General features: G+C 47.5%; 30 protein-coding genes and 6 long non-coding RNA genes across 83 annotated transcripts; 21 read left to right on the top strand and 15 right to left on the bottom strand.

The window, feature by feature from the left end:
• Positions 1-41025: 41025 nt before the first annotated feature.
• On the bottom strand, positions 41026-62718 carry mtnr1aa (melatonin receptor 1A a). Its single transcript, XM_057034531.1, has 2 exons — positions 62245-62718; positions 41026-42497 (listed from the first exon to the last, which is right to left on the bottom strand). Exons 1-2 carry the CDS (start codon positions 62426-62428, stop codon positions 41629-41631), a joined length of 1053 nt encoding a protein of 350 aa, XP_056890511.1. The 5' UTR covers positions 62429-62718; the 3' UTR covers positions 41026-41628.
• Positions 62719-66420: 3702 nt separating this feature from the next.
• On the bottom strand, positions 66421-116096 carry fat1a (FAT atypical cadherin 1a). 8 transcript variants are annotated; one of them, XR_008950838.1, is made up of 32 exons: positions 114497-114667; positions 110191-113486; positions 103214-103528; positions 96323-96384; positions 93143-93472; positions 92230-92446; positions 91651-91719; positions 91039-91178; positions 86555-86830; positions 86200-86410; positions 81743-85816; positions 81207-81403; positions 80971-81124; positions 79736-79969; positions 77150-77536; positions 76839-77053; positions 75827-75964; positions 75601-75744; positions 74436-74633; positions 73399-73995; positions 73030-73252; positions 72815-72946; positions 72581-72738; positions 71610-72078; positions 71092-71245; positions 70906-71016; positions 70189-70829; positions 69963-70100; positions 69743-69807; positions 68949-69008; positions 68579-68614; positions 67926-67973 (listed from the first exon to the last, which is right to left on the bottom strand). XR_008950838.1 is itself a non-coding variant. In XM_057034525.1 (30 exons), exons 2-30 carry the CDS (start codon positions 113456-113458, stop codon positions 67315-67317), a joined length of 13947 nt encoding a protein of 4648 aa, XP_056890505.1. In that variant the 5' UTR covers positions 113459-113486; positions 115874-116096; the 3' UTR covers positions 66421-67314. The 8 variants fall into 8 exon arrangements, 6 of the variants coding, with proteins under 6 accessions (XP_056890505.1, XP_056890504.1, XP_056890506.1 ...); XR_008950837.1 differs by lacking the exon at positions 68949-69008 and having other exon boundaries at positions 67734-67973; XM_057034525.1 differs by lacking the exons at positions 68949-69008; positions 69743-69807; positions 114497-114667 and adding an exon at positions 115874-116096 and having other exon boundaries at positions 66421-67973.
• LOC130526718 (uncharacterized) lies at positions 115886-117462 on the top strand. The gene is made up of 2 exons (XR_008950839.1): positions 115886-116122; positions 116511-117462. It is a non-coding gene; the product is annotated as an uncharacterized LOC130526718 (long non-coding RNA).
• A 93846-nt stretch (positions 117463-211308) lies between these two features.
• On the top strand, positions 211309-219263 carry LOC130527838 (uncharacterized). 2 transcript variants are annotated; one of them, XR_008951135.1, is made up of 5 exons: positions 211309-211929; positions 212931-213095; positions 213996-214164; positions 217935-218114; positions 218193-219263. It is a non-coding gene; the product is annotated as an uncharacterized LOC130527838 (long non-coding RNA). The 2 variants fall into 2 exon arrangements; XR_008951134.1 differs by lacking the exons at positions 217935-218114; positions 218193-219263 and adding an exon at positions 214244-214440 and having other exon boundaries at positions 211327-211929.
• Positions 219264-219384: 121 nt separating this feature from the next.
• LOC130527839 (uncharacterized) lies at positions 219385-222227 on the bottom strand. Its single transcript, XR_008951136.1, has 2 exons — positions 221585-222227; positions 219385-221455 (listed from the first exon to the last, which is right to left on the bottom strand). It is a non-coding gene; the product is annotated as an uncharacterized LOC130527839 (long non-coding RNA).
• Positions 222228-229007: 6780 nt separating this feature from the next.
• frg1 (FSHD region gene 1) lies at positions 229008-233280 on the top strand. Its single transcript, XM_057036854.1, has 9 exons — positions 229008-229164; positions 229520-229587; positions 229804-229926; positions 230365-230422; positions 230710-230824; positions 231426-231530; positions 231698-231789; positions 232812-232922; positions 233123-233280. Exons 1-9 carry the CDS (start codon positions 229106-229108, stop codon positions 233157-233159), a joined length of 768 nt encoding a protein of 255 aa, XP_056892834.1. The 5' UTR covers positions 229008-229105; the 3' UTR covers positions 233160-233280.
• A 927-nt stretch (positions 233281-234207) lies between these two features.
• Positions 234208-237603, top strand: asah1b (N-acylsphingosine amidohydrolase (acid ceramidase) 1b). Its single transcript, XM_057036852.1, has 14 exons — positions 234208-234364; positions 234487-234533; positions 235093-235183; positions 235248-235334; positions 235414-235492; positions 235588-235662; positions 235737-235782; positions 235863-236007; positions 236108-236162; positions 236231-236312; positions 236474-236605; positions 236925-237048; positions 237134-237190; positions 237266-237603. The coding sequence occupies exons 1-14, from the start codon at positions 234296-234298 to the stop codon at positions 237353-237355; spliced, it is 1179 nt and encodes a 392-aa protein (XP_056892832.1). The 5' UTR covers positions 234208-234295; the 3' UTR covers positions 237356-237603.
• Positions 237604-238116: 513 nt separating this feature from the next.
• pcm1 (pericentriolar material 1) lies at positions 238117-252780 on the bottom strand. The gene is given in 40 exon segments (XM_057036847.1): positions 238117-238552; positions 238656-238779; positions 238854-238946; positions 239014-239201; positions 239279-239339; positions 239420-239580; positions 239688-239898; positions 239985-240179; positions 240255-240389; positions 240506-240603; positions 240698-240859; positions 240983-241085; positions 241658-241789; positions 242367-242539; positions 242719-242775; positions 242994-243152; positions 243237-243544; positions 243634-243811; positions 244228-244430; positions 244525-244670; positions 244762-245014; positions 245099-245284; positions 245428-245600; positions 246521-246694; positions 246839-246968; positions 247054-247172; positions 247292-247438; positions 247440-247511; positions 247591-247759; positions 247873-248088; positions 248335-248482; positions 248555-248828; positions 249271-249380; positions 249498-249684; positions 249856-249966; positions 250194-250364; positions 250858-251178; positions 251315-251563; positions 251674-251793; positions 252572-252780. Coding segments are annotated over 39 exon segments (6219 nt in total). The 5' UTR covers positions 251770-251793; positions 252572-252780; the 3' UTR covers positions 238117-238526.
• A 765-nt stretch (positions 252781-253545) lies between these two features.
• sart1 (spliceosome associated factor 1, recruiter of U4/U6.U5 tri-snRNP) lies at positions 253546-256469 on the top strand. Of its 2 annotated transcripts, none has more exons than XM_057036848.1 (2): positions 253546-253815; positions 254004-256469. In XM_057036848.1, exon 2 carries the CDS (start codon positions 254010-254012, stop codon positions 256326-256328), a length of 2319 nt encoding a protein of 772 aa, XP_056892828.1. In that variant the 5' UTR covers positions 253546-253815; positions 254004-254009; the 3' UTR covers positions 256329-256469. The 2 variants fall into 2 exon arrangements, with proteins under 2 accessions (XP_056892828.1, XP_056892829.1); XM_057036849.1 differs by having other exon boundaries at positions 253633-253727.
• A 255-nt stretch (positions 256470-256724) lies between these two features.
• LOC130527985 (oxysterol-binding protein 1-like) lies at positions 256725-263979 on the top strand. 2 transcript variants are annotated; one of them, XM_057036850.1, is made up of 17 exons: positions 256725-256869; positions 257607-257772; positions 257913-258121; positions 258193-258355; positions 258464-258575; positions 258664-258847; positions 258919-259033; positions 259126-259183; positions 259275-259442; positions 259513-259758; positions 259868-259988; positions 260096-260199; positions 260505-260600; positions 260738-260922; positions 261004-261233; positions 261356-261385; positions 262267-263979. In XM_057036850.1, the coding sequence occupies exons 2-17, from the start codon at positions 257624-257626 to the stop codon at positions 262407-262409; spliced, it is 2313 nt and encodes a 770-aa protein (XP_056892830.1). In that variant the 5' UTR covers positions 256725-256869; positions 257607-257623; the 3' UTR covers positions 262410-263979. The 2 variants fall into 2 exon arrangements, with proteins under 2 accessions (XP_056892830.1, XP_056892831.1); XM_057036851.1 differs by lacking the exon at positions 261356-261385.
• A 127-nt stretch (positions 263980-264106) lies between these two features.
• casp3a (caspase 3, apoptosis-related cysteine peptidase a) lies at positions 264107-267119 on the top strand. The gene is given in 7 exon segments (XM_057036855.1): positions 264107-264347; positions 264515-264645; positions 265219-265347; positions 265434-265609; positions 265914-265988; positions 265990-266029; positions 266118-267119. Coding segments are annotated over 7 exon segments (843 nt in total). The 5' UTR covers positions 264107-264282; the 3' UTR covers positions 266345-267119.
• A 2627-nt stretch (positions 267120-269746) lies between these two features.
• On the top strand, positions 269747-284200 carry stox2a (storkhead box 2a). Of its 3 annotated transcripts, none has more exons than XM_057035230.1 (4): positions 269747-270359; positions 277370-277522; positions 279246-281781; positions 282862-284200. In XM_057035230.1, the coding sequence occupies exons 1-4, from the start codon at positions 270023-270025 to the stop codon at positions 283061-283063; spliced, it is 3228 nt and encodes a 1075-aa protein (XP_056891210.1). In that variant the 5' UTR covers positions 269747-270022; the 3' UTR covers positions 283064-284200. The 3 variants fall into 3 exon arrangements, with proteins under 3 accessions (XP_056891210.1, XP_056891211.1, XP_056891212.1); XM_057035231.1 differs by lacking the exon at positions 269747-270359 and adding an exon at positions 274385-276069; XM_057035232.1 differs by lacking the exon at positions 269747-270359 and adding an exon at positions 274386-275092.
• A 328-nt stretch (positions 284201-284528) lies between these two features.
• Positions 284529-311166, bottom strand: tll1 (tolloid-like 1). Its single transcript, XM_057035234.1, has 23 exons — positions 311023-311166; positions 310694-310912; positions 309469-309912; positions 301099-301215; positions 300829-300909; positions 299658-299831; positions 299477-299594; positions 298206-298384; positions 297739-297844; positions 297492-297616; positions 295825-295940; positions 295431-295533; positions 295120-295236; positions 294861-295006; positions 294412-294607; positions 294106-294231; positions 293445-293605; positions 293175-293355; positions 290710-290835; positions 288563-288690; positions 286872-287085; positions 286419-286669; positions 284529-286328 (listed from the first exon to the last, which is right to left on the bottom strand). The coding sequence occupies exons 3-23, from the start codon at positions 309647-309649 to the stop codon at positions 286194-286196; spliced, it is 3081 nt and encodes a 1026-aa protein (XP_056891214.1). The 5' UTR covers positions 309650-309912; positions 310694-310912; positions 311023-311166; the 3' UTR covers positions 284529-286193.
• Positions 311167-311288: 122 nt separating this feature from the next.
• LOC130527102 (trichohyalin-like) lies at positions 311289-319630 on the top strand. Of its 2 annotated transcripts, XM_057035235.1 has the most exons (3): positions 311289-314769; positions 314854-318244; positions 318329-319630. In XM_057035235.1, the coding sequence occupies exons 2-3, from the start codon at positions 316628-316630 to the stop codon at positions 318434-318436; spliced, it is 1725 nt and encodes a 574-aa protein (XP_056891215.1). In that variant the 5' UTR covers positions 311289-314769; positions 314854-316627; the 3' UTR covers positions 318437-319630. The 2 variants fall into 2 exon arrangements, with proteins under 2 accessions (XP_056891215.1, XP_056891216.1); XM_057035236.1 differs by lacking the exon at positions 311289-314769 and having other exon boundaries at positions 314786-318244.
• Positions 319631-321181: 1551 nt separating this feature from the next.
• Positions 321182-328970, bottom strand: cpe (carboxypeptidase E). 2 transcript variants are annotated; one of them, XM_057034496.1, is made up of 10 exons: positions 328560-328970; positions 323868-324064; positions 323624-323791; positions 323246-323363; positions 322948-323130; positions 322643-322782; positions 322405-322504; positions 322095-322213; positions 321894-322010; positions 321182-321753 (listed from the first exon to the last, which is right to left on the bottom strand). In XM_057034496.1, the coding sequence occupies exons 1-9, from the start codon at positions 328798-328800 to the stop codon at positions 321912-321914; spliced, it is 1365 nt and encodes a 454-aa protein (XP_056890476.1). In that variant the 5' UTR covers positions 328801-328970; the 3' UTR covers positions 321182-321753; positions 321894-321911. The 2 variants fall into 2 exon arrangements, with proteins under 2 accessions (XP_056890476.1, XP_056890475.1); XM_057034495.1 differs by having other exon boundaries at positions 321182-322010; positions 328560-328969.
• LOC130526704 (uncharacterized) lies at positions 327112-328049 on the top strand. The gene is made up of 2 exons (XR_008950831.1): positions 327112-327435; positions 327566-328049. It is a non-coding gene; the product is annotated as an uncharacterized LOC130526704 (long non-coding RNA).
• Positions 328971-329578: 608 nt separating the features above from the next.
• Positions 329579-332679, bottom strand: msmo1 (methylsterol monooxygenase 1). Its single transcript, XM_057034497.1, has 6 exons — positions 332574-332679; positions 331623-331913; positions 331362-331510; positions 330628-330754; positions 330399-330553; positions 329579-330097 (listed from the first exon to the last, which is right to left on the bottom strand). The coding sequence occupies exons 1-6, from the start codon at positions 332643-332645 to the stop codon at positions 329908-329910; spliced, it is 984 nt and encodes a 327-aa protein (XP_056890477.1). The 5' UTR covers positions 332646-332679; the 3' UTR covers positions 329579-329907.
• Positions 332680-333289: 610 nt separating this feature from the next.
• Positions 333290-340248, bottom strand: klhl2 (kelch-like family member 2). Its single transcript, XM_057034491.1, has 15 exons — positions 339869-340248; positions 338739-338858; positions 338553-338659; positions 338328-338449; positions 337607-337769; positions 337380-337489; positions 337175-337291; positions 336153-336302; positions 335964-336081; positions 335666-335863; positions 335491-335592; positions 335282-335410; positions 335013-335153; positions 334771-334914; positions 333290-334620 (listed from the first exon to the last, which is right to left on the bottom strand). The coding sequence occupies exons 1-15, from the start codon at positions 339934-339936 to the stop codon at positions 334592-334594; spliced, it is 1818 nt and encodes a 605-aa protein (XP_056890471.1). The 5' UTR covers positions 339937-340248; the 3' UTR covers positions 333290-334591.
• Positions 340249-341313: 1065 nt separating this feature from the next.
• med28 (mediator complex subunit 28) lies at positions 341314-342741 on the bottom strand. Its single transcript, XM_057034500.1, has 4 exons — positions 342545-342741; positions 342057-342123; positions 341872-341984; positions 341314-341667 (listed from the first exon to the last, which is right to left on the bottom strand). The coding sequence occupies exons 1-4, from the start codon at positions 342701-342703 to the stop codon at positions 341464-341466; spliced, it is 543 nt and encodes a 180-aa protein (XP_056890480.1). The 5' UTR covers positions 342704-342741; the 3' UTR covers positions 341314-341463.
• A 119-nt stretch (positions 342742-342860) lies between these two features.
• Positions 342861-346305, bottom strand: lap3 (leucine aminopeptidase 3). Its single transcript, XM_057034494.1, has 13 exons — positions 346065-346305; positions 345848-345963; positions 345674-345728; positions 345483-345588; positions 345241-345400; positions 344989-345153; positions 344667-344825; positions 344451-344575; positions 344258-344346; positions 344087-344189; positions 343841-343920; positions 343592-343704; positions 342861-343320 (listed from the first exon to the last, which is right to left on the bottom strand). Exons 1-13 carry the CDS (start codon positions 346155-346157, stop codon positions 343134-343136), a joined length of 1551 nt encoding a protein of 516 aa, XP_056890474.1. The 5' UTR covers positions 346158-346305; the 3' UTR covers positions 342861-343133.
• A 208-nt stretch (positions 346306-346513) lies between these two features.
• On the bottom strand, positions 346514-348180 carry clrn2 (clarin 2). 2 transcript variants are annotated; one of them, XM_057034498.1, is made up of 3 exons: positions 347928-348180; positions 347351-347530; positions 346514-347242 (listed from the first exon to the last, which is right to left on the bottom strand). In XM_057034498.1, exons 1-3 carry the CDS (start codon positions 348178-348180, stop codon positions 346974-346976), a joined length of 702 nt encoding a protein of 233 aa, XP_056890478.1. In that variant the 3' UTR covers positions 346514-346973. The 2 variants fall into 2 exon arrangements, with proteins under 2 accessions (XP_056890478.1, XP_056890479.1); XM_057034499.1 differs by having other exon boundaries at positions 346514-347203.
• Positions 348181-348980: 800 nt separating this feature from the next.
• tapt1b (transmembrane anterior posterior transformation 1b) lies at positions 348981-355211 on the top strand. Its single transcript, XM_057034492.1, has 14 exons — positions 348981-349181; positions 350332-350462; positions 350533-350651; positions 350961-351123; positions 351198-351333; positions 351469-351566; positions 351650-351719; positions 351862-351942; positions 352025-352134; positions 352457-352516; positions 352722-352790; positions 352878-352954; positions 353039-353211; positions 353305-355211. Exons 1-14 carry the CDS (start codon positions 349004-349006, stop codon positions 353544-353546), a joined length of 1707 nt encoding a protein of 568 aa, XP_056890472.1. The 5' UTR covers positions 348981-349003; the 3' UTR covers positions 353547-355211.
• Positions 355212-355588: 377 nt separating this feature from the next.
• prom1b (prominin 1 b) lies at positions 355589-366434 on the top strand. Of its 12 annotated transcripts, XM_057034479.1 has the most exons (28): positions 355589-356176; positions 359516-359577; positions 359692-359718; positions 359820-360025; positions 360190-360310; positions 360408-360471; positions 360581-360670; positions 360754-360777; positions 360973-361190; positions 361273-361347; positions 361424-361487; positions 361605-361613; positions 361714-361873; positions 361961-362113; positions 362200-362323; positions 362447-362550; positions 362627-362711; positions 362785-362931; positions 363055-363126; positions 363227-363319; positions 363499-363516; positions 363636-363689; positions 363770-363850; positions 363921-363989; positions 364076-364165; positions 364515-364630; positions 365149-365230; positions 365498-366434. In XM_057034479.1, the coding sequence occupies exons 1-27, from the start codon at positions 355906-355908 to the stop codon at positions 365210-365212; spliced, it is 2661 nt and encodes an 886-aa protein (XP_056890459.1). In that variant the 5' UTR covers positions 355589-355905; the 3' UTR covers positions 365213-365230; positions 365498-366434. The 12 variants fall into 12 exon arrangements, 11 of the variants coding, with proteins under 11 accessions (XP_056890459.1, XP_056890461.1, XP_056890462.1 ...); XM_057034481.1 differs by lacking the exon at positions 361605-361613; XM_057034482.1 differs by lacking the exon at positions 363499-363516.
• Positions 366435-366747: 313 nt separating this feature from the next.
• On the top strand, positions 366748-367780 carry fgfbp2b (fibroblast growth factor binding protein 2b). Its single transcript, XM_057036254.1, has 2 exons — positions 366748-367558; positions 367639-367780. Exon 1 carries the CDS (start codon positions 366900-366902, stop codon positions 367539-367541), a length of 642 nt encoding a protein of 213 aa, XP_056892234.1. The 5' UTR covers positions 366748-366899; the 3' UTR covers positions 367542-367558; positions 367639-367780.
• Positions 367781-369115: 1335 nt separating this feature from the next.
• LOC130528005 (fibroblast growth factor-binding protein 1-like) lies at positions 369116-370329 on the top strand. Its single transcript, XM_057036884.1, has 2 exons — positions 369116-369258; positions 369328-370329. Exon 2 carries the CDS (start codon positions 369341-369343, stop codon positions 369989-369991), a length of 651 nt encoding a protein of 216 aa, XP_056892864.1. The 5' UTR covers positions 369116-369258; positions 369328-369340; the 3' UTR covers positions 369992-370329.
• Positions 370330-372938: 2609 nt separating this feature from the next.
• On the bottom strand, positions 372939-378941 carry anxa5b (annexin A5b). The gene is made up of 13 exons (XM_057036891.1): positions 378789-378941; positions 378499-378542; positions 376188-376272; positions 375745-375839; positions 375515-375628; positions 375344-375434; positions 374717-374796; positions 374502-374552; positions 374071-374164; positions 373891-373986; positions 373741-373799; positions 373539-373661; positions 372939-373375 (listed from the first exon to the last, which is right to left on the bottom strand). Exons 2-13 carry the CDS (start codon positions 378499-378501, stop codon positions 373313-373315), a joined length of 954 nt encoding a protein of 317 aa, XP_056892871.1. The 5' UTR covers positions 378502-378542; positions 378789-378941; the 3' UTR covers positions 372939-373312.
• Positions 378942-382344: 3403 nt separating this feature from the next.
• On the top strand, positions 382345-385585 carry uchl1 (ubiquitin carboxyl-terminal esterase L1 (ubiquitin thiolesterase)). The gene is made up of 9 exons (XM_057036883.1): positions 382345-382476; positions 382555-382566; positions 382971-383099; positions 383407-383548; positions 383716-383801; positions 384226-384273; positions 384462-384531; positions 384607-384665; positions 384789-385585. The coding sequence occupies exons 1-9, from the start codon at positions 382444-382446 to the stop codon at positions 384870-384872; spliced, it is 663 nt and encodes a 220-aa protein (XP_056892863.1). The 5' UTR covers positions 382345-382443; the 3' UTR covers positions 384873-385585.
• A 538-nt stretch (positions 385586-386123) lies between these two features.
• LOC130527999 (LIM and calponin homology domains-containing protein 1-like) lies at positions 386124-403725 on the top strand. Of its 8 annotated transcripts, none has more exons than XM_057036871.1 (31): positions 386124-386561; positions 390738-390808; positions 390907-390976; positions 391062-391168; positions 391256-391286; positions 391379-391489; positions 391878-392002; positions 392138-392208; positions 392683-392884; positions 393022-393228; positions 393567-393875; positions 394048-394311; positions 395283-395540; positions 395775-396125; positions 396251-396577; positions 397178-397531; positions 397766-397804; positions 398694-398823; positions 398911-399068; positions 399157-399751; positions 399935-400288; positions 400393-400471; positions 400565-400590; positions 400773-400886; positions 401037-401129; positions 401209-401410; positions 401491-401590; positions 401708-401782; positions 401897-402005; positions 402085-402187; positions 402478-403725. In XM_057036871.1, exons 1-31 carry the CDS (start codon positions 386439-386441, stop codon positions 402501-402503), a joined length of 5184 nt encoding a protein of 1727 aa, XP_056892851.1. In that variant the 5' UTR covers positions 386124-386438; the 3' UTR covers positions 402504-403725. The 8 variants fall into 8 exon arrangements, with proteins under 8 accessions (XP_056892851.1, XP_056892850.1, XP_056892852.1 ...); XM_057036870.1 differs by having other exon boundaries at positions 391875-392002; XM_057036872.1 differs by having other exon boundaries at positions 391379-391502; positions 391891-392002.
• A 512-nt stretch (positions 403726-404237) lies between these two features.
• tmem192 (transmembrane protein 192) lies at positions 404238-410356 on the top strand. Its single transcript, XM_057036882.1, has 6 exons — positions 404238-404396; positions 404929-405084; positions 405291-405552; positions 405646-405768; positions 409360-409447; positions 409792-410356. The coding sequence occupies exons 1-6, from the start codon at positions 404367-404369 to the stop codon at positions 409904-409906; spliced, it is 774 nt and encodes a 257-aa protein (XP_056892862.1). The 5' UTR covers positions 404238-404366; the 3' UTR covers positions 409907-410356.
• Positions 410357-410711: 355 nt separating this feature from the next.
• apela (apelin receptor early endogenous ligand) lies at positions 410712-412952 on the bottom strand. Its single transcript, XM_057036892.1, has 3 exons — positions 412786-412952; positions 411339-411428; positions 410712-411140 (listed from the first exon to the last, which is right to left on the bottom strand). The coding sequence occupies exons 1-2, from the start codon at positions 412859-412861 to the stop codon at positions 411340-411342; spliced, it is 165 nt and encodes a 54-aa protein (XP_056892872.1). The 5' UTR covers positions 412862-412952; the 3' UTR covers positions 410712-411140; position 411339.
• A 3834-nt stretch (positions 412953-416786) lies between these two features.
• On the bottom strand, positions 416787-420794 carry LOC130528010 (uncharacterized). 4 transcript variants are annotated; one of them, XR_008951175.1, is made up of 4 exons: positions 420561-420794; positions 418618-418779; positions 417016-417964; positions 416787-416920 (listed from the first exon to the last, which is right to left on the bottom strand). It is a non-coding gene; the product is annotated as an uncharacterized LOC130528010 (long non-coding RNA). The 4 variants fall into 4 exon arrangements; XR_008951176.1 differs by lacking the exon at positions 420561-420794 and having other exon boundaries at positions 417016-417316; positions 417590-417964; positions 418618-419079; XR_008951174.1 differs by lacking the exon at positions 420561-420794 and having other exon boundaries at positions 417016-417043; positions 417590-417964; positions 418618-419079.
• On the top strand, positions 419312-426530 carry marchf1 (membrane-associated ring finger (C3HC4) 1). Of its 4 annotated transcripts, none has more exons than XM_057036879.1 (8): positions 419312-419458; positions 419594-419961; positions 422538-422588; positions 422774-422841; positions 423281-424072; positions 424182-424362; positions 424459-424603; positions 425315-426530. In XM_057036879.1, exons 2-8 carry the CDS (start codon positions 419875-419877, stop codon positions 425773-425775), a joined length of 1785 nt encoding a protein of 594 aa, XP_056892859.1. In that variant the 5' UTR covers positions 419312-419458; positions 419594-419874; the 3' UTR covers positions 425776-426530. The 4 variants fall into 4 exon arrangements, with proteins under 4 accessions (XP_056892859.1, XP_056892860.1, XP_056892861.1 ...); XM_057036880.1 differs by having other exon boundaries at positions 419330-419961; positions 425315-425359; positions 425453-426530; XM_057036881.1 differs by having other exon boundaries at positions 419330-419961; positions 425453-426530.
• Positions 426377-428236, bottom strand: tma16 (translation machinery associated 16 homolog). Its single transcript, XM_057036890.1, has 7 exons — positions 428123-428236; positions 427945-428048; positions 427493-427530; positions 427318-427402; positions 427062-427210; positions 426933-426979; positions 426377-426833 (listed from the first exon to the last, which is right to left on the bottom strand). Exons 1-7 carry the CDS (start codon positions 428123-428125, stop codon positions 426660-426662), a joined length of 600 nt encoding a protein of 199 aa, XP_056892870.1. The 5' UTR covers positions 428126-428236; the 3' UTR covers positions 426377-426659.
• Positions 428237-429310: 1074 nt separating this feature from the next.
• On the top strand, positions 429311-435562 carry tmem154 (transmembrane protein 154). Of its 5 annotated transcripts, XR_008951171.1 has the most exons (10): positions 429311-429700; positions 430255-430350; positions 431158-431226; positions 431330-431386; positions 431456-431611; positions 431747-431801; positions 432003-432079; positions 432677-432734; positions 434108-434200; positions 434811-435562. XR_008951171.1 is itself a non-coding variant. In XM_057036887.1 (9 exons), exons 1-8 carry the CDS (start codon positions 429595-429597, stop codon positions 432706-432708), a joined length of 633 nt encoding a protein of 210 aa, XP_056892867.1. In that variant the 5' UTR covers positions 429318-429594; the 3' UTR covers positions 432709-432734; positions 434811-435562. The 5 variants fall into 5 exon arrangements, 4 of the variants coding, with proteins under 4 accessions (XP_056892867.1, XP_056892869.1, XP_056892866.1 ...); XM_057036887.1 differs by lacking the exon at positions 434108-434200 and having other exon boundaries at positions 429318-429700; positions 431345-431386; XM_057036886.1 differs by lacking the exon at positions 434108-434200 and having other exon boundaries at positions 429319-429700.
• Positions 435563-437361: 1799 nt separating this feature from the next.
• fbxw7 (F-box and WD repeat domain containing 7) lies at positions 437362-495329 on the top strand. 5 transcript variants are annotated; one of them, XM_057035166.1, is made up of 14 exons: positions 437362-437869; positions 446723-446799; positions 453909-454157; positions 454284-454799; positions 480643-480725; positions 481095-481236; positions 483747-483881; positions 485437-485560; positions 485693-485829; positions 486323-486436; positions 489800-489981; positions 490965-491190; positions 491533-491743; positions 493008-495329. In XM_057035166.1, the coding sequence occupies exons 3-14, from the start codon at positions 453978-453980 to the stop codon at positions 493274-493276; spliced, it is 2319 nt and encodes a 772-aa protein (XP_056891146.1). In that variant the 5' UTR covers positions 437362-437869; positions 446723-446799; positions 453909-453977; the 3' UTR covers positions 493277-495329. The 5 variants fall into 5 exon arrangements, with proteins under 5 accessions (XP_056891146.1, XP_056891147.1, XP_056891145.1 ...); XM_057035167.1 differs by lacking the exon at positions 437362-437869 and adding an exon at positions 444192-444332; XM_057035165.1 differs by lacking the exons at positions 437362-437869; positions 446723-446799 and adding an exon at positions 450624-451005.
• A 6405-nt stretch (positions 495330-501734) lies between these two features.
• Positions 501735-503783, top strand: LOC130527717 (uncharacterized). Its single transcript, XR_008951110.1, has 2 exons — positions 501735-502895; positions 503228-503783. It is a non-coding gene; the product is annotated as an uncharacterized LOC130527717 (long non-coding RNA).
• The last annotated feature ends 14597 nt before the right edge of the window (positions 503784-518380 follow it).

The following is a 518380-nucleotide window of genomic DNA, read 5'->3' as shown; positions in this document are numbered from 1 at the left end:
GGGAATCTGGCTGGCGTGCGGGGACTACCAGGGGCACGACACGGGCGCTTTTTACATTCCGCAGTCCAGAAACATCTGAGACACACAGGGCGAAATAATTCTAATCACTCAGGATCAGCTGTGGCCACTGCCGACTCGCAGGTGCATGTGACTGAGAGGACAGCCTCTCATTGGTCCATTGGTCTCGTTGATCTTCTCAAAGATCTTTAGCAGCGACGTCTGTTGGGGCCTTGGGGTTCACCTGCGGCCGAGCGGCCCTCCAGATGTGAGAAAGCTGGACTCCTCATCGGTTTTCAGACGTCGTCTCCCCGGCGACCGCGACCTTGACGTCGGACTTCCCGCACGTACGACCGGCGACTTCGCTGTGGGGACGTTTGATTTGTGAAGTTAATTTGGCATTTGGCAAATGTGGCATTTATGTTCTGCCGAACTAATTTATGGCCCTTTTCCTCGAAATCTATCGCCCTTTTCCTCGAAATCTATCGCCCTTTTCCTCGAAATCTTCGGATTTTAATCTTCGGGTTATTCTTTTTGTTTACAGGCTTTTTTCCTTCCATTCATCCACCCAGGATTGTCCTGGGATGTTCCACCCCTCCGGTGTCTCCAGGGATCCAGGGATCTACCCCTCTAAGAAGTAAAGGCCACCCAAAGAAGCATTTACCTTTATTTGATTGCCTCCTTCTGCCTCTGCCATTTCACAAACTGCCTGTAATCGAGGCAATCAGCCTGAACAGCCTCTCAGCAAGTGCAAATGAATTCTCAGCGATGTTTGATGTTTGTTATGCGTCAGACAAGCTGAGCCCGCGACGGCGTCTTCAGCCAGCGAAAGTCCATCTGAAACCGCTCTTATCCTCCTCGGCAGCCGCAGCAGCGCACACGCTGACATTTCTATGGATCAGTCGGATGGTTTAGCATCAGCAGTTTGTCAGGATCTTCTGTTTTGGCCTCCCTTAACGCTGATTGAGATAGCATGATGCAGCATCCCTGTCGGGGAGAATGACAAAGAATTTGGAGACGTTCGTGCAGACTTCATCTGAAGAAGGAGCCTGTGAAGGTATCTGTGGACAGCTTCTGTGCTCTTGTTAGGGCCTCAGCTGTGCTCGGCTAAGAGGAGGACAGTTGAAATAAAGACTTGGCCCTGCCTCTGAGTGACAGTTTCCTGCTAAATTTGCCCACTTTCACCTCAAAATCAAACCTGTAAAAACCTTGAACTGGGAGCCAGGGGGTTGTTTAGCATGAGATCATCAGCTGCGTATTTTCACTCTTACTCTCTGAGTCTTTGACTGACCGACATGTTAAAGCTAGCTGCCACAGTTGTGCACGTGGCCAGAGAGATGCATCACTCCAACAGGCAGAGCAACACCAGTAGCCTGACCAGAGGGGGCGCATCAGCAGCGGGTTCTTCACCTGCTTCCAGACATCAATCCGGCACCTCGCAGCGGTTTGCAAATGTGCTCCATCTGTAGGACCAGCATATGTGGAGCGGCTGGTCCAGGACGGTGCTGTAGAGTCAGGTGAGGTTCGAACAGATATCTTCTCTAACCTTCTCTGCCCTGTCTTCAACCGTATGAAGACATCCACGACAGCCCCAAAGGTCCCTGAAGTGCCTGACGAGGCTGGTTCTCCGATACATCACGTCATGCACATCATGCACATCATGCACCAGTTGTCAAACACCAGCAGAAGAATCCATCTGCGCTGGCCTCCAAGGTTTCCCAGACCTCCTGGAGGCTAATGGAGATAAAGGCTGCACGGAGGTCGACAGAGAGAACAGTTCAAGAACCATTAGAGGAAGCGTTCTGGCCATCTGTCACAGCAGTGCCACATTCCTACCCGAACCCACCTCCCTGAACCCACCAACCTGAACCCACTTACCTGAACCTACCTACATGCACCTATCTACCTGAACCCACCTCCCTGAACCCACCTACCTGAACCTACCTACCTGAACCGACCTCCCTGAACCCACCTCCCTGAACCTACCTACCTGAACCTACCTACCTGAACCCACCTACCTGAACCCACCTACCTGAACCCACCTCCCTGAACCTACCTCCCTGAACCCACCTACCAGAACCCACCTACATGAACCTACCTACCTGAACCCACCTCCCTGAACCTACCTACCTGAACCCATCTCCCTGAACCTACCTACCTGAACCTACCTACCTGAACCCACCTACTTGAACCCACCTACCTGAACCCACCTACCTGACCCCACCTACCTGAACCCACCTACCTGAACCCACCTACCTGAACCCACCTACCTGAACCCACCTACCCGAACCCACCTATCTGCATGCGTCCTCCCTCTTTGGGACAGCAGAGACAGAAAGTCCTGACACAGAATTAGAAAAAGGGCGGACTGCTGCCCACACTGGACACCATCAACGCTGACCTCCTGGAAACGTCATAACACAAGATTTATGAACAGTTTTATCCCGAAGCATCACCGTCCTCAAGCACATCCTCATTTACCCACTATGCTAAACCCCCCTGAAACACTCTTTATTCAAAGGCACTTACAGCAACCGCTGGCTGCCTGTTTTATCCCTTAAATGTATGTATATTGTGGCGGGATGGTAAATGTGCATATATAAAGGATGGAAATGTTATTTATCTTCCTGGTTTAGTGTTTTTATTGAACCGAAATTGGAGTGCACTTAACCGAAATATACATTTTCAGTGCACAAAGTGCAGATTTCACACAGCCAGGTTCCACCTGAGGGACGCTGCTGTCTCTTCATTCAGGAGGCAGGAGGAGGCGCCGGGTCCTCCATTCCACCTCTCTGTAGGACGGTGTGGGCGTCGCGCCATTTACCGCTCTGCCAGGAGAAAATTGAGTTCCGCTTTCATTAACTCTCCAATTAAAGTCCAATAACTTGCAGTGTCGGTTGCATCCACGGTAGCAGCTTTCATTCAAGTCGTCCTGCGTTTTAATTTAAAGAAACCCACCACAAACTATTAACTGATAACACCAGATAAGCGCGGGCGCATCTGTGTTTCCCGTGTAGATCTGCGTGTGGTCATCTGCCCTCTGCCATCACAATTATGGCAGCCTGATGGAAATACCATTTAATAACACACACAAGACGTCTTAGTGCTTCATCTGCGGAATAATCTTATTACCCTCACTGTCCCAGGAGGCAGGAAACTCCAGATAAACTTTAGCTGCTGCCAGGGTTCATTAAACGGGCTTATTACAGGGTCCAGGATGAGTCAAATATGTTGAATTGTTGCTTTTTAAAAGTTAAAAAACAACCAATAATTGCTGATAATACCAGACAGATAGAATTGGACTTCATTCCTGTAAAAGATGCTTGCTTCCCATGATGACTCCAGCATGACACCCTGCCCCCAGAATTCCTTTTCTCTCAATCAGAGCAACATTCCAGGGAGAACGGCCCAAAACAACCAAAGCACGCGGGCAACTTGATGTTCCGCTGGTGTCAGTCAACTCTGTTTTTTGCTCTTGTTTTTATTTTGCTAACATGAGCCCTCGTTAGGACCATTTCCTGATTAAAAATACCCCCCCCCCCCCCCCCACACACACACACACGTACACACGCACAGTCCGTCCTTGTGTTGTTGGTTCAACATCAAAGGGTCCAATTTGCATAGCGGCGAGCACGGCGAGCCAGCCTTGTTTAACCGAACCCTGGTGTTTAATGGCGGTGAACAGATGAAAAGAAAACTCCAAACTCATAACTGCGGCCTCTTCTCTCCCACGCAGGAGAGAGTTCCCTCAATAAAAGTCAACGGCCTCACGATTGCGTACGACTCTCCATAATAACGCTAATGGTCTGACCTCAGATCAGCCATGTCGCTCATTTTTAATAATCGCCTGTTTTGTTCCCTTTCTTCTATAATAACAATTTACTACTTAGACCCAGAGCTTGATGACCAAACGTGGGTCGCCATGGCGTTAAGAGATTCCCGACGGCGCATTAATCACAGGCACGGGGTCAATGACAGACGCTTGTGTAAGCCTGTGTTTATGAGGTCATGTGCACGATTGCTCGCCATACGTCCGTGCTTTACGTTACCTGTAATGAGATTACACTGGGCCCACGTTCGTGGCAGCGCAAAGACTGGCAGCCGGCAACGCTCGGAAGTTGATGAGCGCCCGTAATCTGCACGTGAGGACTCGGGATGTTCTCTTATCTGAGCATAATCAGGACATCAAGGCGGTTTACCAGCGCGTCTTCTCAGAGCGGTAGGAGACAGAGGACGTGCTAACTAGAGCCGCTGCTTCTCCGTCTGCCTTTACGTGTATTAAATCAGAACCAAGCAGCAGCTCTGCGCTAATGAGCCACTTACTGTTAGCATTAGCATCACTGCAGCGTAAATTGTTGACTGAAAACACCTATGAGTTTGGGCGTTGTTACAGATACCAAATGCCCCCAAATTAGCCGTCAGTCACGATGATTCACCGTCGTTTCCAGCATCCACTGGGTAAACGGGAGCCGATCTATGATAAACAAACTCTGTGGGGTGACAGAGACCATCTGTCTCAGAAGTTTACAGTATTGGATGTCTGACGTTAAGTTCTTGGTCCCATCTGCTGAGACGGGCGGGGGAGAATTTATGACCTGTGCTGACGGATAAATCTGTTCTTTCGGGCGGATCATGCATATGTAAATACTGCTATCTGTCTTCTGGAACATCAGTTCCCACACGTGCTCTCTATAAAAAGCCTTTTTTTGTTCTCTGTGATATGTGTGTATGGCCATTTAATGCTCCCCATAAAAGACCATGTAATTAACTGCAGAGCGACCTCTGAGAAACTTCTAACCTCAGTTCCATCATTTCTATTATCTCCTTTCTCCTGATTCAGGCCTGATGATGGATTTAGAATCCACAAACTGGTTGGACGCTTCGTCTCAGTGCGGCGGATCCGCCCCCACCGCCCAACTTTGATGGTACCAAACCACTTAAGGTCTTTACTGCGTGACCTCCATCAAAATCCAGCCCCTCCTGTTAGACAGAAGGAAACCTCAGCGGGAGATGAGTTGTCACATTCTCAGCGAAAGGCGGCGCCTCCCGGGGCCGGTGTCAGGCCCTCACGACCGCCGGTGAGAGGATGGAGGCTGATATTACACCAGGGCACCTCGGAGTCGGAGTTCTAAACGGTATTGGAATGTCATCGTTGGCAGTTAACTGGGATTGTATCGGTTCTGTCCTGGGAGATTACGGGCAGGGCCATGGGGCTCCTGGGAGCCGCCTTGTAATGGAGAAATCAGGACGAGGGTGATGGAAACGGTGTTAGTGGCTCCTGTGTGTGTGTGTGTGTGTGTGGTGTGTGTGTGTGTGTGGTGTGTGTGTGTGTGTGTGTGTGTGTGTGTGTGTGTGCGTGAGAGAGAGAGTGACAGGTTTTCAGGTTGGTCTCTTTGCAAGGAGGCTTGTTTTATTCCCTAAATCTTCTGTGTGGATGAATTTGTGTTCCAAAACCACCCAGCAGAAAGGAAGTGGGGAAGTCATTGATTTCTCGGCTGCGCTCTTTTCTGGCAAATTTCCACCGGCGGCTTCAACAGAGAGAAAAGAAAAGAAAGAGGGAGAGAAGGAGGCGTTGTTCTTGTCCTGAAACGCGACAAATTGAACAATAACAGGCTGAGTAAGCTGCTGAAAACACAATTTAATCATTAAAAAGCAGAACCTGCCGAGGCTGCTGCCGGGAGTTCCCATGACTAAAATGGGATCGGGTGGCGAGAGAAGAGAAGGCAAGTTAGGAGACGGGGGGGGGGGGGGGCATCGTATGGAGGAGGTGGTTGGATGTTCTTGATTTCACGGAGGGAAATTTGTTGGCTTAATGGCCGCTGCCTTAAATAAACAAGTCATCGGACTCATCAGAGAAGCACTGACAACGAGGACAAACAGAGAAGATCCAAGAGGATTGTGGGTAAACTCACTGGAGGGAAGGGAGGTGCTGTGTGTGTGTGGGGGGGGGGGAGGCAACAGCCATAGAGGTGGATAAATCTCCCTTGTGCCCCTGGAGGAGCGATACCACACGTCTAAAAACACCCAGACGAGGGCTGGAGCTCACAACATGTGGATGACGGCGTACCTGACATGAGGGGGAGTTGCAGAGGTCACCAGAGGTCACCCACCCCCAGAGGGACAGCAGAAAAAAAAGTGGGAACAAAGGATCAAAGCCTCAAAGAAAGAAAGAGAAGTGGAAGGCCTTTTGAGGTTGTTTCAGACGTCTGTATTAAATCCCACTCAGACAGATCTGCCCTTCGCCCCAGCAGAACGTCCTTCCGATCATTTTCTAAAAGGTTTAAGGTCGCGTGATCGCTGCCGACACTCACGCCAAGAACAGCAGGTAAGATCTTCTCTTTAAAAAAGGCCCAGTCATGCATTTAATTACAACCACATGATGCAAAACTCAGACTAACAAAAAAAAGAACCATGTTGTTAAAAGACCCCAAAAGCTCCTTCTCAGAACTCCCTTTAATCCCCTCTGATGGATTTGGTTGGACCTGAAGCGCTTTGATTCGCGTTTGCTCTGTTGCTTTCACTTTGCTCTGTTTGTGAGGCTCCCTTGTCCTCGCTGTTCCTCCGCCACGAGTCTGAGCCGCGCTGCCTTGACGCAGGCCCGGATTTGTCTTTGTGGGGGTCCTCAGGCTGCTCACCTGAAGGGCTGATTGATTCCAGAACTTACACATAAACAGCTGAAAAAGTCCTGGAATTATCCTCCACCTGTTCTGAATGCCAGCAGAGGAAACCAGAGCTTCTGTTCACAGCAGATTTATGGACTCAAGCGTGAAGCGGAGTCGACTTCGGGTCAAACGGCTTCTGGATTTCAGCGTTCTAGCTCCCTAAAGACTCCGACGGGAACCCTTCAACCTAAACTGTAGCCTCACTTTTCCATCCTCTGCGCTGATTTTGACCCGTATATTCGCCTGATGACGGGTTGTACAGAAAAATGGCTTCAACAGCTAATCTGCTCGGCCTTTGGCGGCTCACACTTCACTGTGAGCCTGCATATATGAACCTACAGCAAATGGCTTCCTCGCCGCCTCCGGCTGGACACGATTGAGGCTCCCCAAAGCGTCTCACTGGGGATGGACCAGACGGGCATTGAATTTCTCCCAAGACATTGGCTGTGAAATCTAATCTGGGAAATGACGACGGCGGTGCGTTCACTGAGCCTGTGATGTGTTCTCCTGTGTACGTCTGCAAATTTTCTCCCTGCGTTTGACTGAAAGGCTGAAGGCAGCCGCTCCCGGCCAGCACAGGTGATCTGTCAGAACTGTTCAGAGAGAGTTTCTTACAGTCGGGTTCCAGCAGAGGAATCGTTCTCAGACATCCATGACCCAGGATGCATCTCTGTTTAGGCCACAACTTCCCTTAAATGAACATGTGCTTCCGACCGCTCCTCCCGAAGCCTTCGGTGGGTCTTCCTGGGGACATCCTGAGGTGAAACCAGGGCGTCTAGAGAGAGGATGAAGAGCGATAAAGAGCCCGGCCGCCTCTGACGGAGAGGACAGACGGGTGGATGCTGCCACGGAAGCTGCCTCATCGCGCCGCTGGAGGAGTCGGCCCGATGCACAGTTCAGCCAGGAGTTTATTTTTAGCGGATGAGATTATTTCCAGCGTTTGGCTCTTTGGCACAGATGTTTGCAAAACATGCAAAGCTGGTTTCTGCTCCCAGAGACGAGGAGTAACGGCCACTGTCTCTGCGCCGCTAATTCATGTTGTCACACTTCACTCATCTCCACCCCCCCCCCCCACACACACACACACACATGCTGATGATGACATCATCGTACAGGAAAAATATGCAGTGTTCAACATTGTTGAGGAAAACCAAACCTCATTTTTAACCAGGACAGTTGTTCAACTTTAAACACCAAGATCTCTTCATGCTAATTGAATAGAAAAAAACCTTCCTCATTCGCTCCTCATGTTTCCAAGTCATGGCCATTTATCACAGAAAACCGCGAATACATCTGGCAGGCTGCACGGTCATGCTACATCAAACAACTGGGGCACATCCAGCATTAAACTAATTTGCTCTCCGATAAAAACGGGGCGCAGCTACATCATCTTCGACTCACATTGTCCTCGGCGGGATGGCTGCAGTTCATCTGACGCGAATGAGCCGGACAAATAAACGGAGCGGCGGGCAACGGATCGACTAAAAGGGTCAGGATTTGAGGCTATCGCAGTGGCTTTAAGCAGACAGAGGATTAACCCTGGCGCCGGTGCAGGTCCGACTCCATCCCAGCGGTGTTTCCATTAAGCATCCTGTTAGAATTTTGCCGGAGCAGACCTCAAACAGGATCCTTCATCCACACCTCAGCACCGTTGTCATCAGCGCAATCAGAATTTCTATCACAGAATTAACCAGAACAGCCACCACAGCTGAAAACGTCACTGAAAAATGTCTTCAGAAATCAACGTTGGTTCTGTTTGATTAAGAAACTCACTTGGCCTGTTAGCTTACTGTTAAGCTAGCAGGCATGAGTTGGTCCCATAGAGACATTTTGGACAGTCGAACTTTGTTCGACTGTCCAAAATGAGGGTGTGAGGGTGTGAAACAATGAGGTGAAGGATGGAGGGAGGGCAAAGGGGTGTGATACTGGTCATAAACCTGAATGACTTTGAATTATTAAACTTTCATCAGGTTGAAAGGCCAAAGCTCTCAGATCTGATCTGATCATGAAGACGGCCCCCTCCCCTCCACAAAAGGCAGCAACAGGTGGATGACCAGAGAGAGAACGCGTGGACAGCTGAGGAGGGAACCACAGAGATGTTTGAAATAACCACAACACCCTGTGACCTCCCTCCTCATCGCTGGAACATTCACTTTATTTTACCTCCTTAGTTTTAATGGATTCGCTTATTTCTCTAATGCGCCGGAGGAATTCTCTCTTTTCACCGCCGCTGTTGTTACAACTGTCGTTCTGAAGAGTAATAACACCCCGCCTTGGTCTTCACTCCACACGTTGCCTCTCTCTCAGACACCCACACGTGCACGCACACATGCAGGAGGGGGCCGTGCCGCAAACGTCTCCTCGTATCTGTTATGATCTGCTGCATTCATGCAACTGCAGATTCAGTCTTGATGCTTTGAACGCAGCTTCACTCACCCAGGAAGATAAATCTCATCGTCCTGAATTCACAAATGAAAGCAGCCAAACCCGTCACGGCCGCCCCGATCCACAGAGGCTCAGAAAGAGAAGGATGTTCATCCGGATGAACCCGGTGACCACCTGAGGGGCGCGAGGCGGAAAAATGTCCGTGTGCTGTACAAGCCATCAACTCCCATTTTCTGTTCATGCAACCCAGTCGTTGGCGGCACATAATTTCTTCTCGTGGGCATCGGCTGAGCGAGGACACAGACTTTCCATTAGGTCCAAGCTGGCACTGGTGTCAGGTGACCTTGTTCCTACTTTGCTACTAGCGGCAGACAAGCCTTCACGCACTTACAGAACCTGCTTCGGCCTCGCGCGGTCGCCCCTTTAAAGCTTTTGCACCTGAAAAACAGGACAAAAATGGATCTGGGTTCAACGGTATCCAAGCAGGAAGGCACTTTGCCGTCACTTCTGACCAGAACCGACCTTATACCTGCCTCCAGGCGGCCGACACCCGCTCCGATCCGTCCATGTGCCCGCGCTTTATTTTATCGTTTCGGGGGGAACAGATGAAATCATTCAAACATTCAAACACCGCGACGACCACACAGATTCATCGAAGAGGGCTAAAATTGCATCTTGGTGTCGTCTGGGTGGAACACCCCCCCCACCCCCCCGCACAGTTTCTTGACGGATGAATCCAGCGTGCCAGTTTCCTCATTTCCAATGCATTTAAAGGATCAGCCAAATCCCAGGAAGTCCGAGTGAGCACGCATTCCCGTGCTTTTGTCGGCTTTGTGAGGGATCAGGTCTGTTTATGGCGGTCAGTTTTGAGCGGGGGAACCGCAGCAGCTGCAAATTTGCATGCATATCTTAAAGGAGAATATTTAATTAACCCAATGAACAGAGTCATTAAGAGCAGCCAAACAATGGTAAGATGTCACAAAAACCCCCGGCTTCGTTAAGAAGCTCCAGAGAGAAATATGACTTGTTAATAGCAGCCAGCAAAGACCAAAGCTGCCTTCTGTGGTCATTAAGTCTGAGGCTGGGCTCAACTCAGTAATGCACTGGGAATAATCTCTTCCCACTTGTTTTCGAATCCCTGACACCTCTCCTTAATGACTCTAATTACATTAGTTTAATATTATTTTATAGACACTCCTGGGTGTTAATAACAACCCTGTAATAGTACTTCGGATTTGGTCGTTTTATGGTGTGAACTTATTGCATAAAAGTTTCAGGAAATGAGAGAAAGATTATTAGAAGAGAGTCTCTGGGAATAGAAAATATATGAGTTCCAGCAGAAGCGGAAAGCAGAGGTTGGCTTCTCGACAACCCTCCTGACTGAGGTGGTGGAGCAGGTTTGGAAACCATTTTCTATTACAAGTGAGATTAATGACTGTTTTTGTTTTGGGGTTTTATCATATTCGGTGCTCAAATTCTGGATCAAATGCTCATAAGTAAATTTAATTGTCCATCCATCCATTTCCTGTTCACTCTGGGGTCTGTCCCAGGAGTCCCTGGGGGAGACCAGGAGCTAAATCCCACAACAATAGTCTCGGCATATATATGTACATATATTGGAATATTGAAAAAAAATTGAATAACTCTCTTGGCCCAAAAAATAGTCATGTGTCACGGTTCTTTCTTGCTCGTGGGAATTAAGTGAGCAGAGCCAACTCCAGCAGGGAATGAGTGAAATCAAATAAAATGATGCCCCTCCCACCCAAAAAATCACAAACGTGGTGACCAGAAAAGAGGGAGGGAAGTCAGCAGTTCATTGTGGAGCGAGGATTCCAAGTGTAGCGGCTCCACAAGCACCCATACTGTATTATGGTGCATTCAAATTCTCAGTAATTATGAGCGCTCGGCAAAGGTCAGTTACATTAGCATGATGTGTTCAAATGTAAATGTTTCTTTCTGTTGTTTTCGCAGTGATATGAATGAAAAGACATCATAATAGCTGACAATAACCAAGTAAAAATGTTGGAAATGTTTTCACTGTTGCTGTTGACGGAACCAGCAACAACCAATCGAAGTGTATGGAAGTGCTGGAGCCCCGATGCTCATAGTCATTCAGGGGAACAGGGAATTCTGAGCAAATGGCTCATCTAAATGGAGACCCAGAACCATCTCGCTTCACTTCGCTGCGAGCGAGGGTACTTAAGTCATACAGAAGAAACACAGGCAACAAAAAACGATGTTAGCTAACAAACCTGCTAAGAGAGATGACTTCCAAGATAAGAGAAAAGTTGTGTTTTAACAGGATTAATTAGAAGGACACGATTTTCAAGGTCTCATATCTTCAAAGTGTGTGAAACGCCTCCAGACTGATGGAATTCTCTTCCTCTTCCCACTCCCACTGCATGTTCCTGCTACCTGGAAGTAACGGTCTGCCTTTCATAAGCAACCTTTCTAATCAGCCAAGCACAGATAACAGCCCGGGATCTAATTCTGACTGCCGCTGTGATTGATGCGCCCCCCAGTGTGATTCTGAGATTTTGGGGAATTTATCATTTATTCATCATTAATTCGGCTCCGACTCCTGCGTTTTGAGTGCAATCCCGTGTAAAGCGCCGTTACGCAGCGCTAGACATGAACACAACACGGGATGATTAGCATGAAATAATAAAAACGCATCTTTGGAGCCGAAGTGCACCGGTGTGATCGGGGCTCGGCAGGACGGATGAAAATGTCACTGTTAATGAGCGTGCAGGCGGTGTTGAAAGATGGTGCCTCCAACAGACACTCAGTGTTATTGGTTCTCTTCCAGGTTCATGTTACCTGTGGGATTTTCATGCATTTTTCACTTGGACACATTGGTTACTGGTCCCCAGTATAAAGCTGCTCTGAGGAGGGGCTACTCATCTTCATATCTGACTATTTTAGCACATGGAGGGACACGGGGTCAGGAGGTCGGAGTATCATCAGAAGCAGCCTATCAGAAGGGATCCGTGAGGAAGTGTTCATGTAGCTGTAACTGGGTACGAGTGACTTCTGATCTTTAACTAGTTGGAAAAGGTGGGAGGAAACAATTAAAGCCAGCACTCTTAGCTCTCAGGGGGTAGAGATGAAACACGGCTTCCCACAGATGCTGTGCTTCCTTTGCCTCCATTTAGGAGCTGGAAATGGTAGAAAGGGAGTTTCTGAATGTGAGGTTTAAACAGAAAGTCCACCTCGCAAATAAGCAAAGCTCTCGCCGCTTCTGTTTGGGGGCCAAAGTCATTACGGCTCAAACAGAAACGGCTATTAAAGAGGAGGCAAATTGGATCGGTCTTATTTGTGTGCAGCTTGATAAGGAACGTGGCTCCGAGCCCACGTGGCGGCGGAACCCAAGCAGCCCGGTTAAATGGCGACAGAGAGGGAGAGAAAATCCGGATGAAAGAAGACTGCTACTGTGTGCACTGAGGAGAATCTGTGTGTGCGTGCGTGCGTGCGTGCGAGTGTGTGTGTGTGTGTGGCAGGGGGCATGGACGGGAAACACCTCTATTTTTATCACGTCTCCTCTGAGAGCAGAAGCATGAGCTGAATGATGCCAGGCGCGGAGTGTGCGTGCGCGTGTGTTTGTGTGCGTTTATTTTCGTTTTATTTTTAGCTGCGCTGCATTCATATATTTATGAATCGCACTGTTTGTTGCCTTCAGCGAATCCCATCTCTGCTCGGCTTATTTGTGAACAGTACACAGAACCGTGTTGGAACACTATCAGCTGTGGCAGGTTAGGGGCGCACGTGTGGATCGAAAGGCGCGCACGCGGCGGGCTGTGGCGCGTGTCTGCGCGCCCGCTCGTGTGCGCTCGCGTCCAGGAGAGTGACAGAGTTGGTGTGTGAAATATCCTGAAATGGCTCGCCTTCAGGGGGTTCTGAAAGTAGGAAGCAAAACGTGACCGAGGAGACAGTGCACGACTGAATGGGTGTGTGTGTGTGTGTGTGTGTGTGTGTGGGTGGGTGAATGAGAAGGTAGAGGAAGAATGGGAGGGGGGCGGGCAAGTCAGACAATTGAAGAGAGATTGGAAAACATGGGACAGAGTGGGGAAGGGGGGGGCTGTGAGATGTATGCACGGGAGCGGAGGCGGCGTGCACGAGCCGAGCCCGTCACGTGCAGCTGTGGCACCATTGTAGCTAAAAATAGAAGGCGTATAAATAGACCCCAGACTGACTTTTACTGTCTGAATGACAAAATGTCTGCGGCGTATTTATCACAGCGCTCACCCCGACGCTCCCACCCGCCTCAATCAGAGATTAAGAACGAGCCTCCGCCGACAGAACTTCGCTGATATTCTGGCTCTGCGAGCGTGAGCACGTGCGGCGGGGATCCATGCCACGTTGAGAGGGCGGCCATGACTGGATGTCTGCTGAGCTGTGACACACAGGAGCAAATAGAGGAGGTGTGGCGTGAAAAATATATGCTGCGTTCGGTCCTCGTCCACAATTCCCAAACAGGGATGCATGGCTATAGAAGTTAGCATCTATTTATAGGACACCTTTAGGGTCCATTGATAATTAGCCATGATAATGTGACCTCTGACCTCAGGTGTGGTCGGCACGTTGCCGAGTCATGGGCTGGGCGTGCTAAATACGTTAGCATTATCCTGCTCATTCAGGCTAATCTGCAGACTCCTGCGGCCGTGATGAACGCTCTCTGTGACGTGTCGGCCGGTGAAACGTGCGGCTCCAGATCGAGTCAAAGCTGCGTGACGGCTGTGGCCCCTCTGACACAAACCGCCACGCACACGTGAAGCCTGACCTCGGCGGCCTGGACGCGTCCCAGTTTGGAAATGTGCTGAGACTGGAAACAATCCCAGCGGTTGACTTGGCGAGGAAGAGCACTGACGGATGTGACGTCCACCTGACTCTTGTGGAAAAGCTGCGTGCTGCATTTTTTTTTTCTGTTTTGTGTGTGTGTGTATGTGTGTGCAGGAGGGAGGGAGGTGCTTTAGAACCATTTTATTTAATAAAACAACGTTTTTTTATAAAACACTCAGGAGGGAAGAAGGTGCTCGATGGTGATTTCGATGAATAAAAGCAGGAAACATGAGTGATGGTGAGAACTGGGAGGCGTGAGAGTGTCGGATTTAGGATCATTTATGCAAATACCAGCACCACACAGTTGAACATTAGATCTTCTACAAACATGGAGCCACGTGGGAGCAACAGAACCAATCATTCCTGCTCACATTCTTCCACCTCAACCTGTCAGGAATGCAGAAACTAATGTGACCACAGGCGCAACATTACGGACAGGAAATGAGCAGCTGATTGTGAAGCGGTTTTACACCAGGAATCCAAATTAACTCGATCGACTGTAATTACAATCACACAAATTAGTGTGATTGTTGGGTTTGTGTGCAGGAGCCATTGTGTCTCCTGCTTCCTTCTATGCCCTCTCTCTCTCTCTCTCTCTCCCCCAGGTATCCACCTGTGATTAGGATCTGGATCTGCACCAAGAGGAAACTGAAGATGAACATCTTAAAATCCTGGTCCTGGTGGAAGGGACTGTATGCATGTTTATAATAATGATGATGATGATGATGTTGTTGTCCATTAGATCTTCATCCATTGTTATGACCTTTTGATGTTTTTGTGCTTCCTGATCCAAGATTTACAAGAACATGTTGTGTCTCTTTATTAAGTGACCCAGAGGTCCTCACTCTATATTCCTCACCAGTACACTCCTGAGTGTTTTCATATGTTAGTGAGGACACTGAGGCTTTTCCAGAAACCATCACCTTGATCAGTCCAAGAAAAAGCTGCGGTCGACAGAATTAAAGTAAAGCTGGACAAAGGTCAAGAACAATGCAAAGTCACCCACGCGACCTCGGCGCTGGGGAGGGATTTGAAACGCAATGCATTATGGGACAGCAGCAATATCTGGAATGTGAAGAGGCATCTGAAAGCGGAATGTCCTCACAGCAGCTTTGGAATATTTTGGAACACAATCAGAGGACGGCGACACGATGGTCCGAGGTGTCGCGCCTACAGAGGAGCATCCAGCAGTAATCACGGTCACCGATCCACGCCGCCGGCGTGCCCACGTTACTTCAGATGGAGAGAATGGCACAGACTCGCCACTGGAGGCCTCAGCGATGGTTTGCCAACAGCAGCGGTCCAGTTGGGATGCGATCGGTCTCTGGCAACGTTGTAGCAGAAACATCAACCAGTGCAAAGTTGAACGCATCATCGTGCCAAGTGTGACGATATAAAACAGCATTAATCACGCAAAGTAAGGACAGATTTCATCTCAGTCCCCCTCCCCCCTGTCATGTGACCCACTTCTGATTCTCTCAACAGTGTAAACAGCAGATGACGAACCAAAACGGGTCTTTTCAAATCAGATTTGGGCCACTTTCGAACTGATCGGATTTCCAACCTCAGTCCCAACAACAATGGGTTCCCGTATCGGAATTCAATGTGACCTTGACGTCACTCTTGATTGACGTTCATCACAGTTATGTGCAGACGGGGTTTCCCTGGAGACGCTTCATGGAAAACAAACGCGGAGGAGCGACGGCGGGGGGGGGGGGACGAGGATCCGACGCCTCGATAATACCAGTAAAAATTCAGATCTGGAAAAGAATCTAATAAAGGTGTTTGTTGTTTGCGACACCCATGACTACTATAATGAGACTGTGACTGCAGCAGCTGTTGCTGTTGTTCAAAGAGCAAATTAATCTCCAGCAGAGCTGAGCCAAAGACACACGGCACCAACTGGGAGAAGCTTCGTCAGTCTAACGAGACCAGTTTTATGGTCGGGTCAAATAAACACCGACACACATCCTCGAATTTCTGTCTTTGAGCGTTTATTAACCTTGAACTAAACCTAGTTATCACCTCAACCTCATAACCATGTTTTGACCCTCAAACAGTCCTCTGAAGTTGTGAGGATCAGCCAACATATATTCCCTTACCAAAAATGTCACTGAATGTGGATTTCTATGCGCAATATATATAAAAAAACAGACAGAGAGCCACACAAATACTCACGAGTTATTTTGGTGCTTCTCTTCAGCAGGTCCCGAAAGCGTGATAAAGATATTAATAAAGTGTTAATACATGAATAAGGAATGCAGAGACCAAGTTTTTGGTTGGGGGTAATTTGTGTTTGGGCAAAAGAAGCAATAACGCTTGCACATCTACCTGCTCTAGGCCTTTTATCCACGCCAGCAGCAACAGATGCTCTTATTTAGTGATGCTGACCTTCGCGCTGCCACAGGCAAATATTTACACAACTATTCACTGAATGATCTGCGCACAGCGACGTGAGCAAAGAAGTTCGCGAAAAGTAAATAGCAGTCAGGGATTGCTCACATGTTTGAAGAGCAAACAGGACAATGGTGTTAACATTAGCTCCGGATGTGTTTTAACACACACGCACACACACACACACACACACACACCACACACACACACACATGCGTGTACCTCCAAGAGCAAACTGAATAATCAGTTCAAGGGTAAGAGTTAATTTAAGATAAGGCTGCAGTCCCAGAGCGCTTGAAATCAAAATTGTGACAGAAACGCATCACCAGCCCCCCCACCCCACGGATGAGGAAACCACCTTGCCAAGCAGTCTCAACATTCTCATCATTTGCATCATAGACACAATAACCTGCAGCACGACGCCAACGCAAACAAACTTTGCAGGACATTATCCCCATTAACCAGTGGATGTTGGTTGCTAAGCGACCACATCCATGTCTATTGTTTAAAACACTCAACTGGTTCTCGTTCTGGATGGGTCGCAGACAGCCGGTCAAAAAAAGGTTCAATATTTAATGTGCATCTGTTGTCGGACATTTTATTTTGAAAAAAAGAAGAACAACTTATTTTGAAAGGCACGCACCAGACACATGCACATGTATGTTGCTAGTAGGTTAGATGGCAAAGTGTGAATATGACCCGGGGTAATTAGCATGTGGATTTTCCTTCATTGGTGACACTGAGGGACAGTGTGTTCCATGTAGACAAGCATGAAACTTGAAAACTCATCCGCACAGTTTTTTTTCCCCTGAAAAAAGAGACGCCCTGGGGACTGTAAAGATATATTACATAGTTGCAAGGGGAACAAAACAGCTGATTCCACCTGTCCGTATGGTCGTTAAACCATTGAGAGCTAGCTGGAGGCACCGCGTGTCCACATTCTCAGGTTTGTCTTAATCAAAGGCAAAAACCTTTTTAAATTAAATCAGGCGCCAAACACTCAGGAGGGAAGTCAGTTTCACCTTACCGCAGGTACTGTGCTGAAGTGTTTAAATTGCACATACCGAGTGCGTTAAATTGGGTTTTGAACATCTGCCTGGGGAAACTTGAGCACCCATCAAGACACGGTTTCCCGTCTGTACACATTTAACGACTCGGCCTGTCACTCCCAACCTCTTTGTTCCGTTATCTGTGAATGGAGCTGCTACCTGTTGGGCCGCCGGTCACTTCATGCGCACAGAAGGAAAAAGTACATAAATGTTTCTGCAGCTGTTTCTGCAATAGACCTTTGCGGTTCCCTTGAAAAATTATAACACACAGATATCTGAGAATACACAACCCAGCTCTTTACCCTAACCACTGCAACTAACTCCCTAACTCCCTAACCCCCAACGCTAACACTAACCCCAACACTAACCCCAACACTAACCCCAACCACAACCCAAGACTAACCCCAACCACAACCCCAAGACTAACCCTAACCCTAACTCCAACCCCTACCCCAACGCCAACGCCAACCACAACCCTGACTTCAACCCAATTTTACCTTAAAGTTGTGGGGCCCAGTGACATGGACCTGTGTTGCTTGTATAATCAGATTTTGGTCCCTCAATATACCAGGACAGAAAATTTGAGAATACAAACTCAAATGAACTTGAACAAAATCAGAAAAGGACAAAGACGACGAGGTCAAGGAAAGACTTTCTGAGGAAATACAAACTATTTTTGCAAAATCATTTTGCAAAATCATCCCAGTCGATCACGTGCTGCCATGGAAACATCCTGACGTAGTCATAACACACTGCGTGAGGATTGAATCATTCGGCCTTCAAGCATCTTAAATCTCTCATTCTCATGTCCCTGCTGTCACAGGCGGCTCTGATTCTTGTGGGAGTTCTTGTATTGGACACCTCCTGGGGCATCCAGGGCCACAGGTGACCTTCCTTGAGGTCAGGGGAAGAACCAGGAGTGCAGGTTTGCTGTTGCCCCTAAGAGAAGAGCACTCTAAGCACTAAACGTGTTCCACCTGTTTCGTCGACTCAAGAAAGCCAGTCGAACTCTTCCACCCCCCCAGGCTGAAATGAGGGGTTTGCAGTGCCGAACTAAGTCACCTCCTCAGGCTTGCCTCGAGCCCCTTCCCTCTGAAATGCCTCAGAGGTGTGTGTGTGTTCACCTGTGTGTGAAAAGAGCTTCAGCTGGGTGTTGCTAAGTGATTTGCTAGAGCAACAATGACGGTGTGGCTGCCTGACATGGCGCATCATCATCAAGCGCATCATTTCCTTTAAAATCCAATTAAACAGCAGCGACTAAATGACACATTTATTATTTCCAGTCCATCATCCCTGGAGAATTAGCATTAGCCAGCCTGAGAAAACGGAAAAGGTGGGGGGGTGGGTGGGGGGGTTGTTTCCATAGAAAAATGTACGAGAAAGACCGCTGATTACACTTAATCAGTAATATATTGTGATTTATGAAGTGTCGCTTGGTGGTCACATGCAGGTGATTCCCAGAGTCGACCCGGAGAGAAGGGGGATTAAACTCTGCCTAATTACGTGACCAAGGCGCCGAAGCGTTTTAATTTTTAATGTTGAGATCCATAATGCATGTTGCCCTTTAACCCCCAGACGCTGTTTAGGTGGAGGGCGGAGCCAAAGCCCTGCATGTGTGAGCGCAGCGCAGGAGGATCATTACAGGTTATAAATCTCTCCTTTCAGAGAGAACCAACGATCTGCCCCTTAACTTTATCTCCATGTAATTTATTATAATTACGTCCAGCTACAGTTGCATGAAGTCATTGATATGGAGGATGGGTCGAGGTCAGCGACGTGAACCTGTGAGTAAAACGGGCTGCAGGGCGGGGGGGTTGTAGTCATTTTAGATTCTCGGTTCTGGGCTGAGAGGTCCTGCTTGAGGTTTCTTCCTGTTTTACATATTGACTCACTCTGCACTTGGTTTCCATTTGTTTCTGATTCATTTTTGCCATTAAACTTTATGGCTCTACTTATTTTAATAGCTCTCTCTAGCTTCGTCGTAAAGCTCGTGAGATGTTACCGATGAAACAGTCTGAAATTTCTTCTGACCAAACTGTTAATCAAATACATTCTGATCCTTTATTGCGCTGCATAAACGTGTGATGCTACAGCTAGCAGCTAAAAACGTGAACAGATGCTGCCTTCGCAGGATCCCGCAGGAACGTGGAGACTCCAACATCTTTGCAGCAGCAGGTCAGGCTGTAAACGCAAACAGTGAGCAACATCGGAGGAGCTGAAGCAGCAGATCCGGCTGGGACAACTCAGGCCTCCCAACGTTCGGCTGTTTGCCTTCAAACCAACGGCGACAGTCATCTGACGCCAAGAGGCGGGACCAAGGACGGAGGAACGTGGACGACGGTAGGTTATTGGCTCCAGGCTCAAGAACAGTGAAGGGCCTTGCTGGTACCGGGAACATCGCCTGGAGCACCACTGCTTTTGACTCCAGGATGCCATTTCATGGCAGGACATGGCCATCATACATCAGTTGAGGTGTGAGATGGCGGACAATGATGCCGGTCTCCATGGAGATGAAGAGTAGAGCGTTTCCGTGAGGAGGTCGTTCTATTACGATAGTTAAAATGAGTTGGGGTTTGTGAAGAGGCTTCTTGGATGGATGGATGGATGGATGGATGGATGGATGGATGGATGGATGGATGGATGGATGGATGGATGGACGGATGGATGGATGGATGGATGGATGATGGATGATGCATGGATGGATGGACGGATGATGGATGATGGATGATGATGGACGGATGATGATGAATGCATGGATGGATGGTCGGATGATGGATGATGGATGGATGCATGGATAGATGGATGGATGGATGGATGGATGGATGATGGATGGATGGATGGATGGACGGACAGATGGATGGATGATGGATGGATGGACGGATGATGGATGAATGCATGGATGGATGGATGGATGATGGATGGATGCATGGATAGATGGATGGATGATGATGGACGGATGGGCATATGATGGATGCATGGATGGATGGATGGAGGATGGATGGATGGAATGGATGGATGGATGGATGGATGGATGGACGGACAGACAGACAGATGGATGGACAGATGATGGATGGATGGATGGACGGATGCATGGATAGATGGATGGATGGAGGGATGGATGGATGCATGGATGGATGGATGGATGGATTGATGGATGGATGGATGATGGATGGATGGATGATGATGGATGGATGATGGATGGATGGATGGATGGAACTAATTCTTCATTTCCAGTAACTGTGGAACGCATCAAACATTTCATCAGTCCGAGCAGAGGGTTGTGCCAGATTCATTACATTTCCCGGGGTTCTTCCCGGGAACACGGCGTCTCCAGCTCCGCCCCCTCTGCCCCCTCCGCTCTCGGATGTAGAGGAAAGGCAATCAGCACCATTTGCATAAGCATAAGAAAAGTGTTGGAAACCTTTGTGGTAACCTTTAGCGAGCTCAGTTAATCTGCCTCCGCATCAGCATAACAAAGATTTCCTCACTGAGGAATGAAAACTGGAGCAGCTCTTCCAGCCCGAGCTCCCAGTCTATTCCCAGTTGAATTGGGGAGCAGCGAGGCAGCCTTGTACCTTGGGCTCTCTCCGAATTAACAACAAATGACTACTGACTCGGTCTCCAATGAGACCGGGTTCGGCAAACCCTTTCTTTTTGACAAACATTTTCATTAAAATAGAGCCCAACGGGATTATCCGATGGAAGGTGGAGCCCAGTCAGAGTTTCACCACAGTCCGGCTGTGAGTCCCGCAACATTAAATCTGCCCCCCCCCCCCCCCCCCCCCGCTGGTTCAATGGCCGCTCATCTCCTCTGCAGCAGCCGCCATTACCGCTGACACACTAAACCACCAAATAGAGCATGAAAACTTACACCAGACTCGGAATTCTGAAACATGCATGTGTGCTTCTACATGTTCGTTAATAATTCATTGTTTGCCGACATGAAGCTATTTTTAAAAAGTGTGCCAACGCTAAGCCGTGCGGAGTTCCTATTCTTTAAATATTTACTATTTATGTTAAGTTTATTCCATTTACTTGCACATTTTTCCGTAAAGATAAGATATCAGGGACATGACACCGGGGTTTCCTTCTAGGCCGTGTGGACTCCAATTCATAAATCTTAGCATTCCCAATGGGGGATAAGCTAAGGCGGAGCGACCGACTCATTTCGCGTTGCTTCCTTCTGCAAACATATTAGCTCACATTTGTTCTCGTTTGACGGCGCAGAAAGAGGATGAGGCCACAGGAACATCCACGCCGTCCTCGGCCGTCCCAAATCCAATGCAACAGCGATAGATGCGGAATTTAATTCCGGGAAACTTCCACAGGCCAGGAAGATTCCCTGTCTTCCGAGCGCTCGTGCCTGCCTGCGCCAAATGTGTCAGCGCTCGTTAGCTTAATGCCGAACAAAAGGTCATTGAGTTTTTTTGGGCCAACAGGTGAGAGGACCCGGGTCCAGCCTGTGATAAACGCTGACCGGGGGCTAAAACAGGAGGAGAGGAGAGCTCGGCGCCGGCGACCTCTGACCCCTGTGCATGTAAACCGATGGTACAATCGCACCCCACTGTTTGCACACACGGATACATCCGCCCGATCCCGTGCACACGGCCGAGGTGTAACGTGACAAACAAAGGAGGACAGGACAAATGAGATCATCAGCTTCCGCCCACGGCGCTCGACACCACTTTGTCTCCGAGTTCATGCTTCATTTTAGGGAAAGAAAGAAATAAATAACGTCAGCGTGCTGCGTAGCGGCTGCGGGAAAAATACCGCCGGTTCCACACGGGTGCCGACATTCACGATGATAAACAAGAGCAGTCAGAACAAAACACACAGTGAAAAAGAAGCAGAATCATGCAGCAGATTAGGAATGTTGACTCTGGTGGCTTTAATGTCCTGATGGTGGACGTCCTCCGTCTTTAGGTGTTCCAGAGGACACCAGTAACACCAGTAACACTACAGGACACCAGTACACCAGTAACACTACAGGACACCAGTAGCACCATAGGACACCAGTAACACCAGTAACACTACAGGACACAGTAACACCAGTAGCACCATAGGACACCAGTAACACCAGTAACACTACAGGACACCAGTAGCACCAGTAACACCAGTACACCAGTAACACTACAGGACACCAGTAACACCAGTAACACTACAGGACACCAGTAGCACCATAGGACACCAGTAACACCAGTAACACTACAGGACACCAGTACACCAGTAACACCAGTAACACTACAGACACCAGTAACACCAGCACACCAGTAACACCAGTAACACTACAGGACACCAGTAGCACCAGTAACACCAGTAGCACCAGTAACACCAGTAACACCAGTAACACTACAGGACACCAGTAACACCAGTAAAGCAGTAACACCAGTAACACTACAGGACACCAGTAACACCAGTAACACCAGTAACACTACAGGACACCAGTAACACCAGTAACACCAGTAACACTACAGGACACCAGTAACACCAGTAACACCAGTAACACCAGTAACAGCAGTAACACCAGTAACACCAGTAACACTACAGGACACCAGTAACACCAGTAACAGCAGTAACCAGTAACACTACAGGACACCAGTAACACCAGTAACACCAGTAACACTACAGGACACCAGTAACACCAGTAACACCAGTAACACAGTAACACTACAGGACACCAGTAACACCAGTAACAGCAGTAACACCAGTAGCACCAGTAACACTACAGGACACCAGTAACACCAGTAGCACCAGTAACACCAGTAACACCAGTAACACTACAGGACAGCAGTAACAGCAGTAAGACCAGTAACACCAGTAACACCAGTAACACCAGTAACACTACAGGACACCAGTAACACCAGTAACACCAGTAACACCAGTAACACCAGTAACACACTCTCTGAGGATCTAAATCTGGGGTTTCTGTGACCCTGCATCAACAGTAAACACAGATGTTGCCACGAGAACATTACAGATGGAGAAAAGGGGATTATGGATGAATAAAAGTCAAGAGAAGGCTGGAACGCACCCAAAACAAACCGTTCCCTGCCTGTGAACCGGAACGCTGCTCCGTCTCTCCACAACATCTCTCTGTTTTCCAGGACTAAAGTTCCCTTTCACCTGCTTTGCAGCGTCGGCGTTTCTGTTGGGGTTTACCACCAAAGATAAAAGCTCTGACCTTTCCTTTTTTTAAGCACTCGAGCAGTTCCATGATTAATTTTAAGGCGCCGTCTGGGATCCACATCCATCCCGGAGCACATGAGGACGGAAAATTTTTAAAAACACAACAAAACATTATCTATTGATGTCTGCCCCGTCGAAAGAGGATAAAATGATGCTGACTGAATGTGGAAAGAGTTGACTGTTGGTATTTGAGCCAGAGCTGCGGCTTCAGGCTGCTGTTAGCTTACACCCGCCGATATCAGATGTTTTTGCAACTCAACACATTAGCATCATTGGCGTCTTCACGTTTTGTTGTTAATATCCAATTAACCGCCTAAAAGCAACTCCGGGTGGATCCATTTCGCTGGAATGAAACTGGACTGGCCTTTGAATATAAATCCAGCAAGGGTGGGGGGGCAACTGGGGTCGGAGCCGCTTCAAGGACAGAGAGGTTAAAGACAGACACGCGGTAGCAATACAGATAAGAGCTATCCGACCTCCCTCCACCTCTGGCAAGGTGGGTTTGAGATGATGGACAAGCTCACAACCCATCTAGAACAATACTTTACGCTTTCTCATTATGATGAACGACGCGTAACACACGCCCCCGCTCACCCGGGTGCGCCCCTGCGGCACGCTAGCTGCGCCGCGCTTTACCAGAACTCTGATGAAATGTTTTCATCAGGGAAAATACGAGGCTCACTATGGGTTTTAATTACTGTGATGATCAAGTATTGTGATGAAGTGTTGGAACATAAAATGGCCGCTTTCACGTGGATCTCTGCCACTATGCGACAACGTCAGGCAATCTCAGGTCCCAGCCCCAGCAGGGCCGCAGCGTATAGACCAGAACACGCTAGCGAGCTATCGGAACGGGAGCTACGCTGCCTCCATCTTCACCCAGGCTCGTTTATTTTGGTAGAGACACACTGAAGCACTGCTGCTGTGAGCTGAATAGATTGGGAGGTGCTTGGTTCTCCTGCAGACTCCTCCAGGGCCTCCATTACTTCCCACAGCGTGCTTTCCTTCTTTTTCTAATAAATGTGCCGCGCTACAGAGATCTGGAATCTCCTCGCTGACCTCTGTTTGTTCTGATCATCTCGGTCCGTAACTCACAAAATCCTGGGATGATGATGAGGAAAAACAAATGCAGTTGGAGTTTCGGAGCGCCAAATCTAACCGTGACCCTGGTGCTGGCTGATATTCACGATAAAATGCTGCGGGTTTTAGTGCAGATTTACGGATGAACTAATCCGAATCCCTTTCCGTCAGGCACTGCATCAATGTCAGTAGTACGAGACAGATTATTATCTCATTTCTGGGGCCGGGAGCTCTCCCAAACCAGTCAGAGTTGCTGCGTCCCTCAAAAGGAACGAAGGGGGTTTAGTAATCGCTGATCAAAGCCGAGGTGGACCGGATTCCGAGCTTGACCGGACAAATAAACAGCGAGAAACTGGCGTGTGCTGCGGCGGAGCAGGAAGTGGTCGCCGGTGTGCGAAAGCCTCCGTGAAATTGATCTGAACCCCAGATCGAGAGGAAAAATCCAGTTAAGTCTTCAGTTTTAAATGGAACGTGGTCCAGTTGGTTTCCAGGGGCCCAGATTACAGGCCCCTCCCGTTGGTTAACGGCGTTCCGGCTGCAGCGTCACACCGTGCTCCACTGACGGAGCACACGGTGGAACACGTGGAACCGAGATTTGCTTCATCAAATTACCAGCAGACAGGTCCATTTGGAGTTCCAGCGGAGGGGGTTTATACGGATTGGACTTGTCTCCATCCGCTCCTCCGCGTCTGGGCGGGAGGGGGAATATTGATGAGCAGATTTGGGCTTCTGTTTGGGGCCAGATTAGCACCTAAAGCCCCGCTGAGGTTTAACATCCTCCTCAAACATCTTTTCGTTTGTCAGGTTTTCCCCCTCTTTCTCGTTTTCCTCAATTATTTTGCTCCCATCTTTCCCCACCCCACTGTTCCTCCCCTCCACCAGGTCCCCCCCCCCCCCCACCACCTCTTATCTCGCCGCCCTCGGCTTGCGTTCCTCCGGAGCGTTGACGGGCGCCGTGATGGAGGGATGAGTGACAGCCTGAGCTGATTTTCACACGCTAATCGTGACATCACCGCTCAGTCGATTTCACATCACATCAGATCAGGCTGATTGAAGAGAGGAACGACAGAAGATTCCCTCCGACTCCTGTACGCCGATATCAAGGTGGAGGAGGATAAATCGCAATCCTTTGAACGGAACTTTCGGATCTCTCTTGAGAGGCGGCTAATCTGGCTGCTTAGCACGCTGCTGCGACAGGTCGATCTATCACACAGCGGAAGTTTGTCCAGAAGGCCTCCGGAAAGCTATGACGTGACCATCGAAACCAAATCAAAAAAATCCAGATAAAGACAGGTTTTGGTAAAATCGGACTCTCTGGTGAAATTTGGAGACGATCGGAGCTTCAGGTGAACGAGGAAGACGGGATGAATAAGAGGAGGAGGTGCAATAAGGACCCCAAACAACAACCCAATGGGTGGACTGGGTAAATGCTAACACGTCCCATTCTGAGGGGACAGAATAGAGGACATTTTGGCTGGTGCACACAACCTTAAAGGACTGCAAGGACATGGTTTTAAGGTCGGGGTTAGAATTGGGTTTAGGTCAGGGTTAGGGTCAGGGTTAGGGGTTAGAAGGGATGGTTGGGGTTAGAGTAAAGGGAATGCATTATGTATATGAAGGTCCTCGCAAAGATAGAAGGACAACGATGCATGTGTGTTTGTGTGTGTGTGACCGTTGTTGTTCCTGTCAAGGTAAAGGAAATACCAGTGGATCAATGCGTGTAACAAGAACGAGGGGTGCGACATATTGATCCACAGAAACAGCAGCTGTTAGCAGGTAACTTTGAGGAGCCACATCAGGCACAAAACCGACGGAGAACAAGACTTCAGCCCCTTTTCAGCTCCTCCTGGAGTCCAGAGGGAGGCTGTCAGCAGTAGGCAGATTACCTCCGTGTCCCCACAATGTCAGCACTCAGGCAGGAATGTTGGAAAAGTTCGGCAAAGCCGAGTTAGAAGGTTGCTGAACTTTTGAAAGTGACGCGAAGGTGCAAAAGACGCCGCAACTTAGCAGAGATAAAGCCAAATGAGCATTCCCAATCAAGAACGTACCACTTTTATGGTTGTTTTTTACACCTTGGTGATGAAATGATCTCATTATTTCTACCTTTATGAATGCAATAAACTTTGAAGACCTCTAATGGCTCATTTATTCCGAGTTTGTCACATTTAGACGAAGCGAGTTCCACTTTTCCATCGTAAAAGCTGATACATGGGCGGACGGCATTGGCTCAATATACCAAGCAAGGCTGGCAAAGTGGCTAAAGCACTTACCCCCATGACGCTAACTCAGCGACTCTCCCTCATCTCCCACTCTGTCCACAAGGCCGGCTAAAAATAGCATCGGCACTCCCCCCAAATCATCCTCTGGTGACTGTAAAAAGAGTTTTAAAACTAATCGACCTCTTAGCCTGTCGCTAATCGAGGTGACGGTACATAAGCAGGAATACGCCCAGACTCTCGCAGTCATCACTGACATTTCTTATTCTCCTGCTTGCCATCCGCAGCCTTCTGTTGACATTCCCAAAGCCTCACGTGCAGCAGCAGAAACGGGTGATGGAGGATCTAAAAATAGCCGCGTGGCTGAGCGCACCAATATGAGTGCGCACATTTTTTAATATCCCTCCCCCATTAAATATACATGAGATTAGCTGGTTTCGACGGCGGTGTTTATGGTTTTCCCGCTCTTCGTCCCTCTGCGGCCGGACCTCTGGAAGCTGTTTTCCTGCTTACACCAATAATGCCTGACGGATTGGCATGTGATTCTAAAACAGATATGGCTGAAAGCGCCGCCGCTCACGCGCCTGCACTGTAATTACTGGCGCGTGGAGAACTGCTTGCCGCATCCACAACAATACAAAAATACATTAATCATTTCACTGAAAGTGCTAATTAAAGCATGTTTGTTTGCAGCGACTGCCTGTAATTTCTCCGATAGATGCTTAATCTCTGAGCTGCATGAGGAGACAGGCTTCTCCCGCTGCCACGGCCGTCAGACTCGTGCAATTAAATCTGTTAATGGCGGTCTGAGTGAGGGAACGTCAAAGGTTAGCCGCGGGGCCTGCGCTCGCTCATTTCCTCCCTGCAAAGCTCCTCTAAAGGGCGTCATTGGGAGGAAAACTCGACCGGCGCTAATGATCCAAGTAGACGCCGTTAATTTCGGATGGAGGTCATCGCCCGTGACTCCGGGAATCTCCGGGATGTGCAGCACGGGAGGCGACCGGGGTCGCGGCCAAACTACCCAGGTGTACTTCAGGACGCTCCCTCTGTCAGATTTCTCCCTGATTTGCCACAGAGGTGCCGTTTCCGTGGCACCAACAGCCACAGACATCACCGGGCGGTTAAAATCCCTTCACTCCAGAGACAGCCTCGGTAATCCGTAGGGACATGTGTTGCCATGACAACGGCTCGCCCTGAGCTGAGCTGGCAAAAGCTTACATGAGTGAAAAAGCCCGAGTCTCTGCCAAATACGCGGGCGCGAGTCCGAAGGTGGGCAGCGCACGTCGGGACGGGAAATGAACTTTGATCCATTAGGAGATATCCAAGAACCGTGAACGCGGCGCGGCCTCGTTGCGTTATTGGCCGAACCTGCAACTAATAATAGAGCGCGTGGATCTCACGTGGCTTTGAAACAGCAACACCAAAGGGCCGCTGGAGCACTCCGAGCTAACGGAATCCACGAGGAGCTAAATGTTTTCTGCCGATGAGTCACAGTTCCAGCCCTCAAATTCCCATCTTGTTATCACAAAGGAAGAGGATGGCGAGCAGCCGCCAGGACCGCAGCGGGGCGCCAAACGTAGGTCGCAGTTGCTCATTGAGGTCGTCGACTTTTATCCGGTTAGCTCGTCTCACCGCGGGCTATGGCTAGCGCAGGGCTTAATTAAGAGTCTTCCCTCATTCTTCTAAATCCCTGCTCGATTGTTTGCTCTTTAGTTGTTATCAACCGGAGGACTAATCTGAGAGGAGGATAAGAACAAACGCAGCGCTGGGATCCTGTCGGAGACTGTTTATCTGCCTTTTCGGGATTTGATTTAGGGGAACGATGGCGCGTTTGATTGTGAAAAATGAGCTCAACGTGGGAGAAAGTTCAGATTTTATTGTGTTCAATGGTAAATAACTTCTCCAAAATCCCCCCACAGAGCGTCCTCATTAATACATGAAATCACCTAAGGGACACGGGTCGACCCTTTGAGCTCTGCAAGGGCCCCATCATGCCTGCTCCTGTCTACAGCTGGAGCTTTCCTGCCCTGTTAGAACCTAAACACATCAATGCAGACAAGTTGCAGGAGCTAATTGTGCTGCTGCCTTTTGTTCTTCTGTCTCAGGATTGATTCTATTTTGAGGCGGAGCCGTCTGAGACCATCACGGGTGGATTGCAGGAGCAAGACCAGCATAATTCTTGAGAGCACATCATTACTACTGATGGATCCGGACGCAGCCTGAGGCCAGGCTGCAACTTGTGCATATGCATCTCTGTCGGGCTGATTCATCCCCTGTCGGCAGGATGCTAATGGTGCATTTATAGCCCAACATGGAGTCCATCAAGGGACAAGAACCTGCTCTTCTTCGAGGGTAACCAAGTGCCTTTTTGCTGTATTTACAAAAACTGTTCTGTGATGATCTATTGTTTTAAAGTTAAGGTTTAAAAAAATGATGAATAAATAAATTAGGCAGGAGGACGATTTAGGATTGAATTTGAGCCAATGATGACGCTAATTAGGAGGCTAATTTTCTTTGATCGGTCCATTAAGGACGTTTACTTAGACTCGATCAACAGAACGAACCGGCGTTTATCCTCACCAGTTCACTCAGATCTGGTTCTGTCATGAACTTTCTTGTTTGCACCCCACCCCCCACCCCCCCTCACCCCCTCAGACATTAAAATTTAAAGGACTTGATTCCTTGTCAAACTATTTTTGGAGGCCAGAACCCACAAAAGCTAGCATCTCACCGGGCAGTGCCCAGCGCCACTATAAGTCAGCATTCTAAAAGCCGCTCTCCTGTTTGCACTTCTGATGGAGAGCATTAAAGCATGCAGGCATTATAAGTCCTACTCTGTTGACTCCAGCTTATATTCTGGCAGAGCTGTCTCATCCAGGAACCCTTCAAATTAGCATCTCTGCCCACAAGGCAGCGCTGGGGAAAACATTGGACTGTCTGTAACGTGGGAGCCAGGAGCTGGCTGACAAAGCCCAGAGGGGCCGAGCAGCCCTCGCTGCCTTTGGTTCAAGGTTTTAGAGAGGAGAGATGGAAGGAGTAGGTGGACAGTTCCATCAATGGGGGAAAAGGGAGGTGTGGAGGGCGGCTGCAACAAACCAGGGGAGAGTTGAGTTGATTAGCTACTGTGAGAAAAAGTCCATTTAATTACCCTTTTAAACAGCCTCTCAAACCCACACGTTCATTCCCAGGCATGCATGCGGCGCCGGAGCGGATCGCGTCCATTGAACCGCACGTTCTGCGGCGGTTCTCCACACAATTAAGGAACAAGAGCTTCGTCCTTCCGCATATTTTGTGTCAATTTTGCAGCTGAACGATTCCTCGGAGGTGGCGCGCAAATCTGATGCGGCGGGGACCAATTTCCTTTCTGACCATTCCAGCACATTTTTTAAATCACAAAAGGCTGGAAACGCTCTGCTTGGGTTTCAATTAAGAGAACGCGGCGTTCCCTTCGCATCTGGGCGCACGTAAGGAATCGTTCTTGCCGCTGGGCATTATTATTCCAGAAAACTGAAGGCCTGAGCAGATTTGTTTTCAATAGCGGAGAAAGGAAAACTCATATCCCTGCGCACTCTGCTCTCTTGTTTCCAATCAAATACACAATTTGGTGCATGAAAAATCTGCTTTCGCATCTGTCTCGCAGAATCGTGCACGTGTTTGCGTACAGCAGAGGTGTGCATGTGCACTGTCTTGGTAAATATTCAATGGGAACGTTTGAAGTAAAACCAGTACGTTGGGGCTTTCCTGGTTTCCTCCAGGTGGCGCCAAAAAGCACCAAAGCCATCCATATACCACTCCGTTTGTCCTGACCACAGCGTTCCGGCTCGGAAGATCTCCCTGACTGGTCGAAAAAGGACTCTCTTGACACGTGACATCACTCAAGGGATGATGCGGTTTTTGCCCCTCAGCTAGGATGCACGCCGGGCAGGACCAGGTCCAAACGGGGCCAGATTAATAGCGGACGAGCTCACCAGACCCGGGCCGGGTCACCATTTACAGACTTTAAGGCATCAACGCCAACCAAAGTGTGATATTATTCTCATTTCTACGACTGTGGAAACCTTAGAAAGCCCATTTCCTCTACAGCTTTCACCCCCTCCACCCCCCCGTTTCTATTTTGGGATGTGCAGCGAGTCGTCCAGCAGAGCCTTCCCTTCCAGAGGCTTGTTACTGCGAGCTGGCGGGATCTGGGCACATGTGTCCCTGTTTGTTTCCCATGTATTTTCAGAGAGGTTAATACGTGCTGACATCACATAAATGTCCTCTCATCCAACTGAAAATATGCCAGGCATGCAGCACGGCAAGTCACAACACACACTCACAGGCGCGTGCACTGCACAGGCGCGCACACGCACGTGCACGTGCAACGTTGCATTATCTTTGTGGGGCCTTCACGGTGAATTTTCAAGTCCGACTCCGTAACCAATTTATTCCTAATCCTAAATTAATCTCATTTATCTTCCTACTTTATCATTCTTCATTTCAAGAGCCTGTTTTCTCTACCGCCCCCTGTTGATTATAACTGCTCATGTCATCGTCGGGGTATCAGTGAGAGCGTGGTAAACATGGATAAAGACAGCCTTCATTTGAAGATGGCTGACTTTTCTTTTTTTTAAATTCTCGGCTGCTGCCGCCGTTCAGCCGCATCGACGCTGCAGAGTCACAATTAAGCCTCCAAACCTTCATCTGCTGCGACAAAGCGGAGGGCCGTCTTCCTCACAGCTCTGCAGAGACGCTTTAAAGACTTCCTGTCGCCTACAGCGCGCATTGTGCGAGGACGAGCTCACCTTGGTGCACAAAAGGACGGCGGGAAGTGCAACAGCGGAAAGTTTCCTTTAAGCTGCCTCAGAAGAGGAGCGTGCCGCTGCAGCGGCGCCGTGGCTCTGGGAGGGCGTTGGGAAACAAAGCTACCGCGCGGTGATGAATCCGTCCTGATACGTTTGAAAGGTTACAGTGGATTTATTGAAACAACAGTGAGGCGCGCCCCGTTTTTACAGAAGAGATGTAAAATGATGACAGTTTGCAGGACAAATGATGCAACTCTGCCGCTTTTTCTTCACAGAAGCGACACCGAAGGGCCAGAAAAAAGCGGTTGCGGCAGAGTCACGTAGGAGCAGATAGGAGCGGGATGACTTTGGAGCGTCGCTCCTCACAGTGGGTGATTACAGCCCGGACATTCCCACCCGGAGAAAGAGGGGAACTGTTCCCTTCCAAACAGGAGAAGACATATGTCCCAAGCACACAGTTCATTAACCCCGTATGTTGCACACAGGGAGACGCGGCACACACCAGAAGCTCCTCATGGTCGCTCCAGAACAAACAGGCTGTTTCAGTGTGACATGTTGGATATGGACGGAACACACTTTAGGAACGTGTGAGGGGAAATGGGAATGTGTGTTTTTCATCTGTTGGAGTGTAACAACGCAAAGACACAAAGGCTGCTTCGGGTTTTACGAACACAGCCGTGGGTCCTGATGTTCTGGGCTTTGTAGTGCGTGTGTGTGTGTGTGTGTGTGTGTGTGGGGGGGGGGGGTGTTAGGGAGGCATTTAGGGAGACCACTCCAAATTCCACATCTCTAGCATATCCACATAGGAGCATTCAGCGTGTTTAGCCAGTGTTCATCAGATGCGGCTGTAATCACCCTCCAGGGGGGGTTACAGGTATCACAGGGTCCAGCGACGGTTGTTTGACATTTCAGGGTCTCATCGAGCATTAGTGTTTGATGAGATGAAGTTGGGGGGGCCAGAACCTTTCACATTTACAAAGGACAGTGAGCCCAGCCCAGACTGATCAATTTTGAGCTCTCCTGAAGCTCCTTGTGACGCCGTTATTGGTTGGTAGAGCTGTGAAGGCTGCGGCTGCTTAATTATAACTATTTAATAAAGGATTGCCCACTTAATTAATAAGGACTGAATTGTTATCAGACTGGAGGCCGCTGCTGTGGGTGATAGATGTCAGAGTAGCACCTGCACGTACAGCAGGACCCGACCAGGTTCCCCAGCAGAACATCCTCCCTCCCTCCTATAGAACAGTCTGCTGCCATCTGTTCCCCCAGGTTGATGCTGGAGATGCACCTGCCACCCAAACCATGTGATCGGACCACAGGCACCGTCCTCCCCGTCGCGCTGTGACTCTGAGGTTGGGGAGCGGCGGGGGGGTCGACCTGAGGCCGCACTGACGCATCAGGACCCAGAATCTGCTTCCTCTCCTCACGCCTTCCTCAGCAGAGCGATGAGGTCATAAGGTCACACGCGACTCAAGTTGCAGTTTTGTGTCAGTTATTTTGGTTATTCAACCGTCACAGATCCGTGTGACACACCTGTGTCGTCCTCCGTGCTCCTGCTACGAGGCTGCCTGCATGACTGAAGCGACGGTGGAACTAATAAAGTGGAAAATGACAACGCTGGTCACAGTTTCATTAACTAACTTCATGTTTCATCCAGTAGACATCTGATATAATCTTCACTATCAGCCGGCCACAGGCACACACGACTATATATGGAGACTTATATAAATAGTATGTACTTATTTATATGTAGCGAAAGTGCCGTTAGATCTAGTGCGTTCAGGATCCACCTGAACCATCGTCTAGGAGACAGATCGGTGTCGTTCTGAGGGGTGAAGCCCAGCGCCACGATTTCACTGCCCCCTCGGGATTAAGTGCCAGACGCTGGTGGAGGATTCAACCAGCCTGCCAAAGATCCTGGTGCACAGCTGTGCAGCTGGTGTGCAAGACGGATGCGAGATCCACGTGAAAGCACTGGGTAACCTGCATCAAGGCAGCTCATTCTGAATGCAGAGCCATCTGTGGCGCCCTGGACAGATCTGTGAGACCTTTAGGCTCCGTTCCTGAAGGACCACTCCTCGGGTGGAACAAACGTCACCCAGACGGGTCTGGTGGCCGAACCATCGTCATTCAAGGTCGGGAAGAGCGATGAAGAACCTCACCAGGTGAGTGAAATCCTGTGTTTTCTCTTTAAATCACTTCATGGCTGCGTAAAACAACCACAGGTCGCATTAAGTCCTTTATTGGTCTGAACTTGAGGTGTTTAACTTGCTTCATGCTAACTTCAGCTAACCCCAACTTTAAAGGAGCTCTAAATGTTATTAAGTTGCATTTAAACAGCTGGTTCTGTCCGAAACAACTGCTTCTCCTTGAGTTTGTCTTTTAATCGAGTCGCCGTGGCCACAGAGCGGTGTTGGCGGTTTTTGAGGAACCCGTCACAAACTCCTGGAAGACGGCAGCGGGCTAAGCTGGGAGAAGGTGACTTTGAATTTGGCAGCCCCAATCTGGATTCGGCCCCCTAGAGAGACGCGTGTTGGAGTCTGGCGGGGGTGCAGCGCCTGCATTCCCTCCCTTAACTTTTCAAACAGATGTGCAGCCATTTGTTGCCACCTGGCTCCAGGTGTCCTCTGACTTAACTGAACCCAGAACTAAGTGCTGACCCTGAATCACAGAGACTTCAAAGGATTTTCTCTGGTATTTAGGGATTTAAAGTTCTTGAAAATCCTTATTAGACCTGGGAGAAGGTGCTGGACGGTAGTCCCATTGCTGTCCTGGTCGTCTCTGATGCTCGTGTGTGAGGGCAGGGCGCTCTGACCGTGTGCAATTACCAGAAACCAACTCTTGAACTCAAGAGCTCGATTCAACTCCACTCACCTGCGGTCTCAAGCTGTGGGTGGAAAAGGTTCTGGGACTCCCTGCAGCCTCCGTGACCCAAACCTGTGAGCAGCAAGGATCCGCATTACTTTTCCACCTTTTCTTCTTCGGCTGGGACATTTTCAGGACTAAGCCAATCTTTAGACCGGTGCATGTGGACGGAGCCGGCTGTCAGACACCAACCACCACTCACAGCCCAGTTGGGCCCGTTGGGGTGCCGGAGCCAATCACCAGGGGATACTGGAGCGCCCCAGGAAACAAAGATCAAAAACACGTATAATAACGTATTTTTGACATGTCAGAATGGACCAACGCTGGATATGCAACCCCAGGCTGAGGTCCCCGTGGTCTGAAAGCTAAATCGTTAAATTGTCTGTCGTCTGTCTGCAGGAGGATGGGGGAAGAGGGGTGGGGGGAGGGGGCATACCGCATATATGTGTGTGAATATAGGGTAAATGTAGTGTATGCTTTGTCATGGAAGTTATATGCACCCCCAGCTAGCCCAGTTAACACTGTTTAATGACTTCTCAGCATGTCCATCAGGCATCTTGCTCCCTCATTAGGAGCCAGTGTCACTGGCTGGACCTTTGCTTAAAGGGACCCCCTGCTGTGGGCTGAAAGAGAGAGTACACCGCTCTCTACGGGGGCCGCCCTTGAGCAACTCCCTTTCTTTCTTTGTCTCCATACCAATCCATCACTGCTCTGCCTGTTTTATCCAGGACACGAGGAGGGCTTCTTAATTAGCGGCGTCATTAAAAGTAAAAAATCTTTCAAAGGCGCCGTGGAGGCAAGCGTTAATTCCACATTGAGACGCCATCAGCCCTCTGCCGGTGGGATAGATCGGACGGTCTGAATCTGCCGCTACGTGATGAAAATGGCTAAAAATAACTAATGTAGCGATTTATCCCTTTGAAAATCCATCAAGTCGTCTTTTATCCTCCTATTAATCCATTACACCGTGTCTGCAGGAACATACAATGAGATGATCACTTGCAACGGCGTGGACACGATAGCTAAAGCGAGAAAAACACACTGGCTCATTTTAATAAAGAACCACTTAATAATGGCCAGAAGTTCAGAGAGCTTCATTGATTGTCATCGATCTGTTTGGAGGAGGGCTGAAATGAATCTACAGGCACGGTGGAGATGTCAAAAGGTCACGAGTGGCTTGGATAAAACCGAAAAGCGGCACCACCGCTGACGCCGCACCTCCTGTAAAGTGTCAGACGTGTCATATTATGGATAGTCATGCGCTACGGGAAAACTGAGCCCGTCCCCAAAGCAGAGGTCGTGCTTTGCAGAGGCCTTCAAAACACCGGACTTTAGAGGAGAGGACAAATGTTCGTCCACGCTGGACAATCAGAAGAAGCCTCAAATCCAGACCATAATCACCTATAAGACCCACCACCTGTGTGCTCCCCGGGGTGTCACCCCTGACCTTAAACTACTCACACTTATCTGTCCTCATCCTCCCACCTAAATCCCATCCGCTGTCACTGGTTACCGTGGCAACAGCAGCCATTTTTACCATTTTTTCCCAAAAAAAGAGAAAAAAGATAGGGTTTTAGCCGTAACCTTTGGTCCTCCAGACCAGGACGGGATGAGATTCAGACGCGCTCGGCCGTGACGGGTGTTTTCCCGTCTAGTTATTTGTTTCTAAATAGCAGATTTGGTTCTGGCTCAGTGAAGCTCACACGATCTAATAGCTGCAATTATGTTTTTGGCTTCAGCCAAATTGTGACCTTTTCCGTTCGGCTGGTTCTCAAGTCTGCTCTCTGGCACGGCGGTGGAATATTTTGAAAATATCACTGCATCATCATCATCTCTGCCACAAAATGGCCCAGTTGACTGAAAACAGCCTAAAAAGCCCAGAAACAGTCCGACGGGACCGTCTGCCTGTTGTTTTTGACGGCAGGATCGGTGATGCGTGACTAAATTCTACATGCGAAAGACATACAATCACAGCCAAGATTAGCATTTAGCTCCCGGACAGTTTTAGACAGAGGTCATAATTATCCTTCCTTTGATGTTTTCCTTTGATTGACAACTCAAAATAGCCGACCTACTGGCGACTCAGCCGGAGCACATTAATAACTGCTTCATACCCAGCAGGTAACGACTACGGTCGCATCAATGGTTCCCAGGCTTCCCAGTTTGTGCTGACTAAGCATCATTTTGTTTTTCAGGTGTGTGTCTGAGAGTAAGGCAACACTTTAGAACGAGTGTCAGTGGACGACGCGTTAGATCGCAGCCGTGATCAACAGTGGATTCGCTGATAACTCAGAAACTCTTTGTGAACTCTGAATCCAAAGTGATACAAATCTTCCCCGCCACTGCTTTTTGTCACCAGTTTGCCGCCGCCGCCGCCGCCGCCGCCACCTCCTGACCTTGTCCACCACCTGCAGGTTAAGCTTTTCCATTAAGCCGGTGGAGCAGAAAGTGTCATTAAATTTTAGGGTGATGACTTAAGTCCAAGGTTAAGCTGTAAGTGGAGGCGGGCTGAGCGGGAAAGTTGAGGAATAATTTGACTGGGGTCAGAGGTCGGGGTCAGATTGTACAAGTGAATGGGAAATAATAGAAGTCAAAGGTGTGTGTGTGTAGATGTGTGTGTGCGCGCGCGTGTTTGCCTTCCACATGTGATCTGAAAAAGGTTTCACAAACACAAGAGTTCCCTTTTGTGATCTCAAACAGGCGCCTTTTTATTCCCTGTAAAAACGCTCTGCTGGGATCCACGTGACCGAGAAGAATCTCTGTCCATTTTCTAATCTCATGTCAACAAAGTTCAGAAAACACACGCTTCCGCCTGCACAGATTCCACCAGCCGCCCCCTCTAATCTGCTCCGCTGGCAAAAGTGTTCAATAATGTCCATGAGTGCTGGATTATTCCATCACAGGATATTGCCAGGAAAGGCGGCGACGTGACTCACATTTGAGGAACCGCGTTTCAGGAGATCACCCACCACCCACCCCTCCTTTTTATCACTGAGATTTTGAATATCCTGTGCAGAGCATGTGCACGGCCGCAGGATTGATGTCTGCTGCGTGTGTCCTCGCACTCAGCAGAGAGAGAGTGGAACCCACTGGGACCCACAAGTTCATCGGACGGTTTGAGGGATAATGGTTATAATGTGAGGAATATGAGAATGTGTGTGTGTGTGTGTGTGTGTGTGTGTGTGTGTGTGTGCACACGCACACATGCACACTCGAGAAGATGCTCAAGAACTGTCATGTGACCCACCAATCAAAGTCTTGGCTGAACTGGACACATCATGGACAGTGCTGGGTGGAGTTCCAACTGAGGAGAACTTATTTGAACTTTGACCTCTGTGTCTCTGAGCAGTGAGCAGCAGCCTGGTCTGTGATCCAAACCCAGGACTGTGCTGACCTCTGGATCGCCTGCTTGGTTCCTTCTCTCATATCGTGTTCCAGGAAGCAGAGACGCTCTTTAAATGAATCCATGCCGTATTTTCGGCATCTTTTATGCATGAGCAGCGGTCTCGTCCCCGCTGTCGTGTGAGGATGAAACCAAGTTTCTCCATCCTTCCTGAACAAAAGCCAGGAGCTGCGGCTTTATGCGTCGCTCCGTCAGGTGAAAGTACCACGCTGCCACTCATCTGAGGTGGGTATTTTCAGCTGTACTGCCCCCCCCCCCCGCGCGTTCGCCGGGCTCACCTCTCCCCCCTCTCTGAGCCCTGCACCGGGTCCACCTCATTCCTGTGTGGTCAAGCAGAAACTGGTGCTGACATGCTTCGCTGGGAAACGCCATAAACGGCACATGTGAAAACAAATTCCATTAGTAGATCAAAGCGAAAAGGCAAAGAGCGGTTTTGTCGCTCCTCAACGGCCGCGCGCTTCAGAAAGAGGCTCAATATTTCCCCCAGAAGGTGGAATTTGAGTCAAAATAAATGGATTGTTGTGTGGAACCGGAGTGTGACTGTCGCACTCACTGGGTAAAATGGAGCCGGGCTTCTGTGATGACAGTCTGAGGAGTCCTGGGGTCCAATAAATCCCCTCTGGATCCTGTGTGGGAGAGAACAAATGGACCAACGTGCAGCCAACTCGTGAAACCACCCGCCGAGCTTGAGTTCATCTGCGAATTTGGCGCCAGGACACACAGGAAAGGCACGAGCAGACGCTCATGTCAGTAAACTGTCGTTTCCCCGTGAGAGCAGAGGCTGGCAAATGTCCACATGTCCTGGTTCTGAACTGGGTTCTGACCGTTTGTCTGCTCTCTGCAGCATCCTCGTTGTTTTGAGCTTTTGCTTCTCTCCCTTCTGCAGTGAAACTAAACTGTCTTCATTTACTGCGTCCTCAGCTGTAACTAACGTCTGTTAGCGTCTGTTTAGCCCGACGTTAGCACGGTTACGTATGATCTGGTCACTGAGGGACTGATCGTGCGTCAGAATGTAACCTCTGGCGCGATGTCGCAACAAAGGGAGCGGCTTCGTTACTCTTAATCGCTATATGTGATTAATCAGAAATTTAGCTAATTCCTCCTGCCGCCTTTTCCCAGCCTCAATTTGAACGCCGAGTACGCTTTAATGTACTTCTAAAATGTAAACATTTACAGTTTAAGATTGATCCTACTTCATTTTGGAGCGGCTCTCGTGTCTCACGCAGCTTGTCAATCTGGGCCCGGTGGCCCGGCGCCGTGAGGGCGGGTTTAATTTGGAACAATTATAAGTGAAAGTGACAGCCTGAAAGCAAGGCACCAGGTTTGACCCAAAGTGGGAGAAAAAAAAAACAAGACAAAACTGTTGTCACTGCCTGCGCGCCTCCGAGGAAAAGAGGAAAATTGAAAATAAAAAAGCAAAATTGAAAAGTGGCTGTTTTGTTTTTTAACGAACATGCTGGAAGGAGGGTGAAATGAAGCCCAGAGTAACTGCAAGTGTATAATTGTGCTGTTCCAGTTGCTGCTTTCTGTGTTAATTTGCAGATCTGATTATCGCCTAATAAATTCAACAGAAATGAAAAGAAAAAGGTTTTTTTTCCTCCGACCCTGACGGCTGTAATAACACACCAGAGTGTAATGTCATTAAAGTCTTTCTCTACAAACACGATGAGTGCCATCGACCTCGCTGGAAACGCTCATTTACCCACCTAAAAAAGCCGTGCTGGTGACTAATTGAAGGCTGAGTTCAGCATCTGCACAAACGGGGGCGCTGCAGCCTGGAAACCAGCTCCGCCATTAAAACGACGGCGTTTGATGATGCTTTAGAAATGATGATGGGAGCCTTAAGGATCCTCTCCACTGCTGTGACGCAGAGGTGACTCACAAACGAGCTCTTCAGGAATGGCGACGTCAGGTTGCGACGATGAGTTCAGCCGTAAATTGAGGTTAGGACTAAATAGGACAAATGTGTGCTTTGTTCTTTTGGATTAAAGAGAATATCCTCTTTGATCCTGTCACAGGGAAGGACACCTTCACTTTCCTTTCTTCTCTTGGTTGTGCTGGAATGCCGACCTTTGGCCATGTGACCCGACTTTCCTCTTCCGTGTTGCCGCACACCCTCGGCTATGGAAATCTTTCTGGATTACAGCCTGTTTGGGGGCAGTGAAAATCCCCAGGATTTTTGCATTTGCTCATTCCCAACCCCATTCATTCCTCTCCTGCCACACACAGCTCTTGGGATTAAAGGAGAGAAGAGAGTGGGGGGGGGGGTGGGGGTTTTGGGGGGGCGGCCTACAGGGAGTAGGCTGCGAGCTGGCTCTTTGAGCTCTGGCTTTGAGGATGATGGTCAGAGGACATTATGTAAGCCAAGTGGATTTCAATTGCACAGTTGAGTATTCCACTTTGATGCATGATTCCTTTGTCCGTGTTCCACTTACCAGGTCGCCCAAGCGTGCTTCGCGTGCACATGCAGGCGCCGATGCACAGCTGACGGCGGTCCTTCGCGGCCCCGAGTCCTTCACGCCACGAGAGGCAGCTGTCCCCACCTACGCGTTATTTGCTCACCTTGAAATTTGTTTGCTGACAGAATCCGATAGCCCGCGTATGCACACGGGGCAGATGTATGGAAAAACGCCCCGCGCGGTATTTTCACGCTTATCGGTTCAGCCGCACGGCTCGGGCGCCTTCACAGCACGCCAGGCTCGATTGTCGGTTTGCTAGCTCTGGCCCGTCAACGGCTAGTTTATCTCATACCTCTTTGATAATGAAAGCGAGCCTGTCTTGCTTTAGTTCTAACAAAAGCTCCCACTTCCTGTCCAACCCTGATCCGCCCACCTGATGTCTGCTTGGCCGCGCAGCTTTAATGTGTAGTTTAAAGGCGCCGTTTTAGTCTCGTCGATCCATCGAGACGGCTTTAATGATGGATGGTCTTGGACCTTTTTCCAAGACGTTAATAAGGGGAATGAAGATTCCCATTCATAGATTTGTGACGTTGTTTTGCCTTTCTTGCTCGCGGCGTCATTCTCCAGATCACCTTGACGTTTAGGGCGTACTGTCCCTTTAACACAAGCTACTTCAGCAATTTTCAGGCCACTGGAAGATCTGCCGCTACTATCGTTTCTGCATGAATTCAAGTAATCTGCGGGTAAAATGGAGAGGAGGCAGATGCACAATTAATATCAGATTTTATTTTGCATATGAACAATTCCTGATATCCATGCATACAGTATAATGAGCTCATGAGGTGAGATTAAAATAGATTTATATATATTCCACCAAATGTATTGCAGGATATAATTAGACAGCAGCAACCCATATCGCTTGCACTTAATTACTGTAAGAGTCACATATGAGGTTATTAAAATCGGTTAACTTGGCATTTGTTAACGTCTTGTTCTGCTTTAACCCGGCCCGATAGAAATGGTCTCGTGGCCGAATAAAAAGGCGTCCTAATTCTTCTGGAACCTGATATATTTTACTATATACCTACATGACATTTTATACAAAATAAATACTCATGGTACATTTATATCATCACTGTAAACATGAAAACTAAACGGACGTCATATATTTACTGTACTACCAACACCAGGTCAAAAAAAGTGCTTGATAAAAGACAGATATGCACCCCTGCTCTTACTGTGATTGTTCAGGGGTCACGAAGCACCATGGTACAGTCCGCTCAGGTGGCGTAGGCTGCTCTATACTCATATTTGGTATTGTTTTGTTTGTTTTTTTACGTCCGTCCTCTGGGTCACTGGGAGTTCTGGCTCAGACCGAGTCCACTTTCACCTGGTTGTTGTTGGTCATGAGCGGCGATGGTTTGCTCTTGAGCCTCTCCCCCGCGTCGTTTGAGCTGTCCTGGAAGAAGATGCGCGCGGTGCACACCGACACCACGATGCGCTTGTACTCGCGCCGGAAGTTCTGGTTCAGCACGCCATACACGATGGCGTTAAGGCAGCTGTTGAAGTAGGCCATGAAGTAGCTGGCCACGAATAACCACTCGGGGATGAGGGGGACCACCACCTCGGGCTTGATGGCCACAGCCAGGCCGATGAAATTGAGCGGCGCCCAGCAGACGGCGAAGAGCACGAACACCACGAACATGGTCACAAAGTTCCTCACATCGTGCGGCGTGATCTTGGGCCGATTGTCCGGCTTGACCCGCCTCCTCACCTGTATGACCAGTATCCAAATCCGCAGGTAGCAGTAGGTGACGATCATGATGGGTAATATAAAATGAAAGAAAACCACCGCGATGGTGTAGGCTGAGCTGGCCGACTGCTCGAAGGTGCAGGAGTACACCCGCGGGTCGTACTGGAGCGACCCGACAAACAGGTTGGGCACTATGGCAACCACAGTCAGCAGCCAAATCAGCATCACATAGCACACAGAGTTCTTGTCGCTGTAGAGTTTATCGTACTTGAGGCTGTGGCAAATGTAACAGTATCGGTTGATTGCGATGCCTGTGATGTTGAAAATGGAGCCGATGACGCTGACGCCCATGAGGAAGCCGCTGATTTGGCAGTGGACCGAACCCAGGTTCCAGCCATTGTGGAAGATAGAGGTGAGAACCAGAGGGTACGGATAGATGGCCACCACGAGGTCCGCCACCGCCAGGCTCACCACAAAGATGTTCCCTGCGGACACAGGGAAGAGACACGTGAGCCACATGACCGCGGGAGCAGAGCGGAGGGGACTGCGTCTTTGACGGACGAGCCGACCCAAATCCCCAAAGTGGAAACAAGCAGAAACACGGTTGCCGCTTGTGGTTTCGTGCCAACTGTAAACGTGCTTTTCTTATATCAGGACCAACTTAACTGGGTAATGAGGTGTCATGGTCAGAGCAGGAGGGCAGAGCAGAGGGGGGAGTTCAGAGCGGGTGATGCTCCACTTCATTAAATGAAGTAGAGCATCACCTTATCTCGCGCTTCATCCCTCTTCAATTTGGCTCTGGCGCACCTCACCTCGGTTGTCTGTGAAGTAGAATGTGTGTGTGTGTGTGTGTGTGTGTGTGTGTGTGTGTGTGTGTGTGTGTGTGTGTGTGTGTCAGCCAAGGGAATCAAAGCACCTGATCCCATTTACTTTTTATCTAACATGCAAAACACCGTGTGGCAACAACGCCTTCCTGGACCCTGCAGGAACCCAGGTGACCACGCTGGGGGGGTTATCAGCAAAATAAAGCCGAACTGCCGCATTCCAACATTTCATTTGCGCAGCGCTGGCTGTTATTTGCGAGTGGGCGGGTTAAATTTGGCGTGGGGGGTGGGGGGTAGCAGCTGAGAGTTCAGAGCGCTCCGGACATTTAAACAATATCTTGCATCAGCCCGAGGAAAAAGCCTGGAACTATATTTTGTTTGTGTTTGCGCATAAACACTGGTGTGAACGCCATTGCGTGCAGTTTTCCGTGATTGTTCCGCATGTGCGCACTCCGCCGTTGCATTCTTTTGTGACAAATTGATGGTAAACAATGAAAAGAGGGGCCCCTCCTTCACAGCAATGCATAGTCTAATCCTGGCAAGGTCTGTTCATGGTGCATTCAAGGTAAACGTAATTTACAGGCTGGGTGGTAATCAAGGGCACAGAAGTGGATCCTTTGTCTCCGAACTGAAAATTAGACATGGCCCGTTGGAAAAACACTGGAGCATGAAGAGGGGAGATGGTTCTCCACCTCCGAGTCAAATACATGCCACGCACATGAGGGAGACAAAAGAAGAAAACGCTCCGAAAACACCCGCGCACACTCCTTATCGCTCCGCGTCGCGCTGTACTTTTATCGTCCCACGACTGGAGGATCGAGACACCGCCCCATCCCGCTTCTCCACGACTGTCACAGATCACACGCTGGCGGGACGTGTGCCACAGACGGCTGTGAAGGCCGCGCCGCGCCGCATAATGACAGGTCCATATCCCGCCTTTGCCTGTGACATCCCCTGTCACGGAGGATAGGATGCGCTCATATCAGATGGGAACTCGGCGCGTCATATATCTCCACAATCTCTGCAGGGCGAGAGGCAATTTCATTTCTGCGCTGACGTTTCGTCTGTCAGTATCAGACACACTCCCCCGACCTGCAGGCGGACCTGTCAGTCTTACCTGAGCATTAGAGGCACGCCACTGATCTGCCCGCTGGCCTGTTATTGCCCATAAAACATACCCACTATTCTCCTGCAAGCGCTCATATGTGGCCATTAATTTTGTCCTCTCCTATCTGCCATTCATCTGCCCTCTGAGGGGAATTAGGAACACCTGCTGTTGGACAGATCCCAGAGCAGCTGGAGAGCTTTACTGTAACAGTGTGTGTGCATAATAAACCTGTAATTTCTGATGTCTTAACCCTAATCGCCTACCCTATAAACGAATATGGTTCCTGGGCGTATCTGCTGAGGCAGCGGGGACGCGTTGGACCCACCTGGATGGGTGGTGACGATTCCATAATGATGCCGATTTAAATGCAAACGGCATTTTTAGGTAAGGATGAACAAATGGGACATATTACCTACATGCTGCCGTGAGTGTGTCGTGTTATTAAAGCGGGGGGGGGGGGGGGCGCGTTCAGCTGCAGGTCAAAGGTCATTTAGCATGTAGACACGGCCAAATGAGAGCGTCCCCTGTGTGTGAGACAGTATGGAAACATGGTCTTTAAAGGCTTCCCGTCCCTCCCCCGGTGCGTGTTTACTGTAAAAACCCTGTTACTGGGGTTTAAACTGCAGTCACTCAGCATTAACAGCCTTGACCTTGACAAGGTCGTGCTGTGAGAGGCCCACAGGCCACCGGCTGCACTCTGGCTCACTATCTCTGTCAGTGTGACCGGTGCCTCTGTTTGATGCATCGCTCCCAGATTCCATCCATCTCCACAGATACGGATGGCGTGAGCTGCCTCTTCCATTTCTGTAATCCCTCATTTTTTAAACCAATTTCTCTCCGGGATTTAGGAGCGAGCGCAGCGCCTCTGAGCGTTTTCCCGCCGTAGCCTGTAATGAATTTTGCCAACTCAAAGGACGTACAACGAATGAAGCCAGCCAGCTCGACTTGAAACTATTGTAATGAAGTCCATGGATCTTTTTTTTGGTGGGGGGGATTTTTATTTTTTTTTAATCAGCATTTATTGATCCAGTCCGCAGAAACGCTCCGCTCAAATCAGGTGTAAACAAGTCAATAACATGAGGATGACTATTTTAGTGAGGCCTCCGTTGGCGGCGGTCTGATGTTTACAAATTCCAAATCAGCGTGGAGGCCTGGGGGGGGGGAGTAACCAGCATTTCCACCACCACAGCTGTCCATCATCCATATTGTTTTTTCCCCCTAAAATTAGATTTGATTCCATGATTCGCTTTGATGTCCGTGTGAGTGGCAGGTGTGTGATAGGGCGGTCCGGCGTGTGTTTTCAGAGGATTAGAAAGTTAAAATCAGCTTAAACTCTCCTCATGTCGGCGCTCGCCCAGGTTTTCAAAACGTGGTTAGAGTGGAGCTGGACAACACGTCAATACAATCGTCATTTCAGCCAATATCTCCCGGCTTCTAGTCCGAGAAGATTTACAGTAAAGCCGTGCTTTCAAATGACTTTTCATTCTCAAAATGGCCCTCGCTGCTGTAGAAATGACCCTCTGTGCACTCACGTTCACGATCTCAGCACTGACGGCTTGATTTTGCAGGCGCTAATAGTCTCGGGACCCGCTGCAGCGTGAATCTGACTGGTAGTTAGGAAGACACGAGAGTATGGCCTGGAGTGCTTTGTAAATAAAGAAGGAGCGCAGCGCCCTTCTGTCATCCATCCTGTCGTAAACAACACTTCCTGCGAGGTAATCCCACTCCTCAGCGAGTGCGTCAGAGGCCGAGGAGTGAAGTTTGCTTTTCATCCCAGTAAAGGTCGACTGGACCGTTTCTGCCGGCACACCAAATGTCTCACAGCTGCGCTGTCATTAGCAGATAGGCTGTCCCAGATTAAAGTAGGCCTGGGTGAAAGGTCAAAGGGAAGACTCCTCTGTAACAGGAGGAAACCTTCAGCAGAACCACACCGATAATTATTACGTGCTTGACTATTACTTCTAAAACTTGCATGCTAATGTGTCTCCACCTTGGAAAAAGTCAAGCAAAATTAATTTCTGAACGTTCCACATAGTCGTTTCTGGCAAAATATCCTTTAATATTCCCCTAAGCGGTCCACCTACCGACAGTCTGTGCAGACAGCTGTCCACCAACTGTTGGAAACAGAACCGATTTAAAGGCCTCCTTCTTTGAAAGGGGGAAACTTATCTCCATGTGCTCGGGAGCAGCTGAGGGAACTGAGCGAACGTCAGCTGAGACGCTCGAAACGAACACGCTGCTGCCGCAGGCACCGCCCAGGAGTCCAGTCCAACTGGAGACCAGGTAGGCCAGGGGACGGGGCAGGTGCCGGGAAAAAGGCGGGAGTGCCGGGAAAATGAAAGCACGGAAGGCCTCCGGTCTCCTGCTCGGGGGCGGCAGAGCGCTCATTTGAATTTATGTTAATGTCTGAGAAGCTGTGGCAGGAAGGGAGTATTTCCATAGATTTCGTCCTCCCTCCATCCTCTGTAAACATCCGTTTCCACGACAACCGCTCTTTGCCTCCTATGTGGACAGAGAAGGTGAAGACTCGGTGATGCCCCGAGATAATTCCCAACTAATCCGCGGCGAAGAACACCGTTGTAATGTAATTTCTCATTAACGGGGCTTCTCCCTGAAGTCGGAGGCAACTGTGGAATCATCAAAAGGCAGCGGCGCGGATGCGCTCGCCGTCGACGCCGCAACATCCAATTTGGAGAGCGCCGCGGCGTCGAGCGTCACCCGCGCACGTTTGCATTTTCCCCAACTTCAAACAGCAACCTTCGCATTACAGCACGCATCAAAACGTGCGTTTCATTAACGCCCTACGCGGCGCGTGGTATCCCTGGAAACACGGGTCACGCTGGGAAAAGTCTTCAGATGAAACGCGGAATCTGGTACCGCGGGGTACGGAAAAATCCTGAAGGTATGTTTTCCAATCTCAAATATGAGCGTTCCTCTTTCTATTACTGAGATATGCAAATGCCGCTCCGAAGTGACGGCGCTCAGCACGTGCGGACACGGCGGCCATGTGATGAAATGTGCACCAACAGATAGTTTCCCCCACGACACCCGACGCAGATTTCATATGTAGAAAATGACCCCGCTAATGAGAAACTGACTGCAGCCCAGCTGCGATAGCTACCTGAAGAAAAGGCAAGAAAAAACCCCAAAACAGCGCTTTTCTTTTCTATAATGTGTGTTGGAGCCTGCTCGGCTGCGCGCAGCATGTGGCCGATACCTGCTGTGGGTTCGGATAAAACAGAACCCCTGACGGGAGCGTCCGGAATCTGCAATGTTGATGAGCCAAATGCCTTTATGCAGGAAGGCTCAGTTAACGTCTTAAACAAAACACGACATCTCCCTATAAAAACCCGAGGAGCAAATCTGTGCTACACCACTGTCAATGTAGATTTCTGGGTGGAAGGAAATAAAGATGCACGGTAGATTTTTGATATTTCCTCCGCTTTGATCATCAAAGGAGGAGACTTCCCCGCACAAATCCTTCAGCCCCGCGACTGACAGAACCTCAAATGTTCTGACTCAAAGAATGTGGCTGTGGTGCGTTAATGAGGTAACACACTCATCCGCCACGCCTTTATTTACATTCTTTCACGTTCCCTTTAAAAAAGAAACCCTTCCAAAACATCACTTTTCAAAGAAAGGGCTCCATTTGGGAATCCTTTTATGTCATGGGAGAGCTGATAATAATGAGTGACTGTGGCAGAGTTCCAAAAAAGATGAGCGCGGAGTGTGTGTGTGTGTGTGTGTGTGTGTGTGTGTGTGACTGCTCAGTTAGCAAGGTATTGTGGAATTCTCTCAAAATATCCCCCAGCTAATATACGACAAGAAAAACCTAATTACCATAAGACGAGGATGACAGCTCATGGCCGCATGGACAAAAACGTGCCAAAATCCAGGCAAGAATGCCTCCGGACTGTTGTAGTTAGCTGGACAACATCGGAGGGGAGAAGCAGGAAAAACAGGGGGGGATAGATGGAAGCAGCCGTATGAAGGAGGGAGTGATTACATCCCCGGGTCAATATTGGATTTACGGATATTGTGTTTATGAATAAAGCCGGTGACAAGCGTGGATGATGAGACTCTTCCTTTAATCTCTTCACTTCTTGCACAGAAGCTATTTTGGGAGTCCAGGATGAGTTGAAAATACTCACCAGAACGCGGAGCATTAACAAATGCTGGGAGACAAAATCCATCAATCGGCCTTTCTGTTGCTCCGCAGACACTTTGTTTCCAGCTGCTGAGAAGAGCGGAATATAAAAGCACTCCGGGATTTAGCTAATGTTGTTTTTTTTCCTACCCCGGTGAGGCAAAAGGAAAGAAGGGATTTACAAACTGACCCAAAGTGCCCTCTCTGCAACGGAAGCACCAACCTGACAGAGAGGACTGGAAAGCGGCATTATGCACTGTCAACCTGATTCCCGTTTCTGTCAGGCAGAACGGCTGTTGTGTAAAACAGCTTGCTGCCTGTAGCCCCGAGACTGTTGAAATGTCAGGATGAAATTTCAATTACGGCACTTAACAGCGAACACGCAAGCTGCCGCTCCCGTTTGCGGCGCGGCGGGGACCGGCGGGTCATTTTTACACCTCCGGAACGGCTCGGCCACGTCAAACCCCCGATACGCCGACTCTGTCGGGAAAAAAAAAGACGCCATCCTTCCCGCTGAACGGCCGCGGTTCCAGTTCTGAGGCTCATGTGTTGTGAAAACACCTGTCCGCCACGCTTACTTTCCCAGGGTAGGGAGCGGGGATGACAAAACACCACGGGTGGTGTCACACTGGATGTCAGCCAGGCCCCCACAGCTGGTGGCCTGACACGGCGTGACAGGTCCAGTCACGTCTTCCAGATAAAGCCCCCCAGACAAGTTGTCCAATGTCATGTTGTCAATCTGATTTCACAGCCCTCGCCAACGAGCAGCGAAACAGCAAGGAAAAATCTGACAGCGCGGGCTAGCTAACCAACGCCGGTCGCAACTTGGATGCGTTTGAAACAATCGCAATGTCTTTCTTCCCACAACCCCCCGCCCATCCGTCTTTCCATCCTACCGGCCGTGACGAGCATCGGGTCATCGTGTGGTGACTACAGTACTTTTAAATCCCCTGAGGAGCACTGGGTCGGGAGAACCATGTGGCTGTGGCTCGTGTAGCTGCTGGTGCTGCAAAGATTTAGAGCAGGCTCCAGCTGTTCCCCCAGCCAGAAACACTGTTTCAGCATCTGTTCTGGAGCACCATTTTACACGTGTCCCCTGGAACATATGATAAAAATCCACCGTTATGAAAGCGTTACATGCGCGGCTAAATGAAGCTGTCAATCAGCCCCGAGCGAGCCGCTTACTGATGCCACGAGCTCAGGAGAACATCTATTGGACCACGTTCTGCAACTAAGCTAGCAACCCAACAGAAACTCCCAAACTCCGGCCAAGTCTTCCATTCTCCGTGGTAAATTCGAGCGGTTATCCCAACCATGTCGCGCCCATTATGGCAGTTTATCCCGAAAGAATCGATCATCCGTGTGAAAGTCCCTGCAGACACACAAAGCCGACGCCTTACGGGACAAAAACAACTTTCTGAGACGGTTATTACCCTAAATGAGCTGTTTGCCAAAATTGCCCAGTCCATCCTCCCTGAGAGGAGTGTGGCGGGGGGGGCGTGGCGGGGGGGGGATGACCCAGATAGGGCCAGACCACAGTAGATACTGTTATTGTGACCATCGCTCACTGCGCATCCAAACCCCAAACCACTGCAACCGCCTGCTGACAGCTGAATCTGCCATTCAGTCGGAAACACATCCGAGCCTCTGCAGCCTCCTCGTGCGCGCTCCTACTCCTGCCCCCTGAAAGGAAGGACTGGTGAGAAAGCCGACCCAAGGCAAAAGTGTTCCCAGACAGAGCGCTGCTGTATTCATGAGCATAAAGGAGTGCATGTGTGAGCGCAGTCACATGGACTCATCCAACACAGGCTCAAACTCAGCTAAAGAGCCTCCGGGTATATCAGCTGAAGCGACGTGTGGCCGCAGCTTTGATGTTCAACGCAAATACAAACGTAAATACACACATCGATCAGACAGGTGATGACATATTCACACATGTAGGTGCTCAGAGGTGCACAATGCCAAGGAAATGGGGTATTCAATGGGCTGTTTCACTATCTGTTGTGCAGTTGTAGACCATCAGCCAGCACTGGACACACACACACACACACACACACACACACACACACACACACACACACACACACACACACACACACACACACACACATTTTTAGCAACCAATTACGGGTGGCTTGGAATCCCATTTGCAATTACCAGGCAGCTTGATCCTGTCAGAAGATTGGATTGATTCCATTTATGTCGTTTAGGTCCCTGAACAGCAAGTATTTAATGAGGAGTCACTGCCACTAATTATGAAATGAGCACAGTCACCGTGCATCAAGGTTATTTAAGATATTTTACCATGGAAACCCAGCCTGAGACACATTCGGGGGGAGGACACTTGAGCAAGGGAATCATTCCCGTGTCACATCTCAGGGACTCCTGGCTGAAAAATGACCAGCGCTGCAGCTAACAGCGAGGTTCGGCGGAACTTTGACCGGAGAAACACGCTGTTCTGACCCGTGGCCCGGCCACTTCCTTCAAAAACAATGGACTCATCAGTCCTAAGAACGGTCAAGACAGAAAAACCGCACGCAGCATTTATACAACCTGACTTCCAGACCTGCAAACAAAGTGAGGAACTATTGTATCAAAGTGAGAAAAGCCTGCGGGGGTGAAGCTAGCGCACGAGCTCACGTGCAAATGCGCAGGCATCGTGCGCGAGCCATAAATCTCAATTGTGCGTTCGGTGTAGAGAAAGTCGTGACTGCAGATGTTCGCTTTTCCCTCCGTGACCTGTCAGATAGGCGGATTTTGCTGCCACTTCACCCACAGAAAAAACCCGGAGTCAGATTTACGTCCAGGCATCTCGGACTGCCTTCGGAAGCAGTTTGGCGGCGCACATCGCCAGCCCTCTACAGATTTATGGTTCTTTAATGCACTCAACTTGGATTTGATTTCAGGTTTAAAGGACATCGCTGAGTGATTATTCCTCTAAATTTAGCAGGTAGCGTTTCTTTCACCTTGGACCTCAGATGGAAAAATGTAAGGCTCTATTTTTTCTCCGTCCATCACACGCTGTTCCCACTCACAGGAGCAACTTGGAGCCTCCAGCCTGCCTAACGAGCACGTTTGGGACTGTGGGTGGACCCTGGAGAACCAGGAATCTGCCCATAGAGAAGCCGCCAGTTGAAACGTGAGCTCAGAACCGGGGTCGCGTGCTGCTGAGGACTCCTCTCACCTTCTGTGGCCTTCCCCTTCGTCTTGTGTCCCCCACCCCTGGCCGGCTGCTCCACATCGCCGGTGGAGCTGCGGATGGTGGAGAAGCAAATATTGCATATGGGCCGAGTTACGTAATGTTACATAAGACATCACGTCAGTTCCGCAGACTCTTTACCCCGACCATGAAGTCCTTTTCCTTTCAAAATGGGCCGAGTGTTGACGCGAGACAAGAGCATTTCTTTGTCTTGAGAGCCGAAACGACCATGTGACAGGAGCTGTGCAGACCCAGCACTGCACCCGTGAGAGGGAGGGAGTTACTTATGGAACTTCTATGTTGATATCGTGTCGCTCCTCCAGTGGAAAATCGGGGTCAAACTGGAGTTCAAGCATCTGTTGGGCATCTTTGTAAGGGATTAAGTCATCGTCCTAACTGACCCTGTGTGACCTGGGATAGCTCAGAGCAATCTTCCTTCTCCATAGTTTGGATTCTTCTCTGAATGTCATCCTTTCTTAAGTGTTCGCAGACATATATATAATACATACGGGGGCTTTGGATGGATGAGCCGTGTTTTATTGGAATGGTTAATGGCTTATCTCGCCCCCCCCCCCCGAATGTCACTCCGAGCTTAAGCTTTGGACACAGTCTCTAATTTCCTCTCTTGCTCGGTGAAAACGGTTCTGCTTCAAAGTCACATACAGAGCAGGCAAAAATGTCATATCCTGCCTAATCCTCATATTAAAAAGCCTCCATCTTTCATTTTTTTCGCGGCCAGTGGTTTTCTCGCATTCGCGCCTTCCCCGATCTCCCGTCGCAGAAATTCCCGTCGTAATTATAATGACGGGATCAAAGGTTCGCTTAAACACACGGTCACGTGCGTTCGCAGGCACGACACACAATAAGCATCAGCGTAAACACTGAGCAGCAGCAGGGATGTAGGCATCAATCGGCCGCCCACGCCTGACACGGAAACCTCCTCACATCCACTCGACGTTCCGGAAAACACGTCACATTCCGCAGCCTCTCCAACGTGCTAACATCACGGCTAATGCAGGGCACGTGTCGGATGCACGTGTCGGATGAGTTTCATACTAAAACGTTTTGTTTTTCACTTCCCAGGCTGGGATGAAAGGGTGACTCTTTCCATTTTTCCCCCTGGGAATTCTTTTCCGGCAGCAGGGGAACTATTTATCGGAGCTCTGATCAACTCTGACAGCGTAGGGACAGGCCTCGCTGGCCACACCCCCTGCTCCCGGGGAGCCGATCGGACCTAAAATCAGGCTTAAACTTGTCAAGTGTGTATCAAGGCGAACAGAAAATGGATGGCTGGAGGCATTTTGTGGACTGTACTGCAGCCATCCACCAGAGGGAGCTGGAGTTCAATGCCCTGATACGCCTCCTCAGCAAACTCCAACACCACACATGGAAAGACAGAACTTTTTTAGGTTGTTGTTGCCTGCTGGGTTCTTAACAGTCATAAGACTCCTTTTCTCTGAAAGATATAGTGTATTTTGTGTCAGCTGCATTCCTTTAATATCTCCATTCATCCTGCTGATTATAATAATCTCCTTGAGTTGTAATTTAACTGTTGGAGCCACTTGTTTGTCCAGATTGGTTTTATCCTGAATGTCTTTCCTGTCTCCGTGGACCAAAAGTTGTTCGCATTTGCACAGTTTTAATCATTTTTTAGGTCATATTTATCTGTCTTGATGAAAATAATTGAATAAAAACAGACTTGATGGAGGAGCTGACAGCAGCAGGGCTGGAAGACTTTCAGGAATGGGGCTGTTGTGGGGGAAGCTCTAAATGGAAACAAATGCCTTCACGCCACCCCCATAATGGCCTTATCTGTAACATGGTCATTGGGAGCCGCTATCACAGAGACACTGTCCTTTCGATGGAGCTAACAAAGCCTGCAGTTCTGAGCCAACAGGAGGCGCAGGCGCTGAAGAATGGGTGCAGTTCCGGGAACGTTGGTTCGTTAAAGGGACGCATCTCCATCATCTTCTGCTCATGATGGCGTCAGCGGGGGAGTCGACCAAAGTTGCTGGAGAATCCAAACTTCTGACGCGGCCCGGCGAAATCTTTCCCATATTAGCTCCCCTAGTGGCAGCAACAGGAAGTTGCGTCACAGCTGACACGTTTCAGGCCGATTCTTATCCACCTTGCGTACTCAACGACTAATTTTGCGTGCTATTAAGCCACTTTGGCCATCCCACGTCCCAGTCGCACGGACACCGCCTCGTTTTGGTGGGTGGCTTGCATCCGCCGCCTCCTCCGTCAGCAAAACAGCGGTCCATAATCTGACACGGAATCACACCTAACGTTCCGAATACAATTTTCTGAGACGCCAGCTCACCTGCGGCAGCAGAGTCGGCAAACACAGTTTTAATAAATTTCTACGAGATCACGCGCATCGACCCACGTCTAGGGTTTTATAACAAGGCAACATTTTTCATAAAACCTATCAGGTTACTGCTTCATATTGCCGCCCGCCGCTTTTGTCTCTTCTAATATTCTCGGAGAACCGCGGGCTCAGTCTAATTCACAGTCTGCTGAGCGGCACCAACTTCCTACGGCATCATTTCCTCTTTTCTCCTGCTTTTGGACGGAGCCCAAAAAAGGCGGGCGCCAACCCAATGAGTGTTTCTGAACGCGTGACCGAACGCGCTCCTTTGGATGGCGTTGATATAGGAAGGCGCGCTGCGAGGAGGAAGACTAACGCTGAAGAGCGGCGCGCAGGAACCACCTAATTACTCTGTAAATGTGATAAGCAGCGAAGTAAGGTGTCATAATCTGCCTCCTGAGAGTCGGTGCACACCCCCACGCTGCTAAGTGTGGTGTGTATGGGGAGGAAACGTAAATACCAGGACAAACAAGGACAAGCGTGTTGAAATCGTCTTCCTGTCTGTGGTGGACGTCGGCTTTAACCGACTACCCGTATAATCCTCTGAGGGGACGCGCTGCTCCATTCAGTCGCAACGCCGGGCGCCTGACTGCGCCAGCGATTTCACCGGCGTCGAGATCAAATATGATTTTATAGGACAAACAAATGTGGAGGACATGTCGTCATGGGGGGGGTTTGGGAGTCCAGGGGCCCATGAATTTGGTGAAAATATTCGTTAACCCTGGGATGAGGGTTTTTTGGCTTCACACAGCCAGTTCAGCGTAACCCCGAGTTCAACCCAGGTTTGCTTCATCCAACCCCGAGTTTCTCCTGGTCCCAAGCGAAGCCGCAGCCTGATGACACTCGTGGGTATCCGTGGAGGAGAATATGATGAACTTTCACTTTCCCAGTAGCCTCCAGACAATCCCAGTTCATGAGCCGTGAACATGTGATTAAACCCAACTACACTTTCAGATTATTTCCCCCGCCACTGCCGGCCGATCGAGCTGATTTGGGTTTAATAAAATCAATATGCTTATTAAGCCTGCAGGATGTTTAACCTGGGTCATCCCTCCGTGACTAATGGAGACGTTTCCTCCGCAGATGTGCAGCTGCCGTTGGATGAGTTCTCTCTGCCGTCTTCCTGCCATTTCTAGTTATTTCCCTTCCTTTCTACACGCCTGCGATCCTGTTTTCTTTTGCGCCGCCTGTCTGTCTGGGTAGCGTCGTGGGCGTATCTTAGCAACAGCAACATGGCAGAGTAACGGTGTTCCACTGGTCAACGAGAAGCTCATTCCAGACAGGTGTCCTCAACCTAATCAGCTCAATTAGGGACGGATAGTTTAGCACCTCTTTTTTCTCTAATTACCACTCACGCGTCGACTCAGTCAGCAGTTTCCTGCCACAGGAGCTCTTTTGCTGCTGCTGCAGAACTGATTTTTTATATGCTCACTTTCTGCATATGCACTCATTAATATTTCCACTGGGGAGAAGTGGGGAGGGGGGGGTGTTTTCACCTGTTGCCATGGTGAATCATGTTACTTGCATTCCATTGATAAGGCTTTTTGGAGCCTCCTGCACACGCTTCACTCAGGGAAATGGTGACTTTGTTGGTGGAACACCTGTTCTGAGACCCAAAGGTGGACAGGTCAGAGTTGGATAACCTAGAGTTCAGGTTGTGAAGCAGAGTTTGCTAAAGCCGCTATCTGAAACGGGCCCCAGGTCAGAGCCATGAGGGGAGGGCTCCTGGGCGCGGGTGTGTTTCACTGACGCAGCCTTGAAATTATGCCACCAAGTTCACGTCACCAAAATCATCTCAGGAACTGCTGCAGCAGAAACAGGCCGCCATGACAACCTGTCATCAGAGGGGACCGAGAGAATGGCTTAAATACAGGAGGAAGGGGGCGGAGTCAACCAGACACAGGTGAGAGGCATCAAGGTGATCAGGTAATGTGGAGACCAGACCAGACCAAACAAATGTGAGCGTTCTGTTGCAGGCAGGGTACATGATTGGGTGGTTACACACACAAAGACCACAGATCACCTTTGACCTTTCAATAAAGGGTCAGCCTGGACAGGTCCAGGATCAGTCAGTGAAACCACGAAACCTACATATGGCCTAATTCTGGTTCTGGAAGCAGCGGTATCAGACGTGCGTTTGTGATTAAAGCCCATCTGATTCTTTGATGATGGCTTTGATTCCTCTGTACTCTCTGATCCACCGCAGATCTAACAGGGATCACTTCGCTCCCCCCTAAATAATGCAAAACTCCAGGTCTTTGTTTCTGACACAACTCAAACTTGACATCCACCAAAATTAGACGACGGCATCAAACAACCAAGATGCTTCTCTATTTTGGGCTTGTTGCTAATTTTGCCAGGAATTCAGGCGCCTGTCTGACCTCCGCGTTTAAAATTAGGACGTTTCGCCCTCGGACATCCACTCCGATGTTTCTCCGATCGGTAATTTCACCTCAGAGGTGAGCCGGTCTGAATTAAGCCGAGCTCCCGGGGTCACACCAAATGGCATTTGTGCGCCTGCCATGTTAATCATCATTATGTCACCCGGCCGGATCCCCTGTCAGCTGATGCGGAGTGACAGGGCCGTCTTGATTGAGGTGTGCTGGAGCCCAGGACAGGGAAAAGGAGGTTGTGTAATTCTGTCTGACCTGGTTGCTGTTTGTTAACCTCCGATCTGACGCATCCACAGCTGGAAGCTGCTGAGTCCAACTGCAGGAGAACCAGGGAGGGTTCAAGGGCACCTTCTGTCTCTTCCCCAATTCTTAACTGGGATTCAAACTGGCACCCCTCTCATCACCAGCCAGTGGCGTGCACTCCTGGGCCGCGGCCACCTCGGCGGCCCCTGTGCGTGCGTAATCAAATCACTTCCGCTCTACAGTGAGCGTTCTACAGTATGCATGTGTTGTGCGCGGTTCCCCTCGGATGAGCATTTGGTTTTACTTGATCTCACAGCCTTAAGCCTCGCATGTGCGTCATCCCCGTCTCCCATCAGGCAGAAATGAGTTTTCACTGTATAATATTGTAAATGATTAAAAATAGAATGGGGGGGGGTGGAAAGGGTAGGGGCGGAGCTTTATACGGCTGATCGTGTCTTTCTTTTGCAGCGAAAACACAAAGTGTGCGAGACAAAGAGACAGAATGGGAGCAAGGGAACAGAAAGATGCACGGGGGGTGAGGGGGGGGGTTGTCCACAGTCATGACCAGATGCCAGATGCCTCCTCTTGTTAAGTCTGACCCGGTCAGACCGGCTATTGTTTAACACTTCTCAAAATACGGGCCCGGTTCTTTCTGTCCACTTAGCCGTGATGTCATGTGGAATCCACGAGGCTCCTGTTGCCCCGCTAGCTTGACGCAAAGTGCTATTGGCAGAATCCCTCCACAGGTATGTGGCCGGACGGCACAGAGGACGGGGGGGTCGGATCAGAGCGATGCAGACTGACAGAGTGTCACGGAATATGGAGCCCTGAAGGTCAAATTCAGGGTTCTTCTTCCCCGCCCAAAGGTGCGTGTTAGTGAAGGCGCCTCGGGGGAGGAGGGATGAAAAGAGAGAGGTGAGGTGTAACAACATGGGAGAGGCGAGAAGGAAAACAATGAGAGGAAACAAGATAAAGAAACCAAACAGAGAGATGTTTTCTCAGAGGAGGAACCAGGAGAAATAAAGTGTGCATTCCTATCAGACACCAGATGCCAATCACATATACAGAAGGCATTCTGGCCGGCGAGCTTCCCGCACCAGCAATCCTGCAGAAGTAAAAACAAAACCCATGTAGGAGGCCAGGCACCTTGTAAAGGAAGGAGCGAACTGAGCTCTTCCCTGACACATGACCCCAAAAACCCAGCAGGACAAGGTGGCACCTGCCAGGACTGTGAAAGCGCGGTCAAACAGAGTTTAACCCAGCAATTTCCCCCTGATTTTGGCTATTAATGCGACAAAAACATGAACGCCTGCGGCGGCAAAAGAGTTCGGCTGATTAGACGATTAAAGTCGCAGAGGAAAAAGAAAATTCCAGCCCGTGTCCCTTTATCCCCACCTTCCTCTCTGACGGTAAAACACGGCAGCAGTCACGCCGGACCTGGTTAGCAACAAAAACAAGGATAACATCACGCACACGCTCCCAGAGGAGCGGCCAGAGCCGCACATGTATCTGCTCCCTAATTAGATCCGTGTTTGATTGCTAATTCTTGCCAGAGTCCAACCCCCCCCCCCACCCCGTCTTAAAGGAAATCTGTTGGATTAATCAAAAGGCAGAGAGTCCTTTACATGTTTCAGGACGCTGCAGGAACCCTGGGAGACGCCGTTACTGCTGACTGCAGCAGCCTTGGGGGACGTGAGCGCCGCTGCCTTTTTCCCCGTGTCCTGGCCAACAGCGGGGGCATCAACTAATCTATAGCAGCCAGTTAAATGCCCCGTGAGTAAAATAAGGAGCTCCTTATCCGTCCCCACTCCGCGTTCATTTATTCAGCCAAACTATAAATTAATTGCAGAGTCGTGACCCCGCTGGCTGTTCTGGGTCCCCAATTAGAGCCTGTTTTTCACCCAGCGAACCCTTTATTTCCCCCACTGGGTTCTGATGCCGTGAAGCTGCCCCGCCACACTGTGCCGCTCCGACGGTTATCGCGGCGATCGCCGCGGAAACTGACAAACCAAGAGAGCAGCTCGGGCTTGCGTGCCTCCGCACATCGCTCATAGAACAGCAGGAGCGTTGGGGCATGATCAGCCAGATACGGGCTTTTAATTAAAGTTGTCTTGTTTCATTAATGTTAGCGTTGGCTGGTGCTGTCGTTGCTCTCGGCCCGGCAGAACTCCGGGCCAAACGCGTCTGTCGGTGTATAAGAGACCAAATCCGAGACTGTGGGCTTGACTTGGATTTATTTTGCAGGACGATCTGATAATATTTGTCTCAGAAGTGGAGCGGATACAGAGGAGTACCTCCTCTATCAACTCCAGCGCCCTCTCTGACCCGCAGCCTTTCCAGATATCGGGGGCCCCTTTCCCAACCTGAGCGCTGAGGCCCGCTTGGACTCTTGGATCTTAGATCTGCTCCATGTGTGGAGATCTAAAGCAACTTGAAAGGTCTAAATTTTGCTTTAACATCAGGCTTTTCTAATATTTCTGCCTTTAAAGGCCTGAAGGATCTCGTATAGTCTGGTATAATGTTGACATTTATCGTCCCCCCCCCCCCAACCCTAACCCCCCCTTCCCCCGCAACAGCCGCTCGGTTTATATAATTTCTGTAATTACAGCCAGCATTCCCACGGTGGACCCGGAGTTCACATGATGCATGTGTGTAATCCAGCATTACGGCTCTGTTCCGCTGTACATCACACTCCGGGCTGGCTCACTGTCGGAGACGTTGCTGCTAATAGAAAAACACACGTGCGCGGGATCCCGGAAACGGAGGATCACTCAGACGCAGCACGAGGGAACGAGGCTTCCTCGGCCGTGGAGGAATGTGCCGAAGTCGTACAAGTCCAGGAGCTAAACAGGCCTTTGAGAAATGGACGCTGCTCCCATCAAACAGGTTACTGGGAAACAAAAGGATGAAAGGAACTGTATCCCAACTGTCAGTTTTTAGCGGGTTCGGCAGCTCGAGCGCGTTTCGGAGGTTCTCTGCTCCAGATGGGAATTAGCTTCTCCTCCAATCTGCTGCAGCTGGAACTGATCAAATAAACCCGCACGTTGGTGGACGTTCCCACTCCAATGTGCAAACGCGGCGTCTTCCCGGAACGCTGGTTTAACATCATTTGTCAGAGAAGAAAAACAACTTTCACGGTCGCAACGGGTTAGCCGGTCACGGCGCTCTGTTGGGGGACACCGCGGCGGTGCGGGCCGGAGGGGGCACAGCGGGGGGCCGCCTCTGTCATCAGAGGAGGGTACACATGATAGAGCAGCCTGATACTGATCCCACTGATGCGGGATGCCTTACCGAGCGCGGGGGTTATCCTGGGCCGCCCTATCAGGCCCGGGAATCCTCCAATTTTTCATCTGGACTTCGGCCGTGCAGGGAGGACAAATCCAGACGTGGGAGAAGAAATGAGCTCCTGCTCCGAAGATCCGACTCAAGATTTGAATAGGAGATAGAGGCTCGGGTACACGGCGTCCTCCAACTCCAAACGGACGAACTTTAATCACAATCATGCGTTCCGAGTGCGCACGTCCCCTAACGAGGCCTTCAAAGCGCTTCGCTCTGATGAAAATCAAACAGAATGTCGCCCAAATGGGTGCACAGAAGCGGATTTGTTTGCCTTTCACACTCGTCTCTTTAAGGAGCGCCGCGGCGTCGCGCCTATTCCCACTCACAGTCTCCCAACAAAGCCTGCGGATATTTAGGAATCCTAAAATGTTCCTTTTAATTGGAAACACGCACAAATGCTGGTTAATTCTGCATTAAAATCATTATAGCCGGAGCGGTAATGCTGGAACAGATACGGTGGGGAATGACGCTCCGCCGGCACCAGGCCAGGAGGGAAGGGGAAGGGGGGGTGGGGGGTAAACTGTGTGACACGCTGAAAGGCAGACAGCACCGCTCCGGTGTGGCGCCCTTCTGCTCCGCGGAACACGGCTGTCACTCCAGAGTCAGAGCTTAAACCTCCTCTGCTGCCCAAACTGTCAGGCTTCCTGCTCCAGAGCCGCCCCGACAGGAAGGAGGCGCCGGTCCTGACGCGCTGCGCTTCCGACTTGACAAGTCAGGCTAACACGTGTAGCCGGAAGAGGCTTCCGAATGCCGCTGAAGTCAGCACGTTTTGGGATGGTTTGTGGATTCGAGCGAGCCAGAAACGATCAGCAGATAACTATTCCTCGCGCTGCGGCGTCCACGTGGCTCTGCCTTTGGAGCCTCGCGCCGCTCCTTCAGCGGGAGGCGGGAAAAGGCTTATCTTCAAGAGAGCAGCCGCGTTCAAAATGACCCAAAATTCGGTGCTGAGCGGAGCTCCAGCCGCGCGGTCCAAGCTGCTCTGTGCTGTAGGAGGGTCTGGGGGTGCAGGGCCCGCCTGGAGCAGGAGGCCGCGCTGCCCGCCAGCGCCTCCACAGAGGGATTTATATTCCTCCTTATTTCATTTTCCTCCTTCAGGTCTGACTGGAACAGCATTTCAAGCGCAGCCCGGAACAACAGCCAGTTCCATGAAAGCTGTCGGGATGCACCAGACCTGCTGGGGGCCGGTCCAAGCCGGATTTGTGGCCGCCTGCCTTTCAAACAATTATCCGAGGCATCGGATTCCCACTGTTAGCTGAGTGTCCAGTCATCCAACCGAACTGGAAAAGTTTCTCCTCAATCGATAAAGTCTGACAATCTGCATTAGATCTGCCAAGGGGATGGGGGGGGGGATTGGAGCAGAGCTGCGTTAGACATGCACGCCCCATCCAGAGCTCTGGATCAAAGCAGCCAGCGCAGATCAAAGACACAGACGTCATCAGGAAGCATCTAGGCAGACGCAGTTCAGCCGGGAATCCGTGATGGAATCCAGGGAGTTCCGTGGCGACGGGAGTGAATGAAGGCGTTTAGGCGAGTCACCGAACGCAACATGAATGTTTCATGGGCAGCTAAGTCAACCAGAAGCTCAGTTTAGTTCTGTTCCCGCTTCATTTTGACCTCCTTACATGTGATTAGCCGTAATTAACAGGCAACAGCATCAAAGATGCCCCCCCATCCCTAAAAGTCTCCTTCCTCTTGTCTTTCCTTCCCATCTTCTCCAGGATGAGGATGCTCCTCCAGCCTTAAACGCTGATCACCAGAAAACAACAGGAGCCGCTCTGCATCCCGCTCGGCTCCGGATAATGTTGTTATTCCAGGCAGTGCCCCCCCCCCATGATGGAAACCCGTCCTGACCCCGCTTCCCCGCGCTCAGTGAAATGGGAACGTCAGGAGTGTGTTTAGCAAATCGGCCCACAAGAGCATTCAAATGATGACAGTAGTAATATGCGGAGCTGCCAGTTGGTGCGCGTGTACCTCAGCACGACAGCAGACTCCTGGGAGCCCCCCCCCCGGGAGTCCCCCCCCCCCCCCATCTCTCCGTCCTCTCCACTATTAAATTATTTTACCCCCGACAGGAGCGCTGCTGCAGCAAACGCGTCCGTACACTGAGGGGGCGCGCACTTCCACGCACAGCCCCGCGCCATCATTAAACTCAATCTTTACATTTAGACAAACAAACAAAACAACAACAACAACAACAAAACACGCCACCGTCCTTCTTGTGTGAGAGGAATGTGGCACCAGAGAAGAGCCGGGCTTTCCTCCGCGTCCTGTCAAATTACGCACGCTCCAAAAGTAGGTTATGGTAAACGCACGGCCACGCAAACCTTTCCGACGCGTGGAAGTGTCATTAAACCGGGGAAAGTGACGACTTTGCGGGTTGTTTTTATTTTTTTGTAATGAAATAGTCCCGCCATTCACAGCAACGCGGCGCGTGAATCGGTGCGTGACGCAATTTTAATTCATAAAAGTGTAAATGCGTCGACCTACTTTAGAGTTTTGCTGCTACCCGCCGCGTCGCCGGTTCGTTTCTGTTTGTTTCGCGCACACGCACGGACATGCACTTTATCCAACCCCCCCCCCCTCCAACAAAGCAGTCGGCCGCCCTCACCTGCGTTGCGGAGCTTCTTGTTGCGGTACACCGAGAAGATGACCAGCAGGTTGCCCAGGATGTCGACCACGATGGTGAAGATGAGGAAGCAGCCCAAAGTTGTGGTGACCCAGGGCGGGCGGTACAGGGCGGCGTCACTGGGGTCCGGCGCGGAGCTGTTCAGGTCAGACCCATTTATAACCATTGTCCACGCTCGCTGAACTTTCCTCAACGGACAGCGGATTGAACGCGCCTCGGCTCCCCCGCCGCGCCTCACCACACCGCGGTTCTGTCGGACGCCGGTGGTGGGGAACTGTCGCCTCCCGCGGGTTTCATCTTCATCTCCTCCTCATCGCCTGCGCCCCGTGGGTCTCCTCCGCGTTCCTCCTCTGAGTCTGGCCGCCTCGGTGCCGCCGACGCGCCGGTGTTCCATTCACTCCGCGGGTCTGAAGCCGCAACTTGAGAGCGTGTGATGAAAGCGTCCGGAGAGGAGCGGTTTTATCGGCGGGGGAAATACTGACACCTGGCGGCCGCGCGGCGCAAGCGCAGCCCCGCGGATCCCTGCGCGCCCTACTTCCTCTCGTTTAGCGGCTGCGCGCTCATTCATGCACTTTGCGTCCGCGTTATTTCAGCAGCCCCATTCATCGCGTTTTTGACGGATCATTCATGCTTTTTCCCCCAGGAGAAAGCGCCCCCCCCCCTTCGCAGAGCACCGGGATTCGAACTTTGATTTGAACGGCGCACATTCGTCTCTGAAGTGAAGCTGAATCTTCTCCACCGGAAAACGCCGCGAACGTCGTGTCATTTCCACGTCTGGACACTTTTCACCACAGCAATTAATCCGCCTTTAATGCAAACGGGTTTATAATTATTGAAGCAATAAAGTGGCTTAAATGGCGAAATGAGCGCGGATCCCGCACAAAGGACGGCCCTTATTGTCCCCTAACAGTAAATGGGTCATCCACCCCCACTATATACAGTATAGGCGCTCGGGCACACGCACACGCACTGGCACAGCTGTCGTGGGAAACGTCAGATGCGATCCTAAAACTTTACACATATTTCTCACGTATTTCTGGAGCCAATCACATCAGCCCGCCAGATGTGCGGCTCCGCTCTCGTGAGAAGAAAGTAAAGGAACAGATTACTGAGTATTTTTAGTCTTTATTTCACTAATGAGAGGCCACTTATCCTTTCTGTCTTTATTACCTTTTTACTGATTATTACGCAGATCACCAGCTCTTTACCCCCCCCCCCCCCCCCCCCCCCGGTGTTCCCACACCCCCGGCGGCCATGGGGGCTCACGGGCAGCTCTCGAGGCTGAGTAACACCTTCGCCCACTTCTCTGGATCACTGGCGGCTCTCTGGGCCCACGTGTGGTCTCGCAGGCTGAAGCGTGTGAACCCTGACGTGCGTGACCCCCCCCCCCCCCACGCCGCCACGTCCCCCACCACACCACTCTGGTGAGCCCCCTCCAGTCAGCCCAGCGCCATGGTGGCCATGTTTGGGTTCTCCCCGATCGGGTCAGTTACTGGAGCCTTTAGCTGCTCGGGTCCGATGAGCGGAAAGAATCCAGGACTCGCTGTCGGCTTGGAAACGGGCGGCTCGTTCCACTTCTGGAGGTTCTTGAGTGAACTGACCTGGAAGTGTTTGAGTGGTGGTCACAGGATCCACCGAACGGAGATGGAACCATGAATCATTGATGGTTCCTGTTATGTAGCAGATGAGCTCGTCCTCCCGGTCCTTGGCGCTGCCCTTTCAGCTAGCCGCTAGCTAGCATCCTGCACTTAGCATCTATTTGGGGTCACTCTTCAGATTAGATGAGCACCTCCAGGAGGGCCAGCTTGAATCATTTGTCGTGATAGCCCCGGTAGCAGCTTGGCACATGTGATGAAGCAGAACAAAGGAAAAAATGAAACAAATGACTCTTTAATCAGACAGACAATGGTGCGGTTTATGATATCATTGCAGATCGAGTCCTTAATTAAGCTGTTTGTTTGCTCGTTGGAGACAAATTTCCTCACCCTGCGCAGGCGGCGCCGCAGCCCCATGCTAGCTCATTAGTAATCCTTTACTGCCTTTGTAAAGTTACGCCCTTTTTGGAAGCGAAGGTCAGAGAAAGTTTTCCCCTTCAACTCCGACTAATTGGAATTCAAGCTCGGAACCTTCGCCGGATGTGTTGCCTTTTACAGAGTCCGTCCGGTTCAAAAACACAATAAGCGTCTGCTCTCGTAAGTCGGGCTGTGACCGAACCACCGATGAGTCAAAGGAGTTTATTTCCTGCATGGATGATTCATAAAGGCGTCAGATTTAGGCGTGTGCTACGTCGGCGTCGTTAGCCAAACTCGCTAAATGAGCAGCTCACGTTTGCACCACCCTCCCGCTTCCAGAGAGACATTTGCCCAACTGTTGCTGGACAATAAAAAGGAAGACGTGATGGAGACAAGAGGGAGACCTGGAGGGGTTTCATCACACCATCCAGGTCCAGGCAGGAGGGTTGGGGGGGGGGGGGGGGGGGCTAAACATGTGATGGAAGGAGAGGGCAAAGGTCAGACCTGAGGAGGACCAGAAGCCACCAAAGGAAAACAGAAAGTACCCCCCCCCCCCCCCCCACCTACCCATCCATCCACCCTCTCCCTCTCCATCCGCCTCTCTGGGGCCGTTGCTATGACAACAGCAGAGCTCCACCCAGGAAATAGATGAAGAAAGCGGATTACCGGGGTCAGCGGTCTCTGCGTGCGAGTCTCTCTGCCCGTCATCGCTCGCACGTGATCCTGCCAGCAAGCGTCAGAAGGTGGAAGCGCTTGTTGCTGCTGCCTTCAGGGCCCGATTCTTGTCTTTTGTGTGTTTTTGGCACATAAATTAGCCCCAATTCATATGGACCATATGTAGATGGATGGGTTGGGTGTTCTATCGCCCCCTGGTGGTGGTCGCAATAAGCCCCGCCTCTTTTTAACACTGGTTTTAAGCGCAAAGACGAGTTCTGTCACTGGAAGCTACAAACGGACTGGCTGTTGGTTCTGACTGTTGCCAGAACTCCTGTGAAACCACAGAAAAGAACCAGAGGGGATCCCCCCCCACACACACACCCCTTCACGTGAACACCCCAGTGAAGCCTTTTCTTCAGTCTCCCCCCCCAGACGTGAATCCGTCTGATCCTCCGTCCTTGGTTCCGTGTGTCGACCTGCTGTGGAGCCTCTGACGGACTCAGACTGTTCTGGGAGAAGAACTTCGATGAAGTCGGTGGAGAACGCACGATGAAAACATCCCTTTCATGTCTCCACATCAGCTGATCCATTAATCACATTTGAGCTGAGCCAGAAGGATTCCCGCAGCCAACAGCACCATTAGTCGGTTCTGCCGCTCTGGGCCTTCAGAACTTTACCAATGCCGCCATCTTGTGGTCGTTCTGGGGAATTACACCTCAGGTATTGTTGTCAGAACAGAAACGTTTAAATGTTTGAACGCATTAAAATGATTTGATCCTAAAAGGAACTGGAGGAACACGCTAAAACTGGAATTTGAAGCCAGAAGCTCCCAGTTATTTTATTTAAAGGGGAATAAAATCCACAGAGATGAGTTTGAAAGGTTGATACTTTCGCTGCATCAGAATTACCGGTTCAAACCTCGAAATATCCACTAAAAATGAACGTTTGGTTTCACTTTTCAGCGATACTCTGGGAATGAGAACGCCAAGGTCAAAGGTCAGCTGAACAGCAAACAGTTGATGATTTCTCATGTTTAAGGAAAACATTTAAAACTAAAGCTATTTCTGACTCGACATTTTGGACTTTAATTTTAGGCTCCTGTCAGTTTCTGACATGTTGACTTTACATCTGTTGTTTTAGTTCCCATGTAAGAACAATTTACCCCATTTTCTGTCCTATTTTAGATAGATAGATAGATAGATAGATAGATAGATAGATAGATAGATAGATAGATAGATAGATAGATAGATAGATAGATAGATAGATAGATAGATAGATAGATAGATAGATAGATAGATAGATAGATAGATAGATAGAACCTTAGGTCACAGGGAAGCCCCGCCCACTGAGCCCAGCAGGAGTCGTGGGCGGGGCCAATGGCCTCAAACCAGGAAGTCAAGCACCATGAGGTAGGAGAGGCAGCTCCACATACGGCCGAGGGGCACGTCCGGGCTGTAAACAGGAAGTAAGTGCAGTCAGACAGCAGGAGTATTTTTTAGGAATAATTTATTGCCGTAGGAAAGCGTGAGCTCGTGGCAGTATTCAATAAAAACCTTGACAAGACCGTAGCACTGCTCACAGACACGGACACTGGAAACCACGCATCCGTGGACGATCTGCACTATAAATATACTGGGTCCCATTTTTCTCCGGTGGAAAAATAAAGAGGTTCCAAAGTCAAAATTTACAAACATAAAAAAAAGAAAAGAAAACCCACACGAATATGCGACCGCTGATCCGAGACCCTTTTAAAATGAGCAGGAGACAGTTTTACAAGTGATCGGGAGGAGCCACGCTCGTCTTTTCTTTCAAATCTTTAGTGAATGAACGCACATTAAGGCCGATAACGTCACACCATTTAGCTCTGGTTGAAAATAAAAGCTCAGAATATCTACAAAACCTAGCAAAATCAAAACTGTACAGTTAAATTTACACTGAAACGAAGGAACTCGTATAAAAACAGTTTGCTCGTCTTTTTTTTTCCCCATAGAAACAAAGATTTTGCATCTCGGACAACATTTTTTTTTTTTTCCATCATTCTTTTTTTCTCTTGTACATTAAAATGTGGATCCTTCAGACATCTACTGCGTTATTTTTTTTTTGGTGGGGGGGGGGGGGGGGTGTATAGACACAGACAACCACACACACACACAATTTAGTGTTGCCGATTCACCTCAGTCTTCCAAATTCATGTTTGGACCGGGCAGAACCAGGCAGACACGGGGAGAACACAGGAAAGCCCCCGGGGGCTTTGAACCCAGGCCCTTCCTGCTGTGAGGCACCGCCCACTCCGTGATGTGTGTGTGTGTGTGTGTGTGTGGGTGCTGGGTGAGCTCTAACAGGTCGGGTTTGTACTTTCAGGCACTTTTGTTTGGATCCAGTGTCAGACTTCAGTGTGCTGTTGGGAGTCCAGCCCCGGGATGACCAGACGCTCAAATTGGCCCTCGTCGCCGCTCTCGTAGTCGCTTATCATCACTTCAGACTCCTCGCAGCACGCCGACATGTCTGAGCAGGACGCCGTAGACGTGTAGAGAGACATGGACATGCTGTCCAGAGCCGAGGAGTCAAAGTCCCGACTACAGCCCAGAGGGAAGGCCCCTCGGTAGCCGCCGGTGCCCAGGGCGGAGGCGGCGGAGGTGGCGGTGGCCTCCTGCCCCTCGGCGTCGCTGGCGTAGCTGTGCTGCGGCAGGTACTTGTTAAGGCTGTAGAGCTGGGGCAAAGCTGGGCGCTGGCGGATCCCAGGGGAGCCGCCCGGACTGCCGGCAGCTGGATCCAAATTCCTGCCCAGGGGCCGCAGCGTGTCGCAGCGGTCGCCGTACTCTGGCAACGGTGGCGGCGGCAGGTCCTCGTTGGCGGGGAAGTCCTCCGGCGGGGGAGGAAAGTCGCTCTCGATGTCGAAGCCACCGGGGTAGTAGTCCGTGTCGATGGCGTTTGGGTCGCTGTACAGTGGGGCGGGCGTCTCCACAACCTCATACTGCGGAAACTCCTGGATTCCAGGAAGCTGAACACTCGGCATCCAATCAGACGTGTCCCAGTGGTATCCTGCCGGCGGAGGAGAACCATCGTTAATGTCGGCGCCGGATCGGAGGGATCCACACAGAGAGTGAGCCCACACCATGCAGTGGTCGCACAACACACCGGCGCCATGAGTTGGTTAATGAACAACAATCAGGAAAACGTGTTTAACACTGGCGTCCTGTTATCATGCCAAATCGCTCGATCAGCATCATGCACACGGAATCCTGCAGAATTACTAATAAATCTGCTGTAAACGAGCCTTTTTAGCTTCTAGTAGAGTGAGGAGACGGTGATGTCAGTCGATAAGCCCCGCCCACCTCGTCTATCTGATACAACTACTTGATAACGTACAATAAAACAGAAAATAATAACGCCAGGAAAGAATTAACAGTATTTTAGGAAATTGTAGCAAAAAGGAACGACGGGAATTTCAACCACTTAACAAAAGATTCCACTTAGTCACCGTCAAAGCCATGCAGGGGGGAGCTTTTATGGGATTACGAGGAATCTAAGAGGACGCCGTGAGCGGCGGCGGCGGCCTTCAACCGCCGCCTCACGCAGCGCTAAGGTTAGCTGAGGTTAACGGGGTCGGTGCACACCACGCAAACACAGATGTAAAAAACAGTCACCTCTCGGGTTCTTCAGATCATGAGCCAAAAAAGACTCTTTAGGAGGAGGAGGAGGAGAAAGAGAGAAAACAGGTTTAGATCTGACAGGAAAGAACAAGTCGGCCATGAATCAAAGCAACCGTGAGGATGGATGGAGAGGACGCTGACTGATGGACACCGCTGCTCTTTTCCCAGACAGACTTCCTCAGGAATCAGCCGGCCGCCGCTCAAACTTGAACTCTGCCGGTTTCTGCTCTCGATTAAACCCAATTAAAGTCTGGCGGCTCGGCGTTTTCAAGATAAAGTCTGTGCGAGAAAACTCAAATTGTAGCCGCTAAACTCCCGACACCCAGGACGACAGTAGTGAGAGATGAGAGCAATAAAAGAGTACCTTCTCCTCCCACCGAGTCAACAACAGGGCTGACAAGGTGGATTACCGTCACTATGGAGGCTTGTGAGAGGCGGGGGGGGGGGGGGGAGAGTGGGCGGGAGAGAGCTAGCATTAGCACAAATGCTTTTAGAGTTGGAAAAGCAAAAATAAAAAAAGAAACCCAACAAACAGATGAGGAGGTCATAGAGGTGGGAGTGAGACACTTCCCACCCAGCTGAGAGGCACTTTTAGTTTGCATCAGTGTGTGTGTGTGTTGAAGGAGGAGGGGGGGGGGTGTTTATGGCACGACACACTGATGGAAGGCAACATGGAGTGCAGAGGGGGGGGGTCTGGCTGGGATTGTGTGAGATAACACCACAACAACAACAAGATACTGAGAGGCTACAGGGTGCCGCTGACCATACAGATGGAAGAACCGGCGGAATTCCCCGCGGGCAGGAGTGTGATCCGATTGGATAAGAAGGAAATACAAAGGTGAGAATACAAAGGCCCGTTTGGAGCTACAGAAACGGAGGGTTTGATGACTTCCGGAGGTTTCTCCGATAATGAGACAGGCAGAACGTAGAGAAGGTGTTTATACCCCTGTGATACCATCCTGGATGCTCGTGCTAAACATCCGTTTGAAGCTGACGGAGATGGAAACAGAGAACAAACATGCTCGTAAACAAAAGAAAAAAGAAAAAATCAAAACACGTGAACCACGACACAAGTCATCAAACTCTTGGGTTGGGATAACGCTAATCCCGGGAGAATCCCGCCGCTTCCATCCGTACCGACAGCGACTGAGGACTTACGGGCCGGTCCCCCCATATTTAAAACCTTGTTCTGGATCTGTGGACCGATTTGATCCAAATGGGAGCTGAAGCCCCGTAGCACAAGGGAAGAGAAAGAGAACAGGTGACCTCCTGAGTCTCCACGTCAGAGCCTCGAACTCAGCGTGCAGAGAAACAGTGTTAGCATAAAAGCTGGCAAAGGTTGAAGGTCGAGAGCGCCCGTGGCGGCGCTGCGGCTCACCGTTATCGTCGCAGGACTCCGACTGGAAGGAGCTGAGGGACTGGACCTCGGACATGCTGCCCCGGGTGTTGTAGGGGTGACAGGCGCTGTCCTCCAGGGGCTTTTTGGTCAGACACGGGTCCAGATCCACCACTTTAGCTGCGAGAGGAAGCGCGTTTTGGGATCATCAAAGAGATCAAAGCAGAACGGGGTGAATTCTCGACAGCAGGAGAACCTGCGGCTTTACCGTCGTAGTCGTAGTCCCAGTTTGGCTTCTGAATGGAATCGCTGTCGGAGACGGAGTTGGAGGGCGGGGGAGGGGGCAGATTGGGGGCGACGCTGCAGACGGCCACCGTCTTCCTGTGTCCGTGCACAGAGTCGGGGTTGAAGGTGCTGAACTCTGGATGCTCCGGGATGGCCGAGCCCTCGAAGGAGTTCCTGTCCAGGTTGTTCCTGGAGTCGCTGGGAATGCTGGGGGTGTAGGAGATGGGCCTCACGGGGACCTGCGGCGGGATGTCCGAGTAAATGTTCTTGTTGAGTTTGGAGTCAAAGTAGGGCCTCTGGAGGAAGGAGTGGGGCACGCTGGAGCCCCCTGGTGGCTTGTCGCCGCCGGCCGTTGACCTGCTGCGGCAGGCCCTCTTGCGGATGATGATGAAGAGGAGCACGAGGATGAAGATGCTGGAGACGAAGACCACGATGCCGATCACCTCTTCCAGGCCGATGTTCCAGGCGGTGGAGATCAATTCGTTGCGGACGTCTGTGAGGACTTCGCACGCCTGCCCCCCGAAACCCAGCGAGCAGTTGCACCTGTAGGAGCCGTAGGTGTTCTGGCACTGGCCGCCGTTGCCGCACGGGTCCTTCACGCACTCGTCCACGTCGCTCAGACACCTGAAAGGAACACGTGCGTCTCAAGGCTGTCGCGCGGGATCGGAAATCCGCCGCAGGCGGCGCCTCGCCGACTTACCTGTCTCCTTGGAAACCGGGTTCGCACTCGCACACGGGACCGTCCAGACTGTCGATGCACTTGCCGCTGTTCTTGCAGGGGTTGTCTCTGCAGTACGGCCCCAGCTGGCACCTGAACGCAACACAACGGGCGTCACCACCTCACACGCTAACTGAAAGGCTCGGGAGGCCGAGGGCGCCGCCGTACCGTTGTCCTGAGTACTGGCCCCTGCACTGGCAGTAGAAGTCCTCCGCACGGGGAACGCAGGTGCCCCCGTACAGGCACGGGTTGGAGGCACAGGGGCTGATGCCGACCTCGCAGTGGGTGCCCATGAAGGAGGCGGGACACTTGCAGAAGTAACCTGAATAATTCAGAAGAGGGCGACAAAGATTTCCAAAGGTTAACCTTGAGCCAGGGGAGGAAGCGGCGAAAACAGACGACTTCTACCTCGACGGCTCGTCTGGGAAACTGCATTATTGAAAAAGTGCAGATGTTAGAGCGGCTGCAAACATCCCGCAACAAAAAGCCCGCGGGGGAGAGGGAGCCAACCCCCTGCATGCGAAGCAGCTTTTAATGTTAAAGTCTGAGTGTGGAGAGAGTGAAGGACGGGAGCGCCGAGCCTGGGAGGTCGCTGTGTTCCAGTTGGAAAAGCAACATGATTTTTTAATACGGGAGAAAAAAGCAGCTTGAAGTTAACGAGGAGTGATCGCGGAATGATCCCGTACCTCCGTGTGGCAGCGAGGTGCAGCTCCCTCCGTTGCTGCAGGGGTTGCTGGAGCAGCTCTCGGAGGGTGCGAGCGCGCAGCCCGGAGACACGTCCACGATGTCCTCCAGCACGGCGTGGGCGCGCTGGGCTTTGGTGTTGAGAGGCAGCTCCTGGCCGTTCAGGCTGATGGCCTCCAGGCAGCCGCGCAGCCCGTTGGCGACGGGCAGGCTGCGTCCGTGCCGGACTGAGCCGTGCTGGCGCACGTGGCCGCCGAAGTAAATGCGGTTGTCCAGGTTGAGGGTCCTCAGGGTGCCCGGGGCGGTGCCCGACGCCGCGTGAACCCGGTCCAGCACCAGCTTGGCGTAGTTGCCGTCCACCTCCAGGGAGACCGTGTGCCACTCGCCGTCGTTGACCTGAGCGCTGTGCACGGACACCAGCCCGGGGCCGCTGCCGCAGTCGAACTTGTACTGCAGCCGGCCGTTCACGATCTGCCCCCAGACGATAAAAAGCAGACCGGTTTAAATCCCATCACGTCGTTTCGTTATCTTAATGAGAGGAGCGGGTTCAGGTTCCAAACGAGCGCATCCTTTTATCTCCACGCGCTCATCGTTATTATTATGTAATGATGCCATCTTTAACGATGACTGACCCCTTTATTAGCTTTAAATAACAGCCGCATCTGTCTGGATGGATCAAACAAAGAGTGCCTCTGAGCAGGGCAGCCTCGGCTCCGGCGTCGGGCACCAGACGGACTCTCAGAGGAATGTTTGGAAAACTACTTTCTGTTTGCCTCCCGCTATTAAAATAGCTGCTCTTCAAGCCGCCGCCACATTCCAGCCGCCTCTCATGCGAAACTGTTTGACCTTTTGAACCTGCCGCTGTCGTGGCCTAGAACAGATGGCTGCACGTGCTCGGGAGAGGCCGACGTGCACGTCCGACCCTCCTCTGAAAAGCCGGGGGATTCATTTCCCAGACTCCCCTCGGACCCACCTCCAGGATGCTGTAGTCGGTTCCTTTGGCGTACATGACGGTGGCGTGGCTGGAGAAGGTCCGGAGCCTGAGGGAGAGCTTCAGCAGCTCTTTGTTCTCGTTCTCTATCAGATGGTACTTCACGTAGCTGCTGCCGCTGAACGTCAGAGAGTGGCCGTCTGAAGGGAGGGGCGACAACTGGGCGTTCAGACAGAGCGGGTGATGCCAGAGGTAAATATATGCGGCTGCTCTTACCGGAGCATTTGCCCTTCTTGCCCTCTGGACACACACAACTGTAATTGTTCTCTCGGAGGTCCTCCACGCACTCCATGCCCTCAGGACAGGGGTTCTTCTCGCACGCGTTGTTCAGAACAGGACATTTGTCGCCTGAAAGGAAAGCAGGTGACACTCAGAACGGCGCTTCCCGACGGAGACGTTGTGGCCACCGGACGGCGGGCGGGCGGGCGTACCTTCGCACTGGCACGTTGCCGTCCTCGCGTGTCGTGGGGTCACAAAGCTGAGGCGGGCCGTGCTGTGAGTGGACATGGAGCTTTTGTCCAGTGTGATCAGCTCGTCGCAGAAACGCAGAGGACACTGCAGACCTGCGCAGAGCTTCTGGACCACCCGGACGATCCGGACCCCCGTCATCTCTTCAATCACCCCGGCGGAGGAATTTAGCTTACGGAAGACAACCTGAGGATGGACAGGACAGGCGGTTAACACCGGAGACAGGTCCGGAAAGAGTGCAGTTGGACGGTCAGGCTTCCAGCCTGTCCATGTTAATCAAGCTGGCCCATTTCCACATTCCATACCGCACAGATTCCATCCCATGCACTCACCTCCTGAGACTGGTACGGACTCCCAGATCTCTCCAGAGTCATCAGCACATCGAGGTCACCTTGTTCCGAAGACTGCAGACTCACTAACTGCACTTCGTTCCTCCGAACTCCGGCGATGTTCCTAAGCGCGCGCTGAAAGTTCCGCCAGTAGTCCCCGATGAACTCCTCCGGGGCGATTCTGGCGAATCGGACTGCGATGGAATTGTGCAAAGCCTGGCGGGACGCTTGCCTGACGTGGACGTTGACGTCAGCGGCCGCCACAAAATGGCCGTCGGTCACCGTCACATTGAGAGGGTAGTGGCCCACGTCCAGCGGCCACAGGGCGATGACTTTACCATCGGAGGCGGAGACGGAGAACAGGGCGGCGCTGTCCTCGGAAGGGGAGGAAGACGACGGCGCCAGGCTGTAGGTCAGGGTGTCATAGATGTCCTGGTCTGTGGCGTGGATCTTGCCCAGGACGCCGCCTGCGTATTCCTCACCAGTGGTGGTGACAAAGATGTCCAGCGGGAGGATGGCGGGAGGGTACACACTCTCCTCGATGATTCGCACGCTGATGAAGGCGGAAGAAAAGAGTTGTGGTCTGCCGCTGTCCGACACCTGCACAGAGAGGGGCGGGGACATAAGAAGGCAGACGAGCTCGTCACCGCTAAAACGCTGGGAGTTTATCAACACTCCTCATCAAAAGGGAGCAAAACGCCAGAAGCCGACTCGAATCGGAGTGTGCCTCTAGTGCGTAACAGGACATCGCGCCTTCATTTCACATCCCATCTGTCCACTTGCTCGTCCTCCTTCTAAAGTGACACACACTTGATCACAACGTTTTCTGGTTGTGCTCTGCTGTGAGGCGCTCACGGAGGGCACAATTATTCACAAGGTGAAAAGCTTTTTTCTCTTCTTTTTAGCGTGAACACATGCTACGAATGCTAACGCAGATGCGGGCTCTGAAACACAAATAAATCAGGTTACTCCGGCCTGACGTTAAATCGATGCGGCCTCTCGGTTGCTGTGAGAGTTTCTGCTCGGTTGCCGTGACTCACCTGCGCTTGAAGTAAGTAGTGTTCCACATTTTTCTTTTTCAGCGCCCCCGCGGCCACGAGAGCTCCCTGCTCGCTGATGTGGAAAGCGTCGCCCTCGTTCCCGTCCACGATGGCAAAGGTGAAAGGTGGGCCGTTGTGGGAAGCGTCCCGGTCCGTCACAGCGAGCTGAAGAACACTTGTGCCCTTCGGTCGGTTCTCCTGTGGGGAACCAGAGAGGACCGTTTAACAGTTCTCTCGCCGCTCTCCTGTTTGTTTTCCCATCTTAGGCCATCGTGGACAAACTGGATGTTCAGTTTGTCCACTAGGGGGAAGCAAAACCCCAGTCATGTGTCACAGGGCGACTCTAGTCAAAGGGTTCTTATTTACACATGCAGCCCTTGTGCTGCTGTATTATCACGTTGTTGCTTTGACCCGTTGTGTCTGAAGGAGTTGCCTTCTCCTCTTATATCCCGGTTCCATTTCCAGCCACCCTCTGAGAAAATCTCCCTTCGCCTCAGAGCCGTAACATAAATGCAGCACGTGAACTTTGAAAGCAGATGAAATATCAGCCCTGACAGATCTGAACCTCTGCTGAGATGAAAACATCATTTCGTGGGGACGCTCCTGCTTTTCCTGATTACACTTGTTTACAGTGCAGATATAAATCCAAGGTTCTTCAACCAGCACAACCCTGTCAGTTTTAGAGGGATGATTTTGTTTTATCTGTAATTGTGTGAGCTGTGAGCAAAGTGTGCAGAGGGAAATTAATCACTGTTTTGTTTGTGTTTCCTCATTTTTGATCTCCCGCACTCGAACACAAGGGCATCGTCTTCTGCTTCTCAAGTGTTGCCTTTATTTCCGGAGCCCATCTGTCCTCAGCTCATTATTGTTTGTATTCCTATCCTCAATTAATCCTACCTTTCCTTTGTTTTCCCTTTCCCTGCATTCCATACTTAAGATTCAGCCTCCGTCTCACATTCCCTCACTCCCACCTTGTCCTTACCTCTGTTCTTTCTCCCTCTTCCAACTTGCTTTTTGAAATTCCGGTCGCACAGTCTCCCATTATTTCTCCCTGTTAATCCTTCTCTACCCCCCCCCCCCCATCCCAATTCCCCCTGCACCTTCCCCCACTTTCTCCCACACCGTGCACTTGAGCTCAGCAGTCCACACGGACGCACACGCCTACCTGGATGATAAGGCTGTAGTTGGCCTGGGAGAAAAGCGGCGGGTTGTCGTTGACGTCGGAGATGTCGATGTTGATCATGGCGCTGCTGGAAAGAGGAGGCGTGCCGTTGTCTGATGCCACCACTGTCAGGGTGTAGCCCGAAGTCTGGCGAACAGAGACAGAACACTGTGGAAAAGGAATCCTGGAATTCTGTGGACAGTCATCACAGCGGTGGTGTTGTTCTCACTCGTTCTCTGTCGAGCTGACGAGCAACTTTCAGCTCCCCTCTGGCGGCGTCGATGGTGAAGGGGCTGCCTTGGTTACCAGCCACGATGGAGTAGCGCACCTGACTGTGTGAGGGCCCGTCCAAATCCTCAGCGTTCACCTGCCAGTCAACAACAAGCCTTGAACTCACGGAGGTGCAGTCTGGTTTTCTAAATGGTCTTTAACTTTAAAACTTTAGCGTCTGCTCTTAATTTTGTGAGAGGGAACGTTTCACTTTTCTGATTTAAGTAAATGGAGTTTATGACCAATGAAAAATTAAGGTAAATTCACCTTTGACACACAAACTTCGATTATTTAGACACGAACAGGTTTGGACCGAGGGAACAAAGAGCTGGATCTCAACTATTGCCGAGTAGATCCGTGTAACCTTTTCTATTTCTACTCGCTATTTCTTCTTGCTTCAAAAACACACACACACACACACACGCACAGATTTGTGCACGCAGAGGAACACCCACAGCCTTAAAACCCACCAACCACTGCATACTGAGTGGCTCCCCCAGGGAAATCAGCAGACAAAAGAGATTTACAAGCCTGAGACAATGGCAGGTATTAAAATCTAATTTTCTGATGGACAATTTATATTCAGGTACATTAGACACTGAGATAAACGGCCATAAGCAGAAGACTTTTATGAGGCATGAAGCCAGATGAGGGCACAGACGGGAATAGATGAGGGAAAAGGCAGTGTGCAGAAGGCAGGAAGAGCCTTATCGTGGGGAGAGGCTTAATGAATCAAAGGCCTTTCAATTAAACTGTGTGAGCATGTGTGACAGATAACGCATGAGGACGGGGCAGCAATATGGATGAAGAGCGCCGGTCCTAATTTAGCTGTGCCTCCAGATGGTGACTTCCCACAGGTGCAGATATGTGATAAGTGTAAGCAGTGAGTAATGTGCAGTAAATAATGACTGAGCGAAGGTGCTGGGCCGCGGGATAAAAGGGAGAAAGTTAAAGTGCGGATGTGGCCTCACCGTTGCAACCGTCCTCCCCAGCTCGGTGTCCTCGCTGACCACCGCTGTGTACACGTCCTGGCTGAAGACGGGCCGGTTGTCGTTGACATCGGTCAGGTTGATGTTGACGGTGGCCATGTCGCTCAGCGGCGGCGAGCCGCCGTCCGTAGCCTCGATGGTGATGTAGTATTCGTGAGAGGCCTCGTAGTCCAGCGGCTCGATCACAAAGACGTCGCCTGAGGACAGATGTGGGAGACATGTGAGGCAAGCCAAACTTTCCCACCACAAAAACAGGCGTTTGTTTACTTCCACGTCATCTAGAATTAACATACCGGTACGTGGGTCCACGCTGAAGAGGCCGTGTTCGTTCCCGCTGATGATGCCGTAGGAGATCTCTCCGTTAGCCTCGGTGTCCCGGCTGGCCGCCTGCACTCTGAGCAGCTGAGTGCCCGCGGTCACGTCCTCGGACACGGTCGCCGTGTATTCGCGGTGCTCGAACACCGGAGGGTTGTCGTTGATGTCCAGGACGGAGATCACGACCAGGCAGACTGAGGAGAAACGTGGCGAGCCCTGGTCACTGGCCAGGGCCCTGAGCTCATAGGTGGCCTGCAGCTCGCGGTCCAGGGGGCGTTCCAGGCTAATGACGCCAGTTTGCTCGTCAATAGAGAAAAAGCCATCGGCAGAATCCAGCAGAGAGTAGACGATGTCGCTGTTCAGACCTGAAATGTCAGGAAAAGCATGAATTAGGGTCTTCCAAACCATTAATCGCAACTCAAACTGCCACTCTGCAGTCCTGCAATCCACATCCCAGCAATAAAGCCGCCCCGTAAAATGTTACAGGCACCATTAAGCCTGATGGCCGCGTAAACAAAAAACAACTTTAAAGTACAGGTGTGAGCAAGCATATTGATCCTTCGATCGATGTGTTGATGCCTGAATTATTCAAGTCGAACCCTTCCTAAAGTTTTCCAGATCATCAATCATCTCCACAGCCTTGGATAAATACTTCCTGTAAACATCTCATGCCCGCCGTCCTCATAAGTCATGTGTTCCCACTTGGAAGGGGCTCCCAGCAACGAGACAGAGACGTATCACAATAATGATCCTAATGTCTTTCTGCAGGTGCCCCCGTTACAGACCCATTTATCAGGTAAGTGCCTCCATCCTCTGAGGATCTCGTTATCGTGCTGGAGAGGCTACCAGGGGGAACCCTCCTTATATGGATTCCCATCACATTTTCCTGCTCTGATCATCCTTGAAGCAGTTGCTTAAGGGGAAATGGTGCCGAATCCTGATGATGCCTCACGCATATATGGTGTGACTGTCTGTCTTCATCCGTCCGCTGGAAAGATGCAAATATGACAGCTAATAGCCATCATGCATCTGAAACCACTGAGAGAATAACTGCATCTACAACCATCTCTCTCTTTTTCTCAACATGTTAAACAGACAAGAGCCTTCAAAAGGCCAGAGATGGCTCTCCTCTCGGGGATTGTTTCTCTACAATATCTTAACCTACGGTATTGTGGAAAGAACTGATAACTCTTTCCACAAAGGAGCCCATAAAGACTTTTTTTTAAAAAAATCAACAATATAGTGGAATAAATATGATGCTCTGGTCAAAGTAACAAGAAAACAAACAGGATTTATGCAGAAGCAGAACAGGAATGTGTAGCGGTCCAGTGTGGAAGGCCTTGCACAGCAGTTTGGACGTGTCTCCCACGCCGAGGAGCGCTGCTTCCTACAGTAGCCTTCGCTGACGAGCGGCACCGTGGCTGCGTATTGAGACAAATGGGCCTGTCCGTGGCATCGAGGACGTGACACATCGCAGTCAGGGCCAAGAATGAGTCCTGGCAGTGGTATGCACTCCCAGATCTATGAGGATAAAGCCCCTCTTTAATCTTGGAGAGGGCTCCATTAGGCTTCACATACCGACGGCAACAATCAAGTCGACAGAAGCCTAATGAATTGAGGTCAAAGCCACAATAACTATTTTTTATCTAGATGGTACAAGATGTTTGGGACTTGCCAAATGTTCAATTAGTTTAAGATTTGCTTGAATAAAAAAACCCACAAAAGATATTCAACAAGTGAAACCTGGATGTGAGAGCAATGGAGGAGAAGAAAAAGGACCATCTGCTTTCACTCAGTTTAAATAATTATAGCATGCAGCCAGTTTCATTCTGCAGCTCACCTTCAAGTACCCTTACACATGATACTGGAGGTCTGAAATGCATTTTGAACCAGCCAAGCCTTGGGGAGGAAGTGTCTTTTTAGCATAATTCTGTGAAGGACCCAATTCTACAATCCTTTTCAGTCTGTCAAACTGTCAGTCGAGCTAAAACAAGAGGCTGAAATAATAACTGGAAGCTGAGGGCATCATTCCGCTGATGGTAAACAGCCTATCGTGGTTCTTAAGGCGGCAGTGTGTTGCCTCACCAGACTCAAAGTATAATATCGTATAATCTGGAATGGCAAGCCTGAAATAAAAGGAAACTCAAATAAGGTGGTGGTGGGGGGGCTACAGCGGTGGATGCCTCCGTTCTGGCACTCTCTAAAAAGAGAAAAGATTAACCTCAGAATAACGTGTGGCTCCGCACCAGTCGATCGGAACGTTGTGGTCAGCCTTCTCGAGGCTTGAAGGGAGGCCAGTTTAATTCAAGTGTTATGGGCCTCCGAATTATAAGGGCTGATCATTTGCGAAATTTCACATTTGTAATTCCGCCTTCTTCCCATTTAGCACCGGGAAAATTGCATAAAGATAATAAGCAATCCATTTACTGCGGTTTGTTTCAGTACAACAATCTAATGCCTTCATTAGTATGTCTGTATGGAGGGAAATAATAGGTGTAGGTTGGTGTTTTATGCCATCCTGCTGATTTCTCGCCTGTATTAAACAAACTGATGCTACAACTCACCAACATCGATGTCGCTTGCCAGCAGTTTGGCCACGTAGGTGCCGATCTCAGTGTTCTCGAAGACGGTGAAGGTGTACGGATCGGATGAGAACTGGGGCGGGTTGTCGTTGACGTCCTCCACGCTGACGTGGACGTCAGCCTCACAGTAGCGGCCTCCCCCGTCCACCGCTCGCATGGTGAACCGGTGCTCTTCCTGCTCCTCTCTGTCCAGAGGCTGCGATGTTTTCAGCTCTCCTGGAGGTGACAGACAGAAATCAGGAGTCACGACAACGAGGAGACGACGACTTCACAGCTAGAGAGGGGGAGTTAAGCTAGAAATGAAACCGAAAACTCAGCAGTTTTAAAGGGACAGAAGAGAGAAATAATTAAGCCATTAAAGCAGCACGATGGGCTGATCCATTGGAATTGGCAGCTAACAGCGATGAGAGGAAGCCAACAGGCCCACAAAGCCTCTGTAAAACTCCCTTGATAATCCTCATGTGCAATAATTCTACTGGTAACATTCCCTCCCCAGGATCGTAGCTCTGCTGCTGGAAACTCAATATTGGGGGTTGCCAGAAGACAGCTGGCTACTGTTGCTGCCTTATTGTCTGTCGGGTTTGGGTTAGTACATCTCTCAGCAGATTTCTGTCCTTATTTTCATTGTGAGGGCACATGTGCTGTATCGCGAGTAAATCTGTTTTAAGGCCTCACTAATGCTCAACTTTATATTTGAGTTTAAAATCAGCTTTTTTGTTGATTAGAGAGAGTTTCTTGGCTTGCTCTTGCTCTGTAAGCAGCCAGATGGAATGGAGAAAAAAAGGATTGATTTAAGATGACCTCCCAGGAGAAATCTGCAGGCACGCAGCATCGCAGTCAGAAAATTCAATTTAAGCACGCAATTCTATATTTTAGGCGTGCCGAGGGTCTTTCAGGAGCCCTGCAGGGAACTGTTCTTGGCTCCTTTTAAATTGAATAAATAAATAATAACTGGGCACCAGAAGACAATAAGATTGTGTCCTACATTACTGATGATTTAGTCAGACACACACCCAAGCACACAGACACACACTGCATGGAATACTCACACCTCCACATTCTCAAATTTGAAATAAAAAAGCAGAGAAATTGTGTGTCTGTGCAGAAAACAATGTTTTTAAAAAAAAACACCAGTTAACATTCCAATACCCTGCGAATTTAAAATATTTGCATACATATGAGGACACGTGAACATGCTGGCACACACCCACACACACCTGTGTCAGAGTCAATGATGAAGAGCTCAGATCCAGCTCCCTGCAGCTCGTACGTGATGTGTGCGTTTGAGCGGATGTCAGCATCTGAAGCGGAGACTTGCAGGATGAGTCTGCCAGCAGGGGAGTTCTCTGGGACGCTCTCGCTGTAGAGCGCCTGCGGAATGAGTCGGAAAAGGAGGCGTTATTGGGAATAACAGGGAAGGAGGGGGAGGGCTGGAATGCTAAAATGAAAGTACCTTTTCACATCTAGGGCTGTTGTCATTGGCATCCAGAACCTTGACCTCCACAGTGGCTTTGGCAGTGAAGATCCCGTCGCTGGCAGTGATGTTTAGAAGGTAATTGTCCTTCTCTTCACGGTCCAGGGGCTTTCTGACAAAGACCTTCCATTCGTTCTGAATGTGTTCGATGGCAAATTGGCCGAGCGGATCCCCACCTGATTGGTGTTGAAAGAGACACAGCACTTTAGCATGAGCAGGCAGAGAAACCCAGGAAGTATCCTGGTTCATCAAAACCCTGTCCTCAGAATATTGAACAGAATTTCACCGTCTAATTATTCAAACTCGCGTCTGTACATCTTGTTTAGCATCTGCCAAATTGTATTTTAGCTACCTAAATATTTGACTGGGATTTTTGCAGACTGTCAGGTTAAAGAGACTCCCAAACAGATAATATGGTTGTTTCAAATATAAGATATTAACATATAAATGGATACTGTCTATTAATCTAGAGCAGGAAGGATCTCCCTGAACTGTGGAGGCATACGAACGCCCACCTGTGATGAAGTAGTTGACTTGTTTGTTGATGTCCTCAGAATCGTCGTCAGTGGTGCTGAGGATGGCGATGACCCCGCTGGGAGCAGGATCGTCCTCGCTCACTGTGCCCTTATAGACCTCCGCCGTGAAGCGTGGTGGGTTGTCGTTCACATCCGCAACAGTGACTTCCACTCTGGTACCAGTCACATGTTGGACTCGGTCGCCTTGGTCGGTGGCTAGGACGCCGATCGTGTATTTTTCCATCTTTTCACGGTCCAGCTCTTTCAGAGTAGTCACCCATCCTGTTTCGCTGTTGACGGCGAACAGTTCTGAGATCTCCCGTGAGCTCTGCCTGGCATCCAGGCTGTAAACAACATGGCCGTTAGTTCCAGAGTCCTGGTCGCTGGCTCTCACTTGGATCACCTGAGTCCCGCTAGGAAGGTTTTCCACCACCACGGCCTCGTAAGGGTCCGACTCAAACACGGGTTTGTTGTCATTAACATCTTTTACTTGGACGTTTATGATCGCAGATGCCACGATGTCATAGTTCTCCTGCTTGGTTTGGGAATGCAACACGAACTGGTACCATTTGGTGGTCTCGTGGTCCAGACTCTTCTGCAGTTTCAGTGCCCCGCTGTCTCTGTCCACAACAAAGACTTCGTCTACGTTGCTCTCAGGAGTGCGGCCTCTTACCAAACTGTAAATGACCGGCTGCTCGCTCTCGGCCTGAATCACGTCGATCTCTGTGCCGATGGGAAGGTCTTCAGCAACGGTGTAGCGGTACTGTGCTTCACTGAATTTTGGAATTGGTGTCTCAGGAGCAACAATTCTAATGTAAACCTGAACAACGGAATGTTTGGGTGGGTTCCCCGTGTCCTTGGCTCTCACAAAGAACGCATAGAGTTCATTTTCCAATCCAATGAGACTTTCTTTGGTCACGATGACTCCCGAGGTCGGGTGGATTTCAAAGTTCTCCTCCACGTTTTCAACATCGGCCTCAATGGAAAACTCAATGTCAGCATTGCTGCCCTCATCCGTGTCTGAAGCTGCGATTCGGACCACCGAGGTTCCTCTCGGGGCATCTGATGCGATGGTGGATTTGTAGTCTGCTGCCCTGAACTGCGGAGCATTGTCATTGACGTCGGTGAGAATAACGCTGACTACGCAAAAGCCCACTTTCCCCCCGCCGTCTCTGGCGATGAGAGAAATAGGGACGACCTTTTCGATGTTATTCTCACGGTCAAGGCTCTCCAGAGTGAAAATCTCTCCATTTTCATTGACAGAGAACTTGTCCTTTGCAAAATCATTGACTATCTGGTACGTTATTTGCCCGTAAACTCCTTCGTCGCCATCTGTGGCCTTTGCCTCGGCGACCAAAGTACCGACGGGGGAGTTTTCAACAAGCTCCACCACGTACTCCGTCTGAGTGAAGGTGGGGTTGTGAAAGTTGGCGCCGATGACAGTGACCAGGACGGCAGCTGAACCTCTGAACACACCGTCGGACACCGACACGCTGAGGTTGTAAAAGGGCTGCAGGTTGGGCCTCCGGTGGTTGGAGACGATGATGGCTCCTGTGTGTTTGTCGATGGAGAAGTTCAGATCCTCGTTGCCGGATGTGAAAAAGAAGAGCAGCTTATCTTTGTCTGAGCTGTCGGCGTCGGAGGCCTGGACTTGGGTGATGAAGTGTCCGCGGGGGGCCAGCTCACTGATGGTGCTGTTGTATGTGTTCTGTGTGAATTCTGGGGCGTTGTCATTCAGGTCTGTAACATCTACGGTCACCAGGACCTCACTAGTGAGGGCCGGAACGCCTCCGTCCACGGCGCGGACCCTCAGCTTGTGCTGCTGCGTCTCCTCGTAATCGAGGACCTGAGCGGTGGAGATCACGCCGGTGTCACGGTCGATGGTGAAAAGGTCAGAACTCCGCCCCTTCTCCTCCACCAGCTGAAAGAAGACGTCCTGGTTGTTGCCAGTATCGGCGTCTTTGGCGTCGACTTGCAGGATGTGCGTTCCGATGACGGAGGCCTCCGAGACGTTGGCGCGGTAGGTCTTTGACAGGAACACCGGGGCGTTGTCGTTGACATCTTCCAATATGATGTCCACGAACACTTCGGAGTGAGCTCCGGTCAGAGAATCCGTGGCCCTCACACTCAACTTGTAGGCGGGATGCGTCTCAAAGTCCAAGGGCTGAACGACGTGAACGACACCTGTGTTGAAATCAATCGAAAACTGCTTGAAAGGATCTCCCTCAGAGATCGTGTACACAACACGGGGGCCTTCCGAGTCGTTGGCCTGTACGTGAAGGACAGGTGTGTGCAGCTGAATGTTTTCAGGAATCTCAATGGTATAAAAGGCCTTCTCGAACACAGGCATGGCTTTGTTCACCACAGTTACCGGCACCTCCGCCTCCGCCGAGAGTGCCGGCTCTCCGTTGTCCCGGGCCACGACGACAATGAAAAAGTCCGTGTTGAGCGACTCCTTCTCCAATTTCTTTTTCAGAGAGATTTCCCCAGATGGGCTTATTTGAAAGTGCTCCTGGTCTTCCTTCAGGAGATAATGGATTTCCGCATTCTGCCCGATGTCTCTGTCCACTGCTGTGACCTGTCGGATAACCTGGCCTTCCTCGGCATCCATCTGCACGAGGGCGTGATAGGGCAGGTCCACAAACATGGGCTTGTTGTCATTTGCGTCTTCCACCGTCACGGTTAAGAGCACGTGAGCGCCATCTTCAGGCTGACCCTCTCTGGTGACCTCAACGACCACTTCAAATGTGTCTTGTGTCTCACGATCAAACGGAATCCCGGTGGTTGAGACCACACCGGACGTGCGACTGATTTCAAATTTCTTGTCAGGGTTCAAAATTTTATAGAACAAAGGCTCGTTCACTTGATTGCCAACGGCAGCGATGACCTCTAGTGTTTTTCTCTCGGACGAGTTCTCTTGAACGAAGGCTCTGTAGGACTCCCTGGTGAACTTGAGCCTACTCTCTTTATTTTCTTTGACGTGTATTTTCACGCTGGCAACACTGGCAAACCTACCATCTGAAACCCTGACCTTCAGTTCATACCTGCTTCTGAGCTGTGTGACATTCTGAACAGAGATCATGCCCGTGGCGGGATCCATCCTGAACTTTTCCCCAATATTCCCTTCAGAGATTGAAAGGAGAAGTTTGGAGTTGGGCCTAGAGTCGGAGTCTGTAGCGTTGATCTGGATAACTTCCACTCCTTTGTACGTTGGCACGATGACAGTTGCCTCGTACATTTTCTGGCTAAAAACTGGAGGACAGTCGTTAACATCTATTACTTCGACGGTCACGTTGGCGGCGGCCTCTGCGAAGAGGCGGGGCATTCCCAGATCGTGGACTTGGACCGTGAAGTGGAACGCGTTTCTCTGTTCATAATCCAAAGCTGTTGTGATTCGGATGGCTCCGGTGTTTGAGTCGATAGCGAAATAGTTGTGCGCAAAAGGTTCGACGATTTGATAGACCAGCATGGCGTTTTGGTCGCCGTCGGCATCGGAGGCTCGGATGACTAAGGGAGTGTTTTCGCGGGTCAGAACGACGCTGTTAACTGGGGCCGATTCGCTGATGATGCCCGTGAACTCCTTCTGGGTGAAGATGGGAGCGTTGTCGTTTTCATCCTTCAGGTGAACCAAGAGCGTGGTGTTGGTGCCCAGTCCGGCCATGTTGGTGCCCTGGATGATGAGCGTGTACTGCGGCGTTGCCTCGTAGTCTAAAGGTCGCTGGGTCACCACCACTCCTGAGTTTGGATTGATGTCAAAAGCGCCGTTGATGTTGCCCCCTTTTATTTGATAGAAGACAGAGGACTGGCTGCTGGCCGTGACCAGGCTGACGAAGCTTCCGGGCTGAGCCGATTCGCTGACCTCTGCAGAGAAGTCCTTCTCAGTGAACCGGGGTGCGGCATTATCGGAGACCGTGACCTCGATGTGCACGGCGGCTGTTGTCGACAGCGGCGAAGCTCCATGATCAGATGCCTTCACTGTGAGCTCATACTGGGCTTTGCTGTTACGATCCAACTCTTTGGCCACTGTAATCGTCCCGAGGACGGGGTCGATAGCAAAGGCGTTTGCGAAATTTCCTGCAAGACAAAAAAAAAAGATGTCTTTATTAGCATTTTCTGATGCGATTTAAACAACGTCTGCAAAGCAAACCAGGCATACTGGAGCTATTACAAATAAATTAAGAGCAGTGGATTTCTTGTACTGATGTGAGAGCTTATTATAGAAGAATAGCATCATGGGAAACTCTGAGCCAGCTCCCACGTCCTTGGGAGATTCTCTCAGGACAAAGTCTTCAATAGTCTCCCACTCTTTGTAAAGTATTCCATTCATGGTCAAGATGCAGTGGGCAGAATAAGTCCAGATGACTCATCTTGATGATCTCATTTGATGTAATATTTGACAAAGGCAGCTTTCTGCTGAGGGAAATCAATAGTGGCGGAGCGAGTGTAAGTGTGTTTACCTGATTCCAGGCTGTACGCGATCTCTGCGTTGTGCCCTTTGTCTTTGTCACGAGCGGTGACCTGGAGCACGGCCGACCCGACGGCGGCGGACTCGAACACGCGGCCAGAGTACGGCGTGCCTACGAACCAGGGAGCGTTATCGTTGGTGTCGTCAACATTGACGATGACACGGACCAGGTTCCGCTTCACTGGAATGTCCTGGTCGCGGACCTGAGGAACGGGAGAGAAAGAAGCGTCGGAGATGAATGAGAGAGCCTGGAAGGCACAAGTGATTCCAATCATTTCAAAATGTAAAGCGTTCAGGTTTAGATGCGCGCTTCCTGTAAAGTGTAATTAGGAAGCGTTGGTTCGCACCATAACAGTGAGGATGTGGCGGTGCATGGTCTCGTGATCCAGCTTCTCTGCTGTGTACAGCGTGCCTGTCCCCGGGTCTAAGCGGAACTTCCTCAGGCTGAAGGGATCGGTGCTGCTCAGCAGCGTGAAGGTCAGCTTGTTCTTCTCGTCCCGGTCGCTGGCGCTGATCTGCAAGACCTCCGTCCCTGGAGGTTCGTCCTCAGCCACGTTGACTTCGTAAAACTCCTCGGAGAACTGCGGCCGGTGATTGTTGGTGTCGATGACGCGGATGAGCACCTGCAAAAGACAATAAACACACACTTTAGAGAGCGTCAGGTCGTTCAGAAGCTCAATGGAAATACAGAGACCAGATCAATACAAGCGACCGCAACTGCATGAGCCCATGAAGCCACCTAGAGTTTAATACATTACAGAATCAATAAAAAGTAACAGAGTATCTTAGATTGTTTTGATCAGATTTTGGGATGCGATCGTCTAAAATGAAACTGCGCTCGGTGCTTTGGATGTGCAGCCACCGAGCGCACCAAAGACAACATCCTCAAACTGTAAAATTCCACCCAGAGCATGTTTTATCAACACCAGCCACTTGTCTACTGGACTTCCGACAGAGGATTATGGAGAGCTGCTGGAATGCCATCTTTGCTTCCCAGAGCACCGAGGGGGCTTCTACTGTTGCCAAACATGGGGAACAAAGGAATCAGCTCAGATTAGACACCTGCATACCAAACACGGGGGAACGGGGGAGGGGGGGGGGGGCTCCCATAAGAAAAGGGCTGAGGCGAGCTGTTTGGTGCGGGAACGCTGAAGTCAGAAACAGTCAGACCGGCACACAGCCGGCTCGCTGACCAGGATTTGTCAGATCTCGGGTCAACACGAGTGTGGGTTAACATCATAATACTGTTTATCGAGCCCTGTGAGCTTATATCAGAGGCAAATATAGACTCAACCTGACAGCACTGATAACATTCCCAATCTGCTGTGTGCTGGGATGTTGGCAGCGATGCTCAGCCTCACACATGTCATCTTGCAGGGGTACTGGGCTGCGTGCTGCGAGATGGCTGCCTGCCACAGGTCATGTGTCCTAAACACACTGCTAATCATCACAAAATACAGAACTAAATAAATGCTATTTTCTCATTTCGATGGAAAAGACAGACTGTGGTTTGTGGCGAGCACGCAGCGTGTTGATGATCTCTCCCGTTCCGAGCAGGCCCCGACATGTCATGCCAGACATCATATTGCACCAGATCCCCCGTGTCTCCAAATCCACCTCTGACACATACGCATGTGCACATACTGGCGCGTGCACGGCTAGAATCACACAAAGAGGTAGTCCAACGTGTCTCAATCTGGCCAGTGTCAGATAACACCTCTTGTGAAAACTGAATAAGGTGCTGAGAGCTGATAGTCTTGTCAAGAAGCAGAAAGGAATGGAACTCGGTCAGACTCCGCATCTGCAATGTGCTATTACACGGGCCTTAGGGGGCAAACAAGGGGCTATTCACCCCCACAGCCCCCGTACGCTGACAAACATGCCTTTCCCTTTCCGCCGAGGCTCCGAGGAACTTCAAAGCAATTCTGCCCCCAAACATCACAAAACAGCAGGACGCCTCTTGATGCTAGCAGACGTGTTTGTAGAAGAAAAGTCGGCAGTCTTTCTATACGGCCTCCTCTGGGAGCCCAACAAGGACTCGGACCGAGAGACAGATGGAGACGCTAAAGAAAAAAGAGCGGTGATGGGAAGATGAAAGGGGAAGAGACCGAAGCGACAGCCAACAAACTGTCAACGGTCAAATTTAGGGTAAAAAGATAGTGGGTGGGAATGACAGAAACACACAAACAGCTGACAACAAGAGGCGAAACTGAGTTCACGTTTGACAAAATGAGTTTAGGGTGTTAAAGGCGATGGTGAAAGCGGCACATAAAGAGTGTCTCTGTAACACGGCGCGGAGAACACGTGACGTGGCAGACCAGGAACAGATTGCGAGCAGAACAGCTTGAGGTAGTTCTGCAAAGCCAAAGGAGGATGTCGTATAGCTGCTGGTGGGGGGAAGGGAAGGGAAGACGAGCGGCGTGCCGATCCCGCCTCGCTGGCGCAGTTCCTGGCTATAAGGTGCCTGAGTCGGAATACAGCAGCCGTTGTCTCCATCAGCTGATCCTTTTAAGAAGCTTACAAACAGCCGCTATGGTTAAACTGGAAGGGAAAAAAGGTTTTTTATTTATCTAGACACAAACAATAAGCTTCATGCTGATATTTCCTACTTTAATCACAAAGAGGACGCAGTTCAATCCCTTTTCAAACTCAAACAGCAGGAGGCCTCGTTTGGGAAAAACACTCAAAAATGCACTCAAGAGGTCACAAAAAGGAGCTTTTTAAAACCAAACACCTTTTTGCTCCATCCAGAACAAGACACGGGGGGCAGAAGTCTTGCTCATTGTCCTTCTGTGTGACGCGTAGAAAGGACATTCCCTGCCAGGTGGCAGGTTGTGGGCAAAGGCAGGGCACTGGCAACATGGTCCCCAAACAGGATTAACACAGCCCACCACCTATGGAGCTACAGCCCGGTTCTGCTTCATCCCCCCCATACCTGGCTAACAAAGCTTTAGAGGGGGGGGTGGGAGAAGCAAGAGGGTGAGAGAGTCGGGAAGAGGGAGAAAACTTTAGAAAGGGAAAATAGGCCAGCCTGTCTGGCAGCGCAGCTTCCACATGACTTTGATTTGAGGAACAGATAAGTCTCACTTTCAGCTGTCACAGGGCGCTCGCTGCACAGCTTCAACTCTTTGCCCTGGAAGGTAGCGACACACTCCACAATCACTGTTTGTTTTCTGCTTCAGTCTTTCCTAACATCTAAACCTTTAAAGCTGGAGTGGAATCAAATCCAAAAGTGTTGATATTGTCCATTAGAAAGCCTCTACAAACTACGATATGTCAAGGAATGCCTTTAAATGGAAGACTTGTTGTATGGTATATGGCAGACAGCTGTCCTAAATCACCAGTTTTAGTTTCCAGGGTGTCCAAACCTGAGTGATCCTTTAAAAAGCTACAAAAAGCTTACCTCATCCTCACGTTCAGGTTTTGCCTGTTAATAGACTGGAATAAAGAACTGAACCTGTTCAGAAGGTCACAGCACGTTTTATTGCAGAGATACTTCAGTTGAGTATCTGCTGGCGCTACTTTAAAAATCTGCTTCAGGAGACAAAACTCACAATAAGGGGCGAAAAATAGGCTATCTGTAAGGTTCTGCTCTGAAGGACATATGGCTTCTTTAGATGTGCTGCAAAAACGCCAGTGAAGGCAGCATTTTATCCAAGGCTCAGTCAAGCGCAGCAGCCAGATGATGAAAGGCTGCATTCATACAGACTGACAACAAATAGATTCTTTTCCAGTCTTCTGTCGCTCCTCTCGGAGACAAAGGACACAACATTTTAAATGCCACCGTGCCATAAGGCCCAACTATCATGTAAAAAATGCTCAAAATCTCAAGGACAAGGCATGACCGTCGAAACAAAAAGCAAGGACAACGTCCAAGATTAAACGCGTCTCTCATGGCCGTTTAACTGGGCTGTAAATCCAAATTAGCATAACAGATTAAAAATGCAAGAGTGCAGCAGAATTTTGACAAAATCTGAATTGTTGGATGGTTCATCAATAAGCCTCCGCATTTTTGGTGTATTCAAGGAACGTTTCTAGCTGAGTTGGCAGGGTTTTATGCAAAATACAGGAACATTAGACAGGAAAAAGGACAAATATCTGCTCGGATCTGAGCAAAAGTAGAGGAGCGTCCACTGGTTCAATGAGACACAGAGGAGAGGAGGAGTAGAGGGCGCTCAGGAATGCACACACACACACACACACACACACACACACACACGCATGCACACACAAATCTGGCTGGACCATCATCACACAGGCTCACATAAGGAATGAGACAATGGAAGATTCCGAGTGTTCAACAGTCAACTGAGAATGTGGAGAACAAAAGCAGGAGAACAATGACCGTCCACATCTTGGCCTGAAGACACATTTCACTGAGTCTTCTATAGTTTACCCCCCCCCCCCCCCCACCTTCCCCACCTCTCTTCATGAAGGATCAACGCTTTCAATCCCCCCGAAGCATTCGTTGACATATTTAAGACAAAAATGAACTGCCTGATTAGTTTATTGACTGTTTTAGATGGAAGTTTAGTTGTAAAACGGTAGAAAAAGAAAGGATCTTCAGTCAGAAAAGCTAAACTTCAGGCAGCCGAACAGCTGATGGGTGCAGTAATCGTGTGTCTTGTTTCAATCTGTTTTCCTGTGTGTTCCACACAGTTCCCATTCAAATGAACCTCAGAGCTACAACCTGTCATTTCCTGCCCGGTGACAGCAGGGATATCATCACCACGTCAACAGATCCCAACAAACAGGCCAATCCAGCCAGGCCGTCCCTCATTACCGCTGCTGTAGTCATCGACGCTGACCGTTTCAACGGCGTTTCATTTACCTGCGTGCTGACAGTCCGTGTCCCATCCGTGGCCTCCACCGTCAGGTTGTAATTTGATTTCTGCTCGGCGTCCAGGGGCCGCGCGACGATCAAGGTTCCGCTGGCCTTGCCCACGTCAAAGCGGCTGTCATAATTACCACCTGTGGAGTTCGAGACAAAGGATCAGCCACCAATCGTTGCCACGTTGTCTGCACCGAGCAACGTAGACAGAGAGACGTGGATGAAGCGCAAACATTGATTTTTTTACAGCGCTGACGTCAAAAACAATAATGAATAGATGGGTTGTTGTTGTCACTGTCAACTCAGCAAAGTAGCTACTTATCAAACCACAATAGCAATTTCATGCAATGGGTACAAAGTGATGAATGAAGACTGTTATATAGGCCGTGATAAAGTTAATAAAGTTGATCACAAATAAACACCTGTCAAGATAATTAAGGTTTAAATGACACAAGGTCAAAGGGGGGGGGGGGGGTCCTAATTGACACAGGTTTAAGGGGAAACACAACAGTGGTGCGATACAAATGAACCACAGCCAACAGGCAGCACCAACACACAGTGTGGGGTGATCTCTTAATACAGGAGAGCCTATTAGGAGATCCCAGCAGCTACCTTCTGCTGTACAGTTGTAGTCACAAGCCATCTGAAGGATGTAAAACATCTCAGAATCCTCTATGCCGCCTTGCAAAATCCAACCAAACAGAACATTCCAGAGAAAAGAGGGAAGCAGAAGCAAAGCACAGAGAAAGAGGGGAGAAATGTGTCAGTCAGACATTGATTAGAAGGAGGAAAGTCTGGGAGGAAGGATGAAGCGCCCAGATTTTTTTATCAGTCAAATTAGGTTCTCTCATGCATACAGAGTGCCTATAATATATTTAACACTTCAGAACAGAGCTTCCACTTAAGGCTGTAAAGGCATGGTTTCAAAGTTCGAAAAGTATCTGTTGAACAGTTAAAATTTTACTTCGTGCAGGTGCAAGTTGATTAAAAATGGACTTTCAGAGCCCAAAACACGAAAACCTACATGAATTATACAGACAAGTGAAAGAATATCTCGGTTTTTCTCTATCAAAATATGATTTTAACCTTATAGAACATTCATCCTGTTTCAAATGCAGCTCCCATAGAACCAGTAAACTCTGTTAGCTCTGATATATGGAGCATTTCACCGGGATGGGGGGGGGGTCGTACCTGTGATTTCAAACCACACGGGCACATCTGACACTTCGGTGGCGACCACGCCCACCATGTGTGCCACGGGGTCACTCTCCATGACGGAGAAGACGAAGGGGGACTCCTCGAACTGCAGAAGAGCTGCGTCGGACGGCAGCTTGGGTTTGGGGATCCACTCGATGTGCAGGCGACAGGAGGAGGATTTCTGGGGGCGCCCGTTGTCCACGGCTTTAATCTGAGAGAAGGGGGGTGGCGCATAATTAAAGGCGGTTATGCAAAGACCGTGTTATGCAATGTTCCGTTGAAAATGAGTGTACGCACGGGCCTGTGATTGATCCTGAGCCCGAGAGGCTCCGGAGAGTTTGGACATAAAGAACAGAAGCGTAAACAACGCCTTCGCCTACACGCTGAGCCAACGTGCGTGAGGAGGAGCACAGGTTAATGCTACATATACCGTATTTTCTGGACTATATGTCGCTCCGGAGTTTAAGTCGCACTGGCCAAAAAATGCATAATAAAGAAGAAAAATAGATATATAAGTTGCACTGGACTGGTAATAATAAAGCTTTTCAAGGCTCGGTCCTGTCCGAGTGCTCGGAGGTTCTCAAACCGCCAACAACAAACCAGCTTTTGTGAGCCATTCTTTTGTGCTTCAACCTTTTGGGATGGGGGGGTGGCTTCAATTACTGGAAACTGCGGTGCGCAGTGTACTGGTGTGACAAGAAAAGGCCACTTTGGCTGTGCCGGGACACGAAATAAAAATATACGGTTGAAGTACGGTTCCTCGTAAATGTCAGCGGATTTAAAGGCCCTAGTTGTGTCGCAGGCCGGCTTGAAGATGCTGACCATCAAATTTGACCCCACATTAATTAGACCGATAATAAAAAGTATGAACAGAGAACACAGGTGACGGAGTAGTCGTATCACTTACTGTCAGAATGTCATATTCTCCAGCGGAAGAGAACTTTTTGGACGACACCAACCCGGTCTTGGGCTCGATGAAGAACTTTCCGTTTTCGTCTCCCTCCTCGATGCTGTAGGAGATCTCGGCGTTGGGCCCGTCGTCGCGGTCGGACGCGATCACCCGGTACACCGGGTCTCTTTTGGTGGCTCTTTCCTTCTCGGGCCTTTCGCGCTCCGGAAGCTTGATCTTGTAGATCTTCTCCAGGAACAGCGGCCTGTTGTCGTTCTCATCGAGCACCTGGACGATGACGCGTACGGTGGTGGACTTGGCGGGAACGCCGTGGTCGGTGACCGTGATCTGAGGAGACGGAGGGGCGAGCGAGCACATTCATCGTAAGGAAATGAGTACTTCATGACACTCAAATAAGTCTTCCTCAACTTTCTTATTATCTTAGACAGCAAGGGTGCAAGACTGCCAATTAGGCTCCTTTGATTATGTCTTTGTTGATTGTACACAGTGAGCAGCTCGACAGGCTTTCATTACTATCCAATTTAATAATGATAATTAAACCATTTTAGGCCACTTTCACAGGCACCCAAATCAACCTCAATCTAAATTCTATTCACCATCCACTTGTGTGATGGGTGCGCGGGGGGAAAGGTTCATTTGTATGCGACTGTGTACTAAAAAAGTAACATTTGATTTGCTGCCTTGCGATCATGATAAAAGACGCTTGGGTGGCTGCTGCACTAACGACCCACCAGACCTAATTATTTTTAATCAAATGCACCTCTTCATTCTCGTCACTGCACCAGCTGTGCATCAAATGTGCAAAAAAAGTAAGGATTTTGCTGTATTAATAATCATGAACTCATGAATCACGGCACTGGCAGGAAAGACAAAACCGCACAACCTTATCTGAGCGGAGTGTGTGTGTGTGTGTGTGTGTGTGTGGGGGGGGGGGGGTTAGTCTGCATGCTTTTCTCCCACCGGCTGAAAGTGTCAGACCTGCTCTGACTCCACTCGAAGCCAAGCGTGTGTACGTTTAAGCAGAGCTGCTGCTGCGCTCTGAAACTCCACCTGAATGTTGTGGTCCTCGCCCGGAGTCTGGGGGCCCTTTCAGGAGCACTGCGCGATAAATACATAATCACACATCTGCAATCCAAACCCCGGGGCCACCTTTTGCCGTGTTTCTGTTTAATTCATAAACGTTGGCTTCGGAGTAATGGCCGCATTAGTTTTTCCCATCATGCTCTGGGAGCGTGGGCATGCATCTGATGTCCATTGCTAGATGGATCGCATCATAAAACATTAACATGTCATGTTCGCCGTTTCCCGGGAGTCCAAATGGTGTCTAATCCCCAACAAATCAAAAGAATAACTGTTAAATGGCCATCGGTGTTAAAGAAACACATCACTGGCTTCAGCTTTATCTCTCTATACGGGAGGATTTGCCCTGTTATTAAAGGTTTACGCTGAGGCTCGCTGCATGCTGGGAAATGTTGCAGACAACAGATGTGAACGGCTCATTCACCTCTGCTTTTTCATCACAATAATGCTCTCTGCAGTCCAGGCCCTGCATGCTAAGCATGTCCTGGCATGTCCCACTTTAGTTATTTACCCACCCCCTCCTCTTTCCTGGGCCGCCGGCCTCTCATCCTGCCGCTAAAGCCCACACTCAGACGATCGGGAGCGGGGCTGTCTGCTCCTCAAATTCCCCCGCCGCTTTTCCGCGTTTAGCTCTCCCACTCTCGCACACAGGCACACGACTGCCGCTCACCAACCCCCATCCGTCCCACCATAAAGAGGCCGGAGACCCCCCGTGCTCCCTCCACCTCCTCCTGGCATTTGGTGCAAACAATGCTGACACAGCCCCCACCCTAATTGCTCCACATGTTCCACATGGCCCCACATGTTTCATTTCTTCTCCTACAACAAGCTCAAACAAAAACTTTTGGGTGGATTTGCTCTGCCAGCGCCCAGTTCGCACACAAAGGCGCGTGTGTGTGTGTGTGTGTGTGTGTGCGTGCACGCTCTGTGAGTCACGGTAACTCTCGATTAGCTGCCCTGAGGACACGGCGAGGTGTGTGCGCGTGGGTGTGGGGAGGCTGAATTTTAAGGGTCTGTTCTACCCTGTGAATGTTTAGCCCATTAAAGAGCTTCCTGCTGGATTCCCACTGACCAGCAGACGGGTTTTTTTTTTAAATTTACCATGGTAACGCACTCCTCCTGAGGGTGTTCACTCAGTCACTCTTTGCTGATTTAGGTCAAATGTTACTTTTTCCTTGGCTCTTGCTCACATAAACGGGAACAGGCAGGAGAAACTTTTGCTTTCTCTTTACTTCTGAGTTGCAGATTTTTAAAGTTAAACCTCGGCAGGAAGAGAAAAGTGGTTTTTATTTCAAGAAGAATTTTAAGCCAATTAAACTTGTATTAAACTTGATTTCAAAGTCCCGCTTGGTCAATTGAGACGAGCAACATTGACGAAACGGTTTGTGCCTCTTTTAAACTGAATTTCCCGAGTATAAAAGTAGTTAATGGGTAGCTCGCTGCCACATTACGGGACTTCGGTAAATCAATAGCAGAGGGCTTTGCACGGGAGCCTGCACACCAACGTAAATTCCCCACGTTGCTTCATTTTATTCATCAGTTAAATGCTAAAGTTTTCTGCTACTCATCAATTTTAGTGCTGTAGGCTCAGTCCTGGAACACCATAAGGGCAGAGGATAAACTCCACTCATGCTCTGGTATGACCCGCTGATAAATGAACTGTGTGTATTCTAATAATGATTAAAAGGCATCTGATCCGCTCCCCGTCGGCCCCGGAAACGCAGTTGAAAGAGCTGTTATCAACCTCCGGTCTGTGGAGGGCAAACGCAGCCCGGCTCGATTTAAACCCACAAGTTTAGACTGTGGCTGGTTGGGGCCGACGACGCTTTCCTGTCCCGGCTTGCTGCGTCCGCGAGATGGAACGGTGGAGAAGAACAAAGGAATAGTGGCCGTGATCTCCCACACACCTCCCACTTCTCCACCGCCCCGTCCGGAAATCGGAACAAGGACAAGATTTAGCCAAATGGCCTTTCTTGTGAATTCCGGTCTTGTTTTTGTGCTGCCAGAGTGGGTGTGCAGGAAATGACATGAATATTTTGTAGAGAACGTGAGAAGGCACATCTCATCCGTCCAAAGCGGAAAAAAAGGAGCCCTCACCTCAAGAATATGCTCATCTTGTTGCTCCCTGTCCAGTTTTCTGGAGGTGGTTGTGATCAGACCTGAGGGAAACAGTGATAATATCAGTGATTAGACGGGAATATATCAAATATTTGGAAAGAGGCTTGAAAGCGGTGAACTCACTCAACTAAATTTGCAAATCAGATGGAACCGAAGACAAACCAAGACACGCAAAGAAAAGAAACAGCATTTAAATAATAAAGCCGAGGGAAAAAAACGGACCCACCCACTCACAGTTGGGTGACGCAGTCTGAACCCTGCTGCTTCTCATCAGCCCCCCCCAGGAGGACTCTCCCTCCAGGGCTTCCTCTTGTTGGTCACGTGTGGACCCACCACACAGCTACAGACACGTGAAATATCACCAAAGTGTGCAAACTGGCGGCCAAACGGCACGGCGGCCCAACACCTCGATTCTAGCTCCTCCACAAGCTGAATAAATAAGACGGAGGCGGCCGCCAGCATCTGCACTTTTAACCCAGGAACAGGAACCTTCAGAAAAAAGAACCCCGCTGCTGCTGGAAGTGCTTCATCTCACCTTCGGAGCCTCGTTCAGGATTGATGTTATGGGACAGTGGGGGCTTTGTTAAGGCAGGCCGGGAAGAAGTAAAAATAAAAGCAACCCCTTTGAGTTCCTCTTAAATCAAACTGGAAATCAAATTCACCAAAAAAAAAAAAAAAGATGTAGACTGGTTATGTTATAGGCAGCGTTCCCTTCTCACAACCAGTGTAATTGCAAGTTAGCAGAGAAGCTGAGTGTAGAGGAGACGTGCCAGCTCCGACCGCACCAGCGCTGTCTGCGCGCCAACTGGGACTGATTAGCATAAAGCAAAGGATTTCCGAAACCCAAACCCATCAATGGCGCAGGAGCCTGCAACGAGAATAGCAGGCCACAACTTACAGTTCCTGAAATATAACCTCCCTCCCTCGGCACAGCAATCGAGGCGCCTTTTCTGCCTGGATCTTTTTTCATCCTCTCCTCTCCTTCGCAGGCTTTATTTAATCTTCAGACTGAGGCGATGTGGAGCTACTGGAGAGATCTTTGATAGCTTCTCCGACGTGACGACACGTCTGCGCGTTTAAACGTCATGGGGGTTTTTTCCCCGTAAATGATGAGACAAATGAAAAGCAGCGCATTTACTTTTGGACATTAGCGCCTGTGCTAATGGTTCAGCCCCGCCACATCAAAACAGACCCCTCCGACTAATTATTCATGCGCTCCAGCCGGGCCGGGGGTTGATGGATGATAATGTTTTCAAGTTCCCCCGTGTGCTACGGCGGGCAGCTCTTTCTCTTCACGCACATTACAGAGCAGAATACAGATGACAGCATTAACCACACGAGGCTGCGTCGCCCCACAGTAATTCCCATGCAAATGAGACGCCCAATCAATGCAGGACTGCGCATCATAACAGGTACAGGGGCTTCAAACGCAATCTGTCCCACAACAGAACAACGGCAACCAACGCATCGGAAGCCGCGCATCAATAGTTGGAGTTAGCAAACCAAGTGTGGACCCAGAGTCTGCAGACCCAAGTAGGCTGTAAGTTAATGACACTGCATAACACAGTAATGAGGACATTTTTCTTTGGGGGGCCATACGGGCCGTGTAATCAATCTCATCCTTCCCATAGCTGTGGGATATTTACGGGGCTGCAGTAATGTGCACATGCTAATCCAGAGAGCGCGCTCAGATTTCATGATCGACTCCCATCAGAATTTCTCTTCTTCAGTAAGGTGTCGTAAATATGCGGCTGGTTGGATAAACAAGACGCTCCCTCAGTTGGGGTTGCGCCTCGGCAGCGGCGGGACGTGGAACGTCTGCTGTTCCGTCCCACAGAGCCGGCGTCTATCCGCCATTGTGCGGCTCTGTCGGTCGTCATTCCTCTCTGCATGTTTGTTTTGCACCCGGCACTTAAGATTTAATTTCGAAATTAAAATGATACATGAAAAAAGACCTTTTCCTCTTTTGCCATGAAACGCTCATAAATAGTAATCCGCCGGCTCTCTCGTCTCTGCAGCAGAATGCTAATTTTCTGCGCAACCTGTTGCTAAGCTGTGGTGTACTTTAAGTATTCATGAAAGATCTAATTACCAGCGGTTATTTCATCAAACCTGAATCATATAGAAGCTCACTGGCCCTTTCGGTCCACCCAGCAGAGGTGCATACCTCTCAAACTGCACCTAAATGTTAAGGAATGGTAAAATGATTGCTTGGCAAGCCAAACCTCACCAAAAAAAGAGTCTCGAATTCCAAACCGCGGTCTTTGTAACAACACACATACACACAAAGGCCTTCTCCAGGCGTGGGCCGAGCTGGGCCGACAGTAATTATAGCCGTGCTGTTTTGAAAAGGAGAGGAAAACAACAGCAGAGCAGCAGTGGCACTTTCAACCATATCCTTGAGTGCTGCAGCCGCTGCTCCAAAATGGAGGCCTGGGGAGCTGAGGCGTCCAGAGCATTGCTGGGGCAGTTCATGGCCTGGCATTGCTCCTGTGATTAGGAGCCTTGACAACAACACACACACACACACACACACACACGCAGCATTTATGTGCCACGTATTTAGCTCCAGACAATCTGGAATGTCTGTGTCGGTGCTTAAGAAATTTAGAAAGAGTAATTTTACAGGATTACCTAATTATTCATTTCCAATCCCTTGGCTTTGCTATTCGTGGAGAGAAAAACAAGACAAAAGCAGGCAGCAAAATTTCAGAAGGGCAACTTTCTTTCATCCATCACATGATGAACATCATATGAGAAAGAATCTGATTTTAATGCTAATGACGCCGATGTTCTGAGAGGAAACGTAAGAAGGAGTTGTTTAAAGCGTTCTTTAAAGCTAACGCGTAAAAATTAAGTCAGTGTTCAGCGTTGGGAGAAAAAGGCGTTAACACAGCAACAGAGGGAGCCATATATGTAGAATAATGGCAGCATCTGACCTTTGGTAAATGTGTGAAAGGCACGTAGCCGCAGAGCGTCGTTTATATTGGGATTGAGATATCTCAGCACCCCGCAGCTGCAAAGCTTATTTGTGATATGAAAACAAAACCACGTCGCGGAGGACCGGAGACGATGGGGAATTCAAGTACCCGAGCGCTGGTCCCGATCCAACACTTGGAAGTGCCGCAGCAGCCAAGGAAAAGCATTACAGACCACAGCAGCGGGAGGTTGTCTCCCTTTTTTTAAGCTTGTTGAGACAGCAGACAATTTTTGTTGCCCCCTCGTAGCCGTGATGTCAGGGCATCCCATTATAGATAGCAATAGGGGCTTATTAGCTCGGCCAAATCCATCGGCATGTTTAACTACAACAATTTGTCCGGCTTGGCTCGTGTGTTTAGCATTTAGATTGTCTATTAGAGCTGCTCTCAAAGCAGCGCAGCAACAGAAACACAACCTACAGGTCACGTATATAGTACAGCTACTACAGGATGAGCTCCACCACATGGATGCGTCGAGTCTCCGCACATTCGAGTCCTGTTTGCAGAAGAATTACATCACCGAAAAGAGCTTTTCAAATGTACGGCGAGTCCAGCAGGGACATGTGGACAATGCAGCATTTAATGATTGACTACAGCTAACATGGGTGTGGAAGGCTGTATAAAATGAAGCAAACAAAGCCCCGTTTGGTGTGCCAGGCGTAGCCGTTCAGCCGTATCGTGACCGGATCCGGTTTCTTCTTAATGCCTCGGGTTTATGCACGGCCACTGACGCTGCTGCAGCAGATGTGCTGAGCCTGTGGGCCACCAACGGGGCAGGCAGGCCTGCGAGAAGCGGTTTTCCTCCCCACGAAGAGGAAGTCACAGCTGAGAGGTGAATAAATGTTTACCTATCTGCAGCCTGACAGATAATCTCACTTTATCTGCATTTCCTCCAAAATCATTTCAAAGCTTTAATAAAAAAATGACAACGTGCCAGGGTAATATTGTCTGCCACAAAGAGCCAGGAACAGGAAGATAATGCCCCTGTGATCCCAGGTTGGATTACAAAGGCGCTGTCATTAAACTGAATCCCAGCCAGCAGAGGGCCGTGACCGCTCTCGGGGACGCCGCCATTTCTCATTTCCACGTTTTCCCCCTCGCTGTGGCGACCGACCGGGTGCCGAATCACCGGAAACATCAGGAAGTTGTTGGAAGTATCTGTTTCCTAGCTCACTTCCCCTGATAGTCGTTGGGGCTATTGGCCATTGTGTGTGGCGCGTGTGTGCGCACGCCGTGGTGTTTTCTCCCGCGAAATAAGAGGATGTCAGCGAGCGCAGATGATGACTGTTCTCCTCGCCGCTATTGATTAGAACCGGGCCTGACGACGGCACAAAAACTGGCTGAAGGCGTCCGAGCCTGCTGACGCGTCTCCTGGGGCTTCCTGTCCCGTCTGAGGATTGTTTAATGTCTCGGGCGAGTCTCCTTTTGGGCGTAACCGCCGAGATAACGGCTCAAGGGTTTACGGGAAAACCGGCGTGACGTAACGTTAAAAAAAAAAAGAATAGAACAGAATAATAAGGTGTGGCAAAAGGTAGTGGCTGACTTTAAGCAGTAGAACGAGGAGCGCTGAGCAGGAAGCATCGAATTTTATTTTCCTATTCTGCAGCCAAACAGCAGGAATGGAAGGATACCTGTGTCTGACCCCCCCGACAGGGGAGGAGTGTCCTCACTTGTCCCTGGGTGGCGAGGACGCCCGTGCTGGATGAGATTGTGAAATCCTGCATCCACACTCTGTTATTTTAAATCCACTCATTTACAGATTTCAGAGGTATAACTTATATCCAGCTCCCGGGTGTGTTTGTCTCCCTCTTTTTTCCCCCTCTGGAGGTCCCAAAAGCAAGGCTGCGTCAAACCGGAGCTCGCGGAGCCTCCACAGAAGCGCTGGCCTTGCACTTTAATGACAAGCTCGCCGGTCAAAAAACAGCATGACTTGTTTATTTGGCAGAAACAAAGGAATCCGGGCCTTTCATTCGAGACCTGACCGTGCCACTGGAGCTCTGCGGTGGAAAAAAAGGACAACCAACGCCACCCAACGCGTCAACTGGAGCCCTCGTACGCGTTTGATGTCGGGCAGGCGGCTCGCGGAGGCCCTAACCCAGAAGGCTAGCTATTTAGCTCGAAACACATGACTGCGAAGTTCCCAAAGCCACAAACAAAACACAGGCCTTAACGTCTTTTCCGTCCTCCCGCCCCTTGGTAACGCTTTGTAGATACGCCAAGGCTAGGCCTGCGCTGCCTGTGCAATTTTAGAAGGTGTAATTACAGAGACGTGCATGTTGTAAATTTAAACATTTTCAAAAACCTGTAATATGCGGTGGAGCTGCCATATTGAGCTGATCATGTGGACAGATATCAGGCCTGCGTTGCTCTCATTTACCACCGCAGACCAGAATAAATAAGCCTTAGCGATCATTCCCCGGCATTTTTAATACCTCTCTTGCCGGCGCTGCTGTCTTACAAGGCAAATAAAGAGACTTAAAGCAAGAGCAGAGAACGACGGAACTTTCTTTCCGTCCTGAACCCGTCGCCGGGGGGCTGCGACGCCCCAGTGATAAAAATTTCAACGTGCTTCTATATGCATGAAAGAGCCTTACCCTTATGCTTTGGACGCCCTCATTACCATGGACTTTTTTTTATGAAAGAGTACTAAAACTCCAACAGGCGGTGCTCCTGCACAGATGGTTCTGCTCAGAGGGGACGTGGCCGTCACCCGGTAACCACAGGTGTAAGAAATAGACCTTATTCCACCGCTGCGCGGCTTTATCACGCAGTCATGTGCGGAGGAAATACGCGCCAGAAAGCATCGGATGGAATTTAAGATTAGCGAGTAACCTTTTTAGGAGCAGGACGTGTGTTTCCCCCGGCATTATAACTGGGTCGGCGTCCATAAAAGAGGAAAAACCGGAATATATCTTGGGGGAAGTCGGATTGCAGAGATAGGTTTCTTCACAGCTCATCCTTCTGTGTTGTTAAAACGGCGTTATGTATCGCTGCTCTGTCTGGAGATAACTGTTCGATTCTGCGGGACTTTCATTTCTCAGACTTCTTATCAGCAAACACGAGCCGATTCTACATGCGCGTCTTTGACTCCAGCATCTATCTCGCCCGCCAGCGCCCGCTGAGCGGTGCCCGAGCCGAGACGGAGCGTGATCAATCCTTATTTGGTCAGAATTTCTGCGCGATGCCTCTTCCAACAAAAATAACCCCATTTTGTTGACAACCTCGGGAAACAGGACCACACACATCAGCCGAGGCCCAAACGGGACAACTGCGCATTCCTCGTTTGGCTTTAACAGGCACTCGCGTGCTTAAAAATGACAAATCTGCTCGTTCGGACCATCACAGTCAGCAGCGGAGCCGCTTTAATGGCCTTCCTTTAATACCTGCACCATGACCTGAACTCCAGGCTTTCACAAGCTAACTCAACTAAATAAACATTGACTGTACATGTGGCTCATAAATCCACCGTGACATAAAAAATAAATCTGTGCGTCTACAGTGCTACAAGTAGCCCCGCCTCCACTAAACATAGCCTGCTCCTGCAACTTTAAAAGAACCCACTAAAATATTAATAATCACACCATTTTCATGTCACCACATGAGAGCGCACTTTAGAGTGTTAGAGTGGGACAAACCCCTGTTGGCTGGGGTTAAAATATGTTCGCGCTCTCCGTGCGTCCTGTCAGCCGTGCACGACAGGACGCACTTTGCCGTAAAGCCAGTCAGGTAAGTCATGTGACGTGGTCAATCCAGCCGATTTCTAGCGGGATAAAGATTTTTAATGGGAGCTGTAAACCGTAAACGCTCGTGATCTGGGGCGAGCGTTGCTAGCTGAGGCGGCTAGCAATCGTGTCGACGCCACGTCAGCTTTCCGGTGAAGCGGAAGTCTTACCTGTCCTGCCGTTAATGGCAAAGAAGCCCTGGGGATTTCCGCTGGTGATCCTGTAGCTGAGCTTGTCGCTGGCCTTGGTGTCGGGATCAATGGCATTTATCTGGATGATTGACACGTCTTTGGGGGAGTTCTCCATGACGGAGGGGTAGTAGACGGGCTCGGAGGTCTGCGGCGCGTTGTCGTTGACGTCCTGCACTTCCACGTAGACCTCGACGAAGGTGGAGAGCGGCACCACGCCGCGGTCCATGGCGTAGACCGTGAGCCAGTAGTGAGGCGTCGTCTCATGATCCAGCAGCTCTTGCGTGCGGATGACGCCTGGGGGGCAAGAAAGAAGCGAGGGTGAGGGAACGTTTTCATGTGGAACACGTGCCAAGAGTCGGTTATTGACCGCCATAACAACCAGCCCCCGCCCCGAGGACAGACAAGGCTGTTTGATAACTGAAACATGTCAAGGTGGGACATTAGCTACAGCCAGTCAATGCTGCTGTTTACATTCACCAGCGGGGGTGGGTGGGTGGGTGGGGGGGGGGTTACTGCCAAATGGGGGCTGCAGCCTTCAGCTGAGCAAACAGCAGAGCTCTCAGAGGCCTGCGAGCCGGGCGGGTTAACAATAGAACGACGGGTGGAGGATGGTGCTCCTCGGGCTCCTGCTTTTACCACAAGATAGTTTCCAAACTACCAAAAATTAAGTGTGTGTGGTTCGGTATAAAAAGGCGTTTCTGCGCCGCCAGTGCGGCTTCAAAAGAGAACATTTTCTACACCCGCGGAGGCATTTTTAAATCAGGGGAAGAGCAGAAGTGTGAGTGTCCTTGCAGGGAAAAGGCAAACAGCAAAGTTTAGAGGAGGAAATTTACTTTAGTGCTTTTTATCTCCAGCCGACCCCACTTAGAAGCACTCTCCAGGTGCTCAGTGGGCACTTTCAGCCCGACTGTAAAAAAGATGCGCGTGTGTTCCAAAAGGTGTGGAAATGTTTCTTTTGGAGGATGAGGGTGTGTGTGTGCGCGCATACATGCGTCCAGTTTGGTGTGTGTGGATGCATTAGTGATTACTTACATTAACTTGAGTATTACCTTGCAAACAAGCCATTTCAACTAAAAATGAGGTCTGAAACGAGCGGCGGTCGCAATTAGCAACGGCAGAATTAACCGCAGCATTCTGGAGCCGCTGAATCTAGCTGATGTAGCTCGGCCCTCCGTCGTTGGAGACATTCTTTGCGACTGAAGCACATGTCATGAGGCTCCCAGGGGCCTTTGTGTCTCCGTTCAACACATCTGTGATCCTGCGGCCGATCGGCGGCCTGGAACCATCACAACAGCACATGCTTGCTAACAAGACATCACCTGATATGTGATAGCCTTGTGTTTAGACTACAAATAGTCCTTCCTTGGAGCAGCTTTGAGAAAACATCAGCACGGCCAGAGTTTCGGCTATTGCTACGAGGATGCTATCGTGATCCATCCCTCCATCCATCAATCCACCCACCCGGAGACGAGCGAAGGTTTTTCCATCAGTGTTTCCAAGTTCCTCTTTTGTCTGAACACGTTATTTCATTGGCAGCTGCTAGAACACGCGTCACACGTAAAGACATATTCCCCCCTGATGTGAGTCATGTTAGAACACAGCAACGTTTATGACGGATCATTAAGTATAATCAGATTGAAACAAACCAAATGGTGCTAATAAAGGCTGAGGGGAAATGAGGAAGTGGCTCTTGTTAATGAGTCAACCATGTTATTTGAATAACTTGCACATGATGAGTCTCCATGACAAGCTCAAAGTCCACCAGATTTCACTGTTACACTATCTGAAAATAAAATAATAAAAGTAAATCATCAGGCGGACACACCCAGAGCGTAGGTGTGCACATGTCTCATTTCCTACTCGGTGCCCCAGTTCATGGAGTCCTGAACGCACCCGCATGGACACACGCGTTCAGGTTGGAAGGGTTTGTGTAAACCACCTCCGCTGACGCCTTTATTCACTCGGTAATCTGATGAGGTCCAAAGAGGAAGAGAGTCCGCCTCAGGTGATCTCTGGGAGAAGATTGCGTTCCAGCAGAGTCGTCGCAGAACTTTAACGCGGGGTGGGATTTTGAGCTAATTTGTTCGGTCACCCTGCTTTATTTTAGCTCCTGTGTATTTTAGGCCCGTAGTCGCTACTCATCAATCACTCTGGCTTTCAACAGAGCTGAAGGGCGTAATAAAGAGGACAGACAGGACAGAGGAAATAAGAGTCTTCCTAACATTTCCCAAATTAACCTAACAGATAACAAGTTAGGCTAAGGTATGAGGAGGCACCTAGCAACCAAAATAAGCTTTAAAAGTCACGTAACTAACGAATTTATATGAAATGAACCAAACTACTTCGGCGTTTTCGACTTTTATGTTGACGGGAGGGAAAGAAATGTGGGAAATGTGCTCAAGAAAGCACAAATGTCTTCAATAAATAAGAAATGCAGATGCTTGCGTCAGCCATTCCGAGGAGACAGAAAAGGATTACAGGGATAAATGTTTCAGACACCGGCGGAGCGGGAATTAGGAGGGGGAAAAAAATCTTGTTCAACACTGAATGAATAATTATTACAGCCAGCGCGGCAACATATTCACGGCACTTTGATTATTGTTTGAGGGATTCAGACTGTGACATCCCACCGAAAGAAGAAGCTTCATTTTAGTTTACAGCGCAAAACAAACGTAGTAAAGTGATCCAGTGGTGAGAGTGTAATGCTGAAAAATGGGCTGCGAAGCCACAGATCACATTGCGGCATTTATTTATGGGGTTTATTTCGGTGCGCAGGTTATTCTGGTGCTCGGGTTTCCTCCTGGTCACCGCAGGCTTCTCTGACCGTCCAGGCTCGTGGATAGCTTGCAGATGCTCGTGCCGGAATTTCTGTACGTAAAAATGATCGTTCCTCTCCATAAACAGCTGCCAAACCACACACACATGAGCTAAGGTGTGTCGAGCAATACACACACGATACAGCCTGTGCGATATGGACTTTGGCTGAATAGATCCTAACAAAGACTGCGCCTGAAGCCTGAAGAATGTTGTTGCCCCACCTTTCCCATATACCTAACCTACCCTGGAACACAAAGGCAGAAGCTGCCCGGGGCCATAAAAACCAGCCCCTGCCAGATTTGCATTCCACTTTTCCCTCTTGCTCTTTTTTAATCCCTCTGGCTTTGTTCTTCAAAGTTAGCGGAGCACAGTGGCGTCTTCAGACAGTCCGGGGGTTTTTAATTATCGGGGCATTCACCGTGCGAGTGTTGCTGGAGCCGACCCGCGTGCCGATACAGTTGCTCTTTATCAGCGGGCCCAGTCGCAGCGAGGCCGCCGTTTGAACGGTCGAATGTAGCCGTTTGAAAATGTTAAACGACTGTCACAGGTTGTCAAACGCGTACGGCCGATCCGAGACAGAACCCGCTTTGTCTCCAACCGATTTTCCAATTTCACCCGGCTGGAGGAAAAAACGCCAAGAGCCGGGCCACAAAGCTGTGATTATGCAGCCAGGATGTTCCTTCTGCAGTTGAAAAGTTGGGGCTTTGCTTTGAACTGCTCCGTTAATTCGGCTCACCCCTTCCCCGCATTCCTCAGCCTTCTCAGGCCTCTCGCTCACATGCTCGCATAAACTAACTGGGTGCCCTCTCTCTTTTCCACAGGCCTGGCAGAATTCTTTGAATTCCAGCACCGCGCTGTCAGGCCCAGTCTGAGCGGAAGAGTCCGGAACTCGGCTCGCCGCTGCCAAGCAACTCGATATCACAGCGCGGTAAGACCCCGACACGTGTAGCCGTGGCTCGGAGGCACGAGCGTCGACGCCTTCGTGTATAATCGAACCCAATTGAAAGCCCAGAAAGGCCCGGTGGGTTGGTCACCTTTTACCGAGTCGAGCTTTACGTGACTGTAATTGTCCCTCCGCCTTTGGGGGGGTGACCGTGAATGAAGACGAGCCTAATGATGACGCGGCGTCATGGGAAAAACTCCATCTTTCCTCCCTCCATCTCCTCGCCTACGGAGCCGGCGAGCCGCCCCCTTCTGGCGCGACGGCATGCGCCCGAAACGGCGCTGGTGACTCCACGACGCCTTCGTATGGGCGGCGTACAAGTGCCGCGGCTTTCCTTTATGGATTACAGATGTACAACATCTGTCAGATACATGGTATAAACACATGTTTGGGGAGAGGCTGCATTGTTCTTTGATGCGGCGGCTGTTTGATCTGGAGCGTATGACTGCTTCTTTTTCTTGCTTAAATAATATTCACTTGTATTGATTCCAGTGGAGATAACTCTCGGGCCTCGGCGGGCTCCTACAAAGACTCCATTGTTCCAGTGCTGCTTCACATGCACGGAGACCGGCCCCTGAGCAGCACTTCTCCATTCAGCATCGCGGTACTATTTACGAGCAGCCGCTCCACCTCCCGGCAACAGAGATCCCTCCGCCGCTGCGTCTAATAACGACGTGGTGAGGGCTTCATTCATTTGTTCTTTGTAAACCAGCCCAGATGGGAGCTTCCTCTCCGTTACAGATGACGGCAGAGCGGCCGGAGCCGATCCGGACCTAGCAGGAACTTCCCTTCTCTGAACCCAGCCCGTCGCATCAATGTCGCCACGACAGCGACGAAAAACGGCATTTGCCCAACCTCCCCCACGCGCTTCATGTTCGGTGATTTATGGTATTTCAAGCGAAAAGACGACGAATGCGCGAGTAAACATGGAACTGAACTTCCTGTCAGGTGATACAACTTGCGGCTAATTCGCTTTATGAGTTCGAAAAGCCGAGGGCGCCATTAATTCGGCGGCCTTTGATCAGCTTTGAGGTCTCAGAGACCAGAAGGTTCACGCGGAGGTTAGATCTCTCTCAAGTTCCACCGGGGCTACTGACTAAACCTGATTAAAATGTAGACGGACGATTCGTTTGGGAAGACGGGAAACGAAAAGGCAACCCAGCAGGTATCGGGTGGGTGTGGCCTGATGTGGGGCGGGTCTCCATGACGATGGTCCAGATGTGCTCCGAGCAGTGCAGACAGCTTTATTGCACTTGTGTTTTGCTAGCACCCACAGCTGACCTCAGGCCAGCAGACTAAAGGTCTACTTCTCTGGCTATATATAAGATGTAGGCCCTGCATGGGAACTTATAATCCTCCCAAGTTTCCTACTGACCCACATACAGAACAGAATGCTGTTTGGGATTATTCTCCTCCACAAAGAGAGCCATTTATATTTAAAATGAGCGATGAAGCCAAGCGCACCTGCCCCTGGGCAGAGCTGCGATGTAAACCCAAAAGTACAGCGCCAGGGATCGATAATCCATGTTAGTTAATATTTAAACCTGCAGCCCGCCACTTATGCGATGAGAGATCCAACACGTGTCTGATTTCAGTCCGGTAGAGCGTTTTAGAGGAATGAGTCAAACATCACCACGCTGGTGGAGAGAGAACTGGCAAACTGGGACAAAATGCTCCACTACAACCGATCGATCCGACAGCACGGGGTTTCCTCCAACTTAAAGTTAGGACGTTCAAGTACTTGTGCCAAACTTTTATAGGTCGAGGTGAAGTTTTAATGGTGCTGCCGGACCATGAGAAGCGGCTCAGACAAGAGTCTTGATGAGGAAAGTTTAAATTGAGATGGCTCGGAGCCAGTGAGCTTTTAATAACAGACTCCTCAGACTTCGGTCCAGAAAAAAGAACCGTATCTGCAAACAAAGACCAGGCTGGGACGCAAATGTTTTACGTAAAGGAGAAACCTCCTAAAAATAAGTGAAACCCTGAGAAAAGCATCCGTGGACGAGCCAGAGAGGCTATCCTCAGCCATCCCAAGAATCCAACAGCTGAAGGCCTGTGGCTCCCGTCTCCTTTCCTAATTTAACATTCTGGTTCTATTCTGAAAGATTCCGGTTGAGATTCCCAATCTGCAGCTGCAGCGCGGATCGAGCGTGATGCCGCGACACCGTGCGATGTGATCCTTAAGAAGGAGGAGGTTCTAAATGCGGGTGCCGTGACGGTCAGTCAGCTAATCCACAATAACAGGACCCAGCCCAGGACAATCCTATCATTTCTCCTAATAATCACTCATTAAAGGCTTCTGGGATTAAGACAAAGATCAAACCTGGCTCTTTGATTCTGAATCCTGAGCAGGATTCCGTGTTAGAAAGGGACTAGTTGCTGGCCTGCAGGTGAGGCTATAATCTACCTGTTGGAACCACACCTGACCAAACCCAAAGAACCTTAAGAGTCAAAGCAATCCAAAGAAAGAAAACACAACTATATTTCCATTCAATCAAAGGCTCCGAAGAGAAGACAGAGCCGGCAAGCGTATTTTCACACGCTTCCTGACATCACTTCCTGTTGACTCCAAAGGCCACATTTGCCATATTTAGCTAGAAATACAAACCACAAGTGACACATTAATGTGCGTGTGGGTGCATTGTACGCTGCCCTCATTTAGGGATTAATTGTGTGTTTTTATCTGGAGGAAACGTCTAATTAGCCTGCAAGACGCCATCATTACTGAGTCTGGAAGAAGAGGGCGGAAAGTCCAAAACATTCCAATCAGGTGATTGTTAGGTTTCGGCCAGGAACTCCTGGAATTTCAGACTGCTTATTTTCAACTAATTTGAGTCAGCTGTTAAAATCCTCCAGGGGAGCTCAGCAAGCATTTACAGATTTTCTCCTAAATAATTAGAAAACCACAGAGAAATCTCCTGTAATAATGTAGAAAAATTGCAGTTGCAACTTGAAGAGAACTTTTTCCTCAATGAAAAGGCATTTGAAAGCAAATATTTACACCAAGAGAGGTGGTCGAATCACCCAGGAGCCTCCAGCAACTCCTTGAGAACGTCCATACAAACCAGAAATAAAGCAGCCTTCCCAACAGTCTCCTATTTCCTTATATCGGGACTATTTTAAGGCTGGAAAACTCAGACTGTTTGTGCAAAAGACTTCCCGATGGTGCGTGTTTAGCTTAGAAAAAGCCACTCACCGGTTTCCTCGTCAATGGTAAATATCCCCAGGCCCGAGCCGTCTCGTATGGAGTAGCGGACCTCTCCGTCCCGACCTTTGTCTTCGTCTTCGGCCGTCAGGGTCATGACAGAAGTGCCAACCGGAGCGTCCTCTTTAATAAATCCCTTTTCCACGAAGGATCGGAACAAAGGCCTGTACAGATTCTCGTTTACGTCCACCACGTGCACCTCGATGAAGCAGGTCGACGACAGGGACATGGGCTTGCCTTTGTCTTTTGCTTTAGCCGTCAGGTTGTACACTTGCTTGGTCTCGTAGTCCAGGTTCTGCACGATCCGCAGGGCGCCGCTGAGCTTGTCCACTTCGAAGTGGCCGTCGCCGTTGTCGACGAGGCTGTACCGCACCTGACTGGAGGGTCCGATGTCAGGATCGTGGGCCTCCAGCCACATGATGACAGTACCAATGGGAAGGTCTTCCCGCACCTTCACTCGATAATTAGGCGGGACGAATTTGGGCGGATTGTCATTTACGTCTTCGAGGCTGATCGTGAGAGGCACCGTGGACACCAGCTGGGGCTCATTAAAGGCTTGGTCACGTGCCGCTATCTTCAGGACATAAACTGGGTGGAGCTCGCGGTCCAGCGGCTTTGTCACGCTCACCACGCCAGTGTTTGCATCGATGGCGAAGTGATCCGTGCCTCCCAGAATAGAATACAGCACGACGCCGTTATTTCCCTGATCCTTGTCCGACGAATCCACCTGGATGATCTCGGTCCCGACGGGCGTGCCCTCGCTTATCTGCACCGAGTAGGAATCTTGCAGGAACTGAGGGCTGTTGTCGTTAGCGTCCAGGATCTTAACCCCCAACAGGCGCGAGGACGACTTCTGAGGTATGCCGAGGTCGTAAACGGTGATGTTGAGGGTGTAAGAGTCCACCGCCTCCCTGTCGAGGGGAGAGTAAACCTGAAGCCAGCCGCTTTCCATGTCCACTACAAAATGGCTTCCCGTGTTTCCTCCTGAAATGACATACACAAGTTTCCCGTTGAAGCCGCTATCTGCGTCCGTGGCGCTCAAATGGACAATCCTGGCTCCGACGGGGAGGTCCTCTTTAACCTCGATCACGTTGGCGAATGCCTCAGCGAACTGAGGAGCGTACCGGTTGACTGAGTGAAGGTCCATTAAGTTGTCATCCGGCTCGGTTTGTGTGTGGATTTTACTGCCCTGGAGGAGCTTCTCAGCCAGCATGCTGGCAACACCCGTCTCCACGCACTTTAATTGGACGGGCTTGCGGGCCGTGATGACAGTAATGTTCATGAACATGGGCCGAGTCTCGAATTCGCCGTCCGTGGCGACCACCTGTAAGCTGTGCAGGGAGACTTTGGCCGCCTCGCCCTCGCTCAGTGTCTGCTTCAGCGACAGCACGCCGGAGTTGGGGTTCAGCTCGAACAGGTCCAGGTCGTTCCCTGCTTTTATCTTGTAGCGCACCAGTTGCAGCTCGTCCGCGTCGATGGCGGACACCGTGGTGATCTGCTCTCCCACGCCGTGATCCCGGGGCACGGTCACGTCACAGTCTACGTTCTCAAACAGGGGCTTGTTGTCGTTCAGGTTGTTTAATGTGACGGTGACGTACGCCTCCACCTCCCTCCGGAACGGGGACCCCCAATCGGACGCCCTGACTTTCAGGTTATAAATCCTCGGCATCAGCTCGTAATCCAGGAGCTCGGAGGTGGTGATGACCCCGGTGAAATAGTCGATGGCGAACGGCTGCGGGCTCATGTTCGTGATGCTGTAGGTCACGTAGCCGTTCTCGCCCCTGTCGTGGTCGGTGGCCTTCACCGTTAGCACGCTGGTCCCCGTGGGGACGTTCTCATCTACGGTGGTCTTGTAGGACGTCTGCTGAAACTCGGGCGCGTTGTTATTGACGTCGATCACGTCGACGATGACTTTGGTTCCTGCTTTTGCGTCAGCGGTGATCACTTCCAGCTCAATTTGAGGGGTTGAATCGGCATTGATTGGGCCCGCGGTGCTAATTAAGCCCGTATCTGGATTGATGGCGAATCTGTTCTGGTTGTGGCCAGATTTGTGCTTAAAAGCATATTTCTGCCGTGGGTACTTTGGTACAGCCGTTACCATAGTGACAGGCGTGTGGAGGGGGGCAAATTCACTCAAATTGACTCTGTAAATGGCCTTTTCAAAGACAGGAGGGCCCGCTTTGAACTGGGCAGGAGTGACATGTACCAATTTAACTGATGAAAATTGAGGGGGGCTGCCTTTGTCCTTGGCCTGCAGAGTGAGGTTATATCCAAAAGGCTGGCCGTCCCAGTCCACGTCTTTGACCGCTTTAATCTTGTACTCCTTGCTGCCCGGACTGCTTCTCACAGCCTTGAACTGCTGAAGAGGGTCACCAGCCACGATGCTCAGCGAAGCTATCTCTCCGTTCGGCCCGTGGTCGCCGTCCTCCACCGTCACAATCACATAAGTGGGGTCAGGGTCCATGTCCGAGGGGACCAGCGTGACAGCGGTGATGACAGGGGCGTGCTCGTTGGCCTGCTCCACCCTCACGGTGAGTTTGGCCATGCTGCTGAAGCCGCTGCTGCCGTACAGCTTCATCCCTCTGTCCACCGCCAGGATCTCCAGCTCGTACAGCCTCGTCTCCGAGAAGTCCAGTTTCCCGGTCAGCGTCACCACTCCGCTGGTCGGATGAACGGCAAAAATGTCGGTCCACTCCCTGAAACTGTAGTAGTATTCTCCATTCGTACCGATGTCCGCATCCGTAGCCGTGACCTTAGCCACGCTGGTGCGTATGGCCGTGTTCTCGGGCAGGGAAACGCTGTAGGACGTTGGCGAGAAGAGCGGCCTCAAGTCGTTGGTGTCCAGTACCTGCACCTTAACTCTAGTGCGGGACTCCGCGTTCGTGTTTCGCTCCGACGCTTTAACAGTCAGCACGTAGTGATCTTTGACCTCCCGGTTCAGGATGGCGGTGCTTCCTCCTTTGGTCCTTATCCGCAAAAAGCTGAAATCTCCGACCAGGTAGTCCTCTGCTTTGAACAGGTTTTCGTTGTCTCCGGAGATGATTTTGTACCGTACCTCCCAGGCTGGATCGGAGATATAGATCCCCATCTTGGTGTGACTCTCCAAGTAGGTCTTAGCAGCAGAGTTCTCGTATATGGTTGCATTGTAAACAGGCTGCGTAAACTGCATGGAGGCGGCCCTCGGCACCCTTTGGTCCCCCGCACAACCAAAAAGGAGCTGCAGGAGCAGCACGAGCAGCTTCACAAAGTGCTTCCCCATTATCGTACCGTGATCTTCAGAGAGTCACCTGCAAATGCACAGAACACTGATGTTAAAATACATTAAAAATGCGCCCAACCCTTTAATGTTAAAGCAACTGATGGTCTGCCTGATCACTGGTGCAAATCTTTTCAGTTTGGTGCATGTTTAATATTATTTCTGCAAAGAAAAGACAAATCTGGCCACCCAGAGAGAATTTAGACAACAAAACTGCGCAGCCAACAAGTTATTGGATCATTTTAAGGCATGAATGTGACGAAACTGTACAGTGAGCTGCAACCACGAGTGAAAACGCTTCAGATCGCGGATTCTCTGCCCCCCCGGACGTTTTTTCCCTCAGTCAGAGCCGCACAAAGACAATAAAAAGCGAGATGTCTAAGCAGGAGTCTCCAGAAAGCTGCAACATTTACTTTTGCAGCGTAAAGGTGGAATTATTCAGGCTTTCCGAGGGGTTCCTGAGTGACAAAGCTTAAATCAGAAACCATCACCTGCAGCCAACTCACAAAAGAACCATCTGCTTTAGACTATTGTTGCAGCCCCCCCCCCCCCCCCCCCCAAAAAAAGTGCAGACTAAAACTTTATTCCACATTTACAAGCAGGCGTTTTTAATATCTCCGGTTCTGTCTGCTGACGCAAAGAAATGACCCGTTTTGCTGGGATGAAAGAGAATATTTGAAGAAGAGAAGTTAGAATTCCTGGAGACTTCGCTCTCCCCATCCCCCAACCGGAGCCATTCACTTCGGCAAGGCGATGAAAAAACACCCCGCACTTTCAAATAAGACGACAATAAAGAACCAATTAAACTGTTATGGGCACGCACAACAAACAGCACAGCCACCGTTTCTTTTTTTTAAAGAGATCCAGCCCGGACGTGTGTCTTCTTTTGATCCTTTGCTGGGTCTAAACTTGCCCGGAGATGTGAAGCAGGCAGCGGCTTCTTCCACAATAGTCCGAAGCCCCCCGAACTTTTCCAAGCCTCGAAAAGATGCCCAATTCAAACCCCGGCGGGCCGTTATGGTGAGATAAACCTTCACCTACCTTTTCTTTTATTCGTCACATGTGTTTGGGGGGTTTTCGCGTAGTTTGAGAGGTCCAAATCTCGGCATGGTCATACGTGGACTCGTCTCCTCTCCGTTACTCCATGGAGCAGCAGCGGGCAGACTCTCTCTCTCACTGCTGCCCTCTCTCTCTCCACCACGGACGACCTGCTCCGTATCTCTCCGCGCTGCGCAGTTCCGGATCTACTTTACGGGCTGGCAGCGGGATAGATATCTTTCCGCCGCGAACCTGGGATCGCTGAACTACTTTCGCTCAACTCTGACCGCGCGTAATCTGATCAACAATATCACGAAAACGGCAAAAGGACGTTGAAGCCAGATTGGTTTATTTTACTTGTACGGTCTGATTAACATAAAGGCACAAGAGAAGGTTTATTTTGCTTGATCACGCACACCTGCAGAAATTAACCTGTCACCTCTATTTAATGCGCAATTTCTGAGTCACCCTGATAAATCAATAGCAAGCTGCCCTTGGAGATACCCTTAGAGAGAGTAAAACCTTATTCTCCTTAAATTAGTCGACCCTTAATTAAATATGAACCTCCTCATCTGCACCATTGATGTGTCGTGACGAGGTGGTTGGTGGTAGTGAAGAAACAGTAATTACTGATTCATTGAGACGACAAATGACCTTTGATTCGATGAGGGCAAAAAACTGTTCAACAAAATAAGATCAAATATTTGTACTTTGAACATCTATTATAATCCATTTATATTCAACGGCTTGCAAATACATGGTATTCCAGCGCGTAGTACCGCTTGACGTAATGTAATAACTAGGTTATAGTGGAATTAATGTGCGCTCCGGGGTTTGAACTTTGGCATTGGTGAGACTGATGGCGAAGGCAGAGTCGCCATGAAGTCGCTGATTCCACCTCCCCCCACCTCCTCTTCAGCCCTCAAAGCCATGCTGACTGCCTCTCACCGCATTCCCTCCCGGGAGTGTGGCTGCTACTCGATTGATGGCGCTGTCTCACTGCTCTTGCCCGGCCTGCAGCGATCCGATCGTGCGCCGTGAGAGGTCCCGTGGTGCCGCGGCTGCATGCAGCCTGACGCCTGACCTGGTCAACTGGTCAACTTATACTGCTCGTGTGTGTGTGTGTGTGTGTGTGTGTGTGTGTGTGTGTGTGTGTGTGTGGTGTGTGTGTGTGTGTGTGTGTGTGTGATACCCGCGCGCGTAGTCCGGGATGCGTGCGTATTTACGCACCGGTTGGCTGCTTGGCACAAAAATCATCACATTTTCCTTACAGCGTCATTAAAAACGCTTCAAGTTTAGGAGCTCCAAAGTTGGAACAGTTAAATTTGGAGCGTGAATCAAGCTCCACACTGCTTCTAATTTTACTCAAAGCCCACTCACCGCAGCAGCTGAGAGACCGCCGGCTATCGCTCCAAACTTCACTTCACATAAATCCCGACAGTTTTCTTGCAAACATGTTTTTGGGCATCTCTCGCACCAGCGAAGCGCCTCGTCTGTGAGAGAATCCGCCACCTTCTTCCTCGGCTTTCAGCTCCTTCTATTCCGATCCTCCCAGTCTCAACTCACTCGGAGCCTTGATGCGCTTCAGCTGAGCTGCGGGCTGGTGTGCGTCGCTCTTCTCCGGTTCAGGTGAAGTTGCATGGTGTTGCCGCCTTCAGGTGATGTCGGAAATATTGACGCTTTATTCAGAGCGCCCGAGAATATCGGAAAATCTTTACAAAGAAATATTTTGTTGGTTGTTAAAACAACAAAAAAAAAATGCTGTCTGCAGCCACTCGCCCAAGTGACAGAGAGAAAAAAGAGGGAGGCGGAGTGAAATGGAGCCGCATGGAGAAGAAAAGAAAAAAGTGTTTTACTATATTATTCATGATACTGTCAAGTAAATCTGAGCTCCTCAAATGCAGCCAGGATCTGAGCTGAGATATCCAAGTCTCACCAACCACCATATATGTTTTAAAGACCATTCTCACTCCTTTATCTTTTATTTTTATCAGTTGTGCCCCTCTGCTCTCTTCAGAAACCAGGCACACGGAGCAGCAGAGAGAGGTGAAATGTCTTCCTTCAGCTCCTCAGACATGTGGTTAACAGCTAAACTCGACACCAGGCTGTGAAGTGGCTGCCAAAAAATGCCTGAGCGGAGAGCCTGTTAGAGCCAGCAGACCAGCGTGAGAACCGTGTGTCCATTCAGCAGCGGCTCATTAAAGTCACATTTGCCTGCAGGCAAGTAAATGAACGAGACCTGTGGGTTCACTTCCCCTCTGATGGCTTTTGGTTCTGTTCCGACATCGGCCATCTTTCTATCTCCCAGAATCCCCTCTGATCTGCCTCTAAAGCTATAATTGAATTCAGGTCAGGTGATGCCCAGGGCTGCTTCCAGTGCTTTGATCTCACCAAATGTTTGCAGCGGTGGCTGCGGTGGGTCAGCTCGCTACCAGATGGGACGGGCGGGTAGTGTTTGCACAAGGGAATCTCCGGCCCTTAATAACCTTTTATCAATTGCTGCAACGCGGGGAGGGTTGGACAGGCTGGTGATGTCACAAATGTTGGGAAAATGCAGTTAAAAGATATTTCTGCGTTCGTTCTATATAATTAATCAGCAGATGATTATGATGGGAAGTGGCCTGTATGCTGTATTGTGCTAATTAGCATCGCCACCACAGATCTGTACTCGCTGTATATCAATGGCATCTGGAGCCAATTAAAATTTCTGTTTTTTTTTCTTTGGTTTTTACATCAGGATCAGGCACCAGGTGGCTTTTGTTTGCCGCCATACCTCCATTACTGCGATTCCAGCCTGCGCCGAATAAAATGCAAATTGACCGGCAGATCATCCACTTTCACGCCGACACCCTGACATTTCTTCGGTGATGCCGCAATTTTTCCGCCGTGCTACAGATCCATAATGGCAGCGCGGCGGCTAAAAAAAAACCCTCACATGTACCGGTATATTAAAAAAGGTCATGAAAGTACACTTTGTGCAGCTGCTTATTTCTGAATCTCAATGTCCCCCAAGGGGCTCTACTTTCTTCATCACCTTCTGTCCACAATAAAGAAAAAAACCCTCTTAAACATGCCCGCAACCAGATGCTGCTGATACAAGGAGGATAATAAAAGTCTACAAATTGTAGATTATAGGAGGCAGACGTGGAAGGCAGCATCCGCACAGAAGAGGTGAAGGAGCCATCGTCAAAACCAGGAGGGGCGAGCGATGAGCCCTCATTTTTAACAGCAGTCTGCATATTTACACTCAGGTTACCCACTCCGGGCTCAATTTCCTCTTCAAATCGCTCTAATCCACCTCAGATTGTCCTCATATTGACGCGAGATGATACGAACCGGCACGAACCTGTGTGTCAAGTGAGTTCTGGTTTCCCCGTGACTAATGTCTTAAGCGGAAGCTACAATTGAATACGAGCTGAACTGCAACTTGAAGCTGGATCTGGAAAGATACAGATGATTTGTCAGGGGCCTGCGGCGACGAGGCGCCCGGGTGTCAGCTTCCCCCACCTCCCCGTCAGTGGAGGATCGGAATCCCGGGGGCACAGCTTAACTGTAAGAGATTAAAATGATTTAATATCCACCCTGCTGTGGCGTCCCCAAAGTCAAGACGCTGACCCTCCTCTGTTGTCAAGATGGGCCCCGCGCACAGGAGAATCTTTGGGCTTTTTTCTCGCACTCCTGACGGTGTTTAATATTCCAGGATGTTCAAATAGATAATAACACCAGCAATTTATGGAAATAGTCACAGACATTATCTACCTGCAGCTGGATACAAACTGCTGCGCTCTGGAAATAAAGTCTTCTGGTGCCTCAAGCAAAGCAGGAGATTAGCTCAGCTTTAGCCCCACGGTTGCGCAGGAGCTTCCGTAATTACCTAAGAAAATGACACCAGAAATGCGCCGCGCTACATCTGGAGCGACCTGGTGGAGAGTTAACGCTGCATTGTTTATTCTACGCTGATACCCGTAAGAGGAAAATAATACCTGCGCAACACATTGGAGGTCTATGGTGGTGCAACCTTCGTGAGAACCTGTGCGGCGTTCCTGGGGAAATCAAGAGCCACTCCTGTTCTCCCGCTAATGAAGCGCGCATTTGACTGCGGCTGAGCTTCATTCTGAAGCGTTTTGCTCATTTAAAGTCTTGTCCAGAGATAGTTCATTAGCCCTGATAAATACAGGGGATAATATGTCACCTAATCTAAATGCAAAGATCTTGATACTGTGTTTGTTTACCTTCTCACTGAGCGTTGTCTTAGCTTAGCATGAAGATCAGAGTGATTACAACAACTAGCCCAAAGCTATTTTCAGAGGTAACAAACTCTGCAGCACACGCTACCAATGCAGCTAAAGCTATGTTGAATTCAAAAGAGAGCTGGCAGGTATTTTTTCTTATCTCATCTGAGCAACACAATCCAAACAAATGGACAAATTGCATTGAAATTGGAAGAATTGGCTATTGTTTAGCTGGTGCGAGTGGCTAGCTATGCTCCAGAGCGACAGAATGAGGGGTTTGGTGACACCTAGAGTGAGAATATCGCTTTAGAGAAGTGAAAATATCCTAAAACACTGAGTGAAGCCGCATTTCATGTCCTTGGAACTCAAAAAGGCTTCTAAAACATGGAGCTATATTCCAGTTTAATTGCTCGTGTGCGACCGTGCGCGGCACAGCTGCAGTGAAATATTTATTTGCCAAATCGCCGTTTCCTGCCGCGGCCTCCAGAGTGCTGATGGACAGGCTGCTCACTGTGGCTCGGGGAAGATAACATCTTTGAAGCGTGCGTGCTGAATGTATCCTGATGTCTTGATATATGAAGGAAGACCTTGAATGATGAAGAATTAAGGGGCGGTTTTGAGGGAATGCTTTTTGCTTGGACAGGCAGATTAACAGCCCATTTCTGTGTATTCTCCATAGCTACTGTACAGTTGGATGATGTATTACCTACAGGTGGAGAGGGATTAAAAACAACTTGAACACAACTCTGATTTATATTTTTGACCTACTGGATCCCCCCCCGGCTAAATCCTAATCCCGCAGAAATTGTGTCGGGATTATACACAAAAGGCGCATTTTGGACATGGATTTGCACGGATGGATTAGCAAAGCCTTGTAATGGAGACTCGTGCCGGTCGAGGAACCTCCTTGTTGTCGGACGTTAAAACGATGCTGAATTCCTCTTCATGTTACGCGCCTTACTCGCCTCTCACCCTGGGAGCGCCGATAATTCCTCGCTGCCATAAAAAGTCGCGAATTTGCTTCTATCAGCAAAAACCAGACGCGAAAGTCGGGACCGCGTGTGCATTACAAGGACGTTTGCACGTGTCAACAAGCCAGTCACGACAACAGAGCCTTTGCAAAACAGCTCAGGGCTTTGAGGACAGGGCTCGCTTTGAAACCCCCTCGAGGATGACGTCGCCTTCCGCTCTCATCCGGGGCCACGTTTGCCTTTCAACCCGCCACCAGCGCTGAGAGACAGAAAAATGGGAAATTAAAGGAAACCAGTAAGTGCACCGCGTGTATTCAGTCAGGCTGCTTGGCTATTCAGTCCCTGCTCGCCTGCTTCGGAGGAGAACGAGCCAATCAGAGAGATCAGACAGTCATGTATAATGTATTTAGTGACACATTTGGTTATCTAATAGGAGCCGTATCATGCCTCAGATTTAGTCAGCTTAGGAAACACCCCTGGGGCCGGCAAACTGCTTCCTAATCCTCAGATCTGGAGGATGTTATATTACTCTGGGTAGTGAATAAAAGACCAGTTTCCCTTGTTTCCTCGCATTATTGAGGCCACAAAGCAAACAAGGGTTTGATTAAATACGGGAATGACGCAGGAGCGTCCGCGGCTCGGAGGATGTTTGCGAAACAACACAGACCCTTAATGCTCAGCCAGTGTCCAGCTACAAATTAAAGCTCCGCTCCGGCTCTCCGGTGCAGGTGAGCCGAAGCTCCGGGACTCTGGATCCACCGTTTGTTAGACGGCAGTCATTGTGAGGCAAATGCCAGCAGCCACCACAGACACGGCAGCTAGCTTTTGTTTTTGTATGAGAGTGCAGCGAACGCCATAATAAACTGCGTCTCTGCTCTGCTCTGGAAAGGTTGCGCCCATGTCTGGAGAACAGAGCTGTCTGGTTATCGTAGATATATGGGTTGACCTGGCAGGAGGGGCTACAGCCAGCGCTAACTGCCAATCCAAGCAGAGGACAATCCAGGATAACAGGATAAATCCTGCTCTTTTAACGTCTTTAGGATTTTATCCAACACAATCGACAAAGAGAAAACCATCATCTGCATAGAAACACAGCTGCCTCATCAATTGCACCAAGAGTCAAATACTTCTTCCAAGAGAAGGATCCCCGTCCATGTTTGAGCGTCAAACAGGAAAACAAACAGGCACAACCCTGTTTGTCCAACCTTTGGGACTGTTTTCATCTCAAACTTTACACATCAGGGACAAGGCAACGCGTTTACAGCGCCGATCCCCGAGTCACCCGGGCCGTTACAGTTCTGGAACATGACAGCTCCTGACACTGACATGGACTTTGTCCGTCCTCACAGACCGGGAGTGACACGCAGCAGGGACATTACAAAGTGCTTCTATGGCAATAATCTGCCCTGTAGACAGCTGGGAGGGGCCTCAGCAGCATGTCCAGTGTAATAAAGCGGTTTGTTCCTCCTTCTTTGTGTGCCTGTGTGTTTTTTTGACAAATGCACAGTTGGAGTTGGCTTAAAGACACTGATACTCACAACCCCCCCCAAAACACCCCGCACCCAGCTTTCCGGACTGGAAATCAATGCCTGCTAGGACAGAGATGCAAATCAGCGGAGCAGCCGGCAAAGACTGGCACTCACCAGCGTTTGATGGGATTCTTTTTGCCGCTCTGGCAAACCCAGACAGACAAGCAGGAGGCGCGCTGACTGGACCAAAGCACAGCGGGTCAGCGCCACACCAGGTTCTGTTGAATCAACCTTCCGAACACACCACGGAATCCCAACCACCCTCATGGAAGCGACTGCTGTGTCTCCTCTGAGTGCAAACCTCTCCATTCCTGCCACTCCATTAAGTGCAATGGGAGAAAATGGGCCCGTTGGCGGCGCTCCGGGTTATTTTTAATACCCGACTTCCCATTTCTTGACCTCAGAGAACGACTGCCCGCATAACACTTGCTGACATTTTGACGCTTGCTGCTGAAAAGGCTCGTCCCTGCGACTCATTAATCCAACAAAGTTTCTGATTAGTGGAACAGAAGTGTGGAAGCGGCGGCACTCGCGGCACACTTCTGTTCCTCATTTGGATGCTCACATTCAACCGGACATTTAAGGTTAAATCCGTTGATTTTAATTGGACAAATGCCCCCTGGTGACATCACACCTCTACATAGCAGATTCCTGATTTCAGGGGTGCTGGGCGGCGACAGGTTTTACAAGACTACAGGTGTTCGTCGCGTTGGTGACAGACAAGTCGACATCAGACACGGGCGCGGATGGCACGGCGAAGCATTTGTGGCAGATTATCTGGGAGGAGGCGAAATTAATTGGATCCAAATTGAATTAGATCCAAATGTGATTCATATTAGACAGCGTTGCTTCGTTTCTGGGTAGGAAGGAAGTGGAAGGGTGAGGAAGAACCCCTGGCCCGTTTATATTTCCTGCTAACTGATTTAGCTGCAGGTAGCTAGCATCGAAGTCTATAGGCTCCTCAGAGGAAGGTGGTCCCAGGACAGGGTCTCTGTGTCTTACTGGTTTTCTCCCACTTCCATCCCGACCGACCGGGCTGAACAATGCTGGCGCCACTCAACAACGAGTGAGGGTGTCGAGTGCAGGCTATAAATACACCCCACATCATTATTCCCAACATAGATGATGCAACCATGAAACGCCGCGTCTTCTAAAAGGAACAAGAATAAATACATTTGCTGCCTTTTTGGATTTTTTCTAGGAAAATCAGGAGCGTTCACCTATTTTGCCGCCCTGCTTATTTATACGGATCTCCTCTCCAGTGCGTGACCTTTTCTGGGAACGGGAATCGATACAGCGCGCCGTGATGCAGCAAACGGGCCGCTGTTTACTTTACCTCAGCGAATCTCTCGCTCATTTGAAAAGGTCAAGCGACTGTGTTATACTGACGGGACCAGGACTTTGCCCTTTCCTTTTGCGGATTGACTTGAAGCTTCCCGCAAAAATGGACTGCACCCGAGCCGCGTCCCCGCGCACACGTGCGGCGCGAGGTTCTAGTGCGCACGTGTGCTGGGGCCTCTCCGTCACACCTCGCCTCTCTTCAAAGAGATGGGCCGAAACAGCGTTTTATCATGGAGCAGGTCCACTTCCTCTTTGAAGGCCTGACAAACGGCGCCGGCCGCTCGGGCCCTCTCGCTCTGTTTGTGTGCAAAACATTACACAGGCTGTTGTTGTGGGGGAAGTGGCCACGGCGGCCGCTATTGAAGTCCGGGAAGAACGAGGGCTGAGGATTAGAGGCGTTCAAAAGCGGCTGTCCTGAGCCAGCCTTGATGCGACTGCACCTGGGAACAGGCTGTTCCGCAGCGGCGCTTTCCCAGAGTCCACCAGCGGCACAACAAAAACGGTGTGGAAAGAGCTCAGACCCTGAAATGTGGAGTGTGTCATTCCTGCGAGCCGCTCCAGCTCAGGAAAGAGAGGAACGATTCTTCACCGCGGGCATTTCAGCAGCTTCGCCACAGACGTTTGCACACTTATCGCCTCCGTTGGGTCTGAAAATGATAATTCCCTTGTTTTGTCTGAGGATATTCGGCCATTTCATGAAATTGCCAGAGACCTTTGACCTTTGCGGTGTCAAGAGGCTGACGCGCGGAGCAGGAGAAAACACCAGAGGTGTAATAGGAGCCGTTTGTGCTGCAGCGTCACGATAGCGTCGCTATGCCGAACATTATCTCGGCAATATTAGCGACCTATGGCCTCACGCCATCCCACTTTTGGAACTGGAATGAGATCCTTCTATAATCATTAACTAGTCCTCCTCCAAAACCAGGTGGTCAAGAATAGATCCGGTTTAAAAACCATAGTGAACTTAAAAGAATCCAATTTTTCCGGGATCTTGTATTCCTGTTTAAGAAGAACTCCAATTGCCTACTTGCTGCCTGCCTGCTGCCTGCCTGCCTGCCTACTTGCTGCCTGCCTGCTGCTGCCTACTTGCTGCCTGCCTGCTGCCTACTTGCTGCTGCCTACTTGCTGCCTGCCTACTTGCTGCCTGCCTGCCTACTTGCTGCCTGCCTACTTGCTGCCTCCCTGCCTGCCTGCCTACTTGCTGCCTGCCTGCCTACTTGCTGCCTGCCTGCTGCCTACTTGCTGCCTGCCTGCCTGCCTGCCTGCCTACTTGCTGCCTGCCTATTTGCTGCCTGCCTGCTGCCTACTTGCTGCCTGCCTACTTGCTGCCTGCCTGCCTGCCTACTTGCTGCCTGCCTACTTGCTGCCCACCTGCCTACTTGCTGCCTGCCTACTTGCTGCCTGCCTGCCTGCCTACTTGCTGCCTGCCTACTTGCTGCCTGCCTCTCCAGGAAAGCGTCTTCTGTCTTCTGTTTGACGGCTGCAGCGCCTCTGATCTGAGAGCGTCTGTGCTGTGATATAGATGCACAATAACATGAATTAACACACGGCTGCCTGTTTAGCGCCTGTTTATAATTGATAAGCTGCTTGTTGCCGCCGCAGATGGAGCCGTTTGATGTTCCGCTGGTACAGTAACGACGGCGGTCTGGACCCCCTGGCAGGGAGACGCTGATGTATTGATGTCATGGTAACAAAACAGCAGTTTTTGTGGGGGTTTTTTGCCACTGACTGAAAATAATGGTGGGGGGGTGTAGTGGGGTAGTGGGGTATTCCATTACTTGTCTTTTTTTCCCGGCTGTCCCCCCTTTAGGAAAATGCCACTAGGAGAATCTGGCACAACAGTCGATGCGGGTGTTGCTCCCGCGAGGAGCCTGTGACATTACGTCGCTTCTGAGGGTGGAAAATCCAATCATACGGTGAGTCTCCCCAGACTCAAAGGGCCCCACGGAGCGGTGCATTCAAATGGTGTGATCAGATGAGCCCCCCCATCCCGACTCCCCTGGGACTGTAGACAAACCCAGGAGTGGAGCTGCAGTCAGACTGGGACGGTGTCGTACCGAGGAGAAGTTCCCCGAGTCATCACAATAATCACCCTGTGAGAAGTGGGCCGTCCTTAAAATATTGATGCAGAATAAAATGAGCATTTTTATCTTAACCAGTAAAGAAACCATTAAAAATTCATCGCATTTGCAAAGATAGAGAAATTGAAGTTAATATTTCTTTCCTGGGCTGATAATATGCAACAAGCTGAGCGGCGGAGACCAGAGAGCCTTTGGTCATGGTTGATAATAGAGAATAAAAAATGCATGATGGGAATATTCCACGGACCTGCAGGGGTGGCCTGGCCCGCCATCATCATCATCATCATCATCATCATCATCATCATCATCATCATCATCATGAGTTACTTTATCAAAGTTCCAACCTCCGACCTTCAGAAAAAGATCAAACGGCTTTTCAGACCGCATGTTTTGGCTTTTTTAAAATTCAAATCTCTCATCAAAAGCAAACAATTTATTGCATTTCTGGCTAAATGTGTACCCTCAGATCCGAGCCGGCGCCCCGGTGACCTCTTCCGAGCGGGCGTTTTGCGCTCGCTAGCGTCTACAAGCGCTCGCTGACGACTTTGATGTGCCGCATCACATACGTGGTGACGTGCACGGCTGTCGAAAAAAGATCTTTGCAGGAAAACCTCGGATCGTTCCGGAAATGGATCATTGATATGCAGGTTTCAAGGTGAGGAAGGTTCTGGTTCCTATTCCAGCTGGTAGTTTTTCCATTTGGAGATAGCTGGTTCTCACCTTCAGCTCTACGGGGACGTTACCCCCCCCAAGGTTAACAGGGAGGGGTAACAACAAAAACTAGTGCCACCCGCTGGCCAAGACTGACCAAGGAAAAGGTTAAAAATAGGATCAGTTTTTACTGGTTGGTGTTTTCCTTTTTAAGCAAACAGGCTCGTTTGTCTCTTAAACTGGATTCTTTTTCTCTAGTTTATTGAGTTCATCCGCAGAGTCTGAGTGTTGCCGGCTGATTTTCTTTTTTTTTTTTACAATTAGACTTTTCGCCTCGTTGATAAGAATCTGAAATTGCGACGTTCTATTTCCGTCAAAACAAGACAAACTGGTGCCGTTAGCTGGCGGGGCTAGAAAATTACCCCGGTACGATTCCATCGTCACCAGCACCAAATAGGCTTCCACACCCGGCCCATTAATTCGTAGGGCTCTGCTCCCTCCATAACCTCCGTCAGGCGTTTTCCCCTTATTGATCAGTTAAAGTTGTAAAGGAGCATGTTGCTGCCCGGATGCTGTACCATAAAATCCCCAATTTGTGCGGCGGCCATTGTGGATCCATCGGCGTGATAGAATGCAGATAGGATGTTTTATACAACAGGAAAAATAAAAGATATGAATGAAATATCAACCACATTCGTAGAGCAGCTGAGCTACTATTCTCCGCTCAGCAGCTCCAAGCCAATTTAACTTGTTTGCTTGTTTGTCTGGGCCGAACAGATACGGTGGAGCCACTTAATCAAAGCTTGTTTGTTGGAACTGGTTTGGCTGCCGCCACTGGCGACGGCTTTGAGGGGAGCGCTGCTCGGCAAAGAGCAGACAGAACACAGAAAAAGCAAGAGGTGGCCATAAATTACCAGAGGATTCGTCATTACCGGCAACTTATTCCGAATCCCCGTAGCTGTTCATAAAAAAAACATGCCGAGTCATTAAGCTTTCAATTATCATCACATATAGGCACAGCGTGTAATCTGTTCAGTTGTGTCTCGGATGGCTCCCAGCAGCCTCTCTGTTTGCGAACGCCTCGGCCGCTAATGAAATACATGTCGAAATTGCTCTTTTTTCCCGCCAGCGCAGTTAGCTCATTAAGCCGCCGCTGTAGCTAAATGGGAATGCCCTTCGGTTGAGGCGGCCGACCACCCAATCTGGCCCCCGGTGAATTTACGACGGCTTCCTCCTGCGAACGTCTGAGCAGTTGTGCCCCGAGGTGGCAGCCGCGTCACCATTATTTACCCTCACACCACCGGCAACTGGCTAAAAGGTCAGCTCGCCGCGTCCGCCCGCGCCTCGGCCACCAGGCGCTCGCTCTTTTCTGGGCTTGACGGCGACTCTGGGGAAATCTGACACCCCCACAGCTGCAGGTAGAGGAAGCAGCCGCTGGTGGTCCTCCTCAAATCACTGGCAATGACATATAGACCTCATTAATTACTGCTTCATTCTAATCGGATCCCCGACCAGCACCTTAATGCAAACTACAGAGAATAGGCAGACATCGGCCGAGTTAACAGAAAATTCCACGAAAATCCCCTCGCCTTAATCACCGCTGTGGCTAGCGTTAGCATATAGCATACAGTAATCAGAGGTCCTGCTTGACTGTGCAGGTGTCCCGGTATGTTTGTGTATGCAGAGGCAAATGTTCATTCAGGGGGAAAAATAGAGAGAAATCAGGAAAAAAAAACTCGACTACTCAGAGAAAAAGCCGAACGAAGGTATAAGGAGTCTGCTGATGTATTGAGCTTCACCCCTCTCATTTCCTCTGGAAGGCTGACAGCTTGAGACGGCCTCCCTCAGGCCTCCCACTTCCTCCTCCTCCTCTCTTCCTGTTAAAACACCGTCTGTTAAAACCATCCTCTGCCTCTCGTGCTCGTCCCCGCTATGTTCTTCCCATATTTTCTAGCTTCTTATACAGTTGGGATCTTGACCTGGTGCGAGTAAACCCGGCGAAAGAAACCGTCCTCAAACATCTTCACGTTAGAAGAGCGAAGCCAAAAATCTGATTTCCGGAGGCGACTGACTCATCCCAGCTCATATTTATATTGATGAAATGTGTTGTGTCTTCACTGGAGGGATGAAAGGACAGAGGATGAGTGTCGGCAGCCTCTCAGTGGGACGCGGCGGCGCCGAGCTCGTCCAAGGAGTGTGTCAGACCAACTTCTGCTGACATCACATTAAAACACACGGAAAGGTTCGCGTCGAGATGGTGGGAATGTCGGCTTCTCGCCTTCAGCGAGTGTCGACGAGCTACGTTGTGGGTGCATCCATCATGTACAGCGGGAGCCCGGAGGGAGAGCGGAAACACACGCAGCTGTTCAGCACACACACTCTTTTTCTCTCTGTGTGTGTGTGTGTGTGTGTGTGTGAATATATGGCTTATTATCAATGTTGTACCTAGATAAATCTATACACACCCCTGCTGTTGTTGACAAAATGCAAGAATCCTATTAAGCAAAGTCATTAAAAATGTGTGTGTTTAGTTTATGACTGCAGAAGTTGGTGGGTAATCAATGTCCCCTGCAGTGGGGGAAGCGTGTATGTGTGTGTGTGTGTGTGTGTGTGGTGATACAAACGATGATGGGAGAAAATGAAGTCCTGGGAAACGGCGACTCCCACATGAAGACCGTGTTCCACTCTGGTGAGGGCAGTGATGTCACAGCCAATTGCACCAGATTATCGCTGCCACAGCGATTCCCCTCTGCCCCCCCTCCACCCCCCCCCCTCCCCGCCTGCACGTGTGATTACGCCGGTATAACCACAGTTACGGCGCCGATGACACCATCTCTATGACTTCCCCTCCTCACGCCAAATCTGATCACCGCCACGGGCCATTAATGTGCCGTGTAGCCCAACAGGAGCGCAGACAGAAAATTAGATTTGGAGCCTGGAGGCGGAGGAGCAGGGATGACGATTCTCCTGCTCCAGCTAATGGAGGATACGCACGGAGGACACGTTGGGGAGATGTTCTCGTCCTGGAACTGCTCATTATTTAAGGAATGGATGAAGGAAACACACACAAGTGTCCAGGCACTTGACAACATGGAAATGGGAATCTGGCGAGTTTCTGCTTCCGGTTTCCTTCGTCTTTTGAAGGGGACAAACTTCTTGGAGCAAACATGGAATTCCACACGGGTGACATCACGGGCCGGCAGAGTTCCCAGTTTAGAGATATACAAATCTGTCCAAATCATTCCAGCACCACTGCTCTGTGTGTGTGTGTGTGTGTGTGTGTGGTGATACAAACGATGATGGGAGAAAATGAAGTCCTGGGAAACGGCGACTCCCACATGAAGACCGTGTTCCACTCTGGTGAGGGCAGTGATGTCACAGCCAATTGCACCAGATTATCGCTGCCACAGCGATTCCCCTCTGCCCCCCCTCCACCCCCCCCCCTCCCCGCCTGCACGTGTGATTACGCCGGTATAACCACAGTTACGGCGCCGATGACACCATCTCTATGACTTCCCCTCCTCACGCCAAATCTGATCACCGCCACGGGCCATTAATGTGCCGTGTAGCCCAACAGGAGCGCAGACAGAAAATTAGATTTGGAGCCTGGAGGCGGAGGAGCAGGGATGACGATTCTCCTGCTCCAGCTAATGGAGGATACGCACGGAGGACACGTTGGGGAGATGTTCTCGTCCTGGAACTGCTCATTATTTAAGGAATGGATGAAGGAAACACACACAAGTGTCCAGGCACTTGACAACATGGAAATGGGAATCTGGCGAGTTTCTGCTTCCGTTTCCTTCGTCTTTTGAAGGGGACAAACTTCTTGGAGCAAACATGGAATTCCACACGGGTGACATCACGGGCCGGCAGAGTTCCCAGTTTAGAGATATACAAATCTGTCCAAATCATTCCAGCACCACTGCTCTGTGTGTGTGTGTGTGTGTGGTGTGTGTGTGTGTGTGGTGATACAAACGATGATGGGAGAAAATGAAGTCCTGGGAAACGGCGACTCCCACATGAAGACCGTGTTCCACTCTGGTGAGGGCAGTGATGTCACAGCCAATTGCACCAGATTATCGCTGCCACAGCGATTCCCCTCTGCCCCCCCTCCACCCCCCCCCCTCCTCGCCTGCACGTGTGATTACGCCGGTATAACCACAGTTACGGCGCCGTTGACACCATCTCTATGACTTCCCCTCCTCACGCCAAATCTGATCACCGCCACGGGCCATTAATGTGCCGTGTAGCCCAACAGGAGCGCAGACAGAAAATTAGATTTGGAGCCTGGAGGCGGAGGAGCAGGGATGACGATTCTCCTGCTCCAGCTAATGGAGGATACGCATGGAGGACACGTTGGGGAGATGTTCTCGTCCTGGAACTGCTCATTATTTAAGGAATGGATGAAGGAAACACACACAAGTGTCCAGGCACTTGACAACATGGAAATGGGAATCTGGCGAGTTTCTGCTTCCGTTTCCTTCGTCTTTTGAAGGGGACAAACTTCTCGGAGCAAACATGGAATTCCCCACGGGTGACATCACGGGCCGGCAGAGTTCCCAGTTTAGAGATACACAAATCTGTCCAAATCATTCCAGCACCACCACTCTGTGTGTGTGTGTGTAATATTGGCTTTAGCTCGTAGATAGAGGTGCCCCCCCCCCCCCCCCCTTCATTAACAGAAGCAATGGTGGTAAATGAGCCTGGGTCTCTTCGCAGATGTATCGTAGAGTCGTGGGAATTTGCATCCCTACACATGTTTGGTGGGTTTGGAGCGGATCAACATCTGTGTGGGAGGGGCGGCGGTGCTGCTGTGGTCGTTTGTGGGACCCGGGGCCGTTATTACGGACTCATCCGGTGAGAGCTGGGTTCACATTCACAGCAAACACATTCGGCAAGGGTGTTGGACTCCACCACCGTCACCCTCAGTCTCCAATTAGGATATTCCGGGCCCCGACTCCCAGAGCACAGCTGGGGCACAGGGAGCGTCTGGGTCGGCAGCCTCGGATCTTTTTTTTTATGCAGACGATGCGGTCGAGTTTGGCTTCAACGCACTGCAGGGGAGCGTCGAGAGCAGCTGGTGAGAGCCAGCGCCTCCGGTTCTGAGGCTGCGGGTTTGTCGGAGCTGCACCCTCTGGGTTTGGGCTGGATGCAACTGGAGGGGAAGCATTCCCCTCGACATTTGCTTGGTTATTCCTTCCATCGGAAAGGAGAAAAACGTGCGAAACAGATGTGGGCGTATACCTTTAATGCTGAACTAGGAAGCTAGCTTGGATATAGCACGGATTAGCTGCACCGAGGTCCACCAGAGTGTCGGAACGGGTCGGACCTGTTTCACCATTACAATGGATTCCAAAGCTTTTCCCATTGTTCCCAGTCGCCTTACATGTCGCAATCACGAGGCGGAGCGAGGTGGCGTCCAGGCGTGCCGTATCGGCGCTTCTTGATGAAACCTGATTAAACCCGTGTGTCTGCGTGAAGGTCGTGGCGAGATAACGGTGTGTGTGTTCTGTGGACATGTGGACGACCCAGCTGCCGGTTTATATAAGGTGGGGGTGGGGTGGGGGGGGGGGAGCAGTGTAAACACACTTTCACGGTCGGAGAGGTGTCAAACCCACTCTTTTCCTGCCTTACCTTCACAGCTCATTTACTCACACGCCGGACTCGAATAACAGCTCAGGTCAGACCGAAGAAGGAGGAGGAGGAATAAAAACAGTCTCTTTCTTCTTAGGGGAGGGGGGTCGGGGGGGGGGGGGGCAATTACTTCCTGAGGCAATAATGTTGCATCTGCCGTAGAACTGCCTCTTTATTTGGTCGCTGATATTGTTCTGGCGGAATATCTGTAAATCCCTCCAGTTTATTTTAGGCACCGAATCTAATATGAGAGGTCATGTGGGGCCGGAGCGATTAGGGGGGGGGGGGGGTAGTCACGTCTCAGGCCTGTAAAAGTTATTCAGTAGCCGTCCAGGAAGTGTGTTTACGGTGAAAGATATATGATAGCGCTTCTGCAGGTTTCACTTGATTAATGACTCCGAATGAGCGCGTTGTGTTTGTGCAGCGGTGGACGCAGCTGTTTCAACGCCCGGTGGGGGGGTGGGAAGGTTGGAGGGGGGGGGTTAAAGCCGTGCTTCACCTCTTTTATGTGGGCTGCATATGCTCGTGTTACCTCAGATTGCGTTGGGAAGTGGAGCTGAAGTGGGCGAGAATGTGTCTGTTTCCCTGTTTCAGCTTTCAGGCCACGACTTTGCTAATTCCAGCTAATATATAAATTATTGGACCAAATGTAGCAGAAGAGCTTCATTGTTGCCACTATTGTGATGCTGAAATCCCTCAGAGCATCTTCATTGCTAGCATAAATGTGCTTAAATCGTGATGACAGTTGGAGAGAAAGCTAAGAAAGAGCGCAGCTCAGCTGCCCATCACGTTTAGATTTATGTTCAGACAAAATGATCATGCGATGATGGAAGTCTGTCGTTGCCGGTCGTCAATTTTCCGCTGGTATTAGCACACCTCGCTAACGTCTCGCTTACGTCTCCACCCACCCTCTGTGGTCAGGATAACCCCTTAAAAACCCACGATAATGAATTGTTTTATTGATATATTGATCTCTTCGTTAGCATCAGGACGCTACGATATTGACAACACCTGACAACTAGCTAAATACTCTTCTTTTTTAATTAGAACGCCTCCCAAAAAGAGCTTCTAAAAACCTTTTACGTCACTCCACTCAGCTAAAGCTAAAAGACATTTGGAAACATGCTAAATAAAACCTTTATCTGCCATATTAACCTGAAGTGCTTCCATTAGGAAGGTTTACTGTTACTCCGGTCTCCGCAATAACGTTCACCGACTCGATTAGACGCCATAAAAAGCTCCATCCCTGAATGAGGGCTCTGCTTTTCCCGATCCATACCGGGTTACGTAACTCCTAAAGCACTTTATGAGGGGCGTCTCACTGATAAATAAAACCACCGACTGCTACATAAATTTCAGGATTTACCCAAATGGCGTCTCCAAACTCACCCGTTCTCTCCATCTCAGTGCTGCACCCCCACCTCGCCGCCCCCCGCCGCCATTTATCTCTGACTAATAAATTGGAAGCTGGGATGATGGACTCTGACTTGGTCATGACTCGTAGCCCCCCCCCCCCCCCTTTCCCGGGCCGTCAATTGGCCCATCCGTCAGTCAAGCGGAGGCGTGATTCTCATGTGCCGCCCATCATCCCTCGTTCATCATCTCGGCTCATCCGAACCCTTGAAACTGTTCATCATTTACCGCCGTCATCTCTCCCTCTCTGAGATCTCATCCGTCTCGTCTAGATTACAGGATCCCCTCCCATCCTTCACTTTTTTTCACTGTGGTGGACAAACGAGAACATCCAGCCCTTCGCTCTCCCCCCTTCCTTCATATTTCCTCTTTTAGGGTTAATTGGAGGCCAGAAAAAGCCCCTTTTCTCAATCAGCCAGAGTTTTGGAAAAGTCTGGGCGTGTTTCCACTGAAATTACCCATGAAAAATTCCCTCAACCCCTAAACGTTGCCTGAAAAAAGGATCTACTCAAGCAATCGATCCTCCTCCTCCTCCTCCTCCTCCTCCTCCTCCAGGAATAAAGGAGCAAAAGGAAGCCTTGTTCTGTGTCGACTCAACCCAAACTAACACATTTCAGTTCGTAAAGAAAGGACTGATGGAGAAATAAATAAACCTCAACGTGACAAACACAATGAACAACAACAACAACAACACCCATCAGGAAGATAATCCAGCCCTGGCCGGCTCCGTGCGGGGGCAGCTGCTTTTATGTGGACCCCGTGACCCGCGTCGGGACGAGTCAACCGTGAATGATAGTTTTGCTTGTGCTCGGTGACCCGTGAGGAAGCTCCACCTTGAGATCAGGGTCCCAGCACGCCGTTTCATGAGGTCATTCAATGGGGGAAAAAAAGGGCGTTGATGTGAAACCTGGAGCGAAGTGGCTGATTTACAGTAAAGTAAAGGTGAGTTTTGGGGGACGAGGAGAAGATCAAAGGATCAACAAATCCCAACATCCACTCTGCCAGGTTTCATCAGTGGCAATATTTGAGCACCCCTGTTAAAGGAAGAGCAGCAGTTATCTGAGTAGCTAGCTTTAGCCTTTAGCCAACTGGCTACAGTCTAATCAACTGAGAAGCACAAATATGATCAATATTCGCCCTCGCGTCTCCTGTTCAAGTGTTCATGGCTATTGGCAGATAATAGACAGAAAATTAGCACGTGGCGAGGGCCGTTCGCCTTTGGAACCGGCGGAATAAACGTAGCAATAACGGTGAAATCGATCAGCCGCGCCAGAGCCCGTCTGCCTAGGCTTCGCCGCACACCCTCGGAATGAGCTGAGAGGTTTCCCGTCCCAGCTCGGATTGGATTGCTTCTCCCACTCGGCCTGTCATAACAAATAAACGCACCAGCTAATAGGCCGCGGCGGCGAGGCCCCATAACCGAACCCCGGAGGAGCGTCTCTGGCAACGGTTCAGGCTCACCGGAGGGCGGATGTCGCGGACCAGGAGGCGCGTAAGAGGCTTTGATGTGTCGGCGCCGGCGTGAGTAAATGCAGATGGTTCCGGGAGCGGGAGATCAATGAGGGGAGGTGTGAGACATTAGTGCCATGACGACGGAATTAACAACGAAAATGGACTCAGCTCAGAGCGCACCACTCAATATGACTTCACTCAAACAGCGTCTGAAACTTGGAGCACGTAGCAGGAAGAAACCCAGAGCCAGGACTAGTTCACGTATGCTAATGCTAATGTGACCTTTGGTGTTGTCACAGTACCAGACCAGGTTTCTGCATCTCATAGTCACCGCTAACGGTTTTAAATGAGTTAAACTTGCTGTTAAATGGTCGTCCATGACCTCAACGGACTCATCTTTGTCTTTACAGGTTTACCGACTGCTGACCGGAGGAGACAAACACCCCCCCGAACAAACACGGGCAGTTTTATTCCGCTCGCTCCAAAAGGACTCGCTTCTGAGAATCGGCTGTTTTTCTCCACTTCTCTTTGGTGTAAATGGGTTTTTCCACCTGACGTCTGCCTTTGTCCAGCCTGGGGGCGCTGAAAAAAGAACCCTTTTAGTGCGGTGAGGTTGATGTGACCCAGGACCGAGATGACCTCATGTCAGCCAGAACTGTGGTGGTGTGTTTGGGGGGGGGCATCCTAAAACATCAGAAATATAGACATATTATTCGAGCAACCACAGCTGCAGAGTCGTACTGCTTAATTGATCGATCGCAGCATAGCAACAGAGTAAACAGTAGACTCCGCCCCCCCCTCCCACACACACACACACACACACACACACGGACACACACACACCTTCCCTAAATCTATCAAGCACTGAAAAATTCCAGTCCAGTCCAAAGGCGGCAGCGCGGCCCACAGCTACGGCGGAGCGAAGAAGAGTGGATGGATCTGAAGGTCCGATCGATAAAATCAATTTCAATTTCATCACTGGGTGCTGAGCTGGGGGGGAAGGGGGGGGGGAGAGGGGGGCGTGGGAGGGGCGGTTTGAAGAAGGTCCATGTAAATAACAACTTTCTCTAAAATTGTCGACCACAGGGAAGTGAAGTATTGCATGGCTCTCTTGTTTACTGCACCCCCCCTTCACACACACACACACACACACACACACACACACACACACACACAACACACACACACACACACACTCTCTCCTTGCCAGTTTCTTCGCTTCAGTCATTCCGACCTCACAGTTCTACTGGGTTCCTCACTGCAGCGTGGAGTTTATTAAAGAAAAGGAAAAGGTCCTAACTCCCCCTCAGACGAGCGTCTCTCCTGCTTGGAGTTCATTTCCGTTTCACGGCTCCTTTAGCGGGAACCCCCCCACACCCCCACCACCCCCACCACCCCCACCACCGGCCCCCTCGTCCACATTTGGAACTCCCGCAACACGATCAATGAGGATTTCATTTGCACTTATTCAGCGCTAATAAAGAAGCGGCCATTGGAGGAATCCCCCATCAGGTAAACGGCGCTAGCTTGAAGAGTTTCACGCTCTTTTATGGGCTTAAAGCTGCTCCAGGAATCCAATGGTGTCGTTTAACAGGAACCTCCGAGGCCCCGCTTTTACGCTCATGTCGGAATGATCCAGTGCGGCCGGCTCTCTTTACAGTGTCCTAAAAACAACGGGTTGATTACAGCGTAGATCAAACAGCCGCTGCCATATTCGGCTGAATAATGACCCTTAAAAGGCCGAGTTTAAAGCGCATCAATACCGCGGAACGGCGGCTCGGTGGCCTAATAAATCTTCCCTGGAGGGCGGAGAAGGAACAAAACAACAATGGTGTGGAAATAAAGAATTGCTCCTGGTGTAACTCACAGCTAGCCGGTCGAAACACGTCTCCGTGAATAGCTTTGCTAATGGGGCTACCCACCATTCCATGATGTCACTGGCAGAAACCTTTTTTTCAACCTTTTTTTCAAGAATTCCTGCTGATTCTGCTGGCGATTCCGAGCATCCTGCCAGCGCTCGGCGATGACACCGTGGTCTCGCCGGTCGGTCTGCTCTCCTGCCTCTTCCCACCCTAGAACCTATATCATCCTTGTCTTCCTCAAGCTTAGCACTTACCAACCACAGGAAGCTCCCGTTTCCTGCCCGGAGCAGTTAGCTGTAGCCGGTATGAACGCGGTAATCGCTCCTTCTTCCCTGCTGGCTGCAGAACAACCTCCGGTGAAAGCCGAAAGGAAGTCAGAGCAGCAGGAGGAAGGCTCGTTAATGCTTTAGAAGATAAGAACGGCTGCCGAGTGCTAGCTGCAGGATTTACCGTCCCACAGGGGACGGAGAGGAACCGACGAGGAGCAGATGTTCTGATGACATATGCTAACGTCCTGTAGCATCTACGGCAGGAATCACGCAGCGTACTAGACTGAGCGGGACATTACGGAATTATCTCCAGAGACTTGTTCTGGTTGCGGTTTCTTTCTCCCCTTACTTGAGTTTCCCTTCCCCAAACTGCCGCAGCAGACGGTGACTCCCGAAAGGAACGGCGGCGCGAGGATGAAAAGAGCGCCTTGTAAAAAAAGAGAAGACGATAACGTGAGCTTAATTAAACCCACGACTGCTCGTTTGAGGCGTTGTATAAAGAATTTCCGCAGGTCTGGAAGTGAGTGACAGGCGGCTAAAAGAAAAAAAGTTCAGATGTGCGTGAAAATTTATGCGGCTAACAAACACAAAACAGAATGTTTTGAAATACGCTTTGTTAATTTTAGACACGGCGGACGCCACCATTCCCATTGTGATTCAAATACGTTTAAATTGAAGCACAAAGGGAGGAGATGCTATCTGTTATCACCGGAGAACAGCCCACGTCTTGGAATATGGATACAATAAGCACCAAACAACTGGCTTATTCCTTCTGTAGCAGCCAATTGGTCCCGCTGGATCCGTCATTGTCCTGATGTCGCAGCGGAATTGAATCACAAATCGGACAAAACGCCGTACCTGCGCTGCATCACAGCTCCCGACAAAACCTGACAGTCCTAAAGAAGGGAAAAGGATTTTCCATTACCAGGAATTGGTCAGGATTTCATAACCATTGCTAGCACAGCTAGCTAGGCCGTGCCAGCGGACATCAGCTCCGATCTTCCGATGTGGACCCAGCGGGAGGTTTATGTTGCATAAGCGCTTCTGCCGCCCCTTTTTTTCCCGTATTTCGACTTCCCTCTATCCGGTTTCCCTCGTTAGGCTCCTCTGACCGTCGCGCTCAAGATCATTCCTGTAGTCGCGGAAAAGTGAGTTTTCCTCTGTGGGCCGGCGGGGCCTTTGAGGTCTGTTCCACTCGGGGCTTATCAAGTGTGGAACTGAGCGTTGACCTTCAGACATAACCCCCCCCCACCACCACCATCAAAGCTATAGGGGCGATAAGAACTGGCCAGCGATGGAAACCTTTCACTGCTGCCCCTGTTTCTGCCCCTCCTCCCCCCCGCTCCAAAGGCCAGTGGGCTGGCAGGAACTCCGGGATTTACTGCACTTACTGAGGGGGGGGGGGGGGGGTCCTTCAGAGCTCAATATCAAACATTACACACAACCTTGAGGTCAAAGACACAGGAGACAGACTCTCTTTTGGCTTCCCGTCAGGCTCATTTAGCTCCGACTGACGGGCTGGGAAAAAGGCCGCTGCACCTTTTTGTGTGGTGCGTTTGCAGCACCTGGTGTTTGTGCACGTCCTGTGTGAGCGGGACGCACAATGGCGGGACGCACAATGGCGGGACGTGCTTGTTGGCCCGCCTGCGCAATTATAATCCGTTTTACCTCGACAACACATCCTAATCCCTCTTCTGACACCATTTCGGATATTATTTACATGATTCCATTGGTGTGTTAGTCTCAGGTCAGGGTGAGAGTATCGACGGACCCCGTGGTGCGTTCAGGTACCAGAGCCATGGCGGCTCTGGTTCCCTCACAGTGAGGTCAAAGAGAAAGATCTTTATTTATTCATGTTCCGGCCACAGCAGGAAGTTCATCAGCGCATCGGTTCGGAGCTCCGGCACGCTGGGAAAAGCTTGACCTCAGACTGCTGGATCAAAAGGGACACGGGACACGGAGACAGCAGGACGTCGTCATTGGAGCCGCCTCACACGGCTGATGCTGGGGGAGCTCCGGCGTGGGGGATCCGTAGCTGTCAGTCCGCTTCCCCGGCTTTAAGATAAGGAGCCGGGCGGATTCAGCCATCAGCAGCGGAGAGATGAAGGCTGGGGGGGGGGCGGAGGATGAGCTGTGGATCTCTGGGGGGGTAAATCCTGAACGATGGAGGTGCACGTGTTGATATCTGCCCATCAAAGCTGATCAGCGTCTAAACTTGACAGGAATCCACTGTTTGTTGGGGGGGAAACGCTTTTGATTCCATCTCCGTCCCTCCAGGGCGGCGCCGTCTTCATCCCCGACAGAGCCTGACGGGAGTTTGGACCTGTCCAAGACGAGATGGGCCGGTGCTGACCCACACGCTCCCCCGCCTCTGCTGGGTGTTTCCTGGCTGTGAGCAGCAGCCCCCACGTGATTCCTGGGGTATTAAAGGGGCAGAAATGAGGAACACGATTCCTGGGGTATTAAAGGGGCAGGGATGGATTCCGGCCCGACGCTCCGGTGATGAACGATGGTGGTCGGGTGTCTCGCCTGCATCTCTGACCCCTACAGAATGTGGATGGTGGGGCAGAACCCTGTGACAGTTCATCAGAGAGACATGTTTGGGTCACCGAGCACCCCCACAGTCCTGAACCCCCCCCCCCCCCCCCCACACACACACACACACAGAACCCCTTTCCACAGACCATTCCATCACCATCAGGGATCACTGCTCCCAGTCAGTCCAGTTTCAGATGAGAAAACTTTATTCCAACCTTCCCAAACCTCCAAGTTCTTGAAAACAAACCAGCTTTTGTTCCTGTGGGCTGGAAGTTTGGACCTGGTTGCTCTTCTGTCCTTCACCTCGATCCATTTATTAACACCTGAGAGTCCGATCAGGGACGGGATCGGAGCCGCTCGGGTCTGAAGAAGTGATCCGCGCAACCTTGAGCAGACTGGAGAGACAACGCAGATTATTAATTCCTGAGACGGGCTTCACGTCTCGTCTTTGAACAGATAATTACGACGCTTCCACACCGTCCTGTTCAAGCCTGTAAACCGCGGTGGTACAGGTGAACGGCGGCATCAGTTAGAGGTTCATCAGGAGTGTTGAAGGCCTCGTTGTTCTCCAGGATCCCTGAGTGACTTTATTTGAGGCTTCGGGTCTGTTTTTCTCAGCTTTTCTCGCTCTGAAGCTGCAGATTCGCCCCTGCTGAAGTGGATTCTGAGCCAACGCGCCGCGGAGCAGCGGGATTTGTGGTGAGAAACCTCTGAATGACGTTTTTTCCCTCTCGGAGAGGCTGTTGTTCCAAAGAAATAAAAGTAACCCCTTTTCCACAACTGACTCGAGTGCAGTTTCCTGCAGAGAAACACGCTTGAAGTGGCGAGTGAAGTGATTTTGTCAGGGGGTAATTACGCGTTGCCATGGAAATACATGTTACTCTTTTAATGCTTTATTCTTCCTGGCTGTGATTTCTTCTTCCATGTGTTCCTGCTCCAGGTGGAAGACTTTTTATTTGGTTTTTTTTATGCTTTGATTGCTTCATTTGCATTCGTGCTTCTACCGGGTCGCTCAAACAGCCTCAAACCCCAACTGGGCCGCCTGAGGACGGCGCCGGCGCCGTCCCTCTGCAGCGTCAGCAGCGATGGATTCTGATGTTTCTGTCTCAGGAATGTCGGGTTTTCGCCCCCGACTCAAACAAGATTATCGAGTTTTGCAAAATTCGAAGCTGTTCTTTGGAAAACATGACCTGAAAATGTTTTGAAGAGCAATAAATCGCATCATAACCTCACGCCATGAGATATTTGCAAGCTAAAGCTAAAGCTAACATGTGTTCCTAAATGCAAGGGAATAAATTAGCGACAAACTTTCAAATATCCTTTTATATATGTCCTAATCCCGTAGCATTCCGATTATTCCCAAACGAATGACTGACAATATCGTCCTTTTTCCCCCCCAACATTTAAATGTGAAACTCAACCATTCCAGTCGGACCGGTTTGCCTCTCCAGGTTGGACCAGACTGTCTCACGTCTGCCCTTTTAAAGTGTTTTGGACAGACTGAGGACGCTGGCGGCCGCTCTCAGGAGAGCTGCGCGTCTCTTCACAAGGATGTCTGCCAACTTTGGGGAGTTCCTGTCCTTGAGCTCGTCAACATCTGAAGGATTTATTCAGCCAGGATGAGTGTGCTGCCGTAAACATTCATCTGGAAATGTGAGGCTGATGTAAAGAGGTGAGGCTAATCCAGCGGGGACGCCGCCGAGTGAAGGCGGTTATTAAAGGTCAGCGTTTGGCTCCGACAGCTGAGTCTCTTCTAATCTTCCAAACTTCAGCAGAAGATCAGCAGCAGCATCAGCTGGAGGCTGAAACTCCATCAGCATTCCCAGAAGCCAGTATCTTCAACGGCCAGGGGCACTAGTGCACAACAAACCAGAGCACACCTACAAAACTTTGGCAGCTGCCATTTTAGGTCTCGACATGTGAACCCGGAGCGGGAAGCTGTCAGAGGAGCCAGGTCCAAAGTCCAGGATTTAGCAAACTTTGTACAGCCTGGAGGAAGCTTTCAGATCAGAAGTTGTTCTGACATCAGAAAGTTGCTAATACTCCCGCTACCGAGGCGTTTTTAGCTAACGTCCATGTCAAACGGCATCTGAATGCAGCAATGTTTCCAACAGGCAACTTCGACTTCCCAGGAGCGAGGAGAGTGTGAGCGTAGACACTCCCACAGGGGGTCCACCACATCCTGATAGAGGGTGGACACATCTGTCCTGGTGGTAAATCTCTTTTCATCCAAACAGCTGCCAGAAAGGTGAATCCGGAATTTATTGTAGCCGCTGATTGATCGTGTTTTTCTGTTGCAAATGGGTACAAATATTTGAGCATCACGGTGGAAAAATCACAGCGGGGAACGATGACAAATAAGCCGGAGTTCAGAGTCAGGTTAGAGACACAAAGCTGGCAGCAAATGTGTGGAAGAGGAGGAGGAGGAGGAGGAGGAGGAGGAGGAGGAGGAAGAGGGCCGGCGGGGAAGCCAGAGAGCAGACCAGCGCCTGCAGCACGGCGGCAGAAAGAGCCAGGAACCGTCGGTGGACTCCATCTGTGGCGGTGAAAACAAATGAACCGTGGCTTTAAAGCTTTATTCTGCTGAGCTGGAACAGAACGGCGTGGACCTCACGCCGCCAGCGGATGGAGGAGGAGTTACTGCTGAAGGTAGGGAAAGAAGAAGACAGTTCAAAAAGCTTCAACTAGCAGAGCGAAGCTGTCCCTCTTAGAGCCGAGGGCCCGGAAGATCACCAGGGAATCTGATGGGAGCAGGAGGGTCCTGAAAGAGCCCAAACTCCTTCTGTGGTGTTGCCAATAGCGACCCAGATGTGAAGCTCTGGAAGCTGTTCTTTTGCTACCTGTCCTGGACGGAGCTTCCAGAGCTGGAGTCCAAACCGCATTCTCAAGCTGACGGTTGGTGATTCTCTTTGAGCCGGGCTGCTTGAAACTAAAAGTGTGGAAAATCTTTGAAGCAGCTCCCTAAATGATTCACAAATGTTGTCCCGGAAGCTTCAGTGACCCAGACACTTCTGAGCCGGCGAGAGTTCCAACTTCCAAACCTCAAGAATGTTCAGAAACTCTTTTTTGAACCTTTTTTAAGGATTTCTGACTGGGTACTGCTCCTTTTCCGTGTCCTTGCCGGCCTGGTAGGTGCATCCGGCTAAGCTAGCCGTGCAGAGGGGCGGGGCATGTTGGGACACACCCCTCATCTGAGTCTTGTTAGTGCTGCTCCTGCTGAAGGAACCTCTTCTCCCAGAATGCTTCTGACGAGGATGGGATGCAGGAGGACATGTTAGCATGTTTGTGTAGCGCCGATATCGATTCTCCGGCTCCACCCATAGAAATCGCGTAGGAACGATGGTTTATTGAACAATTCAGTAAATGCTAATGCTAACAGAGACAGCATGCTGCAGATGAGGACCTACCAGTTGTGTGACAAGTTGTGATTGACCAGCAGCGCTTCATTCCAACCCTCTACGTAGACGCTAAAGCCTGCAATTAGCTTAATTCTGCTCTGTACTGTGATGTTTGCTGCCTTCCCGGTATGGACAGTCGTGTCCACCGCTGCGGCTAATTAGCCACTGAAAACACACATATCTACACTGTTCTATGTGTTCTGGTGCTGGGTGGAGGTCACCTGACAAGTAATTGGACCCAAAGGATGTCTCTGGACCTGGGGCAGGTGTGGCTAACAGCCTCCCTCCAGAGGACACACGGCGAGATCGACTTTGTAGTGAAATCGGTCAGGAATTCTGAGACACACACACACACACACACACACACACACACACACACACACACACACACACACATACAGAGGGTATATGAGCAGTTCACAACACGCGGCTTATGAAGGCAAATAATGGACTAATTGGGATTATCTGGACAGGGGATTACAACTGCTGAGCAGGAAGAATCAGCCTGTTGGCAGGTGAGCAGCACAGAATTCTGGTCCGGCTAAACGTCAGCAACATTCAGCAGAAGCAAACGTCGTCCTCCCAGGTGAAAAGGTCAAACACCAGGCTGCTGAAGGCTTAGGGTCCATCAGAAATCACTGGATCTCCCAGTCCTGGTGTGTAGTTTAACTGGGAGCATGTCTCCTCAGGCCGCACAGCTGTCGTAGCACCTGAGTGCTGTGGAGCATCTCCAGACTCAGCAGGGGGCCACCACGCTTCTTGAATGTGCACCTGAGCGGAGGAGGTGGCGGCTGGTCGGGGAGCCGGTGTGTTTTCACCCCGTTTAACACGTTCCCTCTAACCGTGTGAACAGTTCTCAGTGATAAAAGTTAGCGATAGAGCGCAAAGGCTCCTTTTAGCTCCTCATCTGTTTGGGTGTCTGGAGGGGAGACGGTTACATAAACTCGGTAGGTGGTCCTTTAAATGTGGCCCGGGACACATTTGGGTCCTCAGTCCTGGAGGAATGCGGTCACAAGTGTTCCAGACCACCTGGGATCGTGGTTTCTGTGAACGGATGTCAGGACGAGCGTCACGTAGGTGAAACCGCTAACGTCTGGTAGCTCGGTGTGTTGAGAGGACTGGGGGGGGGGGGGTCTGGAAGAGAAGGGACGGAGAAGCAGCTTCTGTAGGACAGGATGCGGCAGAGACCAACATGCTGGTAGAAACAGACGGAGTTTAGCCCTGAAAAGCTCTTTTATGCAGACGACCATGTATTCTATGTCAACAAGTTGACCAGCTGTTAGCCGTGACAGTTATCAGTATTTCTCAGTCCCAACAGTGAACCCAGGACCCGGCACAGCCCTGGGAGCCTTTTCAACAGGAACACAATTCCTCCTTCTCTCCTTCCCCTGCTAATTAGAAGGGAGAAAGGCTCAGATGGATGATGACAAATGAACTTCACCAGAGACACGAGCGCCCTGAGTGGAGCTTCCACGCTTCCATTGTTAACAGGCTTCAAAGCCTTTTTTTCTTTTTTGTTCTTTTCAGTCACCCGGTTGATCCACATCCCAGCCCGAAAAGGGAGGAAAAAGTGACAAAATCACCCTCGTATTTATAGAACATCACACCGGAGAAGCAGCCAAGGCTGATTACCAACGCAGAGATTACGCTCTGGAGTCTTTCCTGACTCAGAGCCCAGCAGCTTTCTGACTGTTTGTCCTTCTAATTATGCGTGTTGAAGATATAACGTGACAAAGGGGCTTTGTTCTGGTATCACAGCCTCCATCTAATTAGTCCTTGAATCAAACCCACAGCAGGTAGAAGCCTCAGATTATTACTGTTTTATAGCGATATATCATGTCTTTCCCTCAATACGCGACAAACTGCAGGTTTTTCCCTTTATGGTACTTTTGCTTCTTTTGCTTTGATCATCAAAGGAACATTTTAAGAGGATGCGTTGAAGGAGTCGCTAGCATCTTCAGTCATGACCTGTTTTCTACTAGATGTTTTGAATAGACTCTGCTGGCAGATGTATATATTCAAAGCTAGCTTGATTTAATGGGCTCTCCTTCCTTTTCTCGTGGTTTAGCCGGAAATACGATCGGCGGTCCGACCTTCCACTGATCCGTCCTCCCTCTCGGTCTTTATTTGATCTTGTGACAGGAAATTGGGCATCTCCAGTAATCTCATTTTGGGTTTTTGCCTTTTTCCCATGTCAAGTATCAACATCGCTCGTGTTTCTCTCGCTAATCACTTCGGAAACCTTCCATCCTCCACTGCGCAGCGAGACTTGTAGCGTCGGAACGCATCGACATGATAATGAATGATTTCTGCCGTCTCTGCTGGTTTAGTGTCCTTGGGGAGCATCTAATCGCTGACACACACCAGGAGCCAAGCTCTCTGCTGAGGGGACGATCCTGGTGATCGTTAGCGCTTATCTTTACCTGTCGATAGATTAACCCAACCCAGGGCTGATCAAATCCTCTTTGGTTTCCAGGTTTGTGGATTTGCCGACAGGGAGCAGCAGGCGCGTGCCTCCGAGGCATCAGCCAGAGGGACTTACGGGAGGTAATCGGGGCTGAGAGCAACGCTGAGCTCCCGATCCATTAGCTTAGCCAGATTTGCACCTGTCGCTCTCTTAGAGTCACTCGAACGACAGCGCCTCCCTCTGCCGGTGCAGGGAACAGCCGCCGTCGCCGCCAGCAGCAGTTAATTATGCGAGATGTTTGGTGATTAATCACTAAAAGAGATCAACGTTGACTTCATTAGGGTTGAATTCATTAGGGACAATCTCGGTGGTTAAACAAACCATCCCGGTGGAGCTAACAAGGTGCTCTGTTTGGATCACTTCCTTGTTCTTGTCCCAAACGGAAGAAGGAAAACTAGATTTCTGGACTGCAGGTCGGAGAACGCCAGACTAACACCGAAAAACACACCCGTCAAGGCCTCATCAACTCTTCCTCTCAGCGGCCTCGTTCGAGAGACTCTCTAGCGCGCCGCCGCTGATGCTAGCACGTAGACAGTAGTTGCGTTACCCTCCAGGGCTGTTCAGAGGCAGCCGAACCTCCGGCGGCTCTCAACACATCTATTGTCAGCCAGCCGAGGGTAATAAACAACTTTAGAAACGGAAGTTCCGCTCAGCCACGCTTGCAAAGAAAAAAAAGGGGAATTTGAAAGAGAGAAAGAGTCTGTCGACGACAAAATGACAAAATGAAAGCGGGTTTTTTTTACCCGTTTTAATGGCTCAATAAGGGATTAAACTACTAAAATCACCTGCACACAGATTTTTTAAAAAAAGGTTTGTTGTTTCGGCACTCCTCTTTTTAAAATCTAATTTTCATAAACTGGGAGTTCTCACAATGCCGACGCATAAAGAACACTTAATAGCATTTCTGTTTTGAGAGGACTATAAGTAAATCCATTTTCTTAAGCGAGTGCAGAGGAGTTTAATGGTTTGTGTTATAGCCCAGCCAGAATTAACGTCCAACACAATAACAGAATCACTTAAGAGCCATTAGCCTGTTTTGACAATTGCCTCCGAAGACATAAAACGCTCATAGTTTGACTCCAGACACGTTTTAAGCTTCCAATTAGCCTCTCAAATTGAGCCATTTCTCCAGCTTTCTGTTTGACTCCTGACAGGCGCCGAGCTGAACGTCTGGAGGACAGAAGAAAGAAAATACAAAGGGAGCAAAGTGAATCGTCTGGTGGGGATCAAAGGAAAATAGCTGGCTGGCTGCTTTGATTTAGGAGGAGTTTTATCAAATCAAAGGGACCTGAGAGGGAGGTTCTGACCGTCTGCTGGTACCGTGGGAGGAACCCGCTGCTGCGGGACTCTCACGGTGATCAGGATTAACGCCAGGCTGACAGCAGCAGCCGGGTTCACAGGCAGATTGGATTTGATAAGATACATCGGCGATGACAGTTAATTTAGTTTTGGAATTGCGCGTTTCGCTCGATTGCGCCGCCTACGCCGCTGTGTCTTGTGTCGCCGTCCCTGATTTGACCACACGGGGTTGGAGCGTTTAGCCTTACGGGGACCTAAATAGGTGATTAAATCACGTCCGTTAATAATCCACGGCTCAATAATCGAGCACCTTATCAGGAGCTGTTCATTAAACGTTCTTGTTACCTTAAGCATTTTGAGAGGAGCTGCTAAATGCTGATCCTCGGCCAGAACTTTATCGTGAAGTCTTCTGGAGCTCATTAGCTCATTTAATCAACTCTTTGTGCTGGATTTTTATTGTCAGGCGATACAAAAGCAATGGTTTAATCCAAATGGGGCCTGACTCGATGCTTTTGCCGCAGTGAGATTATTATCCGAGTGGAAAAGGGCGATGACGCAGCCAGAGGGAGCCGGGAGATCTTGGCTCCGCAGCGCACCATATGCCTGAACCGGACAGAGACCAAAATAACCCTTGGAAACCGCTAAACCACTTGGCCCTGCTCGCCGAGTCCAAGCTTAGTCGCGTAATCACAGGCTAACAATGCCGCGATCTGCTAGATTAGTATTAAATCACGCTAATCTGCGCGCCAGTGTCGCTTCTTTACCTGCCATCCGGCTGCTGTTTGAGCAGAAATATTACTGGGGGGGGGGGGGTTCTTGTTGCTGACTCAGGCTGACTTTGGTCTCTGAGCAGAGTCAGAGGCTAAAGACAGACGAGGGATGCTGGAGCTGCTGAGGAGTTTCTGATTCCACGGAAAACCGGTGATGTGGAAAGGCTACCGATGCTACGCTAGCTAGCACTAGCCTGAAATCTCCGTGTAGTTCCCGACATGTGCAGTAGGGGGCGTTACCAGGCTCAAGGCGCCAAACTCGAGCCGTCAAAATTCACCAGGAATGGAAATTTGGCTAAAGCTCAACTAAAACTTGGCTAACTGTCCTCCCGGCCGTCGCCTAATCTAAATTAGCATCACGGGGCGCAGAGACGCACCAGGAGAGGTCACCAGGCCATCGCAGGGCGGAACCCCAGAGGGTTTAATCACAAGCCAATATTTTCATATCAAAAAGGGACGAAGATTCATTTGCTGGCGGCTCGATAGCGAAGCTCATTCATCATCCATGAGCTTTCAGCGGCCCCCATTAGCCAGTCTGGACGAAGACTAACGTAACAAACACAAGGTTTTACGTTACTTTAGCCTCAAAATAGTGGAAGCAGCAGCAGCGGCGGCGGCCTGGGGTCAGTTTCTCTCCCGGCGCTGCAGAAAGGCTCTAATCTGAACTCTGGCTCGTCTTTTTGGGACAAACTGGCTCGTCCGCTTTCCTCCGCCTGAAGAGCGTCTCATCCATCATCCCTCAGCGGACGTGTCAGAGTGAAGCGCTGCCAGGAGGCGTTCTGCGGGGGTGTTCGGTCTGCTCCGCTCTCACCATATCTGGGATACAGATATTCGCCCCCCCCCTCCCCCCCGTCCCTGTCCTCGTCGCGTAGGTCCAGTTTTCGCTCTGACGAGAGCAACAAAAGCCGCTCGGGTCGTTCATTATGCTAACTCAATTTGTGTGCGCGAACAGGCTATTTGTGGCGCACGCTCAAACATCTGGAGCGGCTCGTCTCAAATGACACGTCCGCTCCGTGGATGGTAATTAAGATGTAGCGGTCGGAGGAGGGACATTTGGGAACTTTCTGAAGCCGGGGTAATGAAAGCGTTCGGGCCAGCAACAGCCTGGTTTGGAACGCGGCGCATTTCATCAAAAATGATCATATTTAGACTAAATTATACGGAGCGCGGCGGTCGGGCCGATCCCAGGAGAGCCGGGGGCTGGTGGGTACACGGCGTTACTGAGCCCCACATTCACGGGAATCAGCCTTCTGCTCAAAGCTGTTGAAGTGTCGGGTCGTTTTCGTTTCTCTGGACGGACTGTCCATCCGTCGCTCGCCGCTCGGCCCTGAGGTGCTGACAGGCTTTGATCTTGTGCTTGTCCCCCTCGCTCCGCCACCGGCAGTCTGGGTCCGACTCGCTTGTGGGGCCATGATGCGTCACCATGGAGACATTGAGAGTAAGGACGTTAAAGGATGCGGCCCGTTGGCCGCTATCAGCTGCAGGTATATCCAGGTGGTTTCTCCCAGCACAGATCAAAGCGAAGATCAAAGCAAAGGTGTGAAATGTTACCTGTGTTCCAACGTCACGTGATCAGTTCAAACCTAAAGCGCTGTCTGGTTACGCAGCTGTAGCAGTAACGTAAGGTCATAGTATGTATTTGTGCTAATGGCAAAAAGCAGCTAAAGCGCTAGCTAGAGGCTTCGGCAGTTTAATCAAAGAACCCAAAATCCATCTACAGGGCCCGGAACAGACGTGCCGTTTGGAGTCGAACTACACCTCTAATCCTGAGATTCAGCACCGGCGTCGCTTGTTTGTGAGCCGCAGAAACGCATCATTACCCTCCGAGCCAATAAAGCGCAGTAATGGCAATCACATGCTTCCCAAACACCCCGAACGCACCGCCGTGCCTGACAAACTCCCGACTGGAGGACGGATTAGAGGCTGCAGACGGATGTTTACGTTGCACCGAAGCTTGTAAAAGCATGAAAATGCTGTTTTGATGTCTTGGCAGGACGGGTTTAGAAAAATCCAACTGAGTTTATAGCACCTGAACGCATCACCGGGTTATTTTTCCGAACCTTTGAACCTTAAACAGTTCGTACCGGTGAACTCCGTCTTCAGGTTCTGTAAATATCCATAAACTGGTAGAAACACAGCTTTGCTGTGGCAGCTCAAAAGAAAAACAACACGTTGAAGCGGGTTACCGTCGTGTGCAGCAGCTAGCTGGCAGCCATGGCGACAGCGGGAAGGAAAGTAATTTAATAACTGTCCAAACAACTCAAGCACAACGGCAAACATCGGCGCCGTATCAAAGGAACGACGTCAAATTGCTTTTATCTCCCACGGCGATTCGAAGTCGCACAATCAGGTTGTGACCGAATACTGAGAATAATTACAGCAGTTTTTAACTCACAGGCGTTAGAGCTTTGTTTAATGCTAAAGTTTCACGATGAGAGGACGGAAAGGGAGGAGCCTCGGTCGCGGCGGTCCAGGCCGCGGCCTCACTGGACAGAGCTGAACGTCCCGCGGTCGCTAAAGGAAACCAGCGTTGGCATCTCGGAGTTGCTTCTGCAGGCGAATCCTAGCGACGGGTCCCCAACATGGCCGCCCATCAACGTCCCCCCCGACGCTCCAGACGGTGCATTCATGAACCTGTGTCCAGAAGCTGCTTCCATCTGCATCACAGCGCGTGTAAATGTGACGGGACCGAGTCGGATCCAGCTGACACGATAGCACAGCTAACACAATGGCACAGCTAACATGATAGCACAGCTAACACGATAGCACAGCTAATACAATAGCATAGCTAACACGATAGCAACGGCCGCTCTTCAGCAATCAGCGTCTGGTGGCTCAAAGTGTCGTATCTGCCTCCTGGTGCAACAATCAGTGGCTGCTCCATGACTCCTAATTACATCAATCATCACCCACAGATGGGAAATGGTACGTTCCGCTTGATCCGGTTGGATTCTGTAGTTTCCTTCAAGGCGATTTCACTATAATTCCTGCCTCTCGGACACCGAAACGCCGTCTTTGATGCTGTCAGGAGGTCAGAGCCAAGAACGCCGTCACGGAAAGTGGATTCTTTGAATTCTAAATCAGCGAGGAATCGAGCAAATCTATTGACGGATGGGACAATCCTGTCCGAGAGCCCCGGGAAGTTCATCCACATGTCCTTGTAGAGACGGGCTCCAGAATCAAAGAAGAGCCCGGGACGGTTGCAGCTGGCATGCTAACTGCTAACATTTGCTGACCATTAAGCTGGCGAGAGCGGCGGAGCCAATCAGACGCTCCGGTGTTTAAAGAGGGATTTCCTCAGCAGGAAACATCCCATTTCTGCTGGTCCTTGTGTCCTGGGGAGGGGGAGGGGGGCGGAGCCATGCAGACGCGGGGTGAATGTGGGATTGGTTTTTACCCGACGTCCCTGGGGCTGTTTTTGTTGGACAGGTGGACGCTAGCCTAATTACCCCTCCCCCCCAATCCCCTTTCTGTCTATTCAGACGACTCTGGAAGTTTTTGGCGTTGCGGCATCAAGCTGCTCCGCCCTCGTGCGCGTTGCCGGCATTGTTTGCGCACGAGGTCGCCTCATTAAATGAGCGGCGGCGCCGCAGCGTTTAATGTGTTTACACATTTCATTTGGATCAGATTAAGCAGGATTGGGAGCATTAATCATCCAGGAGAGGGAGGCGTTCCCCATAACCCCCCCCCCCCACACACACACACACACACACACACACATCTTCTGAATGAAATTCCGAACTGATTGTGGAACCTCCTGGACTCGTCTCCGGCCTTTTCAGTTTCAGCCAACTGAAGCAGAACCTGGTGGGGATGGAACAGAACCGTCCTGACGAGGAAGGTCGGGGTTAAAACCCGTGAAGTTCTGATCTTCTAGTGCTCCACTCCTTCCTCCTCAGCGTTTCCTGTGTTTGGGTTTAGTCCCGCTCAGGTCAACGGCGAGTTTTCAGCTCGCAGCCCTGCAGGAAGAACACAAACACGCCGAGAGCAGCAGGAGGAGAGAAGCCACGACACCATGTAGGAGCGGCATGGAGACGAACTCTGACACACACACACACACACACACACATACACACACACACGCACACACACACACACACACACACACACACACACACACACACGCCGCTGCTCATCTTGCCGTGTTTATATTGTCTGATCTCATTGTTCAAAGATCACACATGGATCATATTATGCCACCATTATTATTGGAAGACACCAGTGGGGGGGGGGGGTTGCTTCCCTTCATCACATGCTATGTAGCGCAGCCACGGTTAGCTTAGCTTAGCTTAGCTTAGCCATCCAAATGTGCAGAAAAGCCCTTTTTGTTCTTTATTTGGCTTCAGTTTCTCCTCCAGTTCCCATAATTATGTGGATCTGGTGCATGTTTTATCACTAGAGGAGGCGGTGAGTTTGTTTATGGGGGGGACAGGGGGGTGGGGGTGGGGGGTGATTAGCTCTGATAGGCTGACATTAAACTGAATTGCTCGTCGCTGCTTCTCCCGCTCTGATACCAGGCTGATGAGCTTCTGCCCGGTCCAGCAGATGAACGTTGCCCCCCCCCCCCCCCCATATTTAAAGTGATAACATTTAGCAACTGTTGGGCCGTAAAGGCAACAACCCCCCCCCCACTCCACCCCCCACTGTTGTTTGCCTTTTAAAAACGTGCGACATCGATCTGTTCACCCGCTGGAAACACTGAACCCTGTTACATTCCTGAAACACTGGAAAATTCTAATTTAGAAGGAACACACACACACACACACACACACACAAACACACACACACACACACGCGCACACCTGTGTGAGCAATGATTTCTACTATTGCCCAGTTTCGTGTTACAAGGCACCCCCCGTTTCCCCCCTGTCCCCCCCCAGGAGTCTGAGTGTCTGCTCTCTAAATAGAATTGACCTCTGAGCAAACCTGATGCTGCTACTGTCTTTAACTCTGCATCAGAGGCATGATTGTGTGTGCGTGCGTGCGTGTGTGTGTGTGTGTGTGTGTGTGTGGTGTGTGTGTGTGTGTGTGTGTGTGAGGGAGAGAGAGATGAAAATCCTCCCTGCTTATTTGGGATGGGGGGGGGGTGTTCAGGAAGCTGTAATTTTACTGGATTTTGATTCAACACAACAGCAGAGCTGCTGTGTTTCTGTGTTAGCTGGCAAATATCAAGAGAAGCAAATCCAAAACACCAGAACCAGAACATCACACACACACACACACACACATTTTACCATCACAAAAATCACATCAGGATGAAGAAGAAAAGAAAGGCAGGAGACAGAGTTTCAGCAGGAGGCTGGTGTTCCGGTTCCTCGGTGGTTTCTGGTGCAGAAGGTTTCGGGTCCGTCTCTCCTGTGTTCTGGATGGATTCTGTCAGGGTGTTTTTCCCCTCCAGGAAATATCCTGGTGAATCCCTGAATCATCTGTTGTCTCCAGACTTTATTTTTTACACCAAACATGAAAGAGAACCTGTTGTTTTCATCTTAAATGCTGAAGAACCTTCAGAGAGCTTCTCTAACCCACCGTCCCCGAGCACCAGGAACCTTCCTGTGAGACGGTCCAGAACTTCTAACATCTCTGGTCCCGATGCTACGATGCTACGATGCTACAATGCTACGCGGCCCAGCCCCTGAGGAGGCGGCTGCAAATGGCCGCCAGCTGGCGCAGTGCAGAGGTCACGGCGAGAGAGCAGCCCTGGGGCTTCATAATTAGCAGGTCTTCACCTGGAACTCTCCATCCCTTTTGGCTGTCGTGCCGGAGCTTTGGCGGATCAAAGCCGGGGGAGCGGACTGCCTCCAGCACCTTTTAAATATTCACCCAACACATGTTCGCAATTACAGGCGTTTGGAGGCTGAGGAAGCATCAAAATAAAGGAGGTTTCCTGACCGAGGTCGCCAGTTAATGACGGCTGGAGCGCTAGCGCCGTTAGCTTAGCAGCAGTGTTCCAGCTCCTCAGGCCGACCCACGGCGAACGTGCAAATCCGACCGCCGCACTTTCCGCTCCGGCGTCGAATAAGACAGAACGGGGTTCAGGACGCTAACAATAACAACGGCGAGGCTGGAAAATGGAATCGGGGGGGCAGAGAACCCAAAGTGAGCGAGTCCGGTCGAGCCTGCGCCAGGCACGGGCCCAGAGGACTTGGCCGACAGGAGGTTTGTGGGCGGAGCCGCCGCCGCCGAGGTGGTCGGCGGGACAGATTTGAGGGCGGCCGCAGATGCTGAGGAGAAGAAAAGTGATTGTGGGAAAGCAGCAGTTTCCAGTGGTGAGCTGGGCTCCAGTCAGGATCCGACTGGCAGACTGACTGTCTCTGGAAGCTGCGGGTCAACGTCGGAGCAGGAGGATCTCTGAAGCTCCGGAGACGACCCCCCCCCCCCCCCGCTTTGTCCTTCTGCGTCGCCGCGGAAACTGTAAACAACCCTGGAGAGTTGGCGAAGGACCTGGTGGAAAGAAGGAGAGCTGGGAGATGTCCTATTGGACTCTGGAAGTCTGGCAGCAGATCCGCTCCGGCCTTTAGATCACCGTCACACATGCTCCTTCAATCAACCTGGCTCAGGGATCCGCTGCTCTGTACGTCCAGCACCAAGGTTCTATAGTAGATCCCATGGCTGTAAAACAACCTAGCGTCCATCCCGTCACTTGTTCAATGATATTACCGTAGCAACGCCAACGAGCTAGTCAGGATGTTATTGCTACATCGTCCAATTGTAAGAATCCTCAATAAAATTTCTAGATAAATACGATAGGTTGATCATTTTTGACGTGGTCATTTCATGGTCCAGACGGGGGTGTTGTAGCCCCCCCAGATCGTGGCCTCAGCAGGATCCTGAGGTCTCTGAGCTCTTCTGCCCTCGTGTGGCTGTTTTTTTTTTACTCGAGTATCTTCAATCAGTTGTTGCTGTCCTGCTCCTGAATGTAGCATCATTAGCTGGTCGCTGCTAGCGAGCGGTTAGATGGAAGCGGCTCGTCATTGAAGGACCTTTGAAACCGTCGACCAGGTTATTCCGCTTCAACCTGGATCATATTTATGTGGGTATCCAGCGTCTGCATCAGCAATGAGGAAAACAGGAAAAAATAGCTCCGGATCCCACCGGATCCCCAGGTTTCCTGTCTATTTACTGAATTATTGCTAGTTTTCTCCCCCTCGGTCGTACAGTAGGTATATTCTTTAGTTCCCTGCAGCTCATTACAGGTTCGCCGGTTATTCTGGAACCCAAAAACAGGGGGGAGGAACCCGGGAAAGGTGACGCATCCGTCGGGTCTGATATCGGCTCCCTCTGACGTTTGATTAAGGATAAAACACCTGATCGCGTTCACCAAAAACACCCACCTCCACTTCCTGTTCTGGAAGAGTTTTCTAAGTCTCGCGCACCCGATCAACGTCGCAGCCTTTGAAGCCAAACATCTGACGCCTAGCACATTGAACGCGCGTGCTAATTGAGACATTACAGACGAGCTGTAAATTTAAAAAAAGCAGCTGTTTATCTCTGTTAGCTCCTCTGATGCCACGGCGGGCTAATTAAGAAAGTGTTAGATTTATTGACAGAAACATCCTCAGAACAAAGTTGAATCGTTAGCCGAGGGAAGCAGCACATCCAGGGGAAAGAAATGCTACAGCTTTATTGCTAATAAAAAAGAGGCTTCTTTCTGTTAGCATTGTTGCTACACGGTCATTTCCTGAGGATGATACATATTAGATTAATATATTAGCAACAAATAAGCAGCTAAAGTGTGGGATGCTATCGTTAATATCAAAGCTAACCTTCAACAACAGGGCTCTCAGTCCAGAAACCGGATCCCCAACGATGGCGACACGCGTTCTTTGCGTAAACTTAAATATCGGCGTTTATTTGCCTGTTTCTGAAGTGGCTGCTGTCCTAAATATCCAACCAGCTACTCCTCCGAGCGACTTCGCGCCGGTTGTTCACCGCAAACGAAAGCGATAAAAGACAAGCGGTGAATTATTGGCCACCCGTCATGTCGGCGGCCGTATCTCGCCGCCGCAGGTGCTTTGACTCAAGGTCACCTGCGTCTGTCCACTCGTTAATCTGCTTCAGAAGCACCGCGGCGCCTCTTTTGTTCGACCCGACTCCGGAGCGAACCCGCAGCTGCCACCTGGACCGGCTTTGTCCGGTTCGATCCGGCCGTTTCCGTCGAACTCCTTCGTTTTGAGGACATTATGCTTTTATTAGCGGAGCAGCGCCGCTGGCTGAGAGCGACCTTTAGCTGCCGGTTTCATTTCTAAGGAAACTTTAATTTGCCGTCGTCTTCTGCTCTTGGAAGGCTGCGTAATATCGCACAGCTGTTGACCTTCGAGGATCCCGGCGCTGGCTAACGATGATTCCTGGAGGATTTCCTTAAATCGAGGCTCTTCCGAATGGAAGGTGTATTCCAGACGGAAAAAAGTATTCCCTTTCTTTTTTCAGCCCTCCTCACTGAGCAGTGAGGGGAAGAGAGCGAGATGGCGTCAGTGACGTCCTTGACCTTTGACCTTGCCAGGAGGTCCGTGGAAGAGGCAAACCGACCGAATCGCCATTTACTTCCTCTACTTTCACTCCCATTTCTTGATTTTCCACTTTCAGCATCCATTTTTCTTCGTCACAGCCCCCCCAAATTAAACTGGGCACATTTTCAACAGCGATCAGTTGAAATTCAACCGTCCGACCATGCGGAATATTGCCGATGGTGCCGGGGAAATTAGGGAAACGGGGCCGATTCCTCCGATAACGAAGGCGAACATACTTTTGCTCCCCCATCCCCAGCAGAAAAATATGTTGGCGGCACTAAATTAGTTTTCCCATCAAACGCTCCGGTGTCAACGGTAACAATCCGCTCCAAACGCGGCCGGAAAAGACCGAACGAGGGCTTGTGAGAGAAGCGCTACCAACTCCAATCAGATCGTCTCCACTTGGATTGAAAATTCTGCTGGAACGGTTTGAAAATGATCTGAAATCACGTCAGAGCCCAAAATAAGAACAAGCGCCAGTTCTGTTGATTTGGGCCTAATCAGGGAGGCCATTCCTGCGTTTAGGATGGATTATCCCAGAAGGACACAGTGGGAATGACGGGAATGATGATGTCTGGATCACGCCCTCAGCCCCCCCCGGTATAAAAGCCTCATTGTTATTCAGTGGTGCCGCAGCCTCCGAAGATAAGAACCACTTTTATCGCAGCCACATTTAATAGTTTGAGCAGAACGGACTGACATTTTAAAGAACATAAACAAATAACCTGCCCCCACACACACACACATACACACACACACACACTTGTGCATCTGTCTGCCTGATGTACGAGCCGTCGCTGCGCAAAGGTCAAAAGTATATAAAAAAACACAAAAAAACGCAACAGTGTTGTTCAGAAGTGGCGTGTTTGATCCGAGGCTCAGCGTCGTGTTGAGGTCGACGCACCCGCAGCAGCGAGCGCTTGTGAAGCCTGAGTTTGTTGCTACGGTTACACGTCAGCCGACAGACCTGATGTTATCACGCGTGAGCCGGTCACGGATCCCATAACCTGAGTTTTTAAATCAGAAGGCAGCCAAATGCTAGCATATGAGTAAAAGAGAGATTTATTAGCCGGCAGAGATGCTAAAGGCAATAGCAACGGTTCCATCATCAAAGAGGGACAGAAAAAAGCTGTTTGAGAGGGTTTCTTCTTCTTTTATTAAAGAAAGGGGCCCTGCGCTGGTTCACAAAGTGCGTTAGCAGCTAGCAACATTCAAGCTAATAAAGCAGAGGCTGATGTGAAATATGTAAATTATAGAGTTTTAATGTTTTTTCGCCTGTAACATCGGTCAATCTTTGCGTGTTTTGCTGTGATTTACCAAGAAAACTACGAAATAACCTTCTGCATTTTGAGGAACTTGTTCAGATGACGCCACGACCGCGTTAGCATGTTTCCAGTCAAGCGACTCAGCGTCTGTCACAGAGCAAATAAAAATCCACTTTTGAACTCAACCAGTCCGCTTTAATGACCTCTGTTCTTTATTAATCTTTTAATTTAAAACGCGGCGATCAAAAGAATAATGACAAATCCAAACAAACCCGAACAGCCTGGAGATATTCTGGCCTCTTTCTCTGTCACAACCGGCTCAGCTCGCGTACGATTTTGATTAAACGAGGAGTTACGGGACTCAACTTAATGAGAATTTGGTTTTGTTTCTCCCTCGCTAATTAGGTCTGTCAAAGCAGAACAAATTGGGCTTGTACGCAAATGAAAAATTGAATATTAATTAAATCATGTATAGAAGAATCTTGCTCGAATGCTAAAAGCCGCCGGGCTGCGGTTAGCCGTCGCTATGGAAACCGCAGTCGCAAACAAATCAGGATGAAGTGAAAGTTTTCCAACGTCTCTGATGGGGCGGGAGAGGCTGCTGGTGGGAATAAAGCTGATCATTTTAAAATGGAAACCAGCTGCCCTCAGTGTGATTCTATCGTCTGCTCACACACACACACACACACACACGCACACGCACACCCACACACACACACACACACACACACACACACACACAGTGGTAAATAAACAGTATAAACCAGGTGAAGTTCTCCAGCAGGAGCGTTTATGTGTTTATCAGATTTATCCTAATCAGATCAGCCGTTATCTGATGTCACATCTCGCCGTTTCCATAATCACTGAAAAGGTCTGATAACGGGAGAAATCTGGTAATTATCTGATTTCCACGGACTCGTAAACAAGCTGTGAACAGGCTGTAAACAGGTTGTGAACAGGCTCCATTGGGAAAAAGTGTCACTTTTCTTATTTTGCCATTTTTGGAATCTCATCTCCAGGTTTCCGATCTCATCTCATCTCTCACACAGGCCCCGCCCTCCAGGCCGACCCGGGTCACACCGGTATCCCCCCCCAAGAACAACCTGACCTGACCGCAGGGGTCTGAGCTGGAGGAGCCGAGGACAGGAAAGGATAAGGGGGGGGGGGGCAGAGGAGACTTGTGCAGACTGCCAAACAGACGGTGGCGTCAGCAGCGGGGGGGGTGGGGGGGGGGGGGGGGGGGACTGTTGCAACACTAATGCGACAGACAAACACAAACGCACCATCGTGCACGCACACCTCCCTCCTTCCATGCAGATGAGCCGAACACCCTCCTCTCCGGTCTGGACCCGCCATTAATGTCCCGCGCTAACGTTCATCAAGGCTGACGCTAATGAGGTGCTGCTGCTTATCAAATGGGGGAGGGTCACATGATCACACAGGCCGCCACAGGCCGCTGTTGCAGGATGTGAAGACGGGAGACGGGAACGTTCGGGACAATCCGTCAGCTGAAGAACAGCCAGAAATGATCGGACTTTGGAGGCTAAAATACCACAAACGGCATCCACGCTGCCTGACGGGACAAAAACAGGCTTTTTTGGTCACATGGTTGTCATTCCGGAGTCTTTCCGCGGACTGCTTGGCCCGCTTTATGACACCGGCATAGCTGCGGCTGTACATGACGGAGTTACGGAGGGATTCATTAGAGGCTCCCCGAAGACGACCACGCAAACAAATCTGAGACGGCGCTCCTTTGCAAATCCACCAGAGATGCCCAGACATCACTGCTTCTTCTGCTCTTTGTTTACTTGTTTGTTGTTGTTTCTGACAGCGCGTCAACGCCGCACGTTCTGCCGCAAAGCTCCCGGCAGAAGGATCAGAGCGGGATCGCTTCAGGAGCCTGCTTGTCTTTGAGGTCTTTATGTTCAAGACCCGCGTCGGCATGAGACAGCGAACGCACCGCCGCTGCTGCACTGTTAGCGTAGCTGCTGCACTGTTAGCGTAGCTGCGGCTGTAGCGGCAAAATGAGCAAATGTTTGGATGAATTTGAGAAGGATTCTACCCTTTGACCCAGTTCTGACTCTTCTGACCCGAGGCTGTTCGAGGGTTTGTAGAAGTACGCCTGGAATTACAGGTTTGGGCTTTAGGGGTCATTACTTCTTGGAACTTCTCGGAAAAACCACATAACCCAGCTCAACACGGCCCAAACAGCCCCCCCCACGGTGGGTGAATCTTGTCCAGGATCCCCTCCCACCCCGCTAATGGTGGCGGGCACTTCCCTCACCAGGGACTGTTGTTGGTGGTTCCACCAACTTCCCAGAAGGATGGGGGGGGTGGGGGGGGTAATTCACAATTTCTGCTTATTTCAAGAGGAAAGCTTAAGATTGTCCAAAAAAAAGCCCTAAAAAACCCAATCTTTTTTGCTTTGGAAAACTTTTTCTTGTTATTTAATTCTTGTTTGATTTTTACGGGAAATTCCAGCTCAGCATTGATGGTGGGGGTGGGGGGGGACCTGTGGTTTTGGTTTGTGAAGAAGTCTTCAGACTCTCACGCAACCAAACAAGAAAAGCTGCAGTGAGTTCGACAGTCGAGGCACGCCGACCTTTGACCTCTGACTGTAACAAACAGCAGGACGGCTTCGTGTGGTGGGTGCTTGAAGGCCGGAAACCTTCTGAGACCGGAGGAGGGACCAGTTTTATAACCTCAGGAGGGATCAGGGGGACACCTGGGTCAGGGCGTGACCTCATTAGGCTCCGTTAGGGTAATCGCCTACATCCTGAGTGACCCGAATGGAGGCGTGAAACGGGCTTTTCCCCTTCAATCCCCCACAAACTTTCACCATTTTTGACTGCAAAGGTTTGTTTTAGAGGACGTTAAAGGGTCTCCTCTAAAACATCAAAGCATTTGCTTTGATTCAAAGCAAATATCCGACTGTTCCGGCCAATTCGGGCTGCCGACGTCTGTCCGATGACGTAAAGAACCTCCCGGATACACAGAAATCAGGCAGGAATAGACTTCAGAAGGAGATGATGTGGAGGAAGCAGATCAAAGGGAATTGGACGCAGGTGGAGCACGTTGAGGCAGGAGGACAGAGGAAACATCCCATCCAGGAAAAACTAAACCCAGATGGAACAAACTCGACCAACCCCCCCGTCTCTTGCAGCTCTGCTGACAGCAACCCCTCACCAACAGAGATTACCTTCCTGGCTGATTCCCTTTGGATTACAGTCCCTATCAGCACAGAGAGCCGGTATCCGTGTCAGCGTGGCGGGAACCTGACGGCAGCTCCGGCTCAAAGCGTTCGTCCATGAAATATGTTTGCCCGCAGAGAGATTAAAGGGACAGGAAAACGTTGACGTGCCCCCCCCCATCGGTGTCCCGTCGCTGCCAGATTTGACAGATACGACAGCGTTAGCAGATACCGAACCCTGTTCCAGTGACGAGACGCTTCCGAAACACTGATCTGCTGAGGAAACCAGGCCGGAAGCTTTGGGAAGAGGCCACAGCGCCACATTTGTTATTCCGAGTGTTAGGAAGGCGGATTTCCCTCAACCTTCGGCGTGTTCACTCATCCGGCTCACCTCACTGACGGCGACGTGCTCCGGGATCCAGGATTGAACTGATCTCATTCCTGCGTCGCTCCGGGTCGGCCGGCATCAATCATCCCCCGTAAGAGAGGACGGGAAATAAATAAATGATGGGATGTAGAAAGGTGGCACGTGAATGTGAAGCAGGGGAGGAAGAGAGTCGCGTTAAAAAAGGGTCTTTAATCTGTGACGCACGACAGGAAGTGACTGGAGCTCCGGGGAGGGTCGTCCCCGGCAACCTCGACGGCATCTGGTCATGTGGGAAACATTTAGGAACGAGACAACGAGCTTGGAAGAGCAACGGAGCGACAGCGGAATATCACATATTGCTTTTTTGGGCGTTTCCCTCTTTCCTTCTGTCCGTGCGTCTGTTCGTCCTCCTCCTCGTCACTCTGATGCTTCCCACCTGTGTCTAATTAGCTCCGCCCCTTCTGCTGTGCACATTAGCTGGCTGCTCCCGCCACCTACGCGGTTGAGTCTCCGTGCACGTCTTGACAGTAACGAACCCTTTTGACCTCCTCCAGTCATGTGACGCCCGTAGCTGACTGGTCTGGGCTCTGTTAGATTAACTGGGATCAGCCTCCACCTCTTTAATTCCATGAATACAATATTTATTCCAATAAAATTCCTGCAGATTCAGGATGCCGCCCACACGTGTCACCTTGGAACTGGTTTTTACACTGATTAAATCATCTGGGAGTGTGGAACCGGTTTTTGCTGGACGGCACCAGAATCAGCGCAGGATTTCACTAGAATTTCATCACTCTGTCCACATGCGACCCCCCCATTCCTGTTTAATTGGATGCCAGCCGGTCCGTCCCACACTCCTCGGGGTGACGCTCGCCCAACAACCTCCCTGACCATCGGCTGTTTCTGGTAAACACAAACCCGGCATCAGCGTTTCTGGGTCCACAAGATGGCCGACCAGGCCAAAACACGACATCGTGAAGAAACGGCGAACAAGCGCCCCCTTTGTGGATCCGCCCGGATCTCAGCCGCACTCCTGGAGCTGCACGCGTCAAGTGACATCCATGCTAATGGTTTTCCCTCCCCGCCACACAGAACGAGGGTTCACGGTTACGAGGCGGAGATGATTGAAGCTGTTTGGGAAGATTGAGCAGAGATGGAAACGTTGCTTTTGGACTCGTTGTTCCAGAAGGCAGGAAGACGGGAGGAGCTCCAGAACATCACAGCGGATCATAAAACGGGATGTTTTCTCCCGGGCGGCACTAAAATACCTGCCGCTACATGCAAGCACGGTCGTGCCGGCACAGATATCTGTGCTTTCATCAGTCGAGGAATGTTGCGTTTCCATATCAGACGTCGTATAAAGCGGAACGACGCGCTGCTGCCGATGTTTCCAGGAGCACAGAAGCACGAGAGCGTGGCGAACGCCCCATTCTAACGCCGTTATCAGCTTAGACACGCGGCAGCCATCAAACCCACATTTCCATGGAGATCTGAGCGCCGGTCACCTGACATCAGACACTTTGCTTCTCCAGATCCAAGCAAATCTCGCCGGAAAGGAACGTTTTTGATTCCTGGTTCTGTTTGCTTGATACTTTGGAACTTTGACGCGTTTGAAGCCCATGAGACCCACATTGGCCACCCAAATCTCCCTGAAATGTCCTCAAAACACAAGACTTGAGTCTGTTTTCACATGTTTGCTGATTAAACAGCTCAGTAAAGTTTTGCCTCGACGTCCGCGATCCGTCTCTGATGTACATCACTCCCCAGCATCAACCGCTGGAGCAATTAACCCGCAGTTAATTAGAAAGCGTTCCCTCCTCTAATTCACTTGGAGGGGCCGGGGGTGCGGGATGGTACAGTGGGTGATTCATGGCCCACTGGTAATCACGCAGGAGCAGGAACCAGAATACTTCAATTAATCAGACCTTCGCACAAATTGCCCAGCGCAGCTCCATGATTTAGCTGTGTTTACTCACCCAACGTATATCTCGCCCGAACATCCGAACATCGGGTTTGGGTTTTCCGGACGGTTTCAGCGCAGTTTTCCGTACCTGTGAAGAGCATTTGATGCTATTTCAGTGACTCTGGGATCCAAACAAGGTCAATTAGCTTCAAAATTAAAGCATGGTCATGCCTGTCAACTCCATGTTCAGAAGAGAATTCCTGACCTCAGGTACAGTCTGGACGAGCCAATTATTTCCCATGATGGACTGGTAACCCCCCCTCCCCCACATGGAGTAGTCCTGCCAAGTGAAGCTGGGACAGACTTCAGCACCCCCAGAGTTCGGAGAGATTGATGGAGGGGCTGATGTTTGGTGGCCACTTGTGTGGATTACAAAGACGTCCCACATTCTGAAATCTGATTAGGATCAATCAAACTGGGAAAAGGCCCCCGCAGGAGTCCCACTTGAGGGATTATATCCCATCTGTTCTCTGGATCCCCCACAAGGAGCTGCTAAAAGTGCCTGGGAAAGAGGAGTCTCATGAGCTAATCCCAGATTAGTAGATTTGTCAGTAGAAATGTATGGAGGCAGAGACTGACTCAGCGATAAACGTAAAGAGATGACGGGGATGAATAAGAGAAGCAGAGGTCAAAAGATTCTTTTAGTTTAGGCTCTTCGTGAGGGCTCCACCAGGCAGGGGTGAACACACCTGGAATGTCGGAAAATGGAATTTTCTCAAGGGAAAATCTTCCCCTTTGACTTCTAAGTCTGATTGGAAAAGAGAAGAAATGAGGGCCTGAAGAATGAGAATTCCTGATGCGAGGTGGTCGGGAAGCTCTCGTGCCTCTTTAGATCCTCTTTTAATCGGTGTTACCGCCTTGATGACATCATCCACCAGTTCAAGAGTTGGTTTCCTGACTAAAAAAGGAGCACCTGACTGGGACATCTGTTCCTCTCCAATCACAGCGGACCTCAGCTGTCATTTTTCATTAGAACTCTAAACACGTTCTCCAAACCCCTCCCAGAACCTGCTGCCACTGCTGCCATCGTCGCCATGGTTCCTCATTAGTTCAGCCTTGAATCCACTCCGGAGCTTCCAGCCCATATTCCCGTTGTGCACCTATTTGCATGAGTATCTGATGCCCGATGAGGGTATCGGATCCTGGCTGCGAGTTTGTAGAGCTCAAATTCAAGGCCGGGCTCACGTATTTGCAGCTAACAAAGCAGGCAGGAAGCTGCAGTGTCTGCTTCCCATGAATAAGAATTGGGCGTCCGGATCTACGGTGAAAAATCCCATTTGAAGCGCCTGCACAAATGCAGCGCATCAATTTACTGGCAGCGCGTGAACCGGTCCTGGCAGAACTGCCGCAACGCCGACTCCCACCTGAAGCTGCGAAATGGCGGCCGAGCGCGTCGCTCCCGCCTTAACCCCCCCTCCTGCAGAACTCGCTTATAATGCATCAATTTCTCGCGGTGCTGACAGCATAAGGAAAAATGATGTAGCGTGGGATTGGTGAAGATGTCACACCTGAAAGATTGGACTTGTCTCGTTTCGATGGGTACGGGATGACCTTCTTGTCGGAGCGCTGTGCAGATACGGAGCCGGACTGTCGTGAATGTAACCCCCCCAGGTGGGTCGGACGCCAGCTGGCAGCTCAATTACCACTCGGCTGGAGAGGGAGAGGAAGAGGGAGGGAGTCGCTCTTCAGCTGTTCGCCCATGCACATGACTCCCAGTGATCTCTGCCAGTAAAACGGGAATCTCCAATTATCCACCTGAAAAACAACCCAGCCTGGCTCTGCCCCCCCCAAACGCAGAGACGTCTGTGCATCTGTAACGTGGGCTTTATCTCCAGGTCCATGTTTTTAATAGGTGCTGCTGCTGAGTCGATGCTAACAATAATAAAGTTATGCGGTCTGAACTGCTAAATCTTGCTATATCATAAGATGAAAACACTCTTTGTGGCTTCCACCATTTTATTTTTTCCCCATACTTCTTATTCAACTATACTCTAGTCACTTCCGCATGTGTCCACAGGAGGCAGCAGAACTCCTCCCAGCCAATCACGGACGATCAGGCTACGTCAAGTAAAGACGCCTGACCAATCAGGAGTGACTTAAATGTTTCAAACTATGGTTCCACGTACACACCAAAGAGTTCCTCTAAGCTGTACAGAGGTGACCTCTCTTCTCTTCAGGGAAAATTCTAGCCCAGCGTCGCTCATCCAAGTCCTTTGGGGGCCCCCACAGGGACCTGAATGATGTTCACGCTTTAAGGAACGGCCCGATGAGCGCTAACAAAGTCAGACGGTCGCTCCGACGATTATGGCTGTAATACGGTGGAATCGAGGGTTTGGAATGATGCTAAAGTGACTGAGATTACCCAAAAGTGGGCCATTAATCCTCACCATTCTTCCTGTTGGACGTAAAACACCCACAAACGTACCAGATTAATTACAACTTAAATCCATGTTGGGCTAGCATCATCCGGAATATTCCATTTCAGTGGTTTCTGTGGTTAGTTATTAAAACGATTCAAAATCACCAATTTTACATGATTGGGAAACAAAATGCAACAGACCTGTATGCAGTTACATCTTTTTCTTGTTTTTCATGCCGTTTATGTTGACATGTCTGTGATTCACCTGTCCCACCAGGTGGCCACTCCCCTCTCATTCCAGCCACGCCCACAGACACCTTTTGATATTAGCATAAAAATGATGTAATGTCCCAGGGCGGTTCAGGGCGGGTGGGCGTGGCTAATATGACGGTACACACGGCCGTGTAACTTGTGCATATACAAGGAAAATTCCTTTGACAAGATTTTCCTGTAAACCCACCCTCTCCTGAAAGGATGAGCTAAATCCAGGCCAGACCGCTACACCGCCGGTGACTCGGCGCTGGGATCGTATCTCTGGATTTCATCACTCCAGTGCCGAATGCTGCATATAAGCTATAACAGAATCCTTCAGAAAATACCCAAAAGACACAATTATTACCTCCTGAAATCGCTGGTCTGTGTTCCCCTGCAGTACACCATGTCTTCTGCTTTTATCTTCACAGTTCAGAGATTATCGTATTACAGAGCAACGGTTGGCTTTGTTCTTTCATGGCATGACAAGAATGGCTGGGATTAGGATTCAGGATCCTAATTTAGATGATGAATTGGCACATGAAGCAGTTGGAGCTGAAGAAAACTTTCACCAAAAAACATTGTTTTAGCAACTAAGTTAATGCCGGGTCAACAGTGAGGATCTCTCTGGCCAGATGCACTTTTTCCTCTTAAATCTGGATTAAAATGTTTGCATGTGCAAGTTAAAGTGTTGCTCTACCTCTGTCACTCTGTAAAATCCAGAAACATGAGAAAATATACAAATGCTACGCTAGTAAATTACAACGCTAACCATGTTTTTATGAATCTACTTGCACCGAGGTGCTCGTACTCTGTGTAACCTTGGATTCAAGGTGACAGAATAAACTCTGCTTAACTAAGGCTGCCAGATCAACACATCTACAAAGGCTACAAGAATACGCAGCATTGATAAATCGGTTCAGACTCGGCCTTGTATTTTAGCCGAACATATAAGGCATTCCAACGCAAATTTCTTGTGCTGTTGTTGCAAATGTTTCAGACCTTGAAAGCGGAGAATGCCAAATAATTTGGGTCAGTCGGTGGCTTTAATCGGATAAAACCAAATCACCATTATGTTTCAAAGCAGGTCAGTCCTAATCTGGCAAACGGCGTGTATCCTTCATCGTTCTCTTCTCTAATCCTCAGCGTGACGGGCGCCGACGTTAGAAAGACGGGAGCGTGCCGTAAAAACAGACGCTGACACCCACCGCCAGCATCCATATCCAGTGTGGAATTTACTGCAGGGATTTAAGGAGGATGCTTGGTCAGCTGGTATGTTAAGTGCATCCTGGGTAAATGAGAAGAAAACAGAGGATTACATCTGGAAATGTAGAATAGGCGTGTGTTTTTATATATGCTGAGCGAGCGCAACCTATGAGCTGACCTTAAAGATTGCAAACTGTGACGTAAATGACTTAACCCAGCAAACCTTGCACTGTGAAGGAAGCACAACCCTCCTGATATTTGGCTTCTTTACTGAGAAACCAGCGTGGGCGGAGCTAGACGCATTGCTGTCTCCTGATTGGTCTCAATACCTCCTTTTTATTGGTTTACTCGATGGCTGAAATTGGTGTTTGCATGAAAAGAAAACCCTCAAATGTCTGGTTAATCCTCCTGTGCTGTCTTAAGAATGCCTGGAATGCCGTTATTACACCGACTTTGACGGTAAATAGTTGCTGGCACAAAACCACATGGCGGCCTAACAAACCCATAGCTGCCAGGTTAAAATAGGATATTACACAAAATCCCCTGAATAGCAGAGCAGAGTCGCATGTCAAAGTCCCAGATGTGACTGGAAGACTCTGATTTTCTTCTGCAAATGACCACATCTGAAACTGGCCTCTTATGTTCCTCCAGCACAGGTGGTTGCTATGACAATGCAGGTGAGCAGCAGGGCAAACAGGACTAACGTGGTGGTGGTGAAGCGTCTGTGTCTTTGTAATCTGACGTCTGTGGAGATTTCACTGTTGTTGTAGGGTCCCACAGCCTTAAACTTATAAGAAATATACCGGAATTAACCGTGTGTGTGTGTGTGTGTGTGTGTTCTTGTTCACGCTACATAGTGAGGACCGGGATACAGAGTGGGGACATGCTGGTCCTCAAACATTTTTAATTCTGTCTGATAGTCAAGATTTAGTTTTAAGGTTACAATCAGGTTTAGGTTAGGGGACAAGAAAGTGCTGCATCAATGAAAGTTCTCACAAAGATAGAAATCATGTGTGTACTGTGTAATATTGTGAAGGAAACCAAAGAAATTGAATTATTATTGCTCATTTTTTTAATAGATTTGGTGATCAATGACTTATTACTGGCAATGCTACATGAATCAGTAGCATTGTGCTCAGTCCTGACCCATTTCCTGTCGATCCCTCATTATCTATCATCATGTTTGATCAACTTCCTCCAGCGGTCAACAGAACTGATGAAATGGGCCTGAATCGGCTCCATCTTCAGCATATTTATGAGACACATTCATCTGTTCCTGGATCTGTCGCGATGACTCTGACGTATTGACTCTCTCTCGCCTCCAGCTGGTCTGCGGCTCAGCTTTGAAATCACGTTTGTCGTCCTGATTTTGGTGCCGTGGTTCGTGCGAATGGAGCGGGAAGTGCGTGTGTCAGAACCGGAGTCAATTCGCCGTGCTTCCATTGAGGATATAAATGGAGCGTAAGAGGATAATCCCTTTTTCTTGAAAATCCATCATCAAAGGTCCTTCAATATTCCCAAAATGATGTAATTCCCTTTAACTGGTCTCTTATGCCAAACTGAGTGCAGCCGGGACGGCCCGACATAAGAAACCAGTAAAGGTCCCAATATGGATCACCTCAAATATCCGGCCTCCCGTTTATTTAGCATGAATCCCAGTGGGACGCTCCATCCAGCGAGGAAGGACAGAGCCGTTCAGACATGAATGATCTGTTTTAAATTTTTCCCTGTTTGTTAACAAAGGTGACGCATGTTATAGTTGTTTTACTGGCACACAACACCGATACGACGGCAATTTAATTAACTGCAGAGCTCATGCAGATGTCGCTATGGAAACAAAGACTCGTTACCTTGTGGCAGGTAGACTGTGCCTGACGTTCGGATAAAGGAGACTTTTTTTTGGTTTCGCCCCGGTTTATTTAACCAACAGCGTAGTTTCATCTTGACAAAATGCGATTTTGGTAAAATAACGTTACACTGGGGGACGGACCCGTCAACACGTCTGAAAGCAGCAGAAAGACAAGACGACTGTTCACGTGACAACGAGGCCTCCGAAGAAAAGAAGCAAGAGAAGCGACAGACTTACCTAAAGCACGTCACCAAGGTCAAACAGGTCGGCCGGTTTGCGTCCGTGACAATACGTGTACGGGTTACCTGACAAATGACGTGTGGGGAAATTACAGAAGTTTTCACAGATGAATCGCTTAAAAGAATTCTTGATCGGCACGTGGTCTCCTGATCTAATGAAGACTGAAAGAGACGTGGGAGAAGCTGATAATTCTGCTACACCCCTGATTTTCCATGTCACAGCGTGACCTCATCACGTCATGGTTGTTTACTAAGCGAGCTACAAAAATAGAAAATCATTGCTGAAACAAACCTCTCGCTAACTGTTAGCGCCGTTCCAGCTCTCTCGATAAAGAAATCGACTAAACCACGCTTGGGTTTTAACAAGAAGGACACTGGGAGATCTCCAAGGTCAGGTGAGATCTATAATCGAGAGGGTATCCTAAATAAATGCTTCCTCCAAATATGACACAATGTGAGCAAAGATCAAAGCATTCACAAAGGCGGACTTTTGCTGAGGCCTCACCCATCTTTCCATCTGTTTGGGTGGCCCGGGCCCTCGTCTCACTACGGCACCAGTCTCAAATGGTCCATTTCACCCCCAAACGTGCCTTTTTATCACCAGATCCCAACATGCAGACGAGGTTTCCCTCACTGATCATTTGGAAAGTGAAATAAGTCGACCCAAACACGTGTTAACTGAAACATTCGGATCCACGGGGGACCGGCTGCCGATAGAACGGTTCCGTCCAGATTATCATGGACACGCTGCAGAGCATCGATTAGCTTCCAGAAGGTTTGAGGAGATGCCCTCCTCCACCTCGTCCAATGCCCGATTATTCTGCCCAAGGGGACAAAGATGGCCTCGCACAGTAACTCGCCGCTGACACACTTCAGCTAGCAAATAAAAAAGGCGCTGTTGAAAAACCGCAGGAATGCTGCTGTTTCCCCTCCGAAACGCTTTAATGACTGCACGTCAAATCGAGCATCCGACGCCGCCGCGCGCTCGGCTGCGTCGGGAACATTTGTGACATCCAACCAAAACAAATAAGCTGCTGTTTTAAAATGGTAAACGGAGACAGAATGTTCCCTGTGCACAATACCGCCGAAGCCTGTTTGCCCCCCAGTTGTCAGAAATAGCACGCTAAAATACAATAAAGAGGCAAAATGAGTCATTAAAATAATAATTATGTGAGTATGAGCTGTAATGAAGGTTTATCTGGTGATCAGACAGGTCGTGCTGAGACCTCCAACGGGCTGAAAACGGCAAACCTTATCTCGAGGGTGGCAGATGAGGATAAAGTGGAGCGATAAGGACTGGCTCGAGACGCAGAGCAGCCAAAGGCAGGCTGTGAAGTGATCTTCAACACACAGCAGCATCTGGAATCAGCCCCTCGTTAAATGCACGAGCCACGGCGTGCCAGTAAAAACGGAGGCTGCAGTCGGGAATTTATTTGCGTACGCATCTGGGGAGGGGGTCGGAAAAGTCGGCGCGCTCGTCTCCATCACACGAGTCGGAGCAAGAGAAATAATCTGTGGAGATGGGACTGTGCTCCATCATCTAGCCGGGTTTTCTGGACTACCAGGATCCCAGGTCAATCAGCCTGGTAGGACGGAAAACCTGGATGGACTTCCGGCCTTGCAGGACTGGGCTGATGACCACTGCTCGTTAACATAAAACTGTGGGATTTGAACTGAGTTTAAGGGTTTCCTACTAGACCAGGGTCGGCAACCCGCGGCTCTGGAGCCGCATGCGGCTCTTTAGCGCCGCCCTAGTGGCTCCCTGGAGCTTTTTCAAAAATATGACAATGGAAATTGTTTTAATAAAATTTCTCTAGGAGGAAAAACGTGACAAACATTCTTAAAGTTTTCCAATGCTGCATAAATGTGTACAATAAATATTTAATTTCAACATCTCGTTATAATGGAAGTTAAGCAGAGCGGTCACGTGGTGCGTCATTCTCTCCAGGGTGCTCGTTATGTATTTGTAGCCCACTTATCATTTGGAAAGTAGGCTAATACAGCTAATATAGACACTAACAGCACGTGTTGCCTTCATTATAAGCCCTATATAAGGCTTTTAATTTTTTGCGGCTCCAGACAGACTGGTTTCTGGTTTTTTGGTCCAATATGGCTCTTTTAACATTTTGAGTTGCCGACCCCTGTTCTAGACTTTTTAGTCTTTAAGAGGGTCCGAGTGGCGGGATTGTAGTCCCCCCCCCCTTACCGGACAAACCATTCACTGCATTGGGGAGAACTTGGAAAAGTCCTGACGCAAAGGCCAAAAGATGCGGTTTCTCCGGCGAGACGCTGCAGTCTGCAGAGCACGCACCGCTCCGGTGGCCAGTTCCTGTTTACATTAGAGCCGCCGACTCTCTGGGTGGCGCAGGCCCCCGTGTGATGTGCAACGCCTTTAATTTAGGCCCCTCAAATGAGAGAGCGCGTCATGCTGGAGAAGGGGGGTGTGAGATGAAGACGGCAGGTTCAGATTAATGGCACAACACTCGTTAAAGTTTCTCTTTAGATCTGGCAGTCTCCTTCTCATTTAGCTGCTTTGTCAGTGTTTAAGACTGGCTAATGTGCCGTAATGAGAGCCATAAATCAGCACCGTCTCATGCAGATAGCGTATCCTCTGTACTGGATTTATCCAGTTGTTTGCGTGGAAAATGAACACCGTGAAATATCAACCTTGAAACTAATTAACGCCGTTACCAGATAATTACAGTAATCAGTAACTGCAAGTTTGAGTTATAGGTTATTTTCTAACGGTAAATAAAGCGGCTCTGGTATTGTCCTCAGCCAAAATATTATGCCAAACATACCCAAAAAATAAGGTAAATTTTGATGGCTGCCATGTAGAATTATGACATTGAAAATATCTTTAAAGTGGTTTTTGAATGGTCCTTGAAAATCTGGATCCAAGGTCACCCTTTAAAACATGTTTTCTAGTGCACCCTAAAGAACAGATCATTGTAGCTGATCCTGAAAAGCAGCTTTGATTTCATGAACTTTCTTTTTGCTGATATTATTTCTATACTTATTATAACAGAGAAAACATAATTATATATAGATATATAGAGATATATAGATATTATATGATATATAGATATATATATATATAACATAATTAGAATATATAGATATATATATATATATAGATGTATATATATATATATAGATATATATATATATATATATATATATACATATATATATATATATATATAATATATATATTATATATATTATATATACCCACATTATGTATTTTTAACCAGCAAATCCTTTAAGATGAATCTGTAAGAAGAAATATTCCTGATTATGTTGGACGATTGAGGCTGCCAGCACTTAATTACTGAGCAGAACTTAACACTAACGGCCTCTCGGAAGTTAATATAAGAGCAGGCACAAGTATCAGCTGCTAAAATGAGCTCTTTGTGGAGTTTTTATGGCCTTGCTGTTAATTACCAGCTCCCAGTAAAATGACCCAACCAGTATTTAAATTACCATGCATATGGGGAGTTATTAACATCAACTGGGGGCGAGCGTCTGCTTCTGCCAGCTTTCAGGTGCCAAACTGCGTACAAAGGCCAGCCACAGTGTCATTTCCCCACAGGGCGAAGTAAAAGTTAGCTAGAAGGTCAGCTGACTCGGCTCAGCCAATAGGAGGAAGGCCCCGCCTCCCTCTGCTATTGATGCTAAGCAGCTAAGCAGCAAAGCAGCACGATGTCGCGGTTCTTGATGCAAACAGAACCACCAAAGTAAACAAAGATAATTCTCCTCTCAATTGAAACCAGGAAGTGAAGAGATTCCCTGCTTGATCCACCGACGTGTGTGAGGAAAATCTCCAACCGGCACTTTTCCATTCAGGGAACTTTGGGTGACCGTGTGCTACATCCGCCAGAAGCAGCTGAGTGTGAATGTGAAACCATTTATATCAGCACCTCCGATAAGTGGCCTCATGGCGGAAGATCCGTCTGTCGTTCGGTCCTTTTTTAAATGTTCATCTGGCAGAAGCGGTGGGGGGTGGTTGCATATGGAAGTGCAGCATGAATTCAAGAAATTGGAGCCTGGTACCCAGCGCCAGCACTCTCTGTCCCTCTGGGTTACACTGGCCTATAATTTACTCAAACTCATGCTGATACATTAGCAGCTAGTATGTCATTAAAGTTGAGGTACACTTTCAAGTTGCTTTTCAAGTTGCCATCAGAAGCGCTGCTACTTTACAGAGTGGCTCATTATAAATGCATTAGCAGGACGCCGCACCAGGAAGGAGCTGCGTTCCGAACAGTCGGCGAGGTTAGAGAGTCCGTAACGCATCAGACTGGTGGATTGGTGAAAGCGGGAGCCTTTTAAAAAGAGTCATATGCTAGAGGTGTCGTAGGGGAAGCAACAACAGCCGGCGTCAGTACGTCACCGGTCCGCTACGATTCCAAACTGCGGCGTGTCTAAACAAATCTGCGGCGGTGCCTCTGTGGACGGTCCTGAAAATAGAATAGCTGACTTTTTCATTAGCTGTCCAGAAAACAAATCAAATATTCCTGCACTCTGGTTTTGCCCCTGCAGCCTGTCATTAACATAGTTATGAAAAAACATGAGGGCCGTAAACGGCGCCTTGTGGCACCCCACAGGTTTTATTCTAATTATGTTTGGGGGGGTTTTGGCGCCTTAAAAAATCACAAACTGGAGCTGATTTTTTTTTTCAGTCCTCTGCAGATTTAACATATTTAATATCTCTTATCCTTGTGCTTCTATTATCAGTGTCAGAACTTCGGGGGTGTAATAACAGTGTAATAAGTGTCTGTAGTCTGTCAGTGGGCATTAGTGATAATTCTTGGGAGAAATTGCATCAGTGACGGATCAGGGGATTTATTTCTTCCTCAGAGTGTAATAAACTGAAAGATTTCCCCCTCACTTCCTTAGAATGCATGAATAATAAATGTGCGCCCATCATAAACCCGACTTCCTGCTTTGCGTAAGATGATGGATGGGAACGTCACCGACGAGCTCCTCCTCTGAATTCTGCCGCTTTGAGATTTAATCCAGCAAATGGGAGAACAGGGAAGGATTGACCTTTTCCTTCTCTGCTTCCTCTCCATTCATGGGCCATCAGGAGACAATCGCTCGTTTATCCCACTCAAACGTTTACATTGTAAACAGGCTCGTCTGGAATTCTTCAGCGTTTTCTGAAACCTTTCAACCAAAATCTGGCATTGTAAAAAACCACATTGGTCGCGAAGATGCCATTTTCCATGCTTTCCCCATTTAAATCAGTCCAGCCAGATTTACGACATGCTAACGTGCTAAAGCTGAAGCTCTGGAGGTGGAGTGGGCGCCTTCCCCGCTGTCAGAACTAATAAAAACCTTCATCGTCCTCCACAGAGGAAAAACGTGCTGACGTGCATTTTTACACACTTTCCTGAGTTTGTGAGTGACCAAGAAGGATATTTGATTCAATTTCCTGTCGCCTTTAAACCTGATCCACTGGCCGATGCTACGAACGCTCCTTCTCAATATATTTTTGTGTTCATTATTGGACATTATTGAGTTCACAAAGAACATTAGCCAGTTCATTGTGATACAATTACCCATAAATCACAGCATTTAATTTGCTTGCTCATGCTGGCTCCTTGGTTCAGTGATAGGAATTATCTCCGCCGATGCTCACGATTGGCAAACACGCTGTCAAATTTCAGTTTTCACGTTGCTCGCGATGCTGATATGATCCGTAAAATCCATCGACTTTGCTCGTCTGACCTAAACGGCTTCCAACGAGTCTCAATCAAATATTTATTCTTCTTCAACTCCATAAAGTCTCTCCTTGTAATGGCCGAGGAAACACTCCAAGCTGGGAGCTCACACTGCGTGAATGGCTCATTATTGATCTGTCCACAGGAGAGGTGGGACTTAAATGGGGCTCAGCCTTTTGTCAGCGTCACCCTCCAGTTGGTTGAACAAGCAGAGTGGTTGCAAAGCCTCACTGGCAGACAAAGCAGCCTTAAAATGGCCAAAATCCCAGCAGAGCAGCATCCCCCATGAACAGGCATCACACAAAAGGAATGATACTGGTGAGCTGTGGTCCTTCTAACTGGTTTAGATCATTTGTCTTCTGGCGGTTTGCAGTGTCACTCAAGTCCAAACATTCCCCGATTGTGTTTCCCGCTGATCTCTTTTTCTGATTACGCAACACAAACATCAGTTTAGAACCCCAGCTCACCTCAAGCTCGGATCCGTTTCTCTTTTCTGCTGCGTGAGAGGAACTGGACCGTTTCTTCCCCAGCAGTGTGTGTTTGCTCACCCAAACCTGGAGATCCCGTCAGCCCGGCTGCATGCTGATTTTCTGTGTGGTTTCTGCAGCCCTGGATTCCCACTTAATGAAATCACGGCCGTGCGAGCCCTCGGTCGGATTCTGTCGTTGGGCTGTATCCCGCCACGCGCCTCACCTCACCCTCAGGTAATATAAACACGGCTGGAATGTGCAACTCTAACAGCTCGTGGATTCCAGGCTGAGAATTGCAGCAGCAGCCCGTCTGAAACGCTGCAAATCTGGCTTTCCATCAGACAGCAGAATGTCTACCTTAAGTCCTCCATGCTAATCAGCACAGGCAATTTGCAGTTGTCTAATCAGGAACGTTCTCAGGCTGGATCAGGAAAAATGAATGACTCCAGACGCCCCCTCACGTTATTAGGATCCTGCCAGAGGCAGAAAGGTGTCACAAAAGTGCTCATCTCTTAATCTGTGACAACCTGTCACTCACGTATGTGTGTGTGTGTGTGTGTGTGTGTGTGTGTGTGTGTGTGTGTGTGTGTGTGTGTGTGTGTGTGTGTGTGTGTGTGTGAATTTCCCAGCTGTCCATCAAGCCTCCGTGTTAATCTGCCTCAGATTAGAATTGTCTTCGTTAACTACACACATTCTTACACATTAAATTTGCAGAAACTGAACTGACACATACACACACATACACACACACACACACACACACACACACACACACACACACACACACACCCTCCTCATGTCACCCCTGTCTGTGACCTCACTGGCGCCGCCTGCTGGCCAGGAGGAACACAACCAATCACGTGGGAGGAATGTGAGACAGGGACAGAACGCGACAGATGCTTCTTTGGTCGGCCGCTGTAATTAAATACAGGTTATAACACCGAGAAAAACACTGACTAACAATGAAGCGGGAGAAGCTGCGCTCCGTTTATTTGATGAAGCTGCCTCCTGACTTAATTATGCCCCAGCTAAATTGGTGAAAAGCCGTTTGCGATAAAATGAATAGATCATCTTTACGGTCGTAAACGAAGCGCTGGATTCGGGCAGGAAGTAAGGGACTGTGACAGAAAAGTTGTGGCCTGGCAAAGTTTTCAAAACCGGAACCGGATCGCCGGGATGGAACCTGGATGGAAAGATGGCACGGCAGAGTTCCAAAGGCCAAGAGGTCATTTATTATTAATGCCACCTGGGTGAGAAGATTGGCTCCCCTTAACACGACCATCACCATGGCGCCGCCTTCTCTCTGAGGGGATTGGACCCACTCTCAACCCCCGCCCCCTGCCCCCCACACACACACACACACACACTCCCATGTACACGTGCGTGGAAGATGGAAGCCGTCCTCTTTCTCAGCCAAGGCAAACGGCAGCGGCATTAAGACGTCTCAGTCAGCTTGCTTTGAAGAGGAGCAGCGACGAGCACGCGCTGCTAATGAGGACGAGCTCTAAAACGAAGCCGCCCCGGAATTCTCCTCCTCCGAAATGTGCACTGGCCAGAGCGAACCTCGTGCACGCCGGGGCCTGAATTCCCAATGGAAATTGAGATAATATGTTTGACTTTGGCTTCCCGGTGCTTTATCTCGCCTGGCAATGTGGGATTTTCTATTACTGGGAGGAAGCGGGAGCAGCCAACCTCAGACCCATAATCCCCGTGGCTTTGCTCGGTAAGATGGACAGATGGATTCCCAGCACTTCTTTCAGGAAGAGCAGAGGAACAAACACTGCCTTTCTTTTATAAGCAGCCAGGGCGACACAATATGTTGAATGTAAAAGGTGGCGCTGGCCCTTCGCCTGCTCCTCATTCCTCACTTGTGCTGCTCTGTGTGAATGGAACGCCGCCACGCTGCACCACTGCCTTCATAGATCGTAAATCAGGTCCAGCACCGAGACAAAACTGATGGTTCTGCTTCCTGGACGGAACCTCATCTGGCTTTTCCTCTTCTCAGTTTCTAACGCCCCCCCCCAACCCTCTTATTGTTGGAAGATTGGCACCGACTTTGTTTTTAATGTACAAGCGGTGAAACGTGGTGCTCAGACCAGCTTGACATGTGAGATCCTGTTACCTTGGCAACCTCACAATGATGGTCAGAAAGTCTCTACTTAGTGGGGGAGAGCTTGCGTTTTTATCTCTGGCGGATTAGCATGGTTTCTGTGTTGTGTAGAAAAGAATTCTCTGGACTGAACCGTGCAGCTGAGGTAACTGTACATGTGAATCGCGCACGTTTGCCCAGCACCTGTGACATTTGCTCCAAGGAAGGAGGATTCCAAGCTATTAGCGTTAGCAGCATTGTGGTGGACTCATTTTAGGAAGCTAGTCTTTGATTCAAAGTCTTTTTTCAAATGCAGTCCAACTTTATTGACGTAGCATTTCTAAACACAGTCTGGCCACCCAGGAAGGGAAGAAAACTCCTTCCAAACAGGACGGAACCTCACGTGTGACCAGGCTCACATTGCTGATCCTGCCCCTGGTGGCCGGAGGGGTAAATTGTGTTTGGACTTATTTTGGGCTCAGAACATTTATTTACCGTAAACGATGAGCCAAATTTGGAAAGTTGGACTGCGTTGATGTTTTTTGATGAGCTATAGATCATTTATGATGAAATTGCTTTTCAATCTTTTATGTGGCTTTGATGCTTTGACCTAACAAAAAAAAACCAAGTCTAATTATATGGATGTCATTAAGTGGACACAAGCTTTACTCAACAGCCTTAAAAGGATGGATGCATTTTGTTCCAACAAAAACTGGCGGAAACTCACTGACGAGTTCCCCTTAGAACATGCAGAACATGAGGGTGGAACCCCAGACGACCGCGACTGGGCCAAGGTGTATATTGACTATTTTACTAGGCTGGTGGTTCTACGTGTGTGTCAGCAGATCAAGGTCAAGTGTTCCAACACAGAAGAACTCATTTTCCGACTGACGAGAGCCGTCTCGGCTAAACTGGAGGGTGAAGAGTTTAATACCAACCCCAAAGTCTTTAAAAACCTAAACAGGACCATCACAAGGGTTCTGCACAAGAACTTCGGCTCCATGGAGTCGGCGCTGTTCTACCTGATATGCGAGGACCCGCTCGTGGTGGAGTCGATCATCTCCGTGATCAGAAAACAAGTCATGGTTCCACCGAAGAAACTCAACGCTGCCCAAAAGTTATTCCACAATTTGAGGGAAGTCCTGAATAAACCCCTGTCCTGTTCCCTCCTGAATTACGGACTATGCGGCCTCAAAGACTGCCCACACCTCGGAGCGCCGCGGCTTCTACCCAGGTGGTAAACCCTGATCCAGCTCCCGCCACACTGGCTTCCACCCACAGACTAAATGGACTGGGCTGAGCGGAGACTCTGACGTGCCCCTCAGTGTGAGCGTGTGAGGGAACGACTGCCCTGATTGGGAATTAAGGAAAATGGCCGGTTGGAAAGGTCATAAAGCACTTGTATTTGGAATTATCCCTCTGACCATGAAAGGTCATCCTCCATCTCCCGCATGGAGCCCCGCGGCCTCGAAGATATGCACAAATCCAGAGGTCGGAAGGAAATATCACCCCATTCCCAGAAACAACGGGATCAAACCATTAAAGGGAAGACTGATTTCTGATGAACTCTGGAAGAATTTGTCCAGCGTCTGGAGACACGATCGGAGAGAGGTGCTTCATTAAAATCATTCATAAAACCAAATCAATCATCTGAGACATGTTTCCAACCCCAGAGCAGCCAACGTGAAGCCGTGTGTGTGTGTGTGTGTGCGTGTGTGTTGTGTGTGTGTGTGGTGTGTGTGTTGTGTGTGTGTGTGTGTGTGTGTGTGTGCGCTGAAGTCGATTATTACCAAATGTCCAACGGTTTTTAAAAGTGAAGTCCGGTTTTGTCCGGTTGGTAAATGTGGCAAGAGAGAGCAAAAAATGGCCTTGTGTAGAGAGACGCTTTGATGTTCAGGACAAAGGTTTTCTGAGGACACTGGAGACTGAAACATCAAAGACAAAATACACAAAATAGTAGCAATTCAGAGTGGGAATTCTTCAAACTGTGGTTTTTACCGCAAACGCTGAAGCGAACACGTCCCGGCCGGCTGGAGAGTGTTTTCGGTGAACGCCGCTAATGGGGGTGAGGTTGCTGGTTTAGCAGCCCGGGCGAGTCTCGTTTAATCCCACAGATGTGTCTTATCGGTGTTTTCCAGTGTTTATGACTTCGTCTCCTCAGTATTCTGAGCCTAAACCCCCTCAAACCCAACACACACACACAAAGCCGCGTGCCCTGGCTGATGATGATGGTGGTGGTTACACCTGCACCATCATTCATTAAAAGTTGCCCTTTTAAAGAAACATTTTTCCCTTTTTTTTGTCTGGCGGATTTGACGAGATCAGACTGGGACAGAAGCCTACAGAAGCGGCTAAAGTTCAGGTTTTGCAACTTTCATTTGACGATGATTCAGTTCAACGGCCCGATTGGGACCTAATCACAGCCACAGGGGGGCCACAGTGGAGGTGAAGGTCTTGATCTGAGAAGAAGAGTAATCGGTCACAGGTGGGAGATGCAGGGACGTTATTCCCACAGCAGGTTGAAGGGGACCTTTTCCATCTTTTTCACTGGAGCTTGTTGGAGTTGTTGATTAAAAACCTACTCAGACTGCAAGTTCAAGCTTTATTGACATGCACACAGACAAAACCCACGAAAAAGAACCACTAGAGTCACATCGGTGTAACGCAAACTCCAACAAAAGGAGCCTTTGAAAGGTTCTCAAAGGTGCTCTTGCTATGCTATTAATGCTCTCAGTTGTTAAATTGCTGGTTCACTGCCACACAGTCGCATTTATTCCAAAAAAAAAGATTGAAATGTGTTTCCACGTGTCCGGACATGTTAGAGGGGAAAACGTGGAGGGAAACGTGGGTTGAGATCATCACACGCAGTGTTTGATAATTACGTTTTTTGGGTTTTTTTTCCTTCTCTGCCAAACTTGCCAAGCTAATTCTGTATCAAAAGCTTTTTCAAGGGCATTTTTCAGCACTAATGGCAGCATGGCTCAAAAAGTGGGGCCTGTGTTTCGAGACACGCTAATTATTTCGCCCGTGTTTTTGCAACATGTTTAAAACAAACACGCAGAGGATATTTTCACACCTATGAAAGGTCAGATCAAAGCTAGTTTCCTTGATAAAAGGTGATAAAAGCTAAATGATTCTTCCATTAGTACAGCTAAATAAATCTTTGCAGCAGAGAATCTGACTTTTTTTTTCCATTTTAAATGGCAGTAGATGTAAATAGTGTAAAAACAGTTTGGCTACTACTTTTATGAACCATTGTATTGGAACCACAACTATAGATGCAAGTTAAGCATATAAGATGCAAGTTTTACCATGTACTAACCAACAAATGTACTAACCGGGCTTTTATCCCATATTTTCCATATTAGCATCTTGTGGTTATTGTTCGTGTTGGTGTTTGCGGACGAACATCATCACATCATCTGCAAACAGCCGCCGCGTGAGTAACACTAGCTGTTTAGCACAGCTGTCCGCGGCTGACTGCACGCCAGCGAGCCCACCGACAGCGACGTTTCCCGCAATTACCCGCCATGTTACGCCATTTAAACGTTGGCTAACAGGAAGTACAGCTGCTTTTACCTGCGGTTAAACAATGTTAAACGTGTTGCTGTACTTCCTCACTCAAAGACTGTAGCCATACCAGGAAATATCGGGGGAAAGCTGAGCTTTTGTTTAATAACGTGATTTATCGGTGGCTTAACTGACCTCTTTTCTCTGCTTTCCATGTGACTGCACTTTAAAATGTTCCATCTTGACTGTCTAGATATAATTAGTGTCTCTTCTTCTCCTCTTATATGCTGTAGATGAACATACATGAATTACATTTTCCTTCTCTGCTTATTTGATTGTCTGCTCTCCTCTCTTCTCTCCAGCTGGGTAATAAATCATTCAGTCCAGTTGAAGCAGCTCGGAGCGCTCCTCACACGGTCTCTCTGACCCAGAAAGAGAGGCAGATTTCTTCCCGGCTAATAGACAGAGCTGGTTCCCATCGGCCCTTGTCTGCGAAACGCCGCCTTCATCTGTTGGCTGATATTGGGTTAATGTCATTGCTGTCATCGTGGGGTCGGCGGCGGCGTTTTCTGAAAGGCCTCGAGGGTTTCAGTCTCTCACAAAATGTAAAGTTCAGGCCAGTTCTTTCAGAAAAATAGTTCTATAAGTGGAAATGGTCGCTACTGCAACCACGGCTTGTGTGAAGTCACATGCTGGAATCCACAGAGGGTGTGTGTCAGTGACCAGAACACACACTCTGCGGCTGGCGTCCACTTCAGCGGGGGACATCTGCGCCTACACACTTTTTCCTTTACGTCGAACCGGTGGAGGAGGTGCGAGGAGGTTTGGGAGAAAGTTGCTTCAAAATGCTGAAAGTTTCCAGAGAAGTTGGCCGCAGTTCAGCTACGGAGTCACGAAGGATCAATTGTGTATTTAATGTGCGGAACGTAGGTGAGCACGGTGCAGGAGGACGGAGTCCAGCGCGGTGACGTCTTCATCCACAGAGACGAGGGGAATAAAAAGAGGATTCAGGCTGTTTGTCGAGATGAAGCTTTGGTCCTCCAGGAGAGGAGGGAGGCTCTCTTCATCCAGATCGAACATCTAGCTGAAAGGGGACTAAATAGGACGCCATTGAAGCATTTTCATAAGAGGCGTCGACGTTAAAACTCCTCAAACTGCGACAAACGAGCAGGAGCCAGCAGGCTTTGGCACGGCCGGCATCACAAGTCTTACAGTACTTGTGCTTCCACTTCTTAGCCAGGAATAAAACCAGGGAGGCGATCAGGTTTTTGAAGAGGGATCCTTACATCCGGGTCTATAAAAGCAGCTGGCACAGAGAGGATGCGCTCGGCTGACACCCCCCCCCCCCCCCCCCCCCCCCCCCCCCCCCCACCTCTGACAGGAGGGAGTTTGAGCGAGAGGAGATCCGGTGTCAGATTAAACTCAAGTCTTTGTGTTCTACCGCAGTCACGACTGCACTCAGAGCAGTTAATAACACGGATTTATCGGGCAAAACAATGGTGCTGATGGGCTGACACCGACGGGGGGGGGGTGGGGGGGGGGGGGGGGGGGGGGGTCGGCACGATTACCAGCAACAATAGAAGTTCTTCAGTGTTTCCGGTCCCACGGGCTCGCTGGGTGGAACCTTTAATACGCACATAACCGTTTGTTGTGTCCTGTCCTGCCCTCAGCCGATGGACCTTTTCACGTGTTCAGTGTTGAATCGTGTATTCGTGCGTAAAAGGGGCTGAAGGTTGAATTCCGTCGGAGGAGGAATCGCCAACTCGTTAACCAAGGAAATGTAAACGCGGAGCCTTGTGTTGCTGCGAGCGTGAACGTCTGAGTAAAAATGTTGGCATTTTTAGAGGCGTTTGCTTTCCTTGCGCATCGGTCCAATAAAAACCCAATAAAAGAGACAATCTGGTGAACACACAGCGTAGCAGCGGCGCGGCCGCGGCTAATGTACATTTGATGACCTGTGTCCTGCTGCTCTAATAGCCCTTTGTGACGTTGGAGCCCAGAGTTTGTCGCCTCCGTTTATGCTACATCATCCTGCTGTCGCTGTCTGTCTGTCCTGATTACAGACCATAACGATGCCCCTGAACTGGCCCCTCGTGCTTCATAACACCAGAGCAAATAACAAAAGCGTATCATTACTTTCATTTATATCTCGTAAAAATTTCAAGACACTTAAATAAAGCTATACCAAATCTACTGCCAGTAGAGCACAAATGCTAGTGAAAATAAAATAACTGTTTTACTGCAAAGCTAAAGAAAATAACCAAAAAGGTTTCAGTAGAGCCTCTTCTTCAGCCTGTGATACACTGATTAGAGTGACTGCATACATCCGGACCACCAGGGGGCAGCAGTCGAGCTACCTCAAGACATGAAGTGGCTGGTTTCAAAAGGAGGAATGAAAGAGAGAAAAACGAACCCTAACCCTACGAGCAGCTGACCCGCACTCTTTTTTCCAGGTTTTTGTTTTTTCCGCCTGTCTTCCAGTCGCTTTACTGGTTCCGACACACATGATTGAGTTACGACTGACTGGGGGGGGGGGTGATGGGAGCTCTGTCTGATCAGATTCACTCAGGACCCGACGCCACATCATAAATGGTTATTGCCTGCACAAAGGTCGCGACCTCATCTCTGCTGAAAACGACCTTGTTGTTTCCCAGGATGCCGAGGGGCTCCTGATTGATTATCCAGCTGTAGCCCGGAGTTTCTCCGATGGGGGGGGGGGGGGGGAGCACTGTCTTCTCATACAGTAGAACGGATGTCCACCTGCAGGAAGGTCACGGGCCGACCCCTGGTACAGGGGAGGACGATCGGTCGTGTGTGTAAGAAGAATGTTTGTTTGAGTGTTTGACTGCATAAAAAGGCATAAAAGTGCGCCGCTGCATAAACACACACCGGCTGGAGGCCGCCGTCATCCTCCAGCGTCGCTGTTTACCCGGCGCCAAGCCGCCAAGCCTGAAACTAAAGCACGCAGGGATAAACACAACGGTTTGACAATATGATCCCACAAAAACATCCCAGGAGGGACTCCAAGCGGGAGCAGGCGACTGCGTGGCGATGCTGGTCCACAGGAGCTGGATTTTGGATTATTTTTTTTTGCTAGATGGCTTTTACGGAGACTAAATGGGCGCCGACCCTGAACACATCTGCCGCAGCTGCTCTCGTCTTCATACACAAAGTCGAACCCGATGGTTTTACATCGTTACCTTTTCTCCTTCCTCCACTCGGTCCTGCTAGAGCCTCACGCACAGCGTAAGCCACACCCACCGGACCGCCCACACAGGGGAAAAGACACGCCCACAAATGTGGCCTTCGCACAATGCTAGCTACAGGGGGTGGGTCGCTCCACGCTGCCATCTACAGCCAAGAGAGCGTAGCTAGTTGCTAGCATGTGTCGCTGAGAGTTCCATTTACTCCTCCTCCACTCCTTTTCTGTTAAAATGCACCTTTACGCCAGATTTTTTGAATTCTATAACCTGATCAAGCGCAGAAGGCGTAATCCTCTTAAATAAATCTCAGCAGGAGGGGAACGTGGGGCGTAAACATCTTTTGTATGAGGAGCTTTATGCTTCAACCTGTGCGCGCCGCACTGATGAAATGTTTGTGCAGATTTAATCAGAGAATACGGCGACTCGGCAGTGGGCCGGCTTATGTAATCAGCTTTTGTTTTATTCAAGGATGCTCCATCTAAACGCCAACATGAATTAAGGGTTTCAAGGCCAAATGATGTTTGTGTTGCAAGAAGCCGGAGTTGGACCCTGTTGTCAGGAGGGGGGTTAATGAGGTGTTTGTGTGTCTTTTGTGGTAGTTAAAGGACTTTGTTATGTTGTTTAGCGCTCTGACCTCCTTCCTTCTGTAATAGAAGATGTTGGGACAACCAAAAGGTTCTCAGTAGGAGACCAAACAGCCAATGTTCAGCCTCCAGAGATGCTGTGTGTAGGTGGGAGGTGTGTGTAGCACAGACGCTTCTGCCCAGCTAACGGGTCACCTGGAGCACCACGTTCACCTGCTCAGCCCCACTTCTGGGGCCTTGGGACTGGAAAAGCTCATCCGGCACTCGCAGGACCTCCAATCGGGCTGAAGGTTCATGTTTCAGCCGCTTGATATCAAGTTCACCGGGCGCCACCTTTGCACCGTACCTGCTGCAACTGGTTTTAAAGTTCCTAACTCGGGGAACTATTTTATCGCGCTAGAATTTGCCCAAGCAGCTTTAAGGCTTACTGAGATGGATTATAGGAGCTGTGTCAATATTTAAGTCTGGCTGCAGCAGCAGCAGCAGCAGCAGCAAAACCTTCTTTTGCCTCTAAAACCATCCAGAGATCTTCTGAGTACCGACACAGTGCAGACAAACGGCCCGGAAAACAGGAAGCAACTAAGCTAACAAAGACAGCGATTCGGCTGCACGCAGAAGTCTGCTTGAGATCTATATGCGTGTTTTCCTAAGATGACCTCGCGTTTGTTGTTGCCTCTCCAAGTGTGTCGGCTGTATTACGGAGGCGGCCAGACGGGAGTCGGAGAAGGATGCGTCTCCACCCTCCGTAATCCTAAATGTCAGCGCTCACATCCCTAGCGCCATAAACACTGATGAGACGCCGCTAAAGGAAATCATTTCACACTTTGCACCCCCCCCGAGTCATGTGCAACGTCATCCAGATAATGTGTTAATCTTCTCCACGGTCGGGAAGACGGCGTCCCTGGAGATGGCTCGTCTATTTCATGGGTGGCATCCCGCAGAAATAAAAGCACCCGTCGGAAACGAAAGTGCTGAGACGCTTTCATTTACAGTAGATGTGAGTGCACGTGTAGGTGTGCGCGCACGTGTCGGATCAACAACACGAGACGACGTGATTCCACGATTCCTGTGATCCAGCAAGAAAAACCACATTTATTCCAGTGACATTTAGGAGATTCTTAATAAGGGAAATTAGCAGCCATCCGAGCTAATGCTAAAGCAGGTTCTTTTGTAATTACAATGACCTTTGAACTCTTGTCTGTGGTTGTGAGGTTAATAACTTTTATTTTCTTCAGAGGGGGAAAAGACTGCAGGCTAGCCCTGGAAAGTAGGGCCTCTTTTTTCCTGCTTTCTTCACACTTAAGAGGTTCAAATGCTCTCTGGATGACAGCGGTGACGGAAGTGGATCTTCCTTTTCTCTGTTTTGATCTAATTTTGTCTCTCTGCGTATTGTATTTTCTTACAGCCGTCTGAAAAATGTTCCGGCTGTGGAAAGCTATGCTAACTCAAGATGCGTGAGCATGTTTTAAATCATATTAGAAAACTGTCCCGTTAGCGGGAACATAGCAGTCCTCTGCTAATTCGTCCTCCGAGTGTCGTGTTGTACATAAATTGCTGATTTATTTTAAGTCTAATGAAGCGTGAATGCAAGTTTAAGCACGTGCATCCATTTTCTCCCGCTAATTCCCAATTAGGGCCACGAGGGGTGCTGAAGTCTATCCCAGCAGTCACTGGGGGAGGCAGGAATGCCCCCAGGACTGTGCTAACGGGCTGCATTAGCATCCAGTCAATATGAACGGAGAAAGCGCTCATCTATTAAACTGTTTTTGTCTCTAAAGCAGAGCTTGGTGGAGCAAAACCACCCTTACATTATAAAACCAACAATGAAAAGCGCCGGCACCGAAATCCATCATCATTTTAAAAAGCTCCTGTGTGAGATGGCGAGGACAACGCTGGCGTTATCTGAGCGCGTTATTCCCACGGGCCCTGTCCCATTAACCTAAGCCAACATGGCGCAGTCTGTAATGCCGCTAATGTGTATTTAGCTGGGGGCTGTTTGAGAGAAACATGTGCTGCTGCTATATTTGTCCTTTCCTCCCAAGAAGATGAGAAAAATGTCGAAATGTGTTGATGAGCGATGGAGGATCAACCTGAAATGGTGCTTTATTAGGAGAGCGGCAGAGGCTCTTCTTCTTCTCTGGTGTTTCTCGGCGAATTTCCTGTTTTCAGTTGCTTATTTCCAGCAAAAGAGAGTTCCGGTTCATTGTTGTTCCGCAGCACTGCCCACCTTTTATCCGAGGTCCCTGCTGAAATCCGGCCGAATCCCACCATTCGTTGCAGCGTTTTACGTCAGACGGCCTTTCGGGGCTTTGAGCCGAGGCGATCTGTTGAGCGCGCCACCAAACTTCAGCGGTGGTTGAAGGAATTTCCCACTAAACGGAAGCAAAAGTCCCGCAAACACCCTCGGAAAGTTTGAATTACGAGCCTGTTGCGTTTGCCCTCCGGAGGGAAGCGTTTAATTAAAGCCTGGCGCCGGCGGTGGAGCGGACGGTGAGCTGTGGCGATCGTCTCTGTAACCATCATAACAAAGAAGCTAACGACGCTCAGCATTGATCAGATCAGATTGATTTCTGCCGCTCAGCTGGATTTCAAACCCGCCGCTTTTTTCCCTCCAGTTTTCCAGACGGGCCGTCTCCTCCATTTTCGCTTCGCTCCCCGTGTTCTGAGTTTCGCCTAGAGAGCCCCCCCCCCCCCCCCCCCCCAAAACCAAACCGTGTTTCCAGCGAGTGCGGCGCAGCGCTTTCATCAATAGATGTGAAAACAGATCTTTACTGACAGACGGCGCTGCAGAGCGGCGCCCAAGCGTTCGGCCGTGCCATGAGTGAAGATGAAGAACACTTTTTGGACCAAAGCGGGGGGGGGCTCTCTGTGGGTCATTTTTACAAATGCGTTCGAATCTTACTGCTAATCTGCACAATCTGCCACCCACAAACGCGTTTGATTGGCAGGTTCGGATGCCGAGACTGTAAATGGAAGTTAGAGCGAGAAGCTAACGTTAGCTGTTGGGTATTTTAGAGGCCTGCTTAGGTTAGTAGGAGTTGAACGAGGTGTGGACGACAGTTTAAAAGGGACAAAGACGCTGCTGAGAAATAACCTCTGAAACACTTTTAATGTCTCCACCGTCGACCTGGAGGGGCCGGGTCATTGCTAGCTGTAGCCAGGAACAGGAGATCAGGAGTTCTGCTGGTTTTCTCTTCATCTTTGTGTTCAAAGCTCATTTATGGACGTGTCCCCGCCCGTCTCAAGGTCGTCCCCCGCCTCCTCTCTGCTTCTAAGATCCTCATGTTGGACCAAGTGTTCAGGAGTCGGCAGCTCTGGGGGTCACGGGGGGGGCGTAGAGAAACATTATCGCCTGTGATAAGACGCCTGCTTCGAGTGGAGGTTTTAGATTTGGCTCTTTTTTTTCCGAATCCCTTGAATTTCCTGCCTCCACGCAGAGAAAGAGGCTTTTAAACAGGAAAGCTAATCCGAAGAGAGTGAATCCCACGACTGCAGGAGATCTGAATCTCCTCGGTGATCTGGCACAACTTAGTTCGACCCAGATTGGGGGGGAAATGATCTAATAGAGGTGCGAACGCAGGTACTTCAGGTGCACATTATTGTTTGTTTGTTTGCTTCTTTGTTTGTTTATCAGGCTTGAAAACAGCCAGAGGGAAAAACCCGTTCAGATCATAAATGATTCATCCAGCAGATGGGGCCTGATACCAGGTTTCTGACACCCAAATGGAGGTTTTTGTGTGTGGATTTGACGCCTTCCTGGGAGATGAGTGCGACGTTATGCTGTTGGACACAGTCGTGTCGGTATTTACGTTGTTTCTCGTCCACTTTGACAGTGACCGACTCGTCCTTCCTTTAATAGGAAGAATCCCCGTGCAGGGCCAGGTTCATATGATGGGAGCGTTTAAAAAAAAAAAGTTAAGAAAAGAATCTCCGGTGAACAATGAAATCGCACAATCTCCAAAATAAATCCCAAAGGCTTTTATAAAAATGTCAGCTTCTGGTTTGTGACATTTAAGATGAAACTATGACTACTGAATATAAATCAGAGCGAATCTCACCGAGGCTCTGGTCACATGACGGTTGGATTCCGGGTCGATAACCTGATCAGGAGAGTCGGCGTGTGTTAGCCAACACACCTTCACCACACCTTTGTAAAGAACAACTGTCCTGCTGAAGCACTACACAATAAAAGGCAGAAATGCCCCCCCCCCCCCTCCTTCCCCCAGTCTTGTGTTTTTACTCGGAGGGAAAATGTGTGTTGCAAGCAGGAGCAGCGTCAGTCTTCGCTTAAAGCTGCAGCAACGGGCTCCTGCTAACTCAGCGTTCTTAGATAAAAGCTTGATCAGAAATAAACATTTAGATCTGTGTTGTGTGTCAAATGGACCAAAACCTGTGTGCTCACTGATGACATGGTTAGCATTGCTAGCGTATGCTGCCTCAACCTGCTGCGAGCATCTGAGCCGCTCAGGTTTATTATTTTATTTCGTTTTTACAGTTATGAGCGATTTGAAGCTAATTGATTAGCTCTAGTAGTTAACATAGTAACTAACAAGTGGTAACATTGATACAGAGCTTTTTTTTTTTTTAGAAGTTACTTTTGGTTCTCTTAATTCATGGCTTGTTTTTCCTGTTCGGGCGGTGAGAAAACTTCTGGCTCCACGTACGGAACGATTCTGCCCAGCGAGTCGATTCCAGCAGCAGTTTTTCAGAAGTGGAGTCGCGGGCAGAGTTTATCAGCGGGGATCGCTGCCAGGCGCGTCTCAGCTATTGAATTTCTGGTGGAGAGTAAATCGAGAACCAGACACACCTCCTGACACACACACACACACACACACACACACACACACAGAGCTGCTGTGTTCTGGACAGATTAACTAAATTCTATCCATCATTTTGATGCATTATTGGAATAAATGTCTATTAATTCAGGTGATATGATGTAGGCGCCTATAAGGTTTGTGAGTTTCCACCTCCTCTTAGGATCCCTTCACTTCAGCTTCTGTTCCACAGGCAGCTGATTTACTCCTCTAGGTGCAGAAAACCTGCGGGATTTATCTTATTTTATGTAAATAACAGCGAGCCCAAGCTGCAACGCCTCCTGGAATCGCCCCTGAGAGAACTGTAATGATTTTTATTCCACTCCTTTTCATTTCAAACAGTCTCACTTTTCTGCCGAATGACTCTGAACATTAAAACATGTTTAGCTTTGCTTTTAATATCTATAAAAGGGCCAGCAATGATTCTTCCAGGCAAGGGAGCATTAAACGGCCATGTGACGCCCATGTGAACCTCATCAAGTTATTTTTGCTCATGGCCATCAAAGCACAACCTGATCCCTTTGTTATTAAAGCAGTGGGGCTAATTTGTAGTTTGTCGACATTAGCGGTGATTCTTTCGGGGGCCAGTCAAAGTTCAGAGAAAATTCCAATCGACGTTAATTATCTGAAGCGGCAGAAAATCAAAGCAACGCTGCTTCTGAATAAAATGAATGTCAAAGGTTAGTGAGTTTTGGGTGGCTTTAATTAGTGTTTAGCTCAATTAGAGCTTGACGGCTGTCTATGAGAACGTGAAATCAGGTTGATACAAAAGCCGTTTGACAGTCTGCTAATTCGGGGGCCAGTTTATCTGTCACACGTCGGCATTAATTAATTAACCGAGTCTGAATATTTTTAACCACAAATCTGACTAAACCTGGCGTTTACCTTGTTCGCCGGCTCCCAGTGGGACTCTAAAATGGATCGGACATACGAACATGGCGGTGTGTGTGAGTCGGTCATATCTCAACACGGAAGCAGACGACCTGCAGACCTGCTCCCTGCTGTGGATGAGATGGTCTTTTTATCTCCTCAGAAGAGGCATAAACCCGTCTTATCCCAGAACCTGTGAGCTACATCATGCTATAAACTCCATGCTAGCCCCCGCTGGTGCTTGTTTACACTTCCAAGAGGCGTCCAGAATGATAGACCGGATCAAACTGGTTGGAGATCAGTTGTGCGACTTCCTTGGTCGTCCTCCTTCCTCCCCTCCTCAGCTGCACCCTCAGACAGATAAAAAGAAAAGCCGGGCCGCCTTTTTTATCGCCCGCCTCGCCACCCAGGTGCTGCCCGTGTTACCGATTTCCCCCCGTTTCTGCGTCGCTTCCCACGGGCTCCGGGAAGCCACTTCCCTGATAGGGACGGCCTTATCTTCAGTTGCAGGTCCCCCTGCCGCCGGCCGCCGCCGCCGCCACTCCAAAACAGACTCCAACCGACTGGTGGGCGGTGCTAAACTAATTTTTAGCATCTGTGTGTGTTTGGTGGCGATCAGATGGCAGCATGTGTCACAATAGCTTTGCAAAATAATACATCATCCACTCCACCTGCTAATTCTTATTAAGAGTCCGAAATTGGCCAGATGTTCCTAAAATGAATCTACTTTTCCCTCCCAAGCGTCTCGCTCTCTCTCTCTCTCTCTCTCTCTCTCTCTCTCTCGCCCTGCTGCACTTATTCCAGGACTAAAAGAGACGGAAGCGCCTGGAAGAGCCGAACTTTGAACCCGCTCACAACACGACACCAGCCTGTAAAATGTCAGGCCACAGTCGGGACTTGGAGTCACTCTTTGTGTGTGAGAGGGGGGTTGAATATTTTATCCTCTCCTCCTGACTTCACCCCACTAAACTTCTATTTACATCCATTTAAAGAGACCCACCGTTCACGGGCTCTGACCACAGCGCTTGGCCAGCCTTAATAGCCGTTTCCACCATTACACGCGGTGCCTCCCATCTGTGTAATTTCACAAAAGCGGTTACGTGTTTTGTGTTTTTTATTAACCCCGAGCTTTTGAAACGGAACGCTGCGATGCCATAGTCGACCTCAAACCAAAGACTGGGAGCGCACGCAGGTTTTGAAACTAGAAATGTAAGATGTGAAATCTTCTTTCCAGCTCATAATTACGGCACCGCGTGAAAGGTGCTAGCCACCTTAAGCAAAGAGCGGCGCGCAGCATGGGCGTGAGTCGCTCACCTCGTTTCTTGTTTGACTGAGTGGAAAATTGAATTAAAGTGGCTTAACTTGGGAAAGGTCGCCGCTTTAGTGCCGCGGTGGTTTATGTGAGCTACAGACAAAAATCTGACAGCGGCGGAGGGGCGGGTTGTGTAATTATATCATCTTTGAAAATTTTATAAGAGAAACGAGGGAGCCGATATTTCAGGCAGCTGTAGGCAGGCTATCGCAGCGAGACACGGGCCGTATTGTGCCGGGCATTAATAATTCATCAACTCCCGCCGCCGCCCTTTTATTCTCCATTTTCCTGCTCCGAGCCGAGTTCGTGTCAATACCCGATGCTGGAACGCGCCGCCATCCATCAGCTCGCTGCTTTTCTGGGTCTGATGGGGGAAAATGAAAGACAAAAAAGAAGGAAAGAGGTTGAGAGTACGACTTCAAGAGAACAAAGAAATCTGAGATGTCACGACATAATTAGCGGTTGTAGCGCGTAGGAAGGAATCTTTTCCCGAAAGCTGCTACTTGCTTGTGAAACAAACCACTTTTGTTGTGAAGTTCACACTGTTAGACTTCATTTACAGCCAAATCTGTCCAGAACCAACCATAAACTTCCTTTTTCAGACGATGTCGTCATAGGTGAGCGTTGGTCAAACTAAGGCACGCGTCCCAAAAACTGACCGCTGCAGCAGAATCACCGGCACGCTTGAATCTGCGTGTTTGTGTGTGTGTGGGGGAGGGGGGGGTCATGTCATGGCCAACTTCTGACATCTGTGTATATGACCTTTGAACCCCTTTCTGTGTAAACTCACCGAGGCTCCGCGGAAGAAGCATCTCGATTTTTAGGCGCACTGGTGTGCGGAGGCTGCGGAAATGAATTTACGATGACCTCGGACATAAATTCTTGGCGGTCGCCGCTTCATAATTGATCCCAGCTCAACAACGTAGCGCAAAATCGTTATCTCGGCCTTCTAATCACCAACGACAGGCCGCTGGTTTCGCCTGTAATGGAGAGCAGCTGTGAACACGTTTGCCTAAGCCGACATTACGGCTGACAAACGAGCAGGAGAGAGCTCTGAGGAACTGACGCGAAAATTATCGTTAGCATCCAGAAAGAAAGACTCAAAGTTCCTCCAGGTTATGGGTTCCTCCACCCCTCCTGCTTTAATGTTAATGAAGGTGTTGTGTTTTGGGGATGTGGAGGAAAGCTGGAGGAAATAAAATTTTTATAGCGTCGTCGGGAGCCACGTGTAGGTATTGTTCTCATTTAGCATTGCCAACAGCCGTTTCTCAGCGAGACGCAGACGGAGGAGACGGTTTATTTTGAGCCTCCTCTCGGGTGAAGGGTTGCTTTTATTGTGCGTATGTGCACGAGTCGGCACAATGAAGCCTCCAGCTCAGGTAGAACGCCTTCATATCCGCGGCTTCCCGCCTGAGCTGCCACCCAATCACTTCCTGTTCCTGGACCGTTAAGTCTTTCAGATGGGATATCGGACTGAATCAGACTTGATTCCAGCGTCGCCGCGGATGAAATTCAATTTATTTGTTTATGTAAAATGTAATTTCCGACCGCATATCTGCTCGGAGAGGAAAGCCGCAGTGTTCTTCCTCTCGCCATCGAGCCTTTCGTTCCATTTTTTGTGTCAATCACAAAAAAACCTCTCTGACATTTGTATTTTTTATGCATCTCCCGTTGTATTGGAGCGAAGCTACACCCGCTATTAGACATGATGAAACTTTAAGCCAGCGAGAACATCGTGTTCCTCTCTGTCATGATTGGTGCGGATGAAAACAAAATACAAATGCCGCAAACTGACAAATGGAGGCTGTTTAAGTGCACGCTGACCCGGCTCTGCAGGGGCTGGGGAAGCAGGCGGAGCGGCGGCTTATTTATGCGTTAGCGTTCCTGTTGTTGTCGTTCTGGAGCGTATTTTGATCTCGGCCGGGTTAATGCGCTCTGGGGACTGAACAGCGGCCCAGAGGTCACAGAGGTCACCCTCGGGACCCCAAGGCCTGTTATCAGAACGCCGGTGTCAACGCAGCGACCTGCTATGTTAGCATGACTGTTAGCCTAGCGCTTCCTGTTCCTTTCCTCTCTACTTTGGATGAAGTTTATTTAAATTTATGAAATCAATTATGTGTTTGTATCTGATTCTGGAGGAACTGGGAATCTGCTGCCGGAAGATTGCGTCGGAGGAACAGGCAGAGAGGATCCGGAGGTGAGCAGGAGCGGAACAAATGAAGCAGGAGATGGCCCAGAGGCAGACAAAAAGGCCCAACGGAAACACTGAAACTGGGAAAAAGAGAGTCTGGCAGTGTGAAACTGGGCAGATAATAAGCAGAAGCTTTTTCTTTTTCATTGAGCCAATGAGGAAGCGAAGGCTCACAGCGCCTGGAGGTAACATCAGAAACGCTGATCTTATTTAGGGGATACCCCTTAAATAAGATAAAACTGACCTAAAGGCAAAGTTTTGTCTTGTTTACTGCGCTGGGATCAGATTACTTTTTTCATTTCTCCCCATTAATCTCTCCTGTCACCTCTTTTATTTGACATTGTTGTTTGAGGTGGCTTGTTCAATTATCCAACCAATTACAATTCTAATTAATTTGAAAAATTAATTATAAACTAATCTCATTTAATTTCATTATATTCCCCCAGGGGCGTGTGTCTGCTTGGACTCTGTAAATTGACAGAAGATCTGAGTCTTCCGTTCTTTGAGAACGGAGCAGGTTTCATTAAATATTTTTTTAAAATAAGTGTATTTCCTGCGCGTGTCAGAGCAACGCCTCCTAAATCCTGGCTATCAGTACTATTTAAAGCCCGGACGAATATGTCGGATCATCCCAGACTTTCTTTAAAGGGACATTCCTCCTCCATTTTGATTAGCATATATCTAAAATTCCTCTTGATATTCTCCGCTCGCATATTATCTTGACAATTGGACTCGTTGCCTGCACGTCTGACCTCTGACATGGCAGCCTTCACCACGTTATTATAGGAGACATTAAGCGTTTTCCTGCCCGTTCAGAAGGTTAATATCGCCATTAGAAGATCATTACGCGCCGGCAGGGCCGCGGGTTTGTGTCGGCCCATGCAGGAACACACGGAAGTCATCTCAGTACAGATATTTATCATGAGAAAGGTAGAGAACTGACATTCATGGCTAAAGAACGACCGGCTCCGTTTAGCACGTCTGGGTGTTGGTTTATGTGGGTGGAAGGCCGTTTTAATTAACAAGGATGCTCTTTTAAATCTTTGGGATCTTCTCAGACGTTCTCAGACGTTTATTAATCGGTAAGCTGACAGTAAAAGCTCGTAGCATGGAAGTAAAGATTCCCACACTGTTAGCTGTGTTCCATAGCCGTCCCCACGCCAGCTGATGACGTCATTGCCCCCCCACCCCACCCGGGACAGGAGACGGCTGGACCGAGATGGTGCTGATGAAATACCGAGGCTTTGATTTTGAGCTTTAACTTGGTTCATATTGTTCAGGCTGAAATGTGCTCAGAGAGTAATTAAAGGTACAATTTCACCGCTGCTTTTGAATCGTACTAACGAGGCTCTGAAGGCCTAATTAAGGCGCGGCGTTGAGCAAAGTCTAATGCATGAGGAACATCGTTCCGCCACCGCGCTCACTGCATCAGCAATGTTTCCTCTGAGTTTACGTACGTCAACACGCGTCTTGACGACAGAACAGTCAGTTCTCTGACCGACCAGAGGGGGCAGCGGTGCAACCATATCGGATTCTTCTGTTCTGACATCAACATTAGTGTTGCCTTTGGTCACCTGTACCTACTGCCAGTTACACCACAGGTGCCTGGATGTGTACTTGCCCCACCCTTTTACCCTGTACATGTCAGCTGGGCCTGTGGAGTTGGGGCAGCTAAATACCCACAATGCATTTCGCCAACAGCAAGCAATGGCGGTAAAGTACTTCAAGTACATGCTGCTGAGCATCGAGAAAACAATTTGAGACCTTCCCACTGTCAATGGATGGGAAGATAACATCTAATTTAGCATAATTAGCCATGTTATTAATTCTGCTGTAGATCGTGAAGGCGTGAGGAATCTGAAAAGCATTTGTGTAGCGATAAAGAGGGTCATGTGACACATGGGGTTTGGTTTTTTGCTTCATTCTGAGCTCATTTCATTTTGGTGATGTTCTGGATTCCGGGAGTTTGACCTTTGATCTTCCAAAGATCGTAGGTGATCAAAGCTAGGTTTGTATATGAGATTTAAGGGCCTTTGATCATAAAGCATCCTACTGATGGGCGGAGGTCTGCGCTCTCTTTCTAGTAGCTGTAATGGCGCTATTCATGGCTAGCTGCTACAGTTAGCTGCTGGTTATGGGTTCACACAGAACCCAGAAGTTCTCACTGATGTGAAATGAACCCAGTAAGGTTCCAAGGTTCTGGGACTCCCTCCATGTGCCATATAATTAATAATGTAGTCATTCTTCAACGATCGCCGTGGAAACCAGCAGGTTCGGGCTCTGATGTGCTCTGCTGCCGGCCCCTGACCCCGCGGCTACACAACCCTGTACATCACCGCTAATGTTGACATTCCGCCGTCAGCGAGCACCTCCGCTGGCGCTGCTGTGGGCGGTTGCATCATGACAGCCTCAGCTGTTTGGAGTTATGTACAGCAGATGTAAGTCAGTAAAAAGCCTCCGCGCTGGTGCTTAATGGCTGCCTTGTCAACAAGCTTTGAGTCCATCTGACAGCTTTGTTTACGATACCTTAATATCTCATCCGACGATGCTCCAACTCCCAGTTAAACAACGCGAACATCACACGTCCAGATGAAACCCACTTTAAACAAAATGAGTCATTGAGAAGCTAATTAAGCAGATTTCTCATAACAATATTTGCAACCTTGTTTACCCTGACTGCCTGATTAAAAACAGCGGATGTTTCAGTCCCGAAACAACCATATCTGGCCTAAACAACGACGGTCTGATATAAATTCGGGATTTGGATCTTGATAGCATATTAGCATGGTTTAGCAGCTGCAGCACTGGATTGGCCCCAGTTTTTGAAGGTTATTGATGTGAAGCACTTTATTCATCATGGCTCTATTGCTGTTTATACTTTAGATAAACTTTCACAAATACTGGCGATCAAATGGCTGGATATAATTAGCTTTGTTAGTGTTCACTGGGAACGTTGGTACAGCGGCCTGGATACATCTGAAGGTTATCTCTGACCACTAGGGGCACTACACTGTTAAAGCGGTCCTCTGGGTCATATTTTTTTTAGTAATTGGTATGTAGTTGTAAGTAGTTGTTGCCTAAAAATAGGCAGCAATGTGGGCGTGGCTGTGTATAAATGCTCAGAATGCAGCAAAAGTCGATGTTTTGTCAGGAATTGTGAAAGCTCAGACAGAAATTTCCGGCACCGGCCAACAGAAACTGGTTCAGTTTGTTATTTATCAGGCCGTGTAAAACAAGTGCCAGCAAAAAAGCTGCGGCAGATGCTTGGAGCGGCTCTGAGAGTCCTTCAGTGACCAGCAGAGGCTCAGAGCTGCTGTCCTTTGTGGGGGGGTGGCTCAGCCGTGTGAAGTTCCCCCTCAAAGACGATCCCGCCGGTGGCATCTGATGGGAGCCGCCTCCGAAGCTGCTTCCATGCAAAGCAGAGGGTCCAAATCAACAGCTGGAGGCGGAACTTTAAACGCTGGTTGAGAACGCTGCTTGTTACTGCGCAGCTCTGCAGCTCTTTAATCTTCTCACTGTGTCTTTCATTTAGATTTTTAAAAGAAAAAAAAGCAGAAAGAATGAAATCACTGGAACTAAAAACAAATACAGCGAGCTCAGAGTGAGAGCTGCTTACTCTGATTTAATCTGTCCTCGCTCCCTCTGAAAGGCTGAGTGTCCTGCAGGGGAGGGCTGCGCTGTGGTGGTGGGGGGGGGCACACAGCACTGCAGCTCATACTGAGAGGGTCTGGATGGTCTTAGAGGTAAAGCTCTGTGCAGCAGAAGGAGGTGAGATGCCTTCATCTTCCAGTCAGTTCAGCTGTCGGCTTCTGCTGTTCTGCAGTGCCTCCGTCACTGGGGGGCGGAGGGAGGGAGGAGATGGATGGGTGGAAGGATCAAGGAGAACACTAATTGTGAGGCTGAAAGGGTGACTTACATGAGAGTTTGAGCAGAAATAAAGGAAGAAATTATGAAATTCAACGTCTCCATCAAATGTTCCCCGATACCAATTATGGAGCCTTTCGGCAACCATGGAAACACCTTTCTTGGAACCCTCATGGGAGATGGAGGCTAAGATTTCCGTCTCTATAATCTCTACCTGCAGGTTCCTGTGCTATTTCTAACGAGGGGCTCCCTGCCCCCCATTTAAGATGTATTGCTCAGCGGTTGAGCTGTTTAATCGCCGTGGTTGCCGGCGTAGAAAGGTTAGTTGTCCTTGTGTTGGGTGCTGTGTGATGGACAACCGGTGCTGTCCAGCCTGAAGTAGGTGACCAACGGGGACGTCACCTGCTTAACGGTGGCGATGTTTGTGCACCTGCAGGAAGGTCAGACCTTCCAGACGCGCAACCTGCTGCTTTCCTGCTAAAGTCCAGAGCTGCTGTTGGGGTCCTCACCGCTGATGAACTCGCCAGCTCTCTGCAGTGTCTCTGTCCTTGCAGGACCTTCCAAAGGTGTTCCTCCATTTTCCCACAGGTTGTTTGTCACCTCTGAAGCCGTCCCCTCTCGGGATTCCTCACACGATTGCCGTTATCAACAATTTTAGCAGTGATTTCGCTCAGAGAAGAGGGAGATAAGGCTCCAGTATTTCTCCTGTTCGTTAATCAGGCCCAGGCAGCCTCTCCTCCTCCCCCACCTTCACAGCTGCCTCGGCGACACCTCTGGATGTTCGACTTCACCAACAGGCAACATTTGCATACAGGACAGGGCGGCTCTGAGAAGCATCCTAAATTTATTTTACTAATAGTGGCCTTACGAAGCTTTTGGCTAAAAAAAAACAGCGAATATAAAGACTTGTGTCTCTCAAGGATGGAGAACCGAGACGTAGGACAACAGCAACGGAGGACGCCTGCAGTCTGTGGAGACCGTCGAGGCTTCAGAAGTTTCTCCACAACAGGAACGCGCTAATAGTGACGCACATTTAGCGTCAGGCTAGTAGCTGGCGTGCTAATCTTCAATCTAAATGTTTCCTCAGATATTTCGTCATGTTTCATGTTATCTGATAACTCGCTGGTTTGTTCCTGCACAACCGAAGAGCCTCAATCATTCCGAAAATCTGCAAGCTTTGATTTTTCACAGCAAGTGTGAGATAATTCTACCGATTTTATCAAGACGCTGACTGCTTTAACCTTGGCTGAGGATGGGGGGGGGTGGTTAAGTGTCCTTCTATCATATTCCTTTAACTAGGATTTAAAAAGCAGGGTCACGGGTTTCGGTCTGGAGGATGTTGATCGCTGTTGCGCATTTCTGCAGACGGATGAAGGGAAGAGCATCTCAGACGTGCACGGAGGGTGATGGAGCGTGTGGCCCGGGTAGCGTGGCGGGGGTGCGGAGCCCAGAGACGCAGCGCTCCCACACAGTTCCTGACAGTTAGAGCAGAAGTTGGCATTTGCCTCATCAAACCAACTGCTGCATCAGCTGCCTGGGCTTCAGGGAATAGGGGGAGGGGCTTGTTTTAAGCTTTTTTATACCTGCAGAACTAAAAAAATATATATACCTATATATGTATTTAGGTCTCAATCATTTTCAGGATGTACCACTTTTATTTTGTGGTGACTAAAGAGTCCATATTGCCATCAAAGCCGGGCAAGTGAAGCACTGGCGTGAACTTTCCTTCTCCCCCTCCCAGGTTGGTGGCTCACAAAAGCCCTCTTGTGTGCCCTTGAGATCCATCAGCTCCGCCTCTGATAGTTCCGCTGGGGTGAGGACGCGAGGGATCGCACAAATTAAAGCCATTCATGTGTTAAGACAAAGGCTGACACCATTTCATTCCAGCGGGTCGCTAATGCTACCTTTTAGAACCTGCGTTCCGTTTCAGAGCGCTGTCTGTGGGGAGGGGGGGGTGGGGGCAAAGTCACCTCCTTTTCCACGTACTGCTGAACAAACGTCTCCCCAGGTAATAAGCAACACCTTGGAAATGTAATTAGCCGTCGAGGGTGAATGCGATAGCGAGAACTGGGTGGCGATGCTAATTATTCACACTAAAATATCAGAGAAAACTCAAAGATAGGAGTCATGAGTGGCATTAATGGCCTTTCACGCATCATAAATATTAATAAAAATGAGTTTATTCTGCAGGGAACCTCTCAGGGATGGCGACACATGACCACTGGAGGTTAATTTACAACACTGCCATCACGCTAATTACTAAATGCATAAAGCCCCCCCTCGCCTCAAATTTAAGGACAACCCTTCAAAACTGTTGCTGTTTCCTCGTACTTGTGAGGGTCTTGCTGTTAATTCTGGACACGCGGCCTGTGGCACAATCACACCCGCTGTATCAGACCCGTAGATACGTCATTATTGGGCCGTGATGATTCAGCTCTTCCTCAGCCTCAAGGTTTGGGCCCAGAGAGTTTTCATGCTCGCTCTGGACTGCATCCCCCCCCCCCCCCCAGCGCTTTTAGTCCCCCTCTCTGCTGCTTCCACCCTTCGCCTTATCAATGGGACACAGATGAAGTAAACACATTTAATTCTATGGCAATCCCCCCGCCACCAGCAAGCTTATGGAGTAAATTTTGGATGGCGGGCTCCAACTTTTTGATTCACCTCAGTGGAGGATGGCTAACAGGATCTGTCTTAGCGAAGCTTATGTCCAGGCTGCACAGCGGCATGCATTATTCATCGAGTAAACACTATTTTGGAGACATTTATGCTCAATCACACGTGGACGCGCTAAATCGGAGCTCCCTCTTTTGCAGCAGTGGCGGCGACGCGTTGCTGAGCAGGTGGAAGCCTTAAGAACTCGCACAAGCGCGACCGCAGGAACGTCGTTTTTGCTGTGATTTAAAAGTTTCTGTGATGCTCAAACCCAGCGAGGAAGCGTGCGCTTGTTGGGGAGCACATGGGCTGTGATGATTTTCTCAGGGCGTTTGTGTCGCGCAGATCTGCGGAATTGGGCGATTAAACGTGATTCACTCTGTTCATTTCGCCTCTGCAGTCGTTGTTTACTCGTTGCGTCACAGAGGGGCCGTTTAGCATCCATTTTCTAACACATGTAACTGTTTTAAGACGCACTGCAGTGATTCAAATGACAAGAAAAGGCCTAAACGATGAGCTCTTTGTAGCCACGACTGTACCGAGCCAAACATATACTTTGCCTTCAAAAATAAAACCTCAGCAGGTACCTGATTAATGAGGTAATCCTGATTGGACAGTTTGTTCAGATCGTGATCAATTTTGTCAGAGTGGATCTTAAGAGAGGCACCACAGATGAGACAGTCGCCCAACCTTCATTCTGTCCTGCCGATTTACTGACGGGCCTCGTCGGCCCAGCTGCAGGTCCAGATTTCAACCCTGCTGATGTCCACGTGACAAATACAACTTCAGGAATCTCCAAATTCCCCAACTTCAATGCGAGTCTGGTGAAAACACAGTAGATTGGAGGAAGCTAGAGGCAGGCTGTGAGCTGCCAGCGTGATTATTCTCTCCATAAGGAGTCTGAGGTGGGCGTGATTGCACAGCTGGGGCATGCAGCAAAGGAAAGCTCTGCCGGTTGGACCGCCCCTCTTGATGTGAGCTGTTGATTTCAGGTCTGAATCATTAAGCACGGAATCATTAAGAGAACAGCTGATGTGTCTACTTGATATGGGGTAAAGGTCAGTTTCCTCCAGCTCCTTTCCCCAATCATCCAATCAAATCCGAAGATGGTTTTTGCAGCTATTTTTTTGGAGCAACAGGATGACAACCAATAAAAAGAGGACTATATTTCATTGAGGAGGCATTATATTTCAGATATCTGGTGGGGCAGCATATGCGGCTGCAGGCAAAGTGCCCGTCCCCAACGGAAAAGGCCGTCGAGGGCCGGAGTGGTGGCGAAGTCTTTGCTGAGGTCACGCCTATTTAAGGAGCAGACTGGCTGACTCCTACAGAGACCAGGAGGAGGAAATGACAGACTAACAGGGCAGAAGAGTGAAATGTTCTGCGAAACGACGTGACGCACACGAACATGACTACTGGTGTGTGTGTGTACGTGCACGTGGGGCGATAGAGTAGCTCACATCCAACCAGGAAGCAGACTGTATTCGTCCTGCATTGTTGTGCAACCTAAAACTATTCCCCAAACATCTTTAGCGATTTATCCGTCAAATGTCATTATTATCTTAATCTGGACGGAATTAGGTGCACGTGTCTGCAAACAGTCCCCGGTGCGTTTCCATTGCTGAGGACAAGAGCTGAAACCCAGTAGTGCAAATGGATCCACATTCGCTGCTGCGAATTGGAACATTTTAGAAAATTGCAGGCTTGACAGATGTTGTTTCATTGATTTTTGTCACAATAAAGTAGCGAAAGTGCCGCTCTGCCATCGGGTTTGTTGGCTGGTTTAGTTCCTGGGCAGTGATGACATGTGGGCTATTGTATCTACAACAGGACCAAAGGTACGTGGCAGCTGGAACGCCAGCACGTATTGTGATTTATTGCTCACTCGAGTGCACGTTAATGGTTTTTGGATCTCGCCGAATAAAATTGCACCCCTCCCGCCTTTAGCGAGGTGTCTCTCCCAGCTATTTCCCCTTTTAAGGTGGCCCTGGAGGTGGGAAGAACAGACGTGTTATTGTGTAAAATTTAAACTCGAGATGTTCTTATCGTCAGCTCCGAGCCGACACCTCAGCCTGGAGTGCTGATGGGAAGGAGGCGGCAGTCGGAGACGCTGATTATGAAAACAATCTGTTCTTCCTGGTGTGATGTGACGTGTTTATTCAGTTGGCAGAAAATAACACAGCGATACTTTATGAATTCAATTTAAAGCTCCGACATCTGTATCACACCAGGGATTAATCCTTTTTATCCCTGTTACTATTCTACTGGGATGGATCATAACGGCAACCTTTGTTTCAATAATTAGAACTTTTATGATATATTAACGAAATTATCAGTGGGATTAAGATAGAAGTTGAAAAAGAGATGTTTCTGTACCACAATTGGAGTCCATCTGTGCCAAATTCCCAGGACTCTTCCCAGGACTCTTCCCAGGAGGGGGGCTTGGACAAGTGACCAAGACTCCATTGGTCCCTCTGGCTGAGCTGGGAGAACATTCCGGATGATGCACCGTTACTGCAGAAATCCATCAATCTGAGTGTCCAGACAGAAGTTTCTCCTCCATTAAAGACTCATTAAAGTCCACCTGGAGTCTATGAGAAGCACCTAAAGGACTCTCAGAGTGTGAGAAACAAGATTTTCTGCTCTGATGGAACCAAGATTGAACCTTTTGGCCTTGACGCTCAGCATCACCTAATCAGCACCATCTTTACTGTGAGGATCCGTGTTGTCGCCCCTTCCTGCACTGATGTTGAGTCACTGTCGTGAAACAGAACCGCGAGCCCCCCCGCCCCTCCTGTTCCCGTGTTCCTGTTCTGGGGTGAATCCAGGAGAGCTTCGTCAGGGTTTGCGTTTCTGAATTTGGCATCGGCAAAGTCAACGACAGAGTTGTTTGTCATGGATGAGAGAGTGTTGATTCTCTGGCCCCAGTCTGTTCCGACGCCTTCTCAGTCATTAGTGACACCCCGACCCTTCACCCCCCCGCCTATTAAAGAGCTCGGTTTCCCTCGGGCCTCTCTGTGGATTACTTCACATGGCCGCTGAATTATGCAGGAGCACGAAGACGCCGTGTTTGCCTAAGAGGAGCGCTCGGCCCCACTCTGTGAAGTCTTGAAAATAGGAATGGAAATGAATGCGAGGGCATGGAGCCGCCCTCGGAGAGACTCCGCTTCCACAAACACAGTTTGAGTCTTGGAAGGAAGAAACCCTCTAATCATCGGAGCATTCATTTGTCTCCATTATAACCCCCCCACGCTCTCCCCCTCTGCCTCTGTATTAATTTGCATCCTCGTCTTTGAGGACGTTTGTCGAGGATCGTTCTGGCGGTAATTAAAACGGGGGAATCGCGGCACAGATTGGCAGCCTGGCTCTCGTCCCCGTTGTTCACGTAAACGGCCAATATGGCTGCTGGGGAAGGACAAAAAAAATCAATTTGTTTAGAAGTGCGATGAAAACTGGGTGGTTCATGGGTCAAATGGGGTTTGGGGGGGTGACACGTGCTTTTATTGTTTGATAAATGTAAAAACACAATTACCCGAGGTTTCTATCGACTGACTCGTGCAGAACTCGCAATAATCACCACATGACATATGAGGTCGGCAGGATTCTGCGTACGCATACATCATCCACACGTCTGAAATGCAATTCATATTTACTATAGTGGCCCCATGAGTGTAAAGCTGACCTCAGGGGGCACCGTGGCCGCCGCTGCGCGCAGCCCAAGGCGGCCCCCGCCCCTGAGAGAGAACGCGTTGATATTGCAAACCTGTAATGGGTTTTTTACCTCCACCGCCATCGCGTTCTCATTCCTGACTCGCCAAATAATGGAGGCTGGCGACAGATTACGGGCCAGGCGATGATGCGTTTAGTGTCACTGCAGCCTCACATTTTGCCCCAACAGTTGTTTAGGAGCCTGTAATTGTCGAAGACAACATTTCAACGCTGGTAAAGGAGCTATAATGACGTTTTTAGGTCATTATTTTCGGAAATATAGTCGTAACCGTAGCCTTTAAGTAGGCAAACCTGTGACGGTAGTGACGCGCTTGGAATTGCATCAAGGGTGATCAAAGATCCGAGCTTTGACTTTAATTTGAACTCTTCCTAATCTAAATGAATCATGCGCAGAGTATAATGGGGGCAGAGCTCAAAGCTTCAGTGCAAGTGTAGGTTTGCATTTAAATCCACCAAAGAGAAAGACACTAGCTGCCACAGTTGACGGCTCCTTTAGGTTGCATGTCACGATGCGCAGCCCCCAGCCATCAATCATCCTCAGCGACACCGGCAAGAGTGATGGGTTGACAGCACAGAATTGTATATCTATGTAATATATATAATCGGTTAGCCAGATACGAAGAAAACTGCATCGAAAACTCAAAAAAAGACCAAATTAGACTAGCGAGGGGTAAACTCCAGCCTCTGCTCTGGTCTCTGCACTCATGGTCTCTTTGGTCTGATGTAAATGGGCTAAGCGGTCTCCCTGCAGGTAAGGATGTAGCCGCGTTAGCCCAGACTGCCTCCTCTTCTGATGTCTACTTAATATCTGACCCCAAGCGCTGGCGTCCCACAGGTTGGGCTCGTGGAAGAGGATCCATTTTGAGTTGAATATGCAAAGATCAGAGGACATCCGAGCGTGATAACATCTTTATTCTCCCTCCAAACCCATGTAGCGTGTCCAAAAAAAGGGAAAGAAATCGACCGCTCACCTCAGGAAATGTGACTGGAGACATTAGCATGCCAGCAGAGCAGACAACGTTAACTTTGAAGGCCTTTTCAGCCGGGGAGCATAAATCCAGACCCCAGACAGGATGATGGTCCAGGAGATCAAAGGAAGGGGGGGGTTGGGGGGGGCAAACGAAAGCTGACAAAGATGTTCAACATTCAGAGAATTAGAAACTGCAAACGTCATCAGAATATAGTTCTTTTCAAAGGTGAGATGTTTACTACAGGTGATGTATATTATAACCCACTGCTGTGAGTCACCGCTGCACTGGATGGGTTTGGGAGGGGTAGGTTGCCTCTGGTGTCTCCCAAGGCAACCTGATCCAAGCAGGGTTTGTTCTAAAGCAACGTTCTTTAGTTCCCTACAAAAGATTAATGCTGCCAGTGTGGGGGCGAAAAAAACAAACAAAAAAACCTCCTTTCCTCTGGTCCTGGAACTGGAGGCCAGGCATTACATTATGCTGGGAGCACTGGGAAGCCAAGTCTGTGTTCATCAGGCAGTCAGACAGTTTGGACCGCTGCAGTGTGAAGCTGCATAAACAGCCCAAAGCCCTGGGGTGGGGGTGGGGGTGGGGGTGGGGGTGTTTAGGTTCAGTCCAAATACATAAAGTCCAGTTCCTCCCTATATTATAACTCACTGATGTGTTGCGACACGGACGGAGGGATGTAATTACCATTGTGGAGCCGGCGCACAGAGTTTCTTCTCTGAGAAAAGGGCGGCGAAAATGCAGCGAGCAGCTCCCGGATTGCTCCAAGGACATGAAAACTGGTCTCGCGGGGGCTGTTTAGCAGTCACGGTCGGGCACTGAAGACAGACAGTGGTCAGAGATTAAGGCCTTTGCCGGGCGCGACCTTTGCCTCGTTAATTCGCCCGCGTGCGCTGACGCGGCATTCTCCAATAAGCGCTTCAGCACTGAATTAACAACTTTAATGCCCAGATAGCAGAAAATGGCGTGCGTAGCGTTTCCCATTTGTAGTTAAAGCTGCCAGTTACTCCATGGGTGTCAACCAACTTTTTTTTTTTTAACTGGATCTCAGCGGATCTAAAAGCTAATAAGGATTAAAAGCGCTGACATTTTGTGCAAGAAAACAGATGCAGAAAAGGAAATGCTTGACTGTTCTTTCCTTTGTGTTCTACATTTAGTTTAGGGTCTCTATGGGGACATTTTATGATCTTTTTTTCTCACTGTTTGTTGAACTACTGTACAAATTCTTCCAATTTTTCCTCAATAAACAGCATAAGACAGATGGAGTCCCTTCATCTACTCAGCAAATCATGTTGGGTAAGATTGATGTTCCCTTACTTTTTTCTTACACACACACACACACACACATTTTGTCATTTCTCCAGGGTCCTGTGTTTGTGTGTGTGTGTGTGTGTGTGCGTGCGTGTGTGTTTTCAGAGGCAGCCACTCTAAATTGGCAATCCTGTGAAAACTCTGCCACTGAAATCCGCAGCCTTTCTATAATAATCACACCACTGAGCCCCAGAAAGCAAATACTAGCTAGATAAAAACTAATTTTGTGCTAACTAAATCATCCTCGTCACTCTCTATAGTACTCTCAGCCTCGCTGCCATTTGAAATCATCCATTCACTTTAAAGAAGATGGGTTTGGACATAAAAACAGTTGTCAAAATGTCACCTTGACCCTGTGCACACACGTATATATAAATAACTGCATTTTCTGAAGCTCCGTTCAGTCCATTTGATGCTACAGCAGGTCCTCTGGGTAATACAATCGTTCTTCTGTTGTATTTTGGTGACGGCTAGCTAGCAATCGCCAAAGCTGGTTCCTTCAGCTGCGGGTGTCCGTGATCCCCGCTCGATCCTCCACATCCCGGCTTTGGTAATGAATTCTGTGGAGGTCAAAGAGCTTTGGCTGTCAGGGGTGCACAGCTCTTCTGGAAATAGAAGGCTGGAAGGTCCACAGAGGTTTATGGATACGAGACAAGAAGGAGAGCAGAGGGAAATCTGCAGAGACCTTTGTTTCTATACAGGAAACATGGCCGCCAATTCTTTGATCCTTGCGAGACAGATGAGTGTGTGTGCTGTGCTGTTGTTTGGTTGTTTCTGTGCGTGGGCCTGACCTTGGTGCTAATCTTTTCATGAAATTAAGCTAACTACTAAGCTAACTACAGCCCGCGTAGATTCAGAGCCAGTACCGTTCTAGGCTGGTCCAAAAAGGCTCCAAACAGTTTCAGAGGAGATGTGGCTTCGTGCACGTGCTTTAAGGTCACAGCATCAAGTAATATTTAGTAAATACGAGCGTCAATCGCAACATGACCTGCTTTGAGTGTTGTGAGCGACCCCTGCAGGTCAGTGTAGGGGGAAAACCAGCTTTCCCATTGGGAAACAATTAAGAGGAGCCCGCTCCCCCGTTTCATCTCTGACGAATCTTCACTTAATCTGTTTGCAGGTTCCTTTGTGGCTGCCTGATTCGCATTCCGAGCGGCGCGGATCTATCGCCAGCCGGCTTTCTTGTGAAAACTCTAATATGGATCTTTGTTTTTGACTGACTCTGTGCTTCGGGAGGTCAGCGGCGGGTTGAGATCGACGGCGTTTGGAGAGAAAACCTCAGATAGCTCCGCGCTCGTTATCCTCAACTGAGACTCCCAAAGAGAGTTTTAGGAAGAGGGTGTTTTGAAATTGCTAGTCAAAACACGGATTCGCTGTTTCACGTGGACGCCTTTTATTCCCTTACAGGTGACAGGAACAGCTCCTCAGTTTGTTCCTCACAGAGGAGACGTTCCTCCTCCACCAAATCCTTCTCACCAGACCTTTAATCATCGTAGGATCCCTCCACCGCAGCGTATCGTTTTGAACTTTTAGACCAGGAAGTTGAGCATTACAGCCCATAAATCTTTAATGGGTTGGAGATCATCGAGTATTAGCCTGAGGAATGTTTAATCCACCTGTATCATTTCGTTTTAGTCATCAGTTTGAAAGGGCAATAAATGATATCACCCTGAAGGCAGTTTGCATCACTCTTACACCCTGGGTGGATTTTCCTGACAATGAAACAAGGGTTGCACCTTTGACCTTTTTGTCAAAAGGTCACACCAAGAGGCTCCTGAGGCCTTTGTGAGTCTCCTTCACTGATGTTCACCTTTGGATTGGTGGAACTCCCAACTTCAGCCAGGCTTCTCTCTGTCTTCATCATTTCTAACTCCACCATCGCTTTGTTTTTCTGGGTTCGCCGCGGCAAAGTCCCGGAGTGTATTTGTAAACATGAGGATTATGGGGTCGGCCTCAATAACCTCCCCTTATCCAATGTAGCATCGCTGCTAACAACACGCGATTGTCTGCAGATAACAACAACCTATGGTGGCTTCAGAGAAGCCTGGTTTAACCTCATCTTTTGGCAGAAGAGCCGGTTCTTCTTTGATGTGAATCTCCGAGGAGGGAGGGAGGGGTTGCCTGAAGTCGTCGGAGACACTTGCCAACACAGCATAAAGCAGAGTTGGGGGGGGGACATAAAGTACAGTGAAACAGCACAAATGATGCTGGTGTCATGCTGGGAAAAGCTCCGCTGCTCAGTTCCCCTAAGCCCAGAAGAAACGGATAAAGCCGGGAGAAAGGCTTTGTGTCAAGCTCTATTAATCCGCGGCTACGCTTAAGAACTGGCTGTTAAATCATCTGTGGGGGTGCAGCCAGCTAGCTCAGCGCTGATGTTGCACCTCATTCCACAAATAGGAAAACACCCAAGCAGCCGCCTTTCCCCACGACTGAGCTTTCATTTCCCAGAGCACAATCTCTGCTGCCTTTCCACTCCGACTTTAACTTCCACCCAGACACACACACACACACACACATCTCCGACTTCCTCCAGACGTGCGACACAGGTAAAAAACTGGCGTCTGTTAGCATGTTAGCTTCCACCAGAATGATCTCAGGGTGCTAAAACAGCTGATGTTTATTAGCAGTAAAGATGCAACCAAATGTAAGTATATGCTGAAACAAGGACACAACTAACACACACCCACATGCACGTGTACACACATGTACACACTAGGGTTTTGTTAGGGAGAGTGGCAAGTCCTGAAAAGGTCACGCCAGATCCCGGCCAGTGATTTATAAATATCCTAGAGATAATAGTGGGATAGAGAGGCTAAATGGACTGGTAAGATGGTAAATGCACTTATAATAAGATTCAAAGGCTAAATTGAAACATTATGGTGGGACAGTAGAGCTTAAACGGACCAGTACTGTAATAATACGACAGATGGGTGAATATGCTGGTTACGGTGGGAAAAGATAGTAAACAAATGCTAACAATATGATAGTGATAGAAAAGGTAAATGGACTGGTAGTGGTGGGATAAAGAGGTTTGGGTAGCAGAGAAAAGGTAGGCTGAATGGACTGGTTAAACTGGTAGAGATAAGCTAAACTGACTGGTTACAGTGGGACAGATAGGCTAAATTGACTGGTTACAGAGGGTTAGAGAGGCTAAATTGACTGGTTGCAGTGGGTTAGAGAGGCTAAATTGACTGGTTACAGAGGGTAGAGAGGCTAAATTGACTGGTTACAGTGGGCTAGACGGGCTGGATGGACTGGTTATAGTGGATTAGAGAGGCTGAATGGACTGGTTATAGTGGGTTAGAGAGGCTGAATGGACTGGTTATAGTGGGTTACAGAGGCTGAATGGACTGGTTATAGTGGGTTAGACTGGCTGGATGGACTGGTTATAGTGGATTAGAGAGGCTGAATGGACTGGTTATAGTGGGTTAGAGAGGCTGAATGGACTGGTTACAGTGGGTTAGAGAGGCTGAATGGACTGGTTACAGTGGGTTAGAGAGGCTGAATGGAGCAGTGTGTGTATTCCACCCTCCAACTGTCTAATATTCTCTTTTCTGCCTTAATTGGTCAAAAGAATAAAGGATGTAGAAAACCCAACCAAGGAGAGACCAGGCTGGGAGCAAACAGCTAACTGACAGAACAGTTCTGGACTGTTTCCACTGGTGTAACTGGTATTAGAACTGAAACTAAATGCTGCATCTGCCAGAGGACGGATGATGACGCTCCTGGACACGATGTCCTGTCCGGGTTTGTTCCCCACTGGATGTCCGTAGTCGACTGTTGTATAAAGAGCCTCCGGGACCGCTAAAGGTCTTTTGAATCTTAACTCCTCACATCTGCTGCACAGCAGGTTTGTGAGGAGAGGGAAGGGCTTTCTGCAAGAATGGAGAGGAATCTGAATTCATAACCAGCCGTCCATCAACCTGGAACCCGTGAAAGAGAATTAACATATTTAAAAATCCAGACCAATTTCCCACAGGTCCTTCTTCTGCCTTCTAAATCTGTGAATGCCTGATTGGGAGGAAGCTTGCTCCCAAATTAAGAGATAAATGAGTTACTTTGTGATTTGAGGAGGGGATCAGCCTGTTTGTCTGTCGGTGAAGACATAATTCATGTGCCTTTAAACTGAAACGAGCCGGCGTAAATAATTCATGACGACAAGATCAGTGACAGCCGAAGAATATTCCATCTGATTTTGAGTTATTTCAAGGTCTGGTCCTGTCAATCAAATAAAGAGTCACAGAAGAGCCTTCTGGTGTGGCGTGGGCGGGGCTACACGCCGCAGCCCTGTGATTGGACGGCGCTCTCCTCAGGTTGTTCTCACATTTATCACCGGCATTGCTGAAACCTTTTGCTTAGATTTAAAACCTGTAAAAACAGCAGGACGTCAAAAACAACATCAGGAAGCACTTTTAGCACTTAGCATGTGTATTTCTGGGAGTGTTCATCTGTCACCTGGACAGCAGGTAAAAAGACGCTGTTGTCCTGCAGCTGGCTGAGAATCCACATTCCAGCTCTACCTCTGGGTTTGCTCTCTTCCTCCCACTAACCAAGACTGTAATCAGATTAATTACCCCTCTTCTGCTCTCCCCAGATTACTTAGCTGAAACAACAGGATTTGTCTTAATTCCTCATTAATGTGTTGCCTGTTTGTCCCTCTGATGGGGTTAAAATGGGAATATTTAGTTTTACGTTCCCTGTAAAAGGCAGGAGACGAGAACGCTGCCGAGGGGCCGGAATGGGAGCAGATAATCCATTTTTGAGCTGTTTCAGATACACAAGCCGAGTTGCGCTGCCGCTCTGAGTCATTTTGACATCAGATATTCTCAGCTGAGCATTTAGCATTTTTATGGACGGCCTCTGGCGCGCTGGTGGTTTAATTCAGCCCCAACCAACACAGTCTCTCAACTCACCCCCCTCACAGAAGTGCATAATGTTGTTTAAAAATGAAGTCTGATAATTACAAAGGGTTTAATTTTCTAGTCGCAACTCTCGGATGTTAGCAAAACACTCGGAGGCTAATCTCTGAGCTAATGCTTCTCTAGATGCAGATGAACATTTTAAAAATGGAGAAATATTGTTAAACGTTTGTATAATAAACACAAAGATGTCGTTGGGAGTGTATAATGTCTTTTTTGATGTATTCTGCTGGGCCACTGTAGCATCTGTGGTGCTACAGTGGCCCTGAATGGACAAACTTCACCACAGTTAGCATTCGTTCACATCTATCAACACAGGCAGTGAGATTTCAAGCATTTCCTGACCTCCCAAATCCTGAGATTTAATCAAGCTGAGCTTGTTTCAATAGATATTTTTAATTATTTTATTTTATTGGCTATATGTCATTTGATGGAGGGACAACATGCACAAATGTTTGTTGGTAATTCAGGATATTTTTGCGCCTGAAAAGCAGCACTTTATGTTGACAGGGCTCCGACAGCAGACTCTTAAAACCTGCACCCATGAGAGGAGCCCGTCGCGGCTGTCTGAGAGTCATTCAGGATGATTCTCTGTCACAACGCCGCCTCTGTTTTTCTTCCTAAAAGCATCTCCGAAGTCCACATTCTATCCTGACTGAAGATGGCGACGGTGTAACCGGTTAAGATTAATATCCAGCACTAGCGAGTGTCTGGCTGCATCAGCTCAAACATGGACCCCCCCCCCCCTTCCCCCATTGAGCTCAGTCCTCTGGGAAGGTCTCTTCTCTGCTGACTTATTAAATATTGACAAGAGTGTGGATACACGATGAATGTCGAGCAAGGAGTCGACCGGGGAGGCTTTTGTTCGCAACAACAGCGACGTCTAATGGTTCATGAAAGCCTGCGGTTGTTTCCCTCGGGTGGCAGAAACACGCACATCACGCCATCCATCAGAAATCACGTGCGCTTCATGTTTCATTCAAACGGGCTTCATGGAACCACCGCTGGTTTCCAGCTGATACGAGGGCGGAGAGACCGCCGGGCGCAGCGGGAGGTCACGTTTGCTCCCGCGGAGAAAACAACAACAGCAAAACCCAGAGGTAATAAAAGAGCAGAGGTGGGGAAAGACGAGATGCATGAACACATCGTGATGCGTTCATGGAGGCAGAAGCCATAACTTATTCATACAAGGGGGATGGTTTCAGGAGTTCTGCACCCTGGAACGGGTGTCAATCAGATATACAGCCACTGAGACAAATGAAGACTCCTCAGAACTGGAATTTCCATCTTCTCCTTTCTCTGAATCCCTCATTTTCTTGTTTTTTTCTTTAAATCTCTATTCTTAATGCCATGTGTGTTGATTTACTGAAAAGTGTAGCGTCAGTGATAATTACATTAAAAGTAAAGATCATTGCTCCTAATTGTAGCAAACAACCTATGGAAAGCTTCGGAATGTGTGGTAACCTTATTACACACCAGAGGGAAACTGATTTTTTTCTAAACTAGGCGTTTATTATTAGTTCAGAAGTATTGAACCGTTGGGGTGATTCGTAACATTTCCTCCTGGGAAACTTAAAAAGTTCTGAATTCAGACGGCTCCCTTCGTATCTGCCCGTATAATCCCAAATGTCATCCCATCCACAGACGTTTGTGCGAGGCTGGCGCAGATACGGACTCAGCGGCGGCGATAATGTGACAATGAATAAGCTAAAGTGTACAAAGGCGTTGTCGTCTCACGCTAGCGCGGAGTGGCAGGTTTCCGGGGAGACGCGGACTTCTTTCTCCAACAACAGCCGACAGATAAACGCGTCTGATTAAGGAGGAGGAAGCAGAAGGCAATTCCTGCACTGATAACTCCAGTTTAATCTCAGCTCTGCAGACACACACACACACACACACACACACACACACACACATCTAAGCCAAACGTTATCGAGCCACAGCAAACGTACTCGCACAGCTCTGACGGATAATTACATTCATTCTCCAAAAAAAGTTTCTCTCGATAAGGAGGGAATTCGTGGACATGCTGCATGCTGACAAAATACCATAATAGTTTAAACGAATTCCGACGGGGAGGAAAACTGAGAAGAGCTCCATTCACGCAGGTGAGTCTGGGACATTTAAAAACCAAGACACACATCCAGAGATGGAATAAAACGATCCCTTCTTCTGATCAAACCAAAGTTTTCCTTGTGACTGACGTCTTTCTTCCTACTTCCCGGAGAGGGTTGGCGTTCCCAGGAGAACCAGCTGGAAGTCTCCAGCTTTCCTTCATCTTTTTCCTCCAGGAACAATATTGAGACAAAGTCTCCTCACAAATGTTCCGACAGATGGACGTGAGCGTTCTTCTCTAATCAGGTGTTTCCACCTGGTCAGGGGTCCTTCAGCTTTACTCGGCAGCGTCGCCGGCACGGCGGCTAACGCTAACAGCGGTGGTTAAGCTACAAACAACTTGGAGGCTCAAACTTCAGAACCTTCAAAGGTTCCACCCTCACGGCTAATGGCCACACCTTCAGTCAAGAGGAACTAGTTGTCATAATGGAAAGTTATGAAGCGTTTAAAACAAATACATCACGGCTAATCAGGAATAAAGCGGCAACCAAATGCCAGTGGAAAGTCGCTGATGATACAAGATTGTAATATCTTTTAGCGCGATGGGCTAATCGCACGCCTGCTTTTATGGGCAGCTGCTGACCACAGAGCTCTTAAACTTTCTACCTGATCCAGCAGATTTCAGCTTTATGGGCCAACTGGAAGTAGGTCTGAGACGCTCCCTTTAATGGAGAAGAAATGGTGCATTCGGCTCACTTCAGTGGGGTTGTTTTAAAAGATGGAGTGGACTGGTAGAATCAAAGAAGAGCTTCTGTCCGCGTCAGGGTTGTTACACACATTAGCGGCTAATGCTAATGGCAAACGCACGCACACGCTCACAGCCTCCATTCAACCTATTGTGCCTGCGTTTGAACTATGGGAGGAAACTGGAGAACCTGGAGACACTCCGCATGTACCAAGAACCTTTTTGTTGCCATGAGAAGGTTCTCCCGCTCATAGAATTCATCAGATGGAATCTCAGAAGTTTAAATTTAAGATCCTTTATGTGTACAAGGGTGAACCTCTGGACTGGGAGTGCTTGGGGATGCAGTCATGGAAGACACTCTTGAGAACAGGAGGAGCCAAACTCACCAGGACCTTTAAAGAAGAGAACTTCCTCTTAAGCAGATCTCCCTCCACTCCAGGTTGCCATGGTGATCTGACTGGAAGAAGTGCAATGGTGAGAATAGAGTCCTTTAAATTGAGTTTGCACATATTGTCACGTACTTTATAAATAAAACGCAAATTCCATTTGAAGTTCCGCCACCACATGAACTCCACGGGAGTCTCTATCAATCGAATCTGCCTCTGTTACCGTGGTTACCTGGGGAATGTTATTAAGGAGACAAATCCTGTTCTTGTGGCGCTGAAACGGCAGACGTGCTTAGTTTGTCATGGAAATTAAACAATCTTTCCTGGAAGCATCCAAGTTGTCGGCAGCAATTCTGGGATGGAATCAATGAAGGCAGAGATGGGTTTATGTCGCTATTAAAGCTTGGAAACGGGTTTTTTCTTTGACGTTTCAAAATGAAGCGCTCTATTTCTTTAACACTGTGGCCAGCTGTTTAAGAAGACGACCAATCATCTTAATGTTTGATTCCAATGTCTTAACGTTAAGAAAAGTTCTTAATCGACAATATTAACAGTAATGGCTTTTGTAGGGCACCTTTTAAGCAACCCAAGGACACTTAACAATGAGCGAGATGGGGGAGGCAGCTTTAGGGAGGCGGGATTCAGGATTCAGGACTTGATCTGAGTCCAGCGGAGGTGGATGGGGATTGGGTTGTTGGGAAGTGGGTACTGAGGCTGCTGCATTGAATGCAGAGGTTTTAGGACTCTTCCCCAAGCGGATCTCGGTGGTACTGCAAGTAAAAGCACTTCTGCGTTGGCTTCACTCTTCAGGTAGGAAGATGACGTCAGTCTTTTATAGAGTGTTTGATTTGTACCAAAAATAAATGATCAATGTCACAGCACCGCTGAAGCCCTTTAAATGGGCTGGTTCTAGACATCCCGACTCAATTAGCGGCTGTTTTAACTCTAAGAGCTAATAACATTCCCTTTGCCCTTGAATTTATGTCAGGCAGCAGATGCAGCTCGAATCGGTCCTGGTGCTTCCGAACGATCGAGGTAAAACGTTCCTCCTCAGGGATGCCATCCATTACGCCCATCAGATGTCATCATTCCGGGAGGTGGTGTTGTCTTTCCCTGCGAGGGGTCAAGCACCACTTCAGACCATCAACATGCAAATGGTAATTAGCCACAGCCCTTTGCATGCTAACCCTTCTAAGTGAGCTAGCTTTTCTTTTCATGTCCTCACACTCACAACAGCCTCCACTATCGCCGTTATTTTGGTCGACGCCCCTGTGAAAAACGCCCAGTGGGCTGTGCTGACCGGCAGAAAGATCACTGAGAGTTTGAATCGTCCGGATCGTTCAGGAATCCTTTCAGGGTGTCTCTTCAAACCCACTCAGAGAAGGAGAAAAAAACACTCACACTCAAAGATTAAAGTAAAAATTCACTCGTCACTTTGATGTACAGTCTCACATTTACGTGCTTTTTTTTTTAGTATTTTAGATCAGACATTTTCCAAGTACAGTTTTGCTGATAGGCCGCTGATACTTGGGGGCGGGGGGCTTTAAAGAAACAAATATAATTCTCCTAAAAGATGAGCGTAGCACAAGTACAGTATTATATAAGGATATCCTGGCAGGATGTGGGAAATATATGCCGGGGTATTAGTCTCAAACTTCTTAAGTCCCAGGAAGGGATTCTCCACGAGGACTCTATCTGGTAGCTTATTCCACCAAATGTCAGGCTTACGTCCTCCTGTAGAGGAGCTCATCACTTTCCACCGCGGACTCCCAACCTGCCAGATTAGTTTTAAAATGCACAAAACTTTAAGACTTACACAAGGGGCCGGTGATAATGAACACCCACAAGCTGTGTTGTTAGCTTTATTTATTTAATTTTATCTGATTCCTGCCGACTGTGCAGCAGGAAGCGATTTGCATATTTTACCGCTGGGCAGTGAACATCTCTTTGGTTTCCTCGGCGAAAACATCTCTCACCAATTTCCTTCTAAAGAAGGTGTGACTCTTTTTTGTTTACCACCCTTTTTTTTCTTGTCGCTACAACAGCTGCAGGCTGCTACTAGTCGGCCGTTTATAAGGCTGTTTGAGAAGCTCCGGGACTGCGACTGGATTGAGTTATGACACGAGGATGATGGGCCGCATCGCCACGTGGGAAACCAAACCAAAGTCATGGGATCGATGCCAGGACCCTGTAGTCAACGTGCCCAGATTCTCTTGTGTGTTTGGATAGTAATTAGCATGTGGGGGTAAATGGATGAACGCAGAACGCGATTTCTTAATAGGCAAACTTCTCGCCTACTTCTGAGACGTCGTCAGTTACTCAAGTACTGCTCCGATTCTAAGTACGCACGTGTTACCAAGTATCACCTGTGCATAAGTGACTCGTTTGAATTGGGGTCAAGCTAGCTATCCCATGATGCATTTCAGGATGGCCAGCAGCAAAAGCAGAAAGCACGTACGTCCAAGCATGAGCTCCAATTATGTGTGTGCTCAGTGTTGGATAATGGATCTGGCTAAAGACGGCAAGAAAACTATAAAAATATTTTGGTTAGCATTAGTGTAGCTTCAGTGCAGCAGGAGCAGCTCATTGAGGGTTGGCAGGACGATGTCAGCTTTATTTCTTAAATATCTCTTGATTTGGGATTCCAAATTGTAACATATTTGTTTCACTAGTTGTGAGGCAGCTACCAGATCTGCTGCCTAACTCCAGTTGTCGTTATCAGGAGCCCATAAACATTTTTCAGGGAATTCATCTACAGTAAAAAGCTTTTGCCCAAAGGAGACACTGTAATTCTGTGGGGTTGGTAATGAAAAACATCGGTTACAGTCGGAGCTGCACTGAAGTAGAGAAAGAGTCACGAAAAGCAAAGTTTGTTCTTTTATTTTCTAACCCTAACCCTAACCCTAACAGAAGAAAAGGAAACTGGAAAAAAGCTTAAAACCATTGTGCAGGGTGGTTAGAACCAGTCACCCCAAGAAGGTTCTGGATCCTATCGCAGTCTTCTTGCTAATGTGGGTTAGCTTGCCGTGGCCCGGTGACCTGTCCAGGTGTTCTTGCCTCTCGCTGGGATAGAGCCCAAAACCTCCCGTGAGGCTGATTAGGAATGACAAACTGATGATGCATGGAGCGACGTCGTTGTCCCAGTTTGCCCCTGACAGCAGCTGTCCTGATGTGTTCATCCGGAGCCGTATCTGTCCTGGCAGCTTATCCTTTCATTTCTGATTTCCTCCTCGGTTCGAGGAAGCCTCGGCGAGTCCCCCCTGAACTTCACAGATCAGCGGCGGGATTGCACAAACGACACTTGACTTAAAAAGGATGCGAATGAAATAAACCCACAACAGACCCGGGTCCCTGCAGAGGCTGCGATTATCCAACAGCCTCCGACAAACCGGCGTCGCGCTGAGGCTTTGGAGGCAGAGGAAGGTAACTGTGCGTGTTTGAGATCTGCTGACTCAGCAGAAACACTAAAAAAAAGGTGCCAAATGTTTCACAGTTTCCTGCAGGCATCCTGCTCTAAACCCTGGAATTAGATAATTATTTATTTAAAATAAATACCTTCAAAGGAGCCACTCTTTTTTTCCCCTGTTAAATCTGTGCAAACCTTTTTAATCGGAACACGTGGATTAGGCTTTAAAGTGGTGCTGTTTAAAGACAAAAGGATTTGTCTTCCACAGTTTCTCTTTAAAGTTTATCTTGTGAATCCAGCTGTTGTCCAAAAAAAAGCGCCTGTCTTTACAACATTATGTTAATTCCACGGTTGCCAGAACTAACTTATTAATGCGGGAGGAGCCACTTTTGAAACGAATGCAGTTTATTTTTCAGGGCATGTTTACCCCGTCATGCTAACGTTGTAGCTGATGGGTGGTATGACAACGCTAAAGTACCGCGCCAATGCTAACAAAGCCTGATCAAGAGGAGACTGTCATTTTCAAAGCAGTTCATGCTTCTTCAGCATACTATGCACAGCTAGAAGGGGGAAGGTAGAAAAAACACTGATGCGCACACACACATTCATGTATTTGTATCTTTGTGGGACCTTCACAGACATACTGCATCACTCATCTCCCTACCTGAACTCTACCCGACCCAAATGCTCCCCCCAACCCTCAACTTGATCTTAATCTTTATCTTAATCTCAACCTGAAAATCAAGTCTAAACCCTCAGTCCTTTGAAGTTGTGAGGACCAACAAAAATGTCCTCATTTTGCAAACATGTCCTCACTGTGCTAGAGGAATGAGCATGTTGGTACCCAATATGTGGCAAGTATAGGCACACACACACACACAGTTCTGTTCATGCCACACCTCAGGTGATTGTAAAAACAACATTTATTTGGTGAAATTTGACACCCCCCCCCCTCTGATTTTGATGCTTCCCTGCATAAACAGCAAACTCACAAAACACATAACAACACATAACAAGTGCCTCAGAAACCGGCTCAAAATGCTGCATGAGGGTGAGTTTTCCTTTCTGTGCGGAGTGCTTAGCACGCTAGCCGAGCTGTCACGCGAAGCACTCCACGTTCTCCTTGAACCATTCTTAACTCTGCGCTTAAAGTGCTGTTGTGTCAGAGAAAGAATAACCTTCCTTGTACCTGTCAGAGCTCTGCGGCGATTGTTCACTTGCGCTCAAGACGAGGAGGTTAGGACGTGATGTACTGAGCCTCCGCTAACCTCTGGGCTTTAGCTCTTGTCAATAACAATACTAAAACACTATTATACGCTCAATATTCGGCCTCTTCCCCCCTTTTTCCTCTTAATTTTGTCATTAACTTGGATGTTTGTCACGTTTTCTTCTTCTTCATTTTCCGGGCTCTTAGATGTTTAGGATTTAGCAATTCCAATCGGTTTAATTGTTGTTTGTCTCCGAGCCGGCGCCGTTTACCACTGAAATCCTTCACGTTAATAGATTCCATTATTCCCACAGCATCACTAACATTCCAATTCAGCCGGTAGAAGCAACAGAACCTCAAAATGAAGATTAAAGGAGTCGAGATCAAATGTCTGTCCTGGTGAAATAGCTGGATCGTAGGTGGGGGAATAAAGCACCAACCAGATACGGACTAAACCTCCCTCGGGAACAGTCTCTCCTTTTTTCCATCCCATGGTGAGTGACGCCGGACATCAAAGCTAAATCCAATTAAGAGCTGTTGGCTAATTTTAATAGCGCCGCTTTCTTCTTTAGCCGTCCCCTTGATGCTGAACACAGTCTAAAAAGTTCTGCCAGCGGTTCTTCTGACTTTGGAAGGACTTGAACAAACGTTCAACCCTGTTCATAAAAACTGGAAATGAAAAACTGGCTCCCCCATCCGGACCCGCTGATTTCTTTCCCCGGCTGCAACACGGAACGTCAAAGGTGTTCCTGCCAGACGCGTGAGCAGCACGTGGAGAGCGCTCGTCCCCCACGAACCAGAACATTTGTCAGAATATTCTAGACACCGTCCTCTTTTACCCGCCAAGAGCGGTCTTCTGCCTTAATGTTGGTTCTGACAGGTCAGGATGACTCTCTGGAATCTCATGAATACACAGGACTATTTAGCCATTCCTAAAAAGCTATTTTGCGTGCATGGGGCCTCATCATTAGAATGCAAATTATCCCGGCGCCATGCTAAATAAGGTGTGAAAGAGAGAATGGAAAATGGACGGCTTAAAACCCTGGCAGCAGGCCCGCGGTGGCGTGTTTGGATGCCCTTTGTCATCATCTTCTTCCTCTGTGGTGTCATCATTCGCTGCATAGCCAGGCTAGGTAAAAGTTAGCTGTTAGCTGCATCCCAGCATGGTGTTTTTGTACGTTCCAGTGGTTTTAGCTCGGACGCACTGTCGTTAGAAACCATCAGCGGCCCGATGAGGTGTTAAGAGAACCGTCGCTCTGATTGTGATTCATGTCGGGGGGGGGGGGGGTAAACTACAGCAATGTAAATATGAGTGTAAGGATTTGTGGTCTGTGGTTTATTGATGCACATGCTAATAAATGAGAGTTATAGACCTGCCTGTAAGGAGACACGAATAAACAACCTCTGCGATAAACAATGGGGGAGGGGTTACGACTCCCTGGTGGTGCACACGGAGAACAGGTTCACGATCATCATATAATTATTGCGTGTGGCTGTAGTTAACTGAAAAGTAAGTGTGTTTAAGGGTCGATAGCAGCACGGCGGAGGCTCGGGTCCGACCAGCATCGGCTTTAATGAAGATGGCTGTGTCCTACTGAGCGTACTGGAGATATCCCATAATGCTCACATCGAAACACGATCATGAGGCTCTATTCTGAACGCTCGTACATCGATAAACAAACCACCAAACCCTCATTAATTAGCAGAAGAAAATGAAAATGGGAAAAACATTTCGCAAATTGGTCCCATATTATACAAAAAAAAGTCATTTCTTTTAATGAGTTTATTCATTAATTCACTTACTTCCAAATGGAGAAAAAAACACACAAAACTATAATATTGAATGCAGTAAAAGTGAGTATTTGAACACAAATAAACATGTTGATTATGGGCCGTTTTGGTGCTCTATAGTGCATTTTAAGGCCCAAGTGAAGGTTGATCTCAGCGCTAATAATGCTAATAACACCACACTGAAATGTTTAGAAGGCCGTTAGTATAAGTTCATGTTAAAAATAAACAGAAATAAAAAAGACTTTAGTCTTATAAATCAAACGTGTCAGAGAGAAAACATTTAGTGATTAATCAGCAGCAAGTTTCAAACATCATTAATTGCCTCTCTCATGTGGAACGACGGCCTCTGGTTTCATAAACACACACCTGCCTTTTGAAGGCAGTTGTGTGTGAATAACTCGCTTCAGCTTGTGCCGGCGGCCATTACAGAGGAGTTTTGGTACATTTGTTCTGATCATATTATAAATACCATCAACATTAGGCAACAAGATACATCTATTGTTTTTATTCAGTTAGCTAAATAAATGGCAAACAGACGTGTGCGTGATGAATGTATCATTCAGTCGTCGAAAACTTGAATAAAACGCAGATTTTAGCGTAAAGTGAGTGTTGTGTTCAGGCCCCCACCATCACAAGGCTAGCAATGCTAGCTAGGTCTGATAAAATGCTAAAGAAACACTAAAATAATCACTTTTTCAGTTATTATTCAGCATTCTGAGTCTTTCATTGCAAGACTCTGACACGCTAGCTGTTCTCTGCTCTGTAGCTCCATCTGCATCTCCATCAAGATGCAAAGGCACGTTCCTCCACAAATAACCCGGTGCAGTCGGCGCTCACCTCTGACACCTCCGCCGACTCCCTCCGCTCCCACCTCCACAGCAAAACTCCGCTTTCAACGTCTCTTCAAACCCGGCGAAGCAGAAGTCCTGAGATGATCAAAGGGTTGAAATCATTCACTCCTGGTCTCTTCATTGTTCTGCATAGCAGATTTGCAGCCTGATTGAATTTCCCGCCCACGCGCTCACCTCTGCGCTAATGTCACCCTCACCTCCCTAACGCAGCGCTGTCACAGTCTGTTATCCTGCTCTCTATTCCCGATTCGCCGCTTTTATTCCAGCAGGAGCGGGAAAATCTGATGACATAGCTGCGAGGGTGGATTTTTCTCATCATTTGAACGACCCGGTGTTTCGATGAGGCGGGAGGAAAGACAACAGCAGCCTTTTCCCTGCTGGGGAGACGGCCGACGTAGCATTTGGTTGCAAATTGTCGCATTACGCCACAGCAAGCAGCCATCAATTATCCCTCATCTCTCGACAGCACCGGGGTGTATCTGCTCTCCTGAGAACCCTCCAAATGGAGTGCTCGTTCACTTCCTGTAATTCCCTGTTGGCTCTACCTGCAGCTGGGGGCCTTTTTATGCGTCCATATGTGGGAGGAGGTAATTTGTTCCAACTTTCGTATTCAGATGAGTTCATAATACTCTGAAGATGCCAACTTCGCCAGCTCCTCTTTACCTCCTCGCCTTCAACTGAGGGCTTCCTGTGAGAAATAAGCAGATTTTAGGTGCGCGCGGCTAATGCGCTGCTAGCATTTACCTCTTCTGGAGGTGCTGTTGTTGCCAGGGTTTGGATTATTGTAGCTTTTCTGGGATTAAGGTAACTCAAGAGTTAGGAATCGCCTTTAAACTTCGCCTTTAGAGTGGCCCACGAGCCAGAAGAGGAGGATCCTGAACAGATGAATCAGATGATTGTGGGATGAATCCTGATGTGGGATGAATCCTGATGTGATGGGACTTTTCCAGGCTGGCTCTCGAAGGCCACGTCTTCCCCCACTCATACAGTTGTTTTGGACATTTTTCAGGTGCATCCACGTTCAAATAGACCCGAGGGAATGATCTTCATGGCGGCTGGATTCCATAGCCAGTGTAGACGTGAAACACCCGGGAGCCCTCAGGAGGAGTTGAGGGCCTGGGCTACCCTGCCACCCTGCTACCCTTCAGTCCTTGATATGGGGCAATCAAGCATTGATTCTACCCCTGAGTGTCCTAAAAATGATGGAGGAAGGCGTCATATTTTCAGTGCCCGTTGTTAAACTATCGCAGCACAAATAAATTTGTCACTTTTAGGTTAATTTTTAGCATAAAGGACCTCCGGTGCGTTAATGATAATGTCACCTTGAGTTGTCTTGAGCTTTCTTAAACCGAGTGAAGCTGTTTCTTTTCCCCTTTTTATCTCCGTCTGTACATTCATCACAGTTTTAAAAAGGTGGATCCTCCTGTTGATAAAACACTGCCTAAATTCTGCTGGGCTCCTTTGAAGGATGATACTGGCTGATGGCGAGGGCAGGGGAAATAATTCATCCGCGCACCGCTACACTTTAGCTCATGCTAAACTTTCTTTTATTGCCTTCCTCTTCCTCGCCTCAGCCTGCCGCGTCTCACTTTACTGCGCACGTTTCTCCTCTGTACACACTCGCACCATCAATCCTCCTCCCTGCTCCTTCTTTCCCGTCTCGTCTTTGATGTGTGACGGCCTAATCGGACCGATCGGAGCCGCCTGAGACAGGGAAGACGAGAGAAAGCCGAGCACAGCTGGAGTCTCGTCGATCATTTCTTTAAAGAGGAAGATGAAGTCGCCATTATGTGGTGATTAAAATACATTTGAAGGGATAGATTCTTCCTCGGCCCTCTTAAACATCTGGAATCATTTTTTCCTGAAGAATAATGACCTTCTAAATGGAGAAGCCCCACTTAGCTTAGCTTATCTTAGCTTAGCTTAGCTTAGCTTAGCTTAGCTTATTTTAGCAGGGGAAACAAGTCATGCAAAAACTGTTGTTGCCTGTATAATTACTATCTGAAATAACCTGATGTTTTACCAGCAAATTCCCTTTTTGTGTGTAAAACCATCTTTCCTGCTCTCATTTCTCACTCTTTTTCTCTTCTCTTATCATGTTTAAAGCACCGCAGGCGCTGCTGCTGGTCGGCAAAATGCCTTCTCACAAAATCAGCCCACTTGAAGCTGGAGGGAAGGAGGGAGCGACCTGTCGGCAAGGCGGCGGCAGAGCCGTGAAAATAAGCCCCGCATGATAATCACCGCTGACCCTCGTCCTCGAGCCCGATTGGCTCCCCTGCGGCCCCCTGGGTGTCCTGCGAGCAAGGTCCCGACCGGTCGCCACGCGGCACCTGACGAGAATATTCATGATGGCGTCTGTTTGAAAGAGAGGAGGCTCCCATCGATCCGTCTAAACCAGCCAGGGCGCTGCAGCCAGCAGAGAAACAAGGTTAAAGCGAGCGAGTCCAGCATCAGACCGACGTTACGCTCCAAAAGCCAGACAGAGCATCGACAAACGAATCGTCACGGGATATTTCCTGAAGATGCTAACTTCGCCCGCGCTCTCCAGCCTTGGTCTCTCCTCCACGCCTGCAGAACACCGGTTGGAGGCTGCGTTCCTCTCTGGATGACGTGGGTGGGGACGGCCTTCCCAGGCTGAAGCGTGCCAGCTGTGCGACAGATCTTACACGCGCCTCGCGGCTAATCGAACAGAAACTCCAGGCTGCGTATCAAGAATCGCACCGCTGCCGAACAACCACTTCCTCAGCCTGGTGATCCTTCTTCCTGCTGTCACTCTTAATTCCAGCCACAGCAGGAAATAGATCAATAAACCACCTCCATATTTCCTCTGTGCTACTAGCTTAGGAACTTTAGGAAGGCTTGTGGCGCCACTGCAGAGCGTCTTAAATGTAAATGAGTGCATCTGATCCGGTGCAGACGAGGCTGCCGCGCTTGATAATTAAAATCGGGGACTCCGCAGCTGTTTCCCTCGTTTGTTAGAGCAAATTTCTCCAGGCGAGAAATATGTTGGCGTGTAGACGGGCTAACGTCTGGTTGTTAGGGGGGATCGGTTTACCGATGTCACAGCGCTACCTTGGCGGCGTTCCTTGCATTTAACAATTAAACAGAAACAAATTATTTCAATGCATTTTCTCAGCGGTTTGACTCCCCCCCCCCCCTCCCCCAACCCCAACCCCCACCCCCCTGTTGATGAGAGCAAGAAATCGGCAAGAACTTGAGCATCGATTTTCTGTTTGACCTGTGAGAGGGTTAATGATGCTCCTCCAGCCCGACTGCATCGCATTGCCTCTCATCAGCGCTCCGTTTGGGCCTCACGTTCTTCAGGGGCCCAAACAGGAGACGGGAGCATCATTTTGAATCGCTTCAACGCTCCGTAGCTGAGCTAATGCAGGGCTAACGCCTGGAAGAACACAGCCTCTCTGCTTCCTTTATGGGGAACGCAACGGGTCAAGGACAGATGTCAAGGTCGTTTAAGGAGAGATGCTGGAAAGTCCCGACGGGGCGTCTGTGCCGGGGCCAGATGTTCCCGATGCTGCGCGCCCGCCTTCAGGACGGCGCTGCTGTGTAAACGCAGAAGCCCCCGAAGGTCACAGCGGCAGCCGAAAGCGTTAGCCCGTCCTGCTCGGCGTTGGGGGGCTGTTTGCTGAATTTTCTGCGTTATTGGAAGCCAAAACAGACACATTTCAACACTGCTGGGCCCGGCGCCCATCAGCGCGTGGAGAAACGTTTGAGTTTATTCATCTGAGCAGTGGAATGAAAGCCCGGGCTGGATCGCCTCGGAGACTTTGGAAGAAACAATCAACATTTATATCGAATTGATCTGAATGCAGATGGCGTCATCACGCTACAGTCGCTCCATCAACAATCATTACGGCACATTAAATCTAAATTTGCCTCAGGTGACGTTTGCGGGGCCCAGAGAAGCGACGCGCCAGGTTCCAGGTCTGCGTTTCTCTTCTGTGTGATTTGGTAAAACAATCATTCGCCTGCGCGTTCGCCGTCACGCCGGCAATATGCGGAGGTGGAGAGCGGACGGCGGACAGGAGTTCATTACTGCGTGATTAGCATGTGCTTCTGAGGCTGTGGGTTCAAACCTGGTTCACATCCAGCTGCTGGTTCAAGTCCTGCTCCAGTCCAGCTCCTCTCTGCTGCAGGAGAAGCAGAGGTGACCTCCTGTGACCTTCAAGCTGTTGGGGATTTGAGATCATATTGAGTCTCTATGCTGGTCAGTTCACCCTGTTTTAAGTTGCTGCCTCCTCCACCCCCCCACCGCTAGCAGGTGATGTCAGATCTTAGAGTTTGAAATGAGGAGAAGACGCCATCTGCGCACAGGGGAGAGGAACAGACGCGAACAAACCTCTGCAAACTGACGGGGATTCTCCGAGATGTGCGGGAAGAGTGTCGGTCCCACACGAGTCAAACTTCTCTGCATTATGGATGCAAAGATGAGTTTAAAAATACACAAGAATGTGAATTATTCAGCCCCTCCCCTCACACTCCGACTGATGCAGCTACAGGGAGCAGTGTGGGAAATAAAGAGCGGAGCTGTTTTGAATTTGTTCTTGGGTGTAAGCACCATGAAACTTCCACAGCAATTAAATATAAAAACATAAAGAGGATGCCATTAGCTGCTTATGAATGGTGGAGTAATTAGGGAGGGGAATATGCTGTGCCACCCATGGAGTGTTTATGGGCAATTTATTAGCCAATTTACAGTTAAAATCACTCTTGTGGCCACGCTGTTGATAAGTAATGGTTAATAATAATAAAAAAGAAAAACACCCCAAGCGCACCTGCATTTTTACTACATAAGGATGGTTTTGGGACAGTGTTGCTGGGATTTTTTAGGCAGAGTCATAGCTTGCAGAACATCATGCATATATTCATGGCTCCAAAACTAATTTTAATTTATTATAAAAAGCTGCCTAAAAGCCACAAATCTGCAGGGAACACGTCCTGGGATTTAGCTTGGTGCGCGTGTATGCTGCCACCTGGCGGATGTGCGCGGAATTGCACCCCTCGGCCCCCGCAGCCTTAATCTGCCCCGCTGCAGAGGAGCCAGAGCTGCTCAATAAATTAGTCTCTTTTACCATTCACGACTGATGGAAAGAAAACTCGGAGCTGCTGAGCTCAGAGTGGGGGGAGGGCATGGGGGTTGGGGGGTGCAGGGAGACCCAGCGTGAACCACAGAGGTGCATTTCAGGTGCTGTTTCAGGAGATGTTTTGTTTGCAGTGGCTCGCAAAATTACAGGTTTGACAGAGTTCACAGTGACAGAATTCAGCACAATGTTTCCACAAAGTTGGGCCAGAGTTGGAGTCCTGCGAGGAAATGACTGTTATTTCCAATACATTTCCTCCTTAGAATCCTGACTAAATTACCACAATTGATTAGCTAAATGATGAAGGAGGTAAAATTCCAGGGGCAGAGCAGGAGCAGGTCTGGAATAAGCACACGTCCAAGCGCAAATGGCCTTTTTCCATTAAATAAAAGATCAGAATAAATATTTGATCAATAACTGGAGCTGAACTTTAATTGCCTTCCAAGATGTGAGTCAATATCTGCACCTTTTAGCCAGCTAGCGGCAACAGCTAAATGGATTATTGGGAAAGAAAAACAATGACATGTGATTTTGTTCCCTCCAAGGAGGAATTAAAACAAGAGCATCCGATCCAAATGGGAGTTGTTACCTTGACGGCAGAGCAGAAAGGAAATGTCACAGGTGTTTATCCGCCGGCTGAACTCCCCTCTTCCATAACCTGCAGCAAAATTGCCAGAAGACCCCTAAACGACTGTAGACTGTAGTCAATTTCCAGAGCCAGAGCTCCATGAAGTGAGGTAATACCACACTCCAGTCCACCATGAAACCCATTTAGGTGGGCGCTCCATCCATCCAAGGATAAATAGTCCTCCTCTAGTTAATCTCTCTGAGTCTTTTTCCTAACGTGTCCTTCATGTAGTAATAACAATAACGTGCGTGCTGCTTCCTCTGAAGAACGTCCCCTTTCATTGCGACGCAATTACAGCGGTGACAGGTCATTTTATTCAAGCGGAGTTTGGCGGCGTTATTAAAGAGCTGCTGTTGCGGGATGATAAATATGATTTAATAACTGTCATTAATTAATCGCGGTCTCTCGCCAACTTTATTCCACATCTGTTAAATATTACCATCAATTCAGATGAAGAACTCGGAGAAAAACCACCGCGGGCCGCATAAATTACACCTGCAGAAACAGGCCGCGCATATTTAAAGCATCCACCTTCCACTCCTGCCATCAGCGCAAATGATTTTAATTCCCCCGCTGCGAGGCTGCCTGATCCACGATTATCTGTTGGCAGCCCGAACAAACAATCAGGGAAGAGGAGGAGGAGGAGGAGGAGGAGGAAGATGAGGTGTCAAATGAAGAAGCGGTGACATTGACAAAGTGAAGAGGGCAGCCGCCGAGTAGCGGAACACACCGCCACTTATGAAAACACCTGCTCCATACTGTCAGCAACTTAACCTTGTAGCACCTAAATCCCCATCGGAGGATTATTTATGACAGATGTAGGACAGCAGAGGAATGGGGGGGGGGGGGGGTACAAGATTCTGGGATGAAAATAATAAGAGCTTAAAGAGCTGGAAGGGAAAACGAGGCAAACGCGCAGGGCGTAATTAGAAAAGGCAGGGAAAGAAAGTGTCCAAAACAGGCATTTATTCAGGGTCAAAGGTCAAACGCTGTTGACAGACAGGAAAATTCCAAAGTTCTGACCACAAATATGTTCAGAAACCCAAAATCTGCACACCAGAAGCCTTCTGCGCTTATTTTAGGGCCGCTGACAGGAGACTGGGAGAGGCTGGAAACATCACGCAGGAAGGTCGCGACAGCGTTAGCATTACTCTGCCTCCGGGGTCAAAGAGTCACGTGTACATCAATTAATCACCATTTCGTGCAGGGGGAAACTGACAGCAGGGTTACACGGTGAACTGGCGACGCTGGTTTGGAAATAAAGAGCCGTGCGTGTTGTTCAGTCCAAGGCTGCAGCGGAGTGTCAGTCACAATCGCTAAGCAACAAGCGGTCCGATCGATCGTTCGCCAGCTGGGAGCCGCGCAGGGATTTGCTTGTTTCTCTTAACGCAGCCACTATAATATCAGATTTGCTGACTCTGATCCTGGCAAATTTATGTCCTGCCCCCCCCCTCCCCTGGAGTGGTCAGGGAGGTCAGGGGGGCCGATGGAGCCGCTTGGAATGAACCCAGAAGCAGTTCTGAGGATTCCCAAAACTCTTCCCAGGCTCGGACGCTATCAGCTAAGTTCAGGCCTCAAACCTCTGACTGCCACAAGGCTCGACTGGAGACGCCGTCCCAGTTCACCCCCCCAGGGGCCACCAGGCGTTATCGCTGTAAGCTCTCGGGAGGTCATCAGAGGCTACCCGCACATCAGTAAAAGTGCATATGTATATTTAAGGTGGGAAGGGGGGGGGGGGGTAAATGATTGAGCTGCTTCCGCCTTAGCGAGCAGGATTCAGTTCCCTGTCAGCACTGCTGGGTTTTCATAAGGAATGATGGATGTGCTTTTCCACACTGTGAAAGGCAGCTAATGGGGCGGGCAGATATGTTAGACAAAAAGCTCTTTAACAAGGACAGGAAAGACACAAAGGAGGTGCGCGGATCCCGTCCCTCTCCGGATGAGGTGTGGAGCGTCGGTGCTGGAGGAGAGCTGTTGGTGTTTACTGTTCAATCATTCCCACGGGAGGAATAAGCGGATATGTCGGCTCGGGTTTGTCTTAATGCCAACATTGATATTGTATTTCATCAGAGAGGCAACAACCGTGCCGATGTCAGGAAGTTTACAGCATAAACACAGCGACAGCGTATTTGATTATATTTCTCATAAACCCAAAGCTGAATAACTAAAAATACGCTATTATCCGAGCGGCGCTCTTACGTAACCTGCGGGATCTCGTCAGGTTTGGTTCAGTGCGTTGTCATTTTTCCCGACACTGTATGTTCGCATCTCTTTTTAAGCACTGACGGGCTTAAGCACTCAGCTGAGAGTCACCGCCGTTTAATCCCATCAACGTGGACGACTGGCAGAGTCTGACTGGGTTTGACGAATAACAGAGGGCGTAAGCGAGGGGCCAGGCTCTGCCAGGGCAAAATGTTGATTCGTGACTTCTGGAAACCCCGCAGGCAAACATCCTCCCAGCCTACGTGACTATACCGGATTAATCCACAATCTTTTCCTCCCAGGCAGCAGTGTAGGAGTAATAGGGTGACTGAGTTTAGTTGGTTTTAGGAATCACGTCACTGTAATTGATTGAGATAATTGAGTTTTACTGTAGTGTGGAGATAACTCTGCCTGCTGTCTCATTTATTTTGCCTCTTGATAGTGTCCACAAATGATTTATCACCTCCTGTCACAAGCTCCTGACCGGGCCATCCCTGCCTAATGAGCCATCATTAGCATATAGAGTTAAATGAGGACACCGTATGCTCCGACCATAGGGTCAACCCATCTTCATCAAGTGACTGGCTGATTTCTCTCCCTCTCTCTGTTTATTTAAAAGACAAACTAATGCATCAGCAGTTTGGGAAAAGTTTGACATATTCATTCTATTTGATGAGTACAGGTCCCAGTAAAAATAACATTCATTCAATCATCAATGAATGTTTTCACCTACATAATATCAGCAAATGTATTGTCATTTTCTCTTCTACAATAGTTATTATCCAGTTGTCAATGTTCAAAATCGCGAAAAAAAAAGTAATCTAATTTTTGTTACTCTTCGGCTTCCGTACATGTTGATTACAGGGGAATTGTAGTACTTCATTTTACCGTCGCGTTAGGAAGCAGCTACAGGAATGGCAGAGTATACGAAAGTAAAATCAACCAAGCTGGTTTTGAAAGGTCAAAAACAAGGGTAAGTGTTTAACTTTATCATTGTCGTTAATCATCGCACTTTCAGCGCAATTCGTGGTAAATGTAGGCACTTATACAACTAAGGCTAGCGCTATGCTAAAGCTAGCACAAACAATTAAATGGATGTAAAACGCAGAGTAGTTTAATGTCAATATCTGCGCATTTTAATAAATCTTTTTGTTCGTTATTTTGCGCATCGTAATTTTAATATCGGCTTTACCAAAAAGTCACTGTATAACGTCACCAAATCGTGTTAGCTGTTGGCTAACATACGAACGAGCTAACCATACAACAACACTTTTATACCCCACCGATCTTGTCCACAAATGTCTTCCATGAATTTATTGTTTCCGTAGGAAAAAGCACAAAAACAAGGATAGAAAGAGAAAAGCCACAGACGAAGATGAAAAACCAGACATTGTCGGTATGTGTATCTTGATTTTCAGGGCTTCGGGACATAACATAAGGTATATTTTGTCAGTCTGTGAACAGGTGATAATCTATTGGGTCTCCATCTACAGGCAAACACAGTATCAATACTCTGCAGACTTTGTGTAGAAGATGAAGTGTAGCGTCTGGAAACATTAACAACCAAAACTAACTAGAACTAGAAACTAGACGTGTCTTTTTCTGTTTGCAGGTGGTTGGTGGGTGGTCAAAAGCTTTGTGGAAATGAACGGCACGGTTGCCTTGGAGATGCAGAACAACGCGTACATTCATGCCCTGGACAGTGGACTCTTCACACTGGGTGCACCACATAAAGGTGAGCTCATGTGAATCTGAGTCTTGTTCAAGTATAGAACCCTTTAAATTTCACCTACGGGTGGAAACACCCTCTCGTTTTGCAGTTTTTCTAACTGATCAACTAATCTTTTCATTTAAATGCAGCAGAGTAGCATTTATGTAATATATGAGATATAACTATGTATTAAATTGAAATTGAGGCGGCTCATTGCTGTTGGCGGTGCTCATGATGAGCGCAGCACTACCCAGCTGAAGGATTTGAGTTATTCATCACAAGAATGCTTAATAAAGCAGAAATCATGCAGTACGACGAAATAATACATATTTAAAAATGACGCCCAATTGTGTATTAATGTAGCTTTCATCCAAAACACGCCGATTCATATATGGCTATTCCAAAGCTAGACATATGCCCAGTTGAAATGCAATAATCATCTTTATTCACTATATTATTTAGATGATGAAGGACCAGATCCTCCCGAACAATTTACTACAATTAAGCTGTCGGACTCAAGGTAAGTATTCAGACAGTTCACTTAAATTTAAATTGGGTTTTTATAATGATTCACCTGTCGCTGAAGTCTCATTATCATAATTAATTCCTGGGATCACATGGACTAAAGCTGTCAGGAAGACAGGTGTTGAAATTCCGAAGGCGATTTTACCGACGCGGAGCTGTGATTATTGCTAACCATTAAAACCAGTTGCACATTGATTGGTATTGGCAGCGTAGATCATGCTGATCGATCAAGCTAATTAAGCACAAATGGTTCCCAAATAGACACGTTTTCTCTTTTTTCAGGATAGCCTTGAAGTCTGGGTATGGCAGGTACCTCGGTATCAACTCAGAGGGATTGGTGGTGGGTCGTTCTGATGCCATTGGTCCGAGGGAACAGTGGGAACCAGTTTTCCAGGATGTGAGTTTCTCCCGGTCTTTGTGCAAAAGAGCTCCGTGCGTGACAGCTCACCCTGCAAATGCTCATTTTTCATTCCACTCAGCGGGAGCAGCAGAATTCTTTTGTCCCTCCTCCGTCTCTGTGATTTTTGCCGCTTCTGTCGTGCTTTTACTGAAGCAACATGACAGAGAATTATTAAAGAGAGCGAGATGAAGAGATGTAAGAAAGGTCTGCAGACAGAGACAAACTGCAGAGCTTTCAATTATCTGCCCCCAGATTGGGCCTTTGAACTGGGAAAAAAAGCAGTTTTCATGATTTTAGTGATTTGAAAAGGAGAACGTATAATTAAAACACATGTTCTGTGGTTTTCCAGATGGATATTAAATATGATAAGATTCTCTTTTATATGAGAAGAAATTGGAACATTCTGCTTCAAATATATCTTATTGTGGTTTAAATGTTATCAGCTCTCATCACTAGCATGGCTCTCCATGATGGTTTTTGGAGGCTTCCTGGATCACATTAAGACTCTTTTACATCAACTACCGCGCCGTCTCCCGTTGATACCTGGTGGCTGTGCCTCTAATCTGCTGCCTCCTCTGTTCTCAATGTTCTGCCTCAGGGCAAAATGGCTCTCCTGGCTGCAAATAGCTGTTTCATCTCCTACAGCGACAGCGGGGACATTGTGGCCAACAGCAAGACAGCAGGGGACGAGGAGATGCTGAAGGTGAGGTGTGAATTGGGTTATTCCACAAGGTTGCAATTGAATCCTTTCAAGCATGTGGTGTCTCACAGTGAAGGGGGAGAAAGCGTGCGACCTCTCCTTAGGTTGTGTGAGGAGGTTGTATTTAATGCTGAGTCTCTTCTTTTTTTGTCTCTCTGAATAATAAACAGATCAGGACGAGCGCAGAGCGAGAGACAAGGAGTAAAGACGACCTTGCTGAAGAGGACAGAGGCAACGTGAAGTCCTGTGAGGTCAATTACGTGTAAGTAACCCCAGCCTGTGGCTTATAAGCATTTCAAGAGTTCAGTTTCTACTGCTTTAATGTGCAATTATAAAGAAATCAGGAGTTCGTTTGTCCATGGAGTTAAGATTTTGGCGCTTCTGGTGTGTTTTGGCTTCATCAGCAAACACTGTTTAGCAGAGCACGTGCATATTTTAGCGCACGTCGGTGCTGCTTGCAGCTTTAGGGAGGAAATTCATCGCTTCAACTTTAATCAACTCTTCCTACAAGCAATCAACCCAGCACAGGAATCAGCCTTTGACGGAGTTGGTGACAAAGGAAGTGTTGGAGGCTTCTCTTTGCACGTCCAGCTTCTTTCATTGCCTCATAAATAAGTGTCAGTCTACGATGACGTGAGTTTGACACGAAAAATCGTGCCTCGCTCGCGTCTTTAAGCGACTGCGTCATCGCTCTTCCACCTTAAGGAGAAGATTGATGGTTTGCTGTAGTTTGAGATGAGAAGCGCCACGTTGTAGCTCCCGGTGGTGGAAGGGCTTTATATACCGCCCGTCTGTGGCCTATTAAGCTCCAGACAATATGTCTCAAGTGTTTTTTTTCTGTGTTGCTGTGCTTTGGCTCGTGTTCAGAGTCTATTATTTGTTATAGATGAATGCGGGGGAAATGGACTCATCGTGTTGACATGTTGATAATGGCTGCCCTTGAGCCTCTGCCTTGATGTAGTGGTTGGTGTGTAAAATGGCTTTTAGGAGCGTGTGCAGAGCAAGAATCATAAAGCAATGGCAGAGGAAAAGAAAGGGAACCATGAGGGGTGTCTGAATGGATGCATTTGCTGCTTATTGCACAGTTGCAGTGATGCTGATGTCTTCATGTTCACGTAATTGCAGAGGGTCCAACCTCTCGGTAATAACAGAGGAAATTTAAAGCGGCAAAAGTTTAAAAACTGACACGTCTTTTGTATCGGCAATGAATCCTTTAAGTGAAAGGAAGAGTCGGATCTCCACTTCAGGTTGTGATAATCTACATGTTTTTGTGCAAATTCACAGTAAAAAGTTCCAGAGTTTTCAAGATCGACGGCTCAGAGTTAACGAGGGGGACTCGATGACGCTGAAGAAAGCCAGAACAGACGGAAAGTTCCATGAAGCTTTGCTTGACAGGTGCAGAAATTTAGAAGGCTATTACACCTTTTCTATAGCACCACTTCATTAACTGTCCAGGGAGTAGCATTTGAGGGAATATGTGCAATGCAACGTTGAGAAAAGTTTAGAAAGATCCAAGAGGTGTTTACAACTGAAATGAATGGTTGTAGGCATTAAATTAATGAGGCAATAATCAACCTGACGTGTTTTCTTTACAGGAGAAGCAAAATGAAAGCAGACAGGTACTGCAAGTGAAGACTCACCTTTGTGGATATCGACCATGTCTTTGTAAATGTCTCACTTTTGTAGGTTTAATCAGAGATTCGATGTGCTTTAAATGTGTGTCCTTTGGAATAAAACACCATGATCAATTTTATTGATTTTTGTGAGTTGTCTGCAACTTAAGTGATGTTTTTGTGTGTAACTCTGTGGAGCCTGTCTGCATTAGAGAATAGGTCTTTATCTCTCCCTTGATAAAATGTCAGAATATTATTTATTCAAGCTTTTATCGGTTTAATTTGTCGCAATATTTTCTCAGGGTTACGTATTGTTGAATTGTTGAGTTATGTGATTAGAAAGTATTTAAACTATTGACACTTTAAGGATTTTTCATGTCCTTAATCCAGTCTTGTTCAGAAAGGATCCTAAAGTGACCTATTTTTGCAATAACATGTGATCAGGTCTTGTGAGATCATAAGATTAAGAAATGCTTCTATATGATACTTGCTTTTACAATAACTACAATTTTGGCTGGATAAGACACCAATTAAAGTTAAAATTGATACTCATCATGAGTATTTTAATTATTGGTAATTAATATGAATGTTCTTCGTGCACTTGAAACGTTTAATGGACTCAAGGGAGCTCGTCTTTCTCTGTTGTGTTGTTTATCTCAGCCCAAGTCGGTTGGAGCGATAAAAAATGGAACAGACATCAACAATTACACTCACATTGATATTTGCGTGGTATTAAGCTTGTGGTAACTTAAAGAAACTACTAAAAAAAAATAACAAGCAGCGTTCGAAAGTCATGAGTTGAGAGGGGAAGGTATGTTATTCTTTACTTCCGTGTGGAAGAAACCATTGCACGTTATTAGCGGGGGGGGTGAACAATTTTGATCACTCTTTATAGCCAAATGTCGCCACAACAACAAATTTCAGCCGTTAATATGTAGTTGACATAAAGTATATATTACATTTTAAAATTCTGATGTCATTTTGGTGTATGTGAAGCATTTCTTGTATAACAAAACCTTTACCGATCATTTTCCGTTACCCCCACCATCTTTACGTGAAGTCACTGTCACGCGGAAAAACAGTGGCTTCTTCCGGACCTTATTTAAACGCAGTGACGCAGGGGTCGAACTTCAGGTTGGGTCACATCTGCTGAAAATGGGTCGCTGCTTTTTTACCATTTTAGCGGCTCTATTTACCTTTGCATCGGCCCAGTTCATCCCACCGGTAAGCGACATTTAGGCGTATCCCTCCAGCTGTTAGCTGTGGAGTGTTTGACACGCTGTTACTAATGGTGGAATATGTTGTATTACTAAACACTGGTTACATATTTACCTGTTCATTTCCAGTATACAGAAGAATGTCGGGCAAACATGTACCCGCCGAAGGGCCCCACGTAAGTTCTTTTAGATTGTGATCGTTTAAAAACTTTTAAATCACTGTCAGCTCTGCAGGACCCAGATAGCCCCTCTTATCAAACAGATTCGCATATCTATGCGGTTTCTACACGCTTCGTCTATTTGGAGAGAAATCCCCATATTTTGATATCGTAGATATACATTTTTGGCTGTTTGTCATAGAAACCAAACATCGTTAAGCTTTTGCTTGGAGATATTTTTTATCAGACACGACATTCTTATTATTAGTCTGTTTGCACAATATTTCACTTTTATGTAACCGCGGCAAAGCAAACACACTTATTTAAGTGACTCCTTACAGGGTTTACAAAGCAACCTAAATCCTTATAACACACAAATCTATAAGTGGAACCCGGTCCACATTATTTCTGCTGCAATGTACATTTGGGTTAATGATCAACAGGTCGTCTGACCAAACGAACCACAATAACCTCGTATTTCCAATCACTTATTGATCATGACTAAAATCTCCCTGCAGCCAGTGATGTTGTGAATCGCTGGGCGTCGCCGTGGCTCAGCCGCTCTCTTCTCCCGCAGGTTCAATGGAGCCGTCAGTTGGTACACCGTGGATCTCGATTTGCCGCCCAGCAAGAGGTGGACGGCTGTGATAAGTGACAAGAAAGCCGAGGTAGGAATCTCCGGCATTTTAGTGAATATGTGTAAGAAATCTGACCCCTTTTTCCCCCTCTAAGCTGGTCAGCATGGTCCAGGCCATCAAAGACTTGGCAAATGCTTTCGTGCCCAGCGGGAGGCTGATCGAGCTGGTCGACATTACGCTGGTACGCCCCCCCCCCCCCCCACTCCCTTTGAGCCTTTGTTTTACAGTTCTTAAAGTTTTCAGAACTCTCTTGTCTGCAGCCGCTGATGGCAGACACACTCCCACAGCCTTTTGGTGATGAAATCAAAGGAATCGCAGCCGCTTCGGGGGTTCCTCTTGGTAACAAAATAAAAGTCTTTTTTTTTTTTCTTCTCCCCAACACTGTCTGCTTTTAAACGACCCCCGCTGACCTCTGTCCCTTTTCTAAACTGCAGGGGAAGTCGTCTTGTTCAACATCTTCTATGAGGTGTTCACCGTGTGCACGTCCATCGTTGCAGAAGATGATAAGGGTGGGTCGCGTCCCGCCATCAGATCATTGAGCTGAAGCAATGCACTGACCGTGTGGGCTTTTCTGCTCTTACAGGTAACCTGTATCATGCCAGGAACCTGGATTTTGGTTTATTCATGGGGTAAGTCTGTCCTGTCGCCCGGGATCCAACGGTTTTAGCTTTGGCGACCTCGCGTCCTGACGGATCCGTTGTCCTCACAGCTGGGATATGAAAAACAAATCCTGGATCATTACCGAGAAGCTGAAACCTCTGGTGGTGAACCTGGACTTCAAGAGGAAGAACCAGACCGTCTTCAAGTCCACAAACTTCGCCGGATACGTGGGCATGCTGACCGGCATTAAACCCGTACGCCATTTCCTGTCGCACCCGGGGAAGCGGGTGGCGGTTGTTGGTTGAGAGCTTTCACAGTTCTGGAGGTTGAGACCTTTTTCCCTCTGTCTCCCAGCACACCTTCACTCTGACCATGAACGAGCGCTTCAGCCTGGACGGCGGCTACATCGGTGAGCCGACGGCGTCTGCTCGCTCATTCAGGGCCCAGGATTCTCTCTAACGGTCTCTTCATATGCAGGAATCCTGGAGTGGATTTTGGGCCAGCGAGATGGGATCTGGATGAGCTTCCTGACCCGCTCCGTTCTGGAAAACGCAAACAGGTACAACATGGAGAGTTTGGCCTCGAGGGAAAATGTCAAGAATGTGAGATTCTCATGCCACAAGTAGCTGATGCGGAGTGAGAATCTGTCATCTTCATATCTGTGGTCGACACTAACAGCCGACCAAAGAGCTCAGTCCCAACAATAAATCTGTCCTGCAGTTACGAGGAAGCCAAAACTCTCCTGGCTCAGACCAAGCTGCTGGCGCCGGCATATTTTATCCTGGGAGGAAACCAAACGGGCCAGGGCTGCATCATCACCAGGTCCAGACTGCTCAGCATTGACGTCTTGGAGTGAGTGCTGCCATTTCTAATTTGTGGGTCAGGGAAGCAGAAAGTGACACGTTTGAGCCTCCATCTGCTCCTCCGGTGGTCACGGGTTCAGAGCAGCGGTCTCGGTGGATTATTCCTGCCGGGGAATAAAGGTCACGGCCAAAGGTCGGGCTTTAACCTCTGGGGCGATTTGAAAGCAAGCAGAGAAACGCGTGATCGCAAGAGTGAGGCCAGTCAGGAGGGAAAAGGGAAGCGGTGAAGGTTTCAGTTTCAGATCACAAGATTTTAAATTTAGGAACATTCAAGCTGCCTTTTTTTTTTTTTTTAACCTGTGCTTCAGCATCAACCTGAAACTGGGCCGGTGGTACGTTCTGGAGACCAACTACGACCACTGGAAGGAGCCGCTGTTCCTGGATGACCGTAGAACTCCCGCCACCAAGTGTATGAACCGGACCACCCAGAGTGTGAGTAGCAACGCTGCCCACTTCCTGCTCCAGACACGGCCAAGTTGAACACTTCCTGTTTTAACGCGGCTTTGATCTGCATTAGAACATCTCGCTGAAGACCCTGTACGACGTTCTCTCGACCAAGCCGGTCCTGAACAAGGTGAGTCCGGTTCCCAGCAGGTGTGTCGGTCTTCGGTTTCATTTCCATCAACTTTCCCGTCCGTGTTCCTCACAGTTGACCACATACACGACGCTGATGCAGGTGTCCGACGGCACCCTGGAGTCGTATATCCGGGACTGTCCGAACCCCTGCATGCCCTGGTGACCGCCCCAACTCTGCAGCCAACATCTGCAGCAGCACCGTCCCTCCAACACACACACACACACACACACACACACACACACACACACACCCCTCTTTCCCCCACCGTAAGGGAATCTGCTGCAAAGTGAAATGAACCCAAGATCTTTTGTTTTATCTGTTGAAATTTGCACGCTGGATCTGTCAGATTACAAATCGAGCGACGTGCGAGGAGAACGTGTACATAAATCATTGAGTTTTGTTTTGTGCAAGTTCTTTAATCGTAACTTTTTTCCCGCCCTTGTTTTGCCTTTTTTAAACTGAATGCTTTGAGGTACAAACGCAGCAGGTGGCCACTTGGATGGTGCAAACGACGGTGGTTCCATCCCACAGCGCCGTCACAAGACTTGTGAAGTATTTTATTGGTTAAATTAACGTTCTCCGTCTGTATTCTTCCATCTGAAAGTCTTCATGGTTGTCAAACCACAGTGTGTTCAGGTTATTTTACTCATCCAACATGATGGAGGGTGGGCGGTGGTGGCGCTGTCTGTTAAGGGCTGGACTGAGAAGCAGAAGGTTCTTGGTTCAAGCCCCAGTGCAGACAAAAGTTGGAAGATGTTCCAGTCACAGGGGGATATGCCAGAGCACCACCAAGGTGCCCCCAAGCCAGGCACCAAGTGCCACAAACACCCCAATGGGGCCCTGAAAGAAACTGGGGACTCAAGTTGCTCACCTTCCTCCAACAACCCCAAAAGTAATCAAGACAAAAAATGTAGGGCCACAAACACTCTTAAAAGGTCCAAATTTATTATTATTAAACATTTTACAGCAATCATTTAAAGGCAGAAGACTAACAAATGACATGTGAAGGGACAGACAGAAAAAAGTGAACCCACCCTCACAAGGGCCTAAACACCCAAAGAGGGAAATAACAGCCCAGAAACAGATCCCACCACCAGGAACGATGTCACCAAGGAGGCTTTAGACCAAACTCAGCAGCAGCAGGGTGAGGAACACGCTTCAAAAAAACCAACAAATCACATTAACTATGCTGGGATACGGAGGCAGATTTCTAGTTTTATCTGTTGTGAGAGACACGGCTAATTTCTGTCTCTTGGGGGGGAAAAAAGAAAACAATCATGCAGCCAAGTGAGAGTGCAGGTCTAGAACTGATTGGATGCGTCGGGATAAATCTTCACGCGCTCTGGGCTCCAACGGTGTCTGGAAAAGAACACATAACTTTAGTGGCGAGCGGCTCCTCCCCGAGTGCGTGTAAACAAGGTGGCGAGCGGAGACCAGGAGTAAACCTGACAGTCATTCGTACCCGGCTCCTTCAGCGCCTGTGCGTTCCCCACCAGCCCGGTCACCGACTCGGCGTTCCCGTTGAGGATCTCCATGGACAGGTTGTTGTTCTGCTGCTCCTCCACTATTCTCTTCTGAAGCTCCTCCTAGTGACACAAGACAGCCCATCAACGCCGCGGTCGCACATCATCTTCCCGTTGGCGCGGCGACGGATACGCACCTCGCACATGACGGTGAGCTGCAGCGGCAGGTCCTCCACCTTCACAAAGTCTTCTTCGTCAGACTTCTGACTGGTGCTGCCGGATCCGATCTCCTGAAACAAGGCGATGGCGCCGTCACTCCAGAGGCGTCCGATGAGGGCGTATCTGAACGCGTCTTACCTCCACGCTGATCATGACGGGCGAGTTCGTGTTAGGGCTGCTGGTGGGGGTGACCTGCTGACCCTCACAGCCTGCGGACGCTCCATCCGAGGGGGCCGCTGCCTCCGCTTCAGCCTGGGGACTTGGGCTCCTCGCCACGTTACACTCCACCACGGTGGAGTCCATCATCTCCACTGACTCGTTAGTTTCTGCAGGAAACGAAAAGATTAAAAACCTCTTAAGGTGGGTGAAGACGAGGCTCCGTTTTAAAGGAAGGACGCCTCACCGTCATTGTCTGAACTCCTTTGTTCTGTCGTCACCTCGCCGGTTTCATCACCCGTCGGCCCCTGAAACAGGAAACGCTTCCAGATTTAATAAAAAAAAGTGCCAGAATGTTCAATAATGCGGAGGCCGGAGCGCCACCCACCTCCTGCTCCGGCTCCGGCTCCGGCTGGCCGTCAGCAGAAGCTTGCAAAGACGTTTGGACGTCGACCGGTCCGGCCTCGAACTCCTCCATCTCCTCCTCCTCGTTTTCATCCTCTCCGCTGCCGTAGTTGGTCAGAGCCTGAGTCTCAGCTTTGGAAAGATCTGACAACACAACAAAGGTTCCCGCTAATGCTCTTCAAGACCCAGTGTCCTGGTGCAACTCCGCTTACGGATCAGAAACAAAGACAGAAGAGACGCCACACGCGTACCGATGGACAACGGTAACCTCTCGCCCTGTCCTTCAGCCTCCTCCTCTGAGCCCTCGCTCCTGCTGCTCTTCTTCTCCGACTGGTAGTAAAACTCCTGCAGAGTCGCACTGGCTCCCCGTGTGGCCTCGTCCTGATCCTGGATGAATGAATTGTCTTCATCTGCGCACGCTGGAGAAACGGACCTCCCACCCGCGGCGGCAGCTGCGTTCGACTTTAAGAAAGGAGCGAATGAACATCGAGGATGACGTTGCTTTTATTTTCTGCCTCAATGGTGCGTCGATGAGATGCCAGCCTCACCTTTCCAGCCTGCCTGGTCTTACTGGGACGCTCTTCTGGCTTCTTCCCCTTGTGTTTAGCACCATGGCTGCTGTTGTCCAAATCCTGCATGAGCCTGAAGAAGGCCAGTTCGTTGAAGAGGATCTCTGAGATCTCCACCAGGAGGTCTTCTCCACAGTCCTTCAGAGTTTGGCCCTCAAACTTTGTGAGAGTGTCCTGAGAGCAGCAGACGGTTCGGACTCAGCTCGACAGGTCTTGAGTGGCTAAAAGAGCTTCGTGTCGGGTTCATACCTGAAGTATACCTCCAAGCTGCTTGTGGAAAAACTGGACAAATTCTCTGCTTTCATCGTGCTGCTGGGTGAGATTCAGGACCAGACGGCGCACCGAAGTCAACAGCTGGAGGGAACAAACCTTATCCATGTTCTCCTGGTAGAAGGACATGAATATTTAACACCTGACAGCTGTTGGATCCATTATTAAGATTCATTGCTGGCTTTTACAATTATTAACCCCCACCGGTTGTTTAAAACCAGCTGATTTACCTTAAAGAAGGGAATGACCTCCGCTATGATGGCTTTGATCTGACGGTCCAACTGCTGGGTATCAACCTGAGGGCAGCGCACATCAGCGGACGCGCCTTCTGTTCACAAATAAATAAATATGAATCTTAACCACCGCGGCGCTCGCCGACTGCGGCGGCAGCTGTCGCGAGCGGCCTCGTAAGTGATGGGTACCTTCTGTTCTGTCAGCACAGTCAGCAGAAGGATGCGCGGCGTTCGAAACGTCACCTGCACCTGCGGCGCTGGCGCTGCGAGGGTAAAACTCAGCTTTAAGCTTCGTGTGTTCACACTCTCCAATTCTGGCCAGGGCTTTGTCTAAATGAAGCACCGTGTTGCCTGTCAGAGCAGCAGACAGAGGAAGAGCCGTTACTGACGCCTTCCAGGGGTTAAAAGGTGCGGTTCAAGAAGCTTCATCCCCATTTGCCCCCTAAAAACCAAATCATTTCCACACAAACACACCAAGTTCATCAGCAAAAGGCTCAAGATGGGAGGATGCCGACGCGCTGCTGTCCACAGACTCTGCACCGCCTCTCTTCTTCTTCAGGTTTTTCTCCACCACCTCCTGAAATCAAAGTAAGTCTATGATGAGGCACTCAAAACTAGATGGCATCCTCTAAAAAACGAGTTCCAATGTAGCAGGCCGATGAGACACAGGAGACCTTTGTAGCACACTATAAACCACCACAGCACCAGCTTCTTCTAACTTGGGGAAATTAGACATTCCATCCATCATTTTTGAATAAAGGCATTATTTGGACAGACAAAAGGCCCAGTATCCAATTAGCATAACTCTGGGGACCTTGGCACAGAACAAAGGACCCGTTCCCGATCTGAGTCATAGAGATTTCTTTTTTCCTTAAACACAAGCGTCTGAAATGCGGCTGTCAAGTTACATTCAAAGACAATGGACGGGGGTGCCAACATTTAAAAAAAAAAGAAGAAAGAGAAACACAGACAGATCAAAGGCGACACGGTGGGAGAGGATGAAAGGTGACCAAGCAGAGGAACTAATGAAACAGATGAGAGGAAGCAAAGTTCTAAAAGAGCGGGGAGTGGAGCGATAGACTGCAGGGCTGGAAGAAAGTTTGAAATGTGAGAGAACGGCATGCTGGGAAGCAATAATGTGTTTCTTACTGCATCGCTGCTGGCCAAACTCTCACTGGGCGTGAGCTCAGACTGGGAGTCAGCAGCCCAGGCCACAGGGCTGAGGGAAGGCAAATGGTCCTCGGCTGCATTCTTCTCCGTCAGGTGTCTGGTCACGATGTCCTGCAGAAACACGGGCACGACTCTCAGGGTAACGGCGTTGGTGACCCGTCCCCTGGACCACTGTACCCCTCCTTCATCTGTCCTCTGCATCACCCTTTTGTTGCCAGAACTACTTTTCTTGATTTAAATAAAATAATCTGTGTGCTAACTTTCTCTCTTCTTGGATTACTTCCACCACGGCGCCTCCAGCTGCCATTAAACTCCACAGCCTCTGCCAGCCTCACAACTGTCATTTCAAAAGGGCCCTTTAACGTGCTGCTGCAATTGTCTCGGCAGGTCCCAACTTACCCCAGAGCAGAGATTTCAGCCAGACTCCATTAAGTCTGGAGCTTTAGAACTATCACCACAGCCATTAACTACACGGAGAGCAATATTTAAGCCTTCGACAACAATGGCAACAGACAACAGCCCTTCTGATGTGACACCTGAGGTCCCATTTAAATGGTAATCCAGGTCGCATCCTGATGACTGCGTTAAGATGATACAAAGTCAAACAGTTGATTTAAAAATGTAGACAGCAATACTTCTAATGCAGTACCTGTACAACAGCCGGTTAGCTTTTCTTTTCTTTTTTTACCTGCAACGAAAACAGCGCCCTCTGGCGCAAGTAGTCGGTGTTTAGCAGCTGCAGCTCATGGAAGAGCTCGATGAGAAAGTGGGGACGAGCCTCGTTCTGGGATATCAGTGTAGCCACTTCAGAGTAAATGGTCTCCCTCAGAGCCTCAAACAGTGAGAAGTCGCTGCTGGCATCTGCGAGATCAACATCTGACAGCATGAGGTTGGATGGACAGTAACAGAATCTGGCATAATCAGGCGACAAACTACGCACTCGAAAGGTTTGGCTCAGTTTAGACAAAAACAGAACGTGCACAGAATATTAGAGCGGCGGAAAAAACAAACAAATGATGGATCTGGATCTGTAAGTTTACCTGGTGCTTCTGTACATGCAATTCTGTTAGAGAGGAAGGGTGTCCTCCAAGCATAGGCTGTGAGTGGATTCAATGTGAAAGCAAATTAGCAAAAATGAAACTGGCCATGACAAAAGTGTAAAATCAAGTGACAAATTAAAGCCAAAGGACGAGTTGCTGCACAAAATAGTGATGTGACAAAAGCAAACTGAACCTACTGGAGGAATTAAAAAGTACACAATGGCAGAAGAGGAGAGGAGACGAGGTATGTTTAGGAAGAGCAGCTGAGTACCTACCAGAGGAGAGGTCATTTCTTTTTTTGCCAAACTTAGATTTGCTGTCAAGTTTCTCTTGGGTCAACTTGTCCAGCAAACTCTTGTTCTGGTCTTTCAGACGAAGCAAAGGCGCCCTCTTGTGGCCAAAGTCGACAGTGCTGCCAACGCTGTCGCTCAGTCCTGAGGAAACAACATGAACAAGTGTGACGACTTTAAGTCTCGATTCGACATGAAATGAAGGAGGATCGTATCTGTTGGGACCACCTTCATTGTTCTTGTTACGCCCTTTATTCAACCTACGGCGGGCCTTGTTGGGCGTCTTGCTTCGGGAGGCCAGGTTGGCTTGTGCCGACGCCTTGCGCCCGGCCTTGTAGGTCTTTGTGATGGTTGTAGGGTCAGCGGGGTCGGCCAGGCTGCTGTAACTTTCCTGTGACCCCCTGTCAAACCGCTGCAACTGCGACCGGTCGGGGCTGAAGGCCGGGGAGGTGGAGCGAGAGTCCCGGCGCTCGCTTTTAGACTGGTAACAGTGGACAATGTTGTTCTCATTGGAGGTTTTCTGCCATCCAGTTGATCTAAAGGAGTAGAAGAAAATAAAATTATACATGACTAAACTTGCTAATCAATACAAATGTGATTTCAAGGAGAAAAGTGCTGGACCCACCCTCTCTCTGCAGTGGTGTTGAGGGGGGAGCGCTGCAGCGGAGGAGGGAAACTCATATACTCAGTTTTCATGGAAGCATTTGGATCCGACTGCTTCTGCTGGTCAGGACTTGCCTGACAGGCTGCACTCTGAGCAAAGTCTCCCATGGGAGCAGGAAACAAGGAAAAGGCGTTTAGGCCTGCAGAGAGAAACAGAAAAAAAATTTACCATTTACTCTGGCAATAATAATTCAGACATCGTCTTATGTAATCGGAGCAAAAACAGACATTTCACCCAGGAGCTTTTATATGTGTTAACAGCAGAGGAGATAAAGACTTTTTTATGATGTAAAATGGTGTAATCAAGGTTCTTATGAGGCAAGGTTGTCATAAAGGCACTGGCCCATTTAAGACACGAAGCAGCTCAGCCATACTTCAAGTTAATGTCTGTCTAGACGTATAGAATATGAAGACGGTAAACACTGGCTGATTCTTTATCTTCCGCTTCTTCCCTGGAGCTCAAAGGCAATGAAATGAAAGCACAAGACTGGACATTGATGTCATCTGTTAGCAGAGTCCTTTAAATGTACTGAGGTGTTAAATAGAAAGGTCATACTGTGAGAGAATGAAGGCATGGGAGAGGCTGCCATGTTGTTGGCTGAAGGGTTTGGGACAGAGAAGATGGGGACAACGCCGGGAGGCGCTGACGGGCCACAGTTGGATTCCTGGAATGAGCTCTGCTTCTGGGTCTGCCAGCCTGATGGAGCAGAAGAAGACTGCTGCTGCTGACAGAGGAGCTCGTTCATGACCTGTTTTAGTCTGCGGAGGCCAAAAGTCCAGACGTTAGACCCTTCTGAAGAACGGGCTGTTTGATAGAGACTATTAAAGCGGTCATTGATGGTGTTGTTGTCACCTTTGGATGTTGTTCTGCTGCCAGGCCAGCTGGGTGTAACACTGGTTGAGTTGGTGCATGATCAGGTGCACTTGAGGTGATGACAGGTTATTGGGTAAGATGCTGTACTGACCCGTCAGCAGGGTTTGTAACATGTAAGAGAGGGTCTGAGAAAGCAGATAAGGATTCTCACTACAACTGTTGACCAGGACAATCTCATAATCGCCATGACTGTAATAGAATATAGTCGTGACCGACCTGCTGATCCTGCAGGAGCGTCTGACACATGCTGGTGCTGAAGTCCATTTGCCTCTGCAGCTGGCTGACCTGCTCCTGCCAGTGACGCGAACCCTCGGAGAAGGACAGCTCAGAGGCCCAGCGCACGTTCTCTTGTCGCCGTGCGCTTCCGTGCCGATTCTCCGACCGCTGCGGTTCCTGGGCCTTAGTTTTGTTATGAAGCGGTGTATTTCCACCGCCGTCACCCGAGATGAGTATCGGAGGGTTCCGGTTGCTATGGACAAATATATTGGGACATTATCATCAGCAGCAACTCAGATTTGGCGTCACAGTTACTTCCTTGTCGTGCCCCTCTGACCTTCCTTGATTCTTTCTGTTACTATATGAGCTCTGGTTCCTGCTGCAGATCTGGATGTCATCATCAGAGCTGCCCTCTGTACACTCATCCTGCTCTTCTTCCTCATCTGCACCCATTTCAGTGTTATACTCTTCATCCTCATCATCCTCCAGTTGGCATGGACTAGAACCCCATGTGGCCATCGTCCTAAAAAACAATTAGGGCACAAATGTCATGAAGTACCATTTTAAACACATTAACAGCTCAAATACAAACTTGAAAAAAACCCAAAACAGATCACAGCAACGTTGTTTCAGGGTTACAGAAGCTCCTACAGGAAGATCCTTTACCTCTCATCCCTGCTGACAGTGTGTGAGGGGGAAGCAAGGCTTCCTCGGTTGTGCCGTGGGGAGTCGGTCGGGCCGCTACGCCTCTGGTGCTCAGCGATCAAATACTCCAGGTGTTTTCTGCGATGGCGCAGCTCCTCCCGCAGAATCTGGTGGCGACGCATCTCCGACCAAAGCTGACGAGAACCCAAAAATGAATAGAGGGACTCGGTCTTTGTCGTGCGAATGATAGTGTGGAGCATAGGAAGTCAAACTCTGGCCCGTGGGCCAAATTTGGCCCGTAATGTAATTATATTTGGCCCTCAAAGCCATACCAATTGACTATTAGAGCTGGCCCGCCGGTATTATCGCTTAAAGCGCTTGTGCTAATACTACAAATACCAGAATGCTCTGCTGGTGTTTTGGTGTGAAAATCCACACTCTCCATCAGCTGGTGGTGGTAATGCACCAATTTGTGGCTTGCCAACCACCAAGAAAGAGAAAGTTGTCATAGCAACCTTACAGTATATGCTAATTCTAATTTTGGCACTACCCCTCTGAAAAATGATTAAAGGAAAGGCAGAAAATATGACCTTTCTGAACAGGTAGGAGGCAGAATACCTGTTTAGATATGTAGACGGACCTGTCTGTCTTGTATGTGGAGCCAATTTGCATTACAAGGAGAACAACAACAGATGACACGATAAAACGTAACACCAAGACAAGCACAAGCGTCTGGAAATGACTCAAAGGTGCCAGAAAGTAGAAGAGATGAAAAGGCATTACATTTACATTACATTAACTTAAAATAGCAAAAGATTGTTGTTGAAATTTAAAAGAGAAACAATGAATGCCCGTGATGTGTTTTTTTATTTGAATTTCGATTTTGCATGAGTGCAATAAATTATATATATTGTATTGTGTTAAGCTTTGCTTGTTCCATGTTCAGTTGTTGAGCAAAACTTGTTTGGGTCCATATCAAAAGGTTCCCTTTTATAGCTGGAGGAAGATTTTTTTCAATAAATATCAATGTTGGCCCGTGACTTTGTCCCAGTTTTGAATTTTGGCCCACTGGGTATTTGAGTTTGACACCTCTGGTGTGGAGAGTCGCCGTTACCTCATTGTCAGCGACCGGAGCCACGGCCGGTTCTGGAGCAGCTTTTTTCAGCAGGCTAACATTCGGTTTGGGCCCCGAGGACACGGCCGTCTGAACAGGGCCCGGAATGGAAACTGGCGTGACGGGAACCTTCCTCAACAGGCCCTGCTGGCTTCCAGTGCTGCACACAGAGGACTGGGAGAGAAGCCGGAAAACACCAGACACAAGAAAAAGAATGGCAACATTAGAACAGATGCAGACCTTCACATCGTGTGTGTGTGTGTGTGTGTGTGTGTGTGTGTGTGTGTGTGTGTGTGTGTGTGTGTGTGTGTGAGATACCTGAAGGTCGGGACAGGCCCACTGCAGGTCCCTGATCTTGCCTTGAATTTCAGTGAGCCTCTTGTGCTCGTCGTGCAGCTGTTTCAGCTCCTGCTTCTGCTGACGGATTTTCTCCTCATACAGCTTCTCCCTGAAAGTGTTTTGATTGGCACATTCACCCCAATCACACGCTTGAGAAATCGCTGCCCACCAATCAGACCCTGACTGTCCCCTACCTGGCTTTGCTGGACAGACCGGGTTCTCTTGGACTTGGTTTGGGTCCAGCTCTGGTGTTGTTCGGCTGTTGGTGTAAAATGTCGTCCTCGTTAGCGGTTGTGCCATCAGTGTCATCACTCTGGACAAAGACATTCAGAAGGAAGATTTATGACCTCATGTTTCTAAATATGATTTGAGATGTTGCGTGTTTTTATCCCAAGACAGGTTCTAACCCCGCTCCTCCCTTTCGGACCTCACCTGAACCATCGCCATGAGCTCTTGAAGCTGTCTAAGTTTCTGCTTCACTTTTTGCTGGTGAACCTTATGGACAAACTCTCCAGCGTTGCCCAGGCTACTTCTCCGACTGGACCCCTCGCTGTCCGGGGCGGCGGCGCGCGCGCGCCCCTTCCTCGTTATCCAGGACGTCTTCGTCTTCATCTTTCACCTCGTTATAACGGGTATCCCTGTTGTACTGGCACTCTAAAGGTGAGGAAACAGTTGTTTAAAGTGTAATACTTTAAATGTTAGTCTGTTAGATGTATGACGAGTGTGTACACGCCTATGGTTGATGGGATGTTTAGGCTGCGCAGGTTGGCTGCTGACCGGTTGTTGATCTCACACTCCGTGTTGAGTCTGCCGTCCTGGTTGTTTGAATTACCGCCTCTCACCGTGTGACTGTTGGTCAGGCTGTTTAGGTCGACCCAGTTACCACCACGCTGAGGGTTTCTGAAGAGATAGAAAGCTCATTCCCAGAAGCTCCGAGTAGAATTGCCATTTATTCATTAAACCATAAAAAATGGACTCAAATTCAACTGTATTCTACTGTCCGACCAACACACCTGATGTTTGTGACAGAGTGCCTGTTGTCCTGTTCAGACTCGAACATGGTCTCAAACATGGAGCCGTCGTCGGTCTCATCTTCCTCCTCCTCCTCTTCGTCGTCGTCATCTTTCACGTTCTCATTGACAGCGTCCACCATCATATCGGACGTTTGTTCGTAGTACTGGACCAGCTCCCGCAGCTCGTTCAACCGTTTGTGGACCTCCTTCAGCTTTCTGTGGCAAGAACAAAGAAGAAAAGAGGTTTAATAATTAAGAAGGATATATGATCCTCCAGGAAAACGTCTGCACCACTTTAAAGTCCTACAGAGATGAATAGCTACAGAAACACAACCCAAAAAAAAAGAGGAGGCCAGGAAAATTACATTAGATATTTATATATATATTTACAAATTTAAAACCTATTTTTAACTGCTGTTGATGTATAATAATCTGTTGATTAAAACGGTGTGTGCTGTTTACCGGAGCTTATCGGTGGAACTGGAGCCGTCCTGGTGCTGCGTGAGCGCAGGATGGAACGAAGTGGACGATGAAGCCTCGTTTGAGCAGAGAGCAGGACAATCCGAGGACTCTCCCATGTTCAGACTGCACTGTGTTGAGAAACCACGGCCTGAAAGGGACCACACGCCGGTCAACTACGACTCAAGCGGGAAGAGAAACACGGATTTTCAGCGACACTCACACGAGCTGTTATTGAGTGTTTGGTCTCGGAGTGAATGCAGCTCCTGCAGGATCTTGTCCATGGTTTGTTTCTTGTCTTGAAGCTCTTGGAGCTTGGTGAGCTTGGCACTGGCGGCTGTCGCCTCTGGATCGAGATCGGTGTGGGGACCGGAGGCAGAATGGAGCAGAGGTCTGTGCTGAGGAGGTCCAATGGCCTGGGGAGCGCGGGACCAACACACCTCTCGAGACAGAGAAAGGCTCTCTGCCTGACGACGGTTGTCTGGCACTGCTTTAGTCTGACAAAAGAAAGTTGAAACTTAAGCTCATTTCTCCACATATGGTGATTTACACCCAACACTATTACTCCGATACTTCAGAATACCGTTAATGAGATCGTCTGCTGCTGTATATTGACTCATTTGAGGTTTAGCCTCGTGGAAAGGATGGCTGATTGAGAGGGCAGACTGCGATTAGAGAATCAAGGGAGTAAAAATAACCAATTAAACTAGCACCGGTAGAACAGCCTATATAGGCAGTCGTGATACGAGCTTACATAATACAGTAGGGTGCTTTATCAGCAGAGCCCACTGATCTTGGGGCTTTGATCAGATGCTGAAAATGGCCATAGTATAGTAAACAATCCTCCTGATCTTCAGCAAAAGCCTGCACTGAATATTCAGCAAATGACCTTTGTATGAGGTAATAAGGTCTTAGGAGAACTTGAAGGCTTTACTGTACCCGGGAGTCGTGCAGCTGGTTGTGGAACCTCTGGATCAAATCATTCAGCTCTTCATTCAACTCTGACGTGATGCTCAGGCCTGAAACGCTGCCTGTGGTTTCTGTGACGACTGACGATGACAATGGAATCAGTCCTACGCGTCAACATCGAGCTGTGCCGATTGTTTTAACATCGTAATGCTGGAACAAGCCTTCCAGACCTGCATCCAGGTCACTCTTCTCCTTACCCGTGTCTTCAATGGCAGCGATGGCCTGTTCGGCGCTCTCCTGCATGGCCATTAGCGCTTCCTGTCGACCCTGCAGGGCTCTGAGCTGATGCTGCTGTTCCAGCATCTTCTTTAACAGCTCGTGTTGTTTTCTGAGGTTCTCCAACTCTTCCATCTGTTCAGCCTGCACCATTTCTGGCCAACTCCCCTACAAATCAATACAAACACATTTAAACAAATGTCAAACCATTTGGGGGATGAACAATACTGGAATTATCAGCATAGTAGATAAAATATTTACTGTATTATAAAGGATTCTTGCTTTTAGTGAATATCAAACAATTTTAGAGGCGTTTTTAAGTGTGACAAACATTCTCACCACTGCATCTGAGGAGCGCACCTCAGTATTGAGTGAGGTGCTGTCTGCCAGGGAGCCCGAGCCGACGGCAGAGTCCAGGGTCCCCACATCATCATCTTCATTCTCCCGTGTCTATAATTACATATGGAGGAATCTTTTCTCTGTGCTTTTTATACTGTTGACATCACGCACAATCCAAAGTGTCGGTAGAGAAGTAAAAACCAGCAGAATGCAAAAAGGGGATTCAGGTCATCAAGAGTGGAAAACATGCTATTTAAAACCTTAGCTTTTTTTTTCCTTTTCAAACTCGTTCAACTTGATTTTTCTCCATGTAAAAGCTTTAGAAGGATCACACTAACCAGCATTTTCTGTAAGAACCGCAAGTAGGACTTCTCCTGCTGCTTGAGGTGGTTGATGAGGTGGGAGAGGCGCTCCACGTTGGCCGGAACATCGTTCTTCTCCACCAGGTCGTCCCGCATGGAGCTGGCCTTGCTGATGTACTCGCGGATCTGCACCAGTTTGCTCACCACCTGAGGGTGACGAAGGGACGTGCGTCGAGATATTGACCGCGAAAGAAATTGCGACGGAGAGATGCGAGGGAGAGTGAGCCAGCGTTTGTGGCGCCGGCTCAGACTGGGTGAAATAAGGGCAGAAACGGGGTTGGGTAGAATACTCGCCGGGCACCAGCGGTGGCATATTTATAAATCGCCCTAAATACGACTGAGTTAAACTGCACCAGTTCTCCCTCGCGCTCATCCCGCACAAGCAAACTTACTCTACAAGATGTGACACGTATAAATGATTATTATGGCCTGCCTGACTATCAATTTTCTGAGGGAAAAACAAATATTACGCAGATTAGAATTTAACATCCTTCTATCTTCCCACTGTCCCACCATGAATTTGACATTTAGGGATCATGGTGAAAATAATTGTGTTCACATATCTAAACTCATCTTCAGTCCAAAACTGAAAGTATAGAAGAGCAGACAACAGCTTCAGAAGAAACAGGAGATAGTTTACCTGACTACTGTCTATTTGATCTCTGCCTGATTCTCCCTTCAGTCCTGCTCCTCTACCATTGCCTCCACGGCTGGGTCTCGGAGTGTCCTTCATTGGAACCAAGGGGGTCAATGCGTCTCTGAGTCCTGGGCCCTGCTTCTTCATTTCCTGGCTGATGGCTGGTGTGGCTGGGGCAGAGGAGGAGGGGCCCAGCAGGTCTCTGCTCTTGTTAGTGTTCACGTGTAGAGGTAGAAAGTTGTGGGTTTTTTTGTTTTCTGCGGCTATCTGCCGTTGGTTGTTGGCGGCTGTGACGCGCCCCTGGGAGTCACTGCCGATGCTCCGCTGCGAGGAAGTGAAGACACAAGTGATGAAAACCAAAGCTCATTGTAAGGAGTTCTTCAGCGGTCATTTCAGTCTCAAGGTTAGAACGGAACAATTGCAACCGTGTGTTCATAGCAACCACCCGGGAGCTTCTTACCTCGTCCATATCTGTGAAATTTATTCTCTGGCGCAGCTTGTCCAGCTCCGCCTGGTCTGGGACAGACATCTGGGTAGTGTATTTGACATGAGGGAAGGAGTGAGGAGTGCGTGCTCTCCTGCGGCCAGCTCCAGGGGTGGACTCGGGTGAAATGTCGTTCGTAAGGCGGCTCTCCACCATGGGAGCAGACAGTTTTTTCCTGTTCTTCTCCGAAGATCGATTTGCCTTCTTCTGCTGCACCCCCCAGTCCTGCTAAACAGCATCGTTATGGGTACTACCAGTATCTACCCCCGTTTACAGCTACTGACATTAGTGCAAGTTATACGGGAACCATGAGCGTATTTCTGGGAGGTCCTTACCATGTTGTTGAGCCGATCTTCCAGACTGCAGTTGGGTGCAGTCCAGTTATGAAGCTCTTCTGCGCCGTCATCAAAAGGAGCACCTCCGGAGGCCATGTCACCAACTTCCAGTTAGCTGCACTGAACAAAAAGCATCAGGATTTTCAAAGAAACCCTAGAAAAGCATCAGATGCACCAGATGTGAATACAAGGAAGAAGAGTCATCCAGCTGATTTCAGTCAGTTTGTCTTGCAGCAGCCGACAGTTTGCTCAAACTCGCCGTCCTTGGGTTTTGCGCTAATGTTCCCGGGAAAACATCCAGAGATTCCCTCCATTACAAAGCGCTTTGTCAAAGATTGCTACACACAAAGACCCGAGATAAAGTTTACTACAACTGCACATGGTATCCGGGCAACAGGCACACTATTCATGAGGCAACTGAGGGCTGAAAACAAGAACATATCCAGCGTGTCTGTTTTTGAACGGTCTTGACATAGTTCTCTTCCGCAATCGCCATGGCAACCTGCGATCGCCTCGATCTCGGTCCGCAGGTGATCGGGAAAACTCCACGCTACAATAACGAAACCTCAAGTCCAAAGAACGTGGTTTGGTCAACTGAAGTGGCTCGCCTGGTACCAGCTAGCTAGTTAGCAGGCGCTTAAACCAGGTAACTTTAGAGCAGTGCAAAAGTTTAGCCAAACAAGCAACTCCCCCGGCTAATATTAGCAAAGCTACACATCCCGACGCATATCGCGTTGTAGTCGGACTTTTTGACTAACTGCCAGGACTGTGGCACATTAACGCAACGGCGCCAAGCAGCAAGGGCTGGAGTGGCTAAATCACAAACGGTTTTGGTCTTGATTTTATAATTGTGCGCTTGCTAAGTTAGCTAAAAAAAGATCGGAAGCGTGGATGTTACCATTTGGAATTAGGGTAGAGAATGCGTCGCCTTCCTTCATATAATTCTGCACCTCCTTCAGATAGTGTATTAGCGTCGAGTGAAAGTTATTTGAAAGGTATAAAGTCTTAACCGCCTCCAGACGCAGGTGAGTTGTCGCTGCGATCTTGGCCTGATATCGTTAAATAAACCCCCATACAGCAGGTGGCGCTATAGTCCTGTAAGTGGCCGCCCACTTCGGCGGAGTGATACATGTCCTCATGCAGGAAGTCCGTTTTTTTTATTGCGTACAGAAACAAATAGGCTGCAAATAGAAGTAAAATAAGAAAATGCGAAAACATACAAAGAAAAAATAAAATAACCAGAATTTAGGGAGTAGAGGAAGAGCTAGGGAAAAGATCAGACCCTTAAACCAGAACATTTTGTAAATATGATGCATATCGTTCTTTGTATATACTGTACCGGTAAATAAAAAATACAACAATCGACCATGTGATTAGTGAAATAAAATGTCTGCGCAGTCAAAATAATAAGTTAAGCTTGCTTATATTTAAAATATAATATTCATTAAATCAGAGCAGAGTTGGCAAGAAAAAAAGGATGGCAATGGTTATTACAGAAACGGCATCCGAAATAAGTCTTTAAAGTCATTAAATTTAATCTAAATGACAGAAGGGGGGTTGAGGGTTTATTGAGGGTTTATATACTTTATTCTTGTAATGTACAGTATCTTTTTATTTTCAAGTAAAGTTGACGTGAAGCGCCCTTCGCTTCCTTCAGAATATTTTTTTACGAATGTAAATTTACTGATGTGCTTTGGGCAGACTTACATAATTAGATACTAAATTCGTAAATTTCTATAACTAAAGAAAGTATGTACTTGTTAAAGTTCCACCAGTCGACCGGGCAGTTAACACAATCATCATTCTTGCAAAATTCTTTATCAGTATGAGCAGATACTTTAAAACAAAACTAAATGTCTGTGGGCTGTGTCACTTTTCATCAATAAAATGTATGGAGAAGAAAAATGCAATAAAACTCAGTAGAGAAGCTAAATTTTACAGACTTCCCCTAGCTCTCTGGAACTTCTGCAGCCCGGAAAGTTTACGTAGCTACACAAAGTCAAACCGGAAGTGCACTGACAGGAAACAGAATTATTCGCTGTTCGGTCGTCGAAGTGAGTGAGCCTTATTGTTGGTTTCTTCGCTGCATCACAACAAAGATATTACGACGGCACCCAGATAAGACTCTTTTCAGCTTCCCTGGTAATTTATATACTATTATTGATAACATTAGATTGTTTTGTCCTCCGTAACTTTGTCGAAATTAGCCATTTAGCTTCTAATGCTATCACATGCTAGCTAAGATAGGAAAACGTGCCTGATTTTTAAACACGAAGTAAAGCAAGTATTTCCACCACGGTATTTTAATCAACCTGGATCTTTTGGCTTAGGTAACAATGGGATCTTCAAAGAAACACAAGGAAAAAAGTCGCGACAAGGACACGGAAGACCGCCGCCGTGAGCATAAGAAACATCGCCACAAGGAGCGAGACAGAGACGCTTCCGATCGGGATGCGGGTCGAGATAAAGAGCGAAGGAAACGGTCCAGATCGAGAGACAGAAGCGGTCGAGATAGTCGCAGCAGAGGCGAGAAGAGCAGCGGCGAGCCGCGAATCAAGAAAGAGAAAAATGATGTGGGATACGAAGAAAGCAATACAGACGTGGGCCCTCTGTCTGCAAGTGGGGATGCATCGCTCAGCGTTGAGGAGACGAACAAACTCAGAGCCAAGCTGGGTTTGAAGCCTTTGGAAATGAACGAGAGCAAGAAGGAGCTGGGCACCAAAGACGAACCGATACTGGCTGAAGTCATCAACCCCGTTGTTATCCAAAAGCAGAAAGAAATGAGAGAAAAGCTTGTGGCTCTGAAGGAGAAACGCATCCAAAACCAGAAACTGGGAAAGGTAAAGACCATGGCAGAAGATGACTGGCTGGATGACACGTGTGCTTGGGTGGAGAAAAGCAGAAAGCTGGAAAAAGAAAAAGAAATGGCGGAAAAACGGGCGAAACTCCTGGAAGAGATGGACCAGGAGTTTGGCGTTAGCAGTCTTGTAGAGGAGGAGTTTGGACAGGGCAAAAATAACGCGTACACATCTCGAGAGTTAAAAGGTCTCAAAGTTCAGCACAAAGTGGATTCCTTTGCTGAGGGCCAAACTGTCATCCTCACCCTCGAGGACAAAGGTGTGCTGGATGAGAAAGAAGACGTGCTCGTCAACGTAGGGCTGGTGGACAAGGAAAAGGCAGAGAAGAACGTGGAGTTAAGGAAGAAAAAGCCAGATTATAAGCCCTACGATGAAGAAGAGAGTGTGGATGACATGGTTGGCTTCAAACAGCAGTCCGTGCTGTCCAAGTACGATGAGGAAATTGATGGCGAAAAGAAGAAGAGTTTCAGGTTGACCACAGGCGGCATGGCTCACGGGGAGCGAGAGAAGGAGCTCCAGGCCATGAGGGAAATGCTGCGAAGTCAAGCGCAGTCGTTGCAAATGCCCTCACTCGCCATAGCCTCTGAATATTACTCGCCTCAGGAAATGGTGGGCTTCAAAAAAACAAAGCGGCGCGTGAAGAAGATCCGAAAGAAGGATAAGCTCACAGTAGCAGACAAGCTCTGCGACGATACCCGGAGCTCTGATTTTGGCTCGAGGACAAGAGGCCGTGGTAAGCAGAATGCTGAAGGAGGGGAGGAAGTGAAGGAGCAGGACGCCAATTTGCCACTAGGCGTGCCCGTCCTGTTGTCCGATGACATCAGGACCGCTGAGATGGACATAAGCGACGATGAAGAATTTGAAGCCCCCGAACCAGCTGTTCTTGAGGAGGACGAGGCAGAGCAGGAGCTGCAGAAACAGCTGGAGAAGCAGAGGAAGCTGAAGCAGAAGCAGCTCCTCAAAGACTCCGGGGAGAAGGTGGCAGAGCAGCTGAAAATGATCAGCAAACCCGCGACAGACAACGAGTCCGAGAAGAAGAACAACATCGTCTTTAACGCCACCTCAGAGTTTTGCCGAACTCTCGGAGACATTCCCACTTACGGACAGTCCGGCAACAGAGAGGACCAAGAAGACATCATGGATTTTGAAGAGCAGGAAGAGAAAGATGACGCCGGAGATTCAGACTCGGACATGGATGAGAATGTCGGGTGGAGCACAGTGAACCTGGACGAAGAGCAGAAAAGCACCGACTTCGCCACGGCCTCGGCCACCATCTTGGACGAAGAGCCCATCGTCAACTCTGGCCTGGCTGCGGCGCTGCTGCTGTGCAAAAACAAAGGTCTGTTGGACACTCAAATGCAGAAGGTTGCCCGTGTCAAGGCGACCAAAGGTGCTCTGCCCAACGTCAACTACTGCATTGAAGACAAGATGGGCTTTGATGACAAGTACAGCCGCAGAGAAGAGTACAGAGGCTTCACCCAAGATTTCAAAGAGAAAGACAGCTACAAGCCTGACGTCAAAATCGAGTATGTGGACGAATCTGGGCGGAGACTAACCCCTAAAGAGGCCTTCAGACAGCTCTCGCATCGCTTCCACGGCAAGGGGTCTGGAAAGATGAAGACGGAGAAGAGGATGAAAAAGCTGGAGGAAGAGGCGCTATTGAAGAAGATGAGCAGCAGCGATACTCCTCTTGGGACGGTGGCGTTGCTTCAGGAGAAGCAGAAGTCCCAGAAAACGCCGTATATTGTGCTCAGTGGAAGTGGCAAGAGCATGAACGCAAACAACATAACCAAATAAGTTTAAATTATTTTCCTAAGCAGATGTTGATCCTACAGTATAGACATGATGATTTATGTAAATGCTCAGATTTCCTGATTCAATTAAGTGTCAGTGTTGTAGTCAAGAAGTGTACAATAAAGTCGGTTGTAAAGACTAAAACTCGTTCTTATGTTGCAAGACTAAAGGATAATTGACTGGCCTACCTACATATTGACTTTAAAGTAAACTCGGTAAAGCTCCATTTAGGCTCTGCTTATTTTCAGCTAAGGGGCTTAATTAAACAGTGAAATAATTTGTCTCTTTTCACCTGTATAGAAAATGCACAATAAAAGTAACTGGGGGAAGCTGCAAAGATTTGTCCTTTGCGCAAGCGCGTATTTTGTATCATAATCGTTGCCACGGAACCATAGTTGGGGGCCTGGGGGCTGAACGGACTGTTAGTGATGCACAACCTGTAGACGCAAGTAGCTGGCTATGCTAATAACAGTAGGCTAACCATACGACGCGTCATTCAGCAGGATATGCAGAACATCAGTCCTCAACCTCGTAACCATTAAGGGTAAGCAGTCATTATAAATATGGCTCCAAACAACCACAAATATAACGGCGGCAGTGTATTTTAGAGGTATAGTATCGTCTGCAAAGCCAGTTTGACCGCTTCCTGTTACGCTAGCAGCAAGCTTAGTGGTGGCGGATACTCTTAAGTAGCTTTGGTGTTTGGTATTCGCTTGTTCGCAGATGTTCCAAATTAACTCTTATATATAACGTTAATCCAGGCGGGTCATGATTAACCTGTAAATTCTTTGTAAATTCTTTGTTGAGTTGTGTAAGATGTGTCGTTTTAATGCAGCGATCTTCAATGTATTCTAAACTGATTATTACGCTGTTAAGTTGTAATTTGTGGACTCCATTTTACTGGATGTATTCCTTTATTTTATCCCAGACTATGGCAATAATGCCAGGTCTATGCTTTGTATTTATGGGTGGTTGTCTTATTAATCTAAAATCCTCTGTACAAATTACATACTTTATATCATTAAACAGTCGAAATGCTAAATTCTGCAACCCATTAAAGCTGGATTAGTGTCTGTGCTTGTTTCTTTATTGCAGTCTTTACCCTCACATAACATACTTTGTACCTAGTTTATATACAAGAAAGAATTAATACAGGTTGGCTTTTTTTAAAAACTGAAGTGTTTTTGAATGTTGTGATAAATCCAGCAGATTTATCACTACATTCACAACACCTGCATTATCATACAGAAATAAGTAATTTTGTAACAAATGTGTATCAAGCAAACCAATCTTGGGAAATGAAGGCAATGGAGATGCCGGAGACTAAACCCCCTACCCCAACACCTGGAGACGCCTACAACGGTTGGCTTTTTAAATGGACCAACTACATTAAAGGTTACCAGAGACGCTGGTTTGTTCTCAGTAATGGACTGCTGTCCTACTATAGGTGAGTTACATGCAGGGGACTGAATTTCGAATATGAATAGAGGTTTTCTTGGCTCTTCAAACTACAGTATATACACCTGTTAGCACAGTTTTATGCAAATGCTGCTTCCTAGACTGTCCATTGCTTCTGTTTGTGACCAGGACCCAGGCAGAGATGGGCCACACTTGCCGAGGCACTATCAACTTGGCCACAGCCAATATTGCTGTTGAAGACTCGTGCAATTTTGTTATTTCCAACGGAGGGGCGCAGACCTACCACTTGAAGGCTAACTCAGAAGTGGAGCGCCAGAGATGGATTACTGCGCTCGAGCTCGCCAAGGCAAAGGCCGTCCACATGCAGGCTGAATCAGGTGAGAAGCATGAAAAATGCAGGAGACGGAACGTCTAAAATTGTATGAAATTCTTCTTGTCTCCTCCTCAGATGATTCTGGCGATGATTGTTCATCAGTACCTCCAACCGCTGGACAGGGTGGAGGCTCCCGGTACTCAGAAGTCCAGTCCACACTGCGTACTCTAAGTGGCAAGGTGGAGGACCTCTCCACATGTAATGATCTTATTGTCAAGCATGGGTCGGCGCTCCAAAGGTAGTGCGCCCTGGCTACCTGATGGAAAAAACAACCCTGATTTCTAGTATAAAGTTTATTTTATAACTCGGACCACTTATTTGTTCCTTCTCTTCCTTTCCGCTGCAGGTCTTTGTCAGAACTGGAGGGTATTTGTGCTGGAACGGATTCAGGAGAGAAGGTCAAACAAGTGACAGAGAGAGCAACAATGTTCAAAATAGCCTCTGATGCAATGATAAATGTAAGCGAGAGGGTTAAATACTGAAACATGCACTCCGTTGGAGTTCGCTCTCTTTCCTAAACATTTGCTGGCATTTCTGTTCCTCAAGGCGTGTCGAGACTTTCTGTCCTTGGCCCAGAACCACAGTAAGCACTGGCAGAAGGCTCTACAGGTGGAACGTAACCAGAGGATACGCCTGGAGGACACTCTGGAGCAGCTGGCCAAACAACACAACCATTTAGAAAGAGCTTTCAGGGGAGCCACACACAACAACCCTGCCATAGGGAGCAAAGGTCAGTCCTATCTTTAGGACAAACATCAGTCATTTTCTGCTCAGTCAGAAGTGTCCTTCCCTTCCCCATAGGTAGTGGTTCACTGAAAGGTGATGCAAGTGATGAAGATGATGACAACGAGTTCTTTGACGCGATGCAGGATCCAGCAGAGTTTATTACTGTTCCGGCTGATCCCAAATATCACAGGTTAGCTGTCACCGCTACTGGTTTCAACCTCATTTTCTGTTTTATTGACTTTCCTCCAAAGAGTTTATTTTTTTTGTGTGTCCCTCCATCAGGAGATCAGGCAGCAACGCAAGTGGTTTCAGCGGCGAGACTGGGACCGATGATCAGTCGGTAAACTGCGTCAATTCTTTCATCTGTGTGTGTGAACTAAACTGGTTTGTAACCTGCTTGTTCCAAATAGTATTTATTTCAATTTTTCCAGTGCGATGAACTGTCACTGGCATCCAATCCAGAGTCTCCGCAGCCCCTGGAAATAGAGCCGCTCAGAAAGCGACGGACTCGTATCCCCGATAAGCCCAACTATTACCTCAATCTATGGAGCATAATGAAGAACTGCATCGGAAAGGAGCTTTCGAAGATACCAGTGCCCGTAAGAAACCTGCGTGCCTTGAAATATGAGACGAACCACAGGTAATCTGACCTCCCCTCTTGTCTTTTAGGTCAATTTCAACGAGCCGCTCTCGATGCTGCAACGTCTGTCCGAGGATTTGGAATACTACGAGCTGCTGGATAAGGCGGCTAAATGCCAGAATTCTGTGGAGCAGATGTGTTATGTCGCTGCCTTCACAGTCTCATCCTACTCCACCACCGTCCATCGCACAGGAAAACCCTTCAACCCTCTGTTGGGGGAAACATTTGAGCTCGATCGGCTGAAAGAGTGCGGCTACCGCTCTCTGTGTGAACAGGTTTTTCTCTTTGTTTCTATATTCAGGGATATTCTAACCATCCTTATGCTCATGTATTTGATGTTCCTATGGTGATAACTTCTCTGTCTTGGCTGTAACCTTCTCTCAGGTGAGCCACCATCCACCTGCCGCGGCCCACCATGCTTTCTCTGTGAAGGGCTGGACACTCCGACAGGAAATCACCCTAGCCAGCAAGTTTAGGGGGAAATATATTTCCGTCATTCCTTTGGGTGAGTATCGATACATTTAGTAACAAGCCTTTAGCACTTTTTCCATCATTGTGAAGGGGTAAAGTTAAAACCGATTATTTAACGTGATCTCTGTTGACTCTCGCAAGGCCCGATCCAGTGTATATTTGACAAAAACAACAATCAGTACTCCTGGAAGAAGGTGACCACAACAGTACATAACATCATTGTTGGAAAACTATGGCTTGACCAGGTAAATATTAGATCACCCTCCTCAGTGACGGCATCAGATATTTCCCATCAGGCATGTTTGCCTGCGCACTTTTATGCTTAAAGCTAATCATGTTAATTACGTGTGGTAAAGGGTGAACATACCAGATTCAAATGAGATTCCAAGGAGGGAAACAGACCACCTCAGATCAGAGCATGCTTACACTGTGTCACATGATCAGGGTGCTTATATACTGTCAAAGGGATTTCAGAAAAGCTTTTTTTTTATCTTTGGTTCAGTCGTTGAGTGTTGCTGATGTCACATCCTTTTATCTCTCTCCATTCTAGTCTGGGGAGATAGATGTGGTAAACCACAGGACTGGAGACCGCTGCCACCTCAAGTTTAACCCCTACAGTTACTTCTCTAGAGACGTGCCCAGGAAGGTGAGACGTTTCCATGATTGTTTTGGTGTCTTTGTCACTCATTTACAACACCAAGAGTACAAACCTCAAGGTTACGTTCCACATGACCTTATCCTCTTATGTCACTTCTTCCATGCCCTTGTGTTGTGTTATTGCAGGTTACAGGTGTGGTAACGGATAAAGATGGCAAAGCCCATTATGTGCTGTCAGGAACCTGGGATGAGAAGATGGAGTTTTCCAGGGTGATCCAGAGTAGCAAAGGTGAAGATGACACTGAAGGCAAACAAAGGACTGTTTATCAGACCCTCAAGGCCAAAGAAATCTGGATAAAGAACCCATTACCGTGAGTTTCTGTATCCAACACTGAAAGCTATGAGCAGAGATGTGCATGTTGTAAATGGTTTTATCTGGATGATGACAACAGAGAGGGAGCCGAGAACATGTACTACTTCTCCACGCTGGCGTTGACGCTCAATGAGCCCGAAGAGGGAGTGGCGCCCACTGACAGCCGGCGTCGGCCCGACCAGCGTCTGATGGAGGACGGTCAGTGGGATGAAGCCAACGCTGAGAAGCAGCGACTGGAAGAGAAACAGCGGACCACCAGGCGAGAGAGGGAGAGAGAGGCCGTGAAATCACCCAGTTCCCCCGAAGAAGGTAAAATAGCTCCAGTCTGCTTCGTTTCTGATCCGTCTGACTGCGGAATACATGTCTGTGCGTCTGTGGGTTTGCGTTTCAACTGTGTTTTCATTTACCCTTTACCCTAATTTTTGTTTCAGCCGATGCGGGGGAGATAGCTTCTGATGAAAGCAAGTATCACAGCTCGGTGTCGTATTTGTAGTACGCTTTAGGTGCTTTGTGTAGCAAAGAGAGCTTGACTGCACAGAGCAAATCTTGATCTGGGTTGTGTGTGTAAAATACGCAGTAGAAAGCAAAGACAAACCCCAACATGTACCAGTTACTAAGAATGCTACACACAGCACTGAATGGAGTAAATACACAGGGGTCTATGTGCATTTTGGATTCTCCGGGTTGTGGATTCACGTCTTTCTTTGCCCCAATATTAAGCTGACAGAGAGGATTCTCCCCCTCACACACCTGTTTCATGCAAGTAGCTCTTCATAATAATCCCTTCCTCTTTATATCTTCATCCTTGAGTCTTTATCCTGAATTCATCTGTTTTTAGCTACTTCTGGACCATCGTTCCTCTCTAACCAATGCAAGTATCGTCTCGTGACAGATAGCTACTGGTCTGAACTCTGCTGTTGATACAGTAGATGGTGTTAAATCCACTTTAGAAGAGCGTGAGGTTGTTGTGATCTATAGCTTGCCTATTTCTAAACCCGACATCCTGTAGGCATCTAGATCAGAGTCTGATGAATTCTCGCCACAGATTTTCATCAGATATGCAGTTGTCCCTCAGGTCATAGTAATAGAATCCACCTGCTAATCCTCCCCTCTGTTAATCCTGCATCATTCTGCTTACATCCATCCAACCTGCTCTGTTATAGCGGAAGGCAACGAAGGTCCTCACGGGGCTCAAGTCAAAAGCAAGTACATCCATATCGCTCCTGTTCTACCGACCCGAGAGCATATCTGCTTGTTCTTCCTGACTCGGCGGCTTCTTTACCCTCCACGTTGTTCTTCTAAATGCCTCCTTCCTAAAAAGAAACTGTCTCTTTCCCTTTAGACTCCCATCAGGATAACTACCAGGCACTGTGGTTTGAAAAGCTGCAAGACCCCGTATCTGGAGAGACCCTACACGTGTACAAGGGCGGCTACTGGGAGGCGAAGGAGGAAGGCAACTGGGACGTGTGCCCGGACATCTTCTGATGGTCACGGGAGGTTACTTCTCTCCAATCAGCAAAGAGAAATCAAGCCCGACAGTTTGTCCTCCGTGTCCCTGCAGCGGTTTGTTCAGGACTTAAGGTGTCTGGTTCCTGATAATAGCTTTGTTGTAGCGTTGTAAGGTAACGGCCTTGGTAGGCTTTTTTCCATCTTGATTGTGTCTTAAATCAAACAGCAAGAGAGTGAAGCTGACCTGGTGTGTGTGTGTGTGTATTGGGGTGGTTCCAGCCAGTGTGCTTGGTTTCGGCACCATTCTTCAGCCCCAGCAGTGGAGGCGGCATCCAGGGCATTTTCAGTCCCCCTCAGATGTTTGGACATTTGATCTCTGGACTGTGAAAGTTGCCTTTGAAATGATTTAATTGTGTGGTGCTATTTTTTTTTCTCTAAAATGAGACGTAACTTCTTTCAATACTGGGGTTTACTTGGCCACTTAACCACATTTCAGTAGACTATGCTTAGCTTTTTGTTTTTCCTTCCTTTTCCAGCGTTTGTTTCTTCTTTTAAAGATGTTCTTTCAATATTTCTATTGAAACAACCGATCTAACACTGGAAACTGTCAAACATACACTACTGTATCGCATCTTCTGTTTGGGGGACCTTGAAAGAATACCCCAGTGGATCTTAAAAGCCCCTCCTGAGATTGAGTTTAATGTAAAGTTTATTCCAACATATAAGAAGAAGTGTGTCTTGATTCTCCACATGTACTCATACACAAGGATTGGTACTTTATCTTTGCTTGTCTTCACACACGTGAACTGTTGATTTTGCTTATTTGAACATATGCAAATACAGATTTTCAAGGCAACAATAAAAGCATCTGCAGGCGTGTGTGTGTGTACAAACGAAGCGTACGAAACCAAACTAAACCTGAGCAGAGTGGGAAAATGTATAGGGTGGGAAGTGACCTTAGGACACCTGTGAAGTGGAATATCCTATATAATTACTACATTTCTTAAGTATTAATCTGATACAGGGGCAGCTCCTCTGTATCCAATGATGCACTTTTTCCTCTCAGAGCTTGATGTTTGCATCTACACTAGGTTCTTAATGTATAGTTTATTTTGTCTGTAATTCAGCCCCACATTTGAGATTTACCTACAAAACTAACTGAAACTCTTCCTTATTTTTCATGCAGTAAATTATATGACCTAATTGATATTTATTGTGTTAGTTTGGCCTCGTAAGCATTTTGTTATATTGTGGGTTTTTTTTTCCTTTTCAAAACAAGGATGTTCATAACATTGTTCAGTAACATCTGAATATATTTTGTGTTTTCTGTCCTCAAGTGGATTTATTCTTTCTTTTAGCTGGACTCAGTGAAACCTTTTCAAAATTAGAATTTGAGTAGATATGGCGTGTGTGATTTTCTATTGTTGATTCTACTTGATAAAATTTCTAAAAAAAAATGTAAATATATTTGATTCTAAGCAGCTAAATTAGCTGTAATTGATTGTCATATATCTAATGCAATCACATTGTAACCATGCGGACAGTTTGGCAGGGCGGAGCGGTCTATAAGATATGAATGAATAATTAAAGACAATATAAACAGCTATTTTGGTCTGGATTTTACTTTAAAGGAACAAAGTGGGACCGTCAATTAGAAAATGTAGCGTTACTCTTCGGTGGGGAGCGGTCGCTCGGGTATCCGGCAGACGTGGTTTTTGAAATCGAGCGCGCCTCTTCTTCTGGTGACGTCAGCAGCTTTGTTTACTCGAGTGCCGCTAGCTTTCTGTTTACGAGGCTAACTCGCGTCGGGGCGGTTTCCTCCTTCAGGCTCGTTGCTCTGCCGGCTTTTTGGTTGAAACACCGGGTGAGCCACACTTTCCTCCTCTTCTAGGTGTTTTAATTCACGAACATGTCGGCCAACGGACCTTCACCCGGTGGAGACTTTACGGACGCGAAGAAAGGCGCCGGACAACAGTAAGTTCTAGCTTGCTAGCGCCTTTAACGTCTGGTTAGCAACAGTGTTGCCTAGCATTGTGTTGTTTATTCAGAAGAGATTCATGGTCTCGTGTGATCGAAACCATAATTAATGTCGCCATTCTGCCTTTAAATAATAAATGCTGTGGTGGTTTCCTGCTGCCCAGGTCGGGTTCGTCTTCGGGCAGGGTGACCGTGGATGCCAAACCGGCCGCCTACAGCTTCAGATACAGCCTTGATTTCCCCAGCATGGGCCACTGCATCATCATCAACAACAAGAACTTTGACAGAAGAACAGGTGATTTATTCATTCGTGGTGGCACTTAAACAGTCAAGCTTCCATCTGATACCCTGACCACCCCCCACAGTCTACGGGTTATTACTGATAGAAGAACACTTTCTGTTTTGCCTGTAATAACAGGGTTGGGCTTCGTGGCAGAAGCTGCAAGATTTTTATGAGTTCCTTGAAATGTATGAACAGACACGTTCAACCAGAGAGGGCTGGGGTTTAGTGCATTAGTACATTTTGTACCTCGGCGTCAGCTGGTTATGGTGGAGAAGCTGACATTACTGCACCTGACAGGCCGCTTTGGCGTCCTTCCATGTGCGTCTCTAAATTTGGAAGATGAAGAGGAATATTAGTCGCCCTTCTAGAAGTTCAGGTTCTGGAATTTGTTTCATGACCTGACACGCATGACTTGGCTGTCAGCTGCATGTGTGCTCTGCACATGACCCTGGTAAATATGTTCTTTGGGATGTTCTAGTGATCTGGGAGGAGCAACACGCAACATGCCTGTGTCTTCTCTGGGTTGTGTTTTTTATCTTTTTTATCTTTTCTAGCGTAACAAATGTCTTTGCTGATGTCTTGAAGGCATGAACACGCGAAATGGTACAGATGTAGATGCAGCCAACGCGATGAAAGTGTTCTCGAGCCTCGGCTACAAAGTGAAAGTGCACAACGACCAGACAGTGGAGCAGATGAGTCAGCTTTTAGTCTCTGGTGAGTCGGAGGCAGAATCTGTTCCGTTCATCACCGCCGACGTGCCGTCAGTTCCTCAGTCGTGTCACGCTTTTCTTGTTTTCCAGCCGCAGAGGAAGATCACAGCGCCTGCGCCTCTTTTGTGTGCGTTCTGCTGAGTCATGGCGACGAGGGCGTGTTTTTTGGTACCGATGGCTCTGTAGAGCTCAAGTACCTCACATCGCTTTTCAGAGGTGATCGTTGCAAGTCGCTGGTGGGAAAGCCCAAACTGTTCTTCATCCAGGTAGGTTTATGCTCCCTCTTCCGCAAGGTTCTGTGTTTGGTGTTCTTTTAGGTTCTTGAGGATGGGTGCTGATCCAAAGACCACAGATAACTGCAACGATGCGCTGATCAGAGGAGCACTCGCGCTCTAGTTTACAGTTTGCTCCAGAACTTCCAGTTTGTGCTGGTGTAGAGCTCTGTAATGCTAACTCACCGTTGGAACTTCCCTAAGTTCCATAAGAAACGCCATCCAGGCAGAATGTCTGAGAACCCACACGTTCCGTTTGCTTCATTCGTGTGACCATCTGTCTGTATATAATGGGTAGGCTTGCAGAGGCAACGATCTGGATGGAGGCATTGAAACCGACAGCGCAGCCGACAACACCGCAAAGCACCCAGAAGATCCAGTGTAAGCTGTCTTTCAAGCTTCTCACAGCCCCAGGTAAATCCAGATTATGCGTTATCTGTTGTCTTTTATTTCAGCAGCTTGACCTTTGTACCTTTATGCGCTCTCTCTTCTAACTGATCAGGTTACTACTCGTGGAGGAACACCATGAGCGGGTCCTGGTTCATGCAGTCGCTGTGTGACGCCATCAGCAAATACGGGAAAGAGCTGGAGCTTCAGCACATCTTGACGCGGGTGAACCACAGGGTGGCGGTAGATTTCGAGTCTGTCTCCAATTTACCAGGCTTCGACGCCAAGAAGCAAATCCCATGCATCGTGTCCATGCTGACCAAAGAGATGTATTTTTCCTGAAGGAGGCCGTGCTAACGCCCAGCGGAAAGGCTCGATGTTGTGTTTGTGAATTATCGTAGATTAAGACTGAGAGTAAAGGTGTTCTACTCACATTTCAAACTAGGCATTGTAAGGTTCTTCCTGTGTGGATTTTATTTTGATAAGGAATCTTTTTTTTAAGCCTCTGCAGGGAAACTCCTTTGTATTCTTTTCAGTGCATGTTTTGAAGAATTTAGGAGCAATTAATCATGAGAAGGAATTTTTAGCTTCAACAAAGGGATCACGTCTGGCAATAATGCACTTGTTTTTCTTTTTGTGTTTTGGGACTGCATGTGTTTGAGCTTTAGCAGTATCGTGTGTTAAGAATTCTTTTTTTACTTCATGGTGCTTCAGGCTTCTTAGCACGTATGATTCATATGTGCCCACTTGTATGACGCTGTCGTCTGTCAGTAGTTTGTGTGCTTCTGGTCTTTTTCTGTACAAAATGCCAGCTTTGAGTGCCTCTTCGCCGTCACTTGATACAGTCATTAATTAAACGTAACAGTCGACTCCACTCGTAGATGATACAAAAGTGTATGTAACTCTCAGCGTTGCAATGGTGAACTGAGCAGCGCATAAGCTAAAATCACCTGTGCTGTCACGTCTCTGATGTTTTGCTGTTTGACAATCTGGCCAGATGTGCAAACTTTGATACGAAGGTCAGTCTGGGACATTTTTGTAGTTTCACTATTTTGTATTCTACTCTGTGAAGCTGGTCTGTTTTAAATAAAGACCACTTTTATTTGGACACTCTCAACACTGTTGTGTCTCCTTCACCTGTATCTCCACCTTTCACCCTCAACAGGTTTGATGTGCCTGGGGGGGATTTTGATTGGGTTTAAAAGCACTCAATTTTTCAAGGGCAGTGTTTGAGCCGTTACAGTCACATTTAACTGTAAACTGAAGCCAATTGGATAAGTTACATTGATATATCTGTGTATTCTCAGTTATCCAGGTCATTGTATCCAAGGTAGTTTTCTCTGTCAACTGGACTGGGTTTCTTCTCTTGAAGACTCCCAGACTTTGCTCAAAAAGTCGTTGGACTCACACTACTTCCAGAAGAGACTATGGTATCTTATGATGTCACGTCACTCTTCACGTGCATCCCCACCGCCAGCGCCATAGACACCATCCACAAGCACCTTCTATTGGACAAGAACCTTACAGAAAGAACCACCTTAACACCGGCCCAAATCTGCACCATGCTGGACCTGTGTTTGAACACCACTTATTTCCAGTACAGAGAAGGCTTCTACAGGCAGAAACATGGCTGTGCCATGGGCTCACCAGTATCCCCTATAGTTGCCAACCTATACATGGAGAAGGTGGAATCCCAGGCCCTGACATCCTTCACAGGAACTGCGCCAAGCCACTGGTTCAGGTATGTTGATGACACCTGGGTCAAAATCCAAACACAAGAATGGAAGCTTTCTCCGATCACCTCAACAAAACAGACGAACATGTAAAATTCACCCGGAAGATGTAAAAGGAAACAGTCTGGCCTTTCTGGACTGCGCGGTCAAGATCACTGAGGACAGAAATCTCACCATCGAAGTCTACAGAAAACCTACACATACTGACCAGTACCTCCAGTTTGACTCTCACCACCCACTGGAACACCAGTTGGAGTGATCAGAACCCTCCACAACACCGGGCCAGAGAAATACCCACCACATCCCAAGGCAGAAAGAAGGAACAGGACCACATTAAGACAGCTCTCAAAACATGTGGCTACCCAGACTGGGCCTTCACCAGGACCCAAAGAAACGAGACCTCAGCAAAGGAGAGGAGAGAGAAACAAACGTCGCAGCGTTTCCATCCCCTACCTGTCTGGATCTCGGAGAATTTAGGAGGATCCTCCAGAAACACGACAACCGGTTTCATTTCAACCCAACGCACACTCTCAGACAGAGGTTAGTACACCCAAAGGACAAGACACCAAGACCCAACCAAGTAATGTTGTCTATGCTGTACAGTGCCAGGAGGATTCAAGGAACTGTACATTGGGGAAACCAAACAACCTCTCCACAAAGAATGGCACAACACAGACGCGCCACCTCTTCGGGTCAGGATTCAGCAGTCCACTTACACTAAAGGAGAGTGGGCACTCCTTCGAGGACAGCCAAGTAAGGATACTGGCCAGAGAAGACCGCTGGTTTGAAAGGGGGGTTAAGGAAGCTATCCATGTAAAATTGGAGAACCATCCTTGAACAGAGGTGGTGGCCTGAGGCACTTCCTATCACCCACATACACAGTCCTCCACTCCTTCCAACAGCAAAACAAACATTCACACCATTCCAAGAGACCCAGTGACTCACCACCATGTGACCCAGCAGACAAAGGGGAGACACCTCAACAGAAACTAGGTGAACGACCCGACCAACGACCCTGCTAACGACTCTCAGGTGACCACCCGGATCATTAGCATGCAAATGGTCCACAGGGGCTATATATTTTCAAGCTCTCTCCCAAGCGATTTCAGAACTGAAGAAGCCTTCTGGATAGAGGCGAAACGTCTTCAAGAGAAGAAACCCAGTCCAGTGACAGAGAAAACTACCTTGGTTACATTGATATATAAACATTACAACACCATGGATAAACTTGTATTCTACGATAGGATAGGATAAAAGACTTTATTGATCCCAGATCGGGGAAATTGCACGTTACAGCAGTAGCCCGTGGTGTACAATACAGAAAAGTACTAAAAGAAAAATAAAGACTCTTATATTATGTACATTGCTATGTACATTGTACAGTATATACAGAAATTAAAATTATGTACAGGAGGAGTGTTGGACAGTGTGAAGAAAAATTAAGGTGCAAATAAGATCATCAAATAAGAATATTACTAGTATTTTGATACTAAAATAGTTTGAACTTGAGCTGTAGAAGTTTTAAGGCTAAGGGGGGGGTTTAAAAATATATTAAACACTGCCTCGGTCGTCCACTGGGTGGCGCTGTATGCTGGGCTGGGCTGTTAACGCCAATAAGCCAGGACGCATTCAGGGTTTATTCCGGAGAGAATAGCTCGAGTCTGGTCAGTCACAACCAGTAGTTTTAAGAAGTTGACCTGACCACGTAATTATAACAGGGGCAAGGTAGAAGTGAAAGGCCTGAAAAATTAGTTTGAAATTAAAATGTATTATTATAGCATTATCAATCTTTGTTCGACATCTCTGTGCAGCCTAATGTGAGACTAAGAGGGCACTTTTACGGCTTTTGACAGCTTGATCCTAATTAAATTCCTTGACATTGGTTGACAGATTGATGTTTTCTGGGAGGGGAGGGGGGGAGAAAACAGCCTGCCTTTGATGGGCTGAAACATAATGTACGAGTTGCGCCTGAACGCAGCACAAGTCCTCGCCTCTTCTCTTTTGTAGCTGAAAATAGGCCCATAATACTCTGACACTTGTTAGGCTGCAGCGTGAGTTGGGTCGTTGAGTTGCGTCAGTTTGCAGATTTGCCTGAAAATAAGGCCCCTTTGCATCTTCTTTTTCTGGCCGGCGTGTTTTCCCTCTCTTCATCTCCCACGAGAACAAACTTTTGGAACCTTTGATTTCGAGGAGCGGTTTTCGGACGCGAACGCAACACCGGAGATGTCCAAACTAAATCGAACAGTTTATTAAGTAACAAACTTGGAGGACGTATCCCGCAGCAGGAATGGAGCCGTGTGTCCAGGTGGCCCCGCACTCCCTGGCTCTGGTGCTGGCGCAGGTTTGCACGGAGGATAAACGGGACTCTGCATCATCTCCACCAGCAGAACTCAACTTCCAACATCACAGCGGCTACGACGTGTTCGCCAGTTTCAAAGCCGTGAATATGCAGCATTTCTGGAACAAAGCGCTGACCCAGGCTCTCTCCGAGGTCTTCTTCCTCGGCTGGATCGCCGAGCGTGTGCTGCTCATCCAGGGGAAAGAGCTTCACCTGCAGGTGCTCAGGAACGGCTGGACCAGGCGGACCCTGAAACCACCACAGGGCTTTGACATCAAGACCGTAGGTGGGTCTGCTGGTTGATGTTATAGTTTCTGTCCTGCCATGTGCACGTGTTCTTTCGATATACGAGGACATTAACACACAGAGGACATTTCGTCCCCCACATTGGTTCCTGTCTTCAAGGAAACCAAATTATTAGGCTTTTTTGGTTTGTAATTTGTCTTCTCTCCTGTTTTTGCATAGTTTCAGATAATTTGCAACCCCCAGTGACTAATAACACTTGAAAATAAAAATAAACCAGCAAAAATGAGTTAAATAAAAGCACACTGTTTAGAGATAAGCATATAATGGCAGTGTTGAGAGATCAAGTGTCAGCAAGGTGTAATTAAGTCTTTTTCCTCCCAACTACAAGCTCTGTCAGGATAATTTACATGTTTTTCCCCTCTTTTTATTTAACCTTGAACTCCTGGAGGCTGGTTTCACATATATCCTGCTTTCCTATATGACTTCCCTCAGATGTTCCCAAAATTTATGAGAAGGGCCTGAGATTCTCTCAGCTCTCGGGTTTCACTCCGCCGAGGCTTGTCACGCGAAAATTCGTGAACTGACCTGTGACTGGGGAAAGAAACGCCCCACGGCTAAAAGGTGCAGTGGTTAGCGCAGACGCCTGGTACCAGGGGTTCAGTTCTAGCTCTGGGTCAGACCCCAGGAACCCTCATGACCTCCACGAGTCCAGAAATTCCCGTCATCCTGGCCGCTGCTTGCAGATGTGTTACAACTATCCCAGAGTGGAACTACGATTCGCTCCATCTGGTGAGTCGAGGCTGCATCTCGCCGGCATCGTATCGGGAAGACGCGGTACCCTGACGGAGAGATCAGCGTTCCTGCGCCCGTCATCCTCCTCTGGCAGGGATGCCGGTCGCAATTGTGCCGCGGCAGGTCTGAGGTTTCTGTCAGCACGTCTGAGTCGAGGCATCCCGGCTGCTGCTCCAGGCGACTGAATCGACGGATCCGGAGTGTTCCCACGCTTTAACGCGTATTCAGCTGCAACTGAATATCTCCTGTATGAACGCATGAACCAGTCGTATCGGCTGCGTGCGACAACACGTCAGATAATTATTACCCAGTCCTGCCGCTCACTGACAGCTGGAAGGGCGATTCTGGGGTTTTGGTTCGCAAAAAGCTGCAAATAAATGGCTGGGATCTGCGCGGGCTGTCGATGTTTTTGGTTTATTCGCAGTGAACAGGTGAGACTCGCCTTTTTGCAGCGCAGCAGGGGATTTTTACCGCCACTGTCGGAAGGTAACAGTGGTGGTAAAGCTCCAGCCGCGCAAACGGGGCAGAGCTGGGGCGGGATGAAAACGGATCCAGATCATGTTTGGGCCGCATTGAGATTTGGTTTTCCCTCATTACCTTTGTTCATTTTTAAGGATTTGAGAGCTGTTGTATTCATCCGACATTTACCGCTGACCAAAGCGAAGGGAAAATCTTTAGATTCTATATGTTTTTTGTGAAGAATGTGTATGGGCCTTTGTCAGACGGCTCGCTGCTCCCCCACCACTCAGGCAAACACGATAAGCTGTGGAATGTTTGTTTTATAGCTAATAACTCACCAGACAGCACGATGCCACCATCGCGTTCGGTTCAGATGCACAAGACAGACCCACATCAATCTTTACATTCTTTCTCAGAAGGCTCAGTAAATGTGAGAAAATGGAGGAAATGTGTGTTTCAGACTCAGATATTCATTTGAAAAGCATCCTATTAAATCCTGTGATTTCTCTTCTTCTGGGTGGAAAGGGAGGATGTTTTCTCCTTCAGTCTCACCAACACTGACAGCAAAAACCACCTAAAAAATTCAAATTGTTTTCCCCCCACAGGGGGATTATAACGAGTTAAACTGCGGGAATATTTGGTAAGAAGTAACCGGATTAATCCGTCCGGTCAAAAGTTGTGGATTTTCAACTGTGTGGAACAAGTTCTTTTAAAAAAACAAAACAAAACAATTCAATCTGATTAACTGTGGGACTTTGTATCCGCTGGCCGGCTGTAAACAATAGCCTGGGAGGAGTGAGCGCTCCTAAGGAAGGAAAAGTGGAGCATTTGTTCAGGAAAACACTGCTGCCTCGCAGCCCCGGTACAACCCGGGTCTGAAAGGGAGGGTCCCAGCGGAGAATTGGGGGAAGCCTTTAATGAACCGGGCCCATCCGTCATCGTGTATCATAATGTCGGGCCAGGATGTGTTGCGTAGAGAAAACTCCCTTTTTTCGAGTCCAGAGGCCGATGTGGGTATTGTTGCTTTGGAGGGAACACAACTGGGAAAGGAAATCCAATATTTTAGCCACCTGTGGCCTCAGAACTACTCAGACACATCTAAATGCCTTTATTATGCATCGCAGGCGTTCAGGCATCCTAAAAGTTGAAATGCAGCGACGGATATTTTGGCCACATTCTTGCACGTGCTTGACGGCTGAGGAGCTGGCGTGGAGCGCCGACCCAACATTTGGTCCAGCTGAAACTCCCAGTTCTCTGGGAGGATATTAAGGCGTCCAGAGTTAGCCCTCCGACCTAATCCCTCCGCTGTGTCCTTGCTTCACTTCGAGGTTCTTCTCCCAGATGGGCGTGATCAGATTACATCATTGGTGAGGGTTAGAATGTAGAACAAGACCTGAAAACCTCCACCAGGGAGGTTCACTGGCCCATCTACCTGCCCCCTTTCCAGCAGGGAACCACAGCCACCGATGCAGACTTGACCATCTTCACCCTGGATCTTCCAGGCTCCTCAGACCAGTGAACCAGTTTCTGCATCAGCATCCAATGGAAGGTTTTCTTAAGCATGTTAGCATGCTAGCATTCAATTGTTGATTGACTCCTGGGTGGGCCAGATTGTCATTAGGACAATTAGCAGAGCAAAGGTCTGTGATAAAGTAGTGGTCTGTGCTGGGATGCTGTGATAAAGTAGTGGTCTGTGCTGGGATGCTCTCCTGTATCCACTGGTGTGTGTTTCACCAGACAAAACTTTTGTGTTTCTTCGCAAACAATGTTGCTAACGTGTCTTTTATTATAATGTCTATATTATATATATCTTTTTTTTGCTGATAATCATTCTTCATTCATTTCAGCATTTAAAGGCAGTATATATTTTTTCTTTTTTATATAAAGAGTTGTAAAGGAGTGTCAGTAGTGGGCCAAACCATTGTAAAGCATCTGAAGGGGGAGTGAGAATATTGGCACTTTTATAACTTCTAAATCAAACGGTTGGTTAACAACAAAGTTGTGACAACAAGACTGCAAACATCAGTGAGAAAGAGGCGTTATTGCTGTGAAGAGCACAGGTCAGCTGTCACTCACCTGACAGGCTGTGCACCTGAGTCCCTACCGCAGTGGCCCGGTTGGATTCCACCGCGGGTTGTATCGCCTCGGTCACGTTCGTCAGGGGCTGAAACAAAGACAAAAGCGTAAAAACCGATCCTCAAAAGAGTTGATTCGCGTAACTGTCACAGAGTGAATGTGGAGGGTCGGTCGCCGTGGACGCGTGCGCGGTCTCTCCTGGTGGTCGCGGTGACACGTGTGTTGAAGGCGGCGGTGCAGGCTTATTTTACGTACGGTGGCGTCTGCCTGTTCCCACCGCGAGCAGCTGGCTCTTTAAGAGAACGGGCACTCAGAGGCAACAGCTATGAGATCATCGGCTTGCGTTGTCATGGCAACAAAGGCTGTTGCAGCACTACTGAGAAATAAAATGGCTGGCGCGGTGTGGCTCTCCCTCGCTTCCTCCTCCTCCTCACCCTTTCTCTCCCCTTTCTCTTTGGTATCAGTGAAGTGGAGCAGATTGGTTGTGACACCAAACCCCCCCCCCAACCCACCCACCATCACCACCCAGTCATCTCCGTTTGTGGTCCGTCCTGCCCTCTCACTTTGCTCCCTATTCGGTCCCTCCAACCGTCCATTCACTCCACATATGTGAGTCAGCAGGAGTCTGGAAGCAGCAGGAGCTGCCGCCGTTCTGGTGACGCTCTGATGCCCCCCCCACCCCCGTTTCTTCCCAACACTGAATCAACTGGTGGAGAGGGCTGATGAGGGAGGGTCTCACCGCCAGGTGAGGCACCGAAATGGGAAGTATGGTGCTTTAAAAGGCCTCTGGTCCCTCAAGAAGCAATGAGACAGAGGTGGAAATTCAGTGATCCCGAACCTGAGCCATTCCGTGGACATTAGCTGAAGGCTGATTATATGATGTGTGTGTGTGCGTGTGTGTGTGTGTGTTTCAAGCTGTTGATATTTGCTCTCCTCGCTGCCTCATGCATGTCCCCTCTCCCATCCTCGTCCTCGCCTCCCCTCCCCTCAGCCTCAATCACCCAGACACAGACGCATGCATGCTCACGCAGGATCGCGCGCAGCAGGCGGATGCGCGCATACACACTCTCTCGCTCTCCCTCCCTCTCTCCCTCTGCCTCTCTCTCTTTCCTTCTCACACATACACACACGCGTGTACGCTCACACACATACTCACACACCCTTCCTGGAGGTGCTGGGAGCAGCTGCAGCATTAGCGTTGAAAGAGATTTGCCGTTGACTGGAGTTTGCATCCCCCCCCCCCCCACACACACACACACCGTTAATGAATGGATGCTACGGCGATGGGCACGGGGGCTTCTTCCGTTGGATTGCGGGAAACGGTGGATATCTGTTCTTGAATTTATTTATTTATTTCTATGCTCTCCATTTTTCTCCCCACCCTCTCCTGGCGTGCTGTTGTCGAAAGGACGATGGGGTCTTGTGCTTGATCGGATAAAGATGGAGGTGAGCGCGGCGTCTCCGGTGCTTGACATACTACTGAGGTTTCACTGCCCATTAGGGTGAATGGAGCGTTTATTTCTGCCTTTTTTTAAGTGGCCTCTTTTGTTTTCCGGGGATCGACCGAGCACTCCTGTGGTGAATTGAGCTATTGTCGAAGACTGGGCCTCTTCAGCTTTGAATCTTTGACCGTCCGTTCGTCCCCTCCCTTCGTTCCCCCCGCCGCCTTCTAGTCAAACGGAACAAGCGGATCCAAAAAAAACCCTCCGCTGAAATCTCTCCTCGCCGTCCTCCTGGCTTCCAATGCCCCATTTCCCTCGTCTCTACCCCTGCCCCCCCACCTCTCTCCTGCTCCCTCCTCCCACATCAGAGTGGCTACGTAATGTGCCTCCCTACGCATGCAAATGGGGATGCTACAAATGGTGGCTGGGACTGATGCCGATGAAAGGGTGATGCCTCGCGCAATCACCTGCACCTCCGTCGCCGCCGCCGTCGCTCCAGATCAGCCCGGGAGAGCCCATCAGCCGATGACAAGCGCCCACCGTGCGAACACAGCCGTTTGTAGCCTGCCCGTGGATGTAAATGAGACATGCGTGTGTGTGTGAAGGTGCACACTGGTTCTTGCCATGTCTGGTGTGTGATCGCTCTAGTGGGACCTTCTTACTGATGCGGGGGAGGCACTGAGCCTGAGGTTGGTCGACCTCCCCCTTCCCCACTTCTCCTTCCCCCTTCTCCCCCACTCCTCCCCCACCCACCCATCCCAGAAGCCCCTCGAGGGTGAAGGCCACCTGGTAAAGGGGTCACAATGAAGAAGAACCGCAGCGGCAATCTGCAGCGGGCCTGGCCCAGCTCGGAGCTCGCCGAACGCCCGCTGGAGCACAATCTCTCCCGTAGTGAGAAAGACATCCGTGTGCAGAAGCAGCATCTTCCTCCCCCTCCTCCTCCTCATTTTTCTCAGTCCCCGCCAAGTTATCGTGCACCAGGTAAGTCTGATCCTCCCACGAGCAGAAGCTCCACCCATTCCTTTTTCCCACGCCGCCGCTCAGAGTTTGTTCGAAATGCATTTGAAGTCGACAGGGCAGAAATGTTAAAGTGGGTCCCTGATATATCAAACGAGGTCATTTAGAAACGGGGTGGAGGCATTTTTCAATTATTTAATGTAATGAGTAAAAAAATTTAAAAAAATACGCGAGATGTTTGCATCACACGACGATGTGCTTGTGCTATTTTTGTCAAGATTTCAGTGTCCCCCAGGAGCCATTACCTCACGTAATGGCTCCTTTTACTGTAAGGAAATTCAATATTGTCACATCTTTGTTGCTTCAGAGTTAAACGGGGATGCACAGATGCTACAACCTCGTCCCTGCGACATTAAAAAGCGCTCTAATCGCGAAGGACATGCATGTTTTTAATACCCAGAGCCGGCCTTTGTCGTCTTTGCTTCAAAATAATGAAATAAAAAAAAGGAATAAAGCCTTGCAAAGCCACATAAAGCTTAAGGGGCTGCGATACTAAGCAGAGATAACGTCATTGTGTTGCTCAACTGACCATTCAGCCGAGTGTGTGAGGAGGCAGGGCCCTGCGCAGATTTCACCCCCGATAACAGACGAAAACTTTAAAGCTGCGACCAACAGGGCCGCGGCGGTTCTATTGTTCCGTCGGTTCTGCGGGTGGAAAATGAAACACGGAGGCAGCCGGTGGTTTATTTTTGGCATTGCACCGCGCGTTCCGCTATCAAGCGTTAGATTTAGGTCAGAGGACGGGGTCGGCTCCGACACAGATGCTGCAGCGGCGCGTTGCGCGCTCCGCGTTACAACCTTCCAGCCGGGCAGATGTGCGCTCTCGCAGGGGCTGGGAAGCAGGCCGTCTGCTCCTAGGATGATCTCACTACTCACTAGTGCTGACAGCAAAGCCAGCTTAATTCAACAAAGGCAGCAGAGAATTTCAGCGTGTAAGCCCCCGCCGTGGCGCCTCACGCAGTTGTATTTTTTTTTTTACCCCCCTCCTCTACGTTGCGAACGTGACATCCCGCAGTATTTCTCCAGCTCCCCCTTTTCGGCGTGCGGGGGACGGCGGGGCTGCCGCTCCGATCCGCCAGCCTGCGAGAACCAGGGGGGTGGGAGAGAGGCGAGAGGAGGCTCGGGGAGGAGGGGTGGAGCTGTTCCAGGCGGCGTGCATCTTGCTGCCGTTTGACCATTACATCATAGCTGCACGCGCTGCGCCTGCTGTTCATTCATGATCTCACAGTTGTGCCTTCTTCTTCTCCTCCTCCTCCTCCTGCAGGTGACGTGTCTCCAATCAGTATGTCGCCTATCAGCCAGTCACAGTTCATCCCACTAGGGGAAATCTTGTGCTTGGCCATCTCCGCTATGAACTCTGCCCACAAGCCTGTCAACCAGGAGGCTCTGGTGGAGCACCTCACTGCCAGCTTCCCAGGTACGCCCGCTCTGATCCGTCTGCTTTTCTCTATTTGAGCCTTTGTCTTCGGCCCTGATGTTTCCTGGCGATGCGAGGAGTCGGGAACCATCGCTAACAGACGACGCAGGTGTGGAATCGAATAAGACCCCCGACTCTTATCAGATCAGACCGATCCCAGGGGTTTTTATTTTATTTTTTTTTTTGCATTTTCAGCCACTGATTGAGCAGAAATGAAGATATGCGATCAGGAGAACCCTTGAGAGCATCTTCACGCTATAATGTCCCGACGTAAAACGCTCTCAACAATCAGACAGAGCAGAGCAGCACAAATGTCATAAGTTCACTGCTGTTAGCTCCTCACACATGAGGATTTGTCCCATTTGTTCCAACCTTATATGACATTTCTGCCTGTAGATACTCAGAAGCTGTCGGTCGTGGTTCGCAGGGAGGGTTGAGGATGCCCTGATGTCAGGCGTTCCTTTGCTATGCTAACAACTCGCTTTAGCTGCATGCAATAATCAGTCCAGGTGCAGCCTACAGGGGATGTTAGTGAAAATCCCAGACGTCGGGGGGGGAGAACAACCAGGTTGTCATGCTCAATGGGACCGGTGCAGATTGGTCGTGAAGATACGGCAGAAAGGTTCTTGTCGATTAATGAGACATCAGAAAACCCCCAAACTCCAAAGCGCGCCTGTCATGGGTGTAGACGATCGAGGAGCTTCTTCACCTCTGTCCCATGAAGGCCTCACACCTGCGTAAAGACCCCACATGGTTATTTATTATACTGCCCCCTATGTTTGTGGAGGTACTTGCACATGCAAGGTGCACTTTTAAAGTCATCTCCCAAATTTAAAAAGGCATTTTATGTCTCTATATACATTGATGGTCTATATGCTGACATGAGCTTAAAACGCGCAGCCTTTGTTAAAGGGGTTGGACGTATACGTTACATCATCTGTGTGTAAGGATCCCTACGTGGGTGATGTAACGTCAGGCAACAAGCTTCTGCTCCACAAAGGTGATGAGCAGCGTTGCTGGAAATGGGCTCTATTTAATGTTTTTGTTGGGCTATAAAAGCTCTTTAAGGTGATTTATTACCCTCGGTGTCCTCGGTACATCCAGAATCACCTGCAGGCTTTTTAATCATGTTCTAATGGCGTTTTCTTTTTCTTGTTTTTCACTTCTAATGTTTCGAATCATATGTTACACCTGTTTCAACATTATTCTTATTCTTAGTTGGAAGTATTTTTAGGATAATACTTAGTTTCTAGGTGCATTTATTACTCCCGCACAAGGAGGTTCTGTGATGTCTGTTGGCTGTTAGTAAAATAAGCCAGGGAGCTTTGATCATAAAGCAAATGCCGTTACTGTGTCATAAAATCTTTTGGGCGTGAGCCACAACATGTAAGGGAGGTCTGTGCTCTCCCGGTGCTTTTTATTTACCACTAATATTGTTTTAAATTTCATTGGTGATGTCGTTATGGTCAGAATTGGGCTTTTTTAATGTTATTTTGAAGGTATAGAAGTAAGAAAAGGCCAAAGGAAGAACATTCTTTCCAAACCTGTGTGTAAAAGCCTGTTTCGCTGTGATGAGGCCTCTGCAGAGGGTGTTTGCTTACAAATGATGCCTCATTTTCTTTTCCTGCTCCTTTTAATTTTGCTAACGGCAGTTTGCCTGTTCAAAAATCTCCCGTCGGAACTGTTTAATGCAGCGTTTTTTTCCCCCGTCTGTCTCCCTAAGGCGTGCCTACACCCAGCTCAGAGGTCCTGCGACACACCCTGAACATGCTGGTGCGAGAGAGGAAGATCTATCCAACTCCAGAGGGCTACTTCATCGTTACACCGCAGACCTACTTTATCACCCCCTCCCTTATCAGAGCCAACAACAAGTGGTATCACCTGGACGACCGGCTGCCAGAGCGCCAGCCGCCGCCGCCGCAGCAGCAGCAGCAGCAGCAGCAACCACCTCAGCAGTGCACTTCACCACAGTCCGGCAACGTCACGCCGTCCACGCCCGGCTGCCTGAGAGAGAGGCCCTCTCGTAAGAATCACACGGACTCGTACAACTCTTATCGTGACGACTCGGCCAGACTTCACTCCTCCGTGCTCCAGACGAAATCACCAAAGGAGCACCGGGGAGATTCTTATCAAAGCAAGCAGCCCAAGGATCACAACACTGCAGAACCTACACCGAGCACCTCGGCCAAGGAGCACCGAGGGGAGCCGCCATCATATCCTTATCCTCCACCTCCCACTTCCCCTCCTGTACAGCAACTGTCGCCTCAAGATCCCGCTGATAAGAGCAAAAGCATCTCTTCTTTTCCTTATAAAACTGATACGCTGACCAAAAAGAAAGAATTGAGTAACGGTGGAGGGAGCAGCGAGAAGCAATCCAAAAGATTTGGTCTCAGGCTCTTCAGGCTGAGCTTCAAGAAGGACAAACTGAGGCAGCTGGCCACCTTCTCGGCCCAGTTCCCCCCAGAGGAGTGGCCTCTTCACGACGAGGACGTGCCGACGACGCCAATTCCCCGCGAGGTGGAGATGGAGATAATCCGCAGAATTAATCCTGACTTAACGGTGGAGAACGTGGCAAGGCACACGGCTGTGATGAAGAGGCTGGAGGAAGAGCGGACGCAGAAGAGCAAAGCCGGCTCTTCGGCCCAGCACAGCGCACGCAGCAGGAGGGGGAGGGGGCACAGGAGGGCCCCGCACGGCAAGTCCCGCTCGCACAGCAAGCCACGAACCTCCAGGGGAGACCCGTCGGAGGGTTCAAACTGGGATCTTCTGTTCAAGGAAAGAGATTACCGCTTCTTTAGCCACTCATTAGTCCGCTCACCTCGAGAGGCCATGTACACCTTGGAACGCCGGCGCAGCGGCGGCGCCGCATACCTGGTCCACAGCAACCCCAACATTACTGAATCGTACTGCCCAGTTACCCCCGAGTGGGACGTGTCGGGGGAACTGGCCAAGAGGCGTACGGAGATGCCCTTCCCCGAGCCGTCGCGTGGGACGTGCCAGTCGAGAGTGCAGAGGAGTCACAGTCACAATCAGGACAGGAAATCGCGCCACGAGAGGTCGGATCAAGCTAAGGAGCGTTCTCGTTCCATGGACAACGCCCTCAAGGGCCCGTCGTTGGGGGCACCGGAAGAGTTCGAACCGAGTCTGGAGGAGCGCAGCCACTACTACACTGACGATGGCACTTTGCGCGCCACGCAGAAGTCCTCCCACTACTCTAGGATCATGTTCTCTGCTGCTAAGTTCCACTCTGATTTTAATGTGCCTGATTTAGGGAAAGGGAGTTTGGACGAGTCAAGGATCCGGAGTACGATGGAGAGGAACAAAAGCAGAGACAGCTTGCCAACGTACAATGAGCTAATGGGACTTTCTCCGAAGCCCTCAACAGATGAGTACTTCCAGTGCAATACGTCAAATGAAACAATCCTAACTGCCCCTTCGCCTCAGGCAAAATCAGAATATGACACATTAACCTCATCAGGGGGACTCCGAAAGGGCTCTCCGGCTGACCGCCAAACGCCTCACCTCACCTCTCCACACACTATGGAGTACAAGGAGGACCTGTCGGCAGCAAAAGGACAGAACGGCTCGGTGCGGCTGACGCCGAGCCAGACGCCGGAGCCGGTACAAAATGCCCGTTTGACACCGCACCAACACAATGTAGATCCCGGAGGGGGCGGAGGCGGTATGGTGATCAAGAGGAAAGAGATCTTCAGCAAGGACACTTTGTTCAAACCTCCACACAATGCCTTGTCCACAGGCTACGTGGACAGCAGCTACACCAAGTCCGGCACATTGCGGAAAGCCTCACATGCCAAATCAACAGAGGCCCTAGACAATCCTGAGCCCCAGCAGCCTTCCAATTCAGCCAGTTCCTCAGCGTCACCTGCAGTTTTACAGAGCTGCTTAGAGCCAACAGTCCCCTCCGCCTCCTTTGACTATTATAATGTATCAGACGATGAGGACGAGGAAGAGGCGGAGGAGGACTCGCACAAAGAGTTGGCAAAGGCAGAGGACAGCAAAGACCACGGGGAGGGCAGTGGTAAAAGTGGAGGCACTGGCGGTGGCGGAGAGGGAACCATGCAGTGGCTACTTGAGCGGGAGAAGGAACACGATCTGCAGCGGAAACTGGAGACCAATCTGACCTTACTCAGCCCCAAGGAGACGGAGAACAGCAGCAGTCAGAAGTCGGCCCACTCTGCCCGTTTGGACAGCATGGACAGCAGCAGTGTCACAGTGGACAGTGGATTCAACTCTCCCAGGTACAGGATAGAATAAAACATTCACGCTTCTTGTTGACTAAAACCATAAAATAAAACCCAAAAATTTAGCTTCTATTAATTAGATTCCACTCAAATAGCACTTCACCACACTTATTAGATCTGGACAGATTTTTCCAGATTTATTTCTGACGGGAAGGACGTGTCCGTGCCAGTGCACAGGTATCACGACTAGCTGCTGTAATGACATTCCTCCACCGGGCGTCGCTGTGGAGCAGAATGAAGGCTCAAAGCTGTGACGTGTTTGTTGAGCCTGAACATTGTTGGTGCAAACAGACTCAAATCTCTAAAGCTTTACGGTTGCCATAAGTAGATAAGATAATCTACTGAACACCAGTGAGCAGCATTTGGCTAATACCTATGAAGAGCTGATGTGTTGCAACTTTTAACTCTAACGTATGAGCACTATGCGGTTGCATTGCTGTCACAATTATGCATTTATTTTTATGCATAAAAGCTGCTAACGGATCTGCAAGCGTAGAATCTGAACCGTATATAGAATAGAAGTGGCATTGCACTACTGTTTTTCAAAGCTCACTTGCTATTAGATGATCAGATATTTAGATAGATTAGATAGCGATTAGATATTTATTGTGCCTCCATGAATGTTTTGCTGCACCAAGTCACACTTCCTGGAGCTGTAGCTGGTCTTCACTTCACGTCGATTATAGTTAACGCATTTCTTACCTTTTGAAAGTGGCAAATAATGAAAATTATTACCATTTATAATTACAATACACATTCAGATTTTGTAGACTTGACCAGGCTGCTCAGTCACTGCATAAATCTCATCAAAAAGGTCAACTGCTAATAAAGATTTTGACTTAAATTTACTATTTATGTGCAATTTTAGTCAGCCTCCTACAATTCCCACAATGCTTTTCTGTACCCTCAATGATGGAACATAAATAAAACAACAGAAAGGTATCACTTCAAGATTCTAGGCTCATTTAGACTTACTGTATATTTTCATTCATTCATTTATTTATTTATTTTACTACTTTTCCAGATATTTAGAGTATATTTGCGATTTTCTCACTCAATGTTGTGTTTCTGGCGCAGGACGCGTGAAAGCCTCGCATCCAATACGTCCAGCATCGTGGAAAGCAATAGACGGCAGAATCCCGCGCTGAGCCCCGGCCACATCGGCACCAGCAGCATCGGACTGCCATTCAGCTTTCGCGCCATCCCGGAACCCCCCACCACACAGCCTGAGAAACTCCAGAAGTCATCGAACTGCCTGGCCTCCATCACCAGCGTCTGACAGGCAGCGCAGACTGAGACTGGGAAGGTGGTGGAGGAGGGAGAAAGCGGGGCGCTCCACCATTTTGAGCCTCGCTTTTCTCAGCCAGTACACTCACTCTCACACACACACACACACATGCGCATACACACACGTCTTTAGACTTAAGAATCCATTTACCGGGACTGTTATGAAAACAGGCATGGCTTCAACAGACTGTTCTCACAGCTTCAAGAACTTTACTGCAAAAAAGAGAAACTACAGAATATCAAGATCACTGTAGGTGAAGAAACCTACCTGAAGATTCTTCTATCTATTCTATCAAGATTCTTGACTATTGGTATTGGAAAGTAGTAGACTATAGGATTCAAGTTACATTTGGAAATATCAAAAAAAAAAACTTTTTATATAACTTAACAATACATGTCCAATTAAATGTTCTCTTTCCTGAAATAGAGTCAGGTTTTTCAGGACGATTCAATGTATCAGCACAATGTCCAGACAATATAGGTTGATCCTCAGAACAATGAATGAAAGATATGAAAGCATAAATCAGCTCAGATTTGTGTACCACAATGCAAATGATGTATGTATACTCCATACTTTTGATATCCTAATTATTATAATGGTGGTATTAAAGATGCTATGTGACCAAAAAAAAAAGTTTGGACGTCATGAGCTGCTCTTTGCTCTTATACACCAACTGAATGTAAACGTTTATTTATGTTATTTATTTACTGTGGACGTGCAGTCACGTCGGTGCCATAAACGAGGATGCTACGCTCCACGGTGCATCCCGGAAACTGTCAGCTCGCCGGATCCCGGATCAAATATCCGGTTTTAATGGTCAGTTCTGGATTTTCTATGGTATTTATTATTTGGGTTAAAATAATGCAGTTTTTCTCACATGTTTGAAACAATTGTGCATTATTTTAAAGCAAAAGGCAGTGCTCTTTTTTTTTTTTTTGTCAAAGACAAGGATAATTAAAATGCAGCAGTTAAAGGAAAAGGAGCGAGAAGGAGCTTAGAATATTCGATTCAAGGATCGTTTGTTTCTATATGTACTGGAAATATGAAAACTGAAACTAAATCATCACCACAGATGGAGTAAAGATGAATAAAATCATCAAAACCACACAAACTTATCTAATCATGAAACTGGTCCTGGTGTCATTCGGGCTGCAGTTCCCCGGATGGACGGTAGGTGGAGTCAACCACGTTGTTTCCTGGACCGAGCGCCCTCTGCTGGCTAAAGGGTAGAACAGCAAATCCCGCAGGATGTGTTGCTGGACTAAATGTGACTGAAGCTGATCTAATTAATCTCGTAAAGGTAAGTGGGTTATCCTCAACACACCCTGTGTTTAATATGGGTCAAACTCTAAAAATGTTTGTTTACAAAGCATTTTTAGCATGTCTCTGCATAGGACCTTGTAACTATCCTGAAATGTATCATGTTATATTACTATTATTAACCAGAACAACCTAATTGAATGAACAATGAAAAGTTCTACATTTGTTCTGTTTTTTGTACACGCTGCAGATTTAGGAAAAACACACGCCAACGCTGTCATCAAGGTCGTGCTGATGGCCACAGTCGATGCAGATGTGGAAAGAAAACAACCGCAAGCAGGAAGTAGTTTCCAGATTTTACTAAACTCGTCCATTGACTAATGACGGGGAAATCTGGGTGATAAATTACAACAGACAAGTTATATAGCATCAAATTTCCTGTCAGAGTACAATTATCAAGTGAAATATATTGATGACAAACAGGAAATGCCAGGATTTGTTTGATGGCTCCGGAATTGGCACTCGGTACAGAACTCGGGGCGGTCGTCTAAACAGGTAAAAAAAAAAAAAAAGCAGGAATGCGCATGTGTGGGTGTATGTGTGTGTGTTTGTTTATGTGGATTTTAATGATTGACACAGAGACAGGCGAGTAAATGAGGAGCCACAGTGTGTCGGGGGGGTCACCTGGAGGTTGGCACGTGCAGCAGTGAACAGTTCCTCTAAAATGTTTGCTTTTTTTCCTTTTAAATGTCCACCTTTGCGTCACATTTCTCTCCAAATATACAGACAGGGAGGAATGTCACAAAAACGAGGATCTGGTGCGTGCGTGTGGAGAGGGTGTCTGGGAGAGCCGCTACAGACGTGACAGGCAAACGCACATGCACCACCGACACTCGCACAGGCTACATTTCCCATTTTTACGATCCCACGTTTCAAGTTCGCTACCAGAAAAAGGAACCACGAAAGGCTCCGAGGCGGGCGCGAGAGCATCGATATGCAAGGTGGTTCTAAGGCAATATTGTAGTTCCACAGGACTAGAGCTGCTGATGCAGCGCGCCGTTAGCACGCTGCGCCTCTCTCTCATCGCCATCCATATGTTTAGCACCATGGAAATCTCTCTTTCAGTCCCATTCCCAATGTTCTGACAGATGAAAATCTTCCCTTCCCACATCCTTTAAAAAAGAAGACGAAAGTTTATTTAGTTTGTTTGTTTTCTAGGATGGTGAGGACACAACGTTGGTGAAAAACACAAAAGAACACACACAACATACTGCAAGGCTTAACATCTATTAGCTTTTTGTATAAATCTCTTCCATCCCGGGATGGTCGTTCGTCAGTGGCGCGCTTTTTTTGTCCGTCTTTTCCCGCGCGAGCAAACGGTGAACCCGACGTGTTCCGCGACGGGGCGCGAAATAAAAACCGTCCGCAGCCGACCTGTGCTGGGTTAAAGTTCCCCCGCATCAAAGGATCAAAGGCAAACAACAACAAAAAAAGATTTTCCGTGAGCAGCCGTGAGGTCACAAGACCAAAGTTCCTCGCCGGGCGTCCATGATTCAGGCTCGGAATATGAGTCTTTTGTGTCGCTGCATCATTGTCTGAGTAAACAGCAGCTCCCAGGTGGGAGAGAAGCGTGACGAACGTGGCTCAGTCGTCACTTCTCCACAGCTCATGTTTTCATATCCTGTTGCGTTTCCCGCCGGCGCGGCGCCACGGAGGGGGGGTGTTCACCGAAGCGTGGCCTCCAGGAGAGGGAAGGGGTCAGGCTGTTCTTTTCTGTTGGAGATTATTTTTCTCTATTTTGCCATGATGAAGTTCGGGGTAACGGTGAGCCGCAGCCAGAGGTCGCCGGCTGCGTGTGAGGTCATTTCCTGGTGTGAAGGCTCTCCTGGAACTTGGCGCTCTGGTAGCGGAGGTGGAAGCCCTTCTTGCTAATGGTGTCGTCGCTGTGGAAGCGGATGAGCATCACGCTCCCAGGCGAGTAGATGCCTTCCCTGGGCTGTGAAAAGGAAGATAAACATGACGAATGTAAAAACGTATAGAAATTCAAGTCACGATGCACTTATTACAAATTTAAAACAACCCTTACCCCTGAACCACAGAAGCGGCCGAGCCGATGCGAGTTCTGCTCATACCCATTGTACAGCTCGATGTAATCGTAGCCGCAGTCGGCCTCCTCCTCCACCTCGAAGGTAATGAAGCTCAGCTCGATGCCGTAGCCCTGCTCGGCGGTCAGCAGCCACTCGCAGTCGGTGTGACCGGGGTAGTTGTTGTCCCCAAACTGGGAGTGAGAGTAGAGGTTCTTCTGACGAATGTCTGCCTTCAGACGACCTCCACACTCTTTAGGGATTAGAATAGAAAATCTGAAGTCTTTAAAGATTCAAAGAAATTCAAAGATTTTCCCCTTACAGAGAGATTCGTATCCGTGCTATTACTGGTAATAACCACTAGAGGGCGATGTTGCCCCTAAAACTTAAATGATCAATTTACGCATTGGAGGGCGCACACACACACACACACACACACACACACACACACACACCTGTTGAATGTGTGGCTTGGAAGCCTTTTCTCTGCACGGAGGCATCAGAGATGAAGCGGAGGTACATTTTGTTGCCTGTGGAGATCAGATGCTCAGGAATCTTGCTGCCACACAGTCGACCCAAAATGGCCGCCTGGTCGCCATCGCCGTCGAAGGCCTCCAGGTGGTCGTATGCGCATTCCTGGTGTTGCTCGATCTCAAACTCATTGAAGGTCTGGCAGAGCAGAGTCAAACCGAGAAACAGCTTTTAAATGTAATCTAAAATGTCACATTTTGAGAAAATGCAGATGAATTTACGATAAACCCCAAAACTGTACTTTCAGAATCAACATTCATCATAATATGAGCAACTGTTAATACTTGGAGGTCATCTGGGGATGTTTTTGTGCCTCTCCCAGAATGTCTAAAAGTCATATTTGCATCTTTAATCCGACCCAGCAGAACCTGCCTCCTTCCTCGCCCGCACATCGTTTACACACTGACACACGTGCACGCAGTCACGACTCAGGAGCTACCAAGCCACCGTGGGGTGAGTCATAACACCTGCAGGCCTCTCTCCCACACAGCTATGCACCTCTGATGGCGGCAAAGCTGCTTTTAACAAAGCAGACAGAAGGAGAGCAAAGGTCAGAGATTTCTGGGATCTCTGGGATCTTTGACCACTTCCAGATGTTCAGAAATATGGCTGGAGTGAGATATTGATTTGTGGCTTTGTTTTCTGCTCTCGTGCACGTTTGCGCGCGTGTGTGGACGGAGGAATTTGGATCTATAGTAGGAGCGGCAGCAGTGTGATACACATTTCCTGCAGCGGGACCAAATGTCAGGTTCAGGACATGCCTAACCATGCATGGTATAGATTATTTATGGAGCAGCTCCACAGGCAAATGTGAGGATTTGTTCTGTACCTCGGCAACATTTCTTCTGTTTTAGACTAAATACATAGAAATCTATAGTGGAAATAGTTCAAATGCAACTTTGTCTCAACAAATGAGGGCAGTTTTTCTGGTCCACATGTCAAAAAAGAGCCTTCTCTTGGCTAACACGTTAGCGTCAAGGTCAGCCTTACGTCTTTATGAAGCGCGTGACGTGTGCGTTGCCACGTTTTGAGCTTAAAAGCACCACCAACCATCTACGCTAATGCAACTGAGACAGAAGGAAGTCCCTTAGCATCAGAGCTAACACTGTTAGCTAAACACCATCTGTCTGAGCTGACGTGCAGACCCAGGAGATCATCCGCCTCTCCTCCAGACCATTAATAGTGCTCAGAGTGGCTAAACGGCCATTTTATACCAACAGTAGCTAAAAAAAGTCAGATCAAAACAGAAAAAGGTTTTTGTGTACACAGTCCAGCATTCCAGCACACACACACACACACACACACACACCACACACACACACACACACACACACACACACCAAAAGACACACATACACACAGAAAGGATGCAGATGGCCACTGCCTAAGGCCTCTTTCTAACGCATGAGCACACGCTCGCTGTTAGCCTGATTAGACAAACGTGCACGTTCTCCCCCATTCACTTTGGAGTTCCTTAAGTGGAACACGGGGCAGCGGGATCAGCCCGAGGCCTCCCTCCACTAAATGACCCCACACACACAATAGTGTGATGGTGAAGAGGAGGATGCCAGAGAGGGGTTTGACAAATCTGCGAGCACGATTCCGGCACACTCACTATCTTTACACGGTGTCCCGGAGTGGCTGTGATGTCCCACGTGCACTCCTTACGGCTGGGATACTTGTCCGGCCAGTTGGGGCTGCTCAGGGTTCCAGTGGGACTGTGGATCTTGTGTTCACACTCAGCTGAACACACACACACACACACACACACACACACACACACAGAGGAAGTTAAAATCATGGCGGCACAGGAAAAGGTCAGAGGAAAAGGGGGGGGGGGACAGGATGGAGAGAAACCAGAGAAGCAAAAGAGAGAGGAACGACTTCAATGAAACACATCCTGATGACGAGTTTGGTGTGAAGATCACACAAATGCACACACGCAAAGGCTCCGCCACACTGGAACACAAACAAACATGTAAAATCCATCCCGTCGCTAGAAGATTCTACTAAATCAGTGCTGAATCTGAACATTATTTGGAATATTGAGGGCCGTAAAATGGATCTTTCATTGAATCCTACCTCCAGACTGGCTTTAGCCATTCCAATGATCACTTTAAATCTAAATTTTCTAATACCTGAGCCTTTTGTATCAGTAAACGCCTCAATGAATCTCTATATTTAGAGACCTTTAGTGCATTTCTTGAAAAATTAACAACTTAAATTATTCTCAGATGTTTTAAACATGTAAATATAACCATCTTTATTGTCCAAATACACAAACACATCATCGGCATAGAGACAAATGACTGAGCAAGTACAGGTAGGGAAGACATTTTGTAAAATGAATATAGGGTTCGATAGAGATAAATGTTTACAATAATGCAGCCAAACAACAGGGAGAAAAGGTTCCTAAGACAAAAACGCTCACGTGAAGGTTAGAAAGGTTAGTTTTTAGCATTGTCCCAACTGTCTTACTAGCTTACATGCTATATTTTGCAAATATAATCCAACCTTATATTTGTAGCATGCAGGAGGTGTGTGAATAAATGTCTTGGCTGACATGATGGAAAACAGGAGACATGCATGAGACAAGAGGACACAGTCTTTTTTTTATTTATGTAAACAATGAGGCGGAATAATTCACAAGAACATCCTTTATAAGTGAATCTAATCTATTTTTAAGTACAGAAGTCATATTTTACACATCTGGATACCCTGATACGCAAATGACATGAGTTTAGACGCCACAAAACAGCATTTGATGCAATAATAACAATATATTTATATAAGCAGGAGTCAAATAAAGGAACCTCCAGATGTTTAACAGGTAGAAAACAGCATCTGTAGAGGGTTTGAGTAGTGGTGCACGATGGTGGTGATGGTGCACACTTCCACAGGTGACATTGATATTTCACATGTAAACAGCATGTCACGCCATTTACCATCCACACAAACTACATGAACACACACATGCTGTGCGATGGGAATATGGATTTACATGAGTCTGAAAGGTTAGTAAGCCAACACACACACACACACACATGCAGAAGACAGGAAACTGAAGCTTTCAAGGCCCCAGATGTTTGAAACATGAGTTTTTACGAGCAGCACCGGGAGCCTTTGGTGTGGGGCACACGTGTGTAGCGATGCGGCGAGTGTGCGCACGTTCAAAAGTTCAGCTTCAAAGAGCAACGAGGGTAATATGCCCAAAACACACGTCACACTTACTGACTTCCAGGCGGAGCAGTTTCAGGTCACTCCAGAAGCGTTTCAATTTTCACTAACTTCAATGGTCCTTTATTTATACAATATTTGGTCATGTAAGAGTCCCAGAATATGAAGTGTTTCTTGTGAAAGACAGGGAAAGTAAAAGGACAACGTCCGGAATATCTGGGAAATCGTTTTTCCAAGGATGGACGACACCTTGGGTGTGGCGTCAACCCTATGGCTTTCCTGCGCTCTGATTGGCCGAGGGGATTCCTCTGTATTTTTACAGGTGGAGGTCTGTGTAGTGTAAAGTGTAAACTTGTTTGAGACTTTTTCTGCACATTCCAACTAAACAGCTCTGCCTGCAAGTGTAGAATAAATAAAAAAAGCACGGTTCTCCAGTAAAAAGAGTCTAAACAGAGTAGCTGTAATGTGGCCGGTGACCGCTCTTGTGCATGAGCACATGCTTGTGCGAATGCGGCAGCACGTGTACGTGTGAGCTGATGGGCTTGTGCCGGTGCGTGTGCGGGTGTGAGTGCACGTGAAACCCACCTTCCTTACAGTCATGTTTGTTCTCATGCAGTACAAAACCGTGGCGGCACTGACAAACGTACGAGCCGACCGTGTTGATGCACTCGTGCTGGCAGCCGCCGTTGTCCTTGCTGCACTCATCCTTGTCTGTGAGAGACACACACGCAACACGTCACTCATGTGGAGGCAGTGTGTGTGTGGGGGGGGGGGCATCAGAGAAAGAGTGATATGACAGGAAGGAAATACAAAAGTACAGAAATATGTTGCAGTCATGCAAACGTGCTCGCTAGCAGGACTGCAAGATATTAATCGCTACTTGGCCCAACTGTCAGGCTGCGAAAGGGTTAAAATCAAGACAGAACACTTGAACCCGTCCCCGGAAACATGTCCGAGAAAACCATCGGCCGCCCCCTTGTGGCAGGAGGCGGTCTTGCAAAAGAAGTGTTAATGTGTAATTATCACAATGGCTCCACGAAGGGTTAAATTATACTTGGAGCGTGTGCGGTTCTGTTGGCCTGAAACGTCTGTGCTGCTCTCTGGGGTCAAGGTTGCGGTGGAGCCGCCTCAGGCTCTGGCTCTGAAAACTGTCTGCCTTCATATCAGCGCCGCTGTGCTCGGGCTAGGTCAGCACAGCTTCTTCACCCCGCACTGTAAAATGTTATAAAAACCTTCTGTCATCACGTCTGGATCTCCAGAGCCTGCACAAGTTCACAGAAGCCACAAAAACCCCTTAAAAAGTTATTACATTCTTACCCCCCTAGTTTGAGCGTGTGCTAGCTTAGCGAGATATGTTAGAAAATTCCAACTTTGGGGAGTGTGGCTGGCTGGGATATGTATATTCTGTATATAACAGAATGTACGTTGTTGTCTTTGGAAGCAAAACTGACTTTGTTCCAGTTGTTAAGCTAAGCTAAGATGAGCTAACCCACACAGAAGTGGAATGATTCTGATTTAACCGACGGATTTTCATCTGTTTGCTATCGCTCGGCACCGTGGCTCAACGGTGTTGTGTCAGAGAGGTGAGGATTTACAGCCGACCACACAGACAGACGGACAGAGAGAGAGACAGAGAGAGGGAGAGAGAGACAGAGAGGGAGAGAGAGACAGAGAGGGAGAGGGAGACAGAGAGGGAGAGAGAGAGGAGAGAGAGACAGAGAGGGAGAGAGAGAGGGAGAGGGAGAATGAATCAGATTCCTATGAAGAGATTTGAGATTAGAGACAGACACTGAGACTCACCTCAAATCAACAGCAGAATCAAACTAGATCTGCTTTTAATGAAACCACTAAATCCTCCCTCTCTCACAATGTGTGTGTGTGTGTGGGTGTGTGTGTGTGTGTGTGTGTCTGTCTCTCTGTCTGTCTGTCTCTATGCCTGTGTGTCTGATGTGGTATTACTGTGCTATTGTGGGCTCCTACCACTGGCTAAGAAGCTTTGCAGCCGATGCTACACCGTGTCCATTGTGGTTTTCTTCAGGTCATGCACACAATACCCACACAATACGCGCGCACGCCCACGCGCGCACACGCCGGTGTGGATTAGGAGTTCACGGGAGGCCAGCGGGACCTCCCAAAAGTTGCTTGATCTTTGCCAAAACCATCAGACTATGGACGTTTAGGCTCACTAAAGCCACACACATGCGCAGCGACGGCACGGAGCAGGCACACGTGCACGCCCCAGGTGTTTTCAAAGTTTTATGAGCGCTCATCTCTTTGGAAGAAATGGTTAGATTTAATGTCATCTCAAGTAAACGTCCAACAAATTCATCTGTTCTCATTTGTTGTGTTTGGGCCGGAGGATCACGGCAGTGTCTCACTTCCATGCGACACTTTATGTGGCAATAAAGAAGAAAAGTTATTATTCCATTTTGTTCCCTCTATTGTTCCATATATGTGACATGGAAATGGGACAAAGCACGTGTTTCCCTCTGGAATAGAATGGATTCATCCATCCCATTCCCTCACATTGCGGTGGTCCCGGAGCCAATCGGAGCCACCTGCTGTGAGGTCGCGTTACCTCCGACCGTTGGCGAGGTGGCCGGCTTGTTGTCGACGTGACCCCGTGCGGGGGATCGGCTGCGCTCTGTGTCCCGGCATGACTCAAACACAACCAGACGCTCTTGACAGTGAGCCAGCCTGTCTGATGGAGGGAGGGCGGAGCGCCACATGGAAACGGGCGAGCCGGCGGAGGCTCGGGAGACACAGCAGGACAGACGGACGTGACACGTGGATACGGGCAGGGGAACACAGGCGTATGCACACACACACACACACACACACACACACACACACACACACACTGCGCTAATCCTTCCCCATCAATTGACACAATAAAATTACCCTCCAAAACAGTGTAAAACAGCTAACTACTGATATTGTGTTATGTAGCTTACCCAGTATATATCTATTATATTATCTCCCCATCACACACACACACACACACACACACACACACACGCACACACACACACCGAACAGCTGAGTCTTACCTGAGAAGAAGTGCGCCTTGAAGCCTTTCTTTGAAACGGTGTTGTCGGATTTGAACTCGATCCTCATGTTGTTGTACTGGGACGTGATGACCTCGGGGACCTCGGTGCCGCAGTATTTCCCATGCAGCTTAGAGTCGGAGGAGAGGCCGCTCCGCACCTCCACGTAGTCGTACTTACACACCTGAAGGCACGAGTAAGTGTCACCTGAAAACGGCGCCACACACACACACACACACACACACACGTACCAACTGACTGTGCTCTGATTACCTCATTTCCCTCCAGCTCAAAGGCCTCGAACTGCATGGAGATGCGATACTGAGTGGGGGCAACCACCTGCCACACGCAGTTCTTGTTGGGCGGATACTCCTTGGGCCAGCCGGGTGTGCTGATGGTGCCGTTCAGCTTGGAGAGGAGGCCGCCGCACGCCGCTGGAAATACAGGGAGGGTTGAGACACCCGAGGAAAGCAACAAGTGCAGGTAAGACACCTCTAGAGCCCTCTAATGCAGAACAGTGACCACGATTAGCCTCTCCACATCGCATGCTAAGCTAAGCCGCAGTCATTTTCACATACGACTTTGAACATCCACCGTCATGACTGGATTTCCCACACGTGAACTCAGTCGGGACGCCACAAAGCAAACAACAGCTCCCGAAAGATGAAACAAAACCACATCATTTGACTGGTTTACTGGCTTTTCTTCTCCCGGCGTTTGAAGTGGGTTTTGTTCCGTTGTTTACCCACGAAGATCACGAGGGCGGTTAATTGATTTCAAGAGATTAAAGGCCCTTCGCAGCATTCGTGGAGCAGAGCGTGACTTCATATCAGAGGGTGTTTTTTCCCGTTGATGGAGGATGTGTGTGTGTTTTTTGTTTTCTGCGACGACTCATATCCTTCAAAAACAAGCGCTGATTCCGACACACGGTTACCTTCGCAGCTCTTCTTGTCTGGTGCTAGCTCATATCCCGGGTCACAGGCGCACTTGAAGCTGCCGAGAGTGTTTACGCACCTCTGCTCACATCCACCATTGTCTGGCTTGGCACACTCATCCTCCTCTGGAAGAAAAAAAACACACACGTCAGAGCACATTGTACACACGCGGTGAGGAATGTTTCTGTGAAAAAAAGGACACCATGAACTTTCTCATTAGTGGCAACTATTGACATAAAATGGCTAATTAGTGATGCTAATCATGGCGCCTCCAAAATTCATTATTATGTGTTGTTGGGACGCACCTTTGAAAAAGTTAGCTGCAAATCCGGCCTTGTTAACCGTCCCGTCGGAGACGAACTTCATCCACAGCGTGTTTGAGGTGGAGCGCACGTCCTCGGGCTTGTCGTAGCCGCAAAAACGCCCGATCAACGGGCTCGTCTCCAGGGGGCCGTCTCTGACCTCCAGGTAGTCGTAAGCGCAGCTGTCGTGCCTCTCGATCTGCGAAAAGACGAATATTTGCTGGCAAAATTGTGGCTTTCGTGGATTTGCCAGTTGATGTTGGAGGGAATGTAAATTGGTACAAGTTAAATTTCTGTTCCGACTACACACACACACACACACACACACACTATTGCCTTATTAACTTCCATATAAGCGTGAGATTTGACCCAGACATTCATTCATTCACGCGTGAGTGGACAAAAGAAACACACACACACACGCACATGCGCGCGTGGCAGTCTTGAGTCACCTCAAAGGCCTGGAAGCTGAGGCCAACGTTGTATCCTTCAGACACCGCGATCCTCCACACACACTCCTTGGAGGGTCTGTAGTCGTCGGGATAGTTGGGAGACTGGATCTGCCCGGAGTCCTTGGCGATTTCTCCCCCACAGATCGCTGCACCCAACACAGATTAACAGATTAACTCAGGGAAACTCGATCTGAGACACAGGTGTAGGCATCGACGCATTTTTTTGTTCTCTGCCTCCAGGACAGAGGATCTACTGTACCTTCGTAAATGGCAGCGAAGCCTTTTCCCACCCAGTTGCTGCTGCTGCGGAACTCGATCCACATCCTGCTGTCACTGGAGATCAAGACATCAGGAACTTTATCGCCGCAGAATCTGCCTGTTAAGAGTCCGACGTGACAAAAAAAAACACCTGTAAGACTCCAAACCCATGCTGACCGGCTCAACTAGTCTCCAAACAAACGTCTCCTTTCAATCCAACGACAAACGGTTAATTTAGCTCCATATTTATCACCACACTTCCTCTGTGAATGGGCTGGATAAACGAGAGCCTGATTACTAATTCCTTCTCACCCAGCAGCGGGGCTTTCCTCCAGTAGCCATCCCGAACCTCGATGTAGTCGTACCAGCAGAGGCTGCTTTTATACAGATCCATGGTGGTGAAGTTCAGGATGATCTGGAGGAAAGAGGAGGCTTTTTAACCAGGGAGGCTGCACATGTGGGCGAAGGCAGGGTAAATGCCTGGATGGGTCGCCAGTTCAGCGCAGGGCCCTTTGTGAGCTCTTGTGTGTTTGGTACCTTGCTCAAGGGTACCTCGGCAGCGCTCTGAAGGGGTTTTGTGAAACGTTTTGCCCTCATTTCCACTTCTCCCCTACAGACTGAGCTAACACCGCCACTGAGATAGTGTGATATTATATAAAACATGTGCGTGCGTGTGTGTGTGTGTGTGTTTGTGCATGTGTGTCACCTTTTCTCCAGGCGTCACAGATATTCTCCAGACACAGTGTGTGTATGATGGATATCCATTAGGGTAACCAGGAGAAGAGAAATTTCCCATTGAATCTTGAAGTGTCTCTCCGCAAGCTGCAGCACGCACACACACACACACACACACACACAAACACGCACGCACACACACACACGGACACACACATCGTTACATTTCTGTGGTGACCCTCCCATCCTTCCAGCTGTGCTCTCACCCAGTGATAATTGATTACTTGTTTATCACTAAACAACATATGGCTCATATGTCCAGCGTGATTGTGAACGTCTCGGTCGTCCAATCAAGTTTACCAAAATAAATCCACCACACACGCTCAGTGTGTTCCAGGCAAACGCTCCATCCAGGCTTTGCCAGAGTTAATGTCTGGATTTTCTGACTGTGCGTGAGGAAGCCCCGTTTTCTCGTGCGCTCTGGAGGGTTTGATTCAACAGCTCGGAGGCTGCAGGATGTTATTAGGGCGGTTCAGCCGTCTTAAACGTTGCTGTCACCCTGCGCTGCGGTGTTGTTGCATCACTTCCTGTTTTATTTTGAAAAGTAACTCTTCTTTCAGGTCACTTGTCCTTCCCTCAGGCGTCACCTGCCTGATTGTCCTCCCTAATTCCTGATTGTTCCCACCCATTTGTCGCTGCCCTTATGTGTATATCAAGCCTGTGTCTTCCTGTTGTCCGCTCCAGCCTTACTTCGAACCCTTGTTTCATGCTATTGTCACTTTTTCCCTTTGTGTTTCGCCTCCTTTTAGGAGAGTTTATTTTGAGTTTTGTAGAATTTTGTCGAACCTCTATTTTAGAGGGGTGTATTTTATTTTGGTTGATTTTTTGTGATGGTCACTCTCCAGTTTGGTTTATAGTTTAACAGGATTTTATTTTCCCTCCTTCAGGCGCGATCTTTAGTTTAAAGTTCTGCAGCCTGTCTATTTTCTCAAGAGGCTTATTGGTTCTGTTAAAGTTGGCATCTGAGTCCTGCTCTGACACCCCCCCCAGCAGTAGAGTCACACTGTTGGACAATTTTCTATATAAATACAGATTGATTGATTTTGATTTTCATAAAGTAACCATCAAGCCAATGACTCCTTTACTCCTTTACGACTCATTCCCAGTGTAACGCAGCCGCTCCCTCTCAAAATGAGGTTAGCCAAGTGTGCCCATCCTACCCCGTCACGCATTCTGTTGTCCCCCCCCGACGCCCCGGGGCTGTGTTCATCTGTCAGTGAATATGGCATCACTCAGATTTGACCTTAGAAGGTCGAAGTTGTCTAGTTCCAGCTGAGACACACAAACACAGTTTTGTTCCCCCCGGAGCCAGAGTGAGTTTAGAGAAAATGTTAGATTAGTCAAACCGCACATGTGTGTGAGTGTGTGTGTGTGTGTGCGCAGCACTTGAGATCATAAACCTTTATGACATTAATGCGCAGCTCAGCTTGAGAGGGAACCCAAATGACGTCAGGACCGTGCTGGAGGGACGGTGGGGATGCCAGAACGGAGACGCTTAAGCGGAGAGTGTGTGAGATGTGTGTGTGAGACATTGGCAAAAACAAATTACTCAGCTTTACTTCTGGAAGGGGAGGGAAAACTCTGCCAAACACACACACACACACACACACACGCGGCGGTGTCAAAAGGTACCAGTACCTGGACATCTATACAGCTTCCTTGCCTGTGCAATGTCTCCTTTACTCAGCCTGGTCCGCTGGCCGATGGCAGGCCGGACCCCGTTTTCATCTCTGGATGGAAGGATGGTGTCGAGGAACATCCCCCTTCAGAGAGGAGACAGGAGTTTGTAGGTGTTTGTTTTAGGAGATGACCATATTTAGTTGGCTTTACTGCAGCGATGAGCTAATGCGCCACTTTTCTGGCCACCCCTGTGATAAATGGTTACCTCGAGAAGGTGTTCCTGGCGTAGTGCATGATGCTGTCAAAGTCATAGGGCTCCCCGAGAGAGTTTACCTCCCCCGGCTCCATTTTGAGGAAGTTGTACTCCTGGCCTGGAGAACAATCACTCAGGTTTACTAACTAGCATCAACGCAAAGAAATCATCATAAATCTGGGGGTAAAGATGGAGTTTACTGGCAAACACACACCAGAGCACTTTAAGATGCTTAAATCGGAGTGTGTGTGGTGTGTTTCTAAATATAAAGACGGGTCCGGTTTGATCATAACCTTCGATTTAACACATGTCAGACTGCGCTGGTGCAGCGGCATGTGTGAAGGAACGAAAATTGAGGTGACATCACTCATCAAAGGTCTCATTCACACTCCAACATGGCTTTGACACAAGTGCGAGCCCACAGAGCTGGCTCTAAAAAACAAGAAAGAACCAAGTGCATCCTGGGTACCGCGTCTCACCTGGCTGGATGTTATCCCGGATGATGGTCACGTGATCGTCACGGTCGGGCCGCGTGTGCTCGTGCCAGAAGCCGATGACGTGACCCAGTTCGTGCACCACGATGCCGAATTTGTCACAGTTCTTGCCTATGGAGATAGCCTGGGGCCCGTTGCCACGACGACCCACATAGGAACAACACCTAATAAGGATTAGTAGGAAGTTGATAGCAGCGAGATGAGATGATTTTTTTATGGCACATTTGAAGAAGGCAAACACACATACACACATACACACTCACACACACACAAGCACACACACACACACACACACACACACAAACACACAGTATTAAGGATTTCCTGCCCCGTACTAGATCAACGAGAGGAAAAGCGTCAGGATTTATTTACATGCAGTGTTCAGATAACGTTTCTAGTTTCATAACCCAATAAGAAAGAGCTGTGAGAATTCACATATCTCTGCTCACAGAACACAAACACATGCACGCACGCACGCACGCACGCACGCACGCACGCACGCTCTTTATATCTGGTTAGCCGAGACTTCAGTGCCAGGCTAACAAATCTGATTAAAGTTATCCAGGGAGCTGATTGCAGCGTAAGGATCAGGAGTCACTGGAGTATATGGAGTCTTTTTCGCACAGCTCTGGTCCTGAATACGAATGAGTGCAGCCACCAAACGTGCAACAGCGCGAGCGTGTTCGACTGTAACGTGTCCCTTTTTCTCCTGCAGCCGTTTCTTAGGCTGTCGCACACATAGCGGACCCGCAAGCTGTCGGGTATTTATACTTGAGATTAAAGTGTCTAATCTCTGATGGAGCCGGCCTCTCGGAAGACAGGAGCCGGCCGGCATCGCCCGCAAACGTGCACGTCTTTTCATCGTGTGCACAAAAAACTTGTTTTCAGGCCAGCGCCTGTTTGTTGACATCCTACTTTCCAAACCTGAAGGCGTTTTGAGCTTGGGCTCCCTGCGTTTGGACAATCTTTACGACTTCTTGCAGTGCCACCGCGGCACAAACGCGCCCTGACCCCCGCCGCGCCGCCGCTCAACAGAACAATGCGCTCTTGCAGAGTGCGAGCACAGAAAAAAAAAACTCCTGCAAAAACATACAAAAAAAACATGGAGTGCGCGGTGTGATTGGTGGGTCGGGGGGGGGCAACAGGAGCGGAAGGAAAGCGGCGCTATTGTTGAGTGAACGCATCGCCTCTCGGTCGGCGGCGAACACACAACACACGCAAACGCACAAACATGCGCGGAGAGTGGCAGAGCTCACCCGCAGGGTCTGTAGGTAAATACGATGTAGCTTTCCTCGTCTGTCTTCTCGATGAAAGACACACATGTCTGTTTCTCCCAGTGACGCATGGCCTGCTTGAACATCGCCCTCTGAGTACCTGAAAACACACACGTCACGTTCCACCCCGGCCTCCTTCCATCCTCTCTTTCCAGTCACATACCAGTGAAGTTTCCTCCTATAATGTAGGGAATGACGCCTCCGGGCCATATCCTCTCCGCTCGAGACGTGGCCGCTCGGGTAAAGCGGCTTTTTACGACACTCCCAGTCTTTCCAACTTTTCCAGTTTGGCTTTTTGGACTGGCTGCTGCTTTGGTTGTGTTCTTCGGGAGGAAGTCTGATGGTACACGGAATAAAAAAAATGAATCTATCTTTAATCTTCTTCAGGGTTGGACTCCAGCACAGACATTTAAAATACAGTTTATTCAAATATCTGAGCCATTTATAGAGTCATTCAAACATTCGCTCCTTCCGTGGTTGAGCTTTGTTTACATTTCCCAAAAATCTAATTCACCACGTTTTAGGTCTTTATTAACCCTCAAAGGTAAAAATGCATCAGAGCGATCTTTATTTTATTTCTTTCCATTTAGGGGATGTGACAGTGTGTATTTTACACTGATTGCTAAACACTGATCTATAATTGATGTTTTCTGGCTGGATTTCGTAATAAAATGTTGTCCTACAGGAGAGAACCGCCATTAATGCTTGTGCTAGATCAGGGGTCACCAACATAGGGGTCACCAACACAGTGCCCGTGGGCACCAAGTCGCCCGCAATGACCACATGAGTCGCCCGCAAGCCTGTTCTAAAAATAGCAAAAGTCACAAGTGAGGTGCGTCTAAGAAAAAATTTTCTACCGCTATTTTTTTTTAAATCACACCTGCATTTACATAGATTTTAAAGTGACAATGTCTTAAAAATAAATAAATATAAATAAAGTGAAGGTGAACTCTGACCTAGTTCAAAGGTCAGTATTGTGCGCATGAAAGAACCTTTGCGCTTGTGGAGAATAAACTAGCAGTGGAGTGCAATTTTCTATCCCAAAAACATGGCAAAAAGAAGACAGTAAATTTATCATTTTCAAAGTTAATGGGAGGAAGCGTAATTTTTTACTACTGTGAAAGGAAGGTGTGTATGTTGCATTTGTGGGGCAACTGTGATGACGGCGAAACAGCACAATGTGGAGCGACGCTTCACTACGCGTCATGAAAGCTACAATGCTAACTACCCACCCTACTAAACCGTGAGTGGACGACAACCGGTGGAGGTCTTTAACGTCCTTATTGTGCCAAACGAATGATCGTGTGCAGTCAAAACCGATGAGAGGTTCTTACCGAGGCCAAACCTGCGTATTCTCTCCAGCAGCAGATACAATGATCCTCTTTTCTTCGAGGTTTCGAGCTCTTCCAGGCCACCTGACACACACGGGAGAGTCGAGAGTCAGAACACAAACAAAATACAATCGGTGCTGATAACCTCGGGTCGCCGCTGTCCACTTCCTTCCTGCCCAAAGCGCTTCAGTCTGCAGCCGTCGGACAATAAGGTTTGGAGAGGAAACCGAGAGGACGCGTTGACGGCCGAGCGAGAGTGAGATGTCCGCTCACCAGATGTGTGTCCCTGCCGGGGGTGCGAGTGCGAGTGCTGCGTCAGGTCTATCGTCCTGTCGATCTGGAACATGCGCAGGTCCTCCTCGTCTAAAGCGATGTCGCCCCAAAACGCAGCTGGAAGGTAAAAATCCCGTAAGACTGAAGCACAGATATCTAATTAAACACACTCTTGAAGCGTTGCTTTTGGATTAAAACACAAATATTTCTGCAGCTTGATTATTTTAGGTTCGTTTCAGTAAGAATAATAATCGCCATGCAACCAGATTGTAGGCGAAACTTTGTGGATCATCATCGCTTAACTTTTCAGTCGCCGGAACCGTTTCTAAGCAGTTTCCAGGCACTGAACTTTTTAAATATACAGAACCCGATAATAGAAGTCGTCAAACGTCTGCAGGTTTTGTAGAGGTGGGAGAATCATGACATGACGCCGTTGCACAGCAAGGGCAAGAGGAGTCACGAGGGAGGACGACTGGCGCCAAAATGTTATGAAAAAGCCCAAATTAATCGTCAGATGGTTCAGTTTTAGCCACATCTGAAAGTTCTAGCTTGATAAGCTCAAAGGTTGTGTCTACATTTTCTGGACCCCAAAAATTCTTGACCAAATGCACCAATTTTGGACCACAACATGGATAAAAATGACCAAACTCTGGTGAAACGCTCCTCATTTCTTCAAGTGTTCAAGCACTAAGAAAATCTGGAAATAAGGGAATTGAGTTTATGTTGGGAAAATCTGGTTATTTTAGCTGTAATAATGTGTTAGATAGATAACCATATCTGTCGCTCTCTCTCTCTCTCTCCCTGTCTCATACACACCCACTCCCATACACACACACACACACATACACACACACACCCTGGTGGTCTCACTGTGGTCTGATAATCAGGCCATGTAAAAGCCTTTTGGCAAGCGACACTCCCACCAATGTTCCCTCCCATTCTTGGATAACTTCAGCCTCCCACTCCTGATCCTCACATTCCCATTCCTCCAAGAACATGATTTTTCCAGCATTTGTGTGCATTTAAGCTGCTGCTAAAGGTTTTGATAAAAGGTGGCTATTCGAATGAGATTCAAACGTAACAATGCGCTCAAAAAAAGCACATCTTTCATGCTTTGTTCTCCAATTTTTCTCGATTTATGTCGCCCCACTTGCTCCCCATCTACAGCAGAGCCCCTGACAATGAAGTGGGTGATAACCATCGCTGAAAGATTAGCTGAGCGGTGACCTCCGCAGGGATTCGAGACACTAATATATTGACAATGGCACAAGAGAAGCTTGTCACCTTGCTAATCATGATCTCCACCAAAGGAAACGGGGGGTCAGGGTGCCATTGTGCTTGACTGTGAGCTATTGTTGCCCTGAGAAGCTGCAACCACAATGACCACAGATGGTTTCCAAATCATAATATTAGATAGAGGCTGGCATATTTGTCTTAATGGTGATTTAACGGGAGAGCTGCTGTATTGTCTTAATTGTCTGCGGTGGCTATAATAAATCATGTGTAAACAATGCTACGTATTCCAAGAGTATTACTGGAGACCATTAAACTGATGTTTAATCACTAACAAGGGTGCATATGTGTGCGTTGATGCTGGGAAAATAAAGATTTATGTATTGAACATTAATTTTTGGGTGCTAAATGTCGTTATCCTCCTACAGTTTGCAAGGCGTGCAGACATGGGTGTTTCCATCTCCATTCTTGCATCATTCAAATGTCCCTGCAGGATCTGTAAAACATTGAACGCATTTAACAGCTCAATAAATACGGTTTTATATACTTAAGCAATTTGAAATGTGCAGTTCGGAAGATCAAAGCTCTTTATATCCTTGTGAAGAAGCTGATGTCTGACTGGCTTTACCGTATAAAACTGTACAAATAACAGAATTACAACTACAAACTGTGCCTAACTGGTGTCCTGGAGACAAAAATACAACAAAAAGGCTCCATAAAAATCCCCATCCATGTCATAAAATCTGACGCTTTGCCAGTAAAATGCAATTTTCTGCCTCTTGCATTAACGCTGACCTAAATTTATCTGGCGTGTCAGCTATGATATGCTCCAGGATGCTAGTTTAAGCCGTGTGACAGTTTGTGATATTACACACCCCTCCACTGGAAAAGTTCAGGACCAGAGAAACTGTTAAAAGTTTTCCAGAAAGCAGCAGCTTGATGCCAAGAGACACACAAACAACTCAAACGGGCAGGAGGGAGAGAGCGGCTCGGCTCGGCTTGGGTCCATTGATTGTTTGGGTCTTGTTAATCCATAAAGATGCCATAAATAGCCCAAAGTCAAAGCAGTGGGTGCGGAGGGATGCAGACAGTGAGACAAGGCGCTGCAGCACGGAACGTATTGATCCCCAAACCCCCAGGAAGATCCCAGGAGAACTACATCATGCTGACCAGAGCCTTATTGTTCGCCCTTCAGCAGGGGCACTGCAGCAAACAAGCACACAAGTAATGCACCAAAGTCCCTCACACACTCCCAGCAGCTCCCAGCAGGGCGGCTGTGCACCAGTTTGTGTCGCATCGATCAACTTTCTCAAGCAGTCGCCACTCGCGTCGACTTTCTGCGGGGTTTGTTCTGCAGCCCAATGCAGAAACGAGAGGGGGGGGGTGCTGGGTGTGAATACTGGGAGAGGAACTGGGCTTCAACAGTGTGATATCATGTCCTGCCATCTTCTCTGCAGACCCCCCCCCCCACACACACAAGCGCTCCTGGGTTAGAGGGGGCCGGTGTTGGACAGCCACCTTCAGGTCCTTCTAGAGACATTAGGGGTAATCAACCAAGTCCTACAAGGCCCATAATCCATCTGGGTTTTCTGTCCCACCAGGTAGCCAACTGCTGTCACAAAGAAAACTGGGATCTCTGGTGAAAGGGCCTCTGGGATGGATTTGATGACCACTGGTTTAGGGTCACTCTCTTGCTGGAACCTGAACCTTCAGCCCAGTGAGAGCTCCTGAATGCACTGGATCAGGTTCTAATTTTGTTGCTCCAATTACTGTATTTGGACTCCATCTAAGGCACAGAACCCTCTCAAAGAGGATCAGGAGAAATGATCTAAAGGCCAAGGCTGAGGGTAGAGCCTCTGGATACTGTCTTCAACATGAAATATGAGGGACAATTGCATGTTTACTGCCTTCAAACCAGATTAATCACGTCCCTGTCAGATTGTTTAAATAATTGACTTGTGTTTTTATTATTATTCATTACTGAATTATGCAGTCGCGCTGTACTCACTGGGGTGTAGCTAAAACACACACACACACACACACACACACACACATGCTGAGCTCCTCATTAAGTAAATATAAGGTCATACTGTGTGTGAGTGTGTGTGAAGCAGTGTAACATGCTTGCATGAGCCTTTTGTGATATTATTATGTGGTATGTAACTCTGCCTGTGAGCGGGCCGAAATATAAAAAAGAGATTATCCCGGCCTTGTTTGAGGATTTTCGACAAAAGTAATCATTGTGCGAGCCGCTTGATCCATATAAACCCGCCGTGACCGACAACAGGTGCAGCGGTCGGGGCTCGCTCGTGATGCGAGGCGCCAAAGACGTGCGGCTCAATCACACTTACGTGGACAAATAATGGAGGAAGGAATTTAGATGGTGTGGTTGCAGTGGGACGCGTCGGAGTCCACTGTGTCACTGCTTGGAAATGAGATTTTAAAGAAAAATATTACTTCTTTAAAAAAAATAGAAGCTCGGTCCAAGTCGTCCGTTTGCACCGCCGCCCTCCTGCGTCACGGGGAGACGAAACCACGCACGAATGAACAGGAAAAGATAATTGAAACCATAAAAACGAGAAGAGCAGAGACCAACAGAGCACACTACCTCCAGCAGCATTAAAACCCACCAGTTCAGCCCAGTAGGGTAGAATCATCCTGCTGACGGCTACACACACTCAAATCTGAGGACACGTCCTCAAACTGACGTAAGACTGAGGTAAAGGGACAAAACTGTTACGCAAAACCTTCCTGTTTAACGACCAGGGCGTGGCTAGAGGGTCCAGTAAGTCTCGGATCCAAGAATCACAACGGGGAGAGGTGTAACTGTGCTGGGAGCTTGGTGGTCACATTTGGACATTTTCCAGTCTGACCGAATGCAGCTCCGCCCGTTAGGAGGCTCAGTCCGTTGGATTTTAATGGGATAATCGCTAACAGTAATGACACGAGGCAGATTACAGCAAATAAATCAAGTTCTGATGAATTTTTTTAATTCCACGGCATAATGTTGATGCATTTAGAAGCTCCTCCAATGGAGACAGGATCGTCTTTTTTATGTTTCTCTCATTTGGAAACCCAAAGTTCTATCTGGAAGAAACCAGATAATTGGGTATATTGGGGCTATATTAGTGCGCCATTTTTTGCTACTGCACATCTTTGGTCTTTGGTTTGAGACAAATAAAGGGCACAAAATGGGAAGAGCTTGACCCGCATTTCACCCTCCTGTCAGCGAGCGAGCGCGTGCTGTGATCCAACTGAAATTTTAAAACGCTAAGCCCAGCTTTAGCCTTGCTCGTGAGATGAGCTAACTTGTGTTTGTTTAATAATTTTAGACCATTTAGCACCCAGCACACAGTCAGCCTGAACAACTGGAATGCGGCGAAGGCGTGAACCTGACGCCGGAGCGGCAGTGTCTACAATCTACAAAATAAAAGCCCTTAACGGGTGTATGCGAATATAAATACCACCAAGGAAAGCTAGCTAGGTGACATGAAAGCAGTCATTTAATAATTGAGCAATGCGTGGCAGGTGGGCGCAGGGAATGACGGTGGTGCTGACTCATGGCTTCAGCAGCTCCGGAACAATGACGCTCCAAAACAAACAGCCGACTCAGAGAGGCCGTCGACTTTCTGCTGAAGCGGGAACCCTGAGGAACGCTCGGAAACTTGGTGGCAGCAGCACTCTGCTCGGGAAAATCCTGTTTAATATAATATGAACAAGACCGCTCATCCTCTCGCCCGCACACACACACACAAACAGACAAACACGTACAGCGCGGACACACACAGGCATACGCACGTTGCGCTGGCTTCCTTCCTGCTGAGGCATGGGGGGAAGGGGTGAACAGTAGCTGCAGCTTACTGTCACGACAGAGTGAATGAATACGCGGACGTGGGCGCACACACATTCAGGGTCTCATTTAAAGAACAATGCGACTGGTCGGATGATCAATGGTCATTAATTGGTTTTAATTACCCTCATTTGCATTTGTCTTGCTATTATCTCCATGTCTCGCACCTGGGTGCTCTTACCTGCCCTCATAACATACACGTTTGATCCTCTGCCAGTGTGCTTACTGGAAGGCCCATTGAGCAGCCTCCACCTCTGGTTCTTCTGAAGTAATTCAGTTCAAATTAACTTGACATAGCATCTGCTACCATTAAAATTGTCTCGGTGCACTTTGCAGAAACACAACAAGCAACAGCGGCAAGGAAAAACTCCATTTTAACAGGAAGAAACCATGAGCAGGACCAGGCTCATGTGGTAGAGGTACGAGTTAGACCCTCGTGCTGGATCAGAAAAAAAAACATCATAAAGAGGAGTGTTGGAGTGTGGGAACATCATCCATGTTATTGCACATTTAACATCAAACACGCAGACACGGACCAAAGCCCGTAGTTTCAGGTGAAGCTGCAGGGGCCCTTTAAGGTACTGCGACCAAGGTTTTAGCACGACCAGTAAAAACACACTTTTAAGTTTTGCTGGACCCAATACAGCACACTCAGTGTATCCCATAATGCCTTGTGAAAAGTTTAGTTAGTGTCCAAATGATGCTCCCTAATGAAGCAATGTATCTCATGATCCTATGAGGTCGCGCAAAGGAAGCTAAACATGATGCTAATTATTACCTATTTAAGTAGCTCATAAACAAACAAGCTAGCTGTGGTGCTCAAGCCAACTCTGTTAATAGGGAATTGTGAACAAGTGAATAATTTCTGACAGTCTGTGACATAAAAGAGAAACAGAATGCTGGCATGAGGACAATAAACCAGGTGGTGACTGGAATGCTTCCAGTCACCTCCCTGGATGTATTTCTTACATTTTGTATCTTCATAAAGTACAGACTGAGGCGAGTGGAGGTTCAAAGATGTGCGTTTTCATAAAAAGGAGGACAAATAAGATGCTCAGAAGGTCACAAAAGTCTTCATATTCCTTCATCAGCCATGAATCATCTCAATCTGATCCGCCAATCTTTAAAGCTCAACACCAGAACGGGCTTCTGTCCAGGAACCAATTTCCTCGAGAACCTCAACACGGAAACGGTGACGTAACTACTTGTGTTACTTAAGTGCTGGTGAAGTCGACAATAAATGATTGCCATTATCTTATTTGCCATCTATCTGCTGAGATAGGAAATAACGCGGGGAAATATTGTTCAGGCTTTTCCTTAAATTTGACATGTGACAATTTGCCCGATCAGCAAAACAATGGCGCCGTTTTGGCCTTTTGAGTGTTTGTTTCGCCGTAAACTTTAAGTAGAAGGATGCGCTCGCGGGAGAAACGTGCACAACCGCCACGCAGGCAAGCGGAGACGAGGAGGTTCATCTCCCGGGTCACCCCTGAAGAAATGACCCGCGGCTCCGTTCCGACAGCGCCGGTTTGTTTAGCTTTCACCCCATTTGTGCGAGCATTTTATGAGAACACTGATTCGGGAGGAAGCATGAATGACTCTTGGGTGAGCAGTGCACGTCCTTAAGAGTGCCCGTGTGTATGTGCGCGCACGCGTGTGTGTCATCTCCAGCTGAGTAGCAGGATGCAGACAACCAGGAAGAGATAAGCGGGGGTGAATGGAGGGAGCGCTGCGTATGTGCGTGTGTGTGTGCGTCGGCGTACATGTGTGTGTCCGCGTAGGGAAATCACTTCACAAAGGACCTGGAAGTGTGTGTTCTCCTGTCTACCAGCGCGGGACTCGGAGGAGATAAGCAGACAGCCAAATATTCCCTCTGTGTTTTCCCAGCAAAAACAGGAGGTGGAATACCAACCACTCAGATTGATGCCACAGGGTCAGGCCTGGAATGAGCCATGCTTCCACTTCAAACACACACACACACACACACACAGATAGAGCCACTAACTCTTTAAACACAGACAAGGTCTGTTCATACTGCAGGCGCAACTCATATTGCTGCAATATTCCTGCAATGTGTGGAATCCAACAGGTGTGCATGTACCCTGTGTGTGTGTGTGGGGGGGGGGGTCAGAAACAGAATCCTTTTTTTACATTGTCTAATGTGTTTTTTATTACTGCACAGGCGAAAACATGCCGGCGTTGTTTGGAAATTTGCACGACATACACATCTGTAGTTGGTTGCGTTTTCAGGGTGTAAGTGAAGCTCCACGCTGGATCTAAACACCCTCGAGGTTTCAAACTTTAACTCAATGCGGGAACACAGGGGCCGTTGTGGAGGCAGCTCGGGTTATTTGATGCAGCCCTTTGCAGGCTGTTACACTCACGGCCCTTTTGTTGAAAAAAGATGCGGCCTAGCATGCGACGTTACTCAAAAGAGAGAAATGAAAGGAGAGTGTGTCATTAACTAAAATAGGCACCCGTGTGGGGGGAAAGCTGTGAAACCTGTATGAATACGACCTTTCTAGAGATATTTCCAGCAAATCAACACACATCTGGCCGCCCGGCGTGGTTATTTTGACCTACAAGGGTTGCTCATATGTAGACCGACCGTCTGCCTGCAACCAAACATACACGGCGAAGAGCTCAGCCACAGAACCACATGATTTTAGCATCAACACATGCAGAGATGCACGAGACCCGGGTCGCCAGATGTGCATGTGTGGTATGTGAGGAACGCACGTCGCGTCGGTACTTCTCGCAGGTTCGACGCGGTGCAAGAGAGGGAACCGGCCCGGAACAACCCTGCCTGTGTGTATTTGTGCACGGAGGGGGTAAATATGGCCCGTGGGAAAGAGAGAGGGGGTAAATTCCAAATCTATCGACACCTCACGGGGCCACAAGCTGAGATGTGATAGGCATCATGAAAAACATCCAACAATATAACAATTAGACTCACTTTGATACACAACATCATGAAATCTTAAGTGACTCTCCAGGCACAGTGAGTTCATTTGGGTGGAGTGTCTCGCGTGCGCACGCGCACGCGCACAGATGATTCAGGCGCTGCACGTGGCGTCTGATAGTGATTTATGCGATATGAAGGGTGGGTAAAGAGTGGACATCTGCTCCATCGACACACACCCGATGTCATCCCTTTATTGCACGCACACGCATACGCGCGCGCACGCACGCACGCACGCCGACTCGAAGCGAGCGCGCCGGAGGGGTTTCGGACACAGAACCAGACCCGAAAAAGACTTTTGAGCAGGTAAGAGAGCTGCACTCACCGGCTTTGCAGGGGTCTTTGTAGTCTATGGGCTCTGCTCGCTCCTCCTCATAATAGTCGTAGTCCGGCTCTTCGTAGTCGAAACAGTTACAAATTGTCACTTTGCCCCAAAAAGTCAAGCCGGCAATGACCAGCGTGATCCAGCGCATCTTAGCGGCCAGTGCCGTGGGCACTCGGTCCATCTAAAGACAGAATTCGAAAAGGGGGGCCGCGCTGCTCTTCCGATGGGAGATGGTCAATCCAGCCTGCAAGGGACAACAGCCTCCGCTGCGCGAATCCTGCGGATCATGGTGGCGCGTCGCTCTCCTCTCTGGCTCTCTCCGAGTTACTCTGCCTCGCTCATGGCAAGAGCGCACCGGGCAGGGTCGGGGCTGTCCGCCTGGGCGTCAGTCTGCGAAGTGTCCGCCGGGGAGCTGTGCTGTGCGCCGCCGCGCAGGTGAGGCTGCTGTGGGATAAGTGGGAGAGGAGAATGGAGGGGATCAGCAGTGGACGATCTCGGAGCGCAAAGACGCACGGCGGTGTGTCTCCTGCTGCTCACACGACAAACACAGTCCCGCATATTTCCAGCGGCGTGCTGTTGTCTCACGCTCTCTCACTTACTGTATGGTGCTCTCTCTCTCTCTCTCTCTCTCTCTCTCTCTCTCTCTCTCCTCTCTCTCTCTCTCTCTCTCTCTCGCTCCCTGAAGTCGCACAACCACGAAACAAACACGCACTCCAAACGCAAATGATCCGAAACCGAATTTCCCTCCACCTTTTCCAGTCAGTAGTTGTTGTCGGACCACTTTTTGAAATCACTGGAGGAAGTGCGCGCACGACCGGTCACAGGCGCTTTATTCACACTTACGCGCAAAACTGAGCGGACCAACCAGCACAGACCGGTAGTGGTAAAAGTAACGGGGCGGCTACACATTCGCCTGTGGGGCTCCCGACATCAATTTGGCCCCTTAGACGCGATATTCAGCGGGGGCCATCCGGTCATTGAGAGGCAGGTGCCAATTAGATGTGGGCCTTAAGGGTATGTCGCGTTTATGGTCTGGAAAATCACTGATCACTCCAAACTTCCTTTTTTCGTTCGTAAAAAGACAGACAGACAGACAGACAGACAGACAGATAGACAGACAGACAGACAGACAGACAGACAGACAGACAGATAGATAGATAGATAGATAGATAGATAGATAGATAGATAGATAAGATGCCTGCTCTAATTTATCATACACACTGACCTTGCCAGGAGGTCGGTGATTGGACGAGTTCATGCGGGTTCATTACCCTCCACACCATCGCGCACCCCGAAAGGAACGTCTGCCCTGAACCGGGGCCTCGATCACTGGACGCCTTTAGTTTTTCAGGCGCCAGCAATCGCCTACATTTGAAACCGGGCGTCTCTAATAATTACGGTCTGCAACGTTGTCCACAACCATCTGTAGTCTCCAGAGTGCAACCTGCGCATAAGCAGTAAAAATAAAAGAGCAGCAGTTGTTGGCAGACACGCCGCGCAGCCCCGTGGACACCTTGCCAAGGTAAATCCTCTTGAGACGTCTCCACAGTTTACCTGCTGCCTTCACCTGTCCGCTCGGTTGGCCGCGGCAGCGCACGGTGATCCATCATGCATCAAACAGGAGGGGGGGTCTGCTCCGGAAGCCCGGGGGGTGCGTGGGAGCGGACTCTGGTGTCACTCGGTACCGCAGTTCCGAACGTGCACGTCTCCCACCATCTATTACTGGGAGATTACCGGAGCGCTGTCTCTGCGCGCCGCTAATCCTGCCCCGGGAGAGGTGGCGGCGGGCTGACGTCACTCTATCAATCCAGCAGCAAGCTGTCCACAACAACGGTCACAAATCCCCTGCAGTTAGCACATGCACGGTTTTTACAGTAGAGCACCACATTTCTGTACCACAATGGGACAAACCCCAGCAAAGTATCCAAGGGAAAAGAGTTTATCACGCAGATATGTTAAGGAAATGCCTATCTCCCGCTGCTAGCACTAGCATGCTAACGCGGTTACGTCCTGTTACCTTGTAACATTAATTAGGGACAACGGGGTTGTTTTTTTGTTTTGTTTTTTAACAAATCAAGTTTGTTTGTTGCAGGCAAAAGTTGATTCATGACGGGGAAAGTGTTAACGATGATTAAACGAAGGTTTTAGAGGGCTCGCCAGTAGGTCAAAAACGTTACTGTGCAGGCAACAGTACTCGATTAAACTACTTATTTAAAGCAGCTCAAACTGGCCAAAACAAGCCCTAAGAAACAGTTCATTAACTGTCTACTTAATTAACTAATCAATTTTCTAATTAGCAAGATTGTTTGAAAGGTTAGATCCCAGTTTCTGTTTGGCCTCCTTCGTTTTGGGGGATTTAGGGTTAGTGAATGGTGAAACTCTTGGTTGTGGACGAACACCATCAACTAGCAAGTCTAAAATTTTGATAGAATACAGTATTTTTGTCTCCTAGAGAAAGAATTAAAGGTCATTTAAGAACAAAATTCTGTCCCCTCCACTTTCCTTTAGATTTAAATCCTACATCTTTGACAAGGAATAAGTGGCATGACAGCTAATTTCCTTGTATTTCCATATATTCCTGTGCATTTCCACAATTCTGTTTGTTTTTCTGCATCTCAGCGTGTTTCAGTGTGTTAATGGACTGGATTTCCTTCCCAAGTAATTGCTAATTAACATTTCTGAATGTGCTGAGTGTTTGTCAGTGTGGTTACAAGCCAGCCAATCTATTCAGCAGAATGCCTTCTAGCCATTGAGATTAATGCTGTGTACAAGTATTTGTGTCCCTATTTAAAGCATGTATTGATCAGCACGTCCCTGGAACTCTGAAAGTACCACGCCAGCATTCTTCGCTATCACATCGACCACACACACATCAGTAGGAACCCTCAAGGTGAGTAAGAGCCCCTCGAGAATCCCCCAAGTGCTGTGGTCTGCAGGTATTGGAACGCTTTTATTAGCCTGTTGTCCTCAAACACACTTTGCCATCAGTTCTATACAACTTCAGAGGGTTTGTTCTGTAGTCCTTCAACTATGTAGTTAAACACCGTGTCCAAAATCGGCTTCCTAACAATTAAATTCACAGATCTTGATCAAACTTTCTCAGAGAAATTAAGTCATTTTTGTGTACCATCCAGATTGATCAGGCTCATCTGGGTATTATGCAAATTGATGTACCAGTATTTTAGTTATCAATTTAAGGAATCACCTGTCATTCTTATAGAAATATTGATCTTGTATAGTGATTCCTTTGATATTGTATAGTGATTCCTCAGAATCAATGTACTCAATGTATGTCAATCAATGTAAAGCATATTACTGAGGTGTTAATATCAATTTTCAAGACCCTTTAAAATATATTTGTTTTCCTTTTAATAGATGTTCAACAGCTCAGATTCCCAAATATTGTATGACAAGCTTACGTAACAGTAGGTTACTTTATGATCAAAAGTCAAAGTGCCTCTGGAATCTCAAACATCACCAAAATTGAAGGATATCTTCCATTATCAATATTTCCTGAAAATTACTTTTTATTCCATACACAAAAAGGACAAAAAAAAAATCTGCTGTCACATGATCTCCTAGGAGAAGGAGCCTCAATAGAGATCAAAGAGAAAATATAAAAGGATAATTTGTCTTTCAACCAAGTTATTTTGTCTCAACTTAAACCCATAAGTTCACCATATGTGTAACCTGTAATACTGAAGCTTGCTAACTGATCTCAACCTGGAATACTATATACTAAAACCCAGTTTGAAGTTACTGCACCATTCTTTCCGAAATATCCTTGATTCTCTGACCGGAATCAGCCATAACCTACCGCCTCTCAAGCACCCCTCGAGTCCCATTCACGATCGTATCATTTTTAGGAGAGAAGCTAAAATGTTCGAGAAGGGAGATCATGAGATGCTCACAACCAGGAGCTTGATGGAAGGCTTCAGCCAGATCAAAGATGCTATAGCTGACAAGTACAAACGGCTCAACGAGCCCGTCAAGAGATGGCAAAGGCGGAGCCGCGCTTTTATGGACAGTCTGATCCGGCAGAGCTCCGCCGAGGGTGAACGGGAGGGCTCCACCCAAAGTTTGGCAACTCCGGAGCAAATATTGGCCCGACATCTGCAAGATATGAAGGAGATTTACGATACAGAGTTGCTCGAAATTAAGGAAGCATTTAAAAATGAAATGGCTGCGGAGGAGCAGAGATGTTTCCAGGACATTTCAAAAGCTGATCAAAGGTCCAAGTTACTAGTTACTAGGAGCAGGAGAAAAAGTTTAAGGAAGCTCTCAGGAAGAAAGATAAGCAGATTAATGAGAAGCTCCTGCTGAACACAAAGAAGTATAAAAGGAAGCTGACTAATAAGTTGGCTAAGATCAGACAGGAGAGTGCCGCCAGTGTCCAGTTAAATGAGCAAAAAATTGTAAAGGTAGTGTCTGACGAGTTGGCTAAGGCACATGCCAAATATGAGGCAGGAGGAGATGCTGGAAGAGAAGGAGATGGCCAGACTGGAACAAGAGGAGGTCCAAAAGAACATGACGGCAGAGATCTCTCAACTGAAGCAGTCGAATATGAGGCAGGAGGAGTTGCTGGAAGAGAAGGAGATGGCCAGACTGGAACAAGAAGAGGTCCAAAAGAACATGACGGCAGAGATCCTCAACTGAAGCAGTTCAATATGAGGCAGGAGGAGATGCTGGAAGAGAAGGAGATGGCCAAGACTGGAACAAGAGGAGGTCCAAAAGAACATGATGGCAGAGATCTCTCAACTGAAGCAGTTCAATATGAGGCAGGCGGAGTTGCTGGAAGAGAAGGAGATGGCCAGACTGGAACAAGAGGAGGTCCAAAAGAACATGACGGCAGAGATCTCTCAAATGAAGCAGTTCAATATGAGGCAGGAGGAGTTGCTGGAAGAGAAGGAGATGGCCAGACTGGAACAAGAGGAGGTCCAAAAGAACATGATGGCAGAGATCTCTCAACTGAAGCAGTTCAATATGAGGCAGGAAGAGATGCTGGAAGAGAAGGAGATGGCCAGACTGGAACAAGAGGAGGTTCAAAAGAACATGATGGCAGAGATCTCTCAACTGAAGCAGTTCAATATGAGGCAGGCGGAGTTGCTGGAAGAGAAGGAGATGGCCAGACTGGAAGAAGAGGAGGTTCAAAAGAACATGACGACAGTGATCTCTCAACTGAAGCAGTTCAATATGAGGCTGGAAGAGATGCTGGAAGCGAAGGAGATGGCCAGACTGGAACAAGAGGAGGCCAGCGAAAAGAATATCCGGGAGCTCCAACAAGAGATCCTTAAACTTAAGGTTAGTAGATGGTGATCATTGATAGCTGACTTCAGATGACATGAAGACTAATGAGTGTAATCAAAAACACGTTTGCATTTTCAGGATCTAAATCAGGAACTACAATGTGAGGTCAAGAAAAAAAAGAAGAAGAAGAAGCATTTCTGTAGATTTCTCTGCTCCATATTCAGCAAAAAGCAGAGTAACGCCTGAGCCACCTTCTACCTCCTTTGGACTGTTTTTGCTTCCTTTCAGCATTTTTGGTAAATATAAAACTCGTATTGACTGTAGTAACCGGACTGTACCCTGAGGAACCCCACTGCCTGGACGTGCACTATAGTGGGCAAATTGAGGGAGCCACGCTTGGAGTTGTGATTTCAGAGTCACACTCTTCACCAGAGGGCGATGAAGACACGCTGCTTTCTCCATGAACTCGATATACAGTGGGACCTCTACTTACGAACGTCTTTACATGCAGAATTTTCAGGTTACGAAACGTCTCAACAGGAAAATATTTCCTCTTGTTATTAAAGAAATTTCAAATCATAACGACTAATGACAGAATCTAACACTGGTTTCCGCCATATTTCTTGGATACGCAGATATCCGGAGTCCTACAATCTAAATCACCATTTCCACATTCTTTAATCTTGATAATTTCCTCCTCATTTGCAACAACTTTGTTTTCCTACACAAACTTCCTACGTGTTCATACCTCTGACATCTATAGCATCAAAGTGGCTGATTATAAAATATAAGATTATCAATCAACTGGTAGGCCAGCTGATCTTTGCTGATCCAGTTCACCTCTTTCCAAGTCAACATCAGCATGAATTTCAAGGTCATTTTAAACTCTTCCATCAAAACCTTTCTCCCTCCATCTGGGCTCTTCTCTTTCAGGTTTCCGCAATAATCATTTTTACTGTTTTGCCCTGCATTCAACACCCCCCAGACCACCACCACCATCACCCTGGTTTGCCATCCTGATTCAATCACTAATCAGTTTATACCAACCACCTATGCTGGTCTTAATGAGATAAAAAAATTGGAGAACAGTGTCCATGTAGCTGTTCTCCAGGTCCGGATGTGTTTGTGTCTACATGCTAATGGTGTCACAAGAGTTTGGAACCACCTTGTTAAAAAGACTTTGGCCACGTCAAAGAAGTGCTGTGGTAACCAATACCTGGAATAATAAAGCATATTACTGAGGTGTTAATATCAATTTTCAAGACCCTTTAAAATATATTTGTTTTCCTTTTAATAGATGTTCAACAGCTCAGATTCCCAAATATTGTATGACAAGCTTACGTAACAGTAGGTTACTTTATGATCAAAAGTCAAAGTGCCTCTGGAATCTCAAACATCACCAAAATTGAAGGATATCTTCCATTATCAATATTTCCTGAAAATTACTTTTTATTCCATACACAAAAAGGACAAAAAAAAACTGTCACATGATCTCCTGGGAGAAGGAGCCTCAATAGAGATCAAAGAGAAAATATAAAAGGATAATTTGTCTTTCAACCAAGTTATTTTGTCTCAACTTAAACCCATAAGTTCACCATATGTGTAACCTGTAATACTGAAGCTTGCTAACTGATCTCAACCTGGAATACTATATACTAAAACCCAGTTTGAAGTTACTGCACCATTCTTTCCGAAATATCCTTGATTCTCTGACCGGAATCAGCCATAACCTACCGCCTCTCAAGCACCCCTCGAGTCCCATTCACGATCGTATCATTTTTAGGAGAGAAGCTAAAATGTTCGAGAAGGGAGATCATGAGATGCTCACAACCAGGAGCTTGATGGAAGGCTTCAGCCAGATCAAAGATGCTATAGCTGACAAGTACAAACGCCTCAACGAGCCCGTCAAGAGATGGCAAAGGCGGAGCGCGCTTTTATGGACAGTCTGATCCGGCAGAGCTCCGCCGAGGGTGAACGGGAGGGCTCCACCCAAAGCTTGGCAACTCCGGAGCAAATACTGGCCCGACATCTGCAAGATATGAAGGAGATTTACGATACAGAGTTGCTCGAAATTAAGGAAGCATTCAAAAATGGAATGGCTGCGGAAGAGCAGAGATGTTTCCAGGACATTTCAAAAGCTGATCAAAGGTCCAAGTTACTGCTGTCGGAGCAGGAGAAAAAGTTTAAGGAAGCTCTCAGGAAGAAAGATAAGCAGATTAATGAGAAGCTCCTGCTGAACACAAAGAAGTATAAAAGGAAGCTGACTAATAAGTTGGCTAAGATCAGACAGGAGAGTGCCGCCAGTGTCCAGTTAAATGAGCAAAAAATTGTAAAGGTAGTGTCTGACGAGTTGGCTAAGGCACATGCCAAATATGAGGCAGGAGGAGATGCTGGAAGAGAAGGAGATGGCCAGACTGGAACAAGAGGAGGTCCAAAAGAACATGACGGCAGAGATCTCTCAACTGAAGCAGTCGAATATGAGGCAGGAGGAGTTGCTGGAAGAGAAGGAGATGGCCAGACTGGAACAAGAAGAGGTCCAAAAGAACATGACGGCAGAGATCCTCAACTGAAGCAGTTCAATATGAGGCAGGAGGAGTTGCTGGAAGAGAAGGAGATGGCCAGACTGGAACAAGAGGAGGTCCAAAAGAACATGATGGCAGAGATCTCTCAACTGAAGCAGTTTAATATTAGGCAGGAAGAGATGCTGGAAGAGAAGGAGATGGCCAGACTGGAACAAGAGGAGGTCCAAAAGAACATGATGGCAGAGATCTCTCAACTGAAGCAGTTCAATATGAGGCAGGCGGAGTTGCTGGAAGAGAAGGAGATGGCCAGACTGGAACAAGAGGAGGTCCAAAAGAACATGACGGCAGAGATCTCTCAACTGAAGCAGTTCAATATGAGGCAGGAGGAGTTGCTGGAAGAGAAGGAGATGGCCAGACTGGAACAAGAGGAGGTCCAAAAGAACATGACGGCAGAGATCTCTCAACTGAAGCAGTTCAATATGAGGCAGGAGGAGATGCTGGAAGAGAAGGAGATGGCCAGACTGGAACAAGAGGAGGTCCAAAAGAACATGACGGCAGAGATCTCTCAACTGAAGCAGTTCAATATGAGGCAGGAGGAGATGCTGGAAGAGAAGGAGATGGCCAGACTGGAACAAGAGGAGGTCCAAAAGAACATGATGGCAGAGATCTCTCAACTGAAGCAGTTCAATATGAGGCAGGAAGAGATGCTGGAAGAGAAGGAGATGGCCAGACTGGAACAAGAAGAGGTCCAAAAGAACATGATGGCAGAGATCTCTCAACTGAAGCAGTTCAATATGAGGCAGGCGGAGTTGCTTGAAGAGAAGGAGATGGCCAGACTGGAAGAAGAGGAGGTTCAAAAGAACATGACGGCAGTGATCTCTCAACTGAAGCAGTTCAATATGAGGCTGGAAGAGATGCTGGAAGCGAAGGAGATGGCCAGACTGGAACAAGAGGAGGCCAGCGAAAAGAATATCCGGGAGCTCCAACAAGAGATCCTTAAACTTAAGGTTAGTAGATGGTGATCATTGATAGCTGACTTCAGATGACATGAAGACTAATGAGTGTAATCAAAAACATGTTTGCATTTTCAGGATCTAAATCAGGAACTACAATGTGAGGTCAAGAAAAAAAAGAAGAAGAAGAAGCATTTCTGTAGATTTCTCTGCTCCATATTCAGCAAAAAGCAGAGTAACGCCTGAGCCACCTTCTACCTCCTTTGGACTGTTTTTGCTTCCTTTCAACATTTTTGGTAAATATAAAACTCGTATTGACTGTAGTAACCGGACTGTACCCTGAGGAACCCCACTGCCTGGACGTGCACTATAGTGGGCAAATTGAGGGAGCCACGCTTGGAGTTGTGATTTCAGAGTCACACTCTGCCACCAGAGGGCGATGAAGACACGCTGCTTTCTCCATGAACTCGATATACAGTGGGACCTCTACTTACGAACGTCTTTACATGCAGAATTTTCAGGTTACGAAACGTCTCAACAGGAAAATATTTCCTCTTGTTATTAAAGAAATTTCAAATCATAACGACTAATGACAGAATCTAACACTGGTTTCCGCCATATTTCTTGGATACGCAGATATCCGGAGTCCTACAATCTAAATCACCATTTCCACATTCTTTAATCTTGATAATTTCCTCCTCATTTGCAACAACTTTGTTTTCCTACACAAACTTCCTACGTGTTCATACCTCTGACATCTATAGCATCAAAGTGGCTGATTATAAAATATAAGATTATCAATCAACTGGTAGGCCAGCTGATCTTTGCTGATCCAGTTCACCTCTTTCCAAGTCAACATCAGCATGAATTTCAAGGTCATTTTAAACTCTTCCATCAAAACCTTTCTCCCTCCATCTGGGCTCTTCTCTTTCAGGTTTCCGCAATAATCATTTTTACTGTTTTGCCCTGCATTCAACACCCCCCAGACCTCCACCACCATCACCCTGGTTTGCCATCCTGATTCAATCACTAATCAGTTTATACCAACCACCTATGCTGGTCTTAATGAGATAAAAAATTGGAGAACAGTGTCCATGTAGCTGTTCTCCAGGTCCGGATGTGTTTGTGTCTACATGCTAATGGTGTCACAGGAGTTTGGAACCACCTTGTTAAAAAGACTTTGGCCACATCAAAGAAGTGCTGTGGTAACCAATACCTGGAATAATAATTAAAACCAGTGGAGAACATGCCTGCAGAAGGAGCCATGTGAAAAAGGTTCTCCTTATGAAAACAGAAAGAGCGGAGGGAAGACAAGGTAGAGAGAGGAAATCCTCTGTTTAAATGCCAAGCTGTGGGTGCCATTCTCTCCCCTGCCCTTATTTCCTCTTTTCTGCCCCCCTCAGGGCTCAGATTCCTCACCCTCGTCTATCCCGCCTCGCCTTTTGCATGTTTGTGCATGTTGGTGTGACTGAACAGATGCCAGGTCGCATCTGACATTCACCATCCTTGGTTTTGAGCACCCCCCCCCCCCCACCACCCCCACCCCCACCCCCTTCATGATGGAGAAAGAGAAAAGTTTTGACATAAATTAGACCTATGTGTTGGAAATCTGAATTCACTTATGATTTGGGCTTTTTTTGTGAATCCACTTTATCTTTAAATTTATCATGGTACAAACCCTTGCAGGATGTCTGAAGCAATTTAGTATGACTCAATTAAATGAGTCATACTTTCTAAAGCACAATTGACCTGAAGGACGCGATGCTCCCACCTAGCGGTCAAATAATATAATGCACGTTCAGATCGCGTTGCATTAGACGTAATGGATCTGAACAGACTATAAACAAAGAATTCAGATTGATGAAAAATATCAGATGCCAGTCATCCGGCAATAATTTTGTATTTAATTAGATACAACCGCCAAGCAGTTCATTTCCCCCCATATTGTAAGGTAATGCAAGGTTAGTAGGTCGCTTTATGATTAAAGCCTCTTGTCTTAGCAGAGGTAATGAAGGTGAACTTTGCACTACTGACGTTTCATATAAATGTCATATAAATGTCCCATGAAGCCTAGATCATACATCTAAAAGTAAAGATTTGTCATTTTGCTGTCATTTTCATTGCATTTCAACTGTATAATAAATACACAACAGTTCTCCAAAGGATGTGGATAAAATGTCTTGTCCATTAACCATGGTGATCCTTTGCAGTGTTGATTAAAAAAATAAAAATAAAATCTATACAAAATATGAAAAGACTCCTTTGTTTTTGGGGTGATAAAATCTGTCATTTTACGACCAGGGGTTGCTTTGAATTTAGACTTTTTTTTTTTACTTTTTACAAACTCCTGTTGAGCAATTTTGTCCACACTTTCCATTAAAAGTCCTCACTTTGCTAGTAGGAGTATTTTGGTATTCAGTATGAAGAAAGTACAACAACACACACGCAGGGCACACACACACACACAGAAGGTGTGCTCTTTGTTTTGCTCTGTTAAAATAGATAGTTGAGCTACTATATTGATGAGGAGATGCTAATAGCATATGCTAATAGGAGCTGTATGACACTAAGGAGTGTATTGAACTACAGAGTTAGCATGTTGATAACAGCTGATTTAAGTGCACGGTTGTACAGAAAGTGCCTCTTTTGCTTTGTGTTTGTGTGCATGTGGGTTCTTGTATTTGATACATATGGAGTCCCAAACGTCTCATTCCTGCAAATAGAGGACATTTTTTTGCAACTGGGGCCATTTTTATTTAATCCATTCTTTTAAGGTGGAGTTTAGACTTGTTAGGGTTAGTGGGCTAGTTTCATTTGTGACCTTTGTGTGACAGTCTTCATTTATTAAAAGCTTAAAACTGTTCAAACTAATTTAGATATGCTGAATTTGTCAGCAAAATGAGCGCAGAGTTGGGTCTGGAGCTGACCTTTGAACTTTAACACACCCAGCCGCGGAGCCCGACTCAACTCAAACGAAACAGACGAGGCACGTTTCACAACATAAAGAGGGGAGATTTATTGAGCGCTTCATGGTCTACATTGGTCACTCCTCACGTCGCTGTACATTCAATAACTTTCGGCTCTCACTTCAGGCGACCAACATACAATCCTGTTTTGTGCTCTTCGGGAGACGTTAAAGTCTCATTTTTTCCCAGGTTGTTACAAAAAAAACAAAAACCCAACATATTTCTAGATTACTCGCTTCATAAATACAATATATATAATATAACCATTTTTTCCATGTGCTGAAATCAAATGTGCGCTGCATTCATTGTAAAAGGAAATCTCAGTGAAATGAGCATTGTTTATTATGACGTTACAGTGTTTTAAACGTAGCTGAACCTCTCCAAAGGGACATTATTATTATACTGCGTGTGGACCGAGGCGTGTGGCAGTGGTAAAACAGCTCTTTTACATACACGTACTCAGTCGTTCATTGGTTATATAGGTGGGCGCTGTGGTTACCAAACACATGTACAGTTAGGGATACAATATCACAGATGTCACCACACTTGCGCCAGATTCCTCTTCACCGTCAGCGGATCTGCAACACATCGGACAAGCTACAGAGATATGAGGCAAACCATTACGTTAGGAATCCATTAAAGTAACGCTCAAGAAAAGAAAAGTAAACAAATATGAGATAATATATTCTCGTTTTTTTTTCAGGGTGACAGGATGCACAGAATGTTGAGTATATTACATCGGCCGGACAAACGCTTCAGAAGTTCAGTGTCTGTGACATCATCTTCCACCAGTCCATCAGCTCCTCTCGCTCCTCCTCCTTCCGCTCTACCAGAGACTCCAGCTCAAAGTCCACCTGAGACAGAGACAGCACAATGGTGACGCTACCAAGCGGATGGCTTTGATACGGGGCAGGGTTGGGTTGACTGAGGCGTCTTACCCTGGTGGCGGGGCTGAACGGAACGGCCACCTTCTTGATGACAGTCAGGTATCCTGGAGCAGAGGCGGCCACTTTGTAGTTCCCAGGAGCCAGAAGACGCCAGTAGTCTCCATCTTTGGCTGCAAAACAACCTCTTTTCTCATTTTTTTCATGCTTTGACAACAATGGTGCCTTCAATGACCCCTTCTCGTCATCACGATGTCCACTAGATGGCACTACAACGCATTTCTTTTGTCGACATTTGAGGCATAAAGGAAGTATTTCTGCTGTCAGGACGGGTTTTTCGATTTACGCAGTGAGCTGCTGTTACCTGTGGTGATGTCATGGTTAATGCCCTCCACAGAGATGGTGGCGTTGGAGATGGGGTTACCCTGCAGGTCGCGCACGAAGCCCTTGACGCCACGGTGAACCTGCGAAGACAAAGAGCAAAAGACCAGAAGCTTTTTAATCTTTTATTCAAATCTGTAGGTTTATCTTCTAGGTTTTAAAAGCAGGCTCCCAGATTTGAGATTACACAAACGGGAAATCCACAAAACACAGTTTTATACCTGCTCAATGTAGCTGACCAATGAGTTACGGTTCTGGTCCCAGTAGGTCTTGAGCGAGTCCTCGCTGGGGAACTTGTCGCAGCTGAGCTCCAGAGTGATCTCAAAGCAGTTGCTGCTGAGGTAGTTGAAATCCTGCATTCCTGCGGCGGTTTGCGAAGAAAGGAGGGGGAAACGTCAGCGCCCTTTATAACCGTTGGTGATTTTAATGTCTGCGTCAGGGGCCATAAATGTGCATCTGGTGCATAAAGGAGATAAAGCGAATGTGCCGTGAAGTCCAAAAAGATGCCCGTTTCGGCTGTTTTCACCTCCAGGAACGCTGTACCAGGCGCCTCCGTTCGTGATGCCGTCTTTGAAGCTGGAGTCGTCGTCGTTCTTGCGGCAGGGGGGGCGCTGGTTGTCAGACATGACCGGGTTGTACATGGAGTAGGCCTTCGCCAGAGACTTGAAGGTCACGTCGTCTGGACTGGCGCTGTACTCGTGAGTGGACCCTGAGAGTTTGGATGGAAATTGTCAAGTGCGGTTTTCTGTGTTTTTTATTGAATCTCGTTACGCGTGTGGAAACGACCCAGTTTCACCAGAATCTGACAGAAACTGGAAACATACCGGTGCGAGTCTCGTCGTAGGGGTAGTTGGCCACCACGTCTCCCCCGTGGAGGTTAGCTGAGAGCACAAACGGGATGTCCATGATCCAGTGGATTACCGCCTTTGTTTCTGGAGCCAGCTGCATGGGTAAAAACCAAAATTGCATACAAGAGTTACACGTTTTTACTACAAATAAATTGCATGAATCTACTTTGGTGTAATAACTACTACCTTTCGGCTCATTTGGCTGGATTTATTGTGTTTCAGAGCTGGAAACATGCTAATCCAGTAGTACACAGTCAATCTCTAAATCTTAGCGTCATGCACGAGCAATGTGTCCCTTAGAGATTCATTCATTAACTTGGCTCTGATCCCGTCCGTGCTAATCCGTCTGCCCACCTTGGCATTCTCGTCCACGGCTTTCTTCATGTTCTGCAGCAGGTGGTTGTTGGCTCCGCCCTCTTGCTCGTTGATGTAGATGATGCGGTCCAGGTCGGGGAAGTTGCGGTTCAGGTCCACCCCCTGAGCGTTGCTGCGGCCTACGAACCAATCCTTTATCTCTCCGGGCTGAGCGGGAAAACAGGAGGGGAGATTAACCACTAAACCCACTGTGGGAGCGCTGGTTTTCGGCGGGGTTGCTCACCTGAGAGGCGGCCTTCTCGAAGCCATCGGGGTTCATGGAGGGCATGAGGTGGATGCGGGTGTTGTGGATGAGGTCAATGATGGTCCCGTTGCCCTGCTGGTACTGGTTGCAAAGGTACTGAGCCAGGTAGATGAGCAGCTCTCGGCCCACGGCCTCGTTGCCGTGCATGTTGGCGACATATTTAAACTCAGGCTCACCTGTGAGGAAGAAAAATAAGATTTTGTTGTTATTTAGAAGAGCAAACACATCTGCGTTTGTTCATCTAGTCATCTCTATTTTCATTTTCATGACACTTTTGTTTCTAAGTTACACCTCATTATAAACCCCAGAATTCAGCTTTTTACATATATTGGATGCTTTAAAGGTGAATATTCACGTCAGTAATTAAGGCGGATTAGCATTCAGCCTGCATCGCTGATTCAGTGAGAACATATAAATACCTTAAATATTTATTTCTTTTTCCACACACATCTTATCCTGAACAGATTCATATAGTTGGACCCACAATATTAATTAGGTAGACCAACACACACTCTGAGAGTCTCAAACTTAACAGACTCTGCCTGATCTGCTAAAAGGTTAAATTGGACTGAGCGGCACCGGCTGCGACTTCATTTGGTGAATAATAGGTATTGAGCGACGATGTCACACAGCAGTCTGGACCAGGGAGGAGGGACTGGGGACTGTCCTCCAGCACAGGTGACACAATACACACCCTTCAGCCCGTTTGCTTTCACTAAATGAATGAATATTTACTTTATAAGAGCAGCTCCAACTTTGTTCTGATGGTGGACTCTGAAACCATCAGCCATTATCTGCCTCCTTTCACAGTATGCAAACACTAGAGATACAAGAATATGGAAGCACAGTCTGTTAGAGTGTAGTAACTAGCTTCCTGAGTGGGGTAACACCCAGTACCAGAACACACACGCACGCACACACATACACACACATCTGGCATCTGGTGAGGTTATATTTAGACGCTCAAATCTGGACACTTTTAACAACTTCAAGGCTGCAATTAACGGTTCCGTTCATGACGCTCGTGGATGTTTTTGTAGAGGCCACAGAGCTGTCAAAAGGAACCGCACACACACACACACACACACACACACACAAGCACTGAAAAGACCGGTAAGGAAATGATCGTGTTTAAGGTAAGATATATAAAAATATACATCCTTTTCCTCTTCAGGTGGGGGTTTCATAGACTGTCTGATTGTGTCTTTCAGAGCAAATGAGAATGTAGATGAGGGCTTGAGCAGGCGACCTGTAACACAGGGTCAGTTTACTGTCATATTTCAGAACCATCTGATCAGTCAGGCGTGCACGGCTGTCTGTCACAGCACCCACGCCCATAAACCAGTGATTCCAAACCACACGTAAGTGGCTGGAGGGTTCTGAGGCTGGCATGAGAAGCAATACAGAGATCCCACCTGTACCTGGTCACCGTAACCATGGAGACGTTTGATCTCATGAGACTGCGTCACAGGGTCATCCAACGCTTTGTCAGAGTTATCAAACTTCCGCGACAGGAAATCAATGCGGTTTCCTGGGCGACCGTGGAGTCATGACGCCCGCAGCCACGTCAGTGGGGCAGCATCACCTCGGAGGCCACTCTGTTGACGTGGCGACCGCGACAAAGGCAGGTGCGCAGGGAGACAAATTGAGGGACCTGCTGAGTAAACACACACGGCCTGCGACTGTTTGCCTCGTGCTCGCACACACGCGTGCGCATGCACATGCAAAGATGCGAGGCCTCCCTCCTGTTTTCAGGGTCTACTACACATGGCCGTGCGCTCAAACTCCCAGAATCCCTCAAGGAACTCATCACATGGACAGAAAACAACGTGACAGGCAGTGACGCCATGCAGCAGAGCAGCAAACAGCCCCAAAACAGAGCAGATCACAGGGATCCAACAGAGCAACAGAGGGAAGGAGTGAAATGTAAGTGGAGGGGAAGCCAGAAAACAGAACAAGAGCTTTGAGAGGACAACACGAGGAGTGGTCAGAGCGGATGGAAAAGAGAGAGAGGAAGAAGAGGAGGAGGAGGAGGCGTGTGGGTGTTTGATGTATAATAGATGACCTCTGGCTGAGTCGTGGCCTTCCTTTCATCGACATCCTTGCAGTTGCGCCTCCCCTCACGTTGCCTCTCTCCTCCCGTCTCCCGTTTTCCCCATCATCATTCCTCCCTTCATCTCTTTTTTTTTGCATTCTTCCTTCCTGTCAGCTGCTTTATCAATAATCCAGGCCGGGATGCATCTGTTCTACACTTTTACCCCCGTCCGTGACCACTCGGACACGACTTCCTGCGGCAGGATATTTACGACGTGCAGAAATGTTCATAAAACCGCCGTCAGGGCGGACCGGCTTGGATTTGGAGAAAGTTCAATAAAGCCTGCTTCTCCCGAGTCCAATTACCCGCCCAGCGTTTCAGTGATTACTCCATAAATTCTCTAGAATTTCAGCCTCTACTGAGGTGACCAATTTCCTGCTGGGAGAATCACTCCGCTGGGATTTTCCTCCTCATCTCTGAGCGGATGTCTGCGCTGTCATCCACCACAATGGTCTAAACCTGACTTTTTACCAGCCTTTTAATCCCTTACATAATTTGAACCCTCTTGTGATAATGCTGCTCAGAAAAAGAATCCCTTCACACCCTCGCAAAGCTGAATGTTGTGAGCTTGCATCCTTCTGTCTGATGCTAACTGAGCTAGCCAGCTAACAGGCACCATCATTATCATTGAAGCTGGGTCAAAATCCAAGGGCCCTGCAGAGGCTATAACTGTCTTATATAAATCACTACATGGAAATGAAACCTAAATCCTCTCTGGTTAAAATAACAACAGTAAATATGCCATGTATTTCCTTTATGCTTCGTGCGCCAGCATGCTCGCGCAGGCAGCTCCTGTGTGCCGCTGCACTGTACGACAGATGGCTGCTCACCGACAGATGCGCGAGCTCGGGACCGTCATCCTCCGGAACCTCACGGCAGCCAACCAGGAGCCGGCAGGCGGCTCAGCGCACTAAGCCGATCTGTTGCCCTGGCAACTATTTTGGCTCCACCTCAGGCTGTCAACAGTGTGCAAGGTCTGATGAAAGATGGATCAGTCACCTCAAAGAAGAAAAAGTCGGGGGGTCCTTGCAGTTTTTATTCATGTGACACTGCCCCCCCACCCTCGTCTCATGGCTGTTTTGCTCAGCAGCGCTGGAGAGGGAGGCGGCGCTACGCAACAGCTTGGAAACTCATCTGGTTGTAATAAGGTCTCCACAAAGCTACTGTGACTCATGCCTGCCTGCGTGCACGCCCGCCAGACTATTACAGGCTTGTTGAGGACATCCCCACGGTCACAAGACCGCGTGGCCCGGCGTGCTGCAGCCCTGACCGCACAAGGACACCCAGAGAAGAAAGCACACCTTTACGACACAAGACACGCAGTTAGGCTACACCAAAACGCTGCGATTGCACGTGTTTGGGGGTTGGTTGACTGGAATTAGCCACTTCCTGTTTAATCTCCTGTTGGTGCCAAGGAGGAAACTGTGACCCATTCTGGGAAAGCACCGACAGGTACCGGGTTAAGGCGACAAGTCCATCTGGGCCACGCACAAATTTCGGTTTGTGTTGGCCCAAAGTCTGAAATAATGGTAACTGGAGCCTGTGTGGTTTGGTGGAATAATGACACTGGAATTTATTTCAGAAACACAACATGTCTGACCCTGTCAGGGAGGAAAAGGCCGCTCTCGTTGCCATCGCTGTCCCCGGAGTTTTGTCTCTCACGGCGCAACAATGTTTGACAAGCTGGAGACACATTAGAGAGGACGGTGATGGAGGTCATTACACAAACAGCTCAGGAGACATCTGGCTCCTTTTACAGGTCCTAATGGTCTAGAAAACAAACAATGCTTGATCTGGTACTGAGTCCATTAGCTTACACCCCAACCATCCAAACACTGCAAAAAAAATTGGAATAAATAGTTTATGTGAACCGTTTCATCTGTTTACAATTTACAGTAGAAGACAGTTTAATGCACAGATGATTTATGTGTGTGTGAAACACACTGCATGCATGTGTGTGTATGTGTGTGCGCGTGTTATATGGTAGGGGTATCTTTTTTCAAGATCTCTTGACGCTGTGTAAAATGCACATCTGTGACAAATAAATGAATGGATATTATGGTTTAGACTGTTGTCCGGATGGCGTGAGAGCGATGGGATGGATCGGATCCATTAAAATCGGAATCGGAATTGTTACCCCCGCTAATTACAGCACCCCAGAAATATCTGGGCACAGGTTGCTCATTCTAATTGACATGTTGCAACCACCTTTAGAAACACTTTAAATCGACTGTGTTGCAACTGATCCTGACTAATGCACCTTCTCCGTCAGAATTATGTCTCAACACGGAGAGATCTTTATCAGCCAGCAAGATGGCGGCAATCCGTGACTGAATCCGCAGTCTGATCTGGATTCGCCAGGAGTGATGCAGCGGGCCCTGTACTCTCTGTTTTAACGCACGACGCACACCTGCGCTCATCCTCGGGCGCGGATCTGAGCAGCATCAGCAGCACAGGTGGCGTCCGCATAACTGGCGCAAAATGAAAGGACCTGCACGCTCCTGTCGGGCACACGGGAGTCAAGACAATAGGCAGCGGGGACGCGCCTTCAATAATACTTGATGCGTAAAACTGACCAGGTTCGTGCGTCCCCGGATTGTCGGACATCTCTAGAACCAGCAGTTCTCGGCCCTCGAAGCTCTCCCCGATGGTGTAGATGCGGGTGATGGTGGGACACTGCAGCCACACGGACACCAGCGCCTTCCGCAGCTCCTCGTAACGGTGATACTCGAAGGAGATCCCACCATCGCTGCCGGCTGCGCTGACCAGGGCGACCGCGGCGGCCCCGAACAGAAACACGGAGAAGAAGCTCTTCATTTTTGACCTGTCCTCTTTTTTTCCCCCTCTGTAAGCCCCGTAGGTGTCTCTCGGCCCACGGCTTGGATCCGAGCCTTATCTCTCTGCTGCAGCCTCGCTTCAGGCTATAAATATCCGTCCCTGTGCAGCTCAGCCTCTATCTGCGCGGTGCGCCTCCGTACCTGAGCGCTGATTCCCTCCGCGTGAAGCGAGACAGGCAGAGCACGACTACATCCGGTTGAGACTTTCAACTTAAATGCATATTGAATTATACTAGATGCGTTATTTTACCTTGAAACTAAATACCACGTGTCATTTAAATGTTGTTAACCGAATGATAAACACAGATACTGAGCATTATCATAAATAAATCCAAATATTATATTCAAATGTGATAATTTCCTACACATTCATATTATATTACGTGAAGAGAACACACGAATTTTCTATATATTGTCTAAATATTTATGCAGGGCAACTCAAGAGCATCATCACGACAATAATGCAATACTTGACATCATCTCGACTTATTTTATCGCTCTAGTAATAGAATATCTATATCGAGCTTTACGCATCTCTAATCAGTTCCTGTTTGGTGCAGGCTCCAGCTGGCCGGCTTGACGCAGTTGTACGTGCTGGAGGGGGCAGCAGGGGTGTGGCCACGGTGCAGCGGAGTTGCGGCTGCGTACACACGCTCGCATTTTCAGTAACAACAGTTGATGAACAGATGCTCCAGCAAAATTAAAGCACCGTAGCCGTGAGAGTTAGAATCCAAAAATAGTAATAAAAACAAGGTCTCTTTTATTGTAAAATCACAACTTATTTATTCATACAGTGCTAAAATAAGTTTGACTGACAATCACCGAGGTGCCACACCGGTCAGTTGTCTTCCATCAGAAGCTCTGAGGATGTGACCCAATGCTAAAGTGCTCAGACATTCAGAGGTACAGCAACACACTTTACACGAAAGGTTTCCATTTAAAGAACAAGGAAATCAAAAAATGGTGGTGATGCTTTTTATTCAGCTATCAGCTGCTGACAGAAGCGTACAAGAGCGCTTCATTCGCAGTAAGGCACAGAACACGGACGTAAGTCCACACGCGGGCTGATTCTGTGCATCTACACAGTCTACTGCTCCTTCTTGTCTTCTCCTTTCTGTGTGTACTTGTTGTACTGGCTGTCTGTCTTCAGCAGCTTGTCCCACCAAGTGAAGGTGGAGGCGTAGTTGCCCACAAAGTTCATGTGATGGAAGTCGTGGAAACGGGTGCCAGCGTAGAACGGGATCAGGTGAAGCGGGTTCCATGGGATGTCGTACCCGCTGAGACGTTAGAAATGTCATATAAATCAAAAATGCTGACATAAAGATACGTGGAAGATGAAAAAAATCTTTCTATATTGTGCATGAAATGGGTGTTTTAAATGTGTTGATAATAGGTGAAATGACACTGTAATAATAAAGATGTTATTTGAAGGTCTGGTGATGACTGCTGCCCCCTTGTGGCCAATCTCAGAAATGACTGTCAAAGTTAAAGGAATAGTTCCCTCAAATTTCTCTATAAGGCGCATGACAGTTAAAATGAGGACGGTTGTGTGTGGTGTCCAGTGGTCATGTGTCCTACCTGTGGACATCAATGGTCTCCAGCAGCCGAAAAGACACCCAGGCCCACAGGAAGAAGACGTGGTTGCAGAAGATCATAATTCCAATAAAGAAACCAGCACCGAGGATGATGGTCTCAGCTGGGTGGGCGTATTCTGCCTGCATGCCAAATGGAGCCTGGAAGAAAAAAGGACACATTGTGACGAGGAGTGTGTGCGTGTCTGGGAGTGTGTGAGTGTATGTTTACTCACGGTGAACTCATGGTGGACTTTGTGGATGTATTTGTAGATCCTGCGATGATGCAGCAGCCGATGCAGAAAGTAGTGCCAGGTGTCTTCTACCACAGCGCAGCCAAAACACTGAGCCAAAACATACGGCCTGAGGAAGGAGACCAAAGGAGGGAGTCACCACCAAGTGTAGTTTTGCATCCACAGGAACGTTACTGTGATTCAAGGCGGGTGCAACAAAATGGGTGAAAACAAAATGGGTGAAATTGCCCCCACATGTTTGGAGGGATGAGTAGATGTTTTTACGGGTAATTACTTGTCTAGCAGATATTTGCAGTCTTTATCTGACCTTTTCTGTTGGAATTGTTTGCCCTACAGGCAGACTTTGAACTGTTTCCCATCTGATTCCTGCAGCCCTTTGTTAATGTCTGTCGGCAGCTCCATGCATTAAAACAGAATTCCTATTTAGCAATAATATAGACATTTCTTGTTTTGTCAAATCTAAATTACTATACTGATATAAAAAATGGTACATGTTGTTTGTATCTACATCAGTAAGTTAGATATGAATACAGTTAACAAGAATCATTACTCCCTGTTGCTAGATTTAAGGCACAATAAATGAAAAAATTTACTCTATTTGGCAGCATTCAGCTTCCTAAAATTTAAGAATGATGAGATAAGTTCATGTATTGCTTTTTTTCAGGAGATGTGAAGCTGTCATGTAGATGCGTTTGGTTTGAAGACGAGGGACTGACCAGCGTGGCATTGAGTCCCAGTCGTAGGGGATGTTGAAGTACTCGGTGAAGTAGTAGGTTCCACAGATCAGAGGCAGCTGGATAAAGAAATGGTTAAAGAGTAGCATCTTGAAGCATCTCCACTGCTTCTCCCAGGTCTCTGGTTTGTCCTGGACACACACACACACACACACACACACACACACACACACACAATTAGTGGAACAGTCTCATCACCTGGGAAGTTTCTGAAAGTCCTGAAAAGCAGAATCCACCACAAACCTGCTGGATCTTGTATCTCTGCATGAATGGCATAAACTGGAACAGGAAGCCAGGCAGGCAGAGCAGGAAGTAGATGAACTCGTGGACGAAAAGAGATCCCCAGGTGGCGATCTGGAACTTGGTGTAGTTGTCCAGCATGTAGCCCCAGGCGTGTTTCAGTGAAGGCTGAAAGGGGTTTTCTGGCAACGCGGCGTCCACATACTCCACTGCCAGGTAGGCTGAGCCCAAGATGTTTGTTGTATGGTTCACCTCCATGATGGTCGACGCGGGCTGTCTGGAGAGAAAACTCACCTGTGCAGGCAGACAGAAGATGTTTTAAGGACATTTCTAATTACATAGTCAAGCTGAAACCTAAAAATAATCCTGGCACATTTTATACCATAGAAAATATACCAATGCAAATAAATCACAACCATAAACACAAACTACATTGGGACAACACAAGTGCATTTACAGGTACATGCATTTTTAATGTTGCGACTGGAAACCACTTTTGGTCGGTACTGACATTAAGTCTGGTATTGTTGCTGTTTATTCGAGATTTAACAAAAACTGAAACAAATCACATAAAAAATCTGGTTCTACAAAGCAACGGGTAGTTATTAATAGTTAGTTATATAGTGATATATTTTTACAGTAGTAAACACATTTCTTGTATAGTAATTTTGATAATCTATAATAATAGAACAACACCATAAGAAAATGTTCCCTCTGAATCTTTAGAGCTGTAATCTAACTAAATAGCATCAACACTAGTTTGTGTCCTCGGTGTTATTGTTTAATTTCTGTCAGATCCCTGAACAACAGACTTCCTTCTCTTGATTTTTCACGACCCGCATCCACATTGAAATATAATCTTAGTAAAAAAGACAACAGATAAACAGCAGAGTGTCGTCGTCAAAGTTGAGCTGATTCGCTTTATCAGCCCTCACGAGGACGGTAAAGTCTCACCTTCGAGTCGAACGTCCCGTTTACCTGAGCGCGAGGCGGCCGGCTGGCTGAAGTGCTGTTATATGGAAGCATCTGATTGGCTGAGGGGAGGACAGGATGACGTCGCGGGGCCGAGCGGCGCCGCTGATTGGTCAGCGGTGTGGAGTGATGATAGTGAGACTGCAGGTCCCGACAGCACCAGCCAATCACAACCCGGAAGAAGTGGTCGGAGTGCTTCGAATCATTTGCGTGCCTTTAATTTTTAATTTATGTCGTCTTTAGGCGTATTCCTGCCTCAATCAGTCATTTAATCCCTAAAAGTTATTTTTACGTAGGACGAAAACAGATTTTTCTGATTTTATTTTTCCTCACAACTAAAATAGGCTCATACTCAGCTCGTTGTCCAATTCAGAATATTTATTCCATTATTAATACGCAAAATTAAGCATTTTTTATTAGTAACTTCTTTTTTATATAAAGCCAAACAAAGTATAGTTGCTATTAAATATTTATGGTATAACTGGGATAGAGTATTTTAGTGTATGAGCAATTTATTCTATATACCTTTAAAATCTAAAGATGAAAATACAAAACCAGCGTTGAAAAAGCTTAATTCAGAGTAATTTCTGATCTGGGTGGTTCTGATTATTTGGAATAACCTAGTGAAGGATATTTGCTTAGAGTAAACCAAATTTTGAAAAAAAAAATGTTTAGGAAATAATAGCAAACAGCATGACTGATTTTCAATATTTTACTGATTTTGGCAAAGTTTTAAAAACAGATTATATCATTTCACAGCTTTAAATACAAGAAGCATATTTATTAATATATATAAAACAAGTAGTTAAACATTTTCAAAGTCATCAGCCTACATGACATTCCTCAATACACTGACAAAAAACAGCAACACCCATTACTATAATAGCAATTTTCAATATAGGAAGAAAGACACTGAAGGAAATAAAAAATAAAATTTGAGAGCAGGTTTGGTCACTTTGCTGAAAGAGAGAACAGATTAATAAAGAGACGAAATAAAGAAATATTAAAATTGGCACATTCATAGCACATTGAGGTGTGCAGTAGTTAATGGGGTTGCTACACCAAAAAGGGAGGAGGTCAGAGGTCAGGACCATGCAGTGAGTTCAGGCTGTTGTTGCCAGTAGTGGTTATAACCACAGAAAAGTTGGCTGCCAGTAACAGTAAAGCCCTGATTTATCCATCCCAAACAGCGCCCCCTGCTGTCCAATGAAAGCTCTTGTTTGTTAGAAATGTACGTTTTTCAAAGGTTGCGGCTCTAGCAGCTGCTCTGAATTCTGTATCCCGGAACAGAGGTGCAGAGTCCGGCTGTGCTCTGTCCAGTAACACTGGGAATACAAAAGAGAACCAGAACAGGAGCCCGAGGGCCCGAATCCACATTCAGACGCTCTCACGCGGCGGTGCCGCAACACTGTTAAAAAGGTCGGAGGTCAGTCGGAGTACGTTCATGCAGCGTCGGACCAGGCGTCACCACAAAAGGACTCAGATGCACACGAACACACATGCCCACATGTGCAAGCAGATGAGCACCTTGAAAAGCAAGCACGCGCACAGAAACACACACACTCCCTCAGAGGCTACTGAGAGGGCCTAAACGAAAGAAAGGCGGGGACTCCAGCCCGGCGTGGTCCTCCCTCTCTCAGTGGCTGTTCTTGGCAACATTGACCATGTTAGCAGTTTAGTAGTACACATCAGTAGTGTTTCAGTCTTACTGGAGTGGCTTCAAACCAGTTTGTCCACGCTCTGCGGCGGTTCTGGATTAAAACAGGGGAGGTTCCATCCATCCCCACCGGCGGTTTGCTAGTGCTGCCCCTCCCCCACTTCAGGTAAGTGCAAAAAATCTCCAACATCCTCCTCAACAACAATCTTGGCATCATCCACCATCCATCGGCGACACTGGCCGTGCTGCCCAACAACCAGGCACCGGCACCAGAGACAGATCCCAGATCAGTATTCAGCAGAGACGCACTCTGCTATCAATCAATAAGAGGTGGCAGGAGCAGTCATAAAGGCTTGTCGATCACAGTCACACCTAAAAATCGGTCAGAGTTAGAGACCAGCGGGTGTACAGGACCAAACTGAGCAATAAATCATCATTAATAAATCAAGTTAGGCTCAACAAAATCTAAACACATTTATAATGAATGCCCATGTTTAAAAAAAAACACCAAAAATTTTGTACCTGCATAGCTGCGTCCGGTGCTCATGCAGGTTGGCAGTAGTGTCCACTTGTCTGATGCTGGGTTGTAAAACTCCACAGAGGCCAGATTGCAGCTGCCGTCGTCTCCTCCCACCACGTACAATAAGCTGTTAACGGCGCACACACCTGAAGCGCGCACACACACACACACACACACAGAAAATATGAAAAATGAACTCGCTTCTCAGCACCGAGGGTGTTCTGCAAACAGACTGCTGCATTACCCGCGTTGCGCCGACACATGTTCATGTCCGCCACCTGTCGCCAGCTGTTGGTGGTCGGATCGTAAACTTCACAACTCTTCCTCACCAGCGGCCCATCGTGCCCCCCGACGGCGTACAGTAAACCTTTTAACACACCGACACCTGAGGAGCACAAAACATCGTGAGCGTCTAATATCGTTGCGTGGTGCCTGCCAGTCTATGAGTGACAACGCATACACACACACACACACACACAACACACACACACACACACACACACACACACACACCTGCTCCGCTGCGTCTCGTGCCCATTTCAGCGATGTAGCTCCACGTGTTGCTTTTAGGATTGTAGGCTTCAACTGTGCTGAGACACTGCCTGGTTGCCCCATCGTATCCTCCAACAGCATAAAGAATACCTGAAAAAAAACATGCCCCCCCCATGTATAAAGTTGTGTTTTTATTTTTAAATGTTAGATTGACTTGGCAACATATTCACCATTGACGACCCCAACTCCAACACTGCTCCTTCTGGTGCTCATGGGCAACACATGGAACCACTCGTCCGTTTTCGTGTTGTACGCCTCAATTGTGGACAGGCCTGCAAACAGGCGCCCAGCGTCATTTCCTGCCGTCTTTTAAAGCGAACACCCGTACCGATCGGTCACACCCACCGGTGCTGCCGTCGAAGCCCCCCACAGCATACAGCAGTCCGTTGAGCACGGCGGAGCCCAGCGTGGACCTGCGGTCCTGCATGCTGCTCACGCTGGTCCAACGGTCCATCATCGGGTCATAGCAGTCGACTGTTCGTACGCGCAGGGAACCGTTGAACCCACCGACTGCGTAGACGCAGCCACTCACGTATACCACGCCTGAAACCGCCAAAACAGGAAACAGAACCAGTCCACCATGAACTTCTAGAATATCTTGTTGGTTGTTGGGTGATGTTTATAATGTGAACCTGATTCCCACCTGCTCTGCACCTCCTGGTGGGGAGCTCCGCCACCTGGTACCATCGCTGCTCCTCGAAATCGTAACATTCCACGCTGCGAATGGCCTTCGGAGCCTGGCCGCCAACCACGACCATCACCTGCAGAAAGGCCAAACATCGGCGTCACCGTAGTAACGAAGGCGGGTCATTTGTGGAGGCGGTTTAAGTACCTTGGGGCAGCAGGCGGGCGTCCTCATGCGGGTGCGTGCAGTCTTCATCAGAGCCCTCTGGTCAGCAGGCAGCAGGTGGTACTTCATGGCCTCAATCAGGTAATCTTTACATGCACTACTGTTCTTAATCAAGGACTCTTCCTCCACCCGCTAACACAAAGTGACAGAAAAACACCTTTATGCTTTGATCTTTTCACTCATAAATCATTTCATCCTCTATTTCTTATCTTCAACTTATTAGAGTTTTAGAAATATGGCTCTTAATCATATCAGCCGGACAGAGGTCCTCTCTTTTCAGTAGCATGTACGCTAACACACTAGCTCAACAATGGCCTGTGCCCCTGCTGGCTCACAGCACCCCCTGGTTTCCAGTTATAGGGGCCTCTATTGTTCTGACATGAGAGTCATTTTGGAGGGTTTGAGCGAAAAAAAAAATCAACAAAATAAAAAACCTGTTGGACAATATCTCCTGTAAACATGACACAACTGTTGGTCTTGTGCAAACACAAAGCTCACATTTGTCTTGGCTAAGCTATGAAACCAAACTGAGACCTGCGAAAACAAAGCAAGAGTTCGATCTTGAACTCACAAAACACACCACAGAATAGCGGCTTAGTTTAATCACACAGGACCGAGGTCTGGGATTACACCGTAAAGATTACCGAGCTGGTAACACTTTCTAGGTTACAGCCTGAAGCCAATCAAAAAAGAATCCGGCATAAGATCTGACCTGAAGTCTTGATCGCTCTTGTGTTTCCCCCACACAGGCGCCTTTTTCACAGCCGTTAAGAAACAACAGAGTATACTTAAATTGTTGGAAAAAAGGCCTTGAGATTAGAGTGGAATATACCATTAACTAACCCCTATGAAACAGAACACTGCCACACTTGTCTCAGGATTAAATTGCACGTGCATGTCCTCAAAAATGGTGTTTTCAGACCTTTTTCATTTAAAAAAAACTGTAGTATTCAATTCATTTTCTATGAAATGCTAAAGCCAAACAGCATTCAGGTGTTTTGTACCTGCACCAGGTATTCCCGGGACAGAAGCGGCAGGCGAACGTGTTCCATCAGGTGAGCCAAGTGTTCCTGTCGGACATCTTTATCGTGGTTGACCCATGCGATCACCGCCTCGAAAACCTACAGAGTAAAAAAAGAAGCAGCAATGAAACACCAGCAGGTAAGAAACAGTGAATGAGCACCGCTCCGATCACAAATGCCAGCACACCTTCTCCTCGGTGGGGATGGTGAGCTTGTCGCTGGCGATCAGGCTGGACACTTGCTCCATGCCGAGGTTGAGGAACTCCTCGCTCCCGACCACCTCGGGGAAATGTTGCTCTGGTAATTGATGAAATCAATGACAGTCGCAGATCAAGTTCCATTCAATAAACCCACTGTTCTTCTGCCTCAGCCACTGATACACACACACACACACAAACACACACACACACAAACCTGCGTAGATGTTCGCCTGCGTGAGGAGCTGCGAGCAGGCGTGCAGGTCTGCGAAGGCTCGTATTCCAAGACAATTGGACGGATGAAGCTGAGAGCTGAGGAATTCACAGCAAGCTTTTTTCACCTCGTTCAACTGGAGTAAGCCTGCTGCGGGCAACAACGCCTATCAAACACACACACACACCACACACACACACACACACACACAACACACACACACACACACACACACACACACACACACAGTAAAGTATAAAGATGAAAATTAGCACCTGATGAGTACAGATTTGATATCGGACCAACTGTAACAGCAGCTTCAGGCTGAGACAAAAGAAATCAAGAGCTTTGGGAATGAAGCTAAATTTCTCTTTCACACGCAAAAACCTTTGTTTACATAAGAGTTACTTTTAAAAGGAGTTAAAGTGATACTGGAGTTAAACTCCAGCTCCCACCATCGCTTCAAAAAAAGTCAAGTCATAAATGGTCCTTATTTCTAGGGTTGATGTCCACTGTTTGTCAGTCAGAACTGGCAATAAACACACATGCATCTATGCTCACGACATCTGTGACGTTCTGACCCTCAGGTCACATGACTACAGATGATGACCTTCTCTTTCATCCCAAATGTAAAGAAATCAACCTGTCAGTTACAAAGTGGGATAAAGAAAAGAAAGCAAATAGATGTGTAATAACAATAAAAACAGCCAGCGTGCGGGTTTACCTGTACGTTGTCCTCGGTGACCTGGATCTCGGCGGTGTAGATGTAGTCCACCAGCAGGCCCAGGGTCCACCCGTCCATCTCCTTTATCCTCACTCTCTTCGCTCTGCTCTCTGCCATCTCACCTGTGGCAGGTGCCAAACAAGCCATTCAACAATAAAACAGGCAACGGGCGGGAAAAAAAGACAGGACACGTGGTCCCGGCAGCGTAGATGGACGGGTCCTCACCCGTGAACATGGCGTGGAAGTACGGACTCCCGGCGGCCAGAACCACCCTGTGAGCGCCGATCTCCACGTCCTCCGCCACGATGGTCACGTCGCACAACAAGCTCTGGCTGTGAATTTGAAGGTACAATGTTGATGCGCTGGTGCTGTTTGAGACTTTTAAAAACAACCAGCAGGGCGCCACGTCACCTGCGCAGCTCGTTCATGACTTTGAACGCCTTCCTCATGTGACGAGGGTTGAGAGTGACTGGACCCGGCCGCTCCACTCCGTCTTCTTTCTCCAGCACGTGTGGACAAAGTCTAGTGCACCTGAGGGGGACGGCAGTCAAAGACAGAAGCTGAGGACTGTACAAGCATCACTGGTACATCCACAACAACACGTGGGTGGGGGGAGAAAAATGCCCCAACAGCAGATTTCAGAGTGCTTTATCTTTCTTTTGTACATTTCTCTTTTGGAAACAAGATCTTTGTACAAGAGGAGGAACAAACAACATGCGCTGGAGCTTCAGATGAACTCACCAGCAGATCTTCACCCAGTGACATGTACAGCCACAACCTTGACACTCTATCTCTCTCTGGAGGAGCATGTGCGTCTGACTGTGTCAGCGCTGCCGTGCGCTTTCACCGTCACCCATTTTGAACTTTTTGTCTGAGTTTACGTCAAACTGGTCGGCGACAACAGGTGGAGTCGAGCCGCTGGCTACAGTCTGACTGGAGCAGTTTGCCCTGTTGCAATCTGTTAAATAAAACACCCATCTAAATAAATAATAAGCAGAAACACGCAAGAGTAAAATACGGAGCTGTTTCTGTGCTCCTCGGTTATGGAGGATTCTTTATTTAGTGTGTCATTCAGGAGGCTGGGGCAAATAAACATTGAGGATATTTGGATTTCTATAAGGTTGGGAACGAAGATCAAATCAAATTAAACACATCGCTGCATCTGTCAGTATTTTTGCCCCCGTTCTCAGTGTAAAACGCGATTACTTCAGGTTTTACAGTGGCTCCAAACACATATGATCACACATCCAAAACAAACACACCCACACGCATTCAGCAATGACGCGCGCGCAGCCCCCTACACACACACACACACCCCTAGACACCTGCTATAAACACGTCAACAAATAACAACATGACATCATAGCGGCCGATCGTGCAGCCCGCTGCGGACAGGATCGCTGTCGGTGCCGGGCATGAGCCGCCGGAGCTCCGGTCAGGGAGCAGCCACACCGGTCGGTCGCTGTCTCTGTCAATGCGGCACCATCATTCATACGCGCACACGCGCACACACACACACCGAGACGGCTCCTTGCACTCACAGCGGATGACTGTCCATGATTCCGGTGTTTTTCAGAGGCTGAAAACTTGGCCCAGCGGCATGCACCATTCCATATCCACGATGTCGTCTTCGCTGGCTCAAAATTCAACCGTGAATCGCGGCGATCATGTGCCCAGAGCCGTGGAGACGGGCTGGCGACAGCCCCATTAAATCAGGCTGCTTCATGTAAATACACAGCCCGACTGCGGTGACACCCGTTCGGACACGTTGTGACTCAAACCGGCAGCTGCTGTCTGCTCCGAAAAAGCGCAGGAAGCCAGCGAGACGCGGCGAGGAAACGGGTCCTTTCTGGCTCCTTTGCCCACAGCGGACTCAGTCAGGGTGCGAGAGGCGGACGGACGAGGCTACCTGTTATTTTCCAATCGCTGATTAAAACGCACCAACAAGGACGTGAGGGGAAAGACGGTCCTCTGAGCGGCCAAGGGGGACCGCAAGAAAGCGCTGTCTCCCCCTAGCTGTGGAAGACCGATAATGACGCTAATAAGGTACAGTAAATTGGGGCAAACACAAGAGGAATAGATGACAGGAGATAAAATATTGACTGATCTACCACAAAAAAAACAAAAAACGAACCAAAAGAATCCACGTCCCACTGTTCTGTCCAATTTGAGTTTGTTTCCCACCTGGACACGTTTCATTTTTTTCAGATTTTAGAAAAATGCCACATCGCTTTACAGAACGGAAAGTCTATTAAATAAATGCAATCGTGACCAAATCGAAGGAGGCTGTGACCATAAGTCTGTCGGATTTGCTACGGGGGCTCAGTAATGATCAGTCAGAAACTGTTACAAAGAAATGCCTGTTTGGAGTTGTTTCTTTTTTTACACAATTCTGTCATTGCGTGCTTCTCTGTTCTCAGTTCAAACCCACAGATAGCTTTGTCCCCCCCAGAGCCCATCTGTGAGGCTCTGTATCTGGCTGTGGTGTCAGTGGACAGGCGATTGGTGTGAAAGTGAGGAGAACAAGTCTGTCATGGTGAGAAAACGCTGAATACATTAATGCGCCGCGCCGCCTGGAGGCTCAGTCATAACTTATCTGAAGTCATTATGCACGGGAGGGATGAGGAATTTGGGCTGTCGGCACAAGCAGATCAAACAACTTCATTATTTTGTCGTTTCCATGGATACTCATTAAACAGGAAGTGACAGAAATTATGCATATTTATTTGCAAGAAGCTCTGTCCTGGGCTGTATCCTTGAGCCAGAGGTAACCAGACATTAAGAGTAAAGGCATCATCCCTGATGGAAAAGATGTTTTATCCCAGTTACAGCACTGGGGAGTTCCTTCAGCCACCAGTTTCTTCACCGGGGCTGCAGGAAGGCAGTTAATTCACACATTAACCCAGTCTGAATTGGGCCGCAGTCCAAAAAAGGAGAAAGGGAATGGAGTGTTTTAAAATACAAAAAAAAAACCAACAACCCAAAATTCAAAATTCTAACCAATTTTATTTTTGTATTTTCAGATTTAAAAAAAAAAAAAGTTAACAGAAATATTTACACGAACTAAAACACTGGAGAGTTTAAGTGAAACTGTTTTGAACTGCTTTGTATTGGTCACATAAAGTCCTTCGCTTGGCTAACTTGGCTTTAAAGGCGCTGGGGGCAAGTTTGCCGAGGCCTGTTCCAGAAAGGTCAGCGGGCCAGGCGGCGGGAGGTCAGAAGGTTTGCGGTGCTGAAGGCTCACTTCCTCCAGCACCTGTTGCCAGTGGTGCAATTTGGACAAGTGTTTTTGGACCAGCATTTCTTTCCTCTGCAGCTCATAACGCAACTCTGAGACATCCTGTAGAGAAGGAAGAAAAAGGTATGTAAAGAGAAAAGTAGGGCATTAACAACTAGAGAGCAACAAATGGTTAAACACTGATCGCATGTCACAATTTTAAAATACAATTCGGAGAACTCTTTCTCAACTGGATGTATAGAGGACTGTTGTATCATTGTAGACGAGCGTAGCAACTCACAATAGTCAAAATCAGCAGTCATTTACCTCTTTCACCACCTGTTCTGGCTTCTGCACAGACAACTGAAACCTTTTCTGTAGGAAGAAGCACTCGATTTGCCGAGCCACATCCAGGAACTTCTGTATGCACTGGTCGACACCTGTGACCAGCAAATATTCAGGCATACGGATTATAATTATTAACTTGGAACAGCAAGGCAGGCGTCACCAACCTGTTCGGATCTCCTCCTGGTCGGTTCCATTGACATAGTCTTGGCTCACCAACGATGCAAAACATGCCTGAAACATACGTTCAGAGATTATTTGTGGTTGTATTTACACTGTCATTTTGTGATAGTAGGATAAGTAGGAGTACTAAGTTAAGTAATTCCTGATTCTGGAAATTGTTACTTCTGATTAAAAACTAGAATATTCATCTGGAATGTTTATGACAACTTCCAAGTAGCATAATGTCTATGACAAATTACAGCCCATCGGCAAAACAAAAACTGTATCAATGTTTGACACCATGAAAAATGCAGTGTTTATCATCCATGTAAAGATGGCAAATAGTGGATCCACATTGTAATATCAAGTATTTCGTAAATTCGGGTACCAGAACGTAAAACTGAGCAGTAGAAACATTCTTTCTGTAATTTAGCTAGCTCCTGTTGCTAACGAGGGTTAGCACGCATAGCTTTGGAGGGTTGTATATTCCTACCTCGAAAGATGCCTCAAGTTCATCCACCAAGGTATTACCTCCTTGTGGTCTGGGAGTGGCAACGGGGAAACCAGGCTGGCCCGGTCCACCGGGACCACCGACGGGATGCGCTCCAGGCGCCTGTTGTCCAGAAAACATCCCACTCATGGACGACGCCATCTTGAACCGTTGTTTTCGCGCAACCGAGAGTGCGCATGCGCAAGGAGACCACGAAGAAGATCGCGTGGTCTTAATTGGTTAGTTTTCTTGCCGAGGTCACACCGCCCAATTTAATTTAAAAAAAATAGACAAACTGAAAATTCATGAAACATGCAAGTGGTTTAAACATCTTTTAATCCGTTCAAGAATCCTAATGTCATAAGAGTTGCCCACAAACCACTAATTAGCTTTGCATTGACATACTTGAGGTATTACATACATGATGTTTTTGTAAACACGTGTAACAATGATTTCCCAAACTGTGACTGTGAGTAGCTGTGACATGTGATTTTCACAAGTCAAGTTTAACATTTCTTTTTGTCTTGACTACGCTGAGAGGCAGACATTGAATCCAGGGATGCAGCTCAAATTCAGACATGTGTTCCGTCGTTCAGTCCTTATGAGCAAGGCCAGCAGCAAACTCCACCAGGGTACGCGTTGGTCTTCCAGACATGCCTTTCCCCAGGTAAGGAACTTCATCTTTGTTGCTCATCACACCAGCAATGTCCAGATGGGCCCAATGAGGAGCTGTGACGAACTCTCTGAGGAATGCAGCCGCAGTACATGCACCTCCAGATCTACAGCAGAGAGGATATCGACAGGCAAATTCAATCAAAACAATTGATACCAGTGTTGTGGAGAGTCAATAGTTAGAAGGATGACAAAGATGGAGGAAAACAGAAGATTTATGCATGTGGGGAAAATGGGCATACAGTTAGTGTGAGATAAAAAGATACAGATTTTATTTCAATGAGTTTCCACAATAATACAGCTGCTTATGATCCCTGTGCTACATTCACGTCAAAAGCAGGAGCCGCAGCCTCTCACTGAGACCACGGAGATACATACCGGCTGTGTTTGCCGATGTTGTTGAGGTCTGCCAGCTGGCTGTCAGTCACCTGTCTGGTGTAATGCTGGAACAGAGGCATCCGCCACACTCTGTCACCTGTCACAATACCAGCCTGTGCAGATGCATGCACACACACAGACACAGACACACACAGACACAGACACACAGACACAGACACGGTGTTTGTCAGTCCGGGAGGTGAGAAAGACCAAGGATTTGAGATTGTGCTAACTGAGCAGATTGAGCACCTTGTGCAGCTGTTCCCAGAGCCAGTCAGAGTTTGTAAAAACTCCACATGCTGCGGAGCCAAGAGCAACATCCACTGCCCCTTGAAGAGGAAAAACATTTAAATAGGTGTGTCATTTACTTGGACTATAACAGCTTGTGGTTTAGAATGCTTTAAGTACCAAGTAGATTCCGTAAATTAAAAAAACTAAACCATTTGACCTATAAACATAAAGCTGTTTAGCGTCAATAGTGTAATGAAATGCTACCTGTGAGAGTAGCAACATCAACAATAGCTCTGGGGTTAAAAGTGTGTCCGTAGCACAGTGCGTCAGCAAGAATCAGCCGGCCTTCTGCATCCGTGTTGTCAACCTGCACACAAAGAGGTCTGTTTTTCTGTAATTTCGCACAGCCTCACATGTCAACAGCAGTTTCCCCACCTGGATTGTTTTCCCATTTTTAGCTGTGACCACATCCCCTGGCTTAGTTGCCTTCCCACTGGGCATGTTCTCACACAGTGGAGCCAAGCCTGGTATGGGGGGGATTGGTGTAGAGATAAAAAATGGTTGAAAAAATGTTCAGAGAAATTATCTATGGATCTCAACTCCAACTTCTCAGTGTCACAAAACCCACCAATTATATTGATTGGCAGTTTCAGAGCTGCTGCCGTGACAACCGACGCACACACCGTGGCGGCTCCTCCCATATCAGCTCTCATTGCATCCATGGAAGGTGATGGCTTCAGAGAAATGCCACCGCTACCACCAACAGAGAGATAAATGCGCGATTATTATAATGTTAACGACACAGTGAGGGCCTTATTATCATTACTACGGTACTATCATTTACCTGTCAAAGGTGATACCTTTGCCCACTAAGACCAGTGGCGCTTGACTGCTGTCAGGAGCACCTCTGTAATGCAGCTCCAGGAAGACAGGAGGCTCCTCTGAACCTCTGGAAACACTCAGAAAGGCTCCCATCTTTTGCTCCTCTATCCAGGCCAAAGATCTATACATAAATGATTGGATACTAATCATATTGTCTTCTATAATCCTTTTGTTCATAAACATTCCTCACTGAGTGGGGATACTCTTGCAAATGTTAATCGTGACTTTGTGGTAAAACAACAATCCTCCTAAATGACGTCAATGATGAAGATTATAGCACGAACCGTTTCTTTACTGTGACTGTTTCACCATGTGATGCCACTTTCTCTTCAATGGTGTTGGCAAAAATGGTAGGAGTGAGGTGATTGGCTGGCGCTTCCATCAGCAGCCTTGCTAGATTCTGACCTTCTGCATACAGGACACCTTTCTCCCATCTGGGGATGTCAGTGCTAAACACAAATACACACATACATGCAGCAAGTATAATTAAACGCAAGTAAAACTCAAGCAGAAACAGCTTCATTCTGCTGATCTACCTCTCATAAAGCTGCGTGATCACTTTATTCTTCTTCTTGGCTTTGAGTTGGTCGTATTGAAACAAGCCCAGAATTGCACCTTCTGCTGCAGACTGGGCGTCACCACAGGCATCCACCTCCACATGTTTCACTTCCAGGTCCTGAAGTAAGCGACAGCCAGCTGAACACACATAAAAGCAAGGTAGATAAGTCCAATAAATGTTCCTTAAAGGCAGTAATATTCGCACAGATTCAAGTCTTACCTGAAACAGCCTCTCTGATATTTTCCTTGCTTGTGTCGCAGTTCTCTGCTCCACACACACTTGCATTGCTTTTACCCAAACCCACTGCTGCTACACAAGGAAAGTCCTGGGAAAAAAGAAAGTGTTTCTGACTGTGATGTTACTACATGATGGGTGTTTTTTTTTGTTTTTTTAATGTCACACATGGTTACCTTGTGGATTCCATAAAACACTCTGCTTTTGCCCTTCTTTAGAGCTGGCCCAGAGCTGCAAAGCACAAATCGGTTTGTTCATTTATATTAAAAACATGAATTCATGTCATTGACATATCTCTTTGTTGCAGTGTTCACCTCGGCATTATTGTTTACAAAATGACATGCACTCACATTTTCAGGAGTTCAGACAGTTTTCCAGAAAGACTTTGGTCAAAACGCGTAGCTGCCTCCGTCAGATGAAGACTACTCTCATCGCCCTCCTTCTCAAACACTCCCAGAACAAGACCCTTAAGACAAAAAACAAATTACATGTTCAGCAAGTCCGAGATGAGTCCGCTGTTATATGAATGGCCGTCGGCGAGCCAACAGGCGAATGACAACTACGTACTTTTCTGTCGTTCTGCCGAGCTTGTGAAGCAGAGAATGACCTAAGATAGTTTCTCCGCACCACCGTTTCTGCAGTTCTCCTCACTAGAAGCATTGTCCTTACATACGCACAAGTAATTGTTTAATCAAAAGTTATAGAGGTCGCATACATATGGTAGAAACTCAATCAGACGCCGTCGCATTTTTAACCCGTCATCAACAGTGGACAAAGACCGGTGCGTTGTTGCCATCTAGCGGTAGAATTGTGAACACGCAAGGGACTTTGATTCCCCACGATGCTTCAGAAAACCAGCAGTAGACAGTAGTATTAGTAATTAGTATATCACACACACAAATGCTTATAGTGTAGCAACACAAAAGCTGTTATGAATGCAGAGCATTTTCTATCCAGGACTTAATAAGCTTACAATATTATTTTACCTTGCACTACATCCAATTCTGAAGACAATATCATATCCACTTATCTTTATTTTCATTGTCATTTCTGACAATCAACATTATATCCAAAACAGTTTAAACAACTCAAAGCCAGCACTAAATAATACATTCACAAGAGGACATATTTTTATTGAACATATTAATCACAGAAAATTAATTGAAGGATGGAAATTCTAAACTGACATAATGGCCAACAGTTACCTCATCACATACATGATATAAATGAATTAACACACATAATTAAACACTGATTTTGCATTTAAAAGCAATGACAGTATTAGAAGTGCAAATAGTCAAATAGTATTCTACAGTGAAAAAAATAATAATAAAGGGTTTCTGAAAGGATATCCAACTAAGCATAAATGTGTCACTGAAACAGGCTCTGGCACAGTGTTTCCTTTTGCCTTCAGTCACTGTTTTAATCCACTCTCAGTTATAAAAGAGCTGAAAGTTCATTGCTGAAGGTCAGAGTTCAGTAAAGCAGGTCCAGGGAAGAGATAGTTGGTTCTTCGGGCTTCTTGATCTCTGGTTTGGGCAGTTTGATTCGACTCATTGCCACCACTCCACAGATGGCAAAGTGAGTTGCAACACTGCCGAGGCCAAGCCAGAAAGACCAGTCCAGTCTGTCCTCCAGGACAACCAGCACAAAGAGGGTCTCTCGAAAATTGGCCACCCGCTCAGTTAGCCTATGGTGCCTCATAGCTGCTAGGAAACACAACAAAGCTAGGCCCACGAAAAAAGCTAAAAAAAAAAAAAAAAAAACCAAGGTGATGGTTGCAGGTCACTCAGACGTAAATAAATACACAGAACTGGAAGCAGTATAATAGAGACAGAAGTGTGATCACATACCCGCAATGCAGTTCCACAAGTAGATCCCTTTGTAGCCTTTAATGCTCTGGTAGGGGACCTTGCGAGCATTATAAATGCAGAAGGATAAACTAACCAGCGCAAAGCCCATGGCCACCAGCAGGAAGAGGATCACCATCATGTGTAGGCCACCGTTGATAGACTGCACAAGCTTTGGAAAAACTGGACAAAGAGGAACAAAGATGGGATTTTATGTGAAGGGTTAAAGTTGAATTACACAGGAAGGTGACTTTAAATTTAGATTTAGCATTCCTTGTAAATGACCCTGATGATGTACCACCTTCATATCTTTTCTGATTGGAGATTTATTGAAACTTTTTTTTTTTAAAGTATTTATTCCATTATAGGTTATTATGACATTTAAGCATGCTGGGGTGCTGTGTTCTTCAGTAAATTATCCTAAAACAATACACTTTATTTTGGATCCAAGAGCAGAAAAGAAACAAGACTGATCAAATTTTATAATTATTGTCAAACAGGCAAAACACATTGCTGTAAAAACCACCACTCGAGAGAGTACAGATGTTGACTCTTTTTGAGTGCTTTTACTGTAGCTTACTGTGTATTCTGGAGCGTCTCTTGCCCAGCCCACACCTCTTGGCCTTTCGTCCCTGGAATAAACCGAAGTAAATGTCCCCGATGAACTGCTCCAGCTCCGGGTGAGACGCGTTCACTATCTCCGCACCGGTTTTGCAAAGGATCCGCGCGGTGACCCACTGCTCCGTGGAAAGGGCCACAACCAGAAGAGCCACCGAACCCACGCAGAGGACCGAAGCGAACGAGAATGTTATCCGTTTCCACAGCGAAGGCATCTTAGGAGCCCATGATGCCCCGCGGAGGGTAACACGACGCCGGGCAGCGACTGCAAAGCGCGTTCGTTGAGCACCATGAATTTATTCTAGATTCAAATCTAAAATAGCATTACTGTTGGAAACACGGGGAAAGTATTCCATGTGTGTATCTGTGAGCCACAGAGGAGGGAAAACCGAATCTATAGCGGTCAGAGAGATCTCTTACCGGGAGAAACTCTATATCCCCGCGCCGTGCGTCAGCCACACGCGCGTGCGTCTATGCGAGTGATGAATTACATGTAAGGACTTGACATTTCGCCTGGAAATAAAACCCAAATTAGAAGCCTCAAAGCTTTACATGCAAAGTGCCTGTCAGTGGCAAAAGAGCAATAAATTCGTGAGCAAATGCAGATGAGACATTTAAAAGCTTGCATTTATGCACGCTCAATTTATTTATTACAAAGCCTACAAAGGCCATCAAAAGCTCTATTCTCCCCGCTGGAGTCACAACAGATCACTTTGTAGGCTTCTTTACCTTCCTTCACAGAATTGGCAAGAAATTATATATAAGCATAAACTATTTAGAATAATTGATCACGCAGCCAAAAATACAACGTGCTCCCTTTCATTGGTTTGATCCGCTCTACACCTCATCCCAGTGATGTAAACGTCAGAACGGTTCCCATTTCTTGAAGCGTGGAACGTCAACGCCCCGTGACAAAACACTCACCGGCGTTTTAGCGACCCCATCTGGCGATTTCTCGCCACTGCACCACGCGATGACGTCGGGTCACGTGACCCAGATGTCAGTCTCCCAGGCAGCAGATGAGACCGTTTGACGAAGATGGCGGACTCGCTGTCGTCAGGTCTGGGAGAGGAAAAGGAGAAGGAGAAAGAGGACAGCGAGTGGGACAAGAAGTCCGACAGAGTGAGGAACAACACGGGGAAATACGGATTCACGGAGTCGCTGAGGTTCAGCGATAAAAATGGCGACAGTAAGGACAAGAAACGCAACCTGTCAGGTGGGAGCTAGCTTCGGTATTACAGAAACACCCAGTTTGACAGATTTAGCTAGCAGATACTCCACGGTGGTTCCATTCTACCCGTTTGTATTGAATTTTCAGCCACATAATTGCGTCGTGTGCTCGGTTATCTGTTCTAGCAAGGTTCCCCGAGCGCGTTTGCTAGTTTGCGATGCAAGATGCAACTAGCGCCTATTGTAACAGCCTCTGTTTACTAAACACCGAGCTAAAAGACCAATATTTGGAGAAAGATTGTCGTTATTTAGGATTGTCTCCACTGTTTCATGGAATAACGCACTTTCTCCTAATGCTGTGGCGTTTCTTGCCAAAGGTGTGTTTGCAGTGTTTTCACTAAGGGGGGCTCCCACACGCACGCCAAAAGTCCATGGACGCGCATGGCCATACAATTTTGTGCGCTTCTGGTTTGTTCCGTGCGTTGGATGTCCCTGCTAATTTGCACGGTTTTAAAAGGGCGCAACCCTTTCATTTAAAGGCAACATTCCAACAGGTGAATTCTTTCTGGACCAGTAACATGGAGATAAGTCCCTGGTATCCTGATCGTCCACATACCATTTCATACCAGCAAGGGACAATGGTTAAATAAGTATTAAAAAATGTGACCAGTTGTCCTTTGGAAAGGGCTCCGACACTGCAGTCTGCAAGTACAACTGCTTTCTCGCTGTTTTTCTCGTGTTGACACCAGTGTGCAGGCAAATTATAGTTATTTTGCAGAGAATAGAATCTGCAATCATATTTCAGTATGTGCAAAGCATTTTTATGGCTTCCACTTGTGTGGGGATGAGCGGTGTCAAAGTTCAAGGCAAAATTGTTTCGAAATAGAGCATTCAGGTTATGTGCTTCCAGCGTGAGAAGGTACCTGCTGGGACTCTGCGGCAGCATTGTGGTCTAAAAACAATGTGGAAATGTGCAATTTGAACGCATCAAAAGAGCTCCTGACAGGGCAGGAGGTTGTTGTGGTTTGACATGATGGAAAGTGGAACATACATCAAAGGTCCATAAATATTTGATCAGTGTCATTCACATTTACACTTTTAATAAGTCATTCTGGGGTTGTTGATGCCAGCACCTGTGTGTTTCTGGAAACACAAGATGTTTATGTTTAGTGTCTGGTCTCTGTTTGCTGCTGTAGATCTTTCTCTGTTCCGATTCATAACTACTGAACTCACCAGAGGCTACTTCCTGGAGCACAATGAGGCCAAATACACAGAGCGCAGGGAAAGGGTCTACACTTGCCTCCGGATCCCCAAGGAGCTCGAGAAGGTAAATATAAAAACACATTTTTTACAATTACACAGGAATGTGTATTAATGCTCTGCTGTTTTCTTGTTAGCTGATGACATTTGGCTTCTTCCTGTGTTTGGATGCCTTCCTCTATGTGTTCACCCTGCTTCCCCTCAGGGTGATTCTGGCACTTTTGCGGCTTCTCACGCTGCCCTGTTGTGGCTTCAGGTAAAGCTTAGTTTAAGACGTGAAAAAAATCCCAATGTTTGCTTATCATTCCCATTGAATAGTTTATTTTAGAGAAAAAGCGTTCATTTATTGGATAGCTGTTCCTGGTGTGCAGATGTTGTCTCTGGTCCCTGATTGGTGTAAATTTAGCAACAATAAGTAGGAAGTCCTCAAATTTGATGAATAATTTGCAAGCTGAATTGAGGCTGCACTGCCGTTCTTGGCCTCTAGGGGACTGTAGAGCGCTACCTGATTTTCACATGCTCTGTTGTTTTCATCCTCATTAACAAACACGTGTCGTTGCATTAGTGGCTCCCGTCTGCTCCAGCCTGCCCAGGTGTGTGATGTGCTCAAAGGTTTTATCATGGTGCTGTGCTACTCTATGATGAGCTACGTGGATTACTCCATGATGTACCACCTGATCAGGGGACAGTCTGTCATCAAACTGTACATCATATACAACATGTTGGAGGTACAGCCAGACCATACCTGCAAGTGTGCCTCAGCTCATCACAGCGGCTCATCCTGCCCCCATTGTGTTGTCAGGTGGCAGACCGCCTGTTCTCCTCTTTCGGTCAGGACATACTGGACGCTCTGTACTGGACCGCCACAGAACCAAAAGAGAAGAAGAGAGCACACATCGGCGTGATTCCTCACTTTTTCATGGCGGTGCTTTATGTTTGTATCCTCACCGACAAACCGTTTAATGCTCGGGTCAGACTGCCTTTGATGTTCATCGGTACATTGTTATAACAAGCTGTTATGACACCTTCTCAGTCCTCAGTCTAGCTATGTCCTTAGCGTGCATTTCCTGCAGTTCTCCACGCCATCCTCATTATGGTTCAGGCCACCACTCTCAACGTAGCCTTCAACTCCCACAACAAGTCCCTGCTCACCATCATGATGTCAAACAACGTGAGTCCAGCTCGCACAGACACGCCGGTGTCACCGTGGCTGCAGCTTTGTTTACTTTGCCTGTTTTACTTTGCTTTTTGCAGTTTGTGGAGATTAAGGGAAGCGTGTTCAAGAAGTTTGAGAAGAACAACCTGTTCCAGATGTCAAACAGCGGTGAGTGAGGCTACCCGGCGCGGTGTTTAAAGTTGGCCTTTGAACTCGCCGATTTAGTAAAAGACACATTTATGAAATGGAGTGGAGTCACGGGGAGAAGAAAGTAGGTTAATCCAGGATTGATTCGTTTTGTTCCCCGCAGACATCAAAGAGAGGTTCACCAACTGCATCCTCCTGCTCATTGTGTGTCTCCGAAACATGGAGCAGTTTTCATGGAACGCCGGTAACGATGCGAGTAAATGTTCACGGCTTATGTCGAAGGTGGCATTGAGAGTGACCTACTATGACCTATTTGATATGTTCAGACCATCTGTGGGTGCTGTTTCCTGACGTCGTCATGGTGCTGGCCTCAGAGGTCACCGTGGATGTTGTCAAACACGCCTTCATCACCAAGTTCAACGACATCAGTGCTGATGTGAGTTCGCCGCCGATAAGCATCGGGGCCGGTTTAATCCAGCGGACAAATTGCCCTTGGATCTAAAGTTACACAAAATATGCCCGATGGACAAATCTTGTCTTTTTATTACGCAACAAAACCAACTCAGCACGGAGGGATTGACCCCTCTAGCTCCAATCTGTCAAACAAGCGCTCACAAACCTTACACACCGAGTGACGGTGGCTCTAAAATTCCCTTTTTATCACCATTGTGATCAAAATTCAGTCGGGCCGGTGTCACGCAGAGACGTTTTCACTGTCTGACGATTCTGACACGTCTCACCGATGTGTTTGTGTCCAGGTATACGGGGAATACAAGGCCAGCCTGGCCTTTGACCTGGTCAGCAGCCGACAGAAAAACGTAAGTGAAACTGTGCTTCAAACACACCCCGTCTCTCCACGGACGGCCTCTACAGGATAAACTACGTCGTTTTGACAGTCAGGATAAAAACTGCATGCGCTGACATCCTCTTTTTCTGATATATTCTGACTTTAATTGACTATATTAGGTCTAAAATATCACTTGGAGAGTTAGAAACATGACTTCATTTGAATACCATCTTCAGGCTTACACGGACTACAGTGACTCGGTATCCAGAAGAATGGGCTTCATCCCTCTTCCTTTAGCACTGCTGGTCAGTCACTCTTCATGGGAATTTCTACTGATATGGTCCACATTCTAATGTTGTCTTGGTTCGCTCTTGTGTTTACTCCTCCTTCAGTTGATCAGAGTAGTCAGCAGCTCAGTGAAGATCCAGGGTTCACTCTCCTTTATGTGTGTGCTGCTCTTTTATCTGGGGTAAATCCTTTTATTTCCCATCAAATCTACATTGTCTGCAGTTTCTGCGGTCCAGTTTCTTCATGTTTGTGTGTTTGGGAGCAGGATGATCACTCTGAAGGTGCTCAACAGTATCGTGCTGCTGGGGACCTCTTGTATATTCGTCAAAGAGGCCAAAATGGAGGAAAAGCTTTTTGACCCTCCACCCTCTGCCGTCTCCAGCCGTGTAAATTCCAAAGCGAACCGTACAAAAATCGTCCACACAGCACCACAGAAAGGTAGGGAGGCGCTAATCTGTATTCCTAAATAGCTGCACGTGACGAAGGACGTATGGACGTTGTCATTGATCGTCCCTCACTGTCTCTCTGCAGAAGCCACGAGTGAAGAAGAAGGATTGCCAGACAACACTGAGGCCGCCAACTTGGTCCAGAGCTCCGCCTCTGCTCTCCCCAAGATTGACTCGGACACCTTCCTGACGACGCCGGATGAGGACGAGGAAAAAATAATCATCATCAACACGGGACAGGACGGAGACGGCCTAGAACCGAGAAGACCCAAGAAAGATTTGCTGGAAATAGACCGCTTCACTATCTGTGGCAACAGAATAGACTGAGAGCCATCTAAAAATAGCCAGTCAGCGTCCTGACAAAGCAGCAATGTTCAGGGATCAGACACGGGTCCAGTGGACGGGTACTTTGTCCCGCCGACCCATGGAATATTTATTTATTTATTAGTGACACAAGCAGCCATGGCATAAAGCTGTTACTAAAGAGCATCAGAGGTCACTTCAGATGTTTCCGTCTGGTCCTGTCAGTGCCCCGTGACCCGGGCAGCGTCGGCAATGGCGGCGGGGGGAAACTGGCACGAGCAGCTGCGGTGGAGCAAGAGTTTAAAAAACCAACAACAACAACAAAAAAAACCAGCGGGGACTGTGCGAGTTGGAGTTCTAAAGCACAATCACACGTACAGGACAGCCCGGAGTCGTTTCGAGGAAGAACAAACGGCAGAAGTTCTTTTCTAACCGTGTTTTCAATTTGAAACTCCGTCAAAAAAGTGCATTTCTAAGAGCATTATTTTATTTTTATTTTTTTTCTAAAATCGTCCAGGTCCAACTGCAGGATGAAGACCCAGTCTTCTAAAAGTCATTTTGATGTCGCCGTTTTGAAAAGGTTTCTTACAGATGAGCCCAGATGTTCACATGGGGACTCCAGGTAGTCGCCGCCGCACACGTGCGCAGAAAAATCCCAGATGCGAAAACCGAACCGCGTCCGGTCTGGCACGGCTCAGTCCACGCGCCGATGGTTCCGTCTGAGCTCCTACTGAACCTTTAATGTTGTGCAATTTACGATGACATCGAAGCACTGAGTTGAACGGTACCTGATATTAGAGGCGGAGATGTTTTGAAGTGGATTTCAGAGGAGAGTGCCGGAGTTTTATTTTCCTGGTGCTTCGCCGTTAAAGCATGTACCCCACAAATAATTGTGTTTTAGCATAAGATCACTGTGTTGTTGTGAGCTCAAGTCAACAGTGTGCGTGTGTGTGAGAGAGAGTGTGAGTTTTCCAGTTGTTTCTAATGATTATTTTCATGACAAGAATCCCATTAAAGGCTGTTTTTAAAGGTCGTGGAAGCTCCAGATGTAACAGAAATGGAGCATTTTCTAAAGTTGTGTCAATGAGCCGAATGGTGGGTGCAGGAAAATGGAATATCTGCTCATTTTTAAACGATCTAAACCGAAAGCGTTTTTATTTTTATATATTTCTTTGCTATTATTTATATATCGAAGGTGCCAGGATGCTCTCAGAGCGCTGCTGAGGTACCCCTGAGCAAGGTCCCGAATCCCCAAATGCTCATATAGGGCCCCTGCAGGGGAACTGCGTGTTGGCCCATATGCAGCTGGGACAGACTCCAGCACCCCCGCATGACCCCAAAAGATATAAAGCTGTCAAGGTGGAAAAAATATATATACTGTAAACATTTTATTTTCACATAATTATGTGGCCCTAAAACTAATAAAAAAGGTTTGATATTTACTGGTCATTCCACAAAAATCCCCCAGACAAATCTATTTCTTAAGAGTTTTTTTGAAGACGTCCATTTTTCCATGAATGCATCAGGTGTGTGTGTGTGTGTGTGAGAGACACAGGTGGATGATTTGCAGTGCATCAGTGTACCAAAGCACATGTGCAAGGTTTGGATATGTTCTTTATTTTTCATGTACAGCCAGCATCATTCATCCACGTGGTCGAAGGAGAATAAAACACAGATTTTGTAAAGTAACGCCTGCCTGTGTGATGTGACTTGAACAAGAATCAGTGAAGAGAGTCCAGACTTAGACAGACGGATGTGAACTTTGGAGTTTTAGCTTAAACTGGCCAACTTGGCTCACATTAACACTGAGACACCTGCTGCTGTAGGGCCCTCACCTGGTTCACACCAAAAACCTCTAAGAAACTTATAACAACAATAATATTATTGCATCCTATTCAGAGAAATATGACAAAAAAACAACAGAATTACAATTTATTTCTTTTTCTTCATTTACCCGCAAGGAGAAAGAGAGAGAGACGTTGAGAGAAAGAGAGAGAGAGACCTCGACAGGTGATTGGCCAGCGCGGTCTCGCGCCTGCTAAAGTTTAAGCGGGAGCGCGCATCCCCGGTCCTGACGCGCGCGCCAGATTAAGCGGCGTCCGCCGGCGAGAGCGAAGGCATCGGAAGGTGTCCTCTGAGATGTCCGTCATGAGTCTGGAGCCACAAAACTCGGTTCCTGAGAGCTGCCAGAGCCCCGGGTGTTGATGGTGACGGTGGAGGCCGCCCTTCGGTCGACCGCGGCGGACTTTTGGATACTAAATCACCGAGAGGAACAGGTGTCGCCCCCCCTCATCCCTCCTCTCCTCCCCATCTCTCCATAGACGGCCTCGGGACTTCCTTTGACTTTTATTTCTTCCTCCTACGACACTGGACTTTCTGAGCCATGTTGTGGGCCAGGTGGCTCGTCCTGCTGCTCTGCTGGGGGGCCACTAGCGGCGAGCAGCCGGAGGACGAGAGGAGTGCGCTCCCGGCTGAGGGCCAGCCGGACCCCCGCAGACAGCGGTCCCCTCCGCCGGTGGAACCTTTGGACTTCGGCTTTGTCCCCGCGGCGGTTTATGACACCCACGCCTACTACGAGCCGGGGCCCATCGGGCTCCTCTTCCACGTAGTCCACGCTTTCCTCTACGTTGTCCAGCCGAACCCCTTCCCCAAAGGTGAGACTGTGGGCCTACACCTGTGGTCCTTTGTCCCCCATTATCGCCCCTGTATTTCCTGCAACTTTTTACACATTTTACATGTAATTATGTTTAAATGTGTCATTTCTTCAACATCACATACTGAGAGTTGAGTGGAGGGATGATGGTGTCACATTTTAAAAGAATCTACATTCATTGTCTCCAACAATTTATTCACTTTAATCATCATCATTGTTAGCCAATTGCTAAATATGGGAGCAGGCATTGATCATATTTGCCCGTTGGGCCTTTAAATCAGCAGATTGCCCGGATCCATAGCTCATGTAGGTTAGTGATCCCCTGACTTGATTTCTGGTCATCTCTCCACCATCCCTGCAGACCAAGTCCACCTATTGGCGAGTCCCGCAACCAACCACCTCAAAGCGCTTTGCTAGTGGCCACGTCGGAGGATGACACAATGAAATAGGATTGCCGGGTTTAAGTTGCTGCCATTTTGGTGTCCAGGGTTAGAGCTGCTGGCTGGGTAATCAATTAGCAGATCACCGATTAGAGGGAGGCTTTCTCAGTCACCTGCATCACCGTGTAATACCTTAATCCATCGCACCATATGCTGCTCCTGCATACTAACGCCATATGATTCATCGTCACACACATCCCCATAGAGACCACCAGGCTGTCACATCACACTCCGCTGCCTCTCCTCTGCATCGAACCTCCAGACCTGGAGGTTACGTGTCGCCGCCTTATTTAAGAGGATAAAGGTTGATCGGCGGGGGGATGATGCTGACAGATTCCAGCCATAAATAACCACAGTCGAGCAAAACGCACCTGTGATTGTTCCAGGAAAGGCAGCGCGTGTGGAGAGATGAGGAGTCGGGTTCAGATGTGAGGGCAGATAAAGGCGCAGTGTTTTAATCCATAAAAAGATGCAAACAGATCAAAGAGCCAGTCCCATCCAAAAAGGGATCTTGATTTTTGTGAATGAACCATGTGTGTGATGGACAGGTGAGTGCTCCAGGGTGCAGCCTCCATCACTCCAAGTGACCCTACAGTCAATGTACCCCCCCTCCCCCCACCCAGTGTGAAAGTAGCTGGGTTTGGGATTTTTCCTGAGTAAGGAGGCAGTGTCTTATTTCTCTGATGCGGAATAGATTAGGGGATTAGCATCCAGAGGGCTGATGCTAGCATTGCGCAGCTAGCACTGGCACAGATGGCAGCGTCACACACAAACACACATGTGCAAGCGCACGTGCCCTAAAGTGGGTCAGGGCAACGGTATTTGGGTTTTTTCTAGGGTTGGTGGTGGGTGAGTTTTGATAGTAATCTTATTTCTATGTGTTTGTAGTAAATTAGCCGCGTTTGGGTTTGAGGACGGGGTTGCCTCACCTCCTTTCTGCATTATGTCCCTCAAAGGGTGCATCTAATGAAGCGTCTTAGGACAAACTAAAAGCAATACCACTTAATCCTCTTAGTTGTTTTGCTTCAAATCGCTGGGTAACTTTCTTTAGCCCCCACCGACGAGGACCTCCATGGCCTACAGTGTCACTGTGCAACACCGAGGAAGAAAATATGGAAAATTTCACTCCGTCTGAGCTCCAATAGCACCTCCACTCTTCCAGGAAGATTTATCAGTTGGACCTTAGCAACACTTCAATCTGTAGTTGTATCAAAAATGGACACTTTGGGCCTCAGGACAGAAAGAAGTTAATTAAATCCAGCAATACTTATGCGCTACCATCCTGTGTTTAAGGTCATCTTATAGCAGATTACCACATTTTATGCAACGCTTAGTGTATTTTCGACAACTTAGTTTATTTAAGTAATGATTTAAGGCTTCATATAATCTAATCTGAAACCTCCCCATCCCGGAGGATTACCCCGTACCTGACCAGAACTCGAACGGCTGCGACAACTGTTTTTGTTGTTGTCTTTATTCTAAATGAACGCAGAGCTAAAGATGGTTGTTGGGTTGCGTAAGGTGAGCTTTGTCCACCCGCTGGCGATAATCTGTCAGGTCAGCGTGGCGGATTGTGCCAGCCTATATTTACGCGTCGCAGTAAGAGGGTTGCAGTTGTGGACTTAGCACATAATAACACCTATATCCCGTTATACAGCAACGTTGTTTAATAGTTCTACTGACACATTCCCTCATGTTGCTCGGTGCTCAGTCAGAATCTAAGAGCATTTTACCCCCCCCCCCCTCCCTCATTTAGAGGAAGTATCTGTTATACTGGGTCACTGAACTAAGCCCTCCAAGCTTATCTGCCCTCTCTGGCTAATGCTAACTAAGTAGCGGAGCAAGAGCAGGTGGCACCGGTGCAGTTCAGGTGTGGTCAAGCGATGTGGCGTAAACAGGGGTGTTTTCAGCCGGCGTGATGGGTCGAGTCTCCTCAGGTCCAATGGGTTTAAGAAAACAAGAGAAAACAAAGATACAGGAGTGGAAAGGAAGATGATGGAGAGTGGATTATCCGGTCACAACAGATCACTGGACCTCAGTTCCCTTTCCTCTCCAGGGGGACTAATCCTGCAACTCAAAGTCAGCAAGAAACAATCAATACATGTTCAAAGCCTGTCTGAACGCACGTTCAATTAGACTCTTAATTCATCATTTTAATCTGACATTTTAAAACGAAGAGTCCAGAACTAGTTTATCTTAAGACGCTTGACATGTTTTTCTCCCTCAGGTTAAAGTCAGCAGGTGTGTGAGCATAAGACAATAGTTACACACATCGACTTTGTGTTTGTGTGTGTGTGTGTGTGTGTGTGTGTGTGTGTGTGAGAGGAAGCAAGGGATCTCCATGTTATCTGTCCTCCATCATGAGATGGAGGACACCTGATCTCTGACCACAGTTAGACATAAAAAGTGTCGTTTGTTTCATCTTGTGCACGGGGGCAACACTCAGCGATGAAGTCGGCTTTTCCTTTTCTCAACCTGGTGTGCGCGTTCCCACAGTTTCCAGTTAGTCAACCAGTTAACCTGGTCATTTAACAGCCAGGAGCAGTACAACCACAGATGTGACACATTCAAATTTAGCAGACTAGAAAATAGTAAATGCAGTTTTGTCTGTCTGTCTCTGTGTGTGTGTGTGTGTGTGTGTGTGTGTGTGTGTGTGTGTGTGTGTGTGTGTGTTTACCTGCTGGGTAGCAACCTGTCACCTTCCAGGTAGGCTTAGGGCCGTCTGACCCAAATATAAACCGACTTCAGTGTAGATAAACAGGTTTTTAGTCCCGGAAGTGGAAATCTGCCAGCATAATCTGTGTTTTCTGCTCACAACCACGTAAATGGATTTATCTTTGTCCGTCGTAAAAGTGATAAGATTTCCCGTGCAGATTAAAAATGTGGTTTCTCCCCCCCAGACATGATCGTTAAAGTCATTCAGCAGAACATGGGAGGAATCAAAATAGAAGAATGGAGGAAGGTACGTGGAGTTCTGGAGCTACAATCAAATCATAGCTGGATGGTTTTAGCGACCTTTGACCCTTGGTTTCCCCTCCTAATCTGAGCTTGTTTCTTTTTTTTTTCCTGCCTGCAGCCGGAAAATGTGGTCCTGTTACTGCAGGTAACTCTGACATAAAACATGACAGGAAAAAGAATCAAAAAAACCAAACAATGTGTTAGAATCGCTCACCAGTGACCCTGCGCTCACCCTCTTTCCTGCAGTGGGTCTACTACGAAGTGGGATTCCTCATATGCACGACGGTCGGCGTCCTGCTCCTGGTCGTCATGCCCATCATCGGCGCGTGTTTCTGCGTGTGTCGGTGCTGCGAGAACTGCGGCGGCGAGATGCACCAGAGACAGAGGAAGAACGCCGACTGCCAAAGAGGGTTCTTCACCGCCTCGCTCATCGCCACGTCGGTCCTAATCATGTGAGTCACGTTAAAACATCTCTTACACGTGGGCTTTGACATCCTCAACCCTCGTGTCCCCAAAAATGCCCTCAATGTGGGCACACATGTAGCATGTAAATGGGCCTCTGGCGCCCTCTGCTGGCCGATCTTGGTACCCCTAACTGCTCGTGTCTGCCTTTCAGTGTGGGGGTCGTCATCGCCTACGCTGCCAATCACAACATGAGCCTGCACGTCAAGAGCACGCGGCGGTTGATCAACACCAATATCAGAGACCTGAAGACATTCGCTAACAACACACCCTCGGTATGCCAGGGCGTCCCAGGCACCGTCCAACAGGACTTACAGGACAAAAAATGCTCTGATGTGGTCTGTGTGTTTCTGATCTGTGTGTCCTCTGCAGCAAATCGACTACCTGATGGGTCAGTACATCACAGCCAAGAACAAAGTTCTGTCAGAGCTCGACAGTAAGATAAACCTGAACCGTGTGTTTGTCTGATATCTGCCTCTTTGTGTGTTTAACTGCATCTTATCGCTGGTGTCATCAGACCTCCCTGTTTGCTCTTTTGCTAACAGATATTGGACCTTTGCTGGGCGGGCGGATCCACAGTCAGCTGGAAAAGGAAGTGGTTCCGTCCCTGGACGGTGCACTGCGTATGGCAGGAGGTAACATGAGCACAACTCCTTTAGCTTTCACTGTTTTGAACCTTTTATCTCCTTTTAACGCCCTCAAATTTCCTTCATTGTAGCAAAAATTGAGAATGCCATCAAAGGTAATTAGCCTGATCCAGAACGTGCATTTCAGTGGTTGTGATTTGGTGTCGGTGCTATAGCCCCAGACCCCGAGTCAGTCAACCTGTGGACGTGGTGCCAGTGTGTCGTCAGTGTGGTCGCTGTTATTCGGAGTGTTCAGTTGCGGTGAAGCTGTGAATTTGCAGCAGTTTGACCAGAATGGCGCTGCGTTTCAGCCATGCGGGAGACCAAGGAGGCCCTGGAGAACGTCAGCTCCGCCCTGGAGGTCCTTCAGGAGGCGACGGGGAGGCTTAAAGCCAGTCTGTCCGACGAACGAGCCTCGCTGTCCAACACCCTGTCGGACCCCGCCTGCACCAACGGCGCCGTGTCCCACACTTGTAGCTCCGTGCGGGCCACGCTGGCCCAGCTGGGGGCCAATGCCGATTTCTCCCGGGTATCAACTCACTGAAGACTGAGAATTTTTTTAAAAAGATCAGTAATCTTCACCACATTCATCATCTCCTTGTTGGTCTCAGCTTGCAGATGTCAATCAAGCCTTGGCCAACGTCAACGTCATCCTGGGCACCGACCTCAGCAACATCGTTCAGAAGGTGAGTTTCCGTCCGAGCGTCACCTTCGTCGTTGTCTTCATCTTTCCTCCGCACACGTCATCATCTGTTCTTCCAGGGTTACTCGTCCTTCAATGACACACCAAGACTGGTGAAAGAGCAGACTAGGAACATCGTCTCAGGTACCCGAGTGTGTGTGTGTGTGTGTGTGTGTGTGCAGTGTCGCTGATTTGTGCCTTTACAAACTCTGACTTTTTTCCTACCTCCGACCTGCAAACCTGCGCCTGACCCGACCACAGCTCTGCCTCGTAAGAGCCCCTTTTGACCTTTTCCTGTGTGGCTATCACTTTTTCTTTTTTTTTTTGCTCATGCACGTCGCTTCCTGAATGATTGTGCTTCTGCCCGCAGGAGTCAAGAGCATGCTGGATAAAATTGGAACAGAAATCAACAGCTTCGCCAAGATGTTCCCAGTGGAAAGTTCTCTGGCAAACTTCACCACTTTCCTCAATCTGCAGCAGAAAACGGTGGAGTCCTACTATCCTCAGCTTGATCAGATGGATTTCTACAGGTTTGTCTGCCTTCAAGCTCTCTAATGTGGTCTGGATCAGCCAAATCACCTGTGTGTGTGTGTGTGTGTGTGTGTGTGTGTTTGCAGGTGGATCGGCTGTGTGGGGGCGCTCTGCATGGTCGTACTCGTCCTGGCCTTCAACATCCTCGGACTGCTGTGCGGCACCTGTGGTTACGACAGGCAGGCCACGCCCACAACCAGAGGCTGCCTGTCAAACACCGGTGGAAACCTGCTTATGGCGTACGTTACCGTGACTACAGCATGGCCTAGCAGGCAGTGGTTTAGCTCACAGCTGAGGGAGGTTCCTGCGTTTGTTCCTCTTTTAGCGGGGTGGGGTTCTCGTTCATCTTCGCCTGGGTGCTGATGGGCGTCGTAACCACTCTGTTTGTCGTCGGCGGCAACGTGGAGAAGCTGTTGTGCGAGCCGCTGGCTAACCGACAGCTGTTCAAGGTACCGAATGTGGAACTGCGCCTTAATGCGCCGCTTCCTTCTCTCTATGCATTTTGGCCCGGGTCCCATCACAGGACAACGCAGCAACTCTGTGCTCATGAATACACACGTGCGTGTTTGTAGATCATTGACACGCCGTTCCTGGTTCATCCCGCCAAGAAGAACTTCCTTCCCGGAATGCTGTTCCAGAATCCAAACATCGACCTGACTCTGGGAAGCATGTACAGGTGCGACCCGAAGAGACTGTCTGAACTGGAATCTCGTAAAACCTTGCAGTCTGAACCGCTTGTGTTTTCCTTCCAGCGACTGTTACGAGAACAGCGGCCTGTATCACGCCCTGCAGCTGGAGACCATGTTCAACATCAACTCCTTCCTCAACAGAACCGTGGTGAGCCTCCCTTTCTGCTGCTGGTGAACATTTGACCCAGCAGACTGATGATTTGAGCGTGTGTCTGGAACAGTACAACAAGGACCTGGCCAAAGTGTTTGAGAACGTGCAGGTGGACCTGCAGGGCATCTCGCTGCTGGACCAGGCCGGCAGAGACGCGCTCATCAACTTCGCCAACTCTGGAATCGGATATATCGACTACGACTCCTACCTGGCTGAGGTACGTGTGGGCTCTTCCGCTGAACCTGAGCTGGGAGGCGTTTTGGGGATTTTCTCTCCGTGTTCAGTTTGGAAGGTTAAACCTTCTGGGTTGGACGTTCCGGCCTTGTTTTCGCTCTTTCAGTTAAATAAAGGAGTCACTCTCGTGGACCTCCTGACCTTCTCCGCTGACCTGGAGGCTCAAGCCGACCAACTGGTGAGTCGAGGTGGCCACTAAAGCAGCCTTTTCCCATCTCGCAATGCTTCTCACCGTGTCGTTTATTCGCATTTTCATACTGTATCAACGGTGTGCGTAGCCTCGCGGCGCTCTGGAGAACGCCCTGAAAGGACACGCCAGCAGTATCAGACAGATCCACAGAGACCAGGTGCTTCCAATGGAGCGAGAGATGGTAATTACTGACCTCCACAGAGCTAAAACGGTTCCCAACATCCACACAAACACAGCTCAAGACTAAACCGCCACTTCCACACCAATAATTCATAACCAGTTCCTTAATGGCGCTTATTCGCGGTCGATTAAACACTTTACTTCTTTTTTCTTGTGTTTTTTTTATTGGGTGGTTTACAGAAATATATCAGAGCACGGGTAAGCCGCAGTCCATTCATATTGCCGTGTCAGTGTGCGTGTTTGCTGTAGCCGTGTTGTTACCGTGGCGCCGATGCGTTGTTGAGCGTTCCCATTGTGTGGCGTGCGTTTGTTCACAGAGCACCTTGAGCCAGAGCATCAAACAGCTGCAGAGGACGTCCAGCGACCTGCCGGTGAGCAGACGCGCACCTTTAAGAACCTTCCATCCCGCCGTGTGTTGCTCACTCCCACATGACCGGTCTCACCCTTTCAGGTCAAGGTGACGAACATCCTGAGTGCCATCGACGCGGCCGAGTATCTGATCGCTCATAACGCCTCCCATGTGGTAAAACAGGTACGCGGCTACGCAAAGTCACAGCCGTCGAGACGTCTCTGAATCTAAATTGGTCCTCTGTCGTGCACAGGAAACGAGAGGCTACATGCAGAGCTTGGTGGGATACTTCAGACAGTACACACAGTGGGTTAAAAACTCCGTGAGTATGACGCCCCCCGCGCGCTTCAAGAGTCGGCGTTGCTTTCGATGCACATTCATGCTGTCATGCGTGTTTGGACCCTGCAGTTGTCCGGAGAGGTGGCCCCGTGTAAACCCATCAGCAACATGGTGGACAGCATGGAGATCGTCGCCTGCAGCTTCATCATCGACTCAGTGGTAAAGCTCCAGAACGCGCCTGCGTCCTCAGTTTAATATTCCACCAGAAACATAAACCCCCCTTTTTTAGCAGTCGGAGGGAGCGGCAGCGGGTTTGGGGAGGGGGGTGAAGACATCGGGGCAGTGTGTTCTCAGTTACTCAGTGTTTATGCAGCTGCCCCAGGGAGCTCTAACCTTTTCTGTTTAAACCCCAGCTCTATATCAGGCCTCAGAGATACAGATTGATTCTGCGCATTAAGCAGTTCAGATGCAATAATTCTGTGAATTGACCTGTTAAAGTGTCACATTTTGATGAGCGATGCCTGGTTGAGCTGCAAGTGAAGGTCTTTGTCCCACTCGTGTTTTCCAGAACACCTTCTGGTTTGGTCTGGGAGGCTGCTCCATCCTGCTCATCCCCAGTATCATCTTCTCCATCAAGCTGGCCAAGTACTACAGGAGGATGGACACGGAGGACGTCTTTGAGGAGTGAGTCCAAACGCACGCAGACCCACTCTGTCTTTATCCTGGAGAGAAATCAAATTAATGGATCCTTTCTGTCTTCCTTCTGCCATCATTCACATTCCTGGTCTTTGATTCTCCCCTCCTTTCCTCGCTTCCTCCAGTACTTCCTATCCATGGCTCGTTGCACTTTGACCTTTGATCTCGGTCGATCTTTTGCGGGTCTTCCTCCACACAACCAACTTTGCAAATAAAATTTCTATTATTTGTCATTTCCATCTCTTCTTTTGGAACGGATCATTTCATCTTCCCCCTTCTCTGTTTAAACTGGAGTCTTCCCTTTCCCGCCCTCGCTCTTGTGTTGCATTATGGGTGATGTAGGTGAAGCGTGATCTCCGTGGAGTCTGGGACGGGCGCGTCTTTGATCTTGGTCTCGATCGGTGGAGGGATCTGTTTTTTTCTCCCACCTGATTCACTCACTGAAACATTATCTACCCGTTGTTTTACTACCTGAATGATGGTGACACACGTCTGTGCACGTGTAGCTCTCCCTATTCTCTGACCCATTTCTCCCGGGCATCTGCGCCCCCGAGCTCCTCCAACTGCTGACCCAAAGAAGTCGACGAGGTACCAATTATGAATATTTTTTTCCTTCAACCATTATCTTTATTAGACAAACTAACCCTCTGAGAACAGGAAACTGTTTGATAATCACATTTTTTTTAACTTTTTGTTCATCTTCATCCACCAATACTAAAATGCGGGCGCGTCTGAAGGTTTTTTAACGCATGCACGTGTCACATTCATTGTTTTTCTTTGTCTCGGTGTCTTTAGAGTTTCATAAAATAAGTCAATTTTGAGCAATAAATTGATTCAACCTTTCTGTTTCAACAGTGGACAAGAGGGCTGGAACTGAGAGTTTACTCATGGTCAGAGCTCACCCGTGAGGACGTCTCCTCATCTCTCTGGTGTCCCTCAACGCCATTTGACAAGGACCTCAAACACCAGCAGAGTTATTACAGAGTTATAACGCATAGCATTTGACTTCTAGCGTCTCATATTATCATGTAGAAAAGACAACATACTGTACTTACAGTTTTTAAAAGGTGACTCAAATAATTTTTTTTTACACTTTCAATACTTTTGAAAGGTTTATATATTTTTGTTAATATTTTATAAGTACTATAGGATTTTTCTTTGTAGGTATAGCCCCTCTGTTTTATTTATGATATAGCTTGCATCATTCCGATTCTTGTTTGTATTTAAGGAATAATTTGACACTTTGTTGAGAGTTATGAATTTGGTGAGTTTGTGCAAAAGGGAATTAAGCATATATTTGCTTACTGTCAAACTATCGATGCTAAAATAGCGATATGAATTAGAAATAGCTTAGTATGTTAGCATGCTAATTTTCGCCAAACATCCACCATTTATACTTTTTATTAACAAGACAATGACAAGACAACGTGCGGACTTAACAGGCGTTTTTTTAAAATTTATTTCAGAATTTTTGTTCTGTCCAGAACATTTTTTCTCATTTTCAGTCATGAAAATGTTCTCTGACTCTCAACAAAAGAAAATTTATAGTTCCCAAATAATCAATAAGGTAAAGGAAATAAAATACAGGCCATTGTTTTGTCTCAGCTACTTCTTGTCTGGCCAGCTTTGATGACCGCAGGGTTTGTGGCATCTATTTCTTGTTTCTCTGCCATGCTGTGGTAAGAGAAATACATATCCCAGAAGCCTCTGAGGATCGGAGGCCTGACAAACCAAAATAATGCTGGAGTTATCTGTGAGGATGCAAATCTGTGAATAAACATCTCCAACAAGCGTTGACTGTGCTTCTCCTGATTCACTCACAAGCACAAGTACACACACTCGCACGGTGGAGTCGGTGGACAGATAATTAAATATTTTACTAGATTTTACTGGACTCTCCTTCGTCTCCTTAAGCCCCTCTCCCCTGAATAGTCAAAGAACCTCCTATATGAGATTATATAATCTAAAGCAGCGTTTTGGGGTTTTCTTGGACCCCTCCCACTCTCCCTCCCACAGACCCATTGACCCTCTTCCTGCCTGCTCCCCCTCCTCACACTCATCTCCCCCATCACTCTTTATGAGCTTGAACACGCCATATGTTCCTCTGGTGGTTTTACGTGGTGTGTCTGGGGGTGGAGCTGCTGCGTCGGTGCCAGTGGACAAGCAGGACCGGTCACCTGTATAATAGCGTCTTTGTGAGCTTCGGACTTATAAAGTCACGGATGCCTTCTGCCTCTCCTGACACACACGCATCGCCATGGAAGCAAGGATAAGAGCGCTGCTGCTGTTCTGTGCCGCCGTTTGTGCGTCAAACGCACAGACCACCGTCGGCGTCTGGGACGAGCCCATCCGCTTCAGCACCAAGGCCAAGGACTCCTGCTCCATGCTGGTGTCCACAGCCGGGGACTCCAGTCGCCTGCGTGTCTCCTGCAAAGGCCCGAGCCAAGGCCAGAACCCGGGGCGGTCATATTCCTGCGACTTTCAGGGCAAACCCAACCTCTGCCGGGCCTACGTCGCCAACCCTCGCCACTACTTCACCCAGATTATGTGGGACATGAGGAAGCTGAGCCATGCCTGCCAGGGACACAAGGTTTACCGCCCACATATGTGCAGGAAATACCCAGATGACGCCCAGATGACCTTCCTGACGTCCAGACCCAGGACGACCGTCAAGGTGCCCAAACCGGTCCAGGAGCAGCGTAAACCCGCTCAGGCCAAGCCCGTCAAGCCTGCGGCAGGCAAAGGCGGCCACATCAGGAGGACGACCCAGAAGCCCGTGAAGGTCGTCACGCGTCCCACGGAGGTGCCCGATTCCGCGGCCTCCCGTCTGGCCACTGAGTACTGCTGGAAGAGCCTCCACGGCGTCTGCTCCTACATCATCAACTGGTTCCAGAACTGAGACAGTGCTGCTGACGGGTGAGACAGAGAGCGCCTTTCTCTGCAGGGAGAAACCGGCTTCGCTAAACTTTAAACTTTATCATTTGCAAATGTTTCAGGCTGCAGATTGTGAGTCGCCAGTGTTAAGTCATCAAAAGAGTGCTTGGCGATGGAGTCGAGTGGTGGCGTGATGTAAAATACCCTGAAAGTGTCCCATTTTGTGCAACGGTAAAGAGAATAAAGTCGGCATGGCGACCTCTCCTCCTGTGTTGCTTCTGTTTCTCTGTCTCGCACCCGCACACTCAAAGGGACCCTTGTTTCCTCCTGCAACAACATGTCTGGCTGAGTGGCCGAGGAAGTCGTTAACAGACGGGCAGACGAAGATAATGGTGCTCAGTCACAGAAGGCGTCTGAGCACAGCCAAACACCTCTTTGTATGAGCTGATGAATTGAGTCTTGAGAGCAGACGTGTGTGGCAACAGAGGAGCGTTTATGCGAGTGGAAGGCAGCGGCGCTGTGGCGTGTTGATGGAACAGAGTGTGGCAAGATGCTATGGATCATGATCTCTATTTAAATCACTTACAGTCCAAAGTAGGGGGCCATTGATTGGTTTCCTTCTCAATTACACCAGGTTTTATACAAGCAAACAACACCTGGGACACCAGAGACCATTAAAACCTGTTAACAAAAAATCCAATTAACAACAGCTGATTATAAAATAAGATTAATTTTCCAATTAATTAAACATCCATACATGTCAGAAAGGAATGGCAAGAGAGGAACACAGGAGATAATAAAATATTTGCTGGGTTTATTTGATTCTATTGACACTTGACAAAAAATCAGAAAGTTTACATCTTTATTCAACCCTCACATTATTATAAAGTTAATTACTGACAAACCTCTTCAGTGACTTGAAGCACGCTTGCAGTTTTATAATTTGTAACGTCCACAGGGTGGCGCTGCAGCGACCATTGCAGCTGCTGGAGCTGAGTTCATATTTCTGTCATCTCTTCGCGGTTTGTTTCAACAAACGCACCAACAGGATCATTCATAAACCCCAAAGCATATTTACAAAATAAATATCCAGGCTATAATTATGTATAATTATATACATTTTAGCCCCCTGCGAGGGAAAAGTGGTCAGAAGATGTACGGAAATACCTTATAGTGTTTACAGTATATGCAATGTTGTTGAGTGAGCTGGTATTTATTTTATTCTTCCGTGTCATGACATTATTAAGGCGTTTATCGGTGGTATCGTCATGTATTCACCTTGATATGTTAGGGGAATGCATTAAACGTGTGTTTCACTCCAAAACATAATAAAATTTACATTTGTTATCGCTGCTTTTTCTGATTTTTGAGCGCTTTTGTTTACGCGTGAACGTCTCCTCGCGCTTGAGGTCAGCAGCTGATTGGTGGAAATCGGAGCCCTCGAGACCTCCTGCGTGACAGGGGCTCACAAAGGCATTCCAAATGCTTGTTTGCGTTTCTGCGTGTCTGCGCACGCAAGGCCATACGTCTGATTCCCATTAATCTGTATTTGCTTTCTTTACGCGCTTCTGTTCGGGACAAGTCGAGACAAACCACCGCGACTTCCCAAACGAAAGGGGTTTCCGGGAGATCTTTGCGTGTGTACACTTCCGGTAAGAGTGGGCGTGCCATAGCATTTAAACACCAAACCCACGAGCGGGTCCTCGTGGCGGTGCAAAAGCAACTTTGCGCAGAAGGTTGCGGTGAGTTGCTGCGTAACTTTGTGCAACTAAAGGCGGTTCAAACAAAATTCCTCTGCTCAATCTTTCCAGATTAAAGGAAAACATGTATCTGCTGAGAACTTTCACTCCCTGGGTGCTGGTGGTCCTCCTCGGGTATCAGGTCTGCGCATCCTCCGGTGAGCGCATAGGAGCGGACCGCTCTGGGGGAGAAGCCCGGGGCAAAGCGCAGGGCAGCGGGGGCAAGTCTTCAGCGAGCGGCCGAGGAAAGTTCCTCATCGATGAAGAACAAGACAAAAAAATGCAGTGCACGTGGATGGCGCAGGACGTCGCGGACGCGGTCAGGTTATCGGTGAAGTGCGAGGACCCGGAGGCGCGTATCAGGGGTGGCGTCACCGAGCTGCAGTGCCAGTACAACGCCAAACCTCAGCTCTGCCCCGGGTACCAGTCCAACCCCAAAGGGTTCTGGAAACAGGTGTCCCGCGCGTTTAAACGGCTCCAAGGCAAAGTGTGCAACGACGTCCGCGCTCTGGTGAGGACCGGCATGTGCAAAGGCGCGCCCCGGGGAGCGCACTTCAAGCTGGACATCGGCAGCTCCGTGGCCTCCGCGCAGTCCGGAGGGGAGGATTCGCTCTCCAGCACTCCAGAACCGTCCGCCTGCGCCGCTCAGTCCCGGAGGAAGGCGGAGGAGCACTGCAACAGCTCCTGGGCCAGTCTGTGCGCCTTCTTTTTCTCCATGGTGGAAAGTGATTGCTAGTTTTACATTCAGACAAATGTGAAGAATTTCCCCAGGTTTTACATGTTTACGTGGCTCAGGAAGCGTAATGATGTGCTGTTCACAATGCATTCGTTTTTATTTTATTTTTTTAAAAGATGGGAACATGTGATGTGTTAGCAACAAGGCAGTGTCTATTTTAGGACATGTTTGCAAAGGTTTTAAAATCTTGGACAATCGAACAATTCACCATTTTTATGCTGAAATTGAATCTCTTGTGATTGAATATTTCTTTATTATGAAGTTATAGGTCAGACTGGCATGTGCTTCTCTTGTCACTGTACTGTATTTATCACCAATAAAGGTTTTATACAAGCCCACTTTGTTCCATATTTTGAGTTTTGACTAAATATATGTGACATCTAACAGAACATTTAAAACAATCTGATATTCGTGAATCAGCCATATCTATCTATCTATCTATCTATCTATCTATCTATCTATCTATCCATCCATCCATCCATCCATCCATCCATCCATCCATCCATCCATCCCAGTTGTGTGTAATGTTTAATCCTTGAGTACAATCCCAGATGTGGATTTTACACTTTTCTTCTTGGGTCTTGACGCTCTTCACCTTCACCCTGCAGCTTCTCATGCTCTTTAAAAACCCAACTGGGGGTGATTTGACCACTCTGCAGCTTTAACAGCACTGGTGAAGATATCTGTTGACCTCAAGGACACATTCCAGGAAGGAGGACGTAACGCCAAGGGTCTGGAAACGAGGTTACCATCCAGAGGTCTGTATCAGATGCTTCCTATCCACCGCTTCATGTCAGTCATTTTTCCATCTTCTGTCTCTTCAGGCTTTAGGAGGTCCATCAGATGGATAACTAAAGTGAAAGAGCTTAAAATTGCTGTAAATAAGATCAAGAACAGGCTTCTTAAATGGTCACTATGCTTTTAATTGTGGTGTATTTAGATATGTTTGATCTGAAATGATTGATGTGCTCTTATCTCAAAATACCGAGATAAGAGAAACATGCAATTATATATTGTTGGGGCAAAAACAGTATTAACTCAAATCAGGGTCTTCAAAGAGATACGTTGAGCTTCAGCGGGTGTGTGCTCATTCTGTCAACAGTTTCTTTTCAAGATCAAGAAATAACATCTCTTCCATCTAAGTTACCCCACTCTCACATGCTTGTATTCAATCCCAGGATCATTCCAACAAAACCAAACGCCACACCCGATGGTGGTTAGTTCCTGATCCCACCGTTCACACACACCTGACATAAACCTACCTGCACGTTTGCTGCCCTATTAGCAGATTAAATGCACATTTAAATACCAGTTGTCATTCTCTCAGGGCTCCTCTAACAGCAGTTTGATAAACTCATCATAACAAAGCAGAATAATGGGATGTGATTTGGTGGATATTTTCAAAAATCATGTTTAAAAGGACATTTAAAAAAAAAAAGTTTCAAAAGTGTACACATGACCCACCAAGAGAGCCACAACACGCGCGACAGATATGGGGGAGGAGTCAAGGGTGGGAGGAGTTCGGTGTGGGAGGAGTCGAACGCATTGTTCTGCTGCTGGCTCGAGGTGGCCTGACGCCACACCCTGCCGTTCAGGCCCTCTCATTGGCTGCGCGTTTCTATGGCAACAATCAACTCCGAAACAAGAGTTTTTCTGAGGGAATAACAGCGAAACGGGATCTGGAATAATCCCCCTCCCTTGAAAACACGAAGTAAAACAAATGTTGTCGTTTAGCTGAAACCTCTGATCACCTCAAATCCTAATGACGTGATGTGTCAACAAGTGTTGATAATTATTTGCATTTCTTGATCATTAATAATCATTCAACAGTAAAATATTTGTCATGCGAGCGAATAATCAGGGAAATTTAGTCTTTGGACAGAGAGTGGAGGGGATGAATCATATAATTACATAATCAGGGCCTAACTGCAGATTTACTGCACTTTTCAGCAGTTGTCAAACGCTTCGTGGCGTCAACCACTAGGTGGCGCTATGCGGACAAGATTTATTTTCTTCCCCTTCCTAAATCCGTTTAAATGGAGGGAGAAGCAGTGGTTGTCATTCTGAATTTGGGAATGCGTTGGTGTCTGAAAGCTTTTTGCTTGCTGAAATAGGTAAGTTCATTCCACGTGTTGCTGGCGTTGGTGCCGATGCTAGTTCGTGCTCGTCCTATAGCGGCAATGATATGTGACACATGCATGCGGTTAATTTAGAATTATTTTACTTTGTTGAGCCGTATTTTTGTTGAGCTTCAATGTCCCATGGTGTATGTGCAATTGGGTAATTCTGTATGAGAGGCTGTTAGGCTAATTTCCTCCTCCCTCCGCCTTTTTAAAACATTTGTTTGATTGAGGGAGAAGCACTGTAGCTAATGCTCCCGAAGAAAAAGTGATAATCATTCTGATTATAATTCTATGGGAATTCCTTGGTGTCTGAAAACTTTCTATTTGTTGAAATAAATTGTAGTAAAATAGCCGTGAGGGTGACCAGCAGGGCGAGACGAGAGTGTCATCCAATACCAGCGAGGCCAGATTTTATTTTGATTAAATTTTGTTTTGAGGGGTGAATTTATAACTTGGTGAAAAAATGTGTTAATAATTGGAGAAATAATTGGAAAAAACAAAGGGTACAGTGAGTGTGTGTATTTCTTTAGTGTATGTCCTCTATGTAATGTCAACCTCAACCACGTCAACGCTTTAATTACATTATTTATAACTTCAATTTTATTTTCCGAACCGGGATCATTATAATATATTGTGAAGTCTAGACCCTGAGATTTTTTAGTATTGAATAAAGATCAAGCTTAATCTTATATTCATGTGGTTTAAATTACCAAATAAAACGAGTGGCTCAAAGACGCGACTCTGCCTCCCCCTATTGGCGAAAGCTGGTCAGTGCATGGTTAACGTGCTGCAGGGATACGCATGCGTAGTGACACAATAAAGAATTTTAGGGTTTTATTGTACTTCATCAGCTGAAATGTTTATTAATGCACATATTGCTTCTGCAACACGAGTATAAGTGCAAAACGTGTGTGGTTTGACCCAAGTGAGTCACATGATATTAAATCACATTGAAAATGTTAGTCGACCAAAAGCTGAGTGATATTGTGGACAGGAAATATTGAAGTTAGCAACCCATTTGAGACATTTGCAACAATGGCTAAAAAGACCAGATAATCAGTCCGCTGGACACAAAAGTTTCACATTAATTCTTGATGACTCCCAGTGAGCTTGCTCCTGCGGTTGGCCGACTTTGAACTGGACTAACTTTGAGGCACTTCAGGTTTGGTTGGTTTGGTTTTTCATTGTTGCTGTTGTCTTATGCATCATCGCCCCCACAGAGCAACAGTAAGGCCTTTCTGTAGTCACCACCTGTATCTCCCTGTAACATAGGTTGAAAATTGAAATAAAGGTTGCCATTACAACTCAATGTCCCACTGTAGCTTTGGTTCAGATGTGTATTTCAAAGTACACATTAATAAACAGAAAAGTATTTACTTGCGACTGTCTGTATTTGCTGTGCTGTATATTGTTTTTGTAAGTACCTTGATCATGGAATGAAGAGAACAGGCAAACATCCTTCTGAATGCAGCTCTGATGTCCAACATGTCCACCTCACTGCGGCTGACCATCACTCTTATCAGGGTGTTGTCATCAGTTCCTGCACCCTGCATCGGGGCAATTTCACACATTCAATTAACTTCACACCCAATATCGCTGCAGAAAAAAATAATAATTGCTCTTCACCTTCATTGCGTAGTACAGGGTCTCAGCAAAATAAGCTGGAACGCTCCTGGCACACTTCACTTCAAAATAGGAAAAAAGTCAACAATTTAAAAGCCATCATAAAGTAGTATTAAAAGTCTGACGATTAAAAAAACAGGCATCCATGCGTACCCACGGCCAGCAGGAGGTCCTCCAGACTTCCAGATGTTTCTCTCTTAATGCTCTCCTCCATCTCATACCCAGCCATCTTCGTGTATGCGTCAAACACTGAAAAAGGTCCAAACCGGTTACATCAAACTGTACCTGTACGTGGTTTTGTCCTCTCTGCAACTCTGAGACCGGCATACAAACCTTTCCTCAGGTGCTCTGCACTGCGGTTTCCAAGGATGGTGACAAAAGTTTGCTCATCAGTGCCAAACTTCTCTTCTCCGGCTTTGAAGAGGACCTGCAACCACAGAGACACAATGGACATTTAATCCAAAAATAAAAACAAGCTTGTTTTCAACAACAAATTAACATTTAATGTCAATGCATAATAGATCAAAACGGGCAACTGAGAAAAGTATTGAACTAGTTCACAAAGATAATTTGCATCTTTGTCCACTAGAGGGCGTCAGAAACCCATGACAGCCATTACACAGCGACTGTCCAAAACACATACACAGGGGCCTCAGTGGAGGGCCTTTAGATCCTGCTTTCAAACACGTGACGGTTACACTCGCAAACAAGAACACACAAAGACATCTTTGATTCTGAAGAGCAGAGTTATTTGCTGATCCCACCTGAGCATCGGCCTCAATACTCTCCTGATGGATCCCCGTCTGCCTGTTGGCCTGAGAACAAGACAAATTAATTAATTTACCGCAGAGGAGAGGAGAGGAGAGGAGAGGAGAGGAGAGGAAAGGAAAGGAAAGGAAAGGAAGGAAAGGAAAGGAAAGGAAAGGAAAGGAAAGGAAGGAAAGGAAAGGAAAGGAAAGGAGAGGAGAGGAAAGTTTACCTGCAGCAGAATAACCAAAAGTCTCTTGAAGTGACCTGAAGTGTCACCAGAAACATCTTCCTCCAGGTCATGATCGTACTCTGAGAAAGAGGACACACGTGTTCTCAGGGTTAATTTAGGGATCTACTCTCCTGAAAGGTAAATACATAACAATCACACAAACTGTACAATGCCTTGAATACACACAGTGTATTCAGGCTTAGCCCTGAGGTTCATTCAAGTCAGAATGTACTGATTACAAAAAAGGTATCAGAAAACGGGAGTAAGAGCTGTGTTTTAGTTGCGTTAATGTGCAGCAGAGCAGGCCGGTATGCGATGCTTCAGCATCAACGGTCAGGGTCATGTCAGTATTCACAGCCACAAAAAGGTGGTTCTGCTGACTTCACTGCTCGATGACAAAGGAGACGCCTGTGACGCAACGTGATGTTATTCTGCTAACATGAGCAAAAGCTGGAGAGGGGCCAACGGACAGTCCCACCATGAAATGAATTAAATGATTAGAATATGACAACAACTGTGTAGGCAAAGTAACTGTTGCTGTTGGTGATTTCCAGGTGTTATTTTCATGCTTATTTTGTTCTGGATGACCTAAACTCCATGTGTATAGGAATAAATGTAAGGTTTTACCCTTCTTGTAAGCAGCCTTGATGGCGTTCACCACCTCGGGGGTCCTGGAGGCGAGGATCTCCACCAGGACCTTCTCGTCTGTACCTGCCCCCTGCAGGTCAAGAGAAGGAAAAGAGCCCGATGAAACATTTTTGTGATCATTTATGTGCTTCGTATCTTGCAGTATTTTACCTTGATGGCATCGCGGAGGGATTTAGCATCATACATGATTGGTGGAGTCATCAAACCAACGATCAGGGTCTCGAATTTGCCGCCGAGCTCCGACTTCAGGTTATCTACCAGGTCCTGTCATAACACGGAAGCCCAGGTGAGTTATGATAGTAATACTGTTAAATGTTACTGAACATGTCGTAAAACTAGTTAAATAAAGAGACTGTGGATGGCTGTTAGGAGAGTCCAACCTTTCCAAACAGAGTTTTGTAGGCAGCTTTAATCTCCTGCCTCTGGACATTGCTGCGTGCCGTCAGCAGCTGCAAGATGGCATCTTCGTCCGTCCCTAAGGCGAGAGAAAAGCCCCGTGGTGACAATCCAAGCGTCAAATGCTTGTACACGAGCCACGGGTGAGTCACACAACGCCGAGACGAGCGTGCGCCATCTGAGCAGATTCTTGATGCTTATCACTTTACTCGCTACACTAACTGCTTGATTACAGTCTCGAGGGAGGTTGTGCAGAGGCGACGCCAACTTCAGCCCTGCTCATGTGTTCGTGGACGACTGTTGCCTGGGTGGAGCTCCGTTCAAACAAAGGAGGATTCAAGTAAACAACACGGCCTCTTTACTACAGCCCGACATGCCTCTGAACTGTCACACGACCCCGTGTTGACATCAGACACGCGGCGCTTACCCAGCCCTTTCATGGCCTTGTGCAGGACCTCAGCATCCGCGCTGGAATTGAAGTTTCCGGAAGGTTTCACGCTGCCTCTGTTGGCCTGTGGAACAGATAGAGCGCGGTTATTTATTAAGTCTTTAATTTAATATTAAGTTAAGTCTTTTGACATCAGATTCCCAGCAGTCGCCGCAAACCGTGCAGTTTAAGAGCAAGTAAATTCTATTAAACACCAGGGTTACGCTGGATAAACATTTATTACTACGAAGAATTAAATTAACTTCTGGTCACCTCGGTGAAATAAAACTAAATGAGAAACATCTCTGAATAACATCGATCTAAGGGTGCGGAAATGTGTCTAATTTTGATTAAACCTGACCCAAAACAAGCCAAAAGATGGTTTTATGTTGTAACATAGCTGGATTGATTGCAGATGCTCCCTAACACGACACCTTAAAAAAAAAAAAAAAAGTTTTTTTGGAAATAGGGAAAAAAAAAAAACCACAGGAATGTCTGTGGGATTCTCTCCCTGAAAATCTAGGAGGGAAAAAAATGAGGGCAGGGAAAAAGTTGCTGTTACCGAGCAGGATTCTGTCTTTTACTTTGAAAGGGGAAAAATGTCCACGAGCTCCTCATCACCACGGTCACCGCCACAAGACCGAAATCTAATCAGTGGGCGGACAAGAGGGAGCAGAGATGTTTGGAGTAACAGTGTTGATGGCTTCCACTGGAATGTTGGACATGTGTTGTCAACCTACAGAGTGACGCCTGTGTCCTGAGCAGGCTCAGACATGACCCGAGGCTTGGGGGGGGGCTTCTGGAGCAGGTATGTTGACCCTCTAGGAACACACCTGCCGTGTCACCCTGTCCTTTCGCTTCAGCACAATAAAAGAGCTGTTTCATCCCCCTATCTGTGCTTATGACCTGCGGTTGTCAGGGTTTCACCTGCAACGATCACCTGGAGGGAAGTTCACTTATCACATCAACAAATATTACGTAAGAAGCGACTGTAGTACAACTGTCTGTGTGTAAAGATAAGGCTAAAAAACCCGAGTCACAGTAGCCCTAATTCTGCTTTTATTGTGAAACATCAACATGATCAAATATGCAGATGTACATTTTTGTTTTAGTGAATGACTCATCAAGGGAGGGGTCACATTTAGAAAATTATTTTTTTCTTTTAGAGTTTTGCAGGGGGAAAAATGGAGTATTTGCACACAGCTAAAATCCTGCAATATCTAAGAGTTTTAAAAGAGTTATGAAGCTATTTACATCATGGTGGAGGATGACCGAGAAGCGCTGAATAAAATGGAGATGAATACCAGTCCTACGAGCACCACAGCCAGGCCAGATTTTCTGTCTTACCAGGTAGGGAACAGCTTTCACCAAGGAAACTGGAATCCCAGGTGAAAAACGGTATGTAGCTGGTAAGACAGAAAACCCAGCAACACTGCGTAGGACTGCGTTGCCTAGCCCTGGTATACAGTTAAATCCCTTACAAATACAGTTTATCTAATAAATCCAAGCAGCAGCGCTCCCAATTTGTCTGCACATGTCATTACTAAACTTTAGTACAACTTAACCCTGTTTTACTTGAATGTTACAAGCGTGTATAAAGGGATATCTACAGGTTTGTGTGTGTGATGAGGACGCTGGGGCAGAGTTGACTGATAACTGGGATCTATAGATCCTTTAAACTTTAAAGAAACTAAAGCCAGGACTGTTGCTGCGTTCCAGAGTTCAGCTCCACCCTGACAAATGGAAAATGAACTAATTCCCCTTTAAGAGAGAGAGAGAGGTCGGCGGCAGAGACCAGTGTAGACCCACCCAAATGGAATACAGCCCACATGACTCATCCACCATACTTCCCTAAATTACTCCTCAGTTCCACAAGCATACACACTCTTCAATCTTGATAAACTGGACTAATATTCAAATGGGACATCTACATATTTCCCCTGCATGTAACTGACATCCAACGGTTGTTGAGTGGAATGTACACAGAGGCTCAGGCGCTCTTCCAGATGTGCTATGACATCCTGTGTATTCACAAAGGCTTAAGTTTAATGTAAACTTCAGACGACGTGTAATATTTCATCCACGGGGGGAAAAGTCTTCACATTCATCACGCTCCCAAAACACACTTTGGATCAAACTTTGCATTATGTAATTATGGGGGGAAAGTGGGCGTGGTCTTGGAGTTCAGAGGTAAAGACAAAACAACACATTTGCATAAATAACGGTTTTGGGCGGACTGCTTAAACACTTTAAATGACAGTCTGGTCTTGTTTTTTCACTCCTCAAAATCCCTAAAATGAAAACCACTTACCATTTTGAAAGACTTGGAAAAGGACTTCTCGGAAAGAACAAAGTCTGTTGGGGGGGAAAAAGAGGGATTAGGGAGGATCTTGAAGTTGAAACAAGTGTTTAGTTGTTTGTTTTTTAGCTTTGTTCTTAGAGAAAACTGGTGTTATCCCGCAGAATTAGAGGTCAACTTTCAGCAGAAGCGACGTGTCTCGTTTTGCCTCCAGGTAGACCCCCGCCTCTCACCTGGCTGGTGCTTCCAAAAACGTTGTATTTTGAAATTAAACCGAAAAACGAGACGTTTTCGGGACTTACCGGTGAAGTTGAAGCGGTCGGCTGGAGCTCGGTCAGCGGACAGAGATAACCGGCAGGCAGAGAGGGAAGTGAAGAAGGTCGGGCGGTGGAGAACCACTCGGAAATATCCTACATCGCGCGCGTGCGGGTGCGCGCGTGCGAACCCCACCCAGCTCTAGCTCAGCCCTTTTCCTGAAGCATTCTGGGAAACGTCGTTCCAAAAGATGAACGCGAAGAGAAAGAATTGGTTTGATCATTTAAAGGATGTTCATCGAAGAGTATGAACTAAATGTTCATGTTGGTGTACTTTGAGACCAATATTAACTGTTATAAATTCGTAATATTCGGGAACTTTACATACTGAAGTGGTGGCTTAAGACACTGTTTCCCAATACTGGATTTGGATACAATCGGTTTTAGTCTCTGTTCTGCAGATATAAACTTATCACAATGATTGTTGTACGCCGCTTTAAAAGGCTGATGAGCACAGAGTCTGCCCTTATTTGTTGCTCTTTAATTCATAGTTGTTTATCCTTGTTTGTTTATTCAAGCTTATATTTTGGTGACCTTGTGTTTGAACAAATCAAGACAAAATTATAATTTTCCTTTAATGATGTACAGATCTGCCCCACATAATTAATTGTTTTAAAGTAAGTTATCCATCATTTATTAATTGTTTTCCCCATGATTCAATGCTTGGCAACACCTCTGGGTAAACGTGACAAAAGAGTTCACCCATCTGAATACAGAAGATGGTAAATGGTGACAATAAAGCAAAGCTTTTAACAATGATTAACGAAATTATCAAGCTCAAATGATGGAATGTGATACATCTACATCTCCTTGGAACATTGCAGAATTTCAAAGTTGATTTACAGTCACCTACACTGACCTGGTTTTCACGTTATCATTTGATCTGCTGATAAAGCATAATGAGTACTGTAGCTCTTAAGGACAGTCAACAGTGAGCCGACACTGACAGAGTTCACACCTTAAAGTTAAAAATTACCAATCAGACTCCAGTTTGTCTCTTCCCAAATTCCCATTGAATGGACACATCTAAGGTATTTGACGTATTGATTAATCAATGAATGTTCTCAGTCATCCAGGTCAAAGAGAAATTTTGGCATAAGAGAACTCATCTGGACTTCTGGACTTCTGTTAATGTTGATTTGTGTTTTTCTGTGTCATTTTTTAAGGATATTCAGTTTGTCTGAAATGCGTCAAATTGAAATTATCTGATGGTTGGTTTCACACTGCATGGAATGTTGGATATAGACACCAAATTAGATTATCCTGGAAGAAGACAGAACCTTATCTTAAATTCGATTGGCATTTTTTCTCTTATGAATGGTTCTGTTGCATTTTGGCATGTTTGGCATGTTTGTGCTATGTTAATGGATCACCAGGTTAACCCATGAGAGCAAATCAATGCTAACAAAGAGACAACAGCCAGCCAGCCAGCCAGCCAGACAGACAGACAGACAGCCTGCCAGCCCAAAGGAAACTGGGATCCCAGGCGAAAGCAGGCCTCCACCTGGGTTGTGGACCTTGCGAGGCCAGTGCTCACACTGAGCTGTCTTCTTTCCTCTGACGGTACAGCCAGGACCTCAGTCTGTCCTTCTCTTGGACCACTTCCTTTACCACTTTAGCCATGTTCACACTTGTCATCTCTGCATTGCAGGGCAGGCAGACTGTTACCCTGCCCACAAACACCAGTAACCTCACAAGGATACACTCTGATTTTAAAGCCACCCTGACTTCCCAGTCAGTCTCCTGGCACTATACTATGTCTATTTCTCTCATGTGCGGCCATCACGTGGCACGCCCATGGATTGGAAAATTTGATTAATTAAATGCTTTTCTCAACTGAAGACCATTGGACACAGCTGTGCTCCATTACTACCTCGCTGTGGTGGTGGTACAGCAGTAGCGTTCACAAACTGTGTTTGACATGCATGCTGGGAGTCAGAGGAAAATTGATACATCTTAGCCCCTTTTCAACTTTAAAGAGATGATAATTAAACGCTAGAACCGGATACTGGGTTTATTGTGTTGAGCTGTTTAACTAAAAGAAAGGATAAAAGGTATTCTGTTTCTCTGCAAACAGACAGATCACGATAGAGCAAACACCCTGATAACAACATGGCAGTTAAAGGATGAAGCTAAGTCTAATGTGAGCAAAATGGCTTTTTCTCACCAGTATGATTAGAGATGTGAGGTTAAATTAAAAGGGAACCTCTAGTTTATGGGAATTAGAATTTTAAGGAAAACTCGATTTGCATAAGGAGAATTAGATAAAACTGCAATCTTATGATTATCATGTCACATGACTTCTGGCGACATATACCGGAAATGTAGACCACAGTGCCCCCAAGTGGAGGGACAGCCACATTATCATTATCATTATCATTATCATTATTGTTATTATTATTGTTATTATTATTATTGTTTGCCTCCAAAATGACATGTACAATTCAAAAAGTACCGGTAAGTAATAACAGGGGAAATAATAGCACTTTTTCAATATATATTTAGAGTAGTCTGTGGCTGTAGGGTTCCCTCATATCATGTTTATAGGTTAAAAAATAGTACAACATAGTTTTGCCATTTTTAATTGCATGTAAACTAAACAATAACTGTGCATGCACTGTTCATGCGCTCCCTCTTTTGTGTGCAGTGTTCATGTTTTGTGTTGTTTCTTTAATGTGTTTGTGTGTGTGTGTGTGTAATATTGTTTAGCTTTACCTGGCCCTTCAATGACATGTGGTGATTTTTCTTTTCTTTTCTTTGATGCAGGATCCAAGAACCAACTATGCTTATAATATAAAAGTCTGTCTTGGTCCTCCAACTGGAAATGCTGGTACCTTTCTGAGCTTATAGCACATGTGCCTCTTTGGCTTTTCTGAGCTAGTTGAGAGGCTGTTTAAAAATGGTTTAATTTATCAGATTGTACAATGGTACTGTTTAGAAACTGTCCATTCTTGTTTTTAAATATGCACACACTTTATCAGAAAATGCTGGAACAATCCTGAAATATACTGCAAGTATGGGTGCTGATAACAGCACTTTGCTGTTACACAATGAAATGTTTCCTTATCTGCATTTCAAATTACCTGTCAAGTATGTATTTAATGAACACAGTAAGTTGTATGCACGTTTTCATACAACCAGATATAAACTAAAGACAAACAACATTCAGCAACGTCACCACATTCATTTATAAGACAGAAAGTGTTACATTAAACTTATTTTGTTATACTTGAACCATGAGCCCAGGTCCAATGTTGGATTAAAAATAAAAATACGTCACATCTGTCCTTCTAGAAACGACGGAGGCATCCCACAACTAGCGGCGGGAATTATTATATTTTAGTTTTTCAATGCAGTCATGTATCCACTGGATTCATTCCAATACCTAAATTTGATGTGGAAAGATTTTAAAAATTCCATTTCACCATTAATATAACTCTGTTATGTGTTTTAAAGAGGACTTAATGTTTACATCAGCGGTTACCTCCACCGAATCCCCCCCTCGTCTGCCGGTAAATGGTATGACCGGCAGTGATAAGTACGGTCGCGTCTCGTTGGACTTTCTCGCCAGTACCTGTCCGCCACGTTATCTGGGTCATTGTGATATCATTAAACTTCCAAGTTCCGCCTAAACACAATCAAAATGGAGTGGACCGCCATGGAGCTCAATCCCGAGGTGAGTCGATATTTACCTTATCCTAGCAGTACCGGTTCGTTTTCAGTAAACTCATATGAGTTTTTCCTGTCGTTTCAGATGCTGAACCTGGTGAGTAGCCAAAACGTTAGCACGCAGATTAATGGCGACGTTTCCGTAACTATTTGGAGGTAAGTTTTGCAGTAGATGATGGGACGCTTGCTGGAGGGATGTTGAAACGCCACCAGGCCCGTGGCTTCATAAAAACACGGCTCGACAGGTTCCATCGGTATTGTAAAGTTTCTTTTGGTTAAAATGAAGGGGGAACCCTGAAAATAGGATGCGACAGCAAAGGAGGGGAAGCGTGGTTCTCATTTCCATCATCCCCAATGCTGCTCCCAGTGACTCGGCAGCTTAAAGGGTGTGGTCGGTGTGGACCAGCAACGCAGCATCTTTAAACACCAGCGGGGGGGGGAAATCTGTGTCGGCACCGTCTGCTCGCCTATTTCAGGGGTTTCTTTTGTGTTTTGGTCCAGTTGATGAAGTCATTGGGCGTGAACGAGAGCTGGCGCTTCGTTGACGTGGTCGGGCTGGAGAGTGAGCAACTGTCCGCCGTCCCGAAACCCTGCTGCTCCCTGATGCTGCTTTTCCCCCTGACACAACAGGTAATGATGGGGGGGTAGAAGGGGCTGGGTGGGGGTGACACAGGTACAGTGAGGGGCTGATGGAGGCTGTCTGGGGTAGGATGGAGGATGGAAGCCAGCCGGAATGCGTGGGCAGGATCTGATGAGACAGCAGAATCAGATTATCTCGGTCTCATAATCAAATTGATGTAAACAGACCTTTACAGTTTCAGTACTTTTGGATATCTACACATGGGTTCCATCCTTTGTTCTAATTGCCTTTGTTTATGGCTGCTGGATCAGAAGATGCCCAATGTGACAAAGTAGAATATGAAAATGTCTTTTTCAGCACGAGACTTTCAGAAAGCAGCAGGCAGACAAGATAGCAGAGGACTCTGGGGTTTATTTCCTGAAGCAGACAGCATCCAATTCCTGTGGTACAATCGCTCTGCTGCATGCTGTTGCCAACAACAAGGGCAAATTTGCTTTTGGTGAGTGTATATATCCATCGTAGAATATTCAAAATAATACAATGTTCAAAATAATTGAAATATCAAGGGAAAAACTTGTATTGCTGGGCAACTGATGGCAATATTATCATGGGAGGATTTTTGATACAACAATTCATTTTATTTTATTTTTTTTAAATACTTTGCAGCTAGTGGTTCTGTGCTAGAGAAGTTTCTTAATGAGACTGCAAACATGTCTCCTGAAGACCGTGCAAAACACCTGGAGAACAATAAGGTCAGACAAAAACCACATTGCTACATTTTTGAATGGTTTTCGAAAGATGTTATGGCTGGTTTTTAAAATATACCTGCTGACATAAACAAGCTTATGGACCAATGAGCTAAATAAATGAGTTTTGTGATCTCTGGAAACTGGTTTATCATAGAATGTAAAGATATAAATTCAATTGGTTTGAAAGAACTTGTTTTAATAGACTCTTGACCCTCATACACAGTATTCGTGTAAATATTAAGAGAAAGCTGATAATGAAACTCCTGCCATGATGCACTTACATCTTCCCCCACTGGGGGGCGCCAGCGTAAATAAAATAATTTGAAAGTCACTTAAAACCTATTGGACTTAAATACAGACGTTTTCCAATGTCATGTTTTTGTTTAGTGATACATTTTACATATCTTACATTGTAAATCTTTTTCAGACCATTTTTGATGCTCACAATGAGGTTGCATCTCAGGGCCAGTGTAGGGTAAGTCATGAGACCTTGATGCACGATGCACACCTTTAAAATGTCTCTGCACTTTGATGCAGCACAATCTTATATTTGTTCTGATTTGATAACAACATTGTCCTTTAGAGGCTTGTTTGTTTTGGACATTTAGCCCAGTGAAGGAGACATAATTACCTTAACAGTGGATATTTTTCTGACCTCCACAGCCAGCGGCTGACAAAGTCAACTTCCACTTCATCACCTTTGTTAATGTCAATGGACAACTCTATGAATTTGGTAACTATTTGGCATCATTTTCTGAGATTTTATGACTGTTGTGGATTCAGAAATGACCATTTGTGTGTTTTTAAGATGGGAGAGTGAACGGGCCTGTGAAGCATGGATCTACTAGTGATGAGTCATTTATCATGGTAAGTAGACTTGCTTTCAATATTAATGTTAAACATTGTGAAGTATCTTTTCAACAAAGTTGTGGTCAGAACTGTTTGCTTTAGTTTGATATTAATATTTAGCTTTTTCTTTTTGCTCCTTAGGACGCTGCCAAAGTGTGCCACGGTTTCATGGAGAGAGAGCAGGGAGAGGTCCGCTTCTCCTCTGTGGCTCTTTGCCAGAGTTAAACAATCAGCCATGCACAGGAAAAGTTAAACAAAATGTCATAGCATTCCCATAGAAAACATAACCTACAGGCATCATAATGACCTGTAAACATCTGCAGAAACTGCTAGTTCAAGCACATTGTCTCCACTTTAATTAAAATGTTCTTTCACTCATGTCCACACACCATTAGAGCTTTTTGTTGTACTGATACGAGGTCGACCTTTTGACATTTGCCTTTCATCAATCAAAGCCTGATCATATTCACTTGTGTATTTGTTCCCAAAGTTGTCTCTCATTGGCATGTTTGCGTTGGCTTAAATACACATTGTGCCCTTAAAGTGAGGAAGTTTGGAAAAATGTGTTGGATGAAACATTTTGCACACTTGTGTGTGGTTGCGCTGCATTCACAGGAAGAATTAGATTGTTCTCACAACTTGAGTGTTCTGTATTTCCATTAAACCAGACTCATTAAAAAGGTTCAGCAATGCTTTAGCAGTTTTAGAGAATTAAAATTAAATTGATTTGCACTTTTGTTGGTCCCCGGTGTTCACGGATTTGGCATTTAAAGCTTAAGCCAAAGAAACAAGCTGGTGGGCCAACTTTTGCTGTGATGGGTTGTTGTGTAGTGCAGGGTGTTGTTACTCACTGTATTAACTGTTTACCTTTCTGCACTTTACTGTTGCTGTAGTTCTGATATTCAGCTTTTTGGAAATAAAAAATGGCAAACCCAAAAGATGTCTTTGTGGCTAAATTAACATGATGCAAAAAGTTTCAGTAAAGTCTTTAAAAACTCACTTTTGTTTCGAATTGCAGGTAATTTTTTGGATTCCCTAAATTTAGAAATGGGGCAGTGTAAATGAGTTGAAACATTTAAAAAAAGGACCAAATTACTTTTCTGCAGCCGACTTTTGCTGTAGAACTGATTCATCTTTCGGAAATAACATACAAAAATGTATTTCCAGATAAATGAATTCGAACATGCTTGCAGGTTGCTCTCAATAGAAAAACTTGGCTTTCCTGTAGTGTTTTTAATGAGACACCAATTAATGTTAAGGTATCGAGAAGTTACCTGTCTGTATTGGCCCACATGATAAACATACGTAATTTTGCCTTTATCGGATTGTTTATTTTAAATGGCATCCATTAACGGGTCCAGATCTGTAATGATACATTTGGTGTTTGTTATCGGCGAGGATTTAGAAGAATATCTGGTTTTCCTGTCTGGTCTGATCCTCCTCCCCCACGTGTGAATTCCTGGCTGCGCGTTCACGTCACCTCATTTGCGCGCCAGCGGCGTCAGCCTCGCGCCGTCCTGTGGCGTTCGAGGATCGTTTATTTTTATCGCCGGGCTCGTGTTGCAGCGTCCGAGTCGCGAGAGGATTCCTTCTCCTCCCTGCCACAGTCTGAGCAAGACTCGCGGGCAGCACGAGACGTCTTCTCAACGCTCCTGGCTGCACGAGGAGTCGCGGGGCAGAAGCGAGGACTGTCGGCGGAGGAGGATAACGGAGCGATAGAGCGGAGGGGAGGGGAGCGCCAGCGCATATCAACACAGCACCGCATCATCACAGACTTTCTGGCCGGCCTGCATGATGGCTAGTCCCGCAGAGGGCCATGATGTCCCTAAAACCCCTCCGCGGGCCGAATCTGAACGCGCGGAGCCGCCGAGACATCCCGAACCAGCCTGCCAGGAGGCTCAGAAATGGATAGAGGTAAGTGACTGGCAGAGGATAAGGGGAGCTGGAATGGACCGAGTCGGGATATAAATACGCAGCCATCACCGGTTCGTTGTCACCTGTTGTGGGGGCTACGCAGTGTCGGTTTACAGTGTGGGACAACGGCGCTGCGGCCTGTGTGAAACGACCTTAAGTGCGTCAAAAGTTTGTGCACATATGCGGCTCTCTCTGAAACCCAACACCCCCTCCAGCACCGCGAAGTGTGCAAAGCGGGGGATTAAACGGAGAAATGACTATTTGTCTAATGTTTAATATGCCCCCATTTTCAATTTGCTGCTCAGAGTAACGCCCCCTTTTTCCAGGCGCGAGGGATTTTTGGTTGCCATGGTTATGAAACCGGGCCAGCCACCGTACATGAGATGCTACAGTCTACTGGAGCAGCAGTTGATCGCATCGGACCAGATTATCATTTGTGATGTGCTGCATCGCTCCCATCTTCATCTGGCTCGGCACAAATGCCTCTGTCTGTAAGCCCGAGCGGTGAATCACCATGCATCCGCCGTGGGGCTGCTTCATGACCTATTTCCCAGATTTCCTCACGGCCCCGGGTTTAGCCGCGCTACACCTGCCAAGTGGACAGTTAGAGGTACCAAAATAGGATGAGCAGAATTAAAGTTTTGGCTCTGTATTTTTTTTAAAAAAAAAAATCTGTCACAATCTGTCCCTACACTGTGGAGGATTTTAAAATTATATCACGGAAATCTGTTCTGAATCTCCTCAGAAAACAAGGCACAGTGCAAATAAAGCAGGTACAAGAGAGGGGAGAGGCTGTGTGCAATTTGTAATCGCTAAGAGTTTGCTGAAACGCACAACATCATCAGCAGATAAATTATTAACCGTACAATAAAACCAAGTGTTTATTTCTTCTTGCCTGGATTGTTCTGGGACCATCCCGCACTCATGCTATTGCCTATTTTTAAGCCGTTACTGTCCCAAATGTAGGTGTTTATTTTGGAATTGGATTATAAATATCCCTCTATCAGTCATGTTGTTGGGTACAGTTTGGCTGTCACTTACAGCAGTGAGAAAATGAAGGATTATCAGTCTTATTGCAGGTGCTGGCATAAAAACCTATAACCTTCTGCATCACCAGGTGTCCCTTATATCTCACAGTGTCACAGATCTCTGTATTTGATAGACGTGGCATCACCATCAGCTTGGTTTGATGCTAACCGCTAACCTGGTCTGTGGAGTCTTAACTGGCTGTTGTCTTCCCTCCTCCTAATTCTGTGGTTATTTTCAGACGGGTCAGACCGGCTCTATTTCCAGTGATGTATTTACATCCTCTGACAGGTGGGGATGATTCGGGGCTAGCCGCACCAACGTGTGCGCTGTGCAGCGCGGTGGCAAAGAGAGTATGCAAACTGTATGCACATGCATGCATGGTACTACTCACACATGCCTAAGACACACCCCGGTTGGGTGACACAGGTCGCTATGGGAACATCACACTGGCGGACTCTCAGGTGTCACAGTTTCCGTCGAGGGGCAGTAGAGCAGTAGGCGAGGAAATTAGACTGGCACAACCACGACCTTTCTGTTTATAGGGGAGACGAGGCGGGATTAGAAAGTCTCAGAGCTGATGCACGCTGCCAAACCTGTCGGAGGTGACATCTGGCTCAAGGACACAAAGTTCGCCTCGGTGACGGTGACCTCAGGAGTGGCGAGACTTGGGGCGGGGGGTCTGTCGCGTGGAATAGAGGGAGGAATGCGAACATGTGTTGGCTCCAGATGTCACAGCTGTCCTGTTCAGATTAACTCCGACGTCCCCAGAAGGCCAGCTGTGTCTGGATGAGACAGAGTGTGGGAGCGGGGGGAGGAACGGGGGGGTTCCCGGACAAGCCGGCATCAAACACCCAATGTGAAGTGACAGTGAAACGGAATATTGAAAGTGTTGTACAGTCGGTGTCTGAAGACAAACTGCCGACGATTTTACACGGCCAGAATAAAATATCGCCAACACATTCTTAGCATGCCCAGTGCGCGTTCTGGAGTTACACCAGGGTGGGGGCGGGTGGGAGGGTTTGCTCGTGTCTCATGCTGATCGGTTATCAGCAGCTGATGGATCATGGTCCCCCTGGTTGCTCTGATCCAGATTAAACTCATCCTCGCTGTGGATCCCACAGGAGTCTCTCACCCTGCCTGCTGTGCCCTTTAGTTCTCACATATTTATGTCAGTGTGCATGAAGCATTAAGCCTTGAATAACACCCGAACAACATTAGACAGAAGATTTGGTCTTTTGGCAAGTTGGAGTCATCTTTTTTAGATTTAATTTGAAACAAAGGTAATATCTAAGAGCACTGGGTATCAGTAGTTTTTATTTTCTTGGTTTTGGACAAGGTTTAAGTTGGGATAATGTGAAAAAGGTTTTCTGAGCCTGAAACCTCCTGGCTTTAGTCACTTTAATCAATCCCAGTACCCTGTAGCCAGACCAAATGTTGCAGTAGTAACTTAATTCACTGCATATTTTCCTCCTCTGCTCTCCATCCATCCAGCTTCTCAATCCTACCTTCTTTGTCTAGATGTTAAAGTAAATGTAAAAGCCACTCTGGCCTTCTTTTGCTTCCCCTCTGGCCCCACATGCATGGTCTCACCTCACACTTTAGATGGTAGCTGACGCTGCCATTCATTCCGTCTGAGTGGAACGGTCTGGCCACGAGGGTGCGGAGGAGGGTCGAGTTACCGCCGCTGCCGCTGAAATACTTTCAGGGGCTTTGGTTTCATCTTTGTAGGCGACACAAATGTTCATGTAGACCACATGAAACTACTGTTTCTTGATGTTCATCACTATTTGTATTGTTTTTTATATCTTTTCTTTTTGGATAGTTGACATCCACCTTCATCCACCTCCCACTGTGTGTGTCATAAACCTTAACACTCATTACTCACAAACACACTACCTACACAAAACAGTTGTTTTGCTCTCCTCTTTAGTACAGCTCTCTCCCAGGGAGGTAAATTATGTATAACTTACTGTGGACTAAACATCACATGTGCAATTTTGTGCGCTTGTCCAAGTGTGTGTTTGTGAAAAAGAACAGATAAGGAGAGATGCCAAAGGTAAACATCTGGCTTTTACTTATGTAACCAAGAACAATGGGCAGGAATCTATTTTTATCGGTGCAGATGAGTGGGGGTTTTTGTACTGATTTCTCATATGCTGCAGATAAAAGAACTCTGCATTCATGCTAAAATTGCCTCACCAAGGAGCAAGAGATGCACAAGAAACACACATTGTGTGCTGTTTATACTTTTATTTGCACATATGATGTGTTTCCTGGTTCCGTCTCCCCTCCTCCTCCTCCTTATCCTAACCCAAAATCAAAAGAAGGGTATAATATTGTAATGCATTACAGTGGTTTCCGGGTAATTTACTGACACACTCTCAGATTAACTGTCCTTTTTAGCACAAACTGCATGGGAGTAGTGGAGATGGTTAGCGTGTGTCGCAATAGCTGGACGGTCATGGTAATCTGAGCTAATCTGGATTAGACATCCAAATAGTCAAAGCTCTCCTCTTTTCAGTTCATCTTTGGTTCCTGGTTACACAACAGTTCTAGATGGCAGCGTGTGTGGGTTGGTGCACTGATGGTATGTCTCTGGTAGCTTCCTGACTCCCTCCTCCGCTCCCTGCCTGCTTAGGACAGACTGAAAATTGCAGTGCGAGAGAATGGAGGTTACCGTGCGTCCAAGATGCCATTGTGTGCATTTAAATCAATGTTGTAAAGATATGGTTGAAGTTTGAGGGAGGTGGCGCGAGGGCACAGAGCAACGTGCCACCAGTTTGATGTGGATATTTGGTTTCTGGTGGTGCAAATTGCTGGGGGAAGGGTGACTCGGTCAGCAGTAGGTCCCTCTCACAAAGGAGGACATTGTGAAATCTGAGGGGAATTTTGATTTATTTATAAATGAAGGTGACCATATGAGTGCAGACTTTATCTTATATTAATATACTGTGAAAGATGGGTTGTATAATAAGCGATAAGAGTACAAAAATAAATTAAAGGAGTTTACAGCAAACATCATTATATATTGATATTGTGAAATAAATCAAGTCAACTTGTTAATGAGAAATTACCACAGTTGGTATTTGGAGCTGTCATCCCAGTTCACTTCCTTTACATCTGTCTCTTCCTGTCCTCTGTCCCCAGGCTGTTACAGGGAAGAGCTTCGGAGACAAAGACTTCCGCAGCGGGTTGGAGAACGGTATCCTGTTATGCGAGTGAGTGCCTGACATCACTCCCGCTCAAGTTCTGATGTCTGAATTTACATTAACATTCAAAAATACACCGATACTCAGCAAATTTCTTTCTGCCGCAGGCTGCTGAGCGCAATCAAACCAGGTCTGGTCAAGAAGATCAACAGATTGCCCACCCCCATTGCCGGGCTGGTAAGGAAACACTCCAGTTTAACACTTTCCTCCTCATCAAAGATAATAAGTGTTAATTGTTTGCGGTTCCCTGGCGCCGTTTTAGGACAACCTGTCCGTCTTCCTGCGGGGCTGTGAGGAGCTGGGCCTGAAGGGCGCCCAGCTGTTTGACCCTGGAGACTTACAGGACACCTCCATTCGAGCTAACCTCAAGTAAATAGATGCTTGCCTGCGTGAGGCTTTTATTTTCCCCTTCACGTCTATTCAGATATATTAACGCATTTTTTAAAATCTCATCAGGGACTCTGACTGCAACCGCAAACTAAAAAACGTGAGTAACCTTTGTGCTGTTTTTGCATTTTTTCTGCATCTGTGTGTTTAATATGAATGAATCACCAGAATCCCAACATTCATGTCCCTTAGGTACTTAACACAGTGTTCTGGCTTGGAAAGGCTGCCAGTAGCTGCACCTCCTACAGTGGCCCTGCTCTCAACCTTAAGGAATTTGAAGGACTGCTTGCTCAAATGAAAGTGGTGAGTGAGCTCAGTGAAGAGGACAGTGAGAGAGGGAGATAGTGGCGTGGAGGAGGTGCGGGGGTTGGATTTCTTCGTTTCCTGTCTCTGCTGGAACGCAGGAGAAACACACATTTGTGTTTTGGTTACACTCCCACTCCTATTTACAACTGCAGCTAAAGGAGCAGCAGGATATCAGGGCAGAAAGATTGAGTTTGCAGATTTAAAAAAAATCCTACTGGAAGTTTGTTGAAATATTTATGAAGCATAGTTATGGAAAATTTATCCCTTAGCTGAGCTTCCACAGACATGTTTTGTTAATTATGGTCTAAGATAAGGAACCTCTTTCCCCTTAATGGAGCTTGTTCTGGTCTTTGTATCATTTTGTGGTCACGTTTGTGGGTAGGAGAGTGAAGAAGGAGGCGAGGGTCCACAGAAGCGTGGCGTTCGAGACAGCGGTTATGACTGCTGGGACTCAGAGAGGAGCGAGTCCCTCTCACCGCCGCGACACACACGTGACAACTCCTTAGACAGGTGAGAGATGTCTGTCAGCACATGCACCTAAAGTAAGTGAGCACATCTGAGGGGTATTTCAGATTCAGACTTTAAAATGTGCGGATTTACAGCGAAACAGCATTTAAGGGGCATTTTTCCTCTTGTTTCCGACAGCTTGGATTCCTTTGGCTCTCGCTCTCAGCACAGTCCTTCTCCTGATGTTGTGAATAGAGGCACCGGTGATGGTTTGTTCCCATTAAAATTAAAGTAAAAAAACAACAAAAAAACCACTTTTCCACAATAGACTGAGTATAAAGAGTTTGTATTTCCAAGTTCCACTCAACAGTGGACTGAAACCTTTATGTGTGTTTTTACTGAACAAACACTGGGTCACCATTTAACCTGTGTGTGCCCACTATGCGTTAGCAATTGCTGCTTTGAATTTTAGATCTGTGACACACAGGTGAAGGGTCAACATCCTTCATTGTGTGTAGGTGCCTGTGTGATATCACATACATCCTGTTTATATCTTAACTTGGCTGTTTAGGAGCTCTGAAAATATGAGAGGTCTTTCCCATCATTCTGCGTAGGTCACACAAAAACAACATTGCCCCCAGATAATCCTCAAAGTCATCCGAGAGAAATCAAAAAGATTAAAACTGTGACGTCTGTGCTCATAAATCTTATATGTCCGTGCTTCCTTCAACTGTGGTTGCCAGGACGAGGCAGTGATTCGGAGATTGATGCCCAGGGAAAGAGGCCAGATGTGCGCAAGGATGATATGTCGGCAAGACGGACCGTCAGCAATGAATCCAGAAGCACCATTCCCTTCAACCAGTTTCTTCCCAATCGAACCAACGCCAGTTCCTACATCCCAGCTCCACGGAGGAGACCACACACAGAGGAGGGAGAGCAGCGGAGGTAATTTCCAACACATCAGTGCAATAAATCGTCATGATGCAAACATTGAAAAAGAACCAGCGGAAATGAAAACTCACACCAAACACACAAACTTCCTCTGCCCCCAATCTTACCCTGTTGATCACATCATTCCTCAGTCACCCACAAGCCACCACAGAGCAGGGGAAAAGTGCAGGAGTGCACCACAAAGCTCCCAAGACTGTCACTTGGGCAGCTGAGAACAATGGGGAAAACCTAAAACAGGAAGAGGAGAGGGTGACTGAGGAAGTGCTGGAACACAAGAGGCTGCAGAAGTGGGAAAAAGCAGGGATCAAAGTTCTGCCTGCTGCCATTCGCTATAGCAGGTCAGAGAAGAGGAGCATGGGAGCAGATCGTGCTGTGGTGGGGCAGTTTAAGGTCATGCACTAATGCAGCTGTGGTGCTAACATTTTAATGTGAGTGGTTCTGAGGTTGTTAATGATGAATCTAACTGTTTCGACATTAATTCAACTCACATCTGAGCTTTCACTGGCAAAGAACTACTTGTTGGTGTGTCGTAAATCGATTATTTACTTAAGTGGGACCTTGCTGAGGCAGTTTGTACGCATGATATGCCTGAAAATTGCACGTCAAAGAAAGACCCATCAGTGGATTTGAATGATACCTGGAATGATCTCAGCACACGTCCCATCTCCAACCTCAGCCCGCCCCCAGTGGAAGACCAGGGACCCAGGTCTCCATCCCCTAACATCATCCTCCGTAGCGAAAACGAGTTCTTGAGCTCTCAGAGCTCTTCGTGGGACCCTGCCTCCGATGAGGAAGAGGATGCCGGGATGCACAGAGTTCCAGATGTCCGTCGAGACGATCTGGCATCCCGGCGAGCTCATCGTGGCCCGGTTGCTCCCAATGTGCATCAGTTTGTTCCCTCGCCTGTATGCAGCAACAAAGACCGAGAGCGCTGGGAAGGCATCAGGCGTTCCTCACAGAAAACCCTGCAGGAGAAGGAGATAAGGTCAGCTCGTGGAGATGCGCCTGTTTTCTTAATGTTTTTTCCCCTCTAACAACCATAATCATACTTGTTATTTCTGTGGATGTTGTGACCACCGTCATTTGATGCGTGCATCCCACCTTGATGCCAAATGTGTGCCGCGTGATGCCATTCTAACGGCTCTGTGATCGGACAGTGAGAGGGAAGCGATGAGTGACATCATCACACGCAGCGACAACCCGCTCTTAAACCCCGCCCCTCACCGCGAGGACGAGGAACGGGAAGAGGAACAGGCAGAAACGGGAAGTGCTACACCTAACAGGCAGAAGGACGACCTGGCTCAAAGGCGCACGCAGAGTAGGCCCCTCCCCCACAGAGAGGGACCCACGAAGTTTGTTGCTGCCCACATGAGCCAGGCAGATATGCAGAAGTGGGAGAGACTCAAGATGACTGAACTCAGGTGCCCAACACACGCTGTCTGATTCTGCATCCATGTAGCGTCGGGTGTTTGGGTTGTCAGTGGATGAGCTAGTGAGGTATTCCAGTGTGGGCGTGGCTATGTTTGTTGTTTTGATTTCAATTTGAGCAGATCATTGCTGATGGGAGAAACCAATTCATCAGTACAGACACTTATACAAGAAAATGGAAATTTCAGTAATAATCCTCCTTCACGATTAGCTCAACTTAATTTTAGGATTAAGAAGCTAATGTCATTAAACCAACCAAAGTGCATCTGTTATCTAACTTATTGATGATGAAATGAAAGTGTTTATTTTCATTCAGAATGAGGATCACATATGTTGCATAAAGGCAGAATTAAAGTAATTAAGCACTTGGACATAAAACTCTACCTCACCCATTTACTCACCCGTATTTGGCTCTATAGTAGGCTATATATTTTCTACCTTAGTTCTCTCTTTAGTTAGTTTAGTATCCTCATTCACTTGTTCATTCACTCCGTATTGTGCACTCCGGTCCTCTTCAGTCTTCTTTGACAGGCACTGAAACAAATTAGGGAATTGGCCAGTCTGTGTGAGGCTCCTTGTGTGTGTGACCCAAAGAGAGGCGACTGCTGGCTGTGAGCTGTGTGTTGGCTTTGTTTTCTCTGCCCTCCGCTGATGCCATTGCTTAGGAGAAAGAGGTTCTGTGTGTTGTCGCAGGAGCATTAGTTACCAGGAATATTTTTCCACCCAGATTGGACAAAAAGTCCGGTGTATTGTCTGAATGCACATGCGTGTTGCAACTTTAGCGGTGTTGATCCCTCTGCTCTTCCTGTCTGATTCATCAAATTCAGCTCATCCTTCCTTTGTCTCCATAGTCTGATCTTCTGTGTTCATAATTTCTTTTCCACCCTTTTCCCTTTTCCTCTGCTCTTTTGCTCTCTTTCATATTGTGTGTCTGTGTGTGTGTGTTGTGAGATTGTATCTACAGTGAGGATAGCTCCACTACTATGCCTCAAGCTTGTCTGCAGAAAAATTATGGAAGTTCTTTCAGCGGCTCAGCAAAGGCTGGACGGGGTCACAACAAGGTTGTGACCTTTGGGGGTGTGACTGAGATCCAACAGCCAATAGACACAAGCCTTTCAAGTGAAGGGGAGGAGACAGAGTTGCTAAGACGACTCCTTTCCAAGGCAACTGTAGCCATGCCTACCATTGACCTGGTCTCCCAGCGTTCTGAACGGGAACGCAGGTATGAACTGGGCCAAATACGAGAAAATGTAGGCTCCAGTGGTTTCAATGCAGCTTCATGCATTTGTTTAGACTGTATAAAGAATGCACACAGCCATTTCTGCTCAGACAGAATTTTAATCTTATCTGCCTACCTAATTCTAACCATTATTTCTTTTGAAAAGGCTATTTTGGTTCAGCGTGCGCTTATTTTGATTCTGTTGCTGCGTTTGAGTTTTATGCAATGCCTTCACAGACAGGTAGATGGAAATGATCTCAATCATGCTTCCCCTCCCTCGGCTGACCTCCCATCATGCACATCTGAAACCCCTTTGACCCGGGCCGAGCTGGACGCGCGCCTGGCACAGTACGAACAGAGAGCAGAGGAGGATGAGGACGAGGAGGAAGAGGAGAGGGCACCAGATCTTCAAAAGGATGACATGATGGCCAGGAGGACGGGAGTTTTTCATAGGCAAAGCACAATGACTTACAACCGTTTCCTGCCTCTCCCTACCTCCGTACGAGGCACGCAAGGGGAGGCTACCACGGACGCTGCTCCACGGAGCAAGAAGCAAGTGCAGGCAGACAGGAACAAGATGAAGAGCAGGTGGGGTGTGGATTTGTGTGGAACGCCCTAACAGAAGAACGAGACACTAACAAACCTGTGGTGTGCGTCCTCAAAGATAATCTCTGGTTTGATGTTTAGTTCAATTGTAGTAGTTTCTCTCACAGGGCGGAACATCAGCAACCCAAAGTTCCCATGGAGACGCCTCAGTCAGACTCTGACCTGGCTGTGGTCAGAGGAACGTCTCACAGGGAACACGAAAACGATGAGGAGGACGAGTACGGCGAAAACGATCCTGTGCCTGACCTGGAGAAAGATGATATGATGGCCCGAAGGACTGGATTATTCCAAAAAAACACAGCACCCAGAGCCAACCAGTCTATCAAGCAGTTCCTGCCAGTACCTGGATCTGTTAAATATAGCATCGCCCCAGTGTCTGCAATGAAGCCGCTAAACAGCAGACCTAAATACACAGAGAAGGTGGATAATGAAAGGTATGCAGTGTGTTTAAGGGAGACCTGGTGTTGTTGCTGCAACTAACAAAGCTGGAACCGTCTTAGCAAATGTCCGCCTCACTAATACCAACTCTAAGGACTATGTGGTTGTTGGCGATCTGGTTTTGTTCCAGCACCCGTGAGTGAAGGCACTAGTTCCATTTTTTCAGTATTTGATTTTACATAGACAGGTTTAAATGCTGTTTATGCACAGGTTTTGGCGTGCTTTTTGCCGTTTGTCGTTTTGGTGACTTGGTTTGGTTTGTGGTGCTGGATGCTCATTTGTGTATATTTAAATCAGAGCTGAATCACCGAAGGGCCAAGGCTGCTGCTGCTCCCATTTCGAGAAAGCACTCTTGATATTAGTATTATTTAATGTTATTAATTAACTTGACCTTAACTCTTCTGTTTTGGGTGCTTATCTCCTGTCAGTGTGATAAAACTACTGATTTAACATCGACTTTACATGGCGTTCGTGGCTGAGGCTTGTTTTGAATTTACCTTAAAGAGCAAATCAGCTGTGGTGCGGCGTTTTTGTGTGACATGGTCCCTAATTGTGCTGAAGTTCTTAATCTTCTTAATCTTGTCATTGAATTTTAGCGTCATTCCTTCGGTGCAAGCAGCACCTCAGCCCCCATCCTCCAAACTTCCCACCCTGCCTGTGAGTGTAGAGCTGAACAAAAGGCAGGACGAGGATAGACAGCAGAGAGACATGACGATCTCTAACACCTCAGTCTCAAATGTGCCCCCACTCTCTCCCCCATCACACACTCCTTCCATCAGCCCTGCTGCCACCAGCACTTGTAACGTGGTGGCAAAGTTGGACAAGCAAAGACCAGAGGAGAAAGTGGTGGAAAGAGTGGGGGACATGGTGGAGGAGAGTAAGACAAATATGGAGGAGGAACCCCGAAAGAAACCCTTCTGGCTGGATGATGATGATCTACCCCCCATGATGTGAGACTGAACCCACTGCATGTCTTCAATATCCCGTTCTACCGCATTAACACGCTTTATGTGTTACACTAATGATCTGAAAGTGGGGAGAAGCACTATTCTCCGTATTTGTTGGTCTTTACTGCAATGGCGGTGGGTTTTAGGTACACGCCTCATTTGGAGTGTGAAGTGTAACGTTAATACAACAGTTTGCTCCTCTTTTCTCTCTTTCACTCTTTTCTGTTATTGTTTTAGGATGAGCCGCCGAGTGGTTTTTATGTCTGAGGAGACCCAGTAAGTGTGTGTGATGCTGGATGAGCCGCTGCATAACTCCATGTTACAGGCTTACACGCTAACATGATTTTTTTTTCTTTATTTGCTGTGTCATTTTTGTTGATGTATGAATTTAGATTTTTTTTCTTCACTTTTGTAATATCTGTGACTTGCAATACACTGCATTTTAAGTTAAAGTGAAGTAGTCATCTTTTGTCCTCTTTTGAAGAGTTAAATCTACTGGCACCACATTTGCAAAGACAGCCTGGTAACGTGGCTAATGTTAGGATGATGTCAAAAATAGCAATGTTCTTAGTCTCTTAGTGTTAATAAGTCACGCAACATACCGATCTTATTATTCAGAGTGTTTATTTGAACTCTCCCAACCCTAGCTAAAAATGGGGAATACAATCAATTCAACAGGCAAATAGATTGTCTGGCTTCCTTTCTTCATCGCTCCTTTTTCGTTTTGCCTGCTCCGTTTGCAGAATTCCTTAAATTTTGCAGGTAGTGTTACTACAAGTGTTATATTTGATCCAGTGCGACCTAGAGGAAGGCAGAATGTTGGTTTTCTTTCCTGTGAAAATGATGCTTGGTGGTTGCATATACAGCACAGACAAGCAAGCCTTATGCAAATAAATCCCCAAAGACGTGATTTAAAAAAATATACTGAACATGTACTTCTTTGTTTTTAAATTGAAGAATGTTGTCATTTACATGCTTTGCTTTTTTTATGCTTTTCTTGTCATCTGGTCATGTTAAAATCGGTTCAGTTTATTGCCTTCTTTTTTTTGCTGAAACACATTTCAGGTCACTGCACCTTTGAATATTTACATTCAAGCATATTCTACACAGAAATTATTGAGTTTGTATAAATGTGTCTGAGATGGTTGCACGTTTCCCTCCGCAGGAGTGTGAGCATGGGTGACATTATCAATGAGGACGAGATGGGACACTCACCATCCCTCAGCCAGTCACGACATGAGCGCATGCACGAACAGTACAACAACTTTGTGGAGGAGGAGGAGCACTGGCAAGGCGTAAGGAGACTACAGGATAACATTGTGTCGCCTCCGTTTATATGTGGAATTCTGTGTACACCTCAGTATTTTACTAACCTGTGACAGGAATTGACTCGCTGGAAGAATCGGCGTCGCAGCGCTTCACAGGAGCTAATCAAGAAAGAGGAAGAGAGGAAGAAGATGGAGAAAAGGATGAAGGAGGAGGGAAGTGACATTAACAAGAGGAAAAGCATCAAAACCTACAAAGAGATTGTGGAGGACAAGTAAGGCTGACTTTGTCTCCACCAACAGTGATGTAACAAAAGTTAAGACAACAGGCTTTGAGTTTCTCCTCTCACTTCTTTATTGTAGGGAGCGCAGAGAGATAGAGCTGTGTGAAGCCTACAGGAATGCAGCCAGTCCAGAAGAGGCCACCATGGTCTTACAGCGTTATGCTCTTCGCTTTACCATCAGTGATGCAACGCTGGACAGTCTAAAACTGCCCAGATCGACATCAGGTCTGAAACAGGACACCAATCACATGGTAAAGGAGGAGAAAACAACCGCAGCTGCTCGTGATTCTGAAACATCAGAGCTTCAGCACAAACCAGTACAACCGAAGGCCGCAAAATCGCAAGAAATGAAGATAAAGCCAACAGTGGAGCAGCTCACGCCGGCGTCATCGAGCCCCGTCACACAGTCAGAAAATGTTCCACCTCGGTCACTGCAGCTTCAATCCAGCACCGCAGAGTCCCCAAGCTTGCATCAAAAACAAGGGAATCCAGAAGAAAAGAGGTCTCCCACCATATGCACTGCTACTGAGATCACACAAATGCAGCCTGACGCCACACATCCCGCACACACACTCCCCTCGCCTTCATCTGCAACACCCAGGCCCGTCCCCCTGCTGGCAGCCAAGCCTTACTGTCAGCCCAGGAACTCACAACCTGGACACAAACCTGTCAAGGCGAGTATTAATATATCACAGAATGCAGATTGTTTACTATTTTGTCCTGATATATTTTTGCATCTATTCTCAGTTTTGCTTTCTTTAACTTAATAGCATTCTCTTTAAACTGCTCACTAATTGTAAATATATACATAAGTCCAAGTCTTCCTTCCTTATTTCTTCTTTTTCCTTGCCACTCAGATGGACGGATTGGTGCGAGTGAATGGCGAGGTGATGGAGGACTTAAGTGTTTCTACTCCAGTCAGCTCTTCTCCAGAAGGACCCCAGGAGACTACAGACCTCCCCCCTGCAGAGAAGGAAGATCTTGCTACTGCACAACCCGCAACGAAAGAGGAGACGGGGAAGCGGACACCGCCACCACAGACAGACGACAAGATGCCACCTTCACGGAGAGAAAACCTGACCACGTTTTCGGGATCTGCCATCAGCTCTCTGCTCGGAGGGCGAAACTGCATCACCACCACAACCATTGTCACGGAACTCACTCAGACTCGTGTGGAGCCACATTACCCACCTCTCCAAGGCAATGGGCAGGTAATATCATGTCAAATGAAACGTAATATAGTCACAAAATATGAATAAAATCAAGCTACATTTAGGCATTGTTCCATTCAGGTAGTTTGATATTTGTATTTCAGGTCAACGGAGCCCCAGTGCCATCTGAGCGACCAGTAGAGATCAAGAACAGCTTACAAGAATATTCTCCCACTGTCACTGGTACAAAACAAAACAAATAAATGTAGCAAATAAAGATGCCTAAAGTGAACATTGTGTTCACGCTATAAATTCATTTTTCTGTCTCTACCACAGAGGGACTTGAGGAGACCAGTGTGACTGTAAGTATCTCTGCGCAGTTTGTAGTTTTTCTTTGTTCTGTTTTTCCCTTCTTTCCTAAATTTGATCCTGTCCGGACTCCTCGTCTCCATTAGTCGCTGTAGTCTCTCGTGTCCTCTCACCTTTCCTTTTCTCTGTCCTGTTTGTCTGAATATGTGTGTGATTGTTGGCCGGGTCTGGGTAGATTGAGACCCCCATGTTGAACTTGGCTAAACGTGTTAATCACTGGGTCTGGGACCCCAATGAGGAGCGTAAACGCCTGGAAAGTTGGCAGCAGGAGCAGGAGCGCCTCCTACAGGTACACTGGTAGAATGACGTTGAAGTGAATGGCTCCCACCGTGCATTGTTGTAGGGTGATCTGGACGCATATTTAACTGTTCTCACTGTGTTTGCATGTGTAACATGTGCATTTTAAAGTGAAGAATTTAGTTATAATGTTTCTATGCAGGAGCAATACCGGAGCGAACAGGAGAAGCTGAAGAAAGAGTGGGAAAAAGCACAACTGGAGGTGGAGGAGGAGGAGAGGAAACACATTGAAGAAGTATATTTACAAATTAGCAAATTTGAGAAAGTATAAGCATCGTGCACTACTGCCTCTTGAATCACATATTCTGTTTCAGGAGAGAAGGATCCTCGAGGAGACTGTAACACACCTCACTCCCACTGGCTTGGCTGGTCAGCAATTAGGTCAGACAACAATTGTTTCTTCAGCTCCTGGAACCAATGAGAACCAAACAGAAAATGCTCCCCTACAAGAAAATGGCCATAAAATGGCACCAGGGAATGAAGACCAGCATGCATCAAAGCTACATTTCTTTCTTGGTAGGAAGAACAGAGATATTTTCCGAGCATGCAGTCCTGGAAAATGTAACAAAAGTGTGCTTTTTTCTTTATCCTCAAAGATTCTGCCTCTGATGCTAAACCGTTAAAGAAGCAGGAACTGTGGAAGACAGCTTCCCTGGATCGTAACCCTCAGCTAAACCAGGCACAGGTGGTAAAAAGGTAAGAAGGACATTCAGCATCTGCCTTAAATGCTCCATTCTGGACATTTCTGAGCGTTCCATAATAGGAGCAGTTGTGACCTGAAAGATGGTGTTTATTTATTCTTTGGCACCACAGATCCGAATCACACGATGCCGTCTCAGAGAAACAGCAGTCACCCCTTCCATCACCGCAGCCTCCTTCCCCCAGCAGGTGATGATGCTAACGCAAACAAACGGCAATTCTTGATAATACTTGTACGGACTGAAGGAAAATGTTATGTTGTTGTAAATTTTTCATTTTTGCATACCTCCCGGTGATGTGTAGGTGTGTCAGTGGGAAGCGACTTTGCTCTGGTTGTTCTCAGCCGCTAGAAAAGGGAGCTGCCATGATAATCGACACACTTGGGCTGTTTTTCCACATGCAGTGTTTCAAGGTATTATAGTTGTTCTGGTGAGCCTGAGTAAACCCAAACGCTCTTAATGTCGTTGTTTAAGAGTGTGACGTTTCTTCAGTGTGGAGTGTGCAACGGGCAGCTGGGTGACACCACCAAAGGGACGGATGTCCGGATTCGGAATGGACTTTTGAGCTGTTATGAGTGCTATATCGCATCTCGAGGTGAGACTATCCTGTAACACACACACACACACACACACACACACACACACACACACAAGTTTAAAAATGAATTACAGACAACTTTATTCTACCTAAATAAGGAGCAAAACATGTCTGTAGATTCTGACTCCTTCAGATTATTGAAATCTGAAGTCAATTGATCCCAACTTTCATGGATTTACTTTCCATCACAAATAGTCTGATGATTTTATAATGTATTTTATTTGTAGTTAAGTACAATCTGATTTATATTTCATATTTTAATACAATATTGTCATGTTTTTATGCAGGCAGAGGACAGCCAACCACATTATGATGACCTGATTTTAAACTGGATCCCTCCTCAACCTTGAACCTTGAATCACATTACTGGAATATTCTGGAAAACTTTTGGGAACTGCGAGGAACTCTTGAATCATTGTATTTTCCTGAAACACACAAACAGCTTTGTGGATGTTCTGGATGTCAAAACTGGATCAACTGAATGACATCACATGCACATACAGGTTAACGTCTGTGCTAACTGTACCCATCTATACACTTATAACATGTAAAGCACCGATGTAAAAATGGAATCAGTGTGTTTAAGCCTTTGCAGAGTCGGGACACTAAAACACACAGCTGAATTCAACACAGTTTCAAAACTCCCTATTGAGTGCTTCATGTGACTTTTGGTTTAGGTTGGATCATCTGGAGTAGCTTGACCATTACAATGCCTTACCTGTCATCATATTCATTCATTTTGCGGTTTGTGATTAGTCTTTTGCATGAAGTAAGAACAATATAAGTTAAAATAACTATTTCTCAGACAATAGTATGAGTTTGATGTCGTTATCTTTTCCACAGTTGAACTTTATCTTTCCTTTTGTATGTTGTACATCATCATATTTTTAGGCATCCATCTGGCTTCATTCTTGATTTTGCAGGAATAAGAATGCATGTTATTAATTTCCATATACTTGTTTGTTGGATTTTAACTACTGTATTTCCCCTTTAAGATGTTTTAGTCATTGTTTATTCACACAGATTGATATATCTGATTCAGTGCCTTATGAAATGAGTGCGAGGGCTAGTATATGTGCAGGAATTCACGCAGACCTCAGGGTCTTGGCACATTGTGTCTGTGTGTGTGTGTGCTGTATGCATGTCTGAAATCATGCATGTATATTTACTGTATGTATGCAACATATGACTTTAACTTGAATCTGTTCCATACCAGCAACACTACTTTAAATAGATAGGCCTCTCCTTATCGCCGTCTGTTCTGTTTTACCCTCTCCTATATGATAAACCAATGACACAGTTAATTGCTGCTTGCCTATTGATTATTCCTCCAGTTATGACAAAAGAAAATGTCCTCTCTTCTCCTGCCTATATCACAGTTGTTGCCTCTGTGGAATCTCTGCTGAATGTTTTTTTCCTGTCCTCTGTGTGTGTTGCCTCTATCTGGTCACCTGACAGCTGCTTCATGTGGAGGATTAAAACATTCAATTCTTTTATAGCAAGTGTATGTTTATCAATAAAATATTTTAACTTGACTTAAGATGACTAGGCATTACAATGACTAGGCAATACATTTCTTTATTCCATGTTTTATGAAACCTTTCCATGGCAGTAGTGAACACACACAAGCCAAGCACAGTAGGAGTTGGCAGCACTTTGCTACACCTGGGGAGTGATGGGGGTTGGATGGTTTGGCCATTACGGAATTTGATCCAGGAACCCTCTACTTAAGAGACTAATTTCTTTCCTCTAAACTTTATAACATTAAACATTTTATTTTCTCTTACGTAAAGTGATAATAATCAGATTTTCATATATTTGCAGATTTATTTCTTTAAAATATTTAGTGCAAATTAGGCAAATAAATTCCAAGGGTTCGGTTGTGGCAAAATATTGAACACTAATAATTTACCTGAATCATTATCATTCTTCTCGTGGCATTTTAAAAGAGTTATAAAAACTCTAAAGCTCTAACAATTACAAATAAAGTTTTAATTATTGATTAAATCAAATTGCTGGATTTGCTGTGTTTCGACGCGGAACTAAAGTAATTCTGACACCGGAGCCTTAAAACAAGGGAACCGGAAGTTTTTTCTCTGCCCGCCCCTTTAGCGATCATGTAGCTAATGATTGTTTGTTGTTGTAAATTCGTTGAAACATCGGACAATAAAACAAAATGGAGTCTAAAGGACCTTCAATTTATGCAGTACGTACACTATTAAATGTGTTTTTAATAAATATTCTGGTCGGCTGTCAGCTCGTTGTAAATGTAGCAAGATATTCAATTGTATTTTACACATATACGGTAGTAGCAGGAGTTGCCATGTACCCTAATGACATGAAATAATTCTTAACAGCTCTAAATGCAAACATGCAAATGCTTAAAATAGTTTATTTCGTCCCCCCCACACCCAGAATATTTCCTCTTTTTTTCGTTATGAGCACATGACTCGTCTGTCTTATGCAACACAAACGGTTTCTAATCTTTTGTAAATAACGATATGTTAAGCATATTATGAGTCTATGCCTTCAACTATTGTCCTATCAGCATTCGCCAACGTAAGATTTGCATTTTCCATGTGGCCACTGTAGATCATTGTTTTTTCATTGTATATCAAAGATGCCAGATAAAAAACATGTTGATCATTACTTCCTACCAGTTTGTCAAAGTAGAAATACAACACTTTTTAAATACAACACTTGGATATGTAAATGTAACATTATGACATTTCTTTCAGCCGCCGACCTCATCGGTAGATTTGTCACGCAGCATCGATGAAGACTCTTTGGTTGATGGACCTCTAATCTCTGTTGATGCCCTCCACTCCGCCATCAGGAGAGAGTTTCAGCCTTTGCCAACACCCTGCCATGCTAGCCTGCTGTCAATACTCCATGTATGAAATACTACAGACATTTCAGCAGATGCTGCGCCAAACGTTCCTTTTAAATGGCTGCTGTAAATATGAGTAAAATATTTATTCACCTACATACGATTTGTAAACAGTTTATCTGCAAAGACTTTTCTGCAATAACAGTCATGTCATGATATATGTTAAATCTACAGTTGCATTCATCCTCCTCTTTCTCTTCTTTGTTTCAGGTTGTATATGTAGTGCTGTCCTTGTGTGTGGGGCTGCTGTGTGAGTTGAAATTTGGCCAGGAGGAGGTGTGTACACGTATTTTGGGTGCCGTGGAAGGCGACAGTGCCATTTTGTTTGGCAAGGTGTTTTTATGGGTGCTGGTCCTGCTGTTCACTGCGTGCGCACAGCGCCACCACAGCCGGGCCAGAAGCAGAGGATACTTACGGTTCTACAGAAAGATGCAGGGACTAAAATACCTGCCAGTCCATGTACACTCTGCAGGTACAACTGCATGATTTTACTGTATATGTAGATATAGTGTTTCCCCACCAGGGGGCGATAACGCCTAAAGAAAAATATTTGCTGTGTCTCCAGGAAATGTGCTGTTGCTGCTGGTAATAGCTGCGCGAATGTCGCCCACTGTGCACACCTCCATGCTCCTCAGCATCCTTGGTTTGGAACTCTTGGTGTCTGTGCCATGTCTGTTTTATTACACAGGTATGGAGAAATTTCTTATATTTTAACAACAATTAAGATGATGTCGCAGTTAGGACAAACTAGCTCTTTATTTTTTTAAACTATAGGTCTTCATGCAGCTGCCTGAGATTAAATTGCATATTTTGTATAACATGTCAGCCAATCTACACCCATGCACAACACACTCAAAAAATAGAGCTTTATGCAAAAATTAAATTAAAAAGAAATGGGAATGTGGCAGTATTTCTTGTTATAGCCAGTGCTGTTTATTTGAGAGTCCCACAGCAATGCACCGTTACCTATGCTACAAAATTATCACTTTAATTTTTAAGATGACACACCCTGTAGATTACATGCACTCAGGCACACACTCAACCCCCGCTCTATTTTAGAGCATTCGCATCACAATACCTGCCCTGCCCTTTTCAGACTCAACAGCATGACAATCAACCATTCATCCCTCTGTCCTCCCTCTCTCCTTCCATCCTCCCTCCCTCTGCTGGTTTGCTTGCCTTCCAAACATGGAAACTTTGTTGAATGACACCCAGATTTCATTATATATCCATATCTCATACGACAGGTGGAGTTTGTAGCCTGAGACTAGATAACAAAATTGCTCTCACTAGTTTCCAGGTTGATCTCAACATGCTGTATATCCAGAAAGTCATTCCAGAGCAGAGTGAGGAGTAAACCTTCTCATTTATTCTTGAGAGGCTGCAACATAAATAAAAGTCTACACAGCAATGTGAAAGGACTCTTTTTCTTAATTATAGGCTTATTAATTTTACACTAATCTTTCAGGGCTGTTTTTGGCTGTTTATTTTCCATTGCTGCTAATAAATAAAATATATTTTGCGCACATTCGTTAAAACTTGAAAATAGTGTAATAAAACTGACAAAAAACAAATTACCTTGTAGTTTATAATATCGGGGCTTAAATAAAAGATTCTTTCACAGCTCTTTTATCTGCATTCTGAGGTCAGACAGTCAAGCAAATATTGGAACACAGGGAAGCATTATGTAAAGCTCGCTGGTGAGGCTTTAGAAAGGCTCCTCAGAGGCTGTAAACAGCAGGTTGTGTTGAGGGGACTGAGATTCATCTCTCATTCGCTTCATCTGATTTTATTCTGGCTGGTTTCTTGTTTCAGAATAACTTTTTTGTTGGAGTTTAAAAGGGTTAATGTTCACTCGCTTTGACATTGTGCTGGGTTTAATGTGGCATTGAAAATTGAATTTACACAACAAAAAATCCATTTAATAAAACCCAAATTACTATTTTTTTTAAAGGCGATTGGTTGATGGATTGGTGACTGGATTAGCCTGCTAGTGTGACGTTTTCTGTTCATTTAACACTGAGACATCTCTGCGATCGGCAAATATTTAAACATTCCCCAGAACCGAGCTGCAGTCAGTAGCTTACTGCTTCCCTGGCTGCGTTAAGGAAAACTACTGTTAAAGATGGCATGTCAGAGGATATTGATACCGTGGAATCTCTATTGAAAGGAAATCATATTGAAAATGTGTTTGGCAGCTGAAGGGCGCAGATTGTGGGCCCAGATACCAGAGAGGCAAGGAGAAAAGATAAGATGCATTAGGATTTAGGCTAGCCAAAGGCTAACCCTTGGCCCACTCCACCCAAACAGAGGGAGACACGCACGCACACACATTGTCCCGGTGTTTACAGTGAGGTTGATCCCGGGCGAGGGGGTTGCTCATGGCCAGCCGCCGCATTCCTGCTCAGATCTGTGCATTCAGGCACGCATTACGCAACCTGAGCGATGCCTTCGCCGTGCGGGTCTTTTTAAGGTGCAGACACGCGCTTGCACGTGTAGACGCGGCCACAGAGTGCTGGCAGTGACACAACTGAGGTCACAGGAGGAAAAGTACTTGTTAAAGAGGCAAAGAAGGACGGATATATAATGCCCACAGCTACAAAATTGATCCAGGAAGGCCTCGTTCACCTTCTCTTTGAAGTGCATGCTCATTGTAAATGCATGTGCCTGTGTGTGTGTGTGTGTGTGGTGTGTGTGTGTGTGTGTGTGTGTGTGTGTGTGTGTGTGCGTGTGTGTGTCTTTGAGGTTTGCTGTATGTTTCTGCCTCTCATTTTAACATGAATGCATGCTCCTCTATAGACCCACATTCACATCAAAGCCACGTCTTGGCCTTCAAAGAGTTAACTTAGAACACATTTCTCTCTGTTCTCTGCCTACAGGGGAACAGAGCTAGCGCACACACACACACACACACACACACACACACACACACACACACACACACACACACACAAACTGCAGCATCAACCAAAACTCTTTTAATGTGGAGCCAAAACAGGAGTCATTGTTATTTTCTCCCAGTCGATATTCCCAGTTAACGTTGAATTAGTGGAAACTCTGCCCTGCAAACAAAAAACAGACGGCAAATGAAAGCAACTGACGGAACCTGATGCTTTGGACACTTTTCCTGCTTTTTGAAAGCTCAGGCTTGTTCACACCAAACTCCCGCCCGTTCCGATCGGCCTCCGTGGCCGGTCTGATCCATTTCCCTTCCATTCTTGGAGCGCTGCGGAGCTGCGAGCTCTCCATGTGGTCCCATCAGTTCTTAGCACCTCTGCAGCTTCACCATTATCGCCTGGGAATGTGCACTCCTTTAGATGCGTCCTTGAAGCTTCACAGGTCTGAGCCGACAAGGTCTGAGCTGCGTCTGTGCATCGGTGTGAGCGCAGATTAACATCCTACAAGGACGCGTGAACCGTTTCCCTTTCTTCATACCAATCCATCCATCCTAAAAGACGACTTCTGGGTTTGATTTTTGGCTCAGGATGTTTTTCCTTTCAAGAGTTGTGATACAAAATCTTATTTTTTCCTTGATTTATTTCTGTTACATGCTCTAACCTTAAAACCAAAATTAAACCCACTCTCCTCTGCTGCTATGTGGCGTTTTACGACTTTGTGTTCTCTCTCCACTTCTCCAGGCTTTCTGGAATGCCTCTGTCTCTCACATACTTGTGTTCTATTACTGTATTTACACACAGATACAGATTTAGGGCCTCATTATGCAGGAATGTGCAGCATTTCTTTTGATTGGCTGCGAGTGTGGCTACTGAGATGCTGAACTTTAGCAAAGTAAAGATAGCGCTCCTTAGAACCCTCTTGACAATTTCCTCTGGCTAATGACACTCTGGCCTTATCAATCCTCGTGCCTGCTCATCCTCACTCACTGGCCCTGGAAGCCTCACACACCTCAGCCTTATCTTAATTAAACAGCACCAACATCTGACTCTTCTCCCAGCTACTCCCCACCCACACTTGACTGCTAACCCCACCTCTTGTGTAAAGGTATATGTTTAGGGTGTGAGAATTAGAGGTTTGAGTGCAGGATATGGCAGCCCGTAAGGCCTAAGTGCAGGATATAACAGCTTGTGTGTGTGTCTCTGAGAGGAAAAGGGCTGGAAACCAGTAAAAAAAGAAATGTGTGGCGCTTCTCACCTGAGCGATTAATGTTCCGAGGACGGCTCTCACTGCGCGGTGATGTCCGTGCGTCTGTCTGCACTGCTGCCAATGTGAAACGCAGGCTGTGGTTCAATCTATGCACCTTTGTGTTTGCGGTTTTTAGTCAAGGTGATCCAGTTCAACAGGGAGCGAGCGCCCCCAGATGTGAGCCAAGAGGAGAATCCACACATTCCTTCTGAAACTGGCTTCAGGTACAAGCAGTAAAGTTAAATGTACTTAAAATGGGATTCTTGGTTGAAATGAATGCTTAGAAGAATTTTAAATAAACAACATTGTTCTTCTGCAACACATTTCAGGAGTGGGGCAGTTTTAACGGTGTTTTGAATTTGATTTATCCAAAATAAATATCATTTCTGTCTCCCACATGGTTTGTGTTGAACAATTATAGCCTTGACCTAAATACGACAGTGCTTTGACAATACGTTCTGTTTTTATAGTTTTATTTCAGTTTTCCACACGTCTGTGCCACTAAATACTCTATTTTATGCGAATCCAGCGACACTGCAGAGCTCAAATGTGTTTTTATTCATATCAGGGAAGGTTCCAATCTGGAGGAGGTGGTGGAGAAGCAGGCCGACCTGATAGAGTACCTGAAACAGCACAACACTTCGCTCAGCAGGAGGCTGCTCGACCTCACCGCTCAGCACTGACCGCGGCCGGGCTCTTCCTCCCCGTCTGGCTCGACCTCTGCGCTCCTAAGACGGCAGATTTGAGGAGGAAATCGGGCTCGAATGAATTGAAACACTGGTTTAAAGAGTGTAAAGTAAGGACATTCCTTTCACCCAGGCACCTGTGCACGCGGACTCAGAGCGGGAGCGTTCGCCCTCAGCCAAGATGGACAGATAACGGGGGGAGGAGGGGATCTGTTATTGAAGGGTCGAAGTGGGGGAGGAGTCGTGGGTCACAGATCAGAGGCGGAGGGTTTTTATCGACGGGTGCTGCTGTTTGCACTGCGGCGCGACCACCTGATGAGGCGAAAATGTTTTAGAGACCGAAGAAAGAGGAAGAGAAACGATTTTTTTTAATGAGTGTGCGTTTATGGTTTTCTGTTCAATCATTATCTGTTTGCTATTCACATTAAACCTTTTGAGTTTCCTGTTTTTATGTTTCATCGTATTGAACGCCGTCCAGCGTGGAGTCATTTTACGAGGCTGAGAGGAGGACGTCGACCTCTTCTCCGTTAAATCTTAACAGTCGCGGGAATCCGCCCCAGCGAAATATCGAGGTCGCCGTGTGCGTCCCCGGTGTTTGCTCCCCATTGTGATTCGTTCATGCCCGGTCTCCGTAACTCCACAGGACGCCCCCCCCCCTCCTCTTTATGACCCCCGTTCCCATGTTAACCCTCCCAAGAGCCCTGAATCCTCTCAACTGTTTCAGGTAGCAGGTTCTCCCATTGGGTCCCCAGATGAATCCTCACTTTAAAAGCTTCTTTTCACCAATGACGCAAAGCAAAGACAACATTGACAGTTTTATTAAACAGCTTTAAATGTAAATCAATAAACATTTGAAGTGCGTATATACATTATAAACATTTTGCAGGAATACTACGTGACTGTTTTTCATCGTCATTACAATGTCCGCAGCTTTTTGGTCTAGCTTTTCCAGTCGGCCATCAATGGTTCTGCTGTCACCCCCCTTCCCAGCACGTCGGGGTCCCGTGGAGGTGGACAGACCCAGAGCCGTGGTCGCCAGGACGCTGATACATTTCACTGTAACAGCATGTTTCAGCTCAAGCTCAAACTCAGCCATCTGTCTCTTGCGCGTGCGGCGGTCTTTGGATTACATCGCCATGGCGTTGCTCCCCACGACGACCCCTGACCTCATCTCAGGGACCATCCGTCTCCTCCTACTTCGTTCTCCTCGTGTCCCTTGTTGCGTTTCAGTCTGTCACAAAACAAAAAAATTAGTTTCCTGTTGACAGGATTTGATGACGTACAGCCTTCCCGTCCCTCATTAGCACGGGTTTGCACGTATACACACACACACCTTCTTAACGACCACCGTCCAGCTCTGACACCCTTTTTTGTTCCATTTATGATTACCTCGTAACCTTTTTTACAGGCAAACATGAAAGGATCTCACCTTAGGGGAAGGGTACTCTGGAGTGGAGGGCCACACAGCGTCTATGGTGGCAGTGGAGCCTGTGGTATTTTCTCCTCAGCTTCAGGAAATCTGCAGGAGTCATTTCAGATTGTTAGCATCAACCACATGAACTGGCTGAATGGAGCAGAGAGAAACCTACATGCTGCCCACCGTTTATTCCAACTGGGCAAAAGCGAGCTCATTTCGAGAGTTGATGATTTGGGTCCTGTTATGGTGGAATGTAACCCCCCTGTTGTTTTTATTGTTGGGGTCAGCCTTCCAGCAACAGGCAACCCCCTTCTAATAAACTGCAGTCCACACTGTTACTAAACATAGCTAATAAATCCACTTTGACTCCCGTGGTTAACAAGCTGCCAGCCAAGCCCAGGAAGAGATAAAGTGCCAGATGACTTTATGGCCCTCTCTCCCCCCACCTCCCCCATCTCTACCCAGTGAAAGAAACTGCTCCCCAGGCCCGAAGCAATGCATCTTTACACTTGACACAGTTGCTCCATGTCATGTTAATAAAGTGCGGGTATTTGCATGGCGCTTTAACACCGCGGCTGACAAAAGCGCGCAGGAGTGTCTTCCAGTCGGGGACAAAGGGACTCTCCGGGGTCACTGCGCGATCCCTGGCGGCGTTCCGCTGTGGTCCCCCCTCTCTACCCCCAACTCTTCATCGTCACGTCCCCGTCACATGAGCCTAATCACGACCTCCAGCCAAAACAAAGCCTATCTGCTTAAAACCGCCGACTGTCCGCGCCCGCAAGTGAGGATAATCGCGATCCTGCGCGGATTTGCGCACGAACGCACCTGCTACTGCAGGCCGGACCAGCGGGATGGCTGTCTTACAGACACCTATGCCTCCATAGACTGTAGCAACGAAGCTCTTTGAAACGTATCATTTTTAGATCATTCAATTTCATTTCCAGTTTTCTATACATCCAAGTGGGTAAAGTGATTGAAACACGGTATTTCACATCTGAAATCAATTAACCCTGTTAAAGGGAGATGCGTCCATTAAGTATGCCCATATATGTCCTACAGAAAAGACAAAATAGCGGGGATTTCATCAGGAGTGCGCTTCAATGCGCACCAGACGGGCTGTCCGTGAACGCACCACGTAAGGTACTTGCTGTAAATAAACCAACTCTTATTGAAATCACGGTGCCACAATTGACCCACAGGTGAGTGGCTTATGTGAGTTTATTAAAAAAAAAAAAACGTGTTACCGGTGAGAACGTTAAGCTCGTTTCTTTTTTCCCCCTCAACTGAGATTAAGATGGCAAGAATTGTGCCATTGCCATTGCGTTAGAGTTACACATTACTTAATCTACTTTATTGACACATATCTAACAATGCCAGCAACTGTGGATTTGACCCGTCTGACCTTTTTTAGCAGACACCTGTGGTTTGCCAGGAAATGCGCAGATGTGCTCGTGCTTACCCGGTTTGGCGGCGGAGGCCGGAGCGAGGACCGCGATCACCAGCAGGATGAGGAAGAGCAGGTTGAAGATCCTCATGACTGCGTGAGGAACTTGGTGAACAAGTCGGGTTGGGTTTTCTTCCAAAATGTGATGCTTTTGCCCTCCGTTTCAGAACCTCCGCTTGGGGAACCCAGGTTCCAGGACGCAGCGAGGACGCTCCTTTGTCAGGATAATCAGTTTGTCCTTGAGGAATGTGCGTGTCCAGAGAGTGAGATCGTCTCTGCGTCTGGAAGCAAAGTGACAAAGGTGCCTTTCCCCCCTTCCCTTTTATACAGAAGGAGGAAGGGGGAGTGTGGTGGGGTGTATCACGCAACAGCAGCCCCCACCTCTACAAATGACACGCACACGCACACGCACACAGTCCCCAACGTTGCACATATTGACCCCACATGTAGAGGGTAATTCCAGTAACAGGAAGCCCCCTCCCTGCCCTTTAACAGCCCCCTTCAACACAAACTCTGCTGCATGTTGTGTTGAGTGTATGAATTGCTGTGTGTGTGTGTGTGTGTGTGTGTGTGTTTGTGTATGTTTGAGTGAGTGAGAGAGAGAGAGAGAGAGACGGTGAAGCTGGAGAACGTGATGCTGCTGCTGAATGCACAAGAGCTAAGATTTGGCACTGCAGATGAAAGTCCCTTGTCCCCCTACCCCCGCTCTGGGACGCACACACACACATCTGGGACATTTGGGTGCTGGTGGTGGTGCTGGTGGTGGTAGGGGGGGTGGGGGGGTCAGTGTTTGCACAGAGCATTTTTGGGGCAGTGGTCCAGACTGAATGCCGCTCCAACAATAACGTGTCACTGACTTTCTGTGTTTAGTCAAATGTTTGTGTGTGTTTGTGTGAGTCTATGTCTAAGTGTGTGTTTGTGTGTGTGTGAGTAAGAGAGAGACAGCAGTGGGTTCTCATTTACCACTGCTAGGCTGCCAGTTTGTGGTAAAAAGTGTGTTTACAGGCATAAAAAAGTAAGACAATTTGAAAATGATAGGCCTATTTGCATTTGTCTTAACTGTGCTGTGCTTAACCTCTTTAATTGGTGCCAGAATTGGCCGAACATGCCCCCCCCCCCCCGTTCAAGCAGCCTGTCAGGTGATGGTGCATCAGGGGATTTTCTTGCACCAGGTAACCCAGTCTGCCAGGCATCAGCCCTGCGGTGGCCAGCAGCTTTTGTAACGTGTGGAGACTCATTAGCGTGTCTGCTTACGGCTGTCTCTGTGTCTCTCCATTCAGCACCCAGCTAATGAATTAACACATTAAGATGAAATGTCAGCCATTACATGTGAATGAGGATTAGGGAAGCAGCGGGATACTAATGGACCGGGGGCTCAAAATAGTCTCAGGGACTACGAACAAGCATCTGGCTTCTTTCTTCACTCCAGATGACAGAGAAAAGGGACAAAAATAGACAAAATGTCCCTCTGTTGGTGTCTTCATAGAGATGCGTGCGTGTGCATGTGTGTGTATGCACGCAGGACATCCTGTGGAACTGTGGTCTTTATTGTTTTATGGTGTTTGCAAAAATGTTTGAAATGACACAGATTCCTCATGTATTTGGCCAGAGTACAGGTATCTACTGTGTGTGTGTGTGTGTGTGTGTGTGTGTGCAGAAGAGATTCAGTTGGGGTTTTCTAGCTATGCTTTTCAGTTGCCTTTGTCTTTAAAAAACTCTTATTTTCCCTGTGTGAATATGCTAATTCCCTCCCCAATTGTCATGCAGAGCCAGCTTGTATCTCCATCAGCCAACCGCTGTCAAATTTGTTTCTCCCACTTTTTTTTGTCTTTAAAGGGAGATAAACAAGAGGAACGGACCTGATTCATCCCACCAGGTTATTTCTGTGTCACCTAGTTGAGCGTGTTGCAATATTTGCTCTTCCTGGGGATTATACGTTTTTACGGGGATTACCGGGCCTGCTCAAACGCTCCCTTCTGGGACACACACACACACAGGGGACAGCCCATTAAACTACCTCGACCCCTGACCACAGCCGTGCGGCCTGGAACCCTTACCCTTTTTCCTGGGAGGTTATTAGCGTCCGTCTCTCTGCCGAGCTGACTGTTTACCCAACAACCCCTCTGAGGGTTCTCCCCAAACCCGTGGCAGCAGGGGGGCTTGTTTTCGGCCCACTAACAAAGCGTGACGCAGAAATCTTCCAATCTTATGAAACGCCTGGAAAAATGTGTGGCTGGCTCAAGCCCATGATGGGAAAATAACAGAATGACACGGCACAGTTGAGGGGAATTAGACAGAATTTGCCGCCGTGCCAGGTTTTCTCACCTGTGCAGCAGGTGATAGAGTCGGACGCAGTCAAAGTGCTCCTGTCGCAGCTGCCAGGGTCGTGCACGTTTACTGCCGCCTTTACGAGCACAGAGGAAGCCTCGGCCTCGGCCCCCCTCTTCAATCTTCGCTTTCTTCTCTTTCCTTTCCCATCATCTCCTGAGCAGCGCCGGCAGATAAAGCACTTCCTCGCTGATAAAACTCCTCAGGAGGAACAGAGCGCCGTAAAAAAAAGACGGATTTTAATTCTCTGTAGGCAAACTGTGAACGGCGTAAACGGAGCTGCCGTGAATGTAAACCCCTCAGCCGTGCTGCCGTGTGCCTCTGCTTCATACTTTGGTGTTTTTGGTGCTGAAGTCACTGAAATGACCAATTATTGCCAATATTATAGCTTCAACTGAGAGGCAGGTCAACAAAACTGATGTTTTCCAGGTGAAATGCAACATTTGGTGGTTTTTCTGCACTTACTGAGGTTATAAACGGATTAACTGAAACAGTAATTAGCAGATTTATAATGAAATAATCAATAACATCAAGTTAGTTTTATTTTTGCAGACTCACACTATATTCACTCATGAATTCCTCTTTTTTTTCCTATTTTCATGGTGTTTTCCATGTATTGGTGACACAAGTCCTCATGTTATACATGAATGTATTGTAAAAAAAAATGGGGAGAAACTACACAAAGGAAACAAAGTGTATCACAGAGAAACCAGGTGAGTTTTTTTGGCATTTATTTGGATTTTTAAACGAGTGTCATGTCAGATCATTGTTTGGCTGAATCAAACAGATCATGAATATAAGAGAGGAAGGTGCACGTGACCCGTGCAGAGTTATGTGCCGCGGTGTCTGTGTTGTTGGAGGTGAAGTCCGGCGTGGCCTCGTGTGTGTACGAGCGTTAATTGTCGATTTGTTGTGGCGCCATCAGGTCGTCAGTGTTAATGAGGGCCGCAGCCAGCCAGAGCTTAATGACTCTTAAGACCCTTTATCTCTGATTGCCCAATACAGATCCACAGTGGACACACATACACATGAACAGTGGCCAATACGCGAAGAGTACAGACAATCAAGACACATCACAAATGAGATGGGCGTCTTGTTCTCTCCTCCTCCGTCACTCCGAGGGCACAAAGATAGAATCTCGCCATAGTCGAGGAACTTTACTTTTCTTTATCGGCGGTCGCCTCCTCCCTCGCCACGTCGGCAGCGAGACGGCTGGCTGTGGAGTGGTGACGGAGGGCTCCGGGGTTAAGGGGCAAACTCTACAGGGAGTGGCCTCTAACCCCCCTGGGATGTCACCCCGAAAGGTCTCCAGGGGCCAAAAGTCACCGGGTTTGTTAAATCCTCACCCAGACTCGGTGGCTTCCCTGCACAAAGCTCAGAAAGCTCCACGCTGGTGATTTTTTTTCTTCCCACCGTTGCATCTGTCTGCACATACCAGTACCAACCTACAAAAGACTGAAGGGCATGCGCCTCATTTCTGCTTGTTTTGTGATTTTCTTCACTAAACCCTGCTGGTTTTGTTCTCCCTCAACTGCAGACCGGGCTGGATCAACTCCGTCTCCATTGAGCCTCTTTGGTGATCACTCGCTGCTTTTTGGTGAGCGCTTTTGAGTCCAGGACCTCAAAGTCAGTATCTGAGGACAGATTCACAGCACTGAGTGTGTGTGTGTGTGCGTGTGTGTGTGTGAGAGAGAGATGAGAAATGTATACCTGATTCTGTTGCTGATGGTTGGATAAAGATTGAAGCCAACGTGTAGAGTGAGAAGATGAAGAAGGCGATGGTGATGAAGGTCAACTCAAAGCCAGAGAAAGGCAGGTCCATCTACAGCATGAATCAACTTTAATGTTCTCAAGCAATCGGCTGTAGGAATTAGATGAATAGTTGGGATGTTCTGGGTGATTTTACACATTTCTAACCTGTTTCATGCACATATGGGTCCCCAACCTGAAATAAAAAAACAGGTTAGAAAACTTGGCTTTCTGACATTTACCTGACGTCAAACTTAAATCCATATTTTTGGGCAGAGGTCACTCATTTTCATATCGTGGCTCGTTTTGATTCGTTCTACCGTATGTAGGTGTAGTAACTGTCTAGTCCGACGGGGGGCGGTAGAGTCACATCTGGTTACTGGATCACTGCGGATCACTGGATCGGCAGGTTGTAAACTTTGAATGTCCCAATTACAAGGAATTCAGGATTTTCAAACTAGCTCTAAACCTGCACACAGAAATAATCTGCGACAACACTCTCAAAACAAATACATAATTAAAACGAAAATTTTAAAGATGTGAAAGGGGTTACATTTACTGTACTTTGTCTGGAATGTATTGATCATAGTGAATTATTTAAAACTTTAAATTGTCCTTCCTTCAGAGAGCTGACGCCATTGTGCAGCTTTTTAAACGACTGTTTTGGCTGATAGGATACATCTCTTCTTACAACGACATCGGGTGTCGATCAAAAGGTAAAAAAGAGAAAATGGAGACTCACCAGGAGATATTTTGGGATGCAAAGATCCAAACAAAATAACTTTTCTGTCTTGTCTTACACACGGGAGGAAAAACGCAAGTGTGAAACACTGTGTTTGTTCGAGCAGGTATTTGTTTATTCATTTATTTTAACATGGGTTAAGCCCCGCCTCCAAGCTTCATCCTGGAAGCAGGTAACACTGGATCCTATAACAGAGTACACAGACACACACAGGTCAACAGTCAGACTTTGGCCTGGTAACTGATAACACACACTCATGCTGTCACACGCCAACATGAGATTATGGCAGATGTGTGCTGATCAGGAAGTTCTGGGCGAGAGATTCAGTCTTTATCTGGACTCAGACGAGCAGCTCCTCGCTCTGCTGTTTGAAATCTGTTAGACAGAAAATAAGATTCCCAAAATGAAAAACCCCTTTTAACACCTTTTTGCTTTAGTTTATTTCATTTGGATGAATAAATCAGTAAATCCTTCTTGACGGTCATTAATCCACTAAATTCACTATCACTATTATGCACATTTTTGTGCAGGTTTCACCTTTTTACACGGAAATAAAAACTTCTTGTCATTCAATCAGATAATTTGTAATCTGGAGTGCATTTTCATACCATTTATTCATTTTCTTTTTCTTTTAACCAAATCCATTTATTACATTTTTCATTTTTAGGAAATTTACTTTAACCTTAAATGGTAAAAAAACAACATTTTTAATTTGTGTTCCAACATTCCTGTAGAAAAAGACTAAAAACAGCCACATAGATGAGACGTGATTAGTTGATTCAGGCCCTGCCTCGATGGAATGATGATAACATTTTACAGATTGATGTTGTCTATCAGCGATATTTAACCGATGTCATGAATTCTGCACAAATTTCCCCAATAATCTCGAAACCTCAGCGCAGCAAAAGCCCATGTTGTTAACTTGATGCAGCAATGCAACTTGCTGCATCAATTATTTTCACACAGCGGGTTGGCGTGAAAATAGCACATTTCACATTTCTTAATATCCCCAAGTAACATGATTTTACCTTTATATGGTGCTACGTTGGTTAATAGCTCGCTCCCTGTGTCGTTGAGCATCCCGGTGAGGGTGAAGAGGGCGAAAACCAGCAGAGAGAAGAGGATGGTGGTTGCCTCCAGCTCAGCAAATATGGGTGCCATCTACAGCCGCTGCCTGAGAGTCAGTGTCTCTATCATAGATTCAAACACATTCTCATTAGTGGTTTGTAACTTTCCTGTTGCAATGGAACTTTAACACACACACACCCAACCCCCTCACCACCCCATCACCACCTCCAGCCACACACTCAAAACCATAGTTTGTCACTAGCAGGTCTTGGAGGAACAGAAAGCGATCGGGGGACCATTAATGTAAAATAAAACCCTGCTGTTGACACAGTAATCTGCATGTGTTCACAGCACGGAAGATGCACCGTCATGGCGGCCATGTTGGGCTCCGTTGCCACACTGGTTATCAGGAGCCTAACAGTGATGTGCACTCCTCCTGCACACAGGGCACAAAAAGAGAGGCACTTCTGTGGGTTTTGGTTGCCCACAGATCCCTTAAGCAGCCCCTGCTCGCTGTTTTTTTTTTTTTTTTTACAAACCTTATACAGTAGTGCTTAAGTAGAACCTTTTGTTTTAAACCCCAACCTTCATCGCCAGGGCTGTGGACACACCTGCGGTTTCTGCAGGATTGGGCTGATTTGTCTGCCTCTTGTGCCTCAGCATGACTGAAGAAATGAGGCTTAACATTTGTCATCACTCTGAAGAATCTGGTCATAGTACCGCTTTGTGTGTTACTGCTTCTCATGTGCACAGGTTTCGTAATCTTGTTAGCAGCACTGCTGGTTTGATGAAGAGATTGAGGTAAGCCTAAACCTAAATCTCTATAGATCGCAAGCATGACAAAATACTGGCTCCACCCACTGGTGTGTGTTGGGGGGGCACATTCTTGCACACGCCCCCCCCCCCACCACACTTCTCTCTCTCTCTCTTGCTCAGCAGGAGGAGGCAGAGTCGCTTCTCAATCGTCATGACAACCTCACATCCCATCAGCTCCAGAGACGTGTTGCCACGGCGATCTAATCCCATTCCATCGCCACACTTTTAGATGAAACGGTCCGGACCGAACAAAAAGAGCGATTCTGGAGCAGCATTTCCGGGGAGCAGCTCTTAGATGGGACAGCGGAGCGCTGGCAGGGACACGGATCAGAGGATGGGCAGGCCCGGCGTGCTGACAAACCCGTGGGAGTAGCACCGGAGTGTTGCCTGGAAACAGCAGCATGCCAGTACAACAGATAACCGTGGTTCCAGCCAGGGAGGCGACGGGCCACGGCAAAGGCTCTCCCTATTCCAAAGACAGCGCTGAGGTGAGTGTTTGTCCCGCAGTTTTCCAGCCCAGTGTTGAGTAACAGACTCGCTTTGCTCTGTGTTTGAGATGAGACCAGAGTAACGGAGCATCTATAGAGGCCGGTTTAATCAAGCAGCCTTCACACAGCCTGATGCTCAATGTCCCAACAGGTTATTATTGATTTAGTGACTTGAAGTGGTGGTTTGGTTAAGCTTGTGTGATTTAAGCCACCTGTAAATTGAACTGAGCCATCTTTTTCCTCAGTGATGGGGTGATGACATCACTGCTTCCCACACTTTGGTTTAGTCCGTCCGTTAATGGTCTCTGTGGTTGCAAAGAATCCGATTCTTCACTGAAGACCGAAACGAATACATTTACCTTTTTTAGCCATGACCTATTTACTGTGGGTTTGGCCCTCATGACCTGGTCTGTAATTGTGTTGCGTCATCTTTCACCACAATAATATTGAGCTGATTCTCACTGAGACGCTCTCATATTTCCAGAAAATCATGAGATTAAGACGCGTGACGGGCTACAGAGCGGCAACAAAAGTCACTTTGTGTGCTTAAAATGACCAATGGAAACACGCGTGTGTTTTTCAGAGGAGAAGGCGCTAACCTTGAGATTAGAGGTTTTCTGACCGGCGCGTCCACGTGTTTGCACACGCTTCAATAATCGGCTGAGGTCACGACCTTTACCGCACACGGCACAAGGCGGCAGGGGACGGGACGATCCAATTCTCAGCTGCTATAACTGGCTGTTGGGCCACAGAAGGTCGCCCCTCTAGTGAGGAGGTAGTCTGAGTTGATGTGGGATGATGAGATACACAGATGGGGGTCACCTCGGTACAGTTGGCTCTTGAATCTCAGGATTTCCTTCAGAAGAAACAGGAGAATGTAGTAAACACCGTGGTGGAGCTACCTCCTACCCACCCAAGCCCTGGACCACTTAGGTGTTCTAGCTGTCTTCCTCTAATGAAAAATGGGCGGGGCATAAATCCAGCTCACTGTTGATGTTTGTCCCAAATGTTTCCTGATAAAACGACACGATTGATTTATATTTAATGCTGTTGAGTATCCGGATGACCAACTTTAATGTTGCCAAATAAAAGTCTAAAAATAATTTTAATTAAAAATGAATACCAGTATATGTCCAGTATATGATGTCATTGATGTTGAACAGCACAACACAGATGAAGCAGAATAGAGTGAGCTGGCGAGGGGGCGAATGACGCCATTTGACCTCTGCTGAAAGACTTTATAACCACAGAATGGTGACATCTTGACTTACAATGACGAACAAGGACGAGGTGGATAAAACGCAGCAAAGCGTGTGAGATGGTAGTCTTCAGAAGCATGAGAACGAGTAGAGCCGTCAAGGATGGTTGCACATTTGTGGATGTGAGTTAATTCGCATTTGGTGGTTTTGTGGTCAACCTATCTCTTCTTGCTAAACACTTCAATGTTTGCAGTTCAAGAGCGTTCCCCTTTTAAACAGCGGTGTTGACACGGCAACACTGAAGCCAAAAATAAAGTACTTATCGATCAGGCACTGAATACAAATACTAATCCCCGTTTTACAGACACATTCTAATGAAACGATCCACTACTTTTCCCCCCATAACAAGAGAAAATTTAAAATATAAATCCACTAATAAAGCCTGAGACTCTAATTTTAAGTCTGGCTTCAACCCTGACTTCATTTCACTACACTTTATGTAGACCTGAGAGAGAAAACTGATTTGAATCTTGCAGCCAGCAAATCCTTTGATCAGCTTAGAGGCTGCAGTCTCCTGCTGTAAGTGCTATTTAGTCAGTTGTTCTGCTCCCACAACTCACAAGTGTGGTTTGACACATAAAAACAAATGTCACGGAAACGATAGAACATTTAATAAATAATGTTAGAATCAGGAGATCCCATCAAGTTACCCTGCAACTTGATCCTGTTATCCACAGATCCACATTTTCTGTCTTTAGAAATAATGATTTATCTCGGTTTTCTATTATTTTATTAACTAAATGCACAGTGGGCGATCTTGACTTTCATTTTTGGGTCATTGAAAATCAACTCCAGCCCTTCGCACGACAGTGAGGGAAATTCTGTTTGAGCGTTTCCTCTGCAGCTCACCACACAGCAGACATTTGTTTTTAGAAAACCAGTGTGTTTTCAACCACAATTCCAACAGTCACGGGAGCTCACTGAGACACTCCTTCCCCTGACTGGGGATTTGATGCTGATCGGGCCTGATCACAACGGCGTGTTTCTCCATTAATGCCCGTCATCTCAGCTGCAGCAACTTCATGTGTCCTTAAGACGCTGCAGGCAGCTGATGAGACAGCCGACGGCTGGGATGAGTTCAGAGTTTAACAGTCAGGGGTTTTGGAACAAGTGCAGTTACTTGGCTTTAAATAGACAGATTGCAGCAAAGTGCATATACTTAGTGGGACAATCAGGTAATTGGATTGTCTGGCTTTAGCTCTGGTCAGCAGCAAGGCCATGTGCACGCACTGCACTCTCAATCAGCACAGAACTGGTTACAGCAAATCTCTACAAGCACAGCATGCGTCTGTTCACGTGTTTTCTGCCTCCCCACAGGGGAGGAAGACCCCTGGACGCTCCGGGAGTCGATCCAGCAACATCTCCAAGGTAACGGCCGACCGTCGGAGCGTAAAGGGTCAATACTAAGTTCACAGTTCTGAGTGTGACACCACACGTCATCCAAGCAGAATCTGTTATAATTGAAGCTAAAAGATCTTTCAAACCGCTCATCATGATGGTCCTACTAATAATGGAAGAAAACAACGTATTGACTGTCTGCTTTGTTGGTTTAGGCCAGCAACTCAGGACTGACCACAGCCACAAGAGTATCGATCTCCCCGTCTACTCAGGACATATGCAGGTACGCCGGCCCCCTCTTTAGGTCTGTTCAACAGACTTGACATTCATAGGATCTCCTGCGGCTGCTCTTCGAGGGTTTTGTCCAAATTAAAGTGGAGCGAGAAATCCAACGGCACCACCAAGAAATTCTGGAAAGATGCAGAAGGATGCTTCATCTGATGTAATGGCCAGTCGGTGTGGGTCCATTACAGCGCTCACTGTTCATCATCTCATTTTGTCTCTCTATGGTCATACAAGGTTGTGTTTATTGTTGTAGCGTCACTTTTGAAGTTTTTTTTCCCTTCAAAAAGACGTTTTAAGATGAATACACAAATGGGGAACTACTCACCTTCACTGCACTGGTTTACGTTATGTTGCTATAGTCATGTTGTGTCCATCTCATTTCCTTATTTCTACTTGTTTCCATCTGTGTGTATGTGTGTGTCTGTGTTTGTGTTCAGTTCTGGCCACCTGGCCCATTTAAAAAAGGAGGCTGAGTCAAGAAAACCAAATAAGCACGCCCACTCTGCTGTGACTGTCACCGGCACCAGTCGGGGGTCACAGAAGAAGCAGGTGAAACGGCGTCACCGGCGTAAGAGGAGCATCTGCTCTGCCGCTGAGTGCGTGGAATCTAAACAGGAGCAGACTGACAGGACTGACCGCAGCGACCGAAGCCCCAGTTCTGACCGCAGCGAGCATGGGGAGAAGAGGGAGCGGACCTCCAGGAACCGGAGAGAGCTCCCCCCTCGCCTCCGCTGCAGCGGAGCCCCACAGAGCGACTCCACGTCAGAGGAAGAGGCCCGGCGCGAGTCCCGGAGCTGGAGCAAAGAGAAGGCCCGGAGGGTGCGACGCCGGAGCGGAAGCAGCCGAGAACGGGACGGCCCGGACGAGGTTAAAGAAGAGGACGAGAAAACAGAGGTCATGGCGCTGCAGTCGGTGGAATCGGACGAGGGGAACGAGAACGGGCGCGTGGTGGAGGAGACGGGAGGGCTGAAGAGGAGGCACAACAGCCAAGCCTCAGCCAAGAGAGACGGTGGGAGCTCACAGAGCGGAACAAAGAACAGCTGCAAGTCCCTCAGCCCCGAAGACAGCTCCTCGCTGGCTGAGGACGGCGAGGAGCTCATCACTAAGAAATACCAGGAGAAGGGGTCAGGAGGTGGGGACTTGTCGGTGCCCACCCCTCAGAAACCCTGTGGTATGAACGGAAGTGCACCCATGCACTATTCTGATGACTCTGAGATGGAGGTCTGCAGGTTAGTGCGCATCGACAGAGGAGTGTGGCCGCACAGGTGCCAGCTGTTGGCCGGCTGCAGCACTTTTGTGAGGCGGAGGGTAAATGTGCGTGCACTATTTCCTGCGCAGGATCTGCCACTGTGAGGGCGACGACGACTGTCCGTTGATAATGCCTTGTCGCTGCACGGGCAGCCTGAGCTTCGTCCACCAGGGCTGCCTCAACCAGTGGATCAAATCCTCCGACACCCGCTGCTGCGAGCTCTGCAAGTTCGACTTCGTGATGGAGACCAAGCTCAAACCTTTGCGCTCGGTGGGCTCACACACCCACACACACACACATGCATATAAACAGTAGCATCCTGTCTGTAACTACACCAACCAGCATCCACTTTCTCCCTCCTTGCAGTGGGAGAAGCTCCACATGTCGAAGAGTGAGAGGAGGAAGATCTACTGTTCGGTCTTGTTTCACCTGCTAGCAATAGTGTGCATGTTGTGGTCAGTCTACGTCCTGGTCAAAAGGACCGCGGAGGAGATCAGACTCGGGAAGAACGGTCAGTCCCCCCCATCCCCCTTTATTACTGCTGACGTCCATGAACATTTATGTAGTGAAGCCCCCCTTGTCTCCACCTGTCTGACTCTGTTTTGTTTTAACTTTTGTACAAATATGTGTGTGTTTATGGTAGAATTAACCCCCGGTGTTGGCCTCTCCTGTAAGATGAAAAGAAAATGTAAAAAGATATTTCAAAGCAGTTTTTTTCTGGAGGGCTCCATGTTGGTCCTCTCAAAACTCCGCAACAAAGGACATAATTAAGAGACGTTTAAGGTGATTTATAATCATGCCGGGATATGAATTTTAGAGAATTTTCCATCCCTCTTGCTGTTTAACCCCTTCCATTTGACCAATTTGGATTTGACGATCTTTCGTGGAGGGTTTTCCAGAAGTTTCCCAGATATCTCAACATCAGAGAGATTGAGTAAAAAAAAAAGGCTATAAATAATTAAATAAATAAATGTCATCAATAAATATTCAATCCCCCTTTTGGATAAAATTGGTCATATTTTATAATAGACTTCCCCCCACCGGTGGTTTGTGTGGTCTCTGTGGTTGTCGATGGCGTGTCGTGATCGTGGCGTCTTATTCTGGATCGACCAAGCGTAGCGGCAGAGAATAAAGCAGAACCTCATTTGTATTTTACCACGTTGAGCACAACTAGTCATAGATCGTAAAAATAAAGAGGCATTGCGCTCGCTCTTGATTGCAGAGGAATTATGGAGAGTTTCTCTGCTGAAGTACCATACTCCAGAGGGTAAGCCCAGTTCTGTCCACGCCACCATCATGGCCCTTCACTCCTCCTCCTGCAGGTTGACTCACAGGTGTTTATGTTTGGGCCCTGACGCAGGTGTGCTGGAGTGGCCCTTCTGGACCAAGCTGATCGTGGTGGCCATCGGCTTCACGGGGGGCCTCATCTTCATGTACATCCAGTGTAAAGTCTACCTGCAGCTATGGCGCCGCCTCAAGGCCTTCAACCGCATCATCACGGTGCAGAACTGTCCCGAGAAAGGACTGCACAGCTCTCAGGCCCGGACCAGCGCCACCACCATCAGCAGGCACGAAACTGTGGAGGTCCCCGTGAGTCCGGCCCCTGTGCCAGCACCAGAAACTCAGGTGGACTCTGACACATCGGTGGAGGGGACAGCAGCACCGGTTCAGAACCCAGTCTGAGTGATGCAGTCAACCAGTGGCTGCCGTTGGCGTGGCCCAATTTAGATTCTATGGTCTTCAGAGCTCAAGGACAACTGACAGATTGAAATAAGGTCCTCGGAGAGGAGAATAAGATAAAGCCACCAGGTTAAGCAGTTTAAAGTGGAATATTTGCAGTTTTTCTCCTGTATGCACTTTCTTGAAGGTGAACATGTGAATCCTCAGTGGAGGCTGCTGAAGGCATCATGTGAAGTCCAAAAAATGTTTTCTGTGGAGGATCTGGGGTAACATAAAACTGGGTCTGAGATGGTGGCAGACGCAAAAGCACTTTTGTTGGAAACAAACTTCTCTTGGACAATCAGACACCAAAGAGCTGTTGGGAATTATTTAAAGTGTATGTTGAGGTGAGTTTATTTGAACAAGGGAAATTTAGCCATTTGATTAGAAATGATAGGAATATTGTGTTAAAAGTCTCCCAGTTGGTGATAAACCAGTTTGCAGCTTCAGGTGGGCCTCTGCGAGGTCCTTCAGGTTGGACAGTTCGTAAAAGTAGACTTTTAAAAGTTGTCATCTGGTATTTGACTCGACACTGTGAGAGTTTCAGTCGATGAAAAAGTGACCGTTTACACTTTTCTACAGGTTTAATTCTTTTTTTAAACCAACAATTCATTACATCTTTGTAATGACATTTTTCTCCAATTCGGTAAAAAGTTTAATATTCAGGTAACAAGTGATGCATATTTGTTTGTTCAATAAACATCTGAATGTAGAACCTCCTCAGTCTAGTCTGACATGAATGAGCATCAAGATGAGTTCCGGGAGGACTGACAGTACTCTGGGGAAATACCTCCATCTTGGGGGCAGTTTTGGAACTGCAGAGTTTTTCTTTAAAAGCCAACTCGGTGTCAATCTGACATCGACGTCCCACCGTCAGGCTCATTACCCAGGTCATCTTCTTCATCCTGTTTATTGTTTTCCGCCTCTTGGTTGTCCTCAGTCCCTTTAGATTTTGTATCCAAACCTTTGTTATTCACTGTGCGTAGTTTAATATTCGGAAGCTTCTTTAGATCGCCGGTCCACTCCCTGCAAAATAAAGCATTTGTTTTACCAAAGATGAGCATAAAACCAATTAACTGTCTGTTCAATAGTTTTGACCACTTTATGACTTTATTGACCACTTGCCTGAATGTTTTCAAGTGCTTCCCATTGAGGATATCTGGGATCTCTGAAAGATAATGGTATGAAAACAAAGTTAACACTGTCATTGAATAACTGGGCACATGTGTTTGTATGTGAGGGCCACTCACCAAATCCGATGCCTTCATACTGTGCTCGCTCTCGCTCAATAGTCTGCTTGATGACAGCTTCTCTGGCACCATGGAGACGACCCTGCCGACCTTTGATCCCATTCATCAGCTCAATTTGTTCAAGTTCAGAATCAAACCTGTGGAGGTACCTGCACAAAAAGAAAACATTTGTCACCATCATGCATGAAATAAACCAACTGCGCAATTTCTTTTGATTTGACAAGGACAACAACAACAAAACAAAAACATTATTGACCTTTCAATGATTTCACAGGCATCTTTTCTGGCGTAACTCATCTTTTCTGGATCCAACTGGCCCTGGAACCACAGCAGCTTTTCCCCTTAAAGTTGAGATGCACAAAAAAAGAAAGAGACCCAAATTGATTGATTTATGCAAGTTTTTAGAAAAGAAAGAGGAAAAATGGGTTTACCAATAACATTCAGACGAGTAGCTTTGTCATTCTTCTGCCTGCGGAATATTGGAAAACACATCTTGCAATCAAAGAAAGGCTTACAGAATATTACAGTGATAAAGAATCATATTCTAGCCAAAAAGCTTTGTGTACGATGGATGAAGTGGAAGCTCTATGGGTAGAGATAAATCTGCCATACTTAAAACCCATATTAAATGGCTGCTTCTACAGGTCACCTATTGAAAACATGACATATCAGGAGGACACCTCTGAAATCTTAAACAATGCATTTAAATGTATTTTTAAAGTTAATATTGCACATTTGTTCATTGTTATGATCCCCAGTCTTCTTGTTAATACATATATACCTGACAAGAATATAAACGTTTAAAAAGCCGTTTTAGAATTAAGCAAAATACAGTTTTCTGTCTCTGTAGTAACACCAGGTGCGTTTTCTGTTATTCACACACCTTTCTTTCCGTTTCAGTCTGGTCTCCTCTCGGGCAAGGTAAGCTGCTTTCCTGCTGTACGGATGAACGACCTTCTCCGGAGCTTTGCCTTTCTGAAGTTTCGGCTGAAAAACACAATTGAGCGATCGTGACATAGCTACAACATTTAGTTTGTCATCAATGAACTTTATTTCATTACCATTTCTGATGTGTGGAGACACGCGCAAAACCAAACCGGAAGTGAGCTGTTCCGTCATCGTGTTTTGTCCGTTAGCGACCATGACGTGAAACAATGGTTCCTCGTTGAACATACCTTAAATATACACGGCGAAATAAACAATTATGTGTGAATACTAATCAAACAGATCCAACAACATTTTTTATTACGACATTAAATTGCCACCATTGAGTTTTTACAGGAATTTTCTTTTGCTGTACTGCTCACGACCGCCCTTCAATGTTCAAGGGGCCTCTCTGCATACTTTCGGTATTTACTGTCCACCAGGTATCTCCAGGAATTCCCCAGACTTATTTACATAAAGTATAATTCTCTGCACTTTACCAGATCTGGTAGTTTGTTATCCTTATCGATGTTATTTTAATGATAACTCAAGTCTGTGCGTGCTTGTCAGTGCAATGCAATAATGGAAACCCAATCATCCGTTTAAATTTTACACAGGTGAGGGATTCGCCTCACTGTGTTTGATTGTGTAACACAGAGCGGTGTGTCAAAATGACTCCAGGTATGAAAGAACTATCAACTGATAAAGAGATAATAATGGGTTCAAATGAGCACAGCTTTAAAACGTGTAGGTGGGGCCAGTTGAGACCAGTCATATTCTTTCATTCATTTATATGTTAAAACAATCAGGTTAGGTGAGAACCCGCAGAGAAAAGTGTGTCAGTGAAGTGATTTGTCCACTCATTTGTCATTTATAGATCATATGCAACATTTATAACATCTTAATGAATGGTTTATTATATACAATTCTGAGGTTTTTGACATAAATTATAGTCATTCTACACTGATCATCTAACATAGATGTTCAGTGCCTCACTTTGTGGTTGAATTCACAGTAAATGCGATATCACTTTTTTTTTAAATCCTGAACGCGATGAATTGATTATCATCACAGATAGAGACCTCAAACATCTGCCGCTCTGCTCTATTTCTCTGGTAGTTGAAGCAATGATGGCCTGCCCTCATCCAGAAAGCCCTGGGTCCATAGATAATCACAACAGCATGACTGAACCATTCACGGTCATCATTTCACCACAAATGGGTAACTTATGATCAGGCAAAAGGCCCCGCAGGCATTCTGAGCAGCCGCTGATGTCACAGTTTTCTCAGGAGATACAGCTTTAATGTTTCTTTGACATTTTCCTTGTCTTCCTCGTAGTCCTCCTCCTCCTCCTCCTCCTCTGTGAGCAGGGCTGCATACCTATCCGGCAGGAATGTGCGTGTGGCGGTGCAGAGGAGGCGTCAAACTTGTGGCGACAGGCACTCAGCTGGTTGCGTCACATCCCAATGAGTTATCTGAGAGTCTGAGGGTGTGTGTGTGAATGACTGTGTTTGTGTGTGTATGGGTCACTCTTTTTTTCTTTTCCTTCCATTTAATGTATGAAGTCAGATCAGGAAGTGTGATGCTGTGACAGTAAAGAAGAAGGCAGATGCACAATGGCACTATGTCTGTCCTGTGGCCTGGCAGCATGAGAGGCTCTCGGGTGAAGCGCACACTTCTTCTGCTCTTTTTGCTCCTGCTGAGTGCTGGGACAGGTAAGCTTTAAAGATTCCTTTTCCTAAAAGCACAACACATTGCTTTTGCCTGTGAAACGCCTTTCTGTGTTTGAAAGGAAGCAAAATCTCACCATTCATAGTTACCTCTCAAAAGTAAAATGATGTTTTTTAGCCTTTCAAAGTGTTCTTTAAAACTGCCTTTTTAAAACTTTACACTGTACAAGCTTTAGTTCGTTGGATTTTCACAGCCGTTCAGTCCTCTTTTGTTTAAATTAAGCTAACGGTGGCCTGAATGATTTCCTCACACAGTGAACCGTAGTGTAGAAACACTCAGTTCCCCACATCACATACGTGTCTCTGACTAACAGCTGGATTCTGCCATCGTCTGCATTTTGAAAAACAGCATTTTGAACGTGTCCTTAGTTCCTGTATTGTGTCACATTGGCAGGTGTTTAAATAAAATGTGTTTAAAGGAAAAGCAACAGTTTAGCTGCTTGCTTCGCTTTGAATAATAAAGCCACACAGGGTTGCTGCAGGGGTCAGCACTTCCGCTCAGTCTCACCCCCCCCCCCAACTCTTCCGATTAATTGCAGTGTTGTGCCAAGATGAAGAGAATGATGAAGCTGCAGAAGCTGGGACAGATGAGGACACCAGTGCAGTTGAGCCAGCTGAAGGCGATGCATCAACAGGTGGGGCGGTTGATGGTTCACAAATGGTTACCCGCTCAAGGAAGCCACTTTTTTTTTAAGTTAGAGAGATTTGCCAACATTTTCAGGATGTGACGAAAGAAGGCGCTGGCGTGATGTACAAACTGATAAGCACACGCTAATAGCGCATCTCTATCCATATTATGATAAATGTGTTTATATTAATTTAAGATAAAGATGTTCATATACATATTGAGGGTGTTTCTACAGTAGCCCAGAATGGACAAATTGGTTTGAATATGAATTTTGTTATTGTAAATATCAATGAGCATCTATTATCTACTTTTCTGTACAATATATATGCAATGTCCTATTTTCTAAGTTTATTTAAAACCATCAACTTGAATATTGAGGAAAATATTTCAGATGCTTAAGATTTTGGAGCAGTGAAAGACCAGTGTTCCCTGAATTATCCATCAAACGATGGATAATTCAGTTTAATTCTGGCACACATTCTCACAACAACAACGACCGCCTTTACAGTTTGATTTCAAGTCATTTGTTTAAGCAGCTTTGAAGTCAAATTAGTTTTAATGTGAAAATCACATTTGATCAAGTGAGTTTAAAGGTCAGAGGGGCAAACAGACAGAAACCTGAGCTCACAGAAGCTGAGAGGAATGACCCAAACTCTCCTGTTCTGAGTTCTGGATGAGCGTTGAGATACTCCCTCCCCTCATCTCCATCTACACACACACACACACACACACTCTGTGTCATTTTGGGGTCGTGTATTTCTGGTCTTTTGAGTGAAACTGTCAGTTCAGTCTGGTGAAGGCTCGTCTCTTGTAGAACCTGTCCCAGACGATTCTGAAACCACCGCAGCACTGGAACCGCCTCCCACAGATGAAGAGACTATAGGTGATGACCCCCCCCCCCCCCCCTCCCCCACGCACACGCACACACAAGTAAATCCAAATCCCTCAAAGGAAATTCCTTTCTGATTTCCTCCTCTGTCTTCCAGTTGATAACACTGTAGTGGACAGTACTGAGGGGTCAGGGCCCACGGAAGGATCTGGAGGTGGACTAAATCAAATTAGAACAGTGTCGATTATACAGGTGACTCAGAACTGTCTCGTTTAATCCACAGATGGTGAAACGGATCCCGATGTAGTATCGGAGGAGGACCAGAGTTTAAGTCCTACCATCATCCTGATCGCCGTGGGCCTGGGGATGCTGATCATCGCCGCGATAGTCGGCGGTATTGTTATCAGCCGCAGGTGCAACGCAAAAGCAAAAAAGAGAGGTACGTCAGTCACAACAGACCCCCGGATGTCAAAGAGCTGGTCGGCAGGACTGAGATTTAATCTGAATATCTGAAACATTTGCTTTTACCGGCAAAAACTCAGCTTGTTTAGTCATTAGCTTTTGTTCCTGACAGGGCTGAAAGAAGAGGATCCATATTTAGACGGTTCACCTGGAGAAAAAGTTCCAATGTGAGTATTAGTCGTGTGTTCGGAGGAATTTTCATTCTTTCTTCCCTTTGAATTCTCAGCATGAACTGTGAGTCTCTTGTAATCAAGCTATATATGTGTAAAGGTTTTTTTTTTCTTCTTCATGCTGTCACGATGTTTGTGGTTAAATTAGCACAGCAGAGTAGAGAACAACAGCAACATCTGATCTTTTTTTCCCCCCAGGCCCATGTTTGAAGAAGATGTGCCGTCTGTGCTGGAGCTGGAAATGGAAGAGCTGGATCAGTGGATGCAACAAGACGGTCGGTATCAGTCAAATATGAAGAATAACACTTTGGCAGGTCCAATCTGAAAAGCCACTTTTAGCAGTATTTTAACAAGCTTTACTTGCTTATTGCTTCGGTTCTGTAAGTAAATATTTCAATTATTGCAGCGGGTCCCCCTCCAGGGTAACTAACGCTTTGCCCCGCCCCTTTTCTACAGTGGCCCAAAACAGACACACTGACTTGAGTAGTAATACAACACTACTCACCTTATTACACTTTAACAACACGTCAGTACTTAATATTAACTGTAACCTTAACCATATTCATTATACTAACAAAAGCCTGGACCTGAAATAGTAATTAAAGATATTAAAATTCTGTCTTGTCTCCCTGTAGCCAATCCTGAAAAAACCATAAAAAATGCTTAATGACAGGGATTTATTTTTGGACTTTTTAATTTATTTTTAATTAAACTCTGATTATAACATAACATGATATTCAGTTAAAATATTAAACCATTACCAACTAATGTCCAGCAGATGGAGCTGTTTCTCTATTGATCGGTACCACTGGCAGAACAGAAAATTGCCTTTTTTGTTTTAAATTTGGATGCCTTTTCATGTTTTCTTCTAGGTGAAGCTGCAAAAGAATCGATGCGGACATAAAATTATTTGATGAGGAGCATAATTTTGTAAGTATTTTTTTCACTGAAAGATGATTTTAAGAAATATTTACCATAGTCCATCACAGGACACATGCCATTTAGTCAGGAAGAACATGCAAACTCTACAATCAACGACCTGAACTGAATTTGAACCCAGAAGCTTCTTTCTGTGAGGCAACTGGGATAATCACTGCAACCCCGAGGATTACCACATACAACAACAACAATTTTTTTCAAGATTACAAGTGTGGAACAGGTCAAATAGTACCAGGAAAGAGCATCTAAAGGAAAACCTGCATGGCTTCAGAGCCGAGGCCGGGACTGGGCAGTTTGAGACTTGACCACTCTGGGAAACACGCCAGCCTCAAGCAATCCCACAAGGAGGAAGGAGTCCCAACAGGAAGTCGTTTAGCGAAAATGTCATCATTTAAAATGTCTAAGATAGTCAAAATCTAAGGTTTATTACATTTAGGACCAATTTTATTCTGAATATTTACTTCTGTGAAACAGAACAGCAGTGTGTTCTGGCACTGAATGGTCAATGATTAAGCCAGATTCCTGCAGGTGTGAATACAAACTCACTGTGATCTCATCGTGAATCCTAATCCTGATAACTGCAGAGAGGATGTCTAAAAGCTGGAACCTGCTTTTATACTTTTCAAGGAAAGACAGATCTTGCTCACTGAAGCATTTGTGAGTAAGAAAAGCTTTGTTATTGTTGGGATGCAGCAGCTAGGTTCCGTTCACGCCGATGACCTTTCGTCAAACACGGCGCTGTCTGAAAGTACAAGCTCTGCTAACATCTGTTAGTGATTACAGACAGGCAAGCATGGGACCGTGGTGCGACTTAACCCTGGAACAGTCTCCTTACTGGAAGTGTTGGGAAGGCGAGGTCAAGGTCCATTCATCGAAGTGTTGACTGTTTACGCGTCGCTTTTTACTCAGGGTTTATTTCCAAAGCTGTGAAAGGTTTTAGATGGTGCGTTCATTCAGCACAGAGGGGCTCTGTACACACTGAAGTTTCACAAGAAGGCTCGGGGCTGCAGTTGCACAACACGATGCCATCTCCTGCAGCAGCTGCGGCCTGTTTGTCAGACCTGTGAAATTCCACTATAGCAGGTCAAGTTACAGACAGAAAGACAAAGCAAGCCTGGAGAGCTGCCTCTTGCTTAGTGGAAAGGTGGAAAAACGGGTTCAAAATAGGGAAAAAATGGACAAAAAATGGAGTTGTGTTCCACAGGAAAACTGACTCCATTTTGACATCACATGTACCAGCTTGTTAGATTCTGCTGGAAACACTGCAGCTAAACGCTAAAGTTGACGTCATATTTAGCATTCAGTTACCTTCATCCGTCTGACATCAGATTGATTTGTTTATGCATTTTCTGTTATCTATAAAGCCTGCAAGCGATGTTGAAAAGAGAAGTGAAAATGAAGCAAAACCTTTGGACTCCTAAAAATGGAAACATGTTTTCATCGGCCCACTTAACTTTGTAGGTAATATAGCCTTAACCAAAGCTCTAACCCGATATTAGCATTATCTTGGAACTTGTGACTTTAGCTTCATCAGTTTTTCTTATTTGAGCACAAAACTCATGTCACTGAAACCAGGACACAAAGTTCAGAGAGGGACAGGCTATTTTTCTGGCAGCCATGTTGCCATAGCAATGGACGTTCTCTTTGGCTTCATGACCTGACTTCATTTGTTCCATTAGCAAGCGTGTTTTTCTTTTGCTGGGTGTCTTTTTGTGTGTGTGGAGGCTGATGACCGCAGTGAGTCATTACTGACACTTTATGTCATCAGATGAAACTGGCCCCACATTTTGCACCTTTAGAAACTGGCAACCTTGTTTAAGGTAAATACGCAGGCTAATACACACTCATTTGCTTCTTCTGCACTGTGCAATGCACATTTTAACACATTCTAGGTCATGGGCTTGTTTTGTTTGTTGTAGATATATTGAGTTTTAGAGTGTAGGAGTGTGACATGTGACCATGTGACTGTGTGTTGATCGCACCCTGGATTGTTTCCAGTTCAGAGAGTACAACCTCTGTCTTCTGGCCCTGATATAATCGTCTCTTTCTCTTATATCATCCCCGCAGGTAAGCACGAGGACGATCTCAACACAGATTATGCACCTGCAGCAACTGTGCCAATTAGAACTGTTTGGATTCCTGGGAAACAACATCACCAACAGAAACCCTTCAAAACATCATTGCAACTCTCCCTGAGCATCCGTCTGCCCCTCTCTGTATTTTCTCACCGCCAAATGGATCAAAAATGAGTTTCAACCTGCAGATGCTCCTTTTTTGATGAATTACAAATGTCATTATTTATTGAGATACTTAAAAATTGTATTATGGTGAATTTGAAACATTTAGAGAGAGCAGTGTTCTGCACCAAGCCCAGAAGTTTAATAAATAAATGTTCCTGTTGCAGGTCTTAGCTGAGGTGATGCGCATGTTTTCACGCCTTCGCGGGGCTTCTGAGGTTTTGCAGAGAAACTTTTTTATTCAGAGACTGAACTCTGTAAGTGTGAAATCAGCTGGATTTCATTCCTGAGCTTTATTTCCCCCCCTCTGAATTATTGCTGGAATGGCTTTTTAAAAGCTGCTCCTGATCAGAGTTTCCTCTGACTGTGGAGCTTCCTGTCCAAACAGTCATCACACGGGTCCAAATGTGAGGGCAGTCAGTCAGTATTTTGCTAATTCTTGCACTGTACATAGAAAACACACGGATTTCTGTTTGTTTCATCTTTTGTGAATATTTCCTTTAAGGTTGTGTTATTGTTGTTTTGCTGTTGATGCTTTGAATATATTTTCTTGCCAATAAAGCCAGTTGTCATAGTTCTTCAGCAGAGTGTTTAATTTGTTCCGCGCGTGCACGTTGAAGCAGGATTCAGAAACAAACTTCTCTTCAATTATTGCTCTGAAAGTCTAACTTGAGTCCACGATTTAGTCTTTTTCTACACTTGTTCCCATCTCAGGTGGTCAACTCCAACCACAACACTGCAAAAATATAATTTTACACAATGCTAATTAGCTTTTGCTAATAGAAATCTTTGCGTCTTTGACAATGTGCTGGTGCCAGAGCACCCCCTTCGTCCAACATTAGTGAACCGCAGCAAAAACTTTGTTGACGTCCAGTTCAGAGGTCCGAAGTCTAAATTCTGAAGACATTCTGGTCGAATTCAGGCCACAGAACAACCTTTTGTCCACTCACGGGCCCGATGTTTATCACTCGCAGCCTTCTGACGCATCAGCTGTCCTCCTGGGATGATCTCCTGTGTTCAGTTCCTCTAGTGACACACCTTCTTCAGCAAGCTTTCATCCTGCCCTCTTTGAAGCCAGCCTGTTGTTCTTACCTGTGGCGTGTTTGTTTGTGCTGCCCCGCCCCTACAGGTCAGACAGGCTAGGATGGTCAGGCCCACCACCGCCACCGACGGGTTTCATTTCACCGCTATTCTCCCACACCTGTCAATCACCTCAGGTTTTTCTTCCTGCTCAGACAGATGATCGTAGCTGTTATTGGTTTATAACCTATAATTGCACAAGTTTGGATCACTGAGAAAATACTCCTACAGGGGCGTGCAGGAGCGTGTTGCGGTTTTCTCACGCTGTTGTTCACACGCTGCCAAACTCTGGCCAAACTGGTTCGCAAGTCAACAAAACAGCTCACACAACGTAACACATCTGAGCATGTGACGTGTTCCGCTTATAGGGGAAGAATTCAGGCATTATTTCCAGGATCCACTGTTATCGTTGTGCTTGGCTTCACTGATAAAATCACCCAAACACAGATGAAATGCTGCAGACTTCTGCTGCTCGGAGGCTCTAGAGACATGTCGATTTCCATAAAAGCCCACAGTTACAGACAGTATTCAGCAAAGAAATGCAGATCTTGTCAATGCCCGTCCTTTGTTTCCAGGTTCTGCTTTTCAGCCTGTCTTGACCAGACGCTGCCTTCAGGATCGCATGCACCAAATGCTTAGTGATATCTCAGGGCTCCAGACTGTCCCTGGAGGATCCTGATATAGGCCATGAAAATGACCGTGAGCCAAAGCTAACCATGCTTGGCACTGCACACATGGCGAATTTGGGCAGCAGATGCAGCAGCAGCAGCGGCCTTATCCACAACAACTCACCCTCTTGTTTTATTGTTGCCGATGAGGAAATTAATCGCATTTGCAAGGAACACGAAAAGTCCATCCAGTATGATTTCTGAAATGAAAAACTAAAATTTGAGGTCCTCCTTTGCAGCTTTACTCCTCTTTACAAAAGGCCATTTTAGAGCTTTCCCCCCCTTTCTAATTGCTCAGGAGAATCATGATGTAGAGTCATGCAATACTGATATGGAAATCAAGCCATAAATGTTGTCTACAAAAATGCAGATTAGCCGATGCACTTTTAGTTTTATTAAACATAAGAGGCTCATTATCCTGCTTTTAAGGACTAAAAATTGAACATTTTGAACAGTTTCAGGAGATAAAAACCCCAATTAATAAACCATGCCAGAATTAAAGCTTTTTTTAAAAAAAATAAAACTTACTGTATCCCACAATAATTTTATGACGCGATCAGGAGCCTCTTAAAACGTCATAATCAAGCGCCCAGTCGCAAACAAAACCGTGTCATCATCATTTTGCGACATCCATTCTCTCCAGTCGGTGAAGAGTCGGGAGACGAACAAACCTGGTGGTTGCAGAAGGGGTTGTAAACGGCGGATTTCTCCTCTGGTGGCACGCTGTTTGGACTCACTGGATGCGTTGCCTCTCCTGTAGTAGTGGCAGGCTATCGTATATCTTTTAGTTAAGTAACCGAGGCAGGGGTTCGACCATAATACTCTCCTGAATTTGACTGAGTGCCCACTGTTAGCGGTGTTTTACTACTAGCATGCTAACCTTACATCAACTTGGTTGAAGCTAGATCGCCCTACGGCGGCTAGTTAGCAGCTCATGCTAGCTGCGATAGCTCATGCGAGTTAGAGTCAGACACCAACTACCCCTGGTGGGAAACCAAGAATCGTAGAAGGACCCTTTAACCTCGTTGGACCCTGTGATTGTTAGCCTTAGCAAACCTCAGCGGACAACTTGTTTAAGATAAGCAACCGGATAGGATCTCCGGAGACCTCCGTTGTCTTTGTTCCTCCCAACATTTCTGGGGTAAGTGATTGTAAACAGTAAACAAGGTGCAAGATCCTTACATGAGAATATCGAAGCGAACCGGGCCTAGCATTAGCCAGCTAGTAGCTCGCTGAACTGTTAGCAATGACAATCGTAGCCAACTACAGTAGTATCAATGTATAAAAGATTTATATGAGATCAACAGATTCACATTCGTTTTAATGCTAATGAACACAGTGACCCGTTTCTCTGTGATCTGATCTGGTTTAGTACCCGATTGAACACACTTTTTAAGAATTCGGTTATTTCCCAGAGACTGCACCGATAGTTTAGTGCGACAACGTGCAAGTTCAGTCAGGATAAACCTTATTTTTTTTTCATATAACTCGCTCGGTCTCGACGTTTTACTAAGAAACTGTGTATATAGGTTTTGGGTTGAACGAACTAGTTGCTTTTTTGCTGCAGACCACATTTATTATGTTTGCCTGAGTACAGAATCTTAAGTTTTTCCCCTATAAAGTGCAGGTTTATAGTTTTATAAGAGGTTTCTATTTGACTGAGACTACATGCTAATATAAACATGTTTTAGCAACTTTTCCGAGCTTTTTGTTATTGCATTCACCGAGTGTTTCATTTGTTTTGGAATTGATCTGTTTCATGAGTTAAGAATTTGTTGGGTAATGTCTGTCTTATTTAAATAATACCCATACGATGCCAGGTTGTTGTCATGGGGTCATTTTAGTCGTTTTAATCGATGCAGATGCGATGACTGCAGGTGTTGCATTGCAGAAGAAGGGTGAGAATGGGTCTTACCCCTAAATGATCAATAACCAGGCTGTCATGTTGACACACATCGACTTATTGAGTCGCAGAGTTAACACCCTTTTGGGCTGAAAACAGTATTGTGTGATGCCCGTTCCCTTCCCTTAAACACTTAAGGTCTTTTGCTCCTTGTTTGCCTACATGAAACAAACCCGAGTCTTAGCACAACCTCTGTTTTAGATTTTTTCCCCCCAGAAAAATCCCAAATACTTCCCTGTCTGACTGGATCTGGCTTTGTTCATTTTGACCCAGCATGACAGGAATGTGGTATTTGTGTAGAAAAGGGTTACCCACACGGATATACCTTAACCGATAACACACTTGTTGTTTCATGCCTGAGCTTTGCATCAAAGACTTCCTGTAAAACCCTGGATAAGAGCGTTTCATTTACTTATTTTGTGTGACAGACGAAACCTTCAGAGAGTCAGCGGAGGTCTTGTCACTCCCAGCAATGATCACACAGGGCGTTTGTGACGGCTTTCACGACATAAGGGTCCCTGTCGAGTTTAGTTGTATGTGAGGGAATTTCTGCAGTCGCTCTGATGCTAATGCCCCTTAGTTAGCAACAGAATATATAGCTGGAATCGATTGGTAGCGTTTGTGGGAGTTTAGTTTGTGAGCTCTATAACGTGGAGCCTCTTTTGTTGCTTACTTTCAGAAAGGCTGCACTTTTCTTGCAACAGATTGTCTGAAAATATTGCAACACCAGAGTTTTAAAGTACGGTGTGATGCCAGCGCTTTTGTTAGCGCCTGGGTGGATTCATGCATCCGAGGATCGGATTTACCGGACCAGATTAAGTGAAACACAGTAACTACGGGGGGAAATCCATGCTTATTGACTTCTGATGAGGCAAACAACTCAAATTTCAGTGGCGCTTCCTTGTTTGGATGCTTTTTCTTACTTTAGAGAAGAAGCGTTGGTGAAATATGAACACTACTGTTTTTGTTTTAACATCAATGCGAGTCGCTTTTCACAGCAAACGCTTGTTCGCCGGGGAAAGAACGGGACTCGTCACGGGTTGGATGTGCTTAAGGAGACACCACCTCAGGATTGCTCCCGTCCAGGAGCAGCTTGAAGTGGCTTCAGCTTCTGCGAAGCTCTGACCACATGATATAACACATGACATATTTACATGCAGTCAGTGGACAGAGACTTTATTGTTTACTTTTCTAATTATACCCACAACATCATAAAAGCCTTTCCTGTATAGATGCACCGAGGGGACGCTTTGAAAGTGTTAAACTAATGCGGGCAGCGGGTATAATGAATATTTCATCATTTTGTTATCTTTCCTTTGGTACTCTTCACGATTCGGACGCATTCAACAAGTTCTCGTAGAAAAGGGCTTCAGCAGATGTCAACAATGAATTGTAATATGGAAATGTGTGTTTTACTGCAGCAGTGTCTGGTCGGTGGGGGGTATCTTTGGGCTTGTTTACAGAACGTTTCATATTCCCACAGTGCGTGCGTGACCCCAGGGCCTTCTCCCAACCATTCTCATGGACACTTTAGATTTCCTCCGTCCTGCCACTGAAGCCCGTATTGACAGACGCGAAGGGGTCGGGCGTAGGTACGAGTGGAACCGGGCGTCCGGCGTCTTACACTGTGGTGGAAACTGTACCAAGTGGGTGGGCCAGATACTCGAATCAACCACACTCACTCGAAGCAGGGGTCTAATACAACTTTATAGCTGCACGGGGGCGTGCACGTAAGGGGTGGTTGCTCAATTTCCACGGGAGTTCTTTCACATTTTAAAGATACTTGTTATGACTGGATGTGGTGATGGGGACAGATGTGATTTGTAACCCGGAAACGTCATAAATAAAAAGCAGAAATGGGACTAGCGGCACGGTAGCCACCACGGGGGAACTCAGGTTCACACACGGTGCAGCCCCCCCCCGCCCCCCAACCACAGTGACGCACGTCAGAAATGCGAACATCTGCGTTTGGGCGGCTTTTCGAACGCCAAAAGTCAACAAGGGTGTCAGGGTGCAGCTGGCTGATGCACTTGGAGGCAGTTGCTGGGCCCAGAAACATTAGAAACCAAGAGAGAGGCGTCTGTGTTAAAGTGGAGTGCTTTGGTGATGCAGCGAGTGCGCTCTGATTTGAATGGGCCCCCGTCCAGGCCTGTCGGTGCCCAAACCACTATGTAGTGAAAAATAAAGAGGCATTTGGCTAATGAGTGATTCATGACATGACCTGTGATTTTGTTTTTTTTCGTTTTGCCAAAGGGGAGTCGGGTCAAATAGAGAAGCCACCAGTCTGTTTCGCTTTGTTCTTAAAATGGAAAATGTAGACATAAAAGTGCAGCCAAACTGGGGGGCGCGGTTCCATTTCTTGGCTGTTTGGCGTTTTTCCTGGTTGATCTAGTTGAGAGGCCGTCTTAAAAGTAGATACTGGTGAAAGAGGACAGGAATGAGTGGAATATGAGGACTTGTTCAACGTTACAAGACACAAAAAGGAGATGCAGTGAGATTAGGAAAGCAGATTCAGAGTGTCTAGCCTGCTGCCATCAGCACCGTGTGTGGGATGCATGTGAGATCAATGAAAGAGGGATATTAAAGCTTCTTCTCTGCATCGGTGTCCAAGAGTCTCTTTTCCTAAACTCGACCCACCCTTTTAAAAATCCAAGCAGCAGCAAACGGACCTGAAGTTGCTCAAATCTCCGTGTTGCTCAAATCTTGTTCATCTTAAATACCAAGGTGGCTGCGGAACGAGAAACTCTGCAGATCCTGCTGCAGGAACATGATGTGGACTTCCCTAGAGAGTTCCGGTTTGTCTATTGAAAGTCATGAAACGGAGAGATACTTATTTGGTAATAATAGCATTGCACTACTAGCCTGCTGACAGGAAGTAGTGGAGCCTATATGGCGTCCAATCACTTTAATATGTCCCTTTTGGCAGGATTAGGACAACAAATGCATATTTTCATCCAGAGTTCTGATCGCATCTCCACTGACAGCCAAGGTCCTTGAATTAAACTCCACTTTTAGCTGTGAGTTGACTCACCCCTCCATGTTTAGCTCCTTCATTTTTAATGCTTTGGATTTATGAATTAATTGTGCCGCCTCTCGGCATTCTCCTTTGATACGTCCTAATGAACGTTTAATGCATGTTTACAGCCGAATGCGCCGCGTTCTGTGGTGAATCGTCCTCCTCTCTGCTTCTGTGAGGCACAGGCAGCATGTTAATAATTCAGTGCTCGGCTCCGTGGCTGTGAGTTTGGTAATGACGAGGAGGAGTAATCTTCCAGGCACGACGCTTTGATGCAGCGCGCGTCGCGAGAAAGTCACAGTTTGTGTCGCAACAAGTTAATAATGGATGTTTTAAGAATTAGGGGTGAATGATGGTGCGGGCTCTCGAGGAAGGCCTGCCTGTCCTGTCGTGGTTCTTATCATTATTTTAACGTCCCTCCTCACCCGTCGGGGAATGGAACTCGCGTCCACGCTGGCGTCTGACACATTTTTCAGCGTATTACAGCGTCGGCGAGGAGAGACCCCGCGTCCACAGAGGCTCTTGAGCCTTTGGCTCAGACCTTTTCTCGTCTCGCTTTAACACAATTGCGTCTCTTCGCCGCCACCCACAACTCATCGCCTCTGAGAACCCACCAGTCTCTGAGACTGCAGCGGAGGTGTTGGATGAAGACCGCTTGAAAGGAGGAATCTCCTAGCAGAGGTCTCGTTGGCATGGAAACGACCGTCTTTGTGCGCGGGGGCTTCTCTTGTGTGCTTCGGAGGTTTCCCACTGTCCTGTGGTCCGAGAAGGCCTGAGCAGACTTTAGAAATTCGCCAGGCTTGGGTTTCCATTGTGATTTTATTCAGTACTTTGTGGTTGTGCATCCTCATTCTTTCTCAGATATGACCCCACTGAGTGTTCGATGTTTATTTTGGATCAGTGCCCCCTCAAACAGTCGGGAATTCACGCAAAATATCGAGGAAACGTCGATTGAAATTAAGTTGAGTATCAGAAAAAGCCCTGCTTTGGGTGGGCGATTAAAGGGCTCGTGAGGATGGGGGAGCGGAACAATGTCAGCGCTATCTCTTGTTTTAACCGTGTTCCACTGGAAGCGCCTGGAGCCTGTGGGCTTGTGGGAAATGTGCCATAAGTGGATGTCAAGTGATGTTACCGAACAGAAAGATAGTGCATGATACATTTCCTCTTAGAGCTTTCAAAGCTAAATACTTTGGCTCGGCTAAGGTTAATAATAGACCAGACGTTTCCCTCGATGGCTTGGTTGTTACTGGCTTTTCTATTTAGTTTTTTTAAAACTTGAATTCAATCAGCAGGAAATTATAGACTCCATCTGTTTATTTGCACGTGGATTTCTTATGGGATAAATATTAATCAAAGCTCAGTGACTTGTTTTTATTTGGCGTTCAGTTTAATTTAGCGGCGCTATATCCTTTCTAATCGATCTCGGTACACGACAGATGCTATCAAACCTGAATTGGGAGGAGGAGGAGGAGAGCGCGGCGCTCGTGCGCGTCGAGTCGCGTCGAGCCCAGCTCGCTGGCCCACATTCTGACTTTTGGATAAATTATTTACTGTTTATCCAAATTAAAGTGGGTTGACTCGCGCTTTGGCTCAAAATGTAATTGAATCCGATTCTATCGACAAATTCAAGCGCCCTGAAAAAGCATTTTTGACATAATAAATATATCCTACAGTGTCTGTTTAGTAATGAATTGTTTGGGTGTGATAAAGAATTAGAGGCATTATTGGAATGTGTTACATTGTCATGGTAGGATATCCTCTCTGTGAATTGACCTGCGTGGCTTTCCGCCGGGGACGCAGGCAGCTGGCAGCTTAGCTAAAGTGCCTTTAAATCTATTAGAGGGGATAATCTTCAAGGTAGAGTTCAACAGAAGGAGCCGGCGAACCAGCCTGTCGATTCACTTTCTTTAATTTCTCTCGGACAATCCTTCAGTCCAGTGGAGTCCAGCACGTGGCTGCCAGATGGGTCCTTCATCACCTCCTGAAGGACCAGACGAGACTTTCAAATAAAAATAATAAGAGATTTGGAGGAAAAAGAGGCCGAACACCCTCTCGTCTGACTTCCTCTGCTGTCGCTGTAATCATAAACATTTGTTGCCCGCTCTACGCCCGCTTATGCCTTCCCAGCTGAGTTATTGGCTCAGGCTCACTTCAAAGTGCGGTCTGCAGAGCTGCAGATAACGCTGCGCATCCCTGAGCACCAGCAGGCTTTCCTTAAGTTGCTGCACAGCCTCTCGACAGAAGGGGCTGCCCCCCCCGGACGGCACGTTCCAACATGCTGGCCACAACACTTAGCAGGCCGACAGCATGGTGGCACGGGGGTAAAAATATCGCTGCCTTTGAACTCCTGGCAACGTGGTGTCAAGACTGTTGATGTTCTGCCAGTTCGGGGTGGTTTATGATTCCCACCGTACACCCGCCCTTCATATAGTTCTCATGCAGGCCAAATTTGAACGCACCTGAATCATCAGCCTGAGGAAGAACAAGGATGATAAATTGATTTTGCTGCTATTTTAGTTCTCTATATTTTCCTACTTCCTTCAGCACGGCTGAAGCCTGAGCCAGAGTCCACACGCGTTCTGTCCTGTACAACACGGGCTGGGTTCCGGAGAGCGCCGCGATCATCGCCGTTAAGCCTCGCTAGTGTGATGCAGACGGAATCTGTGGAAGAAGACGCTTGAAAAGGTGGGGTTGGAGGAGGAAATGAGGCTGCATTCCAGCGGTGATTTATGAACCGCCTTTCATTCTGTCTGCACCGTCGGCCAGGTTGCAGCTGCTTTCGGACAGATCCTCAACTTAATAACTAAAACAGCACATGTGCAGAAGGCTGGAAAGTGGCAGAGATTCCTCTGGCCAAGAAGCCTTTTGAAAATATGTTGTTGCAGTAGTTTCTACACGGGTCACTGTTATAAAACAGTACCTGCTGTAATCAGCGTCAGCAGCGTGTGAGAACACAGCTAAACTCAGCGTTCCCACCTGTAGCAGGAATTAAAGGCAATCTTCTGAGATTTGGGCCGTGTTTATGCAACATTTTTCTGGAAAGTGAATGTATTCCTTTGACAAAAGCGCGCTCAAGTCACGTCACTGTAGCAATCTCTGCGTACACGTACTCACAGAAGCTCTAGAGAGTAGCAGCATGCATACCAGGGAAGTAGACTCATTTCTAATTTATTTTATGCCGCTGCAGAAGTGGCTGCGTGTTATTTTGCACATGCAAAGCTGGGCGTTACAGCCATGGACAACGGACTGTTGTGAGTCATAGTGAGTCCATAGTTTTCACTTTTATGTGACAGTGTCGGAGTCTCGTGAGGCCATAGATTGCAAATGTTGCCCTTTTATGCAACAAATTGTCACGTAAAGATGTAAATCATTGGAACTCATCGGGCATGCTGCAGCCAAATTCCATTCCAACGTGTGCTACTCTGCTTTATGGTTGTGTTTAAACTACCCTCAAGTTGCCTCAGACTCCTGCTCTGGGTTAGAGAGGACATCAAATCAGGATAACATCTGTGATTTTGTTCATTGAACGCGGTTGCGTAACCCAGTGGTTGTCTCATATTTGGGCCAGAAAGGAGTCCAGCTAAACGGGGGCCAGGACACGCAGCACTCGCATTCCTCCGGGCGCAGTCAGACGGTGCGTTTACGCTACCTGCGCCCCGTCTTCTCCTGTTTGGATCCGCAGCTCAGATACATATTTGGATATCGGCCTCGCCGCAGTCGAAAGATGGCAGTTTGATGTTGTCTTGTTTCATAACACAAGTGGTGGAAGATGAAACAGAGCAGGACAATATTCAATTGTCCTCATGTTGTGGCATGCTCCTCTTTATCTAAAAACGATCTTGTCACAGATGATCTGCTACACCCTTCCCCCCCCCTCCACTACATCTGGAGCTTTGCAAAGGTCTCTCCGTACCACATCATTACACAACGAAGAGGCTTGATTTTCGCAGCCCTCCTGCCGATAAAGCCCGTAAGAATGCTCGATTGTTCGGCCTTTGCGTTTGTCTCACGGTTATCGGATGTCAAACAGCTGGACGGCCCGTCTGGGCATCTGCTCGTTTCCCAGAAGTTAAGGTCCGTATCCAGTTTTGTTTGCGTCAAAACTCTGGAATCCCATTTTCTCCACCGCCAGCCTCTTAATGCAGCGGAATGGTCCAGTCTGGTGAGGCAAATCACGGTTCCAGGCTGCTTCTCCAACCAATAATCCCGTCTCCCATGTCTGAATACACTTTTCTGTATATTAACCTCTTCATTGACAAATGATACCCTTGGGTACAAAATAAGCCATCCTCTTTGTGGTGTTCTCTGCAGTCCTGATTGAATGTTGAGAGTTTTAACAGTTGAACATATGGATTGGTTTAGGAGGATTATAGCTGCTGTGAGACTTGGATTTCTCCTGTCCTCCCTGAACATAATAATAAGAACGCGAAGCCTGTGAAAGCCATTTTTTAATGCATCGGATACACGATCAGCATTTTCACCGCAGTAATACGTCGAATGGGCTGACAGTGCAATTTAGATGAGGATTAAGGAAAGCGGCATAGCTGGAACCCCAATATTGTGAGCACAAAAAGATAAAATAATTGCTTTGACACCAAAGGGCAGTAAATCCGGGTTCTACTGCACTGCAAGGGCAGAATACGTTTCTTTGTGGAGAGAGTTAGAAAACAAGTTTTTGCTGTTGCAATACCGTTTGAGATAAAGTGATAAGCTGTCAAAGGCCTCATTATTTAAAAGGTGCCCCTCTCTGGCCCGGCTTGGCAGCAGCCTCCAGTTAACTTCCTGTCAGACAACACAGGAAGGGCTGACGCACCAGAGGTGGTGACTCACTGATGCAGGTGTTGCATCCCCAGCCAGGTTTGTAAGATGAAGGTTGTTTTTTGGCAGACCCATGAAGAGCAGATGAGTGTCCTGTCTAGTTCCTGAGGCCACGTGGTAAATTCCCAGCGACCTCACCAAGCTGCCATGGCTTTTCCGCCGTCTCCTCTCGCGATCCATATGGCTCGTTGGCCTGTTAACCCTTGGAAGACCTGTGAGGTAGATGCACTGACAGGCTTTTCTCTCTTTGTTTGCAGAAAGATTCGGCCCTTAGAGTGGCACCGGGAGCTGAGAAGACCGATTGTGGCCTCAACAAAGACGGACAGATAGAACTGTGAGTAAACACTGCAACCATGTGGGCTTGGCTATGTATTATTTCTCTTGATTCAGCTTTTGTAGGCCTACGCACTGGTTAGATCAGTAGGGTTTCTTGTCTTGGAAGCAGACATGTATGTCAGGGATAAAAGAAAATTCTTTGGTGTAATGTTTCATTTATCAGGTTCTTTGCAAATCTTTAACATGGTAGCACAACTAGCATGTTTCGCTAATCCCCTTAATCCTGCAGTGAACCCTGTCAAATATTTAAGACATCGCTGTGCCATCTTTGCTTATTGTAGCTTGTGTTATTTCAGGCGCGATACCCATGATATTAATGTCACCTCAGTGTTACTGTTCTTTCCTTCGCTGGGGTTCATGTAACCTTTTGTTCGCCTTCTCGATTACCACTGTTTCATGACAAAGCGAAAACATCCTCCCAAATATTCAGTGTCGTTTAAAGGGGATATCTAAGCTAAAGTTCAGCAAGGGAAATGGAAAAGATATCCCAATGGGAGGGACGTGAGGAAAAGCTTCAACTTGCTTATCTATATCCTTAGAGTTGATGTTTTCTATGATGCCTTTAATGCTCCTCGACACTGGGAATTTGTCTCTAAAGCCGTCAACGAGACGGTCTTGAATATTTCATCATGTTGGCACGTGCAGGTGAATTAAAGGTAAAGCGATAGCACGTAGCAGCGCCGCTGCTGCATTTTTAAGGCGCTGGCTCGAGTGTCAAAATGTTAACATTGTCTCCTGTAAACTGTTAAATGAGTCTCGATATCGACATGAGGGTTGAATAATTGGCAATGATGGTGATTGATGCATGATTTGGAAAACAAATATGGATCACCATCACTATTCCAGGTATGAAATGTAATTCCTATGTTTTGAAGTAATACCCGCAGGCGTAACCTGGCTCTGTTCACAGATCCTTTCAGCGCTCCACCTGCTTCTTAAACACACTTTCAGAGGAGACTAAGGATTTAATAATTGCCCGTGTCACCACGTCATCACCACTCACCTGTAAATAATTCAGAACACCTTCTGCCCAAGAGAATATCAGACAGTTCACATCCTGAAAGGTAAAAAAGCACATAGGAATGTGGCCAATAATCAGGAAGTTTAAGGTCCTAGTTTAAAATGATAATGATTAGTTTCAACTCCAAATAAACATGAGAAAAGGATATGATCATTTATGAGGTTAAGAGGTCAATGCTGTGTTATGTAATATTGCATTATGACCTGAGGAAATCAGTTATTGTGTTTGGGTGGTTTTTTGAACCATAACATGGGTGTGGACGTGCGTATGCAGGGTGTGGTTAATATGTGGTTGCTCACACCTCAGAGATCTTGTTGAAAACAGGGAATGGCTTTGTGTCAGGGCAACATAAACTTCTTCCAATATATATTTGACTCTGCTTCTCTTAACCTTACACATTAAATAGATATACATATGAAATGTCTGAAGCAATGCTAAATTCCGTGGTTGTTGCAGCCGGCTCTGAGTTTTCAGTCTTTGGCCGCTAGAGGGCAGCGCAGTCAGTGGATCTGCCCTGTCTACATCTATGATTTCAAATGTCTTTTATTATATAGAATAAATATCAGTGAAGTTATTGAAAGGCGTGTTTTTTTAGGCTTTATACAGAAGGATACAAGCTGACACTGGTGATTTTTATTTCAAAAGTGCGCAGTCGGAGGAATTGCTGAGTGACAAACTACTACAAAGTAGTAAGCCTTATATGTTCTATATATATATATTTTAATTACACACTTATTCTTTAGTATATAATGGTTTAGCATATATTGGAGATGCACCGATGCTGTGAAGGTACGGTTCCAATAAGCTGCTTTGACCTCTGCTTCGGTTGCTGCCTTCGATCGTTTATTTATTTGTTTTAGAGATAATAAAGATGGCCGTTTGGCTCTAAAATTGCCATGAAGATGGTCAATGTCGTGCCGTCCTACCCTCAAAACTGTTTGTCCAGAATTTCGAATGCCTTTATCAATACTAATAGTGTTATCTCATCTAACAGACCTACTGGGATTTGATGCCACCTATTTATTTTATCCTACGTAAGCCGTGTCATTCGGCCCCGAATCCCCGCCGCTGTGCACTGAATCTGCTTTAGGATCGATACCGAAGCTGTAAGCCGACACTTTGCAAAAAGCAAAATTCATAATTAATGACCGAGATATCCTTTCTTCCTTCCTTCTCTTTTCGAACCTGTGTGGAAAATAATAGATATGTAAATGTCGAGTCATCTCTATAATGTTTGTGCTTCATTTGCCGTGACAAAGGGTGTTTGTGTTAGTGCAACACTTTGTCCTTCGGTGCTACCGTCCTCTGTGTTTTTCTGCAGATGTGCTCATTTTCCACGTAGTTGGCAGCTCAATGTTTTAGAAAATCTGTGGTGCAGTGAATCTCAAGCAGGTGTCACCTTTAGCACCGCCGGTATCTGCACATCAACATTGTTCATTGAACAACGCAACTTTCTGTCACGAATTATTGCTTCTTCACCGCTTCGTTTCCATTCTCTGCTGCAATAAATGAAGGAGACGCTGTTCAAAATAAAGTCGGCTCATATTCAAGGACTTCCGTCCATTTATTTAGGAAGCGCATCTAATAATGGGTTGTTTTTTCCTACTTTGCTGTAGATGAAAGTGCATGTGATGCAGTCTGAATTCAAAAATGTTTTGTTTTTCCTCCACATAGTTGCTCTTAATGATGCAACCTGATCGGTTGTTAATCTTTATTAAGTCAATGCGCTCGAAAGAAGCAGGTGTGGAGAAATCCAGTTCTGTAAAGTCTATTATCCAGGAACAATAACTGCCATTATTTCTGAGCAATAAGTAACAAACTGCTGCTGTTCCTTTAAGAGGAAGACACTAATATAGAGTTCACAGTCAACCTGTCTTTGATTTGCCGTCGTTACTCTCTCCTCAAGGCCTCGAGGTTTCATCGGCGCTGGTAACTATTAGCTTCTGTGCTCGATAACGGTCGTGTGGCTCGGCGCTGTGCAGCATTTGAGATGAGTTGATGTGTAATCTCAGCCTGGCAATGAAACAACCTGCACTTTAATTCCAGAGGCTTTACCCAGTATCAACCACAGACCTGCAGATATCACTCATCGTAGGAGCTCCATAGCTGCGTCTATCATCCTATTCTGTTGTTATTGGGTTTAATAAATATCTGTATCTTCATCCTTCAGAAACTTCCAAGTTTCACCAATTTTCATAATGCGTCTTCACGGCACTGACTGATGATCACCATGACACTCCTGTCTGCTCCGCTCTTATCTCCTAAATGCCTACAATGGGCCCCTCCCCCACCGCCTCCACCCTGTGTTCTGCTACACGGTTCCTCTGGTGCATGCAGAGTGGCTTGGATTTCTTATAATAATCTCTCCTCTGCTTCCTCAATAACCAGGAAGTTCAGTGTCATATGAGGGACGCACTTTTTATCGGCAAGTTGGAGGAACCCGGTCTGAGTGGTTTACTCCCGGGGTGGCTGGAGGTGGTGTGTGTGTCTGTGCATGCGCGCGTGTGTGTAGGGTGGTGTATAGTTGTGGCAGCAGCATTAGCGGGGATAGCATCCTCGTTGCACAGCAGCCGAAGGAGTGGAGAGAAAAATGGGTGGAAATTGATAGTCTTGGTGGCATGTGATGCATCCTGGGTATTATTTTCAGCATCAGAGGAAAGTGTTTTGTGGATGGGAGTGTTTTCACAAGGGGAGGTGTGTGCTGTTCAGAGAAAGTACAGCATAGGGAGGGGAATAAGTGGGAAGCAATCAAGAGTGAAGTGGACCTGAAAAATGTGCTCAGTGGTGCATGTTTGCGTGGATCGAGGTGAGGATCAGTATTTGTGTTGCGTTAACAGCAGGTGAAGTCGGTCTGCTCTCGTTGATGGAGTACCTGTGGCTCAGCACCATGTGGAATACATCACAGAAGAGGAATCAGCTGTGAGGACTCGGGGAATCGCAGCAAAGACCAGGAAGTGGCTTCAGCTTGCAGACCAGTCTGGGTTTTTTTCCCCCTGCCCGTCCCCGCGTCTTCTAACCCGTCTCGGTACATTAATGAGCAAGTCGATGTGCGGCTGTGGCTGCAGCATCATCTCCTCTCTGATGAAGAGACTGGGCTGCGCCGTGTGCTGCTCAGATCTTTTCTCCAGCCACACTTCAGAGCAGCTGCAGCGGCTGGCCGCCGGCTGCCCTCCTCAGCCAAAGGTAACGCCGCCACGGTCCCATCTGTGCCCTCTGTTAAATGGGTTTTGTGAGATTATTCCAGGAACCCTCGGGACATGTGCCGTGCAGGAAGTATTTGGCCACATGCAGAACCCAGTTTTATTTATAATCTTTACTCTGCAACAGTACAGTTGACATCAAATCACACCCTCTCCCTGTGTGTAAAATGACTTCGTGGCTTTGTAAATAAATGGCGCATTTAAAGCTAAAACTATATCTGATAACTTTTGAAGGCTGTCACATTATATTACCAGTGATTGAGATAAGCTAATTAGCAGTAGCCAGTCTAACTGGAGAAAAGCCCAGGGGAATCGGTGACGACGTTGTTTAGGACTTTTTAAGAATCAGCGGGCTTTTTTGCCGTAACACCGGTGTCACTGTCATGGCTCCAGGGGTCCCTGTTTCTCTCTCATGTACATGGCTTTCATAGCAGCCCTGCCATTGAGTTTAGGCCATTTCTGTTGAACTAGCAGCTTTCAAAGTGTTTTTTTTTCTTGTTACTCTTTGTTTGCAGTATAGAACCCAATGACCTTTGGGTTTTCGCTGTGTTATCTCAGGGCACCCCAGAATAGGTCGATTCACAGCTTCCGCATTGAACTGAAGAAACGGAGGTTTGCGCAACTACAGTGCATTCATAAAATTTGCAGATTGGGTAGAAATCCTGTAGAATTGATGTGCTGAATGAGGATCCGCTGCCACGTTGTGCCGACAGACATTTCTCCAGTGTTTCTACGCACTCTGGCGCTGTTCTATTAAAGGCCACATCGGTGTGATTTATCGTTGCTATTTGAGGTTGTGCGGCTCGGTCCTGTATTTTTATACCCGTATTCTCAGCAGGGTTTATGTGCTATCTGTTTCCTGTAGCCTAATATGATGGAGCCACTTCTATGGCCGCTCTCATCATTGGCGTCGCTCTTTCTCACATCCATGGGAATCGTTACTTTAAAACCACTCGTCTCTCAGACTTTAGCCATGAACAACTATTCTCATGAAATGGTAAATGTTGGATCACCCAGTTTAACCATAACCCAGTCTTTGTGGCGTATCTATGTTGTAGCGTTGCCATGGGATTGTTTAATGTACATTGTTTAATGTGACGTACGTGTCTTGATCAGGTTTAATGCTGCACATCTTCCAATGGATATTGTTGGTGCCTGTCCTCAGACTGTCGTCATGTCGCCTTTTAAGCAATTTTCATAAGAGCAGAGTAAAGAGGGAAGCTGCAGTGATTATTAAACCAGATTCGTGTGTAATAACCCTCTAAATTACAAGAGAATATCTGAGTTTCTGTTTCTGCACCACCCAGTTACACCAATTCACACCTGGCGAAACCCAAACAGGCTATTTTTGCTCCCTTATCTCTTCCAGGACTGAGAATAAGGATTTCTAACTGACAGACGTGATATCTCCCAACGTTTTATTCACCTCGAGATTCCATTTCCTCACGTCTGAGTTCTCAGGAAACGCCAATTAAAAGCTTCAATTCTCATGCATGTACCAGCCGACGTGCAGAAATCCTTTTCTGTCTGTTTCTAAGGGTTTCAGTCAGGAAATGGTGGGCATTCATCAAAGCTGGGTTGAATTTGCACTGCTTCATCAGTGCTCCCGAGTGTTGAAGCAACAAACACTTTTCATGCTGCGTTTGGGAAATACGGCACAGAACGCCGGCCGGTTCTGGTAAAAGGCTGAGACAACTCCTGCTATTCATAGCCTTCCTCTTCTGAGCTGGTAGCAATGAACCGACGGTCCCGAGAGGGGCTGTGCAATCCGAGATAGGTCTAATGCTTCCCACCACCACACCGGGACTGTGCAGCAGAGACGGAGAGAAGCCTCACAAAAGGGACGGTGACTTTTCCTTCAAGGTCAAAGCAAATGGTTTTCCCTGAGACAGATAAACGATGTGAGCCTTCCGAAAATATTTTCTCATCTTGCACGCGGCGCGTCGAGGAGATATGGAACAGCAGCCTGCATAGCTGATCCATAATTTGTCACAGTTAAGATTAGCATGAAACCTCATGCGGGTATTTTAAAAGCCCATTGGCATCTTTTAAAAGCTAAATTAACCCAGATTATTTTCAACAGACAGAAAAACAATTCTCCACGGTTATACAAGAGGCCCATCCCTCTTGTGTTATTGCAGAAATTGAGAAAACCAAAGTAAATAAATCAATTTTGAATGAATTTATGCAGTTTACTTAATGACCATCATATTGACGTGACCCCCCCAGTGCCTGCCAGTAAACCTTTCATACCTGCTCTGGAGAACAAGGGCGATCTGAGCATGAAAACTCTGTTTTGTTTCTTGTATTTCTGAGCCTGTGCTCGATTATGTATTCAGTGAGATTCTCTGTGTATCACAGTGTCTGAAACATCATAGTTGAGTTTTAAAGAAAGCAAAAATGTGTTGATAAAATGTGCCTGTAGCTGCCATTAAAGGCTTGAAACGTGCAGTGCTTTGGAACAGACTCCTGCATTGACTCATCCAGATCATCATCACTGCGGAGTACACAAGTTTAGATAATTGCTCCTGCTTCTATTACATTTAAGCCCTGCTTGGTTTCCAGTTTGACAGATTGGACTTTATTCATTGGCTTTGTTGGAGGCTGGAACACGAGTCGCTCTCAAGGCCTTTCTGGCCGTCCGACGCTGTGTGATCTGAAGCCAAACACAATCACTCCTACCCTTTTCCTCGTGTGCTGCTGAGCGCTAATAAATGCGGTCCAAGAGCAAATGTTTGAGCTTATTCACCAAAGGACGGCTCATCCCGGCTTTAATTAAAGAAAATAAGTGTAGCGTATATGTTAACGTATTCTGTTATTTACCTTTTCTATAGGTTTTGTTCATGATTGCTCACTGGTTTCTTCTGTTCTGTTGTCTTCTCACAGAATGCCAAGCCCTTCTCATCATCAGACAGCCTAGCGAAGGTCCAGGAGGTAGCAAGCTGGCTTTTGGAAATGAACCAGGATCTGCTGTCGGGGGGCAGCAGCAGCAGGCGGAGTCGGGCACCGGGGGGTCCGGCCGTGCGAGGTAACGCCTCGTCCACAGCCCGGGCGCCTCAGCAGGCGGCAGACGAGGGCGATGAGGATGAGCACATGAACCGGGTGGTGGAGGAGGAAGAGCAGCTGCAGCAGAGGGTGAGAGCGTCCCGCAGTGAAACTAGCGTTGATATGTGCAGGAAGGCTGCAAACTAGCAGTTTTAGCTAGCTGTGGTTTAACATGCTCCTCTGAGCTCTTGTGTTTCTGATCCTGGGTTTTTGCAGCCGGAGGCCTCACAGGTGGAGAGCCAAGGAGAAGCACCATGGGCAGAGAGCGGTCGGGGAGGTGATGAAGGCGAAGGAGAGGAGGAAGGCCCTCAAAATGAAGTGAACGGGTGTGAAAAAGGTGCCCGGTGGATGTGGGGGACAGGACAGAGGCGGCTGCGGGGACAGTCCCTGGCTGAGGAAGAGGAGGAGGAGGAGGAGGAGGGGGAAGAGAACAACAACAGCAGCAGCCATCAAGAGGACGACGAGACGGAGGAGAGGACTGAGGGCGGGGATGAGCGGGGAAGAGAGGATGAGGGAGAGGGAGAGGAGGAAGAAGAAGGGGACGATGACGAGGAGGAGATGGACCAAGACAGTGATGAGTTTGAACACTCAGCTGAGAGTGGGAGGGAGGAGGAAGACGAGGAAGGAGAAGGGGAGGAAGGGCTGCGGTCTCCCTCTCTCAGGAACAATGTCTCTACACCCAACAACAACCTGGACTCCAGTTCTACACACCAAAGCTCTTCAAACAAGAAGGTAAGCACAGCTGGTGTTTGCATAATAGTTTTTTATTGGAATGGCTCCATTTTTAAGCGGATAATCCACAGACCAACAGTTCACCATCAGGTCACAGGTGGCAGAGATCATTTTTGCAGCTCAGGTGCTCTTGTGAGGATAACACGAGCAAATAAAAGCGCATGTGCTCACCTGGATGCTGCTAGAATTAGCTCAAAGGGCGACTAATGCCAACCTACGGCATACACGAAACAACAGCCCCCTCTTCTGGCGAAAACCAGCTACTGCAGCTTCAACAGTCGAATCAAACCTGCCCAACTGATTTACATTTTTTACATTTCCAATACAGCAAATGAGATGATCAGAGAAGCCTCTAATGACTTAAATGCATGACAGCCTCATTCCCATGTCTTCATTTAAAATGTCAGAGTGATTGCTTCTCTCTAAAATTAGTTTAATTCTTAGTGATGGCTTTCGCTGAAGGAGCAGGATTGTTGCCTTTGTGCCACACATCCATCCCAGTGTGTGCTCACAGCAAGTACTGTCATTATACTATTTTAGCAGGATTATGTGCTTTATGATTACATTATGATTCCCACATTCTCGCCGCTCGGTGTGGTTTCTGCTGTGAGAGACAGAAGTGCTTCGTTTATCGGCTCTTTCCTCGTCAGTGTTGCGTGTGGTTCAAAAGAATAATGTAGCGCAGCACTGACAGTTGTGCGTCCGTCAGGTTGGTGGGGAATTAATGCCCGTCGAGATGTTCTCAGAACAGTGTTGACGATGGCAAAAGCTACTAGGAAAGTTTCCATCACTTCACTTTATAAGTATTGATATTTTCACTGTCATATTTTTTGCAGCCGATTGAACAAAAGTCTGTCAGCAGATATCGGGGCTGAAATTCTCTTCTGCGGTCATAAAAACGTATCTAGAAGTAGAACCTTTTTCAGGCTCCTGTCAGCAACTTTCAATATCATGTTTGCCAATAAATGAAGCCAAGAGAAGACGAGCTGTCAGCAAGAATACGTCTAAAATGTGTTTAGTTGGTCAACAGTGCCAGGGTCTAACAGACACGACCCAGGACCTCAGACGTGATCCACCCATCAGCAGGGCGGTCGCTCGCCACCGTTCTGCCTCTCCACATGTATCCAAACAGTCGGCATCTCGGCAGCGATTAGGTTTAATTACTGCTGAGGAAGACAGTTCGTCTCCGTCTCCATTAACCGGCACAGCTGTTTCCTGTCTCGCGGACCCGATGTGGCTCCGCAGGAACGAGGGCATCATCTCCTTCCACATCATCCTATATCGACCTAAATATAGGTCTGAATTTGCTCTCTCCTGTCTGTCGCCATGTCGGACAGCTGTCAGCAGGGGGCCAGCTGGCCTCCGTGTCCACTGTGCACATGTCATTCCGCCATGGATTTAGCTGCAGCTACAGCAGGAGAGAGTGAAAGCGAGACGTGTAAAACCTAACGACGAATCGTGCTTTTCGGAAGTCGACCCGCAAGTATGTCACATTTAGAGCGGATCTCGGTGTAGAGGAAGCGGCAACGCCGTCAGAGCAAAGGCGCAATGAAAATGAATAATTCAACAGTTTACTTGATCATCCAGTCTTACACATAACCCAGATTTCCTCGGATGAATCATTGCAGTCGGAACTATTGTCGTTCAGGTTTAGTCTTCGAAGGAGACTCTGAAGACTCTTTAAGGCTTTTCTACATCATCTTTGTTCCACTGCTCTGTAATTAAAGGTGGCTTCCAGGTTCGCTTTGCAATCATCCAAGATCAGGAGTCCTATTCATGCTCTCCCAGGTCTTATGATTACTGTCTTTGCCTCTATGCCATCTGCATTTTGACAGCTTCAGCATGCGTGGGTCAGATGAGGGTTGTAGCAGAGCGTCGGCCTCCTCATTTGGGCCAAGAATGTGTCAGAACATGTGCTGTTAGCCGATATTGTTCCTGAACCATATGCGAGGCAGAAGCACGAACACAAATAGCTACACGTGTGAGGGGCTTGTGTGGCAGCAACGAGCTGAAGACTCATTACGTGTCATCCAGCCTTCGATGCGCCTTGTACCGCATTCCACTGAGGAGATTGTGTTCCCGCTTTCCAGGTGCCCAGGCTCGGATCACAGGAATTAGCTTAGCTTCATCTGCTCATCTTACGTTAGCGTAACTTTCTGATCCCGGTCCGATGAGCTGATTCCCAGAGTATAACCTTAAAAACGTGTAAGGTAAAGATAATACTGATTGTGGGGATTTCACTTTTTCTGAAACCCACAGAACTGCCCCCCCCCAGTCCATGTTGGAAGGGGGTGAGAAATGATTAATTTATCCAGTATTTGACAATTTGATGCATCAATTCTTGTTTTGTTTTACCATTCCTACAGTTATTTATTTATTTTTTTAGCAAAGAAAATGCAGCTTGTTTATTGTAGGTGGCTTCTCCCACACACTGTGTCACACAGGCAGAGACGAGCCACAAAAGACTCGTGTTCTCATCTTCCCACACCCGTCCACCGGCCGGATTAATTGATTTCTAAAGTAAAATCTTATGTTATTCCTAAGAAAAAGGACTCTATTTCTTAAATGTATTTCTCTTAAGCAATGCAACGGGACACATGTGATATCCACATGCAATCCGTGCTTGGCCTGTCCTATTATACAGGTTGACTGTATTTTTCTCCTTAGATTAGAAAGAATCTTAGAAAGATTAAATAGCCAATCATTAGGTTGTTGTTCCAGTCTCTGCCACCAGGTGGAAGCACAAGTCAAGAATGCTCGAGCTCAGCCACAGGTTGTGGAGAGCTTCTGGCCAACGTGCTCACACTGCATTACAGACTATACCTACTGCATAACAACCAGTTTTTATTTTTTCCCCACCTTTTAAAAAAAAAAAGAAAAGAAAAGAAAATCCACCGCTCTGAGAGGCATGAGGCAGCTCCTTCTGGTGGTCACCTTCCTTTGTAGCTACACATGCCAAAAAGGTACCTATTTAGACTCTTTTTTTAAGTCACCACAGTGGACAATTAAGCGTGTGCATGCGTGCTTCACATGTGAAACTGAAGGATGGTGTGACTGCGCCACAGCTTGTGTATGTCAATATCATCTGCCAGCCGACTGTCTGCCTCTTGTGTTGGGGCCCTCGGTCTACGCCGACAGATGTACCGGCACTGTAATCCTCCTCAAACAATAGCGGACGTGAGAACAGAAGAGAGGCTAAGCCATGTGATCAGACACGGCCTCTTGGTCTGCGTATGATTGTTGGCTCATTTAGAACTCTGCATAAATGTGCATAATTTTGCTTTGTGTGGCATTCATGCGGCATCCTCGGCCTGTCCTACAGTATCACCGTACGGCTGCTGCTGTTTCATGCTAGCTGGCCCTTAAACTGACCTCGTTGGTCCTTGCGTCGGGTGAATCCCGGTTTAAAACGCATGCGTCACGCATACTGAGCTGCTGCAGTGTCGTCTCTTGAAATATCCCCGGCCTCTTCGCTGACACAGGGTGTCTGACATTGCCAAACACCTTCGGTTCACCGAAGACTCAGAAGGTCAGCGGCTCCGCCGCCGTTACGACGGGATAAACCAAAACTTTACTCAGCAAGTTGGGACCGACAGAAGAGGGTCAGAGTCTGACCGCAGCGAGGACGCTCCACAGACATGTGCGCCACGTTGGACGGCTGCTGGTTGGCATTCCACCTCGTGGGGGGCGCAGAGTGGGGAGCAGATTCCACAGTGGCCGTCTGAGGGAAGCACCGACTGATTTGGTCTAACCTGCTCCCAGGGCCTAAATAACAGCTGCTCCGCCTGGCTGTGGCGCAACGCTGATGTCACACTCTGAAGATATTTTAAAGGGTGATACTCAGCAGGGAGGCGACTCATGAGTAGATGGGCGAGGAGGCGCAGCGAGGAGAGCGTCGATACATCCGCTGAAGGAAGAAACGGTATCGGCTCACGGCAACCGTCGCCTGACATTTACCCCGGGTAATGATACAGTAGAGGGGCAGCTCTGCGATGCTGCGGCATTGCCCCATCACGCGTTTTTCCTCATCTGGCGCTCGGAGAAAGATGCCAACTGCCGTCTGCGGGAAGGAGACGCCGCAGGTTCCGCCGGAGAACCCGCCGGCCGACGCCAAGGGTGTCGCCAAGGAACCGCTACCTCCTCAAAAGGTTCTCAAGATTTTTAGCATCAACATCATCGCGCAGGGTCTGCCGTTCTGCCGCAGGCGGGTGAGTACCGCGCCCTGTCGGGCCGTTGCCTTTCCCCCAGCGTTTCCCCGCAGAAGTGGGCAAATGTCAAAGGTCATCCTGCAGACGCGGGTAGGTTTAGCGCTGTCGTACGATCAAGCTATTCCCGTGGGAAATATCATCTTCAGTATCTTAATTTGCGCTTTTTTCTCTCTCTTCTCATTCGGGTTCGGCCTCATCACGGCAGAAACTGTCACCTCGCCGTCGTGCTGCCTTCCATGCATTTGCTTGTTTCTAATAAATATACTTACATCCAACTCAACAGGGCGACGCCACAGGAGGTGCAACGCTACACTCATTCCATTTGAAGGCCCTTATTATGTTGACGGTGTGTTTAAGTACGCTTCTGGATGGTGTGTTTCCTACACTCGCTCACCCACATTTCTGAAAACAAACAAAAACATGAAGGATAATAAATTAATTTAAATTCAAACATCAAAAAAAGAAGCCAAATGGGCTTTTACTCCTTCCCCACGTAAAAGCCTCCCACTACGGGACCCTGCCTCGTGACCCCAGGGGTAGTTTTGTTTTAATTACTGCCACTTATGCACTACTTTCATAAGAGGCATTGATTTGAGGTGGGAGCACAGCGGAGGGTTTCATTAGTTCACCCACCCACGAGTTTAAAAATATCCAGCGAAATATTTGCCTGAGGGCGAGGCCGCGCCGATTTTTAAAAGCTGTTGGGTTTCGCCTCAGTTGAAAATAATGTCATGCATCATCCTTAATTATATCCTTACTTTTAAAGTGCAACCCCCCTCTGCATGACTGTGCACACCACATGTTCAGAGACTCTGACTCATTTTATCTACTTGGTTATAAATGCACCACCCCAGAACGGGAACACCATTTTGAGGAAATGCAGCTCTTTTGAGTTTAAGGTATTGAAGCGATTTGATCATTTGGCCACTTGCGGTTGTTTGTCATGTTTTTGTAGGGTAAGTTTGACTGGAGAGCTCTGTGGGGTCTGGTTATGGCTGGTGGTCCATCCAGAGCAGGATGTCATGTAGATTCAGCTGTCTTCACTGAATAGCATAGCTGGGATTTCCGGGGCTCTCTGGGCAACCTCAGTTGCCTGGAGCCGCATCTCTGTAGGAAGACGTATTGTAAAATAATTTGTATGCTTCCTCTTTCCTGTTGATGCTTATATCGCTTAACTGTCCCCTTTTCTCTCCTCTCTCCCTGTTGGATTCCACCATTGTTTGGATATAAACAGAACTGTATAGAAGACACTTCTGTTTCTTAATGTGTGACCTATAGTGTTCAAGCCATGCTAATTAAAATAGAGCCGGGTTAAATTCCAACTAAAAACGTGCCCAGGAGAGGCCTCCGTATTCCCTGGAGCTAGAAAGGGCATCCTTCTCCCGCAGGAAATGACAGATCATGTTATACATCGTACATTAACAGTGGGCCGTATTGGTTTGCGGGGGCGGCGGGCCTCGGGTAAGGTGATCTGGACGTGCCCATCGCAGCTATGAACAGCTAACGGAAAGATGCATCTGCTGTGTGAGCAGGTGGGACAGTTGGGCGGGATTATCAGAGGGATGTAAACCTTTGCATTTCGTTTTAGGCCCCATCTTGTTCGGAAGCCGTCAGTTCGTCCAGTCCAGACCAGTCAACACAACAGCTATGCTAACAGCGAGGGGCCAGTGGTCCACATAAACCACATATTAGCCACCTCGGGTTTAAACAAGCAGAAGCGATGCTAATTTCTGCAGCTTTTGGCCATGGGCACAAACGTTGGACCCCATGTCAATGATGCTGTTTTAGTTTAGAACCTTATATTGCTGACAAGTTCTCTGTGATGCTGCTCTTGGCTTTACCTTTAATGACCCCGTTTGATCGCACCCCTCTCTCTTCGCCCTAAAGTAATGGCCGCTCTGCGATACACTGCCGGGGGTTAGATTCCGTTGCCCTTGAGCTCCAAATAACACGGAGGGAAGGAAGGTATCTGCCATTGGCTATTCTGAGAAGCGGTCCCATTCCAGGGAGCACATGGATTCAGCCAGTAAGCTAAACAACACCTCCATTCGGCTGCAGAAATATAGTGTATGTTTACCCGTGATTTCATTAGAGAGTGTGCAGCCCCCACTAAGAAAATTACTGAATTATAGATGATCATCCAGCTCTGTCTACAAGCAGTTTGAGACGTGCTTTACTGCTCACACACCCCATCGGCGGTAGTAAACACTTCATTATTTTCACTATGCTGCTTTCACTGAGCTAGTACTGTGTGTTACCTTTATGGAGGGTGTTTCTTTACATTTTGATGCATGTGAGCTATGAACTTGAACCTGATCGAAATGCCTCTCAAAGTTCAACCTCCGGGTTTGCTGTATAGCCTAGCACGCGTATTTGCCTGCAGGATAGATGGCACCAGATAGCGATAAGCCCCCCCACCTGCCTCGGAGCTGCTTGAAAGCTCTGACATTTCCTTTTACTTCCAGATGCAGCGTGAGCCGCATGAGAGACGACGCCTCTATGGGCAGGTTTCACAGCTCCTAAACTTTTGTCATTGATAAAAGACTTCACAAAGCTAAAGGGGATCTTTTCAAACCTTTTATCTGTCAACTCCCACCTTGCGCCTACATTTTCCTATTTATAACTGAACGCATGTGACAGGATGTTAAAGCATTGAAATTGCGAACAGCGACGTCTAGTGGCTAAATAATGCAACAGCAGTTAATTGCTAAGGCTAAAGCGCAACACAATTGACTTTGTATTCTTTAAGAAATAGATTGGTTAAAACATGTTCACGACAAAGAGGGAGATGGACGTGTGGGCGCCGCGCATCCAGTATGGTTGTGTGTCCAGCACGGGGGGGGGGGCTTCACATTTGTCAGTGCTGACCTTCAATGACGCACTTGTGCCTTTGACAGGGCCTAGTTCGCTATAATCTGCTCATCAATGACGGTCAGTGAAGGCATAGCTGACTGGCTAAAAGTGAAGCGCCTGTCTGCATATTTTGCCTAATCTGCGCATGAACCCTGTCTGACTGATGGTGGGTGGTCTCGCAGCATTTTACACGTACATGGGATGCCTGCCGTATTGTCTGGACCCTGACTCCATCACAGCACCGCAAACCTTGGGTCAAAGTAAAGATTAATAAGACAACAGGCGGCGGAGTTAATGTGGGTTTAGGGTGGGTCGGGATTGCCCGCTGTCGTTCTGTTGGTCCTAGTGTCGCCATGGTGTCATAACGTCATGGTTGGAATGCTATGACAACTATAGTCTCATATTTTACATTCTAATGTGTGAACACAGTGAATTCAAATTTGAAAGGGAAAATACAGGAAACGAGTATTCTTACTCCTCAGTGGAACAATATCCACATATTCTTTTGATGAAGAGGATTATTGTCACGTGCATTTAAAAACTCAATGCTTTTTAGGCAGCTTTGTCTAAATTGACCTGAAACCTTGAACTTACAGCATCTCCTTTCGGTGTTAATGAGTGTTAGGTGCCTCCTTAATACTGGAGCCCCAGGAAGACGGGATCTGAACACAACACACCGTGCATGTTGTGTTGTGTTCAGAGGTTAATCAGAAAAACAAACGCTTGCTGAGCAACAAGAGGATTACACTTTGTGTAGGATGAAAGGATTCGGGGGGAAAGGTGATCCCAGAGCTTAACACGTGTCGAGACAGAACAAGGAATGGGAGGACTTATGGATGCACCCTTGCTTATTATTTATTATTTCATTTATTATATAGGCTGCTGGATTGTAGTCATGTGACTGTCAACATAATAACACCACAAGAAAGCCGCTGACTGTCAGGGCAAAGTGGCATCTATACGTGCGTGATCATCATCTGACATCGATAGGCAGAATGTGAGATGACGGCTGTATGCCAGGTGAAGACACTCACATCCATAGTGCGGGAGTGACCTCGCAGGTGGGGGGACGTGGTGTCGATGGAGGGGGGTGCCTCTTCCACTTTGAAGGTTTATCACTTGCCAGGACATCAAACGGGGATTGCAGTACTGTGAAGCAGAATATTTCATCTGCGGAGGGTTATTGCAGAGTTCCCTGCATGGATGCAATAGGTTAAATCCACAGACTCAAACTTCTATTCTTTATTTAAACATGCAGGCTTCACCAGGGTTTCTCTGGATCATTAGACTCTTTCTGGACTCTCCTGCCTCTCAGACATTCATTGATGCAAGACGGACTTAGATTAATTTATTGTTATTATGCCACTGTTATTGTAAAGACTGTGACTCGGACGTCTGTTCGTGCATTTAGTCCTTTTCAGAATTGAATTTTCTTTCTTCGTTGTCTTAGTTTTCTCAGGTTTTCTTCCACCCAAACTTTATATTTGTTCCACCTCTGAGTGGAACAAATGCTGCTCACCATCTATACGAATGGACTTTTTGTCTTTCAAAGACTCACTTGTGCTCTGTTCCATTAACAACAAGAACAAAATGATTGCTTTTCTTTCAGGTGCCCTCCGAAGACTTGGAGCTGCCGGCGCGTAGCTGCGTTCTAGCCAGACTAATGACTCACTGTTCGTACTTTAAGGCCAAATTCACCAACCTTTTTGAATAATTTTTGGCATTTAACTATCCTCTGTGCTACTCATAAATCATTTGTTCCCTCTCCTGACTGGATGAGCTCTTTAGTGCTCTAAAAATATTCAATCATTTTTCACAATATAAAAAAGTGCTTGAATTTTCTGTATTTGTAAAATGCGTTTGTAAAACGGTCCCTTGCTACATGTCACTGATTAGTGATGCGTGTCTATGAATCTTGAGGGGGTAAGAGGAAAATACTTGGATGAGTTTCATCCTTGAGTGATGTGTCTGTCCTTCACTTTTGACTCCCAGGTTCCTTTTAAAGTGACCTCTGACCCCCAAGGCAGCAGCTAGTCGTGTGTCAGGAAGTGCAAATACAACAACAGATAAAGGAAAAGAAACAAACCCAACATACATCGGTGAATGTGGAATGAACAAGAGCATTTTGGTTCCTGTGACTCACAGTTGACACAGCTTTGTTGGGTGTGTGGGTGTTGTAGTTTTTCTTTTCACACATTAGGACTTCAGCTCCGATTTGTTTTTCAAACACAGAAGCTGTTCACTTTTCAACCTGTTGCTGGTCCTCTTTCAGCTCATGCTGCCTTGTGCACTTGGTTACTTTCTATGGGGCGAAAATCAATTTCTGTGGACAAGAAGAAAATTGCTTCATCATCCTCACCTACACAAGCAGTTCAGCCGCCCACAAGCCTTTCTTTTTAGTTAGACTTGCAATAAGCACTCTCTCAAACCATGATAATTTTCCAAAGGAAAACAAACCAGACGTACATCCGTGGTCCTGTTGTCGCAAACATTTTATTTAAATTTTTTGCTAATTTCTCCAATTGAACTAATGTACCATTATTTTCTTCCTCCTATGTCCTGCTCCATGATATGCCTGAAACCATGTGCACACACAGGTAAGAAGAATTTCCATGTCTATCTTTATCTCCAGCTTGTATGTATCAATTTAACTGAAATTGGAGTGCTGGCCTTACCTCTAGAGGGCAGCATGAGCTAAAGGTTTTAACATGGAGCTGCATGTCACCCAGGAACATGTGAGCATGGAGAAGATTTGAGCATCACTCTGTCATTTAATGGTGGTTTTACCAGCCAGATGTTTATTGTGGCTCGGCAGGGATCTTTAACTGTGTGTTCTTCAGTCTTTATGTTTATGCTGTGGCCCATTCTGGCGTTATTGAGTTATGATCAATTCGCAGTGTTTCTCCAATGCCGTCTTTTCCCCGCGGATTGTGTCAACACGTCTTTTGGAGAGATTTCCGCTTCCACACACTTCTCTCAATCCTCAGCCACACATCTGCTGTCTTTGGAGCACCGGCTCCACTCGCTTTCCACATGCATGCACTCTCAGGCTAAGAGCTTCATTCAATGTTCAGGTTGTTATGACAACTATGAGTGCGGCGCTGAATGCTACATTAGGATCTGAAGCAGCTCTTGCACTGTTGCACATCTCCACAGCTTTAATGCAATGGTAATTATGCAGGCAATCCTTGGAAAACAATTAAAGCAGCGCTCTGTGCTAAAAGATCAATAGCCTTTGTTGGAGTTTGAGAACGACTTCTATTTGAAGGGGCAATCTAAGAATTAAAATGCCAGGAGGCTATTTAATTATCCCGTTAAGTTGTCTAATGGGATTCTTGTGATGAGGGTGAAATCGCAGAGGGGTAAATCAGTTGTCTGCATTGGGGGTTTTTTATTTATTTTTTTGACAGGGCTCCAAATCACCAGGTGCAAAGTAGCTCCCAGTATCACAACTGGGCAGAGCATCAAATGGCTTGAGGCTAATCAAAGGCCTGGTACGACACCAGGACACGCTGACTTTCTCTATGGTCAACTGTCAAAAGCTGAACCTGTCACCTCTTTACCAGATAAGTTTCTTAAAGCCGATCATCCGTACTGATAAAGCGTCACCCTTTTTCCCACCATGGGCCAAGACGGATGATTTTGCCTTGCTTTTTGTCGCCACGGCCCAGTGCTTTCACGCAGGAAACAGCATAAAGAGTCAAGTTGCCAGGCGGCGTATTTGTATTCATGTGAAGGTCACATCAGACGACATGGAACGCGGCATAAATCAGAGATTTCCCTGGTGACCTCCCATCCTCATTGTGCATTAATGTCCACTAGGGAACTGCTCGGGATTGTTTTGAGCATGCAGAGAATTAGAATATCTCCATAAAAGGGAACAAATTGGAAGAATTTAGCTTCTTATTGATTCAGCCGGCTGCCTGAGTGCGGATGTCAAAGTAATCAAACCTCATCTCAGCATGAGGGAGAATTATTCTGCCGCCAGAGTGTCAGTAATAGTCATTGGAAGTGATTTGTGATTGAACAAGGTGTGATTGGAACAAGGTATATCAAATACATGTTAACATGTCAGTGTAGTCAGAGGTTAGAATGGATGGCTATAAGTGTCAATGTATGAAATGAAGTTTATAATAGGAACATTTTTATATGTTGCATCATCGGACAGCTAAATTATTATATTACATATTACATATGTATATATTGATTTATATTGTATACATTGATATTACAATGTGCCCTGACGGGGGTCAATATTTTCTATTGGAAATATTAGTTACTGTTTGAAAAGCTTTGGCTTCTGATGGACGGTTTTTAGTACTTAAGAGTCTAATAATGGTGATTAACTGACTTGTAGTTGTAGTTGGATTCGATTTGAAGTTTGGACCTGACACACCTTTACCATAAGAATGAAAATAAACCGCCGTAGCTTGTGATTTCCCCCAGCAGTTTAGTTTGTTTTTGTGTGGCCAGGAATTGAATATTTACCCAGATGTTCGGTGCAGCATTTGGATTTTGGTCAGCCTTCCAGGACCTGCTTAAGGCAGCACAACAGAGTCATCAATATCCTCTCAGATGAGTGTTGGGACTGTTGTCGGGATTCATTTACTGACACAAAATGGAAAGTCATTGATTGGTTCCTCACCTGTACACACACACCCTGAGCACGTCCTGTCTTCACTGCAGTGTTTCTACGTTACTGTCAAACATGACATTGGAATTCCAAAGGAATTGCCTGATTATGTTTGATTTTCCAACTATCTGTCCCGCTGATGCAGCAGCATCAAAAGCCTCTCTTTTAAACTGAATGCTGATTTAATTAGCGGAGCATCAATAGTCTCAATTTTTAAAAAAAAATCTTACTTGCTCTACTTCAAATATACTTTTCATGTAAAATGAGTTATTGTGGATCAGGTTATCTATCGATTGATTATCGGCTTCTTTAACTTCATTCAAGGTTTAATAGCAGAACAAAGAGTCGGTGGATTTAGAGATCAAGTTGTTCTGGCTATAGTGGAGATGCTCAAGGCTCATTACACTCTCAAGTGCACTTCATGGTTGATCTCCCCTGATCTTCTCAAGGCATGCGTTACACCTCCAACAACTTCGGTGTGCAAGGAGGGGCGCGTTGGTACGAATAGCCTCGTGCACTTGTGAAGGAAAGTCAGCCGAGGAGCTTGTGGCCCGAAGACTGTGCTGTCTGTTCTGTTAATGCGAGCTGCCAGGACATTCCAGCTACTATTAACACCCTCAGATCGCAAATCATTCAACATTTTAAGGTGCCGGTCTTTCAGAATGATCATATTGCATCAAAATTCCACCACGTTCTTTCATTGAAAATAGCCGAAAATTAAAAGCCTGCAAAGATTTTAAATCAAGAATGACTCAAATCGCAAAAGCGTCCTCGGAAATGATTCATTGACGATCTACAGTTTGAAAATGAAAGTCTCTCCTGTTTTCTGCATACCCGATGAAGACAAATCGGTCTTGGCAGGAGCTGCAGAGAACTGAGCGCCTTTGAGTCCCGCGTAGAAGGCAGACAACAGCCGCTGAAAACATCCCAAAAATCGTTTAAAATAAATAAAAATCGTTACCGCTCGGCCATTTTCTTCTTTTCTCCTCTGGGCTGAAGGGATTTCTGATTTCGTATGCCTACACAGATGTTATTTTTCTAAAGATCTCTTCATTGTGGTCAAGAAAATGAACATTTCAGTGCATTTTAAAAAGCACCACGGAGTTTTTTTGGCAGTAATGCGGAGATTACTGATTTTTTTCCCCCAGTCGGACAAAGAGTGTGGCTGTAAACCACCTGGTATGTGTGAATAATATATGAAGTGGTGATTTAAGAGACAGGTGAACTTCAGAAAGCTGTTGAATGCATGAATGATTTAACCAGGAACTGACAGTGAGGGTCCCCTTCTGCAACAGCCTTGTCAAACACTTCAAACTCAGACATGTTTAATTTGCAATTCTGATTTAAAAAAAAAAAGAAAGAAAAAAGTGACATCCACTCTCGAAAAGTGCTTACTTAATTAAAAAAGAACCACTTCCTGTCATCTCAACAAAAAAGCAAACATTTCTTCTCATCATTGTGACAGGAAAAATGAATTTTTTGATGTTTTATTTATTGTCAAGGGGATTTGCATTTGTGCTTAACTCTGGTCTTTCTGCAGTTCTTATCATTTACTCAGTTATGTCTCCAAACACATCTGCCACCCTAACGGCTAACTCTGCTTGTACCTGAAGGAGAGCCTGAGACTTGGGAGATATTGGATCTATGGGTTGTTAGCAAAGCCTGAAAGCCTGGATCTCTGTCCACGTCACTCCTAGCAACAGTGAGGAGGATGTCCTCTCGCTGTGCCTTTTCCCCTCCTGTGTTTGTGATAATTGTTCAAGAAGTCCCTGAAACATTAGCGAGTATCTGACTGGGTTCAGTGTGCTGCCTGTGTGGGCAGCGAACAGGAGAATCACATTTCATTTGTCATAAGCTTCTCTCCTGCATAACAATTGCATGACATCAAAAGTGAGTGCATCAGACAGATGGCAGGGCCAATACTGAGCAAAAACCCTCCCGAGGTGGAAATACTTTAAAGGTTCCTCCTAGGAGGCTGTGGCCTGATGTTGATGCCACTGTGAGTTTGTTAAAAAACAAACCAAAAAAACTGTCTAAAAAATCTAAAGAGATGCTTTCTGGGTGTTGCTTTGGTGACAATTAGGTGGTCATTAGAGGAACCCTGGCTACCGCTGCCAGGACCGGTTAGACTCGAATGACAAACAAGTGTCGGATCCCTGGATGTGTCCAGAGGCAGCACACTGCAGCCTGGAGGCCAGTGAGAGTGAATCTTGTTGCCAGGCAACAGTTTACAGACCTGGGGGTGGGGGTGGGGGGGCTGTAACGGCAGGGGGGAGCTTCCGCTGCTGCCCACACCCCTGACGGTCCTTCGTCATCATCGCGTCAAGATTAAATCTGCCCGGCCTTGAATTATTGATTTGATTTTCCCGAGCATCACCAGTTTTCCGCGCTGGTCCGAACCATCCTTCCAGTTGTCGGGTGTGCCGGCTGAGCCGTTACACTGTGAAGGGGCAGTTTTACTTCAGACTCCTGATTAGAATAAAATGGCTTTTTTTCCTGCTTCTTGTTGTCCATCATATGTCTCATTATCTAAAGAAGCAACATCCCAAAGGTCCAGAGAGTTTTTAATCCTTAAATGGTTAAAGAATATTAGGTTCCCCTGTATTCTGTCTACGGGCTTTGGGCATTACTGCACATTTGGTTGTTGTTGATCTCTGATGGATCTCTTTGATGGAGCCTCATTTGTTTCCTGAATGTGTAATCTGCCAAGTCCGTGCCTTCGGCTACCCACTGAGAAGGGCTTCCTTGTTCTGTGTCTGCCTGGCAATCCCAGCAACTGCTGCGTGTCCCCGGCCCCTCGTGCACATTACCATACAGCTGTCCCACAGGATGCGCCGAGACAGACTGACATCCACGAGCTTCAGAGGGAAACCGGGCACTCCCTCTCCTCCCTCCCAGATCCAGCTCGCTGGGAGCAGCCGCAGCAGATGGGCTATGGAGATTAAACCGCTCGGCACACGGCAGCTATTGTGGGCCACCTATTGTGAAATTTAAAGGTCATATATAGGGTCGAGGCTGAATCGGTGTGGCGAGCCCCGCCCTCTTTACGTTAACTGCTTTTTTCTTAACGACAGCTTTTGTCAGGGATATTGATAGTTATGATAGTTACGGCAAAACATCAGCCTCGGCTAAAGGAGGTGCTTCACCTTACAATTAAACTTATTTTTTTGATTTTATTAGTTTATCCACTGCACATTACCAGTTGGACCTGGGCACCCGTTTTGCGGGCGTACCATCTGTGATTCCCCGCCCCTTTTAAAACCCTATTTTTAAACAACTACACAGGAGCAAATGTGTGTTTCCTCTGGCATCATACTAGCTCTTCCTTGGCAGTTGTTTAGCCTTTAATTGGAGTTTTAGGTATTCCTTCGCTTTTGTTTGTGATGAGTAGTCACAGGACAAAACGGGCTGTTATGGGTTCGTTGATGGGGCTGGGAAGGTCAAAAGGTGGTGGGTTTCAAAAATCCGTTTTAGAACTTGTTGCATCAGATACATTTTCTTCTCTCAGAGTAAGGGACTCAAAAAAAAAGGCGTGTAATTTCCGAGGTGACCTTGCTGGAAAGCGGAGGCAGACAAAATGGAATCTGATGTGCTGCCGTTAAATGAAATGTAGACGGACAAATGAGAAAATGTTGCAGGGTTTGTCCTGGATGGAGAGATGAGATTCAGCTAGGGGAGCTCTGCAGCAACATTACATGTAATGTAGCTAAAACCTTTCTTGTGGAAAAGGAAACAAGGCGCCTTCCACATTAAAACGAACCACCTGACCTGTCAAGCGCTCGGCAGGCACAGTTGCATTCTTTTGACTGAGCTGATATTTGAGGTTGCATTTTGTTTAAAGGTCATGACACATGAAGAACAGGAAATGCAGTTTGACTGAAAGCCTCATCGCCTTTTCCTTTGCATGTCGTCCTAAATACTGAAAGTACGCACGTGGCTCGCTGAACCTTCTCGCCTGGGCTGGATTCATTTAAATTGCATCCACTTTTGTTTGAAATGCAGAACAAGCCCCCCCGAAGACGACTTTGTGGTTTGTTAGTTTGAGGCAGTGAAGCTGTACGTCGACAGCGCGTCCTGGGGGGAGTCGGGTTTTTGGGCAAAGCGCGGACCCCAGTTTGATTTTCCACTGCTGCACTCATTCCATTGAATTTCCAGTTGGTTGCACAGGTCACTTTTTGACGTTGTGTGATGTATTGAGTTACAAATTACCGATGAGCGTCCGCGCCCCAGCGCGGCGACGCCTCGGTTTCCAAAAAGAATTTGTTTCGGGGAAAAAACCTGCGTCGTTACAAAAAAACGTTACAATAATTGTGTGCTTGGCTCTTTAAAAGATGCGTTTGTATACCTCCCTCAAGCGTGTCCACTTGTGATATTTTGCAGGCAGCTGTAATCTCATGAGACATCATGTTGATTTTTGAAAAGTTCTGGTGCGTACAGCATAATTTAAACTTCAGACTTTATTCACGCTCACCCCTTTACCCCTCAGTGCCTTCAAATTAAAAGGCACGCTTTCCGTTTTCTGCTGGATGCATCACCCGCTGGCAGATCCTTCAGGGTGGTGAGCTCATCTAGGTGACTGACAGGTTTAAGAGAATAAAAGAAGGCGGCTGACAGCTTGGAAATCGCAATAGGCTCGCTGTTACAAGGTGAACATTTCCATGTTCTAACACTTAACCTCCTAAATAAGGTTTACATTAACTCCCTTTAACGTGGACTGATTGAGTGTTTGCAAACCCATACAACCATGCAGATGTATCTTTGGATCGCAGGACGTCATTGACTTCACAATCCATGTTTGAGCGGTGTGTATTTGTGTGTAGGAGGGTCTGAGGCAGCGTGAACGTGGGAGAAGCAGACTGCAGCAAAGTCTGAACTGAATCAGCTTCTAACACCTTCACAGGGTTCAGCACACCAACATCCTTTAAACCACTCGCTGAAGCTCAGAGAACCCGTAATGTGAATTAGAAAAAGCGATTTCCTATAAACTTCCCACCAGATGAGTCTGTTTGGAGCTGCGCACCAACACGGAACAGGAGTGGGGAGCTTTGACAGGGTTCTCATCTTTTTGAGAAGCGGTTTGGGTTTTGCGGTCGCTGAGCGTGGCCCCTGTTTCGCAGCAGGTGACAGGTTTCCAACAAAGCCCCCGTCCTGTAACAGCCTGACAGATTTCACCTAGATTCAGCAGACATGGCAACCACCTACTGTATCAGCCCCTGCCAATTACGACTACAGAGCCGTGGTTACGTATTGCTTTTAGAATCAGGTCGATGATAATTCTGTTTTACTACAGTTTGGATGTTTGATCTAAAAAGTTTCTTTTGGTTTATTTTGTGACTCGGCTGATTCCACCCCCCTTTCCCTTCCCTCCTATTTGCTCCTATAAAGAGAGAAGAGCGACATCAGCAATATATCCACAGTGTGTCTGTTTGTCTATAAAAGCAGCAGTATCCATATCCAATATTTGTGTGTGGGTGTGTGTACAAGGAGGAATAACTGTGCTTGTCAGACCTATCCAAGGTTCCCTGCCCCTTCTGCCCTTCATGATATGAAACATTTATGGCTCTTGATCCGCGCGGCTCCATGTAACCTTTTAAATCTTTGCGGCAACGGCTCTCTCAGCCCAGATATTGTCCATCTGAACGGCCTCTTTTGCTCTAAATTGTCATCTAACCGCAACATGGGGCCCAAGAACTTCTGCTTGGGTGGTTCTCATGTACAAGTGCTCAAGTCTTGTTCCTCTCCGTGGTGTTTGGAGTCGCCTCCGGCTGTGTAGCTGTGCATGTTTGGACACTGTGAATGTGGACAGCTTGACATGCGACACGACAATCGTTCCACACGCACCACTGACAAAAGTGGTGAGAGCGAGAGCAAACTGTGCTCGTTTTTCAGATTTGTGCACGTGCACTCGCAGACTTTGTGGTTATTAATCAATTTGCGATACCAGTCAAATGAGGTTGCTGGCCCCCACTCTGCCTGTAATCCAACAACACTTCACACAAGAGCCTCCACTTTTGACGTGTCACCAGCAACGATCACATGGTTTGACATCGGACGTTATATGTCAACTTTATGTTCGACAGATCCCTTTTTGTCACTGCTCCGTCTCCAGTTAATAAGATCATCATTAATCATAAGAGCCCTCCTGGTGTTTTCTCACTCACCCCTTCAATTTGGCCTTTTCTTCACACAAGAACATATCGAAGCAAATATCCTATCCCCCATAACATAAGTCGAGCCGTTGTTCCTGGAAAAAAACAAGCCGTCCTATTTTTCAGATGTTCTATTGAGTTATCAATTCTGGAGATGTCCTGGTTGATGGTATTAAAAACAAAACAAGAAAACATTAACTGCAACTCATAAAAATGTTGTTAGTATTTGATCAGACATGGGGGCACTTGAAAAATACATTTGTAACCTGATATAAAAAACCTCTATGAAAAATGAGCTGGTAAAAGTCACTTAAACACACTCTGAGGGGAGTCTGAACAGCCCAGCAGCCCGTTGAGCTCCCTCCAGTAATAATTGAAACGTGTTTTTTTTCCCTTCCAAACTCCAACGGGCCAGGCTTTCCGCTCTCATTGCCTGAGACCTGGAAAATTCACACCTCTCCTTCCAGACTTTACGATAACTGTGGGTGTATAATTGCGTTCTGTGCACTGATGTTGACATCAAACCGAGTTGTTCACCCTGCTAATAAAACCTGAGGATTGTGGCTAAACTATGGAGGAATGGTAATTGTTTCATCATCTGCCACGGGTTTAAAGGGTTCTCGGCCATTTTCATGTGCAGCCATGACAGTTTTGTCCAATAACTTGAAGCTGTGCGACCCACAACGCCTAAAGGTGGTTTTGGAAGGGCTCAGGCAGCACTCGTCCAGGTCGGTTTGGCTTGCTCTGCTTCATCTGGGAGGCACAACAATAATTCTGCGTGATTAAAGTGGTTTATTTGTTTCTGTGTAAATGTTGACGCCAGCCCCAGCCAAATTTCACCTGGCTCATCACACACATTTTCATATCGGTCTCGTTTGGGAATTAAACACCGCAGCTCAGAATGGAGAAGGATTAGAGGTAAAGGAAAACCTTAATAGCTCTGTTGACTTTTTTCATGCAGTTTTTCCTCCTGTTACGTCATGCCGATGACGTCTGCTGTGAGAAAAGGTGGCGCAGACTTTAGATTCTAGAGCCTCATATATATTCTGTCCGCCAAACCTCTTCCACTTTTTGTCTCACTCATTTCTGCAATATGCTAATGAGCCCCACAGACAGCTACCTGCGCAACCCAAAAGTTGAATATCAAAGAAAATAAAATTATGGCTCTGCAGAAGTGTGACACCAATGAAGGTGGATTCCTCTGCATTTTAAGATGGAAGCCGTCCTGTTTCACAGCACTGTTCTCCTTAAAAGGCAAAGGAAGCACGTCGCACTCCTCCAAAGCTGCAGTTTTATTCTCTTTGATTTTTAACCCTTGATTAAGAGGGTGTGATGTGGAGGAACCTGACTTAGAAAATTCCGAGCTCCTCTTGATGGGGAATTGTTGCGGCCCTTAATTGCTCCTTCATTAGCACGACAAGTTTAACAAATTCAAGGACAAAGTAGTACCGTTGCTTTTGTTTTTCAGGCTTTGTGTCTGAAATTGTATTTCCTCCGAGGGGACTGCAGTCTGCCAGGTTGTGTGTCTGGTATTATTGTGCTCGGGTGTTGTGATGTGTACATAGCACCAGCCTTCCTTCCCATACATTGGTGTCTGTGTGGGACAACAGCGACAAGTCATAGCTGCTTTTTCACTGAGCATTTGTCATTTGTCCTTTTCATTTCACCCCATTTATTACTATCACTTCAGAGTTTTCTCACTGCTCCCTTTTTTCCCCTTTTATAAAAAAAGCTTTGGCTTCTTGAGTGGCTTAAAACACAGTTTTGTAAGTAATGGCCAATACTTGCAAATGCTGACCTCTTCTCTTCATTTATTTTCCAAGAAGCCCATTGATGTCACAGGGGAGATACCAGTGGCCCTCGCTTTAATTTCTTTTTTGACCTGACCCCTTCAAACTTGAAATGATTCAGTCGCGTGGGTGGCTGCAGGATATGTTAATTCAACACCAGGCAGATAATGCCATTATTATCCTTTACTAAAATGCCACGATCCATGGTTACCTTATTCATCAAACCTCCTCCTCACGCCTCGCATCTGCCCGGGCCAGGGATGGGGCTCGCGCTCTACCGTTTCAAGGGGAGGAAGAAAAAGGAGGAAAAAACTATTGAGGGGACGGCCGCACAATAACGCAGATCTCCTTAGCAATGCGTCACTGCCCAAGAGGTATTTGTCGACTCCAAGTTCACCACCTCGCATTAAACATTTGCTCAATTGAGCCGGGTTTGAAGAGACATTTTCCTCTTGACACATGACCGACATTATTCAGTTATCTGCTATGGTTAGCCTTTATATATATCCAAGAATATCCGGCTTAGCTGCTGCGGCTTTGACCTGACGTATTATTTGTGCCAAACGATTGCATTATTTTGCCTCATGGGTACGACAAAACAGCAAAAGAAGCATGTTTGTCTGGCCAAAGATGCCTTTAAACTGAAGTTGGTTTGAAATAAAGCGTATTCCACCGCAAAAGTACTTTGGTTTTGATAAGCGGGAGCGCCGGCGTGGGGGTGGGGTTTGTGGTTAATACTTTACAAACTGGCAGAAGGAGAACGACAAAGGAGACCACAACCTATTCAAAGGACACAGTGCAGCTCGTCCCGCATGCCAAGCATTCCAGCGCGCCGTGTAAAGGTTGATCCGGCCGCAGACCTCTCCCATGTGGGCCGCCTTAAACACACAGAGACGGAGCTGGGACCGCTCCCTCTGATCTGCCACGCGGTGTTTGAATTGCACCGCGGGTGTCAAGTCCCTCAACGTCTTCTCTAACCTCATTTTAGCCCAAAGTCCCGGGATTTATTGTGTAGGATTACTGTGCGAAAACCTATTAGGATTTTAGGATCGCGGAGAAAGTGTCGCGCCACGTCTGAGTTTATGTCTAATGTTACTCGCTGCATGGCTCGCGCATTGTGGCAGGTTTTAGCGGCGTCCTACTGCCAAGATGTGCTTTCAGTTACAAGCTCCAAAATTCCTCCCGGTGCCAGGTCACTCTGTAATTACAGGTGTAAGCTGGGAGTGTGTGGAAAGCTTCCAGATTTCCTTCCTCCATTACCTGTGAATAACACCCTTCCCACGACCTTTCATTACCTCTCCTGGGTCTGTGATCTAATGCCAGTGTCTTGTGGGGTCAAAAGGGTCAACGCACAAATGAAAGTCAGGTATTACCTAAATTGTTCAGAGTTAAATATATAATAAACTTTAAAAGGAGGACAATGTCATGTTGTGGCACGCGCAGACGCTGGGAACCCAGAGTTAAATTCAAAGTGCTCATATTTTTATGCAGTTTTATGTCTCTATTTGTTCCCATGCACAACAATTCAAAAATATTTGGTCAGAAATGCGGTTTTGTTTTTAGCACTCTGCTCTCATTTTGACCAAATTACCTAAACAGGCACCTCTTTGTCACAGTCGGCTAATGAATAAGTTGTTTACAATAGTGCACATCCCCTGTAACAGCAGTTATTGTCCACATTTTAAGCCTCAGCTGCCATCTTCAGGTGGTGAATTATATTGTTGTTTTTAAGAAGCTACAGGTGCAACCTCCATTTACCTGCTGTACTGAAATGCAAATATTGGCATGTTCTCTGCGCACAAAGGGGCAGGTGCAGCAGATGCATTCACTCTGCTGCTGTATAGATCGTAATGGCCGACTCCCTTTTCCTCCCCTGGTCTATTCACGGGGATTTCAAGCTTTAAATGCAGCACAGCCGAGAGAATATAATTGAAGGATTCCGAGTTAATTGTCTACCAGAAATTCCACAATTCCATTTTTCTTTATTACTCAACACTAGTTGCGGGGCATGCGAAATAATGCAAAAGAAGATGCGAATATTTTGGCTCTAGTTCTTTAAGGCTGCATCTCCAGTGAAGTTTAATTCCAGAGGGTTTCACGAGCGAGGATTACGCATACACTGAATATTAAGGGGGGAGCCCTTATGGTTCTGTAACAAGTGACGGACCCCTCCTCGCCCCAAGTACGCCCCCACTTCCCTGCTGCCTCTTCGGGTACGCGTCCTGTCCTGTTCCCCGCCGTCCGGCTCACCGAGGAGACGCCGCGCACGGCGCCGTGCGCCGGACTGCACCATTCCTGCCGCCTCCACCAGGGAGGCTGTAATCTGATCCCGTTTAGAAGCGCCTGTGAAGAGGAAGAGGGCACTGCTCTGCGCGCTGACGCGCTCTCATCCACTCCGCCCCTTTCTCTCCCCTCGCCTCTCTCTTTCCTCCCTCATCTGTTTCATTCCCCGCTCGGTGAGGCTTCTCGGTGGCGCACACGCCTCCGGGACCGTCGTATCGCATTGTTCACCCGTCGACCGAGCCCCCGTTGGGTCGCCTCTACGCGGCTGAGTTTGTTAGAATTCTCGGTGTCGGTTTCCACCCAACGAATGCCTTTGCCGGAGAAATCTACCGCATGCACACCAGAGCGGTGACGTGCCCGAGCATGTTCACATTAGGGACGGATTTACCTGCGAGTACGCTGCCCTCACATCGTCACCGCGGTCTCCCCAGCGCGCACTCCTAGTTGGACTTTACCGATTGTCACCGAAGAGGAAAAGGGAAAACACCGAAGTTCAAGGATGGGGTTCTACGGCACTTTAAAGATGATTTTCTACAAAGTAAGTAGGATCATCGCCGGCGATGATCCGCCCGTGTCACCTCTAACACATCTCCCGTCTCGTTTTATCCGTCTTCGCTTCGGGTCGCCCTGCTTATCTTTGACGCGCCGCTTACGGCAGATTTTGCCGCGACTGCGGAGGATGCGGAGCGGTGGAACAGCCCCCCGGAGACGCCGCTTTAATTGCCCGTGCATATATGGCGCTCCGCCGCCGTACAACGGCGCTGCGTTAGGATGAAACGTCGTGATTTGACGCACGATCCCTTTATTGCAACTTCATCTGTTTAAAGAGCCGCCGTCGCTGCGCGATTTGCGAACGAGGTTACTGCTGTGGCACATATGGCAATTTAATTCCGCAACGCTGGATAAAAATCTGTTTATATTTCTCATGCTTTGCGCATTCAAAGGGCTGGCTGGGGACCTTATTATGCTTCTCTGTCGGCTTCACGCTCCTTGCACCTGTGTAGCTCCAGTCCTCCCATCCTTTTACATGCTCTGTCTTTCTACCAATTTGGCCAGTCTGTGTTAGGAACGTGCACATTTCCACTTTTCTAAAGATCTGCTCTGTCCAGGGTTAAAAAGCAGCCGTGCCCCCCCTTTGATCCTCCCTCTTGTGCAGGTTTATTATGATTCGACGTTATGCAGCAGTGGTTACTGACCAGAGGAGCTGCACGGCATGCTTGCGTGTGATCAGGCTGCCGTTGCCTGTTGAAGGAGCCTGTCCCCTGACACTGTTCTCTGGCCCCAGGCTCCAGCCTCAAATAATGGGTCACTGTGTCAGACTGCAGGAGGTCGAATATCCTTAAGGATGTTCATTGTATCATGCCGACCGGCAGCCATAAGATCACGCTGCCTCATTTGAATATGGAGAGTAGAAAAAATCCGGCAAAAAAAAAAAAAAAAAAATCAGATTCTGACCACTTTTTACAGTGTTGAAGCGTTTACTCGGGTACCTCTAGTCATTAGCTGGAAACGTCTCTGGGTGGATGTTGATTGAAAGGAACTGCAACTCATTTGTATTCTCCATCCATTTTGCGGATGTGCTCCTACTAAATTATGGGGATTTTGACGCCAGCCCCTTGAGTCTCTTCATTAACGCCGCTGACAGAAACAGAAACAGAGCCTGAATTATTGAAACACGCACTTGTGGGTTAGCTGGGTGTAATTTCTGCTCCTTCCCCATCCTGCAGCAGTTAAAACAGAGGAGCTGGGTGTCGCTGATTGATGCACAGTTCCTGTTGCTGCTCCAAATGGTTTGAAAAATGCGATTGTTATAAAGTGAGGAGGCTGAAGGATTTAGTGTGTTTGGGGGGAGAATCCCATGCTGCAAGAGTTGTGGCTGTCCTTAAAATAGCATTAACTCCCCGTCTCATCCATCTGTCATTCTTTTGGGCTGATAGGAAGGCGGAAGCCAAGAGGAAGGAGGGAAGGACTGATTACAAGTGTAGTGATTAGCAATTTTCTCTGGTTACTTTTTCCCAGGCTGAAACACAAGAAGATGCCCGGTTACACGTTTTTGTTTTTTTCCTTGAGGTTTTTCCTACTAGTGGACACACTTAAAGCCAGCCACCCCCCACCCCCACCCCTTTGCCTTCTTCCTCGCACACATCCAACACACACACACACACACGGGCGCTCCCTGGCTACTGAACTGCCATTGCAGTGAGATCACTGCTTTGAAAACAAGGCACTCGAGTCTAAGACCTGGAAAGTCTTACAAGGCCTTTTTTGAAATTTTAATTGGCGAGCTAACAGGCTGTGAAATACACAATACAAAATGGTTGAAAGCATGTTGTGTACCTGTAAGGATTTGTTTTGTTTTGCCACTCCAAAGTTAGCAGTGTTTAACATATATTATTAATAAGAAAAGATTAAAAAAAAACATCAGAAAAACTCTTCTATTGATCCACCGGTTCTGGAAATTGGGGAAAAAAAACAACAACAGTCTTTTCTCCAAGCATGGCACACATTGGCATGCCAGTCATGTGCACACGCCTGTAGAAACCCACCCTGATTGTGTCCATTGTTTGGGTTCAGCGGTTTAGTCTGTAGTCCAAACAAAGGTCAGGCTCCCGTGTGCAGTTGGTAATATCCTACTTGCCATTCAGCTTTTCTAATTTGTTTTTTCCCTTTTCAGTCAGTATTGTTTTGATAGATAATAATACGTACATAAGCATCTGCCTCAGGCTGAAATACCCAGAAGACCGGCTCGCGCTCGTCAACTTGTTTATTTTGCTCTTAAATTACCAGGCAGACGTATAATCATGCCAGGTTGAAGCCAGACAGCGCGGAGTCAAACGTCCACTTGTGTGCTTTCCTGTGGAAGGTACACCACGGTTACAGGCCAATTACATGGATCACAACAGAACTGTTTGTCCCAAATGTGGGCGAATGTTTCAAAGCCTCTCGATTATCAGTCCCCAGCAGCAGGAGAGAATTGCCCAGTACAGGTCGTGTCTCTCCGCGCCAAAGATCCGACCCTTCCACAGACGAGCTTTTAAGAAATTCGTGTATGTTTTTCACGCAAAATTCGATCTTTGGACTTTGAGTCTGAGTGAATGTGATCCACCCTCCCTAAACTTTGATGCAAATCCGAAATAATAAAAAGAAACAAAAGGGAGCGGTTCACGATGAATATTTTATTTTGGCCAGATGATTTAGTATTCGGTTTGTTGCTCTTGACAGACTGACGATGAGATGGGCATCGCTTCTGAGTATAGAGGGGGGCCTTGACTACAGAGTGGCAGGCATGGGGTGAAGAGAACCGGCGTGCCCAGACTAACACAGGGTCCTTTGTGTCAGCCGCAGCGTATGTGCTAAAGGAGACAGGATGGTGTGTGCTCACTCAGGTGATGAAGAGTGATAAAGAACTGACGTTTTTTTGCTTTCCTTTCCGCACTGTCGGTGTGAATCAAAACTCGGTGCCAGAGAATTCGCAACGTGCCCTCTCCAAATGGAACAGTGAGCTTTGTGTCCACGAACATTCTGCATGCTTCAGAGATTTAGGTGTGAACGTTTGATTGCCTACGGATATTATGGCGTGTGTGCCTGCAGAGGGATCACTGTTATCACTACTCGTGTGCATGGAAAATCAAGATTATGATTATGAGGCTGCCTCTTCCCTGTATCCTACTATCTCATAATTTAGAGCCGCATCTTCAGGTAGAGCTTTTCTTTCTCGCAGAACATGTTCATAAATTGATTATTAGGCCTAGTTATTAAAGTTTAATACCCTATTTGCATAGAGCAGTTATAAAACAGAATTTAAGATCCCGGTCAAGCCTGTTAACAACAATTTTAAGCTTGTGTCTGAAAACTGAAATGTGGCTTTTGCCTTGAAAGAGAAGGGACGTGGAAAAACATTGTCACCCTCATTGTTTCTCGTTTCAGATGAAGAGAAAGTTGGACCATGGCCCCGAGGTCCGATCTTTCCCTTCAGGAAAAAAGCCCTGCAAAGGCCCGGAGTATTCCAGGTAAACAGCTTAAGTTGGACGCTCAGACACGTGTCGTCTGTCTAGACAGAGAGTGGTGCTTCAGGTCACATCACATCCGCTGCGCTCCACCAGCATTTCCAGATGTTTCTCCCACCTTGAATATTTAATGCCCACGTTCGTGTGTAGCCACTTTAAACTCCAGACCAAAACAAGCACTTAACTGTAAACGTTGCCATGTAACCCACTCCCTCTCACTTTCCTCTGCCATTAAAAATGAATCAATCATGAAATGGACTCTCAGCATTACCTTTTGCCATCAGTGAGCGGAATTTGGAGCACTGATGATGCTCTCGGGATCTCAATTGTCTTGTCTGAAAAGTGTTTTGAACGATTTCCCTTCAATTACAGCCCAACAGGAATTGTCCCATGTCCAGCCACACCCACCACATTTGGCCACATCAGAACAGCCAACGGTCAGGGGCAACAGAGACGACGCATCACCTCAATCCAGCCACCCACAGGTCTCCAAGAATGGCTCCGAACATTTCAGGTAAGCACAGGGAGCTCTTACTTCTCCTGTCCCGGGAGGAGGGGGGTCGTCTCCCTCGAAACCTCAAACAAAACCACATCCAAAAGCAGATGTTGCGCCCAATCAATGTTCACTTAGTCTAGCAGATAATTGGAGCCTTGTTGTTCTGGCCCACCACATTACCATAAGCACTGTAGCGTGGAATTGGAATTAGCCGTACCTGTTCAGACTAAAAACGCGAGTATGAGGTCGCCGTGTGCTTCTTTGATCATGTGCGTTAAAAATAGCCCCTGCCCTCTGTGTGCCACTGTAGTTATTATGTCATTTTTAATTGCTATTGCTAACAATTTTTTTAATGCTGTGCAATTTCTTTTTAAAAATTACAATAGAAGACATAATTTTGATCAAGAAGAAAATTATCCCTTTCAGATTGACTTTAATACATAATCATAGCCTGCTGTCATGAAGGGTTTGAATTAAAGAATTTCCAAATTGAAGAAAACTGCACATCATTTCAATATTTGGTGCTTTGTTTCCTTATACTAGAGTAACTGGGCAAGCGCGTCACACCCTTGTTTGTTTTCTGCACATTATCCCTCAGGCCTGACCTGCTGCTGTGACGCTACTGTCTTTCTTAAGCAGCCAAACCCAAAATGCACATTCTATAAATTCCCCTGTCCAGTCTTAGCCTGCCGTTCTGTTCACAGCGCGATGAAACAGCATGTTGTTGTAGCTAAATGAGACGGTTTCCCACGGAATCCTGCTGACTGTTGGAGTTATTTTGAGATCTTAAATGATGAACACAAGGACACACAGACTCATGCCAAAGTCAAATGCTGCTTTTAAGGAAGAGCATGAGATTTTTAGGGAAAGTGCCTGTTCGCTGTTGTAAAGAAAGTTGGATTATGGGAGCAACTCATTTCCCTGGAAAAAATATTAAACCATGGTGGTTTTTCTTAAGACCTCAGATCTTAGCTTCCAGCCTATTTAATGATTTGAAATGAATATTAAACATGAATCAGGTTTTATCTGCGCAACAATACTTTTATGTTAGCATATTATGCCTTCGGCTCTGTTCTTTATACCACTCGTGTCACAGTTATACCTGAATAAACAAAATATACTGTAACGTCAACACATACCATACAGACAAATGTATATAAGGAAGAAAGGCCGGGGCGTTATTATGAAAAGATGAGTCAAATTTCAGTCTCTTAGTAGCTCACAAATCTCCTTCAATCTGTTTTTTTTTTTACTGCCTTACTTAAGACTAAAGATTTCTCCCTGAAATTAAGTTGGGGTTTTATCAGCTGATACTCTGACTTTCCTGTGAATTTTTATAAGCTGCCTGTCACGACGATTAGCCGATCTAAAGATTAAGGGTTCCGCAGCACTGAGCCCAGCCCTTTTCTCTGCGTGTTTGGGGATCAGCACCGTGATACCAAATGTTTGACACTTGTAGTTGCTCTCGCAGTCATCCTTGGGGCGAGGTGGTGCTGTCTTTTTTTTAATTGCACAAGTGAATCAGCGGATTAAGATATCTTCAAAAGCGGTTTTAGGTTTAAAACGTCCTGACTGACTTGTGTTTAGAGATGAGATGGCTGAAACATTTTAAGGGGAAAAAAAGACAACTTCTAATTACTGAACATTAAAATTTACAAGGCATCTATTTGAAAGTGCCATGAATGGAACTAAAAGTCTAATTTCAGATTCCAATTTCAGGTTGTGAAACTTTAGTGTTTTTGGTTTAGGAATTCTGTTGTGATGATAGTAATCTGCGGCTGGAAATTGATGTGACGCGCAAGTAGCCGCCGTGCTCCTCGCAGTCGTATGCAGAAGGTCTCCACACCCTCTGATTACATCCAGACCCATCACTCCTGGCGATGGCTTTTAGCTGCCAAATTACAGGTAGTTTGCGTGTGGCAGATTTTCCCACCCCACCTCGAAGCCTGTAATCACTGATAGATTTCAGCGCTCCGCTGAGAAAAACAACTGTGGCCGCTCGGGTGCAATGTGCGGAGGAGCTTTCCTGAACGCTCGAGCAGGAGAAACAAGCGCGCCCGTTGTTAATGGAATTTGATTCAGGGTGTTTACATCTCCTGCTAATCTGTTTGTTGGAAATGGGCAGGTGTCTGGAGCAGCTCGATGAGGGAACGTCAGTGCTGGACACACTGAACACGGGTCTGTGTAGCTGCCACGCCTCAGTGAAGCACCGCTGTAGTAAAGTGTCACAACACCGTCCAGCCACTCTAGCTGCCCATTTACAGCTGTTTTGGGTGCATCTGCCCAGATGTGGAGCTGATATTTCGGTTTTGCCACCTTTGATAGCAAAGTTGCCACAGGGCAGAAAGTTGTCCGAAGCTGGTAACAAATAAGGAAAAGGTGTCAGAATAAACTGTTTGAAATGTGTTTGTGTGCAGGTGAGGAGCCCGTTGGAGACCTCTCTCCCTCACTAGTGTATTCCAAGATCCGAGCTTTATATCTGCTGGGTTTGTGCCCCGTGACTCTGACCAATCACTTCTCTTTTCCAGAGTTGGACCGGCCCGGAGAAGCTGCTGGCGTTGGACGAGTTGATCGACAGCTGCGAGCCCACGCAAGTCAAGCACATGATGCAGGTGATCGAACCGCAGTTTCAGCGAGACTTCATCTCCCTGCTGCCCAAAGAGGTGGGTCCCTACGTCTGCAAATGTGGCATCTTTACAACATTACTGCGTCTACGGTGACATTGCATCACATCTACTGATGAATCACAAAAAACCAGCAATTTAGGGTATCAAGAAATGACATGATATAACAATAGTTGCAAAATATGCATGAGTACCACATTATATAACTTTGTTATTGCTAAAAAATACTGTACCACATTACCCAACACACTGCATCCACTTTTGCATGTAGTGATGTGCAGGGGGGGTGGGGGGTTGTGACGGTGTCAAGCATGAGGCAATTGGATGCAAGATTTCAAGGTGTCACTGCCACTCACTTCAAAACCTATAAGAGAGCTGCATGTGTCCTCTCAGCACAAGAGGCCCCTTTTATTTTCCCTTCCCCTTTTTTTCCTATCCTGTTCCATCCCACGTCTTTTGATAATCCCGTCTCTTCACTCTGGCAAAGCTGCCGGGTTTATATTGGGTGGTGCTGTCAAGTCATTTTAACAGACAATCCCCCATGGCCGCAGTATAGATACAGTTGAAAGAGAAACGATGGAGAGGAACCGCAGAAGGGCTGAGTGTTGAGCTTTAAAAGCAATCTTTGAGGTCCATTTATGAAACTTTGAGAGCATCCTCCAGCTTGCTGATGATTCCTGGTTTAAATGAGCTTTCAGGTGATGGATTGGTGTTGAGTTCCGTCTGGGGAAAATGGAACCTAGCACATAATATATAGAATGATTATAAAATCATTTTCCGGTGATTTTGAAGTCTGAAAACATATCTGAAGAAACAACTCCAGTCCAACTTCTACGGCTTGTAGAAAGTCTTAATTTGCTTGAAGAGAAATCGTAAGGAATTGTCTGATTTTCAGTTAATTCGGTTATTCTGAGCACATTTAACCACTTTAATCTCCCAGTCAACAGGAGCATTGACCCTCAGGGGTGAGATCAATTAACTGATCGAGAACATCAGAGAAATAAAAGAAAAGTGTAGAATTAGGACCGACTTGGTTATATGAAACCTTCTGAGCCTGACAACTGCTGCGTGTCCTTTGCCGCTATCATATTATATTGTAACAGAATAAAAGAACAATATTTACCCAAAGGTTACGTGTCATCCTTTTAAATGAACACATGATCCTTCCCCTCCTACTGGTTAATCCACCACATCAGTACACATTCGACAGATGTGTGTTGGGCGTTTTCTCCAAATGTATGTTTTTCTCCAGTTAAACTAGTTTTACCCTCAGTTTGGGATCTATTTACAGGCTTTGACTTGGATACTGAGCTGTATCTGTGTATATTTGAGGCTTTTTTTGAAGAGTGTATATTCTAGTTCTGTGATATAATCATTGTCTGCCCCTGTCAGTTAGATTTATGAGATTAATATTGTGTAAGGTTTGCACTGCGCAACTGTTGCTGGGATGTCGGCTTCCATTATCACACTTGAGTCATTAAACTTGGCCTTTTCCAAGTAGTGTTTATTCTGTATACCTCTGCCGCGCTGAATAAATGGCTCCATTTGTGTCTCCTTTTCCGTTTACACCTCACATTCCTTTGTCTTTCAACAGCTGGCTTTGTACGTGCTGTCGTTCCTGGAACCCAAGGACCTCCTCCAGGCAGCCCAGACGTGTCGCTACTGGCGCATTCTAGCAGAGGACAACCTGCTGTGGAGGGAGAAATGCAGGGAAGAAGGTGAGCCTCAGCTCTCTGCTACAGATGCAGAGAAGGAGAAGCGTCAGTGGGCAGCACCTGGTTATTTAAAATGAGCTGTTTGTTTAAAACGAAGAGCCTGCGACTCACCTCTGCTCCTGTCTCTCATCGCAGGCATCGATGAGCCTCTGCCCCTCAAGAAGCGGAAAATTGTCAAACCCGGCTTCACCCACAGCCCGTGGAAATGTGCCTACATCAGGCAGCACAGAATAGACACCAACTGGAGGAGAGGGGACCTCAAATCCCCAAAGGTAGCCTTTTCCTCCCATTTAGCATTGCGCTAGCAGATGGAGCTGTCTCTCGTTCACTAAAAAGCCTCGACTTGTATTTTGCCTCTTTGAAAGTTTGAGTTATGCATGACCAGCATACTACAGCCAGCGTTCTGCACTTTGCAGACAGCCTCGGGTCTTTTTAGGCCACTACGGTTGTAAAATTGGCTACTGTACTCTTCCTGCTTTGCATATACAGTGTTTGCTGAGCTGGCAGACTTGTAAGCCAGTTCTATACAGAACAGACGACACACACATACGCCCACACACATACACAGACGGGTCTTTGTAAAGAACTGTACCCCTGCAGCACTTGATGACATTTCCTTCTTATCTCATCTTTGATATAAAGCAGTGGCAGAAACATGTCGCCGCTGCCCTCGGTTCTCGCCAGTTTCATTGTCATGCTGCATCCGCCCGTCCTTCCTGTCCAGTTTTATTGAATCCTCTCCTCTCTATCTGTCCCATCTCAAAGGTGCTGAAAGGTCATGACGACCACGTGATCACCTGCCTCCAGTTCTGCGGCAACCGCATTGTCAGCGGCTCTGACGACAACACGCTGAAAGTCTGGTCGGCCATTACAGGAAAGGTACGTTGGCGTCTGGCGTCGCTGAACCGAGGGTGGGCAGGTCAGCGCCTCGGTTAAATAAACTTGAATGGCATTACAGACAGTTTTTCCACCATTCTGTCTGCACAGCTCCCTCTGTGAAGTGGGAGTAATTAAAACCATCCGCTCCTTCACAAAAAAACCACATCCCTGCTGCACATATCAGCCATTTAGCCGACTTATTACACAGCACATGTCTGGAGGAGTGTTGGTATCCACTGCTGAAGCTGGTGCTGGCGCCCAGGCCTTGATGCTGCAGCGTTACGCAGCGTGGTACAGAGAGCGGCAGCAGTTGTGTCGTCGTAGAGGAGAGCGCCTCAGATTGTTGCAAATCACAAAGCTTCCACGCCTCTGCGTTGGTCTCCATTTTCAAAAGTGCTTTTTTGTGCGCAAAACGACCCTCCTTCTTTTGTCGCTACGTGCGTCCTCGGCATATTAATGACAGGATTTCGCAAAATTAAAAAAACTCAAAGGGTTCTTAGAGAAATTGATATTCAGCATGGTGGCGGTGCTGCGGGTTGTCTTTCTGTGGGACACAATAAACCGCAGAGCTCTCCTTTCATACAGATAGTAAAATTGGCATGGAGCCCGCCAGAGATTACACGCATATCAGTCCCCACATTTGCTGATCTGAACAAATCTCGCCAAGGTCATCTGATAGGCGTGGAGTAGATTTGGCTCCCCTTCACCCGAAGACTAATATCCGGATGACAAGTTGCTTGAGTTACCGCCACGGTGCCTCCATATTGCTGCTGATGAGTCACATCGCCAGCAGGCTCATTATCTTTTTTCTTTTTTTTTGTTTTTGCATGAAGCCACCGCGCTCTCAGGCTTACATCACAGACACTCGGGATATCGTCTGAGCTTTCCACAGCGTTAATCCGTCTCCGTATTGTTTGTTTACGTTCGTTCTGAAGAGAAGCTGAGCAGGAATTTTGCGTCTCCCTGGATTCCATCTCTGTTAGCTCCCAACGCCAGAGAGAGCGCCTCACCCAAGAAGAATAGGCAATTAAACCAAGTCATCCATTTCGGGTCAAGTCGTTGCCGAGGCTGTAAAGTCCAACGTACGACAAGATCACAAGCAGCTGCTTCCATCAAAATATTGTGCTTTATTTTACTATTTGAGTAATTTTCTTTGCTGCTAGTTTGTCTCTTTAGATCTCTGTACGTGAACTCTGGGTGGCATCTCTTGGTCTGCTGCTCTTGTCTTTCGTCAATGCAAATATCACCGCCACCCGACCTTGCCTTGACCTTGCGTGGCTTTTTATCCCTCTCATAAATCCATCCACTCCAAAGCAATCTGTCGGTACACTTCCACAGCTCAGGCACTAACACCGTCACACGGGTCTCGCAGCGTCTGATCAATAGGGTCAGCTTTGGTTCATGACAAAGATGTCCTCGCATAGGAACGAGGATGTGCCCTTCAGATCACTGCTTAGTTTTCGAGGTCCAGCGACTGCAGCGTGTTCTTTAGGAGGAGGGTCTGACCCAACAGAAATGAATTAATCACAGGAAGGATGAGACGATCCAGAGTTGGAACACTACTGACACCTCTCTTTAGGCCCCTGAGCGCTTCTATTTCCAAGAAATTGCGTTCATTTCCCAGCAATCAGAAAGATCCCCCATGTGATGAGATGGCGTGAGGGTGTCTCGAGTGGTGTTACATCATTTCTCACTTCACAGTCTTCCCATTTTACCACATATATTCCAGTAAAGCCATTTCTAAACACTACATCATTCATTTAAAGAATCCAGTCTTTGCTTGTTTTTGAAATATCTTTTTTAGATGGATTGGATTTAACCCCTTTTATGAGGCAGACTGGGATATTCAAAGTGATCAAGTGGAACAGTGGCGATTCGATGGTGTATTTTGTGGTACAAAATGAAATATTTTGTTCAAATTGTAGTGAGATTTGGCTCCAGCGGACCTTTGTCTTTGCATGTCCTCCAGCCTCGGTGAAAGACGTCCGTCTTGGTCACGCGTAGAGCTGCACACATCTCATTGCAGCAAAGGTGGCTCCCTGGTGCTTTATAGAGCAGAACGTGTCCTTGGCGGTGCCTGTCAGCATCAGTCACAGCTGTCAGGCAGATCTGAGATGGCAGAACGAGGAGGAAGTGTCCAGCAGCAGCTGCGCGGCCTGTCTGGATATTTGTCCTCCCATTCTGTATCGAACAGCAGAGGCTGGGGTTCTGTTTGAGGGTGGGTTCCTCTGCAGGTAATAAACGCGGACGCTCCTTAAATCAGCAGCTTGGGGAAGTGGAAAATCTAAATGTCTTCTTATTGTGGTGGAGGTGTTTTGTGCTTTAAACCAAGATGACTCTCGTAATTCTTGCCGAAGCCAAGTGATTTTTTTTGGGAGGGTCGGAGTAGAGTCTTTTTTTAAATAGCATTTTTCATTAACTGAGCATGAAATAGTTTGAAAATGTTTTTCAGAAAAGGTCGCTCAGTGGATCGTTATCACTCTCCGGGATGGCCTTGATTTCAGAGCTAAAGGAGCTCCCGCCTTTCATTTCAGGTGTTTTCTGTTCCTACGCAGTGCGTGAGTCAATCACACAGTGTGGTGTTTGTTCTTAAAACCTCACCCACAATTGAGCAGGAAGCCCTTGCATTCTCAAAGCAGGAATCACAATAAAGCTGGTATTACAGAAGAAAAACAGGTATCGCCGACATCGACTGCCAAAAAAATGCATGAAATCTCACGTTTCTTCCGAATTTAATCGAGAACTAAGAGTAATTCAGTTAAATGTTCGTCCAGCTGCACCATTATTCTCTTCCCAGCTGTGAAAAAGGGAGCGAGGGTAATAAACCATCGCGGCGAGGTCGATTGTACGATCATGCCACATTGGCCCACGGTTAATGAAGTGATTCCCTTTATCACAGCTCGGAGCGGGACGGCGGGCTGCAGCCTCGTCCTCCCCTCACGCCACAATTCACCGCTCTTATCAGCCGCCGTCAGGGGGAGGTCACATGTTGTACACCTTAACGCCGCGCTCCGCTGTCACACAGACGGGACCAACCGCGGCGGCCCCCCATCCACCTCCTGCCCGCCGCGTGCCAGTCTTCCTGTCCCCGAATGTTTTCAATTAAAGTTTGCTTAGTCGCATTTGGGGACAAACGAGACGTCGCGGAGCTGCAAATTCAATTGATCAGAACAATTTCTATAACTGTGGTGATCAATAAGTAATCTACCGCTGGTGATGAAGATGAATCGGTGTATTCTGTACGTCGGGCCTTCCTGCGAGAGGCCCGCGGAACAAACGCAGCGGCAGCAGATTTGAAATGACGGATCAGCTCTTCTCAAGAAACCACTGATCAAGAATGTTCTTCTTCTGTGGTCTCTTCAGTGTCTGCGCACGTTGGTGGGCCACACGGGCGGCGTCTGGTCATCTCAGATGAGAGACAACATCATCATCAGCGGCTCCACCGATCGCACACTCAAGGTCTGGAACGCAGAGACGGGAGAATGTATCCACACCCTCTACGGGCATACCTCAACAGTGCGCTGCATGCACCTACACGAGAAAAGGTAGGAGCCAATCCCAACGCTCACTCCCTTGGTAATGGCCGGCTGAACGACGTTAATGAGTTACTTTTGTGATTTAAAAAAAAATTTTTTTTATAGATGATGTGCTGTTTTCAGTAGAATCCTGGTTTTTACCTAAATGTGGGGCTATTTAAGATATATAAACTGTACAAATACTACACAAGGAATCGTTATCTCAGTTCTTATCAAAGGGTAGAATGTTGAACAGCTTTGACGCCCCATGTCTGGTCCTGTTCAACTCACAAGCGATTCCCACCGAGGAAAAGAGCAACTCGGCGGCACAATAAGATGCCGTTAAATCCGTGAAAGTGAGCATGTAGCCACCCCGATGATAAATAGACCCTGCGAGCCATCTACACCGAACGGCTCGCCCTTCCACTCGGCATTAAGCTCCGGACCCAGAGTGCTCCTTTTGCCTCGGGGACCGCAGGCATTATGAGCAACTGCTAGCATACAGTAAATATCGGGTCGCTGATTTCTATCACATTGCCCTGTGAGGAACAAACAATGCCTGATTCACTGTTCTCACTTTTAGGCAGAGGAATTTTTGGGATGGGTAGTTCCAGGTGTGGAGGAATACTCGGCTTAATCTGTGCCGTTGTGTGTTGGCGAGATGTTGTGCTTCGCATCCAAACTGTTCTTACCTGAAAAACCTGACTCATTATCTCGCCTGAAGGGATTTTCCTTCCTCCCCCCATTATGCGTCTTTCATTTTCCAATCTTGCGAACAGACTGCCGCGGGGGTGGATGTTTAAGTTGAAAGGGTGTTGTCGTACATTCGAGTACGAACATGAATGAGCGCTGTAGATTTCACTTTTTCAGACATTTGAAAGGACACAAGCGTACTTGCGTCTCATTATTCTGTCAATAAAGCTGTCAGGATGTGCGGGGAAATGTTGTGCGGGATATAGAATTTAATCTTGAGTGTGGGAAAGTTCTAAACCTGAGTGGTTCTTTCTTCTCAGGGTGGTCAGTGGCTCTCGCGACGCCACGCTGCGCGTCTGGGATATTGAGACCGGTCAGTGTTTACATGTCCTCATGGGCCACGTGGCGGCCGTGCGCTGCGTCCAGTACGACGGCCGGCGGGTGGTCAGCGGTGCCTACGACTTCATGGTGAAAGTGTGGGACCCCGAGACGGAGACCTGCCTCCACACGCTGCAGGGCCACACCAACAGAGTGTACTCATTACAGGTGAGGCGCCTTCAGCTAATATTGAGCTTTCACATAGAAAAAAGCTTTTCAGATATGGAAGCTTATCTTCCCGACTTCCATGTTCCAACCTGATTTTCTGTACGTGTAAGTTGTGTTTACATCTGTTTGTCTTCTGTGTGGTAACGACACGCTTTGGTTGCTATACCAACAGATCTAAAAGAAGGCAGTTTTATCACTTTGCGTCACTGGACACTGAAAAGATTCAGGGATCAATAAAATGTATTTGTGTCGTCTTGTCAATGGAACCAAAGTGGTGTCCGCTGTTATTTGAGATAAGTTTGGAGGCCAAACTTTCATTTTTTAATCCTCCCTCGCTTCTAGTTCGATGGGATTCATGTGGTGAGCGGCTCTTTGGACACGTCCATACGAGTCTGGGACGTGGAGACGGGGAACTGCATCCACACGCTAACAGGACACCAGTCCCTCACCAGCGGCATGGAGCTCAAGGACAACATCCTGGTCTCGGGCAACGCAGACTCCACTGTAAAGATCTGGGACATCAAGACAGGCCAATGTCTCCAAACGCTTCAAGGTGAGCCACACTTGGAACACACATCCACCAGCTTAATTGTACATCTTTTTTAGATCAGAAAACATAGAAATACAAACATGGATCACAGGTTTGGGTCCTGAGAGTCCAGTTAATCCCAGACTACGTGACCTGTATGTCTGTGCGAGGCGGCGCCTCGCCCTCCCGCTCCCTTTGTGTGTGCAGCTCGAACTCCATTAGCGACGCCGGTGCCTCACAGGAAGTTGGAAATCTCTTCATGAATAGTTAAGCCACGCCCCTAAATGCCCTCATTAGCAAACCACATTCTTCCATGCCGCTCCAACAAACAAAAGGATGGCCCAATGTGGGTCTGAAGAGAGAATCGGGGGCAGGCTGAAGCTGCCGTGTAGACCAGGGGAACTTTGTAGGTCACATAATCAGGTCGGAGGGCAGTTTCTACCGTTCATTAGTGTTTTCTGATGATAGCCCAACAACAAGGTCGTTACTGTCTGCTATAGGTAACGATGCAGATGGTGGCTTCTCCCTGATAATGGAGGCAGGAACGTGGCTGACAGGGAGGTGTGCTGGTGGGGGGGCAGGGCCGCGCTGGGGGAGAAACTGCCTTTGATCTGATCACAGAGCAGTTAAAGATCCAAAGAGCTGCTTGATTTGAAGACGTTTCTTCCGCAGATGGAAGCGAAAGATGAATGAAATGTCTGCCACAGCCGCTCTGGCGGAAAACTCGATCCCGCTCTTGGTTGTGTTTCGCATGGCCTTAATTGATTTAATTAAGATATCGTTTTCAAACCCTCCGGGAAATCCGCACTGGGGAACAGTCACAAACAGACAGCGAAGGCAGGGGAAGCGTCGCGCGGTGACGGGCCCGAGTCCTGGCATGTGCGCCGCAGCCCCTCCCCGACACCCTCCGGCAGCACAACAGACACCTTCTGATGGAACCTTAGACTCAATCTGCCTTTTTAAATAAAAAATATAAATAAATACCAGAAATGCTGCGGTGATGTCGAGGCCCAGAACAGGCTGTTTAAAGGATACTGTGGCAATGAAGTTGGTATTGGAAGATATTTTCCTTTTGCGATGTTGTTTGTGCTGTCAGCAAGAAGCAGAGAGTCATTCACGTTTTATTGTGGCTGTCTGTATAAGCTGGTGGCACCTCCTGTTTCCTGTTGGTGCCCAAGTCTAATTAAATTTAGGAGCGCACAGATGTTTAACGGGCTTTTAGTTTGTGAGCTTCCAGCTCGGCCTCGGGCTCCTTTTGTCTCACGACCGCCTCTCCGTCTGCTCGCAGGGCCCCACAAGCACCAGAGCGCCGTGACTTGCCTCCAGTTCAACAAAAACTTCGTCATCACCAGTTCGGACGACGGCACCGTGAAGCTGTGGGACCTGAAGACGGGCGAATTCATCCGGAACCTGGTGACGCTGGAGAGCGGGGGCAGCGGCGGCGTGGTGTGGCGCATCCGGGCCTCCAACACCAAGCTGGTGTGCGCGGTGGGCAGCCGCAACGGCACAGAGGAGACCAAGCTGCTGGTGCTGGACTTTGACGTGGACATGAAGTGATGGGGAACGTGACGGGGAGGGATGGAGAGAAGGAACCACAGACGAGAGCGGGAGACCAGGCACTCGGTGGCGTCGAAGATCCCAAAAAAAAAGAAAAAAGAATCCACCTGTCCTGCCCTCAAACATCATCTCCCCCAGCCCCCCCACCTCTGAGGAAATGTTACCACAGACCCTCAAATGTTCAGCTCCCCCCTCCCATGGGGGGGGACGTGTCCATCCTGTCCCCTGTTTAGCTGAGAGGACTGAACTGTTGAGAGGCGGCTCAGCCCGGGTCGGCCGCACACAGAGACCTAGTTCTGCTCAAGCCTGGCAGATTCTTCAGATGTACAGAGATATATTATTTTTTAAAAGACGCCCCCCCTACAGACACACACACACAACCACACGCACACACAGCCACCCTTTGACCCCCCCCCCCCTTAAGTTGCCACAGTCACACTCAGAACTGGACCATTGAGGAAGGTTGGTCGAGGCTTAAATCTCCACATTTACACCTGAAGTGGACGGAGGGATCTTTTTTCCATCGATCATTTCAGTTTTTGTTGTTCTCTGCTCACTTCTCCTCTTTTCTTTCTTCCTTTCACACAAACACAACTGTGAATTTCAAGTTGTCTTTGGTTCATCATAAAAGGGGATTTTTTTTTCCCTCCTCAGTTGCCAACAGCAACAAATCCCAGTATTAAAACGCTGCTCTGTTCAGGTTTGCTGTCACAAAGGTCCCCCCCCCCCCCAGTTGTTTGTTCTTCCTCACTTTTTTTCTCCCACGTTTCTGCGATTCCGAACTCCGTCTCCACGTAAACACCGATGCTGTCCAGAATTTTTTTCCACAATGTTGCTAATGCGGTTTCCTCGGCGCTGGTGCTGCGATGACAGGAAGTTAAAGCGCTGTGGATCAATGCCTCTGACCCCCCCCCCCCCCCCCCTATCTCTTCTGCCCCCCCCCCCCCAGTGGCCAAACTGTATTTATGCTGCTAGACGAATGGAAAAAAAAAATGCGAGAGGGAACTTTTACATGCTGCGACGTTTTAGTCCCAGGCAAATCTCCAAAATCGAGCTTTTAACGAAGCAGAAGATGACGAAAAAAGAAAAACATCCGACGTTTTTGCTTTATTTTTCTTTGTTTTTGCCACTGAAACTTGAGCCAAACGTGCCTCTACGAGGCTGAGAGGAGGAAGCGCGTCCGACGGGAGCCGACGGCATCGCCAGCAGAGCGGAAGCCAGGGGGATGTACGCTGCCGGCGTGCGTGTGTGTTTTGCGTGCATGAGTGCGTGTGTTAGCGCGTTAACGGGCAAACTTGTAAACACATTCCTCGGGACAAAGCTCTGTCAGCCTGTTCTTTTGGGAAATGTACAAACGCCGCGCGGGGCTGGCGGGGAAGGAGAAACGGGCAGATGAGTCGGTTTGAACGCATGAATGGAAGAGCCGTCTGTACGTGCGCGATTGTCGTTGCGTTCAATGCTGTCCCGAAGCAACAGAGGAGACCTTCACACGAATCAGCCGACAGGTGGAGCAGCCGGGAGCCTTTCGTGTTAACGCGCACGACAGCCGCGGACACGTGGGACCGCCGGCGGGGAAAACTGCAAAAACCCGCGGAAGGGCGACGAACAGGAACATTGTAGCCAAATACAAATCGTCTCAATCTCCAGGAGTCACAACTCGAGCTGAACTGTGAAAGTGGTATAACACTGTATATTAAAAAAAAGTAAAGAAAAAAAAACAATCTCCCGACATCTCCTCTTGTTGTTTCTCTCCCTCCGTTTTAATTTATGATCTGGTTTGAGAAATCAGATTTGTTGCAGGTGTTTTTGTTTTCTTTTCCAGTTCATGTAAACTGCCTGGCAAAAAGAAAACAGACGGAAAAAAAAGAACTTAAAGGGATTGTGTATTTGTTTGATTCACTTAGAATTTTATTTTCTTATAACTTAAGTGCAATAAAAATGTGGGTTTTTCTTTTTTTTTTTTTTCCATTTCAAGCATATCAGTCGTCTGTTTTTGTTACCTGTGTGAAGGCATCTTATATGTTCAATAAAGCAAATTATTTGGTTAAGAACATCCAGGCCGGAATAATTTTAAGCACAACGGGAGGGAAACATGCGACAGGAACCTGACGAGCAACGTAATGTTTAAAACGTGCACATTAGCGCTGCGTCAATTACCCATTAATAACAAAAGTTTGGTGTAAAGTAAGAACTTTAGTACATGAACAAGAGTGTGGACCCGTTTGTCATTTACAAATGGCTGTACGAGCGTCCGCAGGTTGCAGTCTTACTCCTGGCCGCTAGGTGCCGCCAGATTTCACACCCTTCACCTGAGAATAACCCCGCCTTCCTCTGAGAATCATTGTTTTTATCCAAGCCTGCGTTTCCAGAGGAGTTTTAGCTTCCTTTCATGTTTTCTGTAAAGCGCCTCACAGAAGGCGAATCTGAATTTGACCCCGTGTATTTTTCACGCCCCGCCAGGGTCAATTACATCCGGACGGTTATCTGTCATGAGCCCACACAGCGCGGTGTAGCTGCAGCGGCGGCGGCGGCGGCATCTGTGCTGCGGATTCCCTTCCATCCTGTTGCCTAGCGATGGCTGGGCTCTGGCCGGACCCCGGCGCTCTGTGTGCTGTACTGGCAGTATAAATGGTATTGTGAGGAAGCGGCGAGGGCTGTACATCCTCACATGAATGGGAGCGTGGGGGAGTTTCCACTTCTGTTGGCAAGGTTCCTTTGAGCGCCTGTTTGTTCAGCGCCATTCGTGTTGTGTAAGCTCTGAATGGTCAAGGACTCCAACCGGGTTTTACTGCAGCGGAATATTTCTTTTGGAAAAGAATCTTTCTGAGGCACAAAACACCACAGCAGAAACGGAGCATTCAAGGCTCTTAATCTACGGGTATACAACTCACCAGTGGCAAGATGTAAATTTGCTATTTGGTCGGAGCTTCTCATGCAAGAAAGTCGCGAAATGTTTTTGCGCTTTAGTAAAAGTAGGAGGTTGAATAGTTGCAAGGGCTTTATTCAAATATTGAATTGGGTCCCCCTGCGTGTGTGTCGCAGTGTCATTCCAGCTTGTTGCTACAGTAGCCAAACTAAAATTGTAGCATTTTCGCAGTTTTTGAGTCGAGTCGATGCAGCCGAGTCCATTTTGTCCACTGGCGGCCACCGTAGGATCGCTGACGAAAAACCCCTAATTCAAGTCAAAATGTTTTTTACTGATCTTTAATTTTTATTGTAGAGCTTTTTTTCCCAAATTGTATTTTCTCTTAACAGTGACACCTGGTGGCAAAGGGTCGGTACAGCAGTCATGCAAGCCTGAGATAGAGACACTGGCACAGCTTTATATTGATAAATTTATAGAATTATCGTCCGCAACATAAACAATAATTCACTTACAAAGCAGTGAAAGTGGACAAATGGCCATCAGATATTGCCATGGGCCGTGGAGACATGAGCCATTTCCGGGCGTAAATCTGGAGAGATGCTGTGAAGTACATCCGAGTACATAGAAAAGCACATTTTGTGTGTGTGTATGAAGAGATAGCATCAAATCTAAATGCAAATATCCCGAGGAGAAGCTCCAGAGGGCACCCGCTGTGGAGACACTGATGAATCTCCACACTTAGTCCCTTAATGAACTTGAATTTAGGAAGTGATGAATCATCTCATTACTGGATGCTGCTGCTCGTCCATCTACCTTACACTTACGGGCCTGCGACGCGCTTCACTCCCGCTCCATGAATGACGTTCCGTGCACTCGGGCCAAGCCTCTGATGTACCTGTGAGGTGGCGCTGCCTCAAATATGACGGCCCAGGAAGCGCAGGAGAGGGTTAGGTGTGGAGATAAGAGCAGGAGGAGGACGGCTCCCACACTGCGCTCCATATCTCCCCATCTCTTTGTTCCCTAATCCTGGCCTGCAGCATCCCGCTTCCTCTCATTGCCAACACGTTCTCAAAGGGCCGCAGCATTAGGAGTGCGAGCATTCCTCCGCTCTGCTTAATCCTATTTTGTGCCTTTGTTGTAGCCTGAGAACTGATAAAGAAGCACTTAATCACCGTAACCTGCTGTCGGTGGATGGCGAAGGCGGCTCCAGCGCGGCATCTTGCTCGGATCCCCGGATCCCCGCCTCCTTCTGGGAGCCCACGTTGATGCCTGTCATTAATCTTGACCGCGGCCCTTTGAGAGAACACTCGTATTCGCCACTATGAGGTCAGCATGTTCCCTCCACTCCTCCCCTGTGGCTGAAAAAGTCCATTTTGTGACAAGTCTGACCTTTATTCCTCCTTTCAGGACACAGCTCCTCAAATTCTCACCCAAATGCCAAGTTGTCACAGGCAAAATTGGCAATTTGAGCAAATTCCCGAGACTTGATCACAGCTGAGCGGCGCTCCGGATCACATCTGGGGTTCCATAACGCGATGTGACAGTGGCGATCTTCGGGGCGTCCTCATATTTGCCTCCATCCCTGAATATGAGGTGAGGGTCACGAGGAGGATAAGATCAGTTGACTCCGAGTTAGTCACATTCATCTGAATCCCTCAAACGAAATGCCGAGGTTACCCGACACGTTGGCCCGAATCACAGAAAATAAAGTAAAATCACGTCTAGAAAAATTCCCTTTGATCCAGGAGCACAAATGGAGCCACGTTTTCATCAAAGGAAACTCGACGCGCTTGATCAATTTTTCAAACTGTCATTTGAACTGTTGTACGACATCACCTGAGTTTTGAGGTCAGGCGTCATTAGAAACAGGATATCCACGCCGCCTTGGTTTGACATCACTTCCTGTCGGCGGTTTCCACCTTAAGCAGTCAGTGGAGGCACCTTTGAAAGATTTAAAACCGACCTCGACTGAATCTTGTGCTCGTGTCCGACCCCAGAAGTGACTTTCCCTCAGTAAAGGAAGCACGTGAGGCTGATCGGATTAAGTGTTCCGATCAGGAAATGGCGGACGAAGGTCTGGCGGTACGAGAGGCAGCGTTCTAATCAAATAACAGTTCTAATAAAAGAGGAAATATCATTTAGGTAACGTGGTTTATTCCCCCTCTGCCTCTCTCTTCATAGGCCTGTTATTACCCGATAACATCACTCATATTAACCAATCGCATCCATTGTTTACAGCCGTGTTGCTGAACGTTGCTAAGAGACCAAACCCAGAGGAAAAGAATCAATATTGATCCGAATGCTGTATGTTTATTCTGTGCAGGGAGAGATCCTTGCACGCTACAGAGGTCTTGGGTTCAATCTCAGGCCTCTGCTCGTGTTCTGTTCTCATAACAACGTTACCCCGGCTGGGTTTTCACCTTTTTTGGCGGCGACTAAAGACAAAGCAGACACAGAACAGTGTGTTTTCCGGGGAGAGAAGCAGCATCAGCACCGAGTCGCCGCAGCGGATCCCATCTGGAGCGCTCCTGCGTGGGCCGAGGAGGACGCCAGCCCGGAGCTGCTGCGGAGGGCGGATACGTGCTGACTGTCCAGCACCGCCTGTCTCGCTGCGGTAACTGATGAGCACAAGGTGCGCGCTGGCGTGTGCTCCCATTTATCTGCCGAGGAGACGAGTCAGCAATTTCACCTCTGCGGCGTCGGCCTCAAGTTCTAATTATGGTGCATTTTGGCAAAGACTGACCAGGAGACGGATGTGTTTTTACAGGAAAATGCAGTTGCACTTGCTTTCGCCTGTCTAAGCAGTTGTGTGTGTGTGTGTGTGCGTGTGTGTGTGTGTGTGTGTGTGTGTGTGCTGTTGTTGGTGGCTCCTGCACCCTCTGTGACACTGAGACGGAGCAGAAACGTGACCAGCCCATCTGGAAGACGCGCCTGGTTCCAGAATTAGAACAAAGACGTGAATCTCGGCCTCCTGCGGAGTTCTGCACCTACGTGTCCCGCAGAGGGGTTTATTATCTCCGGAGCCAAAGTTGAGGTCGGTTACGCCTCCACAACACGAGACACGATGGCAGGCTTTCATCTTTTTTGTTTGTTTGAGATGCAGTCCTGGATCCAGCTCGGAATCGACTCGGATGGATTTTTCTGGCCACAAATCCATTAAAATCAGAGAAATCTGCTGAGTCAGCGCATTAACTCCATATAAGGCAGGACAAGTTTCACGACCTTTATTTTGACGAGCTGCGGCGCGCTGCTGGATGGGCGCAGTCATCCACACAGCCATACCTCGTCCGCTTTGAAAACCAGAGACAGCCAAAGAACAAGCAGTGAAATATTCCCGAGAATAGCTTCAATATCAGGACATTAATTATGCTCTCCATCTGTGCAGCAGCGATTCCCAGGAGTCTGTGCTGCTACGCTTTCATCACGAGAGCCGAATTCCACCGGGAGGAAATGTCTCCCTGCAACGGTGGGTTCGGTACCCGTCTGCAAACTCCTGTCGAGTGTGTGGGAGCAACAGTTTGATAATTATCCCATCAGAGGTCGCAGCAGCGTTGATTTAGCTGTAGAAACTAATTGAAAAAGCACATAAATGCAATTTAGAGATGTTATTGGGGGTGATAAAGCCATTTAAACGGAGGAGGGGATGAGTTTTAGGTGAATTTCCACTCAGCGGTGAGGCTGCAGGTCCAGGAGGAGCTCTGGGAATTCTGCTGGGCGGGAAAAAAAGAGACCAAAACTCCAAACGTGTCAGGAAGATGTACTGTATAATCTGGAGCTGTGTGCTGAGAGCTTCGCAGGCCGGCAACCGGGTCGTAATTAGAGCTGGAGACCGGAGAGGCTGGATAATCAGACAGATATGATTGAGTTTTTCCTGCTAATTACGCTGCCAGTCTGGATCCGCTTCCAATGAACCAAAGCTCTCGAAATGCTCTAACATGATGATGAGCAATTAAGAGGATTTCTATAATCGAGAAACCCTCGTGCTGAATTACGTTCCAGACGGTTGCCAAAAAAAATCCCCCAAATTCAGATAACAAAATACCACAGTTGCGTTTGCGAGGTGACACCTTGTCGAACATCACGCCAACTCCCTGAGGTCGTAACCAGGGTAACGGGGAGCTGCAGAATCGGCCTAACCAGCGCGGTGGCACTTTCCCAGCATTCATAGCATTTCCTGGTTCAGATCGGACGTCTGCCAGGCGTCACCGTAGTGAAGACTGTTTGCAATACGTCCTTTAGCCGTACAAATTTAACACGCTTTAACCAGAAAATGGACTTTAATCGGAATGTTACGAGGAACCGACATCCGCCATGAGCTAATAAGCTAGCAGCTAGTTGCATATTGTCTACCAACTTTTTCAACACTTTCTTGCGCTGTTTTGAGATTTAAGCTGCAGTTTGAAATGACTGACAATGCAGCCAAGCCTGATCGCCCTCTGGTGGTGGGCTGCAGTAACAGAGCCCCTCCCTCCCCTAGATTATTGCGAAAGCGCTTGAGGAGAGTTAGTTACTGCTGAATCTTCCAGAGACTTTACTTCAAATAATGCATTTCTGCACGAATCATCAGGTATTTAACAACTTCTGACGCCGAGGGACTAAACTGCCGTACAGAGATGAATTATTTCATTCAGTCTTGGTGTAGCCTGGTGTGACGCCTGAAGATGTGGCAAAGATGGATGATTTACTGCTCGCTCGCTTTGAGAAGATTAACGCGTGCGGGATAATTCCTCCCTCCACACACGGGATCGCCCTTTGCAAATTGAAATCGTCGTCTTTTCCTCCCAGTCCAGAAAATATACCTCGTCGGCATCCACAGCGGCCGTTCGATAACGCCGACGACGACAGGGACGGGTGACGGATTGCACATTCTGCAAAGGCCGCTGGGAGACGCGGCCAAACCCGATATTAGTCTGAGCCAAGACCGCTTCGCCAAGGTCAGGAACAGCCCTTCACGGTCAGTTTAGCACTTCATGATGGCGGCGGTGAGACCAGGAGGCAGAGGTCAGCTGGAGAATAGATGGGAAGAGCAGCGGAATGAGGATAAATGATCCTGACCCCAGCATTAGCCCCCACCCTGAGCATAGCGTTAGCGTCCTGACAGCGCGCTGCTACGTGGTCGGTCTGCAATGATGAAAGCTCCGTGTTGGGAAGCTCTGATGTCATTATTGGTGATTATTTTTATAAACGTTATTCCAAGAGAGGTTAATCGCGTCTATAATAGCTCTGATATTTCTGCTAATCCCTTAGAAGAACCGGTTTTATTTCCAATTGTGTTTTCTATGGCCCCACCTTAAAATATCTCACTTACTGAGCGTTACATCAAAGGAAGCGCTGCAGCCTCCTCGCAGGATGTGTAATTAGACACTAATGAAGAAGAAGACGGCCGCCTTCGTTCCTCCACAGCGACACTAAAGGCTTGCATCACATCAATATCACCACTTTCCCTCTCAGAGGGAGTTGATCATCCAGTCGCTGGGTAAGGCTGGAAACCTGGGGGGGGGGGGGGGGGGGGGGTAGTCGACATCAAAGCAGCAAATGAAGAGGGGCGGGGGGGGGGGGTTGGTAAGGGCAAAAGGATTTTACTGATTTCAAACTAATGAATGACCTCAGCCTCAGTCTGAACCCACCGGAGCCACCTCACGATGTCGGCCATGAATATTTCAGGCCGGCGCCGGCGTTCTCTGGTGCGTTGCAGCGACCTCGGCCGAGCTGGGATTGATTGGAACGATCTTCAGCCGCCGGCTGCGTGAAACCACTTGCATGGCGATGTGCTCGGCGCCGCGCGGATCAAAGCGGCGAAACACGGGATGTGAAGAGCGTGTGTTGCACATGTGTGCGCCAGGCGGGACGCTTCACAGGCCGCCATCCGAGCCGGGCGCCTCCCGGCCGACGAGCCGCTTCAAACGGAATGACGGGAGGATCGGGTGGACGTTTGTTGGCTGATGAATGCCAGAGCGGCGGAATAACGACGCTCCGGATGAGACGGCTGTGAAGAGGGATTGAAGGAATGCTCGGCAGACCGGCATGGCTGCCAGAGCTGGAGCGGAGGCCGTTTACGCGAACAAACGGGGAGAACCCCCCTCTCCCCCCCCCACGACAAACGCAAGGCGAAACATCCGGCCTTTAAAATGGGATTCCCCCGCGAGGCTGCTGCTGCTGCCACAGAGCCGGAACAGAGCGTTGTCAGTCCTATCAGACAACAGGGGAGCGGCTGATCTGAGATCAGCTGAATTTACCGTATCAGAGGAGAACTCTGTCCCGCTTTCCCGCTGAGCTTCAGAAGCGGCTGCGCACAGGCAGCTTCCACGGAGCCCAAAAACTGGAGTCAGAGGATCAGCGTAAAGAAAAGAGAGAAATCAAAACTCAGGGCCATTTGTTCTTATCAGAGAACTCTCAGGGGCCTTTTTTTAACGCTGCGCCCGTCTTTACTGCCGCTCGTCCCAAGTTTCCCCTTCAACCGAAGGGAATGATTAGAAGGCCTGCAGTGGGTGCAGAGGTTCTGATTCTGCAGTCACCCCAAACTTCAATCAGCCTTCTAATTGAAAAGTTCTAATGGGGTTCAGCCGCGGCGCTCCGGCTTGACTCCGATTAAGCGGCGGCCTCGACTCACGGCACAAAGAGGAGACGACATTTCGAAGCTCCACGCCAGCGTCCTCGGCTCCTCCGTGAGAGGCTCTGATTGCTCCCTTTAACCGAGCTCGAACAAAAGCACCATTAAAGGCCGATCTGATGCAAATTGGATGCGATAAAGCGGTTTGTATTTTTCATTTTCCTGAGCGTGTAATTAGTCGCAGCCCATTCAGACTGAAAGGGGGGAAAACAATGCATGCATATTGCATTAGGGAGCAGACGGCCGGGGAGGAGCGTCGTTAATCAAAGCTCCGCAAATACAGCTCGTAAGACACCATCGCAGTTTATTCTCAGGGAGGAAAAAAAGGGGAAAAAAGCGGAAGTGGTGCCAGTTCTCATGGATAATTCAGCAGATGCAGCATGTTGAGTCCTACATGCAGCAACAACATGCAAAACTCTGCTGCATTATCCATGAGCAGCAGCAGCACCTTCTCATCTGCTGCTCGGTCCAACAGACACTCCACACACGAGTCCCGGTGCCATGAGAGGAGCGGGTCGGGTCGTCTCGGGGAGCACCTCCACGTTTCCCTCACCACGACGCGTGTCCGCGCCGGCTGCCTCCCTGCGGGCGGCGCGGGGCGGCAGACAACCACTCGGCCGCATCACCTCAAATTAATTGACTGTGATTACCTGCAGCCGTCCTTCGCTGCCATGATGTCTCCTACTTCTTCCCTCACAGATCTATAATGCAAACACCCTGCGGCGGACGCACGCACGCACGCCCGCGTACCTGCTGTTATTTATTCATGTTTGCACGTGTTCTGCGCGCAGTCTCCGCCGTTGGAAAATAGACCCCGCGGGTCCTAATGGAGGATGGAGGAAGAGGAGGCGAAGGCAGGGTGAGTTTTCCTCCACTGACCGGCCAATCTGGAGCAGAGGCTGAGTGCTTCTGCACTGATCAATACCCACCTAATCCTCTTCTGTGTATCATCCCTACGTAAGCTTTGCGGAAAAAACCCATTACCGAGCACTCAACTTTGATACATTGTTAAAAGATTATTTCACGATTCAGCTAGCGTGACTCTTTTTCTCCTTCTTTTCTTTTTTTTTTGAACAATGAAACATCACCTTAATGTAAGAATGCCACAAAAGGTTTGTGGTGAGAGTTTCACCTGTATCTCTCTTCAGCTCAATGATGGTGGCTCATTGTTTCTATGCTAGTCAGCATTGGGGCACTTTAATGTGCTGAAAAGTTCTGTAATTCCTGGGCTCACACATTTGGCGTTGTTAAACTGAGGTGTTTAACCTTTATACATATATGCAGCAGATCCAGCAGCTTGTTGCCCCCCCCTTCTGACCCGCCCATTCAGGCTTTCAGAACCAACCACAGTCAGGTATCAGACTGGATCACCAAGCTAATGCGCAGCTCCAGCCCCAAACCTAAAGGTGGGAACTTATTTTCATGAAGCAGCAGCAGCCGCAGACACATTTTTAGCCCCAGCAGAATCTGCGTTTTAGATGTTTTTTTTAACGTTTTTATCCAACATCGTTAAATTCCAGCCGATATCTTGAAAATACTAAAAGGGGCACGCAGCAATTTCCAACTATCATGAGTCCAAATGATCTTATTAGCATAATTCTCACAGCTATCGAGTGTTCCGCGCTCGAGCCGATGCTGGAAGCTTTCGCCACCCATCTCCATTACGCTCGGCTTGTCAGCGGGCGAGTCGAGCAGAACGGAGGGAGGGAGATCGGTCATGATGAGGCCGCTAACAAAGCAGAGGATGGAGAGATGTCGGCGACGCGGCGAGATGAGGCTAAACAGCCCGCCCGGCCTAAAACGGAGAGCAGCCATTCCTCACGCGCGCTGGGAAGGAAATGACAATTAGGGGGTTGTTCATCATTTCAAGTAGGCCGCCTCTGTCCAGAGCAATATCGAGCGCCGCGCTCTTCATCATTTACAAGAAAACTATGAATTAAACATGGCCGCTCGCTCGCTGGTGGTGATGGGAGCGGATTCAGAACCGTTCCCGACACTTGGTTTTATCTCTTCTTTGGGAGAAATAGCCTCACGGTGCGTTTGCATGAGCGTTTAGCGAGCAGCTGGGGAAAAAGCCGCTCCTTTTCGCTCTGTTTACATTTCTACATCTCTGTGTTGGGATTCGTTGGGAGCGTTAAACTCCTCCGTCACGGTTCGCTGCTTCCTGTCTGCTCCTCTTCAAGGGCTGCAAACAGGAAGTGGCTTCTCCTGCCAAAACAAGAGGACTCTCCTTCCTATGAGGTCAGCGAGGAGGCTTTGAGCCCTTACAGACTTCTTCCAACTATGGAGAGCCTGTAAATGCTCATGTGGAGCATCTGTGTGCATCAGTGATTTAAACAATAACCAATAAAGAACACAGGATTTGCCTGAGCCTGGACGGGCCACCGGGCCATCCCAGGACACATGCAGAGGCAATTAAGAGTCTCAATGTGCATGTTTTCGTCTGTGGGAGGTGAAAAGGACAGTTGCTAATGCTAAAAAGGCTTCTCCAGATCACCTCTGGGGCCAATCTATTCATTTTTCTATCCAGTTCTTGGTCAGAAAGGAACAATCTCCTAATATTTGTGTCTTCTTTTTGTTTCTTTTACACTGTCTTCTAATAAGGAATGGCTCATTAACAGTCTGAAACCAATAACATCACCTTTTATTAGAAGATGAAGAATGAAAGTACACAAATGGCTGTCATTTAGAGGATGATCCTGCAGGCTTTCAGCTTCCGTAGCAGGATCTAAAACCCGGTCACCTTTAGGTGGGCATAAACATGTCGGCGCATTCCTCCCCTGGATTTAGCTCTGCCTGTCAGATTCCTGTCAGGTGTGGGCGAGTGGATTGTAGATCCTATAAAAACGGCTCAATAAGAGGCCGTTTTGAAGCAGACCTCCAGCTGAAACACATCTGTGCAGCGTCCTTCCTCCAGTACATAAAACAAGCCACCCACGCTGGCTCAACCTTCCCCACATGCAGCCGTTTTGCACCTGAGTGTCTGACGGGAAGTCCAGGAACTGCCGGCGGTGTAATATTGATGGTGGAGGCTGAATTACGACGGCGCTGCTGCGTCTGGACGTCTTCTCTGACGACAGCGAATCCTCGTTAATGAACCCCGCGTGTGCGATGCAGCCAGGTGATTAAACACTCCAATCTTCTGTTTTAGTCACAGGTGTTCAGTATTGGGACACCAAAATGGGGCCTAATGGCATCCCCAGCTAAAAGCATCAAAAGATGAACACGGGTGTGTGTTTCCATCCCTCTCGCTCTCTCTCTGGCTCTGGCAGCTGTATCTGTTCCTCAGGCCTCATTATGAGCCTTTTTCCCTCCTCCTCAATCTGAGGCTCGCAGGTATTTTCTTCTGTCCACTGTCCCTGCGATTGGATCCGATTATTGACCATCAATTTCTCTCGGCAGGCTCAAATGCTGTCCTGAATGGCAGGTAATTACCAGCCTGCAGTCAGCAGCATGTGTGAGCGCACATTTGTGTGTGTGTGTGTGTGTGTGTGTGTGTGTGTGTGTGTGTGTGTGTGTGTGGAGTTTTACTTGGACCTCGAAAAGTTCCCAGAATCAACTACTGTGTAAGAGTAGAGCTGAGATTTCAGATGGAAACAGCAAAGCACTTAAATCTGGACACTTTGAGCTCTCTGAACATGTTTGATTCGTCCAGTTTGGGTCCATTCACTTATGTGAGTCTTTATTTTTTCATCCCGCTCTTCTCAGTAAAGTTAAAACCACCTAATGTGACAGGAAAAGATGCATTAAACATATTTCTGCGATGCCTCGGGTGCATGTTCGCCCATCGTAAGGTTTTTTTGGGGGGGAATCCTCGATGATCAGACGTTGCGGAGGGTTTGATGGCGCACTCGACCGTGTGTTTTTCTCAGTTTCGGAGTGTAAACCACAGTCTCTTTGATACTTCTGCGTTAATCAGAAGCAGACTCCGCCGCCGTCAACACAAAGAAGCTAGAACCTCTCTGAAATTCACAACCGTTCTGCCGTTTGACCCCAACTTTAACATAAAAAGCATAAAAAACAACTTTCATGTCTTGCGTTAGAGCAGCGACACCACAGACGCTCCCCTGGGGAAGCCTACAAGGGTGGAACTTGAAAAGTATGAGCCCGCTTTGAAGCCCAGCGCCTCTTTTATCCACAGTATCACGGCTGAGACAAGCTCGCTGGTCTTTTGTGTGGCTAAGTGCTTTAATTGCCGTCTGTGTGATCTGGTCAGGCTTCTGCAGGGCTGCTACCCCTCATTTATCTCATTCGCAGCATTAACACACAATATCAGCATCTTCAAAGTCCCGGTAGCAGCAAAATTAGCATTAGCTTCTCAATCCTTGTAGTATAGTTTTCAGTGGGCAGTGGATCGGACTGAAGATCAGTTTGGTTTCTCCGGCGCGGCACAAGCGGCTTTTCTTCTCTTCATGCTTCTGCTAGCGCACGCTCGGAGTTGTGTAACGCTCGGCAGCCTTTATTTATCCGGTGAAGGCTCTCATTTGAGGTGCAGCAGAAATGATGTGGGGATCTGGATGACGCACATGAACGCTGAAACCATGGAAAGGGTTCCCGCCGCCGCCACTTTGGGCACAAACAGTCGCCACCGTGCCGGCGAGGGGACGGTCTGAGTCACTGAGCGGACCACATGGCTGACGTGTGCCTCGAGTATGAGTCGAGTCTCCTCCCACGCTCCCGGTAAGCCCTTTTTAGACATGGGTGCAGAAACCGACAAGAGCTCTCCACTGATAAGTCGCTTCGACTAGAACGTTAGCGTGGGAATGCTAGCAGGACTAACGCGGAGGGCGTGGTGGAGCGCCTGTCAGGCCGGAAACTGCTGACTGCTCCTTCCCACGCGCCCGTCGCCGAGCACAACCACCATTTACCAACAAGACGGCGTCCTTTGCACCGGCTAACCATCACGCTGACTCCCACACCCGTTGACATCGCTATTATCATCCCAAAATTACAGCATTCCTCCAGTTCCTGGCTGGCTCGACTCTCCCTCTGTCTCTGTGGATGCATCTGCACGGCCAGGCAACGTGGTCTTCATGAGAAAACAGCCAGCCTCCTGATTGATATGCACCGACTGTCCTCATGTAGGCTGCCACGACCGCCGCTGCACGGGAGGAGTTAAAACGCGAGCGGGCGCAGATGAAAAGGCTGCAGCCGACGCCATGATCCAGCCTCTGTTGGAAGACAGGACGGAGCTGCGCTAACAGACCCGCAGATGTGAGCCTGTTAATCTCATAAAAACCAGGCTAATTGATACTTCGCCGCTGCTCAAGAGCCGATTCTTTGGGGCTGGAAAGAAACAACCCTCCTTTTATGAGATCTGAGCGATTCGGTTGATCGGAGTTGGTAGGTGGAGGAGAAATCCTGGCGTCTGTTTCTGGAGCATCCGGACGTCCGTCGGCTGGGTTCATGGCGCCGCATCACCTTCAGCGTGGCTCCCAGACCAGGACCGAGCTCAACCAGGGTCTGACAGTTTACAAATGTGACAGCAGCCGCGAGCCCTGCAGGCCAAATTAGCCAAACAAAAACAGCTCCTTAATTAATCTAATTAACATGATGCGTTTGGTGATTAACGGAACCAATTAATCACGTTGCTAATGTCTCATAAATAATAAAAAGCACTGTGGCTGAAAGGCTGGATGGATGTGCTCAGCGTAGCGTGAGAGGGATGGGACAGATGGATGTTGCTCATGCTCATTTTGCTACGTCGGTTCACATCCCTCTTCCCGCCCAGACCGCTAAACCTCTAATGGGGGTTCTGGTGTCAGCGGTCCAGCGGTTAATGCCGTGACTTTGTTCCGGGGAACAAATGAATCTGTCTCATCTGCTGCTTGAGCCATCTGTTGATGCAGGATCATCCCACGCCACCAGAATCTCTAATTTCATTAAGCTTGCAGCGTCTCTGCTAGCGCTACGCCACGCGTCTCAAAGTTGTGGTTTTTCCCTCGGTGCGACAGTGACGCCGCGCCCGTGGTCGCGGGGCTATTTCCGAAATCCGCGGCCATCTGGGTGATTTCAGCTGCGGCGCAACGAAGCTGGTTTTTAAACATGCGTGCGCGTCTAATCCTGCGGATTGCGCTAATCCCCTGATATTACAGAGGCAACAGCGCGCCAAAATACGGGCGAGAGCAACAAAGACGCACAATTTTCTACGGATATTAAAAATGTTGCTGCGCTGATGCTGAGGCTTTCCAGCCTTTGGCAGCCCAGAGAGGTTTCTCTGGACCAGTTAGCTAATTAACCAGTAAGATGCTTGGAGGAGGACTCGCATTCCTCAACCAATGAGAACATTCCAGACTTCCTGATAGAGTTCTAAAGATTTAATTCATTATATCATGACAAACTGGATTATATTAGGACAATGTTTATATTTCTGTCGTACAGCCTCTCCCTGGCGCTCCGGTTCCTCTTGTTCCTCCTCTCTCGGCGCTGTCGGCTCCCCTCCTTTTTCATTTTGTCTGCTTCCCTTCTTTCTTTTTATCAGCATTCCTCTTTTTTTCCAAGTGTTTTCTCTTCCTTCTGCATCTTCTCTTTCCTTTGGCTGCTTCCTCCCCTTCTCTTCGTCACCTGCTTCTCCTCTCCTTCTTTCTTCTTTTGCCTTTTAGCTGTTCTTTGGCGGCCTGACCCCGTTGCCTCCATTTTGATTCGTCTCTGAAGGGGAACCTGATCGCAGTCGTCACCTTTATTGTTCACGTTTGTGTCTTTTTTCCCCGTCCATCAAAACGAGCAAACGCGTAAGGATCCCCTAAAATGGCGCCGGTCAAGCGAGACGTGAATGAATGAGGCTTACTTTAAACTGCAGGCCATCGAATATGTGACTGAAAATGGCAATCGAGCAATCTTAGTGTTTTTCCTCTATGAGGAGGCGGCATCTCCCCATACGCGCGAGGACAACTGTTGCGCAGCGGCTGCCCGTGGACTTCCAGGAGAGGGCGGCCATCTTCCCTAACCCTAACCCTAACCAGGAGAGGGCGGCCATCTTCCCTAACCCTAACCCTAACCAGGAGAGGGCGGCCATCTTCCGCACCTACTGCCGCGACAAGATAACCGCGCCCAGCCACATCACCAACATGGATGAGATCCCTCTGACTTTTAACATCCCTTTGACCCACAAAGTGGCGAAAAGGGGACCAGCACGGTGGCGATACGCACAACGAGGCACGAGAAGTCGTCGTTCACCGTGGTTCTTGGCTGCCACGGAAACGGACAGAGCGCTGGATGACAGAAGGCGAACACTCCTTCACAAAGACTATGAGGCAGCGGCGGGCAAGTTATGCCACCATATGCGGGTGGATTGTAGACTCATGGGCTATGATACCGTCTTCATGTATTGGAAGAGCTTTCACAAAACGCTGAACCGGAACCGGTCGGTGAGTCCGACTCAGATGATTAAGAAGAGGAATTCGGGATGTTGGACATTGAAATAGTGCAGCTGTTTAATTCAGATACAGAAGATGAAAACTGATGGTTTTGTGGCGGAAGAATGAATATTTTGTTCAATAAATGTGTCGAAACTCACGGTTTTACTTCCGTTGTCATTTTTTACTGTATGTTTCAGCATGCGCCTAATAATACGGTGCGCCTTGTGTATGTTTTAAATACAGAAATAGCACCCATAACCGAGACTGCGCCTTTTAATACAGTGCGCCTTATGGTCGTGAAAATACGGTAATCCATCAATGTGCATATTTTGGAGGCCTCTCGTTCTCTTCCTTCTTTCTTATTCCCTCTTTCTTGCTCTCCACTTCCTGTTGCGAGGAGTAAAAATGGAAAAAGCTGCGACTTCATATCTTTGAGTATATCTGGAAAAAGAAAAGGAAAGAAAAAAAAGCAGCTTCCTCGGCTCCCCTCCGAGTTGAAAGTCCTTCTTTTGATACACTGCAGAAGAATTTCAAATTCAATTCCTAAAGTCTCGCCGGGCTTTAATTGAGAATCTTGGGAGCGTAATATCGTTAGAGCTGTGGTAGTGGCGTTTGGAAATGTCATCCGCTCTCTAACAAGCATAATTATTCCTTCAATTTTCATGAGTTTTTTTTTGGTTCCATATGAAATAATGAGGCACAGCTTGCACCTCCAACGGTTCTGGGGTCTTCTACAGAACTTTCTGTCGCTGATATTTGTGTCTAATTTTATTTTTACCATCTATTTGTTCATCCTGATTGTTGAGTTTGGGAAAAAACTGCTGTTTCTCCAAAATAATGAAGCTAGCTTGCCTTTAATCTTTCTCCAAAATGGCAGTAAAATACGTTTAAGATAAGATCGACATCTCTGCCTCTCCTCAGATCTAATGGATTTAGACACTTTATTTTAGAGGAACTATTTTATTTCAGTACTGTGAAGGGAAAAAACCTCGACTTTCAGATATGAGTTACAGCATATTTAAAGAATCTAAAGAAGAATCAAAATGCCGTTTCTGTAATGGTGCAGTCCATTTTGATTAGATTTTTGAATTGATATTTTCTATCAAAGCTATAAAAACCAAACAAACCCAGTCACAAACACCACATTATTCCTCCTCCATCCTCCAGCCACACACAGATCTGTTTCATCTGCATTTGTCTCCTCCTAACCCTGTAACTGTCACTTAGCTCCTCGCTAAACAAATTATCCCCTGGCCCATCGGCCGGAGCGCCGGTTTATGGCTCCGCCACAAACCACATCTGACTCAGGATCAGAGCCTCTAAATGCAGCATTGCTTTCCACACGGAGCAGCTGCATGTAAATCAAAATCAAAATAAGATAAACCAAGGATTACAGCCGATCCATTAAGCAGAGGATCAGATATATCAAGAAAAGAAAATAATTTGGTTTACAGATCTGGAGTGTCATTTTTAGACCAGTGTGGCAAATTAAGGGTCCACAACCTCTGGTTTGCGCGCCCGGCTGGCACACCAGAGTTTAATCATTGGCCACACTTTCAGCAACAACATTCCAATCACCTGCTTTTCTCCAGTTTGTGGAATGTGTGACTATAATGGGGGGCGGTTGTTTCCCAGAGGGTCTTATGGTTTGGATCCAGTAAAATTGTGTAAATCCAAAGTGCAATTTATCTGCAGGTCTAATGAAAATCTACAAATGCTCTCAAAATGATGCTTAATAGTTACAGTATTGTCAATTTTAGCAAAAGTGGCACTCGATCTTGATATAGTTGCCAAACCTTGTTGCAGTCCAACTCTGAGATGTTGCCAAGGGAATTTAATGTGTTTTAAACGTCTTATTTGAGCCAGAATATAGAGTACTGCCTGTTACTTCAGATTTATGTCATTCTAGGATTCCACTTCATTTTTCACCTTCTTCCACATTCACATCCTCAGTAAGGCAGCATAGCTAACCTAGCACCTACTTTTGCTTTATATTTAAGTGAGAAATAATGCAGTAAACATTTAAAAAGAAGCGAATTATTGGCTGATTTTAACTCTACCACCTTCTCTAAGCTTGACTACTGCTGATGCTAACTAATAGCTTTGTTGCTATTTAGCCTGCAATGCAGCCTTGCTTCCAAAATTAGCTGAGCACAAATTCCGCCTCGTCCCACGCGGACTCGTACAATTCATCAAGACAATGGAGCCCAGCGGACATCTTTGCCAAAACCAAACACAAAGAAAACAGCTCCGTCAAAACAGGAAGCACGTGCAACTGCATCAGCTGTCCGCAGAAATGGTTCTATGACCGGAGGGCTGAGGACGGCCTGGTCTGCTAACTGAGGCGTGTACCCTCTGTGAGGACCATTAGTGTAGATACCCGTCCACCAAGATTTAATCTAGCAATAAATACCTGCGGAGTTTAACAAGAAGCCTAATTCCACTAACAGATGAATCTACACCTGCTCCTTCAGGGTCTTGGGGGATGGATTTGTCTCTGATTAGATTCTCTGGTTGATGGGACAAAGCAGAGTGGGTCGTTAGAGGAAGCAGCTTGAAATACAAATGCGGGTCCCTGCACAGGACCTCTGTGTTTAGTTCTTGATATTTACCTCTTAGCTCAGCTACTCTGTGATAGCTGCAAAGGCAACATGGTGAGAACTAATAGCTGCTGCAGAAACTAAACAGCACGTTTGTGATCCATGTGCTCAGGTTTCAGACACCCCTTCCCTCTCCATAAGCTGTATTTTTACTTATTTCTCCACCCTTTTTGCCTTCCAGCGAAGCTATACCGCTAATTAGCTTAGCTCAAATTCTGACAGAGTGGCACCGGCTTGTTGTTCCGTGAATGTCACATGTTTAATGCAACATTTGTTATCCGTCGCACACACATAAACCTCAGAAAAGTCTTAAATAATGACTCGCTCTGTTGCATTTTTAGCTTTTTTTCCCCTCATCATGCCTTCAGGGGAACTTGCACTTTGCACTTAATTCAATTTCAGGAATAATAAGAACCCGAGTGATTTTGAATCATTTGTAACAACGAGATAATTGATGCCTCTCTTAATACTTAATGACAGCAGAGGCTTCCTGTTGTTGCTCTGGATTGCCTTCATCTCATCCTGACATCGCCCTGACAACGCTAGCTTCCCCTGTTTTGTTCGTCTAAATGATGACGTTATGCTGTATTCGCTTCTCATCACAACTCCAATTGAACAGGCGCCATCACGATCGCCATTACCGTTTGATACGGCTCGTCCAATCAGACCCCCCCCCCTTCCCGCTCCTGACGTCAGAGTTGGAATCCAGACTCATCCCAAACAATCCCCAGCAATCAATAGTCAACAGGGTTTCATAACAACTGTGTTCTTGTGTTGCCTCTTTCTACCACATCTAGGCACCAGGAGGCTAAATAACGTTTTTGTGGGCCCGGGCAGCCGAGACGGATGACTCTCCTAAATGAGGCTTCTGCTGATACGGGGCCTTAAATCAATGGCGGTGGCAGGTGTTGAAATGAAGCCCCTGCAGCCTGCGCGGAGATTTTCCTCTGAGAGAGATGGAAGTTATTCCTCTCCAGACATATTAATATTTTAACGGCGGCGCTGCTTCGCTTATTCCTACAAGAAAATGTTGTCGCTGTTGGCAAAATAATCAAATCCAACACAGGATCGTCTTTATCACCCGTGTTTTACGGCGGAACCATCAACTCCGAGGGTGCTTTTAAAGTTTAGGGAGATGCACGAGTGCAGTGGGAATTTTATTTGCATCTGTGAATTTAAAAACCGGCCTGAAAATAACGCTGATCCGGCCTGTCAGTGTGACTCTATAATTGCTGCCCCAGTTAACCGATAATTTGTTATCATTTGATGTCGTGCACGCTGCGGCAGGCACAACCTGCCATGTGAGGCCTTTTTTTAGCGAGATGCAAATGTTGTCCCAGGGATTTGAACTCCCCATCCGTGGCTGATTGTGCATTCCTGCCTCGCTGGCAAATTTATGATGTTATTTGTTATTCAAATCTGGCCACCGGGGCATCGAGTAGATTCATTTTCTGCATATTTGATCTTTTTTTCCCTTTTTTTTTTGCTTTTCCTCACCTGGCCGGTTCCAACTGGCTTAAGTATGATTCATTCGCTGCGGTTAATTTCATAGTTTCAGAGTAATAGAAGCTAATTCAGTAATTTGAAAATAATGATCATGTTGAAAATGGCCATGAATGTATTATTCAGCTTTCTCCAACGCTGAATGTCATTGAAACGGAAACTCACTGCGTCGAACAAACCGGAAGGACTTTGTTAATTAGATTAGACACAGTTTGACTTTGGATTTTGTTTCAAATTACTTCTTTATTAATTAAACTGGGTCCATGCAGGACGTTTGCAGTGATCCTGACGTGCTCATATAGGAAGGCCCCTTCGCCAGATCCTGGGTTATATTTACAAAAAGATCAGTTGGAACACAGTTTAGGGTTTTCACAGTCAAGGTAAAGACATGCTGGTCCACACAAACGAAGGACGGACTCTTCCGGAAGGACGCGGGAAGGCGTTGTCATCAGCATCTCTACAGTAGGAGTGAAAATGGTCACCCAGAGTTCAGGTTTCTGAGGTGTCCCCAGAAGAGCAGATCAAAATCCGACTTGAGCGCGCCCGAAGTTGCAGAGGCTTTTGTTGGGAATCCTGGGAGCATCCGCCTGAGTTCCTCCCTCGGAAGCGACGACGGTGCTGAAACAGCTCTTTTCAAGCGCCTCTTCATTTCTGAGTGACCTGCCGTCAGCAGCTCTGGGGACGCGCCGGCAGCCGCGTTCCTGCCGCTCTGCTCCGGATCTAACGTCTCACTCATGCGGCATTTAGTTCTATATTTTCTATATAAGTGGCTGGAAACACAACGGCCCGCACCTCAGCCACAGCGGCTAATATGTCGTGCTCTTCATATAATGGATGCACATTTGCCTCCATCTCTCTTGTCGCGCCGCTCACCTGCTCGTTCTCTCATCCCCCACTTCCGCACAAACGCGCTGCAATCTCTCCTAATCGCAGCAGGATGTGATTTTCATGCGGCATTTCTGAATGCACGCGCAGCCGTAAAAGGCTCAGAGAGCACCAGCGACATTAATAAACCCCAGTCGTAGATGTTAAACTCCAAAATGAGGAACAGGGAGAGCTTTTACCGTGTAAATCGCAGTGAGAAGCTGAGGCTAATTAGCTTTTCTTTTATTAACCGTTCGTCAATCATTCTTTCTTTTTCTGCTCGCTGTGGAGGACAAGAGTCTCCTTTTATTGTTTGAGTCAGTTGTGGAGAACGACACGGTGTCCTGACCTCAGCTCCATCAACCACCTCCGGGATGAATGAGAACGCTGAGTGAGAGCCAGGCCACATCACCCCAGCACCTGATTCCTGCCCCTGCTAGCGGAATGGCAGCAGATCCCTGCAGATCCGCCTCTGCAGTCGGGCTCAAAACCGCCGTCGCTTTCATGAACGGCGCGGCTCCTTGTGAGAAGGACGTGTTGAAATGATCGCGGAATGTAGCACGAATCAGCCGCTTCATGGCGGCGGAACGACTCTCCAAAAGCTTTCCCAGGTTCCTTTCAGCCGCCCTGACGTGTTCCTCCCCTTTGTCTCAGGTTTAAATGCAGAGCGACGGGGCGACAAAACACCGTCAATCAAAATGTTTTTCTTGACCACTTGAGATTCTTGGCCGGCCTCCGAGTGTGAAAACCTCTGAGGCGTCGGCGCCAAGGTCTCATGGAAGAGACCTAACAGCAGACCTGACTGGGATGTAAATACCCTGCACAGTTTCTTAATGAGCCCCCTTTTTTTTTACAGTCTTTCTAAAACGCTGTTTTTGCCGCTGAGCTCCGCTTCTATTCTTCTTCCACCTGAATCGGTGCTCAGCTTGTGAATAGACAATCTATTTATCAAGTCTCTCAACTACATGTGCATAATCCAACTGTGTCGCAAGCCAAGAGTTCTGTTTCTTGTATAAAGACGCCGGTAAACACTCTTACGTTCCCAGACGTAATCACTGCCGCTCTGTGTTGTGCATGAAATTAGCCGGCTATTGATTGCTGAAACGTTTCCCCACGACCTCCAGAAGATTGGGATTGGGAAGATCTTCTCTGATCTAAAGCAGAGTGATTTCAAATCATTGTTCACGTCTCTGCTGCTGTTGCCCACTCAGCTGGGAAACTGAGGCCTTGATTTGACATTTGGTGACATTTAGCACCGGAACGTGGATGACTGAAAGGTAACGGCAAAAGGTCACGCCATGCCCGCCGGTTTACCCCTGAGGCCTGACTTGGGTCCACGTTCTGCAGTCGTGCGCAGAATGTCTCGGTGTTCTGGATCCTGACTTTGCCTGATTGATTTTTAAAGTTGACTTGGTTTTTAAAAAGTTTCCAGGAGTTGTTTCTTCAGAGGAAGTATGGGAAGTTGCCTAATGAGGAGGGATCAGCCAGCAGGTTCCCCAGACCATTTGGCATCCTGGGCCTCACTCAGGTCTGTGTCAAGGCAAATAAAGCTCTTTTTTTCCAGGATTGGGATGCTTAAAGGTTTTTAAATAACCTTAACCAGCATATGTTGCAGGAACTGTTGGAGTCTATCCCAGCAGTCACTGGGGGAGGGATGGGAATATACCCTGGACAGGTCAGGAGTCCATCACGGGACACACACAATAGGAGGTAGCTGGGAAAACCCCCACAGGCACGGAGAAAAGATGCAAACTCTGCATAGAAGGTCCCAACTGGGACTGGAACACAGAATCCTCTTGTATTAGACGACTGGGCTCGAGGCATTTTTAAAAGCACTGACTAAACGTTCTGCCCTCATCTGCAGCCTTTTCTCTCCCTCGTTTTCCTGCGACGTCCCAGAGTGACGTTGTGGCCCAAAAGTGGCTCCTAATTGGACAGGGCCTGACGGGACACGTGTAACAGCGCTGGCAGAGCAGCACTGCCACCAGGAGCCCTCACCACATCTTCTGACAGAATCGATGTGCGCTTCTGGCCTCGCCGAAGCTTCAGGGACGCGAGTTTAGCAGGACTAATTAATGTTTTGTTCATGAGTTAAATCGCTGCGCTTGCTTTTCTTTGCCACTATTTTGACAGGTTTTATAAGCGCTGCAAAATCAGAGAGCTGTAGATGGTTTTTTTTGCTATGCAACAGCAGCAAATGTTAAATAAATGTGATAATAAATAAGTGACCATTGCCGTATTTGACTTGCCATCACAAAAAAAAAAGTTATCCATCCTCTCAGTGGAGATTTGAGGAAAAATCCTTAAAACAAACATTGTCTGACTAATAATCTGCTGAGTCTAGCAGAGAAATCGACCCTGCAGGACCCAGTTACTGGCAGGAATCCACAGCATAAGTTTAATAACTTTAAACAACCTAAAAAGAGGCTTTTCACTCATTCACCAGATTTATTCTACCAAGAACCCAAGCTGAGTCACACCTCTGCTCCGGTTCTCCAGACTGACAGCAGCTCCGCGCGCTCCCACGACAGACGCGCACACACACGCAGCTTCCCCCTTATTGGGAATTGAATGGCGCAGCCTCCACGCTGAGATGCGCAGCTCTGATCTGACGGGAAGCGACAGCCTCTCGTAGGTAACCGAGACGCGGCTCGACCCCGGCAGCCTGCGCGGCTCCTCGGCGGGGGCTCGGGAGCTGGTAGGAGGGCTCGCCACGGCGCTCCCCACCAACAGGGCGGCTGATGGATTGCAGAGTACGCAAACAAGACAGACGCCAACAGGAAGTCTGTCAGTGCTGACTCAATAGAGAATGACCCCAGCTTGAATCCTTCTAACGCAGCTCCAATCTGCTGTGTTCTGTATGTAAAGATTGCTAATCAACACAAGCCTGACGGTAGCAAATCTGCACATATTTGTTGATGAACCGAAAAATTTAGCATTTAATTGCATCGCTATAAACAGACATTCGGTTTGTCGGTCGAAGTTTCCATGTTTGAGTGCAGAAAGAGGACAGAAGGAGAGCTTCACAGACGACCGAAGGCAGCGGGGAGGCGGTTGATCTCAGGTGGGCTGCCGTCCACCGAGGGTTCTGCTTAATTAACGAGACTCCATCTGTCTCCCTCCAGAGGAGCCGGATCATCAGGCTGCCGCCACTTTGATCTCACCTGTCTGCAAACACCCACGTCAGAAAGGGAACCCCAGCCGTCCCACAGCAGCAGGCCAAAGGTAGGAGGTAAAAGCTCGCGCCCACGTGCAGAATTCTGCTCTTCACCCCAACACTTGCTGCACATCATGCCAGTGTTT

The sequence above is a fragment of the Takifugu flavidus genome, chromosome 6, assembly GCF_003711565.1.
Source record: "Takifugu flavidus isolate HTHZ2018 chromosome 6, ASM371156v2, whole genome shotgun sequence".
NCBI lineage: Eukaryota > Metazoa > Chordata > Actinopteri > Tetraodontiformes > Tetraodontidae > Takifugu > Takifugu flavidus.
Note: the sequence above shows the minus strand (reverse complement) of the source record. Positions and strands in the feature narration are given on the sequence as shown.

Coding starts and splice junctions, on each gene's coding strand:
- fbxw7 (XM_057035165.1), top strand. CDS start 450,856: ATGAGCAAGTCGATGTGCGGCTGTGGCTGCAGCATCATCTCCTCTCTG. Junction 483,882..485,436: donor TCTCCCTGCTGCCCAAAGAG/GTGGGTCCCTAC, acceptor GTCTTTCAACAG/CTGGCTTTGTACGTGCTGTC. Junction 489,982..490,964: donor ATGCACCTACACGAGAAAAG/GTAGGAGCCAAT, acceptor CTTTCTTCTCAG/GGTGGTCAGTGGCTCTCGCG.
- frg1 (XM_057036854.1), top strand. CDS start 229,106: ATGGCAGAGTATACGAAAGTAAAATCAACCAAGCTGGTTTTGAAAGGT. Junction 230,423..230,709: donor ATTAAGCTGTCGGACTCAAG/GTAAGTATTCAG, acceptor CTCTTTTTTCAG/GATAGCCTTGAAGTCTGGGT. Junction 231,790..232,811: donor TCCTGTGAGGTCAATTACGT/GTAAGTAACCCC, acceptor GCAAATTCACAG/TAAAAAGTTCCAGAGTTTTC.
- stox2a (XM_057035230.1), top strand. CDS start 270,023: ATGGAGCCGTGTGTCCAGGTGGCCCCGCACTCCCTGGCTCTGGTGCTG. Junction 277,523..279,245: donor CCTCACTGCCAGCTTCCCAG/GTACGCCCGCTC, acceptor TGTCTCCCTAAG/GCGTGCCTACACCCAGCTCA. Junction 281,782..282,861: donor AGTGGATTCAACTCTCCCAG/GTACAGGATAGA, acceptor TTTCTGGCGCAG/GACGCGTGAAAGCCTCGCAT.
- cpe (XM_057034496.1), bottom strand. CDS start 328,800: ATGAAGAGCTTCTTCTCCGTGTTTCTGTTCGGGGCCGCCGCGGTCGCC. Junction 322,783..322,947: donor CTGGTACAGCGTTCCTGGAG/GTGAAAACAGCC, acceptor AAACCGCCGCAG/GAATGCAGGATTTCAACTAC. Junction 322,214..322,404: donor TAACCATGACATCACCACAG/GTAACAGCAGCT, acceptor GTTGTTTTGCAG/CCAAAGATGGAGACTACTGG.
- clrn2 (XM_057034498.1), bottom strand. CDS start 348,180: ATGCCTTCGCTGTGGAAACGGATAACATTCTCGTTCGCTTCGGTCCTC. Junction 347,531..347,927: donor GAGACGCTCCAGAATACACA/GTAAGCTACAGT, acceptor CTCTTTGTCCAG/TTTTTCCAAAGCTTGTGCAG. Junction 347,243..347,350: donor CTTGTGGAACTGCATTGCGG/GTATGTGATCAC, acceptor TTTTTTTTTTAG/CTTTTTTCGTGGGCCTAGCT.
- tmem154 (XM_057036886.1), top strand. CDS start 429,595: ATGCACAATGGCACTATGTCTGTCCTGTGGCCTGGCAGCATGAGAGGC. Junction 431,612..431,746: donor CGCAAAAGCAAAAAAGAGAG/GTACGTCAGTCA, acceptor TGTTCCTGACAG/GGCTGAAAGAAGAGGATCCA. Junction 431,802..432,002: donor CCTGGAGAAAAAGTTCCAAT/GTGAGTATTAGT, acceptor TTTTCCCCCCAG/GCCCATGTTTGAAGAAGATG.
- LOC130527999 (XM_057036870.1), top strand. CDS start 386,439: ATGATGGCTAGTCCCGCAGAGGGCCATGATGTCCCTAAAACCCCTCCG. Junction 392,209..392,682: donor GAATAGAGGCACCGGTGATG/GTTTGTTCCCAT, acceptor TGTGGTTGCCAG/GACGAGGCAGTGATTCGGAG. Junction 397,532..397,765: donor GATGATCTACCCCCCATGAT/GTGAGACTGAAC, acceptor TTATTGTTTTAG/GATGAGCCGCCGAGTGGTTT.
- LOC130528005 (XM_057036884.1), top strand. CDS start 369,341: ATGTATCTGCTGAGAACTTTCACTCCCTGGGTGCTGGTGGTCCTCCTC.
- tapt1b (XM_057034492.1), top strand. CDS start 349,004: ATGGCGGACTCGCTGTCGTCAGGTCTGGGAGAGGAAAAGGAGAAGGAG. Junction 351,334..351,468: donor CATGGCGGTGCTTTATGTTT/GTATCCTCACCG, acceptor CATTTCCTGCAG/TTCTCCACGCCATCCTCATT. Junction 352,517..352,721: donor TCAGCAGCCGACAGAAAAAC/GTAAGTGAAACT, acceptor TACCATCTTCAG/GCTTACACGGACTACAGTGA.
- lap3 (XM_057034494.1), bottom strand. CDS start 346,157: ATGCTTCTAGTGAGGAGAACTGCAGAAACGGTGGTGCGGAGAAACTAT. Junction 344,347..344,450: donor ACTGCCAATCAATATAATTG/GTGGGTTTTGTG, acceptor CCCCCATACCAG/GCTTGGCTCCACTGTGTGAG. Junction 343,921..344,086: donor TGATGTTGCTACTCTCACAG/GTAGCATTTCAT, acceptor TTCCTCTTCAAG/GGGCAGTGGATGTTGCTCTT.
- anxa5b (XM_057036891.1), bottom strand. Junction 374,797..375,343: donor CAAGGCTGCTTACAAGAAGG/GTAAAACCTTAC, acceptor CCTCTTTCTCAG/AGTACGATCATGACCTGGAG. Junction 373,800..373,890: donor GGACCTCCTGCTGGCCGTGG/GTACGCATGGAT, acceptor CCTATTTTGAAG/TGAAGTGTGCCAGGAGCGTT.
- med28 (XM_057034500.1), bottom strand. CDS start 342,703: ATGGCGTCGTCCATGAGTGGGATGTTTTCTGGACAACAGGCGCCTGGA. Junction 342,124..342,544: donor AACTTGAGGCATCTTTCGAG/GTAGGAATATAC, acceptor CGTATGTTTCAG/GCATGTTTTGCATCGTTGGT. Junction 341,985..342,056: donor CCAGGAGGAGATCCGAACAG/GTTGGTGACGCC, acceptor TGCTGGTCACAG/GTGTCGACCAGTGCATACAG.
- marchf1 (XM_057036879.1), top strand. CDS start 419,875: ATGCCAGTACAACAGATAACCGTGGTTCCAGCCAGGGAGGCGACGGGC. Junction 424,073..424,181: donor TCTGAGATGGAGGTCTGCAG/GTTAGTGCGCAT, acceptor TTTCCTGCGCAG/GATCTGCCACTGTGAGGGCG. Junction 424,363..424,458: donor AGCTCAAACCTTTGCGCTCG/GTGGGCTCACAC, acceptor CCCTCCTTGCAG/TGGGAGAAGCTCCACATGTC.
- tma16 (XM_057036890.1), bottom strand. Junction 427,403..427,492: donor TACTCGTCTGAATGTTATTG/GTAAACCCATTT, acceptor CTCAACTTTAAG/GGGAAAAGCTGCTGTGGTTC. Junction 426,834..426,932: donor ACTTGAAAACATTCAGGCAA/GTGGTCAATAAA, acceptor TTTTGCAGGGAG/TGGACCGGCGATCTAAAGAA.
- prom1b (XM_057034479.1), top strand. CDS start 355,906: ATGTTGTGGGCCAGGTGGCTCGTCCTGCTGCTCTGCTGGGGGGCCACT. Junction 362,551..362,626: donor ACTCTGGGAAGCATGTACAG/GTGCGACCCGAA, acceptor TTTTCCTTCCAG/CGACTGTTACGAGAACAGCG. Junction 362,932..363,054: donor ACGACTCCTACCTGGCTGAG/GTACGTGTGGGC, acceptor TCGCTCTTTCAG/TTAAATAAAGGAGTCACTCT.
- fat1a (XM_057034525.1), bottom strand. CDS start 113,458: ATGGGGAAGCACTTTGTGAAGCTGCTCGTGCTGCTCCTGCAGCTCCTT. Junction 96,385..103,213: donor TGCCATTAACGGCAGGACAG/GTAAGACTTCCG, acceptor TGTTTCCCTCAG/GTCTGATCACAACCACCTCC. Junction 91,720..92,229: donor CGTGTGGTTTGAAATCACAG/GTACGACCCCCC, acceptor GGATTTTGCAAG/GCGGCATAGAGGATTCTGAG.
- uchl1 (XM_057036883.1), top strand. CDS start 382,444: ATGGAGTGGACCGCCATGGAGCTCAATCCCGAG. Junction 383,100..383,406: donor TTTTCCCCCTGACACAACAG/GTAATGATGGGG, acceptor TGTCTTTTTCAG/CACGAGACTTTCAGAAAGCA. Junction 383,549..383,715: donor CAAGGGCAAATTTGCTTTTG/GTGAGTGTATAT, acceptor AATACTTTGCAG/CTAGTGGTTCTGTGCTAGAG.
- LOC130527985 (XM_057036850.1), top strand. CDS start 257,624: ATGAAGGCAATGGAGATGCCGGAGACTAAACCCCCTACCCCAACACCT. Junction 259,034..259,125: donor GCTGATCCCAAATATCACAG/GTTAGCTGTCAC, acceptor TCCCTCCATCAG/GAGATCAGGCAGCAACGCAA. Junction 260,200..260,504: donor GAAAACTATGGCTTGACCAG/GTAAATATTAGA, acceptor TCTCCATTCTAG/TCTGGGGAGATAGATGTGGT.
- tmem192 (XM_057036882.1), top strand. CDS start 404,367: ATGGAGTCTAAAGGACCTTCAATTTATGCA. Junction 404,397..404,928: donor AAGGACCTTCAATTTATGCA/GTACGTACACTA, acceptor CATTTCTTTCAG/CCGCCGACCTCATCGGTAGA. Junction 409,448..409,791: donor CCTTCTGAAACTGGCTTCAG/GTACAAGCAGTA, acceptor TATTCATATCAG/GGAAGGTTCCAATCTGGAGG.
- tll1 (XM_057035234.1), bottom strand. CDS start 309,649: ATGGACCGAGTGCCCACGGCACTGGCCGCTAAGATGCGCTGGATCACG. Junction 297,617..297,738: donor GCCAGGAACACCTTCTCGAG/GTAACCATTTAT, acceptor TCCTCTCTGAAG/GGGGATGTTCCTCGACACCA. Junction 294,608..294,860: donor TCAGCTTCCAGGCCTTTGAG/GTGACTCAAGAC, acceptor GTCTTTTCGCAG/ATCGAGAGGCACGACAGCTG.
- klhl2 (XM_057034491.1), bottom strand. CDS start 339,936: ATGGTGCATGCCGCTGGGCCAAGTTTTCAGCCTCTGAAAAACACCGGA. Junction 334,915..335,012: donor CATGTGTCGGCGCAACGCGG/GTAATGCAGCAG, acceptor TGCGCGCTTCAG/GTGTGTGCGCCGTTAACAGC. Junction 334,621..334,770: donor CACCGGACGCAGCTATGCAG/GTACAAAATTTT, acceptor ACCGATTTTTAG/GTGTGACTGTGATCGACAAG.
- fgfbp2b (XM_057036254.1), top strand. CDS start 366,900: ATGGAAGCAAGGATAAGAGCGCTGCTGCTGTTCTGTGCCGCCGTTTGT.
- LOC130527102 (XM_057035235.1), top strand. CDS start 316,628: ATGGCAAAGGCGGAGCGCGCTTTTATGGACAGTCTGATCCGGCAGAGC. Junction 318,245..318,328: donor AAGAGATCCTTAAACTTAAG/GTTAGTAGATGG, acceptor TTGCATTTTCAG/GATCTAAATCAGGAACTACA.
- apela (XM_057036892.1), bottom strand. CDS start 412,861: ATGAGGATCTTCAACCTGCTCTTCCTCATCCTGCTGGTGATCGCGGTC. Junction 411,429..412,785: donor GGCCTCCGCCGCCAAACCGG/GTAAGCACGAGC, acceptor TGACTCCTGCAG/ATTTCCTGAAGCTGAGGAGA.
- mtnr1aa (XM_057034531.1), bottom strand. CDS start 62,428: ATGGTTATAAATGGGTCTGACCTGAACAGCTCCGCGCCGGACCCCAGT. Junction 42,498..62,244: donor CAAGAAGCTCCGCAACGCAG/GTGAGGGCGGCC, acceptor CTGTGTCCGCAG/GGAACATCTTTGTGGTGAGC.
- msmo1 (XM_057034497.1), bottom strand. CDS start 332,645: ATGCTTCCATATAACAGCACTTCAGCCAGCCGGCCGCCTCGCGCTCAG. Junction 331,914..332,573: donor ACGGGACGTTCGACTCGAAG/GTGAGACTTTAC, acceptor CTGCCTGCACAG/GTGAGTTTTCTCTCCAGACA. Junction 331,511..331,622: donor AGAGATACAAGATCCAGCAG/GTTTGTGGTGGA, acceptor GTGTGTGTCCAG/GACAAACCAGAGACCTGGGA.
- sart1 (XM_057036848.1), top strand. CDS start 254,010: ATGGGATCTTCAAAGAAACACAAGGAAAAAAGTCGCGACAAGGACACG.
- asah1b (XM_057036852.1), top strand. CDS start 234,296: ATGGGTCGCTGCTTTTTTACCATTTTAGCGGCTCTATTTACCTTTGCA. Junction 234,365..234,486: donor CGGCCCAGTTCATCCCACCG/GTAAGCGACATT, acceptor GTTCATTTCCAG/TATACAGAAGAATGTCGGGC. Junction 236,163..236,230: donor CCTGGACGGCGGCTACATCG/GTGAGCCGACGG, acceptor CTTCATATGCAG/GAATCCTGGAGTGGATTTTG.